The sequence below is a fragment of the Leptodactylus fuscus genome, chromosome 5, assembly GCF_031893055.1.
Source record: "Leptodactylus fuscus isolate aLepFus1 chromosome 5, aLepFus1.hap2, whole genome shotgun sequence".
In the NCBI taxonomy this organism is placed as follows: Eukaryota; Metazoa; Chordata; class Amphibia; order Anura; family Leptodactylidae; genus Leptodactylus; species Leptodactylus fuscus.
In genome coordinates this window covers 85,195,024-85,752,184 of record NC_134269.1, presented here as the reverse complement: position 1 = coordinate 85,752,184, position 557,161 = coordinate 85,195,024, and the positions used below count along the sequence as shown (strand labels likewise).

The window sequence follows — 557,161 nt, the reverse complement described above, 5'->3', positions numbered from 1 at the left end:
CAGTAGGCACGGTAGACGCTGTTGGTTGACCGCAACCTTGCTCCCCATCTGCATTTCCACGCCCCTGTCCTCGTCCCCGTCTTCGTCCCTTTGTGCTAGCCTTACGCACTTTTAGATGTATAGTAATGTGATTTTTATGGTCTATACACTGAGGAAAGCTGGGTTGAGCGTATATAGCCGGACTGAATTGCTGTGTATCCCAGATATTTTTTGGGAGGACACCCCATGGAAAGATGGGTTGAGCGTATATAGCCGGACTTAATGCTCTGTATCCCTGTTAGTTTTTTTGGGGGGACACCACCTGGAAAGCTGGGTTGAGCGTATATAGCCGGACTTAATGCTCTGTATCCCTGTTAGGTTTTTGGAGGGACACCCTGTGGAAAGCTGGGTTGAGCATATATAGCCGGACAAGTGCTGTGTATCCCAATTTGGTGTTTGGGGGGGGGGACGGGACACCGTGAAAAGATGGGTTGAGTGTCTATCGACTTCTCTCTCTGCAGTATATATCTCTGAGAAGAGCTGTTGTTTTTCTTTCGTTTTTCCCTGCCTAGCAGAAGCTAATCCTTATCTAGTCCTCAGCAGATCTCTCTCCCTATCTCTCACTGCAAATGTGACGAAGATGGCGTCGACTATTCTTATAAATCTGAGGTCACGTGTTTTCGGCAGTCAATGGGTTTTTTCAAATTTTTTTCAATGTCTACATTGTTGTAGTTCCTGTCCCACCTTCCCTGCACAGTTATTGGTGCAAAAAACGTGCCAGCGAAGATGGGAGGGGATACGAATGTTTACTGCGTTTACCGCGTGGTATTCGATTGGATCAAATACCTCGAACAGCCTGATATTCGATCGAATACCAATTTGATTGAATGGCGCTCATCTCTAGTAATAATAATGAACTCTGGATTGCTGTTTACATCATTTTATCCATCTAAAAACATTAAGGAAAATCAATCAATGACTTGCCGCATATGTAACTTAAAATAGAGCCAACTTGAAAGCCCAACTAGATCAGTGAGAAATAAGATCTCAGGCTTCTGTCACACATAGTTTCATCATGGCCAGCGCCGCACCTCCCATGAGGCGACCTGAAGTGAGCGCTTCAGGCGGCGCTATGCCAGTGCCCCAGGGAGGGCGGCATTTTTTCTTACCTAAGCCAGTCCAGGACAAGCTGTCCTGGACTGGCTTAGCACGGAGCGGTGGATTGGGGAGGCCACTGGAGCAGCGCTGCTCTGGCAGCCTCCCCTCACGCTCAGGCAGAGAGCAGGTCTTCTCCATGCCTGCTCTCTGCCTGCGAACGGCGCTAAGCCCCGCCCCCTTTGCTCCGCCACGCCCCCTCCTCCCGAGGGGGGGGGGCGGCTTTCTGTGGTTTGCTTCGGGCGGCGAAAGGGGAAGGTTCACCCCTGATCATGGCCTGTATTTTTGGGTGTTGTTTTATGTTAGAGCTTTTTTTGTGTATACACCAATTTTTGAGGAGTTTCTTGTGGCTTTTCTTTCTGAAAAAGAAATAAAACCCCCTCAGCATTTTGAGCTTTGAAAAAAGCAATAAGGGTACAAAAACACTAGGAAATAAAGAGCAGGGATGTGGAGGGATATGCATACTTTTTTAAAGGAATATTCCATAACATCTAGCCAAGGCATACTAAATTAATGGCATTTTTATGGTCTGGGAATCTCTGACCATGGGGTGGCCCCTGACTGATAACCTCTCAGCCACATGTAAGCAAAAACACAAAAGAAAAACAAAAACAAAAGCAATGAACATCTCTACTAGCTAGCAGAAAAAAGAAGTGAGCAGCTCCAATTGAAGTCAATGGGAGACGGTTTTGGCAGCAGATTTTTAGGCGGATTCCACATCAAAATCTGCTGCCAAAAAACTCAGTGTGAACAGACCCTTAGAGTAACGCGAGGCGTTTTTTGTGCTTATTTTGTGCTTATTTTTACGGCCTAAAAAGACGTTTCCATTGAGTTCTATAGTAAAATATGCCTGTATTTTTACGTCCGTAAAAAACGCCTCGAGTTACTCCGTGTGAATGGACCCTTACCTTGTAAAGCTTTATTCACGGCAATTTAAAAAAAAAAAAAAATCTAAACATTGTTTAAACCTGAAGATCCAAAATAGCCTGTTCTTAAGGGGTTAACTTCTGACTGTGGGTTTTGAAAAAAAAACAAAGCTGATATCCTACAACAATAATTACTACGGACTGGGGACATAACCTGCCAATTATGATGTTATTAAGCAATAGGAGGAAGAGAAAAACAAATGCTTAGAGGGTAGGTTCATATGGTCACACATTTTCAAAATCTCAGCATTTCAGGTTCTGTCACATAAAGTACTTGTTATTCCTCATAACATGAATAACAGATACGTCATATATACAAGAGATTACTAAATACAATAGAAACACTATACATCATAGAGAAACAGGCAAGAGAAATAATGTGTATTAAAGATAAGAAATGCACACAACCTCTTTCCTTCCTGACCTGGTGCATGCCAACCAAGTTGGTTTCATTCCTACTCGGGAGGCCAAGGACAACACTGTGAAGGTGATCAACCCCATTAATTTTGCCCATACCCACAGTCTCCCTCTGTGTCTTCTCTCTACTGATGCCGAAAAGGCACTCGATCGGGAGGGATGGCCTTTCCTGTTCACGGTGTTGGACCATATTGATAATAGACAGGAGGAAGTGGCACTACTGTATAGAAATAGACAACAATGAAAAATGTCTTGGATTGTAGGACGGGCTTTATGAAACTCTTCTGTAGTGCTCTATAGTATCAAGAAGTTTAAATACAGTCCATAAGAAGAAAGCGAAAAACTGGGCACTCACCATAAAGCGTTCAGTAAAAATGATACAACTTTATTTTAAGCTTCCATGTAAAAAATTCAGGAGGAGGCACGCCTGAAAGGAACGAGCGACAGCTGTTTCGTGCAAGTTGCACTTCCTCAAGCTCAACCTCAACATCACATCTCAATCTCAACCTGGTCTGGGGCCGACTATGCAGTCTTGGTTCTCATCCTTGTACTTCAGCCTGTTGGCCACCACGAGAGTTAATGGTGTGTTGTCCTCTCCCTTCCCGATCAGGAACGGCACACGCCAGGGTTGCCCCCTCTCCTTCTTGATTTTGTTGTGTTTCTGGAACCTCTGCTCTGGAAGATCAGATCTAATCCTGATCCCTGACGGTTTGCATGTGGGTGATAGACGTTTAAAAATTGCAGCTTATGCAGACGATCTCTTGTTCTTCTTGCAGGACCCGTCCACCTCCCTCTCCCCCTTGATGTCTTAACTCCACAATCTTTACCGCCTTTCTAACTTTAAAATTAATTTCTAGAAATCCGAGGCACTTAACATTTTGCTTCCTCAGGGTCTCCAGTCTTCCCTGGAATTCTCCTTCCCCTTCAAGTGATCTAGTTCAGCTATCAGTACCCGGGAGTTTGGATCCCCGGGACCTGGGTGACCGCTATACTAAAAATCACCTTCCCCTCCTTCAGATAATCAGAACTGATCTGAAACTATGATCTAAGGGTACGTACACGTGGTTTGGACGCTGTGCCATTTACAAAATGAACATCATGTCCTGCTTATTGTATCTCCTTCTGTTATGGTCTGGGGATCTCTGACCATGGACTGGCCCCTGACTGATAACCTCTCAGTCAAGTTTAAGGAAAAACACAAAAGAAAAACAAAAGCAAGAGTAATGAGCAGTTTGGAATATCTTGTGTGTGATATAGTTCTAATCCCTGCCTTGCACACTAGAAGTAGCCATGGACCCGACTAACTAACCAGAGAGGGTGCGAACAGTTATTGCTCTTTTCAGCGCCGCCTCCATCTTCAGGTGCAACCCTGCCTCTTCTGTCTTCCATCTCGGTCCAACTTCCGACGCCTGCGCAGTACGCTCCTGTATTGAACTACAAGAGCTCTTGCTCTTGTAGTTCAATACAGGAGCATACTGCGCAGGTGTCGGAAGTTGGACCGACAGAAAAAGATAGTAGAGGAGGGGTTGCAGCTGAAGATGGAGGTGGCACTGGAAAGAGCTTTCGGGCAGCAATGGGGACGCCCCCATCTCCATTTGAGAGCTCATTGCTGCGGATAACTCATTTGCATACTGGTTAAAACCGGTATTTCAAAGGAACGGTGCCACGGAGACTTGGTAATTAGAAAAATTGTTGCTTTAGTGATAGAATCCCTTTAAACAATTTCATTTGGTGCTAGACTTGACAATACTGTGGAGGTGACCCTCTTGTCTGGAGGGCTTTATCAAGCACCTTTTACCTTCCACACAAGTAGAACATCTCAGTCCATGGGATCATGAATGAGCGTGAGCTGTGAATTAATTTTCATTCTTTGTAACATACTTTTTGCTTCCATGAAATGCACAAAAATGGGTCGTGACATTCCAGTCCACTAAATTGACCTTTGTCAAACTATCAGTTTTGTGTTAAAGAAGACCTTTCATGTCCTCGGCCACATGCAGTGTAATACACTGCTAGAAAACCGCACTGAATTCAGCACACTATTGGATTTCCCATCCTGTACCCCCGATGAAGAGCTATCGGTGCTAATACCATAGCTCTTCAGTGTCAGAAGGGCGTTTCTGACAGTCTGTCAGGAACGCCCCTCCTCACGATAGCGTCTATTGCGCCATACTGTGAGAAGGGGTCATTCCTTATTGTCCAGCCATGACGCTGAGCAGTGAGGAACGCCTCCCCTACTCGTGACAGTACTTGTCCATAGACTAGTACTGGGGGGGAGTGTTGACAGATCACATACTGATGACCTATCCTATGAAAGAATGCGGATTTTGGTCTGAAAATAGCTGCATCTATAACTTGTCTGATCATTGCCTAACTACAGCAGAGAAAATCCGTCTGTCCAAAGGCTTTTCCTCCTGTCCGTATTAAGACATCAATAAGTTGCAACTGTTTACAGACCTAAATGAATACATGGAAAACTTACATTGATGAGTCACTTTAATTTAGTATCCAATGTACTGCCCAAGGGAAGAGACACTATAGATAAGACCCAGTCCATCTCTTCTAACCAAGATTTTTTTCAAAATAATCTATATAAAACAACTAGAGAAGAACCCAATCCTACTAATACTAACCTTAAGCCAAAATCTACATTCTATCCCTTACACCACGAAGGGAACCATATAGAAACATTTTTCCCTTAGTAGCAGTCGATTTTAGGAAGCTACCTCAGAATATTAGTTCTAGATATAGAAATTTAAGAGAAGAGGAAGAGAGGGCCATCCGATCTCTCCCAACTAATGAAAACATAGTCATTAGCAATGCAGACAATGGGGGAAAGTAGTAATACAAAATAGGAAGTCTTATATCTAGGAGGAAGAGAATATCCTGTCAGATAAGAAATAGTATACAGAATTACCTATAGATATGTCCCAGGAGCAATTCACAAAGAAGTCATGAATTCTCCTGGCATGCCAATGATTTTGGTTATGAAATCATCACTAGGAATCTATCTCAATATATATAGATGTACACTTCCAGAAGTTACAGAATGAATGACAGGAAGCAGAGATCTAGAAAACTGTGAGGAATAGATACAGAAAGTATATTGGAAAATTGTACAACTTTGTATTGTACAAACAATAACATTTGTTTCTCAATATTGGTCTGAAGGTGGCCAACCCCTTTAAGCTATGCTGACATGTTCTTTTTAGAAGAAAAGGACTTTCTCCTGTCAAGCCTACCAAACAAGTCAAACGCGCCATACCAGTCTTTTTCTAATTGTACTCTCATGACTTGAATATTTTAGATGATAACTGAAGCCTGTGGCGTCTTAGCAGTAGCTTTTGGGTTTCTTGCTATGTGTAGTGAATTTGCTGTAATGTCCACTCTTGGGATGAATGTCATCTCAGTATAGAAACATATATCCTTTTCCAGATTTTTGGGAACAACAATTGCTCCTTTAAGATAAATTCTGATGTCTTTCCTCCCTGGCATTGTCTTATCAGATGCTTGTATGATCCAAACTAGTAAACTGTGAATATTTCTTTCTTTTATAACGGTGGTTTCAATAGCTGATGATCAATAAATGAAGGTCATGTGATTTGCAGCATCTGGCTAGTACTTACTCTCTCAATTCCTATCGAAGCAGTAAGGGTATACTATAGTATTTTTTTTATATACACTGCTTCTGCGCAACCTAGTCGCACGGTCTAAATTGTCATTTTTTTGTCGTTCATCTGAGGTTATATTTACCTAATTTTAAGACGATCTAAGGCCCTGTTTTATTTATTATGTCCTGTTGTATAAAATCCAATGAGGGTGTACTTTATTTTTCTCATGACTGTAACTGCTCAAAAGAAATGTATATGTTTATTCATTATCAATATATCATTGTGATGTGTTTAGCAATGGTTTATGTATATTGATGTATTTATTCGACATGTTCCACATTGTCTCCATCTACATTCGGACTTCATGATTTATTTAAAGCAGTTATAGAGGAATTCTTGCATTACCCACATTTATTTTATTATCATTTTAATAATAGAAATATTAAAGATGTTCAGTAGAAGACTGTGGTTTACTTTGCTTGTGACATCTCTGACCTTTTTAGACTGCTTGATCCATGGTAAGGTCAAAACAGAGACAAATATTTTACATGTTACATTAAAATAATTCTTCTTACAGACAGGAAGGGTTTGATTTGTCATGGACATGCATGTGCCAATGGATGGATTGCACAACTAGAAAAATCCCAGGAGCCAGGTAGGCAATGCATTTGGAAATTGACTGCTGATAAACTCTTAGTGGTTTCCTGCTATTTATAGGTCTTGTTACCTGGTTACAAAACAAAATCCTACTGACTCCTAGCATAGTCTTACTATATCCTGAACTCCGTGGAAATCTGTCCCACCCTGAGTAAACAGTAATTCAGCAAGGTCACAGTGCAGTTATAAACCTCTGGCAGCCAAAATGAAATAAAGTATATAACCTGGTTCACATTAGCGTATATGTTCTGTCCGGAAGGAGTCCGCATGGAGACCCCCCCAGACGGAATACAAGCGCAATTGCAAGGGCTGTGCTGTCAAAGCGCACGGATCCCATAGACTATAATGGGGTCCGTGTGCCTGCCGCGCACTGCCTGCGACCCAGGGGAATAAAAACATAAAAAAACACTGTTACCTGTCCCCTGGCTCCATTGCAGTCCTCCACTGTCAGCCTTCTTCAATGACGCCGGACGTCACATGACCCGGGACGCAGGCTGGTAAGTAACAGTGTTTTTTATGTTTCTTACCTCTCTCCGGCCTTCGATCATTATACTCGGGGGGGGGGGGGGGGCAAAGAGATTCCAGTGGCCAGACCCCCACTGATCATCTGGTTATCCCCTATGTTATGGATAGGGGATTAAATTGCTTTGATGGGATAAACCATTAAAGAGCCCTTAACATCATAATGCTTTTGGGCCCATTTTACTGCAAGTAAGGATTTATGTATTAAAGGACTTTTAAATTGATGACCTATACTTAGGGATAGGTCATTAAATCAAGATCTGGGGGGGTCTGGCACCCTGAACCCTGAATAATAAAAATAATAATAATAATAATACATTTTATTTATTTAGCGCCAACATATTCTGTTGGATTTTACAAATTGTACGGTTCAAGTACAGACAACATAAGACATTACAGAGTAATAAACCAATTCATACAATAGTTAGGGCCGTGTTTGCAAGAGCTTATAATCTATGAGGTAGAGGAAGTGACACAAGAGGTAGCAGGAGCAGAGGTAATTTTGGTTATACTAGACTAGAGATGAGCGAGTACTGTTCGGATCAGCCGATCTGAACAGCACGCATGCATTGAAATGAATGGACGTAGCCGGCACGCGGGGGGTTAAGCGGCCGGCCGGCGTCAAAGCCGAAGTACTAGGTGCTTCCATTCATTTCTATGGAGCGTGCTGTTCGGATCGGCTGATCCGAACAGTACTCGCTCATCTCTAGTCCAGACGTTTTTCTTGTGATAGAGTTTATTTTCATTACACATAAATAAAGCCATATGAGCAGTCACCAGTCAGTGTCCTTTAACATGCAGCTGGTGCCTGGACATATAAAGTTACAATATGATTAGGCATCATATCCTGTGTAGTAATGCGAGAGTGAGAACAGAGCATAGTTAGGTTTAGGGATTCTAACTGTGGAAGGATTCACATTAGGAATCATGATAAATCATGATAGGCCTGTCTGAAAAAATGTGTCTTTAGGGTGTGCTTAAAGCTGGTGAAGTTGTGTGTTACTCTGATTGTGAGGGGTAGAGCATTCCAGAGGAGTGGTGCAACTCGTGAGAAATCTTGTATACGGGAGTAGAAGGTTCTGATAATAGAGTAAATAGAAATAGTATGGAAAGATTGTAGCTCACCACTCTTGTTGGTCTTTTGCAATTTTCGTTGGGTGCACGGCCAAATAGCTCCGGACTCCTGAAGCTTGATTCAGTACAAAGATACAAGAGGAAAGTTGGTCCGCACTCCTTTATATTAATAAAACTTCTTTATTTCATTCTTTAAAATAAATAATTACAGGTACAAAAAAGTGCCAGTGAACAAACTCCCCAAAAGTGACTAATAAATAATCATGGCTGACGCATTTCTGGGCGCTCTAGCCCCTTAGTCATAGCCCTAATGCAGTGTATGTGAGGCCAGACTTGAATATCCTTCACTATTTCCTTCTGTTTCTGTTTAATGAACTGATTAAACTTCACCTGTTAGATTTAACTGTCTTCTTCCCCTTTTGTTTCCCTAATAAAGTCACACTTCACTTCATTAACCTCTATTGCATGCGTTCTACTTGTTTTCCTATCCACTGCTTTGTTATAGGTAGTTCCCCATTTAACAAAGCTGATGATGGCTTCCTATATGGGGTAGTCAAGACTAAACTACTGTGCCAAATTATAGAAAAATAACTCCAGCTCACCCAACAGCTTGTGAATAATTTCCAAATATCTCTAGCCGAGATGCACGGATACCGATGGACTCCCTCGGTCAGTGTAGACTTGGATAGTAAGAACAAAATTCCAGCATTCACGGACAAGAAGATAATATAAAATCTTTCTTTTTATTTCTTCATATAAAACAATTCATTTCATAGTCCTAGAGGTGCTGTATCGGCAGATCCAGCATATCGTTATCGTTACGCGTAGCTATCATCCATAACGATATGCTGGATCTGCCGATACAGCACCTCTAGGACTATGAAATGAATTGTTTTATATGAAGAAATAAAAAGAAAGATTTTATATTATCTTCTTGTCCGTGAATGCTGGAATTTTGTTCTTACTACTGTGCCAAATTGCACAGGGAGGGTGAGAGGGTGTATTATGTACATTTCATTTAACATAATGAAATGTACATAATACTTTAACACATTGCCACCTGAGTTCTAATGCAACAGGCTTATGCAAATTACCATTATCTTTTCCCTGGCTGCCACCCAGGGTGTTATTCACATAAGAAAGTTTCCCTGATGCGTTCATTGCATACCCTAGCGTATTAACATGAGGTCAGTTCTCAGATTCATGCCGTGCAGTTTACGGCTATTAAATTTAAATATATAGTATACTTCTTTTTGTAATAAAAGATCCTTTCTACTACCCCCCCCCCCTTGGGTTTTCTTTAACTGTTTCTATTCCAAAGATCAATCAATTGCATATTTTTCCTACAAATGTGGGGGGCACCTATGGGTGCCCCGTTCTCACCCTCCCTTTGCAATTTGGCACAGTGGTTTAGTCTTGACTACCCCATATAGGAAGCCGTCATCAGGAAATACAGTGTTAAGAGGTAACAGCTGCCATCCCCCACATACTTAAAAAAGCATTCCAGTGGGTGAACTGGTGAGGATGAAAAGGGCATGCAGTAGGGAGGAGGATTACATTGCGTTTGGTGGGGAGACAGTTAAAAGACTAAGGGATAGAAGTTATCCTAATTAGAGATGAGTGAGTACTGTTCAGATCAGCCGATCCGAACAGCACGCTCCATAGAAATGAATGGATGCACCTGGTACTTCCGCTTTGACGGCGGCCGGCCGCTTAACCCCCCGCGTGCCAGCTACATCCATTCATTTCTATGCGAGCGTGCTGTTTGGATCGGCTGATCCGAACAGTACTCGCTCATCTCTAATCCTAATTGGTTGCTCAATAGGGCTATAAATACAGTGGGTTTCAGAGATAGAATAGATTTATTGAAAGATCAGGAAGAGGAAATAAAAATGGAAAAATAAAAGTGTTAAAGTATTATGTACATTTCATTATGTTAAACGGAGCTTTGTTAAACGGGGAACTACCTATAACAAAGCAGTGGATAGGAAAACAAGTAGAATGCATGCAATAGAGGTTAATGAAGTGAAGTGTGACTTTATTAGGGAAACAAAAGGGGAAGATGACAGTTAAATCTAACAGGTGAAGTTTAATCAGTTCATTAAACAGAAACAGAAGGAAATAGTGAAGGATATTTAAGTCTGGCCGCTCATACACTGCATTAGGGCTACGACTAAGGGGCTAGAGCGCCCATAAATGCGTCAGCCATGATTATTTATTAGTCACTTTTGGGGAGTTTGTTCATTGGCACTTTTTTGTACCTGTAATTATTTATTTTAAAGAATGAAATAAAGAAGAAGTTTTATTAATATAAAGGAGTGCCGACCAACTTTCCTCTTGTATCTTTGTTCTGATAATAGAGGATGTTAGCCTAAGGTCATTGAGTGAACGGAGAGCAGGGGTTGGGTGATAGACAAAGATTAGGGAGGAAATATATATACATTCTACTCCTGAGGATATTTTTTTGTGTACTCTTTGGTAATTTTATACACCTCTGCGACTATGTCATAGGGGTGCAAGCCATGCCAGCTGCCAGTATTCCATTAAAATTTGCTACAAACTGGTTGTTTATCCAAGTTAATAGCATTGTGGTTTTACAGGTTACTACATGGTCTTTAGCTTGAAACATTCAATAAAAATTCAGCTTGCGATGGTTGGGATACTATGAGAATTGGCATGGCCTCCTCCTGCTTCAAGGTCACGTCTCCGCTGTATCATGACAGCACTGTATAATCATAACATAAGCAGAATTTCACCCCAGGCATCAACCATGGTATGTTAATTTAGATGTTGTGGTTTTATGTTGACTACCTATTAAGATTGAGCGGTAGAAATATAAACCATGTCTCATGTGATGAATATCCGTGTCTCATAAATATTTGAATGACTCAGCGGTTAGTATGATAAATACTTTTTCACTTCCTTGTAAAAAGGTACATCTATGAACCTGCACAAGCACAGAACTGGTAAGACTTGTAGTAGAACCTTTTACCAGCAGATTAGAGAGGAGGATAATTCTGGTAAGCATTTGAAATAAGTAGATAAATGAGATACCAAAACAGCTCTACAATGGGAATGGGTATCTTTATCTCAATAGGAGTGGGCATGGGGCAAGCAGATCTGCAGGGACTCTTCTTACATATAGGTCTCTTCCCCAATTCTCAGCTCTCGCTCTGCTCTACAGTGGTACCCTGTGTTAGCATAGGGACCTAAACCATACTACATGTCCAAACCCTACTGTATTTTCTGTATAGACCAGAAGTCACTTTCTCTATACTTCTGTATTATATTCACTTTGAGGTTTTCATACACTATGTAATAATACCGTCAGGTTATCTGATGTGTTTGCTTTAGTAAACACTGTACTTGCATTCAATTCCATTCCTCTGTCATTGCTCCTGAAAATGCATGAATAAATGGTTAAAAAAACAAAACAATTCACAACTGTGTGATACCATTGCCTGTTACAGCCTGACATTGTCACACACTTTAGGGAATTCTGTTGTCTATTTATTGACATTTTTACAGGAGGAACAACAAAGGAATTCTAGATCTAGGTTAGGCCTGGTACACATCTGCGTTCGGTATTCCATTCAGGGAGTCTGAATGGGGACCCCCCAAACGGAATACTGAATGCATTGGCAAGTGGTGTGCAGTGAAAGCACACGGACCCCATAGACTATAATCAGGTTCGTGTGTTTTCCATGCAGTGTCCACAAGGAGCATGCGGACAGAAAAGTACTTCATGATGTACTTTCCTGTCTGCATGACTCATGCTGACACAGCGCAGAAAGCAAACGGACCCCATTATAGTCTATGGGGTCTGTGTGCTTTCACTGCTCACCACTTGTCAATGCATTCCGTGTTTCATTTGGGGGGTCTCCATGCAGACTCCCCGAATGGATTACCAAATGCAGATGTGAACTGGGCCTTAGACAGTTTGGAATTGCTATTTTGCTCAAAAGAAGGATTAAGTATGTTGGATTTCTACATACTCAATTCTTTGTTCCCTGTCGTCCTCAACAGCGGCACAATGTGGGGTATTTCTGCCCCTGTGTGCTGGTAGGACAGGCGGATATTTAATTAGCCAATCAAATGCGTGGCAGGCCCTATAAGAGGGCACAAGAACCTCCCCTCTGCGTGTTTTTTTCTGTCCTGTGTGGACAGAGGACAGGTGGGAGGACTTGTGTCCTCTTTGAGAAGCTCAGCAGGATCACTCACCTCCTGAGCGGTTGTTTTCTTCTTGTCACCTTCTGTGCCCTGCGGGGAGAAGGTCTTGTTAGCCATGTGTGGCTACCCCCCTCTATCCCCCCTGCCCCCCCTCTCCTCCGCTTCCCCTGCTCCTTGTGACTTACCTGACATTTTGGTGAGAGTTCGGGGACTCCGCATGCCGCCTCTGGTGGCTGCGCGGACTGCCGGCGGGTGGAACCACACTGTTGTGTATCCTGTTCCCCGCCGGCCGCTGTAAGCGCGCACTTCCGGTTTCGCCGGAAGTATCATAGCGCCATGGCAACGGCCTGGCGCTGGCGGCCGCTCACTCAGGGAAGATTCAGGCCTTATTAAAGGCCGGAAAAGACGGGGAGATGTGGGGGTAAGTGCCCGTGTTAAGGGCCTCTTGGTGGGGGGGAATGTATATCTTTGCAGACCCCTGATTACAGGGTTAGTTGTCTGGGCAGGTTGCCTCACCTGCTTTGATTGTGGCTCCGCCCACTTCCAGCCGGCCAGAATTAAGAGGCTGGCTGGCCTGGTGTCAGAGACCTTCCTGCAGTATCTGCTGAAGGCGTGCGATTGTGGTGTTCATTGATCTTGAACTCTTTTCCAGTTTGCAAACTTTATTGGGAACCGGCTGTGATGGCCGAGTGGTTAAGGTTTTGGACTCGAAATCCAATGGGGTCTCCCCGCACAGGTTCAGATCCTGTTCACAGCGCCAGCCCGGCTAGCTCAGTCGGTAGAGCATGAGACTCTTAATCTCAAGGTCGTGGGTTCGAGTCGCACGTTTGGCGCCAAGTCACCTCTCTGTCCGGTCTACTGGACCTGGTAAGATTTACCCTTTTTTTAAAAGCTGGTATGATGTCATGGTGACAGTGTTGCATGGTCTATTATCTCTCTCTGTAGGATATGTCATCCTCTACTACCCCTCCTGGGGATGGTAGGAGGAAAACCTCTTCCAAGAGGAAACATCTTTCCTGCTTCGATTGCGACACACCGCTCCCTGATGGTAGGTAGCGGCTTGAAAGGTTGTGCCCTGCGGGGTACTACTGGTCCTATAACTTGCCTATTTTCAGGCTATGAGTGGGCCCGTTGTCGCGGGTGCAGAGGTCCTCCACCTGTGGAGCCCTCTCCCAGAGATATGATGGCATGGGTCAAGGAGATGGTGAGTTTGGGCATCGCTTGGGTAAATAGTTTTTCCCTTGCTTGTACTCTCCTTTTTATTTTGCAGGATGATTCCCTCAAAGGGATCCATTGCACCTTGTCTCAGCTCACCAGGAGACCATGCTCTGAGCTCCGTTCCTCGTCTCTCTCCCCCCCCTTGTAACACCTGCGGGTGGCAGAGGATGATTCCTCCGAGGACGACTCAGTTATTCCAGCAGAACTGCGTTCCATTATGAACAAACGGGCAGGCTGCTGAAGTCCATCCGGTCTACAGTGGGCCGAGATGTTGACGGGGAAGCCTCCACGTCTGCCTCTGGGGGACATATTGCCTTCCATGCGGACGCCACGCTGACCGACCTTATGGCGCAGCAGTGGAAACAGCCAGAGAAAGGACATTCGCTTTCCAGGATCTTCAAGAGTTTGTTTCCTATTAACACTACCCAGTGGGATTCCTGGGGGCCTCCCCCGAAGGTGGATTTGGCCGTAGCAAAGCTGTCCCGCAGAACCCTGGTGCCCTTGGAAGATGGTTCAAATCTTCAGGACCCTCTGGATCGTAGGGCGGACTCCGTTCTGAAGAAGGTCTACTCAGCTTCCTCCGCGCAAGCCTCTGTGGCCATAGCCTCCTCTATGGTTGGTGACTTTTTGCGCAACCGCTTAGCCGCCTTGGAGCGGGATATAGACTTGGGCGTAGACAGAGATGAGATTCTGGCCTCTATGAAAAGAGTTCATAGGGCTGCAGATTATTTGGCGGAATCCTCCTGCCATCAATTAAAAATCTCCGCCAAATCTATGGCGTTGTCTACTGCGGCCCGTAGACCCCTTTGGCTAAAGCCTTGGCGGGCAGATTTTGCGTCTAAAGCAGCACTCTGTGCTCTCCCCTTTGAGCCGGGAAGGGTGTCTGGCCAAAGCTTATAGACGCCATTATGGAGGGATTAGCTGAAGGTAGGGGAAGGTCCCTACCTCAAGCATCCAGGGGCAGACGTGCTCCCTCTAGAGGCAGAGGTTCTTCCTCTAATTATAGACGCCCTTCCCAACAACGGCGTTTTAGATATCGCCCTAGGGGAGCTGGTCGTGGCGCTTCCAAGGAGGACACCAAGAGGAAGCCTGAGTTTTGACGTGGGGCAGCTCCCTGTGGCCCCCCTTCCTGGGAGGACGTCTTTCCTCCTTTTCCAGAGCATGGTTCACCCATATCCAAGACCCATGGGTGTTGAAGATCATACAACACGGGTATCACATCGACTTTCATCTTCCACCTCCAGATCGGTTCGTTTCCACCCAAACTCTTCCACCTTCTCAGCAGGCCAGTCTAGAAGCCTTGGTTGCCGAATATGTTACCAAGGGCGCCCTGGAGAACATACCAGCCTCAGACCTCGGTCTGGGAGTCTACTCCCCCGTCTTTCTGGTCCCCAAGTTCACCGGGGGCTGGAGGATGATAATAGATCTGAGGTACCTCAATCGGTTTATCAGGAAGAGGTCATTTCGAATGGAAACCGTGGATTCCGTGGCTGTGTTTCTTCAGCCAGGAGAGGTGATAGTTACCCTCGATTTGAGGGACGCCTATCTACATGTCCCCATTGCTCATTTCCACAGGAAGTTCCTCAGGATTGCCGTCGCTATGGCCGGCCACAGGGAGCACTATCAATTCACAGCTCTGCCATTCGGCATCACATCCGCCCCACTGGTATTCACCAAGGTGATTTCTCCGGTCGCCGCGGCCCTCAGACTTCAGGGTCTTTTCATCGTCCCTTATCTAGACGACTGGCTACTGAAAGCTCAGTCTCCTGCTGCCCTCCTCCAGCAGCTCAACCTTGCCATCAACTTCCTACAGGAGTTAGGATTATCAATTGGGAGAAGTCCGAAATCGTTCCATCCACCTGAAGAAAATTCCTCGGATTTATAGTGGATTCAGAAGCGATGCAGATCTTCCTCTCCAGTCCAAGGAAGGAAAGAATCCAAGCCAGTGCACGATTCCTATTGCGCACTCGGCAGGTAACCATCCGGACCGCCATGAGAGTCCTGGGCCTGATGTCATCCTCGGCCAGGGCGGTGCCTTGGACTTTATGGCATTTGCGTCCCCTGCAGATGGAAGTGTTGAGAACCTGGAACAGGTCTCCACGGGGATTGCACAAGAAGATCTGCCTTTCTCCCGCTACCCGTCTTTCCCTCAGATGGTGGATACACCTGAAAGACGGAAGGTCCACGGTCCCGACAGTGTGGACCCTGTTGACAACAGATGCATCCCAGTGGGGATGGGGAGCCCATTGTCAAGACAAAACTGTACAAGGACGATGGAGATGTCCGGAGCTGGGGTCATCCAATCTCAAGGAACTCAGAGCAGTGTACCTGGCCCTAGTACACTTTGCCCCAGAATTGAAAGGCAAGTCTGTCAAAAACCGGTCAGACAATATGACGGTGGTAGTCTATATAAACAAACAAGGGGGCACCAGGTCACCAACCTTGCTGAGAGAGACGAATCTCATATTTGCCTAGGCGGAGAAGAATCTGGTCCAGTTATCCGCTGTTCACATAAAGGGCTCCCTGAACATAGTAGCGGATCAGCTGAGTCAGGGTATTACCGTATCAGGAGAATGGTCTCTCAATCCAGACGTATTTCAACAGATCGTCCAGAGATGGGGTCTCCCGGAGGTCGATCTTATGGCTACCCGACTCAACGCCAAGGTGGGGACCTTCTGCTCTCTGTACCAGGAGGACAATCCCTTGGCGGTGGATGCCCTGTCCATCCCATGGAGGTTCAGGCTGTTTTACATATTCCCTCCAATTCCAATCATACCGAAGGTATTGATAAAAATAAGACAGGACCAAGCCTCGGGAATAGCCATAATCCCGTTCTGGCCAAAAAGGGCTTGGTTTGCTCAGCTCATACAAATGAGTCAGGGCATATATTGGAGGCTTCCCCCACTCCCAGACCTGGTAACCCAAGGAGAGCTGAGATGCCAGGATCTGCGGAGCCTCAACCTGACAGCCTGGAGGTTGACCAGTCCCTATTGAGAAATAGAGGACTGTCACAAGCCGTCTTGAAGACCCTATCCAGCGCCAGAGCAGATTCGACTAACAGGAACTACCGTCGAATAGGTAACATCTTTAATGCCTGGTGTCTGCAGCATCAAGTGGACTCCACCGATCCCCCTACGGAGGCGATCCTGGACTTCCTTCAAGACGGACTAGACAGAGGTCTTGCTGCGGCCACACTCAAGGTACACGTAGCGGCCCTGTCCGCCTATCTGGGGAGGCGTTTGTCTCAGGATCCTTTAGTGAGCACCTTTATTAAAGGGGCAACTAGGCTGAGACCGGTGGTAAACACCCCTGTCCACCAATGGGACCTTATTCCGGTCCTGAACGCCCTATGTGGCCAGCCATTTGAACCTCTGGAAGAGGTCTCCCTCAAGTCGCTAACCGGCAAAATGGCGCTGCTATTGGCAGTCACACCTGCCAAACGCGTTAGTGAACTACAAGCTTTGTCCGCTGAGGAGCCATATACCACCTTTTTCTCTGACCATGTACAGCTTAGGTTCCTCCCTGGGTTTCGTCCCAAGGTGCCATCTGCTGTAAACAGGAACCAACTGATTTCCCTTCCAGTATTTTTTCCGTTCCCTTCTTCTGCTGAAGAAGAAAGATGGCACAAGCTGGATGTGGTTAGATGCCTGCAGATCTACTTGCAGCGCACTCGCCCCTTTAGGTGGACTGAAAACCTGTTGGTCAGCTACACGGGGAAAAACAAGGGCGCCAAAGCCGCCAAAGCTACAATATCCCGGTGGGTTACCGAGACTATTAGAGTCGCCTATACCGCCCAAGGGCTGTCGGCTCCATCTTTCCTTCATGCCCATTCAACCAGGGCAGTGTCCACTTCACGGGCAGAAAGAAGTGCTTTGTCTGTGGACCAAATATATGCAGCTGCCTCTTGGGCATCTGAATCCACCTTCATTTGGCATTACCGCCTGAAGGACCAAGTGGCAGATTCCACTGCCTTTGCCCAGACCAGTTTAAGTTCGGTCATGGGTTTGTCCCACCCATCTTGGGGACCTGCTTGCTATATCCCCACATTGTGCCGCTGTTGAGGACGACAGGGAATGAGTGATTATGAAGATAATCTTGTTTCCCTTAGTCCTAACAGCGGCACAAGATTTCCCACCCTGGGAATCATATCTTATGTATAAAACTGTATATAAATGTAATGGAGGTACTTTTGTATTTACACGCAGAGGGGAGGTTCTTGTGCCCTCTTATAGGGCCTGCCACGCATTTGATTGGCTAATTAAATATCCGCCTGTCCTACCAGCACACAGGGGCAGAAATACCCCACATTGTGCCGCTGTTAGGACTAAGGGAAACAAGATTATCTTCATAATCACTCGTTCTCATGGGAAACAAAGATATGTCCTGCATATGGCTTAGGCTCTGTTCTCATCTGCATTGTAACTTAATGTACATGTTACACTAAGTGGCCAAAAGTCATGGGAAGGTACTCTGCGAGCCCTGATAATTGCAACAAGACGACGAGGAATGGACTCCATGATGTGCTGGAAGAGTTCGGGAGGGATATTGATCCATGCAGTCTCCACTGGAGCCCACAATTGGTCCTGTGTAGTTGGCACTGGGTCCATGGAGCGGATACTGGTATCCACAGCATCCCATAAATACTCTATGGGGTTGAGGTCGGACAAGCGGGCAGGCCAATCAAGGGTCGTGAGGTCACTGGTGTGTTCATTAAGCCAGTCCCATGCCACCAACAAGTGACGACATGTTGTATTGTCCTGTTGGTACACAGAATCCCCATCAGGAAACTCCAATATCAGAAAGGGGTGTAGATGGTCTTCCATAAGTTGCACATATCTAGCACCGGTCATTGATCCCTGCACCCGGACAATGGGGCCCAACTGTGACCATGTGAACATGGCCTAGACCATGATGGAGCCACCTCCCGTCTGGACACGTCCCTGTTGGCATGCAGGATCCATGGCTTCATGGGGCATACGCCACACTCTCACATGCCCATCGACTCTGTACAACTGGAACAGTGATTGATCAGACCATGGCGCCACTGTTCCATGGTCCAATGGTGATGGTCATGGGCCCATGCCAGTCCTCGAGCCCTGTGTTGTAAGGGCAACATTTTAACTGAATAATGTGTACTATATCTTGTTTCTTATCCCACTGAAATGGTTTGCAAATAAAATACTGTTACATTGGTACACAGCCTCAGACAACCTCTTTGTATGTGCCCTGTTAAGGCTGTGGGGAAGGTAGCTCAATAGCAGCAAAGGTGCAGACCCAAATAGTCAAAGACAAAGACAGAAAACTGCGGCAAGCTGGTTTATTTAGAAAAAAAAGGAAAATAAATAAACCTTCACTTCAGGCAAAAAAATAAACAAAATAAAATACAGGCAAAAACAAAACAAAATCCTGCTCGTCTGAGCGACTAACTAAACAGAAATGAAATTACTATCAGCACATGAACAAAACAAGCACAATATTGTGTCACTGGACTCAGGGTTACAGGACAGACCAATACACCTCCTCTCACTCCCTGGATCTGCATTGGAGCTGCAGCCATTTCTGGCCCAGTAATAAGCCAAGGACTCACACCTGGAGCTGAAGCCTAGTCAAGACCCGAACTGGACCACACATAACTTAAAAATCTGGGGGAGAAATAGCGTGATTCCAGGACTCTGCTTGTCACTTTCTTATAAGGTATATACGTCTTATGCTCCTTTCCCCTTTTACTTAGCCCTATAGAAGACCAATGCAAAGTGTGGCTTTCCTTCTGGAGGACTTACCTTATCCATGTCTTCTGCCTCAAGATTAAACAGAATGCTTATTTTTACAGTGTCTCACTTCGATCTCTATCTTCCATTGAAAACAATGAGAGGCAGATTCCGGGTAGAGATAAAATTTAGCTTTGACTACAGCATCTGAGGAGGCAAATGGCAAGTGTGCACTCTGATTAATAATGGGGGAAGAGGTGATATCATGACTAAAAGTCCATGGTACTCTCTTCCTATGGATCCTCTGAAATCACAGATGTTTTATAGTTACACAGTAGATGAGGTTGAATGAAGACATCAGTCCATCAAGTCCAACCTATAACCCTACAATCCCCTAAAGTGTTGATCCAGAGGAAGGCAAAAAAACCCCCAAAACATGAAGCTTATGCCAATTGCCCCATTTCAGGGGACAAAAATCCCTTCCTGACTGGCAATCCCTGGATCAACATGTGTTTTACAAAATTTAGAACCCATAATCCGTGATATTGTTCAGTTCTAGAAAGGCATCTAGGCCCTCTTTGAACTTTTTTCATGAATCCACCATCACCACTTCCTGGGGCAGAGAGTTCCAGAGCCTCGCTGTTCTTACTGTGAAGAATCCCCTTCTATGTTGCTGCTGAAACTTTCCCTCATCCAGACATAGATGATGTCCCCTTGTTACTGTCACTGACCTAGGAGTAAATAGATCATTAGAAAGTTCTTTGTATTGTCCCTTCATGTATTTGTACAGTGTTATTAGATCGCCTCATAGACGTCTTTTTTTTTAAACTGAATAACCCCAAGTTTGTTAATCTATCATTGTAGTCCAGTCCTCCGATTCCCCCAATAATTGTGGTTGCTCGTCTCCGCAGTCTCTCTAGTTTGATTATGTCTTTCTTGTATACTACGGCCCAAAATTGCGCACAATAGTCTAAGTGTGGTCGTACCAGTGATTTATATAGTGGTATAACTATGTTCTTGTCATGAGACTCTATACCTCTTTTGATGCATTCCATAATTTTATTTGCCTTGGTCAGAATCTGCACTCGTCATTTATCTAAAATCACAATTAATTTACACATTTTCCTTAAAGGGGATGTCTCGGAAGTGAAATTTAATTTACTTCTTCCAGAGACTTTTTGAAGCTGGAACTGTGGGTAATGGGCTGGTTCTGACCCAGTTCATATAATTGGAACCAACCCTGTCACTCAGGTCATTCAACTTCATTCCTACTCTCCCTATTTTAATGGGTACCTTGTTTCTCTGAAAATAAGACAGGGTATTTTTGCTTCAAAAAATGACTAGGGCTTATTTTTGGGGTATGTCTTATTTTTCAAGCACCGCAGCAAATCATGGTTTCTTATTCACTCCAGAAGAATCTTGTAAAATGGTTAGATTTAGTAAACCTAACCTTAGCTTAGAGAAGTTTAAAAAGGGTGACCTGGCGTCCGTCTGGTGGAAATAGTAGACTCCAGTCAGGAGCCCACCGGGCCAATTGCCCAACAGGCCAATTGCAGCTCTAACCCGGACCCGGAGCTAACCTTAGCTTATATTCGGCACTCGTAAGGCAGAGTCATGAGGCAGAACTCTGGAGCAGGCCTCAGGAGCGGGTGAGCAGATTTTGCCTTGCAGTGACGGGAGATAGTGGTTTGGAGAACGACTTCAAGTTGGAGATTGGTCTGGAGACCACATGGTCAATGCCATGGAGAGATCCTGGAATTATAGTGTAGGGTGACAATATATGGTAACCAAACTCCTCTAATCTTCATATCAGGTAATCTATCATCTTAGCTTTACACTGATTTGGTCAAGGAAGCAGCCATTTCTTCAAAGTGTCCCAGGTACAAGAAAATGCCAAACGGCATGTTGCTTGTGCTATAATGAGCAGCGTGCATGGCCTAAACTTGCTACCATGGCCAGCAATATCTCCAGACTTGTTTTCCATTGAGCATATTTGGAACACCCAGGGGCGGATCCAGGGCCGGGCGAGCCAGGCAACCGCCCGGGGCCCCGCGCTTGGCGGGGCCCCGCGGCCCGGCCCTAACAAAATGGTCCCGGTCAGCCTCGGCATAGTCGGGCAAGTGCCGGGGCCCACAGAGCCTCTGGGGGCCCCGGCACTTGCCTGTCACGATTTCAGCTCATCGGCGTCCGTCCGCCGATGAGCTGGAATACATACGCGATTAAAGCAGGAGCTGTGAGCTCAGCTCCTGCTTTAAAGCTCCGGCCCGGCTTGCGTGTGTAGGTGCGATGACGTCATCATGTCACGCTTACACACGCAAGCCGGGCCGCAGCTAAGCAGGAGCTGAGGTCACAGCTCCTGCATCGCGTATGTGACTGGAGTGAGAGAGAGGAGCGTCGGGGGAACGATGGAAGGTGAGTGATAGAAGGTGAGTGTAAGTGTTTGTTTTGTATTAAATATTAAGGTGGAACATAATGAAGGGGGCCCATGAAACTGGGGGGCAAATGAAGGGGAGGGGGGGAACGGCATGACACTGGGGCAGATGAAGTGGAGGGGGGAACGGCATGACACTGGGGCAGATGAAGGGGAGGGGGGAACGGCATGACACTGGGGAAGATGAAGGGGGTGGGAGAGAACGGCATGAAACTGGGGACAGAGATGGAGGGGGCCCAAAGAAACTGGGGGGCAAATGAAGGGGAGGGGGGAACAGCATGACACTGGGTCAGATGGAGGGGAGGAGAACAGCATGACACTGGGGCAGATGGAGGGGGGAGAACAGCATGACACTGGGGCAGATTAAGGGGGGAGAATGGCATGACACTGGGGCAGATGGAGGGGGAGAACAGCATGACACTGGGGCAGATGAAGGGGGGGAGAACGGCATGACACTGGGGCAGATGAAGGGGGAGAGAACAGCATGACACTGGGGCAGATGAAGGGGGGGAGAACGGCATGACACTGGGGCAGATGAAGGGGAGGGGGGAACGGCATGACACTGGGGAAGATGAAGGGAGTGGGGAGAGAACGGCATGAAACTGGGGACAGAGATGGAGGGGGCCCAAAGAAACTGGGGGGCAAATGAAGGGGAGGGGGGAACAGCATGACACTGGGGCAGATGGAGGGGGGGAGAACAGCATGACACTGGGGCAGATGGAGGGGGGGAGAACAGCATGACACTGGGGCAGATTAAGGGGGGAGAATGGCATGACACTGGGGCAGATGGAGGGGGAGAACAGCATGACACTGGGGCAGATGAAGGGGGGGAGAACGGCATGACACTGGGGCAGATGAAGGGGGAGAGAACAGCATGACACTGGGGCAGATGAAGGGGGGAGAACGGCATGACACTGAGGCAGATGAAGGGGGGAGAATAGCATGACACTGGGGTGGATGGAGGGGGGAGAACAGCATGACACTGGGGCAGATGAAGGGGCAAGAACGGCATGACACTGGGGCAAATGAAGGGGGAGAGAACGGCATGACACTGGGGCAAATGAAGGGGGGAGAACGGCATGACACTGAGGTAGATGAAGGGGGAGAATGGCATGATACTGGGGCAGATGAAGGGGGGATGGCATGACACTGGGGCAGATGAAGGGGGGAGAATGGCATGACACTGGGGCAGATGAAAGGGGGGAGAATGGCATGACACTGGGGCAGATGAAGGGGGGAGAACGGCATGACACTGGGGACATAGATAGAGGGGGGGACATGAAACTGGGGGCAGATGAAGGGTGTATATGAAAATGGGGAGAGATGGAGGGGGGACATATAATTTACGGGTGACTGTAGGAGGATTATACTGTGTGGAATCACATGAAAAATGAATGAGAATGGGCGGAGTCAACATAAAAGTAAGCGGGGCCTAATTTGCTGCGGCTTGCTGCGCGTAGGGCCCCGCCAAAGTCAATTGCCCAGGGCCCCGCAAACCCTGGACCGCCACTGGGAACACCATTGGTTGGCAATTGCAAAGGAAGCTTCCAACAGCCCATCTTGATGATTTGCTTGTCCAAATGCATTCAGTGTGGCATAACATTCCTGTGACAACCAACAATAACCTCACTGATAGGATAACAGGGCATATAAATGCCTATGCATGTGTTCCTTGGGCCCTATATTTAGTGGTGCTCATACTCAATACTGAATAAATCAAGTTATTTGGAATATTTGTTTTCCTCCTTTCATTATTTGCTCATCATTTACATGTCTATCAATCTTGGGATTTCCACAATTCCAAAACTTCCATATTTTGCAATTTCAAAGTTGAGGAGTGTAAGAGACACAAATGCATGAACATGAAATGAGATTAAAAGACACAATAATAAACCTGAGACATTTCTGTTGCTGTGCAGCTAATCTGGATGAGGTCATTGTGTCAACAAGTTATTGGACCCAAAACAGCATGTCATACTATTCTCATGATTTCCTTGACTACTGTATATCAGAACTATTGGATGAAGGTGGTGCCTTGGATAGGCATTGTCTAGATTTCAGCGCTGTTTGATACAGTTCTCTATAGAAATAGCTCAGTGATATGTTATGGAATTTGGATTTATTTCCTGGTTAGTTCTTTTGTAGGTTCCTAAAGGACAGATATCAGAATGTTGTTGATGGTGTACATTATGAAGAGAGACTACAGTATTTACCAGTGTTAGCCCACAAAGTTTTGTTCTTGGCCGTGTTTTTAATATTTTTATAAGTGGCTAGGGGCGGGGTGCTGGCATGCTAAGGGTAAGTTCACACAGGGTTTTTTGGTCAAGATTTTGAGGCCGTATCCACCTCAAAATCCTGACCGTCTCTCATTAAAATCAATGGGATCCGGTCGGTTCTTTTTTCTGGGAGCTGTTTGTTCCGGCTCCCAGAAGAAGAAGCGACATGCTCATTCTTTCAGGCAGATTTGCCTCATGACATCCGCTTGAAAACACTCCCTCCCAGGCCCATTCATTTGGGCCTAATCCAGAGCTGAGTGCGCGACTGGATGCCAGTGCCTCTAATATAGGGCTAAGGGTAAGTTCACACTGGCCTCCGCCTCAGGTTCCGGACCAAAAAAACCCATGTGAACTTACCCTTAGCCCTATATTAGAGGCAGCAGAGCCAGCGGGAAGGATCAGCCTCTCTTCTGGTACTGGAGCTCAACCGATTTTTTATTTTTACCCCCATAATCATGCTCCTGATGAACCTGATAGAGCAGAGGTTAGGTGAGACGTGTTGAGCAAGACATACAAGCAGGGGAAAGTTGTCATTCCCTCAATAGCACTTGCCAGTAGGCATGGGTGTTGCTACTCCAGCAGGTTCTTTACTTGGGGCTATGTGAATGCAGTATAGAGACTAGACCGACCCAGCTGCTCACTTAGGATATAACTTTAGGCTCTCCATTACACTAGTACTGTGGAGACATTCACCACACGTTACCACTGAGACAATGAGAGTGAGGGGATGCATGTCTGTATATTTAGCTACCAAATCCCTTTTTTTTTTAAAGTGTGGACTTGTCCTTTGCTGGGGGTTAACAGATAGGTATGCACTTACCATATGGCATCACCTTAGCATATTTGCTTTATACCCTCTATTTGCTATTATAATATTGGACCATATGGGATTAGATTATTGAGAGTAGATCCTCTGTATCTGAGAGGACTATTCCCATATGGTTTCATGTGTATGTATAGGTGGGAGTAATTGTATGGAGACTCCCATTGACTTCAATGACATTTTACAGGCATATTTTTACAGGCGTATTTTTACACGTGTAAACAATATCATTGAAGTCAATGGGAGTCTTATTTTTACACGTGAATTTTTACACGTGTATTTTGCAAAAATACACGCGCGTTTACTCCATGTGAAGGCTCCCTAACTACATGGGGCCCTGGCCTAAGCAGCAATACTAGGTGGTACCGGTAATGGCTATATGCAGAGTCTCTGCATAAGATAGATTGATATCCTATGAGAAGTAGTGTTTATTCTGTAGTTTAATATCTTCTTGTCATTTTCCACTAATGTGCTGTACTGACTACTCAATTCTATGCAGTGGGATGCTGAAAAATATATATTGAGCAGTATATTTTTTACAGTTGGAGTGATTGGGCTACATATTTCTAAACTGGAAATATTTAGCCGGGAAGTCTTCCCTAGACATACTACTGATAAAAAAATGGAGTGTGAATGGAGTCATGCAAGTGCATATACAAAAAGAGATTGAGAAAGATGAAATTTATGGGAGGGTAGCACTTCAAAGTTTGCTACAATCCAAGTGTAGCATCAGTACTTCTCTCATATTTCTAAAAAATATGTCTGGATGATCTTGAACTAATTTGGTAGGATGTTCTATGAACATATCACTTAGTTGTAAGAATAGGCCATAAAAAAATACTGGACAATCCCTTTAAGTAAACACAGTCATAATCCATAAAGCATACCTCCCAACCTTCCTGATTCAGCGGGACAGTTCCTGGATTTTGGGTCCTGTCCCGCGGTCCCAGTCACCTGGAGGTATGTCCCGGATTCAACTTATCTGCGTCCAGATGTGATGATGTTACTGTTTTTCATGTTAACTTTGGCAGATGAAGAGGCACATTAAACTGTGGGGGCAGATGGAGGGGGACAATAACTGGGGGTTATATGAGGGGACATTAAACTTTGCGGGCAGATAGAGGAGGCATTAACCTGTGGTGGTTGATAGAGGAGGCATTAACCTGTACGGGCAGATGAAGAAGGACATTAAACTGTCAGCAGAAAGAGGGGGCATTAAAGTGGAGGCAACTGGAGAGGGGCGTTAAACCATAGTGGTAGCTGGAGAAGGACATTAAAATTGGAACAACTGTAGGAGGACATTGAGCTGAGGGCAACTTGTGGAGGAAATTAAACTGACGCAGCTGGAAGGGGACAATAATGTCCTCCTCTAGTTGCCCCCAGTTTAATGTCCCCCACCAGCTAACACCACAGTTTAATGTCCCTCTCCAGCTGTCTCAGTTTAATAAATGCGTAAGAAAAGAAAAAAGTCTCGATCTCACCATATGAGTATGCTCCAAGATAACCCTCCGGGTGCACGGCCTTTAACCTCCGGACTGAATAAGGCAATTCCACAGCTGAATCTTTAACCAAAAATAGTAGGTCCGCACTCCTCGGGTTCCATAAAATATAACTTTTAATAAGCCATTAAAAACTCACACAACATAGAACACTTTGTGAAAAAAGTAGGAAAAAGACACATAGTGCTTAAAACCGCCGACGCGTTTCGAAGCTTTACAGCTCCTTAGTCATGGCATTACTAAACATTTTCGTATACCCTTATATACGTAACATAGCAGCTGTATAATCAGTAAAGTATACACACCCATAATAGCAGTCACTTTCGCTTCTAACCATTTTCTTAAATTATTAAAACAATCCTTTTCTAGATAGATCTATATGCTACATTCACATTCTATATTGCTTTTTTTATTTACTTACATCATTCCTATATTCCCATTCTTTATTTCCTTTGATAAGCAGGCTCCTATACCTCAATCATTCGTCTCTCCGTCCCCCGTGACGCTTTACAACCTATCCTGTTGCATCTTCATATCCAGCCCCTTGGAGCCTTGCTAACCTACTATTCTCCGGTCACGTGGTCGGTTTTAACCAATCACCGTACATTTCACACTATTCGCTTTACTGCGGGACATATGAAAGCATGAAATTATTGTATACATAATAACTTTACTGTGCCGTTAGACTTGGTGTAATACTACATAACTAATAAGGGAATCAAATTGAATTAATTTACCATCTAAACACAATTTATCGTATATGATATATTGAACTAATAAATGTAACTAAGATCCGTTCTTATATTGAGTCCTGACGGTATTCTACAGTTAAACTTGAGAATATAAAAAGCTTCCCTTTTCAACAACCTCTCTTTATGGTTGCCCCCTCTGATGTTATCTCTTACAATTTCCAACCCATAAAAACGCATGGTGTGAATTCTTCCTTGGTGCATATTGGAGAAGTGTTTTGAGGCTCCCGACATAACTTCTGTTTCTCCCTTTTCACAATCTCGCATATGTTCTAGAATCCTAATGCCTAATCTTCTCCCTGTGCACCCAACATAGTCCAACTTGCATTCCACACAGGTAATGCAATATATGACCAACATGGTGTTACAGTCAATCCTATCATATATTGTTCCACTAAAGTCAGACGCATTGCTTTTAGATTTTTTAGTGACCCACATTTTTGCACAAGTCTTGCATTTTGGGGACCCACATTTAACATTACCACCTGCTGATTTTAATTTTTCCTCTATTTCAGTATAACAACTTGGGGATAAAGATTGTCCTAATGTTTTACACTTCCTTGTTGTAAACTGTATTCCATCTTCTAATATTTTGTTTGTTATTGGATCTAACTCCAAAATCGGCAAATTTCTCTCCACTATATTCTTGATTTTCTTAAATTGGGGACTATAGGCTGTACTAAATACTAGCTTTTTTTCTTTTATAACTTTGTTTTCCTTTCTCGTACCCTTGATTAGTTCTTTTCTCTCCCTATCCCTAACCCTTTCCTCTGCTCTTTTAATCGTCCATTCTGGATATTTACGCTCCCTAAGTCTTCTTAGGGTTTCTTCTTTTTTATTTTCGTACTCATCAGCTTCACTATATGCTCTTTTGGTCCGAATTAGCTCACCCACTGGCACACCTTTGATTGTGTGCAGTGGGTGGCAACTGTCAGCTCTCAAAATTCCATTCCCAGCACTGGGTTTTCTGAATAAAGCTGTAGTGACTTTCCCCTCAGAAACGGACCCTCTAAGGGTGATGTCCAAAAAATCTATTTCTATTGTGTTGTATGAGAACGTGAATTTCAGACCATGTTCATTCTGATTCAAATACTGGATGAACTCTGGTATGGGCGCTACATTTCCGACCCACACAATGAGTGGGTCGGAAATGTAGCGCCCTTACCAGAGTTCATCCAGTATTTGAATCAGAATGAACATGGTCTGAAATTCACGTTCTCATACAACACAATAGAAATAGATTTTTTGGACATCACCCTTAGAGGGTCCGTTTCTGAGGGGAAAGTCACTACAGCTTTATTCAGAAAACCCAGTGCTGGGAATGGAATTTTGAGAGCTGACAGTTGCCACCCACTGCACACAATCAAAGGTGTGCCAGTGGGTGAGCTAATTCGGACCAAAAGAGCATATAGTGAAGCTGATGAGTACGAAAATAAAAAAGAAGAAACCCTAAGAAGACTTAGGAAGCGTAAATATCCAGAATGGACGATTAAAAGAGCAGAGGAAATGGTTAAAGATAGGGAGAGAAAAGAACTAATCAAGGGTACGAGAAAGGAAAACAAAGTTATAAAAGAAAAAAAGCTAGTATTTAGTACAGCCTATAGTCCCCAATTTAAGAAAATCAAGAATATAGTGGAGAGAAATTTGCCGATTTTGGAGTTAGATCCAATAACAAACAAAATATTAGAAGATGGAATACAGTTTACAACAAGGAAGTGTAAAACATTAGGACAATCTTTATCCCCAAGTTGTTATACTGAAATAGAGGAAAAATTAAAATCAGCAGGTGGTAATGTTAAATGTGGGTCCCCAAAATGCAAGATTTGTGCAAAAATGTGGGTCACTAAAAAATCTAAAAGCAATGCGTCTGACTTTAGTGGAACAATATATGATAGGATTGACTGTAACACCATGTCGGTCATATATTGCATTACCTGTGTGGAATGCAAGTTGGACTATGTTGGGTGCACAGGGAGAAGATTAGGCATTAGGATTCTAGAACATATGCGAGATTGTGAAAAGGGAGAAACAGAAGTTATGTCGGGAGCCTCAAAACACTTCTCCAATATGCACCAAGGAAGAATTCACACCATGCGTTTTTATGGGTTGGAAATTGTAAGAGATAACATCAGAGGGGGCAACCATAAAGAGAGGTTGTTGAAAAGGGAAGCTTTTTATATTCTCAAGTTTAACTGTAGAATACCGTCAGGACTCAATATAAGAACGGATCTTAGTTACATTTATTAGTTCAATATATCATATACGATAAATTGTGTTTAGATGGTAAATTAATTCAATTTGATTCCCTTATTAGTTATGTAGTATTACACCAAGTCTAACGGCACAGTAAAGTTATTATGTATACAATAATTTCATACTTTCATATGTCCCGCAGTAAAGCGAATAGTGTGAAATGTACGGTGATTGGTTAAAACCGACCACGTGACCGGAGAATAGTAGGTTAGCAAGGCTCCAAGGGGCTGGATATGAAGATGCAACAGGATAGGTTGTAAAGCGTCACGGGGGACGGAGAGACGAATGATTGAGGTATAGGAGCCTGCTTATCAAAGGAAATAAAGAATGGGAATATAGGAATGATGTAAGTAAATAAAAAAAGCAATATAGAATGTGAATGTAGCATATAGATCTATCTAGAAAAGGATTGTTTTAATAATTTAAGAAAATGGTTAGAAGCGAAAGTGACTGCTATTATGGGTGTGTATACTTTACTGATTATACAGCTGCTATGTTACGTATATAAGGGTATACGAAAATGTTTAGTAATGCCATGACTAAGGAGCTGTAAAGCTTCGAAACGCGTCGGCGGTTTTAAGCACTATGTGTCTTTTTCCTACTTTTTTCACAAAGTGTTCTATGTTGTGTGAGTTTTTAATGGCTTATTAAAAGTTATATTTTATGGAACCCGAGGAGTGCGGACCTACTATTTTTGGTTAAAGTCTCAGTTTAATGTCCCCCTCTAGTTGCCCCCAATTTAAACTTGGGCAGCTAGAGGGTGACATAAAACTGGCACAGCTGGAGAGGGACATTAAACTGTGGTGTTAGCTGGTGGGGGACATTAAACTGGGGGCAACTAGAGGAGGACATTATTGTCCTCTTCCAGCTGCATCAGTTTAATGTCCCCCTCTAGTTACCCCCAGTTTAATGTCCCCTACCAGATAACCCCAAAGTTTAATGTCAATCTCTAGCTGTCTCAGTTTAATGTCCCCCTCTAGTTTCCCCCAATTTAAACTGGGGCAGCTGTAGGGTGACATAAAACTGGCACAGCTGGAGAGGGACATTAAACTGTGGGTGCACCAAGAGAGAAACTCTATACTGTGAGGTTAATTTGAGAAGAACATTACAATGTGGGGGAATATAATATAAGGGTGACTGTAGGAGCTTTATACTGTGTGGAGAACACAAAGAGGATGGCAATGGGTCGAATTAATTTAGAAGTGGGAGGAGCTAAATTTGCATTTTGTCCCTCTTTCTTTCCTTTGAAAATAGGGAGGTATGCATAAACTGTGATATGTGTTTAACCAGATTTCCATTGCCTAATATTACAGAAACCATTCAGTGTGAGTAATATGGAAAAAAGATGACACATGTAAGCTAGCAAAGAGTTCATTAGAAGAGAGTCAAATAACATCTGAAAATAAACTCAGAAATCATTGGTGTAGCTTATCTCGACTATAGTTCATGAAAAAGCGTTTGCTAAGTGAAGAATTATGTCATATGACACTAAAGTGGTAGAGAAAAGCGGACAAGCTAGGACTGAACCTCAAATCATTTTCTGCAGAGCTGGCTTCGATGCTTCATTTAGACATTGAGGGTTTTTTTTCTGTATGTATGTGACAGACAAAGAACTGTGGCATGTTCTATCAGATTGTGTATTATGGATCTATTTTCTCCATAGCAGAATTGCTTCTCATGGAGGCCAAAGCATCATATGATACATGGAATATCTTCAGTAAGGCCGTAAGGCGGGAAAAATCGTGGCGTTGTATGGTGCAGGCAAAGTGGATGGCATTCATGCGAATCCCACCCCACTTTGCGGAAAAGATCGCAGCGCAGTTCCAATCAGCACATCTCTCCTCTCTTTCTTGTGGAAGTGTCATATAGTATCGGCATGCGTGAGCGCACTGGGCATTTCCTACGTTGTCAGTGACGAGGTGAATTGGAGATATAGGCATTAATTGATAGGGCGCTTTATACAGGGCATTTGCCTCCTTCATATTATTACATTAGTATGTACCCTCCTCCAATTAGCTGTTTTTAATTATGTGTAGTAAGTACCCTTTATATTGCCTGTTCTTTATCAATATACTCCTGACGAATTCTAGAAGTAGATGAAATGTGCATCGGTGTTGCTGCTGTTTGGAGGAATACTCAGGACACTTAGATCTCTTATCATCATGTCTGTGGGTAAGCTGGGTGGCTTTTTATGCTTGTTGTATACTGCCATTATTTCTCATTAAATGTGTCTGGACTATCTGGTATTGTTTACATTGACTGGTTCTTATTGTAATAGCTACATGTCAGATTCAAATTGTTCTATGCTTTCTTTTGTATTTTACTGACATTTCTTTTGCACTTCATGATTTTCATGCGACTGGGTGTGTGTTTTTCTTTTTCCTGCATTGTCCAGACATACAGTGGCATGCAAAAGTTTGGAGACTCCTGGTCTAAATGGTTGTTATTGTGAACAGTTAAGCAAGTTGAATATTAAATGATTTTTAAATGGCATAAAGTTAAAGATGAAACACCTGTCTGTAATTTTAGGCAATATCAGTGTATTATTATGTTTGAATTCAATGCACTCTGCTTTCCCTTTCTGTTCCCCCGGTGAAGAGCGGTGCCGGTACTGTAGCTCTTCACTGTCAAAAGGGTGTTTCTGACAGTCAGCAGGAACGCGCTTCCTCACAGTAGCGCTATAGTAATGCCTCATTTCTGGGCCGTAAGGAACACGCCCTCTCACAGTACAGCGCTATACACACTGCTGTGAGGAAGGGCGATCCTGAATGACTGTCAGGAACGCCCTTCTGACAGTGAATTGCTACCAGCACTGATAGCTCTTCACCTAGGGCACACAAAGGGAAAGCCTATAGTATGCTGAATTCAGCGCACTCTCAGCTTTCTAGCGGTGTATTACACCGCATGTGCCCAAATGGTGAAAGGTCCTCTTTAAGAGTGAAAAAGAGAAAGGAGTGCCTTGTAAAAGTTTGGGAGCCCTTGTAGATTTGTGCACTCAGATAACTTTGACCAAGGTCTCAGACCTTCATTACCAGTTAGGGTTACGGCTTGTTCACTATCATCAAAAGGAAAGGCCAAATGAGGCAAATTTTACATTTTTATAAATATCCAGCCTCCTCTAACCTTGTGCCAAAAAAACAGCAACTATGCGTTCTTCTAAGCAGCTGCCTAGCAGCCTGAAAATGAAAATGGAGGATGGCCTACAAAGCAGGAGAAGGCTATAAGAAGATAGCAAAGTGTTTTCAAGTTGCCCATGTTTATCAAAGTGTCTAAGGCTGTTTCATAAATCTGGCTGATCTAGTGAACCCCATCCACAGATTGCGGAAAAATATGTACAGCTGATATGCTGCGATTTCCAAATCCGTTGCAGTTTTGGAACTTGCAGAATGTCAATTATACCTACGGAAACACCAGTGGTTTCCCTAGAGGTGTAAAAGGAACAGAAAGTCAGATGAAACTTCTGCAGACTTTCTTTTGAAAGGCTCTGCGTTTTTTCCTGTAGTGCTTTTTTGCTGTCGCTTGCTACGTGGGCTTTAGTCTTAAAGTAACTTCTCTAAAAAAAAAATTCAAAATCTGTGTATATTGAGACACATTAAAGGGTGGAAACTAGCAAAACAGGATCTGCCAGTTCCTTACAATACGCAACACTCAGTCTGCTTAGTCATTGGCTACCTTATTGAAGAAGTTATCTTGCAGTTAATCACATTTCACAAGACTCCTGTCTCTCTAAGCATGTAGGTGAAGGATGTCATAAAGAAAAAAAAAAATCGAGGGAGAGATTAGGTTTTAGTTATTTACAAAAAATTCCCAACAATGCTACACATGTACTGGAGAAAGATACAGAAACTGAATCCAAATCAATTTCTCCCTTTTCTCTTCCTTATATTCTTCCTGACAATGATGATGAACTATAAATCTCTGGAATGTAAATTGGACTATAATAGTGCTTATTTTTACAGTGTCCCACTTCGATCTCTATCTTCCATTGAAAACAATGAGAGGCAGATTCAGGGTAGAGATAAAATTTAGCTTTGACTACAGCATTTGAGGAGGCAAATGGCAAGTGTGCACTCTGATTAATAATGGGGGGAGAGGTGATATCATGACTAAAAGTCCATGGTACTCTCTTCCTATGGATCCTCTGAAATCACAGATGTTTTATAGTTACACAGTAGATGAGGTTGAATGAAGACATCAGTCCATCAAGTCCAACCTATAACCCTACAATCCCCTAAAGTGTTGATCCAGAGGAAGGCAAAAAAAAAACCCAAAACATGAAGCTTATGCCAATTGCCACATTTCAGGGGACAAAAATCCCTTCCCGACTGGCAATCCCTGGATCAACGTGTGCTTTACAAAATTTAGAACCCATAATCCGTGATATTGTTCAGTTCTAGAAAGGCATCCAGGCCTTCTTTGAACTTTTTTCATGAATCCACCATCACCACTTCCTGGGGCAGAGAGTTCCAGAGCCTCGCTGTTCTTACTGTGAAGAATCCCCTTCTATGTTGCTGCTGAAACTTTCCCTCATCCAGACATAGATGATGTCCCCTTGTCACTGTCACTGACCTAGGAGTAAATAGATCATTAGAAAGTTCTTTGTATTGTCCCTTCATGTATTTGTACAGTGTTATTAGATCGCCTCATAGACGTCTTTTTTTTTAAACTGAATAACCCCAAGTTTGTTAATCTATCATTGTAGTCCAGTCCTCCGATTCCCCCAATAATTGTGGTTGCTCGTCTCTGCAGTCTCTCTAGTTTGATTATGTCTTTCTTGTATACTAGGGCCCAAAATTGCGCACAATAGTCTAAGTGTGGTCGTACCAGTGATTTATATAGTGGTATAACTATGTTCTTGTCATGAGACTCTATACCTCTTTTGATGCATTCCATAATTTTATTTGCCTTGGTCAGAATCTGCACTCGTCATTTATCTAAAATCACAATTAATTTACACATTTTCCTTAAAGGGGATGTCTTGGAAGTGAAATTTAATTTACTTCTTCCAGAGACTTTTTAAGCTGGAACTGTGGGTAATGGGCTGGTTCTGACCCAGTTCATATAATTGGAACCAACCCTGTCACTCAGGTCATTCAACTTCATTCCTACTCTCCCTATTTTAATGGGTACCTTGTTTCTCTGAAAATAAGACAGGGTATTTTTGCTTCAAAAAATGACTAGGGCTTATTTTTGGGGTATGTCTTATTTTTCAAGCACCGCAGCAAATCCTGGTTTCTTATTCACTCCAGAAGAATCTTGTAAAATGCTTAGATTTAGTAAACCTAACCTTAGCTTATATTCGGCACTCGTAAGGCAGAGTTATGAGGCAGAACTCTGGAGCAGGCCTCAGGAGCGGGTGAGCAGATTTTGCCTTGCAGTGACGGGAGATAGATGTTTGGAGAACGACTTCAAGTTGGAGATTGGTCTGGAGACCACATGGTCAATGCCATGGAGAGATCCTGGAATTATAGTGTAGGGTGACAATATATGGTAACCAAACTCCTCTAATCTTCATATCAGGTAATCTATCATTTTAGCTTTACACTGATTTGGTCAAGGAAGCAGCCATTTCTTCAAAGTGTCCCAGTGTCTCATCATTTACATGTCTATCAATCTTGGGATTTCCACAATTCCAAAACTTCCATATTTTGCAATTTCAAAGTTGAGGAGTGTAAGAGACACAAATGCATGAACATGAAATGAGATTAAAAGACACAATAATAAACCTGAGACATTTCTGTTGCTGTGCAGCTAATCTGGATGACGTCATTGTGTCAACAAGTTATTGGACCCAAAACAGCATGTCATACTATTCTCATGATTTCCTTGACTACTGTATATCAGAACTGTTGGATGAAGGTGGTGCCTTGGATAGGCATTGTCTAGATTTCAGCGCTCTTTGATACAGTTCTCTATAGAAATAGCTCAGTGATATGTTATGGAATTTGGATTTATTTCCTGGTTAGTTCTTTTGTAGGTTCCTAAAGGACAGATATCAGAATGTTGTTGATGGTGTACATTATGAAGAGAGACTACAGTATTTACCAGTGTTAGCCCACATAGTTTTGTTCTTGGCCGTGTTTTTAATATTTTTATAAGTGGCTAGGGGCGGGGTGCTGGCATGCTAAGGGTAAGTTCACACAGGGTTTTTTGGTCAAGATTTTGAGGCCGTATCCACCTCAAAATCCTGACCGTCTCTCATTAAAATCAATGGGAGCCGGTCGGTTCTTTTTTCTGGGAGCTGTTTGTTCCGGCTCCCAGAAGAAGAAGCGACATGCTCATTCTTTCAGGCAGATTTGCCTCATGACATCCGCTTGAAAACACTCCCTCCCAGGCCCATTCATTTGGGCCTAATCCAGAGCTGAGTGCGCGACTGGATGCCAGTGCCTCTAATATAGGGCTAAGGGTAAGTTCACACTGGCCTCCGCCTCAGGTTCCGGACCAAAAAAACCCATGTGAACTTACCCTTAGCCCTATATTAGAGGCAGCAGAGCCAGCGGGAAGGATCAGCCTCTCTTCTGGTACTGGAGCTCAACCGATTTTTTATTTTTACCCCCATAATCATGCTCCTGATGAACCTGATAGAGCAGAGGTTAGGTGAGACGTGTTGAGCAAGACATACAAGCAGGGGAAAGTTGTCATTCCCTCAATAGCACTTGCCAGTAGGCATGGGTGTTGCTACTCCAGCAGGTTCTTTACTTGGGGCTATGTGAATGCAGTATAGAGACTAGACCGACCCAGCTGCTCACTTAGGATATAACTTTAGGCTCTCCATTACACTAGTACTGTGGAGACATTCACCACACGTTACCACTGAGACAATGAGAGTGAGGGGATGCATGTCTGTATATTTAGCTACCAAATCCCTTTTTTTTTTAAAGTGTGGACTTGTCCTTTGCTGGGGGTTAACAGATAGGTATGCACTTACCATATGGCATCACCTTAGCATATTTGCTTTATACCCTCTATTTGCTATTATAATATTGGACCATATGGGATTAGATTATTGAGAGTAGATCCTCTGTATCTGAGAGGACTATTCCCATATGGTTTCATGTGTATGTATAGGTGGGAGTAATTGTATGGAGACTCCCATTGACTTCAATGACATTTTACAGGCATATTTTTACAGGCGTATTTTTACACGTGTAAACAATATCATTGAAGTCAATGGGAGTCTTATTTTTACACGTGAATTTTTACACGTGTATTTTGCAAAAATACACGCGCGTTTACTCCATGTGAAGGCTCCCTAACTACATGGGGCCCTGGCCTAAGCAGCAATACTAGGTGGTACCGGTAATGGCTATATGCAGAATCTCTGCATAAGATAGATTGATATCCTATGAGAAGTAGTGTTTATTCTGTAGTTTAATATCTTCTTGTCATTTTCCACTAATGTGCTGTACTGACTACTCAATTCTATGCAGTGGGATGCTGAAAAATATATATTGAGCAGTATATTTTTTACAGTTGGAGTGATTGGGCTACATATTTCTAAACTGGAAATATTTAGCCGGGAAGTCTTCCCTAGACATACTACTGATAAAAAAATGGAGTGTGAATGGAGTCATGCAAGTGCATATACAAAAAGAGATTGAGAAAGATGAAATTTATGGGAGGGTAGCACTTCAAAGTTTGCTACAATCCAAGTGTAGCATCAGTACTTCTCTCATATTTCTAAAAAATATGTCTGGATGATCTTGAACTAATTTGGTAGGATGTTCTATGAACATATCACTTAGTTGTAAGAATAGGCCATAAAAAAATACTGGACAATCCCTTTAAGTAAACACAGTCATAATCCATAAAGCATACCTCCCAACCTTCCTGATTCAGCGGGACAGTTCCTGGATTTTGGGTCCTGTCCCGCGGTCCCAGTCACCTGGAGGTATGTCCCGGATTCAACTTATCTGCGTCCAGATGTGATGATGTTACTGTTTTTCATGTTAACTTTGGCAGATGAAGAGGCACATTAAACTGTGGGGGCAGATGGAGGGGGACAATAACTGGGGGTTATATGAGGGGACATTAAACTTTGCGGGCAGATAGAGGAGGCATTAACCTGTGGTGGTTGATAGAGGAGGCATTAACCTGTACGGGCAGATGAAGAAGGACATTAAACTGTCAGCAGAAAGAGGGGGCATTAAAGTGGAGGCAACTGGAGAGGGGCATTAAACCATAGTGGTAGCTGGAGAAGGACATTAAAATTGGAACAACTGTAGGAGGACATTGAGCTGAGGGCAACTTGTGGAGGAAATTAAACTGATGCAGCTGGAAGGGGACAATAATGTCCTCCTCTAGTTGCCCCCAGTTTAATGTCCCCCACCAGCTAACACCACAGTTTAATGTCCCTCTCCAGCTGTCTCAGTTTAATGTCCCCCTCTAGTTGCCCCCAATTTAAACTTGGGCAGCTAGAGGGTGACATAAAACTGGCACAGCTGGAGAGGGACATTAAACTGTGGTGTTAGCTGGTGGGGGACATTAAACTGGGGGCAACTACAGGAGGACATTATTGTCCTCTTCCAGCTGCATCAGTTTAATGTCCCCCTCTAGTTACCCCCAGTTTAATGTCCCCTACCAGATAACCCCAAAGTTTAATGTCAATCTCTAGCTGTCTCAGTTTAATGTCCCCCTCTAGTTTCCCCCAATTTAAACTGGGGCAGCTGTAGGGTGACATAAAACTGGCACAGCTGGAGAGGGACATTAAACTGTGGGTGCACCAAGAGAGAAACTCTATACTGTGAGGTTAATTTGAGAAGAACATTACAATGTGGGGGAATATAATATAAGGGTGACTGTAGGAGCTTTATACTGTGTGGAGAACACAAAGAGGATGGCAATGGGTCGAATTAATTTAGAAGTGGGAGGAGCTAAATTTGCATTTTGTCCCTCTTTCTGTCCTTTGAAAATTGGGAGGTATGCATAAACTGTGATATGTGTTTAACCAGATTTCCATTGCCTAATATTACAGAAACCATTCAGTGTGAGTAATATGGAAAAAAGATGACACATGTAAGCTAGCAAAGAGTTCATTAGAAGAGAGTCAAATAACATCTGAAAATAAACTCAGAAATCATTGGTGTAGCTTATCTCGACTATAGTTCATGAAAAAGCGTTTGCTAAGTGAAGAATTATGTCATATGACACTAAAGTGGTAGAGAAAAGCGGACAAGCTAGGACTGAACCTCAAATCATTTTCTGCAGAGCTGGCTTCGATGCTTCATTTAGACATTGAGGGTTTTTTTTCTGTATGTATGTGACAGACAAAGAACTGTGGCATGTTCTATCAGATTGTGTATTATGGATCTATTTTCTCCATAGCAGAATTGCTTCTCATGGAGGCCAAAGCATCATATGATACATGGAATATCTTCAGTAAGGCCGTAAGGCGGGAAAAATCGTGGCGTTGTATGGTGCAGGCAAAGTGGATGGCATTCATGCGAATCCCACCCCACTTTGCGGAAAAGATCGCAGCGCAGTTCCAATCAGCACATCTCTCCTCTCTTTCTTGTGGAAGTGTCATATAGTATCGGCATGCGTGAGCGCACTGGGCATTTCCTACGTTGTCAGTGACGAGGTGAATTGGAGATATAGGCATTAATTGATAGGGCGCTTTATACAGGGCATTTGCCTCCTTCATATTACTACATTAGTATGTACCCTCCTCCAATTAGCTGTTTTTAATTATGTGTAGTAAGTACCCTTTATATTGCCTGTTCTTTATCAATATACTCCTGACGAATTCTAGAAGTAGATGAAATGTGCATCGGTGTTGCTGCTGTTTGGAGGAATACTCAGGACACTTAGATCTCTTATCATCATGTCTGTGGGTAAGCTGGGTGGCTTTTTATGCTTGTTGTATACTGCCATTATTTCTCATTAAATGTGTCTGGACTATCTGGTATTGTTTACATTGACTGGTTCTTATTGTAATAGCTACATGTCAGATTCAAATTGTTCTATGCTTTCTTTTGTATTTTACTGACATTTCTTTTGCACTTCATGATTTTCATGCGACTGGGTGTGTGTTTTTCTTTTTCCTGCATTGTCCAGACATACAGTGGCATGCAAAAGTTTGGAGACTCCTGGTCTAAATGGTTGTTATTGTGAACAGTTAAGCAAGTTGAATATTAAATGATTTTTAAATGGCATAAAGTTAAAGATGAAACACCTGTCTGTAATTTTAGGCAATATCAGTGTATTATTATGTTTGAATTCAATGCACTCTGCTTTCCCTTTCTGTTCCCCCGGTGAAGAGCGGTGCCGGTACCGTAGCTCTTCACTGTCAAAAGGGTGTTTCTGACAGTCAGCAGGAACGCGCTTCCTCACAGTAGCGCTATAGTAATGCCTCATTTCTGGGCCGTAAGGAACCCGCCCTCTCACAGTACAGCGCTATACACACTGCTGTGAGGAAGGGCGATCCTGAATGACTGTCAGGAACGCCCTTCTGACAGTGAATTGCTACCAGCACTGATAGCTCTTCACCTAGGGCACAGAAAGGGAAAGCCAATAGTATGCTGAATTCAGCGCACTCTCAGCTTTCTAGCGGTGTATTACACCGCATGTGCCCCAAATGGTGAAAGGTCCTCTTTAAGAGTGAAAAAGAGAAAGGAGTGCCTTGTAAAAGTTTGGGAGCCCTTGTAGATTTGTGCACTCAGATAACTTTGACCAAGGTCTCAGACCTTCATTACCAGTTAGGGTTACGGCTTGTTCACTATCATCAAAAGGAAAGGCCAAATGAGGCAAATTTTACATTTTTATAAATATCCAGCCTCCTCTAACCTTGTGCCAAAAAAACAGCAGCTATGCATTCTTCTAAGCAGCTGCCTAGCAGCCTGAAAATGAAAATGGAGGATGGCCTACAAAGCAGGAGAAGGCTATAAGAAGATAGCAAAGTGTTTTCAAGTTGCCCATGTTTATCAAAGTGTCTAAGGCTGTTTCATAAATCTGGCTGATCTAGTGAACCCCATCCACAGATTGCGGAAAAATATGTACAGATGACATGCTGCGATTTCCAAATCCGTTGCAGTTTTGGAACTTGCAGAATGTCAATTATACCTACGGAAACACCAGTGGTTTCCCTAGAGGTGTAAAAGGAACAATATGTCCGCAGATGAAACTTCTGCGCACTTTCTTTGAAAGGCTCTGATTTTTTTCCTGTAGTGCTTTTTTGCTGTCGCTTGCTACGTGGGCTTTAGTCTTAAAGTAACTTCTCTAAAAAAAAATTCAAAATCTGTGTATATTGAGACACATTAAAGGGTGGAAACTAGCAAAACAGGATCTGCCAGTTCCTTACAATACGCAACACTCAGTCTGCTTAGTCATTGGCTACCTTATTGAAGAAGTTATCTTGCAGTTAATCACATTTTACAAGACTCCTGCCTCTCTAAGTATGCTGACTGTAGGTGAAGGATGTGATAAAGAAAAAAAAAAATTCGGGAGAGAGATTAGGTTTTAGTCACTTACAAAAAATTCCCGACAATGCTACACATGTTCTGGAGAAAGATACAGAAACTGAATCCAAATCAATTTCTCCTTTTTCTCTTTCTTATATTCTTCCTGACAATGATGATGAACTATAAATCTCTGGAATGTAAATTGGACTATAATAGTCAGACTGGACATGTAAGGAGTGAATCTTGCAGGAATCTTTACTACCAGGATTTAAAGCTTGAAGCCTCTGGGAAAAAGAACTGCTCCCGAATCATCAGAGGTGACCAAGACGAGGTGAGGAAGACTATGATCGATAATTTAATTGTAGCAAATAGGAGAGTACTTGCCACAGAGAGAGACTATTTGGAGATAACCAAAAACTGTAGAAACTTTAAAAAGTTGAAAAAATATGTCACGTTTAGTCTCAGTGACGAGGAAAGAAATTTTCCCATTGCCTACTCCATGGTAATACATGATAACATTGAGATGTTTGAGAGACTTTTACGATCGATTTACATGCCTCAGAATGTTTATTGCATACATGTGGACATGAAATCTTCACAGACGTTCCATGAAGCGGTGAAAGCCATAGCTTCATGTTTTCCCAATGTATTTATTTCATCTAAACGAGAGTCTGTAGTCTATGCCTCATGGTCTCGTGTCCAAGCTGATCTAAATTGCATGGAAGACTTGGTGAACAGCAGTGTTGACTGGAAGTATCTTATAAATACCTGTGGTACGGATTTCCCTTTGAAGACTAATGCTGAAATTGTCAAGGGATTAAAACTTTTAAATGGCAAAAACAACATGGAGTCTGAAAAGCCACCTTCATATAAGAAGAGGCGATGGGAATATCACTATGAAATTAAGGATAATGTGGTGCAGACCAAAATAAAAAAAACCTCTTCTCCCTTAAATATTCCAATTTTTAGTGGCAATGCTTATGTGGTGCTCACAAGAGACTTTGTGAAATCCCTGTTTGAAAACTCCATAGTAAAACAATTTATGGAATGGGCTAAGGATACATACAGTCCAGATGAGTATCTTTGGGCGACACTGCAAAGGTTTCCTGAGATGCCAGGATCTGTTCCCATTCACATGAAATATGATACTTCCGATTTAGCTGCATTAGCCCGACTGGTGAAATGGCAACATCTAGAGGGAGACATGGAACATGGAGCTCCTTATCCTGTATGCAATGGCAAGCACAGAAGACAAGTGTGTGTATATGGAGCAGGGGACTTGAACTGGTTGGTTCAGCAACACCATTTCTTTGCTAACAAATTTGATCCAAGAGTTGATGATCATGCTATCCAATGTTTGGAGGAATATCTGCGATACAAGTTGTTCTATGGAAAAAATCTGTAATTTATTGTAAACTTTGAAAATAATTTATTGAATATAACCTTTGCACTTTTTATTTCTATAACTTTTTTTTTATTAATATATGTGAATATATTTATTACATAATTAAAGCCATAACCTAATACATTATTAAATGCAACCTTTGCATGCATATATATGTTATAGGATATATTATTTATTACACAATTAAAATACCAGAAACTGATCATTTTAATGAAGCAAAAAATCTGTAACATTTTAAATCTATGTCAAATCTATTTGGTCTATTTTGTGGACTAAGTATGCCCATTACAGCGGACTTAGCAATATTGAAAATTATAGCAAGTAAAAAAAAAACATACCGTATTTTTCGGACTATAAGACGCACCCAGGTTTTAGAGGAGAAAAATAGGGAAAAAAAATTTTCAGGCAAAAAATGGTAAAATATTTAATATATGGGAGTTGTAGTTTTGGAACAGCTGCAAGGCCACATTGACAGGTGACCCTGCAGCTGTACGGGGATGTATAGGGCGTTTTTTTTTGTGGGGCCAGGTGTAGACCGGGCATTTTCAGACACAGGGATACCTAATGTATATGTTTCACAGTAATGTTATACTTTTATATGTATTCTAGGGAAAGGAGGTGAACTTTTATTTATTTTATTTTTTATTATATTTTTTTAAGTGGTTTTTTTTTTTTTTTTTACTATTTTAATATCCCCCGCCTAGGGGGCTTGAACCTGCAATCATTTGATTGCAAGTCCCATAGACGGCAATACAAATGTATTGCCGTCTATGGGAGATTCTATACATTACTATCGCGGAGGGTCATAGACCCAGCCGCGATAGTAATATATATCTATGACAGGCCTGGGAGCCTTCATTAGGCTCCCGGCTGTCATCGGAACAGGTCGGCTCCTGCGGCCTCGCCGTGCAGGAGCCGGCCTGCATCACTAAAGGTATGAGGCCGGGGGGGGGGGGCTAACTGACTGTCGGGACCTGCGGTGGAGGAGTGGGTTTGCAGCATGGCCGCGCTACTGCCACCGCTGGTTTTCTTCAGCGGCAGTAGCGCGGCAATCTGCAGGCTCCGGCAACTAAGACACTCCCCTGTGTAATAGACCGGCGGATGCCGGGGAGTGTCTTAGCTGCCGGGGCCTGCAGTATTGTCACACTTCTGCCGCTGAAGAAAACCAGCGGTGGCAGTAGCGCGGCAATCTGCAGGCCCCGGCAGCTAAGACACTCCCCGGCATCCGCCGGTCTATTACAGCAGATGCCGGGGAGTGTCTTAGCTGCCGGGGCCTGCGGATTGCCGCGCTACTGTCGCTGAAGAAAACCAGCGGTGGCAGTAGCGCGGCCATGCTGCAAACCCACATTCAGACTGTAAGACGCACCCTCATTTTCCTCCGAAATTTGGGGGAAAAAAAGTGCGTCTTATAGTCCGAAAAATACGGTATATACACACGTTGACAAAATTGCTGGTACAATTCATTTAATGAAAGAACAACCCACAAAAAAAGCACCTATACTTGTAGCTTACCCTTCAACAGGGGAATGTTTTTGGAGCAATTGCAAATGCCTTGCTCCAAAAAGTGTTTTTCTTTTGTTTTTCTTTTTCATTTTTTTCTACTTAAAAAAAACAGGAAAAAACTCTGACAATAGTGTGTTTTTAACCCCTTCCCGACATGCGCCGTAATAGTACGGCGCGTGTCGGGTCTGTAACTATGGCGACCGCCCGGGAGCCGGGCGGCCGTCATAGCCGCCGGGTGTCTACTGCTTTAAGCAGTAGACAACCAGCTCTAATGCCTCCGATCGGTCCCTGGACCGATCGGAGGCATTAACCCCTCTGGCGCTGCTGTCAAAGGCGCCGGAGGCGCCATCTTCCCGGCGGCGCATGGGCGCCGCCATTTTGGCAGGGATCGCCGGCTCCTGGAGCATGCTCCAGGGCCGACCCCCCGTTGCCATGACAGCCGGGAGCCTTGTTAAGGGCTCAACACCCCTAGGGGGTCTAATAAATGCAAAAAAAAAAATAAAAAAAAAAGTAAAAAAAATATAAAAAAATATAAAAAGTATTAAAAATTCAAATCACCCCCCTTTCCCTAGAACAAATATAAAAGTAGTTAAAAACTGTGAAACACATACATGTTAGGTATCCCCGCGTCCGAAATCGCCCGCTCTACAAATCTATAAAAATATTTTTCCTGTTCGGTAAACGCCGTAGCAGGAAAAATAGTCAAAAGTGCCAAACCGCCGTTTTTTCACTGTTTTAATTCTGATAAAAATTTGAATAAAAAGTGATCAAAGCAATAACATTTCCCGAAAATGGTAGAACTAAAAAGTACACCCGGCCCCGCAAAAAAAGACGCCCTATGCATCCCCGTACACCTATGTATAAAAAAGTTACGGCCGTCGGAATATGGCGACTTTTAGAAAAAAATTTTTTTAACACCGTTTTGGAATTTTTTTTAGGGGTCAAAATGTAAATAAAACCATATAAATTTGGTATCCCTTGAACCGTACCGAAACACAGAATACAGGGGACATGTCATTTTGGTTGCACAGTGAACGCCGTAAAACCAAAGCCCGTAAGAAAGTCGCAGAAATGCATTTTTTCTTCAAATCCACCCCATTCTGAATTTTTTTCCTGCTTCCCAGTACATTATATAGAATAATTAATGGTGGCATCATGAAGAAAAAATTGTCCCGCAAAAATTAAGACCTCATATGACTCTGGGAGCGGAGAAATAAAAAAGTTATGGGGTTTAGAAGGAGGGGAGTCAAAAACGAAAAACGAAAATCAAAAAATGCCATCGGCGGGAAGGGGTTAAACAAGCTGCTTGTTGTCACCAACTACAATCTGTTTACCCATAGACATATCTATTTTGATCACTTGTGACATTTGTGTGTTTGCATTAGAGAGCTAGAAAGGGAAGTTCTAGGAGCCCTCAAGTGTCCAACATGACTATTTTAAGACAAGTTGCACTTCTGGTTCACAGCAAACCAGTTCAGACACAAATTGGCAACTTTGAAAAGTTCTGTGATCTGTAGCCAAGAAAAGAGTTTGCTTTCCTAAGAGATTATTCATATTTACTCCTGATCATTCTGCTTCTAGTGTACAGTAAAACAGCTCTTTCTGAGCCCTCTTACCTCTCCATCTCATGGGCACTATTATGAATGAAAGAAGACTGTTCTAAATCTCAACAGCACGTAGAACTGGTTGTGGAGACCATTTCTTTTAATGCTTCTCAATAGCATCTTCCAAAGTTGGTTCTTAAAGAAAGTGACAGAATGGACTGTTAGACTGAGTTCACACAGAGTTTTTTGGTCAGGATTTTGAGGTGGAATCTGCCTCAAATTCCTCCTCCAAAAAATTGCCTCACCATACTGTCCTATGTAATCCGCTTGTAATTGTTTTCCGCTAGCGGGAAAAAAAGAATCAACATGTCCATTTTTCAAGTCAATGGGTGGTGGAAAATCCACCTCGCGTTTTTTGATGTGGAATTGACAAAAACTGCCTCAAAAACTGCACGGCGTAATTAAGAAGATAATGCATTACACATTCGAAAAACGCCTCAAAAAACACCTCAAAAAACATGCCAAAAAAATCTCACACGAATATTACTAAGCGTATTTTCCGGACCAAAAAACTCCATGTGAACTCAATCTTACTGTTTGAGAGAAAAGAGGGTGAACCATCTCTTCTTAGAACTCTCCTTAGGCTAAGTTCACACGGAATTTTTTGGTCAAGATTTTGTAAAATTCATGTGGCATTTTTTGAGGCGTTTTTTAGAGGCGTTTTTAGAATGTGGTCATGCAGTATCTTCTTAAAAATGCCTCACGGTTTTTGAGGTGGTTTTTGTCAATCAAAATCTGCGTCCAAAAACCGCAAGGCGGATTTTCCACGTCTCATTGACTTGCATTGATTTTTTCAGGCGGAATCCGCTTGAAGAATGGACAAGTCCATTATTTTTTCCACTAGCGGAAAACAATTACAAGCAGATTACATAGAAGTGCATGGTGAGGTGGTTTTTTTGGAGGAGGATTTTGAGGCAGATGCCACCTCAAAATCCTGACCCAAAAAACTTTGTGTGAACTCAGCCTTAATGTTCTTCATTGTATGATTACATCATGCTGAGCATATAGTTAACCCTTGGCGTCATAACATAATACGGCACAAGAGCTATGTCTGCAACATTGCTATTAGGCTCCAGTTGTATTATTGCTGCAAGAGTCAAAAAATGTCCTTATTCTGGCATATTAAGCCCTCAGATGCCATGATCCATGGTTGCTAGGGTGTGAAGGTGCTCCCTTTCTTTCCTTGGCCACCCACCCAGTGAGATTGGTTGACTTGGCCTGATACACATAGGTAGGTAATGTACCATATACTGAAATACAGATGTTTTGCATTATAATGTACCATATACTGTAGTACAGAAATATTGATGTATATTATGCAAGGGATCAAACACCCAGGTTCCTGTGTGACAGTAAAAAAAAAATTTCAAAGTTAAAAAAATAAATAACATAAAAAAGTAAAAAAAAAAAAAAAACCTTTCCAGATTAAAACATATATCATGTAAAGAAAAAATTACAACTTGTCCCACAAAAAAAGAGTTCTCACATAGCACCATTAACATAAAAGTTTTAAAAAAAAAGTCATAATACACTGCCACCTAGCAAATGGACTTTTATTCAAGAATCGGGGTGAAACATAAATATAGATAGATAGATAGATAGATAGATAGATAGATAGATAGATAGATAGATAGATAGATAGATAGATATAGATAGATATATGTAAATGTTGCCGTGAAATTGCCATGATAATTTTGATGCAGAATGTATGACATAAAAAAAAAAAATAAATAATGACATAGTCATACATTTTTTTCAGTGTGCACCTCCCTCCTTTGGTAGCCACTCTTGACTTTGGCTCAAGAAACTACAGCAAAATCTGCAAAGAAAAAAAAACTCACAACATGAGGCCTCAGCCTATAACTGGCTGTGGTGGCAAGGGGTTAATAACTCATTATATTTAGGAATTTGTTTTTGTTTATTTTGTAAGTAAAATATTTTTAATTATTAGTTTTTTTTGTTTTTGTTTTTACTAATCTTAAAAAAACTCACATGTTTTTCTTTAATTCCCCCATTGGTTTGAACCTGTAATACAGATGTATTGCAGAATATTGTCTATATCAGGGGTTCCAGGCCTGGAGAAGTCGAGATATCCTCTGGAAAAATCTGTCCGTCACCTTCTTACCACCTAAACAATCCTTACATGCTGAGGAGGACGACTCTTTTCATCTATACTGTCAAGTTACTGCAAAGGCTCTGGTCCTTTCCAGAAAAGAAGAATGCTGTTCTTTATACTTCTTTGCAGTGATCAGAGGATCAAAATACAGAACACAGGCTATGTGGCGGCTGACTGTACATGTGTGTTCACCTGCACTAGATTCTGTAGGTGGATGTGCACAATGCTATACACTTTGCTATGCTGTTGCTCAACACCAGGTGGTGCCATACTGTAAATATCTGCCATAACTATTAACTGGGTAACTTTTAAATGAGTTTAATTCCAGATGTTTTCATAATTTGGTGATTTAGAAAAAAAAGCCTAACAATAATCAAAACAAGAATGAACAAGAAAATGTGCATATAAAAGTGTTTTATATGCTTTGTATCACATTTATTACTTATCTTTTGTGCTTCATTCAAAAAGTGGGTGTAAGTTAGTGGCAGGGCCAGTTAAAAAAACAAAGTGGGACCCCCATATCCTGGACTATCCACACCATCATGTTCAGTCATTTCAGAAGTCAGGGCTGCACTTCCAGCGGCATTGATATAGTCTCAAAAGATCAGGAATACAAAAAAAAATTGTAAAGATATGTATATAGTTGTGATACTGCTATGTGTGTACCACTATACTGGGGAGAATTATTACCGCTATACAGACAATTGACAAACAAAACACATCATGTATAGACCAACACCACCTCTATACAAGGCCCAGATAGTAAACAAGCTCCACACTGTGACTACCGCCATTATATTGCATAGTGAATCAAAGATAATAGCCATGCAATACACAGACTCCTAACCTAATAAACATGACATCAATTAAAGGGTTTTCTGGCCCCAAACTAATTATTTTATACTAATAACCGATCCACAGGACAGCTCATCGGTATGTCAGTACATAATCTATCCACAGGACAGCTCATCGGTATGTCAGTACATAATCTATCCACAGGACAGCTAATCGGTATGTCAGTATATAATCTGTCCACAGTACAGCTCATCGGTATGTCAGTATATAATCTGTCCACAGGACAGCTCATCGGTATGTCAGTACATAATCTATCCACAGGACAGCTAATCGGTATGTCAGTATATAATCTGTCCACAGTACAGCTCATCGGTATGTCAGTATATAATCTGTCCACAGTACAGCTCATCGGTATGTCAGTATATAATCTGTCCACAGGACAGCTCATCGGTATGTCAGTATATAATCTGTCCACAGGACAGCTCATCGGTATGTCAGTACATAATCTATCCACAGGACAGCTCATCGGTATGTCAGTACATAATCTATCCACAGGACAGCTCATCGGTATGTCAGTACATAATCTATCCACAGGACAGCTAATCGGTATGTCAGTATATAATCTGTCCACAGTACAGCTCATCGGTATGTCAGTATATAATCTGTCCACAGTACAGCTCATCGGTATGTCAGTATATAATCTGTCCACAGTACAGCTCATCGGTATGTCAGTATATAATCTGTCCACAGTACAGCTCATCGGTATGTCAGTATATAATCTGTCCACAGGACAGCTCATCGGTATGTCAGTATATAATCTGTCCACAGGACAGCTGTGCCAGTCCTATTACCTGAATAGTAGCGGTGCTGCATCCTGTCCACTATAAACACATGGAGGCAGACAGACCCTGACAGATCACATACTGAGGCCGCAATCCTATGGACAGGTCATCAGTATAAAAAAAATCAGTTTGCGGCTAGAAAACTCCTTTTTAAAATAGCTATCTAATAATACTCTTTTCTGCTCCCAGTGATAACAACCCCCTTTTTTGCTCATATACAATAGAAATCGCCACCTTTTGTATTGCCTTATGAGTTATTATAGTGCCCCCTTATAAATAATAATCCCTGCTTATGAATAATAGTTCCACCTTAGTAATAATAGTTTGTTCTTATAAATAATACTCCCCCTATCAGGAATAGTTCCCCCCCCCCCCTTTATAAATAATAAGTTCCTCATCTTCATTAATAATAATTCCTTCTTATTAACTATAATTCTCCAGCTGGGCTTACAAATAATAGTTCCTCCTTATAAATAGCCCCCCCCCCCTTATATATAATAGTTCCCCTAGCCTTATTAAAGAGATTCTATCATTAGAATACCCTCTTTACAATAAATACACGTAGAAATAGCCTTAAAAAAAGGCGATTCTTCTGTAACCTTTATTATTCTGATCCACGCCACCATTCCTGAGGAATTCCTTCTTTCTTCCTTATGCAACTGAGTTTCCTCGCAGCATGGGGGGGGGGGTACCCAGTGCTGCTTGAAAACTCTCCAGCAACGGCCTCTGTCTTCTTCACCATCTCCGCCTCTTCTCTCACACTCCTCTTCTCTGGGTCCGAAAGCACCGACTGCACATCTGTGTCGGCCATTTTCCTGTGGCCTCTCCCATTTGGCCACAGGAAAATGTCCGACAGACATGTGCAGTACACTGTTCTGCTTTTTCCAATAAAAGGACATTTTCCATCTATCCATATAAGTTGCTGGCAGACCAGATTGTGTGTGTGTGTGTATATATGTATATATATATATATATATATATATATATATATATATATATATATATAGTATATATATATATATATATATATATATATATATATATATACACACACACACAAACTGTGTATTAATATATCTTTATTAATAATAGATTCTCCTTATAAATTAACTATTAATAAGGCTGGGGGAACTATTATTAATATGGGGGGATAATTGTTCCCCCAGTTTATTAATAATAGATCCTCCTAATTATTAATAATAGTAGTCTCTCTGCTGTTTTCCGCACGGTGTCAGCACAAGTCATGCAAAGAGCAAAGTAGTACATGAAGTAGTTTTCTCTCCACATGTTCTGTGCGGACACTGTGTGGAAAACACATGGACCCCATTATAGTCTATGGAGTCCGTGTGCTTTCATAAGCTCACTGCATGTCAATGTGTTCGGTATTTCGTTCAGGGGAGTCTCCAAGCGGACTCCCGGAACGGAATACCGAACGCAGATGTGAACTAGGCCACAGTAAGCCAACCATTTTGTGGCTAGATAAAAGTGTTTAGAGATGGACCAAATGTATGACTCAGTGTAAGCCATTTTGATGAATTTGGTACATTTCTAGACTGTCAAGTAAGTTAAACACTGTCTAAATATCAGTAAATGTGGCCAAATCTTCCTTATGGGATAACCTCTTTAATAAATACATTTCTAGGTCATTTTAGTATCTCACAGAAGAATGTTAATAAACATTAAACACTTACATGGTTTAGTCTAAAAGACAGAAAATATACCTCAAAAATCAAATAACATGCTGAGCTTGTGTAAACACTATACAACAATGATGTGATATGGGAACACTATTGTATTAGTACTTGGTTTATTGCCGTTTGTTCTGTTACACTGAACAAGGTGATGGTGACCAAAGCATTGCTTGTTCAGAAGTCTCTGGAGCATTTCAACAATCCACATCTTTGTAGCAAACGGTTGGATAAAAGCAGACTCTTCAACTCCCATTAGCAATGGTTGGTCGTGGTCTTTTTCGGATTACTTCCTTGCAGAATCTCTCCATAGTTATTCTTACTGCTCTACTGCTGTACTACGCCATAAAAGAAATGTACAATTCCTTAAATGAAGTGACAAGTAAGCGCTTACAAGAAGATCTGTTACATGTGCATGTGTCTTCTCCAGAGCTCGACTGTTCCAAAGTTATCAAGGGAGAAAAGGAAGCTCTAACAAAAGCAAATTTATACAATTTATATCTGAAGAAAAGCAGGATATCCTTAACCGAAAATGACTATCTGAATATGACCCAAGACTGTACAAAGTTCAGGACCAGCAGAAAGTATATTTCTTTTGCACTGAGCAAGGAAGAAGAAGACTTTCCCATTGCATATTCCATGGTGATTCATGAGAAGATTGAGATGTTTGAGAGACTGTTAAGAGCACTTTATGCCCCTCAGAACATTTACTGCATTCATGTGGATGAAAAGTCTCCAGAGATGTTTAAGAAGACAGTAAGAGCCATCACTTCGTGCTTAGATAACGTCTTTGTGGCATCTAAGTTAGAGAAGGTGGTCCATGCAACATGGTCAAGAGTAAAAGATGATCTCAACTGTATGGAGGATTTGGTGAAGAGCAATGTTCAGTGGATGTATCTACTAAATACCCACAGGACAGACTTTCCACTAAAGACCAATGCTGAGATTGTGATGGCCCTGAAGTTGTTAAAAGGAAAGAATAGTATGGAAACTATGAAAACGCCATCAGATAAACTAGATAGGTGGCTCTTTCACTATGAAGTAGGGTCATCCATCGTAAAAACCACTGTGCGTAAGAGTGTCCCTCCAATGAATATCCCAATGTTTTCAGGTGTGCCTTACATTGTGATTACTAGAGATTTTGTGAAATACATATTGGAAAACCTACAGATACAACAATTCATTCAGTGGGAGCAGGACACTTACAGCCCAGAGGAACATTTTTGGGCAACACTAAACCGCATGCCTGGAGTCCCTGGATCAATATTTTGGAACGAAAAATATGATGTTTCAGACGTGAATTCTATATCAAGGATAGTAAAGTAGTCATATCATGAAGGGGATGTATCTACAGGAGCTTCATACCCTCCATGCACAGGCATCCATCAAGGCTTAATATGTGTCTATGGGTCTGGTGATTTGCATTGGTTGCTAAAACAGCATCATCTCCTTGCTAAAAAGTTTGACCCTGCAGTAGATGATACAGCAATACAATGTCTGGAAGAATATCTGAGGTATAAGTCTTTCTATAGGGGAGAAAACATATCTGAAATAAAATGACAAAACCCATTTCTTCTTTACCTTGTATTAAAAGGTGATATTATAAAAATGGTAAACTGATCAATTTTATTAAAATTTTAAAAAAAATTTCTTTTATTATATGAAAGGCTCACTAATATAGTCTAAACCTATTGTGCCATAATGTTTTACTACTACAGAACAATAATAGCAAATACAATAGTAAATTCCATCTTCAACAGGTCATTTCTTGTATTCCTAACAATATAACTGTGATAGAGCACCTTTTCTTAGAACTCAGCATTGTGCAATTCTTCTGTTATTCTTCCTGGAAATGTCTGAATAAAATAAAAACTGGGAATTGCCATTGCCCCTTATCGGTAGGTAGAATGTAGAAATGTAGAATCCAATTGTCAACATATCCATATATTTCAAAGAGGAATAATACCAAAGCAGCTCAATGCTGAGTTTCAAGAAATAATGGATGATAATGATTAGAGATGAGCGAACAGTGTTCTATCGAACTCATGTTCGATCGGATATTAGGCTGTTCGGCATGTTCGAATCGAATCGAACACCGCGTGGTAAAGTGCGCCATTACTCGATTCCCCTCCCACCTTCCCTGGCGCCTTTTTTGCTCCAATAACAGCGCAGGGTAGGTGGGACAGGAACTACGACACCGGTGACGTTGAAAAAAGTAGGCAAAACCCATTGGCTGCCGAAAACATGTGACCTCTAATTTAAAAGAACAGCGCCGCCCAGGTTCGCGTCATTCTGAGCTTGCAATTCACCGGGGACGGAGGTTTCCGTCCAGTTAGCTAGGGGTTAGATTCTGGGTAGGCAGGGACAGGCTAGATAGGAAGGAGAAGACAACCAACAGCTCTTATAAGAGCTAAATTCCAGGGAGAAGCTTGTCAGTGTAACGTGGCACTGACGGGCTCAATCGCCGCAACCCAGCTTTCCCAGGATCCTGAATGGAATACACTGACAGTGTATTCCCGTATACCCGATATATACCCCGATACCCGTTCCAACGGTGTGCCCCCCCACCTTCACCCCAGAAATACCCTGCAAGTCCCCTAGCAATAGAATTGGGGCTATATACACCCACAATTTTTACTACTGGTATACAGTGCCATTGTCTGACTGGGAATTCAAAGAATATATTGGGAATACAAATACCCTCATTTCTTGCTACTGCCATATAGTGCCAGTGTCTGACTGGGAATTCAAAGAATATATTGGGGTTACGTGCACCCACAATTTTTACTACTGGTATACAGTGCCATTGTCTGACTGGGAATTCAAAGAATATATTGGGAATACAAATACCCTCATTTCTTGCTACTGCCATATAGTGCCAGTGTCTGACTGGGAATTCAAAGAATATATTGGGGTTACGTGCACCCACAATTTTTACTACTGGTATACAGTGCCATTGTCTGACTGGGAATTCAAAGAATATATTGGGGTTATAAATACCCTCATTTCTTGCTACTGCCATATAGTGCCAGTTTCTGACTGGTAATTCAAAGAATATATTGTGGTTACGTGCACCCACAATTTTTACTACTGGTATACAGTGCCATTGTCTGACTGGGAATTCAAAGAATATATTGGGAATACAAATACCCTCATTTCTTGCTACTGCCATATAGTGCCAGTGTCTGACTGGGAATTCAAAGAATATATTGGGGTTACGTGCACCCACAATTTTTACTACTGGTATACAGTGCCATTGTCTGACTGGGAATTCAAAGAATATATTGGGAATACAAATACCCTCATTTCTTGCTACTGCCATATAGTGCCAGTGTCTGACTGGGAATTCAAAGAATATATTGGGGTTACGTGCACCCACAATTTTTACTACTGGTATACAGTGCCATTGTCTGACTGGGAATTCAAAAAATATATTGGGGTTATAAATACCCTCATTTCTTGCTACTGCCATATAGTGCCAGTTTCTGACTGGTAATTCAAAGAATATATTGTGGTTACGTGCACCCACAATTTTTACTACTGGTATACAGTGCCATTGTCTGACTGGGAATTCAAAGAATATATTGGGAATACAAATACCCTCATTTCTTGCTACTGCCATATAGTGCCAGTGTCTGACTGGGAATTCAAAGAATATATTGGGGTTACGTGCACCCACAATTTTTACTACTGGTATACAGTGCCATTGTCTGACTGGGAATTCAAAGAATATATTGGGAATACAAATACCCTCATTTCTTGCTACTGCCATATAGTGCCAGTGTCTGACTGGGAATTCAAAGAATATATTGGGGTTACGTGCACCCACAATTTTTACTACTGGTATACAGTGCCATTGTCTGACTGGGAATTCAAAGAATATATTGGGAATACAAATACCCTCATTTCTTGCTACTGCCATATAGTGCCAGTGTCTGACTGGGAATTCAAAGAATATATTGGGGTTACGTGCACCCACAATTTTTACTACTGGTATACAGTGCCATTGTCTGACTGGGAATTCAAAGAATATATTGGGAATACAAATACCCTCATTTCTTGCTACTGCCATATAGTGCCAGTGTCTGACTGGGAATTCAAAGAATATATTGGGGTTACGTGCACCCACAATTTTTACTACTGGTATACAGTGCCATTGTCTGACTGGGAATTCAAAGAATATATTGGGAATACAAATACCCTCATTTCTTGCTACTGCCATATAGTGCCAGTGTCTGACTGGGAATTCAAAGAATATATTGGGGTTACGTGCACCCACAATTTTTACTACTGGTATACAGTGCCATTGTCTGACTGGGAATTCAAAGAATATATTGGGGTTATAAATACCCTCATTTCTTGCTACTGCCATATAGTGCCAGTGTCTGACTGGGAATTCAAAGAATATATTGGGGTTACGTGCACCCACAATTTTTACTACTGGTATACAGTGCCATTGTCTGACTGGGAATTCAAAGAATATATTGGGAATACAAATACCCTCATTTCTTGCTACTGCCATATAGTGCCAGTGTCTGACTGGGAATTCAAAGAATATATTGGGGTTACGTGCACCCACAATTTTTACTACTGGTATACAGTGCCATTGTCTGACTGGGAATTCAAAGAATATATTGGGAATACAAATACCCTCATTTCTTGCTACTGCCATATAGTGCCAGTGTCTGACTGGGAATTCAAAGAATATATTGGGGTTACGTGCACCCACAATTTTTACTACTGGTATACAGTGCCAATTTCTAACTAGGAATTCAAAATGCGCAAGGCTCCCGGAAAGGGACGTGGACGAGGCCGTGGGCGAGGTCGGGGGAATGGTTCTGGGGAGCAAGGTAGCAGTGAAGCCACAGGGCGTCCCGTGCCTACTCCTGTGGGGCAGCAAGCATTGCGCCACTCCACAGTGCCAGGGTTGCTTGCCACATTAACTAAACTGCAGGGTACAAACCTTAGTAGGCCCGAGAACCAGGAACAGGTCTTGCAATGGCTGTCAGAGAACGCTTACAGCACATTGTCCAGCAGCCAGTCAGACTCTGCCTCCTCTCCTCCTATTACCCAACAGTCTTGTCTTCCTTCCTCCCAAAATTCCGAAGCTTTACAGAACAATAACCCAAACTGTCCCTGCTCCCCAGAGCTGTTCTCCGCTCCTTTCATTGTCCCTCAACCTGCCTCTCCACGTCACGATTCCACGAACCTAACAGAGGAGCATCTGTGTCCAGATGCTCAAACACTAGAGTCTCCTCCATCTCCGTTCGATTTGGTGGTGGATGACCAGCAACCCACCCTCATCGACGATGATGTGACGCAGTTGCCGTCAGGGCATCCAGTTGACCGGCGCATTGTGCGGGAGGAGGAGATGAGACAGGAGTTGGAAGAGGAAGTGGTGGATGATGAGGACACTGACCCGACCTGGACAGGGGGGATGTCAAGCGGGGAAAGTAGTGTGGATGTTGAGGCAGGTGCAGCACCAAAAAGGGTAGCTAGAGGCAGAGGCAGAGGTCAGCAGCTTAGGCGAAGCCAGGCCACACCCGGAATCTCCCAAGATGTTCCAGTTCGTACCCAGCCCCGAAAAACTCCCACCTCGAGGGCACGTTTCTCGAAGGTGTGGAGTTTTTTCAAGGAATGCGCCGAGGACAGATATAGTGTTGTCTGCACAATTTGCCTCTCGAAATTGATTAGGGGCTCTGAGAAGAGCAACCTGTCCACCACTTCAATGCGCCGTCATTTGGAATCCAAGCACTGGAATCAGTGGCAGGCAGCAACGGCAGGACAAAGGCCGCCTGCCGTTCACGCCACTGCCTCTGCCACTGCCTCTGCCTCTGCCACTGCCACTGCTGACTGTGCTGGCGATGCACTCCAGAGGACGAGCCAGGACACCACTTCATCTGCCTCCGCCACTTTGTTGACTTCTACCTCATCCTCCCCTGGTCCTGTCTTATCTCCTTCTCCTGCACCATTAAAGGCACCATCAGGCGTTTCTTTACAACAACCCACCATCTCTCAGACATTGGAGCGGCGGCAGAAATACACTGCTAACCACCCACACGCGCAAGCCTTGAACGCCAACATCGCTAAACTGCTGGCCCAGGAGATGTTGGCGTTCCGGCTTGTTGAAACTCCCGCCTTCCTGGACCTGATGGCAACTGCGGCACCTCGCTATGCCGTCCCTAGCCGTCACTACTTCTCCCGGTGTGCCGTCCCCGCCTTGCACCAGCACGTGTCACTCAACATCAGGCGGGCCCTTAGTTCCGCGCTTTGCACAAAGGTCCACTTGACCACCGACGCGTGGACAAGTGCATGCGGACAGGGACGCTACATTTCACTGACGGCACACTGGGTGAATGTAGTTGAGGCTGGGACTGCTTCCCAAACTGGCCCGGTGTACCTCGTCTCCCCGCCTAACATTCCTGGCAGGGACACGAGAAGAACACCCCCCTCCTCCTCCTCCTCTACCGCCTCCTCCTCCGCCACCGCCTCCTCCTCCGCCACCGCCTCCTCCTCCGCTGTTAGATTGACCCCAGCTACGAGTTGGAAACGTTGCAGCACTGGCGTTGGTAGACGTCAGCAGGCTGTGCTGAAGCTGATCAGCTTGGGGGACAGACAGCACACTGCCTCCGAGGTGAGGGATGCCCTCCTCGATGAGACGGCAATATGGTTTGAGCCGCTGCACCTGGGCCCAGGCATGGTCGTTTGTGATAACGGCCGGAACCTGGTAGCAGCTCTGGAGCTTGCCGGACTCCAACATGTTCCATGCCTGGCCCACGTCTTCAACCTAGTGGTGCAACGTTTCCTAAAGAGCTACCCCAATGTTCCAGAGCTACTGGTGAAAGTGCGGCGCATGTGCGCCCACTTTCGCAAGTCGACAGTAGCCGCTGCTAGCTTAAAATCTCTCCAGCAACGCCTGCATGTGCCACAACACCGGCTTTTGTGCGACGTCCCCACACGCTGGAACTCAACGTTTCAGATGTTGAATAGAGTGGTTGAGCAGCAGAGACCTTTGATGGAATACCAGCTACAAAACCCTAGGGTGCCACAAAGTCAGCTGCCTCAGTTTCACATCCATGAGTGGCCATGGATGAGAGACCTTTGTGACATCCTACGGGTCTTTGAGGAGTCCACAAGGAGGGAGAGCTCTGAGGATGCGATGGTGAGCCTTACAATCCCGCTCTTGTGTGTTCTGAGAGAATCCCTGATTGACATCAGGGATAACTCAGATCACACAGAGGAGTTAGGGATAGCATCCGATCCGTCACAGCTGGAGAGTAGGTCCACACATCTGTCCGCTTCACTGCGTTTAATGGAGGAGGAGGAGGAGGAGGAGGAGGAAGAAGAGTTGTCCGATGATGTGATGGTGATACAGGAGGCTTCCGGGCAACTTCGAATCGTCCCATTGTTGCAGCGCGGATGGGTAGACATGGAGGATGAGGAGGAAATGGAGATTGAACTTTCCGGTGGGGCCAGAGGAGTCATGCCAACTAACACTGTGGCAGACATGGCTGAGTTCATGTTGGGGTGCTTTACAACCGACAAGCGTATTGTCAAAATCATGGAGGACAACCAGTACTGGATCTTTGCTATCCTTGACCCCCGGTATAAAAACAACATCTCGTCTTTTATTCCGGTAGAGGGGAGGGCCAATCGCATCAATGCTTGCCACAGGCAATTGGTGCAGAATATGATGGAGATGTTTCCAGCATGTGACGTTGGCGGCAGGGAGGGCAGTTCCTCCAGTAGGCAACCAAGTTCTCACCGGTCCACACAAACGAGGGGCACACTGTCTAAGGTCTGGGACACCTTGATGGCACCCCCTCGCCAAAGTGCCGCCACGGAGGGTCCTAGTGTCACCAGGCGTGAGAAGTATAGGCGCATGTTGCGGGAATACCTTTCCGACCACAGCCCTGTCCTCTCCGACCCCTCTGCGCCCTACACGTATTGGGTGTCGAAGTTGGACCTATGGCTTGAACTTGCCCTATATGCCTTGGAGGTGCTGTCCTGTCCTGCCGCCAGCGTCCTATCTGAGAGGGTGTTCAGTGCAGCCGGTGGCATCATCACTGACAAGCGCACCCGTCTGTCAGCTGAGAGTGCCGACCGGCTCACTTTGATAAAAATGAACCACCACTGGATAGAGCCTTCATTTTTGTGCCCACCTGTGTAAAGCACCCCAACATGAAACTCCATGTCTGTACTCAACCTCTCCAATTCCTCCGCATCCTCATACTCATCCACCATAAGCGTTGCACAATTCTGCTAATACTAGGCTCCCTCCAACATGATTTCCCCCAACTCTGCTGGTTAGAGGCTCCCTCCACCCTGATTTCCACCAACTCTGCTGGTTAGAGGCTCCCTCCACCCTGCTTTCCCACAACTCTGCTGGTTAGAGGCTCCCTCCACCATGAATTTGCCCAAACTGGGCTGGTTAGAGGCTCCCTCCACCATGAATTGGTCCAAACTGGGCTGGTTAGAGGCTCCCTCCACCATGAATTGGTCCAAACTGGGTTTTTTAGAGGCTCCCTCCACCATGAATTGGTCCAAACTGGGCTGGTTAGAGGCTCCCTCCACCATGAATTTCCCAAAACTTGGCTGTTTAGAGGCTCCCTCCACCATTAATTGGTCCAAACTTGGCTGTTTAGAGGCTCCCTCCACCATGAATTGGTCCAAACTGGGGTGGTTAGAGGCTCCCTCCACCATGAATTTGCCCAAACTGGGCTGTTTAGAGGCTCCCTCCACCATGAATTGGTCCAAACTGGGCTGGTTAGAGGCTCCCTCCACCATGAATTTCCCAAAACTTGGCTGTTTAGAGGCTCCCTCCACCATTAATTGGTCCAAACTTGGCTGTTTAGAGGCTCCCTCCACCATGAATTGGTCCAAACTGGGGTGGTTAGAGGCTCCCTCCACCATGAATTTGCCCAAACTGGGCTGTTTAGAGGCTCCCTCCACCATGAATTGGTCCAAACTGGGCTGGTTAGAGGCTCCCTCCACCATGAATTTCCCAAAACTTGGCTGTTTAGAGGCTCCCTCCACCATTAATTGGTCCAAACTGGGCTGGTTAGAGGCTCACTCCACCATTAATTGGTCCAAACTGGGCTGGTTAGAGGCTCCCTCCACCATGAATTTGCCCAAACTGGGCTGGTTAGAGGCTCCCTCCACCATGAATTGGTCCAAACTGGGTTTTTTAGAGGCTCCCTCCACCATGAATTTGCCCAAACTGGGCTGTTTAGAGGCTCCCTCCACCATGAATTGGTCCAAACTGGGCTGGTTAGAGGCTCCCTCCACCATGAATTTCCCAAAACTTGGCTGTTTAGAGGCTCCCTCCACCATTAATTGGTCCAAACTTGGCTGTTTAGAGGCTCCCTCCACCATGAATTGGTCCAAACTGGGGTGGTTAGAGGCTCCCTCCACCATGAATTTGCCCAAACTGGGCTGTTTAGAGGCTCCCTCCACCATGAATTGGTCCAAACTGGGCTGGTTAGAGGCTCCCTCCACCATTAATTGGTCCAAACTGGGCTGGTTAGAGGCTCCCTCCACCATGAATTTGCCCAAACTGGGCTGGTTAGAGGCTCCCTCCACCATGAATTGGTCCAAACTGGGTTTTTTAGAGGCTCCCTCCACCATGAATTTGCCCAAACTGGGCTGTTTAGAGGCTCCCTCCACCATGAATTGGTCCAAACTGGGCTGGTTAGAGGCTCCCTCCACCATGAATTTCCCAAAACTTGGCTGTTTAGAGGCTCCCTCCACCATGAATTGGTCCAAACTGGGCTGGTTAGAGGCTCCCTCCACCATGAATTTCCCAAAACTTGGCTGTTTAGAGGCTCCCTCCACCATTAATTGGTCCAAACTGGGCTGGTTAGAGGCTCCCTCCACCATTAATTGGTCCAAACTGGGCTGGTTAGAGGCTCCCTCCACCATGAATTTGCCCAAACTGGGCTGGTTAGAGGCTCCCTCCACCATGAATTGGTCCAAACTGGGTTTTTTAGAGGCTCCCTCCACCATGAATTTGCCCAAACTGGGCTGTTTAGAGGCTCCCTCCACCATTAATTGGTCCAAACTTGGCTGTTTAGAGGCTCCCTCCACCATGAATTGGTCCAAACTGGGGTGGTTAGAGGCTCCCTCCACCATGAATTTGCCCAAACTGGGCTGTTTAGAGGCTCCCTCCACCATGAATTGGTCCAAACTGGGCTGGTTAGAGGCTCCCTCCACCATGAATTTCCCAAAACTTGGCTGTTTAGAGGCTCCCTCCACCATTAATTGGTCCAAACTGGGCTGGTTAGAGGCTCCCTCCACCATTAATTGGTCCAAACTGGGCTGGTTAGAGGCTCCCTCCACCATTAATTGGTCCAAACTGGGCTGGTTAGAGGCTCCCTCCACCATGAATTTGCCCAAACTGGGCTGGTTAGAGGCTCCCTCCACCATGAATTGGTCCAAACTGGGTTTTTTAGAGGCTCCCTCCACCATTAATTGGTCCAAACTGGGCTGGTTAGAGGCTCCCTCCACCATTAATTGGTCCAAACTGGGCTGGTTAGAGGCTCCCTCCACCATGAATTTGCCCAAACTGGGCTGGTTAGAGGCTCCCTCCACCATGAATTGGTCCAAACTGGGTTTTTTAGAGGCTCCCTCCACCATGAATTTGCCCAAACTGGGCTGTTTAGAGGCTCCCTCCACCATGAATTGGTCCAAACTGGGCTGGTTAGAGGCTCCCTCCACCATGAATTTCCCAAAACTTGGCTGTTTAGAGGCTCCCTCCACCATTAATTGGTCCAAACTGGGCTGGTTAGAGGCTCCCTCCACCATGAATTGGTCCAAACTGGGCTGGTTAGAGGCTCCCTCCACCATGAATTGGTCCAAACTGGGGTTTTTAGAGGCTCCCTCCACCATGAATTGGTCCAAACTTGGCTGTTTAGAGGCTCCCTCCACCATTAATTGGTCCAAACTGGGCTGGTTAGAGGCTCCCTCCACCATTAATTGGTCCAAACTGGGCTGGTTAGAGGCTCCCTCCACCATGAATTTGCCCAAACTGGGCTGGTTAGAGGCTCCCTCCACCATGAATTGGTCCAAACTGGGTTTTTTAGAGGCTCCCTCCACCATGAATTTGCCCACACTGGGCTGGTTAGAGGCTCCCTCCACCATGAATTGGTCCAAACTGGGGTTTTTAGAGGCTCCCTCCACCATGAATTTGCCCAAACTGGGGTGTTTAGAGGCTCCCTCCACCATGAATTGGTCCAAACTGGGGTTTTTAGAGGCTCCCTCCACCATGAATTTGCCCAAACTGGGGTGTTTAGAGGCTCCCTCCACCATGAATTTGCCCAAACTCTGCTGGTTAGAGGCTCAATCCACCCTGATTTTCAAAACAAATGTTGGTGCCAACCTCAACTTACTACAAGGGCCAAATTCACTGCTGGTGACAAGCTCTCCTCACTGCAAGTGCCAAATACACATGTTTCAAGGTGTTTTCCTACTGTCAGAGATGTGGTATTGAGTGTGTAAAGTGTGTAGTTGTTAGGCAGTGATGTTGGAGTAATAGAGGGTCTTTGGTGTGTTAGATGCCCCCAGACATGCTTCCCCTGCTGTCCCAGTGTCATTCCAGAGGTGTTGGCATCATTTCCTGGGGTGTCATAGTGGACTTGGTGACCCTCCAGACACGGATTTGGGTTTCCCCCTTAACGAGTATCTGTTCCCCATAGACTATAATGGGGTTCGAAACCCATTCGAACACACGAACATTGAGCGGCTGTTCGAATCGAATTTCGAACCTCGAACATTTTAGTGTTCGCTCATCTCTAATAATGATATAATGGATTTAAGAGGTTCTCTGTAAACAATAAAGATAAGGCAGAATTATTTATTCTACCAAGTAATATCGCTATGCATTATCATGATCCTAAAAGTAAATTCACGCAGCAGATTTTTTTCAGTCTATTTTTGCCATTGACTTGAAAACTGAATTTCTGCTATGGTTGACATGACAGTACATAAAGCTAATCTGAATGTCACAAACCGATGCAGTTTCAACACTGTTCTCAGCACTGGAATTGTGGCAAGAATGTACAATCTGCTTTCTGTTCCCACAGCATGGAATATAATCCAGGCATAGAAAAAAAACGCCCATAATGTAAAAGTTATCTGAGTGTTTTGCAATGCAAATTTCACTGTTGAAAACACATCGGAATATACAGCAAAAAACTTGCTGTGTGAACATACCCTAAAAAGATTGGGTGGCCATACATATTTTCAAGTAACTCAAGCAATCCTTCAAAGGCAAAATATCTTTAATGTCAGTAATGTATACAGTTGTGGATTATTATAGTTTACAGATAAGAACAACTAAGGAGTTGGTGGTTTGTTGGAGGAGGAAAAGTTTTGAGGATGATGATCTGAAATTTTACAGTATTTCCACCTCCTGCTTCTCTAGGATATACAGTCAGATAATAAAAGCTCTAATCTCCTATGGAAAGCTAATTCTTGTAATATGTTGATACATTAAAATATAACTGAATGTAGAAGGTCTTTGAGTCATTGGGCTTCATTGGACAGACACATCCGTTTCTCTACAGACATTAGGTATGTGAAAATGGCATTGTTGTGTGAATAAGGCTTTATGGCTTGTTCTTCTTGGTGTTGCATTTCAGTTTTAAGGAAAGTATGTTACAGCTAAGGGCGGGCTCACACCAGCGCCCGATCTCCTTTTTGAGGTTTCTGTCTTCTGCCGACAGGAGACGGAGACCCGGCATTGAGTGTCCGCTAGAGAGTGCTCGTGAGCGATTTCTGCTCTCCGCGGAGAAACCAGGGTTTTTTTTAACCGGACACAAAGTCCTGTATGTCCAGCTTTGTGTCCGGTTTTTAAAAAAAACGGTTTCACCGCGGAGAGGCAGAAGGCGCTGATGGGCGGACATTTTTCAAACCCATTCAAATGAATGGGTTTGAAAACTGCCTGCCGGTTTCCGTCTCCTGTCCAGTTTTTAAGCAGGAAACGTAAACCTGCAAAACGGATATCGGGCGCTGGTGTGAACCCTCCCTCACAAAGGAAATGCAACTCAGTTTTTTTAGCACAGTGAATGGATAATCTGTCTTGCATTCAACTGTTATAGACAGATCTGCAATTTAGAATCTAAGGAACAGTGTGATCATTCATTTGTGTGATTAGGCCAACATAATAAAGGGGTAAATGCACTTGGGCCTCCATCACCCATCCCCAATCAAGCAGTCTATTGTAAATTTCCTGCACCTGCTTATATTGTGTTTGTCTTTGTGCCTCTGGGTTATGCTTGTATGCCCTGTCTATGTTCCGTGTAATTGTTTACAGCTTCAAACCCTTACACTTAGTGCAGCCCTGTCCTATCAAAGGCCACTGGGGGATCTGAAAAACTTAGGTGTTTTTGGGAGCCCTTACACATACCTCCCAACCGTCCCGATTTCTGCGGGACGGTCACGATTTGGGTGACATGTCCCGCGGTCCCGGTTGGAGGGAGGTATGTCCCGATTTCAACTCAGATCTGCGTCCGGAGGACGCAGATCTGAGTTGAACACATATGCGGCTAAAGCAAGGAGCTGACACAGGTCAGCTCCTCGCTTCCCGCTGCCCGCCTCTCTCCCTGACACATGCGGCTGAAGCAAGGATCTGACCTGTGTCAGCTCCTCGCTTCGCCGCTGCTGCCGGCTCCTGCCGACACAGGTCAGCCCCTCGCTTTAGCCACATGTGTCAGCAAGAGAGACGCGAAGCGAGCACGCGAGCAGCTTCAGCCGCATGTGTCAGGGAGAGAGGCAGGCAGCGGCGAAGCGAGGAGCTGACCTGTGTCAGCTCCTTCCTTCAGCCGCATGTGTCAGCGAGAGAGGCGGGCAGAGCGCGGCGAGGGAGCGGAGGAGAAGGTAAGTTTAATGTGGAGGTGGAACGTGAATCTGGGGGCAGATAAAGGAGAGGACGGCATGACACTGGGGGCAGAGATGGAGAGGACAGTATGACACTGGGGGCAGAGATGTGGGGACATGAATCTGGGGGCAGAGATGGAGAGGACATGAATCTGGGGGCAGAGATGGAGGGACATGAAACTGGGGGCAGAGATGTGGGGACATGAATCTGGGGGCAAAGATGGAGGGACATGAAACTGGGGGCAGAGATGTGGGGACATGAATCTGGGGGCAGAGATGTGGGGACATGAATCTGGGGGCAAAGATGGAGGGACATGAAACTGGGGGCAGAGATGTGGGGACATGAAACTGGGGGCAGAGATGTGGGGACATGAATCTGGGGGCAAAGATGGAGGGACATGAAACTGGGGGAAGAGATGTGGGGACATGAATCTGGGGGCAGAGATGGGGGGACATGAAACTGGGGGCAGAGATGTGGGGACATGAATCTGGGTGCAAAGATGGAGGGACATGAAACTGGGGGCAGAGATGTGGGGACATGAATCTGGGGGCAAAGATGGAGGGACATGAAACTGGGGGCAGAGATGTGGGGACATGAATCTGGGGGCAGAGATGGAGGGACATGAATCTGGGGGCAGAGATGGAGTGGACATGAATCTGGGGGCAGAGATGGGGGACATGAATCTGGGGGCAGAGATGTGGGGACATGAATCTGGGGGCAGAGATGTGGGGACATGAATCTGGGGACAGAGATGGAGAGGACATGAATCTGGGGGCAGAGATGGAGGGACATGAATCTGGGGGCAGAGATGTGGGGACATGAATCTGGGGGCAGATATGGAGGGAAATGAATCTGGGGCAGAGATGGAGTGGACATGAAACTGGGGGCAGAGATGTGGGGACATGAATCTGGGGGCAGAGATGGAGGGACATGAATCTTGGGGCAGAGATGGAGTGGACATGAATCTGGGGGCAGAGATGTGGGGACATGAATCTGGGGGCAGAGATGGGGGACATGAATCTGGGGGCAGAGATGGAGGGACATGAATCTGGGGGCAGGGATGTGGGGACATGAATCTGGGGGCAGATATGGAGGGACATGAATCTGGGGGCAGAGATGGAGTGGACATGAAACTGGGGGCTAGGGATAGATCTACAGGCAGGGTTAGCTAGGGATTACCTTTATTTAGGGGGGAATGTTACTCACCCAGCTCTTTGGGGCTCTATCTGGTCGGGATCCCTGTCAGCTTGCGATATGCTGACTTTTTCACATAGAAATGCATTGACCAGCATTGATTGGCCAGTGTACAGCATTCGGCCAATCAACGCTGGTTCTGCCGGAGGAGGCGGAGTCTAAGATCCATCCGCAGCAGTTTTCATTGTGGTCCGATCTCAGATGTAGCAGTGGTGACACAGCACTGCTACACAGAGAAGCGGCAGCCCTGGGGCCCTCACCCAGTGCTGCGAGAGAACTCATTTGCATACCGGTAAAAAACGGTATTTCTACCGAACGGCCGGCCGGAGACGACTTTGAAAGGTAAGAGACGAATAGCCTTTCTAAAGGCTATTCCGACGTGTTAACTAGAAAAAAAAAAAAAGATTTTTAATGGTAGAATCCCTTTAATGTCTGCTTCTAGCTAACCGAGTTTAATGTCCCGCTCCAGCTGACATTAATTTATTGCCCCCCTACAACTACCCCCACTGTTAATGTCCCCCTCCATCTGCTCCAGTTTCATGTCCCCTCTACTTTCCACCAGTTTAAACTGGGGCACCAGGAGAGGGAATTAATACTGTGGGACAGTTGAAAAGAGACATATAATGTGTGGACATATAATTTACGGGTGACTGTAGGAGGATTATGCTGTGTGGGGGTATATGAAAAATGAATGAGAATGGTCAGAGTCAACACAAAAGGGGGCAGAGCTAAACTTGCTACGGTGCGCTTTGCGCGCCACACATTTTGTCGCTCTTTCTGTTCTTCAAAAGTTGCTCTTTCTGTTCTTCAAAAGTTGCTCTTTCTGTTCTTCAAAAGTTGGGAGGTATGCATGACCATAAACTGATTTTTATCCACTTGAAGTACACAGAATGAATGGCCGCAAGGAGAGATCTAGAAAACCATGAGGAATTGATATAGAAGTATAGTGGGAAAATGTGTGTTAGAATGTAGCTAATACCAACAATATTCTGCTCGATATACTGGGATATATTTAATTTGTAATAAAATATTAAATTAGAGTGATTATAAGAGAAATGAGTTGTCCTTCAGATTTTAAAGGGATTCTACCATTATAACCTTTTATTTTGTGGATAAGACGTCGGAATAGCCTTTAGAAAGAGACAAATAGCTTTTCTAAAGGCTATTCCGACATCTTATCCACAAAAAAAAAGGTTTTAATGGTAGAATCCCTTTAAGTAGAAGAAATAAAGAATCTGCCATGAAGATAGTGTAAAAATATTTATTCCAAAAAGAAGACATAATAAAAGGCATAAATGTTTCTGATTCGGAGAACAATATACATGGGAAACACAAGGTGGTGCTAAATGCTCTCAGCAGCCTAATACTTCACTTGCACAAGAACAGACATAAAGCTCTATTCACATGAACAAGTTTAATGGCCATATAAAAATCAATTCATATCAGCTCGGCTATTCATGTTACCACTTATTTTGACAGTCCACTTGAATAGGCTCTCAAAAAATAGGACATTTCCTGCTCATTTACATGGATCCCTCAATAGACTCAATTGTGTGAAGCATCTTTGCCCCATGCCCAGTTTTCAAGGCCATTTTGCATCATGGCAGTCTTAATAGAACCTAAAACACAAAAAGCAAAAGTATAAAACAAATGGAAATAAACCGGTAAAGTTTTATGTAGTGTTTTTCTTCCTATAATCAAATCAATAGGCAAACCCTTGAAAAAATGCATTACCCAGAGCAGAGACAAAAAAACCACCATAAAATGTAAAAAAATAAAATGAAAAAGACAAAGGAACACAACGCCGTGTAAGTTATTCATACTTATTGAAACCACTGTAAAATCTGGCCACAGCATTAACAGTATTTTTTTGTTAGAAACTAAGGCTAAGACCCCACATAATGGGCAGCATAATGGTTTCTCACGCATCAATTTTCACAGAAACTTATAGGGTAACTGCCGGCGTTTCCATAGAAATAATTCATATGCTGCGATTTCCAAAACCGCAACGGTTTAGCACTTATAAGTCATGAAAACAGACTTAGGGTATGTTCACATGGAGTTTGAACTGCATCAGCATCCCATTGTGGCTAGCCGAACGGAGAACTCACACGGGGGAAAAGGTGTCCGCCGTGTGAATGGGCCCTAACTTTTCTATAAAACCATGCTTTTTACAATATAACAGCCATGTGTGTCTAAAAACTACAGGCAATCACCTTCCCACTAAAAATGGTAGTTTTTGGAGCATTCGCAAGTGGCAGTGCAGTGTATGATTAAAGTCAGATTTGTATCCACTACTTATTGTCCATTTTTCCATAGACATACATGTCACTTTCACATTGACACAACTTTGGCTGTGTTTGCCTTAGAGAACTAGAGGTTCCTAGTAACCCCAAAAATTTTATACACTATGTTTTAAGCCAATGTAAGCTGCAGCTCATTCCAAACATGTTCAACCCGAAACAAGTCTGAAATCCGCTGTTAGGAGTCAGACCGGAGCCTCTGCTACAGTGCATGGAGGCTTACAGCCTGCACCAATGTCTGTGCCGGGTCCAGCGCTTCCGGGTCCTTCAGGGGGAAGACCAGAACCTCCGCAATAGTCTGTGGGGGTTGCCGTTCTCCTCCTGGGACCAGAACATGGGCTTCTGGGGTCAGGCAGGGTGACAGAGTCTATTTAAGTTTGATTCTGGCTCCGGCTCGCCACTTTTTATTCAGTTCTCTGGTATCAGCTCCTCTGCACTATCCTGTTTGCCCTGACCTTGTTTCCTACCCTCCTATTGTGTATCTGTCATTTGCCTCCTTTGTATGACTCTGCTTGCCTTCCAGACCGCCTCTCCTTCACCTGTGACTTTGTATCTTATAACCTACAGTGTATGACCTGGCTTGCCTGACTACCCTTTTTCTCCATCCTTCTGGACCACATGACCTCATGTGTATAACTACTCATGTGTATGACTACTCTGCGGCACTTCCACCATCTTCTGGTGAACTCTTATAACTGCACTCTACTTCACTGACCATCTTCAACTGCTCCTACACTCACCTAGGTGAATGATTTTCGGGTTTCTGGGTTCTGCTGTGACTTGGGGTGCGCTGTGCATGTGACGTCCTCTGGATGGCTGCAATTCTGGATCCCAGAATTTACCAATCCATCTCCAACATCAGGAGCTCTGGTGAAGACCTCTGGGGCCTGGTTCTGCTCCAGTTTGGAGGGTGTTGGATGTTCAGTGCTGTTTTGCCTCAGTGTGTAGGGCAGTCTGGTTGCCTGGGACCAATTGTCTATTCTATGCAGTATTTGGTAACACCCGTGCCACCTGAACCTGAACCAATACTAATTCTGACAGGTTCACTCATCTCTAATTATAGAAAGAGATTGATAAATTTCCCCCTTTTTGTGATATTCTTTCAGGTTTTGTCTAGAAATCACTGTCAGGCTAAGGCCCCAAGTAGTGGCAGAAGCAAAGAAGTGCTGCGGGAAAAAAACATTTTTGCAGGAAACCTCTGCGGACTTTCTGCTTCCATTATACCTGTAGGGAAACCACCAGTGTGTCCGTAGGTATAACTGACATGATGCAATTGCAAAAACCATGACGGTTTTGGAAATCACAGTGTGTCCTTTGCACCTACTTTTTCATAATGTGTAGATCTGATTCATTTTGCCTGGACTGTAAAATTATATGTTTACACCACATGGGCATTATACTGTCTTCTTCATTCTCATGAGAGTACTTACGTGCCGGAAAAGTGGCATAAAGTCAGTGAATAAATTCTCCTCAATGTCCTAGACTGGATACAGAACAGATCTAGAGACAGCGAGCAGTAACACAGTGCCCCTACACTGCATACATCCTGCTTCTATTCTGATCTCAAACAACACAAAAGCAGCTCACGTGTGAAACTGACATTTAGGGAACTATCGTGAGGTCTTACAGTCAGGTTTTTCTCTGCCATTTTCTCATGTTACCTTTCCATGTACCCCAAAATAATATAATTTAAAAATATAAGTCATCCTGCAAAAAACAATTCCCTACATGGCTTTTATACTGGCTAATTAAAGAGTTACGGCTTTATGAGAGGATGAATGAATGGAAACCCCCCCCCCACACACTAATACATAAAAGCCAACACTGGTTTCAGAGTTTAAGGGTGAGCCTCGTGTTCTGGTGTGATGCTCTGTTAATGATCTTATAACATCTGTTATGTTTATAGCTTATATATTGCTCTTAATACTTAACACGGTCACATGTACTGTATGTGTGGTTTACACTATTGAATGGCTCAGAAGAGGTCCAGAGGTTCATATAATGGGTGTATGCAGACTTTCACTCTTCCACTTCTACTTTTTCCAATGGTCCACGAAAAAAAAAGCAGAGACGTGATCTATTTTGGTCCATTTTGTAGACCACAGAGCTCCATAAAAATCTGTGAGTCCATGAAAATCACAGAGAGTACATAGATGCAATCCATATGTTGTCTGTATTTCATGGACCCACATACAGATGACAGTGTGTATTTTACGGTCCGCAAATTACTGTTCAGTGTTCAGTTTTTTGCAGACTGTGTGTCATGAGTGTGTCTTCAGCAACTGTACCGTGTGTACGCAAAAAAGGACAGTATTACTTCAGTGTGTGATCCTTATTTGCGGATCATACTGAAGCAAAAAAAACCCTGTGGGTAGCTAGGTAACTGTTCTGCAAATACAGAGGACATACAGGATATATCTGTATGCAGTCTGTGGTTTTTACTCCCTCATAGGCTTCTAAGGGCAAGTGGTTGCCACAAACACTGAACAGAATAGGACCTGCTCTGAATTTTGCGGCATGGACTCTTGGCCTACACACAAATCTGTGGAATACGCAGTAGTGTGCTTGGCCTCATAGGAAATGAAAAACACAGACAGCACACTGAAATAGCACATGGTTGTCTGCAAGGTGCCTAAATGCCATTTTCTTTCAGCTTTCAGATGGACTTACAGCTATGCAACTTAACATTTCTTCCCACAGTTATTGCCAGACCATGGACCATGAGAGGGCCCCCAGTTACATAAAATATACCCGTTATGATAAAATAGTCTTTGGGGAAAATATCAGAAGTTGCAGGAACTGGCTGATAACAGAGAGCAGTAGGAATAGCTGTGTAATCCCATTCTGCCGCAGGCATTTTTCAATTTTCATTCTTGACTCCCCGCCTTCCAAACCCCATAATTTTGTTATTTTTTTAGTTCATAGAGCAATATAAGGGCTTAATGTTTTCAAGAAAATTTTTACTATGCAGGGGCATCTCATCTGCAGCATGCATCTTAACCAAATTGCATCTTAACCGAAGTGCAGATTAACCAAAGTGCACTTATACATGGCATGATTATGACCTTCATTCTTCCTCTCTTCATACAGGTATATAATCTGCTATTGAACCCACCTCTGCTTGCTGTCTGAATTCTCCCTTCGATCATCTGCTGTAATATTCAATGGTATATAATCTGCTATTGAACCCACCTCTGCTTGCTGTCTGAATTCTCCCTTCAATCATCTGCTGTAATATTCAATGGTATATAATCTGCTATTGAACCCACCTCTGCTTGCTGTCTGAATTCTCCCTTCGATCATCTGCTGTAATATTCAATGGTATATAATCTGCTATTGAACCCACCTCTGCTTGCTGTCTGAATTCTCCCTTCGATCATCTGCTGTAATATTCAATGGTATATAATCTGCTATTGAACCCACCTCTGCTTGCTGTCTGAATTCTCCCTTCGATCATCTGCTGTAATATTCAATGGTATATAATCCTGTATTTCACCTCTGTATTTCACCTCTGCCTGATTACTGAACTATATCCTAGCATTTCATCCAGGCTGTATATTTTTTGCACTTCCATGTCTTCTTATCTGCACTAGTGTCAGTCTTTTGATCTTCACTGATTTTATTGGTGTTTCTGGCCAAGTGTTTACTTGGATCCACACTGCCAGTCTCCTCATGTGTCACAGTTTGTAGATTAATTAGTTAACGACTTAAATTAGTGCTAGTCTGAAGCTGTGCTTTCCTATATAAGTAGATATAGCTTATGGGGTGCATCTCATCTGCAGCATGCATCTTAACCAAATTGCATCTTAACCGAAGTGCAGATTAACCAAAGTGCACTTATACATGGCACTTAAACAGGGCACAAAACAGGCTAACCATGGCAGAACACCAGGTAAATTTCAACCTAAAACAACAAGTTTTACCTCATGGTATCCTGTAGCTGCACTGTCTCTTACTATCTTAGCCATTGGCTTCCTGCAGATCTCTCCTCCACCTCCACCACACGCCATCCATATCAGTCCCTCTCTTCTTCCTTCTCCCATGTACAGCTCTCACACACTTTTCACACTCTGTAATCATACCTTTATTTCTTTTAGCAGTGACACCAAACAGAAGCGCCCACATAAATCCCTGAACCACCTTCTGTCTCTGTCCATTCTGCTCCTCCTAGCTGCTGGGGACATCTCTCCTAACCCTGGCCCTCCTTCCTTCACTAACTCTTCTTCCTGCACACATAGAAGGCCTACAAACCTCATCAATATTTACCGTGTTCCTTCCCCTCATCTCTCCCCTGTCTCTTTTAACTGCTCTCTCTGGAACGCCCGCTCAGTGTGTAACAAACTAGAATACATTAATGACTTATTCCTTAGTAAATCCCTCGGCCTGCTCGCCTTTACTGAAACTTGGATCCAGCAGTCAGATACGGCCTCCCCTGCTGCTCTGTCTCATGGTGGCCTACAATTCGCACACACCTCTAGGCCTGATAATAGGCAGGATGGTGGGGTAGGATTACTGCTGTCACCGCAGTGCATTTTTCAGTCCATTCCCCCGGTCCCCTCACTCACATTCTCCTCATTTGAAGTCCATGCTATCAGACTTTTCCGGCCACTCTCCTTACGTGTAGCTGTGATCTACCGCCCACCTGGCTCACCCTACTAATTTTTGGACCACTTTGCTTCTTGGCTTCCCCACTTTTTATCCAGTGACATTCCTACCCTCATCATGGGTGACTTTAACATCCCTATTGCCCCCCCTCACTCCCCGGCTGCCTCACAGTTTCTCTCATTAACCACTTCTCTTGGTCTCTCACAATGTTCTTCTTCCGCCACACATATAGACGGTAACACGATTGATCTAGTCTTCCATCGACTCCTCACAGTCTCTAAATTTTCTAACTCTTCTCTGCCGCTTTCTGACCACAATCTTCTATCTCTCACCATCAGTGCTCTCTCCCCTTCACAAGACGCCCCTACCCATCACACATATAGGAACTTGCGTGCTATTGACACCCAGCACCTCTCAGATACTCTACAGTCCTCCCTGTTCCCCATCTCTTCAATCTCCTGTCCCAATCTGGCCACCAGTCACTATAATGAAACCCTCAAAAACGCATTGGATGAGGTTGCTCCCCCCTCCACTCGTAAAGTCTCACATAGGAGGCAGCAGCCCTGGCACACGCCACGGACACGATTTCTTCAGCGCTGCTCTAGGTGTGCCGAACATCTCTGGAGAAGATCACGCTCACCTGCAGATTTCCTCCACTTCAAGTTTATGCTTAAAACATATAGCTCTGCCCTTTACCTCGCCAAACAAGACTATTTCACCGCCCTCATCTCTTCTCTCTCCAGCAACCCTAAAAGGCTTTTTGAAACCTTTCACTCCTTACTCACACCCAAGGTGCAGACGCCATTCACAGACCTTAGTGCTGATGACCTGGCCATGTATTTCCATGATAAAATTGATAAGATCCGTCAGGAAATTACTGCCCAAGCCCCAGGTGGCATTGACTCCCACACCTACGATAGTACTGATCCCCTCACCAGCCGCACTTTAGACTGTCCATTCTCATCTTTTGAACCTGTCACAGAAGAGGAAGTCTCCCAGCTACTTTCTTCATCTCGCCCCACAACCTGCAGTAGTGACCCCTTCCCCTCACACCTTCTCCAATCTCTGTCCCCTGCTGTCACTACTCACCTTACTAAAATATTTAACCTCTCTCTCTCTTCTGGAATCTTCCCATCCTCCTTCAAGCATGCTGTTATAATCCCGCTACTGAAAAAACCCTCCCTGGACCCATCCTGTGCTGCTAACTATCGACCCGTCTCTAACCTCCCCTTCATCTCTAAACTTTTGGAACGCCTGGTTTATTCTCGGTTAATCCGTTATCTCTCTGCTAACTCTCTGCTTGACCCCTTACAATCTGGTTTCCGCGCTCTGCACTCTACTGAAACAGCTCTCACAAAAGTCTCTAATGATCTACTAAAGGCTAAATCCAATGGTGACTTCTCTCTTCTTATTCTTCTGGACCTCTCTGCAGCTTTTGACACTGTTGACCATCAACTTCTCCTCACTATGCTCCGCTCAGTCGGCCTCAATGACACTGCGCTCTCCTGGTTCTCCTCTTATCTCTCAGACCGCACTTTCAGTGTATCATTCGCGGGCTCTGTTTCCTCCCCTCTTTCCCTTGCTGTTGGGGTTCCTCAGGGCTCGGTCCTCGGCCCCCTGCTCTTTTCTCTCTACACAGCCCCCATTGGACAAACCATCGCCAGATTTGGCTTCAGGTACCATCTTTATGCTGATGACACCCAATTATACACATCTTCCCGTGACATCACCCCTGCACTCATACAGAACACCAGTGACTGTCTCTCTGCTGTCTCTAATATCATGTCCTCGCTCTATCTGAAACTAAATCTCTCTAAGACTGAACTACTACTGTTTCCACCATCTAACAGATCTGTCCCTGATATATCCATTGCAGTCTCAGGCCTTACTATAACTCCTAGGCAGCATGCCCGCTGCCTTGGGGTCATATTTGACGCAGACCTTTCCTGCACCCCTCATATTGAATCACTCGCACGTTCATGTCACCTCCACCTCAAAAACATCTCCAGAATACGCCCTTTCCTTACCAGAGATACACTAAAGACACTTATTGTCTCTCTGATTCATTCTCGCCTTGACTACTGTAATTCCTTACTAATCGGTCTTCCCCTCACTAAACTCTCTCCTCTACAATCTATTCTGAATGCAGCAGCCAGGCTCATCTATCAGGCTAGACGCTACAGCGATGCCTCCGGTCTGTGCCAGTCACTACATTGGCTGCCTATTCATTATAGAATAAAATATAAAGTTATTACTCTCATCCACAAGGCTCTCCATAATGCCGCACCTCCCTACATTTCCTCCCTCATCTCTGTGTACCGCCCAACCCGTGCTCTCCGCTCACTCAATGACCTAACACTTACATCCTCTATTATCAGAACCTCCCATGCTCGTATACAAGACTTCTCCCAAGCTGCACCACTTCTCTGGAATGCTCTACCCCGGACAATAAGATTAACTCCCAACTTCTACAGTTTCAAACGCAAACTAAAGACGCATCTTTTCAGACAAGCCTATCACAATTCCTAATGCACAAAATTGTCTGAACACTGTATAAGCAATGCCGCCCCTGCTACCTCTTGTGTCACCCCCTCTACCTCATAGATTGTAAGCTCTTTTGAGCAGGGCCCTCAGTCCCATTGTGTGAAATGACGTTCTTTGTTATGTATGTCTGTATCTGAACCCTATAAATTGTACAGCGCTGCGGAATATGTTGGCGCTATATAAATAAAATGTATTATTATTATTATTATTATTACTTTGTATTGGTACCATTTACAGAGGACCTTTCACCATATCTGGGCACATGCAGTGTTATATACTGCCGGAAAGCTGACAGTGCGCTGAATTCAGTGCACTGTCGTCTTTCCCGATCTGTGCCCGGTGTGAAGAGCTTACGGTCCGGTACCGTAGCTCTTATATGGTCAGAAGGGCGTTTCTGACCATTAGCCAGGAATGTCCTTCTGCCTCACGGCGCCTATTACGCTGTGCTGTGGAGCGGGGAGGAACGCCCCCTTCCTCTCCTGATAATGCTCATCTATGGACGAGCGCTGTGAGCAGAGGGAGGGGGCGTTCCTCCTCGCTCCACAGCACAGCGTGATAGGCGCCGCGAGGCAGAAGGACATCTCTGGCTAATGGTCAGAAACGCCCTTCTGACCATAGAAGAGCTACGGTACCGGACCGTAAGCTCTTCATACCGGGCACAGATCGGGAAAGCCGACAGTGTGCTGAACTCCGCCCCAGCTTTCCGGCAGTATATAACACTGCATGTGCCCAGATATGGTGAAAGGTCCTCTTTAATATTCTGTACGATGTACTGAGGAGCAGGACACATTTTTTTCGATTCAAAACTCACAATACCTAACAAGGAAGATCAGGATGATAAAATAGAAGATTGAACTTCCAAGCCAAGAGCCAGTCCGTGAGGTAAAGACAGAGCTAAAATCTTTGGCTGTAGCCGGCTGGCCGTGAATTAAAAGCATGGGGGACACAGGGAAGTCCCTCATGTGCCGCCCGTAAACAGGCCGTGCTTTTGAGGCTCCTTTCATTAAATTAATAGCATCCACAGAAGCAAGGGCCGCAAAATAGGACAGGAATAAGACCTTTTCTATATTTTGCGGCCTGGACTGTCAACCTGTACACAGGACCACGAAATTCATGGTCATGTGTACAGGCCCATTGAAATGAAATACATGGATAGCCTACTGTACACGTGTACAACTGGCTTTAAGGTCAATTTAGAGCAATGTAGTACACACGATCAGGTTGGCAAAGTAATCTTAAAGCAACAGTAGCTAAACAGCATAAACACATGGGTGTGTTAGTTAACTGGGTCCACGGTACCCAGGTTACTCCTAGAGTCAATAGGTCCACGCGTGATATGAGTGTCCACTAAGTGAGGAATATCGGGGAACCTCCACTTTCTCCTCTTTGGCGGTCATTATGCTGGTGTGAATAATTCCCTAGGAGGTGGTGAAACGTTTGGTATTAGGTGTATACTTTTTCACTCTGTCACCATCTGGATATAGAAGCAAATGGGGATATAACAATATCCATCCATATTTTATTGATTTTATGGGTAATGATAGTCGTGATTGAGGACTAGAACATCGACAATGTAAACTCATATTTTAATCGATCTATTGAGATTGACAGTCCAGGTTAATAAAATATCCGGATTGTTACTCAAGATACATAGGGAGAGGATACCATGATCAACTGTAAGACCCTCCATTAGAAAGAGTGGGATGACAGTAGAATATTAGCCTGATAGATATTATCGAGCGCATTTTTGAAATATCCTCGCATGACAAATGAATGCCATGAGAACTGGATTGATATGGATGTGATAAACACCCAAGATGAATAGATAGTAAGTGCTGAAATGCTGTTATTAAAGTTTTATCCAACTGATATTAAAAGGGTTAACTTGGTCCCTATGTGAGTCAGAGGTGCATATTGGACCTAGAATATGCTGATAATATAAGTGCAGTATTCAGCTATGTGGATCGAGAATGAGCAGTGATACCTACCTATGAGAGTGAATATACATCTAATCAATGTAACAACGTATGATGAAAGAAACGATCTGTTTTATTTACAATTCACGCATGTGTGAATGCTCTGATAGAGCTGCACCACGTGATCTACCCTGCCCCCTGAGCTGACAGCAAGACCTGGAGCACTCTGATTGGTGGAGTCTGGGCAGGAGGCGGAGTTTGAGAGGTGCGGCTTCCCTGGTCTTCTATACAAAAGGACAGGTAGACACAACGTCCAGTGTCAATCTCTAAGTAACAGGGTCCACCATCAGGGCCTTGTGAACTGTGGTTTTTACCACACATTGCTTGATAAGACATAGATTCTAATTGTCCCCCTGATGAACTTAAGATAGGGAAACGCGTAGGGGAAAGATTTCTGAGATTACAGGAGGATTAGTCAGGCTATGGGGCATTGAACTATTGTTAACCTGCTGCTGGCTGGATTGACCATTGTTGCCACAGGATCGAGTGGAGCAGGGTGTTAGCCTTATCTCCTGAGCACTGAATCCCCATTGTTCACTGTATTGAATTAGTCAAGCATTATATTGAATGACTAGGTGGTGAAGTACTGGAATAAAGGAAGGCAGGAATGTATATAGGTAAAACTGAAAGTTATACACTGAATACTGCCTAATCCAAGGAAGTAACCACATTAGTCACTGTACTACTCTCCAAATGAACACAGTGAGAGTGTATATTGTTTTTATTAAGTGATTTGATTTGTGACGTTTTAAAAGGGTTTAATAAAAGTTAAATTTTAGTATTAGTGTTATTTGCCACTAGGGAACCCCCAGTGTGTGTGCAACAGTAGCTAAACTGAGATTCCTGACAATACCACTATTCTAATTGGCCAAAGGTATATGGGCCCTATTACAGACTCTGCACTGAGGCCAGCAGCTTCAAGTTACACGTATACATGATTATTTAATTTATTAACATGTAGCAAGTCATAACAATTTTAGGTAAATAAATGCAATACATAGGTTGTGAACCCCTCTGGGAGCAAGAACCTAAGGGCTATTTCACACGGGGAAAGAGGGGGAGGATTTTGATGCCGAATCCACCTCAAAATCCGCCCCCTCACAATAGAGGTCTATGTAGACCACTAGCGTTCTTTTCTGCACTAGCAGTTTGTTCTCGCTCACGCAAAAAAAGAAGCAAGCTGCCCTTTCTTCAGGCGGATTCCGCTGCTGATTCAGCCGCTGTGTCCGTCTTGCAACACCTCCCTCCGGACTAGGCCCATTCATTTGGACCTGCGGAAGGACACAACGCAGTGCACTGGAATCCCATCGCGGCAGCCACGACGGATTGTGTTCACGCGGAGCCCAGTGTGAACTAGTCCTTAGACCTTATGCACCTGACTGTGTGCATAGTTCCGGCCATGTTTTTCACGTCTAGCACACTGACCCATTTATTTCTATGGCCCCATAAACACAAATGTGTATTTTCATGGTACCTTCTATGGGGCCCATAAGCAAAACTCAGGAAAGCAAAACTCATCCATATGCTGTTCAATCACAACCTGGCAACACTCACACGGTCAAGTGGATGTCGCCTTAATGGATGAATTCATCAGAATGGGTGATAAAGGATGAAACATTAGTGACACACCTGCGTTATGTAAATAGGGCTGAAGCATTGTTTCCAATCCTATAGCATCATAAGGTCAGTAAGCATAGATTTTTTTTTTAATTTAGGCTTGAAAAACCTGCATACAACCAATAGGAAAGTATAACATTGTCAGTCCTGGAGTAAAGAGAGAAGAAACACTGCATAGCAGTGAAGCAAGACACACTGCCTGCTCAGCCTGCCTGTTCATGAAGAGGTTAAACAGTGAGTTAAAGAACAGCGAACTATAAAGTACAAAGTCCAATGTTGTCTGTGTTAAAAAGTTGATCTATAAAACAATCTAGGTGAATATTTTATTCTGTATATATTTACTGTATACCAGCACATTGTGTGAGATTTATCAAAAGATCAGTGTTTAGGCTAAAGCCCCATGTAGCAAAAACGCGGTTTCACATAAAATCTGCAGAAATTTCCTTTCTGGATTTTCTAACCATGTTATACCTATATGAAAAATGCCTGTGTTTCTGCAGTATAATTAACATGCTGCGATTTTCAAAAAGAGCACGGTGGATGTTGGGTATTTAAATATAATCGACGGGTGTCTGCTGAATTATACTTATTGCGGGCATTAAGCTTTGACAGAGGCGATATTTTGCCGGCAGCACATGGGTTTCGACATTTTACCAGAGGACGCCTTTTAAAGGCTCCCAGGCCTGCCTCTCATTATCTTCTATTGCAGGCTTTTCTATGTAGCCTGCAATAGAGGTACCATTAGGATGCATTCACACGGAGGAAAATGGCGCTGAATTTGGTGTGGAATCCACATCAGATTCAGCACTGTAAAAAAGTCAATAGGAGGAGTTTTTTCAGCGCTGAATCTGACACAGATTCCACATCAAATACAGCATCATTTTCCTCAGTGTGAATGCACCCTAAGGTTGAGTTCACACGGAGTTCTTTGGTCAGGAATTTGGTCAGGAATCCGCCTCAAACTCAGCCTCCAAAAAAAGCCTCCCAATAGAGTTCTATAGGGAGGCTTTTTTTGGAGGCTGATATTGAGACGGATTCCTGACCAAATTCCTGACCAAAAAACTCAGTGTGAACTCAACCTTAGGGTGCATTCACACTGAGGAAAATGATGCTGTATTTGATGTGTTTTTTCCTGACCAAAAAACTCAGTGTGAACTCAGCCTTTAGGGTAAGTTCACACAGGGTTTCTTGGTCCGGAACCTGAGGCAGAGGCCACTTCAGGTTCCGGACTAAAAACCTGGTAGCTGCGACTGAAAGCCTGTGTACTGCACCGGCATCCAGTCGCGCACTCCGCTACGGATTAAGCCCAATGGGCCTAGTCGGGAGGAAAGAGTATCTTCAGGCCAAATCGCGAGGCGACGGCCTAAAGAATGAGCATCTTGGTTTGTTCTAGCTCCCGGAAAAAATAACTGACCGGTTCCCATTGATTTCAATGGGAGTCGTCTTTTTGGTGAGGATTTTGAGGTGGATACGGCCCCTTAAGGTCCATTTACACAGAGGAAAATGGTGAGGAATTTGGTGTGGAATTTCAGTGCTGAAGAAAATGCCTCCGATTGACTTCAATGGATTCCTTTTTCTCCTTTTTATAAGTCAATGGGAGGCTTTTTTTTCAGTGCTGAAATTCAACACCAAATTCCTCACCATTTTCCTCCGTGTGAATGCACCCTTAGGGTCAGTTCACACTGTGTTTTTTGAGTGAATGCACCCTTCTTTTGCAATGCATTGCAATACATTAGCATTGTAATGCATTGCATTAATGATCAAACCCCCTAAGGTTCAAGACTTCTAAGAGGTCTAATAACTGCAATAAAAATATTTTTTAAAAGTAAAAAAACATCTAAAATAAAAAATAATAAAAATTCAAATCACTCCCTTTCCTTAGAACACATATAAAAGTACTTAAATACTGTGAAACACATACACATTAGGTGTCCCTGTATCTGAAAATACCTAGTCTAAAACCTTATAAAATATTTCTACTGTACTGAGAAAAAAAAATACAAAAGTGCCAAACCGCCATTTTTTCGTTGTTTTGCCTCTGATAAAATAATAAAAAAAAAAGTGATCAAAGTAATAGACATTCTCCAAAATGGTATAACTACACAGAAATATAAAAAAAGTTATTCAAGAAAATGTTGAATTAAAAAGTTATTGATGTCAGAATATGGAGACTTTAAAAAAAAAAAAAATTTGCAAAGTGTTACATTTTTGTTAAGGGGTGTAAGAAAATGACAGGAAAAGTCCTGGAAGGACGCTATATCTCCCCCAGAGTCCTCTCTTATGTGTGGTGAGTGAGGGCTTCATATAGCTGCAGCAAGGCCTCATCTGTCAGTTTAACCTCTCCTACTGCAGGAAGGAGTTTGTGCACAGCTGGGAGCAGCTAGGCCTAATTACAGGCCTATAAAGCCTCTCAAGACTTCAGTCCTGGGCAGTTCCTGGGGGAGAGTGGTGGAGCCAGGTCCTGTCCATACAAACTGACATCTGGTGAGACCAGTGGGTGCTCCACAACTTCTGTTTTGTTGATTCTTGTCCGTGGGCTGAAGCAAGCCACACGTATAGGTAGAGTTCTTTTGTGTAGTTAGTCGCCTAGCCGGGCAGGTATTTGTGTTACCTATTTTGCCTGAAGGAAAAGCCTGTTTATTTTGTTTGCCTACACCTTTAAACTATTTTGTTGCAAAATAAACACATAGGGCTAAATCCTGTTGAACCTGATTTTTGGTGTCTGTCTCGACTGTCTGGGTCCGCTGCTGCTACCGCTGAGCCTACCTCCCCCACAGGGGTTAAAATGTAAATAAAACCATATAAAGGGGGATTTCACACTACGGATACAGTGACTGATTCTGAACGTTAAAACACGTTCAGAATCAGCGCGTATAAAGCAGATCCCATTCATTTTAATGGGAGCCGGCATATGAGCGCTCCCCATTGAAATGAATGGGCTGCTTTTTACTCTACAATCGCTCCCATTGAAGTGAATAGGAAGCGCTCGCGTGTACGGCTCGGACTGAGCCGAGCACCAGGCCCCTTCACACGGCGAGCCGTACACGCGAGCGCTTCCCATTCACTTCAATGGGAGTGCTCGTAGAGTAAAAAGCAGCCTATTCATTTCAATGGGGAGCGCTCATATGCCGGCTCCCATTAAAATGAATGGGATCTGCTTTATACGCACTGATTCTGAACATGTTTTACCGTATTTTACGGACTATAAGGCGCACTGGACTATAAGCCGCATTGCCCATGAGCGCCTTATAGTCCGTCTCGGTTCATATATAAGGCGCACCGGACTATAAGCCGCAGTCTGGTGCGCATTATATCTTATTGAAAGCGGCGGCAGGCAGACTTTGCCAGCGGCCGCTTAACCCCCCGCGTGCCAGCCGCTTCTATTGGAAGCGCTCGGCAGGCGAGGAGGGGCTCTATCAGCAAAATCATGCTGATAGAGCCCAACCGTAAACGTTAGGTTAAACTACCCCCCCCCCCCCGTTTTAAAATAAAAGCCTGAAACAGAATGTGAAACTTACCGAGCGGTGTAGGGTGGGCGGGCATTCAGGCCTCCTCTTCCTCCGATGTTCCGTCCTCCTCCGGCGCTCGCAAGCTGATAATGGCCAGGGCACATGCGCAGTAGAAGCATTATGATATTGCGCATGCGCCCCGGCCATTATCAGCGAGCGCCGGAGGAGAAGGACGGAACATCGGAGGCAGAGGAGGCCTGAATGCCCGCCCGCCCGCCCTGCACCGCTGGGTAAGTTTCACGTTCTGTTTCAGGCCGGCGTGACAGCAGGGCTGCCGGACACTTCCTATTCATTTCTATGGGAGCCGACATGCGAGCGCTCCCCATAGAAATGAATGGACTGCTTTTTTCCATTCATTTCTATAGGGAGCGCTCGCATGCCGGCTCCCATAGAAATGAATGGGAAGTGTCTGTCCATTCATTTCTATGGGGAGCGCTCACATGCCTGCTCCCATAGAAATGAATAGGAAGTGTCCGGCAGCCCTGCTGTAACGCCGGCGTGTACGGCTGTGATACACGCCGGCGTTCGGTAGTGTGAATGCACCCTTACGGTGCCTTTTATGTATGTATGGAAGCGGCACGCAGTCTTTGCCGCCGCTTCCATCCATATATAAGCCGCACCGGACTATAAGCCGCACTTACGATTTCTGAGGAAATCGTAGGGTTTTTATGTGCGGCTTATAGTCCGGAAAATACTGTAATGTTCAGAATCAGTCACCGTATCCGTAGTATGAATGCACCCTAAATTTGATATCCTTGGAATCGTACCAAAACATACTGTAGACTGCAGGTTGCAGAGTGAATGCCGTAAAAATGAAGCCTGCAAAAAAGTCGCTCAAATGCACTTTTTTCTCCAATTCCCCCATTCGGAATTTTTTTCAAGTTTCCCAGTACATTGTCCAGAATAATAAATGGTACCATTATGATGAGCATTTTGTCCCACAAACCATAAGCCTTCATATGGCTCTGTGAATGGAAAAATAAAAAAGTTATGGGGTTTGGGAAGCGAGGAGTCAAAAACATATATCGAAAAATGTTACTGGTGGGAAGGGGTTAATAATTTTGGCACAACACAGGGAGATGCCATGAATCATAAATGAAATCTGTACCAGTCAAAGTCTAGGGTGGATTTCTGGTTCCAGCCACCCCAATTTTTGGCGTGAATTATAGTAAAATTGACAGACCAAGACCATTCTGCCTAGTTCCCTTCGTTCCACCAAATATTTTGAAAAGTGGCGAGCAAAGCACAAAATGGGAAATGTTGCAATCAAACAGTTGCTACTTTTCATGCTCTGTTTGTTAGAACACAGATGCCCAAAGCATAATAAATCAGCCCCAATGTTTTCTCCTAATATTACTTCAACCCCTAGGCTATTATCACACAACCATTTGTGAGAAAAAGGATGAAACAACAAGTTTTTTCATGGCTGATTTTCATCCATGGGAGACCCATTTTTACAAATCACTCAATAACCTTAACTCTATGAATTGTGGCAGCGTGACAGCTGAAGTAGCTTCTTTGTGCTACAGGAGGTACAGAAAAAAAAAGTGTATTTCACCCTGGGAAAGCAGTGTGGAGCAGAAAAGTCTACGGAAAGTTGGGCGCTTCATTTAGTTTGTAAACAAGTAGGTTGTTAATGAGGTTAATTATCAGCCAGGTGGAAGACTACAAGTAAGATAACAACCCGTACCATAATGCCCTCTCTCTGGAAAAGACAGGCTGTGCCAGGACCTGTGGGAGCCAGAACCATGTGAGTTGGAGAGAACCACTGTGCTTGTGGAGATACTAGGTATCGTAGTAGTGGTAGGACCTCATAGTAAGGACACTGAATGAGAAGTCAGTAGCCAGATGGCTGAGGATTTATTTTGTGATGTACATCTTGTTTTGTTTGGAAAACAGAAAAATAAAGCTAGCTAAGGTCAGTTTAGAACCAAATTCATTGTGTCAATCAGAGTGAGAATTTGATTTCAATGGGAGCCGTCTTTTTGGTCAGGGTTTTGAGGCGAATATGGCCTCAAAACTTTGACCAAAAAACCCTGTGTGAACTTGCCCTTACAGGGCTAAGTAATACGGTCCTGCTCTTACTGCTATCAGAGCACCAGCAAGATCACCATGGTGATAATGTTTGTCGCCATGTGGAAGCTAGAAACAAGCCATGATATACACTCACCGGCCACTTTATTAGGTACACCATGCTAGTAACGGGTTGGACCCCCTTTTGCCTTCAGAACTGCCTCAATTCTTCGTGGCATAGATTCAACAAGGTGCTGGAAGCATTCCTCAGAGATTTTGGTCCATATTGACATGATGGCATCACACAGTTGCCGCAGATTTGTCGGCTGCACATCCATGATGCGAATCTCCCGTTCCACCACATCCCAAAGATGCTCTATGGGATTGAGATCTGGTGACTGTGGAGGCCATTGGAGTACAGTGAACTCATTGTCATGTTCAAGAAACCAGTCTGAGATGATTCCAGCTTTATGACATGGCGCATTATCCTGCTGAAAGTAGCCATCAGATGTTGGGTACATTGTGGTCATAAAGGGATGGACATGGTCAGCAACAATACTCAGGTAGGCTTTGGCATTGCAACGATGCTCAATTAGTACCAAGGGGCCCAAAGAGTGCCAAGAAAATATTCCCCACACCATGACACCACCACCACCAGCCTGAACCGTTGATACAAGGCAGGATGGATCCATGCTTTCATGTTGTTGACGCCAAACTCTGACCCTACCATCCGAATGTCGCAGCAGAAATCGAGACTCATCAGACCAGGCAACGTTTTTCCAATCTTCAATTGTCCAATTTCGATGAGCTTGTGCAAATTGTAGCCTCAGTTTCCTGTTCTTAGCTGAAAGGAGTGGCACCCGGTGTGGTCTTCTGCTGCTGTAGCCCATCTGCCTCAAAGTTCGACGTACTGTGCATTCAGAGATGCTCTTCTGGCTACCTTGGTTGTAACGGGTGGCTATTTGAGTCACTGTTGCCTTTCTATCAGCTCGAACCAGTCTGGCCATTCTCCTCTGACCTCTGGCATCAACAACGCTCACTGGATGTTTTTTATTTTTCGGACCATTCTCTGTAAACCCTAGAGATGGTTGTGCGTGAAAATCCCAGTAGATCAGCAGTTTCTGAAATACTCAGACCAGCCCTTCTGGCACCAACAACCATGCCACGTTCAAAGGCACTCAAATCACCTTTCTTCCCCATACTGATGCTCGGTTTGAACTGCAGGAGATTGTCTTGACCATGTCTACATGCCTAAATGCACTGAGTTGCCGCCATGTGATTGGCTGATTAGAAATTAAGTGTTAACGAGCAGTTGGACAGGTGTACCTAATAAAGTGGCCGGTGAGTGTACATTTTTAATATGGATCATTGTAGCGGTACTCCAGTCAGACATAGCCAAATGCTATATAGCCTATCTCCAGTGCACCCTTTGAAAAGAATAGAGTGGCTTTCATTGACTGTCCTACCCCTCCATTCAAAACTGAGTAATAAAGCACCTTAGTTCTCGTGATCAGTAGGGGTCCCAGTAATTGGACCCCCATTATATAAGTCATCCTTTGTTCTGACTGCAGTACCATTATGATTGGTTAAAATGTAATGGAGGAGAAACAAATACCACAACATGTGAATGGTGCACACCAGTCTCCAACCACATGCATATAAAGTATTTATCACAGTTTTTCCTGTTGATCTTAGGGTAGATCTGACTTCATTTATAGGAACTGCTTTTTATCAATGAGTGACTTTCTAAGTGATATAAATGAAAAAAAAATGTATAACTAAAATGAAATATATAAAAAAAAAACTTGATAGTTTTCAGTAGTTGATACCTTTTAATGCAGGGGTAGGGAACGTACGGCTCTCCAGCTGTTGCAAAACTACAACTCCCAGCATGCATACTGGCTCTGCTGTTCTGGGAACTCCCATGGAAGTGAATGGAGCATGCTGGGAGTTGTAGTTTCTCAGCAGCTGGAGAGCCAAAGGTTCCCTATCCCTGTTTTAATGGCTAACTAATAATGATGACAGATTACAACGTTTTGGAACTCTAGGCTCCTTTCTCAAGTAAATTTAAAAAACATTTCTGAAGGATGCATATTTATGTACAAAAGGACACAATTCTAGGAGGAAGGGGGGAAGAGGGTTATTAGTAATTGGTAGACACAATGTAAGAACAATGTAATCAATTCCAGGTTCTTATCAGTTTTCAGGTCAGTGATTTCTGGAAGATGCCATAAAACCATGTGACAGAAAAGGTGCAAAACATGCCCTCACATACTGACCACTGACAGGATAGAGATACCAAACTCTAACAAGGAATATCAAATCCGAGGTACGTTCACCTGTAACACACCTAATGTAGTGTATTTAATAATGTGCACCAAATGTCCCACTGAAAATCTGTATGTTGGAGAGACCGGACAGCAGCTTAGAATGCATATGAATTCACATCACCATACAATTAGAGAACGAAGAATGGACCTTCCCATATCAAAACATTTCTGCAATGAGGATTATAATATCACCGATCACATGAAAATTTTGGTTTTAAGAGGGAATTTTAAATCAAGGAAAGAGGGACGGATTTATGAGTATAAACCTATGACCCTGCTTCAAAAACTGGAGAAGGGGTTAAATCTGTCACATGGTTTTATGGCATCTTACCCACTGGCTAACATGGTACGAGAACAAACATTTTCCTTTAATTAAAATGAGTCCAGCTAGTTTGGCAGCTTCTTCATAATCTCTGCATATACTTGGATTTTATATTGTAGGTGATTTCTAGAGCACTGTGAATGTATTCAGGTCCAGGTGGGAGGGAACATGTAACCGTTGTTTGAAGAACGTGTAAAGTAATGAGTGTTCATCAGTGACACATTCCGGTATTAGGCAACAGCACATATAAAGCCTTGCAACGTGTTCTTTCAACACTAGCGTGCAGATCAGTAATCTCATCCTGGATGCTAGTGCTTGAATATTGCTTACTTTACTGCACACAAGGAATAGAGCTTTAGCTTGAACAACCTGTTTTCCCAAAGTTTAACGGAGGAACAGCTTCTGCGATTTTAAAGCTAGAGTGTAAGAAATGTTTCTGTGTGACTTCAAGCGGTACAGAGCTGTTCACTTTTACAGGCTTCTATTTTTGACTGTTTTGGCATTATCCGGCACAATTTTTGTGAAACATAAATTTATTCCCTGTTCATTGGACGATCTTTATCATGAAGTGGACAATACCAGGAGACAATACTGCATACATGAAGTTTATGATCATCTCAGCCTAAGACCACGAGAACAAGGTGAGCTCAATTGTTCAATGATTATTAAAGGGGACGCTAATGCCATTAAACAGGGGCTGCAGGTTAATGAAGCCTCAAAAAGAAAACATATTCGCTTCAATGAACAGGACTATATAAACATAACTCATGACTGCCGCTACTTTAAGGATTTTAGAAAATACATCACTATTCCCATGAGCAAGGAGGAAGAGGACTTTCCTATTGCCTATTCCATGGTAATTCATGAGAAAATTGAAATGTTTGAGCGGCTTTTAAGAGCCATTTATGCCCCTCAAAACATTTATTGTGTCCATGTGGATGAAAAGGCAAGTGATCAGTTCAAGGCTGCAGTAAGAGCTATCACTTCATGCTTTGATAATGTGTTTATGGCATCTAAAGTGGTGAAAGTGGTCTATGCCTCGTGGTCAAGGGTACAGGCTGATATCAACTGTATGGAGGATCTGCTGCAAAGCAATGTTCCATGGAGATACTTGCTGAATACTTGTGGGACAGACTTTCCATTGAAGACTAATGCTGACATTGTGAGAGCTCTCAAAACTTTAAATGGGAGAAATACCATGGAATCTGAAAATCCATCAGACTCCAAAAAGAGACGCTGGAAATATCATCATGAAGTTGGCGATTATATTTCAGAAACCAAGACTCAAAAACTACCTCCACCAATTGATACTCCCATGTTTACAGGAAATGCCTATTTTGTGGTATGTAGGAAATTTGTAGAACACATATTTGAAGACCCACTGGCACAAAAACTTATAAACTGGGTCAAAGACACGTACAGTCCAGATGAACATCTGTGGGCTACATTAAACCGAATGCCTAGTGTTCCAGGCTCCACTCCTCACAACAACAAATATCAACTTTCAGACATGAATTCAATGGCTAGGATGGTAAAGTGGTCATACAGTGAAGGGGACATAAATAAAGGAGCTGCCTACCCACCGTGCACAGGAATCCATCGAAGGGCTGTATGTGTATATGGGACAGGAGATCTGAACTGGATACTGAAGCAGCATCATTTTCTGGCCAACAAATTTGATCCAGAAGTAGATAACATTGCCATATTTTGCCTGGAGGAACATTTAAGACATAAGACTGTTTTTAGCAGAAATCTGTAATGTTCGTATAAGTAACAAGGTAAATTATTTCATAGACTATAGAAGGGATTCACATATACATGGTTTACCAGATTCAGCTTTAGCTCTTAAGTGTCATCTTTGCTATAAGAGAAAGGTAACTGCCGTGTATCATATTTTATACTTTTATTTCTGGTGTTTGGAGTCTTGACAATGTTATTTAAATAAATGAGGGATATTTATATTTATTTTCAGATTTTCTGAGATTGCATTGTGTGTTTCTGAGTTATTAAACAGTCTTCATTATTAGTCTAGCTTAATAGATGTTTACGAAGCTACCTCTCTTACGTGTAGCACGGCCTCTGAGCTCTGTCTCAACAGATCATATTAGGGAAGACGGAGCATACATGTTGAATTTTAACATCCAACACTTGTGTTTTCAGGGGGCATCATCCACTACATGAGGTACTGAATCTGGAAACAGCTTTTCCCCTCTCCTAACTAAAAAAACTTGCATGTACAATTGTGTATATGATTTTGGGAGAGTGTTTGACCGACAGCTATTGAAGGTGTATGGCAACTTCAAAATGATTCATATCTAAGTCATAACAAATAGCTGGCATTAGTGGTCAGCATTAACATCACTAAGCACTATCATTAACCTTCAAATTTGTTTTTGCATATATGTATCATCATGGTGTATACTGGATATCAGGGAACCCTTACAGAGTTCACCATATATTATCTTTGGATCCTGTTGAAACCTATTGTCAATTAGCAGCTTCACCTTCAATCATATACAATAGACCGATAAATGTACTAAAACATAACCTTTATTTAACATGCTATAGAGCCTAAAAATTACCCCCACCCACAACAGGCATTTATCTGTATATAGTGCAAAAACACAGACAGGGTATGATGGCTCCCCAGTCTATGATCCCTACGTGTATTCAATGACCCACAGGACCTATGTCTGCACAACTATACTTTATTAGCAGACCCTGCCTAGGTCAAAACTATAAAATATGTAGACCTACTAGCATGAATAGCGCACTAATTAAACTGCCCTATTCAAGATAAATAATCCGAGTGATAAAGAGACTCTATCGTCCCCTGCCTGTTCTAAAATACAAACTAGTGCTGTGTGTTGCACCACAATAAGGCAATATTGATGATCAGGCACACTTACAAAGAGGCTAAAATAAAACACGCCCCTCCATTTATATTAGACATGATGAAAAATAAACACCCAGTGAGTCTTATGCAACGGGCCATATATGGAAGGCAACCTGTTATATAGCTACTTCTTCAACCCCTCGGTGTGGTATAAGATGAAAACATACACCCTGCAATTAGACAATAACTTTGTACCACTGAACCTAAAAGGCATAGCTTCAGGAGCTATGCCCCCCTCCCGGGCCAGTGAATATTAGCTATAGCCCAATGATAGGGGAGGTGTTCCAGCCAGATTTCTGCAGGCTAACATAAAAAAAAAAAAAATTCTTCCCCCCCCTCCTTTTGGCTCTTACTCAGACATGGCTCGGCTCAACGCATTTCATCTGCTTACCACAGACTCAGCAGGAACTGACTGAGCTATCATAAGATGATTACTGCCTTCCTACAAAATCTAACACTGCCGACGATGTGCGGTTAAAACCACATTTCCCAAGGCACTGATGGTGTGCCCCAGTGCTAGCAGAGTAGCTGATGTCTAGTCTCTATGCTCACACAGATTTAAAGTGCCGAGCCCTATGAGTCCACGCCCACGCAATCGCCAACGAGACGGCCAGGCAACCAATCGCCTGACTAGCCCCCCCACCTCCTCCAAGGGGCGTGCCTCTATTCCCACATGAGTCAGCTGATGTAGGAATTATGTGATCGCTCCTGAAGGTTACCAGAGCCGGTCATAATAGACAGAAGAATCCTCTCCTGTACCAGCAAATACTATTCGCTCATCTCTAATTATTACTTGTCTCATACTGGCCACACAGTAACCATACAGCAGTAAAGAGGAAAAGCCAGTCCATTAGACTGTTGACATGGACCGAGTATAGAGTCAGTTGCCATGAACAAGTTAGAACAACTTGAAAAAGCAGGAAAAAAACTGCAGCTCTCTGAAGGAAAGTTCAATAAAACTTAACTTTTAATAATTTATCATAAGAAAAATACAAAAAGAGAACAACAAAAAAAAAAATTCCCCCTAAAAAAACGCGGAAATTTTTTTTGTTTTGTTCACTTTCTGTATTTTTCTTATGATTAATTATTAAAAGTTACATTTTATTGAACTTTCCTTCGGAGAGCTGCCGTTTTTTCCCCCTGCTTTTTCAAGTTGTTCTACAAGTCATTTATTATCCTGAATGTGCCGTGCACCCCGAAGAATGTGAAGGATTTGCAAAGACTAAGAAATTGGGTGAGCTCTGAACTATTTTTTTCTTTTTAGTTTCTATGAACAAGTTAGGCTGAGTTCACACAGAGTTTTTTGGTCAGGATTTTGAGGCAGTCCTATGTAATCCGCCTGTATTTGTTTTCCGCTAGCGGTATTTTCTGCTAGCGGAAAAAAGAATTGACATGTCCATTCTTCAAGCAGATTCCGCCTGAAAAAATCAATGCAAGTCAATGGGAGGCAGAAAATCCGCCTTGCGGTTTTTTGATGCGGTATTTGATGGGGGTTTTGACAAAAAAAAGCCTCAAAAACCACAAGGTGTTTTTAAGAAGATAATGCATGGCCACATTCAAAAAATGCCTCTAAAAAACGCCTAAAAAAAACGCCTAAAAAATGTGCCAAAAATCACCACATGAATTTTACTAAGCGGATTTTTCTTGATCAAAATTCTGATCAAAAAACTCTATGAATTCAGCCTCAGGGGGCACTCACATGGAATAATGTGATGCTGATAAAAAGACTCCGAATTAACTTCAATGGGTTCTGTTTAACGTGCGTAACACATTGAAATCAATGGGTTAAAAAGCCTTCCATCGATTTCAATGTGTTATGCGCATTAAACGGAACCAATTGAAGTCAATGGGAGTCTTTTTTATCAGCGCTGATTCTGCCACAAGTTATCGTGGCAGAATCAGTACCACTTTACTCCATGTAAATGACCCCTTAAGGGGGCATTCACACGGAGTAAAGTGGCGCTGATTCTGCCATGATAACTCGCGGCAGAATCAGCGCTGATAAAAGGACTCCCATTGACTTCAATTGGTTCCGTTTAATGCGCATAACACATTGAACTCAATGGGAGTCTTTTTATTAGCGCTGATTCTGCCGCGAGTTATCATGGCAGAATCAGCGCCACTTTACTCCGTGTGAATGCCCCCTAAGGGGTAGTTCACACCGAGTAAATGCGCGCTCATTTTGGAAAAATACACATGTAAAAATAAGATTCCCATTCCCATGTATTTTGATGTGTTTTTTTACATGAGTAAAAAAAAATGTCATTGAAGTCAATGGGAGTCTTCTTTTTACACGAGTATTTTTTACATGTGTATTTTTCCAAAATACACGCGCGTTTACTCCGGGTGAACTACCCCTTAGTGTCTGCTCACACTGAGTTTTTTGCAGGAGGATTTTGACTCGGAATCTTCCTCAAAATCTGCTGAAAAAACATCTCCCATTCATTTCAATGGGAGATGATGGCTTTTTTTTTTTTCACCTAGCAGAAAAAAAAAAAGCGACATGCCCTATCTTCAGGCGGATTCCACCTGCCAAAACCCATTGAAGTCAATGGCAGGCAGAAAAACTGCGATGAGTTTTTTGGTGCAGTCTTTGACGTGGTTTTTGTAAAGACAACTAGCGTTTTTTCTGAGAGACTTTCCAGATCCATACACTGTGCTGGAGCAAAAAAAAAAAAAAAATCTGATAAATATTGCGTTAAAAAAACTGCATCAAAAAACTGTTTCCTACTTCCTGAAGCAGATTTTTTCAACCTGCAAAAAGCTCCATGTGAACATAACCTTATAGTTAATATGGTTGAAAAATGATATGCCCATCACGTTCAACCAGGGAAAGGGAAAGAGCATGGCATTCTTTACATTTCCATAACCATCAATGCTATTTTGCTCTAGGAAGACATCTAATCCTTTTTGAATGCCAGTTGTGACCTAAAAACTGCCACGTCTGACTGTTCTTACATCTACAGGTGTGAAATAAGTCTTATTCCTTTACTCTTAACCGATGTGTTTTATATCTGACTTTTGACTATGATTTCAATTGCATTAAAAGGGTCAAAATGAGGTTATCTCCTATCTGATACTTGTAAAAGTTTCTCATAAAACACTCCCAAGCAATGAAACACAAAGCAAATCCTTGACTAGTTCCTACTACACTTGGATAAAAGCTTTTCTATGATAATTAAACAATACACAATGAATAAGAAAGCCATTAGTTATGTGTCTAATTGAATTCATCTTATTGCACATCTATGTGTGAGTATTATCTGGAAGCATCAAAGTAGACGGCACCTACTGTCTGCTCAGTCCATAATCCTGGAAATGTTTCTTACTGGATGGGTAATGCCACTGTAGAAATAAGGTAATGATTTCATTTATGGATGCCATAGCACTGCCAATGAAGTTTCTTGTATGGGAATCCCCTTTTTGTAGGGTCTTAGAGCATTCCAATATGTCTATAATAATCTATTTAACAAAATTATGAACATTTCCTTAAGTTTAATAGCAAAATGTTCCTTTTTTTATTTTTTATTCGTTGTTCTATTGTTTCATGAGGGCATTAGAAAAAAAAGAAGAGTGCAGGCTTGTCATGTGAAAGAGCAAAGGTACCTGCTGGACCACACTGACTACAATAGGGGTCCTTCATTTTGTCAGAAAAAATATCCCAGCATGCTGCACTAATTAGTCTGTGACTTCTTTACAGGATCTACAATAGGGGCTCCTGATGGCCCCTCTGATGCAGGTATGATCATAGCACACTGGTAGCAGATATATCCCATACAGCATATTAAGGCCGGGGCCTCATGGGCCGGATATGCTGCGATTTGTTCCACTGTGGGAAAAATTGCGGCGTATTACAGTATTTACAAAGTGGATGGGATTCATGCCCACTTTGTGGTTTTGGAAATCGCAGCATGTCAATTATATCTAGAGAAATGCCAGTGGCTTTGCCATAGATATAATGGTAACAGAAAGTCAGCGGAGGAAAACTATGTGAACTTTCTGTTTAAAGCACTGTGGGAAGAGCCGCGATGCGTTCCCACCGCGGTTTTTCCCGCAGCGCTTTAGCGCTGCAGATAGTCCCATGGGGCCTTAGCCTAAAACACATTTTTATTTGTTGTCTTGATCATTTTCACGGCCATTCTTTTCCATTGAAAAGAATCTGTTAATAGATTCATGCTGCCCCCTTATCAGGCTGTAATGGTGACAGACTCCCTCAACGCCAAGAACCATGTTTTACTCTGAAGCACTTCAGCAATGTAGAGGAAAAAAAAAAAAAGTCTTAGGCCAGGGCCCCACATTGCAAAAACACAGCATTTTGACTGCGTCGGAGATGCCACAAACAAAAAATGCTGCATTTTCCATTACCTGCAAAGTAGATGGGATTAACTCTGAGGCACAGTGTGGCACTAAACCTTTCTGAAAGGGGTTTTCCAGGTGGAATTTTTTTTTTTTTTTTTTTTAATAAAGGTGTGTTAGTGTCAGTGGTGGGTTAATAAGTACACCCACATACCTTTATCAGTGTTTGGAGTGATTTCTGGGCATTTCTGGTTGCTGCTGCATCCTCTGTGTTTGTTTACCTCAGAGGTGGGCAATTAATTTTCCCATGGGGCCATGCGCGCCGCGGCAAATTTAGCTCCACCTACTTCTCCGCCCATTCTCAATCATTTTTCCCATGTGCCCCACAAAGTAAAATCCTCCTACAGTCACCCTAACATTATACACCCCAACATTATAACATTTCCCTCCAAATGTCCCACAATATTAAGTCCCTCTCCTGGTGCCCCAGTATAAACTAACAGAAACTAGAAGGGACATTAAACTGGGGCAGCTGGAGGGGGACATTAAACTGGGGGAAACTAGAAGCAGACATGTCCCCCTCCAGCTACTCCCCATGGTTTAATATCCTCCTCCAGCTGCCCCAGTTTAATGTCACCCTCCATCTGCCCCCTAGTTTAATGTCCCCCCTCCATCTGCATTCAGTTTAACTGCCCCACTACATCTGCCCCTAGTTCCTCCCTCTTGCTCACACATGCTGTCTCTTCTCTCTTTATCATCCAGCAGCCCCCATTGCCGGCAGCTTGCAGAAAGCACACGGTTCCGTGTGGCTCCAGCCACTAACGAGTCATAGCCTATCCTGGTGATAGGCTGTGATGACATCATCACAGGTCCTTGAACAAACTTCCACTAGCTATGCGGGTTGAATAGAAGCAGTCAGAGGGCCGGATGTTGCCCGCAGGCTGTACATTGCCCAGGTCTGGTTTACCTGGTGTTAGCTTCCTGCTGTGCAGCTTCCAGTGTAGCTGCTGCGCTGAGTCCCTCTCACTAAGTTCCCCCCACTCTATTACAAAACCCTCTGTCTCACTAAACCTAACCCCCCTACCCTCACTGACTTACTAAACTTAGCTCCTCCCACTCTCACTGACTAGCAACCTCGCCAATTACTAGCCCCTCCCACCCTCTCCCATCTCTCTGGCTAACCTATTCTGCTTACTGCTAGAAGACAGGAAGAGGGGAGGAGCTGTCCCCAGACACAGGGAGGCTTGGTAAGTATTGCTGGGGATAGGGGAGGGGGAAGAGTGATGGTGACGTTCCATTTTGGAAGCAGTGAAATGGAATGTCACTGGATTATCAGAAAGTGTCCCTGGAGTGGTCACATGACTGCTCCAGGGATATGGGTAATTATCAATTTATTTATTTTTATTGAAATAAATTAGAAGTTAGGTGGAGGAGGGAGTTTAGTTTAGGAGGTTAATTATCAGTTTATCCTGGACAGCCCCTTTAAGGTGGAATTAGTGCAGACATAAGGGATAATACTTGTAATGTAAGTCGGAGATGCAGGGATACTTGGATACTGCTGAGCCCTGGAACTGAGATAGCCAGAATTTCCAGAGACCAATTTAGTGATATTGGACACCTGGTAAGATCCACTCTCAGTTTAAGTATGAGTTATAGGCATTAAAGTGCTACTAGATGTACTGTAGGATATGTTGTTTTCATATGACGTTATGATTTAGGAATATTGTTTTTTACTGGGAAAAGAGAACACAGTGTATACAGATGTAGCACTATTTAACTTGACTTTCGGAAGGGTGTTATCTTTGTTTAGCAAGAGATCCTATCTGACAAGACAACAAAAGCCTTTGAAAGAGTAGACTTAACAGTCTGTGCACACAGCGTTGTTAGTATGTTGTGAGTCACGTTAACCTTTGCTACTTCTGTATATTCAACGTTCATTGTGCATTCATGTCAGGCAAAAGAAAATGATGCATTACCTCTGGTGTCAAAAATTATCACTACCCCTTTGATTAATTCAAGATTCCAAAATGAGGATCACTTCCTGGGAGATTGCCAGGTTGGTTGCCAGAACTTATTTGCTTCCATACCCAACTGTATTTCATCTTACATCCAGGCTACAGTTGGCTCAACAGGGTACTAGAGCCTCTTTTCAATTGTGCATTTTTTCCTCAATAAATGTATCCTTTGTATTCAATTACACATATATCATTACATTCACACATGCAAAGTTTCATTTCATTCTAATAACTCCTTTTAACATTTCCTATACACTCTATACATTTCTCTCGACCATACTGTTCCGGAGATGCAGTATTCCCAAAACAATGACCTGCATTGGCCAATACATACCTGCAAGTCTTTAACTCATATTCCAACTGCCATACTCATGGTCACTCCACATGCACACAGCATTACTCCTGGTGTATCCAACACTGATAACCAACACTGATATCCAAACTGAAATACACACATCAGAGAATTAGATACCCAGTTCAGCACATACCAACACACATCAGAGGAATAGATACACAGCTCAGTATAAACTATCACACATCAGAAAATTACATACACAGCTCAGCATACAGTATCACACATCAGAGGATTATATACAATGTTTATCACACACCAACACATATCAGATGATTAGATACACAGCTCCCACACAGTATAACACATCAGAAGATTAGATACACAGCTCAGCACACAGTATCACACATCAGAGGATTAGATACACAGCTCAGCACACAGTATCACACATTTGCGGATTAGATACACAGCTCAGCACACAGTATCACGCATCGGAGAATTAGATACACAGCTCAGCACACAGTATCACACATAGAGGATTAGAAACACAGCTCAGTACACACCATCACACATCAGAATTTTACTCCATGTTTCTATAACAACCCAGCCATTTTTCTTTATTGCTGTAGGTCAGTTTTAAGAGGGCAGAGCGCTGTTGATGACACTGTTACACAAGTTCACATTCACACAGCTTTACTTCAGGAATCCATAACAACCAATCACAGATTTTTCACTGATTTTCAAACTGAGATATGCATGATCACATGATGCTTATGGAAACACACAAATGACAAAATAGATCAGTGCAAAACTGGGGTCAATACACAAACAAAAAATGAAATATACCCATGAGAAGCTGGGTCCTCCTGCTACATCTATATATATATATATATATATATATATATATATATATATATATATATATATATATATATATGTATAGTGTGAAGTGGAGAGGGGTATAGTGTGGGAGAACCGCTATTTTACCCGAAGACTGTTGCAGTATGCACAGGCGTTTAGCTTGTAGGTCCCGGACTGGAGTAAAGTTCGGGCCAGTCCTGCAGGGCAATCCATTCCAGGCTTGGAAACAGACCAGCAGAGCTCTGTAAGTAGCACAGGTGTGCTGGTTAGTGATAGAGACTGAAACACTAACACAGTCAACCAGCCTGAGAAAGCTCTGCCAAAAAAGGACGCTGTTAAAGTGCTGGGTATGTGTACCCCTTGTTTACTTGTGAACCCTGTTTTGTTAGGGGGTCAGCAGGAGGCTGACCCCCTGGTTAGTGAGGGAAGAACTTGTTTAGTAAGCCGCCGGACAGGCGTAGGTGTTTGTTTTCATTTGTTTGTTTTGACATGCTGAACTGCTGAGCAGCACTACCTGTACCTGTAAGCTTGTCTGCTGCAATAAAGACTGCTTTTGGGAAAGAAACCAGAGCTTCTGAATCCCCCGTACATCACAATAGATATATATAGATGAGGTTCTGTCTGTCTGTCTGTCCTCTATGCGCAACCAAACGACTGGACCGATCTTCACCAAATTTGGCATACAGATACATCAGGTGTCTGGGAAGATTTTAGACAGTGCCTCAACTCTCTTGGACATACCTTTTCTGAGATACAGTATTTCCAAAACAATGGCCTGCATTAGCCAATACAAACCTGAAAGTCTTTTACTCATATTCCAACTGCAATACACACGGTCACTCCACATGCACACAGCATTACTCTTGGTGTATCCAACAATGATATCCAAACTGTGATACACGCATCAGAGGATTAGACACACAGCTCTGCACACAGTATCACACATCAGAGGATTAGATACTTAGCTCAGCACACAGTATCACACATCAGAAGATTATATACACAGCTCAGCACACATCAGAAGATTACATACACGGTTCAGAATGCATCAGATGATTAGACACATAGCTCAGCACACAGTATCACATCAGAGGATTAGATACACAGCTCAGAAAACACAATCACACATCAGAACTTTACTTCAGGTAAACTCAGGAACTGCGTTTTCTCTGATTTTGGCTGATAGTGAAGATGGTGCTAACAATCTCAGTGTTTCTCCAATTAGTGATGGCGGCACATCACCCAAAATGTACGTTTTCATGAAATTGATCTGCTGTCACAGAATTATAAAACTAGTAACACTCTATCAGAATTCCATCATATTTATATGAACACATGACCATGTAAGTGTCCTCATGGAAATCTGAATAAGGCTGAATTCACACTAGCACTGGCATTCTGGCACAATACATAAGCGGTCTCATCAAAGTAGAAATACAGAGCTTTGCCCTATATTGCTTTAGTTAGACCTAGAATGCAGTTTACAGTATTTCCTCAATAACTGACAGACTCTGACAGCTGCTAGACAGTGACTCTGAAGGGGGAAATACGTGTAAATTCAGGATATTGCACAAACAGACATTATGGGGTTTAGTTATTTCTTCAAACAAACCCCAAGGGATAGGACATTGTGAACATCTGGCAGATTAGCTCCCTCCTTCCATTAAAAAGAGGACAAATGTAGCTAGGGCACATAAACTTCATCCTACTGTATAAAGGCTGGTAAAAAAAAAATAAAAAATCACTAGGTAAATTTGTACAGCAAATCTTTATACAAACAAAGAAGGCTGAATTATTTGCTTAAATTGATATTCAACAAAGGAAACTCTTCTTCACTTTTTAACATACTTTATATCAAGCAATATTGAAAGGATACTCCGGTGATTTTTTTCTTTAACTCATTATGTTGTCTGAAAGTCCATCCTCTCAATAGTAATAGTTAATCCACTCATGAATATTTGTTATACAGCTTTTCACCTTCTTCAATAAGTCACATGAACACAGCATGACTTCTTTTTTTCAACCATGGTTTTTTTTTGCAAACAGTAGGTCTCTCTCTGATGCCTTCAGATACAGTGCTTTTGCAAAAGTATTCAGACCCCTTGAACTTTTTCACGTTTTGTCACCTTACAATCACAAACTTAAAGGGATTCTACCACTAAAACACATTTTTTTTCTAGTTACCACGTCGGAATAGCCTTTAAAAAGGCTATTCGTCTCTTACCTGTGGAAGTGCTCTCCGCCGCGCCGTTCGTTCAAAATACCGGTTTGTACTGGTATGCTAATTAGTTCTCTCGCAGCGATGGGGGCGTCCCCATCGCAGGAGCAGCGATGGGGGCGTCCCCATTGCAGCTCGAAAACCGACCGCAGCGCTGCCTCTCTGGTCTTCGGTGTCCTCCCCTTGCTTTTTCAGCGTACTGTCGGACGCCTGCGCAGTACGCTCTGTTCGGTGAAGATTGCCGAACGTACTGCGCATGCGCGAAATTGCGGTCCCAGCCATAGTGCGGGTACCGCAATTTCGCGCATGCGCAGTACATTCGGCAATCTTCGCCGAGCAGAGCGTACTGCGCAGGCGTCCGACAGTACGCTGAAGAAGTAAGGGGAGGACACCGAAGACCAGAGAGGCGGCGCTGCGGTCGGTTTTCGAGCTGCAATGGGGACGCCCCCATCGCTGCTCCTGCGATGGGGACGCCCCCATCGCTGCGAGAGAACTAATTAGCATACCAGTACAAACCGGTATTTTGAACGAACGGCGCGGCGGAGAGCACTTCCACAGGTAAGAGACGAATAGCCTTTTTAAAGGCTATTCCGGCGTGGTAACTAGAAAAAAATGTGTTTTAGTGGTAGAATCCCTTTAAATGTGTCTTATTGAGATTTTAAGTGATAGACCAATACAAAGTAGTGTGACTAACACATGATTTCAGATTCATAAATTCTGCTCTACCTATTCTACACTACATAGTGTACAGAGCCATCTTCTACTGTGTTTGTAAACTGCATAGCGCAGGAGTAAGACAAAAAGCTGAAACCTCAACCAAGTGCTGAGTTGACATGAAAGGATGCTGCTTTAAGGAGAAAGAGTAGAAGAAATGCACCCTGTGCGGAACCCTTAGGCCAGGGCCCCACTGGCCGCAAATGCTGCGACTTGCTGGCACCGGAAACGCTGCGGGAAAAATTGTGGTGTATTACAGTACTTGCAAAGTTTTGGAAATCGCACCATGCCAATTATATCTATGGAAACGCTGGTGGCTTCCCTGTAGATATAATGGTAACAGAAGGTCCACAGAGGAAAACTCTGTGAACTTTCTGTTCAAAGTGCTGTGGGAAGAACAGCAATGTGTTCCCGCCGCAGTTTCCCCACAGCGCTTTAGCGCTGTGTATCATCCCGTGGGGCCTTAGCCTTAAGATGTTTAAGGCTGACCCAAATCCTTCCCTATAGATGGGGTGTTCACCTGGTATGGTTGTGAGAAGTTACAACTACTATCTCAGCATTTACAGATCACAGGCATCTGGAGACTGTGTTCACTGCATGATCAACCTTGGGGTTCCAAGAGGATCCAACAAATAAGCAGATAGAATCTAGTTGGTTTTACTAAATATATTAGCCAGGCTCCCCGCCAGGTTTTAGTATTCAAAATAAAAAATGACTTCCAGCTATATAATTCATAAAGTAGGTTTATTGACTAAAAATCATAAAAAGTACAAATGTCCAAAATTATTTGTTTCAGGGATGAACCCTTTCTCAAATCTGCAGATGATAAGGATGGAGGTATAAACAAGATTAAATATCCTCTCATTCAATGGTGGAGATAAATTAATTAGTGTAAATAAGATGAATATATAAAACGTGATTGAGATTGTGGGGATTTCCGTCAGTAGTGGTAGGCAAAGCGAGTTCACAACTGATAGAGACAGTGACACAGCCAATAGGGTGTAAACTGGGTGCCTGTGTTTATTTTTATGGGTCAAAGCCAACAGAAAAGAACTGCCGCCTTCAATAAAGTGAACAAAACCTTGGCTGATCTCTAACTAACAGACATTCCTGTCTATACCAAGTGTCATTCTATCAGGCACTGGATACAGCAGTGATAAATAAATTGTCACTCATAGGCAGTACAGAGGTCCAAACTTTACATCTCCAGCGCACATCCAGGATAGAGTCCCAGACTGGACTCCACAAGAATTCTGTTCAACTCTGAGCTCTCTTCAACGTCCGCAAAGGCTCCTTTTTATATAGATGCTGCAGATGCAGTGATGACCAACACCATGGTCTTTATAACAGAAGTGGACTAGGAATTGGACCTTTCCACTACTGACGCCATATTCCTAGTACATAGTGCTTAAAGTGGGCCAGAACGCACTGGAACTCAGTTCCGGCATAATTACAAACTGTCTTTCAGCATTCTAGTATAAAGAAATTGAAGCCTCAATAATCAAATGTGTCTGAGACAGAACATAAAAAACGCTGTTACTTACCTCCCCTGTCTCTGGAAGGCTTCAGGCCTTCTTGGTGACCTTCCAGACGTCATGTAAGTCAGGGCTTGCATTCTTATGTGTTGCGAGGCAAGCCCGGGTCAAGTGACGTCTCTTCCATAATTGAAGATGGTCAATGTCAGCTGGGAGTGTGCTGGAGCCCAGGAGAGGTAAATAACATTATTGTTTATGTTTGTATCCTCCCCTATGTATCCGATTATTATACTCTGAAAAGACCCCAGAGTATAATAATTGTACATGGGTGGTTCACTATGGGGCATAATATTGTGTGCAGGGGCCACTATCGGACATAATACTTTGTGCAGGGGCCACTATGGGGCATAATAGTTTGTGCAGGGGCCACTATGGGGCATAATATTGTATGCAGGGGCCACTATGCAGCATAATACTGTGTACAGGGACCACTATGGGGCATAATACTATGTGCGGGGGCCACTATGGGGCATAATACTGTATGCAGGGGCCACTATGTAGCATTATACTGTGTTCAGGGGCCACTATGCCATATAATACTGTGTGCAGGGCCCACTATGCCGCATAATACTGTGTGCAGGGGCCACAATGGGGCATAATACTGTGTGCAGGGACCACAATGCAGAATAATACTGTGTGAAGGGGCCATTATGGGGAATAATACTGTGTGCAGAGGCCACTATGGGGCATAATAGTGTGTGCTCGGGAGAAGTCGGTCGGTTCAGGGGGGGAGGTGGCCTTAATTATTCCAGAATTCCTCCTAAAATGTTTTCCCAATTTAAGCACTGCTAGTACATATGTGAAAGAAACCAGGGGAAATATATCTTCTCTCCCTGATTTTCCCCTTCACCATCTTACAATATACAAATATAAGGGTGAAAATAAAAGCCCTTGCATATAAAATTGTGAATTTTCAAGGAGTTTTAATAGTTTTTTTATGAGATGAATTATGAAGAATGATGAATATGCATATAATAAATAGTTATTAAAAATGGATCTCCCTAGAAGATAAAATACCTTTCATTAGGAAGAAATGAAAATAGGAGGCTTAATTGATGAATAATGAGCAGTATAGTTAGGATTTATAACATATCTTTTTATAATATGTATAACATATCGCAGAGGATCCAGGTGTTAAAGGAGAAGCGGGCATTCTTGGTGGGATTTTCTGTACGAGAATGCCTGCGCAAGTGCCATAAGTCACTATGTCATTATGGTGAATGCGTGATGGCCATAGACAAGCGGCCTTGGTAAGAGTTTTCTCTGAGGACGCCCATGCATGTGCTGCAAGGAGTTCTTTGCAATGTCTGTCAGTAAGTAAAATGTCGTTCCAAGAGCTGTGAATGCCAAACTGATGGCGTGCCAATGCACTTGGAAATAAGAATTAAGGTAGTTATAGTAGTGAACCTTCAGCGGATGTGTTTATTGTGCTAGCTGACAGGTTTTAGGGGTATGCTATATAATAAATACTTAATATACGGGAGTAGACATTAGATCAATATAAAACCAACACAAGCAATAGACATAAAAAATAAGTCTGACAAGTAATACTATTAGGTGATTAAAAACGGAACAAACATAATACATATAACATACACGTATTCCTAATATAAATAAATAAATAAAGTATAAAAAAATCCACACACTGAATATATTAAGATCAACAAATAACAAAAGAAGGATGAAATTGAATGGTATGAAAAAATATATAGCATTGGTAAAATAAAATATTGATATTAGTGAATATATTATTATTATTATTATTATTAATAATAATAATAATAATAATAATAATAATAATAATAATAATAATAATAATAATAATAATAATAATAAATAATAATAATAAACAGTAAATGATCATGTGTATGTAGAAAATTACTCAATGATCTAATTGGTAAACCCTGAAGGGTGCTAGTGATTCTTGTGCTAAACGTTAATATTAGTATCAATGTTACAAAGACGGAAGATCAATAGTAATTTTTTTTTTTTTTTTTTATGAACAAAATGTTAGGTTTCTCATCGCTTTCACCTCATTTGAGCAACAGGGAGTTCAAGCTGAAGATCCAGAACATTTCCATTTCTTTCAAGATCTCAAATATGTTGTGTGCCAACTCTGGTATACATTCAATTGGGTACACTGTGAGTCGAAACACTATGTTTTGGATAGGCATTCAATATGCTCGATCTGTGTTTACTGATTCTGATGCGAAAAGGAAGGATGGTACGACCTACGTACGTTGGTTACATCCACATTTGATTATATAAATCACATAATCCGATTCACAATTAAATGTGTCTTTGATGTTGAAAGTTTCTCCCGTAACTTGGCTTTTCAAAGTGGCAGTTCCGTGTTGGAGTCACAAAATTTGCACCTTGTTTTTTGCATCTAAATACACCATATTCTGCTTTGGATGATGGCACTGGTATAGTCTTATCGTGTATTGGGTGAAGGAGCTAGAATATTTTAAATTCTTCTTGCTCTTCTGTAGGTAATATCGGGGTGAGTGAGGAGGCAAGTCCCAAAGAATGGATTATTGAATAGAATATGGCAGTGTAATATTTCTTCAATACTTCTCTTATCTTAATATGGGATTGATTGTAGGTGGTGAGGAAGTTGTATTGCCAATTGTCATTCTTTATTTCAGAGGGTGTAGGAACTAGACACTGATATTGGGTCAAAGCCTCAGCTCCTGTGTATGCTGATTTTACTAGCTCATTTGCCAGAAATCTTTTTTACTTTGGGCAGTATAATCTGTTACCTGGGTACAATAACATTGTATGTGCTTAAACTGACTGTATGGGATGTTTAACTTCCATTTTTTGGTATTGGCAACTTTGGAAGTCCAGAAGGCTAATACCATCTATCTTTATAAAGGCGTTTGTTATAACTTTTGGGTTGCCGATACACGTACACCACATGAGATTTAGATACAGTTCCTGTGAACCTTAAATCCCAATCATTCAAATGAGTAATAAATCTGTCAAGGTCCAGTTCAGAACCCCTGCATATCCTCAAGCAATACATAACATAAACTGTAGGGCATATAAATTTACTTAACTGTTATTAGGGGGCAAAAAAAAAAAAAAAGCCCAATAATACTTAAATAACTTTTACAAAAAAAAAAAGTAGTAGTGTATATAACTATTTTACCAGAGTTTAGCCTGTGACAAAGAAAAAATTTCCAAATCATGCTATATATTTAGAAAAAAAAACAAAAAAAACATTTTGTGTGCCTGAATTATGTGTTCTTAGTCTTTTTGGACACACAAAGTTCAGACTGAATTTGACTTTATGAATTGTGATTTTATGACTGATGGAATGTCAATAGCTCACACACCTCTTGTTTGTGCTGCAATACCAGCTGGTCCACTCTATATAATGTGAGTCTGTGATAAACACCTTTCATTTACTCTGCTATCCGATATCATTATCAATTAATTAAAGGGAGTCTACCACCTACACCAAACACAACAACTATTGATCACTGTAATGTGTTCTGTAACACAATTGTTACAATTCAGTATGCGTGAAGGAAGAGATGGGCTCCCTTTAAATTTAAGTCTTCTCCAGTCTTGGGAACACTAATTCAGAGAACACCCATTCTATACTATCTGTGTGTTATTTCCTATCGCCTTGAGTCTGACTTCGAGGTGGACAAACTGATCTGTCATAAACTGGGTTTGACCCAAAAATTCTGAATTAGAATTTTAACGAAACTGAACAATGTTGATTAATCTTGGATGAACTAAAATGCCCGCCCCCACATGTTTGAGTAGGAAATACAGAAGAGACATGTGCCTGTGACTCTGATGGTCTAACATCACCTGATAGTAGCCAATAGACTGCAGTAGGTGGGCTACTTTTAGTGCTGATGTCATATACACCAGTGGCGTAACTAGGAATGGTGGGGCCCTGTGGCAAACTTTTGACATGCCCCCCCTCCCCTTTCCCGACTTACGCCAATGACCTCAACCAACCCCCCCATCCCCCGTATTTCTGTGCACTTATGCCCCTTAATGGCCCCTGCACACAGTATTATGCCCCATCGTGGACACCTATGAACAATTATTATACTCTGGGGTCTTTTCAGACCCCATAGTATAATAGTTGGAGACCCAGGCGGGATAAAAACATAAAAAACACTGTTACTTACCTAGTCCTGGCACTGCTGCACTCTCCGCCGCTGTTGGCCATCTTCAGTGACGTCCGGGACGTCATGTGACCGGGGGGCCTGTGTCGCAACTGCGTCGCGATAATAGTGCTTGTGGGGCCCGCGGCGTCACTTACTGATCCCAGCCCCTGCCAGGATCGGTAAGTAAGTAGGGCCCGTTACCGGCTGGAGTTACTCCATCTGGTAACAGCCTATTAAAACAAAAACAAAAAAACGCAGCGGTAGCGGCTGTTGCTGGGCCCACTAATGTCCCAGGCCCTGTAGCAGCGGCTACCACTGCTACCTCGGTAGCTACACCCCTGATATACACTATGTAAGGTGCTATAAGCTGGAATACAAGTCATTAGAGTAATGGTGGAGATAGGGAAATTTCTGTGTTTCATCTCACTGCCTCATACAGAGCGCTCAGTTCTGAAAAGCTTACAAGTAAATGAAATAAGAATAGGAGGAGAATGTAATCAGATGTAAGCATTTACAGTGAGATTAGTGATAGAAGTCATAGGTATGAGGGAGAATATCTGTGCTGCCGTATACAGTGCTTAAACATACTTTCCACTGACAGTAAGTAGAGATGAGCGAACACTAAAATGTTCGAGGTTCGAAATTCGATTCGAACAGCCGCTCAATGTTCGTGTGTTCGAATGGGTTTCGAACCCCATTATAGTCTATGGGGAACAGATACTCGTTAAGGGGGAAACCCAAATCCGTGTCTGGAGGGTCACCAAGTCCACTATGACACCCCAGGAAATGATGCCAACACCTCTGGAATGACACTGGGACAGCAGGGGAAGCATGTCTGGGGGCATCTAACACACCAAAGACCCTCTATTACCCCAACATCACTGCCTAACAACTACACACTTTCCACATTCAAAAAAACCTCTATCAAAGTGGGAAAATACCTGGAAACCTTCTTTACTCCCCAAATGGATGGACACAAACCCCAATTTAAGCTCAACAAACAGTAACAACCACCCCTTTAAATCACGTTCCCCATGACAACCACAAATGGAATAGGCAATGGGAATTCCAAAAGCCCTCACCCTTAACTGTCATTTTGAGTGTGTGTGTGTGTGTGTGTGTGTGTGTGTGTGTGTGTGTGTGAGATGTGGTAAGACCTTCCAAAATTCACTTTTCTAGCCCTTAACATGAGCCCTTCCAAACAAAGTTACATGACCTTAAGCTGAGCTACCAGCAGTGATTGAGGCCCTTGGCATGAGTAGAGCCTTGCACCAGCAGTGTTTTTGGCACTTAGGGTGAGTTGAGCCTTGTACCAGCGTGTGTCCCTTAACATCAGGCGGGCCCTAAGTTCTGCGCTTTGCACAAAAGTTCCACATTAACTAGGCTGAATGGTACAAAGATTAGTAGGCCCGAGAACCAGGAACAGGTCTTGCAATGGCTGTCGGATAACGCTTAAAGCACATTGTCCACCAGCCAGTCAGCCTCTACCTCCTCTTACCCAACAGTCTTGTCCTCCTTCCACCCAAAATTCCCAATCTTCCCAGAACAATAACCCCAACTGTCCCTGCTCCCCAGAGCTGTTCTCCCTTCCTTTGACTGTACCGCAACCTGCCCCTCCATTTCGCGATTCCACGGACCTAACAGACGAGTATCTGTGTCCAGATGCTCAAACACTAGAGTCTCCTCCATTCCATCTCCGGTCGATTTGGTGGCGGATGACCAGCAACCCACCCTCATCGACGACGATGAGACGCAGTTGCTGTCAGGGCAGCCAGTTGACATGCGCATTGTGCAGGAGGAGGAGGCGAGACAGGAGTTGGAAGAGGAGGTGGTGGACGACGAGGACACCGACCCCACCTGGACAAGGCAGATGTCAAGCTGGGAAAGTAGTGTGGATGTTGAGGCAGGTGCAGCACCAAAAAGGGTAGCTAGAGGCAGAGACATGTCCAGAGGCAGAGGTCAGCTGCTTTGCCGAAGCCAGGCCAGACCCGGAATGTCCGAAGATGTTCCCTTTTGTACCCAGCCCAGAAAAACTCCCCCATCGAGGGCACGTTTCTTGAAGGTGTAGAGTTTTTTCAAGGAATGCGCCGAGGACAGATATAGTGTCGTCTACACAATTTGCCTCTCGAAATCGAGTAGGGGCCCTGAGAAGAGCAACCTGTCCACCACTTCAATGCACCGTCATTTGGAATCCAAGCAATGGAATCAGTGGCAGGCAGCAACGGCAGGACAAACGTCGCCCGCCGTTCATGCCACTGCCTCTGCTCACAGTGCTGGCGATGCACTCCAGAGGACGAGCCAGGACATCACTTCATCTGCCTCCGCCACTTTGTTGACTTCTCCCTCATCCTCCCCTGTTTCTGTCTTATCTCCTTCTCCTGCACCATCAAAGGCACCATCAGGCGCTTCTTTACAACAACCCACCATCTCTCAGACATTGGAGCGCCGGCAGAAATACACCGCTAACCACCCACCCACGCAAGCCTAGAACGCCAACATCGCTAAACTGCTGGCCCAGGAGAGGTTGGCGTTCCGGCTTGTTGAAACTCCCGCCTTCCCGGACCTGATGGCAACTGTGGCACCTCACTATGCCGTCCCTAGCCGTCTCAACTTCTCCCGGTGTGGCGTCCCCGCCTTGCACCAGCACGTGTCACTCAACATCAGGTGGGCCCTTAGTTCCGCGCTTTGCTGCAAGGTCCACTTGACCACCGACACTTGGACAAGCGCCTGTGGTCAGGGATGCTGCAGTGCTTATCTTTAATGACAGGCAGGGTGAATGTGGTGGAGTCTGTTCCCCGGGTGCAAACTGGGGTGGCCTATCTCCTCTCCCAGGCCAAAATTCATGGCAGGAGTAGACTGAAACCCTACGACGCTGCAACCTCCACCACAGCTACTAGCGGCAAACGCTAAAACACTGGTGTGGAGAGACGTCAGCAGGCGGTGCTGAAGCTCATCAGCTTGGGGGACAGACAGCACAGTGCCTCCGAGGTCAGGGATGCCATCCTGGCTGAGATGGCATTTTTTTTTCCCTGCTACACCTGGGGCCTGGCATTTTTACGCCTGTGATAATGGCTGGAACCTGGTAGCGGCTCTGGAGCTTGCCAGCCTCCAACACGTTCCATGTTTGGCCCACGTCTAACCTAGTGGTGCAAAGTTTTTTAAAAACATACCCAAATGTACCGAAGCTACTGTTGAAAATGCGGCGCTTGTGCGCCCACTTTTGCAAGTGCACAGGAGTCGCTGCTAGCCTAAAAACACTCTAGCAAGGCCTACATCTGTCCAAACACAGGCTGTTGTCCGTCATTCACACACGCTGAAACCCTACAATACCATATCTTGAGCAGGGTGTGTGAGCTGCACAGACCTTTGATGGAGTTCCATCTACAAAACCCAAGGGTTCCTCAAAGTCAGCAACCAAAGTTTCTGCACCATGCGTTTCCAGGGGTGGCAGAGTTATGGCTAGGGGAAGAGGCATGGATAGGGATGATGTCTAGGGGCAAAAGCAGTGTGGATGTGGAGGCAAGCTAAGCAGGAAAAACTGGGGGTACAAGCTAAGGCATGGACTGGGGTGATGTCTAGGGGCAAAAGCAGTGTGGATGTGGAGGCAAGCTAAGCAGGAAAAACTGGGGGTACAAGCTAAGGCATGGACTGGGGTGATGTCTAGGGGCAAAAGCAGTGTGGATGTGGAGGCAAGCTAAGCAGGAAAAACTGGGGGTACAAGCTAAGGCATGGACTGGGGTGATGTCTAGGGGCAAAAGCAGTGTGGATGTGGAGGCAAGCAAAGCAGGGAAAATGGTGGCTAGAGACAAAGGGATGTCCATAGGCAGCAAGGGCAAAGATGCAAAACTCTCCCGTTTCAAGAATTTTCCTGACTTGTTTCCCCACAAAACATTCCTGGGAGGAGGGCTGAAACACCACCCTCCTCCTCCTCCGCTGTTAGATTGACCCCAGCTACGAGCTGAAAACGCTGCAACACTGGTGTGGGGAGACGTCAGCAGGCTGGGCTGAAGCTCATCAGCTTGGGAGACGGACAGCACACTGCCTCTGAGGTCAGGGATGCCATCCTGGATGAGATGGCAATTTGTTTATCCCCGCTGCCCCTGGGGCCAGGTTTTTTAGCTTGTTGGAGGGCTCTGGAGCTTGCCAGCCTCCAACACGTTCCATGCCTGGCCCACATGTTCAATGTAGTGGTGCAATGATTTTTAAAAACATACCCCAAATTAGCTGAGCTAAGGGTGAAAGTGCGGCACTTGGACACCCACTTTCCCAAGTCTACAGTACCTAGAGCTAGCCGCAATACACTCCAGCAAGGCCTACATCTGCCTGAAGCACCTACTGTTGTGCGAGGTCACCACACGCTCTAACCCTAGATACCGTATGTTCAGCAGGGTGTGTGAGCAGCAGAGACCTTTGATGGAGTACCAGCTACAAAACCCAAGGGTTCCTCAGAGTCAGCTCCCTCACTTTCTGCACCATGAGTTTCCATGGGTGGCAGACTTATGGCTAGAGGCACAGGCATGGATAGGGGTGATGTGTAGGGGCAAAAGCAGTGTGGATGTGGAGGCAAGCTAAGCAGCAAAAACTGGGGGTACAAGCAGCCGGTGACATCATCACTGACAAGCACAGCTGTCTGTCAGCTGACAGGCTGACTTTCACCAAAATGAACAGACAATGGATAGACTCATCATATACATGTCAGTTACATGACAAATTTAGTGCAATTTGCAAGTCCAAGATGGTTTGGAGATCTGCGGAGAGGAATCTCACCACCTCTTGCGGGTGCCATCATTTGGAAGGCAAGCCCTGGGCTCAGTGGGTGAGAGCAAGCGCAGGATAATCGTCGTTTGGCCTGGCGGCCACTGCCTCTTCCACTGTTGACAGGGCTGGCGCTGCAGTCCAGACCAGGAGCCAGGACACCTCCACATCTGCCTCTGACACTTTGGGGAGTTCACCCTTATCCTCACCTTTTCCTGCCATTTCTCCTTTTGCCCGCGCCATCATGCGCCTCTTCCCAGCAACTCCCCATCTCCCAAGCCTTTCATTTCATGCTAAAGTACAGCGCAACCCACCCACATGCCCAAGGCTTCAACGGCCTCATCTCAAGAAATCTGGCCCAGGAGATGTTGGAATCCCGGCTGGGGGACACTCTGCCCTTTTTGGGCAGAGTGTCTACTGCGCCACCGCACTGTGCCGTCCACACCAGCACTTTCCCCCAAACATGAGGCGGTCCCTAAATTCAGCGCTTAGCCCTAAAGTTCCATGTGACCAGTTACGAATGGACAAGTGCATGCGGACAGGGACGCTACCTTTCAATTTGGGCACAGTGGTTGAATGTAGTTGAGGCGTGGACCGGGTCGCAAAATGTGGTGGCCTGACTTGTCTCCCCACACAACATTCCTGGGAGGAGGGCTGAAACACCACCCTCCTCCGCTGTTAAATTGACCCCAGCTATGAGCTGGAAACGCTGCAACACTGGTGTGGGGAGACGTCAGCGGGCCGTGCTGAAGCTCATCAGCTTGGGGGCCAGACAGCACACTGCCTACAAAGTGAGTCATGCCATCCTCGATGAGACGGCAATGTGGTTTTTGCCACTGCACCTGGGCCCAGGCATGTTGTCATGTGTGATAATGGCCGTAACCTGGGATTGGCTCTGTAGCTTGGCAGCCTGCAACATATTCCATGCCTGGGCCACGTTTTTAACTCATTGCTGCTAATCTTTTGAAAAAGGTACCCCAATGTTCCTGAGCTACTGGTGAAAGTGTGGCGCTTGTGCGGATAGTTTTTAAAGTGTATAGTTGCCGCTGCTAGCCTCTATGCACTCCTACAACGCCTGTACCTGCTGGAACAACGGCTGTTGTGCGACGTCTCCACACTGCTGGCACTAAACATATCATGTGTTGAGCAGAGTGTGTGAGCAGCACAGACCTTTGATGTAGTTCCAACTCCAAAACCCTCGGGTTCGTCAAAGTCAACTCCCTCAGTTGCTCAACCATGAGTGGCCATGGGTGGCAGACTTATGTGAAATCCCATCCCATCCATTGCACTGGACACGAAACATTAGCATGCGCTCAGCACAACTTCGGATATGGCAGATGCGTTAAGCAGGGTGCAGGGTACAACACAGACCAGGCCCGAGCACCAGGAACAGGTGTTAGAAATACTGCAGCATCTGCCATTTCCTTCCAATTTTGGGGTTTTGGACCCGCCACCGACTTGTCTGGACCTAAGTGGGGATCATGAGACACAGTTGCCATCAAGGCAAGCTGTGGTCATGTGCGGTTTGCAGTAAGGGGGCAGTGCGCAATTGGAAGAGGAGTTGGTGGATGACGAGACCACCGACCCCACATGGACAGGGGTGATGTCTAGGGGCTAAAGCAGTGTAGATGTAGAGGGAAGCTAAATCAACAAAAAACCTGGGTAGAAGCAAAGGCATAAACTGGGGTGATGTTTAGGGGTGAAAGCAGAGTAGATGTGGAGGGAAGCTAAGCAGCAAAAACAGTGGGTAGAAGCAAAGGCATGCAAAACTCTACCCTGTTGGAAGACTTATTCCTAGGTCTGGAACACGTTAATGGCCCCCCTGGACAAATTACTGCCACTCAGGGGCCTAGTGTCACCAGGAGGGACAAGTATAGGCGCATGTTGTGGGAATACCTGGCCGACACCAGCTCTGTCCTCTCCGATCCCTCTGTGCTCTACAGCCTAAACTTATTTTCTCATCTTTTTTTCTGAACTGCACATCTCTTGCCTGCTTCCTTTGGGATCTTAGAAATGGTGGTCCACTTCCACAGATGGTAACTTCAATAGACAGTGTAACGGGAGTAGCTGAGGGATCGCTGTCTTAACCACTTTTTGGCACAAAATTAACTTCCAAAGCCAAATATGGTGCAAGTATATGATGCAAGGACACCTACACACCTATCTCTGACACATTGGGGAGTTCACCCTCATGCGCCTTTTTGGCCTGCACCATCATGCGCCTCTTCCCAGCCACTCCACATTTCCCAAGCTTTTCATTGCAGGCAGAAGTACAATACAACCCACCCCCATGCCCAAGCCTGTAACAGCCTCATCGATAAACTGCTGGCCCTGGAGATGTTGGTGTTTGTTTATGCTTCTGGAGACCCAGGCCTTCCGTCAGCAGATGGCAGCTGGGGCACCTCCCTATGCTGGGCCTAGCCGTTACTACTTCTCTTGGTGTGCTGTCTCTGCCTTGCGCCTGCATGTGTCCCATAACATCAGTCGGGCCCAGAGCTCTGCGCTTTGCTGCAAGGTCCACTTGACCACCGACACATGGACAAGCGCCTGTGGTCAGGGATGCTGCAGTGCTTATCTTTAATGACAGGCAGGGTGAATGTGGTGGAGTCTGTTCCCCGGGTGCAAACTGGGGTGGCCTATCTCCTCTCCCAGGCCAAAATTCATGGCAGGAGTAGACTGAAACCCTACGAAGCTGCAACCTCCACCCCAGCTACTAGCGGAAAACACTGTAACACTGGCATGGGGAGATGTCAGCAGGCCGTGCTGAAACTGATCAGCTTGGGGGACAGACAGCACAGTGCCTCCGAGGTCAGGGATGCCATCCTGGCTGAGATGGCATTTTTTTTTCCCTGCTACACCTGGGGCCTGGCATTTTTGCGCCTGTGATAATGGCTGGAACCTGGTAGCAGATCTGGAGCTTGCCAGACTCAAACACGGTCCACGCATGGCCCACGTTTTCCAACTTGTTGGTGCCATGTTTCTTTGAAACCTACACCATTGTGCTTGATATACAGGTCAAAGTGGGGCCATTTTCGTAAGTGAGATCTAGCCTCTGCTAGGCAGAAAACATTCAGAGCACACTCCTCTCATCTTCGCACCGTTGGCTGGCGGAGGAAGACGAGGGGGTTGGAGTGGCATCTGATGTCCCTATCCCACACGAGGCTAGAGGGTGCACTTCAGTGCATCCCATTGCTTCACCACAAATGGTGTGAAGGGGAGTGGAAAATGGAGGAAATGGAGAGTGACCCTTACAGTTGGGGCCAGCAAAGGCATGCCAAGTAACACACTGGCACACATGGCTGACTTCATCTTGGGTTGCTTTTCAACACATATTTCACATCATGAAGAACAAATAATACTGGATTTTTTCAAGCCTCGAACCCCGGTCTAGGTCTAATGTCTGTTCCTTTCTTATATTAGGGGAGAGGGAAAAAAAATTACTTCAGTGATACGTTTAGCGTACATAGACTGACTATTAATGTGTATCGCACTTAGTGTTGTTAGGGTTACACACCGTCACAACCTGGCTAAAGCTTCTATAGCTGTTAATAAAGTCAACATAACTTTACGGTATCCAAAAAGACAGCTGGTACCGACAGAGAGCAAGACAAATGTCACCCAAAGCTGTGAGCTCTGAACACCCACAGTGACTTTGGCGTCATCATCATTATAAGGGAGCGGGTGGTAATAAATAACTTGGCAGTGCCTAAAACCCAAAAAGCTTATACAACTATATTTACATTAAGATACACAAATGAGACTTTTCAGTAGCATGTCATGAGACAAGCTGATAAGCTCTTCCTTTGTGCAGTGCTATTTGAAAGTTAAACGCTGCCTTTATTTTAATTCTGGAGAAGGTGCAGACATTAGATTTAGAACATGTTGTCTTCATTGTCCAAATCCTCTATATAGGTAACGTGTTTTTCGGGCCGAGCTGTCTGGGAACGAGCTGGTGCAGCACTGACAACCTGGGTGAATATGGCAAGAGCCTGAGATGTAGGGTGAATGAATCCCCAAATTATTTGTGGAATTCCCAGTGAGACAATGGCACTGTATACCAGTATTAAAAATTGTGGGTGCACATAACCCCCATATATTCTTTGAATTCCCAGTCAGACAATGGCACTGTATAGCAGTAGCAAAAATTGTGGGTGCACGTAACCCCCATATATTCTTTGAATTCCCAGTCAGACAATGGCACTGTATACCAGTAGTAAAAATTGTGGGTGCACATAACCCCAATATATTCTTTGAATTCCCAGTGAGACAATGGCACTGTATACCAGTAGTAAAAATTGTGGGTGCACATAACCCCCATATATTCTTTGAATTCCCAGTCAGACAATGGCACTGTATACCAGTAGTAAAAATTGTGGGTGCACATAACCCCCATATATTCTTTGAATTCCCAGTCAGACAATGGCACTGTATACCAGTAGTAAAAATTGTGGGTGCACATAACCCCAATATATTCTTTGAATTCCCAGTCAGACAATGGCACTGTATACCAGTAGTAAAAATTGTGGGTGCACATAACCCCCATATATTCTTTGAATTCCCAGTCAGACAATGGCACTGTATACCAGTAGTAAAAATTGTGGGTGCACATAACCCCAATATATTCTTTGAATTCCCAGTCAGACAATGGCACTGTATACCAGTAGTAAAAATTGTGGGTGCACATAACCCCCATATATTCTTTGAATTCCCAGTCAGACAATGGCACTGTATACCAGTAGTAAAAATTGTGGGTGCACATAACCCCAATATATTCTTTGAATTCCCAGTCAGACAATGGCACTGTATACCAGTATTAAAAATTGTGGGTGCACATAACCCCCATATATTCTTTGAATTCCCAGTCAGACAATGGCACTATATACCAGTAGTAAAAATTGTGGGTGCACATAACCCCCATATATTCTTTGAATTCCCAGTCAGACAATGGCACTGTATACCAGTATTAAAAATTGTGGGTGCACATAACCCCCATATATTCTTTGAATTCCCAGTGAGACAATGGAACTGTATAGCAGTAGCAAAAATTGTGGGTGCACGTAACCCCCATATATTCTTTGAATTCCCAGTCAGACAATGGCACTGTATACCAGTAGTAAAAATTGTGGGTGCACATAACCCCAATATATTCTTTGAATTCCCAGTGAGACAATGGAACTGTATAGCAGTAGCAAAAATTGTGGGTGCACGTAACCCCCATATATTCTTTGAATTCCCAGTCAGACAATGGCACTATATACCAGTAGTAAAAATTGTGGGTGCACGTAACCCCAATATATTCTTTGAATTCCCAGTCAGACAATGGCACTGTATACCAGTACTAAAAATTGTGGGTGAACATAACCCGCATATATTCTTTGAATTCCCAGTGAGACAATGGAACTGTATAGCAGTAGCAAAAATTGTGGGTGCACGTAACCCCCATATATTCTTTGAATTCCCAGTCAGACAATGGCACTATATACCAGTAGTAAAAATTGTGGGTGCACATAACCCCAATATATTCTTTGAATTCCCAGTGAGACAATGGCACTGTATACCAGTAGTAAAAATTGTGGGTGCACATAACCCCAATATATTCTTTGAATTCCCAGTCAGACAATGGCACTGTATACCAGTATTAAAAATTGTGGGTGCACATAACCCCCATATATTCTTTGAATTCCCAGTTAGACAATGGCACTGTATACCAGTAGTAAAAATTGTGGGTGCACATAACCCCAATATATTCTTTGAATTCCCAGTCAGACAATGGCACTGTATACCAGTAGTAAAAATTGTGGGTGCACATAACCCCAATATATTCTTTGAATTCCCAGTGAGACAATGGCACTGTATAGCAGTAGCAAAAATTGTGGGTGCACGTCACCCCAATATATTCTTTGAATTTCCAGTCAGACAATGGCACTATATACCAGTAGCAAAAATTGTGGGTGTATATAGCCCCAATTCTATTGCTAGGGGACTTGCAGGGTATTTCTGAGGTGAAGGTGGGGGGGCACACCGTTGGAACGGGGATTTGGGGTGTATATATGGGGTATACGGGAATACACTGTCAGTGTGTTCCATTCAGGATCCTGGGAAAGCTGGGTTGCGGCGATTGAGCCCGTCAGTGCCACGTTACACTGACAAGCTTCTCCCTGGAATTGAAGTTATATGTAAGCCCAATATATTCTTTGAATTCCCAGTCAGACAATGGCACTATATGGCAGTAGCAAAAATAGTGGGTGTATATAGCCCCAATTCTATTGCTAGGGGACTTGCAGGGTATTTCTGGGGTGAAGGTGGGGGGGCACACCGTTGGAACGGGTATCGGGGGTATATATCGGGTATACGGGAATACACTGACAGTGTATTCCATTCAGGATCCTGGGAAAGCTGGGTTGCGGCGATTGAGCCCGTCAGTGCCACGTTACACTGACAAGCTTCTCCCTGGAATTTAGCTCTTATAAGAGCTGTTGGTTGTCTTCTCCTTCCTATCTAGCCTGTCCCTGCCTACCCAGAATCTAAGCCCTAGCTAACTGGACGGAAACCTCCGTCCCCGGTGAATTGCAAGCTCAGAATGACGCGAAGCTGGGCGTCGCTGTTCTTTTAAATTAGAGGTCACATGTTTTCGGCAGCCAATGGGTTTTGCCTACTTTTTTCAACGTCACCGGTGTCGTAGTTCCTGTCCCACCTACCCTGCGCTGTTATTGGAGCAAAAAAGGCGCCAGGGAAGGTGGGAGGGGAATCGAGTAATGGCGCACTTTACCACGCGGTGTTCGATTCGATTCGAACATGCCGAACAGCCTAATATCCGATCGAACATGAGTTCGATAGAACACTGTTCGCTCATCTCTAACAGTAAGTCCTGCAGTTCCAGCTAGGTTTTTTGGCCAATAGTTTTTTATTTCATTAAATACACACAAATTTTTGTTCTAACCGCAAAGCATTGATTTTGCAAATCAGAGGACACATGAACAGACAATATGAGACATTACAATGTGACAAAGAAATAAAGACTGCGGGGATTAACCAAACGAGAAAAACCACCTTCCCCTTAACAGATAAACTTCCCGAAATAAAAGACACACAGACTACGTTTAACTTTCTTTGCGTGGGTGTAGGTCGGCCACAGCTTATTTATTTATAAAACAGTTATAGTAAGAAAACGTTAGGTTGCCATGGAAACCATTACCATGGCAACCAAAATGTAAACATTAACTATAATCAGCATAAACCGGTCAGGAAAGGGTAACCCGGCCCCCTCCTGCGGAGGGGCATCATCTCCCTTCACCCTACTTCCTGTTCATAACTGCCACGGAGGTACCCGAGTGCTACACCGGGTGCTGACCCCCACCCAACAGAAAAAGAGCCTGCTCAATGCCATCCTGTAATCCCGACAGGAAAATATCAAGGCCAATCTCATTAGGGTGAACCCCATCCTCCCTAAGGAGGCGGGAGTTGTCACCCTCGAGTTGACGATGTCGAATGACTACACCCCTTCGAGAGCGAACAAAACGCGCCATTCGGGAATTCACCGACCGCCGACAGCGTTCAGCGGACTCGGAATCCCTGGAGCCATGCCAGCGAACTCTAGGAACAATCTCAGACCATACTACTACCAACTCCGGGAAAAACCCGGGAAGTCGTTCCAAATCAGACCGCATGACCGCCAGGAGCTCGGCCATACGCACAAAACAAAGATCATTCCCGCATGTACCACGAGGATGACCGGGCCGTCAACGCTGCGGCTGAACTCCACCGCCTCAGGAAGGACCTGAGACCACCTCATACCACGGACACCCCTCCAAACCACTTGTATCCGTTGAAAGCCAAGATTGCTCCCACCCGGTCTGGATTCGGCCCTCCGAGCAGCCCAATAAACGAAGGAGTGTCCCAACAACAAGACGACCGGATCCCGCTGATCTGAAAAAAAAGGAAGAAAGTCAAAGAACCAACTCAGGCCTAATATATCGGGCATAGCACCCGGATTTCCAACGCCCAATCCGCTTAAGTTCCTTCTCCGACAGACCTGCGCGAGCCGCCCCTATTCTAAAGGAGTGAGTCCCATAGTCCGAAACCGGCAAACCGATATAAGCCAAACCCCTCTTCAAAAGCGATTCGAACTGGAACCTGGAGAACGGAGACCCATCCTTGTGAGCAAGGTAAGTCAGGGACGGAGGGCAAACCCGAATGTAAGCAGCCAAAGTCTGCACTGGGCAGACAGGGCCCGAAACCGCCTGAAGCATTAACCACTCACCTTTACCCAAAACATCGGTTTTAGAGCGACGCACCCGAACACGAAGCGAATTACGAGATAAAATGACATCGCCCTCCAACAAACCCCCTACACGCTTCAACGAAGGGGACACCAACTCCCCAACACGAAGAGTCCCGAAAAAAGCTAGGCAACACGCCGCGGAAAACAAGAAAGACTCATAAGGCTCACCGCAAAAAAGGGGGGAAGACGCTACTAGACGAGTGAGGACCTCATAGGTAATGGGGCGCCTGCTATCCTTACACACGTGTTCCCGTTTCCAACCCTTCAACGCCTGGCGAATACAAAAACACCCCGTGACATCATCCACGCCTGACAACTTAAGAAAAAAGCCCACACCCGCTAATCGCCGCTGCGCTACGCCCACAGACACCCCCGCCTGTCTCAAACTAAGCAAATAATCTATCGTCAAACGCAACAAAAAGGCACGATCACCCCACCGTATCTCACCCTGCGCCATGGCACACCACTCACCCCAGGCCTTACCATGTCCACACCAGGTGACCGGGGCAACTGAAGATTGTATCAGCGGCAGGAGTCTATCACCACCAAATCCCACAAGTGGGAGGGGCACGGAACACCCTCCTGTGCAGCCTGTGGAAACGCCTCTCGGAACTCCTGCCAACGGAAACGTGATAAGGCATCAGCCACGACATTCTCGACACCCGGTACGTGACGCGCCCTGAACCAAACATTGAGCTCAAGACACCTCAGCACCAGGTGCCGAAGCAGAGAAAGAACTGGAAGGAAAGAAGACGTCAGGTGATTGACACAATGAATGACAGACAAGTTATCGGTCCAAAAACGAACCCTACGATCCCGGAGCTGGGAACCCCACACCTCAACAGCCACTACTATGGGAAAAAGCTCCAAAAGCGTAAGGTTCGTACACAAACCGGCCTCCCGCCAGGAGGCAGGCCATGGCTCCGCACACCACTGTGACCCAAAGACCGCCCTGAAACCCAGGCTGCCGGAAGCATCAGTGAAGAGTGAAATATCCGAATTGGCTACCTCAGGACTCTGCCAGCACGTATGCCCATTGTAAGACTCTAAAAAACTCAACCAAGTGGACACATCTGCCTTCATAGACTTAGTGACTCGTATATGATGCCCAGGAGCAGAAACCCCCCTAGTCGCCAAAGAGAGGCGCCTAGAGAAGACCCTGCCCATAGGCATGATTCTACAGGCAAAAACCAAGAGGCCGAGAAGGGACTGCAACTGCTTCAAAGTAAATTTTGCACCGCTAAAAACCCCAACAAAAACTCGCGGAGCCTAACAAGCTTATCCTGTGGGAGCCGGAACACCATTGCCACCGTATCGAACTCGATACCGAGGAACGATAGACAAGTACAAGGGCCTTCCGTCTTCTCGACAGAAAGCGGGACACCGAAATCCAGCATGAGGGAACGAAAAGTATCCAAGAGCCGCTCACATAACCCAGAACCAGGAGGACCAACAAAAAGAAAGTCATCCAGGTAATGAGTGATGGAAACAGACCCTGACTCAAAACGCACGACCCACTCCAAAAAGGAACTGAACATCTCGAAATAATGGCACGAGATAGAACAGCCCATGGGGAGACAGGTATCATAAAAATACCTGTCATCCACCATGCAACCCAGCAAATGATGGCAATCCGGGTGGATGGGCAAGAGGCGAAAAGCCGACTCTATGGACCAGGTCCACCGCCCTGTCGAAGGAAACATACGAAACCGAAGCCTCGTCCTTCGGAATGCCATCATTTACAGAGGAGCCTTTCGGGAACGAAAGATGCTGAATCAACCGGAACTTTCCCGGCTCCTTCTTAGGCACCACCCCAAGGGGGGAGACCCGTAGGTTAGGAAAAGGAGGGGAATCAAAAGGACCAACCATACGTCCCAGCGAAACCTCCTTCCAAACCTTATCCCTAAGGGCATCCAGGTGCTCCCGTGCAGATTTCAAATTCTGAGCAAGAACAGGGGATCTAGAAAAAACAAAGGGGATAAAAAACCCAAACGAAAAACCAAATCTCAACTGAGCGGCGGCCTGGGCATCAGGGTAACGGTCTAACCAAGGTAGCATCTTTACTACGTTCACCGGAGTCCTTGGATTCCGCTGAACCCTTGGATGGTGGCTTAGAGGACCTTGTACACCTGGCGGCTGCATTGGCGCCCCCGCAAGAGGAGCACTCATTTGCAGAGGCCGAAGAAACGGCAATGGCCCTCGTTGAAGAGCCAGCACGTCCCCGGCCTCCGGACGGCCACTGGGCCAGGAGGGGTAGCCCCCGATCCGGCGGCCCCAGGCTGAAAGGGCGAAGACCTCTGAGACATCATCATACGCAACCAGATCGAAGTGGCATGGACGGCCCACCCAAGTTCAGGCTGCAAGGACAAACGCCTCCTGAACTCCTCGTCATAGCGCCACCAAGCGCTACCGCCGTGCGACTTATACGCACAGTAAATCGTGTCCATATAAATGAACAGCTCGGAGCAACGTTCAGGATGGCGCTGGCCCATGACACAACCCAAAACTGTGAAGGCCTGAATCCAATTATTAATAGTTTTAGCCACGCGAGGGCGTCTATCCACCGCCTGCTCCGTGGCTACCCGCCTCTCCTTGTCCACCGTATGTTGGTCGACGGACAGGAGAGACCAAATATCGATGTATTGATTACCGTAAATTTTATTCCTCGTATCCTCATCAAGGTGAGCCCCTAAAGGGCTAACCCCACAAAACAAAGAATCCTTAAATAACCCCACAGCAGGAGGCTTAGTAGCAACCCCCTGCTTCTTTTCTAACTGAGAAACTAAAGCTCTCAATGTAGGCAGCATATCACCCCCTCACCCGCCCCCCAAGCCCCAGAGAAGTCACACTCACCACTCGGAGGTACAGCAGGAACATCCACTGCCGGAACCGAAAGTGGTGCCGTGCCGGCCCGACTGGCCTCACGTGAAGCCCGCTCCCGCGGGGCATCAGGCACCTGCCTCTGGCTATGGCGACGAGACGACCGGGTTGAACCACGGGGGCTGGAAGAAGAGCTAGAGGAAGACGGGGACCGGCGCCGAGAGGAACGAGACCGCCTGGAGCGACTAGAACGTCTAGAGGACCTGGAACGCTTCCGTCCACGGGCATGCCTACGCTTCTCCTTACGGCGCCTACGCCGTGACCGATCCTGAGAAGAATCAGAGGAGGAGGATGAACTCAATCTATCCCTCTTACGGGACCTGCGAGGCTGAGAGCCACCCGCAGACAACTGCTCCATAGCGACCGGGGCACTATACAAAGAAAGTAGCTGGGGAGGAGGAGACATGGGAGGATGCAAAGGCTGCATAGCCTGTCCAGTGTTCCCTTCATGCAGGGCTGGCACCTCAGTGGCTGCATCACGCAGTTCACCCCTGTCGGCACGCTGCGTAGCTGGGGGGGTCAGGGGGGGTGCCGGGGGGGGGCAGACTCCCTACTACCCATAGCTCCTGCTGGCAATGTGTGCTGTACAAAATCCCCAGGGAAAATGGCCGCCGCAGCTGCCGGACCGGAAGGGGAGGGGCCAATCTCGGGCGGGAGAAAAGAGGGTGTAGGCTGCGCCGATGGCACCGCCCACCCCTCCGAACGCTCCCCGCCGCGCCTCCTATGGGGAGGGGAGGAACTTGGGCTGAGACGCTCAGGAGGCCGCGAGCGTCTAGCCGTCCGTCGGCGAGACCCGCCGCTATCCACCGCAGGCAAAGGGGCCGAATCATTCCTGACACCCGCAAGCAAGCGGGTCAGGAATGAATCCCCTTCCAACCGCACTCCCTCCCGCATTGCCTCCAGGAGGGAGCTCTCGCACGGCCTACCTCCAGCAGACATCACCGCAGCTCCAAAGCTTTGTGGATCCGTCCAGTGCTGGCGACGCCGGTGAAGAGACAGAAGGGGCGGAGCCACGGGGATAAGAAGAGGAGGGACAAACCAACATGAAAGACACACAGAGGGGAGGACAGACTAAACCAACGCTGACAGACAGGTGAGTACACAGATTAACAAGGGGGAAAGGGGAAGACATAACAGTATATTCAAAACTCACCCCGCAGTCATGGTTTTGCTCCTCCCGTCCGCAAACTGTCACATATCATACAATAGGAGTGAGGGCCCTGCTCACAAGAGCTTACAATCTATGAGAAGATAGGGGGACACAAGAGGTCAGGGGGCTTGTTTGCTACAATGGTCCAGCCATCTTTTAATAGAAAAGGTTGTGTAACTGAAGCTGTATGAACCTGTCACCAGCCTGTATCTGTGAATAAACAGATACTAAGTGCAAGGAATGAAGTGTAACTTCTAGATGGAGAGGACAGGATCTGAGGAACAGAGGAGGAAAGATCAAAAGTGTTATTGTTCTACACCTCCACACATTACATGGTGATCAGGTCACGTGATAAGTCTGACTAAACAGATGTGATTTTAGGGCAGTTTTGAAGATGTTGTAGTTGGGGATTAACCGGATTGTCCAGGGTAAAGCATTCCAGAGCACTGGTGCAGCTCGAGAAAAGTCTTGGAGACGAGAGTAGGATGTTCGGATAACAGAGGATTAAAGTCTAAGGTCATTGATAGAACAGAGAAGACGGTTAGGGCGGTAGGCAGTGACAATTTGTGGGTGAGTATGATAATTTTATATTTGGTGGTGGATGAGCAACCAGTGAAGTGACAGACTGTACTAATTTATCTGTGACTAAAACCAGGAATAACTGGATTATCACCTATTCCTTTATACACTGAACAACATCCTCAATATTGAAACTACAACAAACAATATGCAAATGATAAAAAATGTAAACAAAATATTTATAATATGATAATTTGATTCGGTATCGATTATAGGTGCTATGCATAGAAATACACACACTTACTTGGTATTTCTCTCTCTCCTTTTTCTTCTCCCCTCCTTCTTGCCTCATAGACTTCCTTGCTCTCCCTACCGATTCCTCCTCTTTAACCTTCCACCCTGAACTGAGTCTCTTTTCTATATTACATGACGGCCTGTTTTTGTACGTTTTTTTTTGGTTCTTGTTTTATATAATATAAATAAAGAATATACATATCAATGAGGTTAATATTGGTTGTCTATGCAACAAGATTGGCTGCTGACAGCTGCCTTTGTAATTGCTCAATGGGATAGATCACAAAAAAGCACAAGAAATCAAATAGACACAAAAAAAGAAAGGAGCACTATTAGGGAATTGCTTAGATGACAATTCCCCAGTAGCTGCTGGAGAACCCTGGAGGAAGGGGAATAAGAGTCAGTGAGCCCTAAGCTGAAGCCCCCCACTGTCCCTTCCTCTTGCCAGGCCCTATCCTATGTTTGGAGACGATTCCTTCCTATATATGTGACACACAAAACGCAGACAAGACAGACAGCAACAAAGGGAGGTCAGCTAGCCAGGGTTCGGTAACAGTCAAGCAATGCAGAGCCAAATCGAAGTCCAAAAGAATAGTCAATAGGAAAAGCCAAGGTCAGGATTAAAAATACAAGAAAATTAACAGCAAGAGAAGCCAGCAAGCACGAGGCAATAACAGTCACCAATGTGAATGTAAGCCAAGACTAAATAGGGGAGGATGAACCCGCCCTGGACCTGACAGGAAGGCAGGCTGTCAATCACAGGGCAAGACCAAATTTAACTACTTCATGGACTGAGGCAGACAAGGGCAGAAGACAGGTGTGGTGCAAATTCAATTACAGAACTAGAGCCATGTTGGGTCCACACGGTGGCTCAGTGGTTAGCACAGCAGCCTTGCAGTGCTGGAGTCCTGGTGTTCAAATCCTGCCAAGGGCAAAAAAACATCTGCAAGGAGTTTGCATATTCTCCCTGTGTTTGCATGAATTTCCATCCCATATTCCAAAAAGACATACAGATAGGAGAAAAAAATGTACATTGTGAGCTGTATGTGGGGCTTGCAATCTACATTTAAAAAAAAGAACTAGAGCCATGCAACCAAAAACTCTAAGCAAGGAACTAAACTGCACACGCCTCCTGCACCGCCGCATGGGAGCTGAGGGTGGTGCAGTGACCTGAACAGGCAGAGATGTTACAAGCACACTCCAAAAAAAAAAAAAGAAGAAAGAAATGACAAGTAAAGTTCATTAAGGGATAGTTCACAGAGTAAAATGGTCCGGATTTTGACGCAGGAAGCTGTGTCAGTATTCAGACCAAAATGCGCCTGCTGCGGCTAGCCGCAACTGTCGTGGCTTTCCGCTCTGGATTAGGCCCAAATTAATGGACCTAGTCAGGAGGGTAGTGTCACGAGGCGGACATGCGCGGCAGAATCCGCCTGAATAAAGGGCAGCTCACTTCCTTTTTCCGCGAGCGGGAACAAATTGCTCTCGGAAAAAGGAAATGACTGGCTCCCATTGATTTCAATGGGAGCTGGTTTTTTGAGCAGGATTTTGACGTAGATTCCGCGTCAAAATCCTGACCATTTTACTCCATGTGAACTAGCCCTAAACAAACAAACAAAAAATTGAAAACAAAGCAATCCAACCTATAGGGTCAAATAACGCCAACCCCCCAACCCCCCTCTAAAAGGACAGGGATATGAGAGCCTGCCACAAAATAATGTGACCCCGATAATATCTGTAGCATCCCTGATGAAACTGCATTAAGTTGTGATACACATTGGTGATTTTTGTAAAATCATTTGCATTTTTTCATCTCTTGTTACATCTGGGGAGACTAATTTGTGCGGTTTCCATTTAAAAAAAATTGTAAAGTATGTAATATTGGGGTTACATTATTATTTAACAATTTTTCACACTCCTATTATTTTTTGGGGAGAAGGGGGGTGGCATCTCTTGGCTATTTCACCCTATATGGATTGCTGTCTTTGTTTTAAATTGTTTTAACTGTTTGATTGCCACTTGCATTAATAAACTTTATTTCTTTATTGGTGGGGGTGTTCATTCCTTTTTTATGTTTTTCTGGTTTCTTGTGCCTTTTGTGTTGTATTTCTTTATTGGCACATGGTAGCAGCCCTTTTTTGTAGAATTGTGTTGCCCGCTTCTTGTAATCCTTTAAATTCCTCAATGGAAACAAGTCCGGAGAAGCTGCATGCCATGGTAGCACATATAGGCTATTTAGGATGTTCACAGTAGCATGAAAAACATGCAGCCTAGCATCGTTCTGTAAAAATCCTGGGACATTTAGCAAAATAGCTGTACCACTGGCTCCATGACCAAATCAAGGTAACACCAAGCTGCTAGTGTACCTGAAATTAAGATTAAACGGGTCCAGCTACAATGCCACCACACAACATAATATGAGGAGGGCTGCAACTCTGTTACCATTTCAGTGAATAGACTGCCTAGAACAGGTTATGAGTGCAGGGTCTGGGTGTCAGACCCCCGCCATTCTGATACTGTTAACCTATGATTACAATTATTATTTTATCTTTATAGAAAACATAAGGAAACTGTATAGCAGAAATAATGTCCTTAGTGAAACTTTTCACATAAAGTACTGTGGTCTCTAGACAGTGTCAGAGGTCCATCGAAGAGTCTTCCACTAGGGCAATAAAATATAATTAAAAAAAGTTGTGGTATATTGTGGCAGATGCTGGCTGATATTTATTTGGTGTCAACATTAATAAAGTACCGTATATACTCGAGTATAAGCCGACCCGAATATAAGTCGAGACCCCTAATTTTACCACAAAAAACTGGGAAAACTTATTGACTTGAGTATAAGCCTAAGGGGGAAATACAGAAGCTACAGGAAAATTTCAAAAATTAAAATGGTCGGAGTTTTTGGGTGTTGGGTGGTGGGGAAGGGGAAGGGGTGTTTTGGTTGTCTGTCTGCCCCTTCCCTGAGGAAGATTGGATGGAAGATTCTATACTTTACTATTGTGGCTGATAATAGACCCAACCCCCTCCCCCCCCAAAAAAAAAAAAAAAAAAATTTTTTTTTTTTTTTTTTTTTGCTTGACTCAAGTATAAGCTGAGGGGGGCTTTTTCAGCACAAAAACTGTAATGAAAAACTTGGCTTATACTTGAGTATATACGGTAGCTACCAGTTATTGTGAATATAACCCAATACTCTTTCATGAGAGAAATGCTACGGACATCATCATATAGGTGAATTATGTTAGAGCTCAACCCACCCAGAGAATACAAAAAAAAGCAAAAGCATTAATTTTCTCAAATCTCCAGCTTTAATTGAAGCTTTCTCTTCTAAATGGACCAGGAGACGATTCTGATATTGATCCTTCCTCTATCCTGTCGCATGACCTTACTCTCCGTGTGTGTCCTAAAGTGTCCGTTTACAAAGATGTCCGATTTTTCAAGCGGACAGCTAAATCCTACATGTAGGATTTAGCTGTCCACTTGAAAAATCAGACATCTTTGTAAACGGACACCTACGGACACTAAAGGACACTACACAATGTCCCATTTAAAATCATGCAAATTGCAAAAGGACACAAATAGCATCCGATGCTGAAATCTTCCACGGACATTCGCATCGGACACTAGCTGTCAGACATCGACGCTAGTGTGAACCCTGCTTAAATATCTCTAAACTTTGTTCTCCTTCTATGATTCTATAGTTCTTTTGTAAGTTTTGCTGCTGTAATACTTTAGATATTGAGTAACTGGTTTTGATCATGCAGTGATGAATAACATGTCTTTCCCCTGCCTTGAGTGTCACGAATATGGCTCTTCTATAACCCACAGCATCTTTTATTCTGTCTGTGACATGAGGACTGATATTGGCTGAGGGACTGTCAGGTGAAGCCAGGATGCCATAAAAACGTTAAAATGCCTCTTCTGTATTTTCACTGCGCAATGCATGTCACGGTGGCCATTTTTGGGTCAAACCTGCCTGAGAACGAATCAGGCCGCCCATCTGTAGTCACTGACCTTTTTGCTCATGGTTGTATAATGTTTTTATCTAATTAAAGGCATAACTACTGGCTAGAGAATCAGAGACGGCCTTATAATGTTTCTTGTCCTGCTATATTCAGTTATTTTCGACCTGTCCGCATATGGAATCTTTTTGACTACCAGTACAAAATGATATGCTTGTCACTCAACTCACAATTTTCAGGTCACTATAAGAGTATGTAATTTTCCATTCGCAGATCCTTCTTGCTTTCTTTCCTGTTGTGAAAGCAAAAAAAAAAAAAGCATGATAAATAACAGACATCAACTATTTCCAGGACAGTCCCAGAGACCTGCCAGAATTATTTGCTATTGTTTCATCAAGACTTCCTTACATGATATTGATGAAATATTTGTACACCTGTTGCAATATGCAAATATCTTTACAAGGGCATACAGTCAGGCTGCAATATGTTCCTATTGTCTTAGGGCTAGTTCACACGTGAACTGCCACGTGGGTTTTGACACAGAGAGAGACGCGGCGAGCCGCGTCTCTCTCTGGTGAAAACCCGCCTGCCGCGACCATCGCGGTCGCGGCTTTCCCTTCCGCTGTCGGCTCAAATGAATGAGCCGACATAGGAGGGTGCTTCCGCCTGAAGATAGGGCAGGTCGCTTCTTTTCTCCACTAGCGGCAGCCCGCCGCTAGAGGAAAAAAGAAGCCTGGCGGTCTGCATAGATCACCGTTGTAAGGGGCAGATTTTGAAGCGAAATCCGCTGTCAAAATCCGCCCCTTTGCCCACGTGTGAACTAGCCCTTACATTAATATGAAGAATGAAATAATACACTATTTACCCTTCACCTCCAAATTGACTGATAAGTTTTATATGTTTGTACATGGCAATATATACATTTGCTACAGCCATGTCATGGCAAGACTGCTCAGGAACAAACAACAAATCAACATATTAACATATCTACAAATCAACAAATCTACATATTAATGAGTATATATATTCTGGCAATGTATTCTGTGTGCCAACAGACCGTTTCTTCTTATGACAGAACAATTCACTAACTTCCCAGTATGGAATATTGCACAGACTACTTTACATATAAATCCAAGGCAAATATCCTCCCTAAGGCCTCCTGCACAAGGCCATATGAAGACCCTATTTTCCTGACTTACCACTGACATATGCATTGAACTGACTGCATCATAGTGAGATATGATGCCTGATCACTACTGTAGTACTCTGACATAAAACTGTCTGACTTGGGACACACCACGCAAACACTCTGAAGAATTTCCATCTGGAATCACGTTACAGGTGTTCTGTAGTTTTTTTGTTGTTGATGTTGCATTGCAAAAGATGAAAGCTGTGCGTGAAACCTGCAGCAATAACTGCCATGCATGGGCCTAACTTTGACTTATGTACAGCAGTAACACAAGTACATAAATAAGGCCTAAAGCTGGCCATCTATTTTAGATATCTGACAGATGAGTTCTCATTCTGACCCCATGCATACATGGATGTTCATGTCAACCAAGTATATATGTTATCGCTATGAGGTAATGTTTTTATATCTCCTTTAAATTAAAAATTCCTGTACAATCCCTTTAAGGGGGTTTCCCATCTCCCTGTTTCACCAGTTTTGCCTGCTGTCTGTTCTCAATTCCTGTATTCTTCAGCAAGCTGGTGTGCAGGCTTTGACTGTTTGATGAGCAGGACACTATGAAGTATCACAATAAAGACTTTGTCTTTATCATGAAAGATTATTATGATTACTAGAAATCTAATATAAATTCAGATCAAATAATATTCACAGTAAATGTATATTACATTACACATGTTTGTATAGAACACTTATCATGCTTCTAGAGTACTGTTACGGTTCTGTTTATATATATAAAATTATAATGTTTGATACAACCTCTAGACTGCAAGACACTGCAGTGAGGTCCACAAGCCCCAGGAGGGCAGCCGTCTGACTGAGCACAGCAGCAAATTATAAGCCGCAATACACACTGTATCAGTTAACTCACAGGCACGGTTAGTGTGTGAGGCCTGAAGTACGAACTACCGGTTAAGGCACTGGGTAGTTGTGTTTGTGCAGGTTTAGTGTGAACAGACTGCACTGACTTTACATCAGTTAACTTCACTGGGAACCTGCACCTCTGTGTAGGTGCTATTAAGTAAAGACTGTCAGGGGTTAAACATCACCCCTAATCAGCAACACAAAAATGCTCCACAACAGCTTGGAGCTACCGTGTCAATACATGGGCAATAGTATATTCCACAGAGCCCTGCTGGCAGCGCCATGTGCTGGAACAGCAACCACTGCACAGAGCCCTTAGTCAGGCTATGTGCCTAGCAAGGGTAATGCACTCAGGTCTCTTTGATTAGAACAGGCAGTTAAGTCAGCTTTCTGGTCCCTAATGGCAGTGCCCTGGTTGGGGCCAAGGAATGCTATCCTAGCAGCCTAGTCTGGCAACTTGACAAACACAGGAACCTAGCCCTGACCTCCTGTCTCAAAGAATTTTAGTTAAACTGTGAGCACCCAGTGGGCGTCGGCTCACACTATAAAAAGGCAAGTCCCTGCCCACAGGACGGTGGCCATAACTTCACTAAACATGCTCAGTATGGGCAAAATGAGACTTAGTATCCAAACGGCTCCAACAGGTCCGAGCATGCTCAGTAGGGAGAGAATGGGACTTAGCCTCTGAGCGCCTCCAAAAGGTCTGAGCATGCTCAGTAGGGGAAGAATGGGACTTAGCCTCTGAGTGCCTGAAAAAGGTCCGAGCATTCTCAGTAGGCCAGAAATCTGGACTTAGACTCCACACATCCCACTGCACGACAACGAGGGCGAGAGCTGGGTTGACCTGCAGGTGGCGCTGTCCGCTGGAAGGGAAACCTGCGGGACCCCATCCTAACAAGTACTCAGTGTTATTTTTGTGTTTACAAAGAGAGACACTGCTCCTGTAGCCTTTTCTCAGCAAAACTGCAATTAGCTGAACTGATTGTGCTGCAGACAGAGCTGTACATAACAGTGAGAACACTCAGTGCCACTAGAAAGCAGTGATTCAAGTCATCTGTCTTGTTTATCACATAGGCTATGCTCCATGGAAACAATGCGTAAACAATTTGGGTAATAATTTGTATTGTTGCAATGTATCTAGGAAACATCTTTAATTTACATAAGCTAGTAGTATGAATAGGATCATTGAGATGGAAATACCCCATTAAGGTGGCCATACACATTAGATGAATGTCAATCAAAGCTGCTAATGTCAACAGGAGTGGACAACGTCCTAATGTCATACTTTAGACATTTGTGTTCAATCTCTTTAAAAGGGGTCTGTCAGCAGTAAAATGTCTATAAACCTAATCACAGTGCCTTGTAGAGGTAAATCTTCAGTTTCTAAACATACCTTTTTTATTCAGCCTTATTACAAAGCACATAGCATAGCACTTCTGATAAATTTGCCTCACATTACATAGTTTTATCATGCATTAAATGTAAAATATCAAAAAACAAAAATAAACAAAGGACAATTAAAATGTAATTTTTAATCTATCTTATTAAATTGGCCATAAAATAGATAGATAGATAGATAGATAGATAGATAGATAGATAGATAGATAGATAGATAGATAGATTAAACGTTAAATCTGGTTCTTTATTTCTTCTTGTTTTGATATATACTATATAGGAACACATATTACATATATTTGAGTGTCTGTTTTATTGAAATGTAAAGTAATTTTATATAATACCTACTATAATAAACCAATTGCCTAACCCTGATTTCACCACATTGATTACAATAGGACCATGACATACATGTGTCAGAATAAGAATCATATAAAGTACTTTACAGAGTTTTCATATGACAAATAAAACTAATTATAGGAAATATAAGTAAATAGATGTGCACTGAAACAATTTGATCAGTTAACACTGTACCTACAGTTCTATGTATCGGCACACAACTGAGTAGGTAGATAGGTGTGTCGATTAGTGGGAATATAACTAGGTAGGTAAGTAGGTAGCTGAACAAATAAAATAGATAAACAGATTAGATAGATATATAGATCACTCCTAAATTCACCTCTTCTTGTTCCCAGGCCAAATAATTGTGTGTAAACTATTTCCGACATCCTGGTAGTTACACCCATGTTGATAAAATTCTATCTACAGCATTGTATTGTTGTATGCTTGTTCCGCAATGGTATAATTATATGATTATGTCTAGATAATTGAATATGTTTACAGTCTGATGCCAGGATTATACCTGTCCATCTTCTAAGATATAGAATTACATTCCAAAGACAAATATCAGTACCAATGTATTACTTACTGCTTTATAAACTTACCAGCAGTTGGTTACATGAGGGGTTTGAGTCAGGCAGCCTGTGAAATGACATAGGAATATGGCGCACATACACACTACACATGTCTGTTCACTAATTACATATAGTGGGGAACATAAACTCTGTGCATGTTAACCTGTAAGGAGTGGGCCCTACAGTCCTGCAGGAGTGTCATGTTCTATGCAGAACATGTGTACATCTAATTTCAGTTGCACTGTAATCTTGGAAGCTGTACCTACAGAATATATCATTAGCAAGGTCTATATAAAGTATATATCAGTGTCCAAGCTGTCTGTTATTGTGTTACAGTCTGGGCCCGCCAGAAGTCTCCTCTGATACTGTGCGACAGTCCAACTCTGATAACCAGTATGCTGTGAAGCCAGTTGACTAAATGCAAATAACACCTATAAAGAAAATGTTCCCATTAAGGTACCCATAATAGCTTTATTGTAATAAACAAAGGCTAAAATCTTATATTAAAATGGAATGTCACACACAATAAGGGGTAGAGATCAGTCAGCCTGTAAAATGTGCATTGCATAAATAAAGGTACTTTTATGACGACTATAAAAATGAGGTAGCACAGAAACACCTATTAACACTGTTGTCTTGCAGCCCTGGAGTCCTAGATTGGAATCCAGCCAAAGACAACATCAAGGAGTTTGTACGTTCTCCCTATGTTTGCGTCGGTTTTCTTCCAGAAATCTAGTTTCCTCCCAAACTACAAAGACATAATGGAAGGGAATTTAGATTGTGAGCCCCATATGGGACAGTGCTGACAATAGTTATACAGCGCTGAGGAATATGATGGCTCTATATAAGTAAAATAATTAATAATAATACTATATTAATAGGGAAGCTAGGCTAATCTCAGAAGTCCCCCTATAGAAGTCAATGGAGAAGGCTGCGCAATGTACTCACTGCAGCTGTGAAATGGGGATTGATAACTGTTTTCTTGAGAAGGATAACCTGTATCTACTGGACATTTCTGGCATATCCTGACCCATAGACTTGAATGGGGTGCTTCTAGTATACCCATAACCCCTGCTAACAAAAGTATGATAGGTGAACAACACAGCGCCCGGCCCAGGAACATTTATTTCTGAGTTATATCAAGAGAACATTAAAAGACCAAAGCCAAAGCTGAATCATAGAAAATATCTTTGTGATAATTCTATTACCAATACAGAAATAATAAACAGGCTTAAATTAGGCTTAAAGGGGTTGTCCAAGATAAATTCATATTTTAATCATAAGGCCTCCATGCCCCCTCCAACTTTCTAAATTACTCTACATCTATTACTAATGTTGCTGGGACTCAGTTTAATCAATATCAGCACCCGCAAAGTCAGTGGAAAAGACCATCATCCAACCTCATTATACTTACCTGTTCTTCTTGGAAGCTCCTTACCCAGTACATTATTGCTGTCCAGCACCTCCTGTGTCGTGTTTTGGCTGCCCACGCATGCACAATACAGGAGAATGTAGCACAGGCGAATGTAACGCAGTATAAAATGGACTGACTACTATCCAATGTTAAATGTAACATAACCATATGTACAAATATTTTATCTATGGTGTACAAACACATTAATATCTGAGTCCCTAGAACAGTTTGTCTTTGTATATATTTATTCACAATTTCACAAAATAAGGGCTTGTTCTCATCTGCGCCCGAGTCTCCTTTATGCAGGTTACCATTTCCTGCCCGAAATGGGACAGGAGGTCCTGTGTCCAGTTAAAAAAAATTGTTTCGCCGCGGAGAGCACAAAACGCTCACCGTCGCTCACGGCCAGACACGGTCTGACAGGTTTCCGTCTTCTGTCGGCAGAAGACGGAAACCTGGAAATGGAAATCAGACGCTGGTGTGAACCCAGCGTAACATGGTATACATAGTCCCTAGTATACTTATTATACCCAAATACAATTTGTTGTTTGTCTCACAGAGTCTTTTGTAGACCATTGTCTTAGCTGTAGTTATGCACTTACTGATGATTAAAAATAACTTGAAGTATTAATGTAGTGCTAAAGTTCCGTGTCTGATATTTAGACAGTTGTGACCCCACGCAAGCACCTCATATTAAGATAAGATAATCCTTTAATAGTCCCATAGTGGGGAAATTTCAGTATATTACAGCAGCATAGTAATACAGATACATGATAATACACAGTAATATATTACAGACGTAGACACACATATTCTGAGAAGAGAAGATATACTAGGAGTCCATAGCAGCTAAGGAACAGAAGAAGAAAGAAGGAAGACTTCATAATGATAATCATTAGTTTCTATATGGAGTGATCTTCGCTTGGACTGATGTAGATTATACAGCCTGATAGCGGTTGGAAGGAAGGACCTGCGATAGCGCTCCTTCTCACACTTGGGGTGAAGCAGACGTGCTGCTAAGTGCCATTAAGGTCTCGTACATGGGGTGGGATTTATTCTCCTGCATGGAGCTCACCACGGACAGTATCCTTCTGTCACCCACCACCTGTACTGGATCCAGAGGGCTCCCCAGGAAAGAGCTGGCCCTTCTGATCAGCCTGTCAAGTCTATTTCTGTCCCTGGTTGATATACTGCTCCCCCAGCAGGCCACACCGAAAAAGATGGCTGAGGCAACCACAGAGTTGAAAAAGGCCCTAAGAAGTGTCCCCTGGACTCCGAAGGCCCTCAGCCTCCTGAACAGGTAGAGTCTGCTGTGGCCCTTTCTGTGCAGCGCCTCCAGGTGATCAGTCCAGTCTAGTTTATTATTGAGGAGCACACCCAGGTACTTATAGGTCCTGACTATCTCAATGCATGTCTCTTTGATGCATGTCCCTTATATACTCCATATGTGTCGCATACAAATATACTTACCTATTCAGGTTTATGGGATGTTACTGAACAACTCATAACCACCACTAGTAAAAGTATACAATTTCGTCTTATGGGGCCAGGTAGCTCCCAAAAAAGGCCTGGGTGCACACTTCTTCTCAGGGATATAGGACTCAGAGTCACCATAGGGCTTAGTAGGACATAATTTTTATTATAGGAATGACTAGGATAGTGTGCTTTTGGGAATAATACACTACTTAGAGTGCACCCCTAAATCAGAACCAAAACACAGCAACTTTAGTCTGGAACCATGAGTACATGCAGTGCAGTTTTTTCTCTTGTAGTACTTGCATTAGTAAAAGTAAACAGTGCTTGGCATGTAAAAAATGGCAGGAGCTGCAGGCTCTGAGAAACATGGGAAGGTGAAATTCAGACCCACCTTCCTCCGCCAATCTAAATGATATACTATATCTAAAATGATATACTTCTATCACGTAGCTCCTTGCAAGGTAGTAAGAGGCAAAAAAGATATTGTCATTAAGACCCAATGACATCACTGTTCACAGGGTCCACAGGTTCTCGGTAGTACTTTGCAATCACTTTGCAATCACTTTGCTGTCTTAACCCCCCAAGGAATGATTGCACTACCTTTTCCCCTTGGAACTTCAATGCTGGGGATTTCCTGCATTACATTTCCAAAGATGGCGAGCATCCAGATGATCATATTGGCCTTCTACAAAATTGGTTTGGTCCCCTGCCCTCCTGTGGTATTCCTTGACAGTTTTACCAAGATAAACATATTGGACAACCACAAGGAATCAGAGGATGAGAATAGTAGTTGTAGTATTGGCCAAAGACAAGCTACTGACTCCTGCAGCCCTCCTCCCAAGTTGTGACAAGTTTGAGGGGGCTTGCAATGTTACTGATGGTGGTGGTGGTAGTTCCTCAGGGCACTTTCCACCGCTGAGCCTGGTGGTGGTGGTGGTGGTTAGAAAGTTCCTGATAATAAGCTCAGGAATAACTCAGGAGGCAATTATGCAATTGAACCAAATGATGAAACTTTACTAAGGCCACAAATAACCAATGCAGCTTCTCTGATGAAGGTGCTAGTAGGAGATCCACTATGGTACTGGACCTGGTAACAGTTCTTCCATAGCAAGGGAATGCCCATAAAAAATGTTAACTTCAATACCTTTTTCCACTGCAGTAATACTATACTCTCCCTATCCGACTATGTACATGGGGGCTGACGCAAGTAGGTCTCAAGGATCTCTGTCTACTTGTGTTCTGCAGGGTCGATGGTGAGAGGCTTTGGGAAATCTCAACTTCTTCAATTAGGCATTCTTCTTCCTTTAGGGGTCTGATAGCAAATCTTCTGTGTCTCAAGACTGCAGAAGTAATGTTGCCGGAATGGATGGCTCTGAAAAGAGCCAACTACAATTCCTTCAGGGGCTGCAATGGTCATAGGAGTGATATATGGAGCATCTTGCACATGCCCCAAAATACGTGAGAAAACAATTAAATTAAAATGCAAAATATCTAAACATATAAGTATCAATGCAATAGAAGTTACTCCATTAGCCCGTTGTATAAGCATGATCCATAATAGTGATATACAACAACTTTTAGATGTCTAGTCTTGAATTTGTTGTGATCCATGGTGCATATGCAGACAATTGGCACTTGCATGGTAGACGAAATCTGGACATTAACATTTTGTGGAGAATTTTAGAAATGTGTGTACGTGGGGTGTTGTCACGATGGCACACATATTTGTACTAATTTCTTGCACTTTGAAAGTCCACAGTCCACTGTGCATTTGCCGATGGTTGGTGCATGCATCATGGCCACAAATCAGGACTTCAACTATGTATTGGAGATATTTTGGAGGTACCAGTGAAATGGGGTACTGGAACTGATTAGTGGATAGACATATCACTCCTGGTTTCATTCTGATTTCTAGAGTTGTAGATGAGGGTCAGTGATGTATGCATGAAGCAAGACGAACAATAACCATATTAGGCTCCATTAACCCCTGAACTCTCCCAGAGGAAATACATGTCAGAAGAGCTTAATCTCCTCTTTTAGGCAAAGTTTATGTGTGAGGCTAAATATATAGTACAGATTAGCAGCAGGCACATTAGAAGGGCTGTAGAATAGTATACATAGAAATAACACTTTATACCCTTAAAGGGTTTGCCCATCTCAAGGATCCTATCTATACTGGTAGCTTATGTAAATTGAAGACTTTTCCTAAATATATTGCTTTAGAAATGCTGCTTTGTTTTCCTGCTATGTGAACTTATTCCTCCCTTTGTTCACACAGCATTGCTATAACTACGGACCTGTGAGATAGGGCAAGTGAAGTCACGCAATAACGCTAGGACAATCAGTTTAGCTAATTGCCGTTTGCTGATAATTCTTTATCTCTCTATGTAAATACACAGATAACACTGAGTCTCTTCAAGCATGTGCATATTATCTGATCTGCATAAGTATTGTGATACTGCAGTGTCCTGTTCAGCGAGAGTGCAGGGTGAGGGTGGGGGGATACAGGAAGCAAGAAGAAGAGACAGCATGCAAACTGCTTAAACAAGGAGATGGGAAAACTCCTTAAATTTTAGTCTTTATTTTATTTTAGTGCTGCTGAAATAAAGGTTATATTTTATTGATGTAGGTAATAATAATTCCTTACAGACCTGAGTTTAGGTATAGAGGACCCTCACCTCACTGTGATCCAAAGTATAAATGCTATGACGTTCTGATACCACCTGACAGCTTCTCAGCTAATAGACAGTGGTAGGTGGACACTTTACACTGCTCATGTCATATCCAATATATAAGGTTTTGTAAGCTTGAACATGAGGCATTGCTGTAATGGTGAAAGTAGAGCTGGAGAATCTTAGTAATAGGACAGTTTAGTCAGATTTAACCCCTTAAGGACACAGGGTACTTTGTACATTAATGCTCAGCAATTTTTTCATATTTTCCCTCTCCATCCTCCAAAATTCATTATTTTTTAAAAATTTTCTGACGACATAGCTGAGGGCTTATTCTTTGTGAGGCGAGTTGTACTTATATTTGCCATCATTTTGGGGTACATATAATGTTTTGATTAGCTTTTATTTATGCTTTTTGGAGTCCACGTAAATGACAAATAATTCCATCATAATTTCCATCTTTATAATTTAGGAGTCTCAAAGCCTGTGCTAATCTTAAAAAAAAAAAAAAAAAAAAAAAAAACTATGATGTTGGGGTTTTTTTGTGCTTTGCTCACTTAATACACAGTGTGACAAACTGTACTAATCTTAAAAAATATTTGATTCTTGAGCATTTTTTTGTTGCTTATACAGTATGTATGATCTTGCAGCCTGTGTTAATTTAAAATAAATTGTAAAAAAATGAAAACAAAAAAGGCAGTTTTAGAATTGTTGCCAATCGCTATTATAATTAAGCAGTGGTAAAAATGGCAGGCAGAAAGGGTGGGAGGTGGAAACACTTGTGGAAGTAAAATATAATGCGGGTAGCAATAGCAATACTACTTCTGGTTTTGCTGTAGGATTGTTGTACTTCCTGAGAATGAAGATGAAGTTTATGGTTACTACTTGCTCATCTCATTAACAGGAGGATACTGCATTTGAGAGTGATGTGATTTTGGTTCAAGCCTCTCTGTGCTACTCCTGCTCTTCCATAACACGTAATTCCCTTGTTAGGGAATAGCTAGATGACAATTCCCCAGTAGCTGCTGGAAAACCCTGCAGGAAGGGGAACAAGAGACAGTGAGCCCTAAGCTGAAGCCCCCCACTGTCCCTTCCTCTTGCCAGGCCCTATCCTATGTAATAGGCGGCAACTTGTAGACAATCCCTTCCTATATATGTGACACTCAAAATCCAGACAAGACAAACAACAACAAAGGGAGGTTAGCTAGCCAGGGTTTGGTAACAGTCGAGTAATGTAGTGCCAAATCGAAGTCCAAAAGAATAGTCAAAAGGGAAAGACAAGGTCAGGATTAAGAATACAAGTAAATTAACAGCAAGAGAGGCCAACAAGCATGAGGCAATAACAGGTGTTGGTACCACAGTGTTGGCATCAAACAAAACAAAACCATTTTGATTTCATATTTGCTTTCACAAACTGCTAGTTTATTGTGGCTTTTTTTTTTAGGCACAAATATGTCTTCCAAAAACATTTTTTTTTGCAATATATCGGCTACGTGGGAATGAACTCAATCTGATGAGTTAGGGATAGGTTTCAAAAAACTTTAGTTTCTATTTTTCACCATCCCAATTTGGTGAAGCAGTTCTTCCTTGAAGTTAGATACCCCTTTTATAGAAACTAGAGAGGTACTTTCTCAGAACTAAGCTAAAGGCATACTCATCACAAGCAGATTTTTCTCCTGAGTCTTCTGCCATCATGGAGACTTTTTCTTTAAGTTGGTAGTGCATCCAAGAGTTGAAGACTCTTGAAGTGGTCTTTCATATATATTTGGTGACCCACTCTCCAAGAAGATGCTCAAGATTTTGTTTGCATGCCCTATCTGTGCCCAGAATAAGTCTCCTGAACCTAGACCAGCAGAGCTGCTTCAGCATTTACCTCTTCTTGATGCCCCCTGATCCCATATTGTTATGGACTATATCATGGATCTCCCATCTTTTAACAGGTCTTCCATTTTCTGGGTAGTTGTGGAGAGATGGCTCACTTCATTCCTCTGACTATGCTTCTAAATGCTGCCCATCTGGTTGACCTCTTCACACAACATATTTTCCATTTTCATGGACTTCCATTGCACATTGTTTACGACCAAGGGACTAGTTTATCTTAAAATTCTGGAGAGCTCTTTGTGGGTTGTTGGAAGTCAAACGTGATTTGTCTGCTCTGAGTAACACGCACAATCCAATTCAATTTCAAATTTTTTCCTCTTCTGAAGTTCTAGCTTCTAATTCCATCTATTCTGACTTTATTGAAATTTGACAACAAGCAAATATGACTATTACACAAGGTACCACTTTCATGAAGCAATCTAATGACAAAAGGAGATCTCCACCCATATTTACTCTAAGTGACAAGGTGTAGTTATCTTCTAGAAATATGCGTATAAGGGTTCTGCCTCCCCAGTTTCTCACTCCTATTGTTGTACTGTATAGGATCAATCAGTTGTTATACAAACCTAGTTTTCCTTTCTCCCTCTGGATACCCAATTCTTAACAATTCAATTAGAAATTGAATTGGATTGTGCGTGTTACTCAGAGCAGACAAATCACGTTTGACTTCCAACAACCCACAAAGAAGCGACTAGAGGCTGTTATCTTTGCAAAAGGAAGATGTACTAAATATTAATGTCACTTTTCTGTTGAGGTGCCCATATTTTTGCACCGGTCAAATTTTGGTTTAATGCATATTGCGCATTTTCTGTTAGTACAATAAACCTCATTTCAATCCTGAAATATTACTGTGTCCATCAGTTATTAGATATATCAAACTGAAATGGCTGTTGCAAACACCAAAATATTTAGAACTAAAAATGATTAAGATTAATAGGGGTGCCCAAACTTTTTCATAGGACTGTAACTTCACAATAAAGCTGTCAGTAAGATATTCAGTATCACTGTACACAGACACATTTTCAAATGGAAGAGACAAAAACATATTGACCTGGAGTGCTTCTTTAACAATTAAACACCTCTGATGTTCACAATATCTTCTACTATCTCTGACAATTTTTAATATATATAGTCCATTAATTAATATATGTGTTATTGGTTCTATTTTTCATCTATCAATTTTTCATATTGTTTGGTTTTATTACTATAGTTAAGCCATTATTTCCAAGGGTGCGATACTTATATTACCATACACTGAGGACATTTCTGTACCATTTGCAGCACTACAGTCCAGTTTTATATCTGTAGTTCATTTATTTTATTTCAGGAAGTGCTCAGAGAATCTCCTGAAGTGACCCTGTAGTTAGCTTGATAGCTCATATAACTAGGCTGATAATGTCCGCAATAGAAAAAAAAGCCTTAAAGGGAACCCGTCATGTTAAAGACGCAGTCTAATCTAATAGCATTATATTATAGAACAGCTTTGAGGGAAAAATAATATAACCTGCTGTTTATTGATTTAGAACCCTATCACTCTGGGCCTAGAAGTCCAATGGGTGCTACTGAAGTTCTACTGAATATTTTCCCATAAAGCTATACTGTACATCAGGGGTGATCACACTTTTTCAGCTTGTGAGCTACTTTATTAGCTGACCAAGGCAAAAGATCTACTAGGGCGGGGCCGTGGTGGGTCTGTGGGCCCCGCCTGCCAGTGTCCGGAGATGACTCTCAGCCTGCACTGTGAACAAGCAGACACCGGGGATCCCTGCATCCCGCGATCGACCTATACGTCTTTGGCGATCTACCAGTAGATCGTGATCGACGTATTGGGCACCCCTGCTGCACATCAATCTGTTCAGCACCTCATGCCCTATAACATGCTGCCTGCAAGTCGAATTGAATTTTCAATGTAACAGGCTTGTTTTAAAGGGAGTCTATCACATATCTCATGTGTTTTAAACTACTGCCATAGCAATGATGGTGTCCAGGCTTACATTTTATGTGGAAATTATCCTCCCAGGTTTCACTGTTTTTCTGATTAATCAAGTGAAGCACACAGGGCTTGCACCCTCTTCCTGGAGCACAGCAGCATTTTTGCAAATAACGCCCATCCTTCGATATAGTCTGGGTCCCTCATCCTGTTCAGACATACATCATCCACAGCAAGTCATGCAGCTGAGCAATGAAATCATGCACCTCCACAGTACGTTTGCTATTTTGGGTTGAAGCCAGGTGTACAGCACAAGCTCAGTATGTTCGTGTACTTTGTATATGAGTGTACTGCGCAGGTGCAGAATTTCAGCGCTCAACTACTTGATGAGCTGTGGATGGCGAAGGTCTGAAGAGGATGAGGGGGCTGGACTATAGTGATGGATGGGTGTGTTCCACGGCTGTACTCCGAGAAGAAAGTGAATGCCCCTATGCTCCATGAGCCTCATATCCATAATCACGAAAATGGTTATTACACAAAACCTACCGAGATAATCTCCACATAATACTGTAGATATGTCTGGACTTGTATTTTGAACACTGTCATTATTATGGCAGTAGTTTAAAATGTCTGAGATAGGTGATAGACTCCCTGAATTAAAAGCACTGGCTGCACACATGGGGCACAGTGATGTCCTCGTGTGCTGCCTGTTCATGGGATGTGCTTCCGCAGCTCCTTTCATTAAATTAATTGGAGCCATTGAAGCACAGGCCGCAAAATAGGACAGAAATAGGACCTGTTCTATATGATGTGGCCCAGACTGTCAGCCTGCACGTGGGACCGTGAAAATCACAGTCGTGTGTACGTAGAGAAAAATGGGTCAGGGTGCTCTTTGTGAAATACTCGGATAGCACACTGACCTACACCACTCAAATAGGTGTGCATTTCTGAAACTAGAGACTCTAATGTACTTGTCTTGTTGTTCAGTTGAGTAAGGCTTCAGGGAAAATGAAGCCTTACAATCAATGGGCTGTCCGGACAGACAAAACTTCTCTTTCTACTCTGGTTAGAGCCTGTTTGTGCAGTCTTCCGAAGGGAGTAGTGCACACCGTTGTAGGAAATCTTCAGTTTCTTGCCACTTTCTCACATAGAATAGCCTTCATTTCTAAGAAAAAAACAATGCAAACAAAGGCACAAATACTGAATTTCAACTACAAAGTGCAAAAAATATTGTCAAAAAGACAGAAATTCATAAATTAATGAAGTTTATTAGAAGTAATTAATAAAAAAAAAAAAAAAGGAAACAAAGTAACAAAATTAATACAAATAAATTACATATAAGACAGGGGAACCAAAACTACCAGAAAAACAACGTGGAAGGTGCATGGATCATACTGGTGCGAGGCATAAATAAACATACAATGCTGCTCTAAATTATTCAAGAGACAATGTCTCAATGTAGCATGATTGTAAAAATAAACCATAAACCCCTCAACCAAAACCATACAATTGGGGTGCAGGGTCTACAATGTAACAGGTACATATATAATGGATATATAGAGCATCAGCCTTTCTGAAACAGCAGTAAAGAAAAGTGACCAAGTGTGTGCATAGTAATGAATAAGGCAAAGTCTAATAGTGACTTCGTCCCCTGACGAAGCCATATCGGCGAAACACGCGTTGGGGCGCGTACATTTGTGGTAAGGTCTCTTTATGATTTACTAAAGGTGCTTTTTTTCCTTTGGGTCTACTTTGGTGATGTTTGGAACTTGACCAGATTTTCTTGTGCTTCACTATTAGACTTTGCCTTGTTCATTACTAAGTAGTGACAGAGGTTCTGAATGAGCAATCTCTTCTATTAATAGAATGACTTCATAGGGTAAATAAAAATTTTCTAAACCAGGCAACCTTAAAAGCTATTCACTTTGATCCAGCAAAACTAAACTTTTGAACAACTTTTGATTTTCTGATAGTATTTGAGACATTAATATGCTTAGTAATATACTTTATTAACAGGTGTTAATGGTAAACTGCCACTTCTCAAACCTGAGTGTGTTTTTAAATTATTATATCTGTGGGAATGTGTTATGGTTCTGTGTGTATATGTAAAAATAATAATAAACACAACCAGAACCGCTAAGCTGCAAAGCACTGCAGCGAGGTCCACAGGCCCAGATAGGCAGCCGTATGTCTGAATTATGCACCACCAGTTGAACTGCACTGGCAGTGATGTTGTGCAACACAAATGTGAACAGGCGGCAACAGACTCTCTCCAGTTAACGTCACTGGGAGAGTGTGCCTATGTATAGCAGTGGAGCAAATGAAGTTGTCAGAAGCCCCTGCTATTTACAGCAGGAGAACCAGGCCTTAGCATGTGCTTCACTACACTGCAAACACAAGACTGCCAGGGGTTAACTTCACTCCTGGTCAGTCACACAACGAACTCCTAAACCTGCAAGGACATACAAGGCAGTTGGACTAGGAATGGGTTGACTGGGCAGCGCCAAAGAATACTAGCTGGATCCCTACTCAGCTCCTAGAATTGACTGGAACCTGGCCCTAACCTCCTGTCTCAACGTATATTAAGCAAAGTGTGAGCACCGGGCGGGCGTCGGCTCACACTATTTAAAGGCTAGTCCCCGCCCAACAGGGGCGGTGGCATGACATCACCGATCATGCTCAGTATGGCCAAACTGGGACTTAGCCTCAGAGCGGACCCAAAATGTCTGAGCATGCTCAGTAGGGAGAGAATGGCACTTAGCCTCTGAGCGGCTCCAAAATGTCTGAGCATGCTCAGTGGGCCGAAAACTGGACTTAGACTCCAGACATCTTACTGCACAACGCCGAGGGCGAGATACGGATTGGCCCGCAGGTGGCGCTATGCGCAGGACGGGAAGCCTTCGGGACCCAATCCTAACAGAATGATACCGATAAAACAGTAATCTTGGCGTCATATGAAATCTTATCCATTTTATATCTTGCCCTAAGAGCATGTCTTTTCACACATAAGATTTCTCTATGACATAGAATGCTTCTCAATAGTACTTGACAGATCCCTACATTTGGTCTTACAATATAATCACTAGATTTGTTTTTATATTTATATGCATTAGGTGATACATGTTATACGAGTAATCTGAGTGTATGGAAATGTTTTCAAATAATACAAATAAAAAGGCAAAAAGAGAAATATAAGTGCACAGACCTAGCATGGCCCATCAATACAGATGAACATCAGACATGAGGACCAAGAAGTATGGAGAGAAATGAAGCAGCAAATGGAGCTCAAATGTCCAGCAGTGCCCCTCGTCAGTAGCAGAAGGGGGCGAGGACATGGACATGGATATCCAGCTGGGTATCCAGTCCACAGTCCAGGTACTGGAGAGAGGCTGCCAGCAGTGCCTATCATCAGTAGCAGAAGGGGGCGAGGACGTGGATATCCAGCTGGGTATCCAGTCCACAGTCCAGGTACTCGAGAGGGACTGCCAGCAGTGCCTCTCGTCAGTAGCAGAAGGGGCAAGGACGTGGATGTGGATATCCAGCTGGGTGTCCAGTCCACAATCCAGGTACTGGAGAGGGGCTGCCAGCACCCACTTCACTCCTCCTCCTCCCCCAACCCCAGCCCCTTCACCCTAAAGACCTGCAATTCAATGTTTTAGGGCTCCCCCACAAGGGCCTGCAATTCAATGTTTTCGGGATCCACCCCAAGTGCCTGCAAATCAATGTTTTAGGGGTCAGCCAAAGGGCCTAACACTCTGTTGCTACAAGGCTCAATTCACCATAAGGGCCTACCATTCTGCTAGCGCAAGGCTCAACTCACCCCAAGGGCCAAAAAATAAAACACTGCTGGTGCAAGGCTCTACTCACCCCAAGGGCCAAAAAATAAAACACTGCTGGTGCAAGGCTCTACTCACCCCAAAGGCCAAAAAATAAAACACTGCTGGTGCAAGGCTCAACTCACCCCAAGGGCCAAAAAGTAAAACATTGCTGGTGCAAGGCTCTTCTCACCCCAAGGGCCAAAAAGTAAAACACTGCTGGTGCAAGGCTCTACTCACCCCAAGAGCAAAAAAGTAAAACATTGCTGGTGCAAGGCTCAACTCACCCCAAGGGCCAAAAAATAAAACACTGCTGGTGCAAGGCTCAACTCACCCCAAGGACCAAAAAATAAAACACTGCTGGTGCAAGGCTCTACTCACCCCAAGGGCCAAAAAATAACATTGCTGGTGCAAGGCTCAACTCACCCCAGGGCCAAAAAGTAAAACACTGCTGGTGCAAGGCTCTACTCACTCCAATGGCCAATAAGTAAAACACTGCTGGTGCAAGGCTCTACTTACCCCAAGGGCCAAAAAATAAAACACTGCTGTTGCAAGGCTCTACTCACCCCAAGGGCCAAAAAATAAAACACTGATAGTGCAAGGCTCAACTCACCCAAAGGGCCTAACATTCTGCTGGTTAAAGGCTCAACTCAATTAAAGGTGCAACGTTTAGATGGCTTCTTGCGTGCGTAATTTTTCGGCCGCAAAATTGCACACGCAAATTACACGCTTTATACGCCCGTAACAACCCATTGAAATGAATAAGAGATCAGTGATTTCCCCCCTCTGATCAGCTGAGTGAAGCGGTCATGGTGCCTGTTTATATCACACGCTGTCTGTTTATAGAGCTTACATGATGCAATACTCAAATATATCACTGAAAATGATACCATTTTTGCTACAATCATTACATTTTGTGAAATGGTGCAGTATTTTTGGCCGCCAGTGTATAGTACTCAGCTATCTGCGGCGCTCCTATTAAAGAGAATGGGGGCCACGTGGGCTTGTCCATCACCAAGCAGATGTGTTAAGTTACTTTCATTGTTAATGCCCTGTTGTTGATCTCTGATACTGAAATAATACAGTAAGAAGGATTCTTAAAAATCGTGTTATAACTTTGTGTATTGTGTATGTTTATTGTGCGACAATAGCAGCATGTGAAGCTAGTAGTATGTAAACTCGATTTTTTAAATGTATTTATTTATTTATTTATTTATCTTTTTTGGTGGGGATGGCACCTTTTTATAGTCCGCCTCAGGCAGCAAAGAATCTAGATTCCTACCCTTTATCTAATAACCTACCCTTTAAGAGATGGATTTATAAACATAAAGACAAAAAGAGACCAAGTTTCATAGTATACTGGATAGATGGTTGGCATCTCCATCCACCATACACTCCCAACATCCAGACTATAAAGAGGTCTCTATCTAGAGGGCATTTTTCTTCATCTTATCTGATGTGTCAGCCAGATCGACTAGAGAGTGATCCCAGTTGTAGTATAAAGAAGGATGAAATGTAACTGCTTTTGTTTGTACTGTTTTTTGTTATTGTACAGATGGCTATGGTTCACAGACTAGGTGTTTGCCTTTATTTTACCCATTGGCCTGTTTCTCTGTCGGGTCGGAGAGATCACCTTGAATCTTTGAACCCGGACAGGAAATGCTGGAATATTTAAGAACTGTGGTCTCAGTTCACTATGGATAATACTGGCCACGTTCTATAGTCATTATTTGATGGACTTCGAGTTTTTATTGGATGTTTGTTTCTATGCATATTCACTTGAAATTGTTTTCTGGGCCCCGCAAGTCTTTCTACAATTTTGTCTTATACTATTTACATTTTTGTCTACTGATTCTAAGTAAACTGTGGTTAATTAAAAAAATAGAAATACCATGGGAAATTTCACATTTCTTAAATACTATGCAGTTTCCTCCAACACTGCAAAGATATACCGATTTGGCGAATGTAGATTGTGAGCCCTATATGGGACAGTGCTTGACAATGTCTGTAAAGGGCTGCAGAATATGTTGGCGCTATATAAGTAAGGCTAGGTTTACATCTGTGCCTGGTACAGGGAACAGTGCTTTTCCCTCCAAATTTTTCACCCTTTTTGGGTGGAAAAAAAATGGAAACCAGACTGATTCCATTATAGTCTATGGCTATGGGGTCCGCAGTTTTCCTAAGGTAAACTCTTTTTATACAGATTAGGTTTCTGTTTGGGGGGGTCTCCAAGCAAACACCCCAAACAGAAACTCAAGCACAGATGTGAACCTAGCCTAAACAAAATAATAATAATAATAATAATATTTAAAATAAAAACATGATTTAAAGAATAGACAATTTTCTGATGACATAGACAGAATTGGATTTTGTATGTGAATGTGTTTTATTTACAGAAAGTGATCTACAGATTGTAATTTTGACTATGAAGAATCAATGACATTATAAATGCATCAAGGTTACATATGCAGAAAGTGTGGGCAAAACACGAACCAAGATTCTACACCCAAAGCAAAGTTACTAATGTCATATTATCACATTTAAAGCCCTAAATCTAACTGTAAACTGAACCACACCTCAGTGTTTGCATGCATATTGAATATCACCTAAGTAAGGTTTAAAGTATCAATAATTCTTTTGAACCAGTGTCTTGTATATCATCTTAAAAAAAATACACAATAACAGACATTTAACAAAGCTTACACTATAATGAGCAATGCAAGGCCCTAAAAACCTACAGTAAATAACTGTAACTATCCGGAATCAATGAGGTTACAATTGCATCAAAGGTAGGTATGCAGGAAGTATGGACAATACACTAATTGGTCTACACCCAAAGCAAAGTTACTCATGTGAGATCATCCGATCTAACAACTGAATCTACAAGGAAGTTAAAAAAAATCCTAAATCCAACTGTAAGCAGGACATTTAGTGAAACTTTACCCTTATTTGCTAAAACACAGAAGACACTTTCAGGCTAAGGCCCTACTGCAAAAAAGCACTGTGCAAGAACTGCGATAGCGACGGATTGTGGTTCTTCCCGCAGTGCTTTGCACAGAAAGTTTCCAGAGGTTTCTACTGTGTACTTTCTGCTTCAATTACACCAATTGGGAAACCACCAGCATTTCTGGAGGTATTAATGAGATGCTGCAATTTCCAAAGCCACAACGGTTTAGGAAATCATGGCCTGTCTGCTGGGCGTATTTTATTGCAAAGTGGGAATGGGATTTGCTGTGACTGTAAAATGCCACGTTTTTTTCTGCAGCATTTCCGCTACTTGTGGCCTTGCCCTCAAAAGACTAACAGGCTAATTCTAGCAATAAATTGCCCTTGACAACAGGAACTTAATAAAGCTAGTCATACATACAATATTGGTTGTCAGTTGAAAGCTTTTTTTAACCAACAGCTATTTCTTTTATAGTAGTATAGTAAGTGATTACTAAATGGTATAAATAAAAATGGTGTAATTATTTATTTTATTTAACTAATAACAATCTGGGAATTAATACTATATGGGCTCTGGATATATGTAACTTTGTAACTTTATAGAGGCCACATTCTCTAAAACGTCACTACTAAAGATGAGAGAACAGTGAAATATTTGAGATTCGATATTCGTTTCGAGTAGAGCCTCAATATTTGACTACTCGATCAAATATCGAATCCCATTATAGTCTATGGGAAAAAATGCTCGTTTCAAGAGAAACCACTATTCGACTAAAGGAGAGTCACTAAGTCCACGAGTAGCAGGAGCAGAGTGTTTAGGAGGAGCGCTGTGCAGTTAAAGCGCACGGACCCCATTATAGTCTATGGGGTCTGTGCGCTTTAACTGCACAGCACTTGCAGTTGCACTGATAAAAAGTAAGCTCCCGCGTAACAGCAAGCTGCCCGCTCTCCCAACTAGCAAAGACAAGCCTGCGGCAAATCCACGCTGGTTTTACAGTAGACTCGTCCTTGCTAGTCAGGAAAGCTGGCAGCTTGCTGTTAAGAGGGAGCTGACTTTTTTTTCTCATAGGAATGAATTGACCAGCGTTGATTGGCCAGTGTAAAGCATTCAGCCAATCAACGCTGGTTCTGCTGGAGGCTCGTCTGTGAGGAGGCGGAGTCTAAGATCGGACCACAATGGAGACTGCTGTGGTCTGATCTTAGACTCCGCCTCCTCACATACAAGCCTCCGGCAGAACCAGCGTTGCTTGGCCGAATGCTGTACACTGGCCAATCAACGCTGGTCTATTCATTCCTATGAGAAATTCAGCTCCCTTGTAACAGCAAGCTGCCAGCTCTCCTGTCTAGCAAGGACGAGCCTGCTGCAGAACCAGCGTTTATTTGCCGAATGCTATACACTGTATAGCATTCGGCCAATCAACGCTGGCTCTGAATCTAATATTTACTGCGAATAGCTAGTAGTATTCGATCGAGTACGAATATTTAGAATACCGTAGTATTCAATCGAATACTACTCGCTCATCTCTAAATAGCACTAATGTGTTAGACATATACAAAAAGAGAAAAACATGGCCCGCACATCCCAATCTTATACATTGATCTAGTAGTGCTTCTCAGCAAATTCTACAATACTGAACATGAGGTTCTTAGTATACATATTGATCAAGGTGTATAAGCCCACTAGCCACTTCACGGCGACCTCTTTATAGTGGGTCCCTACTCTACTGGGTGCGGCGCTGCACAGGGACCGCCACAAACGCAACACAACACCCACAGGGCGAGCGACCCAGTGGTGCGGCAACACCCCTGCCACCAGACCAAGCCACCAGGGCTCCGGGCCGCGCCGCCCCATGGGCACCGCACGACAGAAGCAGCAGACACCATGCAACACCACACCATGTGAACAGATCTCAAAAATTCACCTTACCATATTGCCCCAGTCAGAGGACTGAGAGCTAGTAGGGTTCTCTCGCAGCATTGGGGATGCCCCCAGAGCTGTTTGATCCCTGGGGCCCGCCCACAGTGCTGCAAGAGAACTCATTTGCATACCGATGAAAACCGTGATTTCTATGGAATGGCGGCGTGGAGAAGACATCTAAAGGTAGGAGAAGAATAGCCTTTATTAAGGCTATTCCTACGTGTCAACCAGAAAAAAAAAGTATTTTAATGGTAGAATCCCTTTAAGCCCAGTTGACTACAAAGACAGTCATGAAAGCCCCTCTTAGTTCAAGTTGGTATAAATGATTTTCTAAGAAACACTGGCTGGCAGCCATAGGATTTAATTAACTCTCACAATACACAGCATAAATTTGATTTTTTATTTGTATATTGCTGCGTCATTTGGGCTCTATTATTAACAGTATCATTAAGTTTGGTGTTTTTTTCACTACATCCTCTTCATACAGTTGTGCCCATTTTGTGGTATTGCAGTTTACTATTATCTTCTAGTCTTGTAACACTAATATACAGGTGTGGTAGTTGTTGAGAGGACAATCTTATTGCAAGGTGTAATGTTACAGTGTATTGTTTTTGCAAATATACATATTTAAAGATTTTTTTCTTTTTTTTTTCTTTTTTTCAAATGTAGATTGTGAGCCCCAAATAGAGCTCACAATGTACATTTTTTCCCTATCAGTATGTCTTTGGAATATGGGATGGAAATCCATGCAAACACGGGGAGAACATACAAACTCCTTGCAGATGGTTTTCTGCCCTTGTCGGGATTTGAACAGCAGGACTCCAGCGCTGCAAGGCTACAGTGCTAACCACTGAGCCACCGTGTGGCCCCCGTATTTAAAGATTTTGTAAAGTTTTAAAAATTTCCTCTAACCTTTTTATTAGTAACAGTCTATTGTCTTGATTGTTTGCTACTGCATACAAAGTCTAATCCAGGAATTTCTATGGGCTGGTACTTGTCAGAAACCCAGTCTATTAGTTTAATGGCCTCAACTGGAACAGAACTGCTGCAAGATTGCTGTGTCTAGAGACTGCCAATTCTACTACACAAGTAAGCATGGACTGGGTTCCCCTTGATAATCTGTGATCTGAACTAATTTCATCACCAAATAAGCTTTCTACTTCTCTATTGTTTATGTGAGTGTTTCATTGTATAGTATTTCCATTTTAAAAATCCTATTTGCATACACAGACATATTCATCAGACATCAGAGGAACAACTTGTCACTCCACAGGGCTTGTAGTCTAGTAGCAGCATGCTTTATGGGTCCAGAGCAGCTAGCGCTATCAACCCCATAAAAACTGAGCCAATTTTCATTCTGGTGCATCTGTTTTTCCTTCCCATCTTCCAAGAGCCATTTTTTTGCACCCTAGCTGCATTCTGTTCATGTTTTTTTTATACCAACTCTCAGGAAAGCAATATAGAAGGAGATAATGTATAATGTCAACCACATAATGTTTTTTCAAACTTTTCTGTCTGTCAAATGCAAAAGAAAAAAGTCTCGATCTCACCATATGAGTAAGCTCCAGGATAACCCTCCGGGTGCACAGCCTTTAACCTCCGGACTGAATGAGGCAACTCCACAGCTGAATCTTTAACCAAAAATAGTAGGTCCGCACTCCTCGGGTTCCATAAAATATAACTTTTAATAAACCATTAAAAACTCACACAACATAGAACACTTTGTGAAAAAAGTAGGAAAAAGACACATAGTGTTTAAAACCGCCGACGCGTTTCGAAGCTTAACAGCTCCTTAGTCATGCCATGACTAAGGAGCTGTTAAGCTTCGAAACGCGTCGGCGGTTTTAAACACTATGTGTCTTTTTCCTACTTTTTTCACAAAGTGTTCTATGTTGTGTGAGTTTTTAATGGTTTATTAAAAGTTATATTTTATGGAACCCGAGGAGTGCGGACCTACTATTTTTGGTTAAAGATTCAGCTTTTCTGTCTGTACTCAAAGAAACAGGAAATCTTTAGAAGAGGTGAAACAAATACTGAAATATTGGAATAGTAAGTGCTTGGGTGGATGCTAATACTTTGAAATGACTTTCTGTTAAAGTTTGGCAGGCAACCATAGGATTTAATTAACTCTCACAAAATTGGATTTTTCCTGTGTACATTGCTGCTTCAGTTGGGCTCTATTATTACTAGTGTAATTAAGTTTGGTGTTTTCTTCACTACATCCTCTTCATATAGTGAACATTTTGTACTATCATAGTTCACTGTTATATTTTAGTCTTATAACACTACAGGTGTGGTGGTTGTTGAGAGGACAATCTTATTGCAAAGTGTAATGTTACAGTGTATAGTTTTTGCAAATATACGTATTTAATAGAGATGAGCGAGTAGTGAAATATTCAACATTAGATATTCGTTTCGAGTACAGCCTCAATATTCGACTACTCGATCAAATATCGAATCCCATTATAGTCTAGGGGAAAAAATGCTCGTTTCAGGGGAAACCACTATTTGACTAAAGGAGAGTCACCAAGTCCACGAATAGCAGGAGGAGAGTGTTTAGGAGGAGCGCTGTGCAGTTAAAGCGCACGGACCCCATTATAGTCTAGTATCGTAGAGATGCAGGGAGTAGGCGGGGCCTGGTGCGGTTGGAGAGTGTGGGCGGGGAGACGTGAGTGCATCATTCACGTCTTCCCTCCCAGTACCCACCCACACTCTCCTAAGCCCTGCCTTCTCCATAATACTAGTCTCAGGAGGCGAGGGCAGGGTGCTCTGAAGACATTTGGACAGAGGACCGGATCAAGAAGAGGAACTGGGAGCTGCAGCTATGCAGGTAAGTGGACACCGGTGGTGGAGGGGTTAATCACTACACAGTGTAGGGTCCAAAAATTGAAAATTTTTTGGACTACATGCTGTGTAGTGAATAGGATCGTTTTTAAAATCCAATCTCTGAATGATCGGAAATCGGATTTTAAAAACGATCCTGAAATGTTAAGATCGGCTCAACCTTAAGTGCTGGCCAATGTAGCAGTGTCCGATGTAGCAGCCCGATGCAGCAGAGCTGGACCTGCTACACACTCAGCTCTGCTGCATCGGACACTGCTACATCAGCCAGCACTGGTACATCGGGCCGTGCGCTCAGCTCAACTACTCCGGAGATGCAGCCAAGCAGAGCGCACGACCAGCTCTGCTTCATCTCCAATGTAGCAGTGCTGGGTGTTCACTCTGCTTGGCTGCATCTCCAGAGTAGTTCAGCTGTGCGCTCAGCCCGATGTAGCAGTGCTGGCCAATGTAGCAGTGTCCGATGTAGCAGTCCGATGCAGCAGAGCTGGACCTGCTACACACTCAGCTCTGCTGCATCGGACTGCTACATCGGCCAGCACTGCTCATCGGGCCGAGCGCTCAGCTCAACTACTCCGGAGATGCAGCTAAGCAGAGCACACACCCAGCTCTGCTTCATCTCCGATGTAGCAGTGCTGGGCGTGTGCTCTGCTTGGCTGCATCTCTGGAGTACTTGAGCTGAGTGCACGGCCCGGTGTAGCAGTGCTGGCTGATGTAGCAGTGTCCGATGTAGCAGTCCAATGCAGCAGAGCTGAGTGTGTAGCAAGTTCAGCTCTGCTTCATCTCGGCATAGGAATGCATTGACCAGCATTGATTGGCCTAATGCTGTACTTCTGTATGGCATTCGGCCAATCAACGCTGGTCAATGCATTCCTATGGGAAAAAGTCAGTTTGCGCATATCGCAAGCTGACAGGTATCCCGACATAATACAGTGACTTGGGCATTTTAGATGCCCCCAGGCATGCTTCCCCTGCTGTCCCAGTTGCATTCCAGGGTGTTGGCATCATTTCCTGGGGTGTCATAGTGGACTTGGTGACCCTCCTGAGTCAAATGGTCGGATCCCCTGAAGCGAAGCATTTTTCCCCATAGACTATAATGGGGTTCGATATTCGTTCGAATAGTCGAATATTGAGCGGCTATTCGAAACGAATATCGAACATTTTACTGTTCGCTCATCTCTAAATATAATATATAATTGTTAGAATCATATCTTCTATCTCGTATTTGTCATCCATCTTTCTCTAGCAAAGATATGTAGTCTTGTCTCAAAAGGAATTGGGTAGACTAATTAACATGGAGATGCTATGGGCTACCAGGAAATGGAATGCTAATGAATCCTTATCTAGCTGATTGACTTCAGAGTTGCACCTTTGTGTCAAGAGTGTGTAACTCAGGATGTTCTATAGAAACACTGGAAGTTAGATCCAAGAAGTGACACAAAAGTCTTTGATGTGTAATTACCTTCTGAGCCTTGAGATACAGTAACTGTAGGGGGGTAGTTTCCTGTTGAAGTGTAATTAGTCAGCACGCCACATCCAATCCTGAAATGTTATAAGTCCAACCTGCTTTGTCTGTATAAATATTGCCTCTTCTGTAAGAATAAATCAGAACTCACTTGATACACTATAAGTTGCGTGTGTGTGTGCGTGTGGCTTCTCCAGGCCCAATGGGTGATAGCCCATCTAGGCCTGTTAATTAATTATTAATTTGGAACTCTGCAACATACTTTTACGAGGACAATTTAATGTCCCCAACAATAATCATATATACAACACTGGTATCATTATTGACAGCTATTTACACAAGTGTATGACTAACTGAGCACATAATACTAAATGTAGTTATATTAAGCAATTCTTAATTACTTAGTCACTTACTAAGATTATAAAAGGGTTACGCCTAAAAATAAAACATCAGTACAATAACCTTCTTGATTATCTGTTAATATCTATTACAGGTTATGTAGTTGGCCTCTTTCCACTCCCGAATACTGTTAAATATTTTCCATCATTCTCTGCACAAGTACAGCGCATTCAAAGCAAGCGTCAGCTGTAACTTACGAATGGCGAGAGATAACTCTGAGTGGGGATGTTAACTCCTTAGGTCCTGCAGTCAATCATGACCATGGCATCCAGGTGGTATTACAACATTGCAACCAACTGATTGCCCCCCCCCCCCACTTCACAGTGGACTGCAGGTCTGTTGTCATGGCAGCCTGGGATCTGATCAAGTATGCCAGGGTAACCATCTTAAGCTGCCTGCCTCTGGAAAGATCTGGTAGGGTAGTCAGTCAATGCATATGCCTTGTACCCAGTATAACCTATTTAAAGGTTTATGCAGAGTGTGTCTCTGTTCACACTGAAATGGCACCTTTCTGGAAAAATTGCAATTTTCAGTTTCCACGATCAGCTGTAAAGTCATTTCTGGAAAATAAATTAATACAACGCTTTACACACATAGTTTTCAATACAGGGTCACTTCTCCAGGAAGTCAACTTTACTGGCACCTCTGGGGCTCTGCAAGAGACAAGGCATACAAAAACCAGTCCACCTTAATTTGTACTCCAGAAGCCAAAAAGTGCAGGGCTCCTTCTCTTCTGAGCCCTACTGTGTGCACAAAGAACAGTTTACACCCCCAAATATTACATTGTAGTATCTGGGATAACCCATTCGAAAGTTTTAGGAGTGTATGTGTGTCTCTGTTGACACTAATTTGGCGTGACATATTGGCCACTGAAATGGTGTATTTTTTTAACTTAATTTTTGCTTTGCACCATCTACTGCACCATCAAAATAGCCATTTTACACCATGAGAAATTCTCATATAGTTTGAAAAATTGGATAATACCTTGTGGGTTGATTTTCTCATTACATCCCAGCCCCTCTGCAATTGCATGCTAATGCAGTATAAATGACCAGATTACATCTTATAACATACCTCCTATTATAAAACAACTTTTCATGAATGGAAAATACATATAAATATATAAAAAAATTGTGATATCTTATTAAAGAAATCTGTTTCCTTTTCTACTTGTTAGGTTGCACTTAGGTTGCACTCTACCTACTTATCTCCACTTAGGATCTGTATCTGTAACAGCTTGCACTCTATGGAAGGGGAGGGTGAGAAGGCTGTTAATTGATTCATTGGGGTTATTTATCATCTGCCCCTTTCTTGACCATGTTTTTCGCAGGTGCGCAACTAGTTTTACTGTGGTGCTTATTTATGCTACCTCCTTGTTAAATGTTGTGCACGTGCCTAGATACGCCTTTATAAGCCATGTGCACTTTGCCTCTTTTTTGCTAAGAAATTGCACCATTGAGCCTTTTTAATGCAGTCGGACTTGATGGCTTTTTACAAAAATTAATAATTACAGCCTGAAAAGCATCACCGTTTGGGCCACACATTTTTTTATTCAAAAAAAGTAAAAGTGGCGAAGGCGCAAATGCTTCATAAATGAAGTACAGGGCAGAAAAAGACCACAGAAGGTTCAATATACACCACAAAAGTCACAAGTAGCTTAATAAAGGTACTCCTTTGTCTTATTCTGTGCTCTGGTGGGGGAGTTAACTATAACTGCATAAAATTCTGGGGCCACAGGTGCTTTACCTTAAAATTAAGTGAAACTTGAAATAATTCCAGACCTTTTGTCATTACTTGCTGTCATGTTTTGATGCTAACAAGGCCAGTAATGAGAAATAGCCTGGAATCATTGTTTCCCTCAGCTTAGTGGACGATCCAACTACTGTTGTAAAAAGACACATAAGGTCAATTTCATGGTCTGCAAACAGTCCGGATCTCAATCCAATTGAAAACATGTGGTGTGTCCATGACAAGGCTCCAGCCTGCAAAACTGATCTGGCAACAGCAATGAGAGAAGGCTGGAGCCAGATTGATGAAGAGTACTGTTTATCACTCATTAAATCAATGCCTCAGAGACTACAAGCAGTTATAAAAGCCAGAGGTGGTGTAACAAAGTACTACTGATGTGCTGGAGTGTTATTTTGTTTGTTTGTTTTTCATGATTCCATATTTTTTTCCTCAGAATTGAGTGATTACATAATTTATTCCCTGCACTTGTTCTAAAAATCTGTTACTGGCTACCACAATTATTTTTTGTGATTTATTTTAGTGTTTCTTAAAGCCAGAAAGTTGCCATATGAAATGCCTTTAGTACTTTGTTACACCACCTCTGGCTTTTATAACTGCTTGTAATCTCTGAGGCATTGATTTAATGAGTGATAAACAGTACTCTTTATCAGTCTGGCTCCAGCCTTCTCTCATTGCTGTTGCCAGGTTGGTGCCTTGTCATGGACCATTTTCTTTAACTTCCACCACAGATTTTCAATTGGATTGAGATCCGTACTGTTTGCAGGCCATGATATTGACCTTATATGTCTTTCTTCAAGGAATGTTTTCACAGTTTTTGCTCTATGGCAAGATGCCAATTGAAAAATGATTTAATCATCCCCAAACATCCTTTCGATAGATGGGATAAGAAAAGTGTCCAAAATTTCAATGTAAACCCGTGCATTTATTGAAGATTTAATGACAGCCATCTCCCAGTGCCTTTACCTGACATGCAGCCCCATATCATCAATGACTGTGGAAATCTGCATGTTTTCTTCAGACAGTCGTCTGCATAAATCTCATTGGAAGGGACCAAACAAAAGTTCTAGCATCATCACCTTATCCAATGCAGATTCTAGATTCCTCACTGAATATGACTTTCATCCACAATCCACGATTGCCTTTTCTTAGCCCATTGTTACTTTTTTTTTTTTTTTTAATTCCTTTTAGGTATTAGTGATGGCTTTCTTTTAGCTTTTCTGTATGTAAATCCCATCTTTGAAGAGTACTGTTCATCACTCATGAAGTCAATGCCTCAGAGACTGCAATCAGTTATAAAAGCCAGAGGTGGTGCAACAAAGTACTAGTGATATGTTGGAGTGTTATTTTGTTTGTTTTTCATGATTCCATAATTTATTCCCTACGCTTGTTCTAAAAATCTAACTGTTACTGGCTATCACAATTATTTTTCTTGATTTCTTTTAGAGTTTCTTAAAGCCAGAAAGTTGCCATACGAAATGCCTTTAGTTTTTTTCCATGACTGTGATCGTTTTTTTTCTACAAGATTTAACAACTCCAGGACCATCATCAGGGACTGGTGATTCCATAATTTTTTCCTGGAGTTGTAGCTGTATTTTGGCCAAAAAAAATCAAAAGTGTACCATCACCTTTAGCCTGCAACGCTCTTAAAGGGATTTGTGCACAAAAGACATATATGGCATAATAATAATAAATAATATTACATTATATATATTTGTGAGACTTCACAGCAGATCATGAAAAAAACAAATCTTTATTAATGCAGAAAGTCAAATCCAGGCATTAAAAAAGGCACAACAGAAAACTATGGTCAGTATGTTATCTAGAGGATCCCAAAAGTTTCAGTCACGAGACCTTGATAAGTAAAAAAAATTCGCTGTGTGTTTTTTTTGGTGCAGCTAGCTGCGATGAGATGCTGATGCAGTGCATCAGCATTCCATTGCAGCATCCCGCTCCTGATTAGGCCCGAATGAATGGGCCTAAACAGTAGCATGCCTCGAGCCGCGAATGCCGTGGCGGCAAGATAGGTCATGTCGCTAGCTAGCGGAAAAAAAAGCGATCTGTTCCCATTGAAGTCAATGGAAGCCATTTTTGCAGGCGAATTATGAGGCGGATTCTGCGTAAAAATTCGCTTGCAAAAACCTATGTGTGAGCATAACTTAAGAGTCATTACATGTTCATATAGCAGAATTTTCCACTACTATCTCTATATGAACACCCCTAAGGCTCCATCACCCAGCTCTCCATCACCATGTCCCTGCTGGAAGTCAAATACAGACTGTTAACAGTGGTCAGGTTTTACAAAAACAGCATGACACTCTGTTCTATGCTGTTTCTATATCTCCCATTCACATGAAGCTACAGAAACAATGAGTTGGTGTCAGCAGGAACAGGGTAAGTGAGAGCTAAGCAACAGAGCCTTGGGGTTCAGTTTAAAGATAGATGAGGGTCCCAGTGGTGGCACCAAAGGTCTTTTGTGGACAAACCCCTTTAATGGTAATGGTCATGTACTTCTGAATAAAAGCCACCCTTTGGGATGTCAGCTGTTTTCTGCCGCCAGGTCTCTGTACTCCAAGATGAGCCCCAGCTATTAGTCCATTGTCAAAGTCGATTTTCTGGCTGAAACATCGCCTGTCCTATGGATGCATATATATATTTTATCATGATAGAACAATATATATAGGCTGTTTGAAAATTTATCCACTTTGATGCTCTTGAATTTTTGCATTTTATACAATTTGTGTATATTGCTAGGTATCTGATGGAATCAGTTACAAAACGTCGCATTGCATACATTTGGATGGCACAGAGGGAAATAAATTATACTCTTATTTTCCACATATTATATTAACATCATCTGAGGTTTAGTTGTGCCTTCCACAACTACAGGGAACACAATTGTGTTGAACAACCATCTCTATTCATTCCTTGGGGCTGCAGTCTGGGCTATGGGCAGTGTTCATCACCAAGTATACTTATATCTATAGAGCTGGCACCTTACTGTTCACACAGTTCATCAGAATTCAGTTACATATATAGACACAGCTGGCAAAAATGATATTGGATGTATTGCAAGTAGTTATATAAAGATTTATTTCACTTGTGAAAGTAATTCCAGTGTCATATGGAAAATTAATGGCCTAAAAATGTAACTTGATTTAATTTATCATTATATTGTCCAGCATTTGCATTAGGCTTCTTCCAGCTCCACCAGGACTCCATCACAGTCTTTTGGGTGCAAGAAGACTACTGGTTTTCCATGTGCACCAGTTTTTGGTTGTTCACTTAATAACCGAATATTTTTCTGTTTCAGATCCGACATTGCCTTTTTGATGTCATCAACCTAGAAACATATAAAAGATATAATTAAAAAGTAAGATTTATATGCTACAGATTGAAGAGGATGTATCGCTATCTTTATCAAATCAGACTCTGCATCCTTCAATAGGGGCTGCTCAATGAATTCTGACACAGTTGGAATCAATGGGAGGCTTTTTTTTTTTTCAGCGTGGAAAATTCAGCGCCAAATAAAGCGCCATTTTCCTCCGTGTGAATGGACCCTAAGACATGACTGCTAGGCAATGGTGGAGTCTATAGAAAAAAACTCCAACTACCCCAGAATCAGCAGAACAGAGCCTATTAAAGTGGAACGGTTGTTTCACTTTTATTGACTATTGTGTAGCAAGAGGTTTGGTGAGCATTTTTGTAATATAACTTCTTAAACTATTTTACTTCCTTTCAGTATAAAGCAGGTTTTTAAAGTTCCCCCTAGCAATGCTCAAGTCTTCTCATGGAGATCCATCCTGGGTTTCACTGTGAGCTGCCAGCATCTACATATACAGTAGTTGCAAAAGGATGAAGTGAGGCACCTCAAGTAGCTTTATCTCTAGTTTTAGGGCTAGTTCACACCGGGCAAAATGGTCAGGATTTTGACGCGGAATCCGCGTCAAAATCCTGCCGTCTCCCAATGAAATCAATGGGAACCGGTCATTTCCTTTTTCCGCAAGCGGATTGTTCCCACTCACCAAAAAAAAAAAAAAAAAGGTGAGATGCCCTTTCTTCAGGTGGATTCATGACACCATGACACTCATGACACCACCCTCCAGGCTAGGCCCATTCATTTGGGCCTACTCTGGAGGGGAAAGCCGTGACGGGATGCCTGTGCACTGCACGGCAACCGTTGCAGCAGCCGTGATGGAATGTATTCACGCGGAACCCCGTGTGAACTAGCCCTTATACTACCTAAAAAATAAAAAAATAAATCACTAAAGGGGATGAAAAATAGGTTGCTAAAAAATAAAAAAATGTGATACAGCAGTTTTGGTTGGAGTTGGAAAAATTTTCTATTTGACTTGTAAGTACTTTATTTCTTCCGTCTGACCACTGGTGTCAGATAATTATGAAGGAACTGGAGTCAGAACTAAACTGTGGAAAAACAGAGCTGTCAGAGATCTGGCCTAAGGATCCCACAGTCCTGTGCTTAGTGAAATTTCATTAATGCTACCTCAAAGTCTTGTTACTTGCTCAGCATCGCACTCTCTATAAAAAACAAAACAAAACACATGCAACCAAAAAAAACCAATAGAATGTGAAAGAAGACTCAAGAAAGCATTGAAGGCTGCAGCAGTGTCTGACCTATATACTGGACACAGTGTTGAGCTAGGGATATTATTACTGAAATTTACAATCTAGGGTCAGAATAATTCTGTCTTCACCATGCTGTTATGTGAATATCTTGTAGTATCTTACATTTGATATTAAATATTATATTAAATATTGCTCTGAATTAGAGAAAGATAAATAGTTATGCTTTCCAAATACAGATAAAAAAAATAAAACAAATAATGGCCAAAACCAAAAATCATATATATGCAGTCCTGGCAGCCAAGGCTTGAAATGGAGAATGAAGATTTGCTGCCCTCTGCTGACAAAAATGACTCACTTGTTCAAATAAGTAAGTAAATACAAAAAATATTCTCATTTCTGTGCTGGTTGTACACACATAAACGGAGCGCATATTGAATTTTTATGAATTTCTTTGTTTTTAAAAAGTGGTAATCCAGAACAAACTATTTCTCACAATTATATTCACTCCAAGATATATTACAACACAATAGAGCAAATGTATTAATAGCGTATAAGTTTTAGACAATGCACATTAATCTAGAACAGGGGTTAGCAACTTTCGGCGCTCCAGCTGCTGTGAAGCTACAACTCCCAACTTGCCTCATTCACTTCCACGGGAGTTTCAAGAACAGCAGAGCAAGTATGCATGCTGGGAGTTGTAGTTTTACAACAGTTGGAGTGCCGAAGGTTGCCTACCCCTGGTGTAGACAGTCCTAAATACACATATTTATCCAAGTGTGTGATGATGCTAAACTGTCTAGTCTAATATTACTCCACTTATTAGTTGGTCTAACATATGTTGGTGCATTTTGCCACTCAGTGTTGCAACTTAGGCTATGCCCCTTTTTCATACAAGTCTTAAAAGTGTCTAAAACACTTGATAAAGGTGGCGTATAGCATGTTAGATAGTCTGTTGGCGTAAATTACGTCAGAATTCTCACATTTTGCTTGATAAATCTTCCCCAATGTGTTTTATTTCTGGTCCATATGGAGTATAGAAAGTATTCTACTATCTATGATAACTAACTTTTCTTCCATTGTCCCTGTTTGCACTGTGTGCTACATTGCTGTGAACAGCCTTGCTCTTGTCTGCTTGTCACAGCAAGTTCCTGTTAATTAGATAGTGAGCAGGTAGAGCAGTGCACTGCGAAGGCAGACAACAATAGGCTATTCACATGTATGTAGTGTGCAGCAGTAAAAGGTAGTGAGCAGAAAGTGACAATGAAAGAGAAGTTAGATATACAGTAGATAGCAAAATCACTTTGGCACATTTCTATTAAATTCCATGTGAACCTAGAAGAAAACACACTTGGGATTTATGAAGACTGCGGTTTAGTACAATGGTCTTGCTGCGCCATTCAGGTGCATCTCCCTGTGGAGTTGTGTGCTTGCACTGAAATCTATGCCACACACGTAATCAAATAAAAATGAATATGTTATGTTATGGCTCTTAGAATACGTGTAGAGCACTGCTGCAGCCATTCGCTGGCCTCAGCTGTGATCTCTACATATTCTGTGTTTAAAAAATGCTGCGTTTCCGAAACATGGGGCTTTGGCCTTAACCTGACTGATGCCAAAACAGTGTCTTTTGGCTAGTATATATATATACCACAAAAAAACCCAAAATGTATGGAATAGCTCAGTGCGCTACACTGTTCTGTAGATCAGAATACAATAAAAAGAAACAATACTGTATCCCATGTGATACAGATAGAAAGAAGATATTTTTTTTAAAGAACGGGACCCCGTGGGCGACATACCCCAGTACATAGCAGGCCTCCATGAAATTATTTATTGTGAGATTTTCTAGGAGTATACATTAAATGGAGGCCATGATCCCTATAAAAAAATGCATTCGTTTAAGTCAATGATTTCATAAGAGGCAATACCTCAATGCAAATGTGATGCATTCCGCCAGCCTTGTTCTTCTGAAGGAAGCCAGAGATAGGGCTGTTCTGCCCAAGAGGATGAAGGAGTTCCAGCTTTGTGTTTCCAAGCTCCACAAAAATGGTATATACCCCATGGTCAGGAAGAGGTACGGTCTCACTCACTTTTGCTCCCAAAACATTTTGGTATAATGATTTGGCTTTTTCTAAGTCAGGTACGGCAATGGCTACATGATTCAGACGCCCTAAGTTCCATAAGGAGTTTGGAATCTTTTGAATCAATGTTTGTGAAGATGACAAGTTCCTTCTCGCATGAATGGCGCCAAAAACTCGACATAGTAAACCTGTGAACACAGAAAAACCTTTATATCTACTAAACTTTACAAGTACACAAAGTATCTATTGTGTATCTATTGTGCTTTGAAGGGTTTCTGTCGCCAGGCCCAGCCCCACAGGTACATAGTTCAGGGTCACCTAAAATAAAAAAAATTTGTTCAATATTCAAATTGGATATTTGGAGCAATGAGGGCATTACAAAGAGGAAATTTGCATATTGGCGAAAACAGTGATATCTCTACAAAAAGCGGATTCAGAAGTGGAAAGACCGTTTGATTTAGGTGACCTTTAGACCGGGGCCCCATGGAAAGAAAATGCCTCAATTTGCCCGAGGCGGAAACGCCGTGGCATTTTACAGTACAGGCAAAGTGGATGGGATTCTAGTGAATCCAATGCCAACTTTGCGGTAAAAACTGCCGTGCGCACACACCACAATTTCCAAAACTGGCGTGGAAGGTCTACTTCACCACACTCATATCTGCACTCTCTCGCAACCCCAAACAGCTATTCTCCACCTTCAACTCCCTCCTCCGACATCACTTATGTCAGCTGACGACTTTGCCGCTTACTTTAAAACTAAAATTAACACCATCAGAGACAGTCTCACCCTACTCCCCCGACAACCCCTCTACCCAACTACTTACTGCTCCTCATCCCTGACCTGTTTCTCCTCCATAACTGACGAAAAACTCTCCTCCCTAATCTCCAAATCCGACCTCACCTCCTGCGTGCTCGACCCGATCCATGCACATCTCATCCCCAAACTCGCTGAAGTCATTACTCCAGCCCTAACCCATCTCTTCAATCTATCCCTAACCAATGGATCCTTCCCCTCAGCCTTCAAACACGCCACTGTTACGCCTATACTTAAGAAACCGTCCCTCGACCCGTCCTCTCCTGCCAACTATCGTCCCATCTCACTGCTCCCGTACGCCTCAAAACTTCTTGAGCAGCATGTCCACTCCGAACTCTCCTCCTATCTCTCGTCCAACCTGCTCTTTGACAGACTACAGTCAGGCTTCAGACCCCGGCACTCCACTGAAACTGCCCTAACAAAAGTCACTAACAACCTGCTAACTGCCAAAGCCAAGCGCCATTACTCTGTCCTCCTCCTCCTCGACCTCTCCTCTGCCACAGTTGACCACTCCCTCCTGTTAGAAATTCTCTCATCCCTTGGTATCTCAGACCTGGCCCATTCCTGGATCTCCTCATACCTCACCGACCGCTCATTCAGCGTCTCCCACTCGCACACCACCTCCTCATCTCACCCTCTCTCTGTAGGTGTCCCCCAGGGCTCCGTCCTAGGACCCCTCCTGTTCTCCATCTACACCCTTGGCCTGGGCCAACTCATAGAATCTCATGGCTTTCAGTACCACTGTTATGCCGATGACACCCAAATCTACATCTCTGGACCAGACATTACCTCCCTGCTGGCCAGAATTCCAGATTGTTTAGCGGCCGTAGCCTCCTTCCTCTTCTCCCGCTTTCTCAAACTCAACATGGAGAAAACAGAGTTTATCATCTTCAGCCCATCCTGTATGGCCCCTCCACCTGAACCATCCATCAAAGTTAATGGAACCACAATTACTCCTGTCCCACAGGCCCGATGCCTTGGGGTAACCCTGGACTCTGACCTATCCTTCAAGCCACATATTCAAGCCCTCAACACCTCCTGCCACCTCCAGCTCAAGAACATCCACCGAATTCGCCCCTTCCTCACCCAGGAAACTACCAAGATGCTCGTCCAGGCCCTCATAATCTCCCGCCTAGACTACTGCAACACCCTTCTCCATTGACTCCCAGCTAACACCCTCGCCCCCCCTCCAGTCCACCTTAAACTGCGCTGCTCGCTTAATCCACCTCACTCCCCAATCTTCATCAGCTGCTCCCCTCTGCCAGTCCCTCCACTGGCTACCTATAACCCAGCGAATTGAGTTCAAGCTACTAACACTAACACACAAAGCCATCCACAACCTGTCCCCTCCATATATCTCTGAACTAATCTCACGCTACCTGCCCACACGTAACCTCAGATCCTCCAATGACCTCCTACTCTGCTCTGCTCTCATCCACTCCTCACACAACCGTCTCCAAGATTACTCTCGTGCATCCCCCATACTCTGGAACTCCTTACCACGACACATAAGACTGACCCCCACAATCACAGGCTTCAAGAAGGCCCTGAAGACCCACCTGTTCAGGAAGGCCTACAACCTCCAATAACACTACAGTCACCACATCACCATCTGTACAGTCTCTACCCTCTCCTTCTGTCTCTAGCCCCCTTCCCTTAGATTGTAAGCCCTCGCGGGCAGGGCCCTCTACCCCATTGTGCCAGTCGGTCATTGTTAGTATTATATCTACCTGTATATTCTGTGTATTGTATGTAACCCCCAACTTGTATGTAACCCCCAAATGTAAAGCACCATGGAATTAATGGTGCTATATAAATAAATAATAATAATAAAATTGCAGCATGTCAATTATACCGAAACGCTAGCGGTTTCCCCATAGGTATAATTGCATCAGAAAGTCCGCAGAGGAAATCTCTACAAACTTTCTGTTTAAAGTGCTGCGGGAAGAACCACAATACGTTCCCCACATCGCTTTATTGCAGGACATCCCATGAAGCCTTAGCCTTAAAGTTTCTTGCACATGAATGTTTGCATGTGCCAGGTCCGTGCTAAAACGGACAGCACATGAATAATATCTGTATGCCACCTGTGCCTCCACAGACCCACTGTGGACCCCGGTTCGCAAAATGGAATAGAACCTGTCCTGAGTTCTTCCCAAGGCTTACGGCAAAGGCTGTGCAGTTGGATTTGGGAAGAATTTTAGCTGGAGTCAAAGTTAGAAAAAAGGTATTGTTCCAGCTTCAAAATAAAATGATTAAAGTGAATGCATCTCTCATAAGACTTGAGCAACAGACATTAATGGTAGCAGAGTCCCCTCAGTCTGCATTTGTTTCCATGCAGTTTTCCTGCATGCATAATGTTCTTACATAAGGGCGAATGCAGACAGCCACCATCTGCATCGGACACTTAATGTCTCTCTCTCATCCAACGACAGATATGAGCAACAGACATTAAATAATGGCAGTGAGAGCCCACCCTTAGGCCAGGGCACACGTTGCAGAAAGGCAGCAATTGGCCGCGGCAGAAACACTGCGTTGCATATTACCTGCAAAGTGGATAGGATTCTGGGCTAAACCATTGCACACATTGTAAAAAAAAAAATCTGCAGCAGAAAAGCATGTCAATTATATCTACAGAAACACTGGTGTTTTCTGTATCGATATAATAGGGGTAGAAAGAAAACTCTGCAGAAAGAATGCAATGTATTTCCACCATATTTTTTTCTGCAGTGTTTTTTTCCTGCGTATTGCTACGTAGGGTCTTAGCCTTATACAGTTTTCCTATATACTTTCTGTATCAACTCCTCAGTTTTCTACATTTCTGCTTGTTGTCATTCATTATGCTGAATTCCGGTGAATGTAAATCAGTCCATGATCATGTGATGATACACCGGTGCACAGCTCTTTGCAGATGTACTTTTTATTTATATAATTTTGGTTGAATATTTGTTGTTTTGATTGCTTTATAACTTTTTTATTTAGTTTTTATAGCTATGACGTTTACCATAAATCTTTATATAAGGTTGTAGACTTTTCGGACACAGGAATACCTAATGTGTGTGTCTTACTTTACTTATTTTTAGATCTAATCTAGGGAAAGGGGACGATTTAAATGTATTTATTTTTACATTTTAGACCCCCTAAGCTTCTGGAACCCCAGAGGGTCTGATACCTAATACAATACACTGAAATGCATTGTAAAATCCCTATATATCTAGTGCAGACTGCTTAGCACAGCTTACAGTAGAAGCGTAGTGATAACATGCCTGAGAGTGTAGTGATTGTGTATGGGACTGTATGGATTGTATACGGGACTATAGAAAAAAAAAATTGGGTCTTTTTGCTAACCACAGCAAAAATGGTTAAAACACTAACAAAGTACACGATCATGTGCATGGAGACAAAAATTGGGGAAAGATGCTGATGAATTTAGGGTGACCATTTCTCAAAGTAGGATGATGAGACAGTTGCGGTATTTGTACTATATCTATAGCCAAATTCATTACTGCTTAGTCTGAATAATGTTGGATTACTAGGACCCTGCGACTCTGTGGAATACTATGCACATCCCAGACTTTGCAGCATCAGGGGCAGCTCTCAGTGACTACTAATACACGTACTCCATCCAAGGTCGCGGTGACTTTGTGGCTGTATCGCAGACAGTAGGTGACGAGCAGTACAACCTAGTAACAAGCCTACCCTAGAACCCGTGCAGGCTGACATAAAGAGACACTGCACAGCTTCACATACTGTGGAGTAGCCTCCCTTGCTGCGTGTTCTCTCCTAAATCTAACAACAGCACTAGAAACACAGCCCTCTCATAGGTAACCCAATGTGCAGGAAGGACAGCTCTCTCTATAGTCCCTCACTAGTCAGACCTCTGTTACCTGTCACCCTGACCATGGGCGCCGCCATGATGGTAGATGTGGGGGATGACGTCGTAGTCACGTGGTCTCACTAATCACATGCTGGCTGCATAAACTAGCTGGATATTGAGCAGCCCAGTGTGTATGGGAGTTCCATCCCCCTTCCTCTCTGCTAGATTACCATTCATTGGTTGGCTCGGGAGGGGGTGGAGCCTACCAGGCATATTCAGTGCAGCTGGGCGGGGAAGTCCTCAAAGAAACAACTGCTTTCATTTCTCTCCCTGCTTAACCCTCGCCCTGCCGCCTTCCAACCCCATACTATGGAGCAATCACAGGAGCAGCAGCTCTTAGAGCAGCTGATACATAAAGTAAGTCAGAAAGGGACAGCATGGCTGGACCCTGCGACTCTGTGGAATACTATGCACATCCCAGACTGCAGAATCAGGGGCAGCTCTCAGTGACTAGTAATACACGTACTCCATCCAAGGTCACGGTGAATTCATGGCTGTATCGCACACAGTAGGGGACGAGCAGTACAACCTAGTAACAAGCCTACCCTAGAACCCATGCAGGCTGACATAAAAAGACACTGCACAGCTTCACATACTGCGGAGTAGCCTCCCATGCAGCGTGTTCTCTCCTCTAATGACAGCACTAGAAACACAGCCCTCTCATAGGTAACCCAATGTGCAGGAAGGACAGCTCTCTCTATTGTCCCTCTCTAGTCAGACTTCTGTTACCTGTCACCCTGACCATGGGCGCTGCCATAATGGTAGATGTGGGGCTGACGTCGTTGTCACGTGGTTTCAGTAATCATGTGCTTCTGCAAGCCGACTGGCTGGATATTGAGCGGCTGTGTGTGTATGGGAGTCCCTTCCCCCTTCCCCTATGTTGGCTTACCATTCATTGGTTCATGGAAAGAATATGCAAATCTGTCTCCCATGATGTTAATATAGGGAGACAGTGCCTCAGTCATGCAGCCCACTAGGGGGCGCTCCCTTTAACATCATGCCCGACCTTCCCAGAGGCCTTTGCTGCAATGATGTGGGATTTTACCAAGTCAGTCTCTCAGCCGAGGACAGCTGTTTCGATCTGTTTGGATCTCTTCAGCCCGACGTAGAGAAGACTGACTTGGCAGAGGTGAGAGGCTTCTAGACCAGGTTAAGGGGATATTGTCACTCCTTAGGGAGAGACCACCATATAGGTGTGTGGAGACTTATTCAGCCATTTGCGCTCCACTGTGAGGGATCATGGGAAGAATGTGGGATCGAATCCTGTAATACAGCATTTACACACACACACACACACAATATATATATATATATATATATATATATATATGTATATATACTGTGCAGGACATGTCTAGTGTGTTGTATGAAAAAACTATGTAAAATCTGTGTGAGTGAACAAAATACTCTGTGACCCACAATGGTCACAGAAATAACTTGAATCTGACAAAAGTAATAATAAATAGAAATGAGTGAGTACTATTCGAAACGACAGTTTCAAATAGCACGCACCCATAGGAATGAATGGACGCAGCCAGCACGCAGGGGGTTAAGCAGCAGGACGCCGGACGGCTCTATTCATTGCTATGGGTGCGTGCTAGTCGAAACTGCCGTTTTGAATAGTACTTGCTCATCTCTAATAATAAATAAAAACTCTATGCAAATGAACAAATGAAAGTCAGACATTTCTTTTCAACCAGGCTTCAACAAAAAAATTTAAAAAATAAAATTCATGAAACAGGCCTGGACAGAAATGATGGTTCCCTTAATATTTTGTTGCACAACCTTTTGAGGCAATCAAATGATTCCTGTAACTGTCAATGAGACTTCTGCACCTCTCTACAGGTATTTTGGCCCACTCCTCATGAGCAAACTGCTCCAATTGTCTCGGGTATGAAGGGCGCCTTTTGCAGTTGGCATGTTTAGGCTCCTTCCAAAGATGCTCAATAGGATTTAGGTCAGGGCTCATAGAAGACCACTTCAGAATAGTCAAATGTTTTCTTGGGTGTTTTTAGCTGTGTGTTTTGGGTCATTATCATTATGTGTCAAATCACTTCTCTCATCTCTAATGCTTAAAAACTACACTTCACAAAAAAAAAATAAAGGGAACACTCAAATAACACATCCTAGATCTGAATGAATGAAATCTTCTCATTGAATACTTTGTTCTGTACAAAGTTGAATGTGATGACAACAAAATCAAACAAAAATCATCCATGGGAATCAAATTTATTAACCAATGGAGGCCTGGATCTGGAGTCCCCCCAAATTAAAGTGGAAAAACACACTACAGGATGATCCAACTTTGATGTAATGTCCTTAAAACATGTCAAAATGAGGCTCAGTAGTGTGTGTGGCCTCCACGTGCCTGTATGACCTCCCTACAATGCCTGGGCATGCTCCTGATGAGGTTGTGGATGGTCTCCTGAGGGATCTCCTCCCAGACCTGGACTAAAGGAGGCAGTCTGGAGATGGCGACCCCACATGTATCCTGTGCACGCTGGCGTCAATACAAACCAATAAACACAGTGTGTGTGTGTGTGGGGGGGATGTCTGATGATGTCACGATGTAGCACTGTTGTGTTTATGAGATTAAAAGAACTGAGAAAAAAGTGTGAAGCAGAGGATCAATGCTTTATTCATATGGCCGGCCTGCTAAGAGAAATAAACACTCACTAGATGGCGCTAGGGAATGGAAACTAAGTAACAAGAAAAGTGTATGAGGACTCTGTATACAGAAAGGCAATATCAGAACCTGCCGTAGAATTCCTATATAACTTCTGTCAGTTGGCCAGCGTGAGTTACAGTAAATTTGTTAGGCCAAGATATCCCGACCCTTATTAGCCTAACCTGACCCTGCTGCTGTTCCCTAAAGATGCACCACAACTATTTCAAGTAAACTCCTATCCCATTCTGTTACTAGAGACATGACAAGCACAGAAAAGTGCCTTTCCTGGGAGTACGGCAGATACTTTATTGCTTCTATAGATGCATACATACAGCACAATACGATGGCAGTGAGCCACATTCCATAGCGCCCAGGAAACATGCGGTTAGCGTAAGCAACAATAAGAAAGAGTCAGGTTCATACTTGTATTACATCTTTATTGTATATTTTGTCTTCCACGTCATATCAATCTATCTGTGACCATTCTACCATCACGGACTAACATTGTAGCCAACTATTGTGTAACAGCATTATCTGCAGACCCAATGTTACAGAGTATCTTTCTGACTTTATCATACCTCCCAACTTTTGAAGAACCGAAAGAGGGACAAGCGTCGCGCCGCGGCAAATTTAGCCCCACCCACTTTTGTGTTGACTCCGCCCACTCGTTAATTTTTCATGTGCCCGCACACAGTATAATCCTCCTACAGTCACCCGTAAATTATATGTCCCCCCTCTATCTCTCCCCCAGTTTCATATACACCCTATATCTGCCCCCAGTTTCATGTCCCCTCCATCTCTGCCCCCAGATTCATGTCCCTCCATCTCTGCCCCCAGATTCATGTCCCCTCCATCTCTGCCCCAGATTCATGTCCTCTCCATCTCTGCCCCCAGATTCATGTCCCCCATCTATGCCCTCAGATTCATGTCCCCCCATCTCTGCCCCCAGATTCATGTCCCACATCTCTGCCCCCAGATTCCTGTCCCTCCATCTCTGCCCCCAGATTCATGTCCCCCATCTCTGCCCCCAGATTCATGTCCCTCCATCTCTGCCCCCAGATTCATGTCCCCACATCTCTGCCCCCAGATTCATGTCCCACATCTCTGCCCCCAGATTCCTGTCCCTCCATCTCTGCCCCCAAATTCATGTCCCCACATCTCTGCCCCCAGATTCATGTCCCACATCTCTGCCCCCAGATTCCTGTCCCACATCTCTGCCCCCAGATTCATGTCCCCCATCTCTGCCCCCAGATTCATGTCCCTCCATCTCTGCCCACAGATTCATGTCCTCTCCATCTCTGCCCCCAGATTCATGTCCCCACATCTCTGCCCCCAGATTCATGTCCCACATCTCTGCCCCCAGATTCATGTCCCACATCTCTGCCCCCAGATTCATGTCCCTCCATCTCTGCCCCCAGATACATGTCCCTCCAGCTCTGCCCCCAAATTCATGTCCTCTCCATCTCTGCCCCCAGATTCATGTCCCCCATCTCTGCCCTCAGATTCATGTCCTCTCCATCTCTGCCCCCAGATTCATTTCCCGCATCTCTGCCCCAATGTCATGCCGTCCTCTCCTTCATCTGCCCCCAGATTCACGTTCCACCTCCACATTAAACTTACCTTCTCCTCCGCTCCCTCGCCGCCTCTCTCCCTGACACACGCGGCTGAAGCTGCTCGCGTGCTCGCTTCGCCGCTGCGTCTCTCTCTCGCTGACACATGCGGCTGAAGTGAGGAGCTGACCTGTGTCAGCTCCTCGCTTCGCTGCTGCCGCCGGCTCCTGGCGTGTACATCGCGTCTACAAGCCAGGAGCCGGCGGCAGCAGTGAAGCGAGGAGCTGACACAGGTCAGCTCCTCGCTTCAGCCGCATGTGTCAGCGAGAGAGAGACGCAGCGGCGAAGCGAGCACGCGAGCAGCTTCAGCCGCGTGTGTCAGGGAGAGAGGCGGGCAGCGGCGAAGCGAGGAGCTGACCTGTGTCAGCTCCTTCCTTCAGCCGCATGTATGTTCAACTCAGATCTGCGTCCTCTGGACGCAGATCTGAGTTGAAATCGGGACATACCTCCCTCCAACCGGGACCGCGGGACATGTCACCCAAATCGGGACTGTCCCGCGGAAATCGGGACGGTTGGGAGGTATGCTTTATATTTATTTAGTTTAAGTGATTATTATTATTATTATTTATTTATATAGCACTATTAATTCCATGATGCTTTACATTTGGGGGTTTCATACAGTACACAAAATATACAGGTAGATATAATACTAACAGTGACTGACTGGCACAGTGGGGTAGAAGGCCCTGCCCGCAAGGGCTTACAGTGTATTAAGTTTATTTCATAGGATGCTTAATGTCTCCTGAGATTGTATTTATTTTGATTTTTTTGAGTTGCTTGTTTGCCCTTGACTCTTAAAGTAATCTATATATATAAAACTCAAATTCTGTAGTAGTCTGCTCTATACAAAGCCACAGTTCTTCCCCGATTTGGGTGAAATTTGGCACGGCCCCTCTCCACCCACAGGAGCAGAATACTGCGGACATTACATCTCGCTAGCGTCCCCCGCCATGAGATTGTGGCCCCCAAAGTTAGGGCCTATACATATAATAGGGAAAAGTGAAAGTGAAAGCGCTGAGGGGAAACAACAGTTGTGACTGACAGGGACGGATTATAGCAACAGTGCCAAAGAGTCACTGCTAAAGGGGGCGGCACCACCACACACAACACACAAACATTTCACAAACACCATATAAACATCACACAGACAGTGCACATACACCAACACACAAGCACAACACCACACAAATACCAGATCACTCTAGACACACACAACACAAACACCACTCCACAAATACCACATGCACACCACGCATGCATGCAAACACACTCGGATGGATGCACACTATACACACGGATGAACAGAGCACACATAACTGCTGCATGCTTAGACACTTGCACTGCACACGCACAAACACATGGATCACACACAAACATACATGCATACATATACATGGATCACACACTTGCATGCACACACGCATACATACCCATGGATCACATGCATGCACAGACACACACACACTTTCACACGCACGCACTGACAAAACATGTCTGGTATCCTTAGTGGCTGCTTGCTTGCACACTATAGTATTCTTCACGTGCCTCCAGGCCATGGATTTTGCAGTTCCATAGACTTCTTTGTGCACGAAGCTGTGAATCTAGAATGTAGAATCCACGGCCCAGAGACCCGTGAAAAATCCTGTAGTGTGCAAGCAGCCTTACTGTGCAGCAATATTTGTCAGGGGAAATCCGCCTGATAGTAAGATTGTCATTATTGCTGACTATACAGGAGCTTTCATCACTGAAGCTGCTGAGGTAAAGTGAAAGCTGAGCTCTGATTGGTTGCTATGGGCAACTCCACAAGTCTGCCTGTGAGGCGGTTTTCATTACTGAGATGTCAGCTCCTTCAGGTCATAGTAAGGGCTAGTTCACACGTGAGCAAAGGGGCGGATTTTGACAGCGGATTTCGCTTCAAAATCCGCACCTTTACAATGGCGGTCTATGCAGACCGCCGGGCTTCTTTTTTCCGCTAGTGGCGGGCTGCTGCTAGCGGAGAAAAGAAGCGACATGTGCTGTCTTCAGGTGGAAGCCACGGCGCGCTGGGCCGCGGCTTCCACCTAGCGGCAGCACCCTCCTGTGTCGGCTCATTCATTTGAGCTGACATAGGAGGGGAAAGCCGCGACCGCATCTCTCTCTGTGTCAAAACCCGCGCGGACGGTTTACATATGAACTGACCCTAAGGGTCCATTCACACGGAGGAAAATGGTGAGGAATTTGCTGTGGAATTTCAGCACTGAAAAAAAAAGCAAAAAGCCTCCCATTGACTTCAATGGGGGTTTTTTTCTGTCAGAACGGAGTTTTTTGGTGAGGAAAAAATCCGCTTCAGGAATTAATGTTTTTTTTAAGCGGTTTTTGGAGCATTTTTTGAGTCTTTTTTTTTTTTTTTTTTTTTGTTTTTTTCCTTCAGCACAATGCATGGACCCTGAAAAAAAACTGCTAGCATTTTTTTTACGTGCGGTTTTTGCCAATTCTGCGCCCAAATCCCTGACGTGGATTTTACGCCACCCATTGACTGTGTTGGTTTTTGCAGGCGAAATCCACCTGAAGGAAGCTTTTTTTTCCGCAAGTGGAAAAATAAAGCGAGTGAAACCCATAGAACTCTATGGGGAGGCGTTTTTTCCACATGGATTCTGACGCGGATTCAGCATCAAAATCAGTGCCAAAAAAGGAAAATGATGCTGTATTTGGCGCTGAATTTTCAGCTAGCGGAAAATTACGTGAGTGGAAAAAAAAGCTATGGGGGGCTTTTTTCAGCTCTGAAAATTCAGCGCCAAATACAGCGTCATTTACCTCCATGTGAATGGACCCTAATACTGTGTGAGGGCTGCTCTGTACTATTCCTCCTATTATATCTCTTATCAGTGTCGAGTGTTGCTACCAAGCGACATGCCCTTCAATTATAAGCGTCTGCAGTTCCCAATCTGTCTTGCACTTGCTATGACTTTAAAACATGGGCTGGAAATGAAGCACTAAAGCACTGTGAGAACAACTGTGGCGTGAACGCATCGCGGTTTTTCCAACAGCGCTTAGAACAGAAAGTTCACAGAAATAAATGAATTTCCTGCACTCGAATTTATGCTTCCAAATACTGTGAACTTTTATTTACATCCGACAAAAGACGTTTCGATCATATACAGACCTTCTTCAGTTTGTCTTAAAATACAAAAGAAATATAAACCAATTAACATAATATAAGTGATTCCATCATATAGACAGGATATACACACAATAGTAGACAACGATACAATCAATTGGTGTTCAATATATAGCCCAACAGGTATAGGATATATAAAGGCATGTATAGATCTGGGCAGCTTTGTAAGGGTATTGAATAGTAACACCATTTGATCAGCAAACAATAACAGAGAATGCACAAACAGGTACAATAGACATATTGAACATAATGATATACTGCCAAGCCGAATGGGATATGTTGTAGTACTTGTATTGAGGAATGGTGCCCAGCTTGCTAGACAAAATGCTATGTCCTATGAGTACAACAGTATAACAAATCCTATACAATCTTACCGGTGGAGTATTGTGGAAGGTGGAAGCTTGGAATGTGTCCAGGTCAGAAGGTGGAAGCTTGGAATGTGTCCAGGTCAGATGGGGTAATAGGTGTGAGGACGTATGGGGTTAAATAGGGTGTTTTTGGCGCCAAGAGCCGTCAGACCGGGAGCCCCGCCCCTAAAGGGGGCGTGGCCCCAAGTCCAAGGACATCCGGCGCCCCCCGACATGCTGAGGGACTAGATAAGGAGAGAGAGGAGTGCATTGGTGGTGTACAGTGGATCCCCAGGTTTCCCCGTGTCAGTAGCGCTTCCAGGAGTCCCTCAGTACATGAAAGGAGGCCACTTCCGGTTCGCGAGTGCCGCGACTGGAAGTCATGCGTTCCACAGTGGAACGCATGGGGAAATAGGAGGCCACTTCCGGTTCGCGAGTGCCGCGACCGGAAGTCATGCGTTCCACAGTGGAACGCATGGGGAAATAGTGTATCGGCCGGCATAAGTCTGCCGGTAATGCAGTAATAAGCGTGCAGATGGATATATGGATACATAATAGTAGGGAATGTGGAGCAAAAGCGTACAGGTGGATATTTGGATACATAACAGAAGAGAATGTGGAGCAAAAGGGAAGAAAAAAGAATAAAGTATAGAAAATAGAGATGGATATGTGTCACTAAGTGGAACGCAAGGAAGAACCATGCGTTCCAAGCTGGAACGCATGGAGAAATTAAAGGTACATGAGAATAAACAATGTAGAAAGAAAGGGAAAGAAAGGGGGAAAGGAAAAAAAAGGGGGGAAGGGAAAGTAAAGGGAAAGGGAAAAAGGTGGGGGAGGGGCGCAGAGGAAAGTGAACAATACAGTGTTGAAAAAACAGAAAAATCGGTAAGAATTGCCCGGGCACCATGATTTTCCTCCTAGGTCATAATCGATTCTGCAGAAAAAGAAAAAATCATTTTAGTAATCAAATAAAGGTCTGAGCAAAAACTCAACAAAAGCTCCTAATGTCATAATCGCGGTTTAGTCCGCGAGGTTCGAGTGTTTGGAATTTATGAATCCAGAATGCCTCCCTGAGTTTTAATGTTTTAATTCTGTCACCCCCTTGTCTGGCCTTGGGTATGTGTTCTATGACCTGAAACTTCAACTGGGAGATAGTATGTTTAGCTTGGTGGAAGTGGTAGGGTATTGGTAACAGCAGATTTTTAGTGCATATGGTACTCTTATGTTAAGAGAGACGGTCACGAATGGCTTGTGTCGTTTCGCCAATATATGCTAGTCCACATGGACATTTAATCATGTAGACTACAAAGTTAGTATCACAGCTAAAGTAATCTTTAATGGGGAACTTCCTGCCTGTATATGGATGTGTAAGATGGTCGCCTTTCTGGATATTATTGCATTGTGGACAATGTAAACAAGGAAATGTGCCATTTTTGCGGGTATTGAGGAATGTTTGTCTTGATTGTCTGGTATTTGAGCCTAAATCTGCTTTGACTAATTTATTGTGTAAGTTGGCGGCTCTCCTGAAACATGGAAGGAAGGGTTGTGTGAATGAAGGAATATCAGGATATCCTTTCTGTAATAGTGGCCAATGGGTGCGAATGATTCTGTGGACCTTATAGGAAAACGGATGGAATGTATGGATAAAGGGGATACGCTTCGAGTTGTCGTGGTGTGGTCTGGGGGTGTGAATTCTGTTCAAAGTGGTGATTTTTGATGGGTATCCTCTCTCGGTGAATTTAGATTGTGTTTCTTGTAGCCTCTGTTCCCTGAGCGAGGTGTCGGATACAATGCGTGAGACTCTTTGGTATTGGGACCATGGAAGAGCTTTTTTTGTTGCTGGGGGGTGATAACTAGAGTAATGTAATAAGCTATTTCGGTCAGTAACTTTAGTGAATAAATCAGTTTGAAGAGAGACATCCTGTTGTTTTATCACCGTGGTGTCCAAGAAGTCAATTCTTTGTGTATTGTGATGTATGGTGAACTGTAGTTCGTCCCATACTGAGTTAAGAAAGGAGTGAAAATGGAGGAGGGTGTCCAATGGGCCCTCCCATATGCAAAACATATCGTCAATAAACCTTTTCCAGCATAAACAATGTTGTTGAAACAGATAATTGTTGTAAATGTATTTCTCCTCAAAAAATGACATAAAGGCATTTGCATATGGGGGGGCCACATTGGACCCCATTGCGGTACCCTGTACCTGTAAAAAGAAATCATCACGGAACATAAAGAAGTTATTGGTCAAAACCAGTTCTAATACAGTCATGCAGAATTCTATTGTGGCTGGTGATTTGTTGGAATTTTCAAGTAATATACGGGTGGCCTCAATCCCTTTCTGATGTATTATTGAAGTATAAAGGCTGTTGACGTCAAACGTCACCAGCCAACATTCCTGTCCTAATTTGGGTAGGGTCCTAATATGGTTCAAGAAATCCCCTGTATCTAGTAGAAAAGATTTAGTTTTTTTGACTAATGGAGTGAGTATTCTTTCTAATACAATGGCCAGGGGTGACAGGACTGAGTCCGTAGATGCTACGATTGGTCTCCCCGGGGTTTTTTCCAATCGTTTGTGTATTTTAGGGAGAACATAAAAGACAGGGATAATGGGATGTTTTAAATTCGAGTGCAGGAAATTCATTTATTTATGTGTATTATGGCTATGAGAAGCCTTTTCCTGGCACCGAACGCCTTGACCGAGTGACGGTACACTAAGATTAGAAAGTTCACAGAGTCTGCCTCCGTGGACTTTCTTTTACAATTATATCTACGGGGAAGCCACCGGCGTTTCCATAGATATAATTGACATGCTGCTATTTTCAAAACCGCAACGGTTTTGGAAATAGCAGTGTGTCCACGCTGCGATTTTTTTCCGCAAAGTGGGGAAGGGATTCACATGAATCCCATCCACTTTGCAAGTACTGTAAAACGCAGCGTGAACGTATCTTAAACAAAGCACAAGGTCAATCACTTAAAGTAGCCGGCATTAATATGGAGAGCCCGTGTTTTTCACATAGACAATTGGACATTGCTTGCTCTTGAGTGGGTAACCCCAAAAATCTTTTCATATACAGGTATGCACCTGAAGGTAAAATAAGAAACATTGTTACCAAAAAGCACCACAATAGATAGTTGTGTAACTGGAAACCATTTCTACTCTTTGGTCCGTGAACTACTTATAAATTACACTGGAGGGAGGGGGAAGAGTTGCACTGTTGCAATGTTGTTAATTGGGTGTAAAGGTTTTATATGTTTGTGTAAGGGGCAGAAATTTTAATTTTTGACAAAATGGTTAAATAAAATTGTTGTAATTGTTATTCTACATAGTATATATTGAATATGTAAAATCAATAAAAACGTTGAAATTAAAGAAAAAAGTTGTTGTTCACATCAATGTTACGACAAATTAGGAAAATGTCAAAATAATAAAAATTTTAAGTGGAAAAAAAGATTTACTGTAGTACTCTGAAAATGTCAATTTCACTGTGACACTGAAAATTTTACTTTAGTATAACCAACAATTTAACATATTTTACACGAGTGAGGCCGTGGGTATTCTACTAGTTGTATATACTGTATTTGTCAATGTTTCTCATTGTACAGTTTATATAAGCATACATTTTCACTTGGTACTACAGTGACACCTGGTGGACATCTCTGGATCTTCCTCACATCATACACTTCATACATTGTTCATCACAAGTAGACTGTTTGATATGTTACTGTTATGCAAATAATAAAGTTGTCCCTGAAAGGTGATAGTATGAAGTGACAGTTCTGATGGTGTACAAGTTAGGGTACAGTCACATCATGTTCGTGAAGTATGTAAATGAATACACTAGGAAAGTACATCCTAAACATCCATAGGATTACATTAGGTCAAAGAAATGCAACGGAATGTCTTATTCATTATAAACATTTGCAAAAAAAAAAAAAGAATGGAATAGCATGGTAGACCATAGTATTCTATTCAACAGTAGTCAGTAAAAAATATATAATATGTTACAAATATAGAATTTTTAAAACTTTTTTTTTTTTATTTTAATATGTGATGGATGTCACTGTATAGCATCCTTGCAGAATTCAGATTGTTTTCCATGTCATAAATGGAATACATTATACTGTAAATGTCCAATATGTCAAGAAAATGCAGAACATTTTCCCATAAAAAAAAATAAAACCTTTATTAAAAACAAAAAAAAAAATGCTTCTGTGCAGTGCATTCTGAAACAGAATGAGAAAGCCTTAGCCCTTTCCATGTTTATTTAATGTCAATTTTGCCATAATTCTGGTGTATTTAGCTTGCTAAATCCCCCCCTTCCCCTTATGTTACTCCTCCAACCTCTGCTTTTGACTCTTGTTACTGTGCAGACAGGCGATGTGTGCACTCTGGCTAATGAATTGTGTGTCTCTAGCTCTCTGCTATCTTGCCTGCTGCAATTTCACACTTGACCTAATCCTAAACCTTCTGACAGGTAAAGGAAAAGTATTTAATCCATACACTGTTGGAAGTAACCTGGAAAATTAGCAGCCCATAAAAATCTTTAACTTGTTCCGACCTTCATGGTTAAAACTGACTGGGCCAGTAGTTTACGGGTCTGGTGGCATCTTTCACTGTAACATTGCAGCTATTGAACTGCATGAGGTTTTATCTGGGGAGGCTCTACCTATTCTTTGTTACCATATATACTCGAGTATAAGCCGAGTTTTTCAGCACAGTTTTTGTGCTGAAAAGGCCCCCCCTCAGCTTATACTCGAGTCAAGCAAAAAAAAAATATATATATATATTATTTTATTTTTTTGGGGGTGGGTGGGGGTCTATGACCAGCTGCAAAAGTACTGTATAGAATCTCCCATAAAATAGTGAAAACAAAGAAGCTTTAAAAAAAAATGTAATAAAAAAATAAAATAAATAAAAGTTCTACATCACTCCTTTCCCTAGAATACATATAAAAGTAGAAAATGACTGTGAGACACATACACATTAGGTATCCCTGTGTCTGACAGTGCCCGGTCTACTGAATATAGGGTATCTGCAGTGCTCCTGTTCCATCGGGAAGGGGTTAATAGGAGCACTGTAGATACCCTATATTCAGCCTGGCTGAACTCCAAGTGGGGGGAAAAAACTCCCAGTCCTCAAGCTCAGGGAAGGGGCAGACAGACAACCAAAACACCCCCTCCCCTTTCCCAGCACCCAACAACTACTGCACCAAAAAACTCCAACCATTTTAATTTTTGAAATTTTCCACTAGCTGCTGCATTTCCCCCCTAGGTTTAGACTCGAGTCAATAAGTTTTCCCAGTTTTTTGTGGTAAAATTAGAGGTCTCAGCTTGTATTTGGGTCAGCTTATACTCGAGTATATACGGTAATTCTTTGGTGACTAGTATTTACTCCATTATTTTTATATAAACCCATCCTCTAGACATGTTTGTTGATTTTCATGAAAAGACTTTAGTAAATCGTTCTGTGTTATACAGCATTTATAGCAACAGAAACAGCAACCTGAACAGAGCCAACCATACTTCCAGACACAATCCTACTAATCCTATACTACTAATCCTATACTACTAATAATGTGAAAGTTTGTGTGCTTGGATGTTTGTGTGTTTGTTCCTCAATCACACAAAAACGGCTGAACGGATTTGGAAGAAATTTGCCACATAGATAATTTGTACCCTCGTTTAAAACATAGGCTACTTTTTATCCCGGTAAATGACATGGCTTCATAACTGTTATGAATTTATATTCACATACTATATTACACTGCTCTTGGCAGGAACTTATCTCAGTTTCTGATAAAGCCAGGTCTGTTATCTCTCTATATAAACACTCAGTTAACTCTAAGTCTATTGTGTACAGGCATTTGCATATTATCTGATCTGCTCCAGGCAACATGCTGACACACTGGATGGGAAAACACCTTTAATCAAATTTGGCAGTTTGCCACTTTTAAACATGCTAGGGGAAAAAAAAAATCTAATTTGTTGCAAAATTCTAAAACAACGAGTGCTATGGAGGTAGTCAGAAGTCACAGAGCAGAGCTGAGAGGGATCATCGGCGCCAACAACACGCTCATTATATGGCGTCCCAGCGAGTTTCTGAGATGCCGGAACAATCACAGGCACAGTGTGAGGAACAAGTTCAACGGCAGGCTAGCTTGACAGCTGCCAAGTCGCCGGAGCAGGCGGATCATCAACGCCAACAACACGCTCATTATCTGGCATCCCAGCGAGCTGCTGGCTGAAATGGCGGAACAATCACAGGCATAGCATGAGGAACAAGTTCAGCATCAGGACAACTTAAGAGATTCCGAAACGCTGGTGGAGGCAAACCATCAACGGCAGCAATTTGCTGAATATAGGCGGATCATTGATGCCAACAACGCGCAGACGAAGTCGCGAGAAGATGCTAGTGCTTCTATAAATGGCTGCAAAAAAAATGCCAAGGGGGGAGCGGGGCAGTGATTAGGCTCTCCTTGCTTTGAAACAATCACTTATTTGAGGAAGTGGCAAGCTATCTTAGAGAAGCCTCTGATGAATTACTTGCAGTGAGCAGTAAGGAAACATGTCAGGCTGTTACCAGTGAAGCTAAGATTGTTGAAAAGTTAAGCAGTTAGCATTGCCAAGAGCTGAGGGCCAGGAACTCAGGGCTAATAGTGCTGTGAATTTAGGCAGTTATCAGTGCCTGGAGCCATTAGTGTGAGAGTCCAGGCAGGTAAAGGCAAACTGAGTGTAGCAAGTGGAATATGAGGAAGCACTCTGCTATCTTTACATTGCTGTTTTAAATAGTTAGAAACATTGTAAACAGCTAGTTTAGTTGCTATTTATACTGACACAGGAGTGAGATAACAATAGTATATAAGAGCGTCCTGTGTATCTCCCAAATGCAACTTACACATTGTATCTGATATGGGGTGTTGAAGGGATCTGAGGAAAGGAGTGGGAGGATCCTTGTTTATTTATTTTGTCCCCTTGACATTCTAGTAGCTGGAATACCTGTGTTGGCTACTATACCCCCAATCAGACCTATGCAACTATCTGTAGTCTAGCTATCCTACATTGTGATAGGTGATGGTGGTTCACTTGTGGGGGAGCAATTTTACATTAAATGTTTTAGCGGGTATTAATAAAGCTTTTGAGTTTTAATTTGCTACCCTATATTTTTTGGATATTCACTTTATCCCCTGTTTTTTTTCTGCTTCTATAAAGGGATGCCTCAGAGTCCTCATAATAGTGGCGGTCGAAGACCCCATAGCTGTCAAAACTATAGTTCCATTAAAGCAAAGCCACAGAGTTATGTCCAGTATTCACATTCATCACAAAAATTTTAGGTGTACGGCACATGGAGTACCTCTTCCTTTCACTACACCCTATCAGTGACATGATCTCCTACATTCATGAGCTCCTGCCTTTAGAGTAGATGTTCTCAACCTAATGGTGTTCATTCCCACCACTTGTTTGATATGTCCTGTATGCTGTATATCTATTGGCTTTTTTGAGTGGGTCACCTGTCTTGCAAACTGTTGAGTGTAATTTAGGGGGAATACTTCAAACATTATGCTTTATTGCCTAGTATCCATTAGCAGGAGGTAAGGGAAGGATTTGGTGGTAGGCAGTAGTATAGCAGCCACCGATTTGTACAGCATATGAGCAGGTGTGTGATAGAGTTAAAACCTAGGTGGAGGGTTTTGGAATGGATGAATGAGCAAGTCTATGTAACTGACAAGTTTTATTTCTAAATGAAAAATAAAATATATATTCGGTCATGCTATTTTGTGTTTTACATTAGAGGAGCATCCTTAAAAATCAGCTCAGTCAGCAAATCATTCCCATTCCTACATTTATATACATGCCTCTGGACAAGAAACCGTTGGGAATTCTAACTTATCCACCAATTGTTATACAGTATTTCAGATGACATAAGTTTTTTTTCTTCTCTCTGGGGGTGCAAGTTTCCTTTTGAATCAGCAGAATCAGAGCACAATGAATTCTGAATGTTTTCACTCGACAACCTTGGAGCAAATTTGCAACATGGAATTGCAGCTAATTCATGTTATTCATGGATGGACAGGTTATCTATTCTTTAAGTGATGGAGGATGGAGCTTCGTTTAGTATATAGATTTTTTTCAAATGGAAAGAGAGATACAAACAGTAACACTGAAAATTCCACCCGAGGTGAAAACAGGCAAAAGTACACGTGTGTATAGAGAGAGGGATGAAAATGAATACATAAACCTCAAGGATGAGCAGTTTAATTTTTTAAACTGTTGCTTTGCACAAGATAAACCATGAGTAAGTGTCTGAGTATGCATGTGGTATTTTTTGTTTGGAGCTGTACGGAAAATAAAATACATCAAGTTATTCCAATATGTTAAGGCATAATCTCATTTCACTTTTGCTGTTAAGGCTTTTTGTTAATCTCTGGGTCCAAATTCATATTGGTTTATATGGAATACCAGAGAGAAGGTAAAAGACGAGTCTAAGAGCTTGTGTATCAAGACACCTCTCTTTTTATTAAAACTAATGTTATATATTAATAGATAGAAAAGGGGAGATGGCCAGTCTCAGACACAATGCGTATGAGCATTTTGTCAGGAGACATTCCACAAAAGAAATCGCATACTTTCTGTGAAGGCACAATGGGTACATTTATTATGCCTTTCACGTCAGTTTTCTAGCCTGCAAGGTATGCAAAGTCGTACAATTTTTGTGCAAATCAGCAACTTGAGACAAAAAAAAGCGACATCTCCGAAAAGGGGTCATAGTAAGGCTGGGAAGAAATCTGGCAAATATATCAGTTGTGACGTCTGAGAGTGGCTTTGGCTCATACTGGGTATGTTACACTTTGGTGACGGTTTTTCCACTAGTGGTCGTTGGGTTCAGCTGGGTTCTGCTGCTTCTCTATTCTGACTACTGTGGACCCTGTACCTGCATCTGAGCTCCTAAAAAAAAGCCACACAGGAAGGCTTGTGTTGTCTGTCTTCTCTGTGTCTAACAGCCGCACAATTAGTTTTAAATAGATTGGTGTCTTGCAGACGCCGGTCTATTTAACAGCGCAGCCTGGGGCATCACCATCAGGAGGGGTGGCATGTAGTAATGTTCTGGAGCAAATCACCAAACAACCAAGCTTCTGACTCCTTGCCGCCGGTACGCGGACTGCTGCAACATGCCCCGCGGCCCGGTATTGGTCCGCGGACCGGCGGTTGGGGACCCCTGATCTATCAGATATCACGATCGGGATTGCGATTGACTGGAAAATTATCGAAAATCGGATTTTAAAAACGATCCTAAAATCTCAAGATCAGCTCAACCCTAATGATGATGATCAGTAAATCTCCCATAAAGTGTATGTTTGGAAATAGCACTAAGATCAACTACATAATGAGGTACAATAAATGCAGCTGAAGTTAACCTTGCCAATGTGCAGGTACCTCTCGCCCCTAAGAGCATCCATTTATATGCCTGGGGATCACACAACACATACACACTGTCATAATGCATCAACCGTGTGAAACTTCTGAAATGGCACCCTAGTTCTTTGGTATTATTAGCTGTGAGGCTATGAGTACATATTCCAAAAATGTCTCCTTAAAATCACGATAAGAGTTTTTAAGTCCTTTGATTATTTCTTCATGGTGTCGTACAAATTTGTTATCCCCGTCATTATTCAAAAATTCATTCAGTGTCTCCAGCAGGGGCAACATCAAAGCGAGGTAATTCACTCGACTGAATAGAGGAGGAAATTACATTTTTATTAGGGCTTTCAGACCTTTTTATAATGACTACCATGGACCCCGGTGGCTTTGCCCTGCAGCTTCTTTGGCATGAATGTGGTAAGCTTCACTTGGAATGGACCGTCAAATCTAGGCTTCAGACTTTCTCTTGTGCACTCAGTCTACTGTATTCAGAGCATGTGCTTCTCCCTTTGACTCTGAAACAGGAATGGAAGCATATTTATGACCATTTGTCAATTTGGTTTACAAAATCCCGACATAACTGGTTAAATCCCCACTTTCTTTCGTAGCTCTAGGGCTTTGAACAAACATTCAAAAAATTCGGCATGTTTTCATTAGTTTGCCTGAGGACCCAACAAAATCTTCTACACCAGATGACCCATAACCATAGGCAATATCAAAAAGTTCATGTCCTGAACTAATAGCATAGCTGGTCGTTACAGCAATTTTTCATTCTGTGGAGTTAGTAGCTTATTTTCCTACATTCACATTAGTTACCTGGCTCAATCTATTTTACGAGGCCCCCATATCCACATTGTTTCAGAAATTATGTAAATCAGACTCTTCTACAGCAGGTGGTATATCTCATATATACCATATTCTTTTGGACCCAACCCCAGAGGTTAGAAAGTTTTTACAAGATACAGCTTATTGATCGAATTAGTCAAACCATCAATACGCAGAGGGGATTTTGATCGAACCCTATTACAAAAAGAAGCAAGGTGGACATACCGGATGTGTTGTATTAGCCCAGAAGGTCTCAATGAAGTAATCTCATTTTCTTCTTTTATATAGTGACTATTTTTGTATCCCATTCAAGTGGATTAGGTTTGTTTGGGCAGGGTGTCATCTAATCATTTACCGATATGACATTACCATGTACCCAGAAATTCACTGGTATAATATATGTCCTTTTATACTGGTGATATTAACCCTTATCTATAGTCTGTTATTTGTGACCTGAGATCTTAGTTAGAGGGATTGATATGTGAAATTTTGGTCTATTGAGTGGAATTGCTACAAGATACAGCTTCACTGACACCACACCCCAGCCCTTAGCCACTCTTTTACTACTCTTGATGTGTGCTGGTGTTGTGGTGCCAGTTGAGCCCATATTTTTCACTTTTGTTTTGTCCAGTTCTTTGACTCAGTGCCTCTGGCAATATGTCCAGACTTTGATACAGTATGTTTTGGGCCTTAATCTTCCCCTCCCTCCTCGTACATATTTTCTCAACCTGCCCCCTGACAAGCTGTGAGGAATTCTGTAGATCTGCTATTATATATCCTTACATCATCATGATGCTTCAAAGCTAAGCATTGGAGACAGACACCCCGCTCTGCAGGAGCTATATACTAGACTAGGAGACTCTAGGACCCTTTAAAATCTGACTGCCCTCCAGAATAATGAGGAGGATGGATTTCAGGCAATATGGCTGCCCTGGTATACGTTCTGGACACATCCCGATATTTGACCACCAAGGTCATCCTTTTCTTTTCGACCCCCTCACCAGGTAGAGACACTAGGTTACCTACAATTGTCGTTCCTTTCCCTTCCCCCTCTCCCTCCCTTATTGTCTCTTGCCCTGTTTCCCCTTTCTCTTTGTTTTATTGATTTTACTCCATTTTAGCTGTAATTACTGTGTCTAGATAGAAGCACTATTTTCCCTTTTTTGTTGCTGGTTATGCTACTAAATTGCCTTATATTCCTCTGTATTGTGCATTTCTGATTATGGCTTTTTGTGTGTTCTTTTACATTGTTAAAAATGTAATAAAAATTTACTTTAACTGAAAAAAAAACTTGTCAAGGACATTCATATTTCTTTTTGTGTCTAGCAGTGTTTTTTCCCTTATGCTCATGCTTGTAATGTTCCCCACCTTTCTCATCCCAGTATTGTTGTACTATACGGCCCAGCAAGGCAAAATACTTAAGGAAAATTGTTACTGTTGTATTTGCAATTCTAAACCTGATTATATAATGGCATTCATAGTGAAAATATGTCTAAAAGTAGCAGCTCATTCAGACAAGCCCATGAAAGTAAATTTAGTATTCTATTACAGCTTAAACACTCCAAAACTACAATCATTTCAATGAGGTTGGTAAATAGTCTCCATTATCTCAATCGTTGTAGCAATCAGAAGAAATGCCTGAGCATAAAATATGGAGTCAAAGTCAATCCATATTGTGACCCACTTGATCTCCCAACCTATCTGCGACAACAAGTCTACTCATCTGGTCAGACATATATACAAAACCATATACCTGACTCTATTGAACACTTTTTTGCAAACCATAGCATTCAGTAAAACATATGAAATCCTTCAAACTCTCACAAGCAAAAAGACATTACAATTTTACAAAGAAGTTATTTGTATTTCAGATATGACTAAAACACATCATTTATTGTCTACAAACATTGTTACACATAACTCTGGATTAGACCTTCTTCTGATTACACTGTGCACATTGTTTAAGGGGAGGTAGATTACAAAATCTACAATTGCTGCATCGCCAGTATGGGGAGGGGGGACTCCCATATGCAGGATCCAGGCGCACCCTCCTTCTTCTAAGTATCTCTTCTAACTCCATTGTAGTTTCTACCTACAGTATATTACAATTATGTGTTCTGTGCTGTTTCTATTTTCTTCTTTTAATACGAATTGGTCTTTTCTGTCAAACTGTGATCCATCCTTTATTCCCAGTTATGAAAACTTTCAATTTTTTCAATTTCCAAACAATCATCTTTAGGTATTCCTGCCTTTTTCAGCATTGGTCACATCCTCTCAACATCTTTCCACATACTTTCACATCTCCTGCTCTGTTCCTGATTATTTCTAACACCCTATGTAATAGATTCCCATTTGCACTCTTGATACTATTTTTTTTAATCCATTTTAACAATGATTTCCCAGGTCCCTTTTGGACACTCACAAGAAGACATCTTATCACAGGTCCCTCTTGGACAGTTGCGAGAATAAATCTACAGTGGAACAAGGTTTACCATATAGATAATTGCAAGATAGACTTCTTTGCAGTGCGATAACCTCTTCCAACACAACTACACTATAAATATCAGCAATTGTCATACACCACAGATGAACATATACAGAAATTAGCGTGAAATTACCTACCATCTGTCTGACCTAATAACCAGAGATGGACAAGGCTTTTGGTAAGAAATAATAATTTTTACCTGGTGTTTGCTTTAATCTAGTTGATCCCAGACAAAAGTATACTAGTTTCCAGCTCGAGTTGAAGGGCCAACTTTCATTGGACATAATTTCACTTATGATGGTGAGACTCATTCTATTTGTTCATCTGTAGGTCCAAATTAATAGTTTGCATAATATACAGGAGAAACGGTAACACATGAATCTAAGAGCTTGTGTATCACGACACCTCTCTGTTTATTAAAAATAATGATATCTGTATACAGTTAACCCCTTAAGGACCAGGCCATTTTTTGGTTTCGCATTTTCGTTTTTCCCTACTCACATTTCAAGAGCCATAACTTTTTCATTTTTCAGTTCACAGAGTCACATGATGGCTTATTGTTTGCGGGACAAATTGTACTTTGTAATGGCATCATTCAATATGCTGTGCAATGTACTGGGAAGCTGGAAAAAAATTCAGAATGAGGTGCAATTGGAGAAAAAATGCATTTGCGCCATTTTCTTATGGGTTTAATTTTTACAGCGTTCACTGTTTGGTACAAATGACATGTTACCTGTGTTCTACGTGTCAGTACGAACGCGGTGATACCAAATTTATATAGTATTTGAAATGTTTTGATACTTTTAAAAAAATGATAAACTTTGCAAAATAGAAAAAAAAAAATTGTGTCATCATGTTCTAACACCTGTAACTTTTTCATATTTCCATGTATGGAGCTGGTTGTGGTGTCTTTTTATGCGGGACAAGATGACGTTTCTATTGATACCATTTGGGGAAAGATCTGATGGTTTGATCACTTTTTATTCAATTTTTTTATAGGAGGCAAAGTGTTGAAAAAAACGCTTTTTGGCTGTTTTTATTTTTTTTGCCGCTACGCCGTTCGCAGTACGGGATAAATGTTTTAATATTCTAATAGTTCGGGCATTTTGGAGCGCGGGGATACCTAATATGTTTATGTTTAATGTTCTTTAATTACTTTTATAGCTGATCTAGGGAAAGGGGGGTGATTTGAACTTTTATATTTTTTTTATTTTTTTAATACTTTTAAAAACTTTTTTTTTCTTCTGTTACATTTATGATCAGACCCCTTAGGTACCTTGAAACCTAGGGGGTCTGATCGCTCATACTATTCACTGCAATACTACAGTACTGCAGTGAATAGCAGAATCCCAGCACTTCTATTAGACGATGCCTCTGGCATCGTCTAATAGATCTCGGGCAGAGACAAGCCTGGAAGCCTTCAATAGGCTTCCGGCTGTCATAGCAACCGATCACCGCCCTCATGTGACGTTCAGGAGGGCGGCGATCGGGGAAACATGGCGGCGCCCATGCCGCCTGCGCTGTTTACACGCTGCGGTCGCGTTTGACCGCAGTGTGTAAAGGGTTAACAGCAGCGATCGGCTCGGGCACCGACCGCTGCTGTTATTGGCAGGTCCTGGCTGTATTATACAGCCGGCATCTGCCGTGTATGGAGCGAGCTCAGCGTGTGAGCTCGCTCTATACATCCCCATGCGACCCATGACGTACAGTTACGTCAAGGGTCGCTAAGGGGTTAAAAAAAAATGGAGATGGCCTCTAACTAGCCAATCTCAGAAAACATGCTTATAAGTATTAAATATTTACACTTCTTTTTTTTTTCTAAAGGTATTCTTACATTATAGCATTATTTCCACACCTGCCTAAAGCTTTTGCATAGTACTGTATGTGTTTTGGATATTATGTGAGGGGTCAACAGATGGCATTTGGAAAAATTGTATTGACCAATTGGACTAGATGAAGCTATCTTGCTGTTGTAGGTATACGAACATATGTAAGCAGTGTTACCTGTAGGTAGAAAGACCACATACACACAATTGTAGTTGGGGTATAAGTAAAGAAAAAAGAGAAGTACATGGATGGGGCGATGAAGATCCCAGTGAAACTTAAGGGGGGCCCAAAAAGTGATATTGAGATTTGTAACCAGTGACGGATACTCCATAGAGAAGCCTTAGAGAATAAATATAGTCAATTCACTACAGTGCAGTGGGTATTGGAGGATTGGAAGATCAGGCAAGTAGAAACAAATTCTGTACTGATTTAATTTTCTCAGATGTCTGGGCAATTACAATACGTTTGCAGTCTCAGGCCTCACTATAACTCCTAGGCAGCATGCCCGCTGCCTTGGGGTTGTGTTTGACTCAGACCTTTCCTTCATCCCCCATATCCAATCTCTCACACACTCATGTCATCTCCACCTAAAAAACATCTCTAGAATACGCCCTTTCCTTACCAGAGATACATTAAAGACATTTATTTTCTCCCTGATTCACTCTCGCCTTGACTATTGTGACTCCTTACTAATTGATCTTCCCCTTACTAAACTCTCCCCTCTACAATCTATTCTGAATGCACACTCATTTATCAGTCTAGATGCTACAGCGATGTCTCCGGTCTGTGTCAGTCACTACATTGGCTGCCTATTCATTATAGAATACAATAAAAAGTTATCACCCTCATCCACAAGGCTCTCCATAATGCTTTGTGCAGCACTTCCCTACATTTCCTCCCTCATCTCTCTCTACTGCCCAACTCATGTTCTCCGTTCACTTAATGACCTAAGACTTACATCCTCTATTATCAGAACCTCCCACACTCGTATACAAGACTTCTCCCGAGCTGCACCACTTCTCTGGAATGCTCTATCCTCGATAATCAGATTAACTCCCAATTTCTACAACTTCAAGCGCAAACTAAAGACACATCTTTGCAGACAGGTCTAACACAATTCCTAATGTAAACCTTTCCGTACCGTAATTAGAATCCCTAAAATGAACCTTCTCTGTTTACGCTCCCCCATTACCCCACACAATATGATGCCATTTCAGGCTAACTTTATATGTTCAGGCACCCTCTGCACGTTAAAGGACATTATTGTTCCTAGGCCATCACATTGACAACAAACATCATGTGCTGAGGGATAGCAGGTACACAGTATTATAAAGCCAAAATATTAAAGCTTGTTTCTTGGGGTTTTGTGCCAATGACTCCTTTATACATAAGACAGAAACACCTAGCTCAGTGAATGTGAGTGAATTGCTCATCCATTCCAGTCTCCTAAACTCTGCAGAATTTAAGAAACTGCTCGGTGCAAAGGAAGAGCAACAGTTTGTACACAGATGAAATTGTGTGCCGTGAGCAAGAAGACAGGAAGATATGATTAGTATATATTTTATATGATAAGATCATACATTATAATAATGTCTGTTTGTTTTAACCTTTAGTTTTGACATATTTATGTTACCTAGTTTGTAAACTGTGCTTTAGGCTTGATCATTTTACTTTGCCAATTAATGTACGTAATTATATACAGGATGGGCGTGGCCTAGCTATGGCGGTGTAAGGTCGTGTCTGCTGTGAGCTCCTCTCCGGTATCTCCTCGGGCTGCCCTCTACGCCTCTCCAACCGGCTCTACACCTACCTCCTCATGGGGAGAAACCGTCGTGGACCTTCTCAATCCTCCTCTCAGCCCCCGGCGATGTCCTCTAAGGCCGGGCTGCACTCTTATTTCTCCGCTCCGGGTACCACGCTGTCCGGATCCAAGATGGCGACCGCTGCGTCCTCACAGTCTGCAGTGCTTCCTCCTTCTCCTGACAGCCGGCCTCTCCGTGGAACCAGCTGCAGCGCCGCAACGCAGGACCTCCAGGCTGCTTCTCGGGCTTCCAGCCCTGGCCGGAGCTCCGTGGGAGATCAGTCTCAGGACCCCTGCTTCCCCTCGTCTGCCGATGCTCCACAGGACCTGCTAGGAGGTACTATCCCCTCCCCCCTTCCCTCTTCCTCCGCCATGGACACTGACTGGCCCCCATTGTCTCCCTCCTCTGCCCAGATGGCTCTCCCTGGCACCTGCAGCACCCCTGTTCTCCCTCCACGGCCTCCCATGGCTAGGGGCTCTGGATTGGGGATGGTTCCCCCTGACCCTGCTTCTCCATGGCTATCTGCAGGGCCCTCTCCTCCATCCTTACATAGTGGCAGCCCCTCTACTCTGCCTCCTGGCAATAGTGGAGGTGATGTGGATACCCCAACATCCCACGCCCCGGTGACCTCTGCTGAGAATTTGTGTTTGGGGGATACCCTGGGGGAGCTGCGCCGCCTCTCTGCCACCCTTGGCTCCATACCTACTAAGGCAGACATGGAGGCTTACGTTTTGCGCTTGGAACAATCGTATAAGGCTGAACTGTCTGCTGTTTCTTCTTCCATCCGGCGCCTGGAGGGCCGTGTGACCGCTGTTGAATCCTCTGCCTCCTCCGCCTCTGAGCGAATTTCTGTGCAGGACTCTGTTCTTCAAGCTCATGCCCGCCAACTTCAGCGTTTGACTGATACTATTGACGATCTGGAGAACCGTAATAGGCGGAACAATATCCGCGTCCGGGGCCTCCCGGAATCTGTGGACTCTAATCAGCTGGATGGTGTTCTGCGTTCTGTGTTCAATTCGCTCTTGGATGTTCCCCTGGACTCTCCTTTGGAACTTGATCGTGCGCATAGATCGCTGGGCCCGCGCACGCCCGACTCTGATGTCCCCCGGGATGTTATTTGTCGGGTCCATCATTACCAACTGAAAGAGGCGATCATGCGAAAGGCCAGGGACTTGGCCCAGATTCTTTACAAGGACTATCCTCTGACGCTCCTCCCGGACCTCTCACGGCTCTGGCTACACATCGGGCCCTCAAGCCCCTGTTAGATGTCCTGACTCATCATCGTATTCCGTACTCGTGGGGCTTTCCGTTCCGTCTGCAGGTCCGCAGGGAAGGTTGACTCCTAACTCTCCATCGTCTGGACGAGATTCCTTCCTTTATGTTGGCTCTGGGCCTGCCTCCGGTGGATATCTCCAGCTGGCCTTCTTTCTTGGTTAATCCGCCGATTCCTCCGCCCCCGAAGGCTCAACGTAAATCCCGCGCCTCCGGGCGCTCCCGCACACCTGCCTCCTCCAGCGCCCCCGTAGCGCAGAGCCCTCCTCCTCCGTGATATGGGACTATGGACTTCTCTTTAATTTTTTTTTTTCCTCCCCCTGTTATTGTCAACACTGAAGAGCCTTAACCAGGGGGCTGACCTTTCATGCTAGTATTGGTGTCTCTTTGTGTACACCTGTGTTATGACGTATTCTAGTGCACCCTTCTATTTTGTTCTATTGTTTCACTTTGTTTTTCTTATCTCTGTTTCTTTCTCGAGACCGGTTGGATTGGTTATGCTATTGTAGATTGTTGTTGTTCTATTTGCCTGGGGTCCTCCGGAGAGGGGTGACGCCGTTCTTAGAAGGCTCGTCTCCTGCCGGGGGTCTCGCTCTACTGTGTGGTGCGAGTGTGGTGTCTTTCTGTCACCTTTCCCCACTTTTTCTAGGGAGGTATCACCTCTCCCACGTAGTGGTGGTTTGTTTGTATTGTTCAGTTTTGATTTCTTTTTTATTGTCTGTTCCTCCTGTCTTGTCTGGTCTTGTGTCTTCCTCTTGTTTTCCTTTCTCCTTTGTTCTAAGTGTTTGACATCCTTGATGTGACCTCTGTCAACCTGTGTTCTTTTAATGCAAGGGGTCTTAATACTCCCCAAAAACGCAATCAAATTTTATTCCATTTTCATAAATCTTGTTCTCATATTTTGATCCTTCAGGAGACCCATTTTCGGAAGGATCACATCCCTGACATCCGCAACAGGCATTACCCCACGTGGTTCCACAGCGCCAATCCGTCTTCTAAGTCCAAAGGGGTGTCTATTGCCCTGCATCGCTCGCTACAGCATGAGGTGTTGGATTCGGTTCTTGACCCTGAGGGCAAGTACGTCTTTTTGAAATTACGCATTGGTGGCACAACGGTTACGGTGGCGGGATTCTATCTTCCCAATCAGCAGCAGATGATGTATTGTAGGTCTCTCCTGTGTAAATTGGCTGACTTTAGTGACGGGGTGGTCCTCTTAGGGGGAGACTTTAATTTCGTGCTCGACTCGGCGCTTGACGCTTCTCCCTCTCGGGCGGTTTGCGCTCCAACTCAGCTTCGTAAGCTTCGCTCCTCTCTTCACTCCCACCGCCTTGTGGATGTCTGGCGTCTTCTTCACCTGCAGGGCCGCGATTTCACCTATCACTCTCCAGCCCACGGTTCATATGGTCGTCTAGATTTTTTTCTGGTTAGTCATCACGCTTTATCCTGGTCCCCGTCTGCGCAGATCGGCTCGGTTCTGTGGTCTGATCACGCTCCGGTCTTCCTCTCCCTAGCAATCCCGGGCCTTTTTTCGCGTCCCTTTAATTGGCGCCTCAATGATAATCTTCTCAAAGACGTGACATGCCGAAATGCAATCTCGGATACTATTTGTAATTTCGAGGCTGACCATGCGCAGGATCCGACTCCCCTCCCGGTGCGATGGGAGGCTCTTAAGTGCATTCTCCGTGGAGTTTTTATTCAGCATGGTTCGCGTCTCAAAAAAGAACGGTCATCCGGGATAGCTTCCCGTCTTGCCCGCATTCGTTCTTTGGAACTTGAACACAAGCGGACTTTGGCATCTTCCACACTCAATGAACTTCTCAATGCACGGGAAGACCTCCGCTCTTTCCTGGACGAGATATCTATCCGCCAACGGGATCGACTGAAAAGACATTTCTACGAACATGCTGACAAATGTAGTCGCCTCCCGGCTAGGCGCCTTCACCCCCGACTTTCGACGACTTATATCCCATGCGTTCGGGACCGCACAGCGCGTCTAGTTCATGACCCTCCTTCTATAGCGGGCGCCTTTCGCGAGTTCTTTCATGACCTATATAATTTGAAGGGGCATTATGCCGATCTAGACCCGGAGACTGCTCTGAGTAAGATAAGGGAATATGTGGCGTCTACTGCCCTCCCTACTCTAGATGCGGATGATAGGTCTGCCCTCGACTCTCCCTTTACTGAGGAGGAGTTAACGGAGGCTATTCAATCATCCCCTTTAGGCAAATCCCCGGGTCCGGATGGTTTTACCCCTCGTTTCTTTAAAACTTGCAAGACCCAGGTGGCCCCCCTTCTCCTTCGCGTGTTTAATAGCCTGGATGCGGAAACTCCTTTCACGATCCAGTCCCTTTCTGCTTCAATTGCGGTTCTTCCTAAACCGGGTAAGGATCCCCGATGTTGTGCAAGCTATCGCCCTATCTCTCTCCTCAACATAGACATTAAGCTTTATGCGAAGCTCCTGGCGAATCGCCTTTCCCCTCTGATGCCTCGCTTGGTCCATACTGATCAGGTGGGGTTCATCCCAGGCCGTGAAGCCAGGGATAACATTTGCAAGACCATTTTGGTTACCGGTGCCACGCGCTCCAGGGGTACTCCTTTGTGCCTTTTATCTATCGACGCCGAGAAGGCGTTCGACCGCGTCCATTGGGGCTTTCTGCGCGCTACCCTGGAACAAGTGAACGTTGGTTCTAGTTTCTTGTATAAGGTCCTATCCCTGTATGGCAACGCCTCGGCGCGGGTCCGTGTTAATGGCCTATTATCTGATCTCTTTCCTGTGCGTAATGGTACCAGACAGGGTTGTCCCCTATCTCCTTTACTTTATGCTCTTGTAATGGAACATTTGGCGGTCGCGCTTCGATCTCGCTCTGATATCTCGGGTCTTCCAATGGGCCGGTCTCAGGTTCGCCTAGCTCTTTACGCTGATGATTTATTGCTTTACGTTGCTCGGCCGCGTGACTCCTTTTCTGCGATCCTCGACGCGTTCTGACAATATAGTAATGCCTCTAATTTTAAGGTTAATCTTTCCAAGAGCGAGGCCCTTAACATTTCCCTCGCACAGTCGGAGGTTCTACAGCTAGCCGCTGATTACCCCTTTAAATGGCAGCCTAGCGCTATTAAGTATCTGGGTGTTCAGATCTCTGCTGACTCCTCTGCCTTGGTTGAGTTGAATTACCTCCCTCTGCTCGAGAGAACTGCAGTCGATTTGCGGGCTTATGGGTCCCTGGGACTTTCTTGGTTCGGCCGCATTAATGCTTTGAAGATGGACGTCGTGCCCCGGTTCCTTTACCTTTTTCAGGCCCTTCCGATCCCTGTGTCTAGGCGTTTCTTTAAGACTCTCCAGTCGATGTTTGGCAGATTTGTTTGGGGCTCCTCGCGCAGTAGGATTAAATTCCAGACCCTTTCCCGTCGCAAGACTAATGGGGGGGCGGGGCTTCCTGACCCTTTTTTATATTACCGCTCGGCGATTTTACTCCGTCTCTTTGACTGGCGTTTCCGGGCTTTGGATAAACAATGGGTCTCCATCGAGGTGGAGCTTCTCTCTGCCCATCTCGCCTCTCTTCCGTGGATCCCCTCTCACTTTCGGCCGGCTTTGACTCATGTATCTCCTCTTTCTTCCCACTTCCTGTCCACCTGGGATTCTGTTCGCTCCTCTCTCTCCCTGGCTAATGTCCCGGGTCGCCTGACCCCCCTGTTTCGGAACGACATGTTTCCCCCCGGTCGCACCGCTCATCGTTTTCTTTGTTGGTCTGCTTCTGATGATGTCCGTTTGGGGTCCATCGCCGGGTCCTCTCCCCTACCTCCCCTTAATGTACTACAGGCATCCTCCCCCGACCTTCCATTATCTTGGCTAGAGTATAATCAACTCGCTACGTTTCTTCGTCGGTTCTCTTTGCAACCCATCCTCTCCGCTGCCCCGACTGTTTTGGAGTCCGAATTTCTTCGCTCCGGAGTGCTGACTCGAGTTCTTTCCACCCTCTACGACATTCTTTTAACAGCTTCTGCACCCGGTCTCCCTCCCTTCACTAGGGCCTGGGATTCTGATTTGTGCTCCTGCTTATCTGCTGCTGATTGGGAACGTTCCTTTCTGTTGACTCACAAGCTGCCTTTGCCCTGTGGTGCACAGGAGAAAAACTATAAAATCCTGTCTCGTTGGTACCGTTGTCCGACCCTCTTGCATCACATCTTCCCCTCTGTGTCGGACGAGTGTTGGCGCTGTGGATCCGCTGTGGGATCTTTCCTCCATATTTGGTGGGACTGCGGAAAGATTCAGGAGTTTTGGTCTTCTGTCTTTTCCCTGTACTCTAAGGTTAGTGGTCGTTCTGTGTCCCCCTCCCCTCAACTGGCTCTTCTCTCTTATCCCTGGTAAGATTTCTAGGGTCAAGGGTGACCTGCTACGCCATTTCCTGACGGCTGCCAGAACGGTCATTCCACGCCATTGGCGCAGTCCGGTGGTTCCATCCTTGTTGGAATGGCTCCAGGAATTCCTTCTCATTAGGAGGATGGTGTTACGGTTCTGTGTGTTTATATAAAAAATTATGTTTTTCTTTACGACTACAGAACCGCCGGACTGCAGGACACTGCAGGGAGGTCCACAGACCCAGATGGGCGGCCGTGTGCCAGTACCAGGCAGCAGTGTGTCTGAACAGGGAGTAACGCAAATGTACCAGTTCACTTCACTGGGTGAATGCGTCAGGGCTGCAGCAGTGTGAACGGGCTGCGACAAGGTTGTACCAGTTGCACCAGTTAACTTCACTGGGCAACTGTGTTACACAATGGAGATTTACTCCAGTTAACCTCACTGGGTAAATAGCTTTTTGCAGCCTCAGTGTTTACCAGACTGCAATCAAGTTTTACACCAGTTCACTGCACTGTGTAAATAGTTTTGGTGCAGCTTCAGGTGGACCAGCTGCAACAAGACTGCCAGGGGTTAACGTCACCCCTAACAGCAACACAAATGGCTCCGTACAGCTTGGAGCTATAACACAAAGACAATGACAGATAGCCTAGCTAAAGAGACCAAGCCTGCCACCAGTCCACCGGCTGGTACAGAGTCCACTGCACCGAGCCGTAGTGTGGAGCTGCCAGTACATTCAGGACTTATAGGTCTTGCTAACAGCACTGGTTGGAAGCTATGTTAACCCCACACAGCGGCCTAACCTAGCTACCTGCCCAACTACTGAAGCAGCCTGGAGCTACTGTCATACCTTCCTGTCTATAGTGTTTCTTAGATAAAGTGTGAGCACCGGGCGGGCGTCGCCTCACACTTTATAAAGGAAAGTCCCCGCCCATCAGGGGCGGTGGCCATGACCTCTTCGGTCATGCTCAGTAGGGCCACGATGGGACTTAGTTTCTGAGCGACTTTGAAATGCCTGAGCATGCTCAGTAGGGCAAGATCTGGACTTATACTCCAGTCGTCTCACCGTTCGACGTCGAGGGCGAGAGTTGGGTTGGCCCGCAGGTGGCGCTGTGCGCCTGAAGGCAAACCTGCGGGAACCCATCCTAACAGATGGAAGCAATTGTAGCGGAGGATCTGGTGGATTCATCTAAATTCGAGACCCTCTGGCAGCCGTGGATCGCGTTTCAGGATTCAACTGAGTTCTCTTCACTTTTCCCTTAATCTTTCTTCTGGTGTTTCCCTTTTTGGAGTTCGTGGGCGTTTTTCGTCCTCCTTCTCTTTCCTTTCTTACCCTGCTCTTCACTTCTATGTTGGCTGTTGTTTCCCTCTCCCCCCTTTTGTCCCCTGTCCTCGTGGTGTTTTGTTCTCCCCTAGTTTTGTGTTGTTTTGGCGTCACTCTTGGGGCCGTGCTGTGCCTGCTGATGCTCCTTTTGACTTGTTTTGACTTGCATACTGCTAGCACGTGTGCCTCTTGTTTAGCCCGTTCTGGGCACTGTTTTGCTTTTGTCATTTTGCAATGCTCTGTGATTCTGTTTCTTTATTTTGGAAATTTCAATAAAATTCAGTTTACACTTAATTATATACAGGATGTTTATCAGCAGGGGTGATACTTGAAACCTCTACCAGTTAATCCGATGGAAACCCAACCTTCTCAACTGTTATTTCACCTATTCACTGTGTATGTGGGAACATTTATTTTTGCTACTTTGAATTGAGTGTGTACAGTTTGGCTGGGTTGAAATCAGAGGCTGGTTTCTTTTATTTCTTTCAATAATTTTGATAGGTTTTCCTCCCTAAGGCGAAAACTAAATGAATGAAACAGACTCTTTTGATGAAACTTGCATCATTGGCAGGTTTGTCCACCGCAAAGCAAAGTCATTATGTTTTAACTCTCCATGCAACAATGAAAAGGTTATATATTGCAGCCTCAGCCCTTTCATGTTTGGTTGATTAAAATAAACATATCCCAAGGAACAATATGAATCTTAATGCAATAAAAAGCATCTTCGTCGTCTTATAATGATGACTTACAATGCAATTTTATTAAAGCTGTCAACATATAGCTCAATATAAACCTAAGACAATTATTGGCAGACAGTATATCTTTGTCCAGATTGAAATAAATACAGTAGCAAGAAAAAGTTAGTGGAAACTTTGTAATTACCTGAATTTCTTAGTGGATTAATAAAAATGTGTTCTGATTGTTATTTAAGGCACAAAAACAGACAAAAACAAGCTTACAGTACTATTAATACATACAGTTGTACTGTTCATATCTTATATTGAGCACATTGAATAAATTCCGCAGTCCAGGGACTAAAAGTAAGCCTGTTGTACTCTTGGAGTGATGGTAATAGGATACCCACTTCTAGGGAGAGTAAGAACAGTACTGCATTTTTCCCAGTTATACAAAATTTGTCTATAATTGATGTATACCAGGGGGCCACACGGTGGCTCAGTGGTTAGCACTGCAGCGCTGGAATCCTGGTATTCAAATCCTGCCAAGGGCAAAAAAACATCTGCAAGGAGTTTGTATGTTCTCCCCGTGTCTGCATGGATTTCCATCCCATATTCCAAAAAAGACATAACTGATAGGGAAAAATGTACATTGTGAGCTCTATGTGGGGCTCACAATCTACATTAGAAATTAAAAAAAAAAAAATATATATATATATATATATATAGATATATATATATATATATAGATATATATATATATATATATATATATATATATATATATATATATATATATATATATATATATATTTGATGTATACCCAAATCTTTAGCAATAGTATTGCAGCCTTTTTCAGCTTTATTCATCTTTAGAAATTGTCTTTTAAGGGGTTCTGAAAGTTGTTTGCCTCAACGCATAGTTCTCATCTATCTTAAGAAGAACAGATTTGTTAGTAACCAGGGCCTGGAATCTATGAAACCCATACTTCTTACCTAAATGGGCTCAGTAAAGGTCATGAACAGTGCAACTGTCTTTTTTACTTATATTGTGTCTTTGTATAATTATAACGTTGGTAAAAATCTGACATTATTTTTTAATACAAATAGATAATACAGAAATTCAGGTAATTCAAAAGAGTTCACTTACTTCTTCTTCTGTATGTGGTTTATTTAAAGAATAACTTATTTTTTTTCTTATTTTTGTTTCAGGAATCAATAGTACAAAAGGCAACAAAAATTGTATTAAACTTTATTATAAAGAAGTATCTTTCCTTAGGGCTAGTTCACAGGTGGTTACGCGTGAACACATTCCGTCGCGGCTCTAGCGTCACGGCTCTAGCAGAAAAAAAGAACGCTAGCGGTCTACATAGACCTCTATTGTGAGGGGGCAGATTTTGAGGCGGATTCTGCCTCAAAATCCGCCCCCTCTTGCCCCGTGTGTATTAGCCCTTACTCATTTACCTCCTCCAGCCCATCCTCTGATAAACCCTCTCTCAGTGAAGTCTGCACACAGACAGATCAGTTTGTATTGAAGTTCTGGTGTATCAGATCTTATTATTCTTAGGCTCTTGCGAGCATGTCCTTCATTCTTATTGTTCCATATGCTAATTATTTTGTTACATACTGGTAGTAATATCTCACATTATCTGGTCATGTAGCCTTTGGTTTGCTGTGGAACATGTTGCCACTATAAATAAATATAATTATTTTCTGCCCTCTGTCTGCTTCATTAGTCTGTGCTTCTCATCTCTCTCCTCTCTCCATAGACTTATATTGGAAGCCGCTTAAAACGAGTCCGTAACCAGAACCCAACATATTAATGGGTTAAGGTCACATGAATCAAACAGTGTTTCCGCTTGTGAATTGGAGCCTTCTTTGTCAAAATATTGATGTTTTTGTAAATATGCAAATGTGCTCTTTGAAGCTATGAGGGCATTGGCATTGTTCCAAAGATTAAGTGGCAATGTCCTCCCTCACTGCTCCACAGAGCTCATATGCATATTGCCAAAAATGGTGACATCTCAGCAGTGGTGGCAATGATTTACAAGAGGAAAATTCTGCTTGTTTCACTTACCCAAGGTGACCATCCATCATAAATTATCTTGTTGCCATTATTCCCATCCTAAGTTACCTTATTGCCATTATTAGCACTATTTTGAGTTATACAGATGAATATGACAATAGTGAGTAAACCAAGTTCCATTCTATACATTTATATGTGATAGTACAGTCAGTATAGGCTTAAGTACAGGGAAGTAATTGGAATACATATTGATTTTTTTATCTTAATTTTTCAATCTTTGGTATGCAGGGTCGGACTGGGGTGTCTAGGGCCCACCAGTGGAATTGTTTCTAGGGGCCCACCCCCAGGACCCTGCAGATCAGCGGTACCAAAACACGACGTTTAAAGGTAATAACATGTCGGGAGCCATGCTGCTCACCCACTATACCATGTGCACTACCTAAATGTATTGCTACACCTTGTATGGCAAGTGAACAGCATGGCTCCTATAAATGCTACTATTACCTATAGCTGCTCGGTCCTGGAAAAGGCTGATCTGCAGAGGTCCTGGCTGTTGTATCATCGTAGATGTAATATTGATGGCTTATCCTAAGGACAGACCATCAATATTAGAAAGATGAATAAATCCTTTAGAGCTAGTTCACACAGAGGTACATGAACTCTGCGTGTGAACATTCTGTCGCAGATGCCAGGCATCCCGTCGTGGCATTCCGCTCCGGATTAGACCCAAATGAATGGGCCGGAGCCTCGTGCCGCAGATGCTGAGATTGATTCAGCCGCGGAATCTGCGGCAAGATAGGGCAGCTCGCTTCTTTTTTCCGCTACTAGCTAGCGGAAAAAAGAAGCGAGCAGCTCCCATTGAAGTCATTGGGAGTCATTTTTGGCAGCGGATTTTGAGGCGGATTCCACCTCAAAATCCGCTGCCAACTTCCCCGTGTGAACTAGCCCTTAATGTGGTTGTCCAGGAATTGGAGCAACTCATGTCCCGGGCGGGAAGTGTAAAATAAAAAACAAATAAATAAAAAAGCACACTCATCTGTCCCCGTCGCTCCGTTGTGCGCTGCCAGTGTCCATTCAGTCTCGTACTGGTTGTTCTGTCCCCACATGAGGTGAATGAAGATGTGGCAGGTATATAGGGGCTGGGAGAGGTCCTACCTTCGTTTCCTCAATGCAGGGCAGACAGGACCATGTTGCTCAGCGTCCAGAGAGATGATGCACATCAGGAATGGTGAAGTTCAGGCTTGTTTATTTGGAAGACTGGACATACAGCATGTGATGGTAATGCAGCACTTCTCCAGGAATATAGGTGTAACAAGCAGGATGGTACAGCAAGTGTGAGCAACTAGTAATTGTGTGTATGGTCGAAAACTGATGCCTTCTGCTGCTCAGTCCAAGGGTGTCTCTCCCAGAGAAAATGGAGACTAGTAATAAGTGAAAACAGGAAACAGTTACCCTTGAACCAGGAAGTGAAGGCATGTACAGAATTAATTAACTACAGTCTGTCATACAGAAAAAGGACAGCAGGTGGCAGCATGGATTACAAAGAATACAATCTATGTGTGAACGGTATGATTACACCTAGATGAAACAGCACACTGGTGCCTCCTTGCTGGGAGTCCTGCACCTCATGTGATCGCTGAGACTAGTCAGGTAAAGAATTTCCAGAAATGAGACCGTGAGACCGAACAGACACAGGCGGGGGACAACAGGGTGCTGGGGACAGGTGAGTATACTTTTTTTTTTTTTTTTATTTTTACACCTCTACTGCATGTATTTTTCTGCAATGTGTGGATGGGATTGCACACACTATATACCTACACACTCAGGCCTGGTTCACATCCAGGCTCGGAATGGCCCACCGGTGGGCCCCCGAGCCCTGACTTAAAGTTTTGATTTTTACCAATGCAGATGCATTGGTCGGGGTCCGATCGGGATGGCCAGGGGCCCCAACCGGGCACCTGGCCAATGCATCTGCCTCCACACACAGGGGCCCCCATTAGCTGATGCTGAAGAAGTACACATCGGAGGACAACGTGTCTTTCTTCAGCATCAGCTAATGGCTTCTCCCTTCACTTACCTGCAGCTGCTGTCCTGTGAGATCTCCCCTGCTGCACGCACGCACGCACGCACGCACGCACGCACTTCCTCCCCCTCCTCCTCACACTGAGTCCTCTTACATCGCAGCGTGTGGGGAGGACAGGGAGCCGACTGCTGCTGGAATAGGTGAGTAAACTCTTTGTAAAATCTGTATGTTTAATATGTATATATGTACATTTGTGTAAAGTATGTGTCTTGTATACTGTGTGAGTACTGTATGTTTGTATACAGGTATGTGTGAGTATATACTGTATGCTATAATAATATGTATGTATATATATGTGTGTGTGTGTGTGTATATATAGTATTCATACAAGTATATATATGACTTATATGGTATATGAATGTATATAAATGTATATGTGCTATAGTATTGTATGTGTATATTGTATATTGTATTGTATATATGGTATATGTATAAGGCCTGGTTCACATCTGCGTTCAGTGATCTGTTTGGGGAGTCTGCATGGGAACCCCCTCCCCCTTCCCCCCAAACGGATTACCAAACACATTAGCAAGCGGTGTGTAGTGAAAGTACGCGGACCGCATAGACTATAATGGGGTCCGTGTGCTTTCCACGTGGTGTCCGCCTGAGTCATGTGGACAGGAAAGTAGATTGTAAAGTACTTTTCTGTCCGCATGTTGTATGCAGACGCCGCACGGAAAGCACATGGACCCCATTATAGTCTATGTGTGCTTTCACTGCATACCACTTGCTAATGCGTTCGGTAGTCTGTTTGGGAGGGTCCCCATGCGGACTCCCCGAATGGATTACTGAACGCAGATGTGAACCAGGCCTGAGTGTGTAGGTATATAGTGAGTGCAATCCCATCCACGCATTGCAGAAAAACACACATGACGGACACACTCCAATTTCCAAAACTGTTGCGGTTTTGGAAATTGCAGCATGTCACTTATATCTACAGAAACACCTGCAGTTTCACTATAGGTATAAGGCTAAGTTCACACAGGGTTTTTTGGTCCGGAACCTGAGGCAGAGGCCGCCTCAGGTTCCGGACCGAAAATCGGGTAGCCGCGACTGGATGCACCGGCATCCAGTCACGCACTCTGCTCCAGATTAGGCCCAATAAATGGGCCTAGATGGGAGGAGGGAGTGTCTTCAGGCTGAATCGCGAGGCGAAACGACCTGAAGAATGAGCACCTCGCTTCTTTTTCTGGGAGCTGGAACAAACCGGCTCCCGGAAAAAAAAGAACTGACCGGCTCCCATTGATTTCAATGGGAGCCATCTTTTTGGTCAGGATTTTGAGGCAGATACGGCCTCAAAATCCTGACCAAAAATCCCTGCGTGAACTTACCCTAAAGGAAACAAAGTCCTCAGAGGAAACCTCTGCGGAGTTTCTGCAATAAGCACTGCAGGAAAAACTGATGTGTTGCCGCCGGGGTTTTTCCTGCAGCGCTTTTTGCTTTGTCTTGTTACATGGGGCTTTAGGCTGACGCTAGGTTCACACTAGCGTTCGGCAGTCCGTTCTCAGCTTTCCGTCTTCTGCATGTAGAAGACAGAAAGCTGTCAGACCGGGTGCGGCGGTGTGCGTTTTATGCTCTCCGCCGCAAAACCGTTTAACCGCTAAGGACAGATGAGTATTCTTTTTTTATTTATTTGTTTTATTTTACACCTCCCTCCCACCACATGAGTTGCTCCAATTCCTGGACAACCACTTTAAAGGATGTATCCATCTTTCTAATATTGATGGTCTGTCCTTAGGATAGGCCATCAATATTACATCTGCGATGATACAACAGCCAGGACTTCTGCAGATCAGCTTTTCCAGGACACTTCAGCTACGGGTAATGGTAACATTTCTAGGAGCCATGCTGTTCACTTGCCATACAGGCTGTAGCAGTAGGTATATGTAGTGCGCATGGTATAGTGCGTGAGTAGCATGGCTCCCAACATGTTATTACCTTTAACCGCCCTGTCTCGGTACCGCTGATCTGCAGGGTCCTGGCGGTGGGCCCCTAGAAACAATTCCACTGGTGGGCCCTAGACATCCCAGTCCGACCCTGTTCACATCTGCGTTCAGTAATCCATTTGGGGAGTCCGCATGGTGGCCCCCGAACAGACTACTGAACGCATTAGCAAGCGGTGTGCTGTGAAAGCACATGGACCCCATAGATTAAAATGGAGTCCGTGTGCTTTCCGTGCGGTGTCCACATGGAACATGTGGACAGAAAAGTACTTCATGATCTACTTTCCTGTCCACATGTTCCGTACAGAGACCGCGCAGAAATCTAATCTATGGGGGCACACAGTATTTTCCCCTATAATGGCCCCTGCACACAGTATTATGACCCTTAGTGGCCCCTGCACACAGTATTATCCCCCATAGTGGCCCCTACACACAGTATTATCCCCCATAGTGGCCCCTGCACACAGTATTATGTCCCTTAGTGGCCCCTGCACACTGTATTATGTCCCTTACTGGCCCCTGCACAAAGTATCATCCCCAAAAGTGTCCCCTGCACACAGTATTATGCCCCATAGTGGCCCCTGCACACAGTATTATGCCCCATAGTGGCCCCTGCACACTGTATTATGACCCTTAGTGGCCCCTGCACACAGTATTATCCCCCATAGTGGCCCCTGCACACAGTATTATGTCCCATAGTGGCCCCTGCACACAGTATTATGCCCCATAGTGGCCCCTGCACACAGTATTATGTCCCATAGTGGCCCCTGCACACAGTATTATGTCCCTTACTGGCCCCTGCACACAGTATTATCCCCCATAGTGGCCCCTGCACTCAGTATTATGCTCCATAGTGGCCCCTGCACACAGTATTATGTCCCTTACTGGCCCCTGCACACAGTATTATGTCCCTTACTGGCCCCTGCACACAGTATTATCCCCCATAGTGGCCCCTGCACACAGTATTATGTCCCATAGTGGCCCCTGCACACAGTATTATGTCCCTTACTGGCCCCTGCACACAGTATTATCCCCCATAGTGGCCCCTGCACACAGTATTATGTCCCTTACTGGCCCCTGCACACAGTATTATGTCCCTTACTGGCCCCTGCACACAGTATTATCCCCCATAGTGGCCCCTGCACACAGTATTATGTCCCTTACTGGCCCCTGCACACAGTATCATTCCCCATAGTGGCCCCTGCACACAGTATTATGTCCCTTACTGGCCCCTGCACACAGTATTATGTCCCTTACTGGCCCCTGCACACAGTATTATCCCCCATAGTGGCCCCTGCACACAGTATTATGTCCCTTACTGGCCCCAGCACACAGTATTATGCCTCATAGTGGCCCCTGCACACAGTATTATCCCCCATAGTGGCCCCTGTACACAGTATTATGCCCCATAGTGACCCCTGCACACAGTATTATGTCCCACTGTGGACACCCATAAACAGTTATTATACTCTGGGGTCTTTTCAGACCCCAGAGTATAATAATCGGAGACCCAGGGGAATAAAAACATAAAAAATTACTGTTTCTTACCTGTCTCCGGCTCCTACGCGGTCTTCTCCGCTGCCGTCCTTCTGAAATGACGTCAGACGTCACATGACCCGGGACGCAGGCCGGGTTCATGTGACGTCAGAGACGTCAGGAAGGATGCCTGGCAGGATCGTGGAGAGGTAAGTATGTTCCCTTGTGAAGGTAGACCATGTCTATTCTTATTTTTATACATGCTTTATACTGCTTAAGAAATTATATTTTTCTTTGTGCAACGTTTATACATTAAGATGGCGCCTGTATCCAGTACCGCACCCAGATGCTGACGCACATGATCGTCATGTGGTTTACAAAAAAGACAGTATCATTTCCTGGGAACTCGAAAGCTAAAAGATGTTGAAATTTAACAGCCAATGACTGATCGCCAGTGTATTCGGATACAAGACGTATATGCTTACAGCCTGCCTTTTTCTTATCTTTCTTGCATTCCTGTATAAAAACTGTAACTTCCTCAATAAACCTCAGTTCTGTGTGAATAGGCATCACGCTCATTGCATGGACTGAGATTGAAACTGCATCAATGTCAGTGTTTATCTTTGTCAGCGCGCACATGCATGATTGATTTGGAGCAGGTGACTGACCACTGTAAGTGACCTGTATTCTGGCGGGGTTCTCCCTCAACACCCTTACCTCTCCCGGTCCGCCGATCATTATACTCGGGGGTCTGCAAAGACCCCCGAGTATAATGATGGTATTTGTGGGACCCGCAGTGTCACTTACCGATCCCAGCCCAGCCAGGATCGGCAAGTGAATAGGGCCCGTAACAGCCTATTAAAAAAAAAAAAACGCAGCGGTATCGGCTGTCACCAGGCCCCCTAATGGCCCGGGCCCTGTGGCAGCCGCCTCCGCTGCCTCTATGGTAGTTACGCCCCTGATATCATATATGTCATATATATACTTATATGAATGTATGAATACTATATATACACTCACATATATACATACATACACTCACCCATAAACATTATTGTAGTATACTGTATACATACCTGTATACAGTATACATACCTGTATACAAAGATACAGTACTCACACAATATACAACACACATACAGTACACAAATGTACACATATATACATATTACATAGACAGATTTTACCAAAATGATATACTTACATTTTCCAGAAGAGTACAGCATTGCATGAGACAGCTCCTGTCTTCCCCACATGATCCGATGTGAGAGACGACTCACTGTGAGGGGAGGGGGAGGGAAGCCGGAAGTGCGGGCAGCACAGCAGGTCCTCACAGGAGAGCAGCAGCTCAGTGACAGGAGTACGAGCTGCCATTGTAGCTGAGGCTGAAGCTGCACACGTGTCCTCCGGTATATACTTTCCCTATATATCGGGAGGACACTATGTGCAGCATCAGCTAATGGAGGCCCCTGTGTTCTGAGGCAAATGCAGATGCATTGGTCAGGTGCTCGATTGGGGGCCCCGACCAATGTATCTGCATTAGTAAAATGAGGATTTAACAGTCGGGGCCTGGGGCCCACCGGGGGATTCACCGGTACACCGGTGGGCCAGTCCGACCCTGTTGGTATGTATGTAAAGGTCAGACTTAACAAATAAATGTAAAACTTTTTCGCAAATGGTGACAAATTTGGTGATACATTTGGTTTTGACACATTACATTAGAAATTACTTTGCATGCATATAAAGCTACCAAATAAGGTATATTTATTATCTAGTGCCACCTTAAAGGTGTGTGAGAAAAATGTCCAACAGAGTTCATCAACTTTCCACACTTCAGCTACTGTGAAACCCTGAAGATGCTCCATTCACTTCTATGAGACTTACAAGATCGACAGAGCAAGTATGCATGCTGGGAATTATAGTTTCACAACAGTTGAAGTACTGAAGGTTGCTGAGAACCAATATGATCACTACAGTGTCATCAATAGATAATACATTCATTGACAAATAACACACCAACATGGAGTTGTTGGACTCATATGAAATGTAATGAAAGTAATGATGCTCAGTGTAACTGATTGCAATATGAAAACATATGTTTATTGGGGAAAACTACAATTGAAAGGAGGCTCTACTATACTGTTGGGCTGTTCCTAGCCTCAATACTAGATGTGATAGAGTTGGGATGGAGGCATACAGGTTTCGTATGGTATTCTGCAGCACATTTACCAATAGATGTTGCAGCTGGTCTTGTAGATCCTGCACACTTGTAGATTGCTGAAGCTAGCATCCCATCTGGTCCCATAAATTTGATTAACGATAAATCCAGATAGGCTAAGGAAGTGTTGCAGTCTGGTGGAGACATTTCTGGGAAACCCTTGCTGCTTGTGGGTTAGAACAGTCCTGTGGCTGCAGGATGTTCTTCCCATATCACTAAGGTGTTAGTGCCCCCCATATCACTACTAGGGATGACTGACTTTCAAATGCAAAATTTTTCCAGATCATCACACCAACATTTGGAACAGTCTGTCACTCCAAATCAAAACGATTGTAAAACTCACTACAAGGCCCATACTCAAACCCAACCATTGTCATATTCCAAACAGAACCTGGATTTGTCACTAAAGATGATATAGTTCCAGTCCATAGCTGTCCAGGTTTCTTACCACAGCGCCACTGCAAATAAAGGTGACTTTGTAGCTGGCTATCAATGGCAGGACATGAAATGGGTGCTGTGTCTTTAAATTACTTTGGACTGGGAAAATGCAGGGGTGTGTAATGAAGGTGTCTGGATGGTAGACAAGAAAACTGTGGGAGTTGCTTTTGTTTGTCAGCGATCAAACAATCCTCTCTACTGGTGGTCTGTCAGGGACCTCTGGAGCCTATTCACTAGTGTGTGCATAACCTAATATAATCATTACTCTCAACATTTCTTAACAGCTAGGTCAGAATGGCCTATATGCCAGGCAATTCATCAAAATGACCATCCTGCTTTGTTCACTCCAATGATACAACTACTCTCAAAGTCTGTCAACCAGGGACATTATATTTGAGTTCACTGTAAAGGCATGTCTAGTCAGTTAGTGATCTCTTACCAAGAAGTAGGCTACCCAAAAGTAGCCTCTGTCTATCTAATGTTAGTATTGAGTAGTATTTTGATTTAGAGACACTTAAAGAATTCCACTTATTTATGAAGCATTTTGTATCTCTATCACTTAGTAGAAATCCATTAGCTATTAGATTACTAACTGGATTTCTCTGGAATTGCATATTCTTCTAAGCTGAAATCAATAATATGTATGCATTACAGAGCAATGTAAAACTTCTTTCTAAATCATTCGATGTGTTTATTACATAAAGAATACTATTTTCTATCCACTTACTTTTCTTATAGAAGAATAATACTCTAAAAATGAATGCTCTTTTAAAGCCTGCTATACATTTTGCGAGCAATCATTTCAGTTTGAATGAATTAATTATTAGAACCAATGTTTAAGAAAGAAGTTTGGATACTGCTAAATAAAAAAATGATGGGGTGCATAAAGGTATACTAATTTTTTTTTTTTTTTTAAATCATGCTTAAGCCCCTGGGGACCCCCCAAGTGGCAACAAGCACTAGCTGTCGGCTTACCCACACTAGCTCCCACCATGGTCCCTTTTTTATGTGCGCTCCCTTGTCTCTGTTTGTGGTGCCTGTTTGCAAGCTGATTCCTTTTACTTCTTGAAGGTTCAATACTCACCAGTAAAAGTGTTGCCAGACAATTCCAGGTTAACTCTTGTTTATAAACTTAAGTCCAGCTCTCAGCCTGGCCCCTGAGCAATAGCTTATAGTGTGCTAGTATCCTGTTGTCGGCCTCCTGTTTCTGACCACCATCTTAGTCCTCTACGCTATAATGTCTAAGGCCTACAACACGTGACAAGTCTCACCCGCAACTTTCAGAGATATTTAACACATATTTAAAAAGTGGTCATCACATAGATGATTTTCATCGTTGATTGAATATAGGGTAAGGGAATAGAATCTCCTGTGTTTAATATGTCATCTATGGGAGATATCACATCAGCTAGTCATGACCCACTCCAATGAAGAATTAGTCAAAGATCATGGACAGGAGAACACTACTAAAAACAGGATACAAGTAGGGTTGATCGATCGGGATCAGAAAAGTTTGGATCGGCGATCGAGTAAATTTCACGATCGCGATTGGAATTCCGATCCCGATCTTTTCCGGCAGGATCGAGGTCAGAGGTTATTTCCCACAATGCTTGGCCAGTAGCCAACAATATTAGCTACTAATACTACAATGTACAGTAATGGAGATGTAGCAGAATCCGCATACTGGACTCTGCTACATCTGTATTACTGCACATTGACTTGTCTATCTACTCTTCTACTTTGTCCCTGCTTTACCGAATACTCAGCTCTGTACATCACAGATGTAGCAATCACTCTGTGCTGCTGCTATAGCTGCCTTATCTGCAGTAACTGACACTCGCTGGCTGCGGCTATTTTAGGAGAGTGCCCTTCCCCCTGCGCTGTACTACCAGCCGGAGCGGTGCCCTCTCTTCCCAGTACCTTTATATCTCTCCAGCACGTCCTCGTAGGCCTACAGGTATTCCCTTTCTTCAGTGCGCTGCTGTGAGGACGACTAGGCACTCGCCATATTATAAGCCATGGCCCATGGCTGAAGTTCGCGAGTAGATAGATACTAATGGTGCTGTAATCAGAGGTTGCGTTCCTAGATTATAAATAACATCAAACTACTTATATCTCAATCTCCATCTGCTTCTTTTTTTGTTGAAGAGATGTAGATCTCAGATGTAGTAGAGCTGAGTTTACGGTAAAGAAGGGATGAAGCAGAAGAGTCGATAGACAAGTCCACTTACCTGCACAGATCCGCTGCCGCTCCCCATCTGTTCTCTTCAACAAAAAAAGAAGCAGATGGAGATTGAGATATAAGTAGTTTGATGTTATTTATAATCTAGGAACGCAACCTCTGATTACAGCACCAGTAGTATCTATCTACAGTGTTTCAAATATATAGATCATTGCTATTATGGAAGAAAAGACAGATAGTCCCGGTACAAGATCAAAAACTTCCTGCTGATAACATATTATACTAAGAAACACTTTTAAAAATTCCTACCAGTCTTATGGAATATTGAATGTGATGTGCTACAGTTAAAACAACTACTGGAAAGGCCACTGACTCATTTTCAATGCTTGAATTAATTTCTTTTCTAGGGAAGTCTGTGAATGGAGCCTTTCCATGACTCAGTAATTCATGCATGAGATTGGTCGCTGAGCAAGTGATGTAGTCTTTAAATATTTTAGATAGTTTATGGATGATTTACAATCTTATTTCATACTCATATGTACAAGAGGTAGAGCAAGTATTTTGACCTTTTGGGTAAAACACCAGGAAGTGAGTTATTACTGTTGCATCCAATATTCTTGTGCAGAAAAGACTTTAATTATATCATATGTAGGGGACAATCCTTTTAATGAAAACTATTGTTATGTTTCTTACAAGTTTTGTAACATAGATTATTCTATTCCCTGTGTTAAAGATCTGCAGATGTGCCCACCATTAAAGGGAACTTGTCAGCACGTTTAGGGACACTAAACCACTAGTATGTTTCTTATGCACTGGTAGGTCAGTGTCCCAAACATACATTAATAATAAAAGAAAAAAAAAATTGACCCACAGAAACCAAAGTTGCATGGGAAAAAATCCTTAAAAGCAGAGACCAAAATAGACACTCTTCACTTCAGCCCACCTACAGTATATGGAGTGGCAGATGGATATACGATAAAATCATCCAGTGGGATACAATACATTTATTAGAAATGGTGGTGCAAAGATAACGTGTTTCAAGGTGAAAACCTCTTTTTCAAATCAACCATACCTTACTGTCTTACAGAGGTATCTAAGCCAGGAAGATGTCAAACCTACAGTAATGACCTACTGGTGGTTTCAAGTTTCCATACTTGCTGATAGGTTCTTTTTAACTCCTTAAAGAGGACCTTTTGCCACTTACACTAACTCCAGTTATTTGCATCTGTTTATAGGCTCTGCTCCACTGTTCCCAACATAGTTGGATTTTAAGATTGGTTTCATGCTGTGTTCGAACAAAGCAAACCCCTGGTTTGGTCCCAGCTTATTTTGATACAACCGTCTTCTTATCCCAAAGTATAATAGCCCAGGGGGAGGTAACAAAATAACATTTATGCATACCTTCTGTTACATCTTCTGGGCCTCCTCACAGCATATGGTGCTATTCTGTGATGTCATGCGCTTGGGGTCACTGCAGAGGTCCAAGAGGCAAAAAGAGGGGAGAAGGAAGAAATACTTGTGCAAATACTAATAAGAATGTGGGTGGCAACAGAAACACTATGTTACGGTTCTGTGTAGATATTTAAAAATAATATTTTTAAACGACAGACCCGCTAGTCTGCAGGGACTGCAGCGAGGTCCACAGGCCCAGATGGGCGGCTGTATGTCAGAACAGGACACTACCAGTTAAACTGCACTGGCAGTGATGTGGTGCAGTGCTAAATGTGAACAGGCTGTGATAAGACCCGACCAGTTAACCTCACTGGTAAGGCGCACCTGTACAATTGAAACAGCAAGGCTGCCTAGGGTTAACTGTCACCCCAGGTCAGCAACATAACATGCTCCTGCTACCGCTAGGAGAAACAAAGGAGGTATTGACAGTTAAAGGGGCTACCTCGGGGACCACACCTGCTGACAGCACCTCAGGCTGGAACAGAGTCCACTGCTCCTAGCCTTAGTGAAGGGCTGCCAGTTCAGGATTTACAGGTTCTAAACTAAGTACAGACAGAGGCCTATTCTACAACCTGCCTCAATGCTGGAGCCTAGCCCTGAACTACTGTCAATAGCAAATTTTGTCAAAGTGTGAGCACCCGGCGGGCTTCGACTCACACTATATAAAGGGAAGTCCCCGCCCAGCAGGGGCGGTGGCCATGACATCACCAGTCATGCCCAGTATGGCAAAAATGGGACTTAGTCTGTGCACGGCTCCAAAATGTCCGAGCATGCTCAGTTGGGGAGAAATGGCACTTAGTCTGTGAGCTGCTCCAAAATGTCTGAGCATGCTCAGAAGGGAAAAAACTGGACTTATACTCCAGTCGCCTCACTGCATGAGGCCGAGGGCAAGAGTCAGATTGACCCGCAGGTGGCGCTGTGCGCCGTGATGGAACCCTGCGAGACCCGATCCTAACACACTATTTCTGGTTTTGGTGGCTCCGTCAGTAGTCAGTAGCCATAGGATTGTTGTTCTTCTTAAGAATTAAGATGAAGGGTTTTTTTGTTTTTTTTTACCAAGCTCACTCAATCACGAGAGGATATTGCATCCGAGAGTGATGTATCTTGAGTCAAGTTTCTGGGTGACCCTCCTCCTACTCCATAACACATAACACGTAACACATATCAACTGTGTCCATTCTTCTTCACTGACACAGATCCCAGGTATTGATATGGCATTTGCTGAGAGATATATTTTTCCTAGTCAGAGCAGTCTTCCTCCTCTCTTTTTTTTTTTTTTTTTACTGGATGAGCACAAACAGCATTATTTACAAGTTGAGGAGGTAGACAGGACTGTGGAACAAGTAGTTGTACAAGGGATGGTATTACTATTGATAGTCATTCTGGTATGGGAATTGGTTAGAAATATGGAAATGGAAATTATGATGGTGTACAGAAATTTCATGGCCACAATGTGTCATAACAAAATAGACTTGGCAGTGGCACTATGCAGCGATCATGAGCAAGGCTATTTTACTCTTCCCTAAGATCTTCCTTATGGGCAGACCACGTCTACATCTAGCACATGGTTGTCGTTGTCCTGATCATCATCACCACCAACTGTCCAAGAAACAACATGTGGCCAGTCATTCAGTGTTTCTGCTACTTAACATGCACTTGGCCCAGCTGCTGCTGATGCAGTCACTTCTGTACCACTTAGTGGATTTCACTGCTTTTCGCCAACTGATGGCATGCGCTCAATGTAGCATACCTAGCCACCATTTTATTTTTTGCAGGAAAGCTCTCCATGCTTTATATCGCTGTGTGTCGGAAATGTGGACTTTTACCTGGATATATCAGTCTGGGGGAAAGGTGCACAACACCATCGACAAGTGGAGCAGCAATTATACATAAGGAAAATAAATGGCTTTTATGGCCCAATGGTCAATGTTAAACTCAGTTACAAAAGTTAGGGAACTAAAATACTCTGTGGCCAGTTCTAAGGACCTAAACAAAACACTTGACAGCAATATATACTTTTTAAATAGCCAAATAATCACCTCATAATCATCATATGAATATCTCAAGTACCGTCACCCACCATCAGGGTGTCGGAAACTATGGTTTTAACCACAGTTTTTGTTATTTTGGGGTCTATTCTCACCCGCAGACTTTCCTGATGAATCCAGTCTTGACTCCAAGGCTGGGGGAAATGCATTGAGAGGAACATTTGGGCTGTAACGCTTGTAGTTGGCGAATGTCGCTCTAACTGGTCATATCATTTATCAGGCATTATGATAGTGGTCAGTTTGGCATCCTCTGTGATGTACCAACAGGGAGGAAGCTTAAATATCAGAGTACCCCTGTGTCTTTATACATTTTACAGCCCTCAGTCATCTATAAGTTTTGGTCAAGAAATAGGCATTTATTTGTTTTCAACCTCTGCTCTGACACTGACTCCCAAAGCTGTTTTATCGTGGGTGTTGCACTGATATGATCTAGTTTGAGTTTTACACTATCACCTTTATTACTAGTAACGTTATACCGCACACCCGTCAAATATATTCGACCACTGATGGTCGCACTGCTGAACACTGTCACTATATGCCTTAACACCACTTCCCTGAGATGCCACAGCTTGGCTCTATTAGTCACAATAGCTACATCAGGGGGATGTTTGAGGTGGGAGGCAATATGCACGAAGTAGCCTGATTATACCGCCACAATTGGTTAGTGCATTGTATATCCCCTATTATAGCACTTTCCTGAGATAGGAATTATTTTGTATAATAGGAAATTATCCTTTAACATCCTCTGGAATCTCAAAAACTGAGAGACCTATTAATACATCTATTATATGTGTCTCAGAATCAAAGAGAGATATGGTGAAAGACTACTGCATGCAGCAGTCCACAGGAACAATATGTTATTTTGAGATGCATCATTGGAAGCTCATGAGGGAAGTATGTTAGTGTTATGGTCAGCAGGGTTTATTAAAAAAAACAACTTAAATGAAAACCCTACGGAGCCCTCTGGGCCATTACTGCAACCAACCTGGTGTGAATACAGACTAACAGTTCCCGTCACTGCCAGCTAAATTAAATGACCAGGTGCGCTCTGTTAACATTCACAGAGGCCTGTGCAGTCAGAGCAGCCGCACAAATAAACAAGCTGGCTAGCCTGAACTCCAGGACTAGCCAGAGACCAAGTAACCCTGTGTGTGGTAGTTCCACCCAACCACCCAGGCAACTATTGCCAAGCCCACTCCCAGTCACCCTGTCTGGGAAGTTTTGCTAGCTGACCCTACTGAGTTACACCACACATACAAGGCAGCATGCTGCCTGACTAACAGTGGAAATGCTAGCTCAGGGGTCATTTGCTAACTAGGGCAATTTCTAATATTTCAGGCAGGAACCCAAGCACACACAACACACATCATTTCAGGGTTTGGAATTTGATCATAGAGCGCCGGGCGTCCAGACCAGCCCCCTTATATAGGCAAGGGTCGATCACCAGCAAATAGCCCAGCTGCCCAATCCGAGCGTACATTGGTCGACACACATGTCCATCAAAGACTCGACCACACCCGGCTGTTGCAAGGCAGGTTAACCCTTGCAACCCTGGACTGTGCATAGGAACAGGCGGCGACGCCCATGTCATGGCCACAGTTACTGCACAATCCTAACAGTCAGCTTCTCAAGCCCTTTGAAGAGCAGAGAAAACATCAGTTATGTGATTACTCTATTGTATATCTTACAACAAAACACACTCATGCAACAAGGGATGGAAGAGGAGGAACGGTTTCTTCATTTTAGTCAAGGTCATCGTCCTTGGTTAATCAAGGAGGATTTGGGTCAGGGTCATTATGGTGGAAGAACTTGGAGTCCTGTACTGGAAGAGGAGGAGGAAGACTGTACGTTGGATGTAGAGGGGGGCCTTTGATATGTCACAGGCGCAGTCAGGGGAGGAGGTTGACCTTATTTCTTTCAAGATGATGATGATAACAATGATCACATTGGCCAAGTACACCAACCATGGCAGTCCCCTGGTTCTGTGCACAAGCTAGCAAGCATGGCAGGCCGTATGTTCTGCTGCTTACACAGCAACAAGCATATTAGTAGCATCAAGCAGAGGGATGAGTACTCAATAGCAGTCCTCTATTGGATCTAATAGATTAGAGCAATGGAAGAAATGGCTCATTTTGCCATGGGAGAGTTACAGTATCTTGTCTGTTCATGTCACATGTGAGCAGAGGACTGTAGGAACTGAAAAGTGAAATTAACCTTAGGGAGGGTTCACACGGTGTAACGTGCCACGTGATGTGGCACGTCTACGCCGCGGGAGCCTTTTCGGGCCATACACGCTCCCATTTTTCAATGGGAGCGGGGATCGTATGCGCCGCGCTAGTTTGCGGAAGTGATTTTGCGGCCGCAAACTAGCGCGGTGCATACGATCCCCGCTCCCATTGAAATCAATGGGAGCGTGTACGGCCCGCAAAGGCTCCCGCGGCGTCGACGTGCCACATCACGCGGCACGTTACACCGTGTGAACCCTCCCTTACACAGCTATAGTTTAACCCCTTAGATGACTAATAGTAATCACAGCATCATAGCTGAGTTTCTGACAAGTGCTTGGCCATAGAATGTCCCTGTATTCATCATCATACCCATTAATAAAATAATTGAAACGCTGAAAAATTATTTATTTTTGCAAAAATGTTTCATTTTTAATTCTCTACAAATTTAAATATGTTTTTCTTCACCAGAAAATCCCTTTAAGGCTCTATTAAGATCACGTTTACTACATCAGTTTCACACATCCATTTTAACAGATGCAATCGGTTGGCCACCTGTTTACCTAGACATCAATGTTGAATAAAAAAAAAACAAATCCTTTTTTTTTTTTTTTTGCAGCGGCATCTATGTACAATATATGTAAATGAATATTAAATGCATTGCAGCTTTCCAGGGATAGGAATACACAAGGTTTACTGTATTATAAGGAACGGTTTACTGCCACAGTACATGAAATAATGAGACAAGAGTATGGCATGCACTGTAGAGCAATTTGCTGTATGCCTCAGAGCCAGAGATACATTCTGCAAAAGATGGTGAAGATAGTAATTGAAGTTCCCATAAGGCAGTGAATTCCACTGATCAATACTGATGTGAAATACTGTAGGAGTTTTAATTTAGTGGTTGAGGCATAATCTGATCTCTTGAGATTCACTGACAGTTTTCTCCATAGTGATGTCAATAACCTTTTGCATTTTTGCTACAGGTTTTGCAAGAAATTATTAATTAAATGTAATAGGTGTTACTTATACAGATGACCTGTGGGGCATGTGAAAATTCTTCATATATATAACAACTATATAAATATATGAGAACAGCCATAAAATGGTTTCAGAACACTTGTGTGTGAGGAATCGGAGACTGATTATTCATTACATCCATCCGTACACACATACATTATTATAGATAAGTTGTATCAGATGTATAACTTAAATCAAATATAGGACATGCATAGATCCAGTATGAAGAAAAGAAGAAAAAAAATCCCATATATAGGGACTGAGGTTCATTTCCTATCTCCATAAAATATAACTTTTATTAAAATTTAAATAAAATGCTGGTGATGGTTGTGTTGTTTAAAGCCCAGTAACCGCTTCACAAAAATTAATTTGGGGGGGGAGAGGGGCAACACAGTGGATCAGTGGTTAGCACCGCAGCCTTGCAGTGCTGGAGTCTTGGGTTCGAATCCCGCCAGGAGCAACATCTGCAATGAGTTTGTATGTTCTCCCTGTGTTTGCGTGGATTTCCTCCCATCCTACAAAGATATACTGATAGGGAAAAAAATGTACATTGTACATCCCTATATGGAGCTTTCTACACTAAAAAAAATTGATGTGCAAAATGAAATTTAAAATTTTTAAAGAAGTATGTCATTTCAGTGACCAATATATTGTGTCCACTTTGTATCAACAGAGACACACACTCCTAAAACTTTTAAGCGGATTATCCCGAGTACCAAAAAAGTTGTATATGTGGACATAAAGTGCTGTTTGGGAAGACAAAGGGAATCGGAAGTGAAGGAGCGCTGCATTTTTTAGTTATTGAAGTATTGATTTAGAGTTTGTTTTAGAGATGTTTTTTAGTCACAATTTTTGCATTGCCCTGGAGGTGCCAGTAAATTGGAATTCCACAAGAAGTGACCTCACTTTGTAGGGGCCATTTTAGGTTCTTTGCAAATGCGATATGGCATCCAAAGACCACACTATCTAAATCTCCACTCCAAAAGCCACATAGGGCTCCTTCACATCTGCGTCCTGCTGTGTGCTTTTGGAGCATAGTTTGGTTTTTGGACATTATGACACTTTCAGATCCACTTTTCAGAGAACCTTTCAGAGAACTGTATAACACAGTTTTACGCCAAGTTTCTATTATATGTTTACAGTAGATTCCTTGAACTTCATAGTTCCCATAACATAAATGTATGTCATAGGGTGGGAAAAGATTAAAGCTCATATTGATATACTGCACTCAGATAACATATAAAAAATCCCACTAATTTAGTTTGTATATTATATATTAAATGGGCATATTTTAACAAGCTACATACTTAAGGATTTTAGCAGTGTCACATATTTATGAATCAAAAATTCTATATTACCATTTGTTTTTATTAGTAAGCTCAATGTCTTATTTTAGTTCCATTGGCTGTTGAAGGGAACAGAAAATCTTGGCCAATATTTGCTAGAAACAAAGAAGAGACATCAACATATAGTATACGGCTACTTTTTCTTTAATTTTCATCTTCCCCAGAAATTAAACTTGAACCCCTAATAGATATTGCCGGAGTTCTACAGAAGGTTGTTGTGTATATTAGTTCACACAACAATCATAACCGGGGCAGGAATGTAATCTACTTCATTTTCTTCGTCAGCGGCAGAATGTAATACGTAAGCCACAGCTGTTTCCTTAGAAATGTAGTACTTCAAATGTTTTAGACGACAACATGTCATACATTAAAACACATGCTGCAAATGTCAAGATGCTATAAACATCATATTGTCCCTCACTCTTTGTGTGTGTATCTTTTTTCTAGGAAAAAAAAGCATAGGTTTCTATTTTTTTTTTACATACATTCCAGTATCAAGTTTCTTTCTTCTTTCTGAGTCATAAGCGGAAATTTATCATTTCCCTACTGAAACCTGCATTAAAGAGTTGGTGGGTTTGTGACAACACTATTTGGGTTGCAATTTTGCACCAATGGTATCTTACATTGCCCTCTTAAACAAACATGATCATGGCGAGGGCATGCTATGGCATGAGATTTATTTATACCAGGTTTCTGGTGTAATTCATGTCTGAAATCCATAACAGCTACACACTGGCATAGATTTCAGTCTAAGTACACAATGAATGATATACGTATACACCAGTCATGACAAAGCTCATTGCGTGCAAGTTACTTAACCCTTATGTACTATCATGGTGTCTATCATACACCTTCCAATCTTTGTTCCCCCATAATTCCATATTCCAGTATTCCGATCAGAAGCTCCACCCACATACCTTTCAACCAATAGAAACAGAAAGTGTGGTGTTGATTTGCTGGAGATTTGTTCAGTGCTTTGTTAGTTATGATGACATGAAGACCTGCCGGTGCCTCAGAGACACACGATAGTAAGTATGTAACTTTTTTTTAAATGATTATAGACATGCTGCATAATTAATTAACTCAATTAATTAATTACTGTGTTTCCATTTATAGATTAGAAACTCTTGAACTCTGCACCATAATGAATATACAACCTGTTCCTTCTCTGCCTAAATGAGCCAGAAATGACTTTTTATAAAATGTTTGCTTTTTATATTTCAAAGCCAAAGCAAATGATATTGTAAGGTTTCTATATGAAAGTAGGAAGTCTAAGAGCAAATAGAGAATTTTTTTTAAAATTCAAAAAAGGCGGACAATAGAGGAATCCCACAGACACCTTGATAGTACTTGTACAGTGAGAAATCCTGACGATAGTATCTAAGGGTTAAGCAATAACAACTTTCAACATTGTGTCTTATGTAAAATCAAAAGAAAATGGACTGGATTTTTGTTAGATAAAGTTTTACCAGTGGACCAACAATGCTGGAACTTACAATTTGTTTTGCTGTCAATTACATATGCCTAGCCCCTAATACTAGCAACTATTTCAATAAGTATAAATCCCATGAGATGCTCTTCATCTTCTGGAGTCTTGCTCATATCAACCAAGGTTTGTGGTTGTTGGTAGTCTGTCTAGAGCAAAGTAGAAAGACAAAAGTAAACCCTGGTTTGATCATGTTTTATCACTACAGGGAAGTGACAGATAAAGTGAGGCCTTTTTAATACACCAAATACATGGCCAAATATATCAGAGCAAGAACTGCTTTGTGTGAGCAGCTTTCCCTCTAAAAGATATAAAGATAACCTCTCTAGCTATTTTAGGCTAAGGCCTGGTTCACATCTGATTTGGTAATCTGTTCAGGGAGTCCGCGTGGGAACCCTCCTGAACAGACTACCGAATGCATTGGCAAGCGGTGTGCAGTGAGAGCACACGGACCCCATAGACTATAATGGGGTCCGTGTGCTTTCTGCACGGTCTCTGCATGGAACATGTGTACAGAAAAGTACTTCACAATGTACTTTCCTATCCGATTGGCTCGTGCGGAGACCGTGCGGGTAGCATACAGACCCCATTATAGGCTATGTGGTCCGTGTGCTTTCACTGCACACCACTTGCCAATGCATTTGGTAGTCCGTTCGGGAGGGTCCCCATGCGGACTCCCCCGAACGGATTACCGACGCAGATGGGAACCAGGCCTAAGGCTTCACATAGCGAACTGCAGCTAATAAACCACAGTGGAAACGCATCATGTTTCTTTCCACAGCATTTTTCATTGTGTTTTTGCTGCATTTTTCTCTGTGGTTTTTCTTCCATAGGGAAAACACATTTTTGCAACAGGAGTCAAGAAATACCCTTCACCATTTATTGATTGTGTTATTAAAGATCTCTTTAATCCCTATTGGATCAATCTATTTTTAACCTTTAGTAGAGGCATTATTTTTTGTGTTAGAAATTTTATGCCCTTTATGACAGGAGTAACAATTTATCTTATTCAACAGCAGAGGAAAGCCTCAACAGAGTGCCGATGCCCTGCACCTGGCAGAGTTTGACAGTGGAAAATGAAGAGCAACTTTTTTCCATTTTCGCAGTGTGAATCTACCCTACAATGACAACTGCCATGTCAAAGGGATGTGTGCCTATGCAATCTAGTATTCTCAGCACTGATTGGAGAGTGTATGTAAAGACACAGCTCCAACTAGCAAAGCCAGTTGTAAATTACTCGTAAATGTCTAGAAGGAATATAACAGTATTAGCAAAACATACTGGTATAAGAAAAAATGACCAAGAACTGTTATTTTAATGGGGATTTTGCTAAATACACGTCTATAGAGATTTATTGAATATCAAAGCATGGCAAGTAAAATACAGAAGATCTCTAGTACAAAAAGCTGGAGACAAAGTAGCTTGAAAAAGGAGTTATACTATATGATTATAACATTAATTGCCCCACTAACACATAGGAATAGCCTTAAGAAAGGCTATTCTTCTCCTACCTTTAGATGTCTTCTCCGGGCTGCCGTTTGGTAGAAATCTCGGTTTTCTTCAGTATGCAAATGAGTTCTCTCGCAGCACTGGGGGCGGTCCCCAGTACGCAAACAGCACTGGGGCGTCGCCAATGCTGTGAGAGAAATCTCCAGTGCCACATCCATTTTTGTCTGGAACGGCCTCTCTCCGCTCCTTCTTCTGCTTACGCTCGCGGCCATGTGCATAGTCGCCTCTGTCCGAGGCCTGATGGCAGAGCTGACTATGCATGTGTAGAAGTTTAACCCAGCGCCAGAAGAAGACGCGGAGAGAGGCTTTTCCAGATGAAGATGTAGGCGGCGCTGGAGATTTCTCTCGCAGCATTGGGGCATTGCTGCGAGAGAGCTCATTTGCACACCACAGAAAAGTGGGATTTCTACTGAACGGTGGCCTGAAGAAGACATCTAAAGGTAGGAGGAGAAAAGCCTTTCTTAAGGCTATTCCTACGTTTTAGTGAGAAAAAAATTGCATTTTAATGATAATTAATAATAAACTATGCCCTTTAATAAACCCTTTTTTAAACCCTTTAATAAACTATGCTGTTTATTGCTACATAAGGCTTCATTTGTAGCACAAATATTCCACCAACTTCCTGATATAGAAAGCATCACAGCTTGATCAGTTCATTTTGAGGACATGTGGTTACATACAGTATAACTCAACGTAGGCTACTGTGTGGACTATATTACAACAGGGAGTAGAAACCAGAAAATGGTGTTTGGCATAAATATGATTCATTGAAAAATAAAACCCCAAGTTTTAAAAGAAAGCATAATAATCCAACCGATTACCTGCAGATTAAATTCAATAGATGCCACTTATTACATTCATCGACACTTATGTTCACCTGCTGGAGCTGTGATGTGCATGTGGAGAACATCCCATGTACTGTGATTTATAAGAATTAATTTACTTTAACTGTATTTCTCAGACAAGATTTTGTATGATCTTTGGTTTCTGCTTCGAGGCCACACTGCTAAAAATCAATGTAATGAAACATCCACATTTTCTTCCTGCTGCCATAGAAGCAAAACAGCCTTCAAAATAAACACTCGGTTTTTTTTTCTACAAGATTAGCATTTCAGTGCTGTTTTTTTCATAGGCACCAGCTGTCACCATTATTGTTTGTCGCCTAAAAGTTATCTTTGGAGTTGAAACACGAAAACTAAAATGACACAGCTTTGTAAAAATAGCATTTTCTACCATGGAACATAGAAACATAGAGTTTAATAGCAAAACAACAATTGAAACATCTCGTATGGAGTACCCATATTTATGTTGCTTCCGAAAAGTTCTTTCAGAGATGTTTGTTTCTTTTTACTATTTTATTGTTTTTTATCATTTTAAAGAAAGCCATTGTAAAATATTATACTGTCAACACACAGTACAAGGCTAAATAATCTTTAGTGAGTCCTTGTACAAACTATCGCACCAAGTACATCTCCAATTTTATTACATAAAACAGCATGCGATTCTGGAGACATACAGTACTATAACAGTGTACACCAGCATACAAAATACAAAATAATATTGGCTTTTTTTCTGTTTAGCAGTAACAGCTTTTTTTTGCAAAAGTGACAACAGGAAGTGTGTTCATATTGGTTGATACCTTTGAACTGGCCTAACAGACTTTGACTAGGGTTGAGCCAATCTTGAGATTTCAGGATAGTTTTTATAATCCGATTTTTGATCATTTTCCAGCCGAACCTGATCGTGAAATTTGCTCAATCGCCGATCGGGATCCAATCTTTCCCGATCCTGATAGCTCAATCCTAACTTTGACAGTAGCACTCTATTAGTGACCAAACATGGTAATATAAGGTTAAATACAGCATGTGTCCTGTCCCGTCCTCCTCCGGCGCTCGCGTACGGACTTTGATTAAAAAAAAAATGACCTGGGCACATGCGCAGTAGCCGTAGTAGAAGCAGCATGCTACTGCGCATGTGCCCAGGTCATTTTTTTTTAAACAAAGTCCGTACGCGAGCGCCGGAGGAGGACGGGACCGGAGGACATCGGAGGAAGAAGAGGCGTGGATGAAGATGAAGACACACCCTGAATGCCCGCCCAGCGTGCACGTTCGGTAAGTAGAGCACATTCTTTTTTAGGTTATTATTTTAAAACTGGGGGGTAGTTTAATATAACTTTTACGGTGCCTGAATAGCCTTTTTAAAGGCTATTCACGCATATGTGGGGCTCTATCAGCATGATTTTGCTGATAGAGCCCCTTTAACTTAAGTCTGACATGGCAAAATACATAAGATCCAAACACAATCAAGCCTGCTCTTCTTCAGTCTTTCAAGAACATTCCCATCAGCTCAGACCATTTCTGACTGTGCTCTCCCTGCCAGGTGACATGTAAGGACCCTGAAGTGTATCAGTTAATCTGATCCTATGATATTGCAAAGTTTAATACCATGCTCGCAACCGCAGGACTGTCATTCTACCTTGATCAGCAGTACTTGCCAATATTAGTTTTCTTCTAGCAAAGCCTTTATCCACTACCACTGTCTCTTCATTCAATACATAGATTTTCTTTTCCAGGTGGACAAAATGATGATGTCTTGTTTTCCTACTTGTGCTCTTCACTGCTTTCAATCAGATGTTATCTGATTCTCCAGAAGTGCTCACACAATAAGGCCTCATTCCCACATTATAGATTTGTATCAGTATTTAGAAGTCAGAAATTGAAATTACTTCAAAGAAGGGAAGACATAAAGCTTTCTGTTACGTTCCCCATGTCTTTAGGATTTTCTCCTGATGTTGGCTTCTAAACACTAGTGCAACAAATTCACTAAATTTGCAATGTGCGAATGAATCCTCATCTTGAGAAATCACTCCTCTGGAACAAAAGATAATTAAAGAAGATCCTCATGTTATAATAATAAAGTCCAGAGTAAAGGCAGAATGCATATATGTATGATGGATAGTGCTGGACTTTATGCTAACAGCATTGTAAATGGATAGTACTATCTTATAGCTCCTGCAATCTAGAAAGAACAGGTCGGGTCCTGGAGGAGAAGATAAAAGCATTTTCTCTCTTTCTCAATATGTAGGTGAGTGCTATTCAGTGAATACAGCAAGTGCCAGAGCCATTGCTTCCATTGGACCCTGCAATAATGTGATTGTCAGGCAGAGCTGCTGGATCTTAGAAGACATACATGATATATCAAAACAACCATCAAAACCATACATATATGTTGTTCTACTCAACCTGGTAGATAAAGTGTGTGATTTGTTATCGCTGCATCTGTAACAACACTATTCAACCTGTACAGTAAACACTGTAAAAAGTCATTTAAAAAACAAATCACTTTTTTTTATCTGATCTCCTAAAAACATAACAAAAAGTGTTCAAAAAGCTATGTGTACAAAAAGTAGTAAAAGTAGAAAAATAATTTAAAAAAGCCTATATGGTATCGGCATAGTCACATTATATATGCTACACAGCTAGTGGTGCAAAAACAATGGTAAAGTTGCAGATTTTTTTCATTCCTCACCATAAAGAGATAATAAAAGTTAATCAATAAGTTATATATACCCCACAATGATGCCACTGAAAAATACAACTTTTAAAAAATTTTTTTTACAATGTACATTTTTCCCTATCAGTATGTCTTTAGAGTATGGTAGGAAATCCAAGCAAACATGGGGAGAACATACAAACTCCTTGCAGATTTTGTCCCTGGTAGGATTCGAACCCAGGACTCCAGTGTTGCAAGGCTTCAGTGCTAACAACTGAGCAACCATGTTGCCCCCTTAATACATCTCATTTTCTAAAAACCCTCAATCAGCTAAGTCAAAGGGAAAAAATAGTTATGGTTCCAGGAAGGCGATGATAAAAATGTGAAACAAAAGGCTTGGTCATAAAGACTTTGGTCCTTATGGGGTTAAAATACCCAGTGTCCATCTTTTTATATTTCTGGTGTGGTTCCTAGTTAAGTCTTCCCCCAAAGTACAGTAGCGTGTGTACAGCAATCTAGTGGATATTAGTAGGAAAGAAAGAAAGGAAAATTATTAGTGTCCATTATAAGATATCTGGAAGTTCTTTCATGAGTCACATTTTTTTTTTTTTAAATGTAGATTGTGAGCCCCACATAGAGCTCACAATGTACATTTTTCCCTATCAGTATGTCTTTTTTTGGAATATGGGATGGAAATCCATGCAAACACGGGGAGAACATACAAACTCCTTGCAGATGGTTTTTTGCCCATGGCGGGATTTGAACACCGGGACTCCAGCGCTGCAAGGCTGCAGTGCTAACCACTGAGCCACCGTGTGGCCCCTATGAGTCACATTTTTAACAGGTCCTTGCCCTCCTTTGCCCTTCTCACAGTCTTACCACTGCGACACACCATGCCTTAAAGAGGTTTTACCTTTTGAGGGTTTCATCTGCTCGAGCCATTTTACTTCACTTCTTGATTTCAGAGACAAGTTGGTGGACAGGCTTTGCCGGTGTGATTGACAGCTCAGGCAGCAGCATGCTCCTGAGCCCACAGTAATGATGCTACAGCTAATATAAGCTGTGCGGGCTGAGTCTATTATTGGGAGCGGTGTGAAACCTGACAGGTAAGTAGCAGTACCGATATACAGGGTTAAAATCTCTACAATCCCTGTTGATCAACCCAAAAATTGTACCCAGTAATAGAGAGAAGCACAGCTGATCTACACGGAGAGGCCAAGCCCACTATGCGTTATAGCGCAGGCCAGCATGCACCGTGAACCTTGTATATGCAGGTAAGAGGTGGGGCCAATATTGAAGACAGAAATCTAAACTATCAATGGGAAATTCTATCCCTGACTACTCGTCACATATATTGCTGTATTATGGACCCGCTTCTTCTGGAGATGTGGACCCGTGTTAATTGAGTGATAGGTGATTCCTCAGGCAACCCCGACAGGAGTGGAGGGGTAGGGAGTAAGCGCGCACACCAAAGTATGGTCTTGAACAGTTTATTAAACATGACGCATTTCGGGCACCTGCCCTTTCTCAAGTGTAATCCAAACTATAAAAAGAACAATAAAATATAAACTACAGGTGCCTGAAACGCGTAGTGTTTAATAAACTGTCCAAGACCATACTTTGGTGTGCGCGCTTACTCCCTACCCCTACACTCCTGTCGGGCTTGCCTGAGGAATCAGCTATCATTGCATCACGCTGTTCCACAGCGTGAGGAAAAGAGCTGCTGCTATAACACATTTTATATGCTCATATGATGTTGTGACTATTTCACAACATCAATAGGTAAGAGACCAATCACATATCATCACCAAGAGTGTTTATTTACTACACTATATTGGCACTCGGTGTCTCTCCCATTTTATCTTTTTCCGTGTTACTTGAGGTCCTAAATAGTATTGGAGTGATTGACAGGCAGAAAGTCCAATAGGGCTAAGTCAAGGGGATTGTACAGTATTATTCACAGCAGTGATGCAAAGTCATAACAACTATATTTTCTGCGCTTAAAAGATTAGGTGGAAGAAAATAGATATATAGAATAGGACTAGTGAAAAAGATGATTGAAAACATCAGTTGTTGAAAAAGCAGCCAAAGTTAAATGTGTCATTAAGACCCCGCGTTTTAATAATATTCAGTTGAAATATCTACCGACATTCCTATTTTAGTAGCATATTGTCCAAATTTCCACCTCTGATGTTTGTTCTTAAATGTTGCACATCCCATCCTGATAGCACTTTGTAATTGAGCATATCCATGAAGTATCTAGCTACAGAGGACAGCTGTAAGTTTTTATATGTTGCTTTTGTTTCTCTTTCCAAAAACAAGTAGTTTTTTTAATACTGTGGATAAGATCATGAATCCTCAATTTACAGGGAGTCTATCACCCACCCCAAATCCTTCAAGCTGCCACCATACTGCTGTAGATGCTGTGACACGCTTACATACCAGATCTTCAGTCTCGTGCATGTGCAGTATACAATTGAAGTATTCAGAGTATACTAGCATACAATTCATATGTGGCTCAAATGCGCGAGACTTCACAGACCAGATGATGATGTCTCAGCAGCGGGACTATCGTTTCCCACTGGCCAGGGGATGGAATAAATCTGTACAGGGTCGTTTTTTTTAAAAAAGAAAGCTGTGCTCAGAGATCTCTGGGAACTCCCCCTGTGCATCAAGTATCTAATTTGCATAATGGAGAAAACATCTATTTTTTGGCATCCACAGGACTGTGAAACATAAAGAAGGTATGATATATAAGAATGTCCCATTCACCACAGCACTATGATGGCAGCTTGAAGTGGTTGAGGAAGGTGATAGACTCCATTTAAGCTGTCGTCTTATTTTGCTTACATAATATAGATCACGTGGACATTGTAACACGTGAATAACTCCTTCTGTCAAGTAAGTTACATGTTCTCAAATTTTGTGTTACTGTGCATACAGTGCCTACAAGTAGTATTCAACCCCCTGCAGATTTAGCAGGTTTACACATTCGGAATTAACTTGGCATTGTGACATTTGGACTGTAGATCAGCCTGGAAGTGTGAAATGCACTGCAGCAAAAAAAGAATGTTATTTCTTTGTTTATTTTTTTTTTTTAAATTGTGAAAAGTTTATTCAGAGGGTCATTTATTATTCAACCCCTCAAACCACCAGAATTCTGTTTGGTTCCCCTAAAGTATTAAGAAGTAGTTCAGGCACAAAGAACAATGAGCTTCACATGTTTGGATTAATTATCTCTTTTTCCAGCCTTTTCTGACTATTTAAGACCCTCCCCAAACTTGTGAACAGCACTCATACATGGTCAACATGGGAAAGACAAAGGAGCATTCCAAGGCCATCAGAGACAAGATCGTGGAGGATCACAAGGCTGGCAAGGGGTACAAAACCCTTTCCAAGGAGTTATAATAATACATTTTATTTATATAGCGCCAACATATTCCGCAGCACTGTACAATTTATAGGGTTCAGATACAGACAGACATACATAACAAAGAACGTCATTTCACACAATGGGACTGAGGGCCCTGCTCAAAAGAGCTTACAATCTATGAGGTAGAGGGGGTGACACAAGAGGTAGCAGGGGCGGCATTGCTTATACAGTGTTCAGACAATTTTGTGCATTAGGAATTGTGATAGGCTAGTCTGAAAAGATGCGTCTTTAGTTTGCGTTTGAAACTGTAGAAGTTGGGAGTTAATCTTATTGTCTGGGGTAGAGCATTCCAGAGAAGTGGTGCAGCTCGGGAGAAGTCTTGTATACGAGCGTGGGAGGTTCTGATAATAGAGGATGTAAGTGTTAGGTCATTGAGTGAGCGGAGAGCACGGGTTGGGCGGTAGACAGAGATGAGGGAAGAAATGTAGGGAGGTGCGACTTTATGGAGAGCCTTGTGGATGAGAGTAATAACTTTATATTTTATTCTATAATGAATAGGGAGCCAGTGTAGTGACTGGCACAGACCAGAGGCATCGCTGTAGCGTCTAGCCTGATAGATGAGCCTGGCCGCTGCATTCAGAATAGATTGTAGAGGGGAGAGTTTAGTGAGGGGAAGACCGATTAGTAAGGAGTTACAGTAGTCAAGGCGAGAATGAATCAGAGAGACAGTAAGTGTCTTTAGTGTATCTCTGGTAAGGAAAGGGCGTATTCTGGAGATGTTTTTGAGGTGGAGGTGACATGAACGTGCGAGTGATTCAATATGAGGGGTGAAGGAAAGGTCTGCGTCAAATATGACCCCGAGGCAGTGGGCATGCTGCCTAGGAGTTATAGTAAGGCCTGAAACTGCAATGGATATATCAGGGACAGATCTGTTAGATGGTGGAAACAGTAATAGTTCAGTTTTAGAGAGATTTATTTTCAGATAGAGTGAGGACATGATATTAGAGACAGCAGAGAGACAGTCACTGGTGTTCTGTATGAGTGCAGGGGTGATGTCACAGGAAGATGTGTATAATTGGGTGTCATCAGCATAAAGATGGTACCTGAAGCCAAATCTGGCGATGGTTTGTCCAATGGGGGCTGTGTAGAGAGAAAAGAGCAGGGGGCCGAGGACCGAGCCCTGAGGAACCCCAACAGCAAGGGAAAGAGGGGAGGAAACAGAGCCCGCGAATGATACACTGAAAGTGCGGTCTGAGAGATAAGAGGAGAACCAGGAGAGCGCAGTGTCATTGAGGCCGACTGAGCGGAGCATAGTGAGGAGAAGTTGATGGTCAACAGTGTCAAAAGCTGCAGAGAGGTCCAGAAGAATAAGAAGAGAGAAGTCACCATTGGATTTAGCCTTTAGTAGATCATTAGAGACTTTTGTGAGAGCTGTTTCAGTAGAGTGCAGAGCGCGGAAACCAGATTGTAAGGGGTCAAGCAGAGAGTTAGCAGAGAGATAACGAATTAACCGAGAATAAACCAGGCGTTCCAAAAGTTTAGAGATGAAGGGGAGGTTAGAGACGGGTCGATAGTTAGCAGCACAGGATGGGTCCAGGGAGGGTTTTTTCAGTAGCGGGGTTATAACAGCATGCTTGAAGGAGGATGGGAAGATTCCAGAAGAGAGAGAAAGGTTAAATATTTTAGTAAGGTAAGTAGTGACAGCAGGGGACAGAGATTGGAGAAGGTGTGAGGGGAAGGGGTCACTACTGCAGGTTGTGGGGCGAGATGAAGAAAGTAGCTGGGAGACTTCCTCTTCTGTAACAGGTTCAAAAGATGAGAATGGACAGTCTGAAGTGCGGCTGGTGAGGGGATCAGTACTATCGTAGGTGTGGGAGTCAATGCCACCTGGGGCTTGGGCAGTAATTTCCTGACGGATCTTATCAATTTTATCATGGAAATACATGGCCAGGTCATCAGCACTAAGGTCTGTGAATGGCGTCTGTTCCTTGGGTGTGAGTAAGGAGTGAAAGGTTTCAAAAAGCCTTTTAGGGTTGCTGGAGAGAGAAGAGATGAGGGCGGTGAAATAGTCTTGTTTGGTGAGGTAAAGGGCAGAGCTATATGTTTTAAGCATAAACTTGAAGTGGAGGAAATCTGCAGGTGAGCGTGATTTTCTCCAGAGACGTTCGGCAGATCTAGAGCACCGCTGAAGAAATTGTGTCTGTGGCGTGTGCCAGGGTTTCTGCCTCCAATGTGGGACTTTACGAGTGGAGGGGGGAGCAACCTCATCCAATGCATTTTTGAGGGTTTCATTATAGTGACTGGTGGCCAGATTGGGACAGGAGATTGAAGAGATGGGGACAGGGAGGACTGTAGAGTATCTGAGAGGTGCTGGGTGTCAATAGCACGCAAGTTCCTATATGTGTGATGCGTAGGGGCGTCTTGTGAAGGGGAGAGAGCACTGATGGTGAGAGATAGAAGGTTGTGGTCAGAGAGCGGCAGAGAAAAGTTAGAAAATTTAGAGACTGTGAGGAGTCGATGGAAGATCAGATCAATCGTGTTACCATCTAGATGTGTGGCGGAAGAAGAACATTGTGAGAGACCAAGAGAAGTGGTTAATGAGAGAAACTGTGAGGCAGCCGAGGAGTGAGGGGGGGCAATAGGGATGTTAAAGTCACCCATGATGAGGGTAGGAATGTCACTGGATAAAAAGTGGGGAAGCCAAGAAGCAAAGTGGTCCAAAAATTGGTAGGGTGAGCCAGGTGGGCAGTAGATCACGGCTACACGTAAGGAGAGTGGGCGGAAAAGTCTGATAGCATGGACTTCAAATGAGGAGAATGTGAGTGAGGGGACCGGGGGAATGGACTGAAAAATGCACTGCGGTGACAGAAGTAATCCTACCCCACCACCCTGCCTATTATCAGGCCTAGAGGTGTTGGGCCTACCTGTCTCCACTGTTGGGAGCATCATCCGGAAGTGGAAGGCTTATGGAACTACTGTTAGCCTTCCACGGCCTGGACAGCCTTTGAAAGTTTCCTCCCGTGCTGAGGCCAGGCTTGTCCGAAGAGTCAAGGCTAACCCAAGGACAACAAGGAAGGAGCTCCGGGAAGATCTCATGGCAGTGGGGACATTGGTTTCAGTCAATACCATAAGTAATTGTAAGGATTGGAGTCAGGGTCAGGCAGTGCAAAGTGACACAGATGGGAAAGCAACACTGTGCAACTAATGACAAAAGGGGTCGCAGGCCCTGCAGCTATAACTATGCTGTAATATTTGAGATGAGGCAGACCCATGCACTTCCTAATTGAAGTGCGCCTACCAAGGCTCCTGACACTTCTATCCGGCGGCTAGGATAAGGGGAGAGGAGGCCCTGAAAGTCCTAGGGACTGGAGTCACGGGGGTCACACCTAAACAGAAAGCACAGTGTAACTGCAATGCAAAACAAAAGACTAAAACAGCATGGAACCAGGGAGGACCACAAGTCCCAGCAAGACACAGAAGAGAAGGCGAGGTCAGACGAGCAAGAGGTTGAGCCAGGAGATATAATAAAGGTACCAAATCAAAAGACAAGGGATAGTCAAAAATACAAGTCGGGCAGATTAACCAAGAAAACAGACCGAATATTAACAGACAGGGAATCAGACTGAGCAGGGGGACCAGGAACCACAAAGTGAATGGCTGGCAAGGATCCATGCCTGGGTGGGGTTTAAATAGCAGCAGAGAACACACCTGATGGCTAATGACATGGAGACTGAGAGCAAGGAAAAGATTAACCCTTAATGACCTAAGCACACCCAATAGAACTCCTAACACGTCTCCCAGGGAGACGCCGCGCAGCAAGGAGACCGCGGCGACTCCGTATCCTGACAGTAATATACTCCACCGCAATGGTCTCCGTTCCAGACGAGCCCGTAAGGTACCTTTACTTTCAAAGCGTCATGTCAAGGCTCGTCTATAGTTTGCTCATGATCACTTGGAGGACTCTGAGACAGACTGGTTCAAGGTTCTCTGGTCTGATGAGACCAAGATCGAGATCTTTGGTGCCAACCACACACGTGACGTTTGGAGACTGGATGGCACTGCATTACGACCCCAAGAATACCATCCCTACAGTCAAGCATGGTGGTGGCAGCATCATGCTGTGGGGCTGCTTCTCAGCCAAGGGGCCTGGCCTTCTGGTCCGCATCCATGGGAAGATGGATAGCACGGCCTACCTGGAGATTTTGGCCAAGAACCTCCGCTCCTCCATCAAGGATCTTAAGATGGGTCGTCATTTCATCTTCCAACAAGACAACGACCCAAAGCACACAGCCAAGAAAACCAAGGCCTGGTTCAAGAGGGAAAAAATCAAGGTGTTGCAGTGGCCTAGTCAGTCTCCTGACCTTAACCCAATTGAAAACTTGTGGAAGGAGCTCAAGATTAAAGTCCCCATGAGACACCCAAAGAACCTAGATAACTTGGAGAAGATCTGCATGGAGGAGTGGGCCAAGATAACTCCAGAGACCTGTGCCGGCCTGATCAGGTCTTATAAAAGACGATTATTAGCTGTAATTGCCAACAAGGGTTATTCCACAAAATATTAAACCTAGGGGTTGAATAATAATTGACCCACACTTTTATGTTTAAAATTTATTAAAATTTAACTGAGCAACATAACTTTTTGGTTTGTAAGATTTATGCATCTGTTAATAAATCCGGCTCTTGTTTGAAGTTTGAAGGCTCTAACTTATTTTCATCTTATCAAACTTGCTAAATCTGCAGGGGGTTGAATACTACTTGTAGGCACTGTACATGAATTCTGTTTTCTTCTTCAGGACCTAAAAGGCACTGCAAATGCAACAGGGAAAGAAGCCTGGAAAGAGTCTGATAGTATAGATAGTATAGTATGTGTGAATGTGCCAAGTGGTTTAGTAAGGTGTTGGACTTTCTGTATCCTAAAGACACGGGGGAATCTAAATGAGATCAGGATTCTGCAATAAGATGTTCCCCTAGTGATTAAATATGGATTACATAGCACCCCATTGAGGATGTAAAGAAATTATAGATCACATTTTACTGTCCTGCTGTTGATTGGTTCTAGGTACCAGGACTGAAGATCTTTCTGTTCTTAAAGCATAATTATATGACATTTTGTGCAAGATTTTACGATTTAATATGCACGATTGGAATAAAGTCTATCCTATAAACATGATTTTAGTCCATAAGTTATCCCACTGCAGAGAACAGGTTCTGAGGTCACAAGCCTAACCATTGCTGCTAGATAGCAAAGGTGTTCAGAATCCTAGGCAACGAGCTGGAAACATTAAGGAGATGTAATCAACCTTGTCTGACTAATGGAGCAACATAAAGACGTGGAAAACATTTCAGTTAGCTTAAAGGGGTTGGCCACTTTAAGACCAATATTGAGAGACAAATGTTATAGTTTGTATAATAAAAAGTTGTATAATTTTCCAATATACTTTCTGTATCAATTCCTCACAGTTTTCTAGATCTTGGCTGGCTGTCATTCATTCTGTTACTTCTAGTGGATAAAAGTCTGACCATGGTCATGTGATTTACGGTCCATGGTCATGTGATGAGCACACAGGTGCACAGCTGATTACCAGACAGATGTCTGATTATTGTGCTGTGACTATAACGAATGGCACCTGTGTATATCACATGACCATGGACCGTAAATCACATGACTATGGTCAGACTTTTGAAAATAGATTTTGCTGCACACACTGTTTTGTGATCAAAGGAATATAGAGATTTATTTTACAATATAGTTAACGCCTTTTGACACAATGCAAAATATTGGCATAGAAAGACAGGCTAGATCAATTGGATATGACGTTTCGGTCCTTAGACCTTCATCAGACGCGATCTAGTGTGGTAGCAGGATCAGTATAAGTGTCAAGGCATGATCACAAAACAGTGTGTGCAGCAAAATCTATTTTCACTAGTATATTTGGGTCGAAGGACCTTTTTTCGCTAGCACCACATATAATTTTAGAGTGTGCGGTACCATTGACTTTTTTGCTATATGGTCAGACTTTTATCCACTAAACGTAACAGAATGAATGACAGGAAGCAGAGATCTAGAAAACCGTGAGGAATTGATACAGAAAGTATATTGGAAAATTGTACAACTTTTTATTACACAAACCATAACATTTGTTTCTCAATATTGGTCTCAAAGTGGCCAACCCCTTTAAGCTATAAGTTTAAATATGATCCTGTAGATGGGAATATCCCATTCAACAGTCCTTTCTCACTGGAAAATTTGCCTGAAGCAATGTGACACAACTGTGGCAAAACTGAATTTGGTTACCTCTCTTAGAGCTGTCTTCAAACTGGTCAAAGTTGCTCTCCGGTCAGGAGATCAAAAGCAATATGTATGCTACTACCTATAGGAGATGTATACCTGCTTTTTGGCTGCTTTTTAACTTCTCCATTAGGGCAGGGTTGTGATCTATGACTACAGTTTAACTACAGTACCTACATGGAGACTGAGGATGAAGTGTTAGGAACCTGATACAACAAATATCTCAGTAACTCCTGGGCAACTAGAATCCCCAAGCACTGGGGCAAAAAGAGTCCTGGTGTACTACGCTTTCCCAACCAGAGTGGAACGAGGCCCTGGAGTTCTTCTCCAGAGCTCCTGATGGTGGAGTTGGACTTGGTAACTCAGCGAACCCCAAGTAAGAGGACCCAGAAGGACAGACACTAACCTTATAGTGAAGTCCCAGAGAGCAAGATAGTCTGGAGTTGTAGGTGAACAGGAGGGTAATCAAGGGAGTTCACGCAGATACCCAAGGAGCAAGTCAATAACTTGAGGTCACGTGGTACCAGAAGGCAGAGGCAGAAGCGTAGTCAAGGAAGCCGGGTACATACACAGGAGATGAATGGAGTAGCCAAATCAGGATCCGAAAGGGAGGTCAGGTGGAAGCCATAGATCATACATAGGAAGTCAGGAAAGTGCCAAATCAGGATTATGGAAGGGATTCTGTAAAGCAAGCCGGGTCATACACATCCAGGGAAATCAAAGTACAGGGAAAGAGGCAGGATGTAGTAGGATAGGAGACAGGGAACTGGAGAGAGGCTCGACGCTGGGGGAGCTGATACCGCAGGGAAACGAATGACCAGCTACTGGCCGAAACAAAAATGAGGCCTAAATAGCCTCAGGCCCGCCGCTGACTGCCCTGACTCCGGAAGTGCCACCTCTGGTGCTAGAGGGAAACTGGAACCTCCGCACACTCAAGTGGAAACTTCAGACCTACCCCAGCGCTGCAACAGGTCGACACTCCGGCGTTGGACAGGGATCGGGCTGAGCGCCTCCATGTAGCACAGTGGAGGACTCGGCCCATCCAAACATGAAGTTTGAGATACATCCTCTGTTTCATCATTGGTTCAGGATTCTGCTTTTCCCTTCCCCTGCAGTTCTGCCCATTCTGATTGGCTGCTGTGTGCAGCTCACCAAGATGTTATTGTCTGGAGAGACGACTTGCAGTACAATAAGGAAAGAGTAGTCATAAAGTACAGATTGCTAAACCAACAGTGAGAAAAACATGAACTTCAGACAACTGCTACACATATACTGTTCTGAAATAAGGCTAAGCAAGGGGGAGCCTCTAGGATCGCTTTAATCAATTGGCACCATATGCAATAGCACCTGCTCTGGATATCAACAGCTCCCATTTTATGCCATTGCCTTTTTTGCTCACTCCAATACCTCCCAAGATTTTTGATGACTTGGAGCAGATGCTTTCGTGTGATAAAGATAATCTGAATGTGAACGTGTCAAGATTTTGGCATCCAACATGAAGGATGAGCATTTTCAAAATGATTATATGGTAATATCATAATAGAGACAAACTTTAGAATATTGATTACATGAGTATTCACAACCAACCAGGTGTGGAAGTCAGTGGCAGCACATATAGCCTCTTAATGATCACTTGGAGGAATATATAAGCAGTAGATGGGTCCATAAATACGTGGTGATCACTGCGCGACATAGGATCTGTAGTGGTTAGAGGGTGGCCTACTGGTCTGACAAATATACCAGAGCCGTCACAATTTTTAATCGAGTATAGATGCAATGGATCAGCAAGAATATGTGTAAGGGCGTTTAGGGATGCGAAGTGGCCATCCAGGCGCTAGAGAAAACAGGATCCAGGACATCTATTCATCACACGTTTTTTCAAGATTTTAATGTTTATTATGTAATAAAAGTTATATTTTAGCTCACACGCACTATTTTTGCACATTTACATAGAGATTAAGATACGTAAGTAACTAATTCATGCAGTGTCACAACATGAACACCCATCTACCTCCATGTACCCAGTACGTGTGTAGTATTCCTGTCCATGGTGGAAAACTCATCTCCGAGACGAATTCAGGTGTATCATTCACTGTTTTCTGCTGACCTGATGTCTACCTTTTTTACTTTTTAGCTTTTTAATCCCTGACATCCAAAAGCGTTTCATTTTGCTATTCATAGAGCCGTATGAGAGCTCATCTTTTTACAAGAGAAATTGTTCTTCATAATGACATTTAATATTCCATATTATATACTGAGAAGCCAGAAAACAATTCAGAATGGTTCAGGTTAGCGCAATCACAGAAATGCCAAATTAAGGCTGGGGCTCCACGTTGCGAAAGTGCCTTGAAAATGGATAGAAATCTGGCTAATTCCATCTACACATTGCAGAAAAAGATCTGCAGCAGAAATGCTGGGATTCCATAAACGCTGGCACCTACAGAAATGCTGGTGTTTTCCATATAGGTACAATAAAAGCAGAAAGATCTCCTCTGCAGTCTCTGTGTGTGAAAAAAAAAAAGCTTGCTGTGTATCCACTGCCGTCTTTTTTTTGGCTGCGGCTCCCTATATGGGGCCTTAGCCTTGTAGAGTTTTTGCTCTGTTTTAAAACCTTTACAAAACCCCCAAAACTTTAAAAAAGCAAAAAATTATTTTTGTCACTGATAAGAGGATTTGTTTGGGTAAATCTGTATTTTACACCTGTTTTCATTTTCTCAACAGTTCCCTTGTTTTTTCACACGGCCACTTTACTATGTGCTATTTCATATGCACACACTCCAGTCCTTGATACAGCACACAAGTAACTTACAACCTTTGCAGATAGTTTATATATAAGAATACTTTATTAGTAACATATCGTAGATTATGCTCATGCATAAGCAGCACATAACTCTTAGGGTGCATGCACACTACGTAACGCCGGGCGTGTATGAGAGCCGTACACGCCGGCGTTACAGCAGACTGCCGAACACTTCCCATTCACTTCAATGGGAGCGCTCGTAAACGCCGCTGTTACGAGCGCTCCCATTGAAGTGAATGGGAAGTGTTCGGCAGTCTGCCGTAATGCCGGCGTGTACGGCTCTCATACACGCCCGGCGTTACGTAGTGTGCATGCACCCTTACTCCTCTATAACATGTGTAGGACACTGAAGCCAGCGGACCTACTTGAGTGGCCTGTAATACACTCCATTCCATACAAGTAGATACAACCTGTTCAGACATCAGAAAGCAAACAGGAATTTTAGGCAGACATCTGCCTCTGATTCCTCTTTACTTTCTGCCCCTCGGCCCACGGTGGTGGATATGGAGCATCAGCAGGCCCTTGCGGTTTTCCACTGCTGATTAGGCCCAAATAAATGGATCTAACCAGTGGGAAGTCTCAAGCCACAGCCTCCGAATCAGCTGCAGAATCCACAGCAAGATCCAGCAAGACACTTTTTTTTTTTTTTTTTTTTTCATCATCCTGTACTAATTGTTTTCAATGGGAGACAGAATGAGGGAAGAATCAGATGTTTGAATGGTATGTCTGTAAGCGCTATGGCCACTTCTCTGTTTACATAGTGTTATTAATCTCATAGCGGCCATGTAATATCACTACAGCCTGGTCCTATACATGTCTATGTGACAAGGCTGGAATTACATCACACGGTCACTATAAACAGACAACAAGTGATATAAACAGGCGCCATAGCCACTTTATACAGCTGCTCAGTGGAGATTCACTGATCTCTTTTTGATGATTTATTCTGAGGAAAGATCATCAATAAAAATGAGCTGGAAAACTCCTTAAGCCTAAGGCCCCATGTGGCGTCCTGCAGCAAAAAAGCGCTGCGGGATAAACCACGGCCATGACGCATCGCATTTCTACCCACAGCCCTTTGCACAGAAAGTTTGCAGAGATTTCCTCTGCAGTTTCCCTATAGGTATAATAGAAGCAGAAAGTCCACAGAGGAAACCACTGCAGACCTTCCATGAAAAGGTTTTTTTACACTATCCATTTACTTGAGCACATTTTCCTTTTTGTGAAAAGGATCTTCATTTAGGCCACACCCCCTTTTCCCAAAAAAAACCAAAAGTGACAAGGACAGATTATGTGCCAGGGAAAGCTGAGTGATTTGAAATTGTATATTTTTAAAATATTTTTATAAACTTTAAAAAAAAAAAAATGTATCCCCTTCACAGTGGGCATGAACCAGCAAAAAGTACATCACTTGTAGCATAGACTGCAATACTGCCATAGACTGCATTGCGGTTTATGTAATAACTAGAGATGAGCGAACAGTGTTCTATCGAACTCATGTTCGATCGGATATTAGGCTGTTCGGCATGTTCGAATCGAATCGAACACCGCGTGGTAAAGTGCGCCATTACTCGATTCCCCTCCCACCTTCCCTGGCGCCTTTTTTGCTCCAATAACAGCGCAGGGTAGGTGGGACAGGAACTACGACACCGGTGACGTTGAAAAAAGTAGGCAAAACCCATTGGCTGCCGAAAACATGTGACCTCTAATTTAAAAGAACAGCGACGCCCAGCTTCGCGTCATTCTGAGCTTGCAATTCACCGAGGACGGAGGTTTCCGTCCAGCTAGCTAGGGCTTAGATTCTGGGTAGGCAGGGACAGGCTAGGATAGGAAGGAGAAGACAACCAACAGCTCTTGTAAGAGCTAAATTCCAGGGAGAAGCTTGTCAGTGTAACGTGGCACTGACGGGCTCAATCGCCGCAACCCAGCTTTCCCAGGATCCTGAATGGAATACACTGTCAGTGTATTCCCGTATACCCGATATATACCCCGATACCCGTTCCAACGGTGTGCCCCCCCACCTTCACCCCAGAAATACCCTGCAAGTCCCCTAGCAATAGAATTGGGGCTATATACACCCACAATTTTTACTACTGGTATACAGTGCCATTGTCTGACTGGGAATTCAAAGAATATATTGGGAATACAAATACCCTCATTTCTTGCTACTGCCATATAGTGCCAGTGTCTGACTGGGAATTCAAAGAATATATTGGGGTTACGTGCACCCACAATTTTTACTACTGGTATACAGTGCCATTGTCTGACTGGGAATTCAAAGAATATATTGGGAATACAAATACCCTCATTTCTTGCTACTGCCATATAGTGCCATTGTCTGACTGGGAATTCAAAGAATATATTGAGAATACAAATACCCTCATTTCTTGCTACTGCCATATAGTGCCAGTGTCTGACTGGGAATTCAAAGAATATATTGGGGTTACGTGCACCCACAATTTTTACTACTGGTATACAGTGCCATTGTCTGACTGGGAATTCAAAGAATATATTGGGAATACAAATACCCTCATTTCTTGCTACTGCCATATAGTGCCAGTGTCTGACTGGTAATTCAAAGAATATATTGGGGTTACGTGCACCCACAATTTTTACTACTGGTATACAGTGCCATTGTCTGACTGGGAATTCAAAGAATATATTGGGAATACAAATACCCTCATTTCTTGCTACTGCCATATAGTGCCAGTGTCTGACTGGGAATTCAAAGAATATATTGGGGTTACGTGCACCCACAATTTTTACTACTGGTATACAGTGCCATTGTCTGACTGGGAATTCAAAGAATATATTGGGAATACAAATACCCTCATTTCTTGCTACTGCCATATAGTGCCAGTGTCTGACTGGGAATTCAAAGAATATATTGGGGTTACGTGCACCCACAATTTTTACTACTGGTATACAGTGCCATTGTCTGACTGGGAATTCAAAGAATATATTGGGAATACAAATACCCTCATTTCTTGCTACTGCCATATAGTGCCAGTGTCTGACTGGGAATTCAAAGAATATATTGGGGTTACGTGCACCCACAATTTTTACTACTGGTATACAGTGCCATTGTCTGACTGGGAATTCAAAGAATATATTGGGAATACAAATACCCTCATTTCTTGCTACTGCCATATAGTGCCAGTGTCTGACTGGGAATTCAAAGAATATATTGGGGTTACGTGCACCCACAATTTTTACTACTGGTATACAGTGCCATTGTCTGACTGGGAATTCAAAGAATATATTGGGAATACAAATACCCTCATTTCTTGCTACTGCCATATAGTGCCAGTGTCTGACTGGGAATTCAAAGAATATATTGGGGTTACGTGCACCCACAATTTTTACTACTGGTATACAGTGCCATTGTCTGACTGGGAATTCAAAGAATATATTGGAAATACAAATACCCTCATTTCTTGCTACTGCCATATAGTGCCAGTGTCTGACTGGGAATTCAAAGAATATATTGGGGTTACGTGCACCCACAATTTTTACTACTGGTATACAGTGCCATTGTCTGACTGGGAATTCAAAGAATATATTGGGAATACAAATACCCTCATTTCTTGCTACTGCCATATAGTGCCAGTTTCTGACTGGTAATTCAAAGAATATATTGGGGTTACGTGCACCCACAATTTTTACTACTGGTATACAGTGCCATTGTCTGACTGGGAATTCAAAGAATATATTGGGAATACAAATACCCTCATTTCTTGCTACTGCCATATAGTGCCAGTGTCTGACTGGGAATTCAAAGAATATATTGGGGTTACGTGCACCCACAATTTTTACTACTGGTATACAGTGCCATTGTCTGACTGGGAATTCAAAGAATATATTGGGAATACAAATACCCTCATTTCTTGCTACTGCCATATAGTGCCAGTGTCTGACTGGGAATTCAAAGAATATATTGGGGTTACGTGCACCCACAATTTTTACTACTGGTATACAGTGCCATTGTCTGACTGGGAATTCAAAGAATATATTGGGAATACAAATACCCTCATTTCTTGCTACTGCCATATAGTGCCAGTGTCTGACTGGGAATTCAAAGAATATATTGGGGTTACGTGCACCCACAATTTTTACTACTGGTATACAGTGCCATTGTCTGACTGGGAATTCAAAGAATATATTGGGAATACAAATACCCTCATTTCTTGCTACTGCCATATAGTGCCAGTGTCTGACTGGGAATTCAAAGAATATATTGGGGTTACGTGCACCCACAATTTTTACTACTGGTATACAGTGCCAATTTCTAACTAGGAATTCAAAATGCGCAAGGCTCCCGGAAAGGGACGTGGACGAGGCCGTGGGCGAGGTCGGGGGAATGGTTCTGGGGAGCAAGGTAGCAGTGAAGCCACAGGGCGTCCCGTGCCTACTCCTGTGGGGCAGCAAGCATTGCGCCACTCCACAGTGCCAGGGTTGCTTGCCACATTAACTAAACTGCAGGGTACAAACCTTAGTAGGCCCGAGAACCAGGAACAGGTCTTGCAATGGCTGTCAGAGAACGCTTACAGCACATTGTCCAGCAGCCAGTCAGACTCTGCCTCCTCTCCTCCTATTACCCAACAGTCTTGTCTTCCTTCCTCCCAAAATTCCGAAGCTTTACAGAACAATAACCCAAACTGTCCCTGCTCCCCAGAGCTGTTCTCCGCTCCTTTCATTGTCCCTCAACCTGCCTCTCCACGTCACGATTCCACGAACCTAACAGAGGAGCATCTGTGTCCAGATGCTCAAACACTAGAGTCTCCTCCATCTCCGTTCGATTTGGTGGTGGATGACCAGCAACCCACCCTCATCGACGATGATGTGACGCAGTTGCCGTCAGGGCATCCAGTTGACTGGCGCATTGTGCGGGAGGAGGAGATGAGACAGGAGTTGGAAGAGGAAGTGGTGGATGATGAGGACACTGACCCGACCTGGACAGGGGGGATGTCAAGCGGGGAAAGTAGTGTGGATGTTGAGGCAGGTGCAGCACCAAAAAGGGTAGCTAGAGGCAGAGGCAGAGGTCAGCAGCTTAGGCGAAGCCAGGCCACACCCGGAATCTCCCAAGATGTTCCAGTTCGTACCCAGCCCCGAAAAACTCCCACCTCGAGGGCACGTTTCTCGAAGGTGTGGAGTTTTTTCAAGGAATGCGCCGAGGACAGATATAGTGTTGTCTGCACAATTTGCCTCTCGAAATTGATTAGGGGCTCTGAGAAGAGCAACCTGTCCACCACTTCAATGCGCCGTCATTTGGAATCCAAGCACTGGAATCAGTGGCAGGCAGCAACGGCAGGACAAAGGCCGCCTGCCGTTCACGCCACTGCCACTGCCTCTGCCTCTGCCTCTGCCACTGCCACTGCTGACTGTGCTGGCGATGCACTCCAGAGGACGAGCCAGGACACCACTTCATCTGCCTCCGCCACTTTGTTGACTTCTACCTCATCCTCCCCTGGTCCTGTCTTATCTCCTTCTCCTGCACCATCAAAGGCACCATCAGGCGTTTCTTTACAACAACCCACCATCTCTCAGACATTGGAGCGGCGGCAGAAATACACTGCTAACCACCCACACGCGCAAGCCTTGAACGCCAACATCGCTAAACTGCTGGCCCAGGAGATGTTGGCGTTCCGGCTTGTTGAAACTCCCGCCTTCCTGGACCTGATGGCAACTGCGGCACCTCGCTATGCCGTCCCTAGCCGTCACTACTTCTCCCGGTGTGCCGTCCCCGCCTTGCACCAGCACGTGTCACTCAACATCAGGCGGGCCCTTAGTTCCGCGCTTTGCACAAAGGTCCACTTGACCACCGACGCGTGGACAAGTGCATGCGGACAGGGACGCTACATTTCACTGACGGCACACTGGGTGAATGTAGTTGAGGCTGGGACTGCTTCCCAAACTGGCCCGGTGTACCTCGTCTCCCCGCCTAACATTCCTGGCAGGGACACGAGAAGAACACCCCCCTCCTCCTCCTCCTCTACCGCCTCCTCCTCCGCCACCGCCTCCTCCTCCGCCACCGCCTCCTCCTCCGCTGTTAGATTGACCCCAGCTACGAGTTGGAAACGTTGCAGCACTGGCGTTGGTAGACGTCAGCAGGCTGTGCTGAAGCTGATCAGCTTGGGGGACAGACAGCACACTGCCTCCGAGGTGAGGGATGCCCTCCTCGATGAGACGGCAATATGGTTTGAGCCGCTGCACCTGGGCCCAGGCATGGTCGTTTGTGATAACGGCCGGAACCTGGTAGCAGCTCTGGAGCTTGCCGGACTCCAACATGTTCCATGCCTGGCCCACGTCTTCAACCTAGTGGTGCAACGTTTCCTAAAGAGCTACCCCAATGTTCCAGAGCTACTGGTGAAAGTGCGGCGCATGTGCGCCCACTTTCGCAAGTCGACAGTAGCCGCTGCTAGCTTAAAATCTCTCCAGCAACGCCTGCATGTGCCACAACACCGGCTTTTGTGCGACGTCCCCACACGCTGGAACTCAACGTTTCAGATGTTGAATAGAGTGGTTGAGCAGCAGAGACCTTTGATGGAATACCAGCTACAAAACCCTAGGGTGCCACAAAGTCAGCTGCCTCAGTTTCACATCCATGAGTGGCCATGGATGAGAGACCTTTGTGACATCCTACGGGTCTTTGAGGAGTCCACAAGGAGGGTGAGCTCTGAGGATGCGATGGTGAGCCTTACAATCCCGCTCTTGTGTGTTCTGAGAGAATCCCTGATTGACATCAGGGATAACTCAGATCACACAGAGGAGTTAGGGATAGCATCCGATCCGTCACAGCTGGAGAGTAGGTCCACACATCTGTCCGCTTCACTGCGTTTAATGGAGGAGGAGGAGGAGGAGGAGGAGGAGGAAGAAGAGTTGTCCGATGATGTGATGGTGATACAGGAGGCTTCCGGGCAACTTCGAATCGTCCCATTGTTGCAGCGCGGATGGGTAGACATGGAGGATGAGGAGGAAATGGAGATTGAACTTTCCGGTGGGGCCAGAGGAGTCATGCCAACTAACACTGTGGCAGACATGGCTGAGTTCATGTTGGGGTGCTTTACAACCGACAAGCGTATTGTCAAAATCATGGAGGACAACCAGTACTGGATCTTTGCTATCCTTGACCCCCGGTATAAAAACAACATCTCGTCTTTTATTCCGGTAGAGGGGAGGGCCAATCGCATCAATGCTTGCCACAGGCAATTGGTGCAGAATATGATGGAGATGTTTCCAGCATGTGACAGTGGCGGCAGGGAGGGCAGTTCCTCCAGTAGGCAACCAAGTTCTCACCGGTCCACACAAACGAGGGGCACACTGTCTAAGGTCTGGGACACCTTGATGGCACCCCCTCGCCAAAGTGCCGCCACGGAGGGTCCTAGTGTCACCAGGCGTGAGAAGTATAGGCGCATGTTGCGGGAATACCTTTCCGACCACAGCCCTGTCCTCTCCGACCCCTCTGCGCCCTACACGTATTGGGTGTCGAAGTTGGACCTGTGGCTTGAACTTGCCCTATATGCCTTGGAGGTGCTGTCCTGTCCTGCCGCCAGCGTCCTATCTGAGAGGGTGTTCAGTGCAGCCGGTGGCATCATCACTGACAAGCGCACCCGTCTGTCAGCTGAGAGTGCCGACCGGCTCACTTTGATAAAAATGAACCACCACTGGGTAGAGCCGTCATTTTTGTGCCCACCTGTGTAAAGCACCCCAACATGAAACTCCATGTCTGTACTCAACCTCTCCAATTCCTCCGCATCCTCATACTCATCCACCATAAGCGTTGCACAATTCTGCTAATACTAGGCTCCCTCCAACATGATTTCCCCCAACTCTGCTGGTTAGAGGCTCCCTCCACCCTGATTTCCACCAACTCTGCTGGTTAGAGGCTCCCTCCACCCTGCTTTCCCACAACTCTGCTGGTTAGAGGCTCCTTCCACCATGAATTTGCCCAAACTGGGCTGTTTAGAGGCTCCCTCCACCATGAATTGGTCCAAACTGGGCTGGTTAGAGGCTCCCTCCACCATTAATTGGTCCAAACTGGGCTGGTTAGAGGCTCCCTCCACCATGAATTTCCCAAAACTTGGCTGTTTAGAGGCTCCCTCCACCATTAATTGGTCCAAACTGGGCTGGTTAGAGGCTCCCTCCACCATGAATTGGTCCAAACTGGGCTGGTTAGAGGCTCCCTCCACCATTAATTGGTCCAAACTGGGCTGGTTAGAGGCTCCCTCCACCATGAATTTGCCCAAACTGGGCTGTTTAGAGGCTCCCTCCACCATGAATTTGCCCAAACTGGGCTGGTTAGAGGCTCCCTCCACCATGAATTGGTCCAAACGGGTTTTTAGAGGCTCCCTTCACCATGAATTGGTCCAAACTTGGCTGTTTAGAGGCTCCCTCCACCATGAATTGGTCCAAACTGGGGTGGTTAGAGGCTCCCTCCACCATTAATTGGTCCAAACTGGGCTGGTTAGAGGCTCCCTCCACCATTAATTGGTCCAAACTGGGCTGGTTAGAGGCTCCCTCCACCATGAATTTGCCCAAACTGGGCTGGTTAGAGGCTCCCTCCACCATGAATTGGTCCAAACTGGGGTGGTTAGAGGCTCCCTCCACCATTAATTGGTCCAAACTGGGCTGGTTAGAGGCTCCCTCCACCATTAATTGGTCCAAACTGGGCTGGTTAGAGGCTCCCTCCACCATTAATTGGTCCAAACTGGGCTGGTTAGAGGCTCCCTCCACCATGAATTTGCCCAAACTGGGCTGGTTAGAGGCTCCCTCCACCATGAATTTGCCCAAACTGGGCTGTTTAGAGGCTCCCTCCACCATGAATTGGTCCAAACTGGGTTTTTTAGAGGCTCCCTCCACCATGAATTGGTCCAAACTGGGCTGGTTAGAGGCTCCCTCCACCATGAATTTCCCAAAACTTGGCTGTTTAGAGGCTCCCTCCACCATGAATTGGTCCAAACTGGGCTGGTTAGAGGCTCCCTCCACCATTAATTGGTCCAAACTGGGCTGGTTAGAGGCTCCCTCCACCATGAATTTGCCCAAACTGGGCTGTTTAGAGGCTCCCTCCACCATGAATTTGCCCAAACTGGGCTGGTTAGAGGCTCCCTCCACCATGAATTGGTCCAAACGGGTTTTTAGAGGCTCCCTTCACCATGAATTGGTCCAAACTTGGCTGTTTAGAGGCTCCCTCCACCATGAATTGGTCCAAACTGGGGTGGTTAGAGGCTCCCTCCACCATTAATTGGTCCAAACTGGGCTGGTTAGAGGCTCCCTCCACCATTAATTGGTCCAAACTGGGCTGGTTAGAGGCTCCCTCCACCATGAATTGGTCCAAACTGGGGTTTTTAGAGGCTCCCTCCACCATGAATTGGTCCAAACTTGGCTGTTTAGAGGCTCCCTCCACCATTAATTGGTCCAAACTGGGCTGGTTAGAGGCTCCCTCCACCATTAATTGGTCCAAACTGGGTTTTTTAGAGGCTCCCTCCACCATGAATTTGCCCAAACTGGGCTGTTTAGAGGCTCCCTCCACCATGAATTGGTCCAAACTGGGTTTTTTAGAGGCTCCCTCCACCATGAATTGGTCCAAACTGGGCTGGTTAGAGGCTCCCTCCACCATGAATTGGTCCAAACTGGGGTGGTTAGAGGCTCCCTCCACCATTAATTGGTCCAAACTGGGCTGGTTAGAGGCTCCCTCCACCATTAATTGGTCCAAACTGGGCTGGTTAGAGGCTCCCTCCACCATGAATTTGCCCAAACTGGGCTGGTTAGAGGCTCCCTCCACCATGAATTGGTCCAAACTGGGGTGGTTAGAGGCTCCCTCCACCATTAATTGGTCCAAACTGGGCTGGTTAGAGGCTCCCTCCACCATTAATTGGTCCAAACTGGGCTGGTTAGAGGCTCCCTCCACCATTAATTGGTCCAAACTGGGCTGGTTAGAGGCTCCCTCCACCATGAATTTGCCCAAACTGGGCTGTTTAGAGGCTCCCTCCACCATGAATTTGCCCAAACTGGGCTGGTTAGAGGCTCCCTCCACCATGAATTGGTCCAAACTGGGGTGGTTAGAGGCTCCCTCCACCATTAATTGGTCCAAACTGGGCTGGTTAGAGGCTCCCTCCACCATTAATTGGTCCAAACTGGGCTGGTTAGAGGCTCCCTCCACCATGAATTTGCCCAAACTGGGCTGTTTAGAGGCTCCCTCCACCATGAATTTGCCCAAACTGGGCTGGTTAGAGGCTCCCTCCACCATGAATTGGTCCAAACTGGGGTTTTTAGAGGCTCCCTCCACCATGAATTGGTCCAAACTGGGGTTTTTAGAGGCTCCCTCCACCATGAATTGGTCCAAACTGGGGTGGTTAGAGGCTCCCTCCACCATTAATTGGTCCAAACTGGGCTGGTTAGAGGCTCCCTCCACCATTAATTGGTCCAAACTGGGCTGGTTAGAGGCTCCCTCCACCATGAATTTGCCCAAACTGGGCTGTTTAGAGGCTCCCTCCACCATGAATTTGCCCAAACTGGGCTGGTTAGAGGCTCCCTCCACCATGAATTGGTCCAAACTGGGGTTTTTAGAGGCTCCCTCCACCATGAATTGGTCCAAACTGGGGTGGTTAGAGGCTCCCTCCACCATTAATTGGTCCAAACTGGGCTGGTTAGAGGCTCCCTCCACCATGAATTGGTCCAAACTGGGGTTTTTAGAGGCTCCCTCCACCATGAATTGGTCCAAACTTGGCTGTTTAGAGGCTCCCTCCACCATTAATTGGTCCAAACTGGGCTGGTTAGAGGCTCCCTCCACCATGAATTGGTCCAAACTGGGTTTTTTAGAGGCTCCCTCCACCATGAATTTGCCCAAACTGGGCTGTTTAGAGGCTCCCTCCACCATGAATTGGTCCAAACTGGGTTTTTTAGAGGCTCCCTCCACCATGAATTGGTCCAAACTTGGCTGTTTAGAGGCTCCCTCCACCATTAATTGGTCCAAACTGGGCTGGTTAGAGGCTCCCTCCACCATGAATTGGTCCAAACTGGGTTTTTTAGAGGCTCCCTCCACCATGAATTTGCCCAAACTGGGCTGTTTAGAGGCTCCCTCCACCATGAATTGGTCCAAACTGGGTTTTTTAGAGGCTCCCTCCACCATGAATTGGTCCAAACTGGGCTGGTTAGAGGCTCCCTCCACCATGAATTGGTCCAAACTGGGGTGGTTAGAGGCTCCCTCCACCATTAATTGGTCCAAACTGGGCTGGTTAGAGGCTCCCTCCACCATTAATTGGTCCAAACTGGGCTGGTTAGAGGCTCCCTCCACCATGAATTTGCCCAAACTGGGCTGGTTAGAGGCTCCCTCCACCATGAATTGGTCCAAACTGGGTTTTTTAGAGGCTCCCTCCACCATGAATTTGCCCAAACTGGGCTGGTTAGAGGCTCCCTCCACCATGAATTGGTCCAAACTGGGGTTTTTAGAGGCTCCCTCCACCATGAATTTGCCCAAACTCTGCTGGTTAGAGGCTCAATCCACCCTGATTTTCAAAACAAATGTTGGTGCCAACCTCAACTTACTACAAGGGCCAAATTCACTGCTGGTGACAAGCTCTCCTCACTGCAAGTGCCAAATACACATGTTTCAAGGTGTTTTCCTACTGTCAGAGAGGTGGTATTGAGTGTGTAAAGTGTGTAGTTGTTAGGCTGTGATGTTGGGGTAATAGAGGGTCTTTGGTGTGTTAGATGCCCCCAGACATGCTTCCCCTGCTGTCCCAGTGTCATTCCAGAGGTGTTGGCATCATTTCCTGGGGTGTCATAGTGGACTTGGTGACCCTCCAGACACGGATTTGGGTTTCCCCCTTAACGAGTATCTGTTCCCCATAGACTATAATGGGGTTCGAAACCCGTTCGAACACACGAACATTGAGCGGCTGTTCGAATCGAATTTCGAACCTCGAACATTTTAGTGTTCGCTCATCTCTAGTAATAACTATATGACTTTAGAAGGCTCCCATGTGTCATAGAAAGTGGACAGGTTCCACGATCTCTCTACAACCTCAACTGAAGATAAGGAGAACTGCATAGGAAGTTTGAGGGGGTCACGGTGGGATATTGGAGGCACTATAAAGAGCTAATGCCTGTGATCAGAGAGGATTCTGGTTACAGGCATTATCAGTGGATCTTCAGAAATCCGTTGGTTCTTATGCTCCATCAGCTCCTAAGTGCTGATGGAGCATATTTAAAGAGGACCTTTCATGCCCTCTGACATTAGCAGTGTTATATACTGCTAAAAAGCTGACTGCGCCCTGAATTTAGCCCCTCTTGACAGTACAGGCTATAGAGCAGTACCATCAGGAGGGTGTTTCTCACAACTCAGCGAAGACACCGAGCTGTAAAGCCGGCCCTCCTGACAGTGCAGGGATATCGGAACCAAAACTAACAGTGATAACACTAACACTGATATCTCTGGCACCAGGATGAATACTGGCAAGGCTGACACTGTGTAATTCCTTGCCTACTAGATATTCCATGATCAACTGTGAATAGTATTACTGAAAAGTGGAAACTTTTTGGAACCACAGCAACTCGGTTATAAAGTGGCAGATCATGTATAGTTACAGAGCACGGTTGCCAAGTGCAAAGGCACATAGTGCATAGAAGTCACCAATGCTCTGCTGACTCAGTAACTGCAGAAATACAGTAACATAAGCACAAAAACTGTGTAATAGGAGCTTCATGCAAGTCTTACATTACAACAGTGCAACAACATCGCCACTGGACTCTGGAACAGTAAGAATTGGCCCTGTGACAAATTGCACTTCTCTTTGTGGCAGTCTGGTGGATGAGTCTGGGTTTGTTGGATGCAAGGAGTACATTACCTGCCTGACTGCACTTTGCCAACCACAAAGGGGATAATACTATGGACCACTAAAAAGAAGAACTTGACTGGTCCACACAGACCTTTGACCTCAACCCCATCCAACAGAGATTGTGAACCAGGCCCTCTCATCGAACATCAGTCTCTGATCCCACAAATGCCTTCTGGATGAATGAGGAGAAATTCCCACAGATACTCTAAAATCTTGTAGAAAGTGTGGAAGCGGTTTTAGCTGCAAAGGGAGGACCTATTCCATTTTAAAACCTATGGATTTAGAGTGGTATCTCATAAAAGCTCCAGGACGCCTAATGTGTAAATGTCCCAATACTTTTAGTTAAATAGTGTCGATGTGAAGCCCTAAAAACAAGGCAAGGCTGGGTTCACACCAGCACTTAAACTCCATTTGGGGTTTCCGTTCCCGAACCCATTTAAAACCGCGTAGAGAAAAGCACTGCATGCATGCTTTTCTCTCTGTATTGTTTAGGCACAAACCGAGCGGAAACCCAGAAGAACCCATTATAATCTATGGGATCATCGGGTTTTTGCAGGTAACTGCTTTTCTAAGTGGATTAGGTTTCCATTCAAGGGGTCCCCAAGCGGACCCCCCAAACAGAAACCGAAAGGAGGTGTGAACCTAGTGTAACGTCATGTTACTACTGTGCAGAGGCATAACATTAAATGGACCTTATGCAGTATGTTGTTGATACAATGTTGCTATAATATATCTTCTATAGCACTGGTTTCATATTAGGAAGAGACACATTATGGAACCTCTAAGACTCCTGGACAATCATGCAGCTTCATCTTCTCTTACCTCCTCAAGTTCTGCCCCAAATCTGTGTTAGGGAGGGTTCACACCTGCGCCTGGTCTCCGCTTTGCAGGTTTCCGTTTCCTGCCCGAGAAACTAGACAGCATACGGAAACCGGCAGGCAGTTTTCAAACCCAATTCTTTTGAATGGGTTTGCAAAGTGTCTACCTGTGAGCGTTATTTTTTAACTGGACACAAAGTCGGACACCAGAAGGCGCTCACAGGCGCTCTCCGGCAGACACTGAATGCCGTATTTCCGTCTCCTTTCGGCAGAAGACGGAAACCCACGAAGCGGAGACCGGGTGCAGGTGATAACCCTCCCTTAGAGTGGTTATATGTATTGTATCATTGTATGGTAAATGAATAAGTTGCAACCTATGAATTGGTGGTACCTGTGATCCGCTGCTGAACCATCAGAATGCACTGGGGAATTACTTACTTAGAAATTCCCTAATTGGTTGATATCCCAATCGTTTCTTTAGCCATGGGATAAAGCTTGACCAAATAGTGAAATTCTCCCAATTCTATGACATTGGGGAGTTGTATTTTAAAGTCATTCTCTAATAGGCGGATATCCCAATTGTTCCTTTAGCTGTGGAATAGACCTTGCCCCCATGACTAGATGGAGAAATTTTCTATGACATTGGGGAGTTATCTTTTAAGTAATTGTCTAATAGGTTAGGTCTTTGTAGTATATAAGGAGAGGGGTCCATAATAAAACCTAATAAAGTGGGCATCTCCTCACTGTGGGTGACCCCTCCAGGCAGGAAACACTACAGTACAGCAGCTGAGTCAGGGTGAAGTGGAGCAGCTGTGGATAAACAGGCGTTTACAAACATTCCCCTCCAGTGTATTCCTCCTCACACTGGATTTCTTTACTACAAGGCACACAGGCCTAGAGGAGGAGGAGGAGGAGGAGGAGGAGGATGAGGCAGCAGCCGTCACCATGGTAACAGCCTCTTCCCCTCCCTTCACTCTCTCCCGTGCATTCTTCTCCTTTCTCAGCCAGGGGCCGTGTTCTGCATCACACAGGTTCCAGGGCAGCCATTGTAGGCACTTGTGCATGCAGCTTCCCGGGTTCATTAGTAGTCTCAGCGTGTGGCTGGGAAGCAGGAACACAAAAGAGCTGGTCGCTGCCTGAGAATCCAGATCCTCCGCAGAGAGGGAGACGCACCAAGGCGCTGCGGGCACAGGTAGGCAACTTGGCAGGGGCTGAGGTCTCTCACCTGCACCACCCCTCAAGGACGAGACATTTACAGGAGGGCTGTGGAAGTGGCATGAAAGTAAAGAGCTGGGGATGGTCCCATTGGTTTGTACTGGGAGCTGGCTGGAATGTATTGCTATTGTACGTGCTGGTGAGGGCTCCTCAGAGGTGCCTGCTTCTTCTAATCTGTTGCTACAGGGGATGCTGCCGTGACTGGCACATGATGGATGGGTGCAGCTCCTGGGCACCCGGGCTGCCAGTGCATTGTACATGCAGGACCTCCCTGATAGGAGTTGGATGAGGTGCTGTTCCTGGTCCTGAGCAGGCATCATTGTACAGGGAATCTGCCTCCGCCACCACAGGCAGCAGCAACATCTATCATGTAGCAGAGCTGACATTGTCAAGTCACACCCTTATCCCAAAGAGCTTACGATCAAGTGTTTGCTGCCAAAGTTGAAGGCGATATCTTATATCGTGTAAATTATCTATCTATCTATCTATCTATCTATCTATCTATCTATCTATTTGTATTTGTTTGAGAATGACCTGTTATACAGTATATCGCCCTGACATTTTCTGCAGCATTATATACTCACATTATACCTTAATAAGGCTTACAATCCTGGTTACCTATCCCATGCCCATTGTAATAGGAACCATTTCATTACTGTATATTTTGATGGAAATAGGGAAGAAAGCAGCGCAAACACTAGAAGAATATGTAAACTTCATGCATGTGCTGGAGCCGTATATACAGTGCTGTATCTAGTCCCAGCCATGGTCCTGTTCTGTACATGTCATCCTGATAATATTTACAGCACAGCCATGAAATGATGTGTCTCTCCATAAACTAGTATTTATCAAATGCTAAACAAACTAAATCAGAGTAATGCAATTAGCCCAACATAAAATATCCAACCCCTACAGGCATTTTCGCTCATGTTGTAAATGGTAGTCATGCATTTGTTGAATGCCAGCTGGCACCAGAGAAAATGATGACTGGTAATGATAGCATAGCTGTCCTGGTCATGCAGGACAAGTGTTAATTCTAGTAAGTCCTTGTCATTGCTAGTAAGTCTTGCTGCTCAGATTTTAGCTTTATGGATCTCAGTGGAGACTTCCCTCTTAGATGACAAATGATTCCATTAAACTGTCATCTTTAGGTCAGCAGTCACCATACTTCACTCACTTGTTCTGCTGGTCAGTTCTTTGCAGTTTATAGAAGATGCAATGGCTGTATTTACATAGATAATGCTATCTTGCTTTGGTTTGGTGCTCCTGTTCTTTTATTGACTTTAATGCAGCCCTAATATGCGGAGTGCCATCATCATTTTCCATTACTATGTGTTTTGCACCTCCGTTTGGTGATGTAAATGGCTAGTGCATTCTAAACCACTTCACATTTCACGCCATTATATATCATTTTTGTATACCTAGCTGCATCTCAGTCATATGATAATGCATAGAAATGTTCCAGCATCTCATATATATATTAGCCTCGGAAATCAATGACAAGTAACAGTATTGGTCCATATAAAGGACGGTGTCTTTCATGTATCCTCTTTTTCTCGAAATGTAAGAACAAACTAAACAAATAATGTGATGTTGTAGGCAAGGGCCAAGGCATACATTAACCTATGCCCTGCTGGATATTGATTCATCTATGGGATTTAGGAGGCATGTATTTCCAAGGGCTTTCTGTCTGTTAACCAAGGAGTTCAATATTTTTCAAGTGTCAGCGGTGGAGGAACATGAATAGCATTATGTTCTGTCTCACAGATGTAGGCTGCTATTTATACTGCTCTTTACCCTCTAATGAAAACTTTACTTAAAAATATTCACTGCTTTCTGCTGACCTGATGTCCAAATGTTTTTTTTTAGCCACATACAGTGAGAATAATGTAATATAAGATATGTATTATAATATAAATCAGTCTGAAAGATTATATTTGTAGTGGTAAAGATTCAAGAGGCAATATTTTAGAAAGAAAACTGGTTAATGTGTTAGGTGTGGCCTATGAAACATGTTTTCATTCTTCATATATATGAGGCAATAGATTATAGCAGAATTCATTGAACACCTAAATCTGTCGTGCCTGTTGTAGATGTGTTTAACTTTTTTTTTTTTACCATTCATATGCTGTCTTAGGCCATGTTGCATTTTACAATACTTGCAAAGTGGATGGAATTCTGGTTAATCCCATCCACACATTACTGAAAAAAAATCTGCAGCGGAAATGTTGAGATTTCAAAAATGATTATGTTTTTGTCATTTGCAGCATGTCAGTTATACCTACAGTGGTTTTGGTTGCAGCTTGCTACGTGGGGCTTTAGCCTTATACTATATGGTCCTGGATTCTGCAAGCCAGTCCTTGTTTTCATTTGTGCTTTAAAGTCGACCTGTCAATTTTAGCAAACATTTATTTTCTCTATGAAATAATAATTCTTCAGCATCTTTACTCATACTTCTGTGTTGTGCTGTTTCTTCTGTTATCCTTCCTGAACTATTATAAACAAAGGGGCGTGAAAGGGGTTTCTTCTTAGATTGGATAGTGTCAGACTCTGTAGGAACACCCCCAACTGGTAACACTCATTTGTTCATCAATTGAGAGGAGTCTACAATCGCTTCAAAACCACTTTTAGGCCAGTTGCACATGACCGTGTGCTAGTCGCTGACCGTAATTGAACGGCACAGGTAAAAACCGGATTGCACACTGAACAATGCCACGGTCATCTTCAAGGGGTCTTATGCTATTGTAAGAGCTGTTAGTAACATACTGAATATACCATTTTTGTATAAAAGTGCTGTCTTGATGCTAAGAAAATAAACTTTTAATCCATATGACAAACAGATTTTCAGTGCATATAAGACATGACTACACCTACAAATACACTCCAGAAACTAACTCAGAACTCCAAATGAATCATTTAATGTACTAAGCCCTCAACTCCCTGGAACATTGCTCTTGCAACTCAGACCGCTATCATTTCCTAACTCTGCCCACCCTTTGTAGTGAGAATTAATCTTCCCACGATTATGACATCATCCCCAGTGCACCAACTGCCTCATATGCAGTTCTGAGTTAGTTTCCTATTCATAGCTACAACATGCTGGACATGTGAAGGCGTATTTATACATTTTTGTATTTGTAGTGTGCAACTTTTGCATTGAAGTGTAGTGCTGGTGGCCGGAGAATTCATATTTACCTCTGACTTGATACCAGTCCGAATAACTTATTTTCCTCTTACATCATAGTTTTGTAACACAGTGTAACATATGTACCAAAAACTTGCTGATGCATATGGTACAAAACCAAAAATGGATGCCATCCACAGGCCAATGGAATCCATTCATGCAATTGCATGAAATAAAGTAGTTTAATGTTCTGTTCTATGTGGCAAAAGAAATGCAAACCTGCTGAATATGAATACCACCTGAAAGGAGGCTGAATGGGGGGGTCCATGAATCCATTTACCATATGATTGAGGAGCCTTCCTGGCCCATATGATAATCTTATTTAAAAACTGTTGTATGGAAGCAGCCTTACCTTTATGTTAGCACACATATACCATATTATTATGTTTTCTCATGGCTTCCATATGAATTAGACAAGTCATAGTAGCATCATCAGTTGATAACTGACACCTGGTACTCCAAAAATTAAAAGAAGAAGCCGAAATTTCCCATACTTAGTGGAAGAGTAGGCTCTCAATGCAAAAGAATGGGGGCGTTAGCGGTGCTTGCTAATTTTGTCATCATTGGAAAAAGAGGAAGGGATACATTTTATGTTTTGTGGAATATGTTAATGTTATATAAATAAAATTATTATTTTCTGCATTTCCTGTCAGTAATTGAATACTATAGGCAGCCTCTCTCTGCTTACAGAGGATTATAGATTGTATTGAACTGCACAGCAAATGGTGGAGACCTTAGCTATAGTGGCCCTTTCATGTTGTCACTAGCTTCTGCTATTCACTAAGTCTTCCCTCACTATGATCCAGGGATGAGACATAATTAGCGAAAGATCAAGTGCAGAATATTGTAAGTCCTTACATACCTATGGAGGGAAACCTCAATATGATATTAAATGGCTCTTTACATGTCCAAACAATTCATGATCATATGGATCATGTACAAGAAGTGATACCTGCTCTATTTAACTGTGCTCACTGCTACTGAATGACAGGATTTAGGATATTGTCTAAAAGAAAAATGGTCTATGTTGGCCAAAGTAACCAATCACAGCACAGCTTTAATTTTTTATTTAGCTCTTGCAAGTGGCAGCTTTACTGTGATGGCTTGTTCTGGGCAACAAGGATAGTTTTTCTTTTAGACAGTTTCATAAATCTATGAAGTCTTTATTATCATATGATATTTTATGCCACGCATAGATCTCTGATCTCTGATCACTAGCTCTAACAGCGCCAGTATACGAGGGTAGTCTGAAAAGTTTATGACTAGAGATGAGCGAGTACTGTTCGGATCAGCCGATCCGAACAGCACGCTCGCATAGAAATGAATGGACGTAGCCGGCACGCGGGGGGTTAAGCGGCCGGCCGCCGTCAAAGCGGAAGTACCAGGTGCATCCATTCATTTCTATGGAGCGTGCTGTTCGGATCGGCTGATCTGAACAGTACTCACTCATCTCTATTTATGACATGTAGGTGGCAACACTTATCAACCAAACTTGGGGAATGTGTTTGCGCATGCGTTGGAATGTACTCACAAAAATTTCAGTCATTTTGCACCAGAGTTTTTTCTTTGACAGTCGTTGTAGTGAGTCCATGCGAGTGATTTTGTGGAAATGGATAAAATCAAATATCGAGCTGTCATTAGATATTTATTTTTGAAAGGAAATACGCCTTCGCAAATTAAAGACGAGTTGGACACTGTGTATGGGGACTCTGCACCATCATGTACCACCGTCAAATTTTGGGCAGCTGAATTTAAAGGTGGCCGTACCAGCTTGGTTGACAATGAACGTTCGGGACGGCCAAAAACTGCAACCACGAACGAAAACATTGCTCAAGTTCACCAAATGGTGCTAGAGAGCCTCTGCTATCTCTCTAACCTTCATTCGACAGTTCTCTTGCTTGTTGACGTATCATGGTCATATATACAAGGGCAAGGATCAGAAACTAATTGTTCTTCATAATGGTGCCATTTATTATTCTGTACAATGTACTGGGAAGCTGGAAAAAAATTCTGAATGGGGTGAAATTGAAGAAAAAGTGTATTTGTGTGACTTTCTTACAGGCTTCGTTTTTACAGTGTTCAGTGTGCAGCCAATATGACATGTCACCTGTTTTCTATGTTTTGGGGTATACTAGATTTATATAGTTTTATTTACATTTTAACCCCTTACTTTTTTTCTTAAATTCGCCATAATCTAACACCTGTAACTTTTTTATCTTTCTGTGTAGTGTGAAGAGTGAACTATGATTGTGAGCATTAGCTCAGGGTCTCCACTGTACATTACAGAAAGGCTACCATCTTTAAAGACCAGGCATTCATCGTAATAGTACAGCAGATGTCAGAAAGGGGTTAATCATTGAGTCCAGATATTTAACTCAGTCCCATTTCCATGGGTATATAAAATTTTGCACCTAGTCATATAGTCTGCCTTTACAAACATTTGCGATAGAATGACTTGCTCTAAAGAGACCACTTAATTCCAGCATGGTACTCTAATCGGATGTCACCATTTCTACAGATGGTTCATGAAGTTTCTTCCCTCCTAGATCAACCATGAGTGCTATTATAGAAAGGTAGAAGTGTTTAGAAACCATAGCAACTTAACCATGAAGTGTCAGACCACGTAAAGTAAAAGTGGGATCACCGAGTGAGAAGGCACAAACTGTATAAATGTTGCCAGTGCTCTGTTGATTCAATAACTACAGAGATCCTCGAGACATTAACATCAGCAAAAAAAAACGTGAGCTGCATGATATAGTCTATCATTGCTAAGCCGCTGTATGCAAGCTTTATATCACCAAACACACTGCTGAGTGTCAGATGGAGCATATTGCCACTGGTCTCTGAAGCAACAATGGACACGATTTTTGCATGGTGACAAATCACATTTCTTTATCTGGCAGTCTGATGGACTCTGCAGTCTGGATTTGTTGAATGCCAAGAGAATGTTACCTGCCTGATTGCATTGTACCAACTGTAAAGTTTGATGGAGAAGGGGTACTGCTATGGGCTTGCTTTTCAGAGGTTGGCCTAGATCCCTTAGTTCCAGTAAAGGAAAAACTTAATGATTTAGTATGCAAAGAAATTTTGGACATTTATATGCTTACAACTTTCTGGGATAGGTTTGTGGAAAACTCTTTTCTGGTTCAATATGACTGTGTTACAGTGCACAAGGCCCATAAAGGCTTGAAAGAACTTCACTGACTCTGACCTCAACCCTATTAGCCCCTTCCCATTGCAGACTTTTTTCTATTTTCAATTTTTGTCTTTTTACACTACGTTCACACTAGTGTTCAGGTTTCCGTTCTTTGGGTCCACTTAGAGACCCAAAAAATGGAAACCTTAAAAAGTGGTTACAGACTACAAAGGGGTCCGCCCGGTTTTCCGCTTGAAATCAGAGGAGAGAAAAGTCCTGCTTGCAGTAATTTTCTCTGTGCATATTTTAAGTGCAAACGCACGTGTGACCGCAGCCTTAGGCCTGGTTCACGTCTGCGTTCAGTATTCCGTTCAGGGAGTCGACTTGGGGACCCCCCGAACTGAATACCGAACACATTGACAAGCGGTGAGCAATGAAAGTACACAGACCCTATAGACTATAATGGGGTCTGTGCTTTTTCCATGCAGTGTCCACACAAATTATGCGGAGAGGAAAGTAGTTCATGAAGTACTTTTCTCTTCGTATGTTCAGTCCGGACACCGCACGGAAAACACACAGACCCCATTATAGTGTATGGAGTCTGTGTGCTTTCATAAGCTCAGCGCTTGCCAATGCGGGGGGTCACCGAATTGACTCCCAAAACAGAATACCGAACGCAGATGTCATCCGGGTCTTACTCCCCTCTTTCCAAAAGCTATCTTTGTTTTTAACCGCAAACAAAAAAATTCTTGAAGTCACCATATTCTGAATTTTGTAACTTTTTTCTATTTCTCTGTATGAGACCGCAGTCTGTATGAGGCTTCTTTTTTTGCGGGGCCATGTGTATTTTTTTAAAATATCATTTTGCGGAATATTTAATCTTTTGATCACTTTTTATCTAAATTTTTATGGTAGGCGAAACAATGGAAAAATGACGGTTCAGCTCTTTTGATTTTTTTCCCATTACAGTGTTCACCACATGTGAAAAATATTTTTATAAAGCCTTTGACTGAGGCATTTCAGAGGGTTAACGCTAGCACTGATCATTGGCATTTGCACTGTATAATACTTAATAATATATTTAAACACCCAACATGCGCTGAAATAGCACAGTGGATGTCAGGAAAGGGTTAATCTCCTTTGTGATGAACCAGAATGGAGATTGAGAGCCAGGTCCTATCTTCTAACATCAGTGTCTGACCTAACAAATGCACTTCTGGATGAAAGGGCTAAAAAGAACACAGACATACTCCAGAATCTGGTGGAAAGTCTTTCCAGAAGACTAGAAGCTGTTTTGGCTGCAGAAAGAGGAGCAACTCCATATTAATGTCTATAAATATAGAATGGGATTGTAATAGCTCCTATAGATTTAATGTGTCCATATAGTGTATCTGCAAATGTTCATTTAAATGGGCCTCTAGATAATTCAAGGCTAGTCATGCCTTATAGGTTCACGTACAGCACCATTACTTACCTATTGGATTGAATTCACATCTCGCCTACAGTCAAACTGAACTGACATCTGGATAGCTCATGATCACATGCCTGTCTGAGCTGGCCATTTACTCACAGGATTATTTGCTTGAATAGCAAACAAAATCCCTGCTATTCCCCATAATGGGATTTTTTATTTTGGTAACCATTTAGATGACGCAGGCTATTATAACACCAATAGTGGTCAGATCAGAGAACAGATACAGATCGAGATCATAGCTGATGGATCATTTTGCTAGGAGTTGTTTTGCACACATTATAACTATGGACATGCTCAGATTAATCATAGATAAGTCACATCATCTAGTAGCAGCCTTTGATGGGCATGATCTTCTTATGTGTATCATTTATTGCAGATAATATAGATCATCTGTGGGTCATTAGTTAATGAGCACAAGGGTTGCAGAACACAACACTGCCAGCCATGGGTCCCTTGTTTTCTGCAGACATATGGTCATTAGCTAGACATATTTCTATTGCTTGCTTAACCATTTCACCTGTTACCTAATCTCATGTCTGATTAAAAGAAAGTAAGCAGTCACAACACATAGACTTTCATTCATTTTATTCCATAAGAATGTGAGGTAACCTTCCCTACAAATGGAAAATGTGAATTGCACTACAAGTAATGGCTGCTATATGTAAATATTCGCCATCTACTGGAGTAGTACAGTGGATGTTAGGTAAGGGTTAATAAATTTTGCATACATCAATAATACAAGTGAATAAGAGAAACTTTATATTATATCTTACTAGAAAAAATGCTTCTTTCTCCACTTATCAACCATTTCTTCAACTACCTTCTCCCTCATTCATAAACAGACATTCATTTTGAAATCTATCCTCAGCCAAGGCATGTAAGTCTTTATGAGAGTGGAGAGACACAGGCAGTGATGCAGACAAACAGGCTGCTGGAGCTAATAGTAAGTTTTATACTTACTCCCCTTCCCAACACATCTCTATTACGTCCTCCGTAATGTTTCTGAGGCTAAGGTCCCACGGCCTGTAATGGCAGCGCTTACGTGCTGCGGAAAGAACCGCGGCTTGAACGCATTACGGTTCTTTCCACAGCACTTTTAAGAGAAAGTTCACAGAGTTTTCCTCTGCGGACTTTCTCTTAACATTATATCTAAGGGAAAGCCGCCGGCGTTTCCGTAGATATAATTGACATGCTGCAATCTTTTCCGCAAAGTGGGCATGGGATTCACATGAATCCCATCCACTATGCTTGCACTGTACAACGCCGTGATTTTTCCTGCAGCGTCTCCGCTGCAGGCAAATCGCAGCGTTTACGTCCTGTAGGGCCCCCGCCTGAGTGAGACTTAGGGAGCAGAATGCCCTGTTTTCCCTGTATATCGTAGTGGCTGGTTTCCACTCATCAGCTCTGAGACTACCGAGATTGAAAGATAAAGTCGCAAAAGGTAAAACTACTACAAAATGCAAAATAACAGTCATATAGTGCTCAAAAATAATACTACTCCTCATGTATTCACACAATGGATTATCCTTAAAAGTTATCAAAAAGGTAAAGTACATTTTAGGTAAATATTTCCATTTTGCCAGCCTCAAATATCTATTAAATGTATTAAATCTCACCTAAATATCCCTTGTTCTGAACCTACACATAAAACAGTTACCTGTAGTGCTATTCACACTTTGCCATTGTAGGACAGGTTACAGTATGTTCTTATGAAATAAAAGGATTGAGAATCTACATGCTGTGACTGCTTAGTTTCTTTTATTCACACATGAGATTAGGTAACAGGTGAAATAGTTAAGAAAATAATAGAAATATGTCTAGCTAATGACCATATGTCTGCAGAAAACAAGGGACCCATGGCTGGCAGTGTTGTGTTCTGCATCCCTTGTGCTCATTAACTAATGACCCACAGATGATCTTTATTATCTGCAATAAATGATACACATAAGAAGATATCATGCCCATCAAAGGCTGCTACTACATGATGTGACTTATCTATGATCCATCTGAGCATGTCCATAGTTATAATGAGTGCGAAACAACTCCTAGCAAAATGATCCATCAGCTATGATCTTGATCTGTATCTGTTCTCTGATCTCACCACTATTGCTGCTATCATAGCCTGCGTCATCTAGATGGTTACCAGTATAGAAAAATCCCATTATGGGGAATAGCAGGGATTTTGTTTGCTATTCAAGCAAATAATCCTGTGAGTAAATGGCCAGCTCAGACAGGCATGTGATCATGAGCTATCCAGCTATGTCCGTTCAGTTTGACTGTAGGCAAGATGTATAAGTGTACAAAAAGCAAATGTGATCAAGGTGTCAGGGAATTCAATCAAATAGGCAAGTAATGGTGCAGTATGTGAACCTGCTTCATGTGTTATATAAGGCATGACTAGCCTTGGATTACCTAGAGGCCCATTTACAAGGGACAGACTGTAATTGGTGAAATGAACATGCGCAGATACACTATATGGGCACATTACATCTATAGGAGGCTTTATGACATCCCATTCTATATTTATAGACATTAATATGGAGTTGCTCCTCTTTCTGCAGTCAAAACAGTTTCTAGTCTTCTGGAAAGATTTTTTTAGAGTGTGTCTCCGTTTATTTTAGTCCTTTCCTTCAGAAGAGCTTATGTGAGGTCAGACACTGAGGTTGGATGATAGGTCCCGGCTATCAATTTTCATTCTAGTTCATCACAAAGGTGTTTTACTCTGTTCCAACCTCCACTGTACTTTTACAGCCTATGTTTTGTGTTTATAAATGGTGTTAAATATTATATAGCGAAGACTCAGCGGCAGTGCTCGCTATCAGTGCTGGCACTGATTGTTGATATTGATCCCCCCCCCCCCTAATGCCTTGATCAGAACTGACCAATGCACCATTTTGGTGTGGATCACTGGCCCTGGATCTCACTCGCGCCATCGATCCATGACTATGATGGTTGAGAACCTATTGAAGGCTCACAAGCTTGTCTGCAATTGACTTCTACAATAGATTCTGTAATAGAAGTATAGAGATTTGTAATTTCATTGCAGTATTTTGAATTAGTGATCAAACTCCCTGAGGTTAAGACCCCTAAGGGGGGGGGTCTAAAAATAAGTTATTTAAAAAAAAATGTAAAAAGAAGCAAAAATTCAAATACCTCCTGCCCAGAACTGATATAAATTAAATCAATAAAGTGAATGTGAAGTAAATTAAATTCTAAGAACTAACAGATTGATCTGGACAACATCGACAGTTCTTATAAAACTCCATCCAATGTGTTGAAGTCAAGATGAAAGTAAATTTACTTTCTGTAGCTTAAATGTGCAGTGACTTTTTGTAAACCTCTAGCATTACTTATAGACCAGCAGCCATGTTTTCTCACTGATTCCCTATCAGGAAATTTTTGCTTGAACTGCTTAGTGTTGCATGAAGGAATAGAAAGGCTGCCTCATTGTGCAGGGTAACATGGATAAACTATAACTCCTACGGTCGGTTCCCCACTAAACAAGTCTGTACGGTCCATCCTGCGGATAGGCCATAAATGTTTAACCCTTGGACAAGTCCTTTAAAGAATATCGATCTGTCACCAGATTTAAAAATATAATCTACATATATAAGAGATCTGTAAACATAGATACTCTACTGAAACTTATCAGAATGACTCTTCAGTTCTTTTTGAAGGTTTTTGTGTTTCATAATAAAATGATATATCTTCACACAAAAATGGTGTGTAATAGGGAATGGTATATAAAACCTAACTTTTATTAGCTATTCAATAAAACAAATTCATCAAATACATGAACGTCCATGAATCGACAACACCTAAAATACACTATGGATGTGGGTGTATAGGACAGTTAGTGATGACATATGCATATGGGGGGTAGCCCCTGTTCATAAAGAACCATCTGTCCCTTTCAGGCCTGCTCCCATAAATACAGAGATGCCCACCCCAAATGCAGGTCTCCTCTCAAGATGAGGGAAAGCGGGACTACAAATAGTTTGTTGGCTCAAAAACATGGTATAGACCACTCACAATGTACACTTTAGGCACAGTTGTTAAACCACTCTAGCTCATACGTGGTTAACAGGTGTAACCACTATATCGAGAGTAGCCAACTCCCAAACAATGCATTGCAGTAAAAATAATGAGGTTAATAGAGGTGTAAATGCTACATGGCTATGAAAATTCTGTGGCTCACAGTTCATGTATATCAAGTGGAAAATAAAACAAAATGGCTCACAGCAATAGCATACTTTAGGGATACTAATGTAAAGTGGCCATCAAAATAACGCGGCTCACAGAATATTTTATCTCAACGCGTTTCCTCCTAATATTATCGGGTTCATCTGGAGTATAACGATGCTCAAATAGTCCCTAGTATAAGTTTGTGCAGACCTCGATGAAAAATAACAAATCTGCAGTGATAACTGCAATTCCTGGCAAACTCTGATGGTAAGCCTCCGGTACTCTCCATGGAAGACTGCTCGCAAGAGCTTACAATCTATGAGGTAAAGGGGGTGACACAAGAGGTTGTCTGAACTCAGGAGCTCTCATGAGTCCCATAGACAGTGAATGGGCACAGTGCATGCAGGACCCTCGCTTTAAGTGGTTGCGGGACCTCCGGTAGTCAGCCTTTTCAGATGACCATATGTTTAATACCTGTACTGTGAAACGTTGAGAATTTTATATGATGGGGTATCATATTTTTGGTTGTAATAGTTGGGTTTTCCATTTTTGTGGTGGGATATCATCTTTTTGGTTGAAATAGTTGCGTTTTCCCTTTTGTAACAATGCATTGTGATATCACTCTATTATCAGTGGTTTTCCTTAGGCAATTCAGGCAAACCTAATGAGTTGTTCTAATGAGTTATCTATATAAGCAAAAACAGTTAGATTAAAAGTCTAGTTTGCTCTGTTCACACTGCTTTGTTGGTTTAACCTTGATTTATTGTCTTCAGGCAGGAGTAATATTGTTGTTTTTATAACTCTGACATTGTCTCTCATTTTCATGGAAAAGAGTCACCCCTCGTTCACATCTGCGTTTGTATTTGCATGAGGACCCCCCCGAATGGACTACCAATCGCATTTGCAAGCAGTGTGCAGTGAAAGCACATGGATCCCCATAGACTATAATGAGGTCCGTGTGCTTGTCGCCAGATCTCCGCAGAGAGCATGTGGACAGGAAAGCAGTTCACAATCTATTTTCCTGTTCGCATGATTCGTGCAGGCAGTGCTGGGTAAGCACATGGACCCCATTATAGTCTATGGGGCTCCGTGTCCTTTCACTGCACACTGCTTGCAAATGCGTTTGGTAGTCCATTCGGGGGTCCCTATATGGACTCCTGAAAGGATTACAAAATGCAGATGTGAACGAGAATTCACAGCCAAAATTTGTTTCTGGCATTATTGAGTAATAATATACATTCATGTATAATCCTGAAATGTTGTATTTGCAAGACATGCATATGCAGGTGTGCTGCAATTTTTTTGTTCTTGGCTGAATGTACATCAAGAGTATGCATTTATACTCAACACTGTATAGCTATAGGTAGATAGAAAGTAACAACTGGTTATTGCTTGCATCACTTTTCCTATAGCATGGATTGTTGTAGTTTGTAATCAGAATTTTTCCCCATTTGCATAATACTGCAAGTATGAACTCTGCACATATTAAACTTACATTTTTAAGAGGTCCTGTGCTGATTTCTTTTTTTTTTTTAATTTTTTTTTAATAAAAAAAATTGCAATTTGATGCCTACCTACATGAAGATGCCTGTGTATATATATTGAGAGGCATTCTGACAATGTGCCAGATGTCTGTGATTTTATATCAAAATATTAAAATTGTCATGGCTACCAGGTTATTCTGATCTACTCTGTCTTTCCGATTGGCAATCAAAATAATCAGACTGGACATACTTATTAAAGTAAGGGTTCATTTACACGGAGGAAAACGGCGCTTTATTTTGCGCTGAATTTTCAACGCTGAAAAAAAAAAACTCCGATTGACTTCAATGGGTGCTGCTAGCTTTTTTTTTGCACTAGCGGAATTTTTAGTGGAAAAAAAAGCTAGCAGAACCCATTGATTTTGGAGGATTTTTTTTTCAGCACTGAAAATTCAGCGCCAAATAAAGCGCCATTTTCCTCTGTATGAATGGAGGACAGCCTATATCAATGTATTGCACCACTTCACCAGTTATAGTGTGGAGAGCATTTGTATAGGCAATTGCAGTCTAGTTAGTACATGTAAGCACCGATATACTATACTATATATGGCCAGCAGTACTGTAGTAGTAATTGTGTACTGCACGGAGGCTTGCCAAGATACAGCCACAAAGTAGCAAGGCATCACCTGGTCACGGTAAATGCTGAAAAGTTAGATTATGAAACTGGCTAGAACAGTCAGATGGACAAGGTGTTTGTTAGAGATGAGCGAACAGTGTTCTATCGAACACATGTTCGATCGGATATCAGGGTGTTCGCCATGTTCGAATCGAATCGAACACCACGTGGTAAAGTGCGCCAAAATTCGATTCCCCTCCCACCTTCCCTGGCGCCTTTTTTGCACCAATAACAGCGCAGGGGAGGTGGGACAGGAACTACGACACCGGGGGCATTGAAAAAAATTGGAAAAAGTCATTGGCTGCCGAAATCAGGTGACCTCCATTTTAGACGAATAGTGGATTTCAAATCCGGGTCATATGAGAATGTGAACTTTGTGACTATGAGACAGGGATAGCTGTACAGGCAGGGATAGCTAGGGATAACCTTTATTTAGGGGGGAATGTTATTAAAAATAACTTTTTGGGGCTCTATCGGGTGTGTAATTGTGATTTTTGTGAGATAAACTTTTTCCCATAGGGATGCATTGGCCAGCGCTGATTGGCCGAATTCCGTACTCTGGCCAATCAGTGCTGGCCAATGCATTCTATTAGCTTGATGAAGCAGAGTGTGCACAAGGGTTCAAGCGCACCCTCGGCTCTGATGTAGCAGAGCCGAGGGTGCACAAGGGTTCAAGTGCACCCTCGGCTCTCCTACATCAGAGCCGAGGGTGCGCTTGAACCCTTGTGCAGCCTCGGCTCTGCTACATCAGAGCCGAGGGTGCGCTTGAACCCTTGTGCACACTCTGCTTCATCAAGCTAATAGAATGCATTGGCCAGCGCTGATTGGCCAATGTATTCTATTAGCCTGATGAAGTAGAGCTGAATGTGTGTGCTAAGCACACACATTCAGCTCTACTTCATCGGGCTAATAGAATGCATTGGCCAGCGCTGATTGGCCAGAGTACGGAACTCGACCAATCAGCGCTGGCTCTGCTGGAGGAGGCGGAGTCTAAGATCGCTCCACACCAGTCTCCATTCAGGTCCGACCTTAGACTCCGCCTCCTCCGGCAGAGCCAGCGCTGATTGGCCGAAGGCTGGCCAATGCATTCCTATGCGAATGCAGAGACTTAGCAGTGCTGAGTCAGTTTTGCTCAACTACACATCTGATGCACACTCGGCACTGCTACATCAGATGTAGCAATCTGATGTAGCAGAGCCGAGGGTGCACTAGAACCCCTGTGCAAACTCAGTTCACGCTAATAGAATGCATTGGCCAGCGCTGATTGGCCAATGCATTCTATTAGCCCGATGAAGTAGAGCTGAATGTGTGTGCTAAGCACACACATTCAGCACTGCTTCATCACGCCAATACAATGCATTAGCCAGTGCTGATTGGCCAGAGTACGGAATTCGGCCAATCAGCGCTGGCTCTGCTGGAGGAGGCGGAGTCTAAGGTCGGACCTGAATGGAGACTGGTGTGGAGCGATCTTAGACTCCGCCTCCTCCAGCAGAGCCAGCGCTGATTGGTCGAGTTCCGTACTCTGGCCAATCAGCGCTGGCCAATGCATTCTATTAGCCCGATGAAGTAGAGCTGAATGTGTGTGCTTAGCACACACATTCAGCTCTACTTCATCAGGCTAATAGAATACATTGGCCAATCAGCGCTGGCCAATGCATTCTATTAGCTTGATGAAGCAGAGTGTGCACAAGGGTTCAAGCGCACCCTCGGCTCTGATGTAGCAGAGCTGAGGGTGCACAAGGGTTCAAGTGCACCCTCGGCTCTCCTACATCAGAGCCGAGGGTGCGCTTGAACCCTTGTGCAGCCTCGGCTCTGCTACATCAGAGCCGAGGGTGCGCTTGAACCCTTGTGCACACTCTGCTTCATCAAGCTAATAGAATGCATTGGCCAGCACTGATTGGCCAGAGTACGGAATTCGGCCAATCAGCGCTGGCCAATGCATTCTATTAGCCCGATGAAGTAGAGCTGAATGTGTGTGCTAAGCACACACATTCAGCACTGCTTCATCACGCCAATACAATGCATTAGCCAGTGCTGATTGGCCAGAGTACGGAATTCGGCCAATCAGCGCTGGCTCTGCTGGAGGAGGCGGAGTCTAAGATCGCTCCACACCAGTCTCCATTCAGGTCCGACCTTAGACTCCGCCTCCTCCAGCAGAGCCAGCGCTGATTGGCCGAATTCCGTACTCTGGCCAATCAGCACTGGCTAATGCATTGTATTGGCGTGATGAAGCAGTGCTGAATGTGTGTGCTTAGCACACACATTCAGCTCTACTTCATCGGGCTAATAGAATGCATTGGCCAGCGCTGATTGGCCGAATTCCGTACTCTGGCCAATCAGCACTGGCTAATGCATTGTATTGGCGTGATGAAGCAGTGCTGAATGTGTGTGCTTAGCACACACATTCAGCTCTACTTCATCGGGCTAATAGAATGCATTGGCCAATCAGCGCTGGCCAATGCATTCTATTAGCGTGAACTGAGTTTGCACAGGGGTTCTAGTGCACCCTCGGCTCTGCTACATCAGATTGCTACATCTGATGTAGCAGTGCCGAGTGTGCATCAGATGTGTAGTTGAGCAAAACTGACTCAGCACTGCTAAGTCTGCATTCGCATAGGAATGCATTGGCCAGCCTTCGGCCAATCAGCGCTGGCTCTGCCGGAGGAGGCGGAGTCTTAGGTCGGACCTGAATGGAGACTGGTGTGGAGCGATCTTAGACTCCGCCTCCTCCAGCAGAGCCAGCGCTGATTGGTCGAGTTCCGTACTCTGGCCAATCAGCACTGGCCAATGCATTTCTATGGGGAAAAGTTAGCTTGCGAAAATCGCAAACTGACAGGGATTTCCGAGAAATAAAGTGACTTTTATGCCCCCAGACATGCTTCCCCTGCTGTCCCAGTGTCATTCCAGGGTGTTGGTATCATTTCCTGGGGTGTCATAGTGGACTTGGTGACCCTCCAGACACTAATTTGGGTTTCCCCCTTAACGAGTTTATGTTCCCCATAGACTATAATGGGGTTCGAAACCCATTCGAACACTCGAACAGTGAGCGGCTGTTCGAATCGAACTTCGAACCTCGAACATTTTAGTGTTCGCTCATCTCTAGTGTTTGTGAGTTGAATACGTCTTTCTTTATTTTTGTACACAATTGCTAACCTTTTTATTCACTGGAAACCCTTTTAAGTCAGAGTAAACACTGTTCAGCAGCAAAGATCAACATATGTGAAACCTGCCTCACCAGCTGCAGCGACACCGCCAACTGGGGAGGGCAATGCGAGAATTGACTGCTCCATTGCTTCCATTTTTGTGTAGGAAATGAAAACACAGTCTTTATTCAATAACTCCCACCCAGGATTGATTGCTGTACGCAACGCCTTCATTTTACCTTGCACGGGTTTTGATGTCTGAGTGTGTCTGGCTGCGCGTTTTTTTGTGGTTTGTAAAAACGCCCTGTGCTTACCTCTTTTTTTTATAGGCAAATGGCTTGCATCTCTCCTAGCAAGCATTTAAGTAGAGCATGGCATTTATGTGTCAAGCAGGCTTCACTTCACTTCATAAGCATAATTACCAATGCATTATTCCAGAAAAAGACAGCTCAGGAACAAAATACAGCCTTGTGAATGCTAAATTGTAAAGAATGTCACCTGCCAATCATTTTTCATTACTATAGGCAGTAAAGTTACATTGTTATAACCATAAACTGAGTCGAACAGACTAAAAGGAACCAACACATCTCTCTTGGGGCTATAAAAACTGAGAAAAGAAAAATAACCTGGATTTTTTTTTTATACCTATTGCTTTGGATCTTAAGCGTTTTATTGAATTTTATTAAGATTACCTAAATCATATCAAACAAAAGCATTAAATAACCAACTTTAACATGCACAGAAATGATAGTGAAATCCTAATTGATGTAATGTACACTCACCGGCCACTTTATTAGGTACACCATGCTAGTAACGGGTTGGACCCCCTTTTGCCTTCAGAACTGCCTCAATTCTTCGTGGCATAGATTCAACAAGGTGCTGGAAGCATTCCTCAGAGATTTTGGTCCATATTGACATGATGGCATCACACAGTTGCCGCAGATTTGTCGGCTGCACATCCATGATGCGAATCTCCCGTTCCACCACATCCCAAAGATGCTCTATTGGATTGAGATCTGGTGACTGTGGAGGCCATTGGAGTACAGTGAACTCATTGTCATGTTCAAGAAACCAGTCTGAGATGATTCCAGCTTTATGACATGGCGCATTATCCTGATGAAAGTAGCCATCAGATGTTGGGTACATTGTGGTCATAAAGGGATGGACATGGTCAGCAACAATACTCAGGTAGGCTTTGGCGTTGCAACAATGCTCAATTAGTACCAAGGGGCCCAAAGAGTGCCAAGAAAATATTCCCCACCCCATGACACCACCACCACCAGCCTGAACCGTTGATACAAGGCAGGATGGATCCATGCTTTCATGTTGTTGACGCCAAATTCTGACCCTACCATCCGAATGTCGCAGCAGAAATCGAGACTCATCAGACCAGGCAACGTTTTTCCAATCTTCAATTGTCCAATTTCGATGATCTTGTGCAAATTGTAGCCTCAGTTTCCTGTTCTTAGCTGAAAGGAGTGGCACCCGGTGTGGTCTTCTGCTGCTGTAGCCCATCTGCCTCAAAGTTCGACGTACTGTGCGTTCAGAGATGCTCTTCTGGCTACCTTGGTTGTAACGGGTGGCTATTTGAGTCACTGTTGCCTTTCTATCAGCTCGAACCAGTCTGGCCATTCTCCTCTGACCTCTGGCATCAACAACGCATTTCCGCCCACAGAACTGCCGCTCACTGGATGCTTTTTCTTTTTCGGATCATTCTCTGTAAACCCTAGAGATGGTTGTGCGTGAAAATCCCAGTAGATCAGCAGTTTCTGAAATACTCAGACCAGCCCTTCTGGCACCAACAACCATGCCACGTTCAAAGGCACTCAAATCACCTTTCTTCCCCATACTGATGCTCGGTTTGAACTGCAGGAGATTGTCTTGACCATGTCTACATGCCTAAATGCACTAAGTTGCCGCCATGTGATTGGCTGATTAGAAATTAAGTGTTAACGAGCAGTTGGACAGGTGTACCTAATAAAGTGGCCGGTGAGTGTATATACACAGCATTGTGTTTTGTATTCCTATCTTAGGCGTTAATGTTCTAGACTGAATCAGATGCAATTCCCACCGTTTCTGTCTTTGGTACATTTACAAATTAAATTAATATAAACTAGAAACCTGGATGTGCCTAGAGCAGGAAGCTGTGTAAAAGTCTTTGATGCACTGAACGCTCTTTTGAAAACATCAAGGTTAATGTATAGTCAATGAACACATGTGAAAACATCATAATTCTAATGAGCCAGCGGCTACAACATCGCCAGCACATACTGCATAAAGAGCTGGTGACTGTGCTGCTATTTTTCATTTACTAGTGGGTATGAAAATCTCCCAGCCATTGCTCCATCACATCAAGTAATGAAAGAGAGGATTATTAATACCAGGCGCTCGCTTCCATCCTCCATGCACAGGCTGCAGAGGCAAGTGCTGCAAGATCAAAGCTTACAAGCACATCATCATCATCTGACAAACGAGCCACACAAAACGACATGGCTGGAGTGACGCTAACACCTCAACTTCTTTCTGCCTAGGGTTAATGATGAAGATATATAAAAGTGACGGGAGAATGGCAGGAGTGTCGGTGACAATGCGAGAAGATAATCAGATCTCATTTCTGACAGTGATAATTAACCCCACGGTGTGTTACTGCATCATACTATGTGCTAATAGGCAGATGAAATAAACATATACTGCTATTTGCTGACGATACCCCAAGCCAAAAAGATTCTCTCATCACGTCAGTCTCTGTCTGTTCACCAAGGTATCTGATGTACACATGAAAGAGTGCATTGTACATCTGGGAAATAATTATCCATGAAAGCGGCCGGGTAACGGGGGGCGCTTAGCAGGGAAACCTTCTAATAAGCTGAGGTTTTTTTTAACCTATCTACCTATACAAATTATTATTAGTCAGCGTCCGACCTACTAAAGAGCCTAGGATATCAGCCAAACTAGAGTCTCCTCCAAAAGGAAGAGAAACTCCTCTGTAGGCAGCTGTTTTGGGGTTCATACCCCTCATCATAGTAGGGTACTAGTCAGCTGAATGAAAGGCCATTGATGTAGCTCTTGGGGATGTGGAGACACTAGCTGCATATGCAGTCTTACACGTAGTGCTTCCTTGGGTAAAAATAATGCAAATTAGCATTCCCTAAGAAGTAATAAAACTGTCTATACAAATCACTTTTAGGTAGCTACCCTGTAAGTCAGAATTTTTTTCTGGCAATGCTTCTTGGGGAGTTTAAGATGGGCCCCATATAGCGCAAACTTGGCGATTTGCCCATGGCGGAAGTTCCACAGTAAAAACTGCAGTGTTTTACAGTACCTGGAAAGTGGATTCTGTCTAATCCCATCCATTTTAATAAAAAATCTGCAGCAAAAATGCAGGTTTTTTTTTTTGTAAATTACAGCATATCAATTATACCTACGGAAATGCTTGGGTTTTCCATATAGATATAATAAAAGCAGAAAGTCAGCAGAGTAAAACCCACAGGCTTTCTGTGAAAAGCACTATGGGAAAAACCACGATGCATTTCCACCACAAGTTTTCCCTCAGTGCTTATTGGCTGCAGCTTTCTACATGATGCCTTAGCCTAAAAGGGTTTTCCAGCCCCAAATGAATTTTCATACTGATGATGTATCTGCCAGATAGGCCATCTGCAGCAGAAGCCACTGTAGTGGACGAGGAGCATATGTACTCCACAATAGGAACAGAGATGCAGTTCCCCAGAACCACCACTAATCAGTGGATGGGGCTGCAGCTCAGATCACATCATTTAAATAGGAGCAGACTTCATGTGCTCTCCATTCACTGAAGCACTTTCCGGGACCCTGTGGCTGCCACAACAGCTGATCTGTGCAAGGTCCATGTATTGAACCCCTCAAAGATTTGAATCTGATGGATTATTTGGTGGACAGTTCATGAGTATGAAAAGTAAATTTGGGGCTGTAAAAACCTTCTAAAGCTGCATTCACACAGAGTAACGCCAGGCGTCATTTGTGTGTAATTTGTGTGTCTTTTACGGCCGTCATAAAACGTTTACATAGAGTTCTATAGGAAAAGACGGCCGTCATTTACGGCCGTCATTGTAATGACGGCCGTAAATGACGGCCGTAAATTTACGGACGTCTTTTCCTATAGAACTCTATGTAAACGTTTTATGACGGCCGTAAAAGACACACAAATTACACACAAATGACGCCTGGCGTTACTCTGTGTGAATGCAGCCTAAGGTTGAGACCCCACGTTGCGGAAATGCAGCTTTTTTTTGTTGCAGATTTTGTTACAGTTTTTTTTAGCCCAAACCAATAATGTCTACAAAAGGAATGGGAAATACATATTCTTATATTTCTCCCTTCTGCTTATTCCACTCCTGACTCAAAAAACCGCAACAAAATCTGCAACTAAAAAAGCTGCGTTTCTGCATCGTGGGGCCTTAGCCTAAGGATAAGATATCTTAGTAAAGAAATATGTCTCCTTTCCCACTTATCGTGTTGAGGTATTTTATACATAGATGTCTGCAGTTAGGGGAGGGAAAGGAGGAGGAGGAGGTTGCTGGAAACGTAACACAAATATTTGCAGCTTGCTTAGCTATGTGTGATGAAGCTCATTTGACACTGATGTATCTTCAAGATAAAACTCTACCACTAAATAAAATGGGGGGGGGGGGGGGCTTTAAAAAAGGAGTCAAATACTGTGTGGGTGAATATAAAAGGGGTTTACAAACTGTGTGGTGGCCATAAATACGGGTTTCATATGCTGTGTGGTGGCATTAAAAAGGGATCATATACTATTTGGTGACCATAAAAAGATGACATGGCACTCGAGTTAAGCTAGGTTTTATTTTAATGAATTTTGACTCACGGAGTTCAAAAGGTTAGCCATGACGGGTCTTGTAGGTATATTATTCTGTGTGTTGGCCACACAAGAGGTAGGCTCAGCTGGGAGGTAATAGCATTAATATCCAGTGTGACCAAGTACAATGGAAAATAAACTGATCTGTGGTCTACATTGCTCAGCCCAACAAATCCCTCTCATAGTATCACAACCTGCTGTGAGTGAGATTGGAAAATAGTTACATCCATAAACTAAGAGTGACCATTTTCTAGCTGGATTTTCTGACATGCCCAGTAATGGAAAGATTGTATTTTTATTGGTACTACTCACTTTGAGACAAGACCAGCTGAAATCTTTGCCCAGTTTTATTGGTTCCAGTCCGGAAAAGAAGATTAACACAATACCTAGAAAAGTGTAATTCTTTGCAGGAAAGTAGCAGGTGAGAGAAGAGTAGAGTAGGTAAATGGACAAAATGTGATGGGCACGATAACAACCACATCTCCTGCTACTTTTATATAGTTATAGAAAAAGACATTTCACAGTCATTTCCCTGTCAATCTCTTGTACAGTTACAGCTCAGTGTGGCAGGAGAAGAGCATTTGGCTTATAATATATTTCATGGGTTTTGCTACTTGTGACTACAGTAACTTTATTTTTCCTCACTTTTATTCCTTGATATTGATGTTGGAGAGACCGGGCAGCAGCTTAGAATGCGTAAGAAAGAATGGACCTTCCCGTATCGAAACATTTCTGCAATGAGGATCATAATATCACCGATCGCATGAAAATTTTGGTTTTAAGAGGGAATTTTAAATCAAGGAAAGAGCGACGGATTTATGAGTATAAACTTATGACCCTGCTTCAAACACTGGAGAAGGGGCTAAATCTGTCACATGGGTTTATGGCATCTTACAGAAATCACTGATCTGAGACCCTGAGAACTGATAAGAACCTGGAATTGTTGACATTGTTTCTACCAATTACTAATAACTCTCTACCCCCCTTCCTCCTGGAATTCTATCCCTATGTGTCCTTTTGTACATAAATATACATCCTTCAGAAATGTTTTTTAAATTTACTTGAGAAAGGAGCCGAGAGTTCTGAAACGTTGTAATCTGTCATCATTATTAGTGAGCCATTAGAAAGGTATCAACTACTGAAGACTATCAAGTTTTTTTTTCTTTTTTTTTTTTTCTTTTTTTATATTTTAAAGAACAGTATTGTTCAATCTGTCTTATGTCTATGCATTTGTGCATTTTTAAATCTAGCTGTGTTCCTTAAGGCTAAGACCCCACGTAGCAGGTCACAGCAAAAAAAAAAGCGCTGCGGGAATAACTGTGCATCGTGGGTTTTTTTGCAGCAGTTTTCACAGACAGAAGTTTTCTTTGCGGACTTTCTGCTTCCATTATAACTATGGGAAAACTGACGGCATTTCTGTAGTTATAATTGACTAATAGTTATAATTGCAATAATGTTAAATTTGCTATAAAATTGCTATAATGTTTTAATGTTAAAATTGGTTTTGGAAATCACAGCGTGTCTGCTGCACATATTTTTCCGCAATATGTGGATGGAATTCGCTAAATGGGAACTTTCCTAGGCTTCTTTAATACTGTATTATGTACTTTGATGTATATTCTGGACAAAAATCTCCCAAAAATCTCGGATATGTTGAGCTGCCTGGCAACGTTTTTCCAGGATACAATGGGATCCTGCATTATATTAAAGAGAACCTGTCAATAGTTTTGGACCACCAACATGTCTTTATGCAGCTGGGGTGGGTTTGTGCTCCAAACATGACCATGCCAAGTTTGGCCATTTTGGCAATAGGGAATAAATGAAGCTGTAAGGTCTGGTTCGCATCTGCGTTCGGTATTCTGTTTGGGGAGTCCACTTGGGGACACCCCGAACAGAATACCAAACAAATTAAAAAGTGGTTAGCAAAGAAACCACACAGACCCCACACTGACTTTTCTCTCCGCATTCGTATGGACACCACATGGAAAACACACAGACCCCATTATAGTCTATGCGGTTTGTGTGGTTTCTTTACTAACCCCTTTTTAATGTGTTCAGGGGGTCCACTTGGGCCCTCCCCGTACACGGAATACCGAATACAGTTGTGAACCAGACCTAAATGATCTATTTTTAGTTCAGCAGCATTGGCCATATGCACATTACAAAGATGAGGCTGAAGACAATACATTTGCAAATTGCCATAAAAGAATTCCGTTTTCCCACATAGTTTTTGACCATGCAGCACATTCAATTGGTGTAAATGTACCATAAAGTACCAAGTGTTGAAGATTTTTTGCCATCATTTTTGTTATTGAAAAATACCTTACATGCATGTGTAGGTGCCTATTTCTGCAACATGCGCTTGAAATTCTGCATGCACCATTCAAATGAATGGGATAGCAGCAATATTTCAACATACCAAGACATTTTGGCCAGTTTTATGCTTCTATCTTTGTGAGAGCAGTTTTCGGAAGACCCTTTTCTGTTGTAGCATGGCTACATCCCAGTGCTCAAAGTTATGTCCATAAAGGCATAGTTCAGTGAGTTTAGTGTAGAAGAACTTAATTGCCCCCCACAGAGCCCTAGTCTCAATCTCAGGGAGCCATGGGATGAACTATAACAGAGATTGCGATCCTGGACCTCATAAAATGCTATTCTGGATGATTGGTCAGATAGTACTATAGGCACACTCCAAAATCTTGTAGAGAGTCTACCCTGAAGAGTGGAAGCTGTTTTAGCTGCAAAAGGGAACCAACTCCATTTTAAAGGTGTTTTCATTTTGCATACTGATGGATAGTATAGGTATTCAGTATGTGATGTGTGGGTGTCCAGCTTTTTTTTCTTGTCCATGTAAATACCCTGGAGGCTGTCAGTCACTGTGTGTGGGTGGGATAATCGGGGCTTTCATTCTCTATCAAAGGAGTCCTGTAAGGATTTACTCTGCTTTTTGCTCAGAAATCCTTCATTGCATATACCTATATACGACAGAGCACATCTTCTCTCCTTTTATCATAACCTGCTCTCCAATAGTAGATTTGATTCAAAATTCACCTTTCACTGCCTCCATCCATTCAAGTTCTTGCCATCTATTAATAGGCGCTGCTCCACTGATTCCGGCACAGTTGGAATTTTCTCTCTAGCCCCCACCATTCTCAAGCCAAAAGTGCAGTTACTTTTAGTGCCTGATGTGCTATTTCAGCTCTGTAATGTCAGAAGGGGGGTGTCAGACAGGGGATGTGATTCGGATCTCCAATCAGAGGTGGACAGTGTCAAAGCTCAGAGTCACACCCCTTGTCTGCTCCTGCCTGACACCTGACAGTACGGAGCCTAAGTAGCATATCAGGCACCAAAGCTAACAGCATAGATTGCTCAGGAAAGGTGGGGGGGCTAGAGAAAAAAATCTTGATTGTGACAGCCAAAATAACCACAGTATGGGTATTTTTTGTCAACGAAGTTTAACCCAATGCCTATTACAAATTTAGGGACTCCCTAATCTGTTATTTATGTAAGGGTTTAGTGTCCGTTTACCCGTCATTGCAGTTTACTTTTTCCTTTATTAATAGGATTTCAGCTCCAGCTTTAGTTGATTTTTTATTTATATGAAATAACTAGGTCTTACTATTATGTTTTATACATCACACTGTGCTGTGGGAGACAAAAAAGGGAAACGTTAATGCCCACCTGCTTGGTTAGTTTGTGTAGTGGCTTCCCTGATTATTTAGAGAAGGGATTAGATGGTGCGATAAGGCAATACACTACCTTCCACTTCAGCAGCAGAAATAATCAGCTTGTTTTGCATTTAGACCAGGCTGCTGAATAAACAAGATAGGCAGCTCTGAAATGTAGCAAACACTGCGCGCTCTTGTTTTTTATGTATCGCATTAGAATTGCAAACACTACACTATCAAGCCACATACTCTAACAACACCTGCAGAGCCGCGATAATACCGCAACCTACATCTATTATGTGAAATAATTAAACTTCGGCTCTTTCTGCAAATTATTGTCTCATCTCATCTTTCATATAAGCCATAATACTTTTATTAATGATTTCGGAGCCTATGCAGGAAGTCTTATTCTAAGCTACTATTCTATTCAAAGCAAAAAATGAAAGATCTTGATATGAAGGTGAAAATGTTTCGTAGATGAGCAGCATAAAACATGATGAACAAGGGCAAAATAAATACATAATGGTTATTTAAAGCCAATCTCCAGGCAAAAGTTTTTTGCTTCTTACATATAGTGGTAACACATCATACAGGTGGCGTAAATATTGCCAGTCTTTGGTGCAATGTAGCATATATAATTTGGGCTAAGATTTTTCGACTCGACATGTGCTGATAGATTCTTAGAAAAAGGGTGCCTCTAAAATACACCAAAGAATGTGCCAAAATTGGAAAGTAAAATTCTGGTTCAAAGTAAGATAACTTAAAGGTGGCATAAGCGTAGACTGGGCAATCTAAAGATATGCCAGATTTATCTTCTAGCACAGCCACCTTGATAAATATTTAGTATATTTTCAGATTCCCTCTCTAAGTTTGCACTGTCTAAGACCGGGTTCAGACGGGGTTTTTTCCTGCTCGCGAAATAAATAAGCGACATGCTCTTTCTTCAGGTGGATTTGTCTCGACTAGGCCCATTCATTTAGGCCTAATCCGGGGTGGAATGCCATGACTGGATGCCGGTACACTGCACTGGCTTCTATTCGCGGCTAGCCGTTTTTTTGGACAGGAATCTGAGGCGGCATTCGCGTCAAATTCCGGTCCAAAAAATCCTGTGTGAACCCGGCCTATCTATTGGTAAATCTGGGCCACTATATGCTTTTATTATTATAACAGCTATTTTCTGTTGTGTGTATGCCATGCTGCCTTACATCCGATTCTAGTATAGTGTACTGATTCTAGCTTACCATACTGCTCGTGTGTGTGCCAAACAATGCTTTCCCCTACTATTCTGTGGTCAGCCATTCCTTTCCTAGGTCTGTTAGTTTGTGAATGTTTCCACAGTTCTCCTGTGTCCTAACTTAAGATGGAACATAGTGTTAAATCAGTGCTGTGGTCCCTTTATCTCAGGATCAGAAGGGTTGCTAGATATTGGACTTTCAGTGATCCTATCAGTTTGCTGTCACTTTATAAGATAAGAAGTCTATCAGCAGTAAATTGGTACCAGTACCTTCTACATTCTACGGTTTCCAAATATACATCTGTTATGCTAGGTTCACACTAGCATTCGGGTCTCCGTTCTGTGGTCAGAGCGGGTCCGGCCATGAGCGGCAGTGAGCGTTTTATGCTCTCTGCCGCGAGACCAGTTTTTTTAAAATTAGACACAGATTACTGCATGTCCGACTCTGTGTCCGGTTTAAAAAAAAATGGTTTTGCGGCGGAGAGCATAAAACGCTCACCGCCACTCACGGCCGGACATCTTTCAAACCCATTCAAATGAATGGGTTTGAAAGAGTCCTGCAGGTTTCCGTCTCCTGCGCCTGTTTTGTGCAGGAAACGGAAACCTGCAGAACGGAGACCGGGTGCAGATGTGAACGAGCCCGTATTCAGATTTGCAACCACATTTTCATGTAAATTGCTATTTTACTGTACATGCTTCCTTAGCTTCTCAGGCTTCAGTCTTTCATTTGCAAATGCATATTAATAAAATGGGGCTCCAAAGCTGAATAACAGAGGTATATTTGGAAACTGTAGAATTACCTCTACAAGGTACTGGGATTAGATTTCTAACCAATATACTGCTGACAGATTCCCTTTAATGTTTTCGAAACTAAATAAATAAAATAAAAAAACATTTTCACTTTTAAAATTAATTCTCCTTTAAAAATACATTTTCCCTTTTAAAGTCAATTAAACATTCAAACCATTTGTATTATTTGTAAGGAAATCTTTGATATGAGATAGCCGCCCTCCTAAGTAGATTGTAATTATTGTTCATGTCTGAAATGCGACTTCAGATTTGCTATTTAAACTCAACCAAATGGCTCTCTCTCATCCCATTAAAAACCATATTGCTGTGGGATTCCTACTAGATTCTGCTTTGTGTGTAACAGATGCTTTCTTGTCATATCACAGCTAATTGCATTTTTCTCTTTATATTCAAATATGAGACACACCAGTTTCCATCTGTGCCAGCTAAGCTTCTTAAAATGGTTTCTTTCAAAGCTCATTGCCAACATATACAAGGTAATCTTATTTATTAGGCCGATAAAAAAAATTCTTGCTGGTTCTATGCAGTTGCTGAAACTGCATAGAACCAGTTGATTGTGGCATTAAAAAGAGTTTTATGCTACATGCATTGTTACATTGTCTGATAGTAGATGTACACTGAAACCTCACTGCTCACTATAAGTCCCAATAATGCAAGCAAACATCTGGTTATGAAATTGGCTATATATGCCATTGTAGTTCATCCTGCCAGACTTTGCTGCAATGATGACGTCACCCATGTCACCACTACATTTGGCCATTGGCCTTAGTATATAGTGATTAGATGTGGTCCGTGGAGCAGTAGGGGAATAAATGTGCAATACAGTGCTCTGGTTATTTTAGAACAGTTTCTTTCTTTGGTCATATTTTAAAGGTATTCTATCATTAGAATCCCATTTTAAGCTAAACCCATGTCGGAATTCTTTCCTTACCTTTAGAAGTCTTCTGCGCGCCGTTCCTTAGATATCCTGGTTTTGGTCCATATGCTAATTAGTTTTCTCACAGCACTGGGGGCGTTTCCCTGCACTCAAACAGCACTAGGGGTGTGACATTGAAGAAGTGGAGGAGGTGAACAAGAAGAAGACGGCGCTGGATAGTTTTCTCTCAGTACTGGGGATGCCCCTATTTTAGTGCTGGGGACCTTTCCCAGTGCTGCGAGAAAACTCATTAGCATATGGACGAAAACCGGGATATCTAAGGAACGGCGGCACAGAGAAGACATCTAAAGGTAGGGGAAGAATAGCATTTCTTAAAGGCTATTCCGACATGGGTTTAACTTAAAATCGGACTCTAATGATAGAATGAGTTTAATATCTTGCACAACCCCTTTAAGTATGTAGCCAGTTTTTCTATTAAAGATGCAGAAAATTTTAAAGTTTATGTTTCAACTCGTTTCAACTGACTCGTTTCAACATTTTATTTTTACCTATTACTTTACAGTGTGAGGCCTTGCTTTTGGTAGGGCATGTTGTATTTTTCAGCAGTACATTTTTAAGATACATATATGATAGCTTTTTACAATTATTAATTTATGGGAAAGATAACAGGAAAAATCGCTTTCAGCCTGTTAGGGACTCACTGGTGGCAGCCCCAGGGGCTTTTTTTTGCTCCTTTATCACAATTGCTATTGACCGTGACTTCCAAGGCATTAAACGGCCATTTTCTGCAGGATAATGGCCATCAATTACTCCCTTCAGTGATGGCACGGTCAAAGCTTCCATACCCACACATTCACTGCTATGTACATGTACAGAACTGTGCTGGAAGCGAGGAAGACATAGAGATATCCAGCACAAAGTCACTGGAGAATTTCCTTGAAATTAAACCAATCTTTATGGGTAAAAAAAATGTTATCAGAGGGGTCATTGAACTCAGACCCCGCTGTTTTCTAAATTGTAAAGGCTGTGTAAAGAACATACATCTTTTCAGAACTAGTCATTCATGTCATGCTCACTGAGGTTTTGTCACTATGTCTATGCTAGGAAGCAATGAGGTCACCAGGCTCTGCTTCTGTACGCATATAGGATTTGGAATAATAGCTGGTACTTGTGGACTATAAAAGGTAACACTGCATTAGGTACTGTACATGCTTTTATGTGACTCATAACCTGTATAAATAGTTTTCATTACCATAATAATATATTATCAAACCATTTGTATAAATTTGACATTATGACCTGTAATAAAAAACGCCAAGGCTCTGGCAATATGATACGCACAATTCTACCTTACGACGTTGATAAGATTGGCTGCCTTACATTATGATATATTGCCTAAGTGCTGTGGGTCATTTATTTTAGCAGGTCCTATGGGGTTGTCTTAGTACGGTTTCACTGGAAATAAATAATACTTGATTTGTTTCTCGTGTGCAATAAAATAAAAGGAAGATTATAGTGTATGATGTGGTTTCCTAAGTATGATTATACTGGTATCATCTATTACATTTTAATGCATAGTCAAAAGGACTTGTCTTCCAGTCAATAAAAATTTCCAAATCATGTACCAGTTTTAGCATAGGGTTGCATTTAGGACCCAATCTTATCCCAATCATGGATTGGTATAGTAAGAGGTAAAAGACCAATGAATGGCAGAACTGGAGTGCAGTGCTGGAGCCGCATTGTATTTTATCACAAGTCTTGGTTTTAGACACATTTTTCATTCACTTGAACAATCTTTTATTTTGAGCTTTTTTTGTTGTTTTAGTTCTAGTACAATAGTGACACAGGTTCATGTCACATTTATAAACTGTAAGATAGTTATAAAACTCCTGACAAAGCCCTTTACTGGTGAACAAACGTTGGGCTTGAGCGCCATTTTCCCTTTAGCTGTTGCACTCATTATTGAGTCCTCTTGACATCTTACACAATGACACTAGGTATGTATGCATTGGATACTTTGCAGGGTTTATATTGAAATTGAGTTAGATTATATCTACTTGAGCTTGTGCCTATTGTTTGCCTGGTAACTTTGTGACTAGGTTTATATTTGATACTGAGCCCTCACGTGTACTGTCCACATGGTAATCTTGATGTATTTCACCTAGATTGATGTGATTGGTAACTATCTGAATTCTTATTATAAGATTGAGGCTCTTTTATTTTCTACTAGGCGTTATATTAGATTTTATTTGGGGGTTCATTTCTGTGCTGCCACTTAGAGAGAAAGGGTGTAGGTATAACTTGCATTCTTCTGTAGTGCAGCCGCTTGTATCCTCGTATTTATCATCATCATTATATGTGTTATTTATTCTTTATATATCTATTTTACATGAATAAGGCTCGGTTCATATCAGCATTTGGGTTTCCGTTTGGGGAGTCTGCTTGGGGACCCCCCCAAATGGAAACCTATGCGCATTAAAAAGTGGCTACCAGGGAAAGAAAAAGAAAGTCTCGATCTCACCATATGAGTATGCTCCAAGATATCCCTCTGGGTGCACGGCCTTTCACCTCTGGACTGGACAAGGCAACTTCACAACTGAATATTCAACCAAAAATAGTAGGTCCGCACTCCTTGGGTTCCATAAAATATAACTTTTAATAAGCCATTAAAAGCTCACACAACATATAACAAATTGTGAAAAGATTAGAAAAAGACGCATAGTGTTTAAAAACGCCGACGTGTTTCGAAGCTTTACAGCTCCTTAGTCATGCCATGACTAAGGAGCTGTAAAGCTTCGAAACGCGTTGGCGTTTTTAAACACTATGCGTCTTTTTCTAATCTTTTCACAATTTGTTATATGTTGTGTGAGCTTTTAATGGCTTATTAAAAGTTATATTTTATGGAACCCAAGGAGTGCAGACCTACTATTTTTGGTTGAATATTCAGTTACCAGGGAAACCTGCGGACCCCATAGACTATAATGGGGTTCGTGTGTTTTCCGCTTGGTATCTGCATGAAACGTGGAGAGAAAAGCGCTGACACTGAGCGGAAATCACAAGGACCCATTACAGTCTATGGGGTCCACGTCTTTCCTGAAGGTAACCGCTATTTAATACGTATAGGTTTCCATAACGGAAACCCGAATGCTGACGTGAACCGGGCTTAAAATTGCTATATAAATACTTCACTTTGGGTTGTTGCCATAAGTGCTTTGTGTATCTCTGTATGTTGTTTATGGGACTCTAACCAAGATATTAATGAGAGGTAAAGTGTTAGAAACTATGACCTAGCATATATTGCTTTGTACCCATTAATTTTGTAGACCAAGTATCCCTAAGTTAGCATCCTTTTGACAGAAACTTCTGGAAGGGAAACATCTGTATTTTGCTTTTTCAGAGTATTGGAAAGCTTGATATGCTTCTACATGCACTGCAGTATGTAGCTTTTCCAGAATGTGAAGTTCTCACTTAGATATATCCATAGCCCACGTGTAAATGACATATGGATACATGACAACTTTATGCTACTCTTACAATGCGGACAATTTCTATTCACAGTTATAATTCTTTACTTCGCTTTCTCATCCGCCCGGATAATTAGAGACTTTGGAGCTTATTACTAAAAGCATAGACGCAACATAATGGGCTGGACTGAAAACACTGTGCTGGTGCGAGTAGTACAAAAGGGCAAAGCAACAACTTATTGCACTGTTGCTAGGACTCACTTAGAAATGAACTTGTTCTTATATTCAGCATCAGATCAATTGAACTTAAATTCAAAATTTGCTATATTTTTATCTACATAAATAACAGATCCCTGGTTTTATTTTCAGATATTACATTACACACACCACCACTTTATATGTGCTTTAGTGTAACCAGGTTTGAAATACAAGACGTATACACCATTTTATTCTTCCTAAGTGGAGGTAACCTTGGATTCAACTGAGTAGACAGAGAATTATACAGATTGATGATCCCTAGCATTCTCTCAGAGGCGCTGACCTGCTGTGTGAGGACAACCTTTATTAGAAGGGAGTAAGCCGTGAATGTAGCCGAGTTCTTTATCTGCAGCCAGCTTTACAACCCGTATAGCACACCCCTGAATCTAAGAGGAATAGTTATATCCTGAATGACATACAAATGTGGCCAGCGTCAGCAATATTTAAGTGTACATAGATAATATTAAGCTACAAGGTGAATGAAGGGCTATTGTAGATGTGCATATTAAATGTTTCTGTCTATAGTATCCTATACAAAGTAACTTTTGCATAGGCACATATATTCAATTCTATTAATACTACAACGCATTGTACTATCATTTCTATAATGGATAACATCTAGCATAGATTCTTTTTTAGAATGTTTATTTTTACCAGCACATTTAGATTTACGGAATAGGTTTACAATGTATCTTATCTATAAGTGTGCATTTACACGGAGTAACGTGCCACGTGACCTGGCACGTATACACCGTGTGAGATTTTGAGCGCCGTATACGCTCCCATTGATTTCAATGGGAGCCTGGATCGTATAGCTGCGTTATTTTGCGGCCGTGATTTTGCGGCCGCAAAATATCGCGGTGTATACAAGACTAACTCCCATTGAAATCAATGGGAGCGTATACAGCATTCAAAATCTCACACGGCGTATACGTGCCAAGTCACGCGGCACGTTACTTCGTGTGAATGCACCCTAATGGTGCAAAAGCACATTTACACCTTGCATGAAAGTATACATGGTAGAATTAGGCCCAGTTCACATCTGCATTTGGTATTCCAGTTTGGGGAGTCTGCTTGAGGACCCCTGAATGGAATACTGAATGCATTTAAAAACGGTGAACAATGAAAGCACACGGACTCCATAGACTATATTGGGGTCTGTGTGTTTTCTGTGTGCTGTCCACCCGAATCATGTGGAGAGAAAAGTGCTGCTTGAAGTACTTTGCTCTCCACATGATTCGTATCCACACTGCGCAGAAAACAAACGGACCCCACTATAGTCTATGGGGTCTGTGTCTTTTCATTGCTCAATGCTTTTTAATGCTTTCGGTATTCCGTTCCAAGCGGACACCCTGTACAGAATACCGAACACAGATGTGAACCAGGCCTTAGCATTTGTGGATGAAAACACATTGTACATGGGCACTGCCATAGTATCAGATATAGGAGTGCTGTGTTCATGCCAAAAACAATTATTTAACAAAATAAAGCTACATAAAAGAAGATGCGTAACTAGAATTCATAGGGCCACAGTAAAATAAGAAGAGCCACACTACCTAGTAACAGGAAACTAAAACAGGCCCAACTATAGCAGAGCACATTATATCAGAGAACCATTTACTCCACCAACCCACCCCAGCCTGTTATTATCCACTAAAAAGAGGAATATTCCTGCACATGAATGGGCTTTATCTAACAACCCCTGGATCCCAATTGTTGTGTTCAGGTCTGCTAGTTTGGTTCTCTTGTCTCTGGGTCTTATTGCTCTATTTGTCTTAGGACGTTGATAATTTTGGTTTCCATTAGAAATATCTTTAGCAATAGTTAGGATTAATGGTGTGTGTTGATAGGGTCAGCAATTAGAGGGAGATCTATGGGAAGATTGATGGTCAGTATTGTCTGTTTATACAGTATATTCATGTTTATTCTGTTCATCATACCATCCTTATCATGTGTTTGTTCTATCATGTCACTACAATCTATATCATGCATTTGTTCTATAATCTGATCATCACCATTCTGTTTCAGTCATCTATTGAATGGATCTTATATAATTTAGTCCTACTGTAAGATCTGTGGATAACTAAGTATACTGCTTCTTGCATAAATTGAGTTAGAGATTCTAAAATACCCCTCATAATGTTTAGGGATCTTTGAGATTGTCATAACGGTAGATGCCCATTTATGACATGTAGGGACTAGGGTTGAGCGATCGTGTTCGGAAAAGATTGGATTCCGATCGGCGATCGAGAAAATTTTACGATCGCCATCGGAATTCCGAACACGATCTTTTTATGTGGGATCGAGATCGGTGATTTTTCCCACAATGCATTGCTTAGCCTTCACACTGAGTATACAATGTATACAGCCTTAACCCCCTGCGCGCCGGCTGCCTCCATTCATTCGAATGGAAGGCTAAACTAAATCTCTAGCTTACCTCTAGAGATGGCTGCTCCAGTGCCCTCCTTCTTCTTGCCTCGCTGCCCCACCTCCCAGGTTAGTGTTTAAAGCGCTAGGTAGGCGGAGCTTGTGGCTTAGGAGAGTGTGGGACGTGACGTCTCCCCTCCCAGTACCCGCCCACACTCTCCTAACCCGCCCACACTCTCCTAACCTGGCAGGGAGGGGGCAGCAAAGGAAGAAAAGCAGCGTGGAGCAGCGAGGCGAAGAATGAAGGCACGGGGCACAGGACCAGCCATCTCTGGAGGTAAGTGGACACCAGGGGGTAGGATTGCTTTTAAAATCCGATCTCCGATTAATAAAAAAATCCCATTGACTTGCATTGGGATCGGAATTAGGATCGAGATCGGGTTCGAATGAAAAATGATCGGAAATCGGATTTTAAAATCGATCCTGAAAAGTCAAGATCGGCTCAACCCTTGTAGGGACAGATTTATTATTGTTGTTCTGCGCCACTCACACCGCTGTCATGAATAGGAACATCACATGAGTTGCACCCTATTTTATTATCATTTACACTAGTTTACTGTTGTAAATGATCCCTCAAATATCTTGCTCATAGCTGTTGTAGATTTCGGTGCAGGTACACAGCCCTGCAGACAGTGTGCCTGATTTATTAAGGGGTATCTGTCTTCTCATATATGAAGCACATCTTCCTCCATTGCAGGAGATATGAAGTTTGCAGTTGAAAATGCCAGTCTTCATAAATTCCCCCCCCACAGTAGTCAGCGACTGTAATGTTGCCGGTTCCATCCATCATACTACTTACCATAAATATTTCTGTAAGGGTTATGCACACACTTAATAAGATGTTTTAGATTTCCTTACATAATTATTTAAGCATCTGTAGTTTTTATTGATTCGCCTTACTTGGATAGCTCAATACACTTCTTGCTGGCAGCTACTGCCTCAGGTTGTGGTGTTATATGCACATCATTAATTACACTTGGAGTATATTTATCCTTGGGGTTGAAATAATTTTCTATTGGTATCCAAAAATATTAAACCTATGACCAAGAGAAAGTACTATATGAGATCTGTGACTCTTGTAGTGTTCAACAAAGACATTACCTGGAAGCCACCATTTACAGATTACCCTTTGTTTTCAACTGTTTGGCCAAGTTAGGTCTTATTCACATGACAGTGAAAAACAGGACATTTTTTAATGGTTATCAAAAGTCCGTTTTAAGAACACATTGATTTCATTGTGTCTATTCACGTGTTCATTTTTTTAAATGAACGTTTTTCATGCCCGTACAAAAAACTGACGCACTTTCTTTGTCCATTTTAACGGACGCATAGACCCAATAGCAAGCAATAGAACCATTTTAAATGTATGGTAAACGGATTGAGGCTCATTTTAAGTCTTTTAGAAATGGGGTGGGTTGGGCCAAAAAAGAAAGACCAATGAAATTCATCAATTTTGTTCAGTGGCAATTAAAAGCTGATGCAAAATGGTTGACATCAAAAGCGGAAAAATGGAATGGAACAGATGCAAAACGTCCATTAAAAATTGACATGTGAGTCCATTTTTAACGCCTGTTAGATCTGTCAAAAACACCACTGTCGTGTGAATAATGCCTAAGGCCTGGTTCACATCAGCATTGGTAATCCGTTTGGGAAATCCGCATGGGGACCCCTGAACGGACTACTGAATGCATTGGCAAGCGCTGTGCAGTGCATATAGACTATAATGGGGTCCGTGTACTTTCTGCGAGATCTTCATGATCTACTTCATGATCTACTTTCCTGTCTGCATGACTCATGCAGAAAGCACACGGACCCCTTTATGGTCTATGCATTTCATGTGTTTTCACTGCACACTGCTTGCCAATGTGTTCGGTAATCCATTGGGGGGGGGTCCCCATGCGGACTCACTGAACGGATTACTGACACAGATGTGAACCAGGCTTGAGTTTTCTAAGGGCTCCTTGACACGGAGTAAACGCGCCACGCAATGTGCGTATGCGCGCACCGTAAAAAAAACGCGGCGTACACGTCCCATAAACGCGCCACATTGCTTTTACTCCGTGTGAACGAGCCCTAAAGCAGGTACCATAGAAATAATAACTTTATTTACTAAAGCACATTTTATAACTGCCTTTGTTTTGGCTTCTAATGCAAAGAGAAAAGCATAAAATGGATCTTTACAGAAAGTAAGTAAAAATAGAATCATATTCAATTCATGTTGATGGAAAGATTATAAATGCAATTAAAAAAAAACAAAAACATTTTTGGAGAATTTGACTATTAACTATAAACTTTTATTCAACAGAGATGATATTCTTACTGCTCTTAGTAGTGATATGTAGCACAAATATCCTCAAGGACTTATAGGTTCCCTTATAAGTGAATGGCAGGATTAAAGTTTATTTTGCAAAATTGAACATGGTGGTCGTCGTGGATTTATAAAAAACTGGAAAAATGAATACATTGCTCATAGCAATCCATCAGATTCCATCTTTGGGTTTTAAATCCACATTTTTTGATAACTTTCCCACTTTATTTTAATGAATTTAGAATATAGATAAAATCCTGAAACGGGTTGTCTGGGTTATAGAAAATATTTTTAAATCCCTGCAAAAGCATCAAATATAAATGCCTGGAGCCACTTATTGTATGCACAATGTAAACAGAAGCCAAGAGGACCAGGTATGTTGAAGAGGCAACGCTATTTGATTCCTAGCAACAGTACAATAAGTTGTTGCTTTGCCCTTTTGTACTACTTATGTTGCGCCTATGCTTTTAGAAATAAGCTCCAAAATCTATAATTATCTGGGTGGGTGTAAAAGAGAAGTAAAGAAATGGAATCTTGATTAGAAATTGTCCACTTTGGAAGAGTAGCAAAAACTTATCACATATACATGTGTTTCTGGCACGTGGGCTATGAATATTTACATGGTGGAAGAGCTACATTCTGCAGAGCTCTGGAGTAGCGTATCCTGTTTGAGGCCAAAGCCCCACTTAACGTGCCACAGTAAAAAAAAGTGCTGCGGGAAAAACTGCGGCGGCAATGCCTTGTGGTTTTTCCCACTCTGCTTTTCAAAGAAAGTTCACACAAGTTTCCAAACTCTCCCTATCAATTACACCTGGAATCTGCGATTGTTTCAGTGGGTATAATTGAACTGCTACCTGTCTGCTGCACATATTTTCCTGCACTAGAATCCCATCCACTACACAGTGTCTGTGTAAGCCGCCTTGGGCAAACCATGGTATTTACGTCACGTGGGACCCCGGCCTAAAGCTTTTTAATACTGACAGAAATTATCTCTTGGGGAATGGATATATGAGTAATGGTTTTTATTTTTTCTGTCATTTACAGGGGCTTTAATATATATATATATATATATATATATATATATATATATATATATATATATATATTTATGACCTGGGCAATCAGTTTATAAGGATTGTCTCACCAGGGTGGGGAGCACCATTGCAGAACATATAAGCAGACATTGCCTTTATTGGACTATACAATGTAAATCTAGGAGTTTAGGGAAAGACATACCTGTAGGTTACACTTCTGGAAACACGTCTGACTACAAAAGAGAAGGGGCAAAGCATTGTCTTGTTGTTCCTAGACATGCTATTGGTAGCCCCTGAGAGACCCATTCTCCTATGAATGTTATAAAAGTTTGTTTTTGTGAACAGAAATCCAAAGATGTCATGTCCTCTTTAAACCTAAAAGTGTTCTGAAAATGTCATATGTACCTTGCTGAAATGTGTAGTTTGAAGAGCAGATCATTTCTAAACCATTTACCTTGTCAAACACAGTACCCGTGTTCTAGTGACTGGATGAGATTTAGTTTGTCTCTGCTGGATTAAAGGAGACAGCTTTTTCTCCAAGAAAACTTTTCTCTACTGTGGCGTATAAAACTACTTTGTGTTACTGTATCTCAGACTATAAAACTATTATGCTTAATCTCAGTTACACAATGTCTGAAAATGTGTATGAATTTCTGTAAAGGTTGTATAGTGTACAGTATTAGCTTGTGAGTTAGATGCTATTAGAGAAATAATTGCCATTTTATAGTTTATTATATAATATACACACAAGACATATTTTAAGTAAATTATATTACTTGTACTGATCCTAAATAATATAAAAACTTGTCGTGCAGCTCCAGTACAGCGCTATGTTGGTGATCCCAAGATCCACAAGATTAGCCACCGCTTACCTAAGGCTGGGTTCAGATATCAACCACTTTTTCTATTCTTTCTATTGTTAGTGCTAGATTCATCATATAATGGACACCAATGGCAACTGACAGACCGCTATGACTATAATGAGGTCCAATAGGTTTCCATAACAGTGTCTTCCATTTTACTGGACAAAATAGCGCAGCATGCTATACTATTTTGTTAGTGATTTTTGACAGAATCTTGGAAGGAGGCTTCTAATTGAGTCTAATGTACTGAGGCAAAAAATGTTGTGTTTTATAGTACCTGCAAAGTGAATGGGATTCTGGATAATCCATTCTACACATTGCAGAAAAAAATCTGCAGTGGAAAATCTGCATTTTAAAAATGTCCACATTTTTGAAGATTGCAGCATGTCAAATATATATACTATGGACAGAAATTCCACAGAGAAAAACTCAACAAAAACACAATGAAGACAGTTCTGCAAAAAAAAAAATTGCCCTTGCGCATTAATTTGTTCTTGTATTCTGTTCGCTATCACAGTTGCTGTTTACATTTGGGTTGAGTTGAGTTTTTCTCTGCGGACAGAAATTCCGCAGAGAAAAACTCAACGAAAACATATTGAAAAAAATTCAGCAAAAAAACCCTGTGATGTTTCCACTGTGTTTTTTTTTTCCGCAGTGTGTTTCCGGTATTTTGCTACGTGGAGTCCTAGCCTTAATGCGTTGTATTGCGCTCTGGGAGGCTTATATTTTTCTACAGTCCATCAGGATATTACATACTGTGTACAAGGTACAGACTTTCTTTTTGCGAACACAGAGGAAGAATCTGTAAATGGACGAGCCAGAACTTGTAATTTTTGCTGTAACTGAGGACCAGCAAACTTTTAGGCTTAGTTCACACGTAAATAACGTGTGGCTTATTTTGGCACAGGAAAAAAAAGCTTCCTAATTAGGAAGCGCTTTTTTGACCTTGGCACACTTTTTGTGGAGCATTCTTTTTGCAAGAACCGCTTCCAGGCGGTTTTCCCATCCTTTAAGAGAACGGGCCGCAATAACCGCAAGGTAAACAACGCTTCCCATTCACTTCTATTGCTTTCTTCAGGTGGAAAATGCCTGAAGAAAGGTCATGTCGCTTATTTTTCCGCTGTCAAAATCCTCCTCCATGTCCCCGTGTGAACTAGCCCTTAAGGTAGGATTATAAGGTCTCCTGCACACAACTGTACCTTAGATCTGCAATTGCAGATGAAAGCACAGACACATGCATTCTTATGGGCCCAGACACATGACCGCAATTTTTGCGGCTGTATGTCCATGCCATAGATACGGTCCACAAATTATGAAATGTGTCCTATTTTTTCCCAGTGTAGGGAATCATGCAAGATCGTGATTGCGGATGACATACAGATATAACACGGACATGCTTTTTTTTTGTGGAACATGGATCAATATTTGCGGACAGTAAATCCACTAGTTGCGTGCAAGAGTCTTAAGTTTTGTATGTTGATTCTAAACTGTGAAATAGTGTTCTAAGTAACAATTCCACTAAAACACATTTCCTAAATTAAAGGAGTTTTCCCAATCATAACAGTATTTCAGTGTGTCTACAAAAGTGAAGCATGTTTGCATATACTGTATATATAAAAACGTCATAGAGAGCTCAATATTATATCTGTGGCTGTTAAAGTAAATTATATATCTGCATGGCTTCATGCATGGAATCATACGGAATAAAAATTAAAAATTCCTGGAGCATTGATCACTTTTTAAAACAGTCCCACTAAATGTAAACAGCAACCGTGGTACTGAACAGAATATGGGAACATTTCATGCGCAAGGGCAACTAAAGGACATTAGAAATAGACATTTTTATTTTAGTAGGAAATGGTCTTTAATTATGGATTTCATCTACAACCCACTATAAGAGGTAGAAGAAGGAGCAAAGACACATTATTAAGAAATATTGTAATAACCATTATATAGAAAGTCATGGTAATGGTCATTTTATGACTCAAGAAAGTGCAGAATTACATGAAACATAAATGCTCTTTTGTCACTTATGAATCACCTAAGTGCAGAACTTCTGGAAAAATTATTATTTTTTTGGTATTCAACGTCTATTTTTTTTAAGCATAGTGACTGTATATAGTATGGAGTTAAATGGAAGCTGCATGTTTTTATACATTTGGGGTTTGTAACATATTGCCACCCTTCGCTGTTATATATAGGATTCAAAGTTTGAAGATGCCCGGTGTCCACTGAGGGACTCCATCGCATGCACATTACATGTGCTGAGGTCAGCACACTCTGCCCATAGGCACATGAACCGTGGAGCAAGGTGTACTGACCTGTGCAATGCCAATGCGCCACAATTACACAGTGGACCCTGGACTTCTACAAACTTATATTTCTAAGGTTACTGGCAACAATATACAAAAAAATTACAAGAAAACGAACATTCTGCGCTCCTGCTGAAGAGCTTTCATCGGCTTTCTAGCAGTGTATTACACCACATGTTCCTGAGGATGTGAAAGGTCCTCTTTAAGGCACCGGCCAAAAAATACCGTAGGCTGTATATTTAGACCCAACTGCTACTCCTGGGAGCGGAACATACAGCCACATAAAGATTTATGATGCTGTACGCTTCAGAAGTGCTGCGGCTTTACTTTCAGGCACTTACAATATAATGTAATATAACCTAATGTACAGCTCCATGGAATTAATGGTGCTCTAAAAAATAAATAATAATTCTGAAGCTTAAAGCATCATACATTTCACAGCAACCGCAGTCAGGAAAATATGTCCAACAAACTGCCAAATATGATACTGAATTTGTCCTATGTTTCCTTCCTTTACTTTGCATGGAATTTATTATTTCCGTGATTTGCCAGCTCTGATCGGCTCAGATTAGAATCCACATTTGTTATTTCATTTGGCACAGCAGCCTACGCATCTCACGTGTGAACAGGAGTACCTTGTTATACAGTCACCAAGCTCACGCAAAATGTAAGCACTGTATGGAGTGTAGATATATGAGACATGGAAATTATGCTATTAAGATTCTTCAAGATGTGAAACAATTATATTATGTCACTTTAAATATAGGAAGGACAAAATACTGGTCTTGATAAATGCCCCAGTTATCTATTAGATTCATTAAATTACTGTCTGTATGTCTGTACATTAGCTTTATAGGCATGTTGTCCATTGTTTGTACTTAATAAAATCCAGCGTCAAACCAGGAATCTGAAGAAATTCAAAATTTCATAAAAAATAACTTTTATTGTTGTCTAAAAAATAAACTCAAGAAGTTGGTTTTATCATGACATGGCATGTTGTCCATTGTTATTATTAGCAAATTGCCCTGGTCCTGCAGATGGGAATCCTGGCACACAGAGGATTTTGCAGTGTGAGGTTACTGTCGGGGAAGTTTAGGATATCTTATAAATGTCCAGCCATGTACTATAATACAAAGGTGGCAGAATGGGAGCTCTTCATAAAGAACAGCTCTATATTCTGGCTCATATAGGGATGGCTTGATCGGAGGACACCCCTTTATGATGTCTACATGCTGTAGAAGGAGTTGTCTGCTTTAAAAGGTTAGACAAAAGTGCATGATATAACCAGACCATAACAACTCATGTATGTCATGTCTAAAACTAACAGTTTTAGACATTATTTTATGTGTAACCAAATTGGCAGGTTTTCATGTGACAACTATTGCTTGTCTGTATAATAATAAGGTCAAATAATAGATTATGTTGTAATACAACACATTTAGATACATTGTTTCCAATGCAGTCATGTATGCAATTATACAGTGAATATACTTTATTATTTACAGAAAAATGTCTAAATCATATAATTGTCAAGTATAGTCATATGAAGGTGTTTGACATAACCAGAGGTTTTATGACATCCATTGAAGAGAGTGCAAGTCTATATAGGGCTAAGTAAAATGAGACAAGTGTGAGGGTGCACACAAGTAGTTATATCCATGCTAAATCTGAATGTGCATGGAGCTTACACAGAAGCCTTGCTGCTAACTAGTGTCAGAGCTATACAGCCTTCATGTGGTGCTATAGAAAGTTCATATGCTGTATGTATGGAGCTGACACTGTATATCAGTACACAGCACATTAGATAGAGCATGTCACAATGGTATCAGGGGTTATGTGGAGCCATAACATGTGCATGGAAATCTGCATACCACAAAGGAATAGATTGTACTCAAAGATGCCTGGTGATCTTTGTCATATAGAAGAGAAGAGAAGACATGGCCTGTAAAACATCTAATGAAATAAGTAAAGTTAATGATTATTTTGATTAGGGTACTATACACACAGAGTTATATTGTACTATTTTAAACAATGTACTTACCTATATGGATGTTTTCTCTTCTACAGTTATCAGAATCCTTCTGGCAGTGGAAGAATGTACAGAAATTCGCTCATAACATCTCTGTAGCATCCAGGAGAATCCTTTGTATCAATCAGGTACAGTCTTTGATTATTTTTGTGTTGTACTAAAATCATATGTGTACTATACTTGTGTGCTATACAGGATATAGCCCTACACATATATCCCAACCAAATCCCATAGAAAAAGTATATAACTTGATAGACACAGTTAGGGTGCATTCACACTGAGTAAACGCTAGCTTATTTTGTAAAGTAAAATTACACTTGTAAATTTTGCTATCCCATTGACTTCAATGACATTTTACAGGCGTATTTTTACAGGCGTATTTTTTACAGGCGTATTTTTACACTTGTAAAAAAATATCATTGAAGTCAATGGGATAGCAAAATTTACAAGTGTAATTTTACTCTACAAAATAAGCTAGCGTTTACTCAGTGTGAATGCACCCTTATACTGAATTAATTGTGTCTATTAGATGTTAAAAAGGCCAGAAGTTCATGAATTAAAAACATATAAAATACTCAAGAAAGTTGGAAGGTTGTGGCTGACAACCTCTAAATTAGGGTCATTTCCTTATCATCATACATATGATGAATCTAGAATATATAAGTAATTCATCTATTCTGCTGACAAGTTCTTCAATAATGAATAATAAATGCACCTACTCAAAGAACATAGACTAAGGTAAGTCTAACCATATTGTAACCACCATTCTAAACACAGAATGGCACCAATAGTGGAAATTGGTTCCAATATTGAACTAACCAAAATATGACCCACATGGAGATGAGCAGCAACGACCTCCAACCTTCTATATTTTTTCTATGAGATTTGGTGGGACATATGCATAGGGCTCTATGTGTATTTTGTGGTATTTTTCTTAGTATAGGAGAGTACTGGAATGTTGTAGGATTATCATTTTTTATACAGTATAGTTTATTTGAAGTTCAAGAGCTTGCTCTACAATTAATCAAATTCTAATAATTTTTGTACCAAAAAAAGGGAAAACCAACCTGATCAAAACTCTATTTGATATCTGTGATCATTTTTATGGCGGTGGTCAGTGAAAGATTATCTCAATGAGTCTCTTTAATGTGAACTAGGGACATGTAGCATCAGAGGAAAGGTGTGTGCCCAATTCTACCTAAACTCCTTACTGCATTTTCAACATGAAGATTAAGGTCTAAGAGGACTAAAACGTGTGATGAAATTATTGCAGTCTTCCCCTGTAATGTTATACCTAAACGTTCACTTGTATGGATAAATGAAAAATTGACATTTTATGTTACGTGTTACACTCCTTTAGTTATGCATGTCAAAATTAACCCTTGAAGATGAAATATTTTCCTAATTGTAACTAATTGTAATTGTAAAAAGATGTACCTGTTTAGAATATACTATATTCCGGTTTCTTACACATCTTTGCTATTCAGGGCATGTATGGCTTTAAGACGCTTTACTTGTGATTTTAAATATCCTTGTCTGTTTTTCATTTTATGCCATGCTTAAAGGGAATGTGTTGCCAGAAAATTATTTATTCTTTTAATCAAGTTTTATGTCAAATATATTTTAAAGAATTTTTGGTGAGGATTTGAAACATTTTATATGTTATTTTCTATAGCTAAAAAAAATATATATATCCTAAAAATCCTGCAGTTTTGCCAATAATGAAAATAATATGCTGATACTTCCTGTTTTCTGTAGATTTCTTTGCAACACCCACCTCACTTCACATCATTAACACACAGATGATGAGAGTTATTATGTAGATGAGACACACAAGTCACCAGTCACAATAAGTGAGTTCACTACTTATCTACTCCCCTCTCTGTGCAATAATCTCACAAGTCCATAGCTAGAAAACGCCAAAATGCGCCAGACCATTGTGTCTATGCCCCATGGTCTACCTCCAGGAGACAGGAAATCACAAACTATATTATGTATTATAATATTAAGAATTAGAATTGCAAGATTTTATTTTATTTTATATAATATAGATAGTAACATGGAAAGTTAAAAACAACGTCACCAAAAATTGTTAGAAACAAAAAAATGTGATGAAGACAATAGGCAACATTTTCCCTTTAAGAACTTAATGGTGCAATACATACTAAGATATATAATTCTAAAGATAGTAACATGGATTAAAATGAGTGTTGCAGATTCCGTCATATATCCTGGAAAAAAATCTAGGTAAAATAATGAATACCATGATGAAACCCAATGCCCGCATTATAAGTTAGATGGGTCCATCAGGTGCCTATGAAGTCCATTATGTGACTTCCCATTATTTTGAGATTTTTGCTTCTAAAACAAAACAGAAAACTGGAAATGATCTTATTTTTTTTTACATTGAAAGCTAAGAAGGTATCTGTGCATTCTTCTCCCTCATTAAATGCATACATTCATATAGACACTAGTATTATGTACTAATGCAGCAGTAATGCCAGATGGCTTACCCAGAAATACCCATAAATTTCGACTCTGTAGTTTGTAACATCATAAACAGAATATCTATTGACTAGCTTGCCTTTTCTTAAGAAAATTACTCCTACATTGTCAGGATTACAATACATTTACCACAGTCTTGGCAGAGCCTTTTACTGACATTGTTGTTGGTGAATCACTGCCAAAAACAATGAGGCTTAAAATTACATCTGCCGAGTAATCTTATCAAAGCATCAAATCTGTTGGGACGGGCAAAAGGCATGTTTATGTCTTAAGTGTAAGACTGTACGGTGCTCCGACTTCTGGCCTCTGCCACATCTCGATGACTTCCTCAGTTCCATGGGTAATTGTTATAATGTAGAAACTTCTATAGCCACCATAATTCTGATATAAAGGTCACTGGTGCAGAATTACAATTGCATTTACATGTTATCACTGTTATTTATTGGAAATTTTCTACAATATAACATCATGTATTATTATTTTCACCATCTAAATATTTCTGGGCCCCCATTTTTCTGCTCTCACTAATCCACATAGTGAAATATATCACTTTTTTCTAATCGTTTTTTATTTTCTGATAAGTTCAGAGATTTTTATTCTGTACATGAATATTGAGGCTGCCAACTCATTGAAGTCTATGGGAGAATTTTCTAGAAATGCCCTGTACAGGTACAGGTAGTAGATAAACTGTGGCATTATCTGTTTTCAGTAGTGGATACCATGATGGGTTAGTGCTGTGATTGCTCCAAAGACAACCCCTACAGAACTGGAAAGTGTGAGTCGAATGTTAGGCTTAGTAGCCAGAGTGAAAATAACTTTAGAACTTAAAAAAAATAAATAAAATATAGATGGTGACACCGAACCTTAGTGTGGTTAGGGTAATCTGTGGGTCTCCTTGGCTTATGGGCCAGTTGGAAGCTACAATCTCAATACTAATACCAGTGCTTATGGGCCCCCTAAGGCTCCTGGGCCCTGGTATGACTGCACTCTCTACACCCCCTCAAGTTACACCCTTGCAACTTTATCAGATTTTTTTTAATATGTAAAAAACCATAAGGCATTGGTTGTCTAAATGCTCTAACAATATGTTACTTCATGTATATGTTTGGAACAAAACTACCAAGTATAGAAATATTTAGTGTCTCTAGCATTGTAACTAGGCTTTCCTTAAGTAGAACAAAGATTCAGTTTGCTAGCCTTGTTCTGTATTTTGATGTCATGACTAAGGAAGAGTGGCTTTCTGGAGGCCTATTTGGCACACAGTACCTAGAGAACATGGCCTGGAAGTTTCCAATCCATACTGTGCCTTTGAACAAACCTCGTGATGATAACTACCCTTCATGTTCCCTTTAAGGGGATATGGGTAAATCACAAGCGGATACTCCCTTTAGAAGACTCCTCTATGACCCATAACAGTGAGTCAAGCTCTGCGTGGCCACCACATAATAATACTATTTCCATGTATTGACCATTGCAGGTGAAATGCCAGACTGGCTGCACGTTCTCTTGGCAGAACCAGGACTTGCGTAGATCAGGTTTTATTATTTGTGTTCACAAAATCAGACTTTTATATTGCCATATATCTTCTTGTCACATATACAATTATGAAATGTATTGTAGCCACTAGAATATAAGATTGTCAGCTGAATAGTTTATTTATTCCAACAATACAATTAGAGAGATTATACATAGCCATTTCTAGAATCGCTAAATGACTGCATCGTCTTCATGCCGTCTTGTGTTTGCTGTTTTGGGCTCCATGGCGTTCCCGCTTTAGTGCGTAATGTACATTGTTCCTTAGTATAATATAGTGTCAAAATAAATCTTAAATGAATAGAAAGGAAAAGAATTAATCTCCACGACAAGTGTAATATTATTTAAAGGAATGGTTTGCAAGCTGTGACAGCTTTTTTCTCTGCCCTTTGTTTTTGTATCTTTTTATTTTTCGTCACAAAGGAAAAAAAATGATGGCTGGTGATAAATAAAGTGGATTATGAGCTTGTTTTGTTGCCTTGTACTCCTTGCTTCATCTCTCTGCTGTTCCTTTTAGTAATTCTCTTTCTTGTTTGCATGCTTCCTAAACACAAAAGTGGGAGATAATACCAAGTATGGGGCACGTCTTTGTGGCATTACAATAGTGCACTAGTTATGAACTGTGCAGATTGAGGCCCTCCTGCCCCCCACTATTTAATGTCCCCCCTCACTATGTGTAGCTTTTACTCTTTTCCCTTTAATATTCCATTAATATTGTATCTGCTAATGACACATAACCATTTAGCACCAGGTTTTTATCTGTTAAAAAGAAAATGTTTTACACTGTGAGTGCGAAGTGAATGTAAGGAAGTAACATACGAGGGGAGAGTTACCTAGCAATATGTGCCACACATGGCATGTGACAGACGTAGTAGGTGTTTTAGACACTGTTTGCACTTACATTTTTAACACGTGTCTACAAAGGAGGTGCAGCTAAGAAGATTTTAAAAATAACCTGATGTGTTAAAGGAAGTCAATCAGGTCTAAAAAGCCTCCCAATCCAATGGTGGAGCCTTTCATAGGAGCAGAAGCAAACATTTGGGGCTGCAAATCGATCAAGCAATGCAGAGATCTTTCATCTTTTTATGGATAGGTAAGCCCTCGTTAAGATCTGCATAGGTAATCTGTTCAGAGGACTATAAACTGTAATGGGGTCCGTGTGCTTTCTGTGCGGTGTCCTCATGGAACATGTGGACAGAAATGTAGATCGTGCCCTATCCCCTATGTGCTCGCCGGCTGATTTGTATGCCCATAAAACAATGATCATTTCTGCATTGCTTCATCTGTTTGTGGCTACAGAGGTATGTTTTAGCTACTATTACAGGCCGCTATATTGGATTGTTTTATTGGTTAATTAATATTTTGTGACTATCCTTTACCTTCAAAAACAGCATCAATTCTTCTAGGTATACTTGTATACAGTTTTTGAAGGAACTCAGAAGGAAAACTATTCCTAGCATCTTGAAGAATTAACCACAGATCTTCTGTGAATGTAGGCTTGCTTAAATCCTTCTGTCTCTTCATGTAATCCTAGACTGACTGAATCATAATGAGATCAAGACTCTGTGTGGCCATATCATCACTTCCTGGACTCCTTGTTCTATTCTACACTAAAGATACAGTACGTCTTAATGACATTGACTTTACGTTTGAGGTCGTTGTCTTGCTGTAGAATAAATTTGGGGCCAATCAGACTTAACAGTGATGGCCACCAGGAATAAGGGCAACCTTTCAGCTGTGCCTAGTTGAGTTTAGGGATACTTGTTCGAGTTTTGCATTAGGCCTAGTTCACACGGGCAAAGAATAGTGTATTATGGTCCTGATGTTGATGCGAAAAGCTGCTCCTAGTCCGGAGGGTGCTGCTGCGAGGCGGACGCCGCGGCCGGTCGGCTTCACATCATAGCCGACCGGCAAGCTATGCACACTACACTGTTACTATATGGGAGGCGAATGACTGTAGCTCTCGTTTATACTGATAGGTCCATATAGCCTCTGATGAACTGGATAAAATAATACCAGAGGAAACGCATTAGGCTTATTTCATGGGGCCGTTCTATGTGTGTTGAAGTGTGATTGTGTCATCTACCTGGCTCAAAGTTTTTTAGTAGTGGCTGTCAGCATTAGTGATGGGGCACCAATCTTGCCCTCCAGGTTAGCAGTAGTGAGGGTCTGTTTGTCTTACTACTGGATTAGTGGTATGTGTGAGCATATGTTGATGTCTTTGTGTTTCGGGTTTAATATTTGATGGGTGTATTCAGCTAGACCCTGTAGTAGGGGTGTGTATATCATTGCCCTTTAAATAGTGGGCTATACCCTGTGATCAGCAGGCTACACCTGGCTATTTAGTGGCTACCATTGCACCACGGATTGGGTTCTTATGCACTTTTTCTTAAAGGAACCCTATCAACTAGCATACGCATAGCGCCTATTGCTCTCAACCACTGTTCTCCCTTCCAATAGTTATATTTTTGATTTACAATTATAACTTCCCCCTTTTTTAGGGATCTTTTATCAAGTATTTAATAAAAGTTAAATTTTAATGTACCTTACATATTCCCTATTTTTGATTTTGTCTATGGTGGTACATATACCATACTGTATATTATCCATTGTTTGGTTTTAGTGAATATGTAACTTCCTGGATTTAAAAAAACTAAAGAAAAAACAAAAAACAAACACAGAAACCCCCCCCCCAAAAAAAAAACAAACAAACAAACAAAAAACTTAACAGCAATAGTCTAACATACACACGGATTTAACTCTTTCTTGCCTATCCTTTTACCCTACTGGCATTTTAAAAGAACTGGCATCCGAGTATGAACAACTGATGTAAAACCGTTGTCACTACAAGTCAGCTGTGTCTATCTTTGCATCAAGATTGTTGAGTATTTCTGTTATTCTGTAGTGCCACCCCGTGCGCCTACCTACCCCCCTTTGAATGGCCCTATTTTCACACTTAGTCACAGGGGATAGAGGGAATGAAACCTTCCTCTGCTCTTTGCGTTATTACAGTTTGGTGCTCTACTGAGCACAATTATTGCAAATGATTTCTTATGCGTAGTGAAGTATTTCTATATTCCTGATTTTTGTAATATCAGCTGAGGAAATATGGAATTAATGAGAACACATTAAGCATTGTACAGCTTGTCAACCTGTATGTAGCCTCTAATTGTTCTTCCAATGGTGGAACTAAGTAAGTTAATAGGAGTCTGGCCGTTCTCATTTGAAATTAATTTCTGGACCTTTCAGGCTTTGCATTATTTAATATTTTAATTGACCAATCAATCTTTACCGCCCAGTATCTTGTGGGTAGAGGTTCTGATAAAAGAGGTGCAGAGAAACTATTAAAGCTGTTTCTTCATTGTTCTACTCAGCGTGATACAGACAGTAATTGTAACTGTAAATAACCGACTAAAAGGCTTTGTTTCTTGCCAAGTGTGTGGCCAAAGAATAGACACTTGTATGGGTGGCTCCACAATAACATAATATAATTGTAGCTTTTTTATATGGACACCTTTAGACCATTTTTATTTACGGTAATTGCATACATTTTGGGATTAAAAATAATAATTTCCATTTTAGTAAAATCTTGTTTGTATTCCAACTATATCTGCAGAATGCTCAATACATAGCAAATCAAATAAAAAGTGGCCATAACTTTTAATAGGTTCAACAATTAAATACATTAAAGGGATTCTACCACTAAAACGCATTTTTTTTCTGCTTTAGACATGGGAAAAGCCTTTGGAAAGGCTATTCGTCTCTTACCTTTAGACGTGGTCTCCGCCGCACCGTTCCTTAGAAATCTTAGAAATACAGTTTTTTACTGGGCCCCAGCACTCAAACAGCGATGGGAGCATCCCCACTGCTGCCTGAGAGCTCACTCCAGTGCCGCCTCCATCTTCAGCTGCAACCCCACCTCTTCTGTCTTTTTCTGTTGGTCCAACTTCCGACGCCTGCACAGTACGCTCCTGTATTGAATTGCAAGAGCGGCCTCTCAAAAATTGCTGCCGGCCGGAGATGGGTGGTTTGATAGTCCATGTGTCTCATCTTCCTCTTGTTTGGTGACAGCTGGACACATATTGGGCAGCAATCTCCACAGTGGCCTCCTCTTCTCCCAGTACGATGTAGAGTTTCCTCTTCTCGTCTGTAGATGTGAAGTCTGGGATGTGGGCAGAGAGTCTTTGGTAGTAGACGGACCTCACAGCTGCAGTCTTATTGTGAGAGTGGTGATGGTGCAGTTACATTGGGGTCCTGAAGCCTTAGGGGACCTATCAGGCTTCTCTGACCAATACAAGATCAGCAAGAGTTTCATGTTACACCTCTTAGTCATTTACTAGGTATATACACTGATACATATGTATATGTATAACTACACTCACACTGAGTGACTGTATTATTTGCAGGTTCTGTGTGCAGAATGTTCAGTGGATTTATCAGATCCTGCTTTAGCATTGCCTACTTATGTCTACTGCTGAGAAACAAAAAACACATGCAAAGAGAAGGCAGCGGAAACCAGCTGAAGCTGCATGACCTAAGAATTCACAGAGACTTTGCAGTGTGGGTGAAAGGACAGATGTTTTATGACTGCCCTTAGACAGGACAGACGGCAGAGCAGAGTGAATGTAGAGATGAAAAAGGAAACAAAATTGATAAATATGCATAAATGGCACATCAATGGATTCTTCTTTATGCTTTAGAAACGTATATAGGCGTAAAATGCTGGATTGCTTTTTTAAGTTTGACATGTGCCAGATAAGACTAGTTGTATAGTTTTTACAGACTCCTTTAACTTAGTGTATCTTTTGGCTGCCATGTGAAACATAAAGTCACCAGGTACTTGAGATGTGCCCCCTGTATGTCCTGGTAATTGGTTCCTTTAGCAATGTAATGACTTTGCTGGTTTCTTCCTGTGGCTGTGAGGCCTAATCAAATGTTTGTTGCTAAATCTGCTACTGAGATTCTCAGGACTCTTCTCATTCTAGTTAATGGTTTAATGATGTATTTTAATTGACTTTACAACTTGTTTTCACAGATTATGGACCGTCAATTATTCGAGTCAATTTAGTGTTTTTAAAAGAATTTTAGTGTATTTATACTTTTATGAAAGAATTCTATGGAGTTATTAGCTAGCTTGGAGGAACAAGTGTGATTCTAACATTTCAGTATAAATATCAGTTGCATTTCAATTGGCTTCTCAGCTATTGAGCTAATGCCAAGAGACATATAAGGAAGGTTCTCAGTTTGTAAGCATTTTGGTCATGCCTCCATTTTTCATTGTTTTCGTTTAGAAAGATGTCATGTTTCATTGTGTCAATAGCTTCTATTGTAAGCAGCAGACAGAGTGGATTTTTCTAGTACTTAGTGTTGGTACCACTGGGACCCATTGTGAATATATCTACAAGATGTTAATTGTCTAGAATAAGAAATGTGACATCCTCTTTCTTTCACATAGGCTTTGTACTGTCCATATTTTCCCCATTTCTTTACTTGAACTATTCCTTGAATTAATACATTTTTGCCCAAATAATAATAATACGTTATTTATATAGCGCCAACATATTCCGCAACACCGTACAATTTGAACATACAGATACATGTATAGACTACACACATATGCACACAGACTCATCTTACCCCTCTTCACAATATATATGAGGCATACATAACATATTTTTTTGTTATTTTGTATACTCTGATTTGAGATGTCATATACAGCACCTGAATGAAGCTTCACAATAACATTTTCTGACACTGATGGCTGATGAGATTCCAAGTTGTCATCAGACCCCCTTTACTAGGCTGGCATGAGTTTACGATTACCCCAGTCAAGCGAGACAATTCATCTACATTTCATCTATAGAATAATGCTGCTATAGTAAAGATAGGCATTGGATTGTATTAGAGTTCTACATTGGAAATCTAGTTTAGTAACTGTTCTTTCTTTCTTAAATTGACTATCCCGTCTTCTCAAAACATGACTAGAAACACTGTAGGAATGATAAAAATTACAACTACATGGTACAACATGGCAGTTTCTCAACTGTGTTCTCTACGTCTTTCCATCTAGTGTCAAAGAATGGTACTAATATACCTAAAATTTTGCCTGACAGCACTTGGTAGAAATCAGCACATAAATTAAAGATGCAGCTTATGAGAAATGAACCATTGAAGCGTCCAGGGAGAAAGCACAGATAGATGAAAGGTATATAACTGCCTATGGGGACCTGATTGAAGCATGGCATGTCAGACCTAATCTAATGCAAGAAGTAGTTTCTAGACTTTGTCGTCGTACACTGAGACACCTGACCATTGCTTTATTGGAGAATACCCTGCAGTAGCTTAAGGATAATTATAAGCAGTTATTTCCTTCATATGATAAATTGGGCACACTTACTGCAATGATTGGACATTAGTGAGTAAAAACTAGTACAGAGGTCTAGAGAAAGTATAATAGTTACTAAATACAGTTATATACGTCATAATGTGAAACAAGTAACTATATATACCAGAGGGAGAAAAGGGGTTTCCAGCAGGAAATCAGTTGCATTATGTATGAAGTGTGAAAGAATTCAATTCAATTCTGATGTTTCAGGTGATTCTAAAATTTATTTGATATTTTACTTTTTACTAACCATTCTACTTGCCACCTTACGACTGAATTATGGCACTCATTTGCATCTGCCTACTTACATATGATGATGTAATATGAATGTGGGAGGAGCGATCTCTGTTGCGATCATTCCTCGCCCATTCAGCTTCATTGATGATCGACAGTACTGCCCTCATTACCCAGGACAATGTGCTGGCGATAATCTGTACCTTTACTATGCAAAAGATGCGATACACTGATCATTAGACAAAGCTTTTATCGGTTCCGAGGAACCTTAGTCTTGGATATTGACCCGTCCAATAGGCGCTTACTGAAGGAGATTCAAGTAGCGATAAGTGAGATTCAGCTGATAAAGAATAGTTTATAGTTTGGAGACCTTTGTTACAGAAATAACACATTAAACATATTCACATTAGGAATACATATTCCATCTTTCAAAACTGAATTTCAGTTGGAGCCGGTACAAAGTGAATTCATCTAAAGCTATAATAGGGATAAAGCTATCGTCCATGAAAATCAATCATCCTGCAGTTCAGTCTATACGATCTTTACCTGGGCACCTAGTTTTTTTTCTACCTGTGACACAAAATGTTCATTGTAAGATTTCTATTCATAGGCACTCTCATTTGCTAAGCGTGGAAGATTATATATGGAAGATTTATTTGTCTTTTGTGGGTCTGGTACATTTGTTAAAATCTTGTGCCTGATAGCTGTAAACTAACCTGTGACCCCTGCTGTGGATGTTCTTATCGTATTCATCATGAAATAAATATCAACAATATAACAATTACACAAAACATAATGTAATAAAAAATTTGACAAGTCATAAATCCATATATCAATAAATAAGGTAAGAAAATGGAGGACAGCATGCAAAGATTTCAGAAAAAGAGGTGCTGGGGCCGGTGTATTAAACATCCTAGAATGCTAAGACAATAAAAGACCAAAATCACTGTAAAAAATAGTCATACTAATCATATGCATATAAATGTAGTAAAAAAAAAAGTCACACAAAAAATACATGAGATCAGAGAAATAAATATACAGACACTTTGTGTTGGGGCGCGGTGCTGTGGTTTGTAGTATTACTACAGCATCACCTTATCTCGTCTGTGGAGAGGAAAGTCTTATATTATTCTTTGGTTGTTTGGTTGATCTTTTTCCAGTCTAATTTATTAACAACATTAGCTAGAGACAACTATGTTACATGTAAACACCCACAAAGTGAAGATTATTCGATTTAGTTGTTACATGTAAGCGTCCTGTCTGCCAACCAAACACAAAGGGTTGCATGATGTGTCACATGACTGATGCCATGTATAGTCCTGTTCTGTTAGCCAATGAAACATATTACACATGACTGATCCATGGGTTATACCATTGCACTATTATATCAGTACACAAAGGGATCCCGCACTGATATGCACCCACAATTTGAATTATATTTAGATTAGAAAATTGTATGATTTTGAGTTCAATAGACAAATAAACTGAGTACCCCTTTAAAAAAAAAATTACATATATACCGCAATCAGTGTATTTCAAAGAATGAGATACATGAAGACCTATAGACTGGAAATCTCTCTTTTTGTGTGCTCTCTTCTCAAATAGAGTTGTGGGTCCCCTTCTGTGATGTCTGTATGTCCGTACAGGGTGTATATAAAGGGTTAATTCCCTTCCTCCAATTTTAACTAATACTTTGTTAGTATGTTTTACCAAAGTAAAATAAAGTTCAACCCAAAACTTTTCCACATTAGAGATAAAGGTTCTATGTGATATCCATATTATAGATCTGTATTTGTACAGTATACTGTATTTGTAACATTAGGGAAAATACTGCTGACTACACACATAGGATACAGCCCTGGTATTGATAAATAAGCTACCTGCAGGCAGCCCATCCATATTTTATGTCATATGCATTTATCTCTGTATCTTAACACAGCTTTGGGTTTTCATTGTATTTTCATACCTGTTCTCATCCATTTCTTCTGCTTTATTGCAGGTACAAACATTAGATGTCATAGTATTATTATTTATTTTTAGAACACCATTCATTTCATGGCATTGTACATTTGAGAAAAGCATTTACAGTAATAGTACATTAGTAAAAAGTAACTAGGTGACTGAACTGGTAGAGTGGGGAAAAAGGATAGACCCATGAAGTGTTACACTTTACAAGGAAAGGTGAATGGAGACAATATGTGAGTTGTACATCCATATTACATATATATGTATTACAACAGGAATTTGGCAACCTATTGAATGTAATCATAATTCAATGTCGATTACTTTACAAGTGCCCTTTTTAGCTCTATCAGCATCCTTGGGGATGCAGATAAAGTTGAAATCTGCAGCAGAGCTTCGGAACTTCTGGCTTCATACCCTGCCACTTACCATGTAGACCACAGGCACTTTAGTCAAGTGTCCTTTTAGAGTACAGATGTTCAATATAGGCACGCATGATGGCTTCATTGCAGCTGCCTGCACCATATTAAAGACCCTTTTTTGGTACCTTTCTGCTCTTCTTGGTTACAGATAGTACAGTTAATGTTGATAGCACTATGGGAGACCTCTATGGATGCAATTATTTTAGGGCGCAATGTATTGGTAATGTTGTTGAGGACACTATAGATGCAATATGCATGACTTTTTTTTAGCGAAAACTGTTGCCACTATTATTGTTAAAAGCATTCTGGTCAGTTATCTTGAGGGACTCTGTGTGGGCACCCACTATTTGGAACACAATTTTAGGCACTATGGAGCAGTCTGATGGAATTCTAGAATTGTCTGGTACTAATACTGTTGAAGGCAACATTTACTTGGTAGGATTATTGTGGCAGTGTAATTACTTTCAGGATGAACTATGTTATATTTGTGAGACACAACACGTATAGTGATATTATTTCTGAAGTGACTATAGTTATGCCACTATTATTTCTGCAATACTGTATTTGGGGCTAACAATGACTCTGTTATATAGTAAAGCTGCATAATATCAGCACATGGTTGTGCATGAGGCTCTAACCCTATTGCACTCTTGGTAGATTTGACTACAGCATCACCAACCATGAATTAAAGGGATGAAATATTTCTCTCCTTTGGAGTAAAGAATAATATTATGGAGTTTTCACAGAAAGTGTGATGAAATATGTTTTGGCAATTATAATTAGAGAGCGAGCAGATGGCAAAAGCCTAATAAAATGACTTTCAAAATAAATGAATTTGCCAAGCTTTAATCCTTCATTACGTGCATGATTTCTCCATTTATTTTTAGAATGGTTCCCGATGTCCATGCCTAAGGGCAATGTTTCCTACTTGTACATCAGTAAAATAAAATGGACATACCAGTAAGTGTGTGCAATTAATCTGAACAAATAATAATAAGATTGGAAAGTTTTATAGCACCCTTGGGTTCTGTTAGGTTCTAAACCATAAATTGCCAGTTGCTAATAGAGGGAAGTCCTTCTGAATCAAAATCCTTAAATTGATGCCCTATGTATTTAACTCTTATTAAAGTTGACACTGTAAATATTGTAGATTCCACACTTAAAATAATATAATATAACGTTGGCCTCTTACCTTAAAATGTTGGGAGCCAGGTCACAACCACCTTGACTAATAATAGTCTCAACGGTCACAGTACTGGGCCGTGGGAAGAGCTGGATCCACACCACCAAGGAGGGAGTCAGAAATATAGATATAGAAGGACCAATTCCAAACAGCAACGTTTGGACTGAAGAATGAGGAACCACGCTCACACAGATCCTTATGCCATCAGGAAGAAGTCACTTGGCCCAGATGCTTCTTGTTGAATAAGCTGTGAATTAGAAGACAAGGCCAGCTCTTGTCAGTAGAGATTTCTTTGGAACATTCACAGATCTAAACAGTAGAATTTCAATATAACTTGTCTCAGAAGTTCTGCTGTTTAGAGCTGTGGATGTTCCAAAGAAATCTCTACTGACAAGAGCCAGCCTTGTCCTCTAATTCACAGCTTAGCTTATTCAACTGGAAGCATCTGGGGCAAGTGACTTCTTACTGATGGCATAAGGATCTGGGTGAGTGTGGTTCCTCTGTTTTCAGTCCAAACCTTGTATTGCTGCTTGGCATTGGTCCTTCTAAATCATTTATGTTGTAAGGGTTCCCTGAAAATAAGGTTATTCCAGAAAGCATCATAGAAAGCAATAGTGTTAACCATCAGTAGTAACCATGGTGGCTCAATGCTTAACACTATTGTTTTGTAGCATCGGGGTCCTAGATTCTGACTAATCTGCATTGTATGAAAGTTCTCCTTGGCTTACCCAGCTTCCTTCCCAAACCTCTAAAAGTATATTTACTTATAGGCTATTTGGCTTCTTATGAAATTGGCAATGGTGTCTTTATCTGAGAGAGTTTAATTATGAACTCCACAGGAGTCAAATTCCTATGTAAATTGTGAGAACCTTTGTGTAATGCTGCAGAATATGCTTGTGCTATATAAGCAGCAGGGTTATCTCTGGACATATAAAGCTTAGGCATACATTCCCTGCACTGGATAAGCTTTATTACTTTAAATCTAAGCATACTTTCTGGAATAGAGATGAGCGAGTAGTGAAATATTCGAGATTTGATATTCGTTTCTAGTAGAGCCTCAATATTCGACTACTCGATCAAATATCTAATCCCATTACAGTCGTTTCAGGGAAAACCACTATTCAACTAAAGGAGAGTCACCAAGTCTGTTCTGTCCCCACATGAGGCGAATGAAGATGTGGCAGGTATATAGGGGCTGGGAGAGGTCCTACCTTCGTTTCCTCAATGCAGGGCAGACAGGACCATGTTGCTCAGCGTCCAGAGAGATGATGCACATCAGGAATGGTGAAGTTCAGGCTTGTTTATTTGGAAGACTGGACATACAGCATGTGATGGTAATGCAGCACTTCTCCAGGAATATAGGTGTAACAAGCAGGATGGTACAGCAAGTGTGAGCAACTAGTAATTGTGTGTATGGTCGAAAACTGATGCCTTCTGCTGCTCAGTCCAAGGGTGTCTCTCCCAGAGAAAATGGAGACTAGTAATAAGTGAAAACAGGAAACAGTTACCCTGAACCAGGAAGTGAAGGCATGTACAGAATTAACTACAGGCTGTCATACAGAAAAAGGACAGCAGGTGGCAGCAAGCATTAAAAAGAATACAATCTATGAATGAACGGTATGATTATATCTAGATGAAACAGCACAAAGTCCACGAGTAGCAGGAGGAGAGTGTTTAGGAGGAGCACTGTGCTGTTAAAGTGCACGGACCCCATAGACTTTAACTGCACAGCACTTGCAGTTGCGCTGATATTCCGTTTGGGGGGTCCTCCTGCGGACTCCTTCCGGACGGGAGGCAAGCACTAATGTGAACCGGCCCCTACTTGTCCTGCAGAACCAGCATCGATTGGCCGAATGCTATACACTGTATAGTATTCGGCAAATCAACGCTGGTTGTGTAGCAGGCTTGTCCTTGCTAGTCGGGAGAGCTGGCAGCTTGCGGTTATGCGGGAGCTGACATAGGAATGCATTGACCAGCATTGATTGGTCGAATGCTATACAGTGTACAGCATTCGGCCAATCAACACTGGTTCTGCTGGAGGCTCGTCTGTGAGGAGGCGGAGTCTAAGATCGGACCACAGCAGTCTCCATTGTGGTCCGACCTTAGACTCTGCTTTGTGACAGACGAGCCTCCGTCAGAACCAGCGTTGATTGGCCGAATGCTGTATACTATATATATATATATCCTGCCAGCGGTCAGCACACCACACCGCTATCATGTGTTACAGTGTTAAGCTGTTTATTTTGTGAAGTGAGAAAAAGACCCCTGATGACTCTTTTTAATAGAAGAAACGCTGCGTAGGGTCATAAATTCCCAGTTAGTCAGTGGACTTATCATCCAGTTCAGCATTTGTACGGTGACCTGACTGTCAGTGCCTCTCTCCTCTCTGTTGGCGTGGCAATAGGCCAGTAACCTCAGAGGGGGGGAGTGATTTGCTGGCAGTTCATGCTTTGGGTCCTGTTCACAAGTTGCTGTTTGGAAAAAAGCCACTGTGGTTTATTAGGGAGTGAGGGTTTCAATATCCTATAGGGCATATATAGGTGTATATACAATTGCCCCTCCCTAGTTATTTCTTCACTTTTGTATGGACTGAACAGGTGGAACACAATCATTTTGTTTTACTTTTTGGATTGGTTTTAAAGGATATCAATAAAAGTGAAATTTTATGTGTTTATTTTTTTGGGCAGATAGTGTCATTTGTCCCTCTGTGAACTTTCTGTATACTATATAGCATTCGGCCAATCAACGTTGGTCAATGCATTCCTATGAGAAAGTCAGCTCCCACATAACCGAAAGCTGTCAGCTCTCCCGACTAAGGGTGCATTCACACTGAGTAAACGCTAGCTTATTTTGTAAAGTAAAATTACACTTGTAAATTTTGCTATCCCATTGACTTCAATGACATTTTACAGGCGTATTTTTACAGGCGTATTTTTACAGGCGTATTTTTTACAGGCGTATTTTTACACTTGTAAAAAAATATCATTGAAGTCAATGGGATAGCAAAATTTACAAGTGTAATTTTACTCTACAAAATAAGCTAGCGTTTACTCAGTGTGAATGCACCCTAAGATTGATTAAAGCCCTTAGCACCCATAACCATCACTATCAAGAATTTTCTGTAAGGATTAAGTAGGAAACAAGATTGCATCGGGGCCTACAAGACTTTAATTACGCTACCAGCCTTGTTCGCCTGCCTCTCCTACTAAGGCCGGGTTCACACGGAGTTACGTGCCGCGAGATTTGGCACGTAGACGCCGCGTGACCCTTTGCGTGCCGTACACGCTCCCATTCATTTCAATGGGAGCGGGGAGCGTATGCGCCGCGCTAGTTTGCGGCCGTGAATAAATGCACGGCCGCAAACTAGCGCGGCGCATACGCTCCCCGCTCCCATTGAAATGAATGGGAGCGTGTACGGCACGCAAAGGGTCACGCGGCGTCTACGTGCCAAATCTCGCGGCACGTAACTCCGTGTGAACCCGGCCTAACACTTCGTCTCTCAGTAAAGCACTATAATGCTGGAGCCCCACGTTGCGAAAATGCAGCATTTTCTTGTTGCAGATTTTGCTGCGTGTTTTTTTTGTGCCAAGGCCAGGAGTGGATTGAGCAGAAGGTAGAAGTATAAGGGTTAGTTCACATGTTGTTTTTTTGGGACGGATTTTGACGTGGGAAGCCGTGTCAGAATCCGGACCAAAATGCACCTGCCGCGGCTATCTGCAACAGTCGCGTCTTTTCGTTCCGGATTAAGCCGAAATGAATGGGCCTAGTCCGGAGGGATTGTATTGATCTGTATCAGGAGAGGCAGGTCGCTTCTTTTTTCCTTTAGCGGTAAAATACTGCTCACGGAAAAAGGAAATGACCGGCTCCCATAGAATTCAATGGGAGGCGTTTTTTTTTTTTATCTGGAATTTGATGCAGATTCTGCGTCAAAATCCGGACCAGAAAACTACGTGTGAACTAGCACTAAGAGCTTCCTGTATAGGTCTCATTTCCTTTGTAGCCATTCTTGGCTTTGGTTCAATAGACAGCAGAAAAATCTGTTTCTAAATTGTATTGCTGATGGTTTTCACGTATTAACAGTGGAGAACTTACTTTTGCTGACTACTCACCAAATGTAAAACTTCATTTGAATGCTATGAACATTTCCATTTCATTGGTCTGTTATCTATTCATATAGATTCCCATCAATGACATCATATACTTAAAAGCAAAGAAGTTCCAGACAATAATGACAATATAATCTGAACAAATTGTACAATGGCTGCATTAATGTTATTATTCTTGGTGATTTTATTTCAGTTGCCGCTAAATAACCTAACAATAAGTAGTCTTGGTCTTTGATATTGGGTATTTGTGTTATCATTTTTTTCCATCCATTCTGCATGAGCTACATGAAAAGAAATAAAAAGGAAAACAAAATCACTGGCTATCTAATTCATTCATTCTTTCTTCCACTGTGCTCGAACATAATACAAGTGCTAGATTCTTCCTGAAATTACAGCAATCTTTAATGGAATTGGCATCTACAATACCTGGCAGAGTATTTTTGTGCTTGGTGATGTCATCGGTTTTATCGTGAATTGTGGTCTAAATGTTGATTCCGTTTATGCTTTTGTTGTTGCTACTTGTCCTTAAGAGCTGGTAATTAAATTTCAGCTGAATTGTGACCTTTCCGAGATTGAAAGTGTTTCTGAGAAATGCTCTAATGGATGCAAAATCTAGACAAGGCAATGTTTTGGAGCACATTTTGGGTGTAATTGGCCATTTTGTATGTACGCAGTATATTGGCTGCAGTACATTTTATATAAATATAAATAGATTGTCCTATTGTATTCCGAGGACATGATCGTGGTAGGATGGCATAAAGAATAAAGTTCTCTCACTGGGATAATAGACATAAGCCACATACTTTTATCAATCTCCTTCCAGTCACAGCACACGTTTTCTCTGAATAGTGAAAAGCTGATGTGGAGATATTACGAGACTAGAGAATCTGGTACTATTTTGTTTTCAGCGACTGGGAGCTGGCCTGGAGAACTGTCTCACCAGAGGATCTTTGGCTTAGCGCACATGAATGATTTTGTTACATCAACCGAGGCACGGTTCGGAAGCGCAGTCACATGGTATTGTCAGGAGCTTGTTGATGTTTTATCCATATTTTTATCTAGATCATAGAAATTCTGCATCGTAGCTATCTCTACGATATGCTTACATGCTCTGTGCCTGCAGGCTTTACAAAAAGATTTGCTTAATTGAGTATGATGAACCTAGCTGTGTACTTGTAATATGATGTGAGACCCATTAAAACAATATCATGGCTGAATTAAGCCAATCCCCTTCTTATTTATCTTAGTGTATGTGCGTGTTTTTTCACATACAAAATTTGACGAGGTTCAATACCATATGAGGGAATGATAGTACAACTGAAAAACACTATTGTGATAATTATATTATAGACAACACTTTACAATAAATTACTTTTGGTTTTTTCTTTTTTTTTTGAACTGTAATTTTTATTGAAAGGATTTTTGTAAAATACAATACAACACAAGAGTTGAAAACATAAAAAACATGCACGTGAAGCAATGCATATACCATCAAATAGACTGGGAATGTATGCACATCACAAAAACCTGAGAGTGGAAATAAGGGGGTGGGGGAGGACTTTTGGTTTTTTCATAGTTCAAAGGGAACCTGTCATGTTGAAAGAGTACCAGATTCCTATTTAGGTTTATGGGAAAATACTTCATCTAAATTTATTGATGTAAACCCCTTGTCATTTTGGGTTAAGCAGTCCAGTGGGTGGTCCTAGTTAGTGATCGATACTAGGGCCGAGCAATTAATTGAAAAATAATTAAAACAAAAGTCAGTTCAATTAATGGATTTCAACTAGCTCACATCGATTATTTCAATTTTTAGCATCTATTCCATCCTGCATTACAATGCTATTGGCTAAAAGATATGTCACTAACTGTGCAGTACCCCATCAGGATCACTGATATGTCACTAACTATGCACTATCCCATCAGGATCACTGATATGTCACTAACTGTGCACTATCCCATCATTAATTGTGTACTATCCCATCATTAATTGTGTACTATCCCATCAGGATCAATGACATGTCACTAACTGTGCACTATCCCATCAGGATCAATGATATGTCACTAACTGTGCACTATCCCATCAGGATCAATGACATGTCACTAACTGTGCACTATCCCATCAGGATCACTGATATGTCACTAACTGTGCACTATCCCATCATTAATTGTGCACTATCCCATCAATATCAATGATATGTCACTAACTGTGCACTATCCCATCAGGATCAATGACATGTCACTAACTGTGCACTATCCCATCAGGATCACTGATATGTCACTAACTGTGCACTATCCCATCATTAATTGTGCACTATCCCATCAATATCAATGATATGTCACTAACTGTGCACTATCCCATCAGGATCAATGACATGTCACTAACTGTGCACTATCCCATCAGGATCACTGATATGTCACTAACTGTGCACTATCCCATCAGGATCACTGATATGTCACTAACTGTGCACTATCCCATCAGGATCACTGATATGTCACTAACTGTGCACTATCCCATCAGGATCACTGATATATCACTAACTGTGCACTATCCCATCAGGATCACTGATATGTCACCAACTGTGCAATATTAATTGTGCACTATCCCATCAATATCAATGATAGGTCACTAACTGTGCAATATCCCATCAGGATCACTCATATATCACTAACTGTGCACTATCCCATCAGGATCACTGATATGTCACGAACTGATATCAAAATTCAGTGGCATGGCATGTCAATAGGGGGTGTGGCAACAAAAAGGGGAGTGTCCTTAAATGAATTGCTCATTAATCAGAATCAAGGTAATTTGTTACCAGAAGCCAGTATATCAGCCCCCAGTTAGACTTGTTAGGGTCACCTGAATCAAGCATTGTTTTCCCCTTGTGAATTTACCTCTCTACCTAGTTATTGCCATTTTTGTAAATAGGCAAATTGGCTCTTTGGAACAATGACGGTTTTTCCATAGTTCTAAAGAGGAGTCTTACCTCTAGAACCACAGTAGTGCCCGTGTTACTCCAGGACTTCATCTGCATATTTACAAAAACTGCAATGTCTCAGCATGGGAAGCATCAATACACAAGTGGAAAACACAGGTGACCCTAACCTATCTGTTCATATGCTGGCTTCTGTTGACAGACTCCTTTTTAATGGATTTCTCTTAAAGCAAAAGGGGCATCTAGGCTGCATGTGCTTAATGAGAGGTGTTGCTGTAATGATTAGAAGTCACATCAAACCACTTATTTCTCACTCTCCATCTGCTTCTATTTTTGTTTATCAGCTCCTTCTCTTCCAACCAATAGAGCATTGTAGATAGACACTGCGAACTGACTCGAAATGATGAAGCTACTTCTTTCCGCAGATTGTCCATGGATAAATGGATGCATCTTAGACATCATTCACAGAACCCTCAATATTTACTTACTACTGTTAAATTCTGATATCTAATTTCTGTAACTGAAATTCAGAATTGCTGAAACCTCTGGATATCAGGTGTGATTGCTGGGGGTAACATTGGGCATATTTGTTATGGGTTTATGCCACTTTTGTGGTGTAAAAAATCTGCAAACCAGCGATTTGCAACTTTTTAAATGTCAAGTTTTTAAAATTGTGACTGTATTCATTTTTATACTGCCCTTGTTACTTTTCTGAAAAGAAGCAGGATGGGGCCATCGGCCCGTCAAAATGAGGCCAAACATAGCAAGCAGTGTTTTTTTCTGCAGCATTTTCACGGAAAGTCTGCAGTCCTCTGAAGAGTTTCTGCCTCTGTTATATCTATATGGAAAACTTCAGCGACCCTCGCCTTAAAGAGAACTTTTCACATTAGACATGTAGAATGAACTGCCAGCACCGTGTAAAGCTGTTTGCACATGACTGTGTCCTAAATTGCTGCCATTAATGAACGGCACAGGCGACGCACAGACGACACGCAAACGTCACCCATGTGCTGCCTGTGTTTCCGCAGCCCCTTTCATTCAATGTATAGTAGTCACAGAAGAGCTGCAAAATTGGACAGGAATAGGACCTGTTCCATATTTTGTGGCCCGGACTGTCGGTCTGCACACCTGACTATGTCATTCACGGTCTCGTGTACGGACCCATAGAAATTAATATGTCAGTGTGCTATCCGGGAAAAATCTGGATAGCACACTGACCAGTCATGCGGACGTCTACATGAGGGCTAATAGAGAAGTTGCAGAGCTGATATATATAGTTTTGTGGGAAATTATTTAATATATCTTGTAGTGAATTGATCTAAAATATTGCTAATTTTGGGTACTCCTACTTAGTGATTGACATACAGGTGTAGCAGAGTTAACCCAAACTCCTGTAATTGATTAAACTGCTGCAATGAGATATCTTATCACAGAAGACAACAAAAAAACAATAAAAAGTCATTGTAAAACATTCCTCAATGACTGTTCATTGGTTTTCACTCTCTACTGTGGTAAGATATGCTGCAACGGTTTAGCCAAATGCAGAAGATCGGGTTAACTCTGCTGCATCTGTATTCCTCTGTATGAATGCTCAAGCAGTACAGGAGAATATCCACTCGACTCGTAAACCCAAAATTAGCAGTTTTTGATCGGTAAATTACAAGTTATGTATAATCTTTCCAACTAAACTATGAATCATTCTGCTCAGCGTCGCCTGCTCTACAACGTACTGACTGCAGGTCAAACAGCATGCACAACGTGACACATTTCCTTCTAAGCTTTAGCTAAATGATCCTTTTGGGGGAAAAAAAAAAAGATTTACTAAGCATTATAACTTTGTATCTGCTATATTTTTACTGCAGGAAAATCAATTAACTAGTATTATGAATTTATGAAGAAAAATAATCTAGCTAGAGTTCTGTGAAGGCCTGAGAATTTCAGTTTCTCTTGAATTACTGTAGACTTCTCTAGTAACACTATCAAGCGCTGCAGCACTGTCAGATATATATATTTGATGGAATATAAAAAATGCATGTCTGTAATGCTAATAAATGTGTGAGTTTATTGTTTTTACTGATTTATGTCTAGAAAGTCATGCAACGTAAGTGACCTACATAGACCTACACAGTTTGATCTGCAGTTTTTAGTTGGTGTTCCTTCCGGTTCATATACTGAAATGAATGGCAAGTCATTGGGAGCACATCCCAACAGATATACCTTATGGAGTGCCGAGCCTTGTACATTGCTGATCTCAATAACAGAAACCTTCGTTCAGTTTTATGGCCTCAGGGTAACAGATTGTCGTAGCAGATTCATTTAATCCTGACTATGACTGTATGTGAATAAACATAACCTGATGCTACTGAGTGTATCTACTGTTCAGGGCATGAAGCACATTTGCAAGCATGCCATCTATGTTCAGGATCTTCGTACTAGGTATAAATATCATTCTATAGCCAGAGACAGCATGAAAATTTCCTCTCTGGGCACCACTTCTAAAATGATTGTAAGTATGAAGGCAACCAGACCAGGCAGAGCGGACCAGACCAGGCAGGTGACATTAAATACACCATGGTGGAATGTTTTTCCTCATTTTGGTTATTCCAATGATTTATGCATTTTTATTGGCAGTATTTAGTTTCCAAATCATTTCATTCAGTGTTTTATTTATTATTAGTGTGAAAAATCAAACAGAAAAACACTTTTATCCGGTCCCTCCACTTACTAACTTTAATGTATGATGATAATCCTAAATTGTGTTCACCATTGTTTTTAATTCAGCATTTTTCTCCGTGTATGAGGTGTAAACTTACCACCTTCCCCAAGCATATTCAAGTCTCATAACCATCTGACAGAGTACATTACACTGATAGATAACCTTTCTTTGCTATGTATGTTACTTAGAAGCTATATGCAAGTAAGGCAATTGGTGCAATGAGGATGGGTCTTCAGCTCTCTGGAGCACTGCTCTTGCCCCTCACCTATCATCTCTTGCTATGCTTTACACATGCATGCCCATACACCTCATACAGTGAAAAGCATGATACAGCTCTCAATGGGGAAGCATGAAAACAAAGAAATGCAGGATTTCATAAAACAAGACAAAATGTGTTAATAAAGTATATTACAAAATATATTAGGACACAAATATTGCCAGAAAATCTAAAGTTGTCTGAATGTTTACTTACACTTTAATGTACAGAGTTGAGCGTATAGATTTAGCTGCTGATTCAGAACTATGTAAGATACCTAAACCTTGCAAAGATTTTAAGGCCTGGTTTACATCTGCGTTCAGTATTCCGCTTGGGGACCCCCCAAACTGAAACCTGTAGGCATAGAAAACTGGTTACCTGGTAAACCATAAGGACCCCATAGATTATAATGGGGTCCATCTGGTTTGTGCCTGAAACATGCAGAGAAAAAAGTGCTGCTTTCAGTACTTTTCTCTCTGTATGATTCATGCGGACACCGAGCAGAAACCACACGGACCCCATTATAGTCTATAGGATCCGTGTTGCGTCTTAGCTAACCACTTTTTAATGCGTATAGGTTTCTGTTCGGGGGAGTCCCCAAGCGGACTTTCCGAATGGAATACTGAAAGCAGATGTGAAGCGGGCCTAAAATATTACAGGAATGACTGAATAAGCTAGAAGAAAGGGCTAGTGCATAGCTGATACATTGTATTGTTGATGCAGTAATCGTATGATTGCATATACATTAGATGGAAAAGGTACAAGAGAACAGGAGAAGGGATTAGGCAGGCAAATAGATTATTAAGTGTCATGTAAATTCTCCAATAAGTGAGGCTAGAAATGGCAGGCATGCTCAGTTTGGAAAAAAGATGCCGGGTCCATTCACACGGAGGAAAATGGTGAGGAATTTGGTGTGGAATTTCAGCGCTGAAAAAAAGCACCTCTCATTGACTTCAATGGGTTACTTTTTCTGCTAGCATGTACACGTACAATATACATATGTATGGTCAGAACAATGAAAATCCACTTTATTTGTTCTAAGGAACTGTAAAAAGGTCCAAGACATTCACTATATATGGAGGAAAAGTGATTTCAACATCTGTACAGGAAACGATTATACAGAGGTAGAGTAGTCAGACTATGGAATGCCTTACTCTCTGTGTTAGTAATGGCAGATAATATGTCAGCATTTAAAATGTATGCTAGATGCCTATCTAATAACTCTAACAAAGGGTTATTATTAATAATAAATACAACAATGTTGGCTATGACAGATATGTTAAAATGATTTTACTTATGATAATTTGATTTATGGAGATTATTATTATTTATTATTATTATTATTATTATTATTATTATTTTATATAGCACCATTAATTCCATGGTGCTTTACATTTGGGGGTTACATACAATACACAGAATATACAGGTAGATATGATACTAATAATGACCGACTGGCACAGCGGGGTAGAGGGCCCTGCCCGCGAGGGCTTACAATCTATGAGGGAAGGGGGTAGAGACAGAAGGAGAGGGGGGAGACTGTACAGATGGGGGTGCGGTGATAGTGTTATTGGAGGTTGTAGGCCTTCCTGAATAGGTGAGTCTTCAGGACCTTCTTGAATCCTGTGAGACTATTATTTGAGTATTTATTCTAATTGCAATGTTTGGATTCAGGAAGGCATTTTTCTACAAATATGGGGTAAGTGGTGTCCACCTTGTGGCCAGGGCCCCACATAGCGGCATCACATTAACTGCAAAGTTGATGGAATTCTGGTTAATCGCATCCACACATTGCAGATAATAAATGGCAGCATGTCACTTAAACCTATAGAAGTGCAAAAACTTGTTTAGGTATAATCAAAGAAATAAGTCAGCAGAGGAAAATTCTGAAGACTTTCTGTGCAAATCGCTGAGGGAACAAAACTACATGTATTTCCACCATGGTTTTTCCCACAGTGCTTTTTGCCTGCGGCTTGCTGTGTGGGGTCTTAGTCTGTAGGAGTTTCTGCCTTGCTCTGGATCCACTCTGTAACATCATGGCTGAACTTCACCTTTGTCTCTTTTCATCCTTCTCAATTACACATTGAGCAGAATTAACTTGACACTCTGCAGCATGATCTCTCTCTTATCACAAAAGAAAACAAAAGCCATTGGAAAGTCTTTGAAGAAATCATGTTATCACTCTGTGCCCGAGTTGTTAATGCGTTGTGTGATCATTACTTTGCTGCTTGTAACCGTATGTAACTAAATTGAGTTTCACTATTTTTTTTGTTAGCTAGTGTCAATTTATTTTTAACAATTTTTTGGTTGCTGAGTTTTCCATAATAAATGTAAAACAAACTGAATTTGGGAGAAGCGCTGTGAAAGAGTTTAATGGAATGAGGTTATTAGCATCAGGGCATACATAGCCACCCGAACACTTTTAATTAAGATGAAGTTTAATAAAATTTGTTGCTACTTGTGTCTTTGAACTATTTAATTAATTTGAAATCTAATCAAATTTTAACCTCCTTATTTCTAAGAACCACATTTGTTTCAAGTTAAGCACATCATTTATCATTTATAATTAAAAACCTGGATTTTCCAGTGGATTAATTTGTATGGTAGATGGAGTAATGCTGGGTAGAACTTGCTATACAGATACAGGGGCACATTTATAGAAAGCACAGATTTAGGCTAAAGCCCCACATAGCAGGTCGCTGCAAAAAAAAATGTTGCAGGAAAAAACGTGTCGGCAGCGCTTTGTGGTTTTCCCATAACACTTTTCACAAAATCACATGTCCACTGTGCATATTTTTCTACAATGAATGGATGGGATTTGATAAAATCCCATCTACTTTGCACGGAATGTAAAACGCTGCGTTTACACCATATGGGGCCCCAGCCTTAGCCTACATGTCCTATATTATAGATCAGGGATAGGATGTGGCAAAACTACAACTCCCAGCATGCATACTTGCCCTGCTGTTCCTGGAACTCCCATGGAAGTAAATGCAGCATGTTGGGAGTTGTAGCTTCACAGCAGCTGGAGTGCTGACCTCTGTTATAGAAGATAGCAAATGGGCATAAAAACATCTGAAATCAGAAATAAAAATTGTACAATTTTTATAATTCAAGTCATTATAATTAAGTCAGCTATAACAGAGAGAGCTTTGGAACTAACCTTCCGAAAATGTATGAAAAGTTCATTCAGATATTAATGTCAAAGCAAAATACATCCCATATATGTACTTGGCTCTTTACCATCAACAAAGCCCTCTTCAGGGTATGTGAGGTGTCATTTGGTGTAACCTCTTTTGTAGTATAAAGTACCACTTGTTCCTGGAGGCGCATGGTTGTATCCAAAAAATGATTGCTACAAGAAATAGGGAAAAAACGATTACTAAACATTGTACAAACATTAAGCATATATGTATGCCATTCCATTCTCCATGCATTTTATACTACCCCAAAATAATATTTGCACCACTTTTATAAAATTGTCTTCAACAATGTTTTGCCTTTCCCAATAAACGTATGCTACAAATATACAGGGTGTCCCACTCCGGAGTACAACTTTAAAAATGCTAATTACTCACGCACGCGTGAGTAAAGGCGAGCTGTAAGAACTGAACATACCTGTATTTAGTGGAAAACAAGTCCACATTACAAAAAATGTCTTCCCCCAACGTTCGCGCACAAGGAAACGTGACGCTTTGAGAATGTCCTCTGCAACATGTCATTGTCGATGGCAGCAATTTCACACTAAGCTATTGCTATTTCCTTCAAAGCTGACTTGTCTATCTTCTACTCTGTAATGGTGGAAAACTTGAATGGCGCGTCTATAAAAAAAAAGTCACTTGTTTTTGCTTCTTCTCCTTACAGTTTTCTTCGCAGTAAATAGCAACTCTTTGGTCTCAGTGGTAAAGTAAAAAACTAAGTGATGAAGCAAAATTTATGATTCATTCCATAAAAATATCTGATTTATCCATGTCCTTCATCATCTCCTCAACAAGACCTTGGCATATGGCAGATTTCTGTATAGCAACCTGGCAGGACAAGGTTCATAGTATTGAATTATGGAATGGCATGACCCACAATTGATTTTTTTCCTTTCTGCGGTGAATCATACAAGAGAAAGTTTATCTCCAGGGGATTAATTAACTTCTGCTCTCTTCACCAATAGCTGCAGATATGTGAAGCTCTCTCTTTGGAAAGTGCTTGTACTTAACACTTGTTTACATGTCTAGGCCTGGGGAGATGCAGTGTAAATTCATATGACATGCAATGCTGTAGACTACATCAAACACTTTGTTCCTCTCTGTTTCAAGCTTGTGCTGGTTGGTCTGAATAGTAAATGTATAAAAAAAATAAGATATGATTTCCTGAGGAAAAATCATATCTTTTATCTGTAATAGCAGGTGGATATGAAAAGAGATGGCATGAAAATTCTTCATGATCCCACCTTAAATCCAGGTCATTGATGAATTATTTTTGGTGATTAATACAAATAACAGAGGCTTTTCTTGTTTAGTTTGTTTCCATTTTTGCACTTGACTGGTGTATGCATGAAGAAAACAAATTGTAAAAATCCACTTGCTGTCTTAAGAGTTACAAAGTCATTAAAGTAATTTACCTTGTATTAGACTAAGGCCCCATGTAGCGATCTGTAGCCAAAAACTCTGCAGAAAAGACCGCTGCGGAAACACATTCCGTTTTTTTCCGAAGCGCTTTTCACAGAATGTCCGCAGTTTTCTTCTGTAGATTTTCTGTCCCTATGATACAAGGTATAATTGACATGCTGCGAGTCACAGAAATACAACGGATTTTGAAATCGCTACATTTCTGTGGATACTTTTCTGTAGTGTGTGGATGGGATTAGCCAGAATTTGCAAAAACACTGCAGTGTTTTACAGCACCTGCAATGTGGTACCCCAGCCTCATCAACTTAGTGATCACAAGAATGGGGGTCCCGTGTTCCACAAGTCATACAACTTAGCTTCCTACTGCTGATATCACTGGCTGTCTACAACCATTCGTTTGAATGGGTTTTTAAAGAGAAACCTTTTATTTTTGCATGGACACAAAGTCCTGCATGTCCAAATTTATATCCATCCCAAAAAAAACAAAAACGGATTCACCGCAGAGAGGCTGAAGGTGGACATCGGCGGTTTGCTTTAAAAACCCATTCAAATAAACGCGTTTTTAACCCCTTCCCGACATTCGCCGTAATAGTACGGCGCTGCAGGGAAGGGCTTCCCACAAACCGCCGTACTATTACTGCGGATGCATGGAGCGCACACAGAAACTGTGTGCGCACCATGCACAACGGGTGTCAGCCGTAATACACGGCTGACAATGCCCCGTAACACCCGCGGTCGGAACCGGGTCCGATCGCGGGTGTTAACCCCTGAGATGCCGGTGATCAACATGACCACCGGCACCTCCGGGGTTACAATGTCATATGGTGCCGATCGGCACCCCCCGCGCCGGTTTCGGGGGGTGCCAGTGTCCGTAGGGGGCAGCCCGGGGTCTGATCAGTGACCCCGCGTCTGCCCCTTCACTTACCCCGTCCTCGCGCCTGGCCGATCCTGCCGTAAATGAAGCTGTCAGCCTGTGCGTCTACACAGGCTGACAGCTTCCTATACTCTGCAATACACGTGTATCTCGATCACTGCTTCAATCCCCCATGGGGACAGAAAAAAAAAGTGAAAAAAAGTCAAAATAAAAAAGTTTAAATAAGTTTAAAATAAATTATAAATAAATAAAGCCCCAAAAATCCCTTTTTCCCCATATAAAATGTTTTATTATGTAAAATAAAGAAAAATAGAAAAAAACATTACATATTTGGTATCGCCGCGTCCGTAATAACCTGAACAATAAAATTAAAACATTATTTAACCCGAACGGCGAATGTCGTAAAAAAAAAACGTAGAAAACCGCACAAAATAATGATTATTCACCACCTTTCCCTTACAAAATGTTCAATAAAAAGTAATCAAATGGTCAGATGAAAACCAAAATGGTACCAATAAAAAGAAGAGGTCTTCCCTCAAAAAATAAGCCCTCAACCAGCTCTGTCTAGCGAAAAATAAAAACGTTATGCCTTTCAGAAGATGGCGATGCAAAAACAATAGATTTTTTTCCCTGAATTGAATTCTATTCTGTACAAATAGCAACGCATTAAAAAAACATATAAATGAGGTATCGCCGTAACCGTACCGACCCGCAGAATAAAGGTAACATGTTACTTATGCTGTACGCTGCACGGGAAAAAAAAAATGCTAAAAAGCAATGCCAGAATTGATGTTTCCTTTTACATCCCACCCAGAAAGAGTTAATAAAATGTATTCAATAAGTTACAGGCCCCAAAATGGTGGCATTGAAAAGTACATCTAATACCGTAAACACCAAGCCCTCATATGGCCACATTGCCAGAAGATAAAAATAAAAATCTACCTTGTACAATGTGAAGACAAAAACCCCAAAAGTCGCCAAATCATTAGGACGTAAGTGGCTGCGACTAGAAGGAAATGTGTAAGCGGTGCGAGCGTTTTCAGGGGGCACCCCATATTTAGAGCTTATGACAGATAATACACCAGCGCTGACCCCCCCAGAATGCCCCTCTTCCCCGTCCGTGTCATAGGAGCTAGTGGGAAAATAGAATGGGATTTGGTGTGCCCAATTTACTCCGCACAGCTTACACATTCACTTCGGGGTTACTAATGCTCACTACATCACTTGATAAATTCTTTGAGGGGGGCGGTTTTCAAAATGGGGTCACTTTCTAGAGGTTTCCACTGTTTTGACTCCTCAAGGGCTTTGTAAATGCGACATGAAACTGATCACAGCCAGATCTGCCCTCTAAAAGCTCTTTGGCGCGCCTTCCCTCCTGCGTCTCGCTGTGCATCCATATATTAGTTTACACCGACAAGTGGGGTACTATGGTAGTCGGGAGAACTTGCCTAACAAATTGTGGGATGCGTTTTCTCCTTTAACCCCTTGTGAATGTGCAAATTCTAGGGCTAAACGAAAATATTAGTAAAATAAATTCAAATTTGAAAATTTCACCTCCATTTTGTATTAATTCCTGTTAAGCACTTATAGGGTTAAATTACTAGGTATATGTTGTTTTGGCTTATTTAAGGGGTGCAGTTTAGAAAATGGGGTGATTTATGGGGGGCTTTAATACAAGGGTCTTTCAAAACGCTTTCATAACTGGATTAGGCCCTTTAAAAAATGGGTTTTGGAAATTTCTTGAAAATTTTGAATATTGTTGTTTCACTTGTAAATCTTATAATGTCCGTAAAAATTAAAAGGGTGACTAAAGTTTGATGCCGACATAAAGCAGAGATCTGGGACATGAGATTTATGATATAATTTTGGCGGTCTGACTATCTGTATGTAATGTACATCATTTCAAACTTTATAAAATGCATATTTTTCAAAATTTCCACCAAATTTCCAATTTTTTTATAATTAAACACAAAACATATCAACCAAAATTTACCACTAACATGAAGTACAATGTGTTACGAAAAAACAATCTTAAAATCACTTTGGTAAGTTAAAGCGTTCCAATGTTATTGCCACATAAAGTGACACATGTCAGTTTTGAAAAATCGAGCTTGGTCAGGAAGTCAAAAAGTGCCATCGGCGGGAAGGGGTTAAATTGACCGCTCGCAAGCCGTCCCCTATGCAGTTTTTCCAGTGATGTAGGTGGAAACACAAAGGGCAGACAGTGGTGCAAGTGTGAACGCCACATAAATATGATCAGGGGATATTTTGCTTCCTCTACCCTTTGCACAAATACATCTTTAAATCCCCATGAATTTTATGTGTGCCCTGTCATTGTGGTTAGTACATGCTGGTAACTTTCTATTGCTAAGCTCTACTATGCTGGACTGATCTCCTTTGTTGCATATATATATATATATATATATATATATATATATATATATATATATATATATATATATATATATATACACACACTCACCGGCCACTTTATTAGGTACACCATGCTAGTAACGGGTTGGACCCCCTTTTGCCTTCAGAACTGCCTCAATTCTTCGTGGCATAGATTCAACAAGGTGCTCGAAGCATTCCTCAGAGATTTTGGTCCATATTGACATGATGGCATCACACAGTTGCCTCAGATTTGTCGGCTGCACATCCATGATGCGAATCTCCCGTTCCACCACATCCCAAAGATGCTCCTCTATTGGATTGAGATCTGGTGACTGTGGAGGCCATTGGAGTACAGTGAACTCATTGTCATGTTCAAGAAACCAGTCTGAGATGATTCCAGCTTTATGACATGGCATTGCATTATCCTGCTGAAAGTAGCCATCAGATGTTGGGTACATTGTGGTCATAAAGGGATGGACATGGTCAGCAACAATACTCAGGTAGGCTTTGGCGTTGCAACGATGCTCAATTGGTACCAAGGGACCCAAAGAGTGCCAAGAAAATATTCCCCACACCATGACACCACCACCACCAGCCTGAACCGTTGATACAAGGCAGGATGGATCCATGCTTTCATGTTGTTGACGCCAAATTCTGACCCTACCATCCGAATGTTGCAGCAGAAATCGAGACTCATCAGACCAGGCAACGTTTTTCCAATCTTCAATTGTCCAATTTCGATGAGCTTGTGCAAATTGTAGCCTCAGTTTCGTGTTCTTAGCTGAAAGGAGTGGCACCCGGTGTGGTCTTCTGCTGCTGTAGCCCAAAGTTGGACGTACTGTGCGTTCAGAGATGCTCTTCTGGCTACCTTGGTTGTAACGGGTGGCTATTTGAGTCACTGTTGCCTTTCTATCAGCTCGAACCAGTCTGGCCATTCTCCTCTGACCTCTGGCATCAACAACGCATTTCCGCCCACACAACTGCCGCTCACTGGATGTTTTTTCTTTTTCGGACCATTCTCTGTAAACCCTAGAGATGGTTGTGCGTGAAAATCCCAGTAGATCAGCAGTTTCTGAAATACTCAGACCAGCCCTTCTGGCACCAACAACCATGCCACGTTCAAAGGCACTCAAATCACCTTTCTTCCCCATACTGATGCTCGGTTTGAACTGCAGGAGATTGTCTTGACCATGTCTACATGCCTAAATGCACTGAGTTGCCGTCATGTGATTGGCTGATTAGAAATTAAGTGTTAACGAGCAGTTGGACAGGTGTACCTAATAAAGTGGCCGGAGAGTGTGTGTATATATATATATATATATATATATATATATATATATATATATATATATATATATATATATATACTGCTGTTTAGTTTACTGCCAACAAGTTTTCACTCCATTCCTAGCTGAGTTGCAGGACAGATGACAAATTCTTCACCTCCTGAATTTATTTGTTCCAAAGTAAATGTATTAGGACATTTGTGATATAATGTAGGTCAATGGTCTTTGCACAGAAGGCTGACGATAAGCCTCCATTCCTGAGAAGACCTATTTGGAATGCAGACATATATTACTCTATATAATGGCTCGGTGCAGAAAGATAAGCTGTTGCCATGGGTACAAAAAGTGTTTGGTTATTAAATGATTCAGTGACATGATAATTCTGCTTTTTTACTTACTGAGCGTGTGATCTTTCTAGGACCTATGCTAATAGACCTTTGAGTCTTTTGAATGCTTTCAGAATTGTATGCCAGTATAAAATACTATTAAAGTATAAAAAATAACTCCATAGTTTAGATATGCAGAATGTGTTTCAATTAAAGGTTGCACACGGTAAAAACAAGGAAAAATACTGGTAGTGGAACAGAATAAATCCTATATCTAGTTAAAGTGGTTGTCCAATTCATGATTTTATTGTTTAACCCTTTAATGATACAACCTATTTTGGCTTTCAGGATAAGGCTTATTTTTTCTTTTTCTTCCCTGCCTTCTGAGATCAGTAACTTCTTATTTTTCCAGTTGTGTTGCGTGTTAGGGGACAATTGTGATATGTAAAATGTTATATTTTTTGTTACTTCTTAAAGAGATCCATTTTATTTATTTTTACTTTCTTCTTTAGTCCCAATAGGGGACTTGAACCTGCAATCTTTTGATCAGTTGTATAATACCCTGCAATACTTCAATATTGAAGGGTATTAAACATGTCAGTGTAAAGGTACATTCGCACGTAGGAAAATGAAGAATTCCTCTTTATTTTTTGCCTCTGTAATTATTATTATTATTTATTTATATAGCACCATTAATTGGCAGTGCTCTAGCAGGGCTTTGACATTTGGTTGCGGCTTTCCATTGCTGAACAGGCCCAGATGAATGGGCCTAACCAGCAGGGAGACTAAATCTGCAGAATCCGTGGCAAGATTAAGCACGACGGTAATTTGGGGTAGAATCTGCCCCCAAATCCGTGGCAAATTCCCACGTTTGAACATACCCTAACACTGACATTTAGTCTATTAGACTGTTCTGAAATGGCCTTCTATGAGACCTGGTCCAAATCCTATTGAGTATCTGTGGAAGGAGCTGAAACAATGAAATCTGGAGAGGCACTCTATGGAGTAGGCCAAAATACCTGTGGACAGGCGCAGAAGTCTCATTGAGAATTACAGAAATCGCTGGATTCTGGTGATTTTCATCAGAAGGTTGTTCCATAAAATATTAATTTAAGGGGAACACGTCATTTGTGTTTAGAGCAGTTTTGTTAGAGTTTTTTTTAATACTGACTATAATACAAAAGCAATGTCTGATTTTTTATTACTAGATTTTAAGTCATTTTAAATTTATTAATACTTTGTCAGTTTTAAGTTATTTCAGTGACCAGTGTGTGTTTTTTTTTTCTACCGCAATGGCTATAATGTACAGTCGTGGTCCACTTCCTCCAGTGATCACAGCTGATCACTAGGGGTCGGAGAAGCCATACCAGTAGCTTGTGAGTGTCACGAATATTGAATTGCAGACATAACTTCATGAGCATTAGTTTCTGGATTGTTGTTTTGAACTTATTTCCACATCAGAAGTATTCTGCTTTTTTGGATTTACTTGTAGATTTGAATATGTACTATATGAAAAATTGTGACATCCCTGTGTCTTCACTACATAACGATATGGTCCATACAGTATTGGGAAAGAGTTTTTGGCAAGTGTGAAAATATATTGCAAAGTGTCGTGAGGTTCATACTACAGTAGAGTCGGCTTTTGGACGATGTAATAGCCATTATACATGGAGTCTAATAGACTATAATAGTGTTCTTTGAGTGTCCATATTCTTAAAACTGAAACTGATGGAGGAAAACAACCAGGAATTTCTTGTATGGTAACTTCACATGGACTTTATGACAGAGTCTCCAACAGAAACTATAGTGCAGATGTGAACTAAGTCTAACAATGCTGTAAGAAATAGAAATATTTACAGTTTATTTTTGTCAATTCACAAAACAAAGTTAATGAGCAAAAGAGAAATCTAAATCAAATCAATATTTGGTGTGACCTCCCTTTGTCTTCAAAACAACATCGATTTTTCTGTGTACACAGTTTTTGAATGAACTTGGCTGGGAAGTTGTTCCAAACATCTTGGAGAATTAACCATAGATCTGTAGATGTAGGCTTGCTCAAATCCTTCTGTCCCTTAATGTAATCCCAAGCAGATTCCATGATGTTGAGATCAGACACTTATCCTCTATCCTGTGGATAGCAAATAAGTGTCCTAATGACAAAAAGCATTTAACATAGTTGTATAGTAGTTCTTTAGGCTAAGACGGAAACATGGCAGAAAGACGTTGCATTTGACAGTGCCAGCAAATTGAATGAGATTTTGTCTAATCTTATCCACACATTCCAGAAAAAAAAAACACAGCAGAAAAGCTGCGTTTCTAAAAGCCCATGTATGTATGAAAAAGGCAGAATGTCGATTTCACTTGCAGAAACATTTGCGTTTTCCCTATAGATTTAATAAGGGCAGAAAAACGCAGAAAATTGCAATGAAGAATGCTACAAAAAATGTGTTTTTGTTTTATAGCTGCGTTCCCCAACATGGAGCCTTAGCCTTAAAGTATATGTTTGGATTTAGTAATTGATGGTATGCATAGCTTGACAATTTCCCCAGCATTTACAGATAGTGTCTTCTTTAAAAGTACTGTAACTAAGGAAAAATATCTGCTGTCCTTTAATGTCACTGTCAAACTGAGTTAATGTTATTTGACTAAATGCATTTATTTTGTAGACAGGTTCAGATTGTGCTTATAAGACTGATTCCTTAATGTTACAGATATGGATCCTGAAATCACTCCAAATGTTCTCTGTGATTTATTAAATCCCCTGCCTTGCAGAGGGCAGTTATGTCCTTGATAAAGTATTGAGTTTTTTATTATATTTGTTACAGTGGCAGCTGCTTGATTTTTCTTTTATGGTTAGACACAAAATTTTCATTACTTTGTATATCTTGTACATTCATTCTGTGTCCGATGAGAATTTTTCTGAATGTTTTTTAGCTTTTATCAGAAACTTTTTTTTAACAATTTGAACTACCTTGATTCAGTGAACTTTCTGTATTTACATAGTAAAAGTACACATATATCTTAAGTTATCACATTCGAATCAGTGTCCTGATGAGTTCCCCTGCCATTGGTGAACCTCAATAACGTGTACATTCACGTGTTCCTCAATTAATGGAAGTCTATCACTTCTCCAAAGCATATTCAACAGCCACCATTGCATTATAGTGCACATTACAGTTATAAAAAAAACATACTATTGTTCTATATGTCACCAGATGTGGAGAAAAACAGCTTTGAAATCTTAAGCACATGTGGCGGTTGGTGCACTGGGGATGGGCTTTTAGCTCCCTGGAGCATTGATTTTGCCACTCAGACCCATAACTTCCTGTGCCACCCCATGTAGTGGGAGTAGATCTTCCCATTGTTATGACCTCACACATCCTAATTGAGCATTATGAACAGTACTTCCAGGGCTGAAGACCCACCACTGGTGCACTAACTGCATAATATCTATAAAGGTTACATACTGTACCTAACAAAGGTATTTTGTTTATCACTGTAATGTATTCTCCCCCCTTCCTCAGCATTGTGTCTTTGGAGTATGGCAGGAAACCCACAAAAACATGGGGAGAACATACAAACTCCTTGCAGATGTTGTTGTCTTTGGTTGGATTCAAACCCAGGACTCCAGCGCTGCAATGCTAACCACTGAGCCACCATATTTCCTCACTGTAATGTATTCTGTAACACGATGGTGGCAGTTCAATATGCTTGGTAGAAGGGATAGACTACCTTTAAAGAGGACCTTTCACCACTTTTGGGCACATGCAGTGTTATATACTGCTGGAAAGCTGACAGTGCGCTGAATTCAGCGCACTGTTGGCTTTCCCGATCTGTGCCCGGTGTACAGAGCTTACGGTGCCGGTACCGTAGTGCTCTATGGTCAGAAGTGCGTTTCTGACCATTAGCCAGAGACGTCCTTCTGCCTCGCGGCGCCTATCGCGCTGTGCTGTGGAGCCGGGAGGAACTCCCCCCTCCCGCTCCTGATAATGCTCGTCTATGGACGAGCTGTGTGAGCAGAGGGAGGGGGGAGTTCCTCCCGGCTCCACAGCACAGCGCGATAGGCGCCGCGAGGCAGAAGGACGTCTCTGGCTAATGGTCAGAAACGCCCTTCTGACCATAGAATTCAGCGCACTGTCAGCTTTCCAGCAGTATATAACACTGCATGTGCCCAAAAGTGGTGAAAGGTCCTCTTTAAGTGAAATGTCTGCCGATCACCCCCAACCCCACATAAATTGATAAGAGTGTTTAGCACTTTAAAGCTATGGCTCCACATTTCGGAAAAGCTGCATTTTTTTTTTTTTTTTTGAGTCAAATTTAGTAATGGATTGAGCAGCCATTAGAAGTATAAGTTCTAGATATTTCCCATGGCTTCTATGACCACTACTAGAAATGTGGCACTTATTTTGAGCCATATTCTGCCTCAGTCAGCACTAGATCCCACCCAGATTCTACCTTCCAATGTTTTCGATCAAAGCAGAACGCTAAAAAAAAAAAAAAAAAGCATCCGGCACGTCATGGATTCTGTGGATGGTTAGTTATACAACACACAGCACAAGCCAGACCACTGATCAGCTACATTCGGGGAGTTGGAAAATGGAAACAAATCTAAGGCAGAAGCCCCCCTTAATTCCTCTTCATAGTCCAAAGTGTGAATGTCCCTGACACTTACTAAAATTTTTCCATGCAGACAAAATAGCTCTCTTCCCTCAAAGAGATGTGTATGTGCTTACACTCTTCCTGGCTCCTCTCCCTCTCTTTCTGCAGTTCTGCGCTGTACAATATAATCCCTCAATAAGGCCACAAAAGTCTGACAATTTTCATGCTTCAGGCTTCCTTCACGCTACATTTTCCTTGGAGTTTTTTTTTTTTTTCATAAAAAGAAAAGCCATGAAAATTGTCAGTATTGCTTAGCAGTTTTCATGGTTGTTTTTTGTTTTGGTTTTATTTTGGGGGGAACGGAGGGGACGCATTTTTGGACAATTTTTCCCCTTTACTCTTTTTTGCTAACACTAAGGAAATGCTATTTATTAAGGTTATTCATATTTTCACATTCATTGACCAGTAACAGCTGGTTAAAGTGGTTTTAAATGCAAAAATATAGTTAGACAATAAAGACTAAAATAAGCTTATGTGAAACAAAACTACTTTAGTTTTTTTTCATTTTTTTACAGTGTTGAATAGTTGCAGACATTGCAATAGCTACTGTAGGATCTTAGAAGAGGACAAAGATAATGTTTTTGTTATCAAGATATTTATCAGAGTTTATTACCTTTTGCATAACATTGAAGTGTTTTAAACAATTAAAAGGAAAGATCAAAAAATATTTATATTAAAAGAAGACCTTTCCCCACCTCTGCCTATTCAAGTTCTTAAAGAGGACCTTTCACCATTTTGCCCACAAGCAGTTCTATATACTGCCGGAAAGCTGACAGTGCTCTGAGTTCAGCGCACTGTCGGCTTTCCCGATCTGGGCCCAGTGTGAAGAGCTTACGGTCTGGTACCGTAGCTCTTCTATGGTCAGAAGGGCGTTTCTGACAGTTAGCCAGAGACGTCCTTCTTCACAGCACAGCCAATCGCGCTGTGCTGTGAGAGCTGGGAGGAACTCCCCCTCCATCTGCTCACAGTACTCGTCCATAGACGAGCATTATCAGGGAGGGAGGGGGGAGTTCCTCCCGGCTCTCACAGCACAGCGCGATTGGCTGTGCTGTGAAGAAGGACGTCTCTGACTGAGTGTCAGAAACGCCCTTCTGACCATAGAAGAGCTACGGTACCGGGACCGTAAGCTCTTCACACTGGGCCCAGATCGGGAAAGCCGACAGTGTGCTGAATTCAGCGCATTGTCAGCTTTCCGGCAGTATATAGAACTGCCTGTGGGCAAAATGGTGAAAGGTACTTTTTAACAACTTTTAATAGGCTCCGCTCCACTGATTCCAGCAAAGTTGGATTTTTTTTTATCTAGCCCTCACCATTCCTGAGCAACAAGTGCAGATAGTTTTGGTGCCTGATGTGCTATTTAGGCTCTGCATTGTCAGAAGGGCAGGGTTAGGCAGATTGTAACAGATTTTGCATTTCGTCTTAGCCATTTCAAGCTCAGCATCTTTAATACAATCTCACATAAGCAATTGGCGTTTTCCAGAAATTCTATAAAAAATGTTTATAGGGAAATTATATCTATACATGGATGCAAAATTTACATTTGTCTATTGTCCATATGGAGTCTTTATTTTAAAAGTGATAATGTTTTATGGTAGTTTTACCATTTTACCATTAAATTATGGAAAGACGTTATCCCCACAACCATTAAATTAGTAAAGGTACCGAACCTCAGGAATCTTTATGTAAGAAATTTGAAACTTACTCCAAGCACAATGCATATATACATACATACATACAATTAAATAAAATGTAGGGACCTTTTGAAAAGCCAGAATTATTGGAGAATATCATGACAGTCAGTCCCCACATGGGTTAGATGTTAAAGGTAAAGAATTGGGTCAAACTTTTGATTGGTCAGTTATTTACCGATAGATTTCTGTACTTCTACATGGTTGAATTGCTGGATCTATGATCTTACAGACCTGGGAAGGCCATATGCACATGCAAGGTCAGTAACAGTCTGGAAATATTTCTCACATTGTTGTTCTTTAAAACATATGTTCCTGCTGTCCTTGTAGATAAGAGGTTATTGCCAGCGAATATACTGACGTATCGCCCTTGGGAAGAATACGACAGCACTGTTTATCTTAATCCTTCTAGTGTTGCAGATACTGAGCAAGTGAATTCTGTGGCATCAATCTTTTGTGCTAAGGTTAAGCAAAATAAAACATAGTCTGGATTTATTTAATGCAAATTTAAGAAAGCCTCTGTAACGTCTTTAAGATAACTGTTCATTTTGCATCTTCTTTCTCTTTCGATTCTTTCGAGCGACAATGAGTTTAGCTTTGGAATCTTTAAATAAGAGTATCCAATATACATAGACCGCTTGTGGAAGGTGCAATTTGCTTTGTTACAATATGTATTTGGTGAGAAGGTCCTGTGTATTCTCCATGATATTCTTGCAGAAGTTTTTGCAGAGTCCACTTCTTGTTCTACTAGGGGAACACACTATAGCATAGCTGTTAATGATTCCTTTGTCACCAACTAAATGTGTTTATTATACAATTTGCAGATAGCAAACATCGTGCCATGGACATAAGCAAAGGCAGGAGGGAAGCTGGGCCCAGATTTAGGCAGTTTCTACTCACCAGTGCAGAGAATTCACTCATGCTACTTTGCTAATCAGATTTATGTATTGAGATGAAGGGTGGACTTTACTTTTTGACATCTTCACGGGTTGAAGAAGATCAGACATAGAATAGCTTTTTCCACTTCGTTGAGCATGCAAGCGACACTTACCAGAAAAAACAGTAAGGAACATATAGCAGATTACATCACTTCAAATGTATTGTGATTCTATGGACCAATATACACAAAACATCATATTGTTGCGCCAGCAACCTGTTATACCTGTTGATCAGGGGCGTAACTACTGTGGTAGCAGCGGAGGCAGCTGCCACAGGACCCGGTGACAGCTGCTACCGCTGCAGATTTTTTTTAATTTTTTTTAATAGGCTGGAGTAACTCCAGCACATAACGGGCCCTATTTACTGCAGCATCGGGGGCTGCCTGAAGAAGGAGAGGAGCTGCCTCCTCCACAGTCCATCTTTTAACAGTGGTAAAGTCAGCAATTGCTGCCTTTACTACTGCACCCAAGCAGGGGCCGTCTGCAGTCCGGACCCCTGCTGCCTCCCAGTACTTGCATAGTGACAGCGGGCAGGAGAAACTTCTATCTCCTGGCCGCTGTCCCCAGGCCCTGTGCCGGCATCTATACTAGTAGATTGAAGGACCTGAGACATGACGTCATCATGACGTCATCAAAGGTCCTTTAATCTACTAACATAGACTCAGTGTCTTTTGTGAGCGGAGCTACCCAGATTATACAGGTCAGTGTACAATAGGGGGAATGGGTTATAGGCTGTGAGGAAGAGAGGTACATGGGTGTGCAGGCTGTGTGTGAGAAAGTCTGCACCCCCATTCCTTCCTTTCTCACATACAGCCTGCACACCTATGCACCTATGTACCCCTCCTACTCACAGTCTGCACCCCCCATTCTTCCCTATGTGAGCAAGAAGAGGGAATGGGTGGTGTAGGCTGTGTGTGAGAAAGAGGGGTATATGGGCTTGTAGGCTATGTGTGAGCAAAGAGGGTGACTTGGGGGCGCAGGCTGTGTGTGAGTGAGAAGAGGGAATGGGGGTGCAGCTGTGGGTGAGCAAGAGTGTGGTGGAATGGAGGGTTCCCCCCTCCAGATCACCCTCTTGCTTGAACACAGATTGCACCCCCATTTCCCCTCTTGCTTATACACACCCTGCACCCCACGTCACCCTCTTATTCACAAACAGCCTGCACGCCCATGTACCCCTCTTGGAGGGGGCCCCATGTCAAAAGTTCGTCATGGGGCCCTGCCATTCCTAGTTACGCCACTGCTGTTGATATAAAGTATTGGAAGTTTTAAGGATAAATGAAGCTTGAATTCTCTTTGTAGGGGACTGAACAATTTTACTCGTGCTGAGCACCACCACTCATCCTTGGGGAGCAAGCCTCTGGAGTTCTGGAATTTGTACATGTGGAAATTGTCTCTTGCAATAGTATTTCGCTCAGAGTGCATTTTTAATCCACAACACAATCACCATAAAACAGGTTCGGACCCGAAATTATATTATTTTAGTTCAATTTCCCAACCATATTATAGTCTAATAAAGTGTTGCCTTCTAGTACTGGCTACAGAAATTAACTGTCTGAGTATATATTAGCCTGATGTGTTTCCTTCGCTAAATACCGCAAGGTATTACGAATTCATCAGAGGTAATTTTTGGAGGTTTGAGCTAACATCTAAATGTTTCTAGTTGTGAATTAGGTGTCGTTTGAATCCACCATCCCGCAGCTCAGTCGGCACTGATACACGGCCGACTGAGCGAAACACTATTGCCAGAGGTGATTTCCACATGTACTGGCTCAATAGCTAGATCACCTGTTTTTGAATTAGGTGACTAGTCTGGTACTGGCCATAATTTTGTTAGTGGCTTTTACCTTTTTTCTGATACTATCCTTTTTATGTGGATGGTCTTTTTCACTGTTGATGTAAAAGATCGTGTGGGGTAGCAATTATCCACAGATCATACTCCTGTTTTGCCTCTCTTTTTTGTTACCCTTTTGGGTTATCACTTGGGTGCTTGATTTTGTTTTGTGTTTTTTTCCATAACAATCTTTTAATGGTATTAATCGAAATATATAGAATTACCAAGTATGGCCGCGCTAATTAAAAATTAGGTACATATGAGAATACATATAAGTCCTTGTGGACTCCAGAAATAGGTCAACTTGTATCACGCCTTTTTGGTACATAATCAAGCTATGTATGCTGAAAAACGTGGGGCTGCGTCTATGGCTTACGACTCAAAGGTCGAAAGAAATCACAGGACAGTGATTGAGGGATATACCCCCAAAAAACACCAAAAGCGCGCTCCCTTCAGTAAAGATAAGTTCTGGTATGTTGATGTATCAAAATAAAAAGGATTTATTTAAGATGACACGTTTCGGGGTTCCTGGTACCTCACACGTACCACCCCTTCATCAGATCTCTCGGAGTTCTAGAATGTTTGCACCAAAAAACATTCTAGAACTCCGAGAGATCTGATGAAGGGGTGGTACTTGTGAGGTACCAGAGAACCCCGAAACGTGTCATCTTAAATAAATCCTTTTTATTTTGATACATCAGCGTACCAGAACTTATCTTTACTGAAGGGAGCGCGCTTTTGGTGTTTTTTGGGGGTATATCCCTCAATCACTGTCCTGTGTTTTAATGGTATTATTAAAGATTTTGATTTTAATATGTCCAATACAATAGACCACTCATCTGTTTCAATACTTACTCCATACCGTGTACTCGCACGTTTAATACACTACTACACCTCCATACCGTGTATTCGCACATTTAATACACTACTACACCTCCATACCGTGTATGAGCACATGTAATACACTACTACACCTTCATACCGTGTATGAGCACATTTAATACACTACTATACCTTCATACCGTGTAAGAGCACATTTAATACACTACTACACCTCCATACCGTGTATGAGCTCATTTAATACACTACTACACCTCCATACCGTGTATGAGCACATGTAATACACTACTACACCTCCATACCGTGTATTCGCACATTTAATACACTACTACACCTCCATACCGTGTATGAGCACATGTAATACACTACTACACCTTCATACCGTGTATGAGCACATTTAATACACTACTATACCTTCATACCGTGTAAGAGCTCATTTAATACACTACTACACCTCCATACCGTGTATGAGCACATTTAATACATTATTACACCTTCATACCGTGTACTTGCAACGTTTAATATACTACTACACCTTCATACTGTGTACTCTCACGTTTAATACACTACTACACCTCCATACCATGTATGAGCACATTTAATATACTAGATAAAATTATAGATTATGCTTCATATGATGAAAAAGGTTCTTTATCTGCATTTACTGTCACCAAAGTCCTAGAGAGAGGCTGGAAAGTCACCTGCCTTCCTCTTAGTTCATTCATGATTCTGCCTTGAGCTGATGTGCTGCTTAGCAACCCTGTAAAAGGTGAAGGAACACTTGTTGTTTGCCAGTGTCGTGTATGGCCAGCATCCATCTTATAAAAAGCAAGAATAGTAAAAGCAGAATCGCAGAGATATCACAGCTGAAATTACAAGGACCAGAACAGTCAGGAACAGCTTACACATTTCACATCAACATCCTTGGGCTACACTGAGATGTTTTATCGCTCTACGTGAACAGCTCTGTATGCTGCAGAGGAGCTCTGGCCTGAAAGTCAGTGCACATCTATGACAAGTTATAAAGCAGCTCGAAGTTTCAGGCTGCAGTCTTCATTGATTTTCATACCATCTTTTACGCAGTTTGGAGCTGGTTTGTAACTTGACTCTAGTGGACATATTGCTGCCAGTAATTCATGTTGGGTGTATAGCTTCATGCACAGGAACATGTGTATCACAGGGTACATGGGAAAACATATGGTCTGTGTGCCCTCCACAAGCCTGTTCATTTTATGCAGTGAGCCCAGACTGAAAAATGGACAAGAATAGGACCTGTCCTCTGTTTTGCCCTGGGCTTTCAGCCCTGTATACGGACCGGAGGTAATACAAGAATGTGAGTATGGGGCCATAGAAAATAGTAGGGCAGCATGCTAGCCGTTAAAAACAAGGTTTGCACAAAGCACACAGTCATGTACATGGAGCCTTAGTTCTGTACATGCACAAAGCTTTATACTTCTGAACAAATGTAGCCTCTCTGCAGATACTGATACTAATGGAGTGTGTCATTCCCACTCTCACCTGCCTTCCTACCAACTTACATTTGTGTCTGACATAATACAGGCTCTTCTTGTGCATTGTCCTGTAAAATGATGGATGCCATGATGAAAATCTGACAGGCCTCATTATAGTCAATAGGGTCTGTAGGGAGCAGTAGGTATCTGTTCTATAACATTTGTTTCTTCTGTGTAATGAAAGAAAAAATAGAAATACAAATGCAGATGTGAACAGTCCGAGAATTTTGTACTGTGAGAGGAAGAAGGAGAAAACATGGACAATGGATTGTAATATAAAGTAAAGAGATGACATCAGCCCTAAGCTGACAGCAGACAAAGGAGTTGCATAGACTATGCAGCAACAAAAGAGTAGGACATTTTAATGCAGGCTATCTAGAAAGCAAATGAACAAGAAAAAAAGAATTAGTGTAAATTTGGTGTCAAAGTCTTTTTGGGGCGCCTTTTTTTTTTTTTTTTTTTTTAGTAAAGTCAGCAATAAATTATCAAGAATGAAAAATATAGAAGGAGGACATTGTACTTCTTCCTCTTGCATCCACTTTTGGGTTTGGTTTTAAAGACGGCCATAAAAACTTTATGTCCCAATGTCATTGTTTATTTCTGAGCAGGTGGAAGCTGACCCATGTGGATGACCTGTTGCACTTCTCTGTTCCCCATTCTGAAAGTGATGGTGGCGCTCTTCCCATCCCTACTTATTTGCCAGCTAAACCTACAAGTTAGCTTCATATTTTAATGTTACCGCTAAACTATGTGCATGGTGATTCTCGCTTACATGTGAATTATCTATAGAAGCGTGTTGGCTAAGGAACTGCAATGTAGCAATTTCCAAAAATCTATTATACTAAGAGCAAACATAAGATATGAAGCCGCTCACCCAACTGCAACATACTGTATTTTCTCAGTATCTTTTTTCTTCTTGTTCTGACTTTTTGTTAGAAGTTACTGGAATAAAATATCTTCCTGTTAACATTTTGGCTTCTTTCCTTTGGCTGTGAAATCCTGCATATTTTCACGCTTTTCCTTACTTCTCTATTGAGAGCTCTGCTCCTCATTTTCTCATTGCATCTAGAAGTAAAAAGAGAGTCAAGGAATCTTGCTGTTGGTGTCATATGGGAGTGGAGAATCTCATCATTCATAAGATACTAATGCATTTCTACCTGTACAGCTCTCACTAACAACGTTGTTCATGGCCATTTTGTACCTCGGTAGTCTGAATGCATACCTCCCAACCGTCCAGATTTCTGCGGGACAGTCACGATTTGGGTGACATGTCCCGCGGTCCCGGGCGGAGGGAGGTATGTCCCGATTTCAACTCAGATCTGCGTCCAGAGGACATGTAGACGCGATGTACAAGCCAGGAGCCGGCGGCAGCGACGAAGCGAGGAGCTGACACAGGTCAGCTCCTCGCTTCAGCCGCATGTGTCAGCGAGAGAGAGACGCAGCGGCGAAGCGAGCACGCGAGCAGCTTCAGCCGCATGTGTCAGGGAGAGAGGCGGGCATCGGCGAAGCGAGGAGCTGACCTGTGTCAGCTCCTTCCTTCAGCCGCATGTGTCAGTGAGAGAGGCGGACAGAGAGCGGCGAGGGAGCGGAGGAGAAGGTAAGTTTAATGTGGAGGTGGAACGTGAATCTGGGGGCAGATGAAGGAGAGGACGGCATGACACTGGGGGCAGAGATGGGGGACATGACACTGGGGGCAGAGATGGAGAGGACGGCATGACACTGGGGGCAGAGATGGAGAGGACGGCATGACACTGGGGGCAGAGATGGAGAGGACGGCATGACACTGGGGGCAGAGATGGAGAGGACGGCATGACACTGGGGGCAGAGATGGAGAGGACGGCATGACACTGGGGGCAGAGATGGAGAGGACGGCATGACACTGGGGGCAGAGATGGAGAGGACGGCATGACACTGGGGGCAGAGATGTGGGACATGAATCTGGGGGCAGAGATGTGGGGACATGAATCTGGGGGCAGATATGGAGGGACATGAATCTGGGGGCAGAGATGGAGTGGACATGAAACTGGGGGCAGAGATGGGGGACATGAATCTGGGGGCAGAGATGGAGAGGACATGAATCTGGGGGCAGAGATGGAGGGACATGAATCTGGGGGCAGAGATGTGGGACATGAATCTGGGGGCAGAGATGTGGGGACATGAATCTGGGGGCAGAGATGGAGGGACATGAATCTGGGGGCAGAGATGGGGGACATGAATCTGGGGGCAGAGATGGAGTGGACATGAAACTGGGGGCAGAGATGGGGGACATGAATCTGGGGGCAGAGATGGAGAGGACATGAATCTGAGGGCAGAGATGGGGAACATGAATCTGGGGGCAGAGATGGAGGGGACATGAGTCTGAGGGCAGAAATGTGGGACATGAATCTGGGGGCAGAGATGTGGGGACATGAATCTGGGGGCAGAGATGGAGAGGACATGAATCTGGGGGCAGAGATGGAGGGACATGAATCTGGGGGCAGAGATGGAAGAGGGACATGAAACTGGGGGCAGATGAAGGGTGTATATGAAACTGGGGGAGAGATAGAGGGGGGGACATAATTTACGGGTGACTGTAAGAGGATTATACTGTGTGTGGGCACATGAAAAATTAATGAGTGGGCGGAGTCAACACAAAAGTGGGCGGGGCTAAATTTGCAGCGGTGCGCATAGCGCGCCGCACATTTTGTCCCTCTTTCGGTTCTTCAAAAGTTGAGAGGTATGTGAATGTAGCATAAGTCGCTTACTCTCATCCTATGATCAATGCGAGCAATGGCCTTAAAATGTAAATATGAACTTAGCGGAAATCTATGCCAGTGTCTTAAAAACATATTCAGAAATTATGAACTATAATAAATTATTGTTTATCCTGCATTTCTGCATTTTAACCCTTTACACAGTTAGACATAAGCTGATTGTCTAATCTTTTTTCCACTTGCATTGTCTTAATTTGTTTTGACAGGAGAAATTATGCAAAATGTAAAAAATGAATTTTTTTTCCTGGTCTTCAATCATTGTGAATTCAAGCAAGGACTGGACACTTGTTTTCAGCTTGGTTGAGCATTAATTCAGTAGCTAAGACTGTCACTCAGAGAAGTATATTCGTGCCCAGTGTACGACAGCCTCAAACCATCCATACTGTTCCTCCAGTCAAGCAGAACCCTGCATAGCTACATCTCTTTTCTCATTACACATCAGCATATTTGAGGTTAATTTTACAGTTCTTGAGTCGTGACGCTGTGAATAGAGAACGGTTATTAAGACGGTCAGTGTTTTTTTTCCTATGAGTTGTTGTGCTGGAGGAATGGCCACCTCCATTTCATCAGTTTCTTGCACATCCTGGTTCTTCGGCCCTTTCTGCAGGTTTTTAAGTACAGATTTGCTTTGGATAATTTAGCAAACAAATGCAATGTTTTACTCAGTCATGGCTGATCAGGGATTTTGCAGTTACTCTGGGCATTTATAGACATACTGGGGAAAACGGAAACTTTTGTACAGCCATTTTAACTTATCTTCGGAAGAGTTTTGCATCGTATATTACTACTTATACAGCTTCCAGTTTGCATTTTTTTCTCAAGATCCAAAACCTTCTTACATAAATCATTAGCAGAACCCAATAGGCAGTAGATTAGTAATTGTCCTAGAATATCAGATGGGCATATACAAGTACATGAGGCAGATTTATCAATTCATGACAATTTTCTTTGGAATAGTGCATTCGGCCACAACAGCAAATATATGAAGCCCTATGACCCTCTCCCAGCACACAAAATATATGAATAGAAGTCTTTTCTTGTTTATAAATATTTTCTGCCATTTTCCTACTTAGAAGAGTCCCAAAACAACAAGCCTGCACGTTTTTTTTTTTTTGTTTTTTTTTTAATAAAAGTACATAAGGTACATGCTGCTGATGTTTAATGTGGACTTCTCAAATTTCTTATCAAGATTTTCTTTCAAGTCTTCTATTTATTACTGAACAAGAGTGGATGGGAGTTTAAAGGAATCCTGGGGCTTAGGGCTAAAGGCTAATACACACATAAGGACTGTGTGTGCTGATGTATAATGATGGTAGATGGGGGCCCTATGGTCCTTTGTACCTACCTATAGACTCTCTGTGTGCTATTAGGTAGGGTTCACACTACTGTTGGTGTCCGCTCAGAAGGGGTCCATTTAAAAAACAAAAATGGGCATCTATCATAACGGACACAAACGGACAGTAACTGATGGCTATCAGTTATTGTCCATTATATGTCCGTTGCCCTTAGACCTCAATGTTAAAAAAAATAACGAGCACTTGCTATCCGTTTTTTCAAATGGACAGAAAAGTCTTGCACGTAGAATTTTTTTGTCTGCTTGAAAAAACGGACATGGTTTTAAACGGACACTAAAGAACACAGGTTGACATTAAGGGCTAGTTCACACGGGGGGTGGTGGGGCGGATTCTGGCACCGAGAGTGACGTGAGGAACCGCGTTACTCTCGGAACAAAACCCACCTGCCACGACTGTCGTGGTCGCGGCTTCCCCCTCCAGAGTCGGCTCAAATGAATGGGCCAACTCCGGAGGTTGCTGCCGCGAGATGGTCATCGCGGCTCAATGAGCTGCAGAATCCACCTAAAGAAAGGGCAGCTTGATTCTTTTTTCGACTAGCGGCAACATGTTCCATACTCCATAGACCACCATTGTGAGGCGGCGGATTATGACGTGAATTACGCGCCATAATCCACCCCCTCTGTGCCCGTGTGAATGGGCCCTAAAGGACACAAGATAAAATCCCATTTAAATGAATGGAAATTGTAAACAGACCAGATAGTGTCCGTTGCTAAAATCTTGTACGGACAAATAGACATGGACACTGCTGAGCAGACACCTTCAGTAGTGTGAGCGCCCCCTTACTATAAGTTCTACCTGCCAGTATATTCATCTAGATTGGAGGTGCCATCTGATTGATGAAAAACATGTAAAGTAAACTGGTAAACAATCATATTCTATAATATAATTTATGTTCTAGCATTATAATATTGACCATCATGTAACGTGTGCATTGTTTTTCTGTTTTATTGTCCGTACTTGAAGATTTTCTGTGTGAATTGAGATCTTAAAACAAAGAATTTTTCTTCCAAGTTGTGTTGATATAATAAGAGTAAATCACAGTGAGCACAGATGGTAAGTTAGGCCAGAAAAACAGCAGTAAGTTGTAATACGGTATAATCAGTAGAGGGATTTCACACCACCTACAGAATAAATGATCCAGAGAGAAGAAGGAAGCTAAAGTGGCCAAGTGAATTTATTGCTGCCTAAATTCCTCCAGTTCACATAAGAACCTAGACGAAACAAATTGACTGTTCAGTGGAATGATTTCTATCTGCGTGTACTAACTGCTTTACTGCAGGCTATGTTAGATCCATAGGGCTATTGCTGCAGCTGAACAGTAATATAGATTTACACATATATTTATCATAGAAAGGAAAGGCTACCCTATGAGGAGATGTCTCCCATAGGCGGTAGGTCTACACCAGTGCTTTTATTTCTGCCAGTATTTTATGCAGCTGAAATAAAAACTCTTGTAACGGAATTAAAAAGATTTTACCATATCCAGAACATAAAGGCTAAAGGGTTTGTCCTACCATTTATTATTTGTAGTATTGCCTTTACCATTACAATTGTGTATATATGAGCTGGAATTCTTTATTATGGCTAGCCTTTTTCTTCTGTTACAAAAATATATAAGCATGACGGAAAAACTCTTCCATCATGTTGTTTATTAGCGTCAATGGGAATGGACACAGATGGAGGAGGCTCTATGACCGTTACTCTATGGCTATAAAAGTCCATTGCTCTCATCCTATGACAGATGCTCATACTTTCTGTGTAGTGTAGTATCTTATGTGACCAATATAGAAGTGTCAAAAGAGCTATTGCTCAGTCACAGAGCGGCAGAGTGTAGCAGTTGCGATTCCAAGCAGTGTACACCTCCAAATTCCATAGACTTTTATGTAAAAAATAATGTAGATAAATGCTATAAAGTGAAAAGCGGAGAAGGAAACATATTTCTTTAATTAGATAATTAAAGAAAGTTTCTTATATGCATGTTTCTTATATTCCAAAGTTTTTTTATAGTCATGTGAATGAACACTGGCCTTGGCCTTAGGTAAGATTTCTTTGTCTTAGGCCTTATTCACAAGTCCATTTATTTACAGATGTGTGCTGTACGTATTTTCCATGGACAGGACACAGTCCTATTGATTTTACAGATGGGTTCTGCTTATGGGTGATCTGTTTTTCAAGTCAGTGAAAATGGATCAACCAATTTTGTAACAAAATTGTTATGCTCTTTAATGTCTTGGGCTCCATTCACACAGAGTAACGTAGGCGTTTTTTGTGCTTATTTTGTGCTTATTTTGGCACATAGCGCCGCGTATATGCCGCGTTTGCGCCACGCTATTTTGCGGTCGCGTTGAATGGCGCAAACGCGGCGTATACGCGGTGTTTGCGCGACGCTATGTGCCAAAATAAGCACAAAAAAATGCCTACGTTACTCTGTGTGAATTGTGAAAAACAGAACATCAAACTTTCGTTGAAGGGATTTCAAATGATCATAGACAAAATATGATGTCTCTTTGTTATTTTCAACAAATGTGTGAATGAATGCCTTACATTCAGTGGGTCTGTGTGTTGTCCATGTTGAACATAGAGAGCACGACTGTGCAAAACCAAAGTGACAAAGGTAGTGCTTAAACAGTTCCTTCCTTTATGAATGTATCGGTGACCAACCACTGGTTTCCAGGCTGGTTACACACCGGAATCATGTGATCTCCTGTGTTCACTGCTAGTTACCTGTCTTTACTACTATAATGGTGTATCCAATCAGCCCCCATAGTACAGGGAACTAGCAGTGGACCCCGGAATAGAATGAGGAGGTGAAGCAACTCAGTGGCTGGTGTTGGGTCAGATCACATGACCCAGTGCCAGAATCAGCACAGAAATTGGTGGTTCATCATAAATACAACCGCAGAGAAAATAAGTAAATCGGGTCTGTAGACTGTTTTGACACTCCCAAGTTCCTTTTTACAGGGTGCACCGTAGGAACTCCCATAGTTTAACCCTTCATTGACATCATGTTCTCATTTAAATGACACCTGTCTCAAGACATACCTTTCAAGTTGGTCCTTGAAGTGGGTCATGGTGACATGTCTTTTGCATTTAATTTTTCTCCTAATATTTCTGAGACATTCTCTCGATTGGTCTATTCTCTTTGAAGGGTTTATGGGACTGACCTTATTATACAATCATATTCATTGGACAGCACTGGCACGTAATGCGTAATTTGAGTGAATTCATGTTAGGTAATCATAGGAAATACATCATTATTTTAGTTAAGTCAAGAAACTGTTTCTTTTCTTGAGCTGTAATGCTGAAGACTGAATTTTCGGCTGCCTGAGTTTCATAGAAATGTATCCTTATAGATGTGTGGGTGGCAAATGGAAGCAAATACTGAGTCTGTATGTGTTTTCATAAGCGCTCAAAAACATAACCCCCAGTGTGCTAACAAGTAACTTCAATTACTTTTCATGGGGTTTTAATTAGTGCGGTGATTGCATATGAAGTACAATTAATGTATCTCTGTGTTTCTCTCTGCACCTGGTAGGGAATTCATATGGGACTTTGCAGAGATTTTGGAATATGTTTCAGAACAGTAAGAAAATAAATCACAAGCTGATTTGTCACAATGGCTTTGGGAAATGTCAGGTTCGAAAAAGTTTTGACATTGAATATGGATTCCTTCACTGGGGCTCTGTTTGATGTGTACCATTGACATGAAATGTTTCATTTTTTTTCCTAATGGTATTGTACTAAAATATTGTTGTAGCATGTAAAACAACCATACCAACCCCTATATAAAAGGACCACTTTGTAACATTATGTGGAAACTCTAATTAAAGTCTGAATAATAAGCAATTGGATAAGGTTAATGCCCTACGGGTTCAAGCACCTAGCAACCCAAACACCACCCACATCGAGACCGCTTTAAGCCCCACAGAGCATGAACACCCAACATGCTATTTAGTTTCTCCCATAAGTGCATGCTCAGTTAACAATACATGTGTTTTCAATGGGGATAGTGGAGTAAGCCACTGCCAGGGCCCTTCACTGACTGCTTATCTTTCAAGAATAAAAGGACTAACACACCGAAATTCAGCATATCCAATTCTTCCCCCCTTCCCCGATATCATTTGTCAGGGAGCAGTTGGAAGGCCCCCATACCTATAAGATTCTCAGCCAATCTTCTGAAATCTCAGGGTTTAGTCATCTTTGCTCTGAAGTGTACAGGGGTCTTTGGTTTGGAATATTTAGAACAGTGGTCAAAAATGAAGCATTATGTGACACTGTGGCCATCATGTTAAATTGGGGCAGGGGGAAGAGCGCAAGTTATATTTAAAGGGTTTGTCAGATGTGGAGTAGATTGAGACATACCTATATCTTCAGAGACCTATTGGTGTCTGCGTAATGCTTGCTAAAGATAAGTGAGCACCTGCATATCGGTCATCATTGGTTACATGATGGCTGAGCACCTTGTTATCTGGAATGTATACCCAAAGGACATATATACATACTCAGCTGACAACTTATAAGAAATATTTTACAGATATTTATTTGAAAAAAGAGAGAAAGAGGTCTTAAGAGTTCAGCAGAGAATGATAAGGAATAATAATGTTTTTATTAAAGTTCTCATTTGCTCATTAAAATTCAGACAACTATGTACAAGGAGAGCTTTATTTGGAACATGAAAATAAAGATAAAAGGGAGAGTGGATGTTTTTGATTTGCCCTGTATATACTCAGCTAATGTTTCTCGGCAGATATCTACTTCTGAAAGCCTTGTCATCGCTGCTTTTGTATGCAGGAAACATTCTTCCTTGTACCATTAAATCTTAAGGACATACTAAATGTGCTATGGACGTTTGGCTGCAAATGCACTGCTTCTAAGCTGAAGTACACACTTCATGAAATAGGAGCTGAACTAGAGTCACGTCTTGTCATTACAGCATTGTCCTTTCCAAATCCATGTTACTGAGTTAAAGTACAGCTGTCAAAATATCTTTCTATAATGTAAAATGTTTCACATTTTATTGGGAAGGTGAAGATATTAAGATGTATGTAGTACCCATATACTGTACAATAAACCAAAATCATCTGCTTGCATCCTTCACCCTCCAAGTACAATCTCATTCTCTAGTTGCTTTTTTCTTACTACAAATGTATTCAAACCTTCTCAATACTAATCTAATCTAAAATGAATAGACTGGATCTGCTTCACTGATTCATGCCTACAAAACAACAAATGTTCATGATTCACTCAATCTTGTGATGGTGCGGGTCTCAGGACTGACTACTATTAGAAGATGATATGACTTTCAAGAAGATTAAATAACATCTATTAAAAATTTAAGAGGTAGCAAAGTGGTTAGGAATCAGGTGCAAGGAGATTATGCAATCTGCCCATGCTTAAAGAGGTTGTCTGTGGAATACTTATTTTAATTACCTGGTCTTGAGGATGCAGGTGGTGGACATGGGGTTAACCTGTCAGGAAATAATCAGGAACAGACATTCCTAAGAGTGTTACTTCCTGATCTTTGCCCACTAGTTTATTGCAGCTACATAGAGCAGCTTATTATTCCTATATGGGGATGAGTGAACCTTTCATCCCCAGAGAATTTGTCTTTGTCAGGAGCACATCATCCTCTTTACACAGGACAATGTTCTACTGACAATCTAGCATCTTTTACTGTATGTTGCATAAAAGTTGTGGTTACTCAACTGCTTGCTCAATTGTTGGGTGGTGATTAGAGATGAGCGAACAGTGAAATATTCGATATTCATTTGGAATAGCCCCTCAATATTCGACTATTCGAACGAATATTGAATCCCATTATAGTCTAGGGGGGAAAAAGCTTCGTTTCAGGGGAAACCACTATTCGACTCAGGAGAGTCAACAAGTCCACTATGACACCTCAGGAAATGATGACAGCACCTCTGGAATGCAACTGGGACAGCAGGGGAAGCATGTCTGGGGGCATATAACACACCCAAGTGACTGTATTACGCCACTAATAATGCGCGAGCTGACTTTTTCCCATAGGAATGCATTGACCAGCGTTGATTGGCCAAATGCCATACAGTGTACAGCATTTGGCCAATCAACGCTGGTTCCGCCGGAGCAGGCGTTGTCTAAGATTGGTCCACAGCAGTCTCCATTGTGGTCCGATCTCAGATGTAGCAGAGTTCAGCACACAGCTCTGCTACTGTGGACCGATCTTAGACTCCACCTCCTCACAGACGAGCCTCTGGCAGAACCAGCGTTGCTTGGCCAATGCTGTACATTGTATGGCATTCGGCCAATCAACGCTGGTCAATGCATTCCTATGAGAAAAAGGCAGCTTCCGCATAATGCAAGCTGCCAGGGATCCCAACTAGCATATAATGGGCTGCCACGAGATGTGCTTGCAGGTGAAGTTTGAAAGTGACGAAACTTTGCCAGCCCGAGCTAAATGCGAGAGTAAGTTCAATGCAAACACATTGTGGCAGTGCACCATATGCTAGTCGGGATCGCTGGCAGCTTGCGGTATGCGGGAGCTGACTTTTTCCCATAGGAATGCATTGACCTTACTCTTGCATGTATCTCGGGCTGGCAAAGAACGTATATAGAGCCCCAAAGAGCTGTTTGAGTAAGATTCCTACCTAAATAATGCTAAATCCTAGCTAACCCTGCCAGTACATCTATCCCTGTCTCACAGTCACATAGTTCACAGTCTCATATGAACTGAATCTGAAATCCACTATTCGTATAAAGTGTAGGTCACCTGATTTAGCCAGCCAATTACTTTTTATGATTTTATTCGATGCCTATGTTTCCCTACTTCCTATTCCACCTCCCCTGGCTTGATATCCTAGGTTCTGGTGAAAGACTTCTTTTAGGTTTATCTTTAATTTTGTCACTATATTTCCAAGTTGTTCATTCTAATAAGGAACTTTAGCAGTAGCCAACATTGTACATAGCACATTTTATATCGAAACATTACAATCATTTATATGACATCAAAGAGAATCCAATATAACAACATGAATTTGGAGCCTCCTGAGACCTTCAGTACATTGCTTTATGGCCTCTGGCAGAATGAATGGTCACAAATCTACTATGAGACACCCAGAATGGTTTTACAGCCTAGATTCAGAAAGTCTTTAATTTTTAATGACACGTTGTGAGAAAACATACCGAATATCATTTACTGTGATTTGTTGCAGTTTCAGTATTTCTATGATTCATTGCAATGTGAAGTTGCTGCAGATACCCAGTAGATAGGTGCTTGATAGCCTAGTTTTAGGGCTACAAGAAATCTATCTTTGATTTGCAGTATTGACAGGTAGCTGCTCATGAATATTCATTATGATTTCAGCTCTCTTTTACAATATACAGTGAGGCTAAGGCCCCACGTAGCAAGTTGTGGAAAAAAACGCTGCGGAAAGGCATCCTGTTGTGAAACAGACAGTTAGAAGAGCTTTCCTATGCGGAATTTCTACCCTTATTATACCTATACGGAAAATGACAGCATTTCCGCAGATATAACTGACATGCTTTTCCGCTGCAGATTTTTTTCTGCAATCCATGGATGGGATTAGCCAGAATCCCACCCACTTTGCAGGTACATTAGGCGGCTCATTTAGGCGCCTCCTCCTAAGATTCTGTCAAAAATCACTATCAAAGTAGTACAGTATTCTGCGCTATTTTGTCCAGTAAAATGTCAGACACTATAAAGCTAGTCAGGACCAAAGCAGCCAAAAAAAATGCATTTTCACAGTGTGGGGTCCCAGCCATAAGCAGGTTCCTCTACAAGCTAATAGCTGATTGGCTTGTCATGTGACCTCTTTTTTACTCCTGTACAATAGTCAATGCGATGGAAGACATGACTGAAGCGACAGCCTCAAGACTCATTCATAGACAGATATGCTGATTTTATTCATTTGCTTCTATGCAGACTTTTTCTTCTAAACTAAAATAAGTTTCTCCTCCAATGTGAATGTTTTGTAATATAACATCAATTAAATATCACAAAATGTAACAGATACTCTTTAAAGGGGTGTTTTGCGACTAAAATATTGATGACATATCTCGCGCCCCCACAGATCAGCAGCCTTAAGGGCAATGCTGTTCCTGCTTCTCACGACATGTGTGGGGGAGGTAGCTCAGCAGAGGCAGTGGTGTGGACCCAAACAGTCAAAGACAGAGGCACAAAATATGCAGCAAACTGTTTTATTTAGAAAAACAGGAAACTAAATAAGCCTTCACTTCAGGCACAAAATAAGCAAAATAAAATACAGCCTTAACTTCAGTCAAAAACAAAACAAAATCCTGCTCGTCTGAGCGACTAACTAAAGAGAAATGATAACCTAACTATACCTGTGGCTTACTAGCAGCCACACGAACAAAGCCATCACAATATTGTCTCACCGGACTCAGGGTTACAGGACAGACCAATACACCTCCTCTCACTCTCTGGATCTGCATTAGAGTGCAGGATCTGCAGCCTTTTTCTGGCCCAGTAATGTGCTAAGGACACCTGGGCTGAGGCCTACTCAAGACCCACTGTTAGGGAATAGCCAGATGATAATTCCCCAGAAGCTGCTGGTGAACCCTGGAGGGAGGGGCACAAGGGACAGTGAGCCCTAAACTGAAGCCCCCCGCTTTCCCTTCCTATTGCCAGACCCTATCCTAGGTAATAGGCGACAACCACGAGGACAATCCCTCCCTGAATACGTGAAACACAAAACGCAGACAAGATGTACAACAACAAAGGGAGGTCAGCTAGCCAGGGTTCGGTAACAGAAGAGCGATGCCAAATCGGAGTCAAGAGAATAGTCAGTAGGAAAGCCAGAGGTCAAGGATAAGCATACAAGTAAATAACAGCAAGCGATACCAGAAAGCAAGGGCAATAACCGGCACCAGTGTGACTGTGAGCCAAGACTAAATAGGGAAGGAAGAACCCGCCCAGAACCTGACAGGAAGAAAAGCTGTCAATCACAGGCAAGACAGATTAACCACTTAATGAACAGAGGCAACCTTGGCAGAAGACGGGTGTGGTGCAAATCCAATTAAGGACTAGAGCCGTGTTCACACAGTGCAACTAAAAACCTTAAGCAAATTTTCAAACTGCACACGCCTCCGGCGCCGCAGCATGCGAGCAGAGGGTGGCGCAGAGGCCCGAACAGGCAGAGATGTTACACCCACACTGGACCACACAAGTTAAAAACCTGGGGACATATAGTGTGGTCCAGCACTCTTCCTGTCACCTTCTCATACATGTGATGTAACATTTATTGGAAGGATGACCTGTTTGCAACTCCATCCCTTTCTAGTGAATGCTGTATCAAGTACAATTACCAAGGGAAAGTCACTGTGTTTGATAAATATGAAGAAGCCGAAGTGTGAAGAGACTGTTACAGTCAGAGGAACACAACTGGATGAGGGCGATGGGTGCTGGACCCCACTAATGTGATATTTATTATTCATAAGGATATGGCAGCATTATTTTAATCTCAAAATACCCCTTGAATGAGTAGAGCAGTAGTTTGTAAATTGGCATAAACCAAATGGGTTTTCAGCTCTTGGATATAAATAAATTAAAACACACATTGACCAGAATATTGCTTACAAGACACCTATCAAATGAATGGACCCTCTCTGATCCTAAGAATTCTTAGCATCAGCGTAGCTCAAGGCCACCCCTTGACGGTGGAATCTGTTGTACCCCATCATGATTCATGCCCATGCATTTGATCTATTCAATCCCTTTAAGGTATCTACTACTTATATTTCCTTTTTCCGTATTAAAATCTACTTATATGGTAGAAACCTTTAATAACTGTTTCCAGTTCTAGAGGATACTGGACAAGTCCTGGAGGCAGAAGTGTAGGTGCACCATATCAATACTTGTCACTAGTGTTATTATAGAGTGGCAGCTGACTGTACCAGAGCAAGGTGAACAGGCATTGTCAACAGCTGGTTTTAGCATCTTTTACTGGCTAGTTACTGTTTATAGTGGGAAATTTATTTTTTTAGCCAGTGTTTCCCTTGGAGTATTCTCAAGAAATAAATTTTTTGGTAGGAACATTCTTTAATTTGGAGCAGCACAAAATACTTTTCTAGATAACTACTAAAAGTAGGGCGCTTATGAAATGTTTTACATTACTAAATCATAATCTTTTAACCTGACGATGAAAAATTCATATAGAACTTAGTAAGCTTAGCCTGCATCCATGCTGAACTAAAGTGTTCTGATGACGGAAAAGGGCTGTTTGGAGTAATAGGGCACATTATGATGAGACAAAATAAGAAAATGTTCTAGGACTACTAATGGTGTTTCAAGCAGATACAGTTAGGGCCAGAAATATTTGGACAGTGACACAAGTTTTGTTATTTTAGCTGTTTACTAAAACATGTTCAGAAATACAATTATATATATCATATGGGCTGAAAGTGCACACTCCTAGCTGCAATATGAGAGTTTCCACATCCAAATCGGAGAAAGGGTTTAGGAATCATAGCTCTGTAATGCATAGCCTCCTCTTTTTCAAGGGACCAAAAGTAATTGGACAATGGACTCTAAGGGCTGCAATTAACTCTGAAGGCGTCTCCCTCGTAAACCTGTAATCAATGAAGTAGTTAAAAGGTCTGGGGTTGATTCCAGGTGTGTGGTTTTGCATTTGGAAGCTGTTGCTGTGACCAGACAACATGCGGTCAAAGGAGCTCTCAATTGAGGTGAAGCAGAACATCCTGAGGTTGAAAAAAAAGAAAAAATCCATCAGAGAGATAGCAGACATGCTTGGAGTAGCAAAATCAACAGTCGGGTACATTCTAAGAAAAAAGGAATTGACTGGTGAGATTGGGAACTCAAAAAGGCCTGGGCGTCCATGGATGACAACAGTGGTGGATGATCACTGCATACTTTCTTTGGTCAAGAAAAACCCGTTCACAACATCAACTGAAGTCCAGAACACTCTCAGTGAAGTAGGTGTATCTGGCTCTAAGTCAACAGTAAAGAGAAGACTCCATGAAAGTAAATACAAAGGGTTCACATCTAGATGCAAACCATTCATCAATTCCAAAAATAGACAGGCCAGAGTTAAATTTGCTGAAAAACACCTCAAGAAGCCAGCTCAGTTCTGGAAAAGTATTCTATGGACAGATGAGACAAAGATCAACCTGTACCAGAATGATGGGAAGAAAAAAGTTTGGAGAAGAAAGGGAACGGCACATGATCCAAGGCACACCACATCCTCTGTAAAACATGGTGGAGGCAACGTGATGGCATGGGCATGCATGGCTTTCAATGGCACTGGGTCACTTGTGTTTATTGATGACATAACAGCAGACAAGAGTAGCTGGATGAATTCTGAAGTGTACCGGGATATACTTTCAGACCAGATTCTGCCAAATGCTGCCAAGTTGATCGGACGGCGCTTCATAGTACAGATGGACAATGACCCCAAGTTAAGTTTCCCTCTTAGCTGTGCTGCCCTGAAGTGGCCCAGGAGGAGAATCATGAACAAACGGTAAAATGTGGTTGTATTTTTATTTTCTTGCTTGACAAATGGACCATCTGCTGTTATGTTACAGTGCAGGGATTTGTGGAAGTGAAAAAAAATTGTTCTGTGTATAAATCCATACCTCAGCATTTGGCTGTGTCTGTTAGATCTGTCCAAACCAGACATACACTGAGAAATATTTTTACCTCTAAACAACATAGCTATGTAAGTATTATACAGTATATGCTACCATTGTTATACATTCAAATGAGTATTAAATACATACATGTAAAATACCCCTAATTTAGGGCCATTTTAACACATTGCAAATGTAGACATTAGTATGGGGTGCACAAAGTGTTCCATGACAATTTTTTTGTATTAAACTGTGCCCCATGTCCCCTTTGACCATGCCCATTCCTAGACTTGGTCCATTGTGTCTCAACACAGTAATAGCGTTCTTCATTGTGTAACAGAGAGTGATGATGCCTCCTTAGCTCCCGCCATACATTATAATGTTGCCTGTATAATGTCCCCTAGTTGGCCCTACTCAGCATAATATCCCATAAGTTCCATTGCTGTAGGCATAATCCTGTCAGCACTGGAGCAGGGATAGCTCAGGAAATCCAGAGAGCTAAGAGCGGCACCTCTTGCTCCAGTTACTACCAGTTACCAGTGCAATGTGCACTTCCATCTATTTTAATGGAATAGCTCTCTGTGAAAGTGAAGTGGGGGCCTCCAACCACTGTGGGTCTTGGTACTTGCCGAAGTTTACCAGGTGCTGCCCCTGGCTGAAACATATGAAACATACAGGGTATACAACACATTAAAGAGCGATAGTCTGTATTTTGCATCTGAGATTACTTAACTCTGAAGATGGTGCTGAATTACAGGGTGAGATGGGGCAAAAGGGCTCTGCAGTGATAATTTCCTCATATCAATAGCAATTTTTATGAAAAGGGGAAGAACTTCCTTAAGACGCTCGTCTCGCAAGGTAAAATCTTGCATCAGTCCTGAATCTTACAGTACTGCTCCTTTGTGCTTGTTTGTCTTTACATTGAAATATTTGAAGTCAATAGGAAGTGAAAAGAATGAGAATGCGGAGAGAGCTGACCTTGGCTGCTGAAAATATTCATAAAAAGGAAAGAATTGCGTGACATGAATACTGTTGTCATGAAAACAAAAAATGATCTTGCATTGTTACTTCCATTTTTCAAGTTTTATATATAATCTTTGACTTATTCAATACTATACATTTTTCTGCTTTAAAACTTAATCATTTGATAAGACGGACGAATCAATGAGATGCTGCCATTATAACTGAGCACAGTAGTCACTTAGCTTGCATTGTGGAAAATGGAGTTTTTGGTTTTTTTTACTGTTTTAAGCTTTATAGTCATCATAAGTCCAGTCCAGCCGTCATTCATCAGCGTTCCATAAGATGAAACATCTCCTTGTGACCTTGTCTGCTGCTCTCGGTGGGATCTCTGCCAAGGAAGAATACTTACCATTTAGTAACATTCAAATATTTTAGGATCTGTTTGAGCAAGTACGATTTTACAGACCATTCATTAGAGGACGTGTCACAGAGCATATTAGACATCTGTTTCATCTCAAAGGGAATGCCCAGTAGAGAAACAAAAATGAAGTTAGAATACATCTTAAGGCTAAGGCCCCGCATAGCTGGCCACAGCAAAAAAGCGCTGCAGGAAAAGTCGCAACAGAAATGGGAGTTCATTGTCTAGCACTGTCCTAGGTTCAAATCGGTTTTGGAAATTGCAGTGTTTCTGCCACACATATTTTTCTGAGATGTGTCGATAGGATTTGCTAGAATCCCATATACTTTGTAGCCACTGTAAAACGCTGTGGTTTTGCCCAGACCTAAAGGAAGTCTATCAGGTCTAAAATGTCCCTCAGGGTCGGTTCACATTAGCGTATGTATTCCGTCCGGTTAGAGTCCACATGGAGACCCCCTGGGATGGAATACAATTGCAAGCGCTGTGCTGTAAAAGCACACGGACCCCATAGACTGTAATGGGGTCCGTGTGCTTGCCGCGCACTGCCCGCACGTATCATGCGGACAGAAAAGTAGATTGTGAACTACTTTTCTGTCCGCATGATCCCTGCAAAGATCTGGCGGCAAGTGCACAGACCCTATTATAGTCTATGGGGTCCATGTGCTTTAACTGCATAGCGTTTGCAGTTGCATTGGTATTCCGTTCGGGGGGGTCCTCATGCGGACTCCCCCGAACAGAATCGAAAGGCTAATGTGAACCAGGGGTCAAGCCAATAATAGTATTATCACATATGGGATTTTGATAAGAGCAGAAACATACCTATATGACCCAATCATCGGACTTAATTTGTCAGATTTACCTACAAACAGCAGTGACCCTGACAGGACATAAAGATAGAATTTCCTGCTAAATGGGCGACTTTGGGCGGATATTTTAGAGGATACTGAGAGCACTTGCTGCTCCTATTAAATTCTTGGGAATTATACTGGACCTGACAGACGGCCTATAAAATATAAGTATATAATCTCTGTGAAGTTACTGACTCTGTAGAATAAATATATAATTTTTACTGCAAATTGAATACCATGCATCCAAAACTCATTTTATTTCCAGAACTGTATCCAAAACAGTTCCACTCCATTCAGATTTTTTTTCCAGATTCCCAGTATGTCATATAATATAGTAAATGCCTCCTGGAAAAATGCAAAAAGTTATGGCTTTTGGAAGGTGCGTATTAAAAAAATAAAAATACTAAAGTGGTAAATGGCAGCGGAAGAAAACAGCAGTAGTTTAGCATCCTGAACCTGCTTTGTGCACACATCATGTGCGTGCAAATGGAAGCTGAGGTTTACTCACCTGACTTCAATGCAGGAATACACATAAATAGGGAACAGGTCTCTTGGGTAGTTTTAGGCAACATTCACATGACAGTGAAACCTCACACAGCAGCATCAATCTCACTGTCAGTGAATGGGGGCTATTCTCATGACCGTTATATAGGTCATGTCCTATTTTCAACTATTTTCACAGATCCCTACATACACTAAAATGTATGAGGGATCCAGGAAAACGAGTTCTCCTCGGGTGTACGACAGCCATGAAAAATGGATGGTTTTCTCAGCCGTTTTGCATCACTTTTGTGTGCATCTAGCCTTTGACTTTTTTTAAAACAACCAAGGGGCTGGTGTTTAAGCCGTAGCAGCTCTACATATTGTGCAATACACTTGTTCGGGGACACCCAACATACCAACACTAGCTTTTACTCATGAAGCATGGGGTAAGATTAAAGTGTTGTAAGGGATGATGGGATTTGAGAAGGTCTGGTCACCATGACTTGACACAGCAGGGTGGTCTAGTCGCTCTTTCTATGAAATAGAATGCTTATCCTTCCCCTGATGTGTCCCTGCTTTAAACTCCCATGTTAGTGGTGTAGAACTATATGGTTGCGTTGCAGTGTCCTTGGAATTTACCACATGTTGTATGGTTTTGCCAGCTTTGGTTAAGTTTATATGACTTGGTGCACTACTGCAATTTGATTGGAATGGTGCTACTTCTTGTCCTGCGTGGCATATATTCTTATGGTAACAGGACAGGGAGTGGGGACTTGAGTTTGTGTGTATTCATATTTTTTGTAAAAGCTTCTTACTGCTAAGGCCCTAGGTAGCAAGTTGCAGCCAAAAACTGCTACAGAAAAGACCGTGGTGGAAGTGCATTGCTTTTTTTCCCTGCAATGCTTTTCACAGAAATTTTGCAGAGTTTTCCTCAGCAGATTTTCTGTCCCTATTATACTTATACGGAAAACACCAGCATTTCCGTAGGTATAATTGACATGCTGCAATATTTTTCTGCAATGTGTGGATGGGATTAGCCATAATCCTATTCAATTTCCAGGTACTGTAATACATTGGATTTTTGGTGTGGCTTTTCCGCCGTGCCCAAATTGCCAAGTATTCCCATCATGAGGCCCTGGGCTACAGATTCTTTATTAATACAGAGGGCCCTCTGTTTTCTCTGCCTCTAGAAGATCTATCTTGTCTATAATATACTACACAGGTAGACCACTGAGGTATATGGGCACATTCTCAATTTTTATTTTTATTTTTTAAATGTAGATTGTGAGCCCCACATAGAGCTCACAATGTACATTTTTCCCTATCATTATGTCTTTTTTGGAATATGGGATGGAAATCCATGCAAACACGGGGAGAACATACAAACTCCTTGCAGATGGTTTTATGCCCTTGGTGGGATTTGAACACCAGGACTCCAGTGCTGCAAGGCTGCAGTGCTAACCACTGAGCCACCGTGTGGCCCCCCACATTCTCAATTTCACCTCTAGTGGCGCTGTTGGGAAATTGAACACTTACAATACTGCCCACAAATACCAGCTGTCTGTTTCAGTTTTGTGATCTGCTTATTTTCAAAGGATCTCTTTAGGGATTATCTCAAGAGCAGAAATCCTTTAAGATCTTTTGTTATCATTGCAGCAGTAAAATACTAAGTCTAATGAGCAGGTTTAATGGTTTGATCTTTGTTATTCTGCATGTTATACATTTTGCTGCCTTCATTGACAACTGTCACTGTGTTGTTAGAGAAGTACACAGGGCAAAATGTCTAGAGGGACTTCCTTTGGCTATGAACCTGTCAACCTTATGCATCACAGTAATGCGCCATGCTGTCATATCTGTCATTTTACTTCTGGACAGTACATCTAAATGTAATAGCACAAGCATCCTGATAAGCAGGTCAGAAGTCAGATGGAAGAAAGAATTTTTAACCACTCTCTGACCATTGTAAATGAAAATGAATTGGACTATCAAACTAATGTTCACCGAAATGAAAAAAAAAAAAAAAAATTGTTTAATTTTATATATATATGAAAATGTCAGGTTAAAGTACGAAAGATAAAGATAGAAAAAATATGTTGGGAATTTATAGGAAGTTTATAGGGCCTGTTCATATAGTGGAATCTGGTGCTGATTTTGATGTGGATTCCAGCTCAAAATATGTGGCAAATTCTGCTCTGATTCTGCCTCCCATTGTTTTCAATATATGTCTCCGTTTCCTCTTCATTTTCCACCATGAGAACTAAAAGTGATGTTTTCTGTTGAAGTCTCCTTAGCTATTATATTAGGGAACTACATTGTAAGGAATTCCCTAACACATATGCTACCCATCTCACTCCCCTTACCACGAGTGATTCAACTTAAAGCGAAAGCATCAAGGAATGGTATGGGGCAACTAATTCCTTGAGTCTTGTCAAAAAATATCTCATATAAACGTAGACTGGATTAAAACATACTACTTGGCTCACCATTCTGCATTGCTTCTGCTCTTTTTTGCCTGGTTCCATTTCCCCTGCTCAGTCATTCATTGGCCGAGCAGTCATTTCTCCATACAAAATAGTCTATGAATCAGAAGGAAGTATGAAGCCCCCCCCCCCCCCCCCCATAATCTAGGGATATGACACATACTAGAGTTACCATCCTGAGCTGAGCCAGGGGTCCCATGTATTGAAATAACAGGTATGAACCTGCCGTATCCAACTGGTGAGCTCTTCAAATCTAGCAATTTGGTTAACTTTATTTTTCCATTGGCCTAGAGAAGGTGCAGGCGCAATTTGTTATAACTAAAGTGGTGGGATTGTCGTCTTTGCAGCTGCAAGATGAGATGTTTTGAGGTTTTGGGTAAGGAGAGAAGATCTCTAGCAAAGACTAAAAAATCAGGAAAGAAACAGAAAGATGGGAAACCAACTCTTGGTATTTCTGTCCCCACTGCTTTTCAAAAGGCAGAGGCAATTGAGCAGGACCACCATATACGCAGAATAGAGCCAGTAGCAGTCTCACATCTCCAGCAAGTGTCAGATTGAGCTAATCCGTGGGAGTAGAGCCACTATGGAGGTTATATACCATTTGGTCAAGAGATTGTAATGGTTTTCTTGCAGACGTACACATCCTGACATACCGTGGGAGGGAGTGATTGAGGAGATCTTGGAGTTCTTTCTGGGATAATGTTAATTGCAAATCTTTTTGATGTTCATATCTTATGTATAATACATAGAAAATAATGTGCAACTGGTCATACTGGTAACATAGGTCTCCTCACTGTTAGCATATGGCAAATTGGATCGTCAGCCTTCAGTGTGAATAAGTAGAGATAATCATTTGCTGCATCTGATTAAGAATAACAATAAGAAGATATCATCAAAACATGTATTATGCAAGTTTATCGAGCCATCTGTGAGTTCCCTTGAGTTGAGAGTCAACTGAAAGGACAGTTGTACTTGAAGAGTAAGTTGCCTGATTTATCATGGATGCATAGGAGAGTCATGTGTATATAGTGCAAATTAGAGAAATAACTGGCTTTTTTCTGAATCGCCTCAGGCTTGCCATCTGAGCTGGTATTTTTCCATGTATGTATTTTATAAGCACAAAAAATAATAAGGGTCTATGAATGTTTTCTTTTTAACCAGAGAGGAGATGGGATGTGAAGTGATGATGGTCAGAATATAGGGTGCAGGACATGCAAACCCAATACGGTCTTTAGTGAGTTTATAAAATAAAAGAGGCATGTATAAGAGATTAGATTGATATAATATGCTCTGGTTCATATACAGTATAGCAGCTTAACCCTTTCATGCCGGTATTTTTCTGGGCCTTAATACTGAAAGCAAAATTCCACATTTTGGGATGCTCGACTGCAGGTGAATGTCCAATTTTTTAATTCCCTTTTGAATTTGAAAGACATACTGTAGGGCTTTCTTTTGGTGTGTTCACACATAGGTTTCTGACGCTAAATTTGTCAAGCAAAAAATTTCTGCTTCAGGAATTTAAATTTTTTTTGTGCTTGTCATAAACAGACAAGAATTTTGATGTTTAATTTGAAGCAGAATTTGGAGAGGAGGGCCATTGTCTTTTGCCTATTGGGTAGGGCCAAATTCGACGAGTGGCTTTTGACATGTTTTACATCAAATTCCACACAGACGATAAGGGCTAGTTCACACGGGAGCAATGAGGCAGATTTCGCCTCAAAATCTGCCTCCATACAATGGTGGTCTATGGAGACTGCTAGCTTGCATTTTTCTGCTAGCAGTTTTTTGCTGCTAACAGAAAAAATAAGCGACATGACCATTCTTCAGGCAGATTCTGAGGAGTGAATGGGAGGTGAAAAATGCCTAGTGTTTTTTTGCAAAAAAAAAAAACCACGACTGAAAACACCTAGGTTTTTTTTTTACAGTCCATTCACTTTGGGGGAGGGGAAACCGCCTGGCATTTTCTGAAGTAGTTTTTACCAAAAACTGCTCCAGAAAATGCTCCAAATAACGCCTCAAGGTAAAAAAAAAAAAACGCTTCCTAATTAGGAAGTGTTTTTTTTCGGGACCAAAATAAGCCAGGCGGTTTTTACATGTGAACTAGCCTTAATGGTGTTTTTTTCTGTCTCCCATTAATTTCAAAGGGATTTCTCAGGTGGAATTCGCCTGAAGAACAAGCAGGATGCTTATTTGTCTTCTAGCTGAAAAACAATCAAGTAGCAGAAAAAATAAGCTACTGGCTTCCATTGAAATGAATAGGAGGCAGATTTTAGGCGGAATTTGAGGCTGATTCCTCAGCAAATTCAGCATCAAAATCTGCAGCAAATTTCTATGTGTGAATTTACTGTGATTGTTTCAACTTGGCTCTGCTAAAGAGCCCAATATTCAGGGCCATTATCAGGAATGAGAGCTTCTAGGAACAGCCCTGTCTATTTGTCTATTAAAGATGCTGATCAGCTAACTAACATGCACACGATCACTGGTCGACTGATCTTTAATGCAGGATAACAGAGGCAGATTATCGGCATCACATCTCCTTGTATAGTCAGTGCAGTACTGCCGATATAATCTATACAGCCAAATAGGGGAGAGACAATTGCATTAGAGATCGCTCCTCCCATATTCAGTTTGCATTAGTCTGTGCAATACAATGCAAACAAGCGCCAATCAACATGTTTCTTCTGTATATGTTGTGGAGAGGTAGCTTGGTGGCAGCAATGGTGTAGACCCAACCAGTTAGAGACAGGGACACAAAACTGTATCAAACAGGTTTATTTAAGAAAAACAGCAAATAAATAAACCTTCACGTCAGGCACAAAAATGAGCAAAATAAAATACAGCCTTGACTTCAGGCAAAACAGCGTGAAATGAAATCCTGCTCGTCTGAGTGCTAACTAAAAGTAAATACTAACTGTACGTGGGGCTTGCTACCAGCCACATGAATCAACCAAAAATAGAACAATACTGACTCAGCAGTCTCTCAGTGTCAGGACAGACCCAGTAACCTCCTGTCCCTCCCAGGATCTGCCCCGAAGTGTAGGCTCTCCAACCGTTTATGGCCCAATAATGAGCCTATGACCCACACCTGGGGCTGAGGCCTATTCAAGACCCGCACTGGACCACACATAAGTTAGAAATCTTGGGGAGATATACCAGGACTCCAGCACTCTGACTGTCACCTTCTCACCATCTATTAATGCCTTTAAACAAGATAATGGAGTTCTGCAGTGCCGGGCTGTCCCTGTCAGGGAAAAAGCTCAGCCATCTAAGAGGTGCGCTCTGGTTCTTTTTATCTTTTTGTGTTTGTCATTTTGCTCTAACGTGAATTATTATCAAAAGATTTTTTTTTCCATAGCTATAAAGTTCATATTTTTGATTTATAGCATCTGTTCTAAGATAGTTTGTCACAAAAGTACTGTAATTCTCACGTGCATAGCAATACCACATATATGATGTTGCTATGATACAGAGAACAAAGACCCCATTTTAGTTATAGATGATTCCTCTGTAAAGGAGTTCTACAGATAAACTATGGAATTTTTTTATATTGTTACAATACACAGGAAGTTGGAAAATATACGTATACTGGAATAATGTTCTATATTACCTTCAATTGTCAATCCCAGATAGAACGATGAAAGTGAAGATGGTATTACTGTTGCGGAGTTTAAAATAAACACGCTTCATTTGGTTCATAATGTAAAGATGTTATTTGCAGATCATGATTCATATTCCTTCTTTACATGTAATCTCTTAGAATTGAAGTTTACTGCAATGAAGAACAACAAGATTATCCTTCGCCCACTCGGCGGCAGCGAATACTCCACCTCATCATGGCTTCCTTATGATTGCCATTGTATTCTGTGATGAAAGACTCCCCCGATGGTCATTCCTGGTAATTAGAGGGCTCAGTAATTGGTATTGATTACTGCTCGCTTCTGTAATAAACGGGGAAAATATTCACTCGAAAACAATAAGAAAACCAACCAAATATTTGAGAGACAAATTCCTTTTTGATTTTGAGGATGTGTTACTATAAGATTTACTCTTCAGAATATGCCAGGGGATCACAAGAATAGACTGAGAAAAAACCTGGATTCTTTTTTTTTTTGCAGCATCGCAGCATGCTTCACACGTTTAGATATTATACATACAGCTTGCCATCTGCCCTTCTAAATTCCCTCATCCCAGCCCTTCTAGTTTATGCCAAGACCTATTTATTGGCAGCGTTTATGATGTGGGGATATGGAACAGCTAGCCCATAATCTCATGAGACCAATCACATTATAGCACTTAGTTGCTAAAGCATACAAAAAGCTCATTCCCAGATCAGCTAATTATCTAGAACAGTTGTGTTTTTAGTGCATAATCTTAATTCATCTTGCTTCCATTAGCAGATGGAAATATATATGTATGATTTCCCTTTTAATGGAACGAAGATGAGATGAACCCAATCATTCTTTATAATATCAACTGTAACCCTACTGTTTACAAGGAATGGAGAAATGAACAAACGCTTTAGTGAATCTGTCGTTTCACGCTAATTGTGAATCTAATGAACTTCATCCATTCTGAGCTAAATTTAATTATGCTTTTTCTTTTGGAATGCAATGTGGGTATATCTAGGAACAAATGTTAGCGTTGTATTAGTTATGGCTTGTGTGATTGTGTATTACTAACTACTTATTTTATTTAAGTATTTACAATTACCTTTAATTGACTGAAAGTAAACTAATAGAATGAGATGGTATCATAAAAGTTTAGTTTTTTTAAAGAATTTGCAAAGCACTGCGAGGAGGTGGATATGTAATGTCAGATTACGGTGACCTCATACTTTCAATAGCTATATGAAAGCTACTAGCTTCTGCCCGAGACTTCGTCTGCATGTTGTTGGCATTGATAATCTGCCGATATTCAGCAAATTGCGTCGATGGTTCACCTGCTCTGGTGCTTCGGCAGCTCTCAAGCTGTCCTGCTGCTGAACTTTTTCCATGCGCCATGTCTTTGATTGTACTGGCATCTCAGCATCTCGCTGGGACATGATATAGTGAGCTTGTTGTTGGCGTCGATGAGCCACCTGCTCCGGTATCTCACCAGCTCTCCAGCTGACCTGCCACTGAGCTTGTTCCTCGGGCCTTGCCTGTTATTGTTCTGGCATTTCAGCTGCTCACTGGGACGCAATATAGTGAGCTTGTTGTTGGCGTTGATGATCCGCCTGCTTCAGCGTTTCGGCTGCTCTAATTGCCGCTGGACGCCTAGCTTGCTCAATCCTTCTCACCTCTGCTTGAGGAGAAGTGTGTTGACTTCTGGCTACCTTCATAGCTCTTGCTGTTTTAGAATTTTATGGAAAATTAGATTTTCTTTTTCTCGGCATGTTTAAAATTGGGAAACTGCCAATTTGGATTAAAGGGGTTTTTCCATCTCAGTGTCTCAGCACGCTATGATAGTTATTTTAGATTCATGTTGAAATGCTGCAAAAGGTGACGTTAATGTCAATAATTCCAACAACGCAGTGATTGAGATTTAGTGATATTGATGCAACGTACAGGCAGTGCATTGGCCCTCCGGGCTATGTGCACCATATTTATTGATAGCAGCATGGTGGCTCAGTGGTTAGCACTGTTGCCATGTATTACTGCAATCCTGGGTTAGAATACAGCCAAGGACAGCATCTGCAATGAGTTTTTATGTCCTCTGGGTACTCTGATTTACTCCCACTCTCCAAAGTCATACTGTTAGGGAATTTAGATTGTGAGTCCTACTTGGAACAATGTTGACAATAACGCTGTAAAGATGCTATGGAATATGATGGATGCTACAGTATATAAGTAGGCAAAATAAAATAATTAATAGACAAAGGGCAATATGTGATGAGTCTGAAGAAGGCTCCTTTGTTATTATTATTTATAGTAAAACATCTGGTAAGTGAGTGAGCCCCAACCCCTTTTTAATCACATAGGAGCTTACTACAAATATGGCAAGGCATGATTGCAATTATAACACCAGTACACCAGACAAAAGTGAGCAGGTAGGCCTAGACTCCTGTTATCACCGGGTCATGTTCATTTTTATATAATGCTAATATATATATATATATATATATATATATATATATATATGTATGTTAAATATTGTTAATTAATGTATCAAGAAAACAAATAGAAGATTTACTTATTGATATCAATATACTATATTCGCAGTGGTCTACAGTAACTTCTACCATTATATTTTTTGAATTGGTGCAAATGGACATCATTTTAGCCTCCCCAAATTAATTGACCTTTCCATAGTCCTAGATTTTAGCCACTAGCTTCAATAGCCGGTCAGTGGATCCCTACCAATCTGATATTGATGATCTATTCTAAGTATAGTTTGCAATAACTACTGTTGGCGAACAACCTTAGGAGCAGGGAATCGGGAAGGCAATGATGTTTGCTGAGTTTGTTTTTTGAATATAGGTTTTGCTTGTTCTAGAAATGGCATATGTATGCATTGTACTACCTGGCAGTGTGCGATGTATACTACATTATCATATACATTGTTCTAGCTAAGATGATGCCTTTTATATAAAATATTTCTTCAATGCAAATGAGAAGGATTTTCACTGCTTTAAGATGCTATGTTCAAGAAACAGATGATAAGAAGATTGCAAGTAATGAGCACATTGAACAGTGAGAAGCCATCAATGTGTCATGAAATGCCATTACTCACTCGCTAGATCCTGGTCACCTAAACACATATTCTCTTCTAGTACAACTAAATCATGTTCATAGCAAAGTGAAAGGGTTGATGCATCAATTCACTGACTATACAAGAGCTATGATAGAAATGGCAGGGTATATGGGTACAATAGATTTATCCTCCAGTTTACCAGCTGTTTGCTATGCAGATGAGCTCTGTACATTATCATTTTAAAGTCATATTTCTGCGAAATTGTTTTGTTGCTGGCAGAAGTATAAAAAATAAACTTTTAAGTCGTTTTCACACAGACATCAGAGAAGCTTCATTATTTGAGTAAAGCATTTTTCTCCTAGACTGGCAGGCTAAAGGGGTTATCTGAGCAATTGACCTTCTCTGTAGTGTAGTCACTGCTCAGTATGAGTACATTTACTAATAAACAGAACGGATCCTAAGGCTTCCTGCACACAAATGCATTCAGGCAAACGCAGATTACACACAGTTTTAGATTTGTATAGCACCTCAAGAGGATGGAAGTCTCTGCACTCTGCCTCTGCTACTGATGGGCTAACTCCAGGTCATGTGACTGGCCCAGCTCTACTCCAGCGGCTCTTACACTGCTCACATGACCCATAGTCGGCAACTTCATCACCAACCAAACCCCTTTCATACTGCATAAAATGTTTACATAGGGCCTTAATCTCAAACTGGTCTTCCTTGTTAGGGTCTTTAAATAATTTAAGCACATTTCAGTTTTTACAGTTATGGGTTCCATTACTCTATATTTGTCATTTTTCTCTTCTGTAAAATATAATAACTTGACTTAAGGTTACTGACCTATGTAGGGTTAAATGGAAAAGCACTATGGGGATAACAACATTGCAAATGAATTTGGTATTGGTGGACATATACGGTATATTTGAATGGCATTATCCATTTCCATTGCATTTTTCATAATTCCATTGATTTATGAATTTAATCATTGTATAATATGACTTGGTACATCCCATTTTCTACAAAAGCAAATGATCGTGTTTGTTCCGCTATCTAGTTGAAAGACAGAAGCATGATTCTTGTTTTGGTCGACCCCAGCATTATTATCCTATGTTCACACATAGGGTAATATTGTATAATAGTGAATAACAGCCGTATGTTTGACATATGCCGCATTTATTTGACATGACTGAAAGGAGGGCTATTCAAGTCACTGATATTTTGACGGTCAATAATTTTTCTATTTTCATGGATCTCTCCATATATCCAATGTATGAGGGATTCGTGATAACAGACGGCCATTGGGTGCAAAACCACCATGGAAATGAACATTTTTCACTGCCATTTTCACCCACATTAGTCTAAATGAAAGCTTACTGATCTAAAGTAAGACCCATGCAGGATGCCAATATTGGGGCCTAAATGCAGCCATTTTATGGTCATCTAATATATGACTGATAGTAGATGAATAGGCAGAATTTAGTAGCAGGTGTTTTTATTGTTGTTTTTTCTTTTTAGGTCAAAAATGCTGTGGCCACATGTTGCCTTAAAGTTTATTGAAGATAGTTGAAAAGTCCATGTACACAATGTTTTTATTTTCTGCCTTTCTTGGGATTTGTGGCATATTTTTCACAATGCAGTAGTCTCTGGGCATTGGTCTCTGGTGTTATCTTCTATAGAGGATGAAAAAGCACCAGAAAAAAGCACATATTACAAGACAAATCAAATAAAAACACCACCAAAAAGTCTTGTAAAAAACACTATAAAAATGTTTGCAATATATGGCCTTTTCACAAGTGTTTAGAATTGCTTCAGTGATGTGTATGAAGGAGGCCTAAGGGTATTTCAGAATGATACTTAGTACTAATAGTTTTTCTTTCTATGCCCAATTTCACAACAGATGGTGTTAAATTAAGACATTGGAAATGGATGTATATTTCAGATGTCTGATATTAAATGTAAGGTAGAGACTATTTGTGAGTCACACGTAGCGAGGAATTTGTCCTTCCTTACCCAATTAAGCAACTACAAGGAAATGCTACATTTCTGCATTACAAACAACAGCTGTGCGCTGCCATTGCAAGTCTATTTTACAATTACATTCAGTCACTGAAATGACTGTGTCATGTGAAATGGATTTTATCACTTTTATTCTATACTGAGTGATCTAGAACTCAAAGTGTTTGTACGAAGCAGACAATGCAGGATTGCACTGAATACTATACTAGTCGTATGTTAAGTGTATGTTAGGTCTATTGAGGGGGAGACTGTTGATTGTTTCATTCTGTGTAGTGGTAAAGACTTATGTGATGTCACCTGTTTGCCGCCCGTGCACTAGCCGTACTCCCGCGGCAGGTTTTATTCAATGAATAGGAGCTGCAGAAGCATGACTGTAAAATCGGACAGGACTAGGACCTGTTCCATATTTTGCGGCCTGGACTGTTGGTACACACATGGGACTGTGTAATTCATGGTTATGTGTACGGGCTCATAGAAATGAATGGCTCAATGTGCTATTCTGGAAAAACCCGAATAGCACACTGACCATTCAAACAGTTGACTGCAAGGGGCCTTAGAAAGGTTCATTCACTCACATAACAGCAGAGTACAGCAGTTGCAACTATTAGGGTGCATTCACACTACTGATACGCTGCCTGATTCTGAACGTTAAAACGCGTTCAGAATCAGCGCATATAAAGCAGTTCCCATTCATTTCAATGGGAGCCGGTATATGAGCGCTCCCCTTTGAAATGAATGGGCTGCTTTTTACACTACGAGCGTTCCCATTGAAGTGAATGGGAAGTGCCCGCGTGTACGGCTAGCTCTGCTCATTCCGAGCCATACACGCGAGCACTTCCCATTCACTTCAATGGGAGCGCTCGTAGTGTAAAAAGCAGCCCATTCATTTCAAAGGGGAGCGCTCGTATGCCGGCTCCCATTGAAATGAATGGGAACTGCTTTATATGCGCTGATTCTGAACATATTTTAATGTTCAGAATCAGGCAGCGTATCAGTAGTGTGAATGCACCCTTAGTATGCTTTTTCCATCAACCCCTCTCCCCTCTGAAGAGACTAATATGTAAACAGCAATTCAGCTGATAAATGGAGATGGAAACATAGTTCTCAAATAAGAAGTATTGTAAGATATCTTATATTCATTTGTATTATTCACTTCTATGGAAAGTTGTTTTATAATTGGTTCATGGGAACGTTCCATAATTCACCTGTAAAGAACTGCATTCACCCTCAGTGAATATACTTCAGCCAGTGCAATAGAAGAAGGCCTGAATGACACCCTTATTGTTTATCAGTGGTTGCCATTCCTGTGCATAGTGCAGTGTAATACCACCCTTAAAGGGAGTCTGTCAGGCCCAAAATGCCTTGCAAACCAATAATGGAGGATCTGTATGGGCAAATCCATCTCTAGGCTCATTAGGGGTGCGGCCTGATATACCAGATCTGCCCGCAAATGTCCACAAGTGCTCTGAATGTCCTCTAAAATTGCTTCTCAATGTCAGTTCTATACTAGAGAATGACATTTTTCAGCCTTTGCCATCATTACATCTGTCTGTAGGCAAATATGACATATCAGGCGCTGCATCTGATGCACTCACAGGCTGATTTGCATATCCATAAAACGATGATTATCTCAGCATTGCTTCATCAGTTTGTGGCCATAGAGGTATGTTTCTGCTCCTATTAATGGTTCCGACATGGCAGTATTATTGGTTTGAGAGGCATTTTGGATCTGACAGACTCCTTTTAATACACTTTATTAGTAAACTCCTCATTCATTTATAGAAGTTGTGCAACATAAAACTGATCTACAACACTTGTAATGCTGTTTAAGGTGATCATTATACCGTGTGCGCATTATGTCCATTGTTGGAATAAGTCAGATTGATGGCATCATTAAATATAAATATATTTCAGAAAATGGTATACGTTAAAGTACTGTGACAGAATGATTCAATGTAGAATTAGTATGACCTTCGGTGTATGTCTGATAACGTCCATATAGATTTCTCATTGTTTGCAGCAGAGGCAGCACTGTGTGTATCGTTATACTGTACTTAGTCTGTATTTCACTGCCAGCTCTGTGATTATGATGATTGGTAATTAAGTGCTAATGATTATTTTCCAGTCCCATCCAGTAACCATATTAGATAACTCCAGAGATCAAAAGTACTATCTGGACGTTTTGGTTCTCTTATCTCTGAAATGTATTGTTTTGGTTGCCTATAAATATTAGGGCTACACCAATAAAAGTACTTCTTACTGTCCTAGTGTAAGTTATTAGAAGCAAGTTGCAAAAAATCCAGAAATGTGTTACATCCTAATTTTTTATCACTCATGTCTTTCACAGGATCTTTCATGAAATGATGGTCATATGAAATGCTCAGTATGGCAAACAGAAAACGTCAAAGTACCAGGGCAAGCATGCTGGATCAAAGACCAAGATCCTGCCCTTCTTCCCCTCAAGTCTTAAGTCGTGAAAAGGAGGACTCTGTATACGAGGAAACGGTAGTTCATGAATACACAAATACACAATTACATAATAGGCACTCTACAAGCAATCAAGAGGAACACGACTGTAATGACAATAGTGGTGATGGGGACTCAAGCTCGGATTATGTGAATAATACTTCTGATGAGGAGTACGATGAAGGCCTTCCTGATGAAGAGGAAGGCATCACTTATTATATACGTTATTGTCCTGAAGATGACAGCTACCTTGAAGGCATGGACTGCAATGGAGAGGAATATATTCACACTGAAGAACATCACATAGATACAGATGAATGTGTTGAAGCGGTGGAAGATGAATGGACAGAATCCAAACTACAGCAACAAGAATGTATCGAAGGAGATGTAGGGCAGGAGAATCAGATGCAGATTTTAGAGGAGGACAATTCGTCCTCATTAGAAGTTCAAGACCAGGAGGAAACTGCCCAGTATAGTGAAAATGAAGAAGTATATCAGGATTACTACCCTGTAGAGGCAAATGGTAATTCTCTTCCACAGTCCCCATATCATAAAAGGAAACCTGATGGTAATGTGGAGGACCAGGAAGAAGATATTGACCAGATAGTAGCAGAGATAAAAATGAGTATGAGTATGAGTAGTATCAATAGTACAACTGACATGAGCCCCGAGCATGGAGGAATAGAAAATGTGCCAAAAGACCATAAGGAAATATGCCAGAAAACAGAAGCAGGCCACTCTGCAAATAGACACGAAAGCCGGCCAAAGTCTTTGAATATTCCTTCAGCTTCAAAGCATGGTGATGTACAAAGAAGTTATAAAACAAAAGTCCAGACTCCAGAAGAAAGACAGAAGTGGTCTCAAGAACAGGTAGGTCATCTGTAGTTTTGCCATTTTCTCCATATTTTGCAGCTTTTTTCAATATCAAACTTTTTTTTTCCCACAGTTATTTTAACAACTAGTTATACTTGTGTGAACACTATTGAATATATAAATTATTAGACACTCCTTGTGGTTTTCATTCATTTATCTTTGTGCTAAGAATTGTAGCCTATCATAGTTACATAACCAGTAGTTGAAGTAGTCTACCAAAATGAATAATTCATTGATCACTACTAGGAGGGGCCATGCCACAAATCCTCTATGCCTCCTTTTTTCTAGTGATTGTTAGCGGTGACATCTTTATTGCTGTACTACATTCCCCTTCTGGGGATTTCCTCTCCCACATTATGACACACTCTGATGTTGGAAAGTGTATAATTCCCCTCTCACCATTCTGCCATATATTCCCTCCTCTTTCTCTACATTAATGCCTCAGTGATCTCTCCATCCTCCCACTTCCTGACTGCCTTTCTGTCCTTTCCTCCCTATCTATACAGTTCAGCTTGTATGATTTGCCATCTCTGCTCCTCCTAACAGTCAGTGGAGAGTGAAAGCTGAGAGCCAACACAGGGAGCTAGGAAGAGTGCGCTGTTGAATGTATTATATATGAGAATCAATGAGACAACCTGCTATGTGAAAAGGTTGCACAGATTCTGCAGAAGCAAACTTGTGGGATTTTGTCTTTATACAGTTTTTATTAAGTTGAAAAATTTGCTTAATAGAACAATAACAATCTTTAGTGCAAAGGTGTCCATATACTCTGCATTCAATCAGATCCTTCCAGAACTCAACAGTAATCGAACATACCTAATTCTCCATATACATTTATATTTTTTATATAAAGAGTTTAACTTCCAGGTACTATAAGTCCACAGTCTGATATGGTTTTACATAAAAGTGAAATCCTAGTTGTATAGCCAGTTTAATTGTCGCATAGCTTTTACAACTGGTAAGTATTATACTGGAGATGTCTGACATTTTATAGCTGCTCGGATAATTGTGTTCATCTAAAAATCATGTGTAGAAATGCCAGTCTGTGTTATGTAAGTTATCACCTCTTGTTATAAGAGTAAATGTATGTTTATTAGGAAAGTGACTGGAGGTTATGTCTGTCCATTACGATATCACCTAAATGCGTTTAAATAAGGACATGTGAAAATATGAGCTTGGGTAATAAAAATGGAGGTCTACACAAGGTCAAGTGAGCACTGTCTGTGAGCAAAATGAAGGGCTAGTTGCCAAAAATCCAATTTATTCTTTATATTCACATATATTACTATTCATTCTCACACAGACATGGCTTTAATCTGTCAGGATATTCACTAAGGCTGTTTTCTTAAATATGAACAGTCAGATGGAAATAGAAGAAGGAAGTCAACCATTGTTCCTATTCATATGCTGTAGTCCCTAGCAGGATCTGATATTTGTAGAGTCATTCAAGCATGTCAAAGTGTGACACCCTTAGTAGATGTTTAGTACGCTAAGTCCATATTGTATTACATGAGAGGAATCTCTGCCTATATCTGATGTTGATGGACAGTGGCGTAAACCCTGCATAAGGACGTTCTTGACACCTTAAGATTCCATGGATATGAATTGGTGAATAAACTTTGTAGGAAAAGAGACTTATATAGTTTTATCTAGAGAAGCATTTTGGATTTTCCAACTCAAGACATGATAGCCATTGGGATTAAATTATAAAACAGATTTATTATATTACTAGCTGGTACCTGCGACTTCGTCTGCGGTGATTGTAGAAGTGGGTATATACAGGCGCGGGTAAGGTTTTCGTACTGTGTATAAAGTATGGGATATAAAATGTAACTTTGTATCTTGTTTTTGCTGTAATTCTGAGAATACGTGAGACTTTTGTGTTGAACGTAATTTGTATTTCAGCCGCTATACGGTGTTGTGAGAAACTGTACATAGTGTCTTTGGGACAGAGGTATTTCAGGTTAATATACTTGGATATACGACATTGTATGATTTGTTATTTTCCGCCAGTACATGTACATTTTGGGCACAGGATACTCTTGAGCAAGCAACAAAAAGTCTGTCCCTGTGCTTGACAGTTTAGTAACTCCATGCGCCTCTTATTAATAGCAGTTAACCCCATAATGTCCCTCACATTAACTCCTGTGTAAGAGTTACTGATAGAGATGAGCGAGTACTGTTCGGATCAGCCGATCCGAACAGCACGCTCGCATAGAAATGAATGGACGTAGCTGGCACGCGGGGGGTTAAGCGCGCCGGCTACGTCCAAGCGGAAGTACCAGGTGCATCCATTCATTTCTATGGAGCGTGCTGTTCGGATCGGCTGATCCGAACAGTACTCGCTCATCTCTAGTTACTGATATGTGAGAGACTGGGAGGTAATAATTAAGTATCTTCATTATTGAGGTCTTTTATTAGTCCCTCCATATGTCTCACATATTAGTAACCTTTATATGGGGCACACAGGGGTTAATATGAGGGACATGATGGGGTTTATTCCTATTAATGTGAGGCACACAGGGGTTAATATGAGGGACATGATGGGGTTTATTACTATTAATATGAGGCACACAGGGGTTAATATGAGGGACATGATGGGGTTTATTCCTATTAATGTGAGGCACACAGGGGTTAATATGAGGGACATGATGGGGTTTATTCCTATTAATGTGAGGCACATGGAGTTACTAACACTAAACTAATAACCCCAAATGCCTGACATTAATTAGAATAGTAATCCTATGTACCTGTGTGTTTTTCAGTTTCACTTTGCTAGCAGCTTCCTCTCCTCCTTGGGGAATGTTTGGAGGATGCAGACCACTATAGCAGGCAGAGAAGTGAGCAATTAAGCTCCACCCCCTGGGTTGTCTGCACCCCTCTCAAAGGGAGTGTCCTTATGCCTCAGCTCTAGCAGAGCACTGAAGGGACCTCGGACTTCATTTAACTCTTGCAGGTCCTGTGCTGCTGGCATGCCAGTGAAATATAGCAAGGAGTGCCACTCTTGGCACGTGTGCCAGGGGTTGCTGACCTCTGCTGTAGAGGGTAATATGAATTTTGTGGCTTGCTATGGTCCAAAGTGTGTGAGATTGCAGAGATAGTGATGTGAGTTTGAGTTTTGTGGGGGTCCAGGGAAAAACGTATGTGCGCTATTGTGACGAAAAGTAGCCTATTGCGCAATCGAGTGTAGTAACTATGTTTGTGGAAAATTTCAGCCAAATCGGTGGAGCGGGTTTTGCGTGATTGACCGCCAAACATCCGAACATCCAAAGTCACAAACCCACAAACTCACAAACATTTCACATTTATAATATTAATAGGATTATTGAGACCGTGCCGTCTCACCTACAGTTCTCTTCTTTTTCTATGACATTGCTTTAAAATATATGTTTATTACAGTGTTTGAGAAGATTTAAAGGGGTTGTCCAGAATATATATGTGTATATAATTTTTTTTTTTTATTTGACTGGAGGAGGTGAAAAAACAAACCAAAAAAACCTGTCCCCGGTACGCTGGTGTCTCCCAGCACAATCTGGTCCTGCAACTCAGTTATTTTCATCTGGCGGAAGTCCCCGCCACCTGTGACTGCTGAGGCCAATCATCATCCTCAGTAGAAGGGACACAGGACATAACAGCCGGTGAGGACTTCCATCAAAAGAAGACAACTGAGTGACAGGACTGGACCACACTCAGAGAACGCCAGAAGACTTATAACAGGTGAGTATGTTTTTTTTTTTTTTTTTTTTTCACCTCCCCTCCACCTAAAAACCCCCCCAAGAAATAAAAAAAAAACATTGACAATGACATTGATCCTTGTTCACATTGTCCAGTTAGATGGACAGTTTCTATAATATTTAATATTTTTGGCTGTGAGAATCCACACTAATTCATGAAATAAGGATTTGTGCAGGATACCAGGAGGCTGTGATCTAACAACAGGTGGTATGTGTTTGTAATGGTTGCAAAATTTTTTATTTTATTTATTATGGTTTTTATCTTTTCCCTTTGATTCAGAACACATACAGGGCTAGTGTTGGGAGAATCAGCAGATTCCTAGTATTTCAGCTTGATCCTAGTTTAGACGGTGCAGTTAGTTGAAGAATTTGGTGTTCTAGCCTTTTTGGATTGACAACAAATTTCTGTACTGAATCGATGAATCACTCATTAAGTGATTGGGTGGCATTTTCTCGGATTCCAGGTTATTTATACACATGATATCTGTTTTTGAGAGAGTTTTTTTTGTAGTGTTACTAAAGGCTGTCATTGTCAGTTTATGTATCAGAATAGAACATACAGAGTCAAAGGTGGGAGGATGATGCCACATACATGAGATGATTTATATCACGTGATTTGCATTATCTGGTGTATTGGTTGGCATTTTTTATGTGGTTTTAGTAATTCTAGGCTTCAGCTATGATTAAGAGCAATATGGACGCTTGAAGCATGTAGGCTGCTATGTACTCATACACTTTTGAAATGTTTTAAATAAAGATTGGATTTTAACCCTAATGGTGCTGGATCCATGAAACACTGCCCATATATAAACTACATTCTAAGATCAACACTCTAATTAGAGTGCAGTATATTAAATGGCGTATCTCATCTGCATGACCCCTTGCTATATGCCATGGTGAGGACCAAATGATCCAAATTATGTGTAAAGGTGACCATAACCAAACTAGACTCATGACTGCAGATGGGCAAATGAGTTTGCGGCCTCAGGAAGTGCCGTCTCATGTCCTTCACTGCTAAAAGACAACAGACCAGAATTAATCGAACTGACCTACTGAACCCGAGGACAAAAAGATGAGGACACCACAATATGCCAGATCATGTGATGCATTACACCAAGAAGTGAGAGACATCCTACAGAGGACCTGGAGTATTTTACATCTTGATCCCAATAATGGGGAGATGGGGCCACAATTTGAAGGCTAAGTTGGTACACAGTCACCTGTCAACACCTAAACAGGAAACTTGGCTTACAACTAAGATTAAGGGCACGTTTACAGTAGTTGCGGGAAGTGCAAAGCCTACAATCACAGGAGTGATTTACGTAACAACTTGCTCACAAGACAAGACTTTCCAGCAATTCAGAAGAAGAATTAGAGACAATCTTGCGACAAGAAGACACGCCAATAGCTAGACATATGTAGGAAAAACATGCTGGAAATACCAAACATTTAAAGCCCCATGGTATAGACATAGTTAAACCTCCCCTAGAGAAGGCAATTATGATTAAATAGTCCTCCAACATGAGGCTAGATGGATTTTTACGATGTGGACAATGAACCCGCTGGGTCTGAATGAGTCAATTTCATATACATGTTTCATTTAGAGAATGAACTACGTATGTTCCAACATTAGCAATATATGGATAGTAGATATGAGAAACCGAAATGATTGGTCATGTGCATATATTTATATGATATTAGGTAAATAACCACATAGAGGTTGAAATAGAATACACAGTAATGATTCATATAAATCATATATTCATATAAATAAAAATCCAAAAAGTGTTGACACTCCTAAAATTATTCCAGAAAATGTAAGTATTTCCGAAAAAGATTGCAGTTACACATGTTTTGTTATTTGCTTGACACATGTTTTGTTATACGCTTGTTTATTTTCTGTACATGTTTTGGAACAAAACAAATAAAACCCTGAAAAAATAAAGCCGAAATATAATATATATTATATAATTTCACACAAAACTCCAAAAACGAGCTAGACAAAATTAATGCCACTCTCAACTTAATATATTGGTTGCACTCCCTTTGGAAAAAAAATAATCAAAGTTTACCCAATTCCTATGAGCATCAACAAACTTCTTACTCCTCTCAAATGGAATTTTGGACGACTCTTCTTCTGCAAACTACTCCAATTCTCTTTTATTTGAAGGGGTCCTTCTTCCCACAGCAATTTTAAGATCTCTCCATGGGGGTTCAATGAGATTTAGATCCAGACTCATTCCTGGCCACCTCAGAACTCCTCAGCATTTTATTTCTAACTAGAGATGAGCGAGCACTAAAGTGTCCGAGGTTTGAAATCCGATTCGAACAGCCGCACACTGTTTGACTGTTCGAGCGGATTTCGAACCCCATTATAGTCTATGGGGGGAAATTCTCATTTCAGGGGTAGGCAACATTCAATAAAATCATACTTACCAAGTCCATGAGTGACGGTCGGGCTGGATTCTGCTTGAAGTCTTCTCCCGGCGCAGGGTCCCCGCGTCCTCTTTCGGGTGGAATTCACTCTGCCTAGGCATCCGGCCTAGGCAGAGCCGACTGCATATGTGCGTGTGGCTCTGCCCAGGCCCGACGCCTGAGCAGAGCCGGCTGCGCATGCGCATGTATGCGCGTGCATGCCCACGCATGCGCAGTCGGCTCTGCCTAGGCCGGATGCCTAGGCAGAGTGAATTCCACCTGGAAGAAGACTCAGAGGATGCACTGCGGAGAAGACTTCGGAAAGGTAAGAGAAGAACCAGCGTTGATTGGCAGAATGTATAGCATTCTGCCAATCAACGCTGGTTCTGCATCGAACATTAAACTTCGAACAGCTAGTAGTGTTCGATCGAGTACGAGTATCTCGAATACCGTAGTATTCAATCGAACACCTACTCGAACGAACACTACTTGCTCATCTCTATTTCTAACCATTTCTGGATGATTTTTGACGTATGTTTGGGATCATCTTTCTGCCGGAAGACCCATGACCGAGGATGCAAAGCTGCATTAAAAATCCTTTGGTAATCTTCAGATTTCATGATGCCTTGCACACAGCCAAGGCACCCAGTGCCAGAGAGATCCATCTGTTGCATTTTTGGGGAATTGCCTTGGTTGCAATTTCCTAACATCATGTGTAAGAACCTCAACATGACTGATCCGTTTTTCTATTCCATTCTCCCCAATTACAAGACATGCATGCTTGGTTGAGCTGAGTGTGTATGTGTATATGGAGTAACAGCAATAGCAGTCAATGAAATGGGTGTTCAGGAACGGCTATAGAATATGTATGACTACAGTAAGGTTTCATGGAGGAGATTTATTATTATAATTATTATAGTCATACTACAAATTCATCCTGACTTACCTTTCCTCTTCACTGGACATGTCCAGATACAGTATGCGTGTTACAACACATTTCAAGAAAATATCGTTTTGTGATATTGTACAACAGTGTCATCCTGGATGTGTCTGTGTATGATCATTCATAGTTTGTGAATTGCAGCGTGTTTTATAAAATGCCTTTACACTGTAAAACCAAGAAATAAGAACTCTGTCTTTCTGTAAATCTGTGAACCTATATTTTTTGAATTGAAGAATATTATTCTTTTATTGAAGAATAGAACATTACAAAAAACGTAAACTCAGTACAGTCATTTGTAACAAAAAAGAACAAAAAAATGTGCTAAATTGGGATAAATTACATAGAATGTCTTTGTACGGCAATTTAAATCTCAAGAAGTGAATAAGTGCGGTGCAGTTAACAATTGTGGGGAAAATATATTTAACACATACATTGATTTCAGACGGTATTAGTTACTTAATGTTTAGATTAGAGATGGGCAAACCTCTTAAGTGTTGTTTTAGGGTTCTGTCCGAACTTGTTCCCTTCAGACCCCAGAATACAATAGGTGTAAAAAATAGCAAACAGTTGTACTCACTTTCCCTCTTCTTTCCTCACCTCTTCTGAGTGTTATTGTGGCATTTGGGTCAGTACCTGGGTACTCTTCTGGCCTCCCAGGTCACATTATGCATTCCCTGGTTACCGATGAGGCCTGTGATTGGCACTTCGAGCATCATGATGTCACCCTGGTGAACATGACATCACTCAAGTAGCCAGAAGAGGCTAGAAAAAGTCTTAGGTGAGTATAACTGTTATTTTTTACACCTCCCCTGAGTCTCCACTTCTTTAGACCCCAGATTATAATAATTTCACTTCTGGTTCACAGGTCATGAACTCCAGAGTTTTAAGTTCAGATGAACACACAACTTCTGGTTTGATCCAAACTAGTTTGCTTATCTGTCGTTATGATATCTGTGATCATTACAATCAATAAAGCTTCATCTCACTTTCATGTTGTTATGTAGCGGAATGTCCCACCTACAGAGCGAGGGGATTCTAGTTGCAACTCTGAGAAAGCTAAACTGAGCAAGCTGTGGTGCACAGTTAATGTGTATAGAATAAGGGTGGGGTGACATCAGTTGTTCCACACCTTGTAAAAATTTTCAGGACAACCTCTGTTCTTATATACTATCTGTCCATGCCGAACAACAGTATTGACCATGTTTCACTATTGGGGTATAGAAGGTCATGTGTTCATCTATCTTATAGCCACGGTGTAACATCTTTGCCTGTTCGGCTCTCTGTGCCACCCTCTGCTCGCACACTGCAGCACAGGAGGCATGTTCAGTTTGATTCTTTGCTTGGAAATTTTTGTTGCTCTATGTGGACACTGCTCTATTTCCTCTCCTCTGTAATTGAATTTCCACCACACCGATCTCCTGCACCTTGTTTCACTCTGTTCATCTAATAGTTCATCTTAGCCTTGCCTGTGTGATTGACAGCCTGTCTACCAATCAATTCTGGGGCAGGTCTTGGACTTCCTATAAACAGGTCATCAGCCTACACAGATTTGCTGACTATTGTTACTTTGTCCCTGCTAAGCTTTGTCCCTGCAGTTGTAAGCCGTGTACCGAGGTGGGCTCCGAACACGATTTTTCATGTAAGTGCTGTGTCATTTTTTACATTTATTGTCACTGGTTTTCTGTTAAAGCAAAGGAATTACCCCTTTTTTTAAATGGACTAATAAAACATAATGTTTTAATCTAATGCAAAACTGGTTGCTGGATTACTATTGGATTTTTTTGAATTTTGTATTGGCACCTGCACCGGCAGGATTCCATGGTTATCCGTGCACCTGCAGTAGCATAAGAGAAAAAAATTCTTTCGCACTAAGACCACGAGAAAACCACAGGGCTGTGAACGTTTTTTTCTACATATTACATTTACACAGCCTAGAGGCTGGGACCCTGGTGTTATACAGCCCGGTGCCCACTAATGTGGCCTTCAATATACTCCAAGCTTTTACCTACCTGCAGGCTGCGCCTATGCAGCTGCCTGTTACCTGTTATTACCCTATTACACAGGAACAATTCAGTGTGTGTGACACAGGCACCGGCGGTGTAACACCAGGGTTTACAATCTTATCACAATACTACTAAATTCCCCCCAAACCAAGTACAACTAAGCAAGTATAATAGTTGGTTAGCTTGCAAGTCAAACAGTGTAAAGTTAAACTAAATGTTGCTCCCAGACTTCCTTACAAGTCCCTCTCTGGGAGATATAACTCTGTAGAAATCCTCTGTGACTTAGTCCTTTTACCAGACAGGTAGATAGTTCACCAGTATAGCAGCCTGGGGGGATGATTATACCTAACTAACTAACTACAGGCTTTTTACTCAGTCCCAGCAATATGGTGCAAAACTTGCAGTGTGGTGCGTGCACGCTTACTTCTGTTGGGTACCTTTTAGTCTCTGTTAGCATCAGGGTGAAGAGGAGCTCCTCGGACAGCATGCGGTCTCACTGGCAGTCTCACTTCTCAGCCAAGTCTCTGACAGTAATCTTCTCCTTAGGATAGTGTCTGGACAGACTCTGAAAGTCTCAAATCCTCAGCTATTCTTGCTGTGGCTTCTCCCTCCAAGGACCCTCTCTGCACAGTGATGTCTCCACAGCTCTCTCTTCTCTAGAGTCCAGCACACTCTGACTCAAAATGGCTCCTAGAACCTTCCTACAACGATCAGGGTCTCCACATCAATCTTCCAGGGGCATACAGCCTTTTTCCTTTTACTTGTTATCTCGCAACAGCGACCTCTTGTGGTCAAACAACAAAATGTCAGGTTATGAAAACACCAACTCAATTACACATTGCACATTCACTACACAGGGGCTGTTTCACCCTCTTACATGCCACCCCACTAGAGGTTGACGTCCCTGGCAGCCTTTCCCATATAAACTCATCTTGCGCATAGCGCTGTGGGGGTACCCCAGCATTGGACCTGGCTGTCCTACGCAGAGTCACAGAATCAGGGGCACCCGACACACCCAATGATGGCTGTTCTGCAGGTTGTACAACTCCCTCCCTGGGCGGCAAACTAGACTCGACTTGGTTCCCTGGATCGGCTGGGGCAGGGACAACCCACCACTCATCGTCTAAGGGGGGTTCCCTGGTAACAATGCTAGGAGCCTGTACCACCTCGTCGGCCACCGAGTGTTCAAAATTGCAGCGTCTTAACATGTTACGGTGAAGGTTCCTTGAGGGTCCTCCAGTCCCTACTGGCTGTACCTCATACACTGGAATATCAGGGTCTACCTTTCGCTTCACAACATATGGTACCGCCTCCCACCGCCCATCCAATTTTCCCGTTGGCCTCTTGGCCCTGACAATCACACGATCACCTGGGGCGTACTCATCCCTCTGCACCGGCCCTGGGTTGGGGTGTACTATTTGTCTCATGCGTTCGCCCACAACCTTATGTACTGCTCTCAGTCGGCGACGGTGTTCTTGCGCCCATGCGGTAGTGCTCCTTGGAGGAGGCTGCATTGGATCTGGCATGTGGAGATCCTCAATCTCTTGACCTGCCCTCCCAAACATCAACATGTGTGGAGAGTAACCAGTGGTGTTGTGTACTCTATTGTTATAGGCCCACATCAGTTCAGGTAGATACTCTGGCCACCGAGCTTTTTGACTATCCTCTAGCGTCCGCAACATCTGTATCAAGGTGCGGTTGAACCGCTCGCATGCCCCGTTCCCCTGTGGATGATATGGGGTCGTGCGAGAACGTTCGATCCCATAGAGTTGATACAATTCACTCATCAAAGCCCCCTGAAAGCACGCCCCCTGATCTGAATGGATTTTCTGTGGACAACCAAACACTTGTATAAAGTGTTTGCAGACCGCTTCGGCAGCGGATTCAGCCGTCTGATCTCTGGTGGGTACAGCTACTGCATACTTTGTAAAATGGTCCGTCATAACCAAACAGTAAGAATGTCCTGAGGTAGAGTACCCAATCTGTACATAATCAATCATTATAATTTGCAGGGGGGCAGATGTTTGAATAGTTTGTACAGGGGCACGTTGTTCGGGACTTTTACTCAGCCCGCAGGACCGACATTGAAGACATGCCTTGGTCACCATCTTTCCCAAATCTGGACAATACACAAATCGTTGGAGCCATTGGTACGTTTTGGCACTCCCAAAATGGGCCCCACTCTCATGGGCTTCCTGAGCGGCTACTGGTCCCAATGACATCGGGATGACAATCTGTTGCCGATGCTGCAGCTCTGACTGTATTTATATGGTCCGACATAGGAGTCCTTGGATGACAACCAGCTTATCCCACTGTCTCAGTAACTTCTGACCCTCTTGGGTTAAGCTAGCCCGCTCATTCGGCCGTGGCCAGATCTTAGTCCGGATCCACTCTTTCACTTTACATAGGTCCGGACAGCTATTTTGAACCCTTTCCCAATCTTCCAATGTCTTCCCCAGCACCATCGGCATCCCTGAAGCCACCCCACTTGAATGGGTTATGTTCTGGAATGGCGGTATTCTGCCGAGGTGTGGGATTTCACTGTCTTCTAGCCCTTCCTCTCCACTCTTGGTTGGCAACCCCACAGGGACTCGGGAGAGGGCATCAGCGTTGCCATTCTCTCTCCCTGATCGGAACTGGATACGGTATTGATACTTGGAAAGGCGGGACATCCACCTCTGCTCAAGGGCACCTAACTTAGCGTTCTCTAAGTGTGCTAAAGGGTTATTGTCCGTCATCACAATCACTTCTGCACCCGTCAGATACTCTGTGAATCTTTCAGTCATGGCCCATACAAGTGCCCAAAGCTCCAACTTAAAGGAGCTGTAGTTGTCGGGGTTACGCTCTGACTCCCTTAAGGACCGGCTGCCATAGGCAATCACCCTCACGTCCATCTTGAACTTGAGATAGCACAGCTCCCAGACCATGTAGACTTCCATCGGTGTACAACAGGAATGGCTTATCAAACTGTGCATAGGCCAGGATCGGGGTACTGGTCAGAGCTTTCTTTAACCCCTCAAAGGCTTCTTGCTGTCGTGGCCCCCACTCAATGGGGCGATTCTTGGGTCCACCAGCTGTGCCTCTCAGTAGTTCATTTAGGGGGCCAGCCCGATGAGAGAACTTGGGTATGAATCTCCTGTAATAACCGGCCAACCCTAGAAAGGCTTGTACTTCACGCAGGGTTCTTGGTTGGGGCCACTTCTGGACGGCCTCCACCTTGCTGGGCGCAGGTTGTACCCCTTCCGGAGTGACTACATGTCCCAAGTACTCTATTCGCTGCTGGAATAGTTGACACTTCTTGGGCTTGATTTTTAGCCCATGATCACGCAATCGCCCTAGGACCTGCCGCAGCTTTTCGAGATGATCTTCAAATGAGGACCCAAACACTACAACGTCATCCAAATATATCAATACCGACTCAAAGTTTAGGTCACCCAAACAGAGCTCCATCAACCGCTGAAATGTCCCTGGGGCATTGGACAGACCGAAAGGCATTCTGTTAAACTCATAGAGTCCCATGGGTAAGATAAACGCTGTCTTGGCCTTGTCCTTTTCGGCCACTGGCACTTGCCAATATCCACTGGCCAAGTCAAGCGTTGAGAAATACTTGGCATGACCGAGGTAGGATAGTGACTCTTCAATCCGTGGAAGGGGGTATGCATCACGGACGGTCTTAGCATTTAGTTTCCGGTAATCTACGCAGAAACGGAGACTTCCGTCTTTCTTCCGCACCAAGACCACCGGAGCAGCCCATGGGCTCTTACTCTCCTGGATCACTTGATTCTCCAGCATGCTAGCCACCATTTCTTTCACCTCCTGATACATCTTGGGGGGAATCTGCCTATACCGCTCCCGAATAGGCGCAGCATCGCCAGTGGGGATTTCGTGTTCAATGGCGGTAGCACACCCGAAGTCTTCATCGTGTCTTGAAAACGCCTCCTGGAATTCCCACAGAGTGTCCTCCAGAAGCTTCTGTTGTCCCGGGGTCAGAGACCGGCGATCTACTCCCATCAGAGACATGATCACTTGGCCATTCCACTCTGCCGTTGGAGCCTGCCTTTGCTGGACCTTCACAGCATAGGTCCAAGACGACCTCCCATCAGGCTGCAACGTGAAGCTCTTCCGGCGAAGGATGTCACCCCCGGGCACGTGAACTTCAGCCAGCAGGGTATTCCCAGGCACGAACAACTCACTGTCCAGAACGTTGAGACAGCGTATAGGCACACACCCATCCTTCACAGTGGCAAGTGCTCGGGCTACCAGAGGGCGGGTCTGCGTTTCTCCCTGCAGGGCAGGCTCTATCAAGACCTCTAGTCCATTTAATGGTCGTCCAGCCCCCACCGGAAGCATCACAATATTTTCCTGTCGCGGTGGAATCTTCATTGGGGCACTCAGCGGCACCTTCACGTATCCAGTGGAGCGCCCTGCCATGGTGCTCTTCTGCAAACTACAGCTCCTCACCATCTGCTGTAGGACCTTCTGAGTCGGCCGGTGTGTGGTGGCCCGCTGCCAGTATTTAGGTCCTTCCTTTGCATAAAGGTGATGATCTAGGTCTCTCAGCACGTTCATGCCCAGCGTCACATCGAGTCCTCTCCTGGACGGATGGTCTATCAGCACGATCCCCTTTTTGCCAATGTCTTGCCCAAACAGCCGGACCCGCATCCAGACGATCCCTTGTACGTCCATCGCACCATTGTTGGCAGCTATCAACCGGATGACACTTCCATCCTCTGGCTCCATCATATGTCCGAAGTGTCTCTCGAAGAACTCCAGGGGCATCAGGGTGCACTCCGATCCAGTATCAACTAAGCAGCGTACCTTCTGGCCCTCCAGCTCAGCTTCCATAACGGGGCTGCTAGCATATAGGTCGCATTCATCACGTACGGGGCTTGATTGTTGGTGAACCGCCACAGGACGCCCCGTTACTGCGGCGGTCGGGAGTTTAAAGCCGGCTCGGGTTCCACCTCCCCCTTATACTCTCTGGCGATATGGCCATACTGTCTGCAACTCCAGCAGAGGGGTCCCCTTTATCCCTGCCCAGCTGATGAGCCTCGGTTGGTGGGTCCTCGGCCACGGTGTACTCTCAGCGGGGGAGAGTAGGACGATGCGGTCATTTCTGGAACCATGGATTGACCTGCTCGCATCTGGGACACCTCCAGTCGGAGTTCTCTCATTTCTGCCCGTAGAGCCTGGACTACATCCTTTAAGGACCCTGGGTCTTCAGGACCTCCTCGGGTCCCTGTCACTTGGGTGCTACTCACAGCCTTCACATTCACAGCCACGGGCGCTTTTTCCCTCTCTACAGCAGCCAGGTAAACATTATAGAATGTCAGGTTGGCATCTGCCCGGATCATCTCTTGCAGTTTATCCTGTAACAACTTATTGGATAACCCTAGGATGAATTGATCTCGTAGCAGCCGGTCCACTTCTTTGAAGGCTCCCATAGCCTCTGAGTCCCGTCGCTGCACTTCATTCAGCATCTCTTGTAAGGCGTTAGAGTATTGCGTTAAAGTCTCACCCTCCCTCTGTGACCGATTGAAGAAGTTGCTCCGCAACTGCGCTACCTTGGCACGCCCTCCCTGAGCTCCCTCTAGCAGAGCAAATATTTTTTCTAAAGTGTCTCTTTCCGATTCGGGCCGTACCATCACTGTCCGTCTAGCGTCACCTTCTAGGGCCCCTAATGCTATCTCTGCACGCAGTTCCGGTATCAGGTTGCTCAGTCTAACTATACTTCGTACCCTTTCAGTCCAGTCCTGCAACGTCATATTATTACCATCAAACTTTGGCAGATGCTGCATTAGTGCCCCGGCCGATAAGTACCCCACTTGGGCCGGCATTACCAGCGCTGGGGCTTGCTGTGCAGGGGCACCCTGGACCACCACAGCTGGTGCCAGGGGATTCTCTCCCACCACATTCCCGTCCATGAGGGTCGCTGTATCCTGCCGACTACGCCAAGTTGTAAGCCGTGTACCGAGGTGGGCTCCCCAGGATACAGCGAAGTCATGAACAAAGGAAGTGAGTCCAATTCAATTTAACCAAGATAGGACTTTACTTAGTTTAGATAACCTCTTTTGTCCAAAAGAACACTCCCAGGTATTACATTTACACAGCCTAGAGGCTGGGACCCTGGTGTTATACAGCCCGGTGCCCACTAATGTGGCCTTCAATATACTCCAAGCTTTTACCTACCTGCAGGCTGCGCCTATGCAGCTGCCTGTTACCTGTTATTACCCTATTACACAGGAACAATTCAGTGTGTGTGACACAGGCACCGGCGGTGTAACACCAGGGTTTACAATCTTATCACAATACTACTAAATTCCCCCCAAACCAAGTACAACTAAGCAAGTATAATGGTTAGTTAGCTTGCAAGTCAAACAGTGTAAAGTTAAACTAAATGTTGCTCCCAGACTTCCTTACAAGTCCCTCTCTGGGAGATATAACTCTGTAGAAATCCTCTGTGACTTAGTCCTTTTACCAGACAGGTAGATAGTTCACCAGTATTGCAGCCTGGGGTGATGATTATACCGAACTAACTAACTACAGGCTTTTTACTCAGTCCCAGCAATATGGTGCAAAACTTGCAGTGTGGTGCGTGCACGCTTACTTCTGTTGGGTACCTTTTAGTCTCTGTTAGCATCAGGGTGAAGAGGAGCTCCTCGGACAGCATGCGGTCTCACTGGCAGTCTCACTTCTCAGCCAAGTCTCTGACAGTAATCTTCTCCTTAGGATGGTGTCTGGACAGACTCTGAAAGTCTCAAATCCTCAGCTATTCTTGCTGTGGCTTCTCCCTCCAAGGACCCTCTCTGCACAGTGATGTCTCCACAGCTCTCTCTTCTCTAGAGTCCAGCACACTCTGACTCAAAATGGCTCCTAGAACCTTCCTACAACGATCAGGGTCTCCACATCAATCTTCCAGGGGCATACAGCCTTTTTCCTTTTACTTGTTATCTCGCAACAGCGACCTCTTGTGGTCAAACAACAAAATGTCAGGTTATGAAAACACCAACTCAATTACACATTGCACATTCACTACACAGGGGCTGTTTCACCCTCTTACACTTTTCTGCTACTATTGTATTACTGCCCTCTGACCCTTGGCTTCTCTTGTGACTACTCTTTGGATCACAATTTTTTACTGCTTTGCCTCTCTGGCTTTTGACCCCTGGCTTGCTCACTTCACTTCTGTGTTGTTTTCTCCTGTCTTGTTCTGTTTGACACTTGAAGGAAGAAGGGACTGTCGCCAAGTTGCTCCTGTCATTAGGACAGTGTGGCAATTAGGTAGGGACAGGGGCTGGTTTCAGCAGCAGTGTTAGGGAATTGCACAACTAGTAATTCCCTTACACCTTCCCTTATGGTATTGCCACCTCTTCTTATTAAGAAGGCTCAATAACCAAACTTAAGGGTTCAGTGGCACCTATAATGTCACCGCCAATGTAAGGAGATCCTGACTACCTATTTTATAAAGGTAAATAAGAACTCCTTAACAACCATTTTATCAAGGTGGCATACACCAGACTAAAGGCTTGACTGCCCAATGTAATATGAGAGCAAGTAGCCATTGCAGAGTTAAGGTCAGCTTATACAGGGACTTGGCACAAGGATGTATTGCATGAAGTTTTCATTTTAGTCCTTTGGCTCATACTTCTTCTGTTTGTTTTGTAAGTTCAAATTGTGCCAGGGTGATGGATTGTGTTAGGCAGCCAGCCATCATTGCAACCCATTGAGTCATATTGATCATTTTTATTACAAAGGCTCTGTCACTAGCAAAAGATGTAGAAGATGTGCACTAAATGCACAATGCATCTTAACCTTCAGCTAGTTTTATCAACAAATGGATTCATTTCTGCCTGTGCCAATTTCAGAAATTCAGGAACCATTCCATTTACAGCCAATGATCATTTGCAGACTAGTGTCATGCCATTAAGTAACTATAGCAAGCCTCATGAATCAAATCTTAAAGGGAACCTTTAAGTGTAGGTAGTATGTTATACAGCAGGAGAAGCTGAGCAGAGTGAGGGAAGAAATCAGTACAATTTATCATTTATATATTGAAATCTCTACTTTTTCTATGTTAAAAAGATAAGGAGGCGTTCCTGTTTGTGATTAAAAGATGTTTGTGTATACCCAGTCATAGAAGGGAGTCTGCCAGCCACTGATAGGACCGCCTCCTTGACTTCTCAGCATAGAACGAGCAATGATTTAAATGAATAAAATACAAATCTTGAATCTTTTTCCATAAAACTTTGTCTATTTGCTCAGTTCCTCCTAATCTGCAATATCGTGCCTGCAGTTTAGGCTGTAGGTTCCCTTTAAGACCTATATTAGCTAGTCAGAGGTCAGAATTCATTTTCTCTGTTCAGTTTAGAAAATAAAACCTAAATCTTGATCGCTATTGGCAATGACCCTATGAGGTAGTTATGGTTATAGAATAAAATACACTGAAGATCTGCAAATGTTATAAAATAAAAGCAAAATGTGATATTCCTCATTACAATCTTGTACAATCTGCTGTACAATTGCCAACACGTGACTGCTGGAGTCAATCCGTGGCCTTAGTGATCTTGTGATCTCAGTCTCTTGTGTGATCTCTTATCACTGGGCCATATTGCCTGTAGGTACACATTGCCGCACATTGTAAACATAGATGGATGAGAAACCCCTACAACATTATCACAAAAAAACGGAAAGGGATTGTAAAGTACGTCATTTTTATTTTATTATTATTATTATTATTATTATTATAGAGATTCAATCATTGGGAAAACTCTATTTTAACTAAGCATATATTTGCATAGCCTTTAGAAAGGCTATTCCCATTTTTATTGATATGCTAATTAACCAGCAACGAGCATCGGGAGTTCAGTGAGCACTGTCTGCTGTATAAACAGTGGTAGGTGAGAGCAGGGAGGCTGATGAGTCCTCATCATTAGCAGCAGCCTCCCTGCTCTCACCTACCCTTGTGTACATAGCAGACAGTGCTCACTGAACTCCTGATGCCCGTTGCTGGCTAATTAACATATCAATAAAAACGGGTTTATTCAAAAACGGCTGAGAAGATTAACAAATTAAAGGTATGTGTGGAATAGCCTTTCTAATGGCTATGGAAATATATACTTAGTTAAAAATGAGTTTTCCCAATGATAGAATCTCTTTAAAGTTGAAGGTATTCTGCAACTTCAAGCCCTAGAGGTCCTCTAGAATCTATTTCTTTTTTTTCTAGATGGATTGATTATTTTTCTATTATACTGTATGTGGCGTGATATATATGAATTCTTCCATAGTCAATCACAAGAAACAGAATTCTATATACTGTCTACCAATAAGTATTTGGACACCTGTGGTAGAACAGAAAAACATTTATTCATATTCAATAGTTGGTGGAACCCAGCAGATGCTTCCTTACGGATGGTATTGATTGACACAATACTCCCAGATGCCTGTTGAAACTCCTGGTGTATGTGAGCCATAGGTTGGGTGCGGTTTCTCTGGCCAGCACTCTTCGGTCTCTTTCTCCCAGTTTCGGTGGTCTGCCAACTTGGGGTACATTTTGACAATCACTGTTCACCTTCAATTTCGTAATTACATAGACCACTGTTGATTTTAGATCCCTTATGTCCCCTATTTCCCTTAAGGATCGACCATTTCTGTCGTACCCCACAATTACCCTTTTCTCGAAATTGTATAACTGCACTTCATGGCATCTTGCATGCTACTAATGCCAATGCTGCTTCCTATTTAACGGCAGAAGACGTGACATACATCATGACCGCATATATCTTCATTTGCATGGGTGTCCAAATACTTATTCGTAGACAATGTAACATCTTTAGATGCCATAGGTATCACACCGCAGATTTTTCATTCAATCTGTAGCAAAATTGGCGTGTGCATTACAAATCATGAAAACTGTACCGAAAGTCTGCAGGATGTATACAACATAATTTTTGATATAGACTTGAAAATAGCAGAGCAGCGGTAATGTGTGAATGTGGCTCTGCTGTTGTATGAGTTTTATTCATTTGTTGCAGATTTGCAGCAGCAAATCTACAATGTTTGTACATGGACTAAGAGTTAAGTGACAGTCAATACCATGGCAGCCTATGTAACTGCCCTCATCTTGTAATACAAATTAAACATATCACTAAATTTATTATGTGGTCTTTATAACTTGGTAGGATAGTATCAGAGTTATTATGCTGCAATATACATCTTGAGACTAAGACCCCATGTAGTGAAATGCAGCAAAAATGCTTCGGAATAACACATTGGATCTTTTCGCAGCGTTTTTCATTGCGATTTTGCTGAATTTTCCTCTGTGGACTTTCTACACCTAAACGGAAAATGTCAGCCTTTCCACGGGTATAATTGATATGCTGCGATTTTCAGAAACTTCTTTGAAAGCGCAGCTTTTCCACTGCAGATTTTTTTCTGCAATGTATGGATGGGATTAGTCAGAATCCCATCCAATTTGCAGGTGCAGTAAAATGCTGCTTTTTCGCAATATGGGGAAAACCTCTGCTACCGCCCTAGTGAGATGGGCACCACTGGCTCTGTCTGATCGGGAGCTTTTTGACACGACAGACTTTCTCAGATAATGATTGAGAATATTAGACAGTGGCGTTGAATAGCTGATATATCCAGTAGGAATTCATATTCAGACGTTGCAAAGTCTTGACTGTAAGAGGACAGCATAGCCTGCGGCAGTAATTATGGAAATGATGCAGATCATGATGGATTAATCATCTTTTTGTTCGCTCTAACTTGAATAATAATTTGATAGAATGAAAAAAATTCCCTTTAGCAATTTCACCTCCCAAAAATTGTTGTCTGATTATTCTAGACGTACATTACATAGTGAAATATTAGGTAAGTCTTGTATGTATTTTAATTACCTGTTTACTGATGTCTTCATTGTTTTATCAGACTGACATATTACAGTTAATAATATCTTAATGATATCATATTCAGAGAGTTAGCTAAAAACAGAACATTCAGCTGATTTGCAATTGGAAGTAGGCAGTATTTTTGAGGACGTTCCTAAAGCGCTTTTCTTTTATTACATTGGTAGCTTTTTATTTATATACAGTTATACATGCTATATAATGCCTTGCATTTTCTAAAGAACACTAGCAGATGCATGAACAGTCGCCATGATTTTCTGCACATTGAGTTTGACTCTATTCTAATATTATTTAAAGGGAATTTGTCACTAGAAAAATTACCTATTTTTTTATCGAGTTTCTACAGAATTTTTGGTAAGTTTTTCAAAAATCTCCATGGTAGTATCCATATTTTTTTTTAAAAAAATTAATTCTAAAATCCTACAGTTGTGACTTTGGCTACGACGCCAAACAATATGCTGAGACTTCCTGTTTTGGCAGAGTATTTCTTTGCAGCAACCACCTCACTTATCAGTACATTCATGATCACAACTATCAAGTATATGCTAGATAAGACACAGAGTTCACAAATTATATCAGGTGATTTCACGTTTTATCTGCTCCCCTCTACACAATGACCTCTGTCCAGGTCATAGAGCATGCCAAGAACACTCTTCCATAAAACTCTGTTCTGGACCATAATGTCTATGGCCTATGGTCCATCCACAGGAGATAGGGAGTCACAAACTATTTTAGATTTAGTGGCACGAGTTAGAAGACAGGATTTTAGGACTTTTTTATGTAGATAATAATATGGAAAAGTAAAACAATATCACTAGAGATGAGCGAGTAGTGTTCGATCGAGTAGGTGTTTGATCGAATACTACTGTATTCGAGATACTTGTACTCGATCGAACACTACTAGCTGTTCAACGTTTAAGGTTCGATGCAGAACCAGCGTCGATTGGCAGAATGCTATACATTCTGCCAATCAAAGCTGGTTCTTCTCTTACCTTTAGAAGTCTTCTCCATGCAGCGTCCCCGTGGCGTCTTCTGGCTGGAATTCACTCTGCCTAGGCATCTGGCCTAGGCAGAGCCGATTGCGCATGTGCGGGCATGCGGGCCCCGATGCCTAGGCAGAGTGAATTCCAGCCGGAGGACGCCGCGAGGGCGCTGTGCCGGGAGAAGACTTCAAGGAGAATCCAGCCCGACCGTCACTCGTGGACTTGGTAAGTATAATTTTATCGAATTTTGCGTACCCCTGAAACGAGCATTTCCCCCCATAGACTATAATGGGGTTCGAAATCCGTTCGAAACAGTCGAACAGTGTGCGGCTGTTTGAATCGGATTTCGAACCTCGGACATTTTAGTGTTCGCTCATCTCTAAATATCACCAAACATTCTTTAAAAAATGTATAATTTAAAAATGGGATTTAAATAAATGGTTGTCTCTGAGCAACACTTTCCCTTTAAAGAGCACTTGCCAATGCCTCTTGTGTCTTTGGCATCTAGCAGTAGTGACCGGCATATATAGTACTGCAGCCAGAGTTCACTACCATATGGTTGTTTTTACGTTAGTTGGAAATGATCTTTTTAGACTGCATGTCGATGTTTATATCCAGTGGTACTGAATTTGGCTTCAGCATACAAGATGGTGCTGTGAGCAATCCCCTTAGTCTCTCCTACCTGCTTTACTTTTCTAGGACTGGGGTTAATTGAGGCCCTTGTGAGATATTACAGACTCATTCCTCAGGAAGGCCAAATAGTTCATAGTAACTTGTTCTTGGTAAGCTTACTGTATTGCAGTCTGCTTCTGGATCAATAATTGTAGCTTTTTATGGCACTTTCACTGGCATTTTTTATCAGTATTTTCTATAGCAAAGTCCATTGAAAATTATTGAAAAATCTCCTTACAAACTTGTTTAGTGTTTGTAATTTTGCGATATTTTGAAGGGTTGTAGCATTTATTTCAAAAACATTTTCTGGGTGTGGATTTTTTTTTCTGGTGTTTTCCCATATTCTTCAAAGGTCTCATGTGGAAAATACTATTGCAGATTTTGTGCCTTTTAATTTTTTTTTCTATAGCCAAAGCCAAATGTAGGGCTAAGAACAGAAAAAAAAAAAAAAAAGGAAAGACATACTTTTCCTCTCTGTGTTATCCATATCTATGTGTAGCTCTGAAACTGCATGAAAAACTGCCAGCAAAACTACATGGCAAAATGACCTTAGCTACAGGTTTAAAATGTGCAGCAATTTGATTATTGCTGTGAGTTTAGCCCATGGGTTGAAATATTGCAATGCAAAGGTTGAAAGCTACAGGGAAGACCTGCATTGATTCTTATGAGTAAGTCACAGACAAAATCAACAGATTTCATGTGGTTTTGCCATAGGGGCTTGCAGAAAAACACCTTACAGAATTTTTTTGAAGGGAATTTTGCAGTGTGTCTGCTGTATGTGACCCAGGCCATAAAAGGATATTCCCAGAGGCGTAACTTGAGGGTGCAGTTTCATTGGGGCCCAGGAGCCTTAGGGGGCCCATAAGCACTGGCATCAGTATTGAGATTGCAGCTTCCATCCGGCCCAAAAAACAAGGAGACCCACAGATTCCCCTAACCACACTAAGGTTGAATAAACTCCTTAGCACCCATAACCATCACTATCAAGAATTCACTATAGGGATGAGTTAGGGGGCCAGGATAAAAGATTGCATCGGGACCCACAAGACTTTAGTTATGCCATTGGGTATTCCCATCTTAAGAAGTTATCAACTATCCTATGGACAGAGGACAACTTGGGGATCACATTTTAAGATGGGAATATCCCTTTAAGGTGCTGTTATTCTTGTTGATTCTTGTAGCCATGTACAAACTGATTTTATAAAACCAGTATCAGAGGTGTAACTATCAAAGACTGAGCCCCATAGCAAACATTGGACTTGGCCCCCTACACAAAATAAAGTATTTCAGATCAAATTCTACTATTAATATGAAATTAAATATTGCATACTATTGTTACACTTCACCCTCTTGGCTAGTGTTATTAGGCTAGCTATACATCCTTGGACATAGGTTAAGTTTACCAGTGCTAGAGGTCTTTATTATCAGTAAATAAAATACTGAAATAAATCCAGGGTCGGACTGGGATGTCTAGGGCCCACCAGTGGAATTGTTTCTAGGGGCCCACCATCTAGACCCCTGCTGACCAGCGGTACCGAGACAGGGCAGCTAAAGGTAATAACAGGTCGGGAGCCATGCTGCTCACCCATTATACCATGTGGAACAACGCACTACCTAAACCTACTGCAACACCCTGGATGGCAAGTGAACAGCGTGACTCCTAGAATTGTTACCATTACCTGTAGCTGCTCTGTCCTGGAAAGCTGATCTGCAGAGGAGCAACCGATGTGGCAGGCATGAGGTGTAAAATAAATAAATAAAAAGCATACTCATCTGTCCCCGGCACACTGTTGTCCACTGCTAATGTCCATTCAGTCTTGTACCAGCGCCTTCTTGCTGGGAGTCCTGCACCTCATGTAACTGTAAAGACCAATTAGGTACAGGATTTCCAGAAATGAGGCGTCGCCATGAGACTGAACATTAAAATGTGCGATTTGTCCAAATCAATGTCAATCTTTTTTACGTCCTTTGCTCAGTATAGGGCATAAATGCCTGATCAGTAGGGGGCTGACACATGGTCCCATCAGCTGTATGGAACCACTTCTGGCCCCTGTTCTTTACACAATGCAGGCCTAGAAGCAGAAAACTCCATCTGCTGTTTAGTCACCCAGCGCCTTCACTGCAGCTCAGCTCCCACTGACTTCAATAAATGCTGAGATGCAGAGAAGGTGCCGGCTGATATACAGTAGACTGAACTTTCTGCTTCTGGCCCCATTTTGTGTATAGGACTGGTGCCAGAAGTGGCTCTGTACAGCTTATCAGTCCAAGGGCTGGGTATCGGCCCTGTACAGATCAGGTATCTCTGGCCTATCCCGAGGATAAACCATAAAAAATTATGCCTGGAAGACCCGTTTAATATACACCTGCTAATGTGCGACACTTTAAAGAGGCTGTCCAGTATTATCTTTTTCTTTTTTTTTTTTTTTTTACAATTAGCCTAAGGGAGGTGAACCCATCAGTTCCCCCAGTTTCATGTACCCCTCCATCTATTTCCCCAGTTTCATGTACCCCTCCATCTCTTTCCCCAGTTTCATATACCCCTCCATCTCTTTCCCCAGTTTCATATACCCCTCCATCTCTTTCCCCAGTTTCATATACCCCTCCATCTCTTTCCCCAGTTTCATATACCCCTCCATCTCTGCCCCCTTTCATCCAACGACCTCCATCTCTTCCCCCAGTTTCATATACCCCTCCATCTCTTTCCCCAGTTTCATATACCCCTCCATCTCTGCCCCTTTCATCCGCCGACCTCCATCTCTTCCCCCAGTTTCATGTACCCCTCCATCTCTTTCCCCAGTTTAATATACCCCTCCATCTCTGCCCCCTTTCATCCACCGACCTCCATCTCTTCCCCCAGTTTCATGTACCCCTCCATCTTTCCCCAGTTTCATATACCACTCCATCTCTGCCCCCTTTCATCCGCCGACCCCCATCTCTTCCCCCAGTTTCATGTACCCCTCCATCTCTTTCCCCAGTTTCATATACCCTTCCATCTCTGCCCCCTTTCATCCGCCGACCTCCATCTCTTCCCCCAGTTTCATGTACCCCTCCATCTCTTTCCCCAGTGTCATATACCACTCCATCTCTGCCCCTTTCATCCGCCGACCTCCATCTCTTCCCCTAGTTTCATATACCCTTCCATCTCTGCCCCCTTTCATCCGCCGACCTCCATCTCTTCCCCCAGTTTCATATACCCTTCCATCTCTGCCCCCTTTCATCCAACGACCTCCATCTCTTCCCCCAGTTTCATGTACCCCTCCATCTCTTTCCCCAGTTTCATATACCACTCCATCTCTGCCCCCTTTCATCTGCCGACCTCCATCTCTTCCCCCAGTTTCATATACCCTTCCATCTCTGCCCCCTTTCATCCGCCGACCTCCATCTCTTTTCCCAGTTTCATGTACCCCTCCATTTCTTTCCCCAGTTTCTTATACCCCTCCATCTCTGCCCCCTTTCATCTGCCGACCTCCATCTCTTCCCCCAGTTTCATGTACCCATCCATCTCTGCCCCCAGTTTCATACCCCCACACCTTCAGTATTATATGCTTCACAGTGCCCCCCCCATGCAGTATTAAATAATACATTTTGGGCCCCCACAGAGTATTATATGCACCACAGTAGGCGCCCCCACACACAGTATTGTTTGCCCCACAGTAAGCCCCCCACACCCCGAGTATTAAACTTACCTTAAGTCTCACGTCCCACGAAGAGCAGCCGCGCGTCCTCCTCCATCTTCTGGCTGCAAGTGCTGATGACGTCAGTCATCAGCGTCTGCGTCGGGTGTCGGGGCAGAGGTCACTCTGCAGTCAGTGTAGGCTGCGGTCCGCGCGACCGCAGCCCGACTGACAGCTTTCAGCGGTAAGTACATTTGTACATACCGCTGAAAGCAGCTATCACTCACTAACAAGGAATCCTGTACTGGATTCCCGGTTAGTGAGTGATGTGTGGGCGTGGGAGGTATGCAGATGCATTGGTCAGGGCCCCTGACCAATGTATCTGAAAAAATGCACACCGGGAGTCGGGGCCCACCCGGGGATTCCCCGGTACACCAGCGGGCCAGTCCGACCCTGAATAAATCACACATCATCATTATATACTGATTTATTTACTATATGCATGTTAGATACTACATCAGGTACTAGAAGTACAGCAGAAGAAGAGCCACTGGTAGATATTCTTAAAGGTCCATACTTAGAAGTAGACATGCTGGGTGCACACAGTTTCCTTTAGAACAATTGGATTCTCACCAACATTTCAGTTGGCCAAGACTTGGCAATGGAATTAAACTCAACTCAAACTTGACAGGATTGATTCTGTAAATTCAGGGCTATCCTTGCAAATTGGTGACGGTTTAGAGTTGTCATAAAAAGTCTTAAACTGCTAGGGTTGAGCAAGCTGCCAATTTTCTTATACCGATTTTTAAAATTGTCTGCCACTAATAGTGAGGCATTTTGTTGGCACTATTATTGGGCGCCGAGGCTTGTATTAGTACATGGGCACATGAGTAAAGAGTACTTGTACCTGTACTACAAGAGATACACTGTAGACCGCATACTAACTACAATAGATGCTCTAAGACTGACTCCATTACAGGCACAATATTAGACAGTAAAGTGGCTAGAATGACATTGTATATGCTGTGTATGACACTACGGCTAAGACACTGTGGCCGCTGCTTTAACTTTAGAATGTAGCATGCTGGGCAATATATACTTGTTTCTATTGTGATGTTAATTTGGCACTGTATGACACTATTGTGTGGGCACGATTATTATTTAGGCATAGTACAATTGCATTATTTTCAATATTGTATATATGAATAATTTTGATAACTTTGTTTGGGTATTACATGGGATACCAGAATATACAGTAAGTATTGTAACTTATTGTGTGTACAGAATATTTGCAGGCTAACAGTATATATCCTTAAAGGAACGTGTTGTCAGTTTGACTATATTGGAAGAAATAAACTTATTTCTTCTATTTTTCACCTTGAAGATGTGAGCACTATAGAGCAGATAAATGCTAGTTTGTACCATCTTATTGACTCTCCAGGTCATCTTCAGCACTATGCAATCGTATTGATCGGAATGTGCCTTTAATGTTTTCTGTGATTGAAAGATCATTCTCCAGAACAAAATAATTAGCAGCGTGCTGTCTTCTCTTTCTTAAGACTTTACTGTATTTATGTGTCTGACAACTTTACAAAAGAAAGTTCAATCCATTCATTCTTCAACTATCTTTACAAGATGAAGAATGATATCCCTGCTAGCAGGACAGTGCTGACCTATTATTTCTACACTGGTGTAAAGAAACCCAAACGTACACTGATATTTTGCATGTATGTCATTGACTGTTTCTGTGGCTGGTCACCCAGTCACCAAGTTGCATTGCTTTAGATAATTGTATAATTAGAAAGCTGTCATGATTTTTATTGCACTGTTCTAATGCCGCTGACATCTGCAGAACAATACCAGTGGGCCTGCCTATCAATTTTCACCATGAATTAGCTAACCACTCCGATACGGTAAATTAATTGGTCTGGGCAGCTAATATCAGGTGGATGACAGAGGATGAATATAATTATCCTGTGTATTTGGGAGCTGTCACCAACAAAAATATGAATAGAAACCCAATGATGTTTTATTTGTTTGAAGACAATAAAATATGTTGTTCATCAGGTTTACAAGCTAAGGAGGCAAGCGGCTGCCAGTTATTTAGAGTGCTGAATAGGTTTTTATTGCTAGCAGGGTTTGTAAGGCTGTGTTTACACCGTGGTGAATCAGGATTTGTACGTGAGTTATTTGGACAATAGTAAAAGGTGAAATCTGTTGCAAAGTCCACAACGAATCGAGGCACAATAATACTCAAATAAGCACATACTGTATAGTCATACTATTTTTGAGACTCCACTAGTGGGCCACAGCAAGAAACTGCTGCTGGAAAAAACCATAGCGGAAATGCATTTTGGTATTTCCTACAGTCCTTTTCACAGAAAGTCCACAGAGGTATACCTATAGGGAAACTGTTGGCGTTTCTGTAGGTATAATTGACATGCTGCATTTTTCTGCAATGTGTGGATGGGATTTGTTAGAACTTGCTTTGCCTGGGCTGTAAAACTCAAGTTTTTACCGTGTTTGCACCGCATGGGGTAAGGGCCTGAATGGGACTTTGCAGAGGTTTTATGGTCGAAAACGTGTGTATATGACTTACGGTAATAGTGCTACTTGGATACAAACTGTTTGATCCTTCAAACATAGTGATCACAAGTTTGATGGACTTTGCCTTTTATGTTATATATGCAACTTTCCTTTGAACTCTTTGTTTTTACTTCATATCTGTGTCTTTGTATCTTGGCTTTTGCATGTGGTTGATTTACAGGAACAAAGAGGGCCCATCACCTCTCCTGACATATCTGTTTGTAGTAAATACATGTAATACCTCAAAAATAAAGCATTAGAACTCTACATGCTCTGACACCTCTATTCACCCAGTAGATGTGTTAGAACTGAATATAAAACATAACTTTAAATAAAAAAAAATAAGAGTTTTCATGGTGCAGAAAATTCCTCGTATCACAGCAGCGGTCTGTCACTAGATCACAGACACACCAATATGCAGAGTTAGGACGTGCCTATATAATCAATGTATAGGCAATAGGTGGTAAAATACATGTACTGATCCACTTTAAATGTCCCTAAGTTTTCTAACTCCCTAACAAGAGTCGCATAACGGATCAGCTATATCTGTGCTTGTAGTCTAAACAAAGACTGTCTGGGATATATGTATAAGCCCTTCAGGGACAAGGATACAGGCCTAATGTCACACCAACAATCCTAGAAGGCTAGATAGAGGGTCAGTCAAGAGCCAAGATCGATACTGCTTAGTCCCCACTGTCTAAATCAATCCTATGCATTTCTCCATCATCACTGCCAGTTATAGAAACAATAGGCACCATACACATTGGTCCCACTGCACCACCAGTGTATATGGTGACCATTTTCTGACAACTCTATGTGTCATTCCTCTGTTATTCCTTCTGAAAATATATGAATCAATTTACATGTTATCATTAGAGATGAGTGAACACTGTTCGGATCAGCTGATCCCAACAGCACGCACCCATAGAAATGAATGGAAGCACCTGTGACGCTGACTTTGCCGGCAGCCGGCCGACGTCACAGGTGCTTCCATTCATTTCTATGTTCGCTCATCTCTAGTTATCATTCATCTTATTAATACTGCATGTTCATACATAGTTGGACTGATCAGTACCAGCAAGACTTGGCTGTGTAAGAGCAAACACTATTGACCAAAACAATATTTGCTACTTTTTCAAGTTACCCCTGCAAAAAGTTTCTTCAGGACACCCGTACCAAACACATTTTTCAAAAGAAAAAAAACTTTCTAAGGACGAAGATAATGATGTATAAAGTCATGTGGTCCAGTCATCTTCCCAACCCCACCTACTTTTCAAATTATTCATAAATTTCTAGGTGTAATAACTGAGAATCTAAGCAAAAACACCATTTATAAGGCGTTGCAAATATTTGCTAAAACGGACAAGAAGAACAAGAGGAATTCTAGTCATTAAAATAGCTGTATGACTAGTGAAAACATAATACCTTTCTAAATGAATGCAACAAACGATTTAATCTAGGTGTAGCTGAATATTTCTAATGCCTCACAGCTAACAGCTGCCATATACAATCTAATACTTAGTAGACAGAGGTAAACAGATCCACCACCTTCCGGCAGCAGTCTTATAAATCTTGGCAGGTTCTCTCTCTATTTCTTATAGGAACCCATACACAATAAAGAAAATGTAATTATTTGATTAGCAGTGATAGAAGTTGTAAAAGGATATGTAAATATGTGACATTTTCCATTGTTATAAAACGTTCACTTGATAGTTTATTATATTCAGTATTTACAAGTAGAAGTCTAAGGTGAAAATTTCTATGAAACTTGATGTGTTTATTTCAAGCCCTTACACTGAAACAAGGAGATAAAAATGATGCAAGACACTTGGATTTATGCTGATCTGCAAAGATTTTTATTTATAATATGTATGCTGAAAGTAAAAGTCATTATCTTTGGTGCACTTACAGGTTCCAATGTAAAGCACCCACCCTTAGATTTTATTGCTAGGCTTATCTTTATTATTAAAGGGGTTGTCCAGTTTCAGACAAATATTGAGATATATGTTATTGTTTGTATAATGAAAAATTATACGATTTAGAATTTATGTAATAGATGCTTTCTGTATCAATTCCTCATGGATTTTTAGATCTCTGCTTTCTGGCATTCATTGGGGCATATTTATTAATCTACTTAAGCCTTTTTTGCGCAAATTGGGCTTTTTTTAGGTGTTTTTCTGCCCTACACTTTATTAAGTACTTGAGCCTTTTTTTCCCAGATGTTAGGCTGCTCTCGCTACTTTTGCTTTTTGGCAAGAAAGGGGAAATCCTTTTCATGCGTTATTTATGTCTTGCTCGTTTTTTAAAAAAGGGTCATATGTGCCTAGGACATTGTAAAAGAGCCCGTCAAGTTAGAAAGCGTTAAAAAGGGGCAAAGTGCACATGGACTAAAAAGGCGCATCTACGCTAACTAACATATGCACAACATATAACAAGGAGGTACGCCTACATAATAAATAAGCACCACAGTAAAACTTTACAGTACTGGTCTTTTTTCTATGGAAGAGGATTTTTTGACTCACCCAAGGCACCCGTTCCCAACTGTAATATCTGCATTTATATAGTATCATTAGTACATGAAATGCACACAGTGACACGACTGCTCAGGAATAATTTTACTGTACTGTAGTATAGTATGCATATTATGTTATCCGACAACGAGAATAATAGACTGTATTAATGTTCTTGATTAATTAACAAAGTAATATCACAAAGCAGAAATAACTAAGTGACTGCCACAGTACAAAGATAATAATAAAAAAAAAACACTAGCGCCAGTAGAAACTTATTAATGCCACAGTACAAAGATAATAAAGTGATGTGATAGGAAATGGTTACTATGATGTCACATAAAGAGGATAATGTCACAGGACAGGGATAATAAAAATAATGAATTCACGGTTAATGGCTAAGAACCACAGTAATATCACAGCCTAGGACTAATAAACCCTCCAAGACAGTGCTACACATACAAAAACACATACAAAGCACACAGTGAACAAAAACTAAAAAATGCAAAATTGCTGGTTTTTTTTAATTCATTTCACTTTCAAAAAAAGAGATCAAAAAGTTGTATGTATCCCAAAATGGCAGCAATACCAACCACAACTCAGGAGTTCTTAATGCCATGACAGAAATAATTTTTTTTAGTTTTTGAAATTAGGCAACACAAAAACAATTTTCTTATTAAGAAAGGGTTTTTGTTGTTCAAAAGTAGTGACATGTAAATAAAACTATATACATTTGGTATCACTGTAATCATATCTGCCCATGTAAGGTCCGCTTCACGTCTCCATTCGGTATTCCGTTCAGGGAGTTCGCATGGGGACTCATTGGGGACGCATTGGCAAGCGATGAGCTTATGAAAGCACATGGACCCCTTAGACTATAATAAGATCTGTGTTTTTTTCCATGTGGTGTCCGCATGAAACATGCGGAGAGAAAAGTACTTTGTGAACTACTTTCCTGTCTGCATGATTCACGCGGACACTGCTTGGAAAACACATGGATCCCATTATAGCCTATGGAGTCCGTGTGCTTTCATTGCTCACTGCTTTCCAATGTGTTCTTCATTCTGTTCGAGGGGTTCCAAAGAAGACACCCCCAACAGAATACTGAACGCAGATGTATATCAGGCCTAATTTATACCACATGGCAAATGCCAAAATAACAAAACTCAAAAAACAATAGCTGATTGCCAATAATAAATGTTATACAACACGTTATTCACCCTGAAATGGTGCCATACAAATTGTCCTGCAAAGAAGCCTTCAGTTGACTACATCTATGGAAAAAATAAAAATGCTGAGAAGAGAAAACTAAAAACTTGAAAAAGTCAGCGGTATAAAGAGGATAAATATGATAAACACTATAAAGTAAAATTTATTAGCAAAGGCACAAATACTAGAAAACGGTTTATTGCACACATCTGTACACAACATAAAATACACATTACTAACCTGAGCTATAAACATAAAATGTACAGTTTAGAACACAACTAAATACTACACACATCCACATACTGGGAACTTAGTCTTGTAAATTTTTAAGCCTATAAAAGTAGATGCAATAGAGAAAATATATAGTGCGAAAGCTACTATATGATAATATATATGAAATACTACATATGGTAATGAGTAAGCAAGCAGCCAAACCCTCAAGGCACCTTATGGAAGTATAAAAAAAAATGTAATAAACTAAGAAATATAAAAATACACAAAAATACACAATTTCCTGGGCCCTAGTGTTTATAAATCAGTAATAGAATAAAATGACAATAAATCATAAACAATTGGACCTACAATTCAATACAGATGAACGTCTACACAAGGAATATAGCCATAAAATAAACTAAAACAAAAAGGAGCTGTTTCATCAACAATTTCTCCAGTCTGTTTACCTAAGACATTGCCTGGATGTTAGTGATGACCTGGCGGGTGAGTGCCTATATAATCATCATTTGATACAATATTATGGTGATTGAGGATATTTATATATACCATACTGATACGTTATTGCAGTTTATTTTATGACTATATTCTCTGTGTCATTCAGCCCTCTTAGATTGTATGTCCAATTGTTATGTAGAGTTTTATTGTATTATTGATTTATAACTGCTAGGACTCAGCAGTGGAATTGTTTCCTTTTATTTTTTTGTGTATTTTTGTATTTCTTTCTTTATTAAGCACAGTTTATGCTTCCGTAAGAAGCCTTGAGGGTTTGGCTGCTTTATATCAATTTCCATATACTTATTATTTTATTGATTTGTTGGATTAATGATGGTAGCTCTAAACCCTCAGCTCTTTCCTCCTCTCTTCACATACTTCTCGATAAGGGTGAGCAACCACATTATTGTTCTTAATGTCAAGCTCATTTTGTAGAAAATGGACATGGATTGCACAAGAAGGTGCGTGTAATTTCTCTAGTTTCTATAACTGAGCCTTATTTAATCCACCCTGTGTAACAGTGTGACATATACAAATGTTTGATGCGGGTCTATGCATAAAGAACTTAGGCAGACCCCTCTCTCCGCTTTGAGAAGTCAATGGGGAAGTCCTACTCAGTGATTGAGAATTTCCCCTCTATGCCTGTTACTGTCACTGATTCTCTAATCCCATCCCCACATTGCCAAACAAACTCAGAAATGGCAGAAAGTCTGCGATTTCAAAAACTGTTTCATTTTTGTAACAAAGCTAATTTCTGTTTATGGAAAAAAATCTTATTTTTATTATGTTGATCAATTACCAGAACTCTGACATATTGAACATGAAGCCTGATCTGCCAGCAGCATGTCATTACGCAGGAGGAGCTCAGAAGATTGATACATACATGTGTTGGAAAGGACTCTGTATAAATTTTAAATTATTGATTGAAATTCCTGCTCTTTCTAGGCTTAAGAGTCCAGTGGGCGGTCCTAATCCGTAATTAACAGCCAGTTCTGTATATATGCTAATACAAAGAAGGCTGCCAATCACTGAGGCTATGTTGAACATCTGCTTTGGAGATTCTATCACAGCTTCTGCCTAAAATCATGCCAGATGTTTTGTCTGGCAAAATTGATACACAGCGGACCAGATTATAGTCAATGGGGTGTCTACAGGATCTATTTGTTTTTGTTATATGATGCATTAATCACTACTGGGATATCCGTTTTTTTTTACCCTATTATGGAACAGAAAGACAGAACATCTGTGAACAAAGCCTGAGTGAGACTCCTAAGCAAGAATGGGGATGGTATGTGGTGTAGTCAGCCACAGCATAACGTGTCAATCTGAGACATGAAGCTAAACTAGATTATTGCAAACATTGTCAAATCCTAAAGTAGAATGGCTCCATAGACCTACTGTACATATCTTCAAATTATAGTATTGTTAGTCATTTTTGCAATGTGATTGAACTGCTAGAAAATTCCTATGTTGAACTGTATGGTGTTTTTTTGTATTAGCTGCATACACTGAACTGTGCGTATGTGTGACCATAAAAACTTTAAACAGTATCTAAAAACTGTTCTCTGCACTAATGATGTAATAAAGCTTAGCAATATATGTTTTTGTTGTTTAATTCATACCAGATCATACTTACTAATTGTAGAACATTTTAATAAATGTGAGTATTTAGTCATAGCACAGATTATAAAGATAGGATTAAAAATACATCGAATTGTCTAAATATTAAGTACTAAAATATCTGGGATGATTAGTTCTGTATTCAAATTAATTATAACATATCATCTGTTTTACAATAGATTTGTTATCAATTTGCCAGGCGGCATCTTATGTTATCATTCAGACTTATCTAATACTAGTAGAAGAATCTGGCTTCGCACGGGTATATTTAATTTTTAACGCTAACTAGAAGAGACGGTGGATGGCACTGCTAACTCTCAATAAAGTACATTCCTTCCAAACTTTATATGTACCGTATTTTACGGACTATAAGGCGCACTGGACTATAAGGCGCATTGCCCATGAGCGCCTTATAGTCCGTCTCGGTTCATATATAAGGCGCACCGGACTATAAGGCGCAGTCCGGTGCGCATTATATGTTATTGAAAGCGGCGGCACGCAGACTTTGCCAGCGGCCGCTTAACCCCCCGCGTGCCAGCCGCTTCTATTGGAAGCGCTCGGCAGGCGAGGAGGGGCTCTATCAGCAAAATCATGCTGATAGAGCCCAACCGTAAAAGTTATATCAAACTACCCCCCCCCCCCCCCGTTTTAACATAAAACCCTGAAACAGAATGTGAAACTTACCGAACGGTGCAGGGTTGGCGGGCATTCAGGCCTCCTCTTCCTCCGATGTTCCGTCCTCCTCCTCCGGCGCTCGCGAACTGATAATGGCCTGGGCGCATGCGCAGTAGCCGTAGTAGAAGCATTATGATATTGCGCATGCGCCCAGGCCATTATCAGTTAGCGAGCGCCGGAGGAAGTGGTCAGGACATCGGAGGAAGAGGAGGCCTGAATGCCCGCCCGCCCACCCTGCACCGCTCGGTAAGTTTCACGTTCTGTTTCAGGGTTCTGTTTCACGCCGGCGTGACAGCAGGGCTGCCGGACACTTCCCATTCATTTCTATGGGAGCCGGCATGCGAGCGCTCCCCATAGAAATGAATGGACTGCTTTTTTCCATTCATTTCTATGGGGAGTGCTCGCATGCCGGCTCCCATAGAAATGAATGGGAAGTGTTCGGCAGCCCTGCTGTCACGCCGGCGTGTACGGCTGTGATACATGCTGGCGTTCCGTAGTGTGAATGCACCCTTACGGTGCCTTTTATGTATGTATGGAAGCGGCACGCAGACTTTGCCACCGCTTCCATCCATATATAAGGCGCACCGGACTATAAGGCGCACTTACGATTTCTGAGGAAATCGTAGGTTTTTATGTGCTCCTTATAGTCCGGAAAATACGGTAGGTACATAGGTCAACGGAAGAGTTTATAGTCTTAGAATATTGGTGGTGCTCAACATCCAAATATAAATAGCATCAAGCGATGTTCCAAGAAAAAAGAAAGAGGAAGGGCACGCACCATTCGGTTAGATTCTTCTAAAACAATGTCCTTTATTAGGGTAAACTTTGGGAGGGAGGTAACACATTACAGGCGAATGAAAAAGGCAACAGCCGTTTCGTGCTCCTCAGAGCACTTTCTCAAGCCTTGAATGCTCGATTGGATATCAGTATTAGATTGTGCATGTGGAGTGACCGTTTGTATGGCAGTTGGAATATGAGTGAAAGACTTGTAGGTTTGTATTAGCTAATGGGGGTCATTGTTTTGTGAATACTGTATCTCCGGAACGGTACGTCAGAGCGAGTGGAGGTCTCATCTTAAACCTTCCTGGACACCTGAAGTATCTGTGTGCCAAATTTGGTGAAGATTGGTCCAATCGTTTGGTCACGCATAAAGAACAGACAGAAACTCATTTTTATAATATAGAGAGATAGATTCCTAAAGGCGGTCATAATGTAACTTTCATCACGATAAACTTTGATCATACACAGATGCTTACAGTAGATACATGCAGTACTTGCATTATATAGGCTAAACATAGATAGCAACCCAGTACAGCGGTAGCCTAATAATATTTTATTAGATGGTAAGTTCTGTGAAGCCCCTTTACCTGTATCCTCGTGGTGAATTGGATTTTCATGATTTATTGTAGAAGTATTCCACTTTCCAACCACTGGCAATTTTAGTAATTCTATTGAATTGACTTTTATAGAGATGGTGGATATTGTCACTTAAATATTGTATCACTTTGTGAATCTGTTACTAATTTAATTCAGAACAAGCATGGGCTGGTGCTCACAGTCTTCCATGAAGAAGCAATGGTATTTCACATCATATTTTAGAAATATTAAGAAATTTTTCATGTAGAAAGCTATGACACTACACATGGGGGGATTTATGAAACCCAGCGTTTTGAACGTCCACCTTGATCATCTCTGAGCCGCGATAGGTTGCTTCTAATTAGAGATGAGCGAACAGTGTTCTATCGAACTCATGTTCGATCGGATATTAGGCTGTTCAGCATGTTCGAATCGAATCGAACACCGCGTGGTAAAGTGCGCCATTACTCGATTCCCCTCCCACCTTCCCTGGCGCCTTTTTTGCTCCAATAACAGCGCAGGGTAGGTGGGACAGGAACTACGACACCGGTGACGTTGAGAAAAGTAGGCAAAACCCATTGGCTGCCGAAAACATGTGACCTCTAATTTAAAAGAACAGCGCCGCCCAGGTTTGCGTCATTCTGAGCTTGCAATTCACCGAGGACGGAGGTTTCCGTCCAGCTAGCTAGGGCTTAGATTCTGGGTAGGCAGGGACAGGCTAGGATAGGAAGGAGAAGACAACCACAACAGCTCTTGTAAGAGCTAAATTCCAGGGAGAAGCTTGTCAGTGTAACGTGGCACTGACGGGCTCAATCGCCGCAACCCAGCTTTCCCAGGATCCTGAATGGAATACACTGTCAGTGTATTCCCGTATACCCGATATATACCCCGATACCCGTTCCAACGGTGTGCCCCCCCACCTTCACCCCAGAAATACCCTGCAAGTCCCCTAGCAATAGAATTGGGGCTATATACACCCACAATTTTTACTACTGGTATACAGTGCCATTGTCTGACTGGGAATTCAAAGAATATATTGGGAATACAAATACCCTCATTTCTTGCTACTGCCATATAGTGCCAGTGTCTGACTGGGAATTCAAAGAATATATTGGGGTTACGTGCACCCACAATTTTTACTACTGGTATACAGTGCCATTGTCTGACTGGGAATTCAAAGAATATATTGGGAATACAAATACCCTCATTTCTTGCTACTGCCATATAGTGCCAGTGTCTGACTGGGAATTCAAAGAATATATTGGGGTTACGTGCACCCACAATTTTTACTACTGGTATACAGTGCCATTGTCTGACTGGGAATTCAAAGAATATATTGGGAATACAAATACCCTCATTTCTTGCTACTGCCATATAGTGCCAGTGTCTGACTGGGAATTCAAAGAATATATTGGGGTTACGTGCACCCACAATTTTTACTACTGGTATACAGTGCCATTGTCTGACTGGGAATTCAAAGAATATATTGGGAATACAAATACCCTCATTTCTTGCTACTGCCATATAGTGCCAGTGTCTGACTGGGAATTCAAAGAATATATTGGGGTTACGTGCACCCACAATTTTTACTACTGGTATACAGTGCCATTGTCTGACTGGGAATTCAAAGAATATATTGGGAATACAAATACCCTCATTTCTTGCTACTGCCATATAGTGCCAGTGTCTGACTGGGAATTCAAAGAATATATTGGGGTTACGTGCACCCACAATTTTTACTACTGGTATACAGTGCCATTGTCTGACTGGGAATTCAAAGAATATATTGGGGTTATAAATACCCTCATTTCTTGCTACTGCCATATAGTGCCAGTTTCTGACTGGTAATTCAAAGAATATATTGGGGTTACGTGCACCCACAATTTTTACTACTGGTATACAGTGCCATTGTCTGACTGGGAATTCAAAGAATATATTGGGAATACAAATACCCTCATTTCTTGCTACTGCCATATAGTGCCAGTGTCTGACTGGGAATTCAAAGAATATATTGGGAATACAAATACCCTCATTTCTTGCTACTGCCATATAGTGCCAGTTTCTGACTGGTAATTCAAAGAATATATTGGGGTTACGTGCACCCACAATTTTTACTACTGGTATACAGTGCCATTGTCTGACTGGGAATTCAAAGAATATATTGGGGTTATAAATACCCTCATTTCTTGCTACTGCCATATAGTGCCAGTTTCTGACTGGTAATTCAAAGAATATATTGTGGTTACGTGCACCCACAATTTTTACTACTGGTATACAGTGCCATTGTCTGACTGGGAATTCAAAGAGTATATTGGGAATACAAATACCCTCATTTCTTGCTACTGCCATATAGTGCCAGTGTCTGACTGGGAATTCAAAGAATATATTGGGGTTACGTGCACCCACAATTTTTACTACTGGTATACAGTGCCATTGTCTGACTGGGAATTCAAAGAATATATTGGGGTTATAAATACCCTCATTTCTTGCTACTGCCATATAGTGCCAGTTTCTGACTGGTAATTCAAAGAATATATTGGGGTTACGTGCACCCACAATTTTTACTACTGGTATACAGTGCCATTGTCTGACTGGGAATTCAAAGAATATATTGGGAATACAAATACCCTCATTTCTTGCTACTGCCATATAGTGCCAGTGTCTGACTGGGAATTCAAAGAATATATTGGGGTTACGTGCACCCACAATTTTTACTACTGGTATACAGTGCCATTGTCTGACTGGGAATTCAAAGAATATATTGGGAATACAAATACCCTCATTTCTTGCTACTGCCATATAGTGCCAGTGTCTGACTGGGAATTCAAAGAATATATTGGGGTTACGTGCACCCACAATTTTTACTACTGGTATACAGTGCCATTGTCTGACTGGGAATTCAAAGAATATATTGGGAATACAAATACCCTCATTTCTTGCTACTGCCATATAGTGCCAGTGTCTGACTGGGAATTCAAAGAATATATTGGGGTTACGTGCACCCACAATTTTTACTACTGGTATACAGTGCCATTGTCTGACTGGGAATTCAAAGAATATATTGGGGTTATAAATACCCTCATTTCTTGCTACTGCCATATAGTGCCAGTTTCTGACTGGTAATTCAAAGAATATATTGGGGTTACGTGCACCCACAATTTTTACTACTGGTATACAGTGCCATTGTCTGACTGGGAATTCAAAGAATATATTGGGAATACAAATACCCTCATTTCTTGCTACTGCCATATAGTGCCAGTGTCTGACTGGGAATTCAAAGAATATATTGGGAATACAAATACCCTCATTTCTTGCTACTGCCATATAGTGCCAGTTTCTGACTGGTAATTCAAAGAATATATTGGGGTTACGTGCACCCACAATTTTTACTACTGGTATACAGTGCCATTGTCTGACTGGGAATTCAAAGAATATATTGGGGTTATAAATACCCTCATTTCTTGCTACTGCCATATAGTGCCAGTTTCTGACTGGTAATTCAAAGAATATATTGTGGTTACGTGCACCCACAATTTTTACTACTGGTATACAGTGCCATTGTCTGACTGGGAATTCAAAGAATATATTGGGGTTATAAATACCCTCATTTCTTGCTACTGCCATATAGTGCCAGTTTCTGACTGGTAATTCAAAGAATATATTGGGGTTACGTGCACCCACAATTTTTACTACTGGTATACAGTGCCATTGTCTGACTGGGAATTCAAAGAGTATATTGGGAATACAAATACCCTCATTTCTTGCTACTGCCATATAGTGCCAGTGTCTGACTGGGAATTCAAAGAATATATTGGGGTTACGTGCACCCACAATTTTTACTACTGGTATACAGTGCCATTGTCTGACTGGGAATTCAAAGAATATATTGGGGTTATAAATACCCTCATTTCTTGCTACTGCCATATAGTGCCAGTTTCTGACTGGTAATTCAAAGAATATATTGGGGTTACGTGCACCCACAATTTTTACTACTGGTATACAGTGCCATTGTCTGACTGGGAATTCAAAGAATATATTGGGAATACAAATACCCTCATTTCTTGCTACTGCCATATAGTGCCAGTGTCTGACTGGGAATTCAAAGAATATATTGGGGTTACGTGCACCCACAATTTTTACTACTGGTATACAGTGCCAATTTCTAACTAGGAATTCAAAATGCGCAAGGCTCCCGGAAAGGGACGTGGACGAGGCCGTGGGCGAGGTCGGGGGAATGGTTCTGGGGAGCAAGGTAGCAGTGAAGCCACAGGGCGTCCCGTGCCTACTCCTGTGGGGCAGCAAGCATTGCGCCACTCCACAGTGCCAGGGTTGCTTGCCACATTAACTAAACTGCAGGGTACAAACCTTAGTAGGCCCGAGAACCAGGAACAGGTCTTGCAATGGCTGTCAGAGAACGCTTACAGCACATTGTCCAGCAGCCAGTCAGACTCTGCCTCCTCTCCTCCTATTACCCAACAGTCTTGTCTTCCTTCCTCCCAAAATTCCGAAGCTTTACAGAACAATAACCCAAACTGTCCCTGCTCCCCAGAGCTGTTCTCCGCTCCTTTCATTGTCCCTCAACCTGCCTCTCCACGTCACGATTCCACGAACCTAACAGAGGAGCATCTGTGTCCAGATGCTCAAACACTAGAGTCTCCTCCATCTCCGTTCGATTTGGTGGTGGATGACCAGCAACCCACCCTCATCGACGATGATGTGACGCAGTTGCCGTCAGGGCATCCAGTTGACCGGCGCATTGTGCGGGAGGAGGAGATGAGACAGGAGTTGGAAGAGGAAGTGGTGGATGATGAGGACACTGACCCGACCTGGACAGGGGGGATGTCAAGCGGGGAAAGTAGTGTGGATGTTGAGGCAGGTGCAGCACCAAAAAGGGTAGCTAGAGGCAGAGGCAGAGGTCAGCAGCTTAGGCGAAGCCAGGCCACACCCGGAATCTCCCAAGATGTTCCAGTTCGTACCCAGCCCCGAAAAACTCCCACCTCGAGGGCACGTTTCTCGAAGGTGTGGAGTTTTTTCAAGGAATGCGCCGAGGACAGATATAGTGTTGTCTGCACAATTTGCCTCTCGAAATTGATTAGGGGCTCTGAGAAGAGCAACCTGTCCACCACTTCAATGCGCCGTCATTTGGAATCCAAGCACTGGAATCAGTGGCAGGCAGCAACGGCAGGACAAAGGCCGCCTGCCGTTCACGCCACTGCCACTGCCTCTGCCACTGCCTCTGCCTCTGCCACTGCCACTGCTGACTGTGCTGGCGATGCACTCCAGAGGACGAGCCAGGACACCACTTCATCTGCCTCCGCCACTTTGTTGACTTCTACCTCATCCTCCCCTGGTCCTGTCTTATCTCCTTCTCCTGCACCATCAAAGGCACCATCAGGCGTTTCTTTACAACAACCCACCATCTCTCAGACATTGGAGCGGCGGCAGAAATACACTGCTAACCACCCACACGCGCAAGCCTTGAACGCCAACATCGCTAAACTGCTGGCCCAGGAGATGTTGGCGTTCCGGCTTGTTGAAACTCCCGCCTTCCTGGACCTGATGGCAACTGCGGCACCTCGCTATGCCGTCCCTAGCCGTCACTACTTCTCCCGGTGTGCCGTCCCCGCCTTGCACCAGCACGTGTCACTCAACATCAGGCGGGCCCTTAGTTCCGCGCTTTGCACAAAGGTCCACTTGACCACCGACGCGTGGACAAGTGCATGCGGACAGGGACGCTACATTTCACTGACGGCACACTGGGTGAATGTAGTTGAGGCTGGGACTGCTTCCCAAACTGGCCCGGTGTACCTCGTCTCCCCGCCTAACATTCCTGGCAGGGACACGAGAAGAACACCCCCCTCCTCCTCCTCCTCTACCGCCTCCTCCTCCGCCACCGCCTCCTCCTCCGCCACCGCCTCCTCCTCCGCTGTTAGATTGACCCCAGCTACGAGTTGGAAACGTTGCAGCACTGGCGTTGGTAGACGTCAGCAGGCTGTGCTGAAGCTGATCAGCTTGGGGGACAGACAGCACACTGCCTCCGAGGTGAGGGATGCCCTCCTCGATGAGACGGCAATATGGTTTGAGCCGCTGCACCTGGGCCCAGGCATGGTCGTTTGTGATAACGGCCGGAACCTGGTAGCAGCTCTGGAGCTTGCCGGACTCCAACATGTTCCATGCCTGGCCCACGTCTTCAACCTAGTGGTGCAACGTTTCCTAAAGAGCTACCCCAATGTTCCAGAGCTACTGGTGAAAGTGCGGCGCATGTGCGCCCACTTTCGCAAGTCGACAGTAGCCGCTGCTAGCTTAAAATCTCTCCAGCAACGCCTGCATGTGCCACAACACCGGCTTTTGTGCGACGTCCCCACACGCTGGAACTCAACGTTTCAGATGTTGAATAGAGTGGTTGAGCAGCAGAGACCTTTGATGGAATACCAGCTACAAAACCCTAGGGTGCCACAAAGTCAGCTGCCTCAGTTTCACATCCATGAGTGGCCATGGATGAGAGACCTTTGTGACATCCTACGGGTCTTTGAGGAGTCCACAAGGAGGGTGAGCTCTGAGGATGCGATGGTGAGCCTTACAATCCCGCTCTTGTGTGTTCTGAGAGAATCCCTGATTGACATCAGGGATAACTCAGATCACACAGAGGAGTTAGGGATAGCATCCGATCCGTCACAGCTGGAGAGTAGGTCCACACATCTGTCCGCTTCACTGCGTTTAATGGAGGAGGAGGAGGAGGAGGAGGAAGAAGAGTTGTCCGATGATGTGATGGTGATACAGGAGGCTTCCGGGCAACTTCGAATCGTCCTATTGTTGCAGCGCGGATGGGTAGACATGGAGGATGAGGAGGAAATGGAGATTGAACTTTCCGGTGGGGCCAGAGGAGTCATGCCAACTAACACCGTGGCAGACATGGCTGAGTTCATGTTGGGGTGCTTTACAACCGACAAGCGTATTGTCAAAATCATGGAGGACAACCAGTACTGGATCTTTGCTATCCTTGACCCCCGGTATAAAAACAACATCTCGTCTTTTATTCCGGTAGAGGGGAGGGCCAATCGCATCAATGCTTGCCACAGGCAATTGGTGCAGAATATGATGGAGATGTTTCCAGCATGTGACGTTGGCGGCAGGGAGGGCAGTTCCTCCAGTAGGCAACCAAGTTCTCACCGGTCCACACAAACGAGGGGCACACTGTCTAAGGTCTGGGACACCTTGATGGCACCCCCTCGCCAAAGTGCCGCCACGGAGGGTCCTAGTGTCACCAGGCGTGAGAAGTATAGGCGCATGTTGCGGGAATACCTTTCCGACCACAGCCCTGTCCTCTCCGACCCCTCTGCGCCCTACACGTATTGGGTGTCGAAGTTGGACCTGTGGCTTGAACTTGCCCTATATGCCTTGGAGGTGCTGTCCTGTCCTGCCGCCAGCGTCCTATCTGAGAGGGTGTTCAGTGCAGCCGGTGGCATCATCACTGACAAGCGCACCCGTCTGTCAGCTGAGAGTGCCGACCGGCTCACTTTGATAAAAATGAACCACCACTGGATAGAGCCTTCATTTTTGTGCCCACCTGTGTAAAGCACCCCAACATGAAACTCCATGTCTGTACTCAACCTCTCCAATTCCTCCGCATCCTCATACTCATCCACCATAAGCGTTGCACAATTCTGCTAATACTAGGCTCCCTCCAACATGATTTCCCCCAACTCTGCTGGTTAGAGGCTCCCTCCACCCTGATTTCCACCAACTCTGCTGGTTAGAGGCTCCCTCCACCCTGCTTTCCCACAACTCTGCTGGTTAGAGGCTCCCTCCACCATGAATTTGCCCAAACTGGGCTGTTTAGAGGCTCCCTCCACCATGAATTGGTCCAAACTGGGTTTTTTAGAGGCTCCCTCCACCATGAATTGGTCCAAACTGGGCTGTTTAGAGGCTCCCTCCACCATGAATTTGCCCAAACTGGGCTGTTTAGCGGCTCCCTCCACCATTAATTGGTCCAAACTGGGCTGGTTAGAGGCTCCCTCCACCATGAATTTGCCCAAACTGGGCTGTTTAGAGGCTCCCTCCACCATGAATTTGCCCAAACTGGGCTGGTTAGAGGCTCCCTCCACCATGAATTGGTCCAAACTGGGTTTTTTAGAGGCTCCCTCCACCATGAATTTGCCCAAACTGGGCTGTTTAGAGGCTCCCTCCACCATGAATTGGTCCAAACTGGGCTGTTTAGAGGCTCCCTCCACCATTAATTGGTCCAAACTGGGCTGGTTAGAGGCTCCCTCCACCATGAATTTCCCAAAACTTGGCTGTTTAGAGGCTCCCTCCACCATTAATTGGTCCAAACTGGGCTGGTTAGAGGCTCCCTCCACCATGAATTTGCCCAAACTGGGCTGTTTAGAGGCTCCCTCCACCATGAATTGGTCCAAACTGGGTTTTTTAGAGGCTCCCTCCACCATGAATTGGTCCAAACTGGGCTGTTTAGAGGCTCCCTCCACCATGAATTTGCCCAAACTGGGCTGTTTAGCGGCTCCCTCCACCATTAATTGGTCCAAACTGGGCTGGTTAGAGGCTCCCTCCACCATGAATTTGCCCAAACTGGGCTGTTTAGAGGCTCCCTCCACCATGAATTTGCCCAAACTGGGCTGTTTAGAGGCTCCCTCCACCATGAATTTGCCCAAACTGGGCTGGTTAGAGGCTCCCTCCACCATGAATTGGTCCAAACTGGGGTTTTTAGAGGCTCCCTCCACCATGAATTGGTCCAAACTTGGCTGTTTAGAGGCTCCCTCCACCATTAATTGGTCCAAACTGGGCTGGTTAGAGGCTCCCTCCACCATGAATTGGTCCAAACTGGGTTTTTTAGAGGCTCCCTCCACCATGAATTTGCCCAAACTGGGCTGTTTAGAGGCTCCCTCCACCATGAATTGGTCCAAACTGGGCTGGTTAGAGGCTCCCTCCACCATGAATTTCCCAAAACTTGGCTGTTTAGAGGCTCCCTCCACCATTAATTGGTCCAAACTGGGCTGGTTAGAGGCTCCCTCCACCATGAATTTGCCCAAACTGGGCTGTTTAGAGGCTCCCTCCACCATGAATTTGTCCAAACTGGGCTGTTTAGAGGCTCCCTCCACCATGAATTGGTCCAAACTGGGTTTTTTAGAGGCTCCCTCCACCATGAATTGGTCCAAACTGGGCTGTTTAGAGGCTCCCTCCACCATGAATTTGCCCAAACTGGGCTGTTTAGCGGCTCCCTCCACCATTAATTGGTCCAAACTGGGCTGGTTAGAGGCTCCCTCCACCATGAATTTGCCCAAACTGGGCTGTTTAGAGGCTCCCTCCACCATGAATTTGCCCAAACTGGGCTGGTTAGAGGCTCCCTCCACCATGAATTGGTCCAAACTGGGGTTTTTAGAGGCTCCCTCCACCATGAATTGGTCCAAACTTGGCTGTTTAGAGGCTCCCTCCACCATGAATTGGTCCAAACTGGGGTGGTTAGAGGCTCCCTCCACCATGAATTGGTCCAAACTGGGCTGGTTAGAGGCTCCCTCCACCATTAATTGGTCCAAACTGGGCTGGTTAGAGGCTCCCTCCACCATTAATTGGTCCAAACTGGGCTGGTTAGAGGCTCCCTCCACCATTAATTGGTCCAAACTGGGCTGGTTAGAGGCTCCCTCCACCATGAATTGGTCCAAACTTGGCTTTTTAGAGGCTCCCTCCACCATGAATTTGCCCAAACTGGGGTGTTTAGAGGCTCCCTCCACCATGAATTTGCCCAAACTCTGCTGGTTAGAGGCTCAATCCACCCTGATTTTCAAAACAAATGTTGGTGCCAACCTCAACTTACTACAAGGGCCAAATTCACTGCTGGTGACAAGCTCTCCTCACTGCAAGTGCCAAATACACATGTTTCAAGGTGTTTTCCTACTGTCAGAGAGGTGGTATTGAGTGTGTAAAGTGTGTAGTTGTTAGGCTGTGATGTTGGGGTAATAGAGGGTCTTTGGTGTGTTAGATGCCCCCAGACATGCTTCCCCTGCTGTCCCAGTGTCATTCCAGAGGTGTTGGCATCATTTCCTGGGGTGTCATAGTGGACTTGGTGACCCTCCAGACACGGATTTGGGTTTCCCCCTTAACGAGTATCTGTTCCCCATAGACTATAATGGGGTTTGAAACCCGTTCGAACACACGAACATTGAGCGGCTGTTCGAATCGAATTTCGAACCTCGAACATTTTAGTGTTCGCTCATCTCTACTTCTAATGTATTCTAAGAGATTATCAGGCACATCCTCTGGCGGGCCATGCAACTAGACTAAAATCTATGCCAGCTATTGAATTTCAGGCATCATTTATGCCAGAAAAGTAATGTAAATGATGGTAAATTTAAAGGGACAGATGACCAATCAACATTACCTTTCAGGAATGGGATGAGGAAAGTAAAAAATAGCATTTGCAACGACAAAATTTTGAGCCCTTTCTACGCATTTTTTTTATGCTGTAGGGGCTTAATAAATTTGCATCAATATTTTCTTTATGTATGTACAAAGGGTTTCCTAACTGGACTGGCAATTGTATAAGTGCTTTTGTATTGTATAATTGTATAAGTTCTTATTTTTTCTATGTGTTGTGTCTAGGTGTGTAATGGCGGGGATCAGCCAAGGAAACAGCAACGGTCTGATCTTAATGGGCCAATTGATAACAACAATGTCTCAGATGTAAGTACTGCTACTCTTGCATCACATACAAACTTCAAATACTGATTCTCCAAATGTGATTCACAAAACCCTTACAGATGAACACAAGAAACTTAAAAGATGTCTACATATACTGCTCAACTCATACCAATTTCTTTTATAACAAAAGCTATACACAAATTCGCTGTTAACTTCTTTATCAGGAAATGTATTGCTTATATGGCTCTACATTTTCTCTTCAAATTTATACTTCATCTTCTCACTTCTTCATTTTCCTTTAGATGAGATTAAATGGATTGAGTTAGTATCTACATGCAATTGCATTTTGCCCTTTATGTCACATAAGCCAGAATTAATTTGCAATGTTATTGTCTCTACCAAAGACACCTCTGTTCCTGTTTCAATTGTAGATTTGCAAATGTTCTATATCTAGTAGAAACATGTAGTTACCCAAAAATAGGAATAGATAATAAAATGTAACCTTTATTGATATCCTCTATAAAAACACACGAAATTTTTCAAAGGTTTAAAAACATATATAATGTCAGACCATATTAACCTATAGCTTATGGTTAATAGATTCAAATACTCAATGAGTAGGGTGTAGATAGTTTTTTTGTAGGGGCTGAGATTCAGGGTATACTCATGAAATCCCTATAATAAATGCCCTATCTCCCTCACTCAAAGGTAATGATATACCGCAGCATAAATACAAAAGGAGAACGCCTCCCAGCTGATAATTATGGCCTGCTGCCTCCCTCCCCTCCCTGAGGATACTGGCCTACTGCCACACCAACAGGGGTAAAGGATAGAGACAGACAGGTCCTGGGACGTTTAGCTCCTATTCACACCTACTGCGGCATAAATAACTCCTATTTCAACCCTACGCGTTTCATCTCATTAAAGAGACTCTTCAGGGGTTAATTTTGTATTTAGGAAAATTCTATCACCAGCAGTAAATACTGCCCAACAGATATTATGTGTAACGGTATGTGGTCTGACCGTCGGCAGGACCGCTCTATAGGCAGCGGTGTTTTCGTGTGTTTTTATAGAGGATATCAATAAAGGTTAAATTTTATTATCTATTCCTATTTTTGGGTAAATGCACCCTTCAGTGAATATAGTTTTTAAAAAAATAGGAGACTTTATCTAGAAGTCAGTGAATCATTTTTAGAAACATGTAGTCCTTCATTAAATTAACAGAAATCACTTGCTTAGTGCTCCATCTATAGTGCTAACGGCACATAAATTTACGTTGTAATTCTTCACATTAATCCCACAGGAACAAGACATACAGTATTTATATCCCAATCACCTATGTCATTTTCACACTAGTTAAAAGACCCTTCAGACCTTTCTTTGCTTCAGGACTTGAAGGGACATGCATTGCTATCTCACTATCAGAGAAGTCAAAGCAATGTCCTTTAATGTGGTGTCAGCCAGTGTCTTCACCTGTAGGCTACATCTTCAGTTGGAGAATAGGAATGGAAAAAAATGATGATGTAAAAATAGCAACTGAAGAATCCGTTTTTGTATGAAATCATCCAACTTTTGATCATGCCACACTAGTAAATGTTGTCCTGATTTGTCACTGCTGAGGATAATGGCACTAATATTGTGTACATAGTATTAAAGGGAGTCTGTCAGCAAGTAAAGGATGTGTTTATTTACATGCAAATTTGGTAAAAAGAGTTTTTGGGGCGGTTCTTATCTTCTGTGCTGTAGTTTCTGCCCTGCTCAATCCACCATCCTTGATTGACAGCTCTGCCCTAGGGGTCGGCAGTTAGGGAAGGATATCTACAGCCCAGTGCAAAACTAGGAAAGATAAGAACATCTATATATATAATACTCAAACTCTGTAGTAGTCTGCTCTATACAAATCCACAGTTCTCGCCCGATTTGGGTGAAATTTGGCACATCCCCTCTCCACCCACAGGAGCAGAATACTGCGCACGTTACATCTCGCTAGCGTCCCCCCGTCATGAGATTGGGGTCCCCAAAGTTAAGCCCTATACATATAATGGGGAAAACTGAAAGTGAAAGCCTCCCCGGAGAGGTAAGTAACAGTTTTTTATGTTCCCTTACTTCTTCTGGGCCTCCGATCATTATAGTCGGGAGTCTTTTCAGACCCTCGAGTATAATAATACTGTTTGTGGGGCCTGTGGCGTCACTTACTGATCCCGACCACTGCCAGGATTGGTAAGTAAATAGGGCCTGTTACTGTCTGGAGTAGTCTATTAAAAAAAACAAAACACACAGAGGCAGCGGCTATTGCTGGTTCCCCCAGTCTCCCGGGTAATGTGGCAGCCGTTACCGTCACTACCCCAGTAGTTACACCCCTGGTGTAAATGTTTTATATGTTTGTGTAAGGTGCATAAATTAAAATTTTTAATAAAAATTAGTTCAAAAAATAGTTGTAATATTTTATACTACATAATATGTATTAAATATTTACGAAAAATTTGTAAAATGGCAAAATAATAAAAATTTAAAGTGCAAAAAAAAAAAAAATTACTGTAGCACTGAGAATGTCAATTTCAGTCTGACAATGAAAATTTTACATTAGTATAACCAACAATTTAACATGTTTTCCGCAAGCGAAGCCGCGGGTATTCTACTAGTTCTTATATACAGTATGTTTTATAAGTTTCTCAATAATGGAGTTACAATACTAAAAAATAAAGCCATATTTGGAAAGTAGATAAAGAGCACTACAAGGTATTGGGATTACTTTGATTAAGATTTTTATGATATTGGATTCCCTTTAATCTTCAGCATTGAAAAAAATTGTTTTGAATATCAACTTTAAAACATCTTTGCTTAACAGGTGTCTCCAATACGTAAAGGACCTGAATCTTTACAGTAGTCAGATCTGCCCATCTTGGTTAGGGCATTCTCAGCATGTTCAGCAGCTTCCCACATTCCCATACTATGACATATGAAGATAGATCATGGTGAAGATCACAAAATCTTATGACTACAACTGTATTATGCTACTATTAAATTGTTGTATAACCAGGGAGATCTTGCATTTTTCCTCTATATATTGCCATGGGGGATTGTGTGAAGCCACTGAGCATGCTGGAAATCACCTAAACGAAAGTTCAGATCTGACATTGCTGGTGTTGGCCATAATGCAGCCCACACAACTAAATGGGGTCCCAGAGATCGGGGTGACCATTAGGCTTCGATTGATAATCATTCTATTTGTGGCCACCACAAAGTTTGTTAGGTCACTGCATATGTGCATTGCGTACCACACATTACATGTGCACACCAAACAATGTCAGGACCTCATATAATGAAGTTATTCAATGCCTGAAAATAATATGCAGTGATAGCCCTGGAGCTGAACAAGAGGTGGGCCTTTGAGGAATAAGTATATCAGCCATTACTCCTTGGAATAATTTAGTAGGTAGCAGGTGAATGTCACTCTTTGAGAGCAGTACAGGGGTATTATATTGTGTAGGAGTCAGTAAAGAGTTAATAAATTGCATGGGGCCACTGAGGGTCTTTATATTCTGTGCAGGAAGCAGTGAGTATTATACTGTGTGAGGACTACAATATGGGCTTGGGTTGGAAACACCAAGGGGGCAAAATATTGTGTGGGGGCCAGTAAAGGAATTATACTGTGTAGGGCCACTAAGGGGGCATTATATTTTATGGGGCAGTAAAGGGGCATTATAGTGTGTGACAGTCATAAGGAGCATTGGTGACTATTTTTTGCTGTAAAGAAGAATCTTTGATTTTGGGGTAGAGGCAGACATAACTCTGCTTAGGGCCCCAGAGATACCAAATTCGCCCCTGGACTTGACTCCTATGGGACATAGACTTTTTAGTGTATTGGTGGCACCACATATGCAAAGGGTTTTTTTCCCCTTCTTTAAAGACATTTTTTATAGGGGTAATGATTTTTCACATAAGACAGGTGCCCTACTTCTGGTGATGAGTCTTAAGTAGGAGAAATTCACAAACAACAAAAAGCCATTAAATTCTATCCATTCTGTGTGAAAAAATATTTCCAATAAGTAATGACTGACCAATTAAGACCACACATATATGATTGTTTGGCAACAGTTATCTCACCTGATTTCCCCATACACAGGCATGCTCAGCTATGCCCAACAATGCATATGTGGCTGTTTACGTGAAAAGGGCCCAGATCGTCGATACTAATTATAGAGAAAATAGTCCAAAACATATTTGGGTAAAAAAATCACAATTTTGTTTTATGCAAAAATTTTATTTAAAAATATGTCAATTGTGCTTTCAATAAAAAATGTTTTGCTGTTTCGGACAATGTTACACCATAACCGTTACAATGATACCAAGAACTCCATATCGACAATGTGGGCCCTTTTCACATAAACAACCACATATGTACTGGGTCGCAGAGTATAGGAACCCACTACCAGACCCTTCAGACAGAGTTATAAGATGCCCTAGATGTCATTTCGTTTCCAGACACTTACATTTCTTTTTTTAGCAAAAAAACCACCTCCTTCATAGACAGAGAATGACTATTTGAGTACTTTTGTGCAGTATTTTTTCAAACTCAACTTGCAGCTAGCTATGAAAGCAATAAATAACGACAGAGCCCTTCTTTTTATGACCAGCTCTGTTTATTTATTCAGTAGCTTACACAGTGTTCCTAGTCTGCATGAAGAAGTATTAAGGTTGCGGCAAAGTCTTTAAGTCTGTACCAAAAAGCATTTATGTATGCTGACAGGTAAAATAAATTTAGATGCTTATCGCAGCCACTGTGAGACCAGTGGAGCAGCTACAGTGTGACTTAATGAAAAAGCAATGCAAATAATCCCAGCACAATGTGCAAATTAAAATAAACTGAATAAACAGTACAAAAGCATGCTTGGAAATGATTGTATACAGGTGACAAACAAAACCCGAGACTGGTGAAGGATGACAAAATGATTTCAAGGAAAAACAAAGAAAGTATGAAAAATTGTACCACTTGAGATGGGTAAAGAATTACTACAAATACAGTAAATTTTTATTGAAGGGCTAATAACATTCACAAAAACTGTAAAATATTACTTGACTTAGAAATCATTTACATTCAGTCTATCATTTCCACTGTATAGGAATGAATAAAGGCACATGGACCACCAATTTAGTGAATTTTATGTGGCATTTGCTCGATTGTTGAGAAATCCTGTGCACATGTAATGGGGCCAATTATTTGGATAAAGTGGTCCTAAGAGTGCTTGTTATTTTGTCCAGTAATAGGGCCATGTAAAATTGGCCTGAAGCTAGCCGTACATGATCAAGTTCTGCAAAATGTTTTGCTCACATTTTTAAGCAGTATTTGAGACAAAACCAGATCATAAAGGGAGAGAAAGTATTCAGATGCTATCACTTCTCTTTTTCTAATCCGCCATTGGTTTAAACCACAAGACTGCATAAAAAATCTCATCATCCACAGGTGGCCTGAACCACTTAACACCCCATGATGTAATAGTGCATTATGGATGGGCACCTGTTAGGGTGCATTCACACTGAGTAAACGCTAGCTTATTCTGTAGAGTAAAATTACACTTGTAAATTTTGCTATCCCATTGACTTCAATGACATTTTACAGGCGTATTTTTACAGGCGTATTTTTTACAGGCGTATTTTTTACAGGCGTATTTTTACACTTGTAAAAAAATATCATTGAAGTCAATGGGATAGCAAAATTTACAAGTGTAATTTTACTCTACAAAATAAGCTAGCGTTTACTCAGTGTGAATGCACCCTTAACATGAAATTACCTACTATTGCTATTGTCACTGGGAGGAGGTGCCAGTTGCAACACACAACTTATATACTGATCTAATGGCTGTGAGCCAAGAAAATACGATTTTAGGTTATTTAGATATTTACATACCGCTGTCAATGCTGCCAGTATGTAGTGATTGTAACTGGGGGTCTATTGAAGGTCCTAACATCACTATCATAAGTTACCCTATGAGACTCTGCCAAAGGTTTTATAGATTTGTTTTCTCTTTCCCATTGGCCAATACAGAAGTTTTGCAATGCACTATCAATAGTGCCCGCTAGTATACAATACTGAGATTAGGTAAAAATACTTAAAAAATTAAATTGAAAATTGGAAAGTATTTAAAGAGTATTATTTAAATGTTTTTGTTAATGAATAGCTTAGGTGAATATAAGAAAATTTGTAATATATCTTATCAAAGTAAAGTTTTCCTGTAATCATCTTCACTCCTGCATGGAAAACTGCTCCGTTCACTGAGTGTTGATTCTAGAATGGAGTGGTATAAATACGGTGTGGTGTGGATCCAGTGGATGGTGCTGCATCAGCTCTGGGACTGCCTATCAGAGTCCATTTAGAGCAGGGGTGGGCAATTAATTTTCCCATGGGGCCAGATGAGAAATTGTGGAAACGCAGCTTTTTTTTTGTTGCAGATTTTGTTGCGTTTTTTTTGAGCCAAAGACAGGAATGGATTGAGCAGAAGGTAGCAGTATAAGAACTTCCTAGATATCTCCCATTCCTTTTATAGCCATTCTTGGTTTTGGCTCAAAAAAACGTAACAATCTGCAACAACAAAAAAAAAAAGCTGCATTTCCACAATGTGGGGCCCCAGCATAACGAAGTATTCAAACTGAAGTGGAAACTCATGTAAGGCTATGGAACACACAGCAAAGTGCAGCTAAAATGCTTCAGAAAAATCCAAAAATCTTCTACAGAGTTTTTATAACATTTTTGTTGCATTTTCTTCAGCATTTTTCTTTCCCTATTAAATCTATAGGAAAACCTCTGCATGCATTTTTGAAAAAATGGCTTTTCTTTCCTCATAATGTCATTAGAACTCAGTATTCTTCAGAAAAGGCAATATGTAACGCTTACAAAAACTGGAGCTGTTGGTTGTTAATCTGCATCAGATGTTAGCAAATTGAAAAGATATCTATATAAGTTGATGAAGGACAAATAGCAGCATTTCACTGAATGTTTTTTTATATGATATGCCCCAAACTAAAGATTGTATTAAAAAAAATCTATTCATTATTACCATTGCACATTTGACAACCGAACTTCTTAAAAACACTTGGGAGAATTTACTAGCTATGCCAGAAAGTAGAGGCGCCCGGCCTTGATTTGTGACTAATATGTGCTATAAAGCAGTTTTTCTTTACAAGACAGTGCAGCGGAGCAGGTATATAGGTGGGCTTCATCTCCTCTAGTTTATAACCCCTGCTATAGAAGTCCATGCCAGTCTATGAGCGGGGGAGATGGGATCTCCTGAGGTGCACCAGAATACTTAGGAAGCCGGACAATTCTTAATAATTATGGTGCCATTAGCACCAATAAGAGAATGGAGAACGACTGCTGTACAAAATGCCATACTTAATAAATTCCCCTAACTTCTTTTAAAAGAAGAGATTGAATCTTGACAAGCTCCTATCTTTGTGCAGTAGGACATTAGAATAAAGCTCTCTGGCTTTAGATGTTTGTCTTTTTCTGCTCATTCGCTATTTACAGTATGTGATTGTCTACAACTATACCGAGTCTTCCTTCACGTAATTAAACATAAATAAAGAAAGCAGTTACGACCTCCTTAATAGATTAACCAGATTTGGATAATTGTGTTTGTTAATTAAGTGGAATTTAATGTAATTGCTGTCACTGTACGAAAGGATACAAGTTTCCCATCACTGATTTCTATACAAATGCTGTACTCTCCTCTACTGGAAGCTTTGTATTTCCTCGTCAGAATTCTAGGACTATTTTTCTCTCTTATTTTAATATTTTGGCATTTCTTAATACTAAACTAGTGATATTAACCCTAGAAGTTCTAAAGAAGTGAAATCACTTGCTGTAGAATATGGGAAGAATGAATAAAGCAACTACTCTGATATTGCTAATGGATGTATATGTGAATGAATTCCAGTGTTATCTGGTCAATGCATCTCCATGGTAACAGACTACAAACACAGCATGTGTCGTCTGATCCTTCAGCCACAATCATTTATATCATCACACTTTTTATCGCTAGTATTGGACAACACAATTATGTTTGTTGTCTGTTACCAGGGTAATAAATTGATCTATAAAGGACACAAAACGATAGGACCATTTTATTTAAGACCTATTACAAAATGGCTTTATTATTCTTGTTATAATTTATCCAAGTGTAACTTAAATCTGATAACCTGCTACAGCTAGATAACTCACATATATGCTGGTAATAAAGCAGGGTTGCTACCTGGTCAGTACCCCACTGGTGCCAGTATATTATGTTTTTTTAATGGCTTCATGCATGGTCATTGCTTCTCCGTAGTGAACATAAGATGCATCACTCTTTCAAGGAAAAGGAAGCACTGTTGTGTCAGCACAGATAGCCAGCACATAGCAAGCTGAGAGGAACAGACTGTCAGGAAAAATAACCAGCGAGTGTCCCTGACAGGTCATTGTGTGCACTGCTGTGTGCTGTACGTACCTTACAGTACTTTCAGCCATCTACTCTAATTGTGCCTCTTATTCCCCAACCTCTCCCATGAAATACAATGGGTATGTATTTCTCCTGACTACAGCTACCATGTGGCAGCATCACTCATACCGAGATAACTTCTCAGCTTCCTTCTTAATCAGGATTCACCCATGAGAGAATGGGATCTTGGAAAAAGTGACTGTTTGGTCTCTGTTATGGGAAGTAATGGGAATCCTGCAGTTTTCTATGCAGGGAGGTCCTATAGCAGGCACACTCTGGAGTTGTAGAGGATGCCTCTCTTATTGAGGTGGAGCTGTAGTTGTCTATTATGTAGGATCTATGACTGTCTGTTACGGTTCTGTGTATAAGATAATATATAACATAATATTTTTTAAATGACAGAACCTCTAGTCTGCAGAACACTGCAGCGAGGTCCATAGGCCCAGTGGGCGGCTGTATGTCTGAATTTAATGTGAACAGGGTGCAACAAACACTGGCTGAGGTGCGGCGCGGTACTCACTGTGAACAGAGTGCAACAAACACAGGCAGTGGTGTGGTACTCAATGTGAACAGGGTGCAACTAAACCCTTCCAGTTAAACTCACTGTCCAGGTGCACCAGTACTGCTGAAAACAACAAGGCTGCCAAGGGTTAACTCACCCCAGGTCAGCAACAAACATGCTCCTGCAACAGCTAGGAGTCACCACGGAAGTTTGACAGTCTAAACAGGCTATCTCAGAGTCCAAACCTGCTGCAGCTCCACAGGCTGGAACAGTGTCTACCGCTCCTAGCCCTGGTGTAGAACTAGAGCTGACAGTTCAGGGTTTACAGGACCTAACTAATAGCACCCAGGTAGAAGCAGAGGTAACCCCACACAGAGGCCTAGTCTGACGACCTGCCTGCAATGCTGGAGCCTGTCCCTGTACTACTGTCATAACCAACTTCCGTGGACTTTCAGTCAATCTTAATCAAAATTCAAAGTGTGAGCGCCAGCCGGGCGTCGACTCACACTATTTAAAGGGAAGACCCCGCTCAATAGGGGCGGTGGTCATGACCTCACCACTCACGCTCAGTAGGGGAGAAATGACACTTAGCTTGTGAGCGGCTCCAACAGTCTGAGCATGCTCAGTAGGGTGAAAGCTGGACTTAGACTGACCCGCAGGTGGCGCTGTGCGCCGGGAGAGCAACCTGCGGGACCCAATCCTAACACTGTCACAGTCATAGGGGTAGCTTGGTCCATAGATGTCATAATTAGCAGTCTATGACTTCCATTGTATCCGTGGGAACTTGCATTGTTATGGGGGCCTATGGCTGTTATTAATGTGGGGGAGCCCATTTTGTAATTTTTGTGAGGTGGTCGTAAATGGTTGTCAATATTATAGGGGTGTCTGTTACTGCTTCAGACAATATATATTATATATGTATATGTACATACAAATGTAGCAATTTTTAAGATTACAGATGGCATGATAAAGGCAAAATGCCTCTACCTAATAGTTCAATGTGATCAGATTGCTGATCTACTTTCAATGTAACTCTGGTCACATAGCTAATGCAGGGACTCCTATGTATCTTTTAATCTTTAGGTGTCCCTGCGCTAGCTTATTCTGGCATATAGACCTCTATAATCAGACATAATTGTTAACGACTACTAATATCTGTGTCACATCTCCAGACCCCCTGATCCCCTGTGGCTGTATGCTACCACTGGCTACCATTCACTTACCCATAGCTATTTGTGTTGCTGCTGACACTTTCACATTACTAAGGTTGCATTTGTGTATGAGAGCTAGAAAGGAGTTAGATAGTGTCTTAGGTGCCCTTAGAGTGTAATATACAACTTTATAAAACAATTTTTCACTTTCTGTTCAGAACAAACCTGAACTTTTGGTTCAAAGTGATAAACCTGAACAGAATCTTGAAATGTCGGCCTTCTAAGGGTTTTGCTATCATGTTGTATTATTGTGTTGAATTGGTTTAATGAGATATTGAAGTCATTAACCAAATTAGAGTAGATATGGGTTGATACTTCTGTACACTTTTAAGACATGCACCTGGCAAACTTAATTAACACTGATTAGGATTAATTATTATTTCTGTAATGAGTTATAACCCTGTATATCAAACGGGCAATGAACTGATGTTTTATTCGTAGCATACGGATATGTAAAAGTATATGTTTATTTCATTCTGGCTTGTGCTGCAATATGTTATGTATTCCCACCACACCGCAGAGAATATATTTGAAATGAGTGGCAGGATTCCATTCCCAGAAGATCACTAAAACTCCAGAATGAAGGTCAGGGAGGCGTTCAGTTAAATATAAATCTGTTCTGGTCTACAGGGAAAGGAGAATTATGGCCATATTTTGTGCAAAGTGTCTATCTTAGCTCATTATAGAGTAATTGCTGCAAACTAAAATTTTACCAGCCAAGTGACAAACTCCATGCTTGCTTTATAATATACAGGATGTAAATGCATTTAAGGGAATTTTTGGATTTATGTAAATCAGCCTAAAGAGAAACTGACCATACCCTGATAAGGCTGGAATCACACATTCAGCTTTTCGGGCAAATTTTGATGCAGTTTTTGTTAGTTATTGATGTAGTTATTTGAGCAAAACATAAGAATAAATCCAAGAAGAAGTATAAGTATGTAAATAAAGGACTAATGCATCTATTGTATGCACTATTCCCTAGTATATTTAGCTAAAAAAAAAAGTACATTGCAAACTGCCACAAAAATGTCAAGGACTGATTTATTATCCTTGTTGCTTAGTTCCTGTCTATGTTTGCATTATTTTGTTTACATACTTTGCATCATATTTATCTGCTTTCGCCAAAACTAAAGGGTTTATGAGTCGCTTGGCTCTTTTGGTCTTTTTATGACAATGAGTGTGTTTTTGCCAGATCCAACTTCTACACAAATTTCTTAATATATAAAGGTTCTGAGCAAATATTTGGTGCAACATATAGTGAGACCATTAAGTCAAACATAAAAAGTCACACACAACACAATATTGTAATGGCTATAATTCATCTTTATATAAACCATAAAGGGATAAAATTCATATAGATAAACGCAGCATTTTGGCCACTGTAAAAAAAAACTCTGCATTTTACAATACCTGAAGTTGGATGGGATTGTGACTAATCCCTTCCAGACATTGCAGAAAAAAAATGCTTGTATTTTTGTAAATTGCAGCATGTCAATTATATCTAAGGAAACACTGTCATTTTCCGTCCAAGTATAATAGGAACAGAGGAAAACTCTGCAGACTTTCTGTAAAAAACACTACATCTCCACTACATTTTTTGCTCTCTCTCGCTGCGTGGGTCCTTAGCCTAAAATGAGGAAAAAGGGAAAAACATCCCAGGTATGGTGGTAGTCCTGAGTCAATATATTAATCATCCTAAATATCCATAAGTGCAACATAAATTCTTTTGTTGAGTGAAGCTTCTCGCAAATACTGTATAAGTGTCATAAAACACACAAGTATAATTGTATAAAGAGCACAAAGACCCCAATGAGGACCATAAACCAAAATAACAGGGAACTAAGAGGAGAAAGTATACAGCCCACAGCACACCACGTGGTCTGGGATGTTTGTGTTCTTTGTAAATATGGATATTATATCCCTAGGTTCAGTAGTGTGGTGTAAGTGGTGATGTGCCAAATTTATATGTCCAATATTATTATTTATTTATTTATTATTAATTCCATGGTGCTTTACATTTGGGGGTTACATACAGTACACAAAATATACAAAGCAGATATAATACTAACAATGACCGACTGGCACAGTGGGATAGAGGGTCCTGCCCATAAGGGCTTACAGTCTATGATACAATCTGTGATACAATTTACAATACAATCTACAACAATAATACATCTAACAAAATCAAATTGGCACAGCAAACAGTAAGCACAAAGGACAGAAATTGATTTTCAAACAATTTTGATGACATGTTTTATTATTTTACTTTTGTACCATGCGTTTACAAGTCATATAAAGACACCTATGGGAAAAACACAAAAAAATATCCATACTTAGAGCATGGTGGCTTAAATAAACTATAAAAAACAAAACACAAGAATACCAAAAACAATACTTGTAGACTTTTCCATATTTTATTGTAGAATGAAAAGGCCACACTGTTTCTCTCCCAAAAGCACTGTTATGCTAAGGCACCATTTTGGTGAAATGCATCACATTTTTTTCTGTACCATCTTTCAGTGTTTTTTTCACAGAGTTGTTCTCTGCGGACTTTCTGCCTGTGCTATTCTGCCTGTTCTATAAGGAAAATGGCAGCATTTCCACAAGTATGATTGACATGCTGCAAGTTTTAAAACCATGGGTGGGTCTCCCAAGTAGTGAGAAGCAGCAAAAATAAATGCTGCGGAAATGCAGCGTTTTTTTTATGGAAAGTTGGTACAGTTTTCCTTTGCGGATTTTCTACCCTTATTATAGCTATACGGAAAACGACAGTGTTTCCATACGCGTAATTAACATGCTTTTCCACCACAGATTTTTTTCTGCAATGTATGGATGGGATTTGCCAGAATCACATCCACTTTGCAGGTAATATAAAATGAAGAAATTTTTTGCCAAGGCGTTTCCACAGTGACAATAAAGCTGTGTTCTCATTACGTGGGGCTTCAGCTTTAAAAACACTGCAAATGTTGCAAATTGCTCTGTGTGAATCTTGTCTTTATCAAAAGGTAAAATAGGACATGTAAATGTACTCTAACAGACATGTGCTGCCTACATTCAACATGGACAGCACATGGATCCATTTGATGTTATGTTTCCATTTATCAAAATATTGAAAAATAAAAGTTCGTCCATGTTTTATGTTCATGAACAACATATGACCATAAATACAATTGATCAATTTGCTGTTAGTGAAAACCAGAAGAGTAGATAAGCCTTAGATCACAAGCAGAACATGATCAGGACTGGCTCACGTGAATGATCCTGATAAATTATAGGACCTGCAATGCTGAAGTAGTGAAATAATTAGCTTTAGGTCTTGCTGTTGTTTATTTTACTATTTAACCCTCTTTCACACATATTGGCAATATTATTCATCAGATAATATTACTTATTTTTGGATGGCATTAACTGTTGTTTACTTTTTTTTCCAGCAAACAAAGAAAGTGGCTTCTTTTCCCAGTTTTGTGGATGGTAAGTACTTTTCTCTTATTTGGTATTGAGTTTATTATATATTATACCAAGACTTGTATTAACAATTGTACTAAAAGTAACATTAAAAAAGTAGATGAATTGTGTTTTTTAGGTTGGGTCCCATGTGGCGTTTTACTGCCCCTGCAAAGTGGATGGGATTTGATAGAAACCATTCTATTGTTTTCGGTTTTTTGTTTTATATAAATGGTAAACTCATACAGAAAACTATGATGATGAAAAAAAAAGAAAACTATGAAGACACACACATAGAATTAAATACTGAATAAAAACCAGAATATGATTTCTATTTTAGATCTTTTAGTAGACCCTTTTGTTTTGATGATCACTTTGCACACTTGGTATTCTCTCAGATTTATCAGATAGCGACTTAGAATGGTTTTTAATTAACATGAATGCCAAGCGAAGCGTTGTGGAAATTCATGCCTCCATAATGTTTTTTTAGACCATGAGTTTTGTTGTCGGATTTCTATACAGTTCTGTACAGTGTTTAGACTTATTCGGCTACTGTTCTAATTGACACCATGGCAGGAATTACTTAATTAAGCAAAGAGAAATGACAGTCCACCATTACTTTTAAGGCCTGGTCAATCAATCCGGAAAAGGTCATGAACTTTGAAGGTAACCCCAAGTGCAGTAATGAAAACATCCAACTCTATGATAAAACTGGCTCTTATGAGGACTGCCCTAGTAAAGGAAGTCCAAGAGGTGCCTCTGCTGAAGACTTTTTTTTAATATACTGGACATTCAATTTATTATATTTGTTTCTTGTAGGATAAATTCACATAGAAAGCTAACAATAATGGTGGTTTCTGAAGGATGAATAATAAGAAGGTATAGACTCTTGCCCTTGGGATTATAGAAACTGTGGGTGATGTGTATTGAATGTGGAAGTAATTATCACTCATTGTCTCCTACAAGCATTGAAGTGATAATCTTCAGAAGCTCTTGGAGAAGTCACTTGCAAGCTCAAGTAACTAAAAGACTTAATTAAGCAGAAAACCTTGGGTGTCACTTTGTGTGAATTCCTAGGGTCATGCTGTAATTATGTGTTTATTTCAATGTGTTAAAGCTTTCCTAGTTCTATGTCGGTGTAACAGCTAGAGTCATTTATGACGGGATGGCCTGTTTTATTTGAGTAACATCTGTCACTGTTTCTTATATAATCTGTGCAAAAAAAGGGACAGGGGAAGTTTATGTGCTGACAAAGTTTTGGTGGTCCACAGGGGAAATATATGCACTCGCCTTCATACACAACAACACAACACTGTATTTGCTTGGTATATACAGTACAATCCTTTGTGTCAGTTGTGTTAGGAAAGAGCCTTTTCCCTAATCTCCTAGGTAAGTAAAAGAAGTACAAAAGAGGTCCCCTTATCGGCGCTGCATGGGAATGAAGTGTCTCAGACTATAAACCAATGTGTTACTTGTATAGCTGAGAAAAGATCTTGTTGAGGTCTGAACTGCATTGTAAAGAATCAACTACATTTGCTTCTAATAGGAAGTCTATGACACTTTCCTCCAATGCTGTGCCAAGAAATAATCTTTTTTTTTACATATGGGTGGATGTCCTTGAGTTGAATTTCAAGAGAACGTGGGTCATACAGCAAAGGTATTGAGCCTAAACACAAGATTTGGAATGGCCAAGTCATAGTCCTGACCTTAATTCAATGAAAGTGTTGTGGATGAATTTTAAGTGAGTAGTTCATGGAAGCCAACCCAGAAAAATAAATTGGAAGTTGTTTTGTACGAAGGAATGGGCAGAACTAATAAAAAAATTACCAGAAATATTTTTACTGTAGATGTAGCTATTGTTGCTCAAGAGAGGTCACACCAGATACTGAAAGCAAAGGTTCATATACTTTGGCCACACAGATATTGGATATCAGATCTTTTTCTTGCCCGAGTCTAATATTTTTGACTCATTTGTTTGTGTTATGAACCAAATGCAGTACAAGACAGATAGTCCCAGAAAGCCAGACACCCCCGCACACTATGATAAACAGCGCTGAGCGTCTGAACCGAGCTGAAACTAGAGGTTTTCTCAAGAGGTTCTGATGGTGGAGATGGACTTGGAGGCTTCCTTTGGCCAGAACCGCAGAAGCCCCAAGTGTCCAGGACGCACAGCACACAAGTCCCACCAGGTCCAGAAATCTAAAACCCCTACCTGACCATGTGCAGTGGCTGATGGAAAACCAGAAGCAGAGGAGGATGCAGTAGCAAGCAGTCTCCAGGAGGTGGCAGAAGTTCAATATAGCATAGTCGTTTAGTCCAAGTCAGCAACAGGAGGTAGCGCAGTACAAAGGGATGAGACGAGAGAGAAGTCAGCAGGCCTAGTCGATATCAGGAGGTCACGCAGTACAAAATCGGAGGTCAAGGAGAAGTAGTCTAGGAGTCAAGTGGTGGTCACAACAGGAGGGAATGGTGATACAGAATCAGCAGATATATAACGTAGTGAAGAAACTGGAGCAGGAAGTGAAAACAACAAATGGTACCAGGAACGCAGAGTAGGAGTGAACACCTAGAGGATCTGAATAACCATCAAGCAGAAGCGGCAAAAGTAACAAGATATAGGCTCGGAAGTGAAGCAGTTAACCCCTTGAGAAGCGGGTGCACCGCCGGAACATACGTGGACGGGATCAGCACCTTATTGCTCAATTGCTGAGGTGTTGGCTCCTGTCTTAACAGTTTGATTTGGTTCTCTTTGTCTATTTAAGGACATATAAGAAAAACTGATGACGTTTTAGATCCTCTGTAAAAAGTGAATCCAGCAAAGTCGAAGTGGAAAGTAAAAAATCTCATTCTTTATTGCTTACATCTTCTTATAAAAGTAGTAGTACATACGTTATAGGACTGGTGCATCAGACTGACGCGTTTCGGATAACATCCTTCTTCAAAGTCTAAACTGATGTCGTTTTAAGTCAAATTTATGCAGAAATATAAAAAATTCTGAAAGGTTCATAAACTTTCAATTTCCAGTTTTAGTTCAATAATGAGTCATTCAGAGGTTAGCCATCAAGTGGTTTTAGTCACATTTTGAGTGCAAATCTACTTCTAGCATGAAGAGTGCAAATATTTTCCACAAAAGAAAAAAAAATTCAGTAAATATATTCATGTAAACACAAAAATATGCACATTCAAATTCATAGGGAATATGGTACATTACTAGAAATGTATATTCATCTGTGCATGTAGAAAAGAAAAAATGACAGCACTCTGGATAAATTCAACAGCTAGTGACGTTTAATCCAAGACAGGCCATCCATGCATGTAGATATACAGTAGTGATCAAACAAAATAGCAGTCCAAAATCATGAATCTGATAAATCAGTGTTTTTGGTAGAAGTGATATTTTCACATAGCAAATAGTTTACTTGCAGATGTTTAAGAGTAGTAGGAAAAAAAAAACAAAACAGAGCCAACAATACGCACATACATTCTGTTCATTCTGAATCATTCATTGAAAGGGGTTTATTCACAGTAATAGCAGTAAGCAGTAAGCTACATTCACATGACAGAGTAAATCTGTTGGCGGCAGGCATTATTTTTCTTAAAGGGATCCTATCATTAGAATCCCTTTTTTTTTATAACTAACACGTAGGAATAGCCTTAAGAAAGGCTACCCTTCTCCTACCTTTAGATGTCTTCTCTGAGCCGCTGTTCGGTAGATATTCCGTTTTCCATATTTATGCAAATGAGTTCTCTTGCAGCACTGGGGGTGGGCCCCAGCACTCAAACAGCACTGGGGGCGTCCCCAATGCTGCGAGAGAAATCTCCAGTGCCGCCTCCATCTTTTTCAGGAATCGGCCTCTAAGCATCGTCTTCTGGCCTGGCTTTCAATCTTATATGCATGCACAGTCGGCTCTGCCAGCGGGCAGCACCTGCGCGCGGCCATTTTTATGTGGCTGCTTACGCAATCTCCTGTGGTAAGCCAACAGTGCATGCCTGCGGCCATTTTCTTGTGACACTTACCTCAGCTTACTGTGTAAGCAGCAACAAGAAAATGGCCATTTACCCAAGTTTACTGTGTAAGCGGGCACAGGAAAATTGCCATGGGCAAGTGCATCTTACATATCTTATCTTATTTTATCTTAAAGCAACCTATTTTCTATCTGGAAATGTTCAGAAACCTTTACAATTTCTTAAATATTCATCCATAGTAAACTAGTTAAAAAAAAAGAAAAAGTTAAAGCTCCAGTCTCTGTATCTTTGTCAGTGAGATTGCACACTAAGAGTAGAGCTGAAATGACTTAAGAGTGCAGAAGTGGCCACTGGCACAGCAAGCATGGAGAGAGGAAATATTTATTTTCATAAATCAGCCAGACAAGTGAACTACTCACCATTTCTGGCTGGATTACATTTCAAGAAGACCTTTCACCACCTCTGTCAAATTTATGTGCAAACTTCAATAGGTGCCATTGCACTAATTCCGGCACAGTTGGATTCTTTTCTTTCACCTTCACCATTTCCAACCAGTCAGTACTATTAGTTTCAGCATACCATATGCTGGATGGTCCTGGATTGTCTGCTCCAGCCCAGGACTGTTCACCTGACAGTAGACAGAGCATATTTAGAATGTTAAAATCAAAGAAATCATTGCTTGGGACAGTGAGACAATCAGGACGCAAAGAGTTGGAGTTGGTGGTGAAAGTTGCTCTTTATCCCAATGGGTGCTTAACAACTGATGATCTGAGGTTTTACAAAATACAGACTATAATGAGGTCCGTGTGCTTTCCACGCGCTGTCCGCATGAGTCATGCAGACATGAAAGTAGATTGTGAAATACTTTTCTGTCTGCATGTTCCGTGCGGACACCGTGCAGAAATCACATAGACCCCATTATAGTCTATGGGGTCCATGTGCTTTCATAAGCTCTCCGCTTGCCAAGGCATTTGGGATTCCATTCGAGGGGGTCCCCACGCAGACTCCCCGAATGGATTATCGAACCCAGATGTGAACCAGACCTCAGTGTCCACTATTTCAGTACCTTAAGAGCATATGAAATATAATTGCAGTTCATATTGAGTGTGTCCAAAATCTGCAATGTTGCTTTTGCTCTCATTCTAGAAGTTATCCTTGTAAATCTTGAGTATGATAAATTCTGTGAACGTCTCCATTTCTGAACACATTCATGTGGCTATAGATTTTCATGTCAAATGTTTGAAAAACTAATGAAATGCGGCATATAACAAGAAAGAGCAATTCATCTCGACTGGGCTCATCCAATAGAACATAAATGACAATGCGTGCCTGACTTTGTGAGCAGATTATTACAGCAGCGCTTATTTCCTCATTCCGCTCACTTTGTTTAAAAATCATTAACATTTCTTTTCCATCCTGATGAAATAATCATTTTTGCACCGGCAATAATTTCTTAACATGGATACCTTAACTTGCATATTATCAAAGGGCATCTGAAATATAAAAACTTAAGCGATGTGCCTGGTCATAAATTATATATTTTGCATTTGCAGCTGAACTTCAAGGCTGAATATCTGATGAAAGTTTTATATTAAATGGTGTGGATTCAGATGTATATTTCAACTACTTTAAGATTGTAATGCCAGCTTCTATTTTTTAAAGCTGCAGTAACTGAGCATAATGTATTATTTTCAAAGCTTAGGCTGAGACCCCATGTGGCGTAAATGCTGCAGAAACACAGTGGAAAAAAACGCTGCAATTTATAGTAACTGCAAAGTGAATTAGAATTTGGTTACTCTCATCCACACATTGCAGAAAATAGTTATGGAAAAGCAGCATTTAATTATAGCTGTAGAATTGTAAGCGTTTCCTATATATTTAATAGGGGAGGAAAAAAAATGAAAATTTTTTTTATGAAAAACATAGGACAAAAGCAATGAGTTTTTGTTGAATTTTTTTATGCCGTGTTTTTTGTTTCACTATGCAGGCCAAATACTGTCTTTCATACACTAGTTACTATCCATATTTTTATTATCATACCTTATCTATTTAAAAGTAATACATTTTATATATTCTTATTTTATACATGCTGCATAATTCAGAATTTATTCCAAAATGTACATATTTCTTGTATGCATGTTGCATATTTCATAGTTTATTCTTTAGTACACACATTTTAACAAGACCAATTCCTATTCTGGATTTTAACTGGTCTACTTTAATACAGGCATAGAAATTTCTGTTAGACTTACATTGTTTTTCACTCTTTAGGCAGCTGTGAATGAATATTAGATGAAGTGTATTCAGAAATCTTATGCACATTTTTCTTTCCCTTTGCTTGCTTCTGTAAATATACATTTTCTTTCCCCATGCTTGCTGGGAAGATGATGGCATGTATAAATATGAATTCTGTTTAGATATCTGTAACCCCTCTCCCACCAAAAAAACGCCTGTAATCGGAAATACACCGCCGTTAATTTAATGTTTTGCATAAAAAAGATTTGCTGTAGGGGGCTCATTAGAATAAAAAAGGGGCAGAATCTCTCAGCTGAGTGCTGGGTTCCTTTGGCTGCAACCATCAAGCGGTCCACTTAAACTCTCTATTGTATGTATACATTGCTCATAGAAGAGTCTGACAGCCAACTGGGGCACAGTTAGGGTCCATTCACACGGAGTAACGTGCCGCATGATGTGGCATGTATACGGCATGTGAGACTTTGCGCGCCGTATACGCTCCCATTGATTTCAATGGGAGCCTGAATCATATACGCGGCGTTATTTTGCGGCCGCAAAATCAAGGCTGCAAAATAACGCGGTGTATATGATCCAGGCTCCCGTTGAAATCAATGGGAGCGTATACGGCGCGCAAAGTCTCACACGCCGTATACGTGCCACATCACGCGGCACGTTACTCTGGGTGAATGGACCCTTATACATTTAATTTTAGCGACTGGTGCAGTAACAAGGGGGGTGCACTTGTAATAATGGATAAAAAGAGATTAGGTAGAGGAAATCAAAAACAGCTCATGGACACCACCACTTACATACCAATACCCCTTCAATAGCACATGATATTTGTACCATATGGACACACTATTTGGAAAAAGGTTATCGACAATAAAACAAAAAATGCCTCACAATTAGGGTTGTGCAATCGGGATTGGGAAAGATCAGATCCCGATTGGCGATTGAGCAAATTTCACGAACGGGATCGGCTGGAAAATGATCGAAAATCGGATTTTAAAAACAATCCTGAAATTTCAAGATCGGCTCAACCCTACTGTATATATAATATACGATTAGGGTTGAGTGAGCGGGATCAGGAAAGATCGGATCCCGATCGTCGATCGAGCAAATTTCACGATCAGGATCGGCTGGAAAATGATCTAAAATTTTTAAAACTATCCTGCAATCTCAAAATCGACTCAACCCTATTCACAATCCATCATCTCATTTACTCAGTTTTCTATACTCTACCTAAACTCCATAAAAGACTCGATAAACATCTGAGACAGCCTACTGTGGCGAGTAGACATTCAATACCTTCCCATTTAGCTTTCATTGAAGAAAATCCTCACTCAATCTCCATTGCCAGCCACCAGTTTGTTGGTTACATCAGACATATGCACCTCGTATATATCTATTCAACACAGTAGGAGCCTATCAGCAGTATAGAGATTTCTCCCTCTGCACTGTATTTTAGGAGATGAATGACAGCCATGCCATGGCGTAATACATGTCACGTTGACCTGTCTAGTTTATTAAACGGTTAGTCACACTTTAAGAGGTTTTCCCAAGTACAGTATCCTGGGAGTATGGAATTGTTCTCTTATTGTAAGTTCAGCAGTAAGTGGAATAGACAATAGAATGAGATGATATACGGATGTAATCAGATGTATTGTACAAGCGAGGTCTCTTAAGTAACTGTACAGATGCCAAGCAGACCGGATACTCACCAGGAATAAGTAATCAGCTGTAAACTCCTTTTAGACCACTTTGTAGTCTGACATTTCAGTCATCTAGTAATAAAATGCACGAGCCATTTTTTTTTTTGCATGACACACGGCACTTATAAGAGAGAAAGTGGTTTAGTAGAAAATTGAGGTCTGTCATCTGTATGATAGTGGATGCAGGGGGTGCAAGCTGCTTTTGGCTTTGTGGCTGCACTCAAGCATATGTCTCTTGCATGTGACAACGAATGACCTTTCAGACTTAGATTAACAATAACCATTTGGTGCGCAAGGATGGCTCGAAATTATATTTCACTGCTAGCTAAGCCATGAATTTGTAAGAAAGGTGGTACATACATTTAGATATTATTCAAAGTATTTAGGTATTTTTGAGCATCAGAGTTGTAGCTCTTTTGGCGCAGTAGATGGAAGTTTCATATTCTCCACATTTATTCATTATGAATAAGGATGGATATACATGGATGTGTCAACACTTACTGTAACTGATCTCCAATTTCTAATGAAACCAAATGAATGTAATACCAAAACTTGCTACGGAAGCCGTAAAAGATACAATTTACACACCACTCTAGACACAAATAGGATAGTTAGCATATCCCTATATTGTAGCAGGAAATCATTCTGCTGTTAGAAAAGTTACTAAATTTATGATACACATATCCAGATATGTCCCAGCCAAGAGGACAGGTAAAGGGAGTATATATCTGTATTTATGTATTAAACAGACAGAGATCCACAGCACCTCTTGCAATACAATATATTAGCCTCTCTGGCATATAGACTCTGCGCAGGGTTGTGGCTATAAGGGGCAGATATAGTAATCACTACTCAGCCATGGAGCCAGAGGGGCTCCTACAATATACGAAAACATCAGTATTATAGATAGCACATGGTAATTGGGGTCTCTGATACAGATTTTGCATTGGGGTCCAGAAGCTGCACGTTACACCTCTGAACCTCTGACTCTGATCTTTCATGCTGACATGCCATTTTTCACATCACCAAGCACAAAATCGCAGGATAGTATACATCACACCATGGTTGAAATTCACTTCACATGGTAAATGTAAAAATCATTTCTGGTTTAAATCATAGTAAATGTTTAGATGCAGTTCACATATTATATCCACGTTTCATTCACATTAAAAGAAATACATCAGAAATCATAAGTATACAAGCTATCAGTCTTTATTTAACTCCTTCCTGACATCCACTGTACTATTACGGTAGATGTTGGGTGATTAACTATGCCGGCCGCTCAGGGTCCAGCGTCTGCCATAGCTGCCCGGTGTCTTCTGTTTTATACAGCAAACACTGTGCACTAATGCCCACGATCGGTGCCTGTGCCAATTGCGGGCATTAACCCCTCTGGCGCCTCGGTCAAAGCTGACCAAGGCACCATTCTCCTGACACCACATGGGCGCCACCATTTTCCCAGCAATCGCCAGCACCCGGAGCAAAAAGTGATCAAAGTAGTAGCAATTCACCAAAATGGTATAACTAAAAAGTACACCTGGTCCCGCAAAAAAACAAAAAAACAAAAAAAAAAACCAAAAACCACAATATGCATCCCCGTACATGGAAATATATTAAAAAAAATTATGGTTGTCAGAATATGGTGACTTTTAGAAAAAAACATTTTTTGGCACAGTTTTGGATTTTTGTTTAGGGGTAAATTGTAAATAAAACCATATAAAATAGGTACCCCCAGAATCGTACAGAAACATAGAATACAGGTGACATTTTATTTTGGCTGCAGATTGAACGCTGTCGAAACAAACCTTCTAAGAAGGTTGCACAAAGTTGAAGTTTCTTCAAATCCACCCCATATATATATATTACATATACTGTATCATTATTTATATAATATACAGAATATAGACATATATATGTAGTCTTTATTTCTATTTTTCATTATTTATACTCATCAAGTATTAGGTTTCTGCTAATTTCCGACTAAGAATCTAAAACTTCTACAGCGTGTACTAGAACATGCAGAATATCTAAAGATTGACTTTATTATTTTAACTAATATATATTCTTTATATACTATATACAGCTTCTAAGTATTTCTTCACTGGTCAACATTGTTTATCATACAGAGACAGTGATAGTGAGATATCCATTTGTTATTCAGGATGGAGTAGCAATTTCCAGAAGAAGTGTTTATTCATATATATGTACAGTTCTTTCATGGTTGACAACCCATCACTAATTTGCAAGTAATGCCAGGTATTTAGGCTAATTGCTTATTAATATATTTAATTTAATGTATATTGGATTTCCCTCTTGAATACAGATATTCTAATTGTATATTAAGCAACCATGCTACAGATTCTGACCAATATAGTATATACTGTATTATAGCATACCTCCCAACCGTCCCGATTTCCGCGGGACAGTCACGATTTGGGTGACATGTCCCGCGGTCCCGGTTGGAGGGAGATATGTCCCGATTTCAACTCAGATCTGTGTCCAGAGGACGCAGATCTGAGTTGAACACATATGCGGCTGAAGCAAGGAGCTGACACAGGTCAGCTCCTCGCTTCGCCGCTGCCCGCCTCTCTCCCTGACACATGCGGCTGAAGCTGCTCGCGTGCTCGCTTCGCCGCTGCGTCTCTCTCTCGCTGACACATGCGGCTGAAGCGAGGAGCTGACCTGTGTCAGCTCCTCGCTTCGCTGCTGCCGCCGGCTCCTGGCTTGTAGACGCGATGTACAAGCCAGGAGCCGGCGGCAGCGGCGAAGCGAGGAGCTGACACAGGTCAGCTCCTCGCTTCAGCCGCATGTGTCAGCGAGAGAGAGACGCAGCGGCGAAGCGAGCACGCGAGCAGCTTCAGCCGCATGCGTCAGTGAGAGAGGCGGGCAGAGAGTGGCGAGGGAGCGGAGGAGAAGATAAGTTTAATGTGGAGGTGGAACGTGAATCTGGGGGCAGATGAAGGAGAGGACGGCATGACACTGGGGGCAGAGATGGAGAGGACGGCATGACACTGGGGGCAGAGATGGAGAGGACGGCATGACACTGAGGGCAGAGATGGAGAGGACATGAATCTGGGGGCAGAGATGTGGGGACATGAATCTGGGGGCAGATATGGAGGGACATGAATCTGGGGGCAGAGATGGAGAGGACATGAATCTGAGGGCAGAGATGGGGGACATGAATCTGGGGGCAGAGATGGGGGACATGAATCTGGGGGCAGAGATGGAGGGACATGAATTTGGGGGCAGAGATGGAGGGACATGAATCTGGGGGCAGAGATGTGGGACATGAATCTGGGGCAGAGATGGAGAGGACATGAATCTGGGGGCAGAGATGGAGGGACATGAATCTGGGGGCAGAGATGTGGGGACATGAATCTGGGGGCAGAGATGGAGAGGACATGAATCTGAGAGCAGAGATGGGGGACATGAATCTGGGGGCAGAGATGGAGTGGACATGAAACTGGGGGCAGAGATGGGGGACATGAATCTGGGGGCAGAGATGGAGAGGACATGAATCTGAGGGCAGAGATGGGGGACATGAATCTGGGGGCAGAGATGGGGGACATGAATCTGGGGGCAGAGATGGAGGGACATGAATCTGAGGGCAGAGATGTGGGACATGAATCTGGGGGCAGAGATGTGGGGACATGAATCTGGGGGCAGAGATGGAGAGGACATGAATCTGGGGCAGAGATGGGGGGACATGAATCTGGGGGCAGAGATGGAAGAGGGACATGAAACTGGGGGCAGATGAAGGGTGTATATGAAACTGGGGGAGAGATAGAGGGGGGACATATAATTTACGGGTGACTGTAGGAGGATTATACTGTGTGCGGGCACATGTAAAATCAACGAGTGGGCGGAGTCAACACAAAAGTGGGCGGGGCTAAATTTGCCGCGGCGCGCGTCCCTCTTTCGGTTCTTCAAAAGTTGGGAGGTATGTTATAGTATATATATTACAGTATTTTTTGTGTCCTATATAGTTTTAATTGTATGGCATTTATGAGAGTGAATGTTATTGTGAAAGTGCTAGCAATGCAGTAAACAAGAAACAAACGGCACTTAATATATGGCATTTTCAGTGTACAAACACTGATAGCGGCATTATTTATACAGCTGGTGTGCATATAAATAAATATGCATTGTTTTCTTGGGAAGAATTGTTGAAGACAGATAAAGACATTGGATGGTTGATAAATAAACCTGTACTCATCTTGCATGCTGAATAAAGCATAGACAGGATCTTTACACATTACACTGCTGACATCACCCGGTTGGTAGAACATGGAGTAACTAATTGGCTTCAGATTAGGGTCAAATCACATGTGCATTTGGAGTTTTGTTCACAGTGAAAGCCATGATGCTGTGATGGATCTGAGATCAGTGGTGCATGGCTATGGGCTCATGGCTGGTTATGGATATTAATCTTTGACCACTCTAGAGTCCTCTAGAAAAGGAGCTGGACTTTGTACTCAATCCTTGTTCTAGCTAATAGAATGGGTTCTAAGCAAGAGGAACTTTGCTCTATCACATAAATGTATCCTAATACCAAACATGCCTAGAAGTTTCCCCAATAGGACAATTCCTTCTTGGACCGTAAATTGTTCCATAGTTATTTATTTATTTATTTAATTTATTTATTTTAGTTTGGATCGGGTGAACAATAGGCTAAGGGCAGTCACTAAAGGTCCCTGCAGACACCTTACATGTTAAAGGGGCTCTTATTGGCACGTCTGAATAGGTATTTGGCATTGCCAAAGCTAGTAAAGTGGGCGGGAGGGGTGGGTGGGAGTTGGATTCGGGTGGGTGGGTGAGTGGTGGGTATGGGGGGTGGGGGGGTTTGGGTTATAACAGTCCATGGAGTCTCATCTTCCTCTTAGTTGGTGACCGCTATATGGGGAGGTGGGGTGGGGCGGGTATATTGGGATAAATATAACAGTCCGTGGAGTCTCATCTTCCTCTTGTGTTGGTGACAGCTGGACACGTATTGGCCAGCGATCTCCACAGCGGCCTCTTCTTCTCCCAGTAGGATGTAGAGTTTCCTCTTCTCGTCTGCAGATATGGAGTCTGGGATGTGGGCAGAGTGTCTTTGGTAGTAGACGGCCCTCACAGCTGAGTATTTGGTGCAGTGCAGCAGGAAGTGGGTCTCGTCTTCTAGGGCCCCCTGGTCACAGTGCTGGCACAGTTTGTTCTCCCGTGGCTTGTACGTCTGCCTGTATCGCCCCATCTCTATCTCTAGGTTGTGGGCACTCAGTCTGTACCAGCTCAGGGTCTGTCTGTGTTTGGGGTGGCGTATTCTCTCCAGGTAGGTGGCCATGGTGTAGTCCCTTTGTAGGGATTAGTACACGGTGAGTTTCTTGGAGTTATTTATTTCATTTCTCCAATCTTCAATGTACCGCTCTCTGTTTGCCTCTGTGGTCGCCTTTATTTCGGCCTTGGTTATCATCTGTCGGTGTTTTTGGTTTGGTGGTTGGCTGTTGTTTGGTTGGTGAGTGTCTGGTTTGCTCAGGTGGCTTAGCCATGCTTAGTGGTGATAGGAGTCAGGCTTGCTCCCCTGGATGTGTGCCTGGAAAGCTAGCGCCCTCTTCTGTATGGTGAGCCATAGGGGGAGTCTGCCTAGCTCTGCCCTGCAGGCCATGTTGGAGGTGTTGCGATGGACATGGAGCAGGTATTTGCAGAACTCCAGATGGAAGGTCTCTGTTGGGCTGGAATCCCACTTTGACTGGTCTTGGTAGGTGGCTGGGCCCCAAACCTCGCTGCCATAGAGAAGGATCGGGGAGATGACTGCGTCAGATATCTTCAGCCAGACCCTCAGCGGTGGTTTGAGGTGGTACTGTTGTCTTCTGATGGCGTAGAAGGTTCTGTAGGCTTTTGCTTTCAGGGTTTCTATTGCTGCTTTGAAGCTTCCTGATTGGCTGAGCTCCAGCCCTATTATCTTCTATGTGTGTGAGGCAAACAGGAAGCTGAGTCATCAGCAGCAGCAGCACCCTGTGCATAGGAAACAACAGGAGAGGTGTGCATGATGTATCGTGCAACAGTCTAATTAGTAAATTAATAAAAACGGACTTATTCAGAAATCACTGAGGCAATCTACATACTAAAGGTAGGTGTGGAATAGACTTTCTAAAGGCTATGCAAAGGTGTTATTAGTTAAAAATGACTTTTCCTAGTGATAGAGCCCCTCTAAGGGTGGAAAAAAAACATTAAATAGATTCTGGCCACATTTAATATTAACAAATATGAAAAACCCAGATCTGAGAAAGTAAACTCAGCACGTCCATGCGATACACTGTCATATATGCATAGTCACCATGGAATGATATATTTGGCCCAGTGCATCTGTATTGCCAGATGTGAGTGTTCTATGGAGATAAGCTGTTACAAAGATTGGGTCTGCTGTGATCAGTTTATCATCTGGCTGGCTTCCTTACAAGAAGGAGCTGTCTTCATAACATATGGAACATATGGAACAAAAGAACTAGGCTTCACTATATTACAGATAGTAAAATGTAGATATTTCATGAACCTAACATACTTTGTTACAAATTTACCATAAAAGATTATTAGAAAAGACTTGCAAAATGATAGTTAAAGTTTAACATGGCATGGGACAGACATAAAAAATTCAATGTAATAATCACATTTGATGGTAATATATGTATGTAATAATGATATGAATACCACATTACAGTGTCATATAATACCTCTACTATACTATTTACCATAGATCTGGCCATGTTTTGCTATTTATATTACTTTTCATATTATTCTTATTTGTGAGAACATTTTACTATTAGTTTGTGTCTCTTTTTGGTAAAAGACAATTGCCAGTGCACTCGACACAAATACTGTTCCAATTTTCATTAAGATGTCCATAATCTCTTGCTGTGCAATACGCAATAAAAAGTAATAATAAAAAATCGTAATGAATATTTTTTATTAAATATATTTTAAAAATTGAAAAATGAATATGATGAAATAAAAAAAAAATTGTATAAAACTGTTGAAGTAGTCTAATTTGTAAGAATCCTCTATGCTAACCTATTTGTATCTTTTATTTCAGTTCCCGGCCCTTGTGAGCCCGAGGATCTTATTGACGGCATCATCTTTGCAGCCAATTTCTTGGGTTCCACACAGCTGTTGTCAGAACGTAATCCATCAAAAAATATCAGAATGATGCAAGCCCAAGAAGCTGTAAGCCGTGTGAAGGTGAGAGGTTTGAAGATTTTAATGTTGTGGCCTCTATGAAATCTCTACATGACACAAAGTCAGTGTACAATGTTACATTGTATTTGGTTCTGGATTTGTATTTTACTGACATTATGGTATTGTACTGCATGTTACCATGTATTGGTATATATGTTCATATGTGGCCACTGTGTTCTCTCTAGGTTTTTCCCAATTTGGATTTTTATTCAGATGTAAGGTACCTTACAACTGTGCAGCTTGTAAAACCATATTATAGTAGGTAGACTTACTAATAGAGATGAGCGAACACCGTTCGATCGAATAGGTATTCGATCGAATATCAGGCCGTTCGAGGTATTCGTTCCCAATCGAATACCACGCGGCATACGCAGTAAAAATTTGTATCCCCTCCCACCTTCCCTGTCGCGTTTTTTGCACCAATAACTTGCAGGGGAGGTGGGACAGGAACTACGACAACGGAGGCATTGAAAAAAAATGAAAAAACCCATTGGCTGCCGAAAACATGTGACCTCCCATTTATAAGAACGGCCGCCGCCATATTCCCCATTTTTGCGGTCAGAGATAGGAAGAAAACATATCTGCTGAGGGCTAGATAGGCATTAGCTTGAGATAGGCAGGGAAAAATCGAAGAACAACAACAGCTCTTCTCAGAGCTATACACTGCATGGACAGGAGTCCAGCTTTACACGGACGGTGAAAAACAGGGATACAGAACAGTTACTTATTGCTATATACGTGCACACCAGCTTTTGTTAGGGGTGTCCCCACACAAAATAGCAGGAATCCACAGCAGTTACTTCTTGCTATATACATGCAAACCAGCTTTTCTTTGGGGTGTCCCCCCCACAAATTTGCAGGAATACAGAGCAGTTACCTCCTGCTATATACGTGCAAACCAGCTTTTATTAGGGGTGTCCAGCACAAAATAGCAGGAATCCACAGCAGTTACTTCTTGCTATATACATGCAAACCAGCTTTTCAGGCAGTGCGTAACCCCAAAACAGGGATACAGAGCAATTAGGTCTGGCTATGTACGCTCAATCCAGATATCCAGGGTGTGTACCCCCAAAACCTGTTGGGAAGATTGGGCATGTTGGGAGGAAGGTGGGGCAGACTCTTGGGTATGAATACGACTGCAGGTAGTAGCTGACCGGCTGCTGGAAAAGCAGCTGGAAGCATTATCCGCTTGCTATTTTAACATGCTTAACGCAGCTGTCATATCAGCAATTGTGATGAGCGCATGCTAATGTTTCTTGTCCAGTGGAAAGGATGGGATTGGATTTCACATAAGTCTGCCACCCATGGAAACTCATGGTGCAGAAACTGAGGGAGCGGACTTTGATGAACCCTTGGGTTTTGTAGATGGAACTCCATCAAAGGTCTCTGCTGCTCACACATCCTGCTCAACATACGGTATCTAGGGTTTCAGCATGTGGTGACCTCGCACAACAACAGGTGCTTCAGGCAGATGTAGGCGTTGCTGGAGTGTATTGAGGCTAGCACCAGGTACTGTAGACTTGCCAAAGTGGGAGTACAAGCGCCGCACTTTAACCAGTAGCTTGTGTAAATTGGGGTAAGTTGTTAGAAACCGTTGCACCAATATTTTGAAAACGTGGGCCATGTGTGGACCATGTTTGAGTCTGACAAGCTCCAAGTCTGCTACCAGGTTCCGGCCATTATCATATACGCCAATCTGCACCTGGGCAACCGGGGCAGGCGCAGACCTCTTTGCCTGAGTCAAGGAGTATCTCTGGTGGTGGCAGCCCAGAGAGAAACTTGACGACTGGTAATCTTGAGTACCCTTGGTGGTGGCAGCCCGAGGGGAAAACGGATGTTGGTAGGACCTCCTGCTCCGGCAGATGGTCCATCGGTTACTCGACCCCACTTGGTCACCTTTTGGTCCTTGTGGGGAAGAGTTTGGTCAGGAACCTCCCTCCCCTTTAGGGGAAGGGTGCGTTTTTTGGCAAGCATCCTGGGCACGTTTTTTTTTTAGTGTGACACCCACACTTTTTTCGTGCACTTGGTGTTTTTGATTGGCACAGACGGAGACCTTCGATAAAAAAAAAAAATCTGCACCTGGGCCCAGGTGCAGCAGGGCAAAAAAACATTGCCATCTCATCCAGGATGGCATCCCTGACCTCGGAGGCACTGTGCTGTCTGTCCCCCAAGCTGATGAGCAGGGCCGGCTCCAGGTTTTTATGGGCCCTTGGGCGACAGAGCCTCAGTGGGCCCCCTTGTAAAGGAGGCGGGGGAGTTGAGACACTGTGCGTCGCAGATGAAGCGAGTGACGTCATGCAGGAGTGTGGCGTCACCAACGCTATACCTCCCAATTTTTAAAGAGAAGAAAGAGGAGCAAAATGTGCTCTGCGCGCCGCGGCAAATTTGGCTCCACCCACTTTTGTTGATTCCACCCATTCTCATTCATTTATCATGTGCTCCCACACAGTACAATCCTCCTACAGTCACCCGTAAATTATATGCCCCCCCCTCCATCTCTCCCCCAGTTTCATACACATCCTTCCTTTGCCCCCAGTTTCATGTCCCCCCTCCATCTCTGTCCCCAGTTTCATCACGTTCTCCCCCTTCATCTGCCCACAGTTTCATGTCCCCCGTCTCTGCCCCAGTGTCATGCTGTTCTCTCCCCACCCCCTTCATCTGCCCCAGTGTCATGCCATTCCCCCCTCCCCTTCATTTGCCCCCAGTTTCATTGGGCCCCCTCCATCTCTGTCCCCAGTTTCATGCCGTTCTCTCCCCCCCCCTTCATCTTCCCCAGTGTCATGCTGTTCTCTCCCCCCCCTTCATGTTCTCCAGTGTCATGCCGTTCCCCCCCCCTCCCCTTCATTTGCCCCCCAGTTTCATGGGCCCCCTTCATTATGTTCCACCTTTATATTTAATACAAAACAAACACTTATACTCACCTTCCATCACTCACCTTCCATCGATCCCCCGACGCTCCTCTCTCGCTCCAGTCACATACGCGATTAAAGCAGGAGCTGTGAGTTCAGCTCCTGCTTAGCTGCGGCCCAGCTTGCGTGTGTATGCATGATGACGTCATCGCGCCTACATACGCAAGCCGGGCCGAAGCTTTAAAGTAGGAGCTGAACTCACAGCTCCTGCTTTAATCGCGTATGTATTCCAGTTCATCGGCGGACGGACGCCGATGAGCTGAAATCGTGACAGGCAAGTGCCGGGGGGCCCCCAGAGGCTCTGTGGGCCCCGGCACTTGCCCGACTATGCCGTGCGCTGACGCCGGCCCTGCTGATGAGCTTCAGCACGGCCTGCTGACATCTCCCCACGCCAGTGTTTTTATTTACTAATACTTTATTTTTATTTTTTACTTTTTTTAATTTTATTTAATTTTTTGCATTTATAAGACCCCCTAGGGGTCTTGAATAGAGATAAGCGAACACTGTTCGGATCAGCTGATCCGAACAGCACGCACCCATAGAAATGAATGGAAACACCTGTGACGCCGGCCGCCGGCAAAGTCAGCGTCACAGGTGCTTCCATTCATTTCTATGGGTGCGTGCTCTTCGGATCGGCTGATCCAACAGTGTTCGCTCATCTCTAGTCTTGAACCCCAGGGGGTCTGATCACTAATCCAATGCATTGCAATGCTATTGCATTGCAATATATTGCAAACATTGTCATTTCTTTTACTGTGCTGAAAAACTCGGCTTATACTCGAGTATATACGGTAAACAATTATTGATAGCCATCAGAGATTGGAAAACCTGAAGAATTCTTACAGAAAGTACTTACGGTACTTCTGCTAGCAGGCCTGGAACGCAGATACACGCCAGGTGAGGGCCTGAGCTTATCTGGCCATGAGCTTATATGGCCACGTCACCCGGCGTGTGATGGAGTGAGGGGGCGGGGTCTGTATTTCGGGCCTGCTAGCAGAAGTACCGTAAGTACTTCTGCAGTTTGTATGCCAGGTCCAGATGCCGGGTCTGTAACTATGATATTGCTGAATTACTGTAATGATCCGAGTATAAGCCGAGGCGGACTTTTTAAAAAACTGTGCTGAAAAACTCGGCTTATACTCGAGTATATACGGTAAACAATTATTGATAGCCATCAGAGATCGGGAAACCTGAAGAATTCTTACAGAAAGTATATTGGGAACTTGTATAACTTTTCATTATACAAACAATAACTATTTGTTGAAACTGGACAAGGCCTTTAAAAGATATTTCTGTGTTTTAAACTCTCCATTACCACATCTCTGTGGTTTATCCCTTGTAGATGTATAAAATGGGTATAGCTATACCCTGCAACTTTCAGAATTTAAAGTCCTGAGCATAAGCAGGACACACAATGGGAACATATCATGCCAATGAATTCTGGAGAGAGATGACTGTTCACTTTCATTCACTCCCAGGAGGAGTTTTACTTTATGATGATTGATACAAATGTTTCATACAAGGGTACACCACAACAGCAATAGTCTTATTCTTCACCAAAGAATTACGGATCTTATTCCCTACCCTTACTCCGTCAGTGTGGGTATAACTTACAACTGTACATTGGCAGTTCATCAATGAATAAGGAGGTGACCCAGACTAATAGCGTATGTGACACTTGATCAGCCCGGTCATCTTAATGTTCTGTATTGATTTCCATTCTCCCGCTTATAAGGTACTAGAGGGATGACCCGGCTTCGCACGGGTATATTACATGTTATGTTTGTGTAGTGGCCTCATAAGAATTGTCCAATTTTGTACTGATGTATTTTGTATGTGGTTTCTGTGTATGTCCATAAGCATCATGTGATTATGTGTATCTCATTTTGGATATCAGTGAAAAACCTGTGATCAGTTGTTACGGATACCTGGAGTAAAGCTGTATCTAATCCTTCCCCATGCAGTACTGTGTTTAGACGCAAGTATCTAATCCTTGTTGGTGTGGTACTGTGTACAGATGTGTGTATCTAATCCTCCCCCGTGTGGCATTGTGTGAAGAGGCACGTATCTAATCCTCCGGTAAATGAAACTGTGTGCAGACGTGCATATCTAATCTTACAGCATGTGGTACTATGTGCAGACGCGTGTATCTAATCCTCTGGCGTGTGGTACTGTGTGCAGACAGGTGTATCTAATCCCTGGCGTGAGGTACTGTGTGCAGATGCGCGTATCTAATCCTCCCCCGTGTGGTACTGTGTGCTGAGATAAGTATCTAATTATCTGGCATGTGGTACTGTGTGCAGATGCATGTATCTAATCCTCCAAAGTGTGGTCCTGTATTCAGACGCATGTATCTAATCCTCCCCTGTGTGGTATTGTGTGAAGAGGCGCGTATCTAATCCTTTGGCGTGTGGAACTGTGTGTAGACGCACGTATCTAATCCTACAGCATGTGGTACTGTGTGCAGATGTGTGTATCTAATCTTATGGCGTGTATAACTGTGTGCAGACGTGCATATCTAATCCTCTGGAGTGTGGAACTGTATGTAGATGCGTGTATCTAATCCTACGGCATATGGGACTCTGTGCAGACGTGTGTATCTAATCCTATGGCGTGTACAACTGTGTGAAGACACGTGTATCTAATCCTCCCCTGTGTGGTATTGTGTGAAGAGATGCGTATCTAATCCTATGGCGTGTGGAACAGTGTGTAGACGTGCGTATCCAATCCCCCGGCATGTGGTACTGTGTGTAGACGCGCGTATCTAATCCTCCCCCGTGTGGTACTGTGTGCAGACACGCGTATCTAATCCTCCCCTGTGTGATACTGTGTGCGGAAACGCGTATCTAATCCTCTGACTTGTGGTACTGTGTCCAGAGGCATGTATCTAATCTTCCAAAGTGTGGTACTGTGTGCACACACACGTATCTAATCCTCCCTTGTGTGGTATTGTGTGAAGAGGCGCATATCTAATCCTTCGGTGTGTGGAACTATGTGTAGACGCGTGTATCTAATCCTATGGCATGTGGTACTGTGTGTAGACGCGCGTATCTAATCCTCCCCCATGTGATACTGTGTGCTGAGATGCGTATCTAATTCTCTGGCTTGTGGTACTGTGTGCAGAGGCATGCATCTAATCCTCCAAACTGTGGTACTGTGTTCACACACACGTATCTAATCCTCCCCTGTGTGGTATTGTGTGAAGAGGTGCGTATTTAATTCTTCCGCTTGTGGAACTATGTGTAGACGCGCGTATCTAATCCTACTTCATGTGGTACTGTGTGCAGACGCGTGTATCTAATCCTATGGCGTGTACAACTGTGTGCAGACGCGCGTATCTAATCCTCTGGAGTGTGGAACTGTATGTAAACACGTGTATCTAATCCTACGGCATGTGGTACTCTGTGCAGACGTGTGTATCTAATCCTATGGCGTGTACAAATGTGTGCAGATGCGCGTATCTAATCCTCTGGAGTGTGGAACTGTGTGTAGATGCGCGTATCTAATCCTACGGCAAGTGGTACTGTGTGCAGACACGCGTATCTAATGCTACAACATCTGGTACTGTGTGTAGACGCGCGTATCTAATCCTACGGCATGTGTTACTGTGTGCAGACGCGTGTATCTAATCCTATGGCGTGTACAACTGTGTGAAGACACGTGTATCTAATCCTCCCATGTGGTATTGTGTGAAGAGGCGCGTATCTAATCCTATGGCGTGTGGAACTGTGTGTAGACGCGCGTATCCAATCCCCCGGCATGTGGTACTGTGTGCAGACGCGCGTATCTAATCCTATGGCATGTGGTACTGTGTGTAGACTCACGTATCTAATCCTCCCCCGTGTGGTACTGTGTGCAGACGCGCGTATCTAATCCTATGGCATGTGGTACTGTGTGTAGACGCGCGTATCTAATCCTCCCCCGTGTGGTACTGTGTGCAGACGCGCGTATCTAATCCTCCCCCGTGTGATACTGTGTGCGGAGATGCGTATCTAATTCTCTGGCTTGTGGTACTGTGTGCAGAGGCATGTATCTAATCCTCCAAAGTGTGGTACTGTGTGCACACACGCGTATCTAATCCTCCCTTGGGTGGTATTGTGTGAAGAGGCGCGTATCTAATCCTTCGGCGTGTGGAACTATGTGTAGACGCGCGTATCTAATCCTACTGCATGTGGTACTGTGTGCAGACACGTGTATCTAATCCTATGGTGTGTACAACTGTGTGCAGACGCGCGTATCTAATCCTCTGGAGTGTGGAACTGTATGTAGACGCATGTATCTAATCCTACGGCATGTGGTACTCTGTGCAGACGTGTGTATCTAATCCTATGGCGTGTACAAATGTGTGCAGATGCACGTATCTAATCCTCTGGAGTGTGGAACTGTGTGTAGATGCACGTATCTAATCCTACGGCAAGTGGTACTGTGTGCAGACACGCGTCTCTAATGCTACGACATGTGGTACTGTGTGTAGACGCGCGTATCTAATCCTACGGCATGTGTTACTGTGTGCAGACGCTTGTATCTAATCCTATGGCGTGTACAACTGTGTGAAGACACGTGTATCTAATCCTCCTCTGTGTGGTATTGTGTGAAGAGGCGCGTATCTAATCCTCCCCCGTGTGGTACTGTGTGCAGACGTGCGTATATAATCCTCCCCCGTGTGGTACTGTGTGCAGACGCGCGTATCTAATCCTCCCCCGTGTGATACTGTGTGCGGAGACGCGTATCTAATTCTCTGGCTTGTGGTACTGTGTGCAGAGGCATGTATCTAATCCTCCAAAGTGTGGTACTGTGTGCACACACACGTATCTAATCCTCCCTTGTGTGGTATTGTGTGAAGAGGCGCGTATCTAATCCTTCGGCGTCTGGAACTATGTGTAGATGCGTGTATCTAATCCTACTGCATGTGGTACTGTGTGCAGACACGTGTATCTAATCCTATGGTGTGTACAACTGTGTGCAGATGCGCGTATCTAATCCTCTGGAGTGTGGAACTATGTGTAGACGTGTGTATCTAATCCTACGGCATGTGGTACTCTGTGCAGATGCGTGTATCTAATCCTATGGTGTGTACAAATGTGTGCAGTTGCGCGTATCTAATCCTCTGGAGTGTGGAACTGTGTGTAGACGCCTGTATCTAATCCTTCGGCATGTGGAACCGTGTGCAGATGCGCGTATCAAATCCTTCAGTGTGTGGAACTGTGTGCAGAAGTGCGTATTTAATCCTCTGGTTTGTGGGACTGTGTGCAGATGTGTGTATCTAATCCTGTGGCGTGTGATACTGTGTGCTGATCTGTGTATCTAATCCTCTGATGCATGTATCTCAGTTTGGATATCAGTGTTGTATTGTGTATGTGGAGTGACCGTGTGTATTGCAGTTGGAATATGAGCGAAAGTCTTGCAGGTTTGTATTGGCTAGGGTGGGGGGGGGGCACTGTGTTTGGAATGCTGTATCTCAGCAACGGTGCGTCCAAGCGAGTTGGAGTCTCGTCTTAAACCTTCCCGGATACCTGAAGTATCTCTGTACCAAATTTTGTGAAGATCGGTCCAGTCGTTTGGTTCGCATTAGAGCACAGACAGACAGACAGACAGACAGACAGACAGACAGAAATTCATTTTTATAATATAGGGAGATAACACCATTTTCCATTTGCAGAAATGTGAAGCAACTGTTATATTTCTGTGCCCATGACTTGATGATTGAACATGTGTTAAGATTATGCTAACATTAAAATTGTAATATGTCATATAAATGACATGACAATGGTTCCAACACGTTTATTGCAACTTAACAGCTGGTCGGTGTGTGGGTTTCCTTGTCATATTCTCGGCATTGTACGCTAATAGATTACTCTTTTCTCTGTTTCTCTCTTTGTGTGTTCACACCCCCTTATCCTCTCTGTCACGCGCTGTCGTCTACTCAGAGGATGCAGAAGGCTGCTAAAATCAAGAAAAAAGCGGTGTGTGGAATGTTTCCTGTTTTTAATGACATCCATTTCATTGTCTTTTTTCATTCCCTCAGTATCCAAGCCATTTCATTTAGGATTAAAATGGATTATTTTTTTGTGATCGATCATGTGCTTAAGACACTCATTATTAAAGCAAATCACTTCACCGATCCATTTAATACTATATGTGTGATCTCATATGAGACAGATTCCGTTTAAACTATGCAATCCATGGAGGAAGGGATTACAATTACACCCTAAGGCCTTATTCACACATCATTGTGTGTTATCAGTATATGCCAAAACCAGGATTGAAGAATACACAGAGATAAGCTATAATGGAAAGACTTGCATGTCTTCTATGTCTTTGGCTTGCTCGATTACTGAGGCAAACAGTATCCAAAATACTGACATGTGAATAAGGCCTACCAGCTCACAGCATTTCCTATAGTAGGTGCATTGCTTACCGAAAATATAATAATAGGGAATGGATTCCATCATTTGAAAATGACTGATAGTTAAAAGCATAGATTTCAGTGAAGCTCAGCTTTATTGAATTGATTCTGTGACCTAAATGGAAAGCTGATAAAAGGAGAAAAAATAACTTGTTTCCCTAATTCTGATTTTTATCAATAGAATATAACCTTGCCATTGAGCCCTTGGAATGAAAGCACTTGTTTGCCAGTACTGACATACTCGTAGGTGTCTTAGAAAAACAGATGTAGGCTAAGGCGGCTTCACGTAGAAAGCTACAGCCTTAAAGCGCTATGAAAAGACTGTGTCAAGGGGCCACACGGTGGCTCAGTGGTTAGCACTGCAGCCTTGCAGCGCTGGAGTCCTTGGTTCAAATCCCACCAAGGTCAAAAATCCATCTGCAAGGAGTTTGTATGTTCTCCCCGTGTTTGCGTGGATTTCCATCCCATACTCCAAAGACATACTGATAGGGAAAAATGTACAATGTGAGCCCTACGTGGGCTCACAATCTACATTAAAAAAAAAAAAAGACTGTCAGAAACGCGTCACATTTTTTTTAAAAAATGCTGCTCATTCGAAACTTAGGGCCTGACCGTAGTGACTGGTGAATGGTGATAAGTTCTTTAGAAAGAAATTCTAAAATAGTGGCATTTATGACTAGACCTCTTGTCTTGTTCTGCTAAGCATAGAGTAAATTGTAAATCATATTTGGATTTAATATGACACGCTACACCAAATGAATAAACGCTGCCCAGTACGGAATTTGTCAGATCATATTCTTGTTTTCATACTTCTCTTTTTTTAAGATATAACCTAAAAAAGTTTCCCTTTTGTGACAGTAATTTAAATAACCTACTTTGCATTGCTGTTAATGAGAGGAGCCCGAGGGCATCACTACCAGTTGTTTTCTCATGGGAATCCATTGGATAAACCTGTGCCAGTGTAATATATGTGAATTTGTACTTTATATATATATTTTAAAAAACATGTGGGTATTTTTCAGGCTCCTCAGACTAAGGATGGTAAAATAAATACTTGGGAAAATTGTATTTTTGGACTTACAGTTACTGCTGCAATACCCAACTCCTCCCTGTAACCCCCCCTCCCCCTATGCATAAAGTGCTGTATCTAATGAATATAACTGCAGAGTTATAAAACTTTCCTGACCCACACTATCCGTCCCTGCGATCTGTGCAGAATCTCCAGCATGCTTCATGACATGCAGCTTTACACTAATCCCCTCTTGGGTGTATGTTAATATGAGGATGAGAGCAATGGACAGTGAATGTCAGATGCAGATGGAGTTTGTCTGCATTCACTCCATGTAAAAAACATGATAGACATTTTCTTCCGTCATCATTTTTAATTTTCTGATGGAAGAAAAAGGTGTGCAAGGACTGTATCCACGTAAACAAATATGACAGAAGAATACATCTGTCATGTTTTTTCACATTAAAGTCAATGGGAACAGATGCAGACAGAGGGGGGTCCATCTGTGTCTGCTACTCTACTACCGTTAATGTCAGGTGATCTCATCCTATGAAAGATGATAGCATTGACATATTTACAGTCTAACTCCGAATTATTTTAACACAACCTCAACATAATATGTAAGTGTAAGTGCCACTATGAAAGATGAGGTCTTTCAGAAATTAGCATATAAATAAGATTGGGAATAATGGAGGACGATCTGTTCAAATTCAGTTCTGCTACAGTATGTACAGTCAGGGCCGCCACCAGGAATTTTGGGGCCCCATACACCCCCCCTCCCCCCCGCCATTTTAACACCACTTTATTTTGTGACATACCAATTATGTATTACCTCCCAACTTTTGAAGAGTAGAAAGAGGTAGAAAATGTGCGGAGCGCTCCGCGCGCCGCAACAAGTTTAGCTCCACCCACTTTTCTGTTGACTCCACCCATTCTCATTCATTTTCATGTGCTCCCACACAGTATAATCCTCCTACAGTCACCTGTAAATTATATGTCCCCCCCTCTATCTCTCCCCCAGTTTCATATACACCCTTCATCTGCCCCGTTTCATGTCCCCCCCTCCATCTCTGTCCCCAATTTCATGCTGTTCTCCCCCTTTCAACTGCCCACAGTTTCATGTCCCCCCATCTCTGCCCCAGTGTCATGCCATTCCTCCCCCTTCATCTGCCCCAGTGTCCATGCCATTCTCTCCCCACCCCCTTCATCTGCCCCAGTGTCATGCCATTCTCCCCCCTTCATCTGCCCCAGTGTCATGCCATTCTCCCCCCTTCATCTGCCCCAGTGTCATGCCATTCTCCCCCCTTCATCTGCCCCAGTGTCATGCCATTCTCCCCCCTTCATTTGCCCCAGTTTAATGCCATTCTCCCACTTCATCTGCCCCAGTGTAATGCCATTCTCTCACTTCATCTGCCCCAGTGTAATGCCATTCTCCCACTTCATCTGCCCCAGTGTTATGCCATTCTCCCACTTCATCTGCCCCAGTGTAATGCCATTCTCCCACTTCATCTGCCCCAGTGTAATGCCATTCTCCCACTTCATCTGCCCCAGTGTAATGCCATTCTCCCCCCCCTCATCTGCCCCAGTGTAATGTCATCCCCCCCTTCATTTGCCCCAGTGTCATGCCATTCTCTCACCACCCCCCTTCATCTTGCACAGTGTCATGCCGCCCCCCCCCCTTCATTTGCCCCCCAGTTTCATGGGCCCCCTTCATTATGTTAAACACAAAACAAACACTTATTTACACTCACCCTTCCTTCATCGCTCCCTCGCCGCTCCTCTCTCTGACGCTCATCTCACTGCACTGACAGGTGTAAGCGCGATGTGACGTCATGCCGTCACGCCGTCACGCGCGATGTGACACACGCCGAAGCCGGGTGCAGCATTAAACCAGGAGCTGAGCTGAGCTCCTGCTTTAATCGCCTGTGTATAGAGCTCAACGGCGTCCGACGGACGCCGATGAGCTGAAATCGGGACAGGCAAGTGCCGGGGGGCCCCAAGAGGCTCTGTGGGCCCCGGCACTTGCCCGACTATACTATAGTGACGCCGGCCCAGGGCACAATTGCTGCTGCGGGCGCCAGGGGTCCGGCCAAAACCGGGCCCCCCCCATTTTTCAATTTGGCCGGGCCCCTGACACCAGTAGTGGTAATACTGCCCTATCGGCGGCCCTGTGTACAGTGCACAACAAATAGCCATGTATTCCAGGTCATCACCTTTTAAACATTGGGGTTTGCTGTTGCACGTTCCTGGGGTACACTAATGGAGTTTTCTCAAACCTTCTCCTTACTGTTCTTTCAGTAGATTTCTATTTATCTTTAAGGACACAGTGGTTGGATGATGTCTTCAGTAACACTTTTTCTTGTACAATAGTATTTACTAGAGATGAGCGAGTTTGATCGAGTAGGTATTTGATAGAATACTATGGTATTCAAAATACTCGTACTCGTTCGAATACTACTCCTATTCGCAGTAAAGATTCGATTCAGTAGCAGCATTGATTAGCCGAATGCTATACAGTGTATAGCATTCGGCAAATCAACACTGGTTCTGCAGCAGGCTCTTCTTTGCTAGTCGGGAGAGCTGGCAGCTTTTGGTTATGCAGGAGCTGATTTTTTTCTAATAGGAATGCATTGACCAGTATTTATTGGCCGAATGCTATACAGTGTACAGCATTCGGACAATCAACACTGGTTCTGCTGGAGGCTTGTCTGTGAGGAGGCGGAGTCTAAAATTGGACCACAGCAGTCTCCATTGTGGTACGATCTTAGACTTCGCCTCGTCACAGACGAGCCTCCGGCAGAACCAGCGTTGATTGGCCGAATGCTGTACACTGTATAGCATTCGGCCAATAAATACTGGTCAATGCATTCCTATGAGAAAAAGTCAGCTACCGCATAACTGCAAGCTGCCAACTCTCCCGACTAGCAAAGAGCAGCCTGCTGCAGACCCAGCGTTGATTGGCCGAATGCTATAAACTGTATAGCATTCGGCTAATCAATGCTGGTTCTGCAGGACGAGTAAGTTCACATTAGCACTTGCCTCCCATCCGGAAGGAGTCCGCAGGAGGATCCCCCCGAACGGAATATCAGTGCAAATGCAAGCGCTGTGCAGTTAAAGCGCACTGACCTGTTATAGTCTATGGGGTCTGTGCACTTTAACTGCACAGTGCTCCTCCTAAACACTCTACTCCTGCTACTCATGGACTTGGTGACTCTCCTTTAGTCGAATAGTGATTTCCCCTGAAACGAGCATTTTTTTCCCATGGACTACAATGGGATTCGATATTCAATTGAGTAGTCGAATATTGAGGCTCTACTCGAAACGAATATCAAATCTCGAATATTTCACTACTCGCTCATCTCTAGTATTTACATTGATTTTGTATAGGTAACATATTGTTAAGCTGCTATTGTGTATCCTTTACAATGTTGGATGTTCTTTTTTTCAGTAACTCCGGAGAAGTAATATATAATATAATATTATATATATATGATATATATATATATATATATATATATATATATATATATATATATATTATATAATAGTATGTATAATAATAATAATTAATAATAATCATAATAACCGAAAATCTTCTATGAATCCCATACTTAGACATTTTACATCATGCTAAGAAATGCTTCCCATTTCTAGCATTCTGTGGCCTCTCCTTTCTTCTTCAGCTATACTTGGACTCATTCATACACAGTACATAATGATAAGTGCCTTGACTGATGAGATGTAATTTACTAGAAAACAGTTCCAAAAATCTCCTCTGTGGCTTTGTTTTTATGCCTAATGGCATTTATCATGAGAAGCTATGATAATTAATGAAAATGGGCCAAGATGGATCTATTCTCTGGATAACAATATGCTGGATAACAGGGTTTTTTAAATATTTTTCCCCAAGCCAGAAAGTATTTTTCGTATTCTGAGTTGACGGAAATATTGTATGAATCTCGATAATGCCCTCAAAAATAGCACTCCCTTTATTGTTACTGACATGAACTCATTGTACATATGTAGCAGCACGAATAGAACAGCACGCTCGCATAGAAATGAATGGACGTAGCCGGCACGCAGGGGGTTAAGCGGCCGGCCGACGTCAAAGCGGAAGTACCAGGTGCATCCATTCATTTCTATGGAGTGTGCTGTTTGGATCGGCTGATCCGAACAGTACTCGCTCATCTCTAGTAGCAAGTATAGATCAACAGTCAACTTGTTCACACGAGACAGATTTACTAATATAAGACAGTGCACATTTAGACTAAACAGTGGTAAACTGCATCAGATTTCTCAAATTGTCTAATCTAAATTTATACTTCCTATTAGTTGAATTAAAAGTTCTTGTCGTATATTGGTTCAGAGAGGTGTAATTTAACCCACCGCCATTTCCCACAAGGCCACAAGCCTTTTTTGGTCAAGTTGGAAAATATCTAACAAAGTATGACAATTTCTGGGTGAAAATTACGCCAGGATTCTGATACATTTTATTAAATAAATCTCCTCCAATTAGTTTAATTCAGCTAGTTTCATCTGAAGCTGGACTTACACTTTACACAACTGTCGATCTACAAATATTCTTACTGACACTCCTCGCACATCCAATAATATGCACAGTCAGCTCAGCCAAGCATACACATAATATAATAATACATTTTATTTATATAGAATTTATTAGACGGTCAGATTACCAATATAGGTGGGCTTGGCTGACATTTTTCTTATACAACCAGTTTGTTTATAAAGCAACTACATGTTGCATCTCCAGTCATAAGGCTATTGATAGGCAGTAGGCATGTAATGGAGTTGCAGGTACCACATGCTTGTGCCGTGGCTTTACTAGGAATGGTGGGGCCCCATGGTGAATTTTGGACATGCCCCCCGCCGACCAACGCTGAAGACCCTGAAAGATCAACCCTGCCCTCGCATTCCTGCACGCAATATTATTCCCCATAGTGGCCCCTGCACACAGTATTATGCCCCATAGTGGCCCCTGCACACAGTATTATTCCCCATAGTGGCCCCAGCACACAGTTTTATTTCCCCTAGTGGCCTTGCACACAGTATTATGCCCCTTTGTGAACACTCATGAACAATTATTATACTTGGGGGTCTTTTCAGACAGATTAGCCTGTTAATGGATTAATTTCTTGCAGAATTTATATTAGATTTATGATCTATGTTTATAATACAACCATCAGACATCATGAAATCTTTATCCACATCCCATGTACCTCAGTTTATGTGAAAGTAATAACATTTACTCTGTCTTTTCTTTCTTGTTGTAGAACTCGGAAGGAGATTCTCAGACGTTAACAGAAGTGGATCTTTTCATATCAACACAGAGGATCAAGGTCTTAAATGCTGACACACAGGTAACTTTTCATCTTGTTCGTTATAGATGGCCTGAGCTGTAGGATTTGCAGATAGAACATTTATCTTTGGCCGTTGCAGAGAGCAGTGGTGCAGTCTGATAGCTATTGTATATTTGAATAAATACAATGTAAGGTCACCAGGGACCATTAGAGACCATTCATATCATATTTAGGGGTTAAGGTATACACTTTCTTTCCTTCAAAAAGGCATATATTCAACTTTATGCATAGAACATACTGCCATACAATTTGATATATGTGCCCTCCTGCTTTCATTGGCATTTGTTTGATCCCAAAAAAAGTTTGGGTAGGCTATAGCTTACAAAAGTAGGTCATCCTGTATTTGATGGGAATACCACAAAATAAGTTGCACTGGTAAAATACTGAAAAATTCAGAACCCTTACTTGTCGTCATCAATATATGATATGATAGATTTTATATTTCATGTTCTAATAGGCAAAAACTAATGGCATACCTGAAAGCCTTTTTCAGTCCTTTGGTTTTACAGAGTGGCTTCAGGTAGGGTTGAGCGATCTTTTCCAACGGGATCGACCACCACGATTTTTTCAAGGTCAGCTCAATCCTCAAGTGACTAGGGTTGAGGATCGGGATCGGAAAAGATCGGATCCCGATCAGCGATCAAGTAAATTTCACGATCGCGATCAGCTGGAAAATGATTGGAAATCGGATTTTGAAATCGATCCTGAAATCTCAAGATCGGCTCAACCCTAGCTTCAGGGGTGACAGAGGAAAACACCTTATTCTGAATCTACTTAGAGGCAGAGGTTGCTGCATGGAACTTGTATATATTTGTTCTATAGTTTACATTCCTGTCCCTTCCACTGGACGAAACTGTACAGCTATTTGCTGGAAGGCACTACTCATATGGATTTATTGTCACATCCATATTCACGAAGGAGTTACCGTAATACAAGTCAAGTGTACAGTATTGATCAATACTGAGTGCAAACATTTATTAAAGGGATATACCTCTCCTGACAAATCACTGCTGAGTTGTAAATAACTACTCAGAAGTCCCACCAACAGCAGTGGTACTTAAAGGGGTATTCCCACGAACATAACCATTTATAAATTTGTAGATAATTAAAAGTTAAACATTTTTGCAAATATAAGTAATTAAATATTTTGCAGAGTTTTAAACATTTTCTCTAAATATCTTGTAGTGACAGTTTTGTTGTCTAGATCGGTTTCCAGTGGATACGACCATGAATGCAGAACCTTTCTAAGCTCAGAAAATCAGTCACAATATCCTTATTGTGGCCGGGATATCTTCTCATACATGTAGTGTCCCTGCCTGATAACTCGGCTACAATAAGGACATCATGACTGGGTTTTTGACAAGTCCCAGACCATAGAAAGTTTCTGCATTTGTGGTCGTATCCATTCGCAACCAATCTAGGTAACAGACTTTCAACACTAAGATGGTTAAAGAAAATCTTTAAAACACTGCAGAATTTTTATCTACTTGTATTTGCAAACATTTTTTACTTTTAATTATCTATAAATATGGAAATGATTATGTTAATTGGAATACCCCTTTAAGGCTTAAGCCCATTGTCGCAGTGTTTAGACAGGGAAGTGGAGCTTAACAATAAGTTGACCTACTGCAGACTGAGCTGAGAGGCTCCTCCATTCATCTTAGGCCCGATTCACGTCTGCGTTTGGACCATACCATTCCCTTATCCACATGAAATCTGTGGAGAGAAGTCCTACAAACAGCACTTCTCTCTGCATTTTTCGTGTGAAAACTGAGCGTATACCGTACAGACCCAATTATAGTCTATGGGGTCCTCAGGTAACGGCTTTTTTATGTGAATAGGTTTCTGTTCGGGGGGTCCCCAAGTAGACTCCCCAAATGGAAACCCGAACACAGATGTGAACTGGGTCTTACGATGCCACACCAGACAGTAGTAAGGGAAGGGAAACATGTCTCAGCTCCTGGCACGCACAAACAAGATTTCTATAAATATATTTCTACGTTTAGTTCTGCTATAAAAATAACATAGAATAAGAGGAAGAAATGAGAAATGCCTTATTTTTTTTCTGTGATTTTTAGTGTTCCTTTAAGAAAGAAAAGTATGTATTCGGTTTTATTCATGACTTTTTCTTGCCTTATTGCTTTTTTGCGATTTCTTCCCACAATCCCTAGCTTGTCTTAGCCTTTCTAGATCAAAAAGATTTGTCAGCAGTCCTTATTATTAAACCTGCAGTGATGGAAATGGAAATGTTGTTTTTTCCTCATTTCTGTCGTTCCTATATACTGACATTGTAGCAAAAAAGGGTCAATTATTACACAAAGTATGAACTTAATTGCAGTCCTTCAATCTCCGCTCATTGTGGCGTGCTGTGACTCATTCATCCTCCTTCCTTTTCTAATGCTAATGCCATGTAACAGATATTTGTTTATCAGCATGCAGGACAGAGGTGTTTATGTTAATACAATACATCTTTTCTGTGCTCTGTCATGGCAAATAGAGAAATAAGGTTACTTAGGGAGGTGACATTTGTCATTGACTGAACTGTGGGGACGCTAGGCACGGCTCAGATGAATTATTACTTGTTCTGCCGTAGTAGACTCAAGTACAAAAACTGTCAACATAAAACACATTCTTTACCTAGACTATAAAAATCTAATGTAGTTACCTCCAAACTCAACACCTCTAATAACATAGCTGCCAGGTCCCAGCTTCAATTTCCCATTGACAAGAAAATATTACAAAAGTGCAAGTTGCTATTACATGAAGGAGATTTTGAAGAACTTTAAATACTTTTCTGACATTTCTAGGTAGGTGGTAGTGTTTTACTGGCAGTATTTGTATATTTAGGCGCTGGTGGGTACAACCCTTGTGTTAGTAACCCAATGGTTATCTTGAATATTCTATTTCAACGGCAAGACTTTCTAGTATAAAGTAGTTGCTAGTTGGTGCTTTTTCCGTAGAAAATAATTTTTAGCACTAGGTTTTTTGGGGGGTATAAAGGCAATATATAAACGGAGTATATAAAGTAGAGAGGCTTCAGAATTTACAGTCACAATTATGAAATATACACAAGCAGATCTCCTACATATGTACAGTACACTTCATGTGTAGCGTTGTCCTTATTGTCTGTTGTACTAAACACGGTGTAATGTGCCCAAAATAGGTTTTCAAAACTGCCAACAGATGATTTTTTTTCAGCATGTACAATATCTATGCTTGCTGATGGCGAAAGGAAACATTAATAATTATTAATAAGTGCACTAATATCAGAAACCAAACTAACAGTACTGATATCTCTGCAATGGGGGAGCTACCAGAGACCGCTTTCTAAAGGTATATAACAGTTAAGGGGGTTGAGGACATGACATGTCCTCTTTAAAGCTTTGGATGCCAACTACAGTTCATAGTAACATTCTCTTTAACAGTGGTGTGAACAGCACATTTAGATATATTGTATTCCAGCTTTTAGATGCAATCAATCAATCTCATTGTCGAGCGCAATGTGCTCCATTTACCTAAAGGAACACAAGTGTATAATCATAGTGTAGTGCGCTATCTATTCCAACATCAATTCAGGAATATGGTGCTGGTATTGACTTATTACAGGCTATACTTGATGTAATACACTGTCACATTTTCCACAGTGAAGTGGTAAATACTTTTGTTAAGCAACTATTTTTTCCCTAAGCTTGATAAATATCAATGTTCCATATGAAATTGATTAATCTCTGCCCTGCCCTGTCTATATGAAATACAGGAGGGAGGGCATACATGAGAACTGCCATACATATTTTGTATTGGGGTGGTTTGAGCTCTGGAGATGAACCAGTACCATCAGCAGCAGGAGCCATGTGTAAAATATAGCTGATGCCCTGCTTCAATGGTAGGGATTAGAGATGAGCGAACAGTGTTCTATCGAACACATGTTCGATCGGATATCAGGGTGTTCGCCATGTTCGAATCGAATCGAACACCACGTGGTAAAGTGCGCCAAAATTCGATTCCCCTCCCACCTTCCCTGGCGCCTTTTTTGCACCAATAACAGCGCAGGGGAGGTGGGACAGGAACTACGACACTGGGGGCATTGAAAAAAATTGGAAAAAGTCATTGGCTGCCGAAATCAGGTGACCTCCATTTTAGACGAATAGTGGATTTCAAATCCGGGTCATATGAGAATGTGAACTTTGTGACTATGAGACAGGGATAGCTGTACAGGCAGGGATAGCTAGGGATAACCTTTATTTAGGGGGGAATGTTATTAAAAATAACTTTTTGGGGCTCTATCGGGTGTGTAATTGTGATTTTTGTGAGATAAACTTTTTCCCATAGGGATGCATTGGCCAGCGCTGATTGGCCGAATTCCGTACTCTGGCCAATCAGTGCTGGCCAATGCATTCTATTAGCTTGATGAAGCAGAGTGTGCACAAGGGTTCAAGCGCACCCTCGGCTCTGATGTAGCAGAGCCGAGGCTGCACAAGGGTTCAAGCGCACCCTCGGCTCTGATGTAGGAGAGCCGAGGGTGCACTTGAACCCTTGTGCACCCTCAGCTCTGCTACATCAGAGCCGAGGGTGCGCTTGAACCCTTGTGCACACTCTGCTTCATCAAGCTAATAGAATGCATTGGCCAGCGCTGATTGGCCAATGTATTCTATTAGCCTGATGAAGTAGAGCTGAATGTGTGTGCTAAGCACACACATTCAGCTCTACTTCATCGGGCTAATAGAATGCATTGGCCAGCGCTGATTGGCCAGAGTACGGAACTCGACCAATCAGCGCTGGCTCTGCTGGAGGAGGCGGAGTCTAAGATCGCTCCACACCAGTCTCCATTCAGGTCCGACCTTAGACTCCGCCTCCTCCGGCAGAGCCAGCGCTGATTGGCCGAAGGCTGGCCAATGCATTCCTATGCGAATGCAGAGACTTAGCAGTGCTGAGTCAGTTTTGCTCAACTACACATCTGATGCACACTCGGCACTGCTACATCAGATGTAGCAATCTGATGTAGCAGAGCCGAGGGTGCACTAGAACCCCTGTGCAAACTCAGTTCACGCTAATAGAATGCATTGGCCAGCGCTGATTGGCCAATGCATTCTATTAGCCCGATGAAGTAGAGCTGAATGTGTGTGCTAAGCACACACATTCAGCACTGCTTCATCAAGCCAATACAATGCATTAGCCAGTGCTGATTGGCCAGAGTACGGAATTCAGCCAATCAGCGCTGGCTCTGCTGGAGGAGGCGGAGTCTAAGGTCGGACCTGAATGGAGACTGGTGTGGAGCGATCTTAGACTCCGCCTCCTCCAGCAGAGCCAGCGCTGATTGGTCGAGTTCCGTACTCTGGCCAATCAGCGCTGGCCAATGCATTCTATTAGCCCGATGAAGTAGAGCTGAATGTGTGTGCTTAGCACACACATTCAGCTCTACTTCATCAGGCTAATAGAATACATTGGCCAATCAGCGCTGGCCAATGCATTCTATTAGCTTGATGAAGCAGAGTGTGCACAAGGGTTCAAGCGCACCCTCGGCTCTGATGTAGCAGAGCTGAGGGTGCACAAGGGTTCAAGTGCACCCTCGGCTCTCCTACATCAGAGCCGAGGGTGCGCTTGAACCCTTGTGCACACTCTGCTTCATCAAGCTAATAGAATGCATTGGCCAGCACTGATTGGCCAGAGTACGGAATTCGGCCAATCAGCGCTGGCCAATGCATTCTATTAGCCCGATGAAGTAGAGCTGAATGTGTGTGCTAAGCACACACATTCAGCACTGCTTCATCACGCCAATACAATGCATTAGCCAGTGCTGATTGGCCAGAGTACGGAATTCGGCCAATCAGCGCTGGCTCTGCTGGAGGAGGCGGAGTCTAAGATCGCTCCACACCAGTCTCCATTCAGGTCCGACCTTAGACTCCGCCTCCTCCAGCAGAGCCAGCGCTGATTGGTCGAGTTCCGTACTCTGGCCAATCAGCGCTGGCCAATGCATTCTATTAGCCCGATGAAGTAGAGCTGAATGTGTGTGCTTAGCACACACATTCAGCTCTACTTCATCGGGCTAATAGAATGCATTGGCCAGCGCTGATTGGCCGAATTCCGTACTCTGGCCAATCAGCACTGGCTAATGCATTGTATTGGCTTGATGAAGCAGTGCTGAATGTGTGTGCTTAGCACACACATTCAGCTCTACTTCATCGGGCTAATAGAATGCATTGGCCAATCAGCGCTGGCCAATGCATTCTATTAGCGTGAACTGAGTTTGCACAGGGGTTCTAGTGCACCCTCGGCTCTGCTACATCAGATTGCTACATCTGATGTAGCAGTGCCGAGTGTGCATCAGATGTGTAGTTGAGCAAAACTGACTCAGCACTGCTAAGTCTGCATTCGCATAGGAATGCATTGGCCAGCCTTCGGCCAATCAGCGCTGGCTCTGCCGGAGGAGGCGGAGTCTAAGGTCGGACCTGAATGGAGACTGGTGTGGAGCGACCTTAGACTCCGCCTCCTCCAGCAGAGCCAGCGCTGATTGGCCGAATTCCGTACTCTGGCCAATCAGCACTGGCTAATGCATTGTATTGGCTTGATGAAGCAGTGCTGAATGTGTGTGCTTAGCACACACATTCAGCTCTACTTCATCGGGCTAATAGAATGCATTGGCCAGCGCTGATTGGCCGAATTCCGTACTCTGGCCAATCAGCACTGGCTAATGCATTGTATTGGCTTGATGAAGCAGTGCTGAATGTGTGTGCTTAGCACACACATTCAGCTCTACTTCATCGGGCTAATAGAATGCATTGGCCAATCAGCGCTGGCCAATGCATTCTATTAGCGTGAACTGAGTTTGCACAGGGGTTCTAGTGCACCCTCGGCTCTGCTACATCAGATTGCTACATCTGATGTAGCAGTGCCGAGTGTGCATCAGATGTGTAGTTGAGCAAAACTGACTCAGCACTGCTAAGTCTGCATTCGCATAGGAATGCATTGGCCAGCCTTCGGCCAATCAGCGCTGGCTCTGCCGGAGGAGGCGGAGTCTAAGGTCGGACCTGAATGGAGACTGGTGTGGAGCTATCTTAGACTCCGCCTCCTCCAGCAGAGCCAGCGCTGATTGGTCGAGTTCCGTACTCTGGCCAATCAGCACTGGCCAATGCATTTCTATGGGGAAAAGTTAGCTTGCGAAAATCGCAAACTGACAGGGATTTCCATGAAATAAAGTGACTTTTATGCCCCCAGACATGCTTCCCCTGCTGTCCCAGTGTCATTCCAGGGTGTTGGTATCATTTCCTGGGGTGTCATAGTGGACTTGGTGACCCTCCAGACACGAATTTGGGTTTCCCCCTTAACGAGTTTATGTTCCCCATAGACTATAATGGGGTTCGAAACCCATTCGAACACTCGAACAGTGAGCGGCTGTTCGAATCGAATTTCGAACCTCGAACATTTTAGTGTTCGCTCATCTCTAGTAGGGATCAGACATAACTCTGATCTTGGTTATTTAACCCCTCATTTGTCATGGTCAATAGCTAAGGCGCTAGTCCCAGAAACTGTCTTTCCATCAGTACCCTAAGAATGTAATGAAAGAATGCAAATGGTTGTAATGGCATCCTAATGAAGGCCTTCAGATCTGCCATATCAGTACATAACACGAGGCAAGGCCTTGTAGGATGCCTGTCAACATTATACTAACAGGCATATTGCACTGTAATTCAGAAGTATTTCCATGTGAATTGTATGAGCCATCAAGCTATTATATGGCCAGGCCCCTAGTTAAACTAATACAAATAAGACGTTAAATACAATTTACAAAAAAATGTAAAAAAACCCCAAAACAAATCACAAACAATTTTCAAAAAAATAGTAATATTTACAGTATGTAAAATTTTAAAGCAAAAGTATTTGTATTTCCTCACTAGTAGTGGCTCATACTACAAAGCCAAGGAAATATTTATCCTGCATGGAGAAAATCTTTAAAAAAAATTAAAATGCAAAAGTATAATTACTGTTATTTGGTTATCTCACCTTCCAGAAACTGAAATGACAAATGATTCTACAGTCATATGTCTTTCAAGGTAATGGCTATGGGAATATGGAATGTGAATATAGTAAAACTTAAAAACAACATAAATATGTTATAGCCAGTTGTGTTGTACTGTGGAATAAAGTTAGCATGTTATTTATGCTGCACGGTAAATGTCTTAATATTTAACATGTAAAAAAAATGGCAGAATTGCTTTTTTTTCCATTACTCTCAAAAAATTAATAAAAGCTAATAAATCATATGTACCCCAAAATGTTGACTTTGACAGTTTAACTTCATCCTCTATAAAAGAAGTCCTGATACGGTTACTTCAATGGAAAAATGAAAAAAAAAAAAAGTCTTAGCTTTTGCATAGTTAAATAAACAGTGAAAACCATATCTTTCTTAAGGTCCGAAAGATATATTAAAAACTGAATCCAACAGAATGGTGAACCTAAAAATTACATAATCATAACATTTTAAAGGTTCATTCAAAACTACCCCAAATTTCTGGCCCAGGAACAACAATAGCAGGTTTTGTAACTTATGAAAGGGGACTTGCTTCTGATTTTGTGTCATCCTATGTAGGACTTATGTTTCAGAAATTTTTCTGGAATCATGAGTTGAATATTAGAATTGATCAAGGTTGGCGTTTTGTGACTACCTGTTACTTAATCATCCTTTTATAATGCATATTCATAGATGTAAGATACAACTTAATTTGACAAGTTCACAGCCTAAATCTACTTGGCATAGAGGATCCTGGGAATTTGTTTTTAAATTACCTTGGTTTAGTATTTTCCTGACAATTTTTCAAAAAAATACCAGCTTGATGCAGATATTTGCTGCACCTTTTTTTAAGCTCTCCAAAACCATCAAAGAATGCATCATGACTTAGGTATGGACTGAAATTTACATAATTTAATTTAACAGAAAAGTTTAGAATTTCTCACAGCACCCAGGCACATCGGATTCTTTCCATGGTGTATAACTTTGTTTGTTTTTAATTTTTGTCACCCCATGAAATTGTTTTGTAGATTGATGTTAAGCTCAGCCTAGTTGAAGGACCTCTTTATGAAATTCCATTTCTGTGACATTAGTGCCTGAGGGATTGAGCTGTTTCAGAAAATCACCAAAGTAATAAAGATGAAAACATCAAAATGCAAAATATTTGTGAATGACGATACACATTTCGGATAAATCTGAAATGAAATTTCAAGAATGTGCAAGTTTCAACTTATTATAAATGGATATTGGTAAAAGGTATTTTGAGCTCTGAAAAGCAAACATTTAGCAGAGCTGAATTTGTGGTTACGGTGTTCAGGGCAGTATTGTTTGCATAGTATGATAATTCCATTGATAAGTCCATGGATTTATTGAGATATATACACTGCTCAAAAAAATAAATGGAACACTCAAATAACACATCTTAGATCTGAATGAATGAAATCTTCTCATTGAATACTTTGTTCTGTACAAAGGTGAATGTGATGACAACAAAATTACACAAAAATCATCCATGGAAATCAAATGAACCAATGGAGGCCTGGATTTGGAGTCACCCCCAAAATCAAAGTGGAAAAACACACTACAGGCCGATCCAACTTTGATGTAATGTCCTTAAAACATGTCAAAATGAGGTTCAGTAGTGTGTGTGGCCTCTATGTGCCTGTATGACCTCCCTACAACGCCTGGGCATGCTCCTGATGAGGTTGGGAATGGTCTTCTGAGGGATCTCCTCCCAGACCCGGACTAAAGCATCTGCCGACTCATGGACAGTCTTTTTTTTATTTTGCTGTGCTGCTTCAACATTTTCTATCTATCTATCTATCTATCTATCTATCTATCTATCTATCTATCTATCTATCATCTCTTTATCTGTGTAACTCTCGGTCTAGAAGATCACCCATGACTATTCTTTTTATATAAATCAACAAGTGCAGTCAATATTTTCACTGTGGATTTAGCTTTCTGTAGAAAAGTCTACATCTACTTTTTTGACGTGCGTTATTCATGGTAAATGTCGCCATTTCGGAACTATATTTTACCTTCACCCAGACATTCATAAAGCAGCTTATCTCTACACATTACACTGAATAAATACAATTGGCTCCATACAATAGTCGGATTATCTGTACATATTTGCCAGCACATGAATATCACTGTTCTAGCCATCTCTTAATACTGAAACAGTGCGCATCAAAGTGACAAGAAGGCCACAGTCAGCAAACCAAGAGAAAATAAGAGCAGTAGGGGCTGCCAGAGAGATAACACAGTGATTTATACCCGCTACCTGCATGGAGCAGAGAGATAGAACATTTCACAGCCGCATAATCTCCCCATCTACACTGTTGCAGGAAGCCTGACATAAATAAAGAGATGTCACATCTTTATGTGTAGGAAGTAAACTGAGCTCTGCTAAAATAGTGCTGAAGTTTTATTGAGAAAACAAAGTATTCCACTGTGGACGAGACAGTCACCCCACTCTGGAAGTGCTGCATGTTAGCAATATTATTTTCTTGGATCGGTACTATGAATCCTGTGGCACTACAACTTCTAGCACATATTGCTAAATTTCCTTTACTCTTTAATCCTCTTGTTTAATGTAGTGGATTTTGCTGCAGTACCACAGATAAACTAAAGACATGTTTGGCGCTGTTTGGTGTTTTTTCTAATCCTCGACTACCCCTTTAAATGTTGCAAAATGTGTGTTAGTAGAGCTCTTTTTCTCGACTCTAGCAGTAAATGCACACTATATATATATATATATATATATATATATATATATATATATATATATATTAATATAACCATTGCTCACCCCTTTGCGACTGCTGCTGCCCGCTTAGCTGCCAGTACATCTAGATTTTCACTTTATGCTCTAAGAAAATTAGTTTTCAGATGACAGTAGGTTGTCTTGCTAATCTTATTCTACCGTAAGCCATTTATACAGTGCCTGGTTGACAATACGTAGATCACATTATCTTTGTAGCAGGAATACTGGGGACAAGTGCACTGAATGTTATATCAGATAGTATGTGGTGACTGGTGAAATGGGTTAGGTAAATGGCTGTAACGTGTGTTTTATGATGTGGTAGGCAGAGGAAATTCTCACTGATCTTCAAAATGTATCGCACCTAGTGTGGTGAGTAGTAAATCTTGAAAATGAGCCTGACAGCCACAAAAAAGGGAGACCATCCTGACTGCAGACCCACTGTTTAACACTTATATTCCTTTTTTTGTTGCTACAGGTTACCCTTGACCCTACTGTGATGGAAATGCAACCTAAACATTACTATGTTTTTACATTGTATATGTGATGTCATGTAATATTTGCCATGCTACCAGAGCACTATTGCTAGTTAGTATACCCTCATAGTAAGAACTGTTACTGTGCTCACTTTAAGAAGTGTGTTCACTGTTTTGCAACTATAATGTGGCAACTTTGCAGAAGAGTTTGTGGCTATGTTAGAACTTGTGAATATAGGCAGATACTCCCCCAAGGGTCAAAAGATGCCACATGCAGCGTTTCCCTGCTATTGGACAGTTTGAGGTACAGACAATGTAGGGCAATCGTTTGTCCCTGTGTCCTTACAGTTTATTGCAATGAGGCCACTTAGGCGGTGATGAGTTGGTCATGGCTTAGCATGGGAGTTAGCCCACTGTAACCACACTCCCCCCTAAACATATGAGAGTGATAAAAGTAGAGTTTCTTACCAGTAATGGTCAGACCAGCAGACAGACACATGACAGGTTGTGCTGAGGATAAGCAGAGATTTGGGTGAGTTCACATCTACATAGTTTAATCCGTTCTTCTGATCTGTTGTAGGACCAGAAGAACAAATTAAAAAATAAAATGGATCCAATGTAATTGAATTGATTTAATAAAGGATAACCATAGATACCAACTATGGGGTCCTTAGGGTATCTGTTATTTGATCTCTAATATTGTCTGCAGTTCTGCGGTGATATCTGTTTGCATCTGTCCTTCCACCATCCTTGGGTGGGAATCCACTTTACTACCAATAGGCCATCAGATGTTTAGCATTTAACCGGGTTGTCCCAGTGCCATTTGCCTCTCCACTGAAATTAATGGGAGACCACTAGATGTCTGTAATTCACACTGCGTTCTATGAAAATATGACTGCATGTGTATAACCACATTCATCCTATAGACTGGTAAGATCTCAGTTGAAAGACTCAAATAGCTTTATCTCATCAAGTTTAGAAGATGCCTTGCTATAAATTAAGAAGAAGCCTTCTCCTTGGGTTGAAATGTTTATTGTTTTACCATAGATAGTGCTGAAATGTACTAATGTGTATAGTATATACCCTGTTCCAACCCCTTAGATTTGTGTAGCTGTGATATGGTCAGTTTTCTATTTTACAGCATACTATATATAGTGCATGTTATTGGCAAGTTTTCAGAACTTAGAATCTGAACTATACAAATATACAGCAGCTCAAAGCTCTTTTTATTTGTTCTCTATAAATAGGAAACAATGATGGACCATGCACTACGGACAATCTCGTATATTGCTGACATTGGAAATATCGTTGTCTTGATGGCAAGACGTCGGATGCCAAGATCTGCATCACAAGATTGTATAGAAACTACTCCAGGTGCTCAGGAAGGAAAGAAGCAGTACAAGATGATCTGTCATGTGTTTGAGTCGGAAGATGTAAGTTGACAGTTCTGCTTAATGGTATAGAGCATCTATATGTAAATTATCCTCAATGAATTATTACATTATGTTATATGAAATTATATATGTATGGCTTTATACTATGGCAGCAAATGCAATTTTACCGCTGGGTTCCCATAAAAGGCCTTCTCATTCCTTGGCTGAATTTGTATGTTTTTTTCAATCTTAGGGCAGGTTCACAGCTGCGCCTGGTCTCCGGTTTAGCCAACCCGGCGGGTTTCCGTCTTCTTCCCTGAGAAACTGGATGGGAGATGGAAACCCAGTGGTCAGTTTTCAAACCCATTCACTTGAATGGATTTGCAAACTTACTGCCTGTGTTCGTCTTCTGCCTGTCTGCCAGACACAAAGTCGGACATGCAGGACTTTGTGTCCGGTTAAAAAAAAAAATGGTTTCGCCGTGGAGAGGCACAAGACGCACATGGGCGGTCACAGTTGTCACTGGGTTTGACAACTGACCGCCGGGTTTCCGCAGATGTGAACACACCCTCACTATGTAACTATATAACTATGTAAATCAATGGTTTTGCTTGTGCTCATTGGAGCACAGTGTCCTGATCCCTGGTGCAGTAGTTGGTAGAAGAGAGTAGCAAGGTTCTGAGATTCTGTTGCTGGATGACCTGTAACCGTGTGACTGCAGTTGATGTTGCTGCACCTTAACACTTGCAGAATGATTGTGAAGTGGGAAATTTTTGACATGAAGTATTCCTACTGTTGTAACCAATAAAATAGCATATCGTGTATAAAGATAAGAAAAAAAAAATGAAGACTGTAGCTGCTGTCGAAAAGTGATCTATCATCTAAAATCTGTTCTACAATCATGAGTATATTTTTTAGAAGGTAAACTCTGAGATGTCACTGCTACATCAGTTTGAGAAAAGGAGTTAAACAAAGCATTTTATTTTAGCAAAATATACTCAAAACAGCACATGGCAAAACTAATATCTCTGTTATGCCTAATACAGGTCACAAGGAGTGGTACATGACAGAAAAAGCAGGGCTTGGAGTAGGGTTAGGCACTACTGAAATTGGGAGTGCAATTTATGCATTAACAAAAAACTACAAAATACTGGGGAAAAGGAAAAAGGAATTGATTATACTCAGCCTATATGCTCTCCTGGTGCCTGTAGTTCCACATATGCCTCCTTGGAGGGTCACGCCCGGATGAGAAAACTCTCTCGGTGCAGAGTTGCAGAGATAAATCCAACGGAAAAAACATCCAGCGAAACAGTGGAGTATGTTGAATAAAAACTACTCCTTTATTATAACAGCCTTAAAAGTCAGCACTACACATAGACCAGTGACCAGTCTTCTCTCCTGAGCATGCGTCATATGAAACAATGTTACATAATTTGCCATCTTTAGTATGGGCATGAAGGAGATCGGACTATCCAATTACAACTTGCTGTTAAAGTCACATGATCGGGAGATCAGCGAATCATCATCCACCCCCCTTTTTTCTCTGGACTCGGCACAGATAAGGACTCATGGATTTTTATATAGTGTCAAGTTTTCATTCTAGGATATATTTATACAGGCTTATATTGTGTGGGATTGGTTTGGTTTTTATATTGAGGTTGTGGGGTGAGAGAACATGTTTTTCCTGCTTTGAAATGTTTTTCAAAATTCATATCTCGTTTTGTCTCAAAGTCTTCTTTAAACATAATAACTTGTTTGAAAAATTTTCCACGACCTGCAATCGCTTTGTATTGTTTTATTTTGTGATTCATGTCAATGATGTATATATCCAGTAGTGTCTTTGTTTTTAATGTCAGTGTTAGAGGAGGGGTTTCAAGTTCTCCACAATACCTGTGTGGTAGTCCATCTTATTAACTTAGTGAAATCAGGTGTGTGTATGGAGTTATAAAGACTTACCTCTCCCTAGTAGCGTACAGACTTCGAAGAAGGATTAGCATCCGAAACGCGTCAGTCTGACGCACCCCTCCCCCTTTTTTCCTATTCTATGTGTAGTGCTGACTTTTAAGGCTGTTATAATAAAGGAGTAGTTTTTATTCAACATACTCCACTGTTTCGCTGGATGTTTTTTCCGTTGGATTTAACAAAAAACTAGTTAGATTTCTCAGTATAACCAATAGAGCACTGTATACGTGCTGCTTATATAGCTGTAGATGGTGGTATCAGATGAGAGATACCAGGAGTGCACAAGGGGACAGTTTAATCTATGATTGTTGATCTGCCAACTATGATGTTGAAATTCACAGAATGGAGGGGATCTTAGTGCATTTTAAAAACACCTTGGACACGATGAAAGCATCTGATAAGGCTTCTTCTTGTTGTCAAATCAGTTTTAAATGGGGTAGTCCTTTAACCCCTTAAGGACACAGCCCAAATGTATGTTAAGGACCAGGCCTATTTTTTCAAAATTGACATGTCACTTTAAATGGCAATAATTTTGAGACGCTTTAATTTACACAAGTGATTTTGGGATTATTTTCTCGTAACACATTATACTTCATGTTAGTGGTAAACACTAATCAATATTTTTGTATTTACTTATTAAAAAAATAGGAAATTTGCTGGAAATTTGGAAAAAATTGCAATTTTCAAAATGTGAAATTCTCTGTTTTTCAGGCAGATAGTTATACCACCCAAATACAGTAATAAATATTATCTCCCATATCTCTGCTTTATATCGGCATCATCTTTTGATTGTATTTTAATTTTATTTTGGACGTTATAAGGCTTACAAGTGTAACAGCGATTTTCCAGATTTACAAGAAATGTAACTATGTTTGTTTTTTTTTGTTTTACACTTTATTTTTTTTTTTTTAAAAAAAAACTTTTTTACATTGTTTTATTTGTGCTGCAAGCACACTAGAACCAGTGATCAGAGAGGATCACTGGTTCTATACTAACTACAGACTGCAATACACGTGTATTGCAGTCTATAGAGGAAGCTAGCTATGCAGATGCATAGACTAGCTTCCCCTCGTCCTGGCATCCAAGGGGTTAACCCTCCCCCCATCGGAGCTCGCTCCGATGGGGGGAGGGATTAAGGAGCAGCGTGTAGCTGTAAATTACAGCTCACACAGACTCCTGCTGCCGGCAACATGATTTATAGCCCGGCCAAACCCCTAGGGTGCCATGATCACTATGGATCATGGCACCTTAAGGGTTAAACAGCGGGGGTCGGTGCAATCACCGTCCCTGCTGCTACAGGGGAAGCCTGGCTGTCAGATACAGCCGGCCTCCCATGGAGATCGCACGGGCTCTGCTTCTGAACCCGTGCGATCTCTATCACGTACAGGTACGTGGGAATGCGGGAACTAACCACATTCCCTGACGTACAGGTACGTGATTTAGCGTTAAGGGGTTAATGATGTGAGTGCATTGGATCTTAATTTACCATGACTCTACCTATACAACCTACAAATGCTGTGGTGGTTTACTCTAAGTATTGGTAGTACTGTACGCCTCCTGTAGAATACGGGTGCCAGTGAAACAATTATTCAATCCGTAGTGCCATAGAAATAGAGATCACAGCATTCCAGGTCAACATAATAAATGAAGTGCTTGTTTTTTACATCGGCTACATCCAGCTTGTTGTTCAAAGCATATTATTTCATAGCCAGAACTTGACCTGTTTCACATGTCCGTGGGCTAGGTCAGTGTTCTAGATGGGTTTTTCCTGGATAGTACACTGATCAATTAAATTCTTTTGGTCCACAAACATGACCATGTATTACACGGATCAGTGTGCGGGCTGACAGTCCGTGCCACAAAACTGAATGAATGCAACCGCGGAAGAACAGCCAGTGCACGTGCAGCACATGGATGAGATCCTTCTGCCGGCCATGCAGTCATGGCTGGCGGCCTGCACTCAGTCGTGTTCAATGAGTCTTGGTAGGAACAACATTTCGGCTACATGCCTTTAGCCAGAAATATCTGGTATCAGCAAGACTGTAAATGTGCTAAATCTGGTGATGAAATAATATGGTTTGAACATCAAGCTGAATGTAGCTGAAGGAATAAACAAGCACAATATTTATTATGTTGGTTTGGAGTACTGTGATCTCTTATTCTCAGTGGCAGTTCATAGGGTAGAATTTAATACATTATCCCAGTGTTTCCCAACCTTTTCAGACTCAGGGAACTCCTGGAAAAAAAATTTCCTCAGGGTACCCCTACCAAATAATTTGTACCAAAAACAAACAAAAATTATTTGAACAACGACAGAACCGCTAGACTGCAGACACTGCAGTCAGGTCCACAAGCCCCAGGGAGAGGGGCGGCCGTGTGCCTGAAAAGCTAACCACCAGTTAACTGCATTGGCAGTGGTGTTTGTGCGGTTCTGGTGTGAACTAACTGCAAACAAACTCTCACCAGTTAACCACACTGAGAGAGTGCACCTGTGCAAAGCCGCTGGGTGAAGCTGAATGAAGCCTTGCAAAAGACCTCTGCTAAAACACAGCAGAGGAATAGGCACTAGTACAAGCTTCAGCCTGCTACACAGGAAAGGCTGCCAGGGGTTAAACGTCACCCCTGGTCAGTAACACAAAGCAACAATATTAATGGACAGTTCAATAGGCTTAGGTGATTCCACTGGCAGAGCCAAGGAATCCTAACTTAGATCCCTGACCTGACAACCTGCCATTCACAGGACCCTAGCCCTGACCTCCTGTCTCAATTTTAGTTAAAGTGTGAGCACCGGGCGGGCGTCGGCTCACACAATATAAAGGCTAGTCCCCGCCCAAAGGGGCGGTGGCATGACGTCACCGATCATGCCCAGTATGGGCAAAATGGGACTTAGCCTCTGAGCGGCCCCAAAATGTCTGAGCATGCTCAGTGGGCCGAAAAATACTGGCCCGCAGTATTCAGGAACCTGGCATTTAAATTGGCATTTAATAAAGCCCTATGTGTCACCCAAAAAAAGACACAAAAATTAGCTGAATAACCCACATGATAAAAATGTTATAGCCTTCAATACTGAATATACAAAAAAAAAAAAATGTGTCCAGTCTTGAATTAGAGAAATTGGCCTAAGTGGTTAATATACAGTAGCTATCACCAGCTGAAAAATTTAGTGATCCCAAGTGCTAGAGTTATTCACACTTTTAGAACTGGTGGCTTATCTATAAGATTGGTAGGGATCTGACAGCTGGGACTTCCATAGATCAGTGGTTTTCTGGGGTAGGCGAACACTTGGATAAGTACCCATAACCGCTACTACTAAAAGTATAGTGTGCGAACAGTGCAGAGCATGGCATGTAAATAATACCAACTGCTTCACACTCCGGGAAACAGCTGATCTGTAAGGAATTCTAACTGTCAGAGGCCTGCTGATCTAAAATGGATGGCCTATCTTTAAGGGGTTATCCAGGATTAGAAAATATGACTGTTTCTTTCAGAAAAAGTTCCACTTCCTTTTCAGGTTGTCACATCATATCTGCTGGCCATATAGCCAGGATACAGCTCAGTCTAATTCAATAAAACCTCTTAAGGCTGACCATCACTTTTTACAAAGGACCTTTCATGTTCTTGGGCACATGTGGGTTTTTACACCGCTGACAGTTCGCTGAATTCAGTGCTTTGCCGTTATGTGCCCTGGGGGAAGAGCTATTGGTGCCATTACTGATAGCTCTTCACTGTCAGAAGGGCGTTCCTGACAGTCTAGCTGGGAACGCCCCTCCTGACAGTACTATGTGTAGCACTATACCGTCAGAGGGGGGAGTTCCTTACCGCCTAGCGATGACGCAGAACGGTGAGAAAAGCCCTCCCCCCCCCCAGTATTGTGCTTGGTTCACACATCAATATGTCATCCGTCCATTTGAATTCAGTTTGAGACTAAAACGGACTGATGCACATACTGATTGTATACTGACACCTTTTTATGCTGATAGCAAACACTGTGAGTCCCCTAGAGGACAGATAAGGGGATTAAAAGTAGCAATTGTAAACAGAGTAGAGATAATAAATGTCCTTAATAGAGATGAGTGAGTAGTACTCGATCGAGTAGGTATTCGATCGAATACTACGGTATTCGAAATACTCATACTCGATCGAGTACCACTCGCTATTCGAATGTAAAAGTTCGATGCAGAACCAGCATTGATTGGCCGAATGCTATACAGTCAGCCAATCAGCGCTGGTTCTTCTCCTACCTTTAGAAGTCTTCTCCGTGCAGCTTCCCCGTGGCGTCTTCCGGCTCTGAATTAACTCTGACAGGCATCGGGCCTGGGCATAGCCGACTGCGCCTGTCCGCTCGTAGTGCAGGCATGCGCAGTCGGCTCTGCCCAGGCCCGATGCCTGGCAGATTGAATTCAGAGCCGGAAGATGCCACGGGGACGTTGCAAGGAGAAGACTTCTCGGAGGATCCAGCCCGACCCTCACTCGTGGACTTGGTACGTATAATTTGATCGAACGTTGCCTACCCCTGAAACGAGCATTTTCCCCCCATAGACTATAATAGAGTTCGTTATTCGATTCAAGTAGTCAAATATTGAGGGGCTACTCGAAACGAATATCGAACCTCAAACATTTTACTGTTCGCTCATTTCTAGTCCTTAATAAATGTTTGCAATTTTCTACTTTTAATCCCCTTATCTATCCTCTAGGGGACAGCGTTTGCTATCAGCATAAAAAGGTGTCAGTATACAATCAGTATGTGCATCAGTCCGTTTTAAAGTCTCAAACTGAATTCAAACGGACGGATGGCATACTGATGTGTGAACCAAGCCTTAGTCTATGGACGAGTACTGTCAGGGAAGGGAGAACGTTCCTCACTGCTTGTTCATCCCAGGCTTGTGACAAAGTCCTCATTCTTTCTTTCCATAAATGTGGCCGAAATATTTTTTATAACTTATGCCAGTTTTCTGATGAGTTCTACCAAAGTTGTGGTGCACAGGTGTGCACTTTATTTAGTAAGAGACTGGAGCCTCTTGCACCAGTCGGGGCTTTTATTAAGGCTGGAGTACAAAACGCTAGGCTTAATAACTCCTTCTCATTGACTGCAGATCATATGACACTTAAGGGCAAACTAAGTTCACCTTGTTCTTCCCGTCTTTGCCCCTCCATGAACCACATACACTACGTCTGAATATTCATTTAGAGGCAGGCTACTGGAGGGCTGGTGAGAAATGTAAATGGTAAATGTACTTATATCTCTTCCGCCTTGAAACGTAAATCATCCTTTCTAGTTGGACAATGCTTTCGTTTTTGTGGAGATGAAATTCTTTTAAGCAGCTATTCTAAGATGACTTTTCATTTTGAAGCCTTCTCATACACAGAAGTGAAATGTTACCATTCCCAGATCTGAAGCTTTTTCCTTCTTGATTTTTAAAGTGTACATGATATTCTGGGAAATCAGCTATAGTTAAGGTTCTCCTGCTGCCAAAGCTCCACTTTCTCACCCTGGTGGACTTCAAAGGCTTTTACAATAGAAACTCATGATATATCAGTGCCTTTGATACAAGTCTTTAATGTCGGCTACCTGGAGTGTCCCAGCTGAGTGCTATCACCAGAGGTTGTCCTGCATGCAGACTTGTGTCAGCTGTAATAAGACATTGGGCTCCTTCACGGCATATGGTATAAAAGTACAGATTTTATTCTGAATATGATATAAGGGAATTCTAGTATTTTAAACCAGGGTGCTGTATATATAATTTCTATAGTGAGTTACCCTTTTGGTGCCAAGAAATCCAGGGTACATTTAGCATATGATTGTGAGCCCAGGTTTACATAGGGACATTCATTGTGATATACAATAGTAACGATTAGTAGAAGAATACTAACTGACAAATAAGCAAGAGCTTAACAATGCTTGAGCACTATATCCCAGTGCACTTCAAAAAAGTAATGTCTCCAGTGCTAAGACTGCCTGTCATGCTGGACTGCCTAAGGGATGAACAGGGTAACCGGTTCCCTACTGTGCAAGTGCTTTTAGAAGTTTTAGAATAAGCACACACCAATAGTTTCACCAGGTGCTTTACGTAGAGGTATTTGTAGGTAACTGCAGGTCTTAGTAACAGCTCACAGAAGTGACACATCAACTTGGCAGCAGTTTCACAGAACCCAGGACTTTTTTTTTTAGACAGCATTAAAATAACAGCGACGTAGGCACCCAGCTCAGACACTACACTCCAGGCTCTACTCATTCCACTGGCTTTTGGGATAAAGCCCAGATATGCAACTGTCACTCAACTGGTAACATCAGTGTACCGGACTGGTCCCCTCACTTTTTTAGGGACATTTTCCATCCCCGCATGCTTATGAAGCATCAGGCTATTACACGCATAGGCTGTACCTTGGTAAGCTTGAAAAGCAGCACCTACTATACAGCCAATAGGCAAAACAGTGTTTAGTGCATTACATGCACCCCTTCCTGTCCAGAAAATATCAGAACCAGGGTGGCCTGAAACTCAGCAATATAGTTAAGGTAACAGTGGCACACAAAATACACAATGCAACAAGTCACCAATATTGGCATTATGCAACACAATCTTACACGGAGTTAGGACTTAAAGGGGGTTTGGTGTTCACTATTCCCCTATCTACAGGACAGCAGATAAGTGTCTGATTGTTGGGGGTTCAACCATTGGGTTGCCCAATAGTCCCTATAAAGCCTCCTTGTGAATGAAGCACCAGTATGCTTGCTTGATCGGCACTCTATTCACTGTTATGGGGCTGTCAGGACTGTAATATTGCTTCTTTGTATAGATGCCCCCCTTAATTTTTTGACTCTATAGCAGCTACTATACCTGCTACCAAGAAAGTTACACCCTTATATGTCAATAAAGGTAGTGACAGAGGCTTTTTGATGTCTGTCTGGCCCTTCCTTGGGCTTGAGGACTGTTTTTTTTTCCCACCCACCTTGTAATTCTTTCACTTGGGGGTTAATTGGAGCATTACAGTCTGTAGTGCTCCTATTAACCCCCAAGTGCAAGAATTGCAAGTGGGTGGGAAAAAACAGTCCTCAGGCCCAAGGAAGGGCCAGACATCCAGAAGCCCTCCCCTCCCCAGCACTCCAACCTTTCCCCAGCTCTCCAACACAATAATGGTGTCTGCCAGCTTTAACTGAGGTGCCATTTCGCCGGCAATTGCAGGCACCCGGAGCAAGATTCGGGACCTGCGTGCATTTTTATGGCAGCCGGGAGCCTTGTGAGGCTCCAGCCTGTCATTCTATAATTTCTATTGTAGGCTACTCTATGTAGCCTGCAATAGAAATGCCGGATTTTTGCGATGCATGGTATTAGTGATTAGTCCCCTAGGTCCTAGCCATTAGCTGCTGTGTGCGGCCCTCGCAACAACCTCTTGCTACTCATGTGGCCCTCGGGGTACCCTGAGTTTGACATGCCCGCTCTCCATACTGTGTACAATGCAAAGTCCTCAATGTTCATGATCTACCGCCTCACCTGCTCCTTACCACTGATTGGCAGATTTCTCCCTATGCACAGTGTAGGAAGAAAGCTGTCAATCCTCTGCAGAAGGAGGAGGCTGCTACTCATAAATGTCAGCATTCAGCTATGGGCTCCTGTTTCCCTGGATAATGTAGGGTTTTATAAAAAGTGCTGCATGAGAAAAAGTAAGTGACCTAACACTGGAATCACAGTCTGATTAGTTTATTCTGCCATCTGAAAGGCATAAACATGATGCAGTAGATTTAGTTTACGTAGTACTATGTTTTGGCGGGTGTTTGGACTGTGTGCAGCTGATTTATTTTAGCAATAGTGTATATGGTTAATATGAGATTAAGTACTGAACTGTATTTCCCTCTTTCATTGATGAAAATTTCCATTCATGGATTCAGTGTTTTCTCCGTCTCTATAGACGATGGTGCAGCATGCTCTAATTCTGATTAACTACCTCCTTCAGATAGCCAGTGTTTGAGTCAGCTAGAATTGCCTTGTGAGATCCCCTCCCCTCCCTGTGCTAAAAGATTATTTTTAATAAAACGGATTCCATTAAGTCACACTCTCTCTAGTCTCTGCAATATACCAATTATATTTTGTTTTCTCTCGATGGATATATTCCCATTGCCTGCAGTCACAAAATGTGTTGTGTGGAGATAATCTCCATACCCCAGGGGACACATCGGCTTTGCCATAGAAGGAACACATTACATCAATAAGAATAATAAGGCTGTGCCACATTATTTGCAGAATCCTGCAGTCACTGTGACTTTTTAGGCTAGAGAAGTTAATATGAAGCTCCTGAACATATTTTTCTGAGCTTGAAAGAGAAAAACATATTGATATTGGAATTACTATAATGAATGAACTTTCATCCTTTTGGAAACCTTTCTGCACATAAAGTAATGGCAGAGAAATGCTATAAATCCCAGTATATACCTTTTAATCCCAGCAGAAGGAAATGTGAAAAAGAGATGTTAAGAGTAAATATTTGTTTTCTAAAAAGAAAGAACCTGTAAGATGCCGTAATGCTGCTTTGCTCTCCAGTTATTTTCTGCAATCTCATGTCATTACACTGGTTGATTTAGTACATTTGCTTTAATTTAGTAGACTGTTTTATATACTCTAGCCAGTAGAGTTTACATTGCAAACTCTGCCGGTTTCAATTTAAAACCGATGGACAGCCGACTGGGTCAGGGTTGGTTAACATCTCGGCAAACACACGGACCCCATTATAGTCTATGGGGTCTGTGCGCTTTCACTGCACACCGCTTGCAAATGTGTTCAGTAGTCCGTTTGGGTGGTAGGGGGGGATCCCCCATACGGATTCCCCCAGATTACAGATGCAGATGTGAACCAATCCTTAATGGTTTCCACCAGGCTCCATGTGATACAGCAGTCTTAGCTGTCCATCTACCCATTATTCGGGTGCCCCTATCAATCTGAATATTGGAGAGGAGACACTAGTGTGAACCTAGCCTTAGGCTGAAAACGTGTAAAAACATTATATTTCTTACAGTTGATATTTGGATACCGCTGTATTAACTCCTTCCCGAAATCTTCTGTACTATTTTGGTAGATGCCAGTTCTTTAAAGGTGGCGGCCCCTCTATATTCTACAGCAGAGACCCAGAGCTAATGCCTGTGATTAGAGTTTACTATGATCGCAGACATATCTAAGTGGGAGCTCCCCCCCAGTGCAAAAAGAGCCCCATACCTTTTGCAGACACAAGGTACCCATTGCAAGATGAGAGGCTCCTAGCCTTGTCATAGCCATAGAGCTATTAAGGCTGGGCTATGACCAGCCTCAATGGCTATGTAGCAAAAGTCCCAAAGGAAAACGTTTTCAAAGTTTTAAAAAATATAAAGAAACAAAAAAAACGAAAAAATAAAAAAAAATAGTCACCCCTCTTCTTTAGATTTAAAATAAAAACAAATTATACATCCCCACATCCGAAAATGCCTAGTCTACAAACATATAAAAATATTTCCCTTATGTCCTACAGCATCAGTGTGGGGTATTTCTGCCCCTGTGCTGGTAGGAAAGGCTGAATTTTTAATTCATTTTTAACTGCATAATTAATTGAAGGACAAAATCCCTATAAGTGAGAAAAAGAGACCTCCTCACCTTGTGGGTTTTTTCTGTCCCATGTGGTGGGACTGGTGGATGGAGTCTCTTTTGTTCTCCCATTTTTTTCCTAAAAAAGGGTTAACTACTATAGATGAGCGAATATACTCGATCAAATACCTGCGCCGCATAGCTCCTGTTGGAAAAACACTTCCAGGGCTTCGAATTTTTACTGTCCCTTCCACCTTCCCTGGCGCCAGGAGCTATTGCGGCGGAGGTATTTGATTGAGTATATTCGCTCATCTCTATTAACTACTTACTTTTTAGTAGTTTTCTCCTCTTCAACTGTTCATCTCTTTTCCTTGGGAGCTTTTTACTTCTGAGGCTTCCATAAAAGCTATCTAAGGATAGGTAATGTATTCAAGGAGTAGTGCTCCAAATAGGAAGTTAATAGTTTGAATCCTTCTACGATAGTGATTCTAAATATTCTTCAGGACAGCATGGATAAGGGCCTTCCCCTGCTGCACTTAAGGTACATCTTTCAGTCCTACTCCCTGCTCAAGCACATGATTGTCTCAGACTCCCTTAATTTCCAGATTTCTTAAGGGTACCATGAGAATTGTTCGAATTCTTCTACAAGAGTGATTCTAAATTTTCTTCAAGACTGCTTGGCTAAGGGCTTTTTCCCTTCCACACTTATGGTACAGGTTTCAGCCCTATCCTCTGCTTAAGCAGGTGATTGTCTCAGAACCTCTTAATTCCCAGATTTCTTAAGAGAACCACAGAATCTCCAGGAGAGAACCGTGCTCAGTGGTCCAGAACCAAAGAGTCAGTCAAAGGTATTCACTTGAACTTTTTATTGATAAGACATCACAACACGTTTTGGGCTCGAACGGCCCTTTCTCGAGTGCAAAAAGACAGTACCTGTATATCAGAACCCAGACTCCCACACAGACTCCAATGTAAACTCATTGGAGGGTGTTATGAGACTTAGGCGAGTGTCGCTGCTCCTGTTCCACACTGGGATCTATCCACAATTCTTTCTGGCCTCTGCGGCCCTCCATTTGAACCATTGGGGGAGGTGGATCTTAAGTTTTTGGCCTTCAAAACCTCCTTTTATCACATCAGTAAATGAGTACGAGAGTTGCAGGATTTTCTCCGGAAGAACCATATATTTTATTCTTGGGTTTAACCCTAAGGTGCCTTCTCAGACTAATAACAACCAGGTGGTCTCCTTAACAGTTTTTCTTTCCCAGCTCCGTCTTCCAAGGAGGAGGTAAAATTCCATACACTGGATGTACTAAGGTGTCTCCAAATTTATCTTGTGTGTACACAGCCCTACAGAAAATTGGAGAACCTCATAATGAATATACATTAGAGACAAAGGTCTCAAGTCTTATAAACCCTCTTTATCAAGATGGATTAAGGAAGCAAATAAAACTTCTTTTTTGTCACCTTTTGACAGCACCCAAGTTCATCAGAGCTCATTCAACCAGGGATGTGTCAGCCTTCTGGGCTGAGAGTCAGTCTTGCCTTTTGAGCAGATTTGTGCAGCTGCTTTTTGGTCTTCCCAACTAACCATTGTTAAACACTATCAGTTAGATGTCCATAGTTCAGAGGCCACTGCCCTTGGACATTCATACTGTCTTAAGCACTGTAGTGCAAGAGAATCCTTACACTACTTGCAATGTCCCCATATTGTGCTGCTGTAGGACATAAGGGAAACGTTATTACAGATGAGCGAGTAGTGAAATATTCATATTCGTTTTGAGTAGCCCCTCAATATTTGACTATTCGACTTGGGGTGAGTAGAGCCTTGCACCAGCAGTGTTTTATTTTTTGGCCCTTGGGGTGAGAAGAGCCTTTCACTAGCAGTTTAACTTTTTGGCCCTTGGGGTGAGTAGAGCCTTGCACTAGCAGTTTAACTTTTTGGCCCTTGGGGTGAGTAGAGCCTTTATCCAGCAGTGTTTTTGGTCCTTTAATTTAGTTCAGCCTTGCACCAGCAGAGTTTTTGGCCCTTGGGGTGAGTAGAGCCTTGCACCAGCAGTGTTTTATTTTTTGGCCCTTGGGGTGAGGAGAGCCTTGCATCAGTAGTGTTTTATTTTTTGGCCCTTGGGGTGAGAAGAGCCTTTCACTAGCAGTTTAACTTTTTGGCCCTTGGGGTGAGTAGAGCCTTGCACTAGCAGTTTAACTTTTTGGCCCTTGGGGTGAGTAGAGCCTTTATCCAGCAGTGTTTTTGGTCCTTTAATTTAGTTCAGCCTTGCACCAGCAGAGTTTTTGGCCCTTGGGGTGAGTAGAGCCTTGCACCAGCAGTGTTTTATTTTTTGGCCCTTGGGGTGAGGAGAGCCTTGCATCAGTAGTGTTTTATTTTTTGGCCCTTGGGGTGAGTAGAGCCTTGCACTAGCAGTTTAACTTTTTGGCCCTTGGGGTGAGTAGAGCCTTTATCCAGCAGTGTTTTAGGTCCTTTGGGTGAATTGAGCCTTTAACCAGCAGAGTTTTAGTTTTTGGCCCTTGGGGTGACCCCTAAATTATATTTCAGGCCCTTGGGGGTGAGCCCTAAAACAATAATTTTCAGGCCCTTGGGGGGGAGCCCTAAAAATTATTTTGCAGGCCCCTGAGGGGAGCCCTAAAACATTAATGTTTTTTTTTTTTTAACTATTTATTTACGGTGAAGGTGGTGGTGGTGTTGGAGGAGGAGGAGGAGGAGGAGGAACTTGTGTGCTGGCACAGACACATGGAACTGAGTCTCATCAGTACTGTGGACGGGACATGCTGGTTGCAGGTCCACAATATCTGCTATCCACCCTAGTATAGGTTCCTGGTGCTCGGGCCTCGTCAGAACTACACCCTACACCTCGCTTGATGTTGTGGCACTGCTGGCTGCCCCTCTCCAGTATATAAGTGGAGTCGAGCTACTGTGGCCTGGATCCCCTCGTCCTCGCCCCCTTGCGCTACTGATGAGGGGCACTGCTGGCAGCCCCTCTCCAGCACCTGGACTGTGAACTGGATCTCCACATCCATGTGCCCACCCCGGGCCTTCCCTGATGCATCTTTGGCAGGTTCAGAGTATGTGTACACTGTTCCTGCAGTGTAGCTCTGAAAAGAGCTGTTTTTCAATTTTCCTGCCTAACACAAGCTAAACTTTCTCACCCTGCTCACAATGTCTTTCCCTAGCTCTCCAAACCGCATCTGAACGAATATGGCTGACACTATTCTTATAAATCCGAGGTCACCTGATTTCACCAGCCAATGACTTTTTCCTATTTTTTATTTTTTTTTTATGCCTACGTTTTCCTGCTTCCTGTGCCACCTTCCCTGCACAGTTAGGGAGGGTTCATATGGAGTTACTTGCCGCGTGATGTGGCACGTAGACGCCGCGTGAGCTTTTGCGGGCCGTTCAAGCTCCCATTGATTTCAAATCGAATTTGCCATATGGCGAATGCTGTAGCGGAATAAAATAACAAAAGAGTTAAACTGCAATTGTCTTGCCATTTAGTCTCCCATAAGAATTTGAATAAAAAATGATCAAAACATCAGACATTACCCAAAATGGTATAACTAAAAAGTGGCACCATCAAAAATCCTATAGACAGAAATATAAAAAAAAATTACGAGTGTAACTTTTCAATTTTTTTTAAGGAGTTAAAATATTTTAAAAAAACTGATATTTTTTTTTACCCCAGGAATCATATTGACTCATAGAATACAGATTACATGTCATCTTGGCTGCTCAGTGAATGCCATAAAAGCAAAGCCCATTTTTTCTCCAATTCCACCCCATGGTTATTGAACTGAATTGAGAAGAATGGGAATAAAACGTACAATTAGGCTAGATTCATACTACCGTTATTGAATGTCCATTGCTCTTATCCATCACAGGATGAGAGCAACGGACATTAAATGACAATTGCAGACAGCGCTCTCTTTGCTCGCTTTCTTCAGTCATGTGTTTTACTTTTCTGATGGAAGAAAAACTCAAATATGCAGGACTTTTTCTTCCATTAAAAAAGTAAACAAACATGACGGATGATCGTGTCCATCTTGTGTCCATCTTGTTGTTTACATTAGAGTCAATGGAAATGGACACATTGGGGGGGGGGGGGTCTGTCTTTGTTACTCTGCTACAGTTGATGTCCATTGCTGTCATCCATCATGGAAAATAGCGGACATTAACAACAGTAGTGTGAACATAGCCTAATAAGGGATTCACTCTTTCATGTATCAAAAATGTTTGGTTCTACAAATTTGGTAGTATGAAACACTGTACATACTTACTATATTAACCTAACACAGCAATATCAGGCATGTGGCCTTCAATATCATAGTATGTATGACTTCCAAATGACTTCAGCCAAGATTAGTGCTAATAAAGAATTGTAAGAAAACTACAGTCACCTTTTATAACTTTATGAAGAGATTACATGCTGTATATTTAAATGGCCAATAATATCTAGAAGTATCACTTTGTATACTGAATAAAAGTTATTACATAGCGACACCTAGTGGCAGGAAAAGATTTTAAATATTTTTATCTAACACATTCTTTTTCTGCTACTTATTACTTGCATTAGCAAAGTTAGTACGATTATTAATTAATACCATTATTATTAAACTATGTAACTATGTATATATATATATATATATATATATATATATATGACATTGCTGCATGATGAAACACCTAAACTGTATATATTTTCCTTCATAGGCTCAACTCATTGCGCAGTCAATTGGCCAAGCTTTCAGTGTTGCTTACCAAGAATTCTTACGAGCCAATGGGATCAATCCCGAAGACCTCAGTCAAAAAGAATATAGTGATATCATTAATACCCAAGAGATGTATAATGATGACCTCATACACTTCTCAAACTCGGAAAACTGCAAGGAGGTAAATAATATAATGTTATCACTCTTACTGGATGGGATGGATATTTCTAGAAATGATCATGGTTATAATTTGATAATTAACAGCTTCAGGTGGAAAAGCTCAAGGGAGAGATATTGGGAGTGGTTATCGTGGAATCTGGATGGGGCTCAATACTTCCTACTGTGATACTAGCAAATATGATGAATGGAGGACCGGCTGCACGCTCTGGAAAACTCAGCATTGGGGATCAAATCATGTCTATAAATGGAACAAGCTTGGTCGGCCTTCCTCTAGCAACATGTCAAGGTATAATTAAGGTATGTCCCTTATACAGTCTATTCTACATTTATTATATGATTGTCCCTATACTCTGTATGGATTCTTCAGCTCAGATCCATTCATAACCCAATAGCACAAACAATTGGAAACCAAAAAATTGTTCATCACGGATTACCAAATTCAAAAGCAGACTATAAGCATACGTAGATCCTCAGTCTTACATCAAACTTATAAACATTTATTTACATAATTAAAATTTATAACAGTCCTAGAAAAAAATAATGGAACATTCAGTTAGCCTCACCCCTAATGAGACTGAAGGGAGGTCCCCCACACTCGAGGTTGTGTCCCTACAACACAGGAACTATCAGGTTCTTCTCCAAGCTATTGCCCCATAAACTTTGATATGTCAGTGCTCTCTCTCTCTCTCTCTCTCTCCACACAGTCTCTCCATCCTGCATCTCACATCCCTCCTCCTCTCTCAGTACCTTAGAGCACACATCTCTCCATCCTCTTGCACTGTCGGCATACTAAGAGATGCCTTCCTAGTCACGTGACGCCTGAGGTCACACAGGCTCTTTGGAGTACAGTAATACAAGCTTTCCCCCGATCACCCACCGCTCTTATTACTGTTATAACAGCAGGAGATGATCGGGGGAAAGTTTGCTAAGTAAAACACTTCAGGGGCAGAGTGGGACATGCATTGCACTGCATGTCCCACTGATGACAATTGCATCAGGGCAAAAAGAAAAAGGCGACAGCCGTTTCGTGCAGACAGCGCTTTTTCAAGCGATGTCATATGGCTTGAAAAAGCGCTGTCTTCGCGAAACGGCTGTCGCCTTTTTCTTTTCGCCCTGATGCAATTGTCATACTCTCCCAGTGTTTTTAAAGATGATGAATAAAGGAAATCTTTTATGAAAAAAAGTGCCCGGGTGAGTGCCCCTATTTTTTTCTTATTTCTTGAAACCGTTTAACAAATACTGTTTTGGGTGTGAGCACCTCCCTAAAAGGCTCGATTTAAAATATACTTCCATGAACAATATCTACCTTATATACAACATGGAATAACTTAAAGGTTTTAGTGTCATGGTTTTTTCTTTTTTTCAATAATATACAATATGACTGTCTTTCCCCCTACGCCCAACCAGCAGCACAACTGGGGTATTTCTGCCCCTGTGAGCTGTTAGGACAGGTAGAACTTTTAATTAACTAACAGCTTTAACCCCCTATAAGAGGCCGCAAGACCTCCTCCCCCCTGTGTTTTTTTCTGTCCTGTGCGGACAGGACAGGTGGCGGGGGGGAGAGGTGTTGCAACCTCTTACAGGGGGCACCTCTCCCTCCGATTTTCAGCTTCTTACCTCCTCTCCTTGTCTCCTCCCGTCTGGGGTGTTCTCATCTTCCCCCTGTGCCGGCGCGTGTCTGCCGGCACTTCGGCGGGTCAGGAGGCGGGGAGGAACTTCTCTTCTCCGGCGGCGAAGGGGAACTGTAGTGCGCGGCCGTGTTCCCGGGCGGTGGACTCCGCTTCCGGGTTTGCCGCGCATGCGCAGTTCTCCGGCCATCGAGGGGCCCCGTTGGGACGTAATTCGGGTCTCTGTAGTGAGGGGACGGGGCCTCATCGTAAACCCCGCCCCTCTTGGTTTGCCTGGCTTATTTAAACTCCCCCCTGTCATCACTGCTTTGCTTGCTCACTCTCTGGGTGCTCAAGCTGTCGGTTTGTCCCTCAAGCACTTTGTGGTGGTTAACCGTATTGTTTCAGGTTTGGCAGGGGGGGAGGGGCGGGCAGACCTGGTTACTTATATGGAGCCTGAATAACTTTGTATTTGCTTTCTCCTTAGCATGTCCTCCTCTTCATCCTCCGTGCTCCCTTCCCGGAGTAAGACGACTTCCAAGAGGAAGCATTTATCCTGCGGTAAATGCAGGATTCCCTTACCCGACGGATATGAATATAGATATTGCCATGGATGCAGAGGCCCCCCATCAGAGGATACCCCCCTGCGTGATGTGGTCGGCTGGGTAAAAGACTTCGTTCATCAGTCTATGAGAGAAGTTAAAGATACCATTTCCCACATGGCAAAAAGACCTCGAGTGGAGCCCAGTGAGCTCTCACTCCCCCCGCTGGAGGATCTCCATATTGGGGAGGTGGATTCAGAGGAGGAATCCGAGGAGGCGGAGAAATCTATATTTCCATTGGAAAAGATGCCAAGGCTGCTCAAGACCATCCGGGCAAGGGACCGTGAGAGCGGGGAAGGATCCAGCAGAAGATCCAGATCCTTCAGGGCAAATTCGGATTTAGTCCGAAAGATGGAGGCTGAATGGAGACGGCCGGAAAAAGCGTTTAATTCCACTAAACGCTTTAGATCCTTGTTCCCCATTGCCGAATCCCAGCAGGGAACCTGGGGGTTCCCCCCCAAAGTGGATATGGCCGTGGCTAAGCTATCTAAGCGCACGGTGGTGCCGTCAGAAGACGGATCGAATCTGCAGGATCCTATGGACCGCCGCGTCGAGGGCTCCCTGAGGCGGATATATGCAGCCTCCTCCGCCCAGGCTTCGGTGGGCATCTCCGCCAGCGAGGTGATGTCAGGCCTTCGGGCTGAGTTGTCTTCCCTGGCTAGGGACATTGACACCGGAGTACATCAAGATGACCTGCTATCGGCCATGTCAGATATTAATCTGATGGTAGACCACCTATCAGAGGCTACCTTTTACCAAACGAAGCTGGCTTCTAGGGCAATGGCGCTTTCCACCGCGGCCAGACGCCCATTATGGCTGAAGCCATGGAGAGCCGATAATGCCTCCAAATTTAATTTGTGTGCCCTCCCCTTCGAGCCTGGAAGGCTATTCGGTAGGGAATTAGACCAAATTATGGAAGGCCTCGCGGATTCCAAGGGGAAGAACCTCCCTCAACCCTCCAACAAAGGAAGACATTCCTTTCGGGGCCGCGGATTTTCCAGAAGGGGTTCTTGAGGCCAGAGACGCTCCGGCCCCCAGGCCAGAGGGAGAGGTCGTGGTGCCTCCCGTGACCAGCAGAAGCGCTCATCCTTCTGACTATCCGACCTCCCTTCCCCGCGCCCCCGCAGCTGTAGGCGGCCGGCTTTCCCATCATTCGGCCGCCTGGATTCTTCATATTCAGGACCCCTGGGTCTTGCAACTGATCCAGGAAGGATACAGGATAAGCTTCATCTCTCATCCCGCAGAGAAATTTATAACAACTCGCCCTTTTCAGGGCACCAAACAACTTCATCTAGAGAAGTCCGTTCAGGAGTACGTGGACAAAGCTGCGCTGGAACCGGTTCCTCTTACAGAACGCGGCCAAGGCGTCTACTCTCCGGTCTTCTTAGTTCCCAAGTCGTCAGGCGGATGGCGGATGATCATCGATCTCAGGTACCTGAATCAATTCATCCACAAGGTACGGTTCCGGATGGAAACCATCAGATCGGTGCTCCCCTTCCTGCAGCCCGGAGATCACTTTGTCACCTTGGACCTAAGGGACGCATACCTCCACGTACCTATTTTTCCAGCCCACAGGAGATTCCTAAGGATTGCTGTGTACCTAATCGGAAGGTTGTCTCATTTGCAGTTTACAGCTCTCCCATTCGGCATATCCTCGGCCCCCCACACCTTCACAAAGGTAGTGGCTCCGGTCGCAGCCGCTCTGCGCCTCCAAGGGATCTTTATAGTTCCGTATCTAGACGACTGGCTCCTAAAAGCCCGGTCAAAGGAGGTTCTCGCCACACAACTAGAGACCACAGTGGCTTTACTAAACGAGCTGGGCTGGCTAGTAAACTGGCAGAAGTCAGTAGTGGTTCCATCAACCCGGATCCAGTTCCTGGGATTCATCTTGGACTCTCTCAGTATGATGATCTCCCTGCCCTCTCCTCGCAAGGAGAAGATTGGTCGAGCGGCTCATCACCTATCCATTACCCGGAAGGTTACTATCAGGACGGCCATGAAAGTCCTAGGTCTCATGTCCGCCACCATCGAGGCAGTCCCCTGGGCCCTGTGGCACATGCGCCCGTTACAAAGCGAGATCTTGAGAGTCTGGAACCACAGTCCTTCAGGACTTCAGAAGCCTATCAAGTTATCCATCAGTACCCGTCGATCACTGGCTTGGTGGTCTCATCTCCAAGACGGGAAGTCCACGGTCCAGACCTCCTGGATCCTGTTGACTACAGATGCCTCCCTCACAGGATGGGGAGCGCATCTAGGGGAGACCCCAGTACAAGGTACATGGAATCGTCTGGAGAAAACGCGCTCGTCCAATTGGTGCGAGCTTACGGCAGTTCACCGTGCACTTCTGGCGTTTGCACATCACCTCTAGGGACAAGCTGTGAAGATAAGGACGGACAACTTAACAGCAGTTCACTACATCAACAAACAAGGGGGTACCAGATCCCCCTCTCTCCTGCAGGTGACCAACTTAATATTTTCCTGGGCAGAAAGGAATCTGTCCCAGTTGTCGGCAGTTCACATCCAAGGTCGCTTGAACATCCTTGCGGATCAGCTCAGCAGAGGCCTGGTGACGTCAGGCGATTGGTCCCTGGATCCGGAAATCTTTCACCATCTTACCAAGATGTGGGGTCTCCCCGAGGTGGATCTGATGGCCACCCAATACAACGCCAAAGTAGAAAGGTTTTGCTCCCTGTACCGGGAAGACAACCCTTTGGCGGTGGATGCCCTGTCAATACCTTGGAGGTTCAAACTGGCATACGTTTTTCCTCCCATTCCGATGATTCCGAAGGTATTGGCGAAACTCAGGCAGGACCAGACCTCGGCAATAGTGATCATGCCGTTCTGGCCAAAAAGGGCATGGTTTACCCACCTCATTCTGATGAGTCGAGGGATCTACTGGAGGCTTCTATCAGTCCACAACCTGGTAACTCTAAACAGACAGCTCTGCCAGGACCTGGACAGGTTCAACCTCACTGCCTGGAGGTTAACCGCGCCGTATGTGGAGATAGAGGATTGTCCCAGGGAGCGCTAAGGACACTAGCCCATTCAAGAGCGGAATCTACTAACCGGAGCTATCAGAGGATCGCCCGAATATTCCGAGGCTGGTGTGAGGAGAACCAGCGCAACTCCGACACAAATTCAATTGTGGAATTCCTACAAGACGGCCTAGAGAGGGGGCTATCACCAGCCACCCTGAAGGTTCAAGTTTCAGCTCTGTCCGCTCTCCTGGAGACTCGGCTATCACAAGATCCTCTAATCAAGCAGTTCCTAAGAGGGGCCGCCAGGCTCCGACCCCAGGTACAACCTCCAGTCCCTCGGTGGGATCTGGCTGCAGTTCTACACGGGCTCTGTGCTCCCCCCTTTATCTGAGGTGGATTGGAAGTACCTGTCATACAAGGTTACCTTTCTGTTGGCAATAACCTCCGCCAAAAGGGTTGGAGAACTACAGGCCTTAGCGGCCTCGGAACCTTTATAACCTTTTTCTCAGACAGGGTACAGCTGAGGTTTGTTCCAGGATTCTTGCCAAAGGTACCTTCACTTCAGAATATCAACCAGGTAATTTCTTTATCGGCCTTCTTTCCCTCCCCCACTTCCGAGTGGGAGGAGAAGATGCACAAGCTGGACTTGGTCAGAGCACTGCGGATCTACCTGGACCGCACAGCCTCCTTCCGGAGATCAGAAAATCTGCTGATCAATGTGTTTGGCCACAATAGAGGTGTCAAAGCATCGAAGGTGACTCTGTCAAGATGGATCAAGGAGGCCATCACCTGCTCCCTGCGTGCTCAAGACCTTCCGGTACCTGAGTTTGTCCGTGCCCACACCACCAGAGCGGTGGCAACGTCCTGGGCAGAAAGACGTTCCCTTTCCTTGGAACAGATATGTGCCGCTGCTTCCTGGAGTTCACAGCTGACCTTCGCCAGGCACTACAGGCTGGATTGGCGTGCGGCGGATTCCACAGCGTTTGGACAGTCTGTCTTGGCATCAGCCTGCCAGGATCACCCACCCTAGGGTAATAGCGATACTTGCTAGATCCCCAGTTGTGCAGCTGGTTGGGCGTAGGGGGAATGGAAGATTATGAATGATAATCTGTTTTCACTTAGCCCAAACAGCAGCACAAGACTCCCTCCCAGATCCTTGTCATGGTATACACTCACCGGCCACTTTATTAGGTACACCTGTCCAACTGCTCGTTAACACTTAATTTCTAATCAGCCAATCACTTGGCGGCAACTCAGTGCATTTAGGCATGTAGACATGGTCAAGACAATCTCCTGCAGTTCAAACCGAGCATCAGTATGGGGAAGAAAGGTGATTTGAGTGCCTTTGAACGTGGCATGGTTGTTGGTGCCAGAAGGGCTGGTCTGAGTATTTCAGAAACTGCTGATCTACTGGGATTTTCATGCACAACCATATCTAGGGTTTACAGAGAATGGTCCAAAAAAGAAAAAACATCCAGTGAGCGGCAGTTCTGTGGGCGGAAATGCGTTGTTGATGCCAGAGGTCAGAGGAGAATGGCCAGACTGGTTCGAGCTGATAGAAAGGCAACAGTGACTCAAATAGCCACCCGATACAACCAAGGTAGCCAGAAGAGCATCTCTGAACGCACAGTACGTCGAACTTTGAAGCAGATGGGCTACAGCAGCAGAAGACCACACCGGGTGCCACTCCTTTCAGCTAAGAACAGGAAACTGAGGCTACAATTTGCACAAGCTCATCGAAATTGGACAATTGAAGATTGGAAAAACGTTGCCTGGTCTGATGAGTCTCGATTTCTGCTGCAACATTCGGATGGTAGGGTCAGAATTTGGCGTCAACAACATGAAAGCATGGATCCATCCTGCCTTGTATCAACGGTTCAGGCTGGTGGTCGTGGTGTCATGGTGTGGGGAATATTTTCTTGGCACTCTTTGGGCCCCTTGGTACTAATTGAGCATCGTTGCAACGCCAAAGCCTACCTGAGTATTGTTGCTGACCATGTCCATCCCTTTATGACCACAATGTACCCAACATCTGATGGCTACTTTCATCAGGATAATGCGCCATGTCATAAAGCTGGAATCATCTCAGACTGGTTTCTTGAACATGACAATGAGTTCACTGTACTCCAATGGCCTCCACAGTCACCAGATCTCAATCCAATAGAGCATCTTTGGGATGTGGTGGAACGGGAGATTCGCATCATGGATGTGCAGCCGACAAATCTGCGGCAACTGTGTGATGCCATCATGTCAATATGGACCAAAATCTCTGAGGAATGCTTCCAGCACCTTGTTGAATCTATGCCACGAAGAATTGAGGCAGTTCTGAAGGCAAAAGGGGGTCCAACCCGTTACTAGCATGGTGTACCTAATAAAGTGGCCGGTGAGTGTATATTGTATTTGTATTTGTATACTTTGATACTAACACAGGGGGTAGGAGGTCTTGCGGCCTCTTATAGGGGGTTAAAGCTGTTAGTTAATTAAAAGTTCCACCTGTCCTAACAGCTCACAGGGGCAGAAATACCCCAGTTGTGCTGCTGTTTGGGCTAAGGGAAAACAGATTATCATTCATAATCTTCCATTTTTGACTGTGTTGTCTGTGGACTGCTGAGGGTAGAAATTTAACCTCCAACCCTGCACTACTACACAACCCTTCACATATCTGTGTATGTGGAGACAAAACTGCATTGTACAGTGATCCCCACATACACAGATGTATGCAAGAGTCTCTGATCTAAAGATTTCTTGTTCTTGTGTATGAAGGAGCTTCCTAGAGCACATCACTTCACCAAAAGTTTGTAGAGTCATAGCAACATCAAAATTCTGAGATAGAAGTGCTGTGCATGTATGTGTTATATGAGAGTGTTGTATGTGATGTGTAATGTATACTGGGTGTAATTTTTAGTATCTGCCCTTATTCTCTATATATGAGCAGTGTACAATACCACTTCTCTTGTCCTGTATGTTGAATGTAACGCTCTGTATCTGCCCTTATTCGGTATATACAGAGTGGTCAGTATCACTTGTCCTGTACAGTATGCTAAGTGTAATCCTCAGTATCTGCTTTGTATATACAGTGTATGGATGGTTTACAGTAGTACTTTTCTTTCTCCGTATATAGACAGTGCAGAATTGCACTTCTTTTGCCCTGTACAGTATATATAGATTCTACACGCCACTTGTTTAGTCTTGCCCTGTTTGCTGGGTATAATTTTTATTATATGCTTTTATTCTTTATATAAGGAAGTTTCACAGTATCTGATCTTTTGTCCAGTACACTGGGTGTAATTCTCAGCATTTGCTCTTAAATTATTTATTCACATCAGTACTGGTCAGTTTGTCTTAATATGGTGCTGCTGCTACTACTAAGTGAATGAGAGAGAGTTACTGTAGGTTTACACCTGCGCTTGGGTTTCCATTCTTTGGGTATGCTTGGGGACCTGAAAAATGGAAACCCAATTTTAAAAAGTTGTTCCCCGTGGAAACCCCCATGGACCCCATAGACTATAATGGAGTAGGCTGGGTTTCTGCTCGAAAAATGCACAGAGAATAGTCCTACTTACAGGACTTTTCGCTCTGCATTTTTCAAGCGGACTCGGGGATAGAATCCCCAAACATAGAGCAAGCATTGGTGTGAATCCAGTCTTAGCTGGCAGAATCTCTAGTTTACTCCAATAACTGTCTAAGGGATACATCATAATACCTAGTCTCATCCCACCAGCAAAAGGAAAACTGAAAATTACAAATATAGTCTATAAAGGGAAAATCTATATCATCTACAGTATATATAATGGAAATTCATTCTATTGGGAAATGAAAAGCAGATATATCAAAGCAGCTGTTCAAGGTTAGCCCATATTTCTTACTAATGTTATGTATCAAGCTGCAGAGAGCATTTTATCAATGTTCCAATCTTCCCTGGCTGTACTTTCTACGGATTCTTTCTACATTTTGCTACTTTCTGTAAAAAAAAATACATGCTATATTAGTTTTATCAAACTGGAATATTAGATGCACATATAGTATAGATGACAGATATCTAGATTTACTTGCTATATTAATATTTAATTTACTGTCCTCACCAATTTTTATATACCATTCATCAGACTCTGTATGGGCAGTATGTCTATACTATTCTCTTACAATATACCTAATGTCCTTTGGGGGAAGATTAAACTTAAGCTTTCAGGTGACTCAGTATAACGTGTTCTATGTGCTAAGACTCCTCGACAAGTGCAGAAGCACCTGTGTCTGGACATAAACTATGTATGAGGAACCAGATTATTTACCTCCCCTGTATGAGGAATGTAACAGTAGGTTATCATTCCTTATAAAAGAGAATTTCAGCTGAAAGACTTTTTCCATGTTTTCAGTGGGATTTATCAGGGGGTCCTTTCTAACTTATCTTATTAACAGTAATACTGTAAGTCATTCATATATCAGCTATGTCCTCCTCACAAATGTCATCTCAAAGGTTATTATGATCCAGCAGATGGCAATAGTGAACAGGGCTGAGTTCTGGTATAGTCTGTGTATATGGATCATCAGATTTTAGCTTTTTAAGACTAGTAGATTCCTGAAAATTGCACCCAAAAACTTCGGACATTTTATGTCATAACAAGGTATAGAGAGGTTTGTATCACATTGGGAAAATGCTTACATTTTTGAAGAAATAGCACCAAACTAGTCCATGTTGTAGCGTATGGTAATGCACCTTAACCCCTGTTAATAAGCACCCGTGTGCTAGGGTAAGTTCACACGGAGTTTTTTGGTCAGGGTTTTGGCATTGTCAAAAACAGACCGGAAAACACATGAGACGTTTCCTGAGGCGTTTTTTGCCATTTGAAACATTTCCTGAAGCGTTTTTCAAGGAGTTTCCTGACCCGTTTCCTCTTGGGATGTGGTCATGAATTATATTTAAAAAAAACGGTTTTTATCAGGTTCCGCTTCAGGTTTTTGACCAAAAAACCGCAAGCAGGAAAAACCAGCTCACATTGAAAACGCTCACCGCTTCAAAAAGAATGGACATCTGGAAGACTCAGAAGCGTTTTGTATACTTTGAATGGTGAGGTGTTTTTTGGTTCAGGGTTAGGAGGCGGATTTCTGCCAAAACCCTGCATTCACACAGAGTTTTTTGGTCAGGAATCCTCCTCAAAATCCTCTTCCAAAAAAATGCCTCACCATACAGTCCTATGTAACCTGCCTTTTTTTTTTTTTTTTTTTTTCCACTAGCGGAAAAATAGAAGCAACATTTCCATTCTTCAGGCGTTTTGACAAAAACCACCTAAAAAAAACTCTGTGTGGATTTTCCACCTCCCATTGACTTGTATTGATCTTTTGACACATCAGGAAGCGCCTCAAAAAACGCCTCAGGAATTTTCCTGAGCGGATTTTTCCTGACCAAATTCGTGACCAAAAAACTCCATGTGAACGCAGCCTTAGGGAGTCTTCACACGTAGTAAACGCGCGTGTATTTTTGCAAAATACACGTGTAAAAATACACGTGTAAAAATAAGGGAGCCTTCACACGGAGTTACAGTGCGCTCATTCTGATCGTAAAAACACGTTCAGAATGAACGCGTAAAAAGCAGCTCCCATTGACTTGGATGGGAGCCGGCATACGTGTGCTCCCCAATGAAATCAATGGGAGGCTTTTTTCCCTATTGCTTTCAATGTATTACACGCGATTCATATTGAATCTTAAACAACTCCTTAAAGCCTGGGTCTCATTTACCAAAATGCTGCGTTTGGCCACGACAGAAACATTGCAACAAAAAATGTTGCGTTTTACATTACCTGCAAAGTGGGTGGCTAATCCCATCCACACGTCGCAGAAAATTATACCTTTGGAAACGCAGGCATCTTCCACATAGGTATAATAGAAGCAGAAAGTCCGCAGAGGAAAACTCTGAAATTTCTGTAAAAAATGCTGCAGAAAAAAAAACACAATGAGTTTCCAACACAGTCTCTGCAGAATTTTTTGCTGCATCTCTCTACATGGAACCTTAGCCTAGAGTGTTCACACTACCGTCGGTGCATGCAGGGTTCCTCCTGTCCGCTTGAGAAGTCGGACATCTTCACTTGCGGACAGGGAAGGACGGGCATGGAGTGCAAAAGAACGCACCCGATGCCCATTGAAATGAATGACAGGTGTCACGGACACAGCTAGTGTCTGCTCCTAATGTCCGTGCCAGATTTTGAGCGGACACTAGGAGTGGACACTACCTGTCGGACACCGACGGGTAAGATCTTTTTTAGTATAATATAGTATAATATAACGGCAAAACATTTGTTTTGCTGACAGCTGTTTTTGATAAACTCTGCCTTACATATACACACACACAAACAATCAATCACACACACACACTCTCGACTTGGCTGAGAATGCATGTATTTTGAGGAAAGAGAAGTAGGCCACTGCCAGACACATCTGGAGCAGTCTTACCTTACCCAAAGCAACTGGGTATTTACATTCATCATGGGTGACCCGTCTTTTCTCCAATATCATCTGTCAGTGATAGCACTATCAGAATCCATGATTTTTGCGATGATCTGCATTATTACTTGTTACTTATGTTTATACAATATATATCACTAGTGTCCATCTTTCTGCAGTTTTTTATCCTTTGCTTATAACGTGCAGTTATGGTGACCTCTGTTTTCATTGTTTAGATGTATCAGGATTTGATTAAGGCTCCGTTCCCACGGAGTAACGCGCCGCACATTCAGACGCGTATACACGTGTCAGAGTGTGAGTGCTCAAAACAGATCCCATTCACTTCAATGTGTGTCGGCTTACGGGCACAACACATTGAAATCAATGGGTTAAAAAGCCTCCCATTGATTTCAATGTGTAGCATGCATGAGCCGGCACCCATTGAAGTGAATGGGATCTGTTTTGAGCACTCACACTCTGACACGTGTGTACGTGTCTGAATGCGCGGCACGTTACTCCGCTCCATGGGAACGGAGCCTAAGTTGTTCTTGCACCTGTGTAGAAAATATAATGTAAGATTGATGGCAGCTTTCTTAGGTTTTGTCTTTGCAGGGCCTTAAGAATCAAACCCAGCTGAAGCTAAATATTGTAAGCTGTCCTCCTGTCACCACCGTCCTCATCAAGAGACCTGATCTGAAATACCAGCTGGGGTTCAGTGTACAGAATGGAATAGTAAGTTTTATTTACAATAGTTTCCATATATTGGTCTTTGATATACAGCTTTTTCTACTTTGTTTTAGGCTATGTTCACATCTGCATCAGAATTTTCAGTGCAGATCCATCAGAAATCACTGGAAGAAAAGGTCCTGAAAGCCCGACTTTTTCATTTGCTGATTTCAGCCCCCATTATAGTCAGTGGGGTCTCTTGGGCACGGTTTGTGTCCATCATCCAACCAATCAATCTGTTTTTCCATTTTTCTGGTGTGTCAACAGACCAGAAGAACAGAAACACCCAACACATGTACGAACCTAGCATTCGCATGTTATCTTTTGGTTTTACTGTTTCAATTATTATTTTCCTTTTTCCCTTTAAAACCTAATCAAAAATGTATTATTCTAAATATTATATACAGTCGACTCTCGATTTAACGTATCGGTATATAACGTATATAGGCTATAACGTATATTTTCTCAGGTCCCGACTAACCTACATGTATTTTTATCCCGTTATAACGTAATATGGTTTGCATATAACGTACTCTTTTTTGGACCCCCGCAGCCAATTGCAAGCCACATATAACGTAGAACGTTGTGTACAGGAGGGTCCCACCTAGCCAATCGCATGCATTTTCTGCCGCGTATAACGTAGTACGTTATACGTGCGAGCCTCTGACGAGTCTCTCACCACAGTGCCCTCTGGGTAGATTAGTTCACCGGAAGGAAGTCGTACGTGTCTCGTGTCGTGTGAAGTTCCGGTTTTGGTTGTTTATTGGCGCCAGAATGCCTCCCAAAAAGAGGACTAAGCTTACTGTGCAGCAGAAGGTAAGCATGACATGGAGTTGCACACTGGTAAAGATGGTTTTGTGTTGATTGCATCGCGATTTCATTACTGTACGTTTCTATTCTCATCGATCAGGTTGAAATCATACGGGAGTTGGAAGGCAACTCTAGCCTCAGACAGACAGATCTCGCAAATCGCTACAATATGCCTCTGACGACGGTCAATACCATTGTGAGAAACAAAAAGCATATCCTAGAGCAGAGCGAGAAACTCGGGAAGATGTCAGGAAAACGTTCCAAATTCCGCAAAGCAAAGCATGAGGAATTGGAAAACATTTTGATGAAGTGGATTAACCAAGCACGAGCTGCCGGAATTAATATTGATGGTTCGGTTGTCAGGGAAAAGGCAAACACTTTAGCAGCAAAAATGAATGTGAAAGACTTTGTTGCTTCCAGTGGCTGGTTCACGAGATTTAAGGAACGAAACAGTCTTTCGTATTGTGTTGCTGCTGGCGAAAGTGGGGCTGTAGATGTGGCTACTGTTGAAACTTGGACAACGGAGCAACTGCCGAAGATTTTAGAGAAATACGACCTAAAAGATGTCTTCAACACTGATGAGACTGGCGTATTTTTTAATTTGATGCCGAATCGCACTATCGCTGTAAAAGGGGAGAAATGCCATGGGGGCAAAATGAGCAAGGAGAGGATCACCGTACTCGTTACCACCAATGCGGACGGCTCGGAGAAGATTCCTATACTGGTGATAGGCAAGTAAACTAAAATTACAGTACTGTATAAACGAGTTTCACTAAATTTAATTTAAATGTTGAATTACTGTAAATTTGCCTTGCAGGCAAGTACAAGAAGCCACGTTGTTTCAAGAACGTACGCACACTGCCGTGTGAGTACAAAAACAACACCAAAGCTTGGATGACGGGCGATTTTTTCATGCAATTTTTGAGAGCCTTCGACGCAAAGGTGGGTACACGCAACAGGAAAGTGGCCCTCTTCCTGGATTGTTGCCCCGCACACCCACAAGAAGTGGAGGGTTTACGCAACGTAGACCTCTATTTTTTCCCGCCTAATTGCACAAGTAAATTGCAGCCACTCGATTTGGGTGTAATTAAGTCCCTCAAGTACAATTACAGGCGTTTGCTCGTGCAGCGGGCACTTGCGCAACCAATTGGATCAGTTAAAACCGGACCTGCTCCAGGCCATGCACTTCCTGGTAGCTTCGTGGAACAAAGTGACCCCCGCTTGCATCAAGAATTGTTTCCAGAAAGCAGGGTTTGAAAGTGCTGGAAACCACACTCAACCTTCGGAGCTAGAAGCAGCTGGAGCAGCAGTGATTTTGTATCAAAATGAGGAAGAAGAAATGGAGCAAGCAGAAATCCCAGGTGACGCCGAAGAAGTTATTGATACACCAAGCTGGGAACTCATCGCAGGGTCTGGTTTAGATTTCGAAACGTACGCAACCATGGACGATGAGGTGATTACATCAGAAGTGCTTTCTGTTGAGGAAATATACGAAAACGAGCAGGAGGAGGAGTGTATTCTTGAGGAACCAAATTCTGATTCTGAAAGCAGCAATTCCGTTTCCGAAACAATCGTGCCAAAATATTCTGATGTTCTCGATTCATTTCAGAAGGTGAAGACTTTCATTAGCGCTTTTGATGTCGGTGAACATATCATTAATCAGGTAGCAAACGTCGAGAGTGTGCTGTATGGGTTGCGCACCAAAGCTGTGCAAAAACAAACCCGTATTGAGGAATTCTTCTGTCCTAAAAAGTGAATGATACGGACACACACACACAGACATACAGTACTGTATAAATAAATGTAAATAGTTTTAATTTGGCTTCTGCGTTCTGACATTCTTACATTCGGCGTTATGTGCATGACACGCGCATGTACGTACAGTATTTTATAGGGCCGAAAAAGGTGCTATCGTGAATAACGTAGTCAGGGTCCGGCACAGTGAAATACGTTATATACGTATAACGTATTCGCCTTATAACGTATTTTTTTTCCCGGTCCCAGCAATACGTTATATCGAGAGTCGACTGTATAAGCAATGCTAAGTGCAACTATAAAATATTACATACTGTATAATATGAGATACTTAACATATCATCATTGTAACTTCTCATGAATAAAATATTAGAAATGAATAAAACAAACATTATAGTACATGTTATTACAGAAAAATGCTTCATGTTATTAAAGAAAAATGTTTGGGGACTCCCGATCGGAATACTGAATGCATTAAAAAGCGGTTAGCCAAGAAACCACACAGACCCCATAGACTATAATGGGGTTTGTATGTTTTCCGTGCGGTGTCCGCACAAATCATGCAGAGAGAAAAGTGCTGCTTGCAGGAATACCAAATGCAGATGTGAACCAGGCCTTAGTAATATCAGCTATGTTTGGTCATGTGATCGGCAGCATTCATACAACATCTGCTTTTTGCTAAGAACAAAAGTCACTTTCTTTATCAAAGACTATGAAAACCCCCATGTGAATCTCACAAACCTGCGTAGACTGGCTTCTTGCTTCACATAACAGACACATCAGTGATCACATGACTGAATAGATGACCAAAACAAAGCTAGTTATTCACTATAACTTACCAAGATTCTCTGTATTCATGAGTAAAAATGTAAAATAATTAAAATAATTTGTTACGTGTTGCTTTAAAAGATAACATGCTAGCCACCTGCAGTGGCCACTAGAGGAGGCATACTATACATAACTAATAGATAAAGTGTTATTGTGGACTGCAATGTATGAGAAATACAGCATCTATCAAGTTCCTCCATAAAGTCAGAATAAACATTAAGGCTAAGGTCAAGGCCCCACGGAACGATTCACAGCGCTAAAGCTCTGTGGGAAAAACTGCGGCGGGAACACATCGCGGTTCTTCTTGCAGCGCTTTGAACAGAAAGTTCACGGATTTTTCTTGCTGTTACAATTATATCTACAGGAAAGCCGCTGGCATTTCCGTAGATATACAGTAATTGACATGCTGCAATTTCTGAAACTGCGTCGGTTTTGAAAATCGCAGGGTGTCCGCACTGCATTTTTAAATGCAAAGTGGGCATGGGATTCGCATGAATCCCATCCACTTTGCATTTACTGTAAAACTCTGCAATTTTTCCCACATTTCCAGCATATAGCACCACGGTGCAGAAATGCAGCTTTTATTGCTGCAGATTTTGCTGTGGTTTTTTGAGCCAAAGTCAGGAGTGGAGGTAAAAGTATAAGAACTTCCTATATGTTTCTCATAATTTTAGTAGCCATTCTTGGCTTTGGCTCAAAAAACTGCAACAAAATCTGCGACAAAAAGAGCTGCATTTCCGCAAGGCTGAGGCCTCACTTTGTGGAAAAAAGAAAAATACAGCAAAATCTGCAACCAAAAAGTTGGGTTCCTGCAATGTGGGTCCTAAAAATTGAATCCTAGCTGACTGCAGCAACAAATTTTCTTTGTATATTTTTGCATAGTTTATTTATTAATCCATTTCATTTATGTGCAAACAGTCTGTAGAAAAGTAGTAAAGGCTCTGCCCAATGAAATGTTATGTAAACTGATAAAAAGGTCCAATAATAGCAGAAAGGCCAACCCTGTATTTTCATGAGGAAACCTGTCATCAGTTTCATTCTAAGGGCCCGTGCACATGGAGTTAACGCGAGCGCATTTTAGCATAATACACGTGTATAGAATACACGTGTGAAAATAACATTCCCATTGACTTCAATGAAATTTTTTTACACGTATAAAAAATGCGTCAAAATACACGTGTGGGGAACCGCTCAGGTAGATGCTTGTAGCAGTGCAGGAAACAGGGACACAGACACTGGATTGCACACAAGTTCAGGCTTTGTTCACATGTAACGCATACACTGCTTTTGCAAAGTCACAGGATAAACAAAACAAAACCTTTCTTGACTGAGAAAACTAATTTAAACGTAAGGAAACTTTTCCCTGACTATACAGGAGACTGGCTACCAGTCTCCCACCTTGGCAACAACGGGTGGCACAGTACCTGCTTTGGAGGTCTGGTCTGGACAGGTCAACTCTGTCAGTATGGTGCCACTCTGCTAGACTTCACACTCAGACTGTTATAAGGGCCTGAATAGTCAGCTGACCTCCCTGGTGTGAATCTTTACCATACCATTCAGAGAAAGCATAGGAGTAATATTAGAAATGAAGTCGCCCTTTCCACTTCATTTCTACTATTGAACTTACCTCATGGTCTGGAGGAAAGATCCTGCACCTCCCTACAAAGCCCAGCCAGGTGGTAAGACACAGCCCTAATTTTCCCTTTTGTATTTATAGGAGTAATATACTCCTCCATACCTGGCTGGAATGTACCTGTCTTCCCAGACCACACCCTTCACTCTCTCACAGCGCCAAAAAATGTGACGCGTATTTTGACGCGTAAAAAAAGCGTGTAAAAAATGTCATTGAAGTCAATGGGAGTGTTATTTTTACACATGTATTCTATATATGTGTATTATGCTAAAATGTGCTTGCATTAACTCCGTGTGCACGGGCCCTAACTGAAGCACACAGGTAGTATGAATGGAAACAGGCAACCTCGGAGGGATATGTGATACTCAAACTCTGCAATGTTTTAGATAAAATGTATACTTGTGTTCTCCCTTACCTCTCCTTTTCATGGACATTTCTAGCTATTGAAGACAATATTGTTTTGTGATATTGTATCACACGTGGCTTCTTGAGAAATTGGAGTCCTTGAAGCTAGGCTAAGGGTGAACGCAGCTGTAGTTTTTCAGACTAGCTACTTTTTCTGCACCCTTCTTGGCTTCCTTGACTGGGTTCTTCTTATATTCAGATGGGGAGAGACTTTTTAATCAAGCAGAAGTGAGTATGGAGAATATTGAGGAGATCTAGACGGTGGACTGGTCCCAGCTCATTTTTAAAACTATGGGATAAATTTATCCGGACCCTAGGAGAAAATAGCCTTGTCATACATTACAAACTTCAAACAACTTCCTATAATTAACATAGATTTCAGTTGCAGTTTTTGCCAAAAACATTGCATACACAATGATAATTCTAAGCCTTTCCCACGTCCCCTTTTCAGATGGTGATGGTGTCTAGGAATCTGGTGTTAAAAACTGCAGAGCTAATATTTGCAGTTTTTATGCAATTTTTTCATGTAAAGCAGAAAATAAATTTACTCCTATGCTTTCTCTGAAACATCACAGCATTTTAGGTGAACACACAGCACAAGGAGGATTGTAGCTGGGGGTGGGGGTCATGTGCTTCAGGTGCGAAATGCCAGAGAGGCATTAACTAGTCACTTTGCCTAGGTCAGAGTATGTAAATACAGAGCGAGGACAGTAAACTTAACCTTTGCTCCGTATGCAAGAAAGTCTAGTATCAACTCTTGCTCATGTAAAGGCTTAGGGATTTCATGCCTGAACTGCACAAACTAATGATAGATTCCCTTTAACTGGGAGGGATAGATAGATAGATAGATAGATAGATAGATAGATAGATAGATAGATATTGATCAGATAAGGAGTAATCATGAATTTACACAAGGTTAACAACCCACAATGTGGCGTAAATATTAACAAGGGGCACTACTTTGTTAATTACATAAATGTTACACTTTTTGTACTAAAATATGTAACGTGCCGTGATAAAGTTTCTGCCTGTATAAAAGAGATGACGAAATGTAATGTTAAAGAAAATCCAATTTTCTGGTAGGTTTCTTCAACGGCTATTGAGTGCCATCTACTGGATGAATAACACATCTACATTTGCTGAAAGGGAGAGAAAATCCTAAATTCTACATTGATCTATCTACTATCTGTGCAAGTGTGAACATAGACTCCGCTCCCCCCCCCAAAAAAAAAACAAAAAAAAAAAACAATACTGCGCTCTTTGGTTCCATGATGAGGCCGTTAATTAAATTTGTAGACCATGCCCCAATCTGTAGATCAAAATATCCCCTTATTTGGCCCACACATAGTATAACTCCCCCTTTACTTACTCATACAGTATATTATCCCCTGTAATAACCCCTTCACAGTATAACTCCCCCTTTACTGACTCTTATAGTGTATTATCCTCTTCATTGACCCGTTTACAACCCCCCCCCCCCCCAGTATACTGCTCCACACACAATATAGCACCAGTTTTACTGGCTGCCACACAATATATTGTCCCTTTTTATTTGCTATAGAGTATATTGCCCTCTTCTTTTTGACCCCTACACAGTATACTTCCTGATTTTTTCTTTTTTTTTAGATTTAACCCAAATTTTCCAAAAGATTCGGGCTTAACCCAGACTTGTAATGTTTGGGGTTAGTTACACATGAAGCATTATTAGAGTAAGTTCACACAGGGTTTATTGGAATGCCTCAGGTTCTGATCCAAAAACCGGGTAGCGGTGACTGAAAGCTGGTGCACTGCACTGGCATCCAGCCGCACACTCTGCTCCGGATTAGGCTCAATGAATGGGCCTAGTCCGGAGGAGGGAGTGTCTTCAGGCTCAATTGCGAGGCAACTCGGCTCCCGGAAGAAACGGCTCCTGGAAAAGAGACCTGAGAGGTTCCCATTGATTTCAATGGGAGCCGTCTTTTTGGTCAGGGTTTTGAGGCGAATACGGCCTCAAAACCCTGACCAAAAAACTCTGTGTGAATTTACCCTTATACTCTGGGCTAACATCAGATCCTCGAGTATAATAAGGGGAGGCTCAGGCGAGGTGAGGGAAAAATAAACAACCTTCCTTCACCACTCCTGGGCATCTTTGCAGCATTTGGCGGTCCCCAACATCCTCTTCAGGTCTCCCTCTGACGTCATGCCACTGGACCTCACCAATCACATGGGGCATACCAAATATCATGACACTCTGCGCACCCCAATCACTGGCTTCATCAGTGAATTATTCCAACAGCGATGTTTTATGGAAAATGACACTTTACAGAGCAGTCTGTAAGAGGGAGAAGGAAGAAGTGGAGGCTAGTCTGGACAGTAATGGGAAATAATCTATATTTTAAGAAAATTTGATAAAGAACTATTTACTTACTATGGAACAGTTGCTTAGCAAAATATATTCAGGATATTAGCTAGCCAACTGAATACCTGTCAATTTTTTTGAACATATATGATTCAATAAGTTTTTACTAGCACAAACAATATCAGGATATAGACATTCTAAGATCTAAAATGCACCGAATTATGACTCATTATATAGATTTAGGTCTAATATACAGTTAAATACCAAATAGTAAAAGTCAAATTTATTAATAGATTTAAGGAGCAAAGAGGATAGAGGAACTTTGGTGAAAAGTTGGGATTGTCCCTCCAAAAGATGGACAGTTGGGAATATGATGGCTTGTGGTAATTCCATTTTTTTTCACTAAGGCCCCACATTGCGGAAACACAACAGAAAACAATTATGTGTTTTACAGTACCAGCAAAGAATAAAATTCTGGTTAATCTCATTCACACATTTTGGGGAAAAAAAGAGCTGTAGAAAAGCTGGGTATTGAAAAATGCAGCATTTCAATTGTAGCTGCAGAAAACAAGGGTTTTACCTTTAGATTTAATACGGGAAGAAAAACCACAGGGAAAAATGCAAATTCAAAAATTCAATGAAAACCAATATAGACAAAAATGCAATCTATTTTTCTTGTGTGTTTTTTTCCCACAGTATTTTTTAGCCGCAGTTCACTACAATGAGCCTTAGCCTTTAAACTATTCCTACTCTGTGCCATATTATTACGTCACGCTAAACATGTAGTTAACGCTCAGCTCAGTAATAATAGTACTGGCAGAGAAGCTGTACCTGTGGCATTACATCCCTATCCTGGCCTATCTCTGGGCCGAGACCAGCCTCCGGACTTGGAAGATACTCTGACTTCGGAAGATTAACCCCCTGGATGCCATGATCAATAGTGATCTGGGGGGAACGGGGGCTAAATCTTCTACCCCATGTATTCCAAGGGATACAGCCCCCTGAATGCCTATGCATAGTTCCCATAGGAACTAATGTGCAGGGGTCTGTCTGACATACCAGCTTCAAGTCCCCTTGTGGGACAGAGAAAAAGTGGAAAAAAAAAACCATAAACACATAGTAAAATCGCACAAAAATAAATAAGTAATAAAAATTTAAGCCACCTTTATATTCAAAAAATATATCATGTAAAAAAATAAATAAACATGTTTGGTATCCCCACGTGCGATGAGTCCCCACTATCCAAAAATAGCGTTATTTATCCCATACGGTGAATGTCGTAAAAAACCACAGTGTGGTCTTGCCGCTCGGTTGTCTTCTTTTGACGGAGGTCCTCGACGGCAGTGACATCCTGGGTCCCTTCCACTGAGATCGCTGATTGGCTTCAACAGTCACATGCGGTAGGGACTTCTGCTGGTAGAAAACAACAGAGCCGGATCACATTGGAGACACTGGAAAACTGGGGACAGGATTATTATTATTATTATTATTATTATTATTATTTTTATATTTTATTTTTTTTAGAATTAAAAAAATATAAACCAGAAAGCCCCTTTAACCCTTTCGCTGCCAGGCACGTAGCTATACGTGCTCCCAAGGTGGCACTTCAGTAGCCGAGCACGTAGTACTACGTCCTCCCTACTAATGCCGATATCTCTGGACTGCATCAACATATCTTGATGCTGTAAAATGCATTTTAAAGAAGAGACTCTCATCTTAAAAATGATACCAGGAACTTGATGATTTTACTTACAGTCTTGGAGCAATTCACTGTTGAAAACACTATTTGGCATTGAGATCCAACTGCAGATCTCAATTCCCGACAGCGTTTCAACAGTGAATTGCTCCAAAACTGTACATCCAATCATCGAGTTCTTGATATCATTTTAAAGATGAGATTCTCCTCTTTATAATGCAATTGAAAGCATCAAGATATGTTGATGCAGTCCAAAGATATAGAGCTCCAAAGTGTCATCCCCTCCTGTCTAAGCAAGCAATTTGCGATCTCTAACAAGAAAGGAAGAGGGACACAGAGCAGTGCAGCAGAGAGAGAGAGAGACAGAGAAACAATCTGACCCTCTGCATAACTTGTATGTGACAGCAGGAGGGGGGTGGCAGGGACTCTATTGTCCCTATTAACCCTTCTCCTGCAAATCAGAGAACATACTATACATTTGTCTCTGATTGTCACATACAGTTATAATGTAATTCCCCCTGAGCTTTACTAGTGGGGTATTCTTATGTTATACCCCTGAACATAACCAGGAAGTTTGTTGGCACTGTGACTCAGACGTTTACCATTGTCCAGGTCGCAGCGCCAAAAAAAAAGTCGCACCAAACACTTACACAACATATACATAAAGTCGCAAATAAAGTTTACATTTCACCCAATCCCTGTCCTGTCTATATATGAGCTTTCTACAGTAAAATACGTCTCTAGTGATGTCCGTTACACACTAAAATAATAGTAATAACGATTATCACTAGAGATGAACGTATAGTTTGCTAAAATTTTTATAGGGGGATGGAAAGTAACATTTTTATGTAAAGTCCTATTTAATTTGCATGCACAAAATGGGATGGTGCATTTCTGCGATTTTGGCGATTCTTTAACACCCGCCCTGTAAATATATACATGTGTGGTATGTATGAACTCCTCACATATTGCAGTTTTATGGACACTACATTATGTTTGCAGAAAGGGATTTCTTGAGCTGCACTTTAGTGGCAAATTTGAATTTTTGCGCAATTTTTGCTAGCAATCTCTGTTTGCGGCAAAGTTGAATGAAGGTGGTTGTATATATAAACTATTAAATTGTGTTTTTATATACGGTATGCTGTGTACTCTGAAAATAGTTAGATTTTGGTATCACAGTCACAGTTTGGTAGGTGCAGTATAGCTTTTTAACATATTAGTGAACAACAGCAAAATCCTGCTTGTCTTCTGTATTTGTGTTTTAGGGAGTCTGAGCTCTTGTTGTAGTTGATGTTTGCGGTACATATAGTATATTTACACATTGTATACACCATAAGCTATTATTTTAAAAGTATTTTGTATATGAATGTGAGATTGAACATGAGTTTTAGGTGCAAATATGTGTTTTAGCGTATTTTTTCAAAAAATTATTTGTGTTGGTCACAAAGTTGCATGAACGTGGATGTGGCTATCGATGACCCATTAAGACATTTGTAATCTTCAGGTTGTCTACTTTCAAAAAATATATAGGGTTTAGGGGTTCACTTACTTTTCATGGTGTGTAATCCCTACATTTTATAGGATGATACTTTTTTAACATTTCCAGCTTCAAAGCAGATTTTTGTTCCTTCCAGTTCTAGCGATTTTCTGAAGACACGTGCATGCGGGTTCAGGCCATAGTGATATGTATGAACTCTGCACATGTTGAACTCTTATTTTTAGGAGGTTTGGTGCATTTAATTTTTTGTTTGGTTTCCGCTTTTAACAACTAATATACATTTTTTTGCATTTTTTCATAAAACATTCACTTTAAATCAAAATTGGATGAAGGTGCCTGTTCGTATACAGTACCAAGTGGCATTCTGACAATGCTGCAGGTGTCTAATTTAAGAAAATATATAGGTATGGGGGGGTTGGATGCTTTTTTAATGTTGCGATTTAGGTTTGATTTGTCCATCTCAAAACTGTGAAAATTGCTCTGGCTACTGGAGGTGCAAAATTTCCAGAGACCCTTGGCAGCGAAAAGGTTAAGCATAATATGCTTTTTTTATAGTGTAGATATCTGTTGTATGTTGTCCCTCTCAGAAGCCACATACTGTCAAAATAAATTGACACTAGGTTCAGACTACTGTTCAGGTTTCCATCTCTCAGGTCTGCTTGGAGGCCTGAAAGATGGAAACCCTATCTGCTTAAAAAGCAGTTATATGCAGAAGCCCGCAGACCCCATAGACTATAATGGGGCCTGCCCGGATCCTGTCCAGTTTCTGCCAAAAACGATGAAGAGAAAAGTCCTCCTTATAGGACTTTTCTCTCTACTGATTTTAAGTGGAATGGGGGACGGAGTCTCATATGGAGACTCAAACGCTAGTGTGAACCTAATGTAACCAACATGTCAGCAATGCTGTAAGCAACAAAGCTGCAGTAAACTACAACTTTGTTCTGTGGAGCATATACAATGTGACTTGAGTCATATGAAAGTTCTACTGGTTCTTACTAGAGATGAGCGAGTAGTATTCGATTGAATACGACTAGGGTTGAGCGATCGGGATCGGAAAAGATCGGATTCCGATCGGCGATCGAGTAAATTTCACGATCGAGATCGGAATTCCAACCCGATCTTTTGCAGTGGGATCGAGATCAGAGGTTATCTCAAGATCGGCTCAACCCTAAAAGTGACTTTTCCCATAGAAAAGCATTGAGTAGAGTTGAAGATCGGGATCGGAAAAGATCGGATTCCGATCGGCGATTTTCAAATTTCACGATAGAGATCGGCTGGAAAATGATCGGAAATCGGATTTTAAAATCGATCTTGAAATCTCAAGATCGTCTCAACCCTAAATACGACTATTCGATCGAATACTCGTATCGGTCAAATACCACGCCGGAAAATTCCATTGAATTCAATGCAAAAACCTCCTCGTGCTCCTCGTCCTGCTACTTCCGGAACTTGGAGGATCCAATGTGTCGAACTTTGGTTTCCATGGAAACCGGAACAACATTCCCGTTTTTTCCCATAGACTATAAAATATTCGATCGAATATTACTCGCTCATCTCTAGTTCTTACATTTTAGTTACTACAACCTTTGGAACATAAATCCAAATGGAAAAATGTTGAATGTATGCCCAACTTCAAACACACCTAAATAAACGATATATGTGCTTGTTTGCTTTACTCCCTTATCTGGCCAAGCTTGTAACTATTTATTACAGTTTCACACATAAATATCTTTGGTTCTTTTGTTCTGTATCCATTGTTTGTCAGGGCATTTTTTACCAGTTCAGTGGGTATATCACTCCATTGGAATAATTCCAAAATGCCAAAAAACTTAGATAGGCAAACATTTGTGATACAATGTTTCAATGCGCGTATCACATTGAAAGCAATAGGTATAAAAGCATCCCATTCAGTTCAATGGGTAGCGCGCATAAGACCGAACCCATTGAACTCAATGGGATTCTGTTTTACTGCGCTCACTCTGAACGTGTTTACGTGTCAGAGTGAGCGGAGTGTTAACTCCGTGTGAGAGCAGGCTTAGGCATACTGTCCCTAAATAAAGACGCATTTTTAGTTTAACCCTTGAAAGCCTTTTTCAATCTGGAAAAGTATTTATGACAGCAGGCTCATTGAAACCAAATAAAACAACCAATACTCACCTAATAATCTCCCATTACATAGCTTTACTTCCTGGTACTTTGTCATATACAGGTTCCTTTTCAGTCAATCTCTAGATCTCTACTGTGATTAAGTAATCCAGGAATTCAGTAAGTTCTAACCAGTAGAACCCTAGACAGCCTTGAAATGGATCCTTGAGATTTTTATAACCCCCGGTAAGCACACTGCCACCAGTTATTTCCAGGCTGAAACACTCCTATAAGATCGTGTTTATAATGCATCACATTACATTCCAAAATGATCATTAAAGAATGGAATTCAGAAAGCAAATCATAACATGTTGAGCATAATGACATTACATTCACCATCACAGCAGGAAAGTGTCCTTGTAAATGGTTTACAATTGTTGATGATCATAACAATAGTACCTACATATGGTATTTTCCTCTTGTGCAGTATTACAGAATTTTCCTTTTCTTAGAAACCAAGGTCCTTATTCCTCTCTAGTATGCATGTCAGGCTCTAAACTTTATATAACCTTTGCTGTGTTTTCATTTTTATTCACAATGCTTTAGGTGTGAAATGCAGCAAAGAAAATATCTGTATGAAATGATGGAGCTGCTGGAACTACAGTGATAGGGAAATGTATTTACCCTCTTCCACGTGTCAGATAATTGTCGCACTCATTGCTTTCTGGTCTTATATATCATTAGACAGAGGGAAAGTCTTAACATTCTGCAATATAACCCCATTTAGTAGAGCGCGGCTTTAATTAAAGGGGTTGATCAGGAATTGGACACCCCCTCTAAAGGTCGGCCATATGCTTTGCAAACTGAAAAGCTAGCATACCTTTAATGTACCGTTATACACGTAATAATTCAAAATGTCTGTTCACACCACATTTTAAAATCTTGTTAAAAGTTACTTTTTTTGTTGGTCAAATTTAGGGTGTGTTCCCATTACCATTATTACAGTCCATCAGTGTCAGGGCTCGTTCACATCTGCTTTGTGCTCTCCGTTCTGCAGGTTTCCGTTTCCTGCCTAAAACAGAGGCAGGAGACGGAAACCTGCAGGAGTCTTTGTCACCCATTCATTTGAATGGGTGAGAAAGCTGTCCGGCCGTGAGCGGCGGTGAGCGTTTTATGCTCTCCACCGCAAAACCGGGTTTTATAATCTGGACACAGAGTCGGACATGCAGTACACTGTGTCCGGATTAAAAAATCCGGTTTCGCGGCGGAGAGCCTAAAACGCTCACCGCCGCTCACGGCCGGACTCGGTCTGTGCTCTCCGTCTTCTGGCATGCAGAAGAAGGAAACCACAGAACGGAGATCCTGAACGCAGGTGTGAACCCAGCGTCACCTGTCATAGGATAAGAGCAGCAGACATTAATGGTAGTAGAGTAACAGACACAGACTTCCATTTGCATTTGTTGCTATTGACTGTAGTGTAAAAAACATGACCAACACTTTCATCTCTCATATTTAATTACTTTTGTAATGGTAAAAGTCCTGCATGCTGAATTTTTCTTCTATCAGGAAAGTAAAAAAAAAAAAAAAAAAAAAAAAAAAAACAGAAAAAAGATTGTCATATTTTTTATTTGTGGATAAATGCAGACTGACATCACCTGGATGTCCCACTGAAAATAACGGTAGTGTGAACCTACCCTTAACAAGCAGACAAGAAAGGGATCTCTGAAAGGCTAAGGTACCACATAGCGTCCCACAGCAAAAAAGCGCTGTGTGAAAAATTGCAATGCGTCACGTTTATTCCCGCAGCACTTTTCACAGAAAGTTCAGAGGTTTCATCTATGGACTTTCTGCTTCAATTATACCTATACGGAAACTGCTGGCAGTTCCAAAGATATAATTAATATGCTGGGATCTCCGAAACCGCAATGCAGTATATCTGGTGCATGTATTTTCCCGCACTGTGGGAATGGGATTCACCATATAATGCCGAGTACACACTTTGTAAATATGCTGCATTTTATATTAAGTGCAAAGTGGATGGGATTCTGGTTCATTCTATCCACACGTTGCAAAAAAAATCCACAGCTGAAAAGCTGCGATTTTAACAATGCGAGTCTTAGCCTGTGTTTTTAATGTGGTGCACAATGTTAAAACAGGGTTATACAGTATATGAGACACTAAACCAGTGACAGGGTGATATAGTGACCCGAACAGACCTGACAGGTTCCTTTTCAATCTGCTGTATCTGTATAGCTAATGCTTGTATACACATAATAGAATAATACAAGTAAGTAGTTGCACTGATCTTTTACCATTGGTATTATTATTGCTGTTGCCACTGGTATGGTATCTACATGAAATGTATGTATTTTATTTACATGTAGTAGCACTGAACTTGGCATTTAGAAATTTACATCTTTGTAGGGGTTTTTAGGAAGGTTTTTTGCCATCTATTGTATGGGGTTGTATTTTATTCACTAGTATGAGCTTTTTTTAAAAATAGACGTTATAAATAAAGATTTATATATTTTAATGGAAAAACTCAGATGTTTTTTGTTGGTAAACAATACGCCACAGAAAAAAACATGGTATTTTACAGTCCCTGCAAAGAAAATATCATCCACACATTGAGAGAAAATACGCGCAGCGGACACGATACGATTTTTAATACAATTATGGTTTTGGAAATCGTAGCATGTCAATTATAGCAACGAAAATGCTGGCGGTTTCCTTAGAGGTATAATTGAAGCAGGAGGTTCACAAAGGAAACCTCTACAGACTTTCTGTGAAAAGGGCTGCAGGAAAAACCGCAGTGTGTTGTCATAGATTTTTTTTCTCCTACAGTGATTTTTTGCTGTGGCCCGCCATGTGGGGCCTTAGCCTAAAGGTAGAAAGTGCCCCTCTCACACCTTCTATTTCCACCAGCACTTAAGACTGGGTACATGAACCTGAGTTTTACAAGTTGAGGAGGACCAGTCAGATCCTTGGACGTGTAAATACTTGCATTCCCCATGAAATAACACTTTTGGAACATCTTTTCTGTTATACTGTTATTTTCTAATCATCTTAGAGTTTGTAGAATTTGGCTCTCCACAGTCCCTACATGCTGACAGTATCCAGTCTCTGCTGATACTATCAGACTATTGGGACACGATTGACATGGGGATTGGTAACACTCAGTTGACAGTTTTTAGCAGAAATAACAGATGATACGCACAACTCAGACTTATAAGAAAAGATGCTAGAAAATTGTCATATTATGTGGAATACAAGTATTCAGTAAAATAGACATGTCTGGAGTAGTGTCAGGTCCACTTTAAACAGTTGGCAAATCCATCTCATTTTGAGATCTGGTTTGTGTCTTAGATTTGCATCCACCCTTTTCTGAAACCAAAACCCAAACCTTCACTAGGCATTTATGTTCTCAGTAATTATATCTCTTACTATAATAATAATTATAATTATATCTCTTACCATACAAAATCCTAGAGGCTGGAGCAAAATCTTGTCATACTGAAGTTCCTAACCACAAAGCACCACTAGATGGCAGACTTACTATGCTTTGAACTTGATTCTTTCTCGCTCTCACTAACAGAAGTCATATGACAATGACATCAATTCCAATAGCAATCACAGAGCCATTTTATCAGTACTGTATTGGATCATGATGTTTGTATCAGTATTATCTGATAGCATTACACACAGTATAAATCCTATTTTAAATTATTATTTAAAAATATCTGAATAAGAGAGGAGGAATGGTGCAGTGTACATGTACATTTGTAGCTGCTTCTCCCACTGAGTATAACTATGACTCTTCCATAATGTGCTATAGATTCTATTTAGCTTCTTCTTGCTGTTAGCTTTGGGAGGTGATAACCAATAGACCTCCATATCTTTGGTTACCCATGTCTCCTTGATTCCTGAAGAGCTATATAATCAGACAGATTTGCCATATGATGGTCTGGGAGAGGTAAATACAGTAGGTGATGATGGGTTGGACTGGATTACTTCTTTACAATATATGTAGTACTAGCCTCTCCCCGCGACTTCGTCTGCGGGTTTTTGGCGTTGATAATCCGCCTATATTCAGTAAATTGCTGCCGTCGATGGTTTGCCTGCTCCGGTATTTCGGCAGCTCTCAAGCTGTCCTGCTGCTGAACTTGTTCCTCACACCGTGCCAGTGATTGTTCCGGCATGTCAGGAGCTCGCTGAGATGCCATATAATGAGCATGTTGTTGGTATTGATGATCCGCCTGCTCTGGCGTTTCGGCACCTGTCAAGCTGGTCTGCCACTGAACTCGTTTCTGGTGCTGTGCCCGTGATAGTTCCGGCATGTCAGCAGCTCGCTGGGACACAATATAAAGAGCGCGTTGTTGGAGTCGATGATTCCCCTCAGCTGCGCTTGAGGATAACTGTGTGACTTCTGGCTCCTTCATAGCTCTCATTGTTTGTGGCAAATTTGATTTTCTTTTTCCAAGAACTATCCAAGATCTTAGACTCCGCCTCCTCACAGACGAGTCTCCGGCAGAACCAGCGTTGATTGGCCAAACGCTGTATACTGTATAGCATTCGGCCAATCAACGCTGGTCAATGCATTCCTATGAGAAAAAGTCAGCTCCCGCATAACCGAAAGCTGCCAGCTCTCCCGACTAGCAAGCACGAGCCTGCTGCTACATTGTATAGCATTCGGCCAAGCAATGCTGGTTCTGAATCGAATCTTTACTGCGAATAGGCGTAGTATTCGAACAAGTACGAGTATTTCGAATACCGCAGTATTCTATCGAATACCTACTCTATCGAATACTACTCGCTTATATCTAGTTATTAATTCTGATATTACTATTTCTAAGATATTGGTGAATCAGAAAATTTTTAGAAAACATGTTATCTAAACAATATGCAACATGTTGCTAAGGCCTCTATTCTGATCTTATTATTTTAATTTAAAAAAAAAAAATACAGCTGCAAACGGATGGCCATCCTTTTACAAAGACATGAATGTAATTATAATAACAATAATAAAAAAAACGATCTTTTTCTGTTCGCTTTTTTTTTTTTTTTTTTTACAGACACAAAAGAGTGGTCCTTCAAAAAAATAAAAAATAAATGAACAGAAACCGATCCTTTTTTTTTTTTTTTTTTTATTAGCATTGACTTTGATGGCATCTGTTTTTTGCATCCCTTAAACTGATGCAGTAAACATGATCTACATAGAGCCTATTGTACATAAGGTATGTAAATGAGATTTAAATGAAATCTGATTTCTCATATGCGGAAGACCTGAAAACTGAAATGATGCATAGAATATATGCATGGAACAAAGGACAGTATTATTATTATTATTATTATTATTATTATTATTATTATTCCCGTGTCCTGGATACTGTGCTGGCTCCCTGCCACAATATTGTAAAGTCTATGGACTAGGCTGAGTTTTCTCTTGCACTATGTAAGAGGAGCTTCCAGTATATCTAAGGATTATTCCATCCCATGTCTCCTGCTGACATTACACACTTAGGTGGCAGTGCTGCATTGACGACTGCAGACTATTACACTGGAAACATACACAGAGCCCTATAGCAGACGTCTCTCCAGTTGATGTGCGGCACTCTACAGAACGGATAATTTGCCAGAATGGGTGTTATTAACCATCCTCCACCTACATGTCATTTTCTCATTATGCATACAGCTGCTATTTATTTACTTGGCTCACCACATGGCAGATTTTTGTGCTTTTATCTTTCATAATGTAGAACGTAAAGATAGTCCATAACTGGGAACTAAGAACCTTTGGGGAAAAATAAGAATGTTTAATATTTTCTTGATCTCAGTGAGTTTCCAGCTTTAGGCTAAGGCCCCACATAGTGAGCCCCAGCTGAAAGACGCTGCGGAAAAGGCTGTGCTGGAAATGCGTTGTGTTTCTCTCTCTGACTTTCTGTCTCTATTATACCTATATGTAAAATGCCAGTGTTTCCATGGGTATAACTGATATGCTGCAATTTATAAAAATGCATATTTCTTTTAAATCACAGCATTTTTGCGGCGGATTATACCCTTCAATGTGTGGATGGGATTACCCATCCACTATGCAGGTAGGGCCCCGGCCTTAGACCTTCACATCTGTTGTATTGTTTACTTTCATTAACATGAAAAAATTATCATATGTCATGAAGCTTATATTGTTGTAGATACCTTTACAATACTTAAGAAAACAACCCCACCTTCTATAAGAATAGGCCCAATAGAGACGTAGCAATAATAATACTGTTTATATTTTCATGACTTTTATTATATGACTTGTGTAAATCTTTGGTGAACTTCCTGTTGATTGTTCAGATGGACTACTGGATTCCACTACAGTATCTCTAAGATGAAGGAATCATGATTTTCAGTACTTCTTCCATATTATATAAACAAGATGAACAAATATTTGAAAAAATAAATGTACTCCATTGATTCTTATCTGAAGAGACCTTCAATGACATAATTTCTCCCTCTGTGTTTGTCGTTGCTTTGTCTATTGAAGGATCTTTTGGTATATCTTGTTCCTGAAAAGATACATTTTAGCCTTGAACAGAAGCTTATACTTAAATTCCAACATATGCAGAGTAAAAACAGTAACGTGAATCTATGGGAGACGAGAGCACATCATGATCTAACTTGAAGTGTCTTTTGTCAGGATCAGTACCTTCATAGTGTAATGATATATGACATCTTGAAGGCTAGACTGGCATACTATTTATCTGGAGATACTGTGTCCTTTCTTGTAAGATTCTTTGAGTATTGCTGCTATTTTATTATGATATTTTACTGGGAAATACAAATACATTTTACCATTCTGTAAGTATAATTAATCTCCCTGATTTTGTAAAGTGTAGTGGAATATGTTGGCGCAATAAAAACAAAGTTATTATTATTAATATTATTATTATACTTTCATACATCCGTAGTGCAAATGGAGATTAAAACTTAATAGAAACTGGATGGTTTCAACACTTATTTTCTGCTTACTGGGTAAGCGGCCATTTTTCTTATGGCGGCAGGCATGCGCAATCTGCTCTGCCCAAGGCCTAGAAGATTGAAACCCAGCTCCGGAAGAAGACGCACAGAGAGGACGTTTCTGAAGAAGATGGAGGCGTCACTGGAGAGTTCTCTGGCAGCATTGGGGACGCCTCCAGTGCTGATTGAGCGCTGGGGACCGCCCCCAGTGCTGCAAGAGAACTCATTTGCATACCGAAGAAAACCGGGATTTCAACCGAACGGTGGCGCAGAGAAGACATCTGAAATGAATGTATGTTGGGGATGGGCCATTGTGCTGGATAAATTGGCATCAAGAAAATACTGCAGCTTCTCCAAAACTGACAGCTAAAAATGAAGTAGTCAGTATGTCTAATATAAGAAAATGGTGTCGAACCACACCAACCTTTCAGTATAATGTAATATAATATAATATTATACAATAAGATAAAGAAAATCTTATTGTTTATGTTTATTTACAGTTGCATCTTGCATTTAAGTTCCTAATTATGGAAACGAGGGTGTTTCCAGCTTTTTTAGGGCTGTTTTTAAGCAGTGCTGGGGCCCTCCTTTGCAACATATCCTTACAATCATGAGCAGGGAACTGTTCATACATTTTAGCAGTATTTACATTACCCTTTTGTTCTGTATCTGTGTCAAGAACCACATGAAGACTTGTTCACACATGTCTAAAAACACAAGCATCCCATGATTCCCATCTTCTGTTGGTGCCCTCACATAATTGCCATGCCAATTTTGTGCCACAGACTCCCCCACAGAATCCCTCCTTGACTAATCAAATCAAATCAAATCACTATATGCTGCTGAGTGCTGACCAACTTTTAGTTAATAATAATAAATTAATAATACTGTAAGCCTATGGCTGGTCAGGTAATGGAGGGGGTGTACATCTCATCCAGACTACTAAGGTGGGTGAGATGAGAAAACTCCAGAAAGAACATTTCTCAGCAGATAACTATTGTCTGCTGAGGGTTATTTCAAAGTTCCAGTTACTGGGCTGGATGTTTAGGAATGGCAGGTAGGATTGGTAGTGGGACCTGTCATTTCACCCCCTTCCAGTCCACACTTTGGGGATGTTCCGGCAGCGACTCAGCTTCAGAGAGTCTCCTCGTCAAGGAGGCTTAAGAAGTTGCTTCAGCAGCAACACTTTGGCAGAGCTTTGCTGGAGAGCCAACAGAGAGGTCATATTTTTGGAGCTGTGTCCTGAGTGGCTTTTGGATTTCTGTTATTCTAGGTGAGGTAACCTATTCAATGTTTAGTTAGAGCCTAGCCGGGCAGGTATTTATTTTTGTATTGTTTCCTTTTGTTGCTGCACTACCTTTTTTGAGTGAAAATAAAACTCTACTTTTGTTTTGGACTAAAGAAACTGGACTTGTATGTCTATGCCACCCGACCTAGCAACCCCAGACCCTAACATACATTTTATTTATATAGCGCCAACATATTCCACAGCACTGTACAATTTGTAGGGTTCAAGTACAGACAAAAAGATACATTACAAAGAGATAGTCACTTCACACAATAAGACTGAGGGCCCTGCTCACAAGAGCTTACAATCTATGAGATAGAGAGGGTGACACAAGAGGTAGCAGTGGAGGCATTGCTTATACAGTGGTCAGACAATTTTGTAATAGAGGTTACTTTCATTACACAAACATAAAACTTTATGAGCCATCACCAGTTGTGTCCTTTAACATGCGAATGGTGCCTGGACATATAAAGTTAGCCTGAAACGCTATCATGTGGGTAATGTGGGAGCTGAAACAGAGAAGGTTCATTTTAGGGATTCTAATTACGGTACGGAAGGGTTTACATTAGGAATTGTGATAGGCCTGTCTCAAAATATGTGTCTTTAGTTTGAGCTTGAAGCTGTAGAAATTGGGAGTTAATCTGATTGTCCAGGGTAGAGCATTCCGGAGAAGTGGTGCAACTTGGGAGAAGTCTTGTATACGAGCGTTGGAGATTTTGATAATAGAGAATGTAAGTCTTACGTCATTGAGTGAACGGAGAGCATGGGTTGAACGGTAGACACAGATGAGGGAGGAAATGTAGGGAGGTGCAGCATTGTGGAGAGTTTTGTGGATGAGGGTGATAACTTTATATTGTATTATGTAATGAATAGGCAGCCAATGTAGTGACTGGCACAGACTGGTGGCATCGCTGTAGCATTTACAAAGGGTTCATTTTCTACTTTCTGACAGTGGAAGGCTATGTATCATAAATTTTCTCATTCTAGTACACCATGCACAAACTGCAAGCCATCAAAGGAAAGGAAAAAAAGGAAATCCAACAGATTTATTAAACCCTAGAGCAGTGAGGATGATCTGCAGGCGGCCACTGCGACCCCTATAGTTAGCCCAGTTTGTGGCAGTCTCTACCTACCCTCTAACACATTCTTCTTTCAGTTTCTGACCTCTTTATTCCTTGCTTAGAATTATTTATTTTATTGTGATTGTTCTAAAAATACATAAAATGATAAAAAATAAGTCTGCAGGTTATCTTCAGTTCTAGCAGCAGAGTGCAGAGATTGCTCTTTTAGCTCAGCGCCTGTGATTCTGAAAGGCAAAAAGACTGCCAATGTGATTTTGTACTTCTGCAGTTTCGGCAGGGTGCACAGTCAGAGTTATTTGTCCCACACTGCTTCATTCAAAATGGAATGGGAAAGCGAGGTTTACAGTAACTACACTTGTCACAATCTCCAGTGTCTCAGGGTGCTCAGATTCTGGTACAGTGAGTTAAGTTTTGTCTAACCGATTATAAAAATGCACCGCCATGAAATATAAATAGTGGGAATAAAATCCCAACACGTCATTTTTTATTTTTATTTTACATGAAACAAGGAAAGCCTAACTTCATTACAGACACCAGTTTTTTTTTATATTCAGCAGGTTTTCCTCAGTAATAAATACATTTATGAACTCAGGAACGTATACAGGATTTTCTTAGAGGCAGTAGCTGGGGTCACACAAGGTGTTTAAAAATCCTAACCCCTGGTTGAAACTTTTTAATGCCAAAAAACTTTTGATAAATCCCTGCCCCATTAATGTGCAGGATCCTCTTCTAGTTCTCTTTCTAATGCTCCAGTCACGTCATGAATGCTAATGTTGCTGTACCCCTGAGGACTCAGAGTCAAGTTACCACCACAAACTCACCAAAACTAACATCTTCCTGGCTCACAGGCAGAAGGCCCTTCTTCATCTACACCACTGTTTTCCTGCTGTGTTCAGATAGTAGCATTCATAATAGTGCAGTGAGATTTTCCTCTGTACAGCCAGGCAAAAATCTGTGTTTTTTTTAATGGCTGGTAAAGGATATAGACACCTTTGCACTGTTTCTTTTCTTACCGGTGCATGAAGGTCTAGCCAGGGCAAGCTGAGAAACGGATTCACTGAGACAAATAAGACATAGAAAGAGCAGCTTTTTGTTGTAGTACAAGGCTCCTATTCAGAGATCCAGAGGTTCTGTAGTAGACATGATTGGTTCAAGGAGGTGATGTCCCTTAACCAGAACCAATTGGTGGTTTAGCTAAACAGATGGTTGGTATACGCAACTAGGAGACCAGGACCTGGTTAATGCATTTGCCCATTGAACTGAAGTAAAAAAAAAGTCAGAGATAGGTGTATGGTCCTTTGCATGAACTAGCAATATGGATTTTTGGGGGTTTGTAAGAGCAATTAGATCCACCTAGGGTTGTCTCTCCACCCAACCCTTGGTGCTGGAGTTTGCCAGTTTCAAGGGGCAATTTCATTTGTAGTAGCCATTGTCAAAAAAATAAAGACAGAGGTTCTCAGCATGCCTGTGCTGAGTTTTCTGATCTGTAAGCCTTGGGACCTCCATCATGTCGTGGAGGCTGATGCAGACTAGAAGAGACCGTGGGCACAGGAGGTGCTACAGCTTGTAAGGTGACAAGATAAGATCAACGATGGTCTCTAGATGAGAAGCTATTAGCTATTGCAGCATCTGTTCTTGGTGATCATACCATCAGCAAAGCTCTTGATAGAAATCTTTTTCAGTCTATTCCCATCCACACATTGCAGAAAAATATTTGCAGCGGAAATACCGCGATATCAAAAACTGTTGCGTTTTTATAAATTGCAGCATGTCATTTATACATATGGAAACACTGGCATTTATTGTATATAGTATATATTCGTATATTCGTTTATAGGCATAAGAGGTACAGAAAGTCCATAGAGAAAAACTTTCTGTGAAAAGTGTTGCAGAAAAAATTGTGATGCATTTTCGTTGCAGTACTTTTAGCTGCAACTCGCTACGTGGGGCCTTAAACTTTGAGAGATTTTTTGGCTCTCCAGCAGGATCTATGGTCTGTTCACAGGCAGCGGGATGTGGACTCTGTCATTTAAAGGGATTCTATCATTTAAACACTTTTTTTTCTAGCTTGCATGTCAGAATAGCCTTAAGAAAGGCTATTCTTCGCCTACCTTTATAAGTCGTCACCGCGGTAAAAAAATCTGTTTTTTGTTGTTATGCAAATTAGTTCTCCCGCAGCTGGTGGCGGGCCACTGCGCTCAAACAGTACTGGGGGCTACCCAATGCTGCGAAAGAACTCTCTCCAGCGATGCATCCATTTTCTTCAGCAACTGCCTCTTCATCTTCTTCTTCCGGCTGGGGTCAGACTTGTGCAGATGCGCAGTCGGCTCTGCCTGGGCCCCGAGTGCACAGGCCGGCCGGCGGCCATTTTTTGGAGGCCGCTTATGCGCGCATGTGCAGTACGCTCCTGTAGTTCTATGGAGAACAGGAGCGTACTGTGTCGCTGGAGAGAGTTCTCTCGCAGCATTGGGGATGCCCCCAGTATTGTTTGAGTGCTGGGGCTTGCCCCCAGTGCTGCGAGATAACTCATTTGCATACCGACAAAAAACGGATTTTTCACCGAACGGCAGCGCGGAGACGACTTATAAAGGTAGGAGAGGAATAGCCTTTCTTAAGGCTATTCCGACGTGTCAACTAGAAAAAAAAGTGTTTAAATTATAGAATCCCTTTAACTGGTTTGACCTCAGCCACTCCTAAAGGCGTTCAATGAAACCCACTTGTTGTTCACCCTTTAAACCCAACATGAAGATCTGGACTTTGCTGTTGTAGGGTTACCATTTCACTACCTCTCATAGTAGTCCAGTATAATTGGCAGATGGTGAGTACCATAGAGACAGTAGAGCACAGCACCGAAGAGGCAGTATTATTGTAAGCAGCATGACAAAGGTTAAAGCAGGCAGAATGGAGGAAATGCAAAGAAGAAAGGCAGGAGCAAGGTAAGGGATGAGACTGGAGTCAAATGCTGTGATACATGAAGCAGCACAAGCACAAAACATTGAATGAAACCTAATAGGAACAAAGAGAACCTAATTGTTCAGGTGTCTACGAAGGGGCTGAACATACCCATGTAGCCAAGGAAGGACAAGGATTGACTGGGGAAACTTTAGTAGGTGTGTGCTGGCTCTTTAACGTGTGTATGGTAAGATAAGTGCATTGCACTTATGAATATATTACAAAACCCACAGTAGACAAATAGTAGCAAAAATAAAATAAAATACAACATAGGGCAATTGCTGAAATTATGCTTAAAAAAATGTCCATATGACACAATAGTATACAAAATGGTGCAATATCAAAAGAACAAGGAAGTGCCTGAGCAAAAACATGTATAGAGGCAAAAAAATTACCAAAGAAAAACATGTTCCTGCAAGACCACATGTGTTTGTTCTGTGTGTGTTTTACTGCCTTCTTTATTATAATGAAGTAGTTTTGTGATTACTAGAGATGAATCTTGTGCAAGTGTGTATTTACTCATCTATACATTAGCATAAGACATAAATAAGTATCACTTGGTAACTCTGCATTTCATGAACTTGTATTTTTAAGATGTGTGTGTCTCAGACTTTGAAGACTTTTAGTCGCAAACATTTTTTTTTTAATGAATTTTTTAAACTTTGATACAAAAGTGCATGAAGATGCCCATCATTGTAAAGTGCTAAGGGTGATTTTCACAATATGCTACATGTCTATTTTCTGAAAATATGTGTATAGTGGTATATTAGAAATCATTTATTTTACTATTTGGTTTTATTTATGGTATTTAAGTTGCATAATTGTCATGTCCTTGAAATTGTTAAAGTATATTATGTTCTTATTACACCATCCATGAGGTTAGATTATTAAATTACATATGTGTGAATTAGATATTCTTTAGTCCAGGTCTTCTGTTTATTCATACTGGGGGAGATTTATCATGCCTTGTGCACCACTATTGTGAAAGGAGGTTTGGCATGTGCAGGGCCATCATCCCCATCAGATTTATCATCTTTAAGCCATTAGGCTAAGGCCCCACGGGCGTAATCGCAGGGCTAAAGCACTGCGGAAAGAACCACGGCGTGAATGCACTGCGGCTCTTTCCGCAGCGCTTTCAACAGAAAGTTTGCGGAATTTTCTTCCGCGGACTTTCTGTTACAGTTATATCTATGGGAAAGCCGCCAGCGTTTCCGTAGATATAATTGACATGCTGCGATTTTCAAAACCGCAACAGTTTTGAAAATCGCAGTGTGTCCGCACTGTGTTTTTTTTCCACAAAGTGGGCATGGGATTCGCATGAATCCCATCCCCTATACTTGCACTGTAAAACGCTGTGATTTTTCCCGCAGCGTTTCCGCTGAGAGAGCTGGCGTAGATTTTAGTGCAAGCCTGCTGGATGATGCGCCTGATTTATGACAATAAAGTGCATGTTCCAGAAGTATAGCATTTATCAATATCAGCATAACAAAGTCAGTCTTGTTAAATCCCCACCATTGTTAATATTTTTTTTTATTTTATCCTTTGGGTAACCTGCAACATTTACTGAACCTGTACCAATAAAAGACAATAAATCCTGTTAAAGGACACCATAAATATTACTTTTTAGGTTATTTTGACCTGCAAATCTATAAAAAAAAATTATTGCCCACAGGTTTATTTTAATGCAAAAATTTTATTGGAGTTTAATGTCTGTCTTTGTTTATATATATATATATATATATATATATATATATATATATATATATATATATATATATATATAATCTATTTGTATAGAAGCCAACTTTATAGTTTATAATTTGATCTACTAAACCGGATATATTTGTATTGAAGCCAACTGTGGGTTTTATAATTTAATCTACTAGATCGGAGACACATCTTGCTTCTAGGTAAAATGAGGCTGCTTTGTGAAATAAAAATGATTGACATTCGTTTTATGAGCCACATCACCATTATCACTAAGGAAGTTACAGTACTATTAGATATATTTCTTTTCAAATATAGGCTTAACCTAAAATCCATGGAAGTTCCTTTTGCAGTATGAATACAAATATTAGCCACTGACTAACATTAAGACACTGCTCTCTAAAATAATGGACTACACTGTGCGTGTAATAATGCAGATCACGTATTACATATTATGTAATGTTATTGTGAGTTTGAGAAACCAGATGGAATATTTCTTGTGAACAGTTTGGTGATAAAATGTGATAGTGAAAGTTGTCTTAAACTGCTATTTACTAGTGAACAAGTCTATAATGAAAAGTGCTGTGTGAAAAACTGTGATGTGTTGAGAGCTTTTTTGCTGTGGGATTCTAAGGGCTCGTTCACATCTGCACCCGGGACTCAGTTCTGCAGGTTTCCGTTTCCTGCACAAAACAGGGCAGGAGAAAGAAACCTGCCGGCATCTTTCAAACCCATTCATTTGAATGTGTTTGAAAAGTGTCCGGCCGTGAGAGCCGGTGAGCGTTTTATGCTCTCCGCCGGCAAAACCGTTTATTTTTTAACCGGACACAGAGTCGGACATGCAGTACTCTGGGTCCTTCTTTTACAAAAACTATTTCACCGCGGAGATCTCAAAACGATCATGACTCGACCTGACAGGTTTCCATCTTCTGCCAGCAACACTGAATTAGAGTGAGTGGAGGGGGTGTTGCTTTTCTTCTTCACTCAGTGGGGAGAGGGGAAAGGTTGATTCACTTCACTCCCTGCACACACACCTCTGCAAACTGTTGCTCTGTACATAGGACAAAAGATTCTGCAGAAAACTCAGTACAATGTAAGAAAAATCTTCTATGTACCTGTATTAACTTCTGGCTGTTTATGTGATTTCTGCTTTACTGAATATGCCTATAGATTTTTTTTTATTCCTGTGTTTTATCTGCTTGCCTATATGTATTTGCCATGTATTTTCCCTATATTTGCAGTACAGTGTTACTGTGTTTCCTTTATTATGGTCACTTGAGCTTTTCTCATCTATTTCTTTGCTATGGAATAATTATTCCTGGAAAAAAACAGTATTATTAATGGATAGGGGAGGGGGTAGATGGCTCCTTATTGTACATGACCTCTGCCTGAGAGAGAATTGTAATCTGTGTTACAGCCATAATGTGATTATTAGCAGCAGAAAAAACTGATTGGAAACCATGCATTTATACAGTCATAAAACAGACTGCCCAGCAAGACCCTGCACATATTTCAACTTTTAATGAAAACTCGGGTACCCTTTCTAACATTATTATATAGTTGTCCCTTGATTTTTAAGGTGTAGATTGCAGCTTGTGCATAATGGGTTTTCCACTATTATCTTTCATGATCATTTTCTCATTGATATTTAGTAAAACTCCCATTTACATTGGTTTCTTCCAAGCTAGCCAGTTTAAAGGGGTTCTCCAGGGAGACTATTAGTTACTTCTTCCAGGCTTTTGTATGTGACAAATTAAGGGATTATGAGTTTCAAACCGGTGTCATATAATTGGAGCTAGCACCTGGCCCCTGAGTTGCTCCACCTCGTCCCTTCTTTCTCGTGTTCTCCGCTAGTTACCTGTATCATGGAGGCTGGATTTACTATTATAATAATGTATTCTGCCGGTCCCAAGGATACAGTTAAAGGGGTTGGCCACTTTCAGACCAATATTGACAAACAAATGTACAATAAAAAGACAACCAATTTTCCCATATACTTTCTGTATCAATTCCTCACAGTTTTCTAGATTTCGGCTTGCTGTCATTCATTCTCTTACGTCATGTGATTTCCGGTCCATGGTCATGTGATTTACGCTCCATGATCATGTGATGAGCACACAGGTGCACAGCTGATTACCAGGCAGCTGTCTGAATATTGTGCTATGACTGTAATGAGCGACACCTGTGTACTCATCACATGACCATGGTCAGAGTTTTATCCTCTAGAAGTAACAAAATGAATGACGGCAAGCTGAAATCTAGAAAACCATGAGCAATTGATACAGAAAGTATATTGGAAAATTGTATATCTTTTTATTGCACATTTGTTTGTCAATATTGGTCTGAAAGTAGCCAACCCCTTTAACTAACGTTGAACACAGGAGAGAGGATAGAGTAGGCAGACCATCTGTAGTAAGTGATGATAGACTCCCTGGAGGTCTCCTTTAAGATCGCCTTATTTTAATAGGATCAGCCGCTCACATTACCCTGATGACATACCTCAATGAATAACATGATTAGGCTATTGGATTTCAACGTGCTTGGAACTTATGGTCTTAGGGCAGATAAGTGTCCCCAGGAGGTATCTGGCAGCGTCTTACTCCCTTATTCCCATTCAAAATACATGCATTCTTGATCAAGCCTGGTGTACATGTGTATTTGCGGAGGGGAAGTGTTATGTCAACAGTTGTCTAGAGTGCATGGCCACCTTTATAATTACTATGTACTTTTCCCTGATGTGTATGCGTTATAGGGAAATGAATACAGTAGAGTCCCATCGTGTACACCATTGTTAGCGACTACAGACACTCATTATATTTTTTTTATGTAGATTGTGAGCTCCATATAGGACTCACAATGTACTTTTTTTTTTTTCCCTATAAGTATGTCTTTGGAGTATGGGAGGAAATCCATGCAAACACGTGGAGAACATACACACTCCTTGCAGATGTTGTTCCTGGCAGGATTCGAACTCAGGACTCCAGCGCTGCAAGGCTACAGAGCTAACCACTGATCCACCGTGTTGTCCCTCAAAAGCACATTATTTATAAGTTGACATTTGCAGAATTAGATGAATTCTCATTTATCTAAAAACTATTTTGGTGCTGAGGGAGATTTACTAAAATGTGGTGTAATTTATACCAAAAAACTGTCTAACTTGCCTTGCACCTCATTTTTCAAGTGTTCCAGACACTTTTGACACTTTTCTGATTTGTACAAAAAGGGGTGTGTGTTCAAGAGAAATGGGCATGATTTAGTATGAAGCAGGAGTAACCTAAGTTGTGATGCTGTGCACCATAATTACACCAAAATGGTGCATTTAGACTAGACTAGTTAGACTATTTAGCCTAGCAATGTGACAAATGTATTATCCAGTATCAGACATATTGATAAATCTGGCACATTTTAAAACTGTCTAGTCTAACTTTGAACTGTCTATCTTTTAGATAGGTTTAGTAAATCTGTCCCATAGTGCGGTACTGCCCTTCCTCAGGGTTGCTCTACCAGGAATAGGTGGCACTGTATAGAGTATATGGGCTAGGTCTAATTGCATGTGTTTGATCTTAGATAGTCTCTAATCTCTAGGGTTTATTCTTGGTGCATTTTTTCTTTTTTTTTTTTAATTTGAATACATTTAAATCACTTCACAAGGAGCAGAAGTCATTTGTGTGTAATTGTTTTTTCAAGTGCACATACCTAAATCTCTTGGAAAACTTTGCTGATGTTTGAGTTAGTTATGCTCTAGTGCTCTCTATTTTCAGCCTCATTAGCCCTGGAGAATCCTACATTGCAGCACAAAATACATTTTACCTTCCGCTTATAAGGACTACTGAAGTTGTTTTCTGTACAGATCTTTTAGGTGATTTTCTTCCTGATTTATAAAAGCAAATAATACCCTTTGTTACAAAAGAAACTGTTTACTCTCACTGGTGTGCCAAGTGCTGCTGTATTCTGACCTGAAGCAGAAAGCAAGGGTTGCAGAAATAATGCTTTGGCATATTTAAATGCAGTTTTACCACAAAAAACTAGAAATCTTATTGACTCGAGTATAAGCCTTGGGGGGAAATGCAGCAGCTACTGGAAAATTTCAAAAATTAAAATGGTCGGAGTTTTTGGGTGCAGTAGTTGCTGGGTGATGGGGAAGGGGAGGGGGTGTTTTGGTTGTCTGTCTGCCCCTTCCCTGAGCTTGAGGACTGTTTTTTTCCCCCCATTTGGAATTCAGCCTGGCTGAATATAGGGTATCTGCTGTGCTCCTATTAACCCTTTCCCGACAGAATAGGAGCACTGCAGATACCCTATATTTAGCCTGGCTATAGTCAGACTGAATTCCAAGTGGGGGGAAAAAAACCCAGTCTCAGGGAAGGGGCAGTTAGACAACTTTTTTTCTTCAGCTACGGCATTTACTGTACAGGAAAAATATTTTTATAGATTTGTAGAGTGTGTGTTTTCGGACACAGGAATACCTAACATGTATGTGTTTCACAGTATTAGTTTTATATGTGTTCTAGGGAAAGGGGGGGGGGATGATTTGAAATTTTTATACTTTTTTAAAAAAAAAATTTCTTGCATTTATTAGACCCCCTAGGGATCTTGAACCCCAGGGGGTCTGATCACTAATGCAATGCATTACAATGCTAATGCAATGCAATACATTGCAAAAATCGTCATTTCTTTTGTAGGCTGCATAGAGCAGCCTGCAAAAGAAAAGCACTGCAGCCGGGGAGCCTTTACAGAGACACTGAGGGGAATCCCCGACGAGCACTGAGGGGCGGACCTGAAGGAGAACCTCGGTCACTGGACCTGAAGGAGAACCTCGGCTGCTGGACCTGAAGGGGAACTGTGGCCCGCCGCCAGCAAAAACGCTGAGGGGAATCCCTGGCACACTTGGCTGCCTAGATTTCCCCTCAGAGCTTCTGCTGGCGGCCGGCCGCAGTTCCCCTTCAGGTCCGGCAGCTAAGGTCTTCCTTCAGGTCTACCCCTCAGTGCTCCTGTCGGGGATTCCCCTCAGTGTCTCTGTACAATCCAGCATTTTTTGCTACAAAGTTTCCACCACATCCAAAATTCTGTGTTTTTGCAACATGTGCCCCTGCCTTAAAGGGGATTTCCCATCAGCATAATATTTAATTTAGTAAATGATTAAAAATGAAATATTAGTTCAAATATAAATAATTAAAACATTGCAGTTTTAAAGATTTTCTCGAACCATCTTAATGGTTTACAACTGTGACTAGTGATTGGCTCAGTGGCCATTTCCTTCATGTCAACAGGGACCAAGAAGTTGAGTTCGAGGTAATCAGAATTCATCTGAACAACAGTGGCAGGGATCATAGAGATCAGTAATGCTTCTTTTATTATTATTTTTTAATCCTTTTTACCCCTTTTTACTTCTTGAAAAAAAAATCTCACCAGACAACCTGGTTTGCAGAGTTATTTAATAAAAGGAAAATAAGCTTCGACAACTTCTTTGTGTCATTAGTAAATAAATTCTAGTGAAATGAAAAGGTAGAAACATAACAATGTTGGTATCTACAATTGAACATAGAAGTGAAAATAGAAATAGCAGGGTCTAGGTATCGGCACGCCTCAATATGCATTTCCAATTTATATTTATGAGATCTCCTCCCATTTTTTATATTCATATATCCGTGCAGCAAGATGATTTACATTATAATACTTACATTGTAGTTGTACAGCTATTATTGCATATATTTGCATTATTATTACTGTATTTTTTTTTACATGTATTACAATATAAACACAATAGTTCTTTCGGAGCAGTTCTAGAAGCTAAGATAAGCTATTCTGAAGTTGCCTGTTGGTAAGTGTTTCTCCTTAGACGGAGTGCCATATAAGCATAAGGAGTTCTAAAGTTCTTCAATACATTTGTGTTTTTTCAGCTGTTCTTAAGAACAAAAGAAAAGACTAAACATTAAAATACATACATCTAATGACGGACATCATATCCCAAGGGTCCCCATTGATGATAATTGGGTCTGTAAGGTTCCTATTGTCTTCACTCTCATATCACCACACAAAAGAGTCATGTAGATCTTTTCCATCCTTGTTTTAAGAAGGACTCTGTGGCCATATCCCTATATGCTCTGAAATAAAATGGAAAAAGGTATGCATATTAGTTCTCTTTCCAAAACAGTAGCAATTAATAGTAACAGCAACTTACAATAAGGCTGTAGTAGAAAAGTAATACAAGGAATGCAATTTACAGTTTGTTTAGAATTGAGCGTAGACGGTGTTCTGGCCCGTAATGCATGATGCGTCATCAGTTTCTGATTTCTGGGGATTTCATACCAGGTCCCTGCATAACTCAGCATTATGCTCAGGTAACAGGAGTGGATATGTAGTTTTCTGGCACCACCTCTATAGAGTGGAAGTGGCTGCAGGGCCACTCCTATTACTTTCATCCCCTCTCTGCTGCAGCTTCCTGTCCCAGAGTCTTCCAGAATAGCTGACTTGTGTGAGGTCTGGGTGTTGAACCCCATAGATTAGATACTGATGACTGGTCCTGTGGATAGGTCAGTATTATGAAACATGCATTAGAGGCTGGAAAACCCATTTAACGTTGAAGATGTTGTATAGGTTCACTCTATATGTAACTGTTCTGTCCTCCCTATGTGTGTGGGGTATAGGTTGACAGGCAGCTAAACTCCTTCCCAGTAACTCATGCACTCTGGAGAGGTGTCCGAACTTTGCTTTTATTACAAGGGATAGGGTGAAACTGGGGAACAGAAAACAGTACATTGCAGTTACAATGGACATGTGGTAATCTTCCATGACACAAACTGTATACATATTACTATGGCAGACATACATGTGACAATCTTCTATGACATGGCTATGCAGGCATTACTATTACATAACAGCACACTATGACACAAACTATTCATGTATCTTGCTGGAAGGAACATCAGATATGTAACATTGTGGTAGTGGGGAGGTAATAGATATCTATGATGTGTATGGTTACATGTGGTCTGGAATGGGAGCGGGGTATGGCTCAATGAGCATGGTCTGCTAGCTAGAACAACTACATATAGAAATTATGCTAGGGAGTGTGGAAACATAACAATATATGTAATACATGAAGGTATAGTGCTGGGTATAGCTATTACATACCAACGATGCTACTTAAGGCCCAAGTCTTGGAGAAGGTATAAGATGACGTGGCAGGGTCCATGCCTGAAGTGAAAAGGACTAATTACAGTGTAGCCTGGTGATGACACCAGGTTGTGGGAAGGAACTATGGTGGCTCTAGTGGGACACATAGGAAAAGGTATGGTGGTTTGCAATTTGCACAATGGCCACTAGATGGAGCTATGACAGGTAATATGAGATACCTGCTGGAGGCATAACACTCCCCGCCTGGTACCCGAGGGTACCACACTAAGATGTCTCTGGGGAGAACTGTGAGATTGAATCAGTCACTGATCTGAAGAGAGGTCTAGGTTCACTTTGCCTGTAATCCTTGGGTTCCATTTTCTGGGCTTTCCCGTCTTCACTTGGGAACATTCTGGTCGCCAGTCCCAGAGGCTCTTCATTTCTCTTGGACTGAGAGTCTTTTGGAAGATCCATGTTGTCAACTCTCGTTTTGGGTTGGCTGGCTTGCGGCTTGTTCCTTTGCCTGTAAAGTACGGGTATATTGTAGCCCCCACTTTTTCCAGAAGGTAACTGCCAAGTTCTGCACTCGCCGCCATAGGTTTTTGCATAACAACTTCCAGACAGGGAGCTTAGTAGGGGGCGTTTGGGCCCAAGCGGCACGTTGGGAACTGTCGTGGTGACTGTGGAAACTTGAGGCCGAATCTTTGAGTCAGATTCTGGCTCTAGTTGTCCGCGTGGGTCTTCATAAGGGGGGCTATTCGTTGGGTCATGAAAGACTGTTGACTCTCTACCTCTTTGGGGTCTATCGTTCGCGTAGACGTAAGGTCTCATAGTCTCGTTGTGGCTGTAGCCTGATGTCATTTCTGTTGGGGGTGAAGTCACCTCTGTGTGGCCGTGCTCTAGTCGCTGGTTCATGAATGAGGGGAGACGTCCCTTCCTTTCTGGTTTCTTTTGAGAGTTGGATCCGGGTGAAAGAGAACACTTTGGTGCCTGATCTCTATTGTTGGGGAGATGGCCTCCCCATGGCCTGAGAGGTGGCGGTCCGGCTCTACTATTTGTTTCACGTTTGAAGGAAACTTCCTCCATTATCTTTAAGAAGGTTTTGTCTCTATTGGAGGGCATTACCTTATCATCTTCTTTAGTCTCTTGGGGAATCATACACCCCAAGTGGCCCGTACCTTTGTTGCGGGAACAGTTCGTGACTTCTGTTGGTTCAGAGTGAGTTATGCTAGCGGGCTCCTCTTTTATGAGGCACCTATTGGGGCATGGTTGGGAAGGAGGTGGGGGTCCGACCTCCAATAAGTTTGTGTAGAGAGCGTTCACTGTAGTTGATGCGTGCGCAGCTTCTAGGCAAACGTTGCCCGTAATGACCCACCCTAGGTCAAGCTTCTGAGCATATGGGGAATCGTGAGGGCCGTTTATTTGTTCTCTAGCCTTGTGGATCCTTATGATGTCTCTTCCGAGCAGGAGCACTATCTGAGCCTCTGGGTCCAAGGCAGGGATGAGGGGTGCTATGGGTTTGAGATGCTCATGGCGTAGCGCTGCCTCCAGTGTAGGGATTTCTTCCCTGTTGTTAGGGAAGATGGTTGCACTCGATCAGAGTAGGTAGAGGTAAGGATGTCTCGCCATCAATAGATTCGATTTGGTAGCCGGTGACTCTTCTTCCTGTTTCTTTACTCACACCTGAACATGTCTTGAGTGAATATGAGAAGCTGTGTCCCTCAATTTTGAACATGTTGAAGAAGGATGAGCTCGCAAGCGACCTGTTGCTTTGTTCGTCGAGGACTGCATATAGCTTTGCCGCCTTCTCCTTGTAGCCAATGGGATAAACTGTAATGAGACAGATCTTGGAGCAAGATCTATTGTTAAGCCCTCTCCCACAGACTTGGGTGCACTGGGTTGTCACTTCAGGAGGTGTTGTCTCTACCTCCTCCCCGCCATGCTCTGTACCCAGGTCTGAGGGTGTGAGAGTCCATGGCGCTGGCCCTGGGTGTAAGGCTGTATTGTGCTCTCTGCTGTCGCATTCTGCACATTTGATGTTGGCTGTACAGTCTTTTGCAAGATGGGAAGCTGATGCACAGCATTTGTAGCAAATGTGATTCTCCTTGAGGAAGGTATTGCGATCTTCAATGGACTTCTCTCTGAACCCTCTGCATTTTAGCAGTGCATGAGGCTTCTTGTGCAGAGGGCATTCTCTGCACGGGTCTTCCGTAGAGGTCTCTACAGTGCGGTAAGTTTCACGTGAGGAATTTGCGGGGAACACGTTGGTTTTGAATGCAGCAACCGATATGGCTTTCGAGTCGCCGATCGCTGCAGGTTTACCAGTTCTGAAATAGGTGGTGTCGAGGGCTGTGAGGTCGAAGCTGGGGTCATTTCTAGCCTTCGTTTGTTGACGCACAAAGTCTATGAAGAAGGAGAAAGGAGGGAATGGAACTTTATGTTGTTGTTTGTACTTAGAACCTTGGTTGATCCACCTCTCTTGTAGATTATAAGGCAGCTTCTGGACAAGGGGGTTGATGCCACGTGCCGTGTCTAAGAGCGCAAGGCCTGGCAGGTCCCCACTAACTTTGGCAGATTGGAGCTCTAACAGTAGGTCCGTCAATTCCCTCAGCTTATGGAGGCCTTTGTTGGTAATTTTGGGGAAGGCGTCAATCCTCCTGAAGAGTGCATTCTCTATCGCTTCTGGTGCGCCGTAACACTCTTCGAGTCTCTTCCATATCATGCTCAACCCGGTGCTTGGGTACCTGACGTTGATGTTTCTGAGGCGTTTCGCGTGCTCTGCTGATTCGTCCCCTAGCCATTTGACCAGGAGGCCCACCTCTTCTCTTGCCGACAGACCTAGACCTTTAATGGTGTCTTCAAATGAGGCTCGCCAGGCTCTGAAGTTCTCGGGACGGTCATCGAACTTTGTGAGTCCTTTGGTTACTAGTTCACGTCGCGTGAAGAACTGGTAAAAGCTAGGCGCCGTAGGATCTGGGGGTGCCACTTCTGGAGTGGAGCCGTTGAGTAGGGGATGTGGTGGGCCGTAGCCAATTGAGAATGTGTTGTTTCTGTAGTAGCCGGCATCTTCCCGTTCTCTCTTAAGAGATACGACCGCGCTGTGGGCATTTTTCACTCTGGGTACAGGCTGCGTTGGGAGCCAGTGGTAAGCTGAAGGTGTTTGTTGTGTGATGGGATCTGGCGGGGACACATCAACCGGGGTGGTCTTAGTCTCTGCACCAGTGTGTAGAATGCTTTCTGGTTTGACATGTCCTAGCACGTAGTTTGAGGTACGCTGCATGCTGTCATGGCGGCTAGATTCCGGTCCAAGTATGCTGCCAGGTCTGTCACTTGTGAAGTTTACTGCTTCCTCTAGGACTTCTGCTTCTGCCATAGCGGCTGCTGCTTCCCTATCTAGTGCTAGCTTATTCAGTGAAGCTTCTAGGCGTGCTTTTTCTAGTTGCAGTTGTTGCTCTGCAGTGGCTGCTTCCAGGCGTGCTCTCTCTATGTGCAGTTGTTGCTCTGCAGTGGCTGCTTTCAAGCGTGCTCTCTCTATTTGCAGTTGTTGCTCTGCAGTGGCTGCTTCCAGGCGTGCTCTCTCTATTTGCAGTTGTTGCTCTGCAGTGGCTGCTTCCAGGCGTGCTCTCTCTATTTGCAGTTGTTGCTCTGCAGTGGCTGCTTCCAGGCGTGCTCTCTCTATCTCCATTTGCATCTCCTTCTCTGCAAATGCTGCACGTATTTTGGCTGCTTCAGCCTTTGCGCGGGTCCTAGCGGCCATGGAGCTACTCACTGACGTATCTGAGTTCCTGGAGCTTGCTGAGATGTGAGATCTCATCTCAAAGGGTCTGCTGTCGCTTGCTGACATGGTGGCGCTGTGTAGGGTTCAGAATCTTGCTGCTTGGCCTGTAAGAAGCCGTTGTTTCACTGTTCTGTCCTCCCTATGTGTGTGGGGTATAGGTTGACAGGCAGCTAAACTCCTTCCCAGTAACTCATGCACTCTGGAGAGGTGTCCGAACTTTGCTTTTATTACAAGGGATAGGGTGAAACTGGGGAACAGAAAACAGTACATTGCAGTTACAATGGACATGTGGTAATCTTCCATGACACAAACTGTATACATATTACTATGGCAGACATACATGTGACAATCTTCTATGACATGGCTATGCAGGCATTACTATTACATAACAGCACACTATGACACAAACTATTCATGTATCTTGCTGGAAGGAACATCAGATATGTAACATTGTGGTAGTGGGGAGGTAATAGATATCTATGATGTGTATGGTTACATGTGGTCTGGAATGGGAGCGGGGTATGGCTCAATGAGCATGGTCTACTAGCTAGAACAACTACATATAGAAATTATGCTAGGGAGTGTGGAAACATAACAATATATGTAATACATGAAGGTATAGTGCTGGGTATAGCTATTACATACCAACGATGCTACTTAAGGCCCAAGTCTTGGAGAAGGTATAAGATGACGTGGCAGGGTCCATGCCTGAAGTGAAAAGGACTAATTACAGTGTAGCCTGGTGATGACACCAGGTTGTGGGAAGGAACTATGGTGGCTCTAGTGGGACACATAGGAAAAGGTATGGTGGTTTGCAATTTGCACAATGGCCACTAGATGGAGCTATGACAGGTAATATGAGATACCTGCTGGAGGCATAACAGTAACTCTAAATTGATGTCCAAAAGTGGACATAATACGTTTTCTGAAAATAAAAAATATTGGGTTAAAATGTATCCAATATCTTAACGCAGTGTTTCCCAACCTTTCAGACTCAGGCGCCTCTGGGAAAATTCCCTTTCCTCGGGGGCACCCCTACCATATAATTTTTACCAAAAGACAAAAAAAACAGTTTTGATGTGGTTTTTTTTTAGTGCAGTTTTTGAAATTACAGCTGGAACCATATCAAAACTGCATGCATGTTTCTGTTGCAGTTTTCATGCCATTGTAACTACATAACTGCACCATGTGAATGCACCCCCAAAACTACACCATTCTATACTTTCCACCCAGCACATAAAAAAACTTCATGTTTTACTATCACCAATCTCCCTTAATGGTTCCACATAGTATTATGCTTCCCCAGTGGTCCAGCAATGGAGTGCTTGCTCTCTAGTGGCTTTCAGACACATAATAATTCTCCTCAGTGGCCCCCAGGCATCTAATAATGCTCCCCAGTGGCCCACAGGCAAGTAGTAATGTTCTTTGGTAGCCCACAGGCAATTAATAACGTCCCCTTTGATCTTCAGACAAATAATAATGTCCCTCCAGTGGCCTCCAGATAACTAATAATGCCCCCGAGTGTTCCATGAAGACCAATAATGCTCCTTAGTAGCTCCCTGACAAGTAATAATGCCCCCCAGTGGCCCCCTAACAACCAATTAAATCCCTTAGTAGCTCCCTAACAACTAATAATGTCCTCCAGTGGCCCCAACCTTTAGTTGTGATATAAATAAACAAGCACCCCTTACCCATCCTCAGTGCCCCGGAGCTCTGTGATCCTTCTCCCCTGCAGATCGATGCAGCAGGGCTTCAGTAGACATCACTAGCTGATGCCTGAGTAATAGAGCAGGAAGCTAAAGCCTTCCTGCTGCATTGTTCTATTTAATTGCATCTGCTTATGATGCCGATGTAGTTAAAAGGAGACATGTGGCTCCTGGGCCCACTGGGTTGTTGCAGCACCCCTGACAGGTCTTCACAACACCACTATTGGGAATTGCTGCCTTAGCAAAATGTGATAATTCTAGGGTATACATCCACATGGGATCACAGTGAGCCATGCCTACTAATTTTGATAGCTATGGTTGACAAATTTATGTTTATGTGGGCCTCCTGATATTTTAACATCAACAGTAGAGATGAGCGAATATACTCGATCGAATACCTCGGCCGCATAGCTCCTAGTGCAAAAACTTTTCCGGGGCTTCAAATTTCTACTGCCCCTCCCATCTTCCCTGCTGCCGGGAGCTATGAGGCGGAGGTATTCGATCGAGCATATTCACTCGTCTCTAATCAACAGGTGTCAGGGGAAAGAATTACTAAGCTTGGTGCATTTCAGAATGCCTAAACCTGATGAACATGAATGATCGGAATAGATTGTAGCTATTTATCATGTGCTGTTGTATTGGTACCCTGTGGTATTATAGATACAGTAGATTCTGTATAGTAAATATGCAATATATGCATGTGTCACTAGTCAGCCTTACAGCAATAATATGTATACACCTTTTTAATTAAAGCACAGCTAGTTTAAGACATTGATAATACATGTTCAGTCTGTGTTGAGGCCACCAAACCATTCACAGTTTTACCAGACTGAACCTAGGAGGCCATATGGTTTTCTATTGATCGAAGGTTTGACTAAATCCATATTGTGGGGATAACGTCCATCCTTAGGGAGAGACCACCTTTTCAGGTGTGTGGAGACTTATACAGCCATAGTTGCTCCACTGCAAGGGAACATGGGAAGAATATGCAAATCTGTCTCCCAAGATGTAAACAGGGAGACAGTGCCTCTGTTATGCTCTCCATAAGGATGGACGTTATCCCCATAATCTGGTCTCTCAGCCTCTCACTTCTACCAAATCAATTCTCTCTAGGCTGCGCTGATGAAGTCCAACCAGACAGAAATGGTGCCGTTTGTAGCTGAGAAATTGATTTGGTTATAACCCCGCATTATGCAGTAAAGACTTCTGGGAAAGTTAGGCATGATGTTCAGGGTGCTTGCTATAGAGGGCAGCATAAGAGGCACTGTCTCCCTGTTTACATCTTGGGAGACAGATTTGCATATTCTTCCCATGAGTAAATCCATGGCATTGACAAAACAGGAACAAGTATATATTTTGCTAATTTTCATGTCCATCTAGTTGTCAATGCCCTTTATTCTGTTGTGTTAAATATTGGAAATGACATGGCTTGTCTGAAGCACATTGGTAGTCAGCAGTAGTAAAACCAAATCACTATATACCATTTAATTGACTTGATAATTTATATATCTACCTCCATATATGAAGTGAATAATTGCAAAGATTATATTCCCTAGAATGTGTTAAAATAAACTCATAGTACTTGAACTGAAGGATGATATGCAGGAAAAGAAGCCGAGATACATGGGCAAGGGACACTGAGATAAAAATATAGCTGAAGGATAAATCATCACCAAGTAATAAAATTAAGAAAATATATTGAGTGTTTTGTAGAAGAGGCTGCTTCAGGCGACTGTATACCTTGAGGATAGCAATTCTTCTTTTCCCATGATTGTGAAGCAATATTTATAGGATAAGGCACTAATCTGTGTTAAAATTAATGCACAAGCAGATTAATGCATATAGCTTATCTTTACATACAAGTCATTCCACAGGGACCCAAAGAGTAGAGGTTAAATAGCTTTAAATTGCCCTCTCTATAGTAGAGATCCTGAAGGCTCGTAAAGCCCAAGATGTACAGTTTTAACATTATTTTATAGCTAACACCCCCTTGAGAGCTTTATACACACAGAGCGGTCCAGTATAGGGACGACATTAATCAGAATAACACTGCATCTACCTACATATTTCAGCTAAATGAAACTGACCGCCAAAGGTTTCAACACTTACAGGGAAACTGGGAAATCTTTTTTATGCTCTTTAGGTTTAGAAAGATTTGTTCAGTGAAATATTGACCTAGAGTATATCTGTTATTATTCTTTATTACTGGTGACCAGGAGCTGGAGATTTTACATAGGTAGCTGGTTTATCATACCTGGAGTTTTTGCAGCTTAGTTCATGTATCCGTGTGTGTGTGTGTGTGCGTATATATATATAAATATATATATATATATATTTTGTAAAATTGTCTAGTGCCATACTTGTTTAATTTAATTGAAACCACCCAATGACAACAATCAATATGTAAAAGAAAAGTATATTGAATAAGATTTGGATTGAAAATACAGGGATTGCTAATGTGTATTTGTTTCACAGTAATTTCTTACTTTTATATGTATCATAGGGAGAGGGGCTTGATTTTTTTAAATTCCTTTTTAATTGTTTAAAATTGTTTAAAATTGTTTATTAATAAATATAAAAAAAATAATTAATATTTTTTCAGGGTTTTTTCTTAGCCTTGAACCCAATGGTGTATGATCACTAACACAATGCACTACAAAATACTGACATTTTTATGATAGCCTGCATAAAGCTACATATTTTAGAATTTTTTTTATATTGTATGGGTATGTGGCCATTATTTGAGTCATCAAAATTTTTATTGTAATAAAAAAAATTAGAACTTCAGCACAGTAAGTGCCATCTACAATAGAGTTAAGGTTAGGTCCAGCTTCCCTAATAAGATAAAGCTTTGCAATACTTTGTAATTCACTCTCCATATAAAATTGGTCAGCTCACCAAAATCATGGCGGCCAGACTGTGAGTAGATGTTTTTTTGTTCATATGTACTAATCCATACAGAGAAGTTATAAATATGCTGCATAGATATATGTGCTAAGTTGCTTTTTTTTTTTATAGAGAGCACATACATAGAATATAGTATACAGAATATAGTATACAGAATATAGTATACAGAATATAGGGCAGCATGGTGGCTCAATGGTTAGCACTGCAGCCTTGCAGCGCTGGAGTCCTGGGATCGAATCCTGCCAAGGACAACATCTGCAAGGAGTTTGTATGTTCTCCCCATCTTTGTGTGGGTTTCCTCCGGGCACTCTGGTTTCCTCACACACTCCTAAGACATACTGATAGGGAATTTAGATTGTGAGCCCTATATGGGACAGTGACTGTCAATGTCTGTAAAGCGCTGTGGAATATGATGGCGCTATATAAGTAAGCATAATAAATAAGTAAGCATAATAATAGTATGGATGTATTTGCATTCTCGTGAAATAGAATATACAATGTTATACTATTTGATTTTGCTTATTTAATCCTTTTCTGAAATGGTTAATATTAGGACTCATGCACATGACTAAGTATGCAGGCCATAGCCTTTACTGGATCATACCTGACTTGGATAAAAGCCGTGTAATGAGATGACCCCTAAACATTCTTAGTGATCAGTCAGCTTGACACTGATTTTGGTAAAAGTGAGCGAATGATGGTGTTGAAGTACTCCTCTTCATTACGAGCTGCAACGGAAAATATTTCACAAGTGTTCTTTTGAATTAAAATTACTTTCTAACCTTCAATTTTATAGTCTTAGAGAAAGGCTTTCTAAGCTCTTTAGAAATTAGCTAAAACATCAATGTTTTGACAGATTTGTCCTTAATGAAGTGCTTTTTACCATTTTAATGATGTGAAGATTCAATCAGGCTGAGAGTTAATGTCTGCCATTTTAAGAGACTGTTTCAGATATCAGAAAATGTCTTTTATAATTTTATACGTGAAGATTTTTGAGGTAATTATCACTGATTATAACATCTTTGATCCATGAAGGCTGCATTGAAAATCCACACGTGCGAGCCTTTGAGTGCATAATCCATAACACTTTATTTTTGATCTATTGTGAAATCAGAAATATTCTATATACAATATGTGTTAGATCATTTCCAGCAATGGTCCTCTTATGAGTACCTTGTGTGTACTCTTATAGGGCTAACATCTAAGAATTTAAATATTGCCCATAGAAGTATTCTGAGTTGTAAACAATAACCTACAATAGCCTATGGATGGTGTTTTCTGGGTAGTAAAGGGAATTATGTCCAATGTTTTAAAGGCGTATATCTTCACTGTGTTAAAGTTAGAAAATGTTTAGCCCAAAATTTTCACCTTTGGAGATCACACTCACTTATTTCTGGCTACATCCCTCTCTGAATGAGCTGATCATTGTGGGGATTCTCAAACTCACACTATTCTGATACTGATGACCTACCTTATGGACATATCTGACCTAGAGAGAGACGGGCGGCCATGATAATTAGGAGAGTGAGTGAATTGGAGTACAGAAACAGATTAATACACTTGGAGTTATTCATCTTAGACAAAAGATGACTATGTGAATCACAATGTCTAAATTCCAGAAGTGATAGTATGAAGTCCTTTCTAATGATCTTTTTTTGCCTAGGCCTGGTGACAAGGGGACATCCTCTGTGCCTAGGAGAAAGAACCTTTCACTAGCATCATACATGGGGATACTTTACTGTAAGAGCAGTAAGGCTATGGAACTCACTGCCATAGGATTTGGTGATGGTGGATTCACTGTGCAATTTCAAGAAGGGCCTGGATGCCTTTTTTTAACGGAAAAATATTACAGCTTACAGGTTTAAGATATTTGTTAATGAGAAGTTGATCCAGGTTTTTATACTGGTTTTAGCTACATATACATAGTTACATAGTAGATGAGGTTGGATGAAGACACCAGTCCATCAAGTCTAATCTATAACCCTACAATCCCTACAGTATTGACCCAGAGGAAGGCAAAAAACCCCATGAGGCTCATGCCAATTGCCACATTTCAGGGGAAAAAATTCATTCCCGACTCCAAACTGGCAGTCAGTATAAAATCCATGGATTTGAAGTATAGAAGATTTTCATGGGCTAAAAATCAATGGAACAATTGACTTTAGCTTTGTGAGATTTTTAGCCTTCCCCTGGACCACCACTGTGTGGTTGTCTCTCATGGACCTGTATCTTCATCCAGCCTCATATACTATGTTAGTATGTCTTTCTGATGCTTCTGCCATTTTTGAAGCAACATCAGGTATGGAGCATTAAAGGTAAGAGCCACTAGATCAGATCAGACGGTGCTCTTTTTTTTCAATCCACTCCTGCATCAAAAAAATCTGAACGTGTGTCCTAACCATAACAGTAATCTTGAATTAAATGTAACAGAATTAAATGATGGAATTTTCACAATAGTTAGACTGAATATGGGAAACTGATTTCTTATTTCTTTAATTTGTCATTGTAGATCTGCAGCCTCATGAGAGGAGGAATTGCTGAGAGAGGTGGAGTAAGGGTTGGACATCGTATTATCGAGATAAATGGACAAAGCGTGGTGGCCACAGCTCATGAAAAGATAGTCCAAGCGCTTTCTAATTCAGTAGGGGAGGTAAGAATTTGTTCTTTATGGTTGTGCTATATTATTATAACACAAGACAGACAGCATTCAAAGCTGACCAGGCATTGACGCTTTTAAATATACATTTTATATTTTCATTATTTGAGGCTGTGAGATTACTGGAATGTGTAAAGATTTTATTGTTTGCCATTTTGCTGGGAGCATTCTCTGTGCAAGGAGATATAATGGATCCCATTTACACGGCAGGAAACATGCTGCTTGACTATTGTTAATGTGTCTGTAATATTCCCATATTGGTTAGAGGGGCAGCGGACATAAGGATTAACTATCTGCTGCAATGAATTGAGATGCTCAGCCCTATGAATATATTCTTTCATTTGTGAACTGCTTTAGACAGATATGAAAACATTAGATATACAAGTCGGTCTCTGCAGCCCTGATAGCCTGTGTTCAGCTGCATTGTGCAGCCCTGGGCTTTGAACGTTTTATTTTAGATGTTTCATTGATGAGATAAATTGATATTCAAAAGCATTGAAGAAAAAAGGATTTTAGGTTAAAAAAAAAATGTGTAAAGCGCCTTTATTTTACAGCTGCATTTTTTTCTGCAGATCTGTTTTGTATGGTTCATTGCGATAAGGGAGGGCAGATGATGTTGCTATCATTTTTTATTCATGGATGGCCATATAGACGCTATGAAATCAATAGGTGGCATGTCAGGGCCATCTGTATGATTTATAGGCAGAGGAAATGAGAAATGAGCAACTGCACATAAAACAGTATGCAGTTATCAGATATTGATTATAAGTCCATGTACGGTATGGAGATATGTGTCACTCTGATTTTTCCAAATGTTCAACTATAATCCAAACTTAATGGACTCAACTCAGCAAACCCCTCAAACTCAAGACATCCCATCTCTCCCCCCCTTCCTAATGGTCACAGCTATGCACACTTCTCTCATGGCACTGTCTTTCTACTTCCTCCAATATTCCAGTCAGTACCTCCCCATGCAATGGGATATACTGACACTGAACAGCGTCAGCACACTACTTAGCACGGCATATGGGATCTTGAGACTAAAGGGAGAAGTGGAGGTGGCTGTAGACAGAGTATTTTCTGGGTAAAGATTTGTCTTGATAGGTTTGCACAGCGGTTTCATTCAGGCCAAACAGGTCCGAAACAGAACTGATATTATTATACTCTCTTTAGTAGAGGTGATCAAACATAAAAAGCAGTTTTAGTGCGGGTTCACACCTGCGCCCGGTCTCCGCGTTTCAGGTTTCTATCCTGCCCGAGAAACTGGACAGGAGATGGAAACCGGCAGGCAGTTTTCAAACCCATTCATTTGAATGGGTTTGCAAAGTGCCTGCCTGTGAGCGTCTTCTGCCCTCCGCGGCGAAACCATTTTTTTTTAACCGGATACAAAGTTGGACATGCAGGACTTTGTGTCCAGTTACAAAAAAATGGTTTCGCCATGGAGACCAGAAGACGCTCACGGGTGCTCACGGCCGGACACTGAATGCCGGATTTCCGTCTCCTATCAGCAGAAGACAGAAACCCACAAAGCAGAGATTGGGCGCAGGTGTGAACCCGCCCTTACTCATCTCTCTTGGGCTTCAGCATGGTTCTTCTCAGTCTTTGATAATCACATAACTGGACTATGCATTGTCTTATTTCATGATAGGCCTAAGTAATGAATCTACCTGCTATTATTATCTGCTATGAAGTTACCTAGTATTATTTTCCTTATTATCTTTTATAATGTGCCAACACATTGGAAGAATTTATCATGAGTGTGGTTTCTTAACCCCTTAGCAACCACAGAAGTACTGGGCCTTTCTGCAAATCTATATAATATTACATCCTGTGTCAGCAGCCCCACACTATTTGGGTAAAAGTTATCAAAAAGTCCTATGTACTTCAAAACAGTACCAAGAATAAATCATAGGGTATCTAGCAAAGAATAAGCCCATAACCAACTCAGTCAACCAAAACACAAAAATGTTACAGAAGATGGTGATGCAAAAATAGATTTATGTCCACAAATGATTTGGTTCTGCAAAATTAGTACAATATGGATTGGGTATTGCCATAATTGTACCAACCCTGTTTTTATATTCTGATTGTAGATTTTTTGTTTTTATTAGATTATTTGTTTTTATATTCTGATTGTAGATTTATTCTATTATTATTTATTGTATTTTTGTATAGCACTATATACGTTGCTGTTTTGCCTGGGCTGCTCCTGTGCTTGGTTCACAGCCTTTAGTGGTATGCTTTACAGCATACATACAACAGAGCATCAAAAATGATTTCATAATATATTACAAAGTTGGTTTAAAAATAGATCACTTTCCCTTCAGGAAATCTGTACAAATAATACAAGAAAATGATATTTTATATTGAGAGGAATAGCATTGGATGTATGGCTGGAATTCGTGTTCTGCAGTTACTGGTAAGTCACATCCTGACAGACTCAATTGTAAATGACTTTCTTTTCTGTGCCACAGATTCACATGAAGACTATGCCAGCAGCAATGTTCAGGCTTCTTACTGGACAAGAGACACCTCTCTACATCTAACAACAAGCAGCCATAAAAGAAATTGCATTTCAAGCTCAGATCAATATACATCCACATATTGAAAGAGACACTGGGCAGATATTTTGTATTTCGAACAAAGAACAACAAATATCAGTGGACAGATGCTTTTACCTTTTTTTCTTGCTTCTTTATTTTTACCAGAGGCATTGCAAGTTCTAAGCAAGTCCATCAGCAAGAAGGACAATTTGTACATCATTGTCACCCTGGACTGTTTACTCTTCATGACTAGTAATGAGGATATTTATTTGTTATTGTACATGTAGTGTTACGGTGTATGTGCTGTATGTTACATTGGTAAGTGTATGGAAGTAAATGCAGAGAAAGATGGACACAATACACTGTGGATTTCAGTGACGACCAAGCTTTGCTCATATGGAAATACATTGCTAAAGAGGTCCCATTAAACAAAGTCTTTATAAGCCAATATAGTCTATACCATCATTTTCAGTTGGGTCCAGGTCTTTCATGTTTATTGCACATTGTTATCATATGTAATGTCACTAAGAATGTCCAGCTTGATGCGTCCTATCCATATAGCTTCCAAAACGCTATCTACATTAGATAAAGCAAAGAGCAGTATTGTTTTCAAAAGCAAGACACATACGACAGAAAGGTTGAGTCTGTTCTGTAACCTGCATTGTTCTACTTCCTTCTAGATCCTAAAGTGAGGGCTCCTGATCCTGACTGCAGCAATAAACCTGCATATTAATAACCATATCATGTATATTGAGCCCTGTATGTTTAAAGCAGTTTAAATAACATAAATCTCATTTTTCACTTTAAAAACATGTCACGGCGTTGTTTTACTTTGTCTTTATAATAACAGGACAGTTAACAATGGGAACAGTCAAATCTTACTATATTTTACGGACTTCAATGCCATATATTGCCAGGTGCTACAGGAGTGTCAGTTACTGTGACGTATATCATCATGGGAATGATCCATAATATCAATGTGTTGTCAACTTAAATCAGAGCTAAAGCGCAATGAAAAGAGTGAGAATAGAAATAGAATGATTTTTTTTTTTATATATTAATTCATTTTCTTGTGGTCATAAAGCTACTATTCTGCAATATAGTGGCCTCTTTTAGTCCAGTATCAAAGTGTTTTGTGCAAGATAAAATCACCTCATAATATATTGGCCTACAACATGTCCTTTAGGTAACATTTTCCATATCTTGGTGTAATAAATATAAATGGCAGGT

General features: G+C 42.3%; 5 protein-coding genes and 1 non-coding gene across 9 annotated transcripts; 5 read left to right on the top strand and 1 right to left on the bottom strand.

Moving 5' to 3' along the window:
- The first annotated feature begins 13,186 nt into the window (after positions 1-13,186).
- TRNAS-CGA (transfer RNA serine (anticodon CGA)) lies at positions 13,187-13,268 on the top strand. Its single transcript has one exon. It is a non-coding gene; the product is annotated as a tRNA-Ser (tRNA).
- Positions 13,269-40,871: 27,603 nt separating this feature from the next.
- LOC142204887 (beta-1,3-galactosyl-O-glycosyl-glycoprotein beta-1,6-N-acetylglucosaminyltransferase 3-like) lies at positions 40,872-42,311 on the top strand. The gene has a single exon (XM_075276215.1). The coding sequence runs from the start codon at positions 40,953-40,955 to the stop codon at positions 42,270-42,272; it is 1,320 nt and encodes a 439-aa protein (XP_075132316.1). The 5' UTR covers positions 40,872-40,952; the 3' UTR covers positions 42,273-42,311.
- Positions 42,312-46,194: 3,883 nt separating this feature from the next.
- LOC142202948 (beta-1,3-galactosyl-O-glycosyl-glycoprotein beta-1,6-N-acetylglucosaminyltransferase 3-like) lies at positions 46,195-52,380 on the top strand. Its single transcript, XM_075273336.1, is given in 3 exon segments — positions 46,195-46,261; positions 49,206-49,237; positions 51,253-52,380. Coding segments are annotated over 3 exon segments (1,227 nt in total).
- Positions 52,381-87,539: 35,159 nt separating this feature from the next.
- Positions 87,540-88,868, top strand: LOC142204886 (beta-1,3-galactosyl-O-glycosyl-glycoprotein beta-1,6-N-acetylglucosaminyltransferase 3-like). The gene has a single exon (XM_075276213.1). It carries the CDS (start codon positions 87,540-87,542, stop codon positions 88,866-88,868), a length of 1,329 nt encoding a protein of 442 aa, XP_075132314.1.
- Positions 88,869-158,550: 69,682 nt separating this feature from the next.
- On the bottom strand, positions 158,551-168,930 carry MCEE (methylmalonyl-CoA epimerase). Of its 2 annotated transcripts, none has more exons than XM_075276212.1 (3): positions 168,858-168,930; positions 163,285-163,625; positions 158,551-160,112 (listed from the first exon to the last, which is right to left on the bottom strand). In XM_075276212.1, exons 1-3 carry the CDS (start codon positions 168,883-168,885, stop codon positions 159,960-159,962), a joined length of 522 nt encoding a protein of 173 aa, XP_075132313.1. In that variant the 5' UTR covers positions 168,886-168,930; the 3' UTR covers positions 158,551-159,959. The 2 variants fall into 2 exon arrangements, with proteins under 2 accessions (XP_075132313.1, XP_075132312.1); XM_075276211.1 differs by lacking the exon at positions 168,858-168,930 and adding an exon at positions 168,139-168,238.
- Positions 168,931-254,022: 85,092 nt separating this feature from the next.
- Positions 254,023-556,943, top strand: APBA2 (amyloid beta precursor protein binding family A member 2). 3 transcript variants are annotated; one of them, XM_075273587.1, is made up of 14 exons: positions 254,023-254,142; positions 297,619-297,708; positions 374,730-375,718; positions 422,283-422,363; positions 435,943-435,982; positions 450,935-451,080; positions 459,914-459,949; positions 466,693-466,779; positions 479,272-479,457; positions 495,622-495,801; positions 495,885-496,097; positions 508,036-508,155; positions 553,242-553,382; positions 555,863-556,943. In XM_075273587.1, the coding sequence occupies exons 3-14, from the start codon at positions 374,759-374,761 to the stop codon at positions 555,932-555,934; spliced, it is 2,262 nt and encodes a 753-aa protein (XP_075129688.1). In that variant the 5' UTR covers positions 254,023-254,142; positions 297,619-297,708; positions 374,730-374,758; the 3' UTR covers positions 555,935-556,943. The 3 variants fall into 3 exon arrangements, with proteins under 3 accessions (XP_075129688.1, XP_075129690.1, XP_075129689.1); XM_075273589.1 differs by lacking the exon at positions 459,914-459,949; XM_075273588.1 differs by lacking the exon at positions 297,619-297,708 and having other exon boundaries at positions 254,058-254,142.
- The last annotated feature ends 218 nt before the right edge of the window (positions 556,944-557,161 follow it).

Bases quoted from the DNA above. Each gene is read 5' to 3' on its own strand.
- LOC142204886 (XM_075276213.1), top strand. From the start codon at position 87,540: ATGTTTCTGTGTGACTTCAAGCGGTACAGAGCTGTTCACTTTTACAGG.
- APBA2 (XM_075273587.1), top strand. From the start codon at position 374,759: ATGCTCAGTATGGCAAACAGAAAACGTCAAAGTACCAGGGCAAGCATG. The intron at 466,780-479,271 runs GTAACTTTTCAT...CTCTATAAATAG, and splicing joins TCTTAAATGCTGACACACAG to GAAACAATGATGGACCATGC. The intron at 553,383-555,862 runs GTAAGAATTTGT...TCTGTGCCACAG, and splicing joins TTTCTAATTCAGTAGGGGAG to ATTCACATGAAGACTATGCC.
- LOC142204887 (XM_075276215.1), top strand. From the start codon at position 40,953: ATGCTACACATGTTCTGGAGAAAGATACAGAAACTGAATCCAAATCAA.
- MCEE (XM_075276212.1), bottom strand. From the start codon at position 168,885: ATGGCAGCGCCCATGGTCAGGGTGACAG. The intron at 163,626-168,857 runs GTAACAGAAGTC...CTGTGTTCACAG, and splicing joins GCCCATGGTCAGGGTGACAG to GTTTACTATGTCGAGTTTTT. The intron at 160,113-163,284 runs GTATTGCCTCTT...ATATGTTTCTAG, and splicing joins TGCATCACATTTGCATTGAG to GTTGATGACATCAAAAAGGC.